This window comes from Oncorhynchus keta, chromosome 17 (assembly GCF_023373465.1).
Source record: "Oncorhynchus keta strain PuntledgeMale-10-30-2019 chromosome 17, Oket_V2, whole genome shotgun sequence".
NCBI lineage: Eukaryota > Metazoa > Chordata > Actinopteri > Salmoniformes > Salmonidae > Oncorhynchus > Oncorhynchus keta.
In genome coordinates, this window is record NC_068437.1 from 24,364,637 (window position 1) to 24,915,509 (window position 550,873).

General features: G+C 42.5%; 13 protein-coding genes, 3 long non-coding RNA genes and 2 pseudogenes across 33 annotated transcripts; 12 read left to right on the plus strand and 6 right to left on the minus strand.

Moving 5' to 3' along the window:
* Positions 1–10,648: 10,648 nt before the first annotated feature.
* LOC118396672 (ran-binding protein 10-like) lies at positions 10,649–50,320 on the minus strand. 2 transcript variants are annotated; one of them, XM_035791005.2, is made up of 15 exons: positions 49,786–50,320; positions 27,641–27,752; positions 27,341–27,393; positions 22,708–22,875; positions 22,535–22,557; positions 17,655–17,839; positions 17,451–17,563; positions 17,214–17,322; positions 16,247–16,395; positions 15,918–16,125; positions 15,652–15,791; positions 14,812–14,957; positions 14,206–14,317; positions 13,798–13,939; positions 10,649–13,577 (listed from the first exon to the last, which is right to left on the minus strand). In XM_035791005.2, exons 1-14 carry the CDS (start codon positions 49,982–49,984, stop codon positions 13,809–13,811), a joined length of 1,848 nt encoding a protein of 615 aa, XP_035646898.1. In that variant the 5' UTR covers positions 49,985–50,320; the 3' UTR covers positions 10,649–13,577; positions 13,798–13,808. The 2 variants fall into 2 exon arrangements, with proteins under 2 accessions (XP_035646898.1, XP_035646899.1); XM_035791006.2 differs by having other exon boundaries at positions 15,930–16,125; positions 49,786–50,317.
* A 624-nt stretch (positions 50,321–50,944) lies between these two features.
* On the plus strand, positions 50,945–52,727 carry LOC118396675 (uncharacterized). Its single transcript, XR_004828240.2, has 4 exons — positions 50,945–51,105; positions 51,324–51,413; positions 51,525–51,614; positions 51,698–52,727. It is a non-coding gene; the product is annotated as an uncharacterized LOC118396675 (long non-coding RNA).
* A 7,106-nt stretch (positions 52,728–59,833) lies between these two features.
* Positions 59,834–75,178, plus strand: LOC118396673 (nuclear transport factor 2-like). Of its 2 annotated transcripts, none has more exons than XM_035791007.2 (5): positions 59,834–59,951; positions 61,614–61,735; positions 68,453–68,524; positions 68,684–68,782; positions 71,765–75,178. In XM_035791007.2, the coding sequence occupies exons 2-5, from the start codon at positions 61,637–61,639 to the stop codon at positions 71,876–71,878; spliced, it is 384 nt and encodes a 127-aa protein (XP_035646900.1). In that variant the 5' UTR covers positions 59,834–59,951; positions 61,614–61,636; the 3' UTR covers positions 71,879–75,178. The 2 variants fall into 2 exon arrangements, with proteins under 2 accessions (XP_035646900.1, XP_035646901.1); XM_035791008.2 differs by lacking the exon at positions 59,834–59,951 and adding an exon at positions 60,534–60,675.
* A 15,206-nt stretch (positions 75,179–90,384) lies between these two features.
* Positions 90,385–130,578, plus strand: LOC118396676 (enhancer of mRNA-decapping protein 4-like). Of its 10 annotated transcripts, none has more exons than XM_035791009.2 (29): positions 90,385–90,910; positions 101,227–101,380; positions 101,582–101,693; positions 104,413–104,512; positions 109,351–109,537; positions 109,705–109,852; positions 111,497–111,601; positions 111,719–111,828; positions 111,929–112,036; positions 112,314–112,409; positions 112,509–112,608; positions 112,717–112,897; positions 113,027–113,093; positions 113,211–113,302; positions 113,425–113,606; positions 113,724–113,803; positions 113,900–114,002; positions 114,186–114,766; positions 114,852–114,953; positions 121,517–121,660; positions 121,740–121,788; positions 122,603–122,786; positions 123,531–123,686; positions 123,793–123,908; positions 124,363–124,528; positions 124,810–124,996; positions 125,393–125,612; positions 125,749–125,912; positions 127,283–130,578. In XM_035791009.2, exons 1-29 carry the CDS (start codon positions 90,823–90,825, stop codon positions 127,464–127,466), a joined length of 4,266 nt encoding a protein of 1,421 aa, XP_035646902.1. In that variant the 5' UTR covers positions 90,385–90,822; the 3' UTR covers positions 127,467–130,578. The 10 variants fall into 10 exon arrangements, with proteins under 10 accessions (XP_035646902.1, XP_035646905.1, XP_035646903.1 ...); XM_035791012.2 differs by having other exon boundaries at positions 111,953–112,036; XM_035791010.2 differs by having other exon boundaries at positions 90,386–90,910; positions 113,918–114,002.
* A 20-nt stretch (positions 130,579–130,598) lies between these two features.
* LOC118396247 (neuritin-like) lies at positions 130,599–160,912 on the plus strand. Its single transcript, XM_052465742.1, has 3 exons — positions 130,599–131,138; positions 150,172–150,322; positions 155,642–160,912. Exons 1-3 carry the CDS (start codon positions 131,084–131,086, stop codon positions 155,937–155,939), a joined length of 504 nt encoding a protein of 167 aa, XP_052321702.1. The 5' UTR covers positions 130,599–131,083; the 3' UTR covers positions 155,940–160,912.
* On the minus strand, positions 150,391–153,008 carry LOC127908231 (uncharacterized). Its single transcript, XR_008066421.1, has 2 exons — positions 152,894–153,008; positions 150,391–150,780 (listed from the first exon to the last, which is right to left on the minus strand). It is a non-coding gene; the product is annotated as an uncharacterized LOC127908231 (long non-coding RNA).
* Positions 160,913–176,708: 15,796 nt separating the features above from the next.
* On the minus strand, positions 176,709–183,501 carry LOC118396678 (uncharacterized). Of its 3 annotated transcripts, none has more exons than XR_004828244.2 (4): positions 183,363–183,501; positions 181,026–181,237; positions 177,803–177,867; positions 176,709–177,484 (listed from the first exon to the last, which is right to left on the minus strand). It is a non-coding gene; the product is annotated as an uncharacterized LOC118396678 (long non-coding RNA). The 3 variants fall into 3 exon arrangements; XR_004828245.2 differs by having other exon boundaries at positions 177,803–178,048; XR_008066422.1 differs by having other exon boundaries at positions 177,803–178,048; positions 183,358–183,492.
* LOC118396677 (serine/threonine-protein kinase H1 homolog) lies at positions 183,394–198,939 on the plus strand. 2 transcript variants are annotated; one of them, XM_052465743.1, is made up of 3 exons: positions 183,394–183,783; positions 184,606–185,759; positions 191,085–191,188. In XM_052465743.1, the coding sequence occupies exons 2-3, from the start codon at positions 184,809–184,811 to the stop codon at positions 191,151–191,153; spliced, it is 1,020 nt and encodes a 339-aa protein (XP_052321703.1). In that variant the 5' UTR covers positions 183,394–183,783; positions 184,606–184,808; the 3' UTR covers positions 191,154–191,188. The 2 variants fall into 2 exon arrangements, with proteins under 2 accessions (XP_052321703.1, XP_035646913.1); XM_035791020.2 differs by lacking the exon at positions 191,085–191,188 and adding an exon at positions 192,749–198,939 and having other exon boundaries at positions 183,400–183,783.
* Positions 198,940–202,367: 3,428 nt separating this feature from the next.
* On the plus strand, positions 202,368–219,540 carry LOC118396681 (membrane-bound transcription factor site-1 protease-like; annotated as a pseudogene).
* An 8,869-nt stretch (positions 219,541–228,409) lies between these two features.
* Positions 228,410–238,032, plus strand: LOC118396679 (putative sodium-coupled neutral amino acid transporter 8). The gene is made up of 10 exons (XM_035791022.2): positions 228,410–228,903; positions 232,089–232,287; positions 232,544–232,700; positions 232,847–232,951; positions 233,962–234,019; positions 236,320–236,434; positions 236,724–236,871; positions 237,037–237,236; positions 237,342–237,393; positions 237,511–238,032. Exons 1-10 carry the CDS (start codon positions 228,715–228,717, stop codon positions 237,611–237,613), a joined length of 1,326 nt encoding a protein of 441 aa, XP_035646915.1. The 5' UTR covers positions 228,410–228,714; the 3' UTR covers positions 237,614–238,032.
* A 139-nt stretch (positions 238,033–238,171) lies between these two features.
* Positions 238,172–388,848, minus strand: LOC118396680 (N-terminal EF-hand calcium-binding protein 2-like). 2 transcript variants are annotated; one of them, XM_035791023.2, is made up of 13 exons: positions 388,489–388,848; positions 378,459–378,483; positions 334,931–335,039; positions 332,941–332,966; positions 332,404–332,501; positions 279,486–279,625; positions 278,916–279,043; positions 275,485–275,564; positions 257,018–257,074; positions 245,366–245,478; positions 242,053–242,130; positions 240,905–240,996; positions 238,172–240,523 (listed from the first exon to the last, which is right to left on the minus strand). In XM_035791023.2, exons 1-13 carry the CDS (start codon positions 388,804–388,806, stop codon positions 240,495–240,497), a joined length of 1,293 nt encoding a protein of 430 aa, XP_035646916.1. In that variant the 5' UTR covers positions 388,807–388,848; the 3' UTR covers positions 238,172–240,494. The 2 variants fall into 2 exon arrangements, with proteins under 2 accessions (XP_035646916.1, XP_035646917.1); XM_035791024.2 differs by lacking the exon at positions 257,018–257,074.
* Positions 388,849–397,570: 8,722 nt separating this feature from the next.
* LOC118396248 (hydrocephalus-inducing protein homolog) lies at positions 397,571–448,004 on the minus strand (annotated as a pseudogene).
* A 3,089-nt stretch (positions 448,005–451,093) lies between these two features.
* Positions 451,094–463,315, minus strand: LOC118396249 (hydrocephalus-inducing protein homolog). Its single transcript, XM_035790343.2, is given in 4 exon segments — positions 451,094–452,833; positions 453,081–453,296; positions 462,992–463,095; positions 463,181–463,315. Coding segments are annotated over 4 exon segments (687 nt in total). The 3' UTR covers positions 451,094–452,601.
* Positions 463,316–482,133: 18,818 nt separating this feature from the next.
* On the plus strand, positions 482,134–497,394 carry LOC118396682 (purine nucleoside phosphorylase). Of its 2 annotated transcripts, none has more exons than XM_035791025.2 (7): positions 482,134–484,763; positions 488,578–488,747; positions 489,088–489,185; positions 491,442–491,617; positions 491,881–492,071; positions 492,219–492,388; positions 496,852–497,394. In XM_035791025.2, exons 1-7 carry the CDS (start codon positions 484,735–484,737, stop codon positions 496,906–496,908), a joined length of 891 nt encoding a protein of 296 aa, XP_035646918.1. In that variant the 5' UTR covers positions 482,134–484,734; the 3' UTR covers positions 496,909–497,394. The 2 variants fall into 2 exon arrangements, with proteins under 2 accessions (XP_035646918.1, XP_035646919.1); XM_035791026.2 differs by having other exon boundaries at positions 496,855–497,394.
* A 4,727-nt stretch (positions 497,395–502,121) lies between these two features.
* calb2a (calbindin 2a) lies at positions 502,122–515,110 on the plus strand. Its single transcript, XM_035791028.2, has 11 exons — positions 502,122–502,308; positions 505,757–505,833; positions 506,906–506,995; positions 507,284–507,364; positions 508,392–508,448; positions 509,049–509,126; positions 511,425–511,480; positions 511,597–511,636; positions 511,829–511,882; positions 514,286–514,357; positions 514,487–515,110. Exons 1-11 carry the CDS (start codon positions 502,215–502,217, stop codon positions 514,601–514,603), a joined length of 816 nt encoding a protein of 271 aa, XP_035646921.1. The 5' UTR covers positions 502,122–502,214; the 3' UTR covers positions 514,604–515,110.
* A 5,631-nt stretch (positions 515,111–520,741) lies between these two features.
* Positions 520,742–525,793, plus strand: got2a (glutamic-oxaloacetic transaminase 2a, mitochondrial). The gene is made up of 10 exons (XM_035791029.2): positions 520,742–520,956; positions 522,000–522,156; positions 522,347–522,475; positions 522,575–522,634; positions 522,910–523,071; positions 523,201–523,305; positions 523,409–523,559; positions 523,679–523,844; positions 523,930–524,080; positions 524,217–525,793. Exons 1-10 carry the CDS (start codon positions 520,877–520,879, stop codon positions 524,337–524,339), a joined length of 1,284 nt encoding a protein of 427 aa, XP_035646922.1. The 5' UTR covers positions 520,742–520,876; the 3' UTR covers positions 524,340–525,793.
* Positions 525,794–528,706: 2,913 nt separating this feature from the next.
* On the plus strand, positions 528,707–532,442 carry si:dkey-12e7.4 (uncharacterized protein LOC558132 homolog). 2 transcript variants are annotated; one of them, XM_035791030.2, is made up of 6 exons: positions 528,707–528,968; positions 530,897–530,948; positions 531,042–531,229; positions 531,330–531,488; positions 531,605–531,715; positions 531,887–532,442. In XM_035791030.2, exons 1-6 carry the CDS (start codon positions 528,753–528,755, stop codon positions 531,998–532,000), a joined length of 840 nt encoding a protein of 279 aa, XP_035646923.1. In that variant the 5' UTR covers positions 528,707–528,752; the 3' UTR covers positions 532,001–532,442. The 2 variants fall into 2 exon arrangements, with proteins under 2 accessions (XP_035646923.1, XP_052321706.1); XM_052465746.1 differs by lacking the exon at positions 528,707–528,968 and adding an exon at positions 529,068–529,289.
* Positions 532,443–534,086: 1,644 nt separating this feature from the next.
* On the plus strand, positions 534,087–537,236 carry LOC118396137 (synaptotagmin-6). Its single transcript, XM_035790257.2, has 6 exons — positions 534,087–534,698; positions 534,882–534,958; positions 535,773–536,183; positions 536,265–536,384; positions 536,483–536,585; positions 536,681–537,236. The coding sequence occupies exons 3-6, from the start codon at positions 535,821–535,823 to the stop codon at positions 536,941–536,943; spliced, it is 849 nt and encodes a 282-aa protein (XP_035646150.1). The 5' UTR covers positions 534,087–534,698; positions 534,882–534,958; positions 535,773–535,820; the 3' UTR covers positions 536,944–537,236.
* Positions 537,237–550,873: the final 13,637 nt, after the last annotated feature.

A 550,873-nucleotide genomic window follows, 5' to 3' on the forward strand; every position in this document is an offset into this window, starting at 1 on the left:
TCAGGAAAATAACCTCACACTCAACGTCAACAAAACAAAGGAGATGATCGTGGACTTCAGGAAACAGCAGAGGGAGCACCGCCCTATCCACATCGATGGGACAGTAGTGGAGAGGGTAGTAAGTTTTAAGTTCCTCGGTGTACACATCACGGACAAACTGAATTGGTCCACCCACACAGACCGTGTGGTGAAGAAGGCGCAGCAGCGCCTCTTCAACCCCAGGAGGCTGAAGAAATTTGGCTTGTCACCAAAAGCCCTCACAAATTTTTTACAGATGCACAATCAAGAGCATCCTGTCGGGCTGTATCACCGCCTGGTACGGCAACTGCTCCACCCACAACCGTAAGGCTCTCCAGAGGGTAGTGAGGTCTGCACAACGCTTCACTGGGGGCAAACTACCTACCCTCCAGGACACCTACACCACCCGATGTCACAGGAAGGCCATAAAGATCATCAAGGACATCAACCACCCGAACCACTGCCTGTTCACCCCGCTATCATCCAGAAGGCGAGGTCAGTACAGGTGCAACATAGCAGGGACCGAGAGACTGAAAAACCACTTCTATCTCAGGGTATCAGACTGTTAAACAGCCACCACTAACATTGAGTGGCTTCTGCCAACATACTGACTCAACTCCAGCCACTGTAGTAATGGAAAGATTGATGTAAAAAATGTATCACTAGCCACTTTAAACAATGTTTACATACCCTACATTACTCATCTCATATGTATATACTCTACTCGATACCATCTACTGCATCTTGCCTATGCCGTTCTGTACCATCAGTCATTCATATATCTTTATGTACATATCCTTAATCCCTTTACACTTGTGTGTATAAGGTAGTTATTGTGAAATTGTTAGGTTAGATTACTCGTTGGTTATTACTGCATTGTCAGAACTAGAAGCACAAGCATTTTGCTACACTCGCATTAACTTCTGCTAACCATGTGTATGTGACAAATACAATTTGATTTGAATCATGATTTTTTTTTTTACAGTTGACAGGAATATGTTAATGTCGAGACAAACGATTATACATATTTTTATCATAAAGTTAAGTTACGAAAATCGAGATTTAGCAAGCTAGCTGACGGGCTAACATTAGCCAACTAGCTGGCTAGCTTTATGGGTGTTGTGACATGAGTATGAAATTGTAATTCTGGTTGTTTAATGTTTTAGGGACTCCTGAAACAACCAGCAAACCAGGCAGTCGTCTTGTGAAACAGTGGATGTAAAGAATCTAGCTAGGTAAAGCATTTACTGCAAATTGAATGTACAATTTTGTAAGCTTGCCTTGCTGATATTTCCCATGCAATACAGATAGATGAAATAACGTAGCAAGCTAACTATTGTTGATTGTGCAGTGGAAGATAAAAATACCTTTATGCCTATGGATGTGTAGTTAGCCATGTAGCCGATCTGTGTATGGACCCTAAAACGTTTGTTATACATATTAGTTCAGAACCTCGGCTATCATAGCCAGTTGTATCAACTTCAAAACAGTCTGAATGACAATGAAGCTTATTGGTTAAGTAGATAATATAACTTTGTACCAAGGATGCAAGTTGTATATACATGTAGTTATTACCATGCATGTGATTCCCTACATTGTAGCCTGTACATTTATATTCACTGATCATGTACTCTACCTTGGCAAATAAAGGTGCAGTTCAGGTATGAATGTCTTTGAGATAATGTTTCAGTCATATCCATACCAGGAGTATCAAATTTCAGTCTTTGAATGATGCTATGTATGTATTACAATTATACACTTCAACAGTGTTTACCAATCTTGGTCCTGGGACATCAATGGTTACACATGGTAACTATGCAATAGACTAGAAACATGACTTAACTAGTGAAAGGCTGATTTGTAATTCATATATACAGAAATATAATTTAAAAAGCAGTACACTACACATCCTATGCATCATGTAAATACTCTTAAACCAGTTCATTTCGATATCTAATTTCCTTAATCTGCATTGATCTGATAAACACAGGACAGGTGTAGTATTTCATCAAATGAGAGACTTAATTTCAACCAGTAGAGAATGTGAAATGCTTTATTGGAAGTTCATTATCCAAGTGTTATAAATTCATACTTTACTTCAATGCACATCTGTTGTGCATTATAAAAACAGAGGAAGAAAGAGAGGTGTAAAAGAAAGGGAAAGAGGTAAGAACATAGGAGCAGAAAGGGCAGCATATGATTAATCACAGTGCTACCCTAATATTCTCTCAGTTCATCACAATTACATAATAGTGTCTAGTGGTGTCTCCTAACCAGCCTTGGGCTCCCAGTCGGCCCGAAGGTTATCTTAAGAGCGGGTGGCGATGATGGGACTGGGAGTTGGCGTCCTCTCTCACATCAAAACATACCTGCAGACGAGAGACCGATGGAGAGAGAAATATAATTTTTTTTAAGCACAAGGCTTAAACATCCTAACACTGTCAGTCATCATAATTATCAGGAGGTGAAATGCAAAACTGACCTTGGATCATTAACTCTGGGACTACTGCTTCTCTATCTGTATTTCAATATAAAGCATCTCTTTAATAATAATTTCTGTTGACCTGGCCAAGTGAGCACTCACCTATGGTCATGCTGTGCCCTCTTGTAGCCAGTTCAGATGTGGGAGGGGTTCACCGACACAGCTGATATAACCTAAATGATTTAGGGAGAAGGGGAAAGAGGAGAGAGACTGTTATTGAGAAAATAAGGTAGTTAAAGAGAGAGTTCAACATGAATCTGTGTGTGTGGCCTCATCTGGTGTCTACACTAAGTGGCTTCACAGTACTTTATGCCGAAAAACATGGATACACGAGGACAAACAATATAGCATCACAAATGAATACATAAATACCACTTGAAGCTTGATGATGAGTTGACCATTTTAATTAGCTGTGCAGTGCTGAGGCAAAAACAAAAATGTGCACCTCTGAGTCCCCAGGACCAGGACTGAGAACCACTGCTCTTCATTGAGACCTCTTCATCTGTAGACAGGCTTTCATAGCCTTCTTTACCCGAGGACAGAAAACCTCACAAGAAACAGACTTCATTATACTCAAATTACACTGCACTGAATATTATGTTACTATTATCTATGTTACTAGTTATTATTATTATGTTACTAGTACACCTACCCTATCCAGAATAGCCTTCTCGCTCACATTGAAAGTTGGGACTACTAATGTTAATGTTATCCTTACACCCTCCTCCATGGCTATTAGCTAGCTACCTACAAATGCATTTGGATTTTTTTTTTACACCAAGATAGCTAGCTAATATTTAGTTAGGTAGCTGGTAATATTTAATTAACTTAGCTATCTATATATACAGTATGTCAAGTTGGTTAGATTGCTAGATAGTCAACTAGCTAAGTTAGCTCATTTAGCAGCTCATTTGAGTTAGCCTGTACTGTAACGTTAGCTAGTTAGCTAATTAAACAGTTTTTTTTTACATTTTCAAAATGTATTGACTTACTTGAATAGGTTCACCCAGCCTTGTGGACAATTGGAAACAGGGCAGCAAAGTGTGTTTGTCAACAGAGCATATTACTATTGAACTATTTACCCATTTAATAACCAGACCTTCATACCAACTTGCTATGCTGAATTATTGACGCACAATTGAACGTGCTACTAAACTCAGAAAGAATAAATGTCCGCTCACTATCAACTGCATTTCTTTTCAGCAAACTTAACAGTTGTAAATATTTGTATGAACATAACTGAGACATAGAGACACCCCACTCTTCCACCAAGGCACCTGCAAGTTCCCTGACATTTCTGGGGGGGAATGGCCCTAGCCCTCACCCTCCGATCCAACAGGTCCCAGACGTGCTCAATGGGATTGAGATCCGGGCTCGTCGCTGGCCATGTGCAGAACACTGACATTCCTGTCTTGCAGGAAATCACACAAAGAACGAGCAGTATGGCTGGTGGCATTCTCATGCTGGAGTGTCATGTCAGGATGAGCCTGCAGGAAGGGTGCCACATGAGGGAGGAGGATGTCTTCCCTGTAACGCACAGCGTTGAGATTGCCTGCAATGACAACAAACTCAGTCCGATGATGCTGTGACACACCGCCCCAGACCATGACGGACCCTTCACCTCCAAATCAAATCAAAATCAAATCAAATGTATTTATATAGCCCTTCATACATCAGCTGATATCTCAAAGTGCTGTACAGAATCCCAGCCTAAAACCCCAAACAGCAAGCAATGCAGGTGTAGAAGCACGGTGGCTAGGAAAAACTCCCTAGAAAGGCCAAAACCTAGGAAGAAACCTAGAGAGGAACCAGGCTATGTGGGGTGGCCAGTCCTCTTCTGGCTGTGCCGGGTGGAGATTATAACAGAACATGGCCAAGTTGTTCAAATGTTCATAAATGACCAACATGGTCGAATAATAATAAGGCAGAACAGTTGAACCTGGAGCAGCAGCACGGTCAGGTGGACTGGGGACAGCAAGGAGTCATCATGTCAGGTAGTCCTGGGGCATGGTCCTAGGGCTCAGGTCCTCCGAGAGAGTGAAAGAAAGAGAGAATTAGAGAGAGCATATGTGGGGTGGCCAGTCCTTTCCTGGCTGTGCCGGGTGGAGATTATAACAGAACATGGCCAAGATGTTCAAATGTTCATAAATGACCAGCATGGTCAAATAATAATAAGGCAGAACAGTTGAAACTGGAGCAGCAGCACGGCCAGGTGGACTGGGGACAGCAAGGAGTCATCATGTCAGGTAGTCCTGGGACATGGTCCTAGGGCTCAGGTCCTCCGAGAGAGAGAAAGAGAGAGAAGGAGAGAATTAGAGAATGCACACTTAGATTCACACAGGACACCGAATAGGACAGGAGAAGTACTCCAGATATAACAAACTGACCCTAGCCCCCGACACATAAACTACTGCAGCATAAATACTGGAGTCTGAGACAGGAGGGGTCAGGAGACACTGTGGCCCCATCCGAGGACACCCCCGGACAGGGCCAAACAGGAAGGATATAACCCCACCCACTTTGCCAAAGCACAGCCCCCACACCACTAGAGGGATATCTTCAACCACCAACTTACCATCCTGAGACAAGGCCGAGTATAGCCCACAAAGATCTCCGCCATGGCACAACCCAAGGGGGGGCGCCAACCCAGACAGGACGACCACATCAGTGAATCAACCCACTCAGGTGACGCACCCCCTCCAGGGACAGCATGAGAGAGCCCCAGTAAGCCAGTGACTCAGCCCCTGTAATAGGGTTAGAGGCATAGAATCCCAGTGGAAAGAGGGGAACCGGCCAGGCAGAGACAGCAAGGGCGGTTCATTGCTCCAGCGCCTTTCCGTTCACCTTCCCACTCCTGGGCCAGACTACACTCAATCATATGACCCACTGAAGAGATGAGTTTTCAGTAAAGACTTAAAGGTTGAGACCGAGTTTGCGTCTCTGACATGGGTAGGCAGACCGTTCCATAAAAATGGAGCTCTATAGGAGAAAGCCCTGCCTCCAGCTGTTTGCTTAGAAATTCTAGGGACAATTAGGAGGCCTGCGTCTTGTGACCGTAGCGTACGTGTAGGTATGTACGGCAGGACCAAATCAGAGAGATAGGTAGGAGCAAGCCCATGCAATGCTTTGTAGGTTAGCAGTAAAACCTTGAAATTAGCCCTTGCTTTGACAGGAAGCCAGTGTAGAGAGGCTAGCACTGGAGTAATATGATCAAATTTTTTGGTTCTAGTCAGGATTCTAGCAGCCGTATTTAGCACTAACTGAAGTTTATTTAGTGCTTTATCCGGGTAGCCAGAAAGTAGAGCATTGCAGTAGTCTAACCTGGAAGTGACAAAAGCATGGATTTATTTTATTTTTGGACAGAAATTTTCAGATTTTTGCAATGTTACGTAGATGGAAAAAAGCTGTCCTTGAAATGGTCTTGATATGTTCTTCAAAAGAGAGATCAGGGTCCAGAGTAACGCCGAGGTCCTTCACAGTTTTATTTGAGACGACTGTACAACCATTAAGATTAATTGTCAGATTCAACAGAAGATCTCTTTGTTTCTTGGGACCTAGAACAAGCATCTCTGTTTTGTCCGAGTTTAAAAGTAGAAAGTTTGCAGCCATCCACTTCCTTATGTCTGAAACACATGCTTCTAGCGAGGGGAATTTTGGGGCTTCACCGTGTTTCATTGAAATGTACAGCTGTGTGTCATCCGCATAGCAGTGAAAGTTAACATTATGTTTTCGAATAACATCCCCAAGAGGTAAAATATATAGTGAAAACAATAGTGGTCCTAAAACGGAACCTTGAGGAACACCAACATTTACAGTTGATTTGTCAGAGAACAAACCATTCACAGAGACAAACTGATATCTTTCCGACAGATAAGATCTAAACCAGGCCAGAACTTGTCAAATCGATCTCGCTCCAGAGTACATGCCTCGGTGTATCGCTCAATAAACGTGAATCCGACCATTACCCCGGTGAGACAAAACCGTGATTCGTCAGTGATGAGCACTTCTTGCCAGTCCTGTCTGGTCCAGCGACGATGGGTTTGTGCCCACAGGCGACATTGCCGGTGATGTCTGGTGAGGACCTGCCTTACAACAGGCCTACAAGCCCTCAGTCCAGCCTCTCTCAGCCTATTGCGGACAGTCTGAGCACTGATTGTGTGCGTTCCTGGTGTAACTCAGGCAGTTGTTGTTGCCATCCTGTACCTGTCCCGCAGGTGTGATGTTCGGATCCGGTGCAGGTGTTGTTACACGTGGTCTGCTACTGCGAGGATCAGCTGTCCGTCCTGTCTCCCTGTAGGGCTGTCTTAGGCATCTCACAGTACAGACATTGCAATTTATTGCCCTGGCCACATCTGCAGCCCTCATGCCTCCTTGCAGCATGCCTAAGGCACGTTCACGCAGATGAGCAGGGACCCTGTGCCTCATTCTTTTGGTGTTTTTCAGAGTTTATATATCTCTATATGCACCTTGGCATAGATTGGCATGTCTCTGGAACTCTATTGGAGGGAACCGCCACCATTCTTCCACAAGAAATTCCATAATTTGGTGTTTTGTTGATGTTGGTGGAAAACAGGCGCCACTCCAGAATCTCCCATAAGTGTTCAATTGGGATGAGATCTGGTGACACACACATGTAGAAGCACCTGATTTTAATATACTTTGTATCCCTAATTTACTCAAGTGTTTCCATTATTTTGTCAGTTACCTGTATGTGCTTATATAACAAATAAAACAAACAAATATCCAATACAGAATGTAATAACGTTCAGAACCTAATTCAACAAATTCAAATTGAAAAGGACTGACTGACTTATTCTCTCTTTCTGTTTGATTGTGTCTCATAACATTCCAAAAGCTGCTGCCCACATCGAGCAAATGGGAGTCACACGACTCACACCAATAGCACAGGCACTACCAATACAAACCCTCAGCGACCCCTGTGGGTCATTAACTCTAATTGTGGAGGATATAACAGTGTCCCTCCCATAGATATTTTAATTTCCTGTGACATTATTATATTAATTTAGGATGATTATTTACTGCTGGTATAGCTGCAGTTAATGCTCACAAGGGCAAGAAGTGATTGCAAAACCAGATAATGTCAATGTCCTTCTTGCCCATCACTCTGGATGTTTATATTAATTCTCAGACACTAAAAATGTCCCAGACTGAACAATGAATGTTTGTATCTTTGTGTTAAAGAGTGTATTCAAGAATGAGAGAAGGCTACTCCCCTACAGCTATTCACTTTTAGGCTACTTGAGTCATTTTCTATTCAGTTATCTTTACTTTTACTCAAGTTTGAGAATTGGGTACTTTTCATACCGGTGGCACAGTATACACTTTATAGGCTACATTGTATAAACCACGACATGATTGGATTTCTTCATGGTTATAATCTCATTCCAACTGTTCTTTACCGCACACGCTTCAACATCCTCACCTTATCTGCCTTTATGTTTATGTGGTTACTTTTGTCACTCACTGGCTGCAGTGAAAATCTCTCCCAAAACCAAGTAAATATGGCACCAAGAGAACATTGCAAATATCTCTAGGAACTGAGGATTTTCTAACATATTTCCATGTTTCAAATCACAGTATATCAACAAAATAACCTATTATCTGATTACATCATCACTCCACTGCACTGGATTAAAGGCTGTGATGATCAACTGCAAGTTATGAAAATTAACTGCAAGTTATGAGGAATATGTTTGCTCTTTGTGGGTTCATCTGCACCCATGGCTTTCAGAAGGTAGCCAGGTTAGTGCCTGAAACAAACACTTATTTGAAATAATTGATCTCCCATGCATTTGTGATATATGTATTGCAAGGGAAACGGCACAACATTCACTGACCATAAAAATGTTTTTGTTTTATTTTAGCAAGGTTTCAGCCTACAATGGCCTTCATCAGAATAATCACACAAAGTGAATGGCCCTCCATTTCAAAGGGATGACACTCGCTTTGTGAGTTATCTTGGAATTGAAAAAGTTAGCAAACACAAAAGCATTAGCAATGTTGCCAAACACCAAAGATCGAGAGAGACGTTCTGGATCCATTCCTCAGACCCTTCAGTCCCCAGAAGTCTTATCCTAGAGAAGGACTATAGTGTTAGCCCATTGACAACCCCCCTCCTCCTTTGTACTTCTTGTTCATTCATGAAAAAAATAAACTGTTGTGTTAGTCCATTTTGCCGATGCTTTTGATGTTGTTTGGTTATCCCTAGTTTTGCTTAGCCCGGTTGTTCATTTCCTAACATATTCAACATACAGTAATGTAATGGTTTTACATCAATTATATCTACTGCAGTTGAAATATGCTTGCTCTGTTTTACTGGTTCCATTTCTGCCCTTACGAACAAAAACTTGAAGTCAGAGTGCAGTATAACTGCAGTATGCTGCAAATACTGCATATAAAATACGTTTGATTTACTGCAGTAAATGTTCAGAGTAACTGCAGTTATTCTGCAATTACTGCGTTCAAAATACCACAGTCGACAGCAGTTACTGCACTTATACTGCAGTTTCAAAACCCCAAATCTTTTTGGTGAGTGTATTTTACCACTAGGTGGAGACAGACCACAGTAGCCCTCACCTTGAGGCTCAACCTGTATATTCTACCACACCCTCTCTCATTAGCACCACCAGCTGAAAAGTTTGCATGGGGAAGACATATTTTGTAGACAAGTGTTCTTCATCAATTAATAATTTCTCCACTTGCTCTTTAGTTTTGGGCTCCTGAATGGCGCAGCAGTCTAAGATCAAATCAAATTTTATTTGTCACATACACATGGTTAGCAATGTTAGTGCGAGTGTAGCGAAATGCTTGTGCTTCTAGTTCCGACAATGCAGTAATAACCAACAAGTCATCTAGCTAACAATTCCAAAGCTACTACCTTATAGACACAAGTGTAAGGGGATAAAGAATATGTACATAAAGATATATGAATGAGTGATGGTACAGAGCGGCATAGGCAAGATACAGTAGATGGTATTGAGTGCAGTATATACATATGAGATGAGTATGTAAACAAAGTGGCATAGTTAAAGTGGCTAGTGATACATGTATTACATAAGGATGCAGTAGATGATATAGAGTACAGTATATACGTATACATATGAGATGCATAATGTAGGGTATGTAAACATTATATTAGGTAGCATTGTTTAAAGTGGCTAGTGATATATTTTACATAATTTCCCATCAATTCCGATTATTAAAGTGGCTGGAGTTGAGTCAGTGTGTTGGCAGCAGCCACTCAATGTTAGTGGTGGCTGTTTAACAGTCTGATGGCTGCATCTCAGTGCAAGAGGCGTCACTGCAGTACCTGTTTCGAATCCAAGCTGCATCACATCCAGCCATAGGGCAGCACACAATTGGCCCAGTGTCATCCGGGTTTGGCTGTGGTAGGCCATCATTGTAAGTAATAATTTGTTCTTAATTAACTGACTTGCCAAATTGAATACTGATTTACATAGCTTTAATAGTGCTGGTGTCCAGTAGGGGGCTCTAGTGAGCCATTTACCACACCTGCATATTCTGTTCCTCAACCATACAAGTGCAAGCCCCTTCCAATCACAGTTTGAACCAAAGTTCTCATATATACAGTACCAGTCAAAAGTTGACACACCTACTCTTTCAAGGGTTTTTATTTATTTAGTTTTTCTACATTGTAGAATAATAGTGAAGACATCAAAACTATGAAATAACACATTTGGGATCATGTATAAGTGCTGCATCAGATGACCTGGCCTCCACAATCACCCAACCTCAACCCAATTAAGATGGTTTGGGATGAGTCGGACCGCAGAGTGGAGGAAAATCAGCCAACAAGTGCTCAGCATATATGGAACCTCCTTTAAGACGGCTAGAAAAGCATTCCAGGTAAAGCTGGTTGAGAGAATGCCAGAAGTGTGCAAAGCTGTCAAGGCAAAGGGTGGCTAGTTGAAGAATCAAAAATATATGGTGATTTGTTTAACACTTTAGTTACATGATTCCATGTGTGTTATTTCAGTTATTTCAATGTAGAAAATAGTAAACTTTTGACTGGTACTGTAGATGGACACATTTAAACTTTTCAGCCAACCTCAAGTCACCATCATTCAAAAGCAGTACATCCACAAAATAATGACAAGAGACCAAAACTATGCGTATGGATGTGTATTTTAATAAAAATAATTCTGTCAAAATTAAACAGAATACAATATTTCTTTATCATGTTTCTAGTACATAGGTATGTTTTTTAAATTTTTTATTATCATTATAATCTCTTTTTGTGTGTATATATATATATATATATATATATATATATATATGTGTGTTTTAAAGGTTCTAAAAGTTTCATGCCAAGTAGAGGGTAACTCACCTCACAATTGCTAAACTCAAAACTCAATATGAAATTAAAATAATAATAGAAAATAGTAAATTGTGCACAGCTTGTTGTTTTTCATTTCTAATTCCATTCCCTTCGCCTCTCCATTTGAAGCATGGATAGCTCCAATTGAAAAACATAACACATAAAAGGAGAACAGGGAGATTGTTTGCTACAGTAGGTGTAGGTGTGTCTATAAAAGTCCCAGGAGAAGCTCGACGGATTACGATCTTTCTACACACACACACCTAAACATTAGTCAATCTATTTCATAATGAATGATCTTAAAATATACATTTTGGGTGGCTATAGGATTTTAAAAAACATTTCCAGTTTTTGAAAGCCTTCAAGAGATGCAGGCTTTGCTATAATGTCATAAAATATAATCAAAATCTATCTGCTGGCTGCTTCCAATATTGAAAGTCTATCACTGAAGGTATTGTTCAGAATTACTGGTAAACTCTATAGTGAAAACTCATGCGAATGGACAGCGCCACCTAAAGATTGAACTAATTAAGCAACATGAATTAAAACAACTAAAACCTCATCCAACATGGGTTACAGTGTGTATAGGTGTGCTTGAAAGATGATGTGCCCCACCCAGTATGTCAGTCTTTAACAGGTTCGGGATAAAGGGCTCCCGGAGTGGTGCAGAGGTCGATTCCAGGCTGCATCATAACCGGCCGTGATTAGGACTCTCATAGGGCAGCGCACAATTGTCCCAGCGTCGTCCCGGTTATGGTTTGGCCGGGGTAGGCAGTCATTGTAAATAAGAATTTGTTCTTAACCGACTTGCCTAGTTAAATAAAGGTAAAATAAATAAAGTATTTTACTTCCTACTGCAATACAATATTTATTTTTAACCTTTATTTAACTTGGCAAGTCAGTTAACAACAAATTCTTATTTACAATGACGGCCTACCGGGGAACAGTGGGTTAACTGCCTTGTTCAGGGGCAGAACGACAGATTTTTTACCTTGGCAGCTCGGGGATTCAATCCAGCAACCTGGCCCAACGATCTAAGCACTAGGCTACCTGCCGCCCCGGCCGTGATTGGGACTCCTGTAGGGCGGTGCACAATTGGTCCAGCATCGTCTGGGTTATGGTTTGGCCAGGGTAGACATTAAGTTAAGGTATTTGTTCTTGTTTTTGTATATATTTTAGCAGGTATAAGCCCATGATGCCGATAGATGTTGTCCAAATGTAAAGATTGGGTAAAAAAAATAATCAAAATGGCCTTTGTGAACATATTAAAGTCTACCAAACACTAACAACACAGAAGCTGACATATTCTACTCCCACCACCCCTTTGCTTCACAAACATGCTTTGCAGGATTGTCAAAAGAGTTAATGAAACACATTGCAATATGTCTTACAGGTACAGGGGATGTCAATATCAATCTCATGGTGGCCAGCAGCAAATCTGAAGCACAAACATAATATAATCTGCTAAACTACATTCAACACACAGTGGAGCGCCTCCTGCTGGCTGGGTGAAATACTGCGTTAATACATCAATGATCGACAACTGTCCCATGTGCCAAGAGAATATCTGTTAAAAATAGGACAATACATACTGTAATGAAAGAAAGAAAAAAAAAAGAAAAACATTCAACTGACTATAATAAACAAACAAAAACAAAGGAACAAAGTTAAGGTCACATGTTTGTAAAAGTGACCGAGTCTATGTTGAGTTTATGTATTAACGCGACAGCTTCACATTAGTTGTGAGAAAAATAGAACCGCAAGAGAGCGGAAAAATAAGCATGTTCGCGATGATAAGATAATGGCTGGCTGTCAAAGCACTGGTATGAAGACTTAATGACTGACTGTATGAATTAAGTGTGGCCAATGGCAAGTACCATTGGTATTAGAAAAGGGGAGGTCAAATTAAAAGCCTTATATTTGGCAATCAGTTTAAGTTTTTTATTGAATATATCATTAAATTGTGTGTATATCAAGCTAGTGGAGACACTTGATTGGAAATATACTACACTTATATTGAAACTCACAAATGAATCAGTGTCATCATTGTTTGATCTGAGGTGAATGCTGCTGTATGGGGCTCTGAGGTGACCAGCAGGTTAGTGGCTTACAGCCATGTGTACATTTTCAGAAGCCAATTCAGACCTTTAACTTTAAATTAAATTAGCTTCTGGAGTTAAGTCATACTAAGTAGTAAGAATTTGAACCAAAAAATGCAGGTCCTATATTGGAGCCACTGAACAGCTGGGTAAACATACCTCTGTCTACAATATCCCATACTGAGTTGACAAATGTGCTGTGAATACCTGAGTTCTGAATGAAAGAAACCAGAGTATCTTGCTTGGTAACGACAAAGCATGCCAACATGAATTTCTTTGATATGATGACATCTTTAAAATACTGTGTAGGGAATTGAAATCCACTCAAAAACAAAAACGGAATTAGATTGTTTTTCCTTCCAAGATGAGCACAACAAACTGACTAAATAAAACCTAGAACATGACTAGATAAACAGAATAATAATGAATTCTTTAAATAGAGTCACACATTTTGTATTTGATAATACTAAATTAAAAATAAGCTTTCCTGTCATGTTCTACTCATTCCCCTGTCCATTTGCTTCTGCCAAATGGCAAGCGACACACAAATTCAAACACATGCTTTCCTCAGTCATCTGGCAACCCATTGGAAAGACCTCTTCTTAGTCCTGAACATTACCTTAGGAATGAAATAAACATTTTTGGAACTGCTGTATTGTAATCTATACAACACTATTACTGTACTCCAAACAGTAACCCTACAATCAAACTTGATGCTAACAGCATGGGCCATGTGTAGTCAAAAACATTCCTAAAAAGTTCCTTATAGGTAAAACAGTGCATTGATGTGGTGCTATAAGGGGAGGGAAGTAAGTATGTGTGTGTCTGTCCAGACTCACCTGGACTGGGGCTAGTGCAAAAAGTTGTCTACTCTGGCGAAGGAACAGGACCCTGAGCGGACCCTGGCCATGAGCTGGACACACTCTGTGGCCTGACCCAGAGCAAGCATCAGAGGGGGCTGCTTAGGCAAGTTCTGAGACTCTGAGGGGCAAAAGACAACATCGGGGTGTGTACATTAGCTAATAAAGCATGTGTGAGTCAAACATGTACATGGGAAAATGTGCAGTGTGTATTCATTAGAAGAGAGTTAACATACACACTACCAAGCGTATTACTTTTGTGGTGCTGGGAGTTACTGCCCCCCCAAAAAAAATATTGTAGAAAAAGAAAAATAGCTTGTGTGAGTGAAAGTTATTTTTATCGGACTACTCATGACATTATGTACTGTGTGTGAAACTTAGCCTTACCCAAGATGGCGCTGTTAAGAGCAGAGCAGATATTCTCTCTCTGCATTGGGTCTAGCTGTTGCCCCACTGGGCAGTTCCAGGGATCCGAATATGCTAATAAACTGAAGGCATCCTGTGATAAAAGTGAGAGAGAAAGGGATAGGGAGATAGAAAACAGCAGGATCAGTAAAAGCCCATTCAGGACTATGATTTGGAAGCAGTATAATGGTCTGTCTTATACAGAGGGAACATCAGACACTTTCAATGGCTCTACCTTAATTGTTAGAGAACAATACTAGAGACAGACTTTCCAATGGTCATATACAAGTAGTAGTGTGTAAACTGCAGTATAACCCATAAACCAAACCTTCCCCATTCGGTGGTTAACAATTATACAATTCGTCACAGGCTGTGTTTACACAGGCAGTCCAATTCTGATATTTTTTTCACTTAATCAGATCAGCTCTGGAAAATATCTGATGTGAAAATATTTGATGTGAAAATATCTGATGTGATTGGTCAAAAGACCAATTAGTGGGAAAATAAATACTAGAATTGGACTGCCTGTGTGAACGCAGCCAGTGTCAAACAGTGTGCCAGTCTTCTACTGTGTGAACCCCCCGGTACCTGCAGCATCTTCTTGTGTGTGACGTTCTTGCCGTATTCACGGCACAGCTGCTCGTTGAGGCCCTGCAGTTCACGGCCAAACTGGATCATCCTCTCTGTGGCTGCTTGGTTCCCTCCACACAGCTGTCTGGAAGCACAGCTATCCTCTACCAGGACACACACAGCCACAAGAGTCAAAGCGCAGCCACGGACAGAGTGCATTTGACAATTCACATAATAACACACTCACTGTGGTCACTAAACATCCCATGGCAATTATTGTAAGAGTAGGGGTGTTGACTCCAGTATCCTGGCTAAATTCCCAATCTGGCCCTAATACCATCACAGCCACCTAATCATCCCCAGTTTCCAATTGTCTCATTCATCTGCCCTCCTCTCCCCTGTAACTATTCCCCAGGTCATGTTCTAAATGAATGTGTTCTCAGTCAACTTTCTTGGAAAAATATGGGTACAAAAAAAAAGATATATGGACAAACATACACTTTCATTCAGTAATTTTCATAATGTCAGTGAGACACCTTGTCTATTAATAAATTAATAAATGCTGCTGTCTATTTCATTTAGCAACCTTGACGACACAAACATCTGCCTGACTAGATTATGTTTGAGCTCAATTTAGAAACACACATCCCCAGATATCCAGCCAGTCAGAAAGGAAAAACAGAGAAAAGCAGACACACAGTGACAGTCAGAGAGAGGGAGAGAAATAATGACAGAGAGATAGACAAAAGTGACCAAGAAAACATTGTGGTCTTGACATTGACACCTGGGACAAGGTGTGTGCGCCTGACAATCAAAACAGTAAGCGCATGTGTGTGCGCACGTGTCAAGCGTCTGTACCTGCCACTCCGTTGCCCAGGCTGATGTCCTGAGCTTGCAGGATTCCCTGGTGCTTGTAGGTGCCATTCATGATCCGAGCAGAGGGGTTCTCTGCCACCCCGTTAGTGTAGTGCTCAGCCTCAATCTCCATCTCACTGTCACTGCAGAGGAGACAAACACAGGGACAGGTTCAGTCATCTGTCATAATATCGCAGATGGTCTGCTTTTCTCCCACACCAGTTAAAAACGCAACCACGCTAAAAAACAATAAACACATAGACCCTTGCCTTGCCACACACCTGGTCTCCTCCTGGTTGCTGGTGCCACTGTGAGGCTGGGACTTGGTGGAGTCAGTGGAGTTGGACTCAGAGTAATTGACAGAGGAAGGGGAGGAAGAAGAGGAGGAGGAGGCAGAGCTGACGCCTGGATACTTGTTGTGGCTCTTGTTCTTGTTGGGAGGGGTGACCCCGTTACTGCATGTGGGGCTGTCTGCTCCTGGAGATGACAGAGTGAAACAGACACATACAATAGATAGACAATACTCTCGCTTATCTCCTTTGTGTTTTTAACACACTGGGCAGATGGATAGGCAAGTGTGAAGGTGTGTTTCCCTTACCTGCACTGTGCAGATTGGGGTTGGTGGCTCCATGTCGGGGGCTCAGGCTGGGGGAGCCAGGGTAGCTGTCCTGGGACTTGGGGGAGCGGACACTAAAGCATCGTACCTCACTGTCTGTACCGTTTACCATCTCCACAAACTGCCGACACCTGGGCGATATGGGCAACCATGACTGTGTCTGACATCTAGTCTACAATCTACTACAATGTCTGACATGCTTTGTCCTGCAATACATTGTACCATCTGATATTAAACCTTTCAATCTGCTTAACTGTCAGATATCACTTGCTTGAACAAAAACAGTCTGAATGAAAACTGTCAACTATAATTACTGCAAAACTTCCATTGCTTTCAGAAGTCGGCAAAGGTGGGGCTGTATAAGATCATGTCTTTGTGCCCAGAAATGTGTAAATGTAATAGGAACAAGTCCGACTGGTTACGGAGTATGAGTATCTGGCTTTATGGATACATGTCACTATGACCGGATGAATGTCAAACAGATCAGGGCCTGTTCTGTTCTGCTCACTCATCTTCCATGACAAAATGGAGCAACAGGCATGACCAATCAAATCAGGAGTTCCCTCGGCGGCAACAACTGTGACCTTGTGCTTACCCTGCCCCCTCCCTCTCTGTGTAACTGCTACAACAAACCCCTCTCTTCCTCTATAAGAGAGCCTTAAAAAATGGCCACCTAGCTGTGGGTCTGCATCTTCAAATGTCTCTCAGCAGACCACAGTATTTATTAATGTCATCTAATGTCTTTGTGCCATAAACACACAGCTGGGCAGCAGGCCAGAGCTTTACTGACAAAATGCTCCTGTGGTTGTGTTGTATGTGCCTGACTGAGCCTGCAAAGACACTACAAGACCAGCAGCTTATTTAAGCCTTACAATTCCAATACTTCTTAAATGAAACCTTTAGATTAACACTCCCATAAGAGTCCCATAGTTGGTTCAAGGCTGCTCACTTCAACATGAAGAGTAGATTGGGGTTGTGTTCTAGAAGTCCAGGGTACAGCTGCTGTGTGGCTTCGATGGCCTCTCCAACACGCCCTGCCAATACCAGCTTCTGTATTCCTGTGTGTAGAAAGAAGAATATTATCATTCAAAACTGATTGAATGTATGACTGTGAGTAAATGTATGACTGATTGGTCCTCAGTGTTTCTGTGGTACTGTCAGTGTGGAGCCTGTGTGTGGTTCTCACTCTGCCGGTTCTTTATGGAGGTCTGGTCCTCCTGGATCAAGGTCTCTGTAGCCCTGGCAAAGGCTGTGGCCGTAGCACAGTACCCATGATGCACCAGGTAGGTGGATACCATACTGGAAGAATCAAAGACATGGTTTAGCCTTACAGTAGTAGAGAAAGACACAGTAGTATGTTAGGGTGAAAAGTGTCATGTCGATCCCTTACTTCTGCAGCACTGCCTGCCACTCCCCCAGTCTCTCGCCGATAGGGAAGCGGGCGATCATGCCATGGATCTTAGCCCTCCATTCACTCATATAGTCCTCAATGTCAAACACAAAGGGCTGCTGGCCAAAGTTAGCATCCACAATCTCTCCAGGAGTCTGCAGGCCCACTGTGGGGTACAGGTTTGGCTGTGGGTAGAAGGTAAGGTGTGAACACAGGTATATACAATGTTAGCTTTGCACACCTTGGCAAGCGCACAATTCCCAATCTGGCCATAATAGGAAGAACTTGCCTTTAATTTTGATAATTTGATCAAATCAAACTATTTGTCACATGCGCCAAATAAAACTGGTGTAGACCAGATTGTGAAATGCTTACTTACAAGCCCTTAACCAACAACGTAGTTCATGAAAAAGTTAAGTATTTACCAAATAAACTGAAGTACAGTGCCTTGCGAAAGTATTCGGCCCCCTTGAACTTTGCAACCTTTTGCCACATTTCAGGATTCAAACAAAGATATAAAACTGTATTTTTTTGTGAAGAATCAATGACAAGTGGGACACAGTCATGAAGTGGAACGACATTTATTGGATATTTCAAACTTTTTTAACAAATCAAAAACTGAAAAATTGGATGTGCAAAATTATTCAGCCCCCTTAAGTTAATACTTTGTAGCGCCACCTTTTGCTGCGATTACAGCTGTAAGTCGCTTGGGGTATGTCTCTATCAGTTTTGCACATCAAGAGACTGACATTTTTTCCCATTCCTCCTTGCAAAACAGCTCGAGCTCAGTGAGGTTGGATGGAGAGCATTTGTGAACAGCAGTTTTCAGTTCTTTCCACAGATTCTCGATTGGATTCAGGTCTGGACTTTGACTTGGCCATTCTAACACCTGGATATGTTTATTTTTGAACCATTCCATTGTAGATTTTGCTTTATGTTTTGGATCATTGTCTTGTTGGAAGACAAATCTCCGTCCCAGTCTCAGGTCTTTTGCAGACTCCATCAGGTTCTCTTCCAGAATGGTCCTGTATTTGGCTCCATCCATCTTCCCATCAATTTTAACCATCTTCCCTGTCCCTGCTGAAGAAAAGCAGGCCCAAACCATGATGCTGCCACCACCATGTTTGATAGTGGGGACGGTGTGTTCAGGGTGATGAGCTGTGTTGCTTTTACGCCAAACATAACGTTTTGCATTGTTGCCAAAAAGTTCAATTGTGGTTTCATCTGACCAGAGCACCTTCTTCCACATGTTTGGCGTGTCTCCCAGGTGGCTTGTGGCAAACTTTAAACAACACTTTTTATGGATATCTTTAAGAAATGGCTTTCTTCTTGCCACTCTTCCATAAAGGCCAGATTTGTGCAATATACGACTGATTGTTGTCCTATGGACAGAGTCTCCCACCTCAGCTGTAGATCTCTGCAGTTCATCCAGAGTGATCATGGGCCTCTTGGCTGCATCTCTGATCAGTCTTCTCCTTGTATGAGCTGAAAGTTTAGAGGGACGGTCAGGTCTTGGTAGATTTGCAGTGGTCTGATACTCCTTCCATTTCAATATTATCGCTTGCACAGTGCTCCTTGGGATGTTTAGCTTGGGAAATATTTTTGTATCCAAATCCGGCTTTAAACTTCTTCACAACAGTATCTCGGACCTGCCTGGTGTGTTCCTTGTTCTTCATGATGCTCTCTGCGCTTTTAACGGACCTCTGAGACTATCACAGTGCAGGTGCATTTATACGGAGACTTGATTACACACAGGTGGATTGTATTTATCATCATTAGTCATTTAGGTCAACATTGGATCATTCAGAGATCCTCACTGAACTTCTGGAGAGAGTTTGCTGCACTGAAAGTAAAGGGGCTGAATAATTTTGCACGCCCAATTTTTCAGTTTGAAATATCCAATAAATGTCGTTCCACTTCATGATTGTGTCCCACTTGTTGTTGATTCTTCACAAAAAAATACAGTTTTATATCTTTATGTTTGAAGCCTGAAATGTGGCAAAAGGTCGCAAAGTTCAAGGGGGCCGAATACTTTTGCAAGGCACTGTAAAAAATAAAAAGTAACACAATAAAATAACAATAACGAGGCTTTATACAGGGTACCGAGTCAATGTGCAGGGGTACAGGTTAGTCGAGGTCATTTGTACATGTCGGTAGGTGGGGCGGACAGGCTGGGGGGGGGTCAATGTAAATAGTCCGGGTGGCCATTTGATTAATTGCTCTGCAGTCTTATGGCTTTGGGGTAGAAGCTGTTAAGGAACCTTTTGGTCCTAAACTTAGCGCACCGGTACCTCTGGCTGTGCGGTTGTAGAGATAACAGTCTATGATTTGGGTGACTGGAGTCTCTGACAATTGTTTTGGCTTTCCCCAGACACTGCCTAGAATATAGGTCCTGGATGGCAGGAAGCTTAGCCCCAGTGATGTACTGGGCCGTACCGTACGCACTATACTTTGTAGCACCTTACGGTCAGATGCCGAGCAGTTGCCATACCAGGCGGTGATGCAACCGGTCAGGATGCTCTCAATGGTGCAGCTGTAAAATTTTTGGGAGTATCTGGGGACCCATGCCAAATCTTTTCAGTCTCCTGAGGGGGAAAAGGTGTTGTCGTGCAAGCGTTACAACTCTTGGTATGTTTGGACCATGATAGTTCGTTGGTGATGTGGACACCAAGGAACTTATAACTCTTGACCCGCTCCACTACAGCCCCGTTGATGTTGATGGGGACTTGCAGGGCCCGTCTTTTCTTGTTGTCCACGATTAGCTCTTTGGTCTTGCTCACATTGAGGGAGAGGTTGTTGTCCTGGCACCACACTGCCTGGTCTGTGACCTCCTCCCTATAGGCTGTCTCAATGTTGTCGGTAATCACACTGTTGTGTCGTCAGCAAACTTAATGATGGTGTTGGAGTCGTGTTTGGCCACGCAGTCGTGGGTGAAAAGGGAGTACATGAGGGGACTGAGCATGCACCCCTGAGGGGCCCCAATGTTGAGAATCAGTGTGGCAGACGTGTTGTTGCCTACTCTTACCACCTGGGAGCATCCCGTCAGGAAGTCCAGAATCCAGTTGCAGAGGGAGGTGATTAGTCCCAGGATCCTTAGCTTAGTGATGAGCTTTGTGGGCACTATGGTGTTGAATGCTGAGCTGTAGTCAATGAACAGCATTCTCACATAGGTGTTAATTTTGTCCAGGTGAGAAAGGACAGTGTGGAGTGCGATTGAGATTGCGTCATCTGTGGATCTGTTGGGGCTGGAGGTTTACTCACTCGCCTACGAATTCTCAGAAGGCAGCCCGACCTCCACTCCCTTTTTCTCCGTCTTTTCTTCACGCAAATGACGGGGATTTGGGCCGCTCCCTAGAAAGCAGTATATCCTTCGTGTCGGACTCGTTAAAGAAAAAAATCCTCATCCAGTTTGAGTTGAGTAATCGCTGTTCTGGTGTCCAGAAGTTCTTGTCAGTCATAAGAGACAGTAGCAGTAACATTATGTACAAAATAAGTACAAAAATAATTTAAACAATGTGAAAAAACAAACAAAATAGCACAGTTGGTTCGGAGCCCGTAAAACAGCAGCCACCCCCTCCGATGCCATTGGCATGGCAACCCTGAATAATATAGGACATTCATATCATCATCATTAATGGAAGGAGCAAAGCTACCGCTACTGAATTACCCTAATTTAAAGATGACAGTCATGCTATTCAAAATAATATTCAAGGCTAATACACATACTATTAAAATGGCACCAGTAAAGAATGTCAGATGAGGAAGTCAAAGAAACAGTAGAGTACTATACACGGGTTTTCAACTGGGGCTCTTGCAGGGGTTCCGCAACAATATAAAAATATGTTTTTATGAATATCGCTAGCAACAATCAAATCAAATGTATTTATAAAGCCCTTATTACATCAGCTGATATCTTAAAGTGCTATACAGAAATCCAGCCTAAAACCATAAAAAGCAAGCAATGCAGGTATAGAAGCACAATAGAATAAACATGTTTTAATTACATATCTACAGTAGAAAATAGGAGAACATCTTATTTCTAATTACATGAACTTTGTTTCTCAATTCCTAATATTGAACAAATTACACTCATTTGGAGCTAATTACACTCACTGGAGTATCTGACATAGGCATTGAGAAAGCACTGGTAAACAGGCTACCAGTTCAGCAAGTGTTGCTGGCTGCTGGTAAGCTTTCTTGACTTGGACATTCATTTTGCTAACACATGACTAACCTTTGTTAAACAGCTGCTCATAGCAAATATAAGTTTGGAGTTACCTTTCTAGCTAACAGGCTGAGTTTACACCTCTTACAATTATAATTATAATTGGACGTAAAAAGAATTGTTTGCTAACGTATGAGGGGGTCCCTGGGTTGCCAGTTTGACTGGGAGGGGGTCCCTGGGCTGCCAGTTTGACTGGGAGGGGGCCCCTGGGCTGCCAGTTTGACTGGGAGGGGGTCCCTGGGTTGCCAGTTTGACTGGGAGGGGGTCCCTGGGCTGCCAGTTTGACTGGGATTGGGTCCCTGGGTTGCCAGTTTGACTGGGAGGGGGTCCCTGGGCTGCCAGATTGAGTGGGAGGGGGTCCCTGGGTTGCCAGATTGAGTGGGAGGGGGTCCCTGGGTTGCCAGTTTGACTGGGAGGGGGTCCCTGGGCTGCCAGTTTGACTGGGAGGGGGTCCCTGGGTTGCCAGTTTGACTGGGAGGGGGTCCCTGGGTTGCCAGTTTGACTGGGAGGGGGTCCCAGGGTTGCCAGTTTGACTGGGAGGGGGTCCCTGGGCAAAATTGGATTAAGACCCCTGCTACACAATATACACACATGTAAAACAACAGAAGTCCTTGACATTGAATAAAATATGTCCACATTTCAGTATAATACTCACAGGGAGGTCTGTAAAAGCTACACCTGAAGAACAAACAGAGAGAAACAAATGTTAATGGAGTGGAAGACATTAAAAATGTGGGAACATATCAAAATGTGTGAAGGATAGTGCATTTTCATATAACAGTTAACTTGGATGTTTATTCCCCTGCACTGTTGTTGTGCAGTTCTCACCTAGACTGATGCCATTCTTGGTGTAGAAACAGGTGTTGTTAATTAGGTTCACACAGCAACCAATCACATCGCCAGTGGTGAAGGTTGGGCCATATGGTTGGCCAGTCCCTGAAGAGCAGAAGGAGTGTCCATCATCACCGTGGTAACCATACGAGTGCTTGTCCCAACCTGGGATAGGAGACAAAGGCAGAAGTGATGAAAGGAAATCTAGACCTATGGTACATGAATATTACACATTAACAACATGGTGGAAACAAATTGAGAAACTCAACACTTCCATAAGCTTACAATTACAAGTAACCATTCTCATCTGACATCTAACTAGATGAATATGCATCAGTTAATGGTTAGGGAAGTGCCACTCATACAGAGAGGGGAAGGGGTGAGATGGGTGAGCCAGCGGTGTGATGAGCAATAATATCCCCATAAAAGACAGTGACACGGGAGGAGCTGAGCCTGACAAATGGTCTCTTTCATTTGGATATCCCCAATTGTGTCCTGTGTAGCATGTGCAATACTCTGGGTGGCCAGCGAGAGGCATCAGTCTCTGAATAGGAGCACTGACCGATGAGTCATACTCAAAACAGAGCCTTACATGTGTGTGCATGGTATCAATAGGGACAGGGAAGGACAGTAGACTGCATGGGCAGAGGGAGCTCTGTATGGAGAGATCTTCAGTGCATGTGTTTGTGTGGGGGGATGTACTGTGTCGGCTCGTGTGTGTCTGCAGAATGTATATTGTCGGCTCAATCAGTGTCTGTCACCAACCAAAAAGAGAAAGTAGGTCGTGTGTGAACTGTGAGGTATTAGATTAATCTGCGGAGCAGCGCCGACAGGGATATTACTCCTAAAGCTGGGCTCAGTGTTCCCTACATGCTAATGAAATGGGCAGGGCTCCACTATGGGATCAGACACACAGAGGTCAACAAGGAATTTACAACTATTACAGCCAGGACCTGAACAGCCACCTACACAAATGTACAAAAGTCTGTTGGCATATATTGTACTAGAAACCCAGTAACAAAATAAATATTCATAAACAATGTTCATACAACTAAACTCTCCAACACAACAGCACACCCCATTTCCACCATATTCCAACCATTGTGTAACACAGATACATTTGAAGCAATCAGAGCAGGGTGTGAATGAAGAGCAGTTGAAATCAGCAAGAGCATGTAGAATTGGCTGGATGAGTCCAAAGCATTCCAAAGGCCTCAGGCGCCATGGAGAACCCAATAGGCAGGTGACACAGCCTGAGGAAGTGGTCATACAATTGGTCAGCGCAGCTTGGAGGAATGATCTAATTGGCAGGGAATCGCATCGGTGGACAAGAGGAAACATAGCTCCCATGGGCCTAGGTCCGAAATATACCCACCCTCCTGTGTCACAGCAGCCACTGTAACAGTCAGTTCTCTCTTCTTGTGTGTGAGACAGTGTGTGTGCCTGCATAGGTGTGGGGGGGAAAGGGCGAGACAGTACTTGATGGAGTAAAGCAAGAATGTATTCTCTACATGCACTTTATGCTCATCCCCCATTGCCTGTTCTTAAGTTTCACCTTTGCATCTTTTATTTTCAGTTTTGTACACCAGCTTCAAACAGCAGAAAATACTATATTTTTAGTTATGGAAAATATATTTCAGCGGTTTAGATAATATAATAATAATAATAATATATGCCATTTAGCAGACGCTTTTATCCAAAGCGACTTACAGTCATGTGTGCATACATTCTACGTATGGGTGGTCCCGGGAATCGAACCCACTACCCTGGCGTTACAAGCGCCATGCTCTACCAACTGAGCTACAGAAGGACCACTGAGCTACAGAAGGACCACAGATGACACAATGATTCTCAACACCAGTGGTCCCGTACCCCTTCAAACATTCAACCTCCAGCTGAGTACCACCTCTAGCACCAGGGTCACCTGACTCAAAATAAAAAATTTGCCATAATTTTAAGCCTGCCACACACACACTATATCACACATTTATTAAACATAAGAATGAGTGTGAGTTGACGTCACAACCCAGCTCGTGGGAAATGACAAAGAGCTCTTATAGGACCAATAATAATAATTAAATTTTGCCATCTTACAAAAATGTTTGATTTGTTCATCATAAATTGTGAATAACTTACCACAGATTAATTAGAAGGGTGTGCACACAGTCTGTGCTTGTATTTAGTGTTCATGCTAGTGAGGGCCAAGAATCCACTCTCACATAGGTACATGGTTGCAAAGGGCATCAGTGTCTTAACAGCACGACTTGCCAAGGGAGGATACTCTAAGCGCAGCCCAATCCAGAAATCTGGCAGTGGATTCTGATTAAAGTCCATTTTCACAGAACTGCTTGTTGCAATTTCAATGTTCAGATATCGGTAAGTGGACTGGAGGCAGGGCATGAGAGGGATAACGAATCCAGTTGTTTGTGTCGTCCATTTCGGAAAGTACTTTGCTATATCACATGACATTGTCTGTAAGCTTGCGTTCAATTGCACACAAAAAAAATCATACAATGATGGAAAGTCCTGTGTGTTGTCCTTGTTAAACGCAGACAGAGAAGAGCCCCAACTTCTTAATCATAGCCTCAATTTTGTCCCGCACATTTAAAATAGTTGCGGAGAGTCCCTGTAATCCTAGATTCAGATCATGCAGGCGAGAAAAAACATCACCCAGACTGGCCAGTCGTGTGAGAAACTCGTCATCATACAAGCGGTCAGACAAGTGAAAATGATGGTCAGTAAAGAAAACTTTAAGCTCGTCTCTCAATTAAAAAAAAAACATGTCAATACTTTGCCCCTTGATAACCAGCCCACTTCTGTATGTTGTAAAAGCGTTACATGGTCGCTGCCCATATCATTGCATAATGCAGAAAATACACGAGAGTTCAGTGGCCTTGCTTTAACAAAGTTAATCATTTTCACTGTAGTGTCCAAAACGTCTTTCAAGGTGTCAGGAATTCCCTTGGCAGCAAGAGCCTCTCAGTGGACACTGCCGTGTTCCCAAGTGACATTGGGAGAAAGTGTTTGAAAGCGTGTTAACAATCCACTATGTTTCCCTGTCATGGCTTTTGCGCCATGAGTACAGATACACATCCTGACCACCAAAGGCCATTTGATGTCACAAAGTTGTCCAGTACTTTAACAATGTCCTATCCTGTTGTCCTGGTTACCAGAAGAGGATGCATTCCATAAATGTGCGCGAACCCAGTCTCTGGTGGCACAGCTAGCACAGCGATGCAGTGCCCTAGACCACTGCGCCACCCGGGAGGCCTCTGACCACTTTTTTGATAGACCAAGTCGCAGCGGTTAATGTGATTGGATGTTTCATTTTATTTTTGGCAGTGAAACGAGACTACTATGGCAAGAAGAAAAAAAACTCACCCAAATGTATCGCCCCGTTGGAAAACGTGACTCACATTTCTATTTGGACTAACCCTGGGGGTACGCGCACCCCAGTTTGGGAATAGCCGCTCTACACTATACTTGCTTGCTTGTTTTATCAAACTGAAATTAGACAAACTATTATAATTTTAGCAACCAGGAAATGAGGGAGCAATTTCTGCATAGTGCACCTTTAACTGGTGATGAAATGAAAAGTGTTTGATTAACTATTTACTGCTGAGCAGTGGGCCAAGCCAGGGTGCAGATGGCCCTGTATTCATACACTGATACTGCTCTGTACTCTCCGTGTTTGGTGGCAAACACTCATCTACTAGCCTGTTTGGTTACATCCAATCTCATCAGGCCCTGGCATGAGAGTGTCTCTGCTTGGATGACTTAATTCACTGAACCAGAAGAGCTGCAGACTGAACAATTTGATCTATATTCAAACTATTCTACAATGGGCTAAACGTAACTGTATTGTGGAATATAAGATTGAGGAAAATACTGCATTGAGAATGAAATGGCCTTGAGAGGATTACTAAATGAACAACCATTACAAATGTATTTCTCCCTTCCTCTTCAATGAATGTGAGCCGTCCTGTCTGTGGCAGCTCCACGTTCACCTGACCTTCATACAGGTCAGACAAAGGTATTGGGTGGCATTTTGCATGTTAAATGTCATCTCTCATTACTAAAGTCTCTGCACAAACAAGTCCAGGCATGTTCTGTAACAGTGACATTAAATCTCGATGCATCCATTCCAGGTTCTCCAGACTTTAATTCATTTAAAAGAATTTCAACAATTTTCTCAACTAGGCAAGTCCGTTAATTAAGATCAAATTCTTATTTACAATGATGACTCCCAATCACGGCCAGTTGTGATACAGCCTGAATTCGAACCTGGGTGTCTGTAGTGAAGCCTCAAGCACTGAGATGCAGTGCCTAAGACCGTTGCACCACTAGGGAGCACTGACAATACATCTGGAAACAAATCTGGATATAGATTTTGTAGATGAACAATGTCTGAGTTGTGATAATAAAAACACAGGTTTAGTTGTCCACAATCTATTACAGCCAAACAAGCAAACCTTACACACACTGACTACTACTCCTTGTCCTTCAATACCTAACCAATCAAGCAAAGATTATGGACAGGGTTCTAGCTGTGAACCCTATGACCTCCAAAACCCACACTCATCCTACAATCTAAAAATTCCAGTCTGCCACCGCCTTCCCTCATACTCACCAGGCAGTCTGTTCATGTTGACTCCCTGGGCAGACAGACCAATCCCCATGTACCTGGAGACAACAGGAGATCAATGGTCAGCGACAACATCAGTTTAGACAACATGAGTCAGTCTAATGAGTCAATAGCTGCTGATAAATCCTTTCAGTCCCCAAATTGCCTTCAGTTATTTACTGCTCTCTTTAGTTTCTCACACCATTTTCAATAGCTAACATTGGTAAACAAACCACAAGGTTAAAATAAAAAAAGGTGGGAGGTCAGAACAGTCAGTGGGGTTACCAAGTATCAGAAAACCCTTACCCATCTCTGCCCTTGCTGACAATCTTCACTTCAAAGTAGTAGATCCCACAGGCGGCTGGTATGGGATGAGTGGCACGCACAGACGCGGCATCCTTGTGATTCTTCCCATGACCTACAAAAGGAGCAAAACTTTGTGTTACAGTCAGTATAGTACACCACACAAACAAAGGTCAATGTCAAGAGTGCATAAATCTAACCAGAAAAAAGGACCCTGAAAACCCTCATACTGTACGTATTACTAAACCCTTTCAAAACTCAACCATATCCCTGTCAATCCTACCTCACTTTACAATCATATGTCATGCAAATTCATACTCAAATTCTATGACAAGAAATCTGATAGCTCTTCAAAAGTTCCTTTCATAGGAGTATACATGCATGCATAAAGAGTTGCAATTTGCAGAAATCACTGCCATTTCCTGGTTGCTAAAATAATAGTTAGTCTAATTTCAGTTTGTGACAAAACAAGCAATGAACAGTGTAGAGACACTGTGTCATCTAAACCGCTGTGAAATATATTTTCAATAACCAAAAATATTGTATTTTTCAGCTGTTTGAAGCTGGTGTACAAACCCAAAAGTAAAAGAGCAAAAATGAAATGGTAGGCATAGAAATAGCACACATAGAACAGATCCACCGCTTTTAAGACCTGCTTTCAAAGCGATTAATAGATCTATAACTCAGATTTCTATGTGAATTTGGTCAGGTTGCCACAAAGTTAGATTGCAGCTGTAAGGTCATTTCCATGAGCACCAACATGTGAAGTTCATAGGAGCATGTCAAATGAAAGCTAATAGTATATATACACATACATACATACCATTTTTTTTAAATTAAGGCATATACTGTGTGGCAAAAATGTATTTAGTCAGCCACCAATTGTGCAAGTTCTCCCACTGAAAAAGATGAGGCTTGTAATTTTCATCATAGGTACACTTCAACTATGACAGACAAAATGAGAAGAAAAAAAATCCAGAAGATCACATTGTAGGATTTTTAATGAATTTATTTGCAAATTATGGTGGAAAATAAGTATTTGGTCAATAACAAAAGTTTCTCAACACTTTGTTATATACCCTTTGTTTGCAATGACAGAGGTCAAATGTCTTTTCACACACTGTTGCTGGTATTTTGGACCATTCCTCCATGCAGATCTCCTCTGCATTGGGGCTGTTGTTGGGCAACACGGACTTTCAACTCCCTCCAAAGATTTTCTATGGAGACTGGCTAGGCCACTCCAGGACCTTGAAATGCTTCTTACGAAGCCACTCCTTCGTTGCCCGGGCGGTGTGTTTGGGATCATTGTCATGCTGAAAGACCCAGCCACATTTCATCTTCAATGCCCTTGCTGATGGAATGATACTTGGTCCCATTCATTCCTTCCTTTACACGGATCAATCGTCCTGGTCCCTTTGAAGAAAAACAGCCCCAAAGCATGACGTTTACACCCCCATGCTTCACAGTAGGTATGGTGTTCTTTGGATGCAACTCAGCATTCTTTGTCCTCCAAACACGACGAGTTGAGTTTTTACCAAAAAGTTATATTTTGGTTTCATCTGACCATATGACATTCTCCCAATCTTCTTCTGGATCATCCAAATGCTCTCTAGCAAACTTCAGACGGTCCTGGACATGTACTGGCTTAAGCAGGGGTACACGTCTGGCACTGCAGGATTTGAGTCCCTGGCGGCGTAGTGTGTTACTGATGGTAGGCTTTATTACTTTGGTCCCAGCTCTCTGCAGGTCATTCACTAGGTCCCCCCGTGTGGTTCTGGGATTTTGCTCACCGTTCTTGTGATCATTTTGGCCCCACGGGGTGAGATCTTGCGTGGAGCCCCAGATCGAGGGAGATTATCAGTGTTCTTGTATGTCTTCCATATCCTAATAATTGCTCCCACAGTTGATTTCTTCAAACCAAGCTGCTTACCTATTGCAGATTCACTCTTCCCAGCCTGGTGCAGGTCTACAATTTAGTTTCTGGTGTCCTTTGACAGCTCTTTGGTCTTGCCCATAGTGGAGTTTGGAGTGTAACTGTTTGAGGTTGTGGACAGGTGTCTTTTATACTGATAACAAGTTCAAACAGGTGCCATTAATACAGGTAACGAGTGTAGGACAGAGGAGCCTCTTAAAGAAGAAGTTGCAGGTCTGAGCCAGAAATCTTGCTTGTTTGTAGGTGACCAAATACTTATTTTCCACCATAATTTGCAAATAAATTCATTAAAAATCCTACAATGTGATTTTCTTCTCATTTTGTCTGTCATAGTTTAAGTGTACCTGTGATGAAAATTACATGCCTTTTTAAGTGGGAGAACTTGCAAAATTGGTGGCTGACTAAATACTTTTTTTGCCCCACTGTACATGTTCTACCCTAAATGTATGTGTGTGTTGGAGTGTCAGCGTAGTATGTGTGAGGGTGTGCATAGAGCCAGTGCAATGGAATCAGTGCAAAACAATTAAGAAAATTCAATAATAAAAAGGAGGTCAATGTAAATTGTCCAGGTAGACATTTGATTAACTGTTCAGCACTCTTATGGCTTGGGGGTAGAAGCTGTTCAGGTGCCTATTGGTCAGACTTGGCTCTCCAGTACCACTTGGGTGGCTGAAGTCTGACAATTTTTAGGGCCTTCCTCTGACACTGCCTGGTATTGAGGTCCTGTATGGCAGGGAGTTCAGCCCCAGTGATGTACTGGGCCGTATGCACTACCCTATGTAGCGCCTTGCGGTCGGGTGCCGTGTGTTACATACTAATATAACCCTCCTTGCTGGTCGATGTAGGGCTGGGCGCTATTCCGTATTTTACGATATAATGGTATGGATGCCTGCAACGGTTTGGTATTTGTTTTGTTAAATGTGATACGTGGTGTGTAACAGGGGACCCTGTAATCTTTGGCTACATTTAATGATTTATTTGAGCTACTTCATGTAGCTGACATTATTCATGCTTCGCCTATTTCTCTTTGATTTAGAAGATACTGTTGCACAAACAACATGCTGATTTAGGTCTACACAATCACTGGAATTATCAGTCTGTATAGCTAAATAAATTCTCTGACTCAGTACATTAATTAGCTAGCTAGCTAGCGATTAGCATCAGCAGCTAACAAGATTTAGGCCAACTTGCTAAAGACAAACCAGCTGTTTGCAGATGTAAGAAACACAACCTAATAGTGTAATTCTGGAACGCTAGTGGATTTATATTAAGTAGGAAAGTGAAAACAGCATTGTTGTCATCAACATTGTTGCATGTGCTGCATTGTGTTTAATCTGCATTGTCAATGCAGCACATGCAACAAGTGTCTTGTGGTCAAGCAACAACAAATGCGCTCCTTGACTGACAGTCATCTCCCTCTCCATGCTGCTTTCCACACAGACCTCGCCCCACCTCCTGTCAGTCAAGGAGCGCATTTGTTGTTGCTTGACCACAAGACACTTGTTGCACTTTGCCAGATGATTACATGACCCATCACATTAACCAGGTGTGTCTGATGGGGATTACGGCCATCTATTGTATAATAATGCTAAAATATTTGTATCTGGAATTTGTCTTTCAGCATCAGTAGAACACACTGGACTCTCCTCCACCAGTCATACAAGGAGAATTGTCAAATGTCTCCCATCAAAAATAGAGTTGGCCCAAGGAAGCACTTGTTCAGAGTGAGCGGTCTGTCCACCAGAGGATGGTTGCTGACTGCAAGACCACCTGTCAAGAACCTGCAGTTGTCTCCGAGGACCCCTACTGAACCAGAAAACAAAGACATCAGGATGCATTACAGCTTTGATTTTGCTCAACAGGTAAGCAATATGTCCTCCTTTATACTGATTAAGGACATAGATTGATAGATACACACATGAAGCAGGCAAATGCCTATGACTGAGCTGTGTAAAGACAGACTGACAGGGGTGAGACAATTCATTTAAATTTATATGAATGTTATTTTGTTGTTTGCAGGTGCACTATCCTTCCGACCCTATGCAGCCAGGTCCCATCTACTTTTAAATTCCTCGCAAGTGTGGCTTGTTTGGTGTCTGCTATGAAGGAACACAAGTCAACTACTAGGCATGTCATCCAGCAAAGACAGCAGCACAGTCATTGGGGAAAGTTGAGGAAACACGTGTGGACCTGAATTGTGATAACTGCAGTGGCCAAAACAAGAACAATTTAGTGCGCGGACCAGGCACAAGCTCCGCCACAGTCTGGACCTTCACTTCCTGATCACAGGCCACACCAAGTTAACCTCCAACTGGTGCTTCGGCCTCATCAAGCAGCGCTTCAGAAAGACCAGAGTGAACACTGCTGGTGTTGTGAAGGCCAGCACTGTGACAGGGTTAACATCTAACAGCTGGTTGGACTGTGTATGGTATGGTACGGTGCTGGTGGAAAGCTATGGCTGGTAACAACACCTGTACTTCAAGGCCACAGTCACAGATCAAGCGGTACCAGCACTTCATGTGAATATCAGTTTCATTGCATGGTATGAGGTTATTCTTCTTATCTAAAATAGGGAGGAGAATTGATGTTATGCAAGGTTGTAGTGTCAATCTTTTTAGTTATTTTCTGTTTTACAGATTTGATGCTCTGTAGCCTGGTGTTGTTGTCGCCAAGGAGCGTACGGACTAAATCGGGACCACGTTTCAGCTGCTGCACAACGCTGACATCCTTCCTCCCATAGATGGTCTGCCTGATCAAGCACCACCTGGACTGGACACAGCTAGACAAACAATCTTTTTGACAAGATCAGGGAATTTTGCAACGAAGAGGCTATAGACATCAAATGCCCTACAACAAAGTCAAGGGCAGGACAGAAACAGGCTCTCCGAATAAATATTCCCATGCATGGTTCGGACGAACCAGTCATCAGCACTATCTGCAGTGCCTCTATTCACATGCCTCTCTCTTAACACAACAAACATTGCTGCTACTATTTATTTATTTAACCCGCTGCTCAGCAACTTTACCACTGATTGTAATGCATATACAGTTGAAGTCGGAAGTTAAAAATACACTTAGGGGGACGGTAGGGGACGCCATGTGCGACTGACGTGTTTTCCGTTTGCTCCCGTGGTATTCTTAAAGTTTATGTGAATTCTGCAGCAGAACCATATTTATTTTCAAATATTAATTTGGTGATCCCTTTCCGTAAAAAAACAAGACTACTTTGCTTCCGAATGTCAGCATGTCGACCAAGCATAAGGCCAAAAGCATGACTTTGAGAAAACCCGGCCGACAAGACCCGCTCTCATCACCGCCCTCTCCTGAGTCTGAGGGCCCGAGGACGCACACTTTAACCGGGGGCGCGGCTTGGCGGCGCCGAAATGAACATTGAGGCCATCAAACTACTACGCTCAGATAGTTGAAATGAAAACACAGGTGGTTGCTACGATTGAGGCCAGAATACAGGAGGTTTCTGATACTTTAAAAGCAGATTTAACCATCCTGCGGAACGAGACTGTGCCAGCAATCACAATACTCAAAACAACAACTGCGTCACACACTACAACGATTGCGGCACTGGAGGCTTCCGCTACTAATGTCTCCGATTTAACTACATCCCTGGAGGCTGAAGTTAAACGCCTAGCTGCGGATTTGAAAAAGGTGAAGGAGAGCTGCGTGAGTCTAGAGGGATTCTCTCGCCGCAATAATCTGAGACTTGTATCGGTCCCAGAGTCCGCCGAAATGCATCGCGCCACGGATTTCGTTTCGGGGCTGCTGAAGGATGTTCTTGCCTTAGATGAAAAGCCCCTGATTGATCGAGCCCACCGGTCGCTGCGCCCAAAGCCCCGGGATGGGGAGAGGCCCCGTGACATAATGCACTTTTTTCATGAGAAGATGGAGATCCTCCGACGAGCCCGCAATACCACTCTGAGCTTTCAAGGATAGAGCTTTTCCATCTACCAGGACTACTCCCCCACTGTTTCCAGGCAGCGCACAGCTTTCGGACAGGCCAAACGAGTACTTCAGGACCATCCAAGTGTGAAGTATGGACTGCGATTCCCGGCCCGTTTATGGATATCTCACGAGGGTAAAGACTACACATTTGAGTCTCCGAATCTCAGGATCTCCGGCTCACATTCAACGTCACATCAAGAAGTCTTGAATATGCTCACAGTTCAGCAACTGTTGCTTGCGTACTGTGGATAGTAAGTAACCCACTTGTGGTACAATTATGCTGAGACATAACAGGCTAGTCTTGTATAGTTGGTGAAACTATTCAGGCTTATTTGAGGTGATCTAATGTTTTGATCGTCTAGGTTGTGTGCCTCATCTCGCTCACCTATTTAGTTTGTTTACACATTGTCTCGGTGACTCAAAATATTTTTGGTTATTTGTTTACTGCATCCGTTTGCATTGACCAAGTTAACAGTAAATGTCTCCAGAGGCTACACGGTTTTTGGGGCGTCATTTATGCCCAGCAAACGTTCAATGTTGCGCACACTTAGTTTTTTGGTATTGGTTGTAAGCTGTCTCAGCTTCAACTAGGCTACTATTATAATTACTATTATTAATTGATTGTCTTACTACGATTTCCTTACATCAAATTAGATTTTTGGCTGAGAGCCTTTATACATTTTATTTTCCCTCTCAATGCCTGTTATAAGACTGGGAATACAATTATATACATCTACAAGAGGTGCTTTTGTCATTCCGTTTGCACAAGGGATTCGACTTTTTTTAATTAAAAAAAATGCATACAAATCTTTCTTTTTGCTGCTTGATCCACTAACAAAACGCAACTTTAAAGAGCGGGACTGTGGGTTTAGGTTTAAGACCGCACTCTCACAGACAAACTGTGCGAAGAGAACATGTTCTATTTAGGCTTGTACCTCGTTTGGGCAGGTTGAATTGTTCAGGTCTAATGTTGTCATTCTGTCTTTTTAGTTTTTTTTATCTGTTTTTTTCCAAACATTTACCACCGTACATTATTACTCTGAGACAAGTTATTCTGGGGGTTTTGGGCACTCATTGCTTTTCCATTCTATGCTCTGATGACAGGGTTGAATAACGGGAATGCCCAGAGGGGCCGAAATAATACGATCAAGTACATTTCTTGGAATACCAAAGGGGTTAACAACCCGGTGAAGCGTAAGAGGGTGTTGACACAATTAAAGGGTTTGAATGCAAATATTGCATTTCTACAAGAGACTCACTTGAGGACTGGTGAGCATTTTAGGATGCGTAAGGACTGGGTTGGTCAAGTGTTCCACTCGAACTTGCATAGTAAATCAAGAGGTGCTGTCTACTATTCCCAATTTAGATTCTCATTTGTTGATTTTAGGGGGGGGATTTAAACTGTAAAATGTCCCCAGTTCTTGACAAGTCCTCACAAACAAATACAGGCCCATCTAAATGTGCCCTACTTATTCAATCCTTTCTTCAGAAATATGCTATGTTTGAGGCCTGGTGTTTCCTACATCCTACAGATAGACAATATTCCTTTTATTCTCATGTTCATCAAACATACTCCCGGATTGATTACTTCTTTTTGGACAAAAAACTTCTGCCTAACCTTCGGCAGTGTACTTACGAGAGTATTGTTATCTCTGACCATTCACCATTAGTGCTTGAACTAGAGTTTCCCCAGCGACCTGTCTTATCAATGGCGTCTCAACCCCATTTTAATCTCAGATAAGGAGTTTGTCAATTTCATCTCTTCTGAAATCACCTTATTCCTAGAAACTAATTCAACACTAGGTATGTCCTGCTCTACCATATGGGAGTCTCTCAAAGCATACCTACGTGGCCAAATTATTTCTTATACAGCCAACCAAAACAGAGTTCGCTCCCAGCGACTTCGGGACCTGAGCGAGTCCATAGCCACACTGGATGAGAAGTATGCTACGGATCCTTCCTCTGATCTGCATAAAGAGCGCCAACTACTCCAATCTGAATTTGATGAGCTTTCTACCAGGCAAGCTGAACAGTTACTCTTGCGAGCTCGATACAAAGTCTATGAACAAGGCGACAAGGCCAGTAAACTCCTTGCGCATCAGATCCGTAAATCTGAGGTCTCACGTTTAATCCCACAAATAAGGACCCCGTCTGGTGCCACCACAGTTATACATAAAGAGATCAATGATGAATTTAAACAATTTTACTCTGCGCTATACACCTCTGAATCCCCTCAAGACCCCTTGCTGATTGACTCCTTGAATATGCCTTGAATTGCAGATGTTAATGCGAGTGTAGCGAAATGCTTGTGCTTCTAGTTCCGACAATGCAGTGATAACCAACAAGTAATCTAACTAACAATTCCAAAACTACTGTCTTATACACAGTGTAAGGGGTTAAAGAATATGTACATAAGGATATATGAATGAGTGATGGTACAGGGCAGCATACAGTAGATGGTATCGAGTACAGTATATACATATGAAATGAGTATGTAGACAAAGTAAACGAAGTGGCATAGTTAAAGTGGCTAGTGATATATTTACATCATTTCCCATCAATTCCCATTATTAAAGTGGCTGGAGTTGGGTCAGTGTCAATGACAGTGTGTTGGCAGCAGCCACTCAATGATAGTGGTGGCTGTTTAACAGTCTGATGGCCTTGAGATAGAAGCTGTTTTTCAGTCTCTCGGTCCCAGCTTTGATGCACCTGTACTGACCTCGCCTTCTGGATGATAGCGGGGTGAACAGGCAGTGGCTCGGGTGGTTGATGTCCTTGATGATCTTTATGGCCTTCCTGTAACATCGGGTGGTGTAGGTGTCCTGAGGGCAGGTAGTTTGCCCCCGGTGATGCGTTGTGCAGACCTCACTACCCTCTGGAGAGCCTTACGGTTGAGGGCGGAGCAGTTGCCGTACCAGGCGGTGATACAGCCCGCCAGGATGCTCTCGATTGTGCATCTGTAGAAGTTTGTGAGTGCTTTTGGTGACAAGCCAAATTTCTTCAGCCTCCTGAGGTTGAAGAGGCGCTGCTGCGCCTTCTTCACGACACTGTCAGTGTGAGTGGACCAATTCAGTTTGTCTGTGATGTGTATGCCGAGGAACTTAAAACTTGCTTCCCTCTCCACTACTGTTCCATCGATGTGGATAGGGGGGTGTTCCCTCTGCTGTTTCCTGAAGTCCACAATCATCTCCTTAGTTTTGTTGACGTTGAGTGTGAGGTTATTTTCCTGACACCACACTCCGAGGGCCCTCACCTCCTCTCTGTAGGCCGTCTCGTCGTTGTTGGTAATCAAGCCTACCACTGTTGTGTCGTCCGCAAACTTGATGATTGAGTTGGAGGCGTGCGTGGCCACGCAGTCGTGGGTGAACAGGGAGTACAGGAGAGGGCTCAGAACGCACCCTTGTGGGGCCCCCGTGTTGAGGATCAGCGGGGAGGAGGAGATGTTGTTGCCTATCCTCACCACCTGGGGGCGGCCCGTCAGGAAGTCCAGTACCCAGTTGCACAGGGCGGGGTCGAGACCCAGGGTCTCGAGCTTGATGACGAGCTTGGAGGGTACTATGGTGTTGAATGCTGAGCTGTAGTCGATGAACAGCATTCTCACATAGGTATTTCTCTTGTCCAGGTGGGTTAGGGCAGTGTGCAGTGTGGTTGAGATTGCGTCGTCTGTGGACCTATTTGGGCGGTAAGCAAATTGGAGTGGGTCTAGGGTGTCAGGTAGGGTGGAGGTGATATGGTCCTTGACTAGTCTCTCAAAGCACTTCATGATGACGGAAGTGAGTGCTACGGGGCGGTAGTCGTTTAGCTCAGTTACCTTAGCTTTCTTGGGAACAGGAACAATGGTGGCCCTCTTGAAGCATGTGGGAACAGCAGACTGGTATAGGGATTGATTGAATATGTCCGTAAACACACCGGCCAGCTGGTCTGCGCATGCTCTGAGGGAGCGGCTGGGGATGCCGTCTGGGCCTGCAACCTTGCGAGGGTTAACACGTTTAAATGTCTTACTCATCTCGGCTGCAGTGAAGGAGAGACCGCATGTTTTCGTTGCAGGCCGTGTCAGTGGCACTGTATTGTCCTCAAAGCGGGCAAAAAAGTTATTTAGTCTGCCTGGGAGCAAGACATCCTGGTCCGTGACTGGGCTGGGTTTCTTCTTGTAGTCCGTGATTGACTGTAGACCCTGCCACATGCCTCTTGTGTCTGAGCCGTTGAATTGAGATTCTACTTTGTCTCTGTACTGACGCTTAGCTTGTTTAATAGCCTTGTGGAGGGAATAGCTGCATTGTTTATATTCGGTCATGTTACCAGACACCTTGCCCTGATTAAAAGCAGTGGTTCGCGCTTTCAGTTTCACGCGAATGCTGCCATCAATCCACGGTTTCTGGTTAGGGAATGTTTTTATCGCACGTTCTAATGAACTCGCACACCGAATCAGCGTATTCGTCAATATTTTTATCTGACGCAATACGAAACATGTCCCAGTCCACGTGATGGAAGCAGTCTTGGGAGTGTGGAGTCAGCTTGGTCGGACCAGCGTTGGACAGACCTCAGTGTGGGAGCCTCTTTTTTAAGTTTCTGTCTGTAGGCAGGGATCAACAAAATGGAGTCGTGGTCAGCTTTTCCGAAAGGGGGGCGGGGCAGGGCCTTATCTGCGTCCCGGAAGTTAGAGTAACAATGATCCAAGGTTTTACCACCCCTGGTTGCGCAAACGATATGCTGATAAAATTTAGGGAGTCTTGTTTTCAGATTAGCCTTGTTAAAATCCCCAGCTACAATGAATGCAGCCTCCGGATAAATGGTTTCCAGTTTGCAAAGAGTTAAATAAAGTTCGTTCAGAGCCATTGATGTGTCTGCTTGGGGGGGGATATATACGGCTGTGATTATAATCGAAGAGAATTCTCTTGGTAGATAATGCGGTCTACATTTGATTGTGAGGAATTCTAAATCAGGTGAACAGAAGGATTTGAGTTCCTGTATGTTTCTTTCATCACACCATGTCTCGTTAGTCATGAGGCATACGCCCCCGCCACTCTTCTTACCAGAAAGATGTTTGTTTCTGTCGGCGCGATGCGTGGAGAAACCCGTTGGCTGCACCGCCCCGGATAGCGTCTTCCCAGTGAGCCATGTTTCGGTGAAGCAGAGGACGTTACAGTCTCTGATGTCCCTCTGGAATGCTACCCTTGCTCGGATTTCATCAACCTTGTTGTCAAGAGACTGGACATTGGCAAGAAGAATGCTAGGTAGTGGTGCGCGATGTGCCCGTGTCCTGAGTCTGACCAGAAGACCGCTACGTTTCCCTCTTTTACGAAGTCGTTTTTTTGGGGGGGGGTCGCTGCATGCGATCCATTCCGTTGACCTGTTTGTAAGGCAGAACACAGGATCTGCGTCGCGGAAAACATATTCTTGGTCGTACCAAGAATATGATGGTGAGTTGACGCTGATCTTATATTCAGTAGTTCTTCTCGACTGTATGTAATGAAACCTAAGATGACCTGGGGTACTAATGTAAGAAATAACACGTAAAAAAAAACAAAAACTGCATAGTTTCCTAGGAACGCAAAGCGAGGAGGCCATCTCTGTCGGCGCCCAGTCAGAAGAATTTACGCTTGAGGAGATTGCAACAGCAGTGTCCTCAATGAAAAGTGGTAAATCACCGGGTCCGGACGGTTTTCCAACCGAATTTTACAGGACGTCTTCTGGTCTGCTTTGCCCATTGTTGTCTCGACTATTTGCAGAGTGCCTCAATACTTCAAAGCTACCGCCTAGTCTTTATAAGGCTTCAATTTCATTACTACTAAAGAAAAACAAAGACCACCTGGAATGTGGATCCTATCGCCCAATCTCGCTTTTAAACTGTGATTACAAAATCCTAGCTAAGCTTTTAGCCATCCGTATGGAAGGCTTGCTGCACCAAGTAATACACTCTGACCAGACTGGCTTTGTGAGAAATAGGCATTTATTTTTCAATATTAGGCGCCTTATGAATATACTGTACTCCCCAGCATCGGAGGACTCGGAGGTCTCACTTGATGCCGAAAAAGCGTTTGACCGCGTTGAGTGGAATTACCTAACAGCTGCCCTTTATAGATTTGGCTTTGGCCCCAAATTCATTGCGTGGATAAAGATTCTTTATTTTTCCCCCATGGCTTCGGTACGGACTAATAACTTGTCCTCTGACTATTTTCCCTTGCACCGCGGATCCAGACAGGGTTGCCCACTCTCCCCCTTGTTGTTTGCTTTGGCAATCGAGCCTCTCGCCATTGCACTACGCTCTAATTTACTTGGGAGTAAAAGTGACAAGGAAATATTCCAATTTGTTTCAGGAAAACTTTGTTGCTCTAGCAGACAGATTGAAACAATCTTTTACTTTTTGGAATTCGCTACCCCTTTCTCTTATCGGAAGGATTAATGTCATTAAAATGAATGTTGCCCAAATTTTTATATTTATTTCAATGTTTACCCATTTTTATTCCAAAATCTTTTTTTATTTCACTGGATCAAACATTCATGCATTTTATTTGGGATGGCAAGGTACCACGGATTGGTAGAAAACATTTACAGAAGCCTAGGTCATTGGGGGGTTTAGCTACCAAATCTTCAGACATACTACTGGGCTGCAAATTTCAGAGCCGTTCTGTACTGGCTGCAGACTGATCCTACTGGCCCTAGACCACTCTGGGTCCAGACGGAGTCTGAATCGTGTAAACCTGCAGCACTTTCCTCTGTGCTGTGCTCGTCTCTCCCAGTGTCCCGAGGCAAAAGGTGTGTCAATACAATTGTAAAGCAGTCTCTTAAAATTTGGAATCAGTTCCGTTTAGCCTGTAACCTCTGAGGCTTTTCTCTATCAGGCCCAATCAATCAGAACATTTTATTTCCTCCATCTTTGAATGATGGGGCTTTTGGCATTTGGCACTCACTAGGCCTCTCCTCACTAGCCCAATTATTCTTTGATGATACATTTGCCTCTTTTTCTCAGCTGCAGGAAAAGTTAAATCTCCCTCAATCCCACTTTTTCCGCTATCTCCAGACTAGAAACTTTGTCAGGGCTAACACACCTGGATTTCCCAATAGGCCTGCGAATACAGCTAAAGAGAGCATCTTGGGGCTGAACAAGCTTCCTAGGGGCGCAATTTCAGATGCATATGCAATCATTCATGACTTACAGAACCCTTCTTTGGTGCCTTTAAAGACTCGATGGGAAAAGGATTTGGGGGAGGAACTTGGGGAAGACGCCTGGGAATCTGTGCTGCACAGAGTGCACTCGTCCTCTTTTAGCACTAGACACAGCCTCTTTCAATTCAAGGTGGTTCACCGTATCCACTGGTCGGGGGCCAAACTTGGAAGAATATTCTCTGATTTTGATCCTACCTGTGTCAGATGTAAAGTGGAACCAGCCACACTGTTGCATATGTTTTGGGGCTGGCATAAACTGTCAGGTTTCTGGGAATTAATATTTAAATGTTTCTCTGATATATATGACACTGTTATAGATCCGTCTCCCCTTACAGCCCTTTTTGGAGTACTGCCCATGGGTACCCCCCTATCAAGAATCCAGTCGGACACTGTTGCTTATACAACTCGTTTAGCTAGATGGCTAATACTACAGAACTGGAAGATGGCAGCGCCCCCATCTTATAAATATTGGGTGAGGGGTGTGTTGTGCTCTCTGAAACTAGAAAAAAATCTAATTCAATTCACGTGGGAACCCCAAACTGTTTAATGAGGCTTGGGCTCCATTCCGGTCTTACTTTAAACAGTCCATCCTCTGATGGCATTCAAATTAATACTAAAATAAGTCTGTGCCTTAAGGGTTGGAGGAGCCGCTCTCTGTGTTTTTGCTGGGGGGGGGGGCATTAAGGTCCATGTGCTTATTGATTGTGATCCGCAGATGCCTTGTTCATCTTGCTCGGGCAGAGACTGAAGTGTGAGCTTGTTTTTCCCAGTTATTTTTACACATTTACATTTAAGTCATTTAGCAGACGCTCTTATCCAGAGCGTTCACGCCTACATGAATAATCATTTTTTAATTTTTTATTTTAAAGCATTGTAAAGAAAAACCTGTCCAGTGGATGGTCGGTCTGTGGCCATGACTCTCTGTGAGTGGTTGCATTTCTCCACCCTTATCCCTTGACTGTTTACAGGAACAATGGTGAGGTGTTTGCTCTGTCCCTGTACTATAGATTGCCCTTTAACCTCTGTAGCCTTCTGCCTGGTATGTTTAACTTGTCTAAAGTATGGTATCGTTAAAGCTATTTTTTTATTTGTATTTGTATTTGTAATTTTTTTTTTCTAGTTGAGTATATTATTTATATTGCTTTGTCTTGTCTATGTGTGTGTGTGTGTGTGTGTGTGTGTAAAACTTAATAAACAGAGAAAAAAAATTAAGAAAAATACACTTAGGTTGGGGTCATTAAAACTCATTTTTCAACCACTTGAAGACAAGTAATTTTTCCAACAATTGTTCACAGACAGATTATTTCACTGTATCACAATTCCAGTTGGTCAGAAGTTTACATACACTAAGTTGACTGCCTTTAAACAGCTTGGAAAATTCCAGAAAATTATGTCATGGCTTTAGAAGCTTCTGATTGACTCAAATGACATCATTTGAGTAAATTGGAGGTGTACCTGTGGATGTATTTCAAGGCCTGCCTTCAAACTCAGTGCCTCTTTGCTTGACATCATGGGAAAAGAAATCAGCCAGAACCTCAGAAAACAATTGTAGACCTCCACAAGTCTGGTTCATCCTTGGGAGCAACTTCTAAATGCCTGAAGGTATGAAGTTATCTGTACAAACAATAGTATGCAAGTTTCAACACCATGGGACAACGCAGCAGTCATACCGCTCAGGAAAAAGACGCAGATGAACGTACTGTGGTGCGAAAAGTACAAATCAATCCCAGAACAGCAGCAAAGGACCTTGTGAAGATGCTGGAGGAATCAGGAACAAAAGTATCTGTATCCACAGTAAAACAAGTCATATATCGACATAACCTATAAGGCCGCTCAGCAAGGAAGAAGCCACTGCTCCAAAACTGCAATAAAAAAGCCAGACTATGGTTTGCAACTACACATGGGGACAAAGATCGTACTTTTTGGAAAATGTCCTCTGGTCTGATGAAACAAAAATATAACTGTTTGGCCATAATGACGATCGTTATGTTTGGAGGAAAAAGGTGGATGCTTGCAAGACGAAGAACACCATCCCAACCATGAAGCACAGTGGTGGCAGCATCATGTTCTGGGGGTACTTTGCTGCAGGAGGGACTGGTGCACTTCACAAAATAGATGGCACCATGAGGAAAGAAAATGATGTGGATATATTGAAGCAACATCTCAAGACATTAGTCAGGAAGTTAAAGCTTGGTAGCAAATGGGTCTTCCAAATGGACAATGACTCCAAGCATACTTACAAAGTTGTGGCAAAATCTCCGAAGGACAACAAAGTCAAGGTATTGGAGTGGCCATCACAAAGCCCTGACCTCAATCCAATAGAAAATTTCTGGACAGAACTGAAAAAGTGTGTGCGAGCAAGGAGGCCTACAAACCTGACCCAGTTACACCAGCTCTGTCAGGAGGAATGGGCCAAAATTCACCCAACTTATTGTGGGAAGCTTGTGGAAGGCTACCCAAAACTTTGACCCAAGTTAAACAATTTAAAGGCAATGCTACCAAATACACTCAATTAGTATGTACATTTCTGACCCACTGGGAATGTAGTGAAAGAAATAAAAGCTGAAATCAATCACTCTATTATTCTGACATTTCACATTCTTACAATAAAGTGGTGATCCTAAATGACCTAAGACAGGGAATTTTTACGAGGATTAAATGTCAGGAATTGTGAAAAACTGAGTTCAAATGTATATGGCTAAGGTGTATGAAAACTTCCGACTTCAACTGTAACTACCTCATCTATCACTGGTATCATTGATATTGTTTTTGTACATACTGTATATTATTTGGTTCTTTCGCTACTGGCATTGACACCTTTTTTTTCTCATTATATTGACACCATCTATTTTTGATATTTCTACTATGCCTGTAACCATTTTGCAGTACCAAATTAGACAAGAGTGTTAACAAATATTTGTATCTGGACACTTTGTTTACCTGGAATGTTTCCTTATTGTAGGCTACTACTTTTACCGATTAGTCTTAATCTTTACTACACCACTCCCTGTTTAGCACATGACCTCACATGTGAATTCTTAAAGAGATAGGTGGGGCTGGTGTAAGAGTGTGTGAACAACGCTGAATGGGTGTAGACAAATTAGAGCTCTCCAGTAGGTGTACCAAAACATTCAGGGGCTATTTTCTCAAAAGTGGGGATACAAGTTTATCAACTTTCAAAGCAGAATTACTTTCCCATTGATCCTCGCATGCAGTGTATGACATACCATTTTGTAGCTCTGCGTCTCTGCTTTCATCCAACGTAAAAAAACACAATTTCAAATGTTGCTACATAAGACTGAATTAATCAAGGCGGTCAGTCACAGTTGATACGTTTCCAGTTTGTTATAGACAGGCCATGTGTAGCCAATGTGATTTATACAATACTTCATTTTTCAGGATATTTTTTTGCAGGCTGCAAAGTTTTTATTTGTTGGCTTTATGTAACTTATTTTTTTACATAGTTGGCAATGGCAAAAAGTTACTTTAGGATTGTATCATTTTAATTTAGATAGAATTTTGATTACCCACATAACAATGATTGAGATATGAAGACGTTATTTTAAATTAAATTAAACTGTTTCACGGAGATGTGCATATGAAATCCACAACTGGCACAAAGATTGGTAGAAATGGTAAGATAGACCGCTGCGCCAATTGATAGGCCCTAAAGCACATCATTCCAGTGATCGAGGCGTCGCTACAGATCCAGGTTCGATCACGGGCTGTGTCGCATGGAGACGGCGCACAATTGGCCCAGCGTTGTCTGGGTCAGGGGAGGGTTTGGCCGATTGGAATGTCCTTGTCCCATCATGCTCTAGTGACTCCTTGTGGTGCCGGGCGTATGCACGCTGACTTCGGTCGCCAGCTGTACAGTGTTTTCTCCAACACATTGGTGCGGCTGGCTTCCGGGTTAAGCGAGCAATGTGTCAAGAAGCGGTGCAGCTTGGCAGGGGCATGTTTCGGGGGACGCATGGCTCTCAACCTTCGCCTCTCCTGAGTCTGTACGGGAGTTGCAGCGATGGGACAAGACCACCTACCACTTGGATATCACAAAATTGGGGAGAAAACGGGGTAAAGAATACCCCACAAAAATAGCAAATAAATGGTAAGATAAATATGCATTCCACATGAGAAATGTTGCAGACTCCTCGTGTAGCCTATTACTGCAACTTCATGAGAGTAATGGCAGAATCTGCGAAAGCAGGAAAAGGGTTGGGCCAGGTTTGTGTTTTTTCTTATGGTTATCTAGATCTCAGGTGCCCTCGAGGCATTTGTCTTATTTCATGAAACCATAAGCATCAAGCATCAGACATTCTCAACGAGAAGCATTGAAGATCCCGAAGAACACAGTGGCCATCATTTTTAAATGGAAGAAGTTTGGAACCACCAAGAGTCTTGCTAAAGCTGGCCGCCCGGCCAAACTGAGCAATCAGAGGAGAAGAGCCTTGGTCAGGGAGGTGACCAAGAACCCAATGGTCACCCTGACAGAGCTCCAAAGTTCCTCTGTGGAGATGGGAAAACCTTCCAGAAGGACAACCATCTCTGTAGCACTCCACCAATCAGGCTTTTATGGTAGAGTGGCCAGACGGAAACCATTCCTCAGTAAATAGCATATGACAGCCCGCTTGGAGTTTGCCAAAAGGCACCTGAAGACTCTTAGACCATAAGAAACACGTCTGGATCAAACCTGGCACCATCCATATGGTGAAGCATGGTGGAGGCAGCATCATGCTGTGGGGATATTTTTCAGCGGCAGGGACAGTCAGGATCGAAGGAAAGATGAACAGAGAAAAGTATAGAGAGATCCTTGATGAAAACCTGCTCCAGAGCCCTCAGGACCTCAGACTGGGGTGAAGGTTTACCTTCCAACAGGAAAACGACCATAAGCACACAGCCAAGACAATGCAGGAGTGGCTTTGGGACAAGTCTCAATGTCATTGAATGGCCCAGCCAGAGCCCGGACATGAACCCGATCGAACATCTCTGGAGACCTGAAAATAGCTGTGCAGCGATGCTCCCGTTCCATCTTGACAGAGCTTGAGAGGATGTGAGATATTCCCAAAATACAGGTGTGCCCAAGTAGGCTTGAGGCTGTAATCACTGTGAAAGGTGCTTCAACAAAGTACTGAGTAAACGGTCTGAATTACTTATGTAATAGTGATATTTAAGTTATTTTTTTGGCAAAAATTTATATAAACATGTTTTTGCTTTGTCATTATGGGGTATTTTGTTTAGATTGATGAGTAAAAATGTATATTTAATACATTTTAGAACAAGGCTGTAACGTAACAAAATGTAGGAAAAGGGAAGGGGTATGTATACACTGCATGTAAGTGGTACTGTACCTCTCCTCTGTACTGTGTCCCTGTCAGTAAAGCACAGCCATCTTCATGATCATATCGTACAAATCCACCAGTCATGCTTTGCCACAGTCATTATGACTAATAGAGAAGCAGTGTACTTATTATCACCTTTGATTTCATCAGCAACATTAATCACTTCTATTTTCAGCCCTCTCCTTTCTGTAACCAAAGCCCAGCAGGCCCCTCTATGACCGTACAAACAGCCATAATAAATACAACACATGAACACACTTGTGTCTATAAATACCTCCAGCTAACACCACCACCTCAACATACAGCACTCAGAGCCACATAGTCCTGGGAGTGAGACTCTCGCTGTCTCCGTCAATCACACACACACAATTATTTAGAGGCCAAATGTTGTTTAACATCCACATAAGCCTAAGTAGTTGGTTAACAATGTGTTATTAGAGCATAATGTAGGCATACTCAAATATGGCTATTAACGTGCACCATTTTATGCTGTGTAAACAACATGTCTGGTTATAGAACAAATTGTTGACCATATTGTGGGGCGTTCTTACTCCACTGTGTTTTTACTAGTTTGATTTTTTTTTTTTGAAACTGCTCATGGATTCTCTCTTTCTAAGTCCCCAGTCCAGAGTCAAAGGATCTCCCTCATGGTCAAGTCAGTGGTCAAAACAAGAATGTAGCGCAGTACTACCCACGACAGAAGACAATAAATAGCCAAGAAGGAAACAGAAAAAAACTAAAGAAAATGAGAGGAAAAGCATGAGGGAGAAACATTAGCAAACGCTGCATCACAGCTTCACACAGAGACCGGGGGAAATCAACACACAATCTGGTGATGTCACCTCTGACTGAACATGCATGATTGGTTCTTCAGACGACAGAAAACCCTCTCTATGGGCAAACATTACAAATCAGCTTAAAGGAATAGCAGGGCATGCTTAAAGTCAGCCATGTGTCCTACAGGCTATATAATTACACAATAACACTATACAACCTTTAGGCATAAAATAGAAAACTTGCAGAAATCTATACAGGTTAAATCACACACAAAAAAGCAAGTACTAAGACCAATCATTTACAATGGCTGACTATGGTACACAAATCCAAAATCCTATACCACCACTTCATAAAACACACTGATGAATCAGACAATACTGTAGCTTCGGCTATGTTCAACAGGTAAGCTGATGCCCTTTTCTGAAAAAAAAAAAACTAAAAACAATGATGAGCACAGGACGTAAGATCATCATCAATAGAAATTAGAAACAACGTTGTAGCTAAAGATGGCCCTCCTTTCATTAACAATTAAGGTCAGGGATAGAGGGCCTACACAACTAAAATGTCAGAGAGGAACAAGGCCTTAAAAATACATGCCGGTTTGAAAAACAAGAATTTTAAATGTCAATAGTCTAGGCTGAAGATAGACGCTATTATTACTCAGGCCTAATCATAGGGCCTTATGGGCCAGATGGCAAATGTTTGCATTTAGCCAAGCAGCCCAATTCGGATCATTTTTCCGCTAATTTGTCTTTTGACTAATCAGATCAGCTCTGATGTGATTGGTCAAAATACCAATTAGTGGAACAAAGATCAGAATTGGGCTGCCTGTCTAAAGGTAGCCTAACAGGACTATACAAGCCTTAACAGTCTCCACAGCATTGTCTTATGTCAAATTCTGCCTGTACAGAGGTTGATGGACAAGGGTTACGTAGGAGCAACACCACCTGACATAAGACAAGGTCTCCTCAGTATAGCTCAGGGCCTTACATGAATCAGTGGAACTTATACTGTGCAGGCCTTGCAGACATGCAACTCTTTAATATCTCTAGGCTTGAGATATAGGCAATCCTGAGATATCTCACACCTCCAGCTCCACCATGTATAATCAACAGTACCAAGGCCAAAAGGGAAACTGGCACATTGGTCAAAATAGCATAAAAAAGTTACAGGAACTGACAACACAGTGGCTTCTGTGATTTTAGAGGGAGTAACAAGCCTATAACTTTAGATGACAGACTAGACCTAATGCTGTATTCATGCTTGCTGACAATTATGATTACTAAATGTAAAAAATATGATCACAAAAAGACATCCTCAAAATGTCCCCCATCCGACTGCACTGTAAGTCCCACAATCCCGCTACACGACCAACCATGTAACACAGCCTAAATAACAAACACTCAGCTTTTGAGCCACCATCAACTAATGGGATTATGCAATTATCAGTCACAAATTATCAAGAAATCCTTGTCAACCTTCAACTCCAGACAACAATTGACCAAAGCAGTGTACCTAGGCCTGAATCCAGCACTACCACCACAGCCACCTAATGTTAAGAGAATCGTATAGCTAGCCTATTATTTCTGTAGATTCAAGTGTATGTTAATACCAGGACCTTACACTGACCAGGGCCTTGGTCTGCCTATTAATGAGGTGTGATTTTTGTTTTCCTGATCTTGTGTTAAGCACAGACTATGGTCCTATAATGACTCAAGCATTGCACTGTTGTGCGATTAGACTTGACAGTTGACTAAACATGTAGCATGTTACTCTTTCTATGATTACACAACACACATTATAGCATGATGATTTCTAGATGGATAGCTGTCAAGTCCTACTTTTGATTTTCTGCAGAACACTTAAATAACTATCTGAACCAATTGTATTTATACACCCGGGCTACTGTCTGCACACCAACAAGTTATTTGTGGTAATAAAAAAATATATATCGCTAAACTACCTGCATAAATCTCTGTGCAGGTCTTTTTATACACAACAAATGCGTTGAGGCCTCCTCCCTTGTCGCAACTGGAAGTGTAGCTGCTGGCTGGGTTGAAATGGTAGAGGATTTTGTTATTTTCAGTAAATGAAGATCTCTATGGAAACCTTAGCTGTGCTCAGTAGTTGGATCCAGAATGTATAATGATTTAGAATAATAGTCCAGCCACAGAACGACTTCATGAACTGGCAAGCCAACAGAGAGCACAATGTTTCCCTGTTCTAAATTGGTGCTTATTTTATCACAAAATACAAACACATTCTAACGTCTAGTCATATCAACGGTATGAAGACTTGCTTTTAGCCAGCTAGAACCAGAGGAAGAGGCGATAGCAGCTACATAGCTAAGTAAGCTAACGTCAGAGTTCAGTTTTAGCTAGCTAACATTAACGTTAGTAGCTACATTTTATATTGTTAGTTACTCATATATATAAATAAAACAATGGTGCATTTCGATAGTACTAGTTAGCTAATGTTTGCGTGCTATTATTTAGCTAGTTACTGCATTGGCTAACAGCGATGGCGTGCAATTAGCATTGGCTGGATAACGTTGCTAGCGAACTAGCTGTGCGTCGCTTGTCATTGCTAGCTATAAATTGTGGCATAGTAGTTAGCTGTCACAATTTATAGTTAGGTTAATATTTCGATTATGATCAAATTTAAGCGGTAGCTAGCCAACTTGTAAAGACAAAATTAACTGTAAACAAAGAGACCGTTTGAGTCAAAGAAACGGATATGCTTGTCATGGTTAGTGAGTTCACTGTCAACCATTTGGGCAATGGGCATTCCGCTCTGCTATTGTGAAACAAAGCAAAGAGGGACCGAGAGGCAGCTCAAACAAGATCAGGGAGATTGTATACACATAATAGCATAGAGACACGACGCTGAACCTCCGGAGAGTCTATCGTAAATAACATATTCGAGACATCTAGGTACTAAATGTTATACCAGTTGTCACTTCTGTATAACTTTACCTTTGTAATGCACCCGCAGATTGTTCTGTGAGAGCCCGATGTAGCTGTATTTATCCTTGGGGCTCCATGATCGGGGTAAGGGGGTCTCATCCTCATTTACGGCCGGGTAGAGCCGCTTCAATCGTTCATTTAGCTCGGCTTCTTGGTAATTAAAAGCAGGATCCCCCAACAGCAGGCTCCCCGCTCCAAGCTCTGCCATCTTCGGCTTGAAATGTTTTATTTTTTATTGTCTTCTACTAGCTATGTCAATGCGTTGATACAGGGGGAGAGTGGGATAGACAGTGGTGTGATATCCCTGACTAACCAACGCTCTCGAGTAGGACCTGACAGTGACGTGTGGGTACTGTAGTTGAATACAGGGCTATTCGCTCGAAAGATTTTCAGAATCGACTACAGAAGACCCGCTCCGAACCACTCTTTGGTCATTTTTTCAGTTTGAGTCCGTGAAAAGGAAGCTAGGAAATGTAGTTTTCGAGTGGTTGTATGCGGTCGTATTTTGTTGATGGTCAGGACCAGGGGTGTATTTATTACGCCGATTATGTTGCAAAGCGTTTCTTAAACGGAAGCAAAGGGAACGGGGAGGGACCTACCTGAATGTGTCCAATAGGAACCCTGTTGCAATTGTTTGGACTAATGATAACACCCCAGGACATATTGAACTCGCAAGTCTTATTATAGCAGATAAGCAGACATTTGTGAAATGCAATTCCTCATATTATTTACATTCTGGTATGCATTCATTAAGATTTTGTGTCTCAAATGTTTCTCAAACTAATCCAGATTTTTTTAAATGCAATGTTAGTGGATTATGTGTGCCAGTCACAGCCAGTTTGTCTAGCGACTCAAACTGAATTATTCCGCTGCTCTGTCGTTTGAATAAGAAACTAACGGACCACTACAACTAGTATTGCAATTCCTAACTGAGCCAGACAAACTGCCAGCTGCATCCATTTCAACTCGAGAGCATTGCCTTTCCTTAGGCTGATTCTGAAATTGGTATGCTTGATAGATGTATTTGAGCTAGATTAGTGTGTCTGCAAACTCATCAAGGGAGCAGAAAAAAAACATTTAAAAAACTGTTCCCGTTACAGACATTGACGATTCACTACATTACTAAATCCTGAGCCAAATATTGTTTTAAACATTCGCTTTGGCAAGGTTCTCCTGTGATACAAAAGTATCTGGAGCGGGATGGGCTACTATTTGGGGTCCTTCCTGGGTCCTTAATTTCCATGGTAACATTGTTGTTAACGTAACAATGCATTCGGGTCCCTGAAGCTACTAGCTAGCCGAATGGAAGAGGGACGACGTGTTATTACAGTAATGTATTCGCCAACTAGCGCACCTGTTTGCTTCATCTAACGTTAAACATTCGATTACCACATTTGTCGTCGTTTGAACGGAAAGCGGCCTCTAATTTAGCTTGCTAGCTCACTCAGATAGTTTAGCGATTTATCTAGCTATGATGCTAACTAATCATAATCATAAATGTTTTTAGCTAACTATCTAATTGTAGTAGTTTCCATATCACTTCTCAGACTATCAACAACATGACGCCGAAAAAAGAAATGGGCGGCAAGTGGCAATTTGAGGTCCTGGCTCATCAGTAGAGTCTAGCATCAAACAGAGTAAGATAGATAAGGTTAGCAGTTAGCTAACGTGATTTTAATATTTTGGATATAGCGGTATGGACACATACTAAACTATTATTTCCCCTCGCTTGCTAATTGTTTTGTAAGGTTGGCTCAACCTGGCTTGTCCATGTCTCCACTCAAGTTGTTCAGCAGGCGAGGAGACAGTACTTCAGGTGGAGAGATCAGGAACCATGGGTATTTTACAAATTATATGCACTGTATCATATGAAAGAGTTAAAGTTGTGGAAGAATTTACTGATACCAATCATGTGCTACAGATGCTACAGTTTTGTGGCCCTGTGGTGAAGCGACGATTCTGGAGCAGCTTGAAAGCTACCTGTAGAGGGAGCTGCAGGCTCTTGACCCACTTCTGCCAAAAGTCAAACTTCACGTCCCATCCATCTGCCCTTTAATTTATACATGTTATCCATACATCTTCATGGGTTTGGTACATGGTATTTACATGGTATTTACCTAACTACAATAAGGAGTACAGCCTATAACTTGGTTGTCAAGTCACAAAATCTGCCCTCTGTCATATATACTGTACAAGCCGCTATAGTCTTACATACTTTTTTTTAATGAAATCACATTTGGTGTGTAGCATTGCAGCATGGAGTGTTTGTGATTGTGGCATATAGGCCTATTGTGTTATGGTAAATGTGAGCCTGGACAGCACAACAAGGATGAGTGCAAGTATGAGAGGGCCTTACATATTTCATGCTTATAGGATGTTGGATTTGATTTGACTGTAATGTCTATTTCTGCAGCATACCTATGGGACTAGATCCGTGAGCTAGTGCCCCTCCGTGCTCATCTGGTTCTGGTCTCAGAGCAATGTGAGAAGGGGACCAAATCACATTTTATTGGTTGCGTACACATTTTTTTTTATGTTATTATGGGTGTAGCAAAATGCTTATGTTTTTAGCTCCAACAGTGCAGTAATACCTAACAATGCAAAACAATACACACAAATCCCAAAAATAAAAAGGGAAACATTTGAATATTACAACGAGCAATGTCAGAGTCCGGAATATAACTATATATGTATATATGATGGTGTGTATAGACATTATGGACAGTATATGAATAGAAAAGGTGTGTACATTAGTAGTTATATAGGATGAGCTTTGAATAGAACACAGTATATAGAGAGCATTTTTCCCACATTTTGTTATGTTACAGCCTTATTCTAAAATTGATTAAATACATTTGTTTCCTCATCAATCTACACACAATACCCCATAATGACAAAGCAAAAACAGATTTTTTGGTCAAATAAAAAACAGAACAACCTTATTTACATAAGTATTCAGACCCTTTGTTATGAGACTCAAAATTGAGCTCAGGTGCATCCTGTTTCCATTGATCATCCTTGAGATGTTTCTACAATTTGATTAGAGTCCACTTTTGGTAAATTCAATTGATTCAACATGATTTGGAAAGGCACACACCTGTCTATATAAGGGTTCCTCAGTTGACAGTGCATGTCAGAGCTAAAACCAAGCCATTAGGTCGAAGGAGTTGTCAGTAGAGCTCCGAGAGAGGATTGTGTCAGGGCACAAATCAGGGGAAGGGTACCAAAAATGTCAGCAGCATTGAAGGTTCCCAAGAACACAGTGGCCCCCATCATTCTTGAATGGAAGAAGTTTGGAACCACCAAGAATTCCTAGAGCTGGCGGGCCGGCCAAACGGAGCAATCGGGGGAGAAGGGCCTTGGTCAGGGAGCGTGACCAAGAACCCGATGGTCACCCTGACAGAGGTCCAGAGTTCCTCTGTGGAGATGGGAAAACCTTCCCGAAGGACAACCATCTCTGCAGCATTCCACCAATCAGGCCTTTATGGTAGAGTGGCCAGACAGAAGCCACTCCTCAGTAAAAGGCATATGTCTGCCCGCTTGGAGTTAGCCAAAATACACCTAAAGGACTCAGACCATGAGAACAAGATGCTCTGGTCTGATGAAACCAAGATTGAATTCTTTGGCCTGAATGCCAAGCGTTATATCTGCAGGAAACCTGGCACCATCCCTACGGTGAAGCATGGGGGTGGTATCATCATGCTGAGGGGATGTTTTTCCACGGCAGGAACTGGGAGACTAGTTGGGGTCGCTGGAAAGATGTACAGAGAAGCCCTTGATGAAAACCTGCTCCAGACCGCTCAGAACCTAAGACTGGGGTGAATGTTCACCTTCCAACAGGACAACGACCTGAAGCACACAGCCAAGACAATGCAGGAGTGGCTTTGGGACAAGTCTCTGAATGTCCTTGAGTGGCCCAGAAAGAGCCCGGACTTGAACCCGATCGAACATCCATTTGCAAACATTTCTAAAAATCTGTTTTTGCTTTGTCATTATGGGGTATTGTGTGTAGATTGATGAAGGGGAAAAAACAATTTAATCAATTCAAGAATAAGGCTGTAACGTAACACAATGTAGAAAAAGTCAAGGAGTCTGAATACTTAACTGAATGCATTATATATACAAAAGTATGTGGACAATTAGTGCATTTGGCTATTTCAGTCACAAATGTTGCTGACAGGTGTATAAAAATTGAGCATCCAGCCATGCAATCATTGGGAGTAGAATGGCCTTACTGAAGAGCTCACTGACTTTCAACGTGGTAGCGTCATAGGGTGCCACTTTTCCAACTATTTGTTTTGTCAAATGTCTGCCCTGCTAGAGCTGCACTGGTCAACTGTAAAAGCTTTTATTATGAAGTGGAACCTTCTGGGAGCAACGGCTCAGCCGGGAAGTGGTAGGCCACACAGGCTCACAGAACGGGACCGCTGAGTGCTGAAGCGCGTAAAAATCATCTGTCCTTGGTTGCAACACTCACTACCGAGTTCCAAACTGGCCCTGGAATCAACGTCAGCACAATAACTGTTTGTCTGGAGCTTCATGAAATGGGTTTCCATGGCTGAGCAGCCGCACAGAAACCTAAGATCACCATTCATAATGTCAAGCGTTGGCTGAAGTGGTGAAAAGCTCACCGTCATTGGAGTCTGGAGCAGTGGAAACGCGTTCTCTGGAGTGATTAAGAGTGATCACGCTTCACCATCGCAGTCTGACGGACGAATCTGGGTTTGGCGGATGCCAGGAGAATGCTCCCTGCCTCAATGCATAGTGCCAACTGTAAAGTTTGGTGGAGGAGGAATAATGGTCTGGGGCTGTTCATGGTTCGGGCTAGGCCCCTTAGTTCCAGTGAAGGAAAATATTAATGCTACATCATACAACGACACTGGACGATTCTGTGCTTCCAACTTTGTGGCAACAGTTTGGGGAAGGACCTTTCCTGTTTCAGCATGACAATGCCCCTGTGCACAAGCGAGATCCACACAGAAATTGTTTGTTGAGATCGTGTGGAAGAACTTGACTGGCCTGCACAAAGCCCTGACCTTAACCCCATTTAACACTTTTGGGATGAATTGGTACGAGACTGCGAGCCAGGCCTAATCGCCCAACATCAGTGCCCGATCTCACTAATACTCTTGTCGCTGAATGGAAGAAAGTCCCCGCAGCAATATTCCAACATCTAGTGGGAAGCCTTCCCAGAAGAGTGGAGACTGTTATAGCAGCAAAGGGGGGACCAACTCCATATTAATGCCCATGATTTTGGAATGAGATGTTCGACGAGCAGTTGTCCACTTACTTTTGATCATGTTGTGTATGAAGTGGGTAAAACAGTATGTAAACATTATTAAAGTGACCAGTGTTTAATGAATATGTGCATAGGGCAGCAGTGTTTAAGGTGCAGGGTTGAGTATCGGGTGGTAGCCGGCTAGTAACATTGACTAAAGTTCAGGAGAGGGTACTGGGCAGAGGCCGGCTAGTGGTGACTAAGAGTCTGATGGCCTGAGTCTCTCTCTTGCACCTGTACTGTGTCTGTCTGCCTTCTAGATGGTAGCAGGGTTATCAGGCCGTGGCTCGAGTGGCTGAGGTCCTTGATGATTTTCTTGGCCTTCTTGATCTTGGATCCTGGGCCTGCGAGAGGAGGAGAGGGCAGAGATCTGAGTGGTATACTACGAAGCACGCTAGATCTACTCAGGCTTTTACAAATCTAGCCAGCTTCAGTTGGCTTCACATTCCAGATCAGGCTTCATCCGTACTACGATGGTGGATATTGCTCATCTGTCTGCTGCCTTTATGTTGAAACATCAGTCCATGGGCGAGTCAGTGCCACATTTTCATTTGTGCTGAAATCAAAATGAAAGAAAAGTTAGCTTGCAAATTCAGCAGGCTATGGTGTGAAATAGGCATTTAGAAGTGCTGTCTTTATTTTATTAGGCTAGTTCTCATTAATGGGAAAGGGTGGATATTAGTACAACTCAGTCAGTTGTACAGCTGAATGCATTCATCTGAAATGTGTCTTCCGCATTTAATCCAACCCCTCTGAATCAGAGAGGTACGGGGGGCTGCCATAATCAACATCCAGGTCTTCGGGCGCCTGGGAAATAGTGGGTTAACTGCCTTGCTCAGTGGCAGAATGACAGATTTGTACCTTGTCAGCTCGGGGATTAGATCCAGCATCCTTTTGGTTAACGGCTCAACACTCTAACCACTAGGCTACCTGCCATCCAACAGCTAATGCCGTCTTTGGTGTGCTTATCAATGCACAAACACCTTTTTCCGCACTCCTATTGCTCCTTCTGAACAGCTTGTTGGGTTGTGGCCAAAGACATATCATCCATAGAATGGGGTTGGAACATCTAACCCTATCAATTTGACTGTTAAACTCATGGGTACACTAGCAATGGCTGCCAGTCTTGACTTGAATGGGAACTGCTATATATGGTTTATATGTCTATGGTTGGTTGTGACCGTTTAACTTTCGCAAATTTTAAAATTTAAGTTAAGTTAAACTGACAGTTGCAAAAAATGTACAGTTTGGAAAGCAAATACTGTTTTAACTAAATGTGTAATGTGATAGGTATTTTAACATTATTTTTCTACACACAAAAGAAAACTATTTAATCACTTTCTCAAATGAAGGGGGGGTGATGACACAATCTTTACGAGAGGGAGGGTATCTGATTTAATTGGTCCTCAACTCGTGTCTCAGGCACTTCATTAAGGATAAATAGAGCAGCCTGGAGCAGAACAAGAAGTTAATCTTTAAACCCATGTATAACACTTGTATGATTTATGAATTATTATTATGAATATTTCTGTTTTTGAATTTGGCGCGCTGCTATTTCACTGGGTGTTGTCAAACGGGATTGGCGCGGGAAGGGATCACTAAGAAGTTTTTAAAAATTCTAAAAAATAAAAAACAGAAAAGTGGTGTGTACATATGTATTCACCACCTTTGCTATGAAGCCCCTAAATAAGATCTGGTGCAACCAATCAGAAGTCACAATTATTTAAACACATAATTATTTAAAGTGCACCTGTGTGCACCTAAGTGTCACATGATCTCAGTATATATTGACCTGTTCTGAAAAGCCCCAGAGTCTGCAACACCACTAAGCAAGGGGCACCACCAAGCAAGCGGAAGCATGAAGACCAAGGAGTTCTCCAAACAGGTCAGGGACAAAGTTGTGGAGAAGTACGGGTCAAGGTTGGGTTATAAAAAAAAACTGACATTTTGAACATCTCACAGAGCACCATTAAATCCATTATTACGAAATTGAAAGAATATGGCACCACAACAAACCTGCCAAGAGAAGACCGCCCATCAAAACTCACGGACCAGGCAAGAAGAGCATTAATCAGAGAGGCAACAAAGAGACCAAAGATAACCCTGAAGGAGCTACAAAAGCTCCACAGTGGAGATTGGAGTATCTGTTCATAGGACCACTTTAAGCCGTACACTCCATGGAGCTAGGCTTTATGGAAGAGTGGCCAGAAAAAAGCCATTGCTTAAAGAAAAAAAAAAGCATGTGTGAGACTCCCAAAACATATGGAATATTCTGGTCAGATGAGACTAAAATTGAGCATTTTGGCCATCAAGGAAAACGCTATGTCTGGCACAAACCCAACACCTCTCATCACCCTGAGAACACCATCGCATTATCATGCTGTGGGGATGTTTTTCATCAGCGGGGACTGGTACACTGGTCAGAATTGAAGGATATTCTTGTGGAAAACCTGCTTCAGTCTTCCAGAGATTTGAGACTGGGACAGGTTCACTTTCCAGCAGGACAATGACCGTAAGCATACTGCTAAAGCAACACTCGAGTGAATTATTGAGGAATCATTTAAATATCTTGGAATGGCCTAAACAAAGCCCAAACCTCAATCCAATTTTAATTCTGTGGTATGACTTAAAGATTGCTGTACACCAGCAGAACCCATTCAACTTGAAGGAACGAGCAGTTTTGCCATGAAGAATGATGGATGTGCCAAGCTTATAGAGACATACCCCAAGAGACTTGCAGCTGTAATTGCTGCAGAAGGTGGCTATACAAAGTATTGACTTTGAGGGGGTGAATAGTTATGCACACCCAAGTTAATTTTTTTGCTATTATCAATTTTTTTGTTTCACAATTAAAAAATATTTTGCATCTTCAAAGTGGAAGGCATGTTGTGTAATTCAAATGACCCCCAAAAAAAAAAAATCTATTTTAATTCCAGGTTGTAAGGCAACAAAATAAGAAAAATGCCAAGCGGGGTGAATAATTTAGCAAGCCACTGTAGAGTTTTTCTTTGTGACAGAATCACTATCAACAGTTTTAGATCAGAACATTTACACAACTGTGTGATTACAGATGTGCTGGGAGGTACTGAGTGTTGGTCAGAGCTCTCCAAGGACCAATCCAGCAAGCGGCGTCTGGATATAATGCTAGTAGAAGATCTCATTCTTTACACTGGACTGGTAAACCTCCCTCCCAGCTGAACTTTCTAACTACCTGAACATCAACAACACATTTCCGAAAAGAATGGCATGGTCAAAATGTCTTCAGCCTGTGTCCACTTAGTGTACTTCTGATGATGTGCCCATATACCTGTGCTATGAGGGACAGTTGAGGAACCATAGGCTAAAGAAGGCTGATATGAGAAACATCAAGGAGGTTTGGAAGGAGAAGGTCATTGAGGATGGAAAGGTAAACTGTTACCTTTTTGCTTTCAAAATAATCAGTTCACATTTCACACACTCTTTGACTCTGTAATATTTATTCTAAATGTATTTATCTTCAGAGAGATGAGAGCAGCCAACTTCCAGAATTTCTACACCAGCATGTGGAGAGCCAAGATGGGGAAAAGCCTGGGGAGTGGGTTTATAGATTATTAGAGGGCATTCGTCAACACCAAAATGATACTATACAATTAAAAATATTTTTATTTTATTTAACTAGGCAAGTCAGTTAAGAACAAATTATTATTTCCAATGACAGCCTACCGGTGAACAGTGGGTTAACTGCCTTGTTCAGGGGCAGAACGACATATTTTTACCTCATCAGCTCGGGATTCAATCCAGCAACCTTTGGGTTACTGAACCAACGCTCTAACCACTAGGCTACCTGTCGCCCCACAAGACAGAAGTAATAACCAATAGTTTTTGGTTCTCAGTCCCTAGTTTCACACCTCAGTCCACATAATTCCGCGCTCTCCCTTTTTGATAGAAGTATGTGTACAATAGCACCAATCCATGCTATTATTGCAATACAGTCACATACTGTACTACCACACAAACACAACCTTTACAAGAAACATACTTAGACTGCCATTACTGACTGTTACCTATGGCAAAGATGTGTTATACCCCTTGTTCACAGACATTTGCATTAGTAATGATTAGTTTTGAAAGGATCATCAGGGGCATTGTGTTTGTGATTCACAGAGGTGACTGTGGCTGCCTTCAAGAACATTGACCCCTCTCTGGACTCTACCACACTGGATTGGAACCTAACTATGGCATTTATAGATACCCCAGGAGGAGCTCGAGCAGCAGACAACAAAAAATGGACACAGAGCTGGCCCTGCAGCACCTCCTGGTAGGGGATGTAACCAGGGCTGGGCCTGCACCACAACAGGACTCATGTACTTTTAGAAAGTGTCAGCTGTCAGGCATCTTACTGTATTTTTTTTATTTGCTCTCATTGCAAAGTAATTGTTTCTACTGAAATGATCTGTAAATAAAATGTTTCCCACAATCAGTGTCAATAGTGTAGAGTTTATGTAACCACATCAGCATTCCAAAGTTAAGCTATCACATACGTCTCAGGTGATGTTCGCCAGTCTATTAAATTCATCACTGGTGCAGTATACCATCATAGAACTGTGGTATTTTGTGGATGTCCCCATGTAAAAACCCTGTGTAATGTTGATCCATGCCCTTTCTACCCAGTCATGTAATTTACACAGCAAATGTAATTCACCTTCATCAAAATGGGCTGAATAAGAGGTACCATATTTTTGTCTGAAGAGGAAAATGTGTGTGTTTGTGGAAAATCTAAAACCTACCAGCTGTATAGATTGAAGAACTCCATTTCCCTTTCCCCCAAAGCATTAGGACAGATTATTGTCCTGAGCATGCGCCATAAATTGGTGGAATCGCCATAACTGGGAGCCGGGGCACGGGTTTTGGGTCCGCGGTAAGTTGTTTGTTTGTATAAAGCATTCCATGATATATTGAATGAAAAAAATTTGTATTCTAGCAACAATAGTATCGTATTATGTTTTAGACTGAATTAGTTGATATACCTTTTTTGACAGGCGCTGGCTCGTCAAAAGTGCTAACTAAGACACGCCTATGTTCTGTCTGGGCCCGGTCCAAAAAAAAGGCTTCAAAATGTATTTTTAGCAGCCGAAACCACGTGCCATTCAATTTGTAAATCAAGCTTCACTGTGTTTTAATTTTTTAGAGCCGTGATTATATTTTATTAGATAAGCAATACAAGACTGCTAGCTAGCCAGACAACCAACGATTTGATATTAGCCTTGCCTATGCTAGCTATCTATGAACCTAGCCTCGCAGCTCAACTCAATCGTTGACCAGTGTGGGCGAACTCGCGCTCCAATGTCACACACAGTGTAGTTTAAATCAAAACGACCCATTTCAGCGGCCAAAGAATACCCCGCAACTACACACCAATGTTCCGTGTAACTGCGGGCTGTTTGTGTGCTAGCCCGCAACTACACACCACTGTTCCGTGTAACTGCGGGCTGTTTGTGTGCTAGCCCGCAACTACACACCACTGTTCCGTGTAACTGCGGCTGGAATGGGTCGTGTTGTGACGTCGGAGCGCCAGTCTGCCCGTAGTCGTCGCTGCTCAACTCTATCGTAAATCGTTGTGTTTAGCAGAGGAGCTATAAACCGTGAGTTAGCCAGTTTGGTTGGCGAGTTCAGCCAAAAGATCCCGACAAAATTGTTCATGATGACATTCTAACTTAACTAACGTATTGAGCGGACTGTGTGAAGTAGTTTGCTGTCCATTTAGAAGTCAACTTACGATCACAGGGAAAGTTAGTTACTAGTAACGTTAGCTAGCTGGTATAACTTGGTAGCTAACTAAAATAAAAAACTTGGTAGCTAATGTCAAACGATGGATATAACATTTTTGCAATTATAGTCCGAGAAGTATGACTATAATGGAGGACTATTTACTAGGTTCATGTGAATAACTTTGGTATGCAAGCCTCGTATAAAGTTATCGCGTGTGGGGGAGACGTATGACGCGATGTGTCATTGATGTCGCACTTATCAAAACAAGACCAACTAATGTTAACTAGTATGGTCAGGATAGGTATGAACACTGGGAAAAATACCCAACGAATAATACACTATCTACAGTGCTATTTTTTTAGGAGCGCATGTACATTTTTTTTTTGTGCTGTGAATGTATTGTTGAAGCACTAAATTCCAAAATATATTTCCTACATACTCTTTGCCTAACCTGCATATGTCTGTAGAGTAGGGCAGATCATGGATAATTGTACGTGCACTCTTAATAATATGTATACTGCAATTTGACTACAACTAAGCCTAAAAATAGATTGTATTTGAAAATAACAATCATTTCATACCTGGGCGGGATACTTGGGAATATACTTCCAAAATGAAACAAATTTTGTGCTGAAATCCGGGTGGTTTTAGTCTCTTTATTTAAAAAATGTTTTACCAAAAAATACAATAAATAACCCTAAAAATCACTTGTTGCCAACCCCTGCTCTACCTGGTCTTTCTTGACCATTTTTATTGAGTTTGGTTTATATCATTGGATTGTCTATACTTATAAGATTGTCTCTTCCACTAGTGCTTGTTGCCAGGTGATTCAGAATGGGGGAAAAGCCAATTTGGGAACAGATAGGATCCAGCTTTGTGCAACATTACTACCAGCTCTTTGACACTGACAGGACCCAGCTTGGAGCAATATATGTGAGTCTCAGAATGTGAATCTGTACCAATTAATATTTATCATAGTTACTCTGTCCTGTTGTCAGCCCCTTGTATTTATGGACCGTTCACGTGCTGTTGGGAGTTATCTGAAGTTTGGAGTTAGGAATGGGAAGTTTCACTTGAATGACCCTCCCAAGTGGGCATTACAAATGGGAAACTGAGAAAATGTTGTTCACCAATAACTTTTCACCTTTCAACCAAAGGATGACAACATATGTTTTTGACCATATTGTCAATGTTAACCAAGCTAGCTAACTATATTATTAGCAACATTAGCTATCTTATCAAGCTAGCTAAAATATTGTTGCTTGTAGAATTGGTCCAAATTTAACAGTTCTAGAACACAATCATGTCGGACTTACGACTTCCCAGTTCCTACGAGCACATGAATGCCCCATTATTCCACCTTCAACCATCTATCCACCTCCTCTGCATCTGTAATAACTAATTCAGTAATGAATTTCAGCAATTAATTAAGTATTTGTTAATATAAGGTTCAGTTGTTATTCAAATAGAAAAGTAGTGTATCATAACGCCATTCCTGTGAGCAAATGCTCCCTGATAATTCTATCCAAAACGCTAACCAAAGTAAAGATTGTTCAATCAATACATGTACCGTAGTCTTTCCTTATTTCAATGTAACTGTTCAAACCTTTACTTGGTTTATGTCTTTCAGAGACTGATGCTAGATCAAACAAGTTTTGACAAGCATTCATCTGAGGAACTTTTTGGGCCAAAGAAACAGGGTCTGAAGCATCAAGTTAGACTGTGGAGGACATGCAAATATGCATACTACTTGGACACTTCCAAGCTAAAGCATAATATATTTCAATAAGATGTGTAATATACAGCATATAGTAACATATTTTAAGCTGCTCAAATAATTGTAATGTCCATTTATCAATTGTGAGAACAAGCAAGCTGTTGATTGTACTCTTTTCTTTACATTCTGCTGAGTGAGCGTTCTTGATTCAGTGTATTGTTTTTGTGCCCCCTATTGGTAGCAGGGTGATTCTCATGAAACTCGCACATAAACACATCTTTCTCGATTATTCTTCTTGGATCACTAAGAATCGGATCTGTAGGTATCCATTTCATAATTATTGTTTTGTATTTGATCAGATATTATGCATTTTACCCAGGGGTGAAAGTATATTTTATTTCTTCCCGGTATGGGACTTCAGTACCACAATTTTAACCAAGCTAGTTAACTTTAGCAACATACACTACCGTTCAAAAGTTTGGGGTCACTTAGAAATGTCCTTGTTTTGAAAGAAAAGCAAAACAAAATGTCCATTAAAACAACATCAAATTGATCAGAAATACAGCGTAGACTTAATGTTGTAAATAACTATTGTAGCTGGAAACGTCATATTTTTTTATGGAATATCTACATAGGCGTACAGAGGCCCATTATCAGCAACCATCACTCCTGTGTTCCAATGGCACGTTGTGTTAGCTAATCCAAGTTTATCATTTTCAAAGGCTAATTGATCATTAGAAAACCCTTTTGCAATTATGTTAGCACAGCTGAAAACTCTTGTTCTGATTAAAGAAGCAATAAAACTGGCCTTCTTTAGACTAGTTGAGTATCTGGAGCATCAGCATTTGTGGGTTTGATTACAGGCTCAAAATGGCCAGAAACCAAGTACTTTCTTCTGAAACTTGTCAGTCTATTCTTGTTCTGAGAAGTTAAGGTTATTCCAAGTGAGAAATTGCCAAGAAACTGAAGAGCTGTTTACAGCTACAATAGTCATTTACAGCATTAGCAATGTCTACACTGTATTTCAGATCAATTTGATGTTATTTTAATGGACAAAAAATGTATTTTTCCTTCAAAACCAAGGTCATTTCTAAGTGTCCCCAAACTTATGAACGGTAGTGTACATATAGAATTCCTATGAATTCAATAGGATCTCTGTTAGCCTGGTCGTAAAGATTTTTCATTTAACTTTTAAAATGTATTACCTTTTTATTGTGGCATAAACAACCAGTCATGATGTTTTCATCTGATTTGTCAAACAATCACTTCAAAGGGCTCCTTTACAAGGCTACCTGTGCACCTTCATCCACTCATAAACATATTTCCAGGCTCCAAACAGTGGTGAATGGAGAGAGACCTCTGTTACACAAAACACCATGAATTGTAATGACATTTGGCGATTGTCATTAGGCTAGAATTGATGTGTCCACTGCTGTCCGTGCTCGCCTCTTAGTCGGACACTCGTCTCTGCCTTGGCATAATTTCAGTGTTCTCGTCAAACCACATTGCATTTTGGAACGTAGGCTATACCACCTGTTTTCATTCACAAATGTTTCCTGCCTCTGACATGCGCTAATGATAAATAGTGGTGTAATAGTCCCCCCCCAAAAAATCCTTTTTGTTTTTTTTTTAAATGAGTGTAATAGGCTTATGTTTTACTGGTACAGCATATGCCCAGTATTTATTTTGGACTGTACTGCTTTACTTTCACCTCTGATTTTACCACAAATTCCACAATTACAAATGCAAAATATAGGTTCCAAAATTCCAAAAAGTCTTAAACTTTTTTTTTTACATTGTTCTCCTAATGAAAAGGCCAGTGTTAAACTTGAAATATGTAATTATAAACAATTATTTTGTGATTTCTCATTACAGCAACACAACCTTTTCTGAATGTTGTTTTTTGTCATAATTGCTTGTGCATACATGTTATTTTTATGTACAGATATTTGAATAAAGAACAAAGGGCACACTATCAGATTAAGGCCAAATTACTGAAATGTTTAAAAAAATATATTTCCTAAATATTAGTGCATAATACGTTTTCAGAGATGAGAATGCATGTTTCGGTAATGAGTGTTGCATAGTTTGCCATTGAAAAACTACTGAGCTCTATTAGATATTCATTAACACAATACATCATCAACCGGTGTCATTTGTTAAGCCCAAATGACTTGCATAATACTAAAATCACTGATCTTAATGCAATTGACAAAAATAACCCTTTATTTTCTAAGATATTTAGAAAATTGGGGCGGCGGGTAGCCGAGTGGTTAGAGCGTTGGACAAGTAACCAGAAGGTTGTAAGATCGAATCCCCGAGCTGACAAGGTAAAAAATCTGTCCTGCTCCTGAACAAGGCAGTTAACCTACGCCATCATTGGATATAATAACTGACTTGCCTAGTTAAGTAAAGGTAAAATAAAAATACAATTTCTAAATTGAATGTCGTCCCATGGACAAATGGAATAACATGATATGCCTGTTAAGCAGGGGAAAAAGTAAGGCGGTACGGCATCACAGCAAAATAAATAGTGAGGGTACGCCGTACCGGTAAAACATGAGCCTATTACAATATTTAAAACAAAATATAAAGAAAAATAGGCTGCATGTCATAGGCATGAAAGGTTTGTGAATGGATATAATGCCATGGTAGAGATGAGTGGCCGACACAGAGACATACATAGACAGCAGTTGACGCGTAAATTCTGGCCTAATGACAATCACTAATGTCATGACACTTTTTGGTGTTTTGTGTATCCATTCACCACTGTTTTGATGCTGGAAATATGTCAAATCTATATCAAATGTTATTTGTCACATCCACATGGTTGGCAGATGTTAATGCAAGTGTAGCGAAATGCTTGTGCTTCTAGTTCCAACAGTGCAGTAATATCTAACATGTAATCTAACAATTCCCCAACAACTACCTAATACACACAAATCTAAAGGGGTGAATGACAATATGTAAGTATATGGATGAGCGATGGCCGAGAGGCATAGGCAAGGTGCAATAGATGGTATAAAATACAGTATATACATGTGATATGAGTAATGTAAGATATGTAAACATTATTGAAGTGGCATTGTTTAAAGTGACTAGTGATCCAGTTATTAAAGTGGCCAGTGATTGGTTCTCCAATGTAGGCAGCAGCCTCTCTGATTTAGTGATAGATGTTTAACAGTCTGATGGCCTTGAGATAGAATCTGGTTTTCAGTCTCGGTCCCAGCTTTGATGCACCTGTACTAGAGGTCGACCGATTAATCGGAATGGCCGATTAATTAGGGTCGATTTCAAGTTTTCATAACAATCAGAAATCTGTATTTTTGGACACCGATTTGGCCGATTTAAAAAATAAATAAATAAATGTAATCTTTATTTAACTTGATGGTCTTTTTGGCCTTTTCGTGACATCGGGTGCTGTTGGTGTCATGGAGGGCAGGTAGTTTGCCCCCGGTGATGCGTTGTGTAGACCGCACCACCCTCTGGAGAGCCCTGCGGTTGTGGGCAGAGAAGTTGCTATACCAGGCTGTGATTCAGCTCGACAGGATGCTTTTGATTGTGCATCTGTAAAAGTTTCAGAGTTGTGGGTGACAAGCTAAATTTCTTCAGCCTCCTGAGGTTGAAGAAGCGCTGTTGCGCCTTCTTCACCACACTATCTGTGTGGATGGACCATTTTCATTTTTTTGTGATGTGTATGCCGAGGAACTTTAAACTTTCCACCTTCTCCACTGCTGTCCCTTGGATGTGGATAGGGGGGTGGGGTGCTCCCTCTGCTGTTTCCTGAAGTCCACAATAATCTCCTTTGTTTTGTTGATGTTGAGTGTTAGGTTATTTTCCTGACACCACACTCTGGGTGCCCTCACCTCCTCCCTGTAGGCTGTTTCGTCATTGTTGGTAATCATGCCCACTACTGTTGTGTCGTCTGCAAACTTGATGATTGAGTTTGAGGCGTGTGTGGCCACGCAGTCATGGTTGAACAGGGAGTACAGGAGGGGGAAGAGCACGCACCCTTGTTAGCGGGCCGCGACGGTGGCACTGCATTATCCTCAAAGCTGGCAAAGAAGGTGTTTAGTTTGTCTGGAAGCGTGACGTCAGTGTCCGTAACGTGGCTGGTTTTCTTTTTGTAGTCTGTAATTTCCTGTAGACCATGCCACATACGTCTTGTGTCTGAGCTGTTGAATTGCGACTCCACCTTATCCCCGTTCTGGCATTTTGCTTGTTTGATTGCCTTGCGAGGGAATAACTACACTGTTTATATTCAGTCATGTTCCCAGACTTCTTTCCATGGTTAAATGTGAGTGGGTGAATGTTCGCAGGTAGCCTAGTAAAGTAGCCCTTTGAAGTGATTGTATGGCAATCAGATGAAAACATCATGACTGGTTGTGTTTATGCCACAATAAAAGGTAATTCATTTAAAAAGTTAAATGACAAATCTTTACAACTAGGCCCACAGAGATCCTATTGAATTGATAGGGATTCCTATGTTTAATTCTATGATTAAAAAAATATGCGTGCAAGCGTGTGCACCTAAAGCAGGTCCATACTGGGAAGAAATTAATTTTACTTTAACCCCTGCTATACAATATGGAAATATGTGGGATATGGAGCAAGTGCTAAAACATGTAGACATGGCAAAACCCGGGGATATCCTCGGGGTTGGTCTTCGCTGAAGCACAAACAGATTGTGGATTTAAGTAAATTAAATGCTTTTTATACACCCATATTTTTTGACAACCTTAAGTCAAATAATAGATGTTTTACAAAAAAATCTATACAATAGCTTTAAGCTGTGGTCCTAGTAAATAATAAAAGTTACCAGCACAGTGCACCCATACATTAGAAATAGCTTATTATCATTACCGAAATGAAGGTTCTCATTACTGAAACAGACCTAAAAATGATATGGTAATGAGATGTGTTTGGTAATGAGAGGCCCTTAGTTCAATTTGCAAGTAATAGGAGACCGCCGTTGTGAGTCCACAAACAATAGACCACATCTTCAAAGCCCTTTCATGCCTCCATGTTGTTAAGGTAATGGTTCTTAAGTTCTTCCCCATTTTAAGTTTTTAGTCATTTTGGTAATGTGAAGGTCAAGTGTATTAAAGGGGGTGTTTGAGAATAAAATCCTCGTTCCCGCATATAATGAACTTGTGCTCGTCTGACTACTCTAGATGATGCATCATGGGTGAATACAACTTTATTAAATCAAATTAGAGTTTTTGTAAAAACTCTGTTACGGTAATGAGAGATGTCCACAGACTGTTTTTACAGAATACATATAAAAGATTAATGTAAACTTCATATGGTATAACATTTTTATTATTTATGGACAAACTACAGCATAATGTTTTATTCAAATATGTTAAATTGTATAAAATGACCTGGGGATTTAATCCAGAATCATTTCGGTAATGAGAATTTGGGGTGAAAATGAACTAAAGTCAGACGAATGTATTTAAAATAATACTCTGCCATTAACTAGGGATCTTAGTCTTCAGAATGCTAGTTGACTGTTGCAGATACATTATGGTGTTCAAAGTCAATTTATTGCTGCCATGGTTAACTGGTTTCATGAGAATCACCCACAATTTACATTTTTAGATGGAAGGAGAACTGCACAAGCGGACTCATTTACATTATAATGAAAATGTATTACTGGAAGGCTTCTGGTTGCTATCTTATTTGGCCTCAAACAATTTGATTTTCATCAAATAACAAGATCAGAGTAGCAGAGCCCGTTCTTCTATTGCTTCCACATGGCACTTGCCTAAATGATTACATACTCCTTCACACCCTTGAGTATGCGTAGAAAAGTTAGTCATGCTTTTAAAATATTTGGCAGTCGGGACACTTCACATCCTTCCACCCTAAATATACCACCAATGTGTCTTCTGCTGGTGAATTCAATCCTCTGCTTTTCCTTTTAACAGATTGATGCATCATGCCTTACGTGGGAAGGACAGCAATTCCAGGGAAAGGCAGCAATTGTTGAGAAACTTTCTGTGAGTGACATTTTAAAATATTTGTCCTGAGGATGACAGAATGGAATACCTCAGTAATATGTCAGGAGTATACTGATTGAACAGGATATCCAGTAGACATCCTGGTGGAATGTGCTTGTCTCTGATACATCTGTCATGTTTCTTATTTCTTCTTTTCAGACTCTCCCCTTCTTAAAAATTGCTCACAGTATAACAGCACAAGACCACCAGCCCACCCCTGACAGCTTCATAATGAGTATGGTAGTAGGACAACTAAAAGTAAGTATTTCTCATTATATCACTGTAAAAATCAATATGACCAGTTTCTTAAACCAACAGCTGAGTAGTTTGCATGCTAGACATCCCCACCTGCTTTAAATTAAGAGTATTGGTTCTGTCTGTTTGATCAAACTTCATTGTTAAAAGCACAGCTGTTTTCAGCTTCACCACAGTTTCAAGCCATTGGTTCACCGAGTTAATAAATAGCTATGCTGTTATTTATCTGCCTAAGCAAATAGAAGAGGCCATGGACCAGGCATTCCTATGTTACACACAAACATACCCTTATTTTTTACGAGGTTGATAAGTACTTTAAAAGTCAGGGTTATTGTATATTATTGTATGTGTCTGTCTCTCAGGCAAGATGATGACCAGGTCCTGGGCTTTTAGAATAGCTTTTTTCTGAACAATTTCAGCAATGCCTGGGTTTGCACCAATGAGTTCTTCAGGCTTGCCCAGCACAACCCTTGATCTGTCTGTGGTCTAATGCCCCATCTTCTCCCTACTTACTGTCAGTAAGGATCTGTGTTCTGACTGACCATGGTTCAGTTGGGCTTTTACTAATCTCATGCCATAGAGGGATTTATTCATACTGGAGTTTGGTGTTTGCTTTGGGGATGATCAGTGAGATATATCTGCTGGAACGTGTGCTACGGGTGGGTGTTATCGTGAACTGAGATGGCATTGAAGCTCGTTTGGAGGTTAGTTAGCACAGTGTCCAAGGAAGGGTCGGAAGTATACAGAATGGTGTCGTCTGCGGAGAGGTGGATCAGGGAATCGCCCGCAGCAAGACCGACATCATTGGGATATACAGAGAAAAGAGTCGGCCTGAGAATTTAACCCTGTGGCACCCCCATAGAGACTGCCAGATGTCCGGACAACATGCCCTCCGATTTGACACACCGAAACTCTGTCTGCAAAGTAGTAGTCATTAGCAAAAGGCTACTGAGTCTGCCGATAAGAATATGGTAATTGACAGAGTCAAAAGCCTTGGCCAGGTCGATGAAGACGGCTGCACAGTACTGTCTTTTATCAATGGTGGTTATGATATCATTTAGTACCTTGAGCGTGGCTGATGTGCACCCGTGACCGGCTCAGAAACCAGATTGCACAGCGGAGAAGGTATGGTGGGATTCGAGATGGCCAGTGATCTGTTTGTTGACTTGGCTTTCGAAGACCTTAGATTGGCAGGGCAGGATGGATATAGGTCTGTAACAGTTTGGGTCCGGGTGTCTCCCCCTTTGAAGAGGGGGATGACCGCGGCAGCTTTCCAATCCTTGGGGATCTCAGATGATATGAGAGGTTGAACAGGCTGGTAATAGGGGTTGCGACAATGGCGGCAGATAGTTTCAGAAATAGATGGTCCAGATTGTCAAGCCCAGTTGATTTGTACGGGTCATTAGGCCCTAATCTATGGATTTCACATAACTGGGTATACAGATATGCATCTGTTGGTCACATACCTTAAAAATAAAAAAAGGTAAGGTTGTGGATCAGAAAACCAGTCCGTTTCTGGTGTGACTACTATTTGCCCCATGCTGCGTGACACATCTCCTATGCATAGAGTTGATCAGGCTGTTGATTGTGGCCTGTTGAATATTGTCCCACTCCACTTCAATGGCTGTGTGAAGTTGCTGGATATTGGTGGGAACTGGAACATGCTGTCATACACGTCAATCCAGAGCATCCCAAACATGCTCAATGGGTGACATGTCTGGTGAGTATGCAGGCCATGGAAGAACTGGGACATTTTCAGCTTGCAGGAATTCTGTACAGATCCTTGTGACATGGGGCCGTGCATTATCATGCTGAAATATGAGGTGATGCGTGCAAGTGGCCATCGAAGGTGAGCAATTGCCCACTGAAGTCGGTTACGGCGCTGAACTGCAGTCAGCTCAAGACCCTGGTGAGGATGACGAACATGCAGATAAGCTTCCCTGAGAGGGTTTCTGACAGTTTGTGCAAAAATTATTCGGTTTTGCAAACCCACAGTTTCATCAGCTGTCCGGGTGGCTGGTCTCAGACGATCCCGTAGGGGAAGAAGCCAGATGTGGAGGTCCTGGGCTGGCGTGGTTACACATGGTCTGTGGTTGTGAGGTCGGTTGGACGTAAACTGCGTTGGAGGCGACTTATGGTAGAGAAATTAACATTCAATTCTCTGGCAACATCTCTGGTGGACATTGCTGCATGTCAGCATGCCATTTGCACACTCCTTCAAAACAAATTTGTGCACCAACTTTGAGCGAGAAAAGCTTTTTGTACATATGGAACATTTCTGGGATCTTTCTTTTAGCTCATGAAACATGGGACCAACAATTTTTACATGTTGCGTTTCTATTTTTGTTCAGTATGGATCTTCTTTAATTATGTACAGTGTTTTAAATTATGTACAATGATCATGATTTTGCAGATTGTGTTAACAAATAAAAGCACATATTTTGCCTATGGCGCGTGCTGTTGTGTTTTGGCCGCATGAGAGAAAAATACAACCATTCGCACAATCATCCAGAAATCCATAACAACTTAGGTGGTGTTTTTTGTCTCACAGTGATGTTATACAATGCTATTCTGTTCTGTTATGTAGAATAATATCATTATGTGCTCTTGCTAACATTTATTCAGGTTTGATCTAACATGATTAAACAAGCACCATTCTCCATCATAACTGAAATTTGCCAGAGTATCCTGTTCTCTGGGCAGCCGAACGAGTACAGACTGTGCGTAAAGTAGAGAATCCCACACATGTGCAGAAGCTTCGGTTGTTTAGCTAATCGGGAAGAGGCATCCAGAGAATTTAGCAACGCGGCCACTCCGGATAAGTTAATTGATAGTAGAGTATCAGGAATGTGTTTGTTGTGTGCAAGCAGTTTGTGTTTCTTGGACCCAGCCAAAATCAACCCTTGTCAGAGATGCACCCAACTGTGGATTGGATACACAGCCATAGAACTGTTGACTTGACTAAGCTCTGTCTTTGTGTTACAGGCCGATGAGGACCCCGTCATGGGATTTCATCAGAGTTTCATCCTGAAAAACATTAATGATGCTTGGGTATGCACCAATGACATGTTCCGGCTCGCGCTGCACAATTTCGGCTAAGGACACCAGAGGTGTGCAGGAAGGATATGAGGGAAGGCTGACGACACCTAAATGCCCAACCTTCCCTCTGTATCTTCCATACCTGTTAGAGAAATTACACCGGATTCCAGATGTCAATCACAGAGACCTACAGGCACATGGGCTACATGCCTCCAACTGAATTGAGATGTGTTCCTTTGCTGAGAGCTCGCAGTCTCGTTCCCTACGCCAGTGTTTCCTAACCCCAGTACTTGAGTACCCCCAACATTACATATTTTTGTTGTTGCCCCGGACAAGCACACCTGATTCTACTTGTCAACTAATCATCATGCCCATGATAAGTTGAATTAGGTTTTTTTGTCTGGGCCTACAACTAAAATGTGTGCTGTTGGGGGTATGTGAGGACCGGAGTTGGGAAACACTGCCCTACGCTGACCTGCATGATGCTGGGGAGCTTGAATATCTGAAGATGCCAGAAAAGGAAAAAAATACCAACCTACCCGTTGGTCCATTTTCTCTTCCATTTTAGTTTTATGTTTGGACTCATTTCTTAGATCCTGTTGTTTTCTCTTACTCCCCTTTGTGTTGTGGCTTGCCTTGGTGTATACAACTACATTTAGCTTATTTTGTTAAGTTTATATTAACATTCATTGTCATATCAGGTTGCTACAGCGATCCAAAGAATCATAGAAAATATGGTCAATAAGACACCCTCCCCTCAGACCAGCAAGTTTTCCATTTCCTGCTCACTGCTCTCTGTGACAATGAATACTAAAGCCACGATACACGATAAAAGTTGACTTTTTCTTAATGATTTCAGCTCATTGTTCCTCTGCCTTTCTCTCCTTACACCTACCTCCTCACTCTTATTTTAATTGTCTTGGCATTTTATGGACAACCATTTAGATTCTAGTCAGGAGTTCTATAGCACAGTGTTTTATATGATCTGCTCTATCACTGATTTTCTCAAGCAAGATGCAGACAAAATGCAACAAAAAAAATACATATTTAACCTGTCTCCAACCCTTCATCCACAAGAGAATTTAACAAGTGACATCAATAAGGAATCATGTCTTTTACCTGGTCAGTCTGTCATGGAAAGTGCAGGTGTTCCTAATGTTTTGTATCATCAGTGTATATGGACATATGTTTCCCATTTTTTTTCTTTTTTTTCTAAACTGCCTTTTTTTTAGACAATACTGCATAAATAGCCAATAATGAATTGAAGGATGCTCTTGACAATTGGGAGCACTTTGTGCCATCAGAGTACTTTTGGAGAAGTTTTGCAAGAGGGAACAGGCATACATCAAATTATGCCTTTTTTATTTAGGTATTTTTTACAGCAATAATGGTTGTATACTCTGCCCTCCATATGTATTTGGACAGTGAAGCCTATATATATCTATATATAGATTTGTCTTTATTTTTACTATTTCTACATTGTAGAACTATGAAATAACATGGAATTATGTAGTAATGAAAAAAGTCTTAAACAAATCCAATTGTTTATTTCAGATTCTTCAAAGTAGCCACCTTTTGCATTGACAGCTTTGCACACTCTTGGCATTCTCTCAACCAGCTTCATGGGGAATGCTTTTCCACCAGTCTTGAAGGAGTTCCAACATGTGCTGAGCACTTGTTGGCTGCTTTTCCTTCACTCTGTTGTTCAACTCATCCCAAACCATCTCAATTGGGTTGAGGTCAGGTGGTTGTGGAGGCCAGGTCATCTGATGCAGCACCATCACTCTCTTTCTTGGTCAAATAGCCCTTACACAGCCTGGAGGTGTGTTTTGGGTCATTGTCCTGTAGAAAAACAAATGATAGTCCCACTAAGCGCAAACCAGATGGGATGGTTTACTGCTGCAGAATTCTGTGGTAGCCATGCTAGCTAAGTGTGCCTTGAATTCTAAATAAATCACAGTGTCACCAGCAAAGCACCATCACACCACCACCTCCGTGCTTCATGGTGGGAACCACACATGCAGATATAATCCGTTCACCTACTCTGCATCTCACAAAGACATGGTGGTTGCAACCAAAAATCTCAAATTTGGACTCATCAGACCAAAGAACAGATTTCCACCGATCTAATGTCAATTGCTCGTGTTTGTTGGCCAAAGCAAGTCTCTTCATCTTATTGGTGTAGTGGTTTGTAGTTGTTTCTTTGCAGCAATTCAACCATAAAGGCCGGATTCACGCAGTCTCCTCAGAACAGTTTATGTTGAGATGTGTCTGGTACTTGAACTTTGTGAAGCATTTATTGGGCTGCAATCTGAGGTGCAGTTAACGCTAATGAGCTTATCCTCTGCAGCAGAGGTAACTCTGGGTCTTCCAGAGTTACGAATCAAAAGTTTGGACATCTACTCATTACAGGGTTTTTCTTTATTTGTACTATTTTCTGCATTATATAATAATAGTGAGGACATCAAAACTATGAAATATCACATATGGTATCATGTAGTAACCAAAACAGTGTTAAACAAATCTTCAAATTAGCAAACCTTTGCCTTGATGACAACTTTGCACACACTTGGTATTCTCTCAACCAGATTCATGAGGTAGTCACCTGGAATGCAATTCAATTAACAGGTGTGCCTTGTTAATTTGTGTAATTTCTTTACTTCTTAATGAGTTTGAGCCAATCAATTGTGTTGTGACAAGGTAGGGGTGGTATACAGAAGACAGCCCTATTTGGTAAATGACCAAGTCCAATTTATGGGAAGAACAGCTCAAATAAGGAAAGAGAAACAACAGACCATCAATTGCTTTTAGACAACAGATGACGTGGCCTCCCCAGTCACTCAACCTCAACCCAATTGAGACGGGTTGGGATGAGTTGGACCGCAAAGTTAAGGAAAAACAGCCCCACACCATCACACGTCCTCCATGCTTCACGGTGGGAATCGCACATGTGAAGATCATCCGTTCACCTACGCTGTGTCTCTCTGTATCTCAGAATATGTGGGAACACCTTCAAGACTGTTTAAAAAGCATTCCAGGTGAAGCTGGTTGAGAGAATGCAAAGATTGTGAGAAGTTGTCATCAATGCAAAGTGTGGCTACCTTGATGAATCTCAAATGTAAAACATATTTAGATTTGTTTACTACATGATTCCATGTGTTAGTTTGGACAGTTTTGACATCTTCACTATTATTCTACAATGTAGAAAATTGTAAAAAATCAAGTAAAAACCCTTGAATGAGTTGGTGTGTCCAAACGTTTGACTGGTCCTGTTTGTGCATATATAAACTCAGAAAAAAAAAGAAACATCCCTTTTTCAGGACCTGTCTTTCAAAGATAATTAATAAAAATCTAAAATAATTTCACAGATCTTCATTGTAATGGGTTTAAACACTGTTTCCCATGCTTGTTCAATGAACCATAAACAATGTACATGCACCCGTGGAACGGTCGTTAAGACACTAACAGCTTACAGACGGTAGGCAATTACAGTTATGAAAACTTAGGACACTAAAGAGACCTGACTCTGAAAAACACCAAAAGAAAGATGCCCAGGGTCTCTGCTCATCTGCGTGAACGTGCCTAGGCATGCTGCAAGGAGGCCAGGGCAATAAATTGCAATGTCCGTACTGTGAGACGCCTAAGACTACTACAGGGAGACAGGACGGACAGCTGACCGGTACATCTGAACATCACACCTGCGGGACAGGTACAGGATGACAACAACAACTGCCCGAGTTACACCAGGAACCCACAATCCCTCCATCAGTGCTCAGACTGTCCGTAATAGACTGAGAGAGGCTGGACTGAGGGCTTGTAGGCCTGTTGTAAGGCAGGTCCTCACCAGACATCACCGGCAACAACGTTGCAGCCTTACTGCTCGTTCTGTGCGTGATTTCCTGCAAGACAGGAATATCAGTGTTCTACCATGGCCAGCGAAGAGCACGGATCTCAATCCCATTGAGCACGTCTGGGACCTGTTGGATCAGAGGTTGAGGGCTAGGGCCATTCCCCCCAGAAATGTCCGGGAACTTGCAGGTGCCTTGGTGGAAGAGTCCATGAGGAGATGCACTGCAGTACTTAATGCAGCTGGTGGCCACACCATTTACATTACATTTACATTTAAGTCATTTAGCAGACGCTCTTATCCAGAGCGACTTACAAATTGGTGCATTCACCTTATGACATCCAGTGGAACAGCCACTTTACAATAGTGCATCTAAATCTTTTAGGGGGGGAGAAGGATTACTTTATCCTATCCTAGGTATTCCTTAAAGAGGTGGGGTTTCAGGTGTCTCCGGAAGGTGGTGATTGACTCCGCTGTCCTGGCGTCGTGAGGGAGTGTGTTCCACCATTGGGGAGCCAGAGCAGCGAACAGTTTTGACTGGGCTGAGCGGGAACTGTACTTCCTCAGTGGTATTGAGGCGAGCAGGCCAGAGGTGGATGAACGCAGTGCCCTTGTTTGGGTGTAGGGCCTGATCAGAGCCTGGAGGTACTGAGGTGCCGTTCCCCTCACAGCTCCGTAGGCAAGCACCATGGTCTTGTAGCGGATGCGAGCTTCAACTGGAAGCCAGTGGAGAGAGCGGAGGAGCGGGGTGACGTGAGAGAACTTGGGAAGGTTGAACACCAGACGGGCTGCGGTGTTCTGGATGAGTTGTAGGGGTTTAATGGCACAGGCAGGGAGCCCAGCCAACAGCGAGTTGCAGTAATCCAGACGGGAGATGACAAGTGCCTGGATTAGGACCTGCGCCGCTTCCTGTGTGAGGCAGGGTCATACTCTGCGGATGTTGTAGAGCATGAACCTACAGGAACGGGCCACCTCCTTGATGTTAGTTGAGAACGACAGGGTGTTGTCCAGGATCACGCCAAGGTTCTTAGCGCTCTGGGAGGAGGACACAATGGAGTTGTCAACCGTGATGGCGAGATCATGGAACGGGCAGTCCTTCCCCGGGAGGAAGAGCAGCTCCGTCTTGCCGAGGTTCAGCTTGAGGTGGTGATCCGTCATCCACACTGATATGTCTGCCAGACATGCAGAGATGCGATTCGCCACCTGGTCATCAGAAGGGGGAAAGGAGAAGATTAATTGTGTGTCGTCTGCATAGCAATGATAGGAGAGACCATGTGAGGTTATGACAGAGCCAAGTGACTTGGTGTATAGCGAGAATAGGAGAGGGCCTAGAACAGAGCCCTGGGGGACACCAGTGGTGAGAGCGCGTGGTGAGGAGACAGATTCTCGCCACGCCACCTGGTAGGAGCGACCTGTCAGGTAGGACGCAATCCAAGCGTGGGCCGCGCCGGAGATGCCCAACTGACTAGTCTTGAAACCTGACTGATTTGGATCAAGAAGGTCATTCTGAGAGAGATAGCGGGAGAGCTGGCCAAGGACGGCACGTTCAAGAGTTTTGGAGAGAAAAGAAAGAAGGGATACTGGTCTGTAGTTGTTGACATCGGAGGGATCGAGTGTAGGTTTTTTCAGAAGGGGTGCAACTCTCGCTCTCTTGAAGACGAAAGGGACGTAGCCAGCGGTCAGGGATGAGTTGATGAGCGAGGTGAGGTAAGGGAGAAGGTCTCCGGAAATGGTCTGGAGAAGAGAGGAGGGGATAGGGTCGAGCGGGCAGGTTGTTGGACGGCCGTCACAAGACGCAAGATTTCATCTGGATACCAGATACCGACTGTTACTTTTGATTTTGACCTCCCCCTTTTCAGGGACACTTTATTCCATTTCTGTTAGTCACATGTCTGTGGAACATGTTCAGTTTGTCTCAATTTGTAAGTCGCTCTGGATAAGAGCGTCTGCTAAATGACTTAAATGTAATGTAAATGTCTCAGTTGTTGAATCTTGTTGTGTTCATACAAATACTGACAAATGTTAAGATTGCTGAAATTAAATGCAGTTGACAGTGAGAGGACGTTTCTTTTTTTGCTGAGTTTATATACACTGCTCAAAAAAATAAAGGGAACATTAAAATAAAACATCCTAGATCTGAATAAATGAAATATTCGTATTAAATACTTTTTTCTTTACATAGTTGAATGTGCTGACAACAAAATCACAAATTATCAATGGAAATCAAATTTATCAACCCATGGAGGTCTGGATTTGGAGTCACACTCAAAATTAAAGTGGAAAACCACACTACAGGCTGATCCAACTTTGATGTAATGTCCTTAAAACAAGTCAAAATGAGGCTCAGTAGTGTGTGTGGTCTCCATGTGCCTGTATGACCTCCCTACAACGCCTGGGCATGCTCCTGATGTTGTGGCAGATGGTCTCCTGAGGGATCTCCTCCCAGACCTGGACTAAAGCATCCGCCAACTCCTGGACAGTCTGTGGTGCAACGTGGCGTTGGTAGATGGAGCGAGACATTATGTCCCAGATGTACTCAATTGGATTCAGGTCTGGGGAATGGGCGGGCCAGTCCATAGCATCAATGCCTTCTACTTGCAGGAATTGCTGACACACTCCAGCCACATGAGGTCTAGCATTGTCTTGCATGGGGTGGCAGGGTAGCCTAGTGGTTAGAGCGTTGGACTAGTAACCGGAAGGTTGCAAGTTCAAATCCCCAAGCTGACAAGGTACAAATCTGTTGTTCTGCCCCTGATCAGGCAGTTAACCCAACCCTAGGCCGTTATTGAAAATAAGAATTTGTTCTTAACTGACTTGCCTAGTTAAATAAACATAAAAAAATGTTTTAATCCTAAATTAGGAGGAACCCAGGGCCAACCACACCAGCATATGGTCTCACAAGGGGTCTGAGGATCTCATCTCGGTACCTAATGGCAGTCAGGCTACCTCTGGCGAGCACATGGAGGGCTGTGCGGCCCCCCAAAGAAATGCCACCCCACACCATGACTGACCCACCGCCAAACTGGTCATGCTGGAGGATGTTGCAGGCAGCAGAACGTTCTCCACGGCGTCTTCAGACTCTGTCACGTCTGTCACATGTGTGCAGTGTGAACCTGTGAAGAGCACAGGGCACCAGTGGCGAATTTGCCAATCTTGGTGTTCTCTGGCAAATGCCAAACGTCCTGCACGGTGTTGGGCACAACCCCCACCTGTGGACGTCGGGCCCTCATACCACCCTCATGGAGTCTGTTTCTGACCGTTTGAGCTGACACATGCACATTTGTGGCCTGCTGGAGGTCATTTTGCAGGGCTCTGGCAGTGCTCCTCCTTGCATAAAGGCGGAGGTAGCAGTCCTGCTGCTGGGTGGTTGCCCTCCTACGGCCTCCTCCACATCTCCTGATGTACTGGCCTGTTTCCATGCTCTGGACACTACGCTGACAGACACAGCAAACCTTCTTGCCACAGCTCGCATTGATGTGCCATCCTGGATGAGCTGCACTACCTGAGCCACTTGTGTGGGTTGTAGACTCCGTCTCATGCTACCACTAGACTGAAAGCACCGCCAGCATTCAAAAGTGACCAAAACATCAGCCAGGAAGCATAGGAACTGAGAAGTGGGTCTGTGGTTTCACCTGCAGAACCACTCCTTTATTGGGGGTGTCTTGCTAATTGCCTATAATTTCCACCTGTTGTATATATATATATATATATATATATATATATATATATATATATATATATATATATATATATCTTTTGGCTCTATACTCCAGCATTTTAGATTTGAAATAGAATGTTTCATATTAGGCGACAGTGCAGAATGTCAGCTTTTATTTGAAGATATTTTCATACATGCTGTATCTGTTTTACCATTTAGAAATGAAAACATGTGGAAACAGTCCCCACATTTGAAGAAGTGAAGAAGTCAAGTATTTGGACAAATTAACTTATATTAAAGTAGTGAAAAGATTAGTATTTTGTCCCATATTCCTTCCACACAATCACTAAATCAAGAGTGTGACGACAGACTTGTTGGATGCATTTTGAATGGTGAATAATGTCTTGTGCCATTTTGGAGTCCCTTTTATAGTAAGTAAGAATGGAAGATGTTTCTGAACACTTCTACATTCATGTAGATGCTGCCATGATTATGGATAATCATGAATGAATCATGAATAATGATGAGTAATAAGGTTACAGAGGCACGAAAGTCATACCCCCCAAAAAATGCTCAGCTCCCTTGTTATTCGTAATGGTGAGAGTTTAGCAAATTTTGATGTAGCCTCTGAACGGCATCTTGCTCATCATTGTTCCACGATTCATTCATGTTTTTTCTTAAACATGGTATTATCAGGATTAATTTAAAGTTTTCAGAAACATCTTATTTACCGACTTAGAAATAAAATTACTCCAGTTATCATTCACCATTCAGCTGGGAAAACAACACAACGAAAACAAACTGCAAATGCATCCAGAGAGTTCATAGAGTCACAAGCTTGATGTAGTCATTGAGTGCAAGAAATATGGGACAAAATACTAAACTTTTGACTACTTCAATAGTCTTTAAGTGAATTTGCCAAAATACTTTACATGCGGGTGACTAGATACATAAAGTATTTTAATTTAAAACAGTTAAACAGATATGAATAAAAATGCCCTCTAATAAAAGGTAACATTCTGTACTGTCTCCTCATACGAAACATTTGATCTCGAATCCTAGATGGAGTATAGAGACTAATTTTATTATTTTAGCTTCACTGTCCAAATACATAGGGAGGGGAGTCTAAACTTTACTGCAGTCTCGTTGCCAGAAGTGACAGTGTAAGCACTGCGCCTTTTAATTACATACATTGTTTTGGAAAACAGAGAAACAGTTCTTGCTTGTTGTGTGACAAGGAAATCACCAAGAGTTCTCTCATGCTATAATATTTTAACAGTAAAGGCAGACTGGTAAGGGAGTGTGTTCTTATTTTCAATTTTTATTTGGTTGACAGTTTCTAATTTTCTATTGTTACTATTTTTTGCTGTCAATCAAGGACTTGCTCAACTAATGTTTTTCCTCTACCAGCCTGTCTGTTGGGGTTACTGGTTAAAACATTTTCCTGGTGTCACTGGTTCAATAAAGAAGATTAAAGGCATCTGTCTCTAAGTTCTGCTGTCATTCACAGACTTACAACATATACTGTACTATTCCGGTGGCAGACAGAAATAAAAGACATATAAAAAGTTTGACCTTGTGTTTATTCGCAACCTTTATTGTCCTTCAGCAAGGCTTCAGAAAGGGTGTAGAATATTTGAGATGGACACGTTATTTGTTTTCTTAGTTGGTCTGACCAATTGGAATCTATGCTTCAAAATTGTTTTGATCACACGGTTTGGGATATGTTCTTGGCTGGCTCTGAGAATAACATTGGCGTATATACTGACTGTTACTGAGTTCATCAGGAAGGGCATAGAGGATGTTGTTCCCGCTGCGACAATTAGAACTTATCTAAACTAAAAAATGTGGATAGTTGGCATCATTCGCACAAAACTGAAAGCGAGAACCACTGCATTTCACTGTGGCAAGATGAATGGGAACATGTACGAGTACAAACAATTAAATTATGCCCTTCGTAAGGCAATCAAACAGGCAAAACATCAGTATAGAGAAAAAGTGGAGTCACAATTCAATGGCTCAGACATGAGTATGTAGCAGGGACAACAGACAATCATGGATTACGGACACCAATCACGGACACCGATGCCAGCTGGCTGGAGTGTTTACAAACATATTCAAAATCTCCCTATCCCAGTGTTCTCCCCACCTGCTTCAAGATGTCCACCATTGTTCCTGTATCCAAGAAAGTGAAGGTACCTAAATGACTATCGCCCCGTACAACTCACTTCTGTCATGAAGTGCTTTGAAAGGCTTGTTAAGGATCATATCATTGTACCTTACCAACCTCCACACGCATGTCTCCAACTCAATTATCAAGTTTGTAGACGACAACAGTGGTAGGCCTGATAACCAACAATAACGAGACAGCCTACAGCGAGGAGGTGAGGGCCCTGGTGGAGTGGTGCCAGGAAAATAACCTTAATGTCAACTAAACAAAGGATTGTGAACCTTCAGGAGACAGCAGAGGGAGCACGCCCTCATCCACATCGACACATCGACAGGGCCACAGTAGAAAGGGTGAAAGTTCCTCGGTATGTACATCACTGAGAACCTGAAATGGCTCGTCTACACAAATTGTGTGGTGAAGAAGGCGCCTCTTTAACCTCAGGAGGCTGAAGAAATGCAGCCTAGTCCCTCAGACCCTCACAAACTTCTACAGATTCACCATTGAGAGCATCCTGTCGGGCTGTATCATCACCTGGTATTGCAACTGCACCATCCCGCAAACACAGGGCTCTCCAGAGGGTGGAGCGGTAAGCCCAATGCATCACTGGGGGTACACCGCCTGCCCTCCAGGACATCTACAGCACCCAGCATCATAGGAAGGCCAGGAGGATCATCAAGGACCTCAGCCACCCGAACCACGGCCTGTTCACCCCGCTACCATCTAGAAGGCGGAGACAGTACAGGTGCATCAAAGCTGGTTCTAAGAGACTGAAAAACAGCCTACATCTACAGGCCATCAGACTCTACCCAGCCTCCACCCAGTACCGTGCCCTGATCTTTTGTCACTAGATGCCTACCACCCGATACTCAACCCTACACCTTAGAGACTGCTGCCCTATGCACATAGTCATTGAACACTGACCAATTGAATAATGTTTAGATACTGTTTTACCCACTTCATATGTATATACTGTATTGTAATCAAGACTCATCCTATATAACTACTGCTGTACAAACATTTTCTATTCATATACTGTCCATAATGTACACACCATCGTATACAGTGCGTGAGAAAAGTATTCCTACCCCTTGACTTATTATTACAGCCTTATTCTACAATTGATTAAATTGTTTTTTCCCCCTCATCAATCTACACACAATACGCAATAATGGCATAAACAGGTTTTGAGAATTTTTGGCAAAATTGTTACAAATAAAAAACATATATTGCGTAAGTTTGCATAAGTATTCAGACCCTTTACTCAGTATTTTGTTGAAGCACCTTTGGCAGCGATTACAGCCTCAGGTCTTCTTGTGTATGACGCTACAAGCTTGGCACACCTTTATTTGGGGAGTTTCTCCTATTCTTCTCTGCAGATCATCTCAAGCTCTGTCAGATTGGATGGGGAATGTCGCTGCACAACTATTTTCAGGTCTCTCCGGAGATGTTCAATCAGGTTCAAGTCCGGACTCTGGCTGGGCTACTCAAGGACATTGAAACTTGTTCCGAAGCCACTCCTGCATTGTCTTGGCTGTGTGCTTAGGGACATATCCTGTTGGAACGTGAACCTTCACCACAGTCTGAGGCCCTGAGCCCTCCGGAGCAGGTTTTCATCAAGGATCTCTTACTCCGTTCATCTATCCCTCGATCCTTACTCTCCCAGTCCCTGCCGCTGAAAAACATATCCACAGCATGATGCACCATGCTTCACCGTGGGGATGGTGCCAGGTTTCATTCAGAAGTTAGCCTGGAATGGCATAAAACGTTTCAGTGATGAGAGTTGCAATCCCAGTGATGGGATTGCAGTGATGGGACAAGACTAACTACCAATTGGAAATCACAAAATTGGGGAGAAAAAGGCCACTGTGTTCTTGGGGACCTTCCCCAGATCTGTGCCTTGACACAATCCTGTCTCGGAGCTCTACGGAAAATTCCTTTGACCTCATGGCTTGGTTTTTGCTGTGACATGCACTGTCAACTGTGGGACCGTATTTTGACAGGTCTGGTCCTTTCCAAATCATGTCCAATCAATTGAATTTACCACAAGTGGACTCCAATCAAATAGAGACATCTTAGGGATGATCAATGGAAACAGTTTGCACCTGATCTCAATTTCGAGTCTCATAACAAAGGGTCTGAATACTTATGTAATAAGTCGCTTTGGATAAAAGCGTCTGCTAAATGGCATATATTATTATTATTATTATAAGGTATTTTTATTTGTTATAAATTAGCAAACATTTTCGAAAAACCTGTCTTGGTTTTGTCGTTATGGGTTATTGTGTGTTGATTGATGAAGAAATAGTTTATTTAATCTATTTTAGAATAAGGCTGTAACATAACAAAATGTGGAAAAGGGGAAGGGGTCTGAATACTTTCCGAATGCATTGGAGTCCAGTTGTGGTAAATTGTATGCAGTACCAGTCAAAAGTCTGGACACACATACTCATTCAAGGGTTTTTCTTTATTTTTATTTTTTTTACTATTTTCTACATTGTAGAATAATGATGAAGACATCAAAACTAGAAAAAAATATATTTTTATTTTTATTTCACCTTTATTTAACCAGGTAGGCCAGTTGAGAACAAGTTCTCATTTACAACTGCGACCTGGACAAGATAAAGCAAAGCAGTGCGACAAAAACAACAACACAGAGTTACACATAAACAAACGTACAATCAATAACAATAGAAATAAAAATAGAAAAATCAATGTACGGTGTGTGCAAATGTAGAAGAGTAGGGAGGTAACAATAAATAGGCCAGAGTAATTCAAACAATTACAATTTAGCAATAACACTGGAGTTATAGATGTGCAGATGATGATGTGCAAGTAGAGATACTGGGGTGCAAAAGAGCAAGAGGGTAAGTAATAATATGGGGATGAGGTAGTTGGGTGGGCTATTTACAGATTGGCTGTGTACAGATACAGTGATCAGTAAGCTGCTCTAACAGCTGATGCTTAAAGTTAGAGAGGGAGATATAAGACTCCAGCTTCAGTGATTTTTGCAATTCGTTCCAGTCATTGGCAGCAGAGAATTGGAAGGAAAGGCAGCCAAAGTAAGTGTTGGCTTTGGGGATGACCAGTGAAATATACCTGCTGGAGAGCGTGCTACGGTTGGGTGCTGCTATGGTGACCAGTGAGCTAAGATAAGGCGGGGCTGTACCTAGCAGAGACTTGTAGATGACCTGGAGCCAGTGGGTTTGGCGACGAATATGTTGTGAGGGCCAGCCAACAAGACCATACAAGTCGCATTGGTGGCTAGTATATGGGGCTTTGATGACAAAACGGATGGCACTGTGATAGACTACATCCAGTTTGCTGAGTAGAGTGTTGGGGGCTATTTTGTAAATGACATCGCCGAAGTCAAGGACCGGTAGGATAGTCAGTTTTACGAGGTAATGTTTGGCAGCATGAGTGAAAGAGGTTTTGTTGAGAAATAGGAAGCCGATTCAAGATTTAATTTTGGATTGGAGATGCTTAATGTGAGTCTGGAAGGGGAGTTTACAGTCTAACCAGACACCTAGGTATTTGTAGTTGTCCACATATTCTAGGTCAGAACCGTCCAGAGTAGTGATGCTAGTCGGGCGGGAGGGTGTGTGCAGAAATCGGTTGAAGAGCATGCACTTAGTTTTACTAGCATTTAAAAGCAGTTGGAGGCCACGGAAAGAGTGTTGTATAGCGTTGAAGCTTGTTTCGAGGTTTGTTAGTACAGTGTCCAAAGAAGGGCCAGATGTATACAGAATGGTGTCTTCTGCGTAGAGGTGGATCAGAGAATCACCAGCAGCAAGAGCGACATCATTGATACAAAGAAAAGAGAAAAGACTCGGCCTGATAATTGAACCCTGTGGCACCCCCAGAGAGACTGCCAGAGGTCCGGACAACAGGCCCTCCGATTTGACACACTGAACTCTATCAGTGTGTCAAGTAGTTGGTGAACCAGGCGAGGCAGTCATTTGAGAAGCCAAGGCTATTGAGTCTGCCGATAAGAATACGGTGATTGACAGAGTCGAAAGCCTTGGCCAGGTCGATGAAGACGGCTGCACAGTACTGTCTTTTATCGGTGGCGGTTATGATATCGTTTAGGACCTTGAGCGTGGCTGAGGTGCACCCATGACCAGCTCGGAAACCAGATTGCATAGTGGAGAAGGTACGGTGGGATTCGAAATTGTCGGTGAGGTTTGTTAATTTGGCTTTCGAAGATTTTAGAAATGCAGGGAAGGATGGATATAGGTCTATAACTGTTTGGGTCTAGAGTGTCTCCCCCTTTGAGGAGGGGGATGACCACAGCAGCGTTCCAATCCTTGGGGATCTCAGACGATATGAAAGAGAGGTTGAATAGGCTAGTAATAGGGGTTGCAACAATTTCAGCTGATCATTTTAGAGAGGGTCCAGATTGTCTAGCTCAGCTGATTTATAGGGATCCATAGTTTGCAGCTCTTTCAGAACATCAGCTGTCTGGATTTGGGTAAAGGAGAAGCAGGTGGGGCTTGGGCAAGTTGCTGCAGAGTAGGCTGAGATGTTGGCCGGGGTAGGGGTAGCCTGGTGGAAAGCATGGCCAGCCCTAGAAAAATGCTTATTGAAATTATCGATTATCGTGGATTTATCAGATTTATCCTATTTTTCTAACTTAATTGAGGAAAATAAGAACAATCCGAAATTCCTTTTTGATACTGTCGCAAGGCTAACTAAAAAGCAGCATTCCCCAAGAGAGGATGACTTTCACTTTAGCAGTGATAAATTCATGAACTTCTTTGAGGAAAAGATTATGATTATTAGAAAGCAAATTACGGACTCCTCTTTAAACCTGCGTATTCCTCCAAACCTCAGTTGTCCTGAGTCTGCACAACTCTGCCAGGACCTAGGATCAAGAGAGACGCTCAAGTGTTTTAGTACTATATCTCTTGACACAATGATGAAAATAATCATGGCCTCTAAACCTTCAAGCTGCATACTGGACCCTATTCCAACTAAACTACTGAAAGAGCTGCTTCCTGTGCTTGGCCCTCCTATGTTGAACATAATAAATGGCTCTCTATCCACTGGATGTGTACCAAACTCACTAAAAGTGGCAGTAATAAAGCCTCTCTTGAAAAAGCCAAACCTTGACCCAGAAAATATAAAAAAATATCGGCCTATATCGAATCTTCCATTCCTCTCAAAAATTTTAGAGAAGGCTGTTGCGCAGCAACTCACTGCTTTCCTGAAGACAAACAATGTATACGAAATGCTTCAGTCTGGTTTTAGACCCCATCATAGCACTGAGATGGCACTTGTGAAGGTGGTAAATGACATTTTAATGGCATCGGACCGAGGCTCTGCATCTGTCCTCGTGCTCCTAGACCTTAGTGCTGCTTTTGATACCATCGATCACCACATTCTTTTGGAGAGATTGGAAACCCAAATTGGTCTACACGGACATGTTCTGGCCTGGTTCAGATCTTATCTGTCGGAAAGATATCAGTTTGTCTCTGTGAATGGTTTGTCCTCTGACAAATCAACTGTAAATTTCGGTGTTCCTCAAGGTTCCGTTTTAGGACCACTATTGTTTGCACTATACATTTTACCTCTTGGGGATGTTATTCGAAAACATAATGTTAACTTTCACTGCTATGCGGATGACACACAGCTGTACATTTCAATGAAACATGGTGAAGCCCCAAAATTGCCCTCGCTAGAAGCATGTGTTTCAGACATAAGGAAGTGGATGGCTGCAAACTTTCTACTATTAAACTCGGACAAAACAGAGATGCTTGTTCTAGGTCCCAAGAAACAAAGAGATCTTCTGTTGAATCTGACAATTAATCTTAATGGTTGTACAGTCGTCTCAAATAAAACTGTGAAGGACCTCGGCGTTACTCTGGACCCTGATCTCTCTTTTGAAGAACATATCAAGACCATTTCGAGGACAGCTTTTTTCCATCTACGTAATATTGCAAAAATCAGAAACTTTCTGTCCAAAAATGATGCAGAAAAATTAATCCATGCTTTTGTCACTTCTAGGTTAGACTACTGCAATGCTCTACTTTCCGGCTACCCGGATAAAGCACTAAATAAACTTCAGTTAGTGCTAAATACGGCTGCTAGAATCCTGACTAGAACCAAAACATTTGATCATATTACTCCAGTGCTAGCCTCTCTACACTGGCTTCCTGTCAAAGCAAGGGCTGATTTTAAGGTTTTACTGCTAACCTACAAAGCATTACACGGGCTTGCTCCTACCTATCTCTCTGATTTGGTCCTGCCGTACATACCTACACGTACGCTACGGTCACAAGACGCAGGCCTCCTAATTGTCCCTAGAATTTCTAAGCAAACAGCTGGAGGCAGGGCTTTCTCCTATAGAGCTCCATTTTTATGGAACGGTCTGCCTACCCATGTCAGAGAAGCAAACTCGGTCTCAACCTTTAAGTCTTTACTGAAGACTCATCTCTTCAGTGGGTCATATGATTGAGTGTAGTCTGGCCCAGGAGTGGGAAGGTGAACGGAAAGGCTCTGGAGCAACGAACCGCCCTTGCTGTCTCTGCCTGGCCGGTTCCCCTCTTTCCACTGGGATTCTCTTCCTCTAACCCTATTACAGGGGCTGAGTCACTGGCTTACTGGGGCTCTCTCATGCCGTCCCTGCAGGGGGTGCGTCACCTGAGTGGGTTGATTCACTGTTGTGGTCATCCTGTCTGGGTTGCCCCCCACTTGGGCTGTGCCGTGGCGGAGATCTTTGTGGGCTATACTCAGCCTTGTCTCAGGATGGTAAGTTGGTGGTTGAAGATATCCCTCTAGTGGTGTGGGGGCTGTGCTTTGGCAAAGTGGGTGGGGTTATATCCTTCCTGTTTGGCCCTGTCCGGGGGTGTCCTCGGATGGGGCCACAGTGTCTCCTGTCCCCTCCTGTCTCAGCCTCCAGTATTTATGCTGCAGTAGTTTGTGTCGGGGGGCTAGGGTCAGTTTGTTATATCTGGAGTACTTCTCCTGTCCTATTCGGTGTCCTGTGTGAATCTAAGTGTGCGTTCTCTAATTCTCTCCTTCTTTCTTTCTCTCTCTCGGAGGACCTGAGCCCTAGGACCATGCCCCAGGACTACCTGACATGATGACTCCTTGCTGTCCCCAGTCCACCTGGCCATGCTGCTGCTCCAGTTTCAACTGTTCTGCCTTACTATTATTCGACCATGCTGGTCATTTATGAACATTTGAACATCTTGGCCATGTTCTGTTATAATCTTCACCCGGCACAGCCAGAAGAGAACGGACCACCCCACATATGCTCTCTCTAATTCTCTCTTTCTTTCTCTCTCTCGGAGGACCTGAGCCCTAGGACCGTGCCCCAGGACTACCTGACATGATGACTCCTTGCTGTCCCCGTTCCACCTGACTGTGCTGCTGCTCCAGTTTCAACTGTTCTGCCTTGTTATTATTCGACCATGCTGGTCATTTATGAACATTTGAACATCTTGGCCATGTTCTGTTATAATCTCCACCCGGCACAGCCAGAAGAGGACTGGCCACCCCACATAGCCTGGTTCCTCTCTAGGGTTCTTCCTAGGTTTTGTCCTTTCTAGGGAGTTTTTCCTAGCCACCGTGCTTCTACACCTGCATTGCTTGCTGTTTGGGGTTTTAGGCTGGGTTTCTGTACAGCACTTTGAGATATCAGCTGATGTACGAAGGGCTATATAAATACATTTGATTTGATTTGATCGGTGTTGACAGTGTTTCCTATCTTCAGTGCAGTGGGCAGCTGGGAGGAGGTACTCTTATTCCCCATGGACTTTACAGTGTCCCAAAAACTTTTTGGAATTAGTACTACAGGAAGCACATTTCTGTTTGAAAAAGCTAGCCTTAGCTTTCCTAACTGACTGAGTATATTGGTTCCTGACTTCCCTGAAAAGTTGCATATCGCGAGGGCTTTCTGATGCTAATGCAGAACGCCACAGGATGTTTTTGTGCTGGTCGAGGGCAGTCTGGGGTGAAGCAAGGGCTATATCTGTTTTTTGTTCTACATAGTTCTAAATAGCACATATGGAATCATGTAGTAACCAAAAAAGTGTTAAACATTTCAAAATAGATTTTTTATTTGAGATTCTTCAAAGTAGCCACCCTTTGCCTTGATGAGAGCTTTGCACACTCTTGGCAGTCATTTCTATATTAATTTCTATATTTCTTAATTCCTTTCTTATTTTTTTTTTTAGATTTGCATGTATTGTTTTATATTGTTAGGCACTACTGCACTGTTGGAGCTAGAAACATAAGCATATTGTTACACCAGTGATAACATCTGCAAAATACTGTATGTGTACAGTACCAATAGTATTTCATGCGGTTTTCTGTGTATGGAGTGTAATTCCATATAAAATGGCAATATTTTATTAGTGTCATTTAGACACATTTCAGTTGTATGCATTCAGTTAAACTGACTTGGTATCTACCATTCCCTTTAATTACACACTGGTCAATTCCATGTTTGGGTTGATGGAAACATGAAATGCCGGTTTCAATTTTATAAATGCCGACATTTTGTTTGTTAGACATTATGGGATATTTTTGTGTAGGTAAAATTAATTATGTGAGAAATTGCGTTGGAAACGCCTTTATCTGCAAATATTGATATAATAACCATTATTTTCAATTAGTTTCAAAACCAGAGTGGGCACATTTGCTATATAACGCAAAAGTTTTTGTGACAAAACCATCGGTAGAGTTGAAAATGCAGTGGAAACCATTTAACTTGTATTTTTAATTGGGTATATGGGACTTTAACGCAAAAGTCATTTTTATGTGCACTACGTCATCACGAACAGCCTTTTTATTCACATAAAGTCTGTTTGATAGAAACAGCTCTTGTGGGAAAATGCGCATAATGTTTTATGCAGATTTTTTAATCTGTCGCCAATTGTATGGAAACCAAGCTACGGTTGGATAAATATTGTATTAAAAAATCTGCCGTCGTAAATTGGTTGGAAACCAAGCTACGGTTGGATAAATATTGTAGATGCCATGCTACTGGTCTTGGTTCCGGACTGTTCGGCTATCATTCCACTCCTGTCATTCTATTTGCTAAACCATTTTTGGCATATATCACGAAGTACTAGGAGTGGAATGCTTTCGCAAAACAGACAGAAGGAATGCCACCTATGCTGACACAATATGGGGTGGAATGTGGAGCAGACAGTACCCTCGGAACTATACAGCCCACTAGCTTTTGCTGGGGAGAGAAATGCATGAACACCCAACGGAAGTTTAGACGGTTAGTGGCGTTCGGTCAAACGAATTGAACACTGACAGCAAAAGAACGAAAATATAGATTATTTTGCAACGACCCAGTTTCCCCCCATCCCTTACATATGGCTTCAAATTCAAACATAGATATAGAGGGTGCAACCCAGCATCTTCGTGATATATTAAAGCTGGACCGACCCGGGAACAGTGTTGGTAAGTTTAACTGGAATGAAAAGCACTTTTAGGCCGCATTGCAAGCTAATTCTCATAATTTAGCTACCTAGCTTTGGACAACATTCTAGTTTGCTAACGTAACCTTCCTATCAAAAGTTATGGACGGACGCTGCAAAATGCGAGCTCGCTCCGTATGCTCACGTTTGTACCTAGCTAGTTAACTTAAACTTTTTCACAAGTCATTAGCTAACGTAAGCTAGCTAATTTACATTTGCTAACATTAGTTAGCTAGGTTATCAGACTGCTAGTTAGGCTAACGTTAACTGACTACGGTTGCTAGCCTATTAGTTAACTAATGTAGCTAGCAAGCTAAATTATCTTAACGACGTTACGCTTGCCAAATGTACGATTACGCTAGCTAGTTTAGTTAGCAAGTTGAACCACGGCTAGCTAACGCCTTGATCACACCACTATATGCAAGGCGAGTCCCCTCTGTACCACAGCACGCAGAGTATTGGTGGGACCAATTCTCTAGCGTGACATTGCTGACTCTAGTACCACCTTTCCAGCTGGAAAAAAATATACGGCCAACAAATGGGTGTTACACACTAACACAAGGTTACGCTCTACAATTTCGTTTGCGACTCCCACGCTTCAGGGGTGTCTTGAAGACAACAGCTTGCAAATGCTCAGAAATTCCCTTGCTTCTAGAAAAGCAGGGATGTATGGACAGATTTGGTGAGCGGTCTTGAACCAGTTCCGTGGTGTACGGTCAGCGCCATGGAAATCAGCTCATGTCAACCTACTGGAGCTAAAGGCCTTTCATCTTGCATTCCGGCACTTCCTCCCAGTACTGACAACTACTGAAACGGACAGATGACACAAGCGAGGTTGTGCGCCAACTGCCGGGGGTGGACTGAGGTCAGTGTCACTGCACAAGGAAGCTATTGCTTTGTGCAAACAGACACTATACATCCCTCAGTGCAATACACCTGCCGGGGGTGGAGAATCAGGCAGCAGACCCCACAGGAGGCCCTCTTCTTTCAGACTGGAGGATACATCCCACTGTAGTGGAGATGATCGGGTATCAATTTGGAAGGGCCATCTCCGAACTGTTTGCTGTGCCTTGTCCTATGTGTTTTTTTGTAAAGGGTACAGCAGGCCCACTCAGGGTCAATGCTCTTATCGCACAGATGGCCAAGGGGGCTGCTGTATGCTTTTCCAGCAATTCACTTGTTCCCTCAGGTCTTGAGGAAGATCAGCCTGGAGTGCGCATCGGTTCCAACAATTCTAATTAGCATAATAAACAAATACCTGTCAAAATCCGTCTGTTTCAGCTGGATGTTTTTTGCTTTGGCTGCATCTCAATCACCGCATCCGCTGACGTTGCCCTTGCGTATCTGCGGTGGCGGGGCTACAGCGGCATTTGTCAGACCATGAGACTTTTTTTCTCACGAACGTCTGTAGCACCCAAATGGTTTGGCCTTCAAAATATTATGAGACTCTCACGAACACCATGGTGTTCTCAGTTTTGCTCTACGACCCCCACAAGCGGCATGGGACTCGTCTGAAGTTGGTACTGCAGATCTGCTAACTTCCCGCTGTAGAGTCAGAACAGTTTGGGCTGCACACTATGACCCATCTATGGAAAGGTGAGTCTCGTGTATGTACATGTTGGTTGTTTTGCTCTAGGACGAACACAAGCCTCAGACTCATTTGAAGGTATTCTGGTAGAAGTAAAAAAACAAATTAATGGGAGTAGTTTAGTGCCAAATGTAAGGATTTTTCTCACAGATATAGGACAGACACTTCACAACAAATATCTTTGTGATTTCTTTGAGATATTAGCCCATGTTTCTATGGACTAATAGCAGCAGGGTGTCACTCGTTCCATGTTGGACATAGTGTCTGCAGGATTGTTTTTTTCATTTCAATTAAGTCCTAGACAACCAGGTGTGGGGAGTTTCTTATTAATTAGGGGCCTTCATTCATCAATCAAGTACAAGGCAGGAGCGGAAACCTGTGGACACTCGGCCCTCTGTGGAATGAGTTTGACATGTGGTCTAGAGGGTTAATAATTTTACCTGCCTCCCCACTGCTCACAGGAGAGTTATGAGTTGCATACACTTTGCCTGCATGCACACAGTGCTGCAACAATAACTGTTTGTCAAACAGAACAGCTTGTTGTGTGTTATGGGGGGAGCAGAGACTGGCACATTGGATTATCAATGCCGTGTCAAAATCATACTCTATAGCAGGTAGACCAATTCCAGATAGCGTGGTAGCACAGTTGTTCATTAGTATAGCCACTTCATGTGTCTTGTTCAGTGGGGCCTCCCTGGACTCTGTGCTGCTGCAAGTTGGGCAACACCCATGACTTTCTTGAGGTACTGCAGACTCAATGTTATGTCCACACCATCACTGGGGTCTGTGGTGTTGGACATGGCATGCTCTCTCAACCCAGATAAGTGAGCGTACCGTCAACCTTGTACGTACATACTTTTCAACCATCCATGAGATGGCTGTTCTATACAGAGGCCTTCCACTCTTGGTGCTGTTGCACCCAAATTAAGAATCGTATAGCTTTCAGCTCGCTTGTGTGTACGGTTGTATACCACAGTTGAAATTCTGTTACCTTGTTGGGTAATTATATTCTGTTGCATCCTGTGGTGGATACGGTGATGTCCCAGGGACTCATCTGGACCAATTTAAATGGTCTTATCCCACTCTTTTGTCTGAACGACCTCTTGGGTTATGGATGTAACCTGAGCTGTTAATCTGCTCAGAGGAATACAATTACATTCATTACCCAACGTTCTGTGTGCTGCATATGTTGGATAAATCCAACATATGCATCATTGTATGTGTAGACTTGACAAATAGTAGCAAAAAGGAATGCACACATATCCAGTACAAATGTTGGATTACGTGATGAATAAAGTGTCATTGCAGAATTTATTATGCAGTATTGATGCAATGACTGTCAGTCTGATCAAAGCATAACTTTAGCAGAATGTGCCATCCCTGTCATCTAATTAATGTTAGCTAGCTAGTAAAACATTAATTCATTGATGTTGGCTAGCTAACTAACATTACTAGACTAGCTACAGGTTAGATGTTTGCTTGCTTTCTTGGTAGTTTGCAGGGTTATCAAACTATCAGTACATTTACGTGGCAAGTTAGCTATAGACTGCAGGTGAAACCCTTTTTAGGTGATTTCTTGTATATCATAAAAATAAATAAATCATAGCACGTTTTGGGATAATTTGGCAATTTTTTTCCCCCTGGTTAAAACCTTTTGTGACTAGGGAGCAGTATTTTCATTTTTGGAAAAATAACGTTCCCGTAATAAACGGGATATTTTGTCAGGACAAGATGCTAGAATATGCATATAATTGACAGCTTAGGATAGAAAACACTCTAAAGTTTCCAAAACTGTAAAATATTGTGAGTATAACAGAACTGATATTGCAGGCGAAAGCCTGAGAAAAATCCAATCCGGAAGTGCCTCATGTTTTGAAAGAGCTGTGTTCCAATGCGTCCCTATTGAGCAGTGAATGGGCTATCAACCAGATGACCTTTTCTCCGTATTCCCCAAGGTGTCTACGGCATTGTGACGTAGAGTTACGCAGTTATGTTGAAGAATACCCGTAAGCGGCTACATTGCGCAACTGGTCACCTGATGGCTCCCAGAGTGATTCTCGCGTAAAATACAGAGGTAGCCATTATTCCAATCTGTCCTACTGAAAAACCAATTGTCCCGGTGGATATATTATCGAATAGATATTTGAAAAACACCTTGAGGATTAATTATAAACAACGTTTGCCATGTTTCTGTTGATATTATGGAGCTAATTTGGAATATCTTTTGGTGTTTTCGTGACTGCAATTTCCGGATGATTTCTCAGCCAAACGTGAAGAACAAACGGGGCTATTTTGCCTACAAAAATAACCTTTATGGAAAAAAGGAACATTGGCCATCTAATTGGGAGTCTCGTGAGTGAAAACATCCGAAGCTCATCAAAGGTAAACAATTTAATTTGATTGCTTTTCTGATTTCCGTGACCAAGTTACCTGCTGCTAGCTGGACAAAATGCAATGCAATGCAATGCTAGGCTATCGATAAACTTACACAAATGCTTGTCTAGCTTTGGCTGTAAAGCATATTTAGAAAATCTGAGATGACAGGGTGATTAACAAAAGGCTAAGCTGTGTCTCAATATATTTCACTTGTGATTTTCATGAATAGGAATATTTTCTAGGGATATTTATGTCCGTTGTGTTATGCTAATTAGTGTCAGTCTGATTACGCTCCCTCATGCGGGATGGGGAGTCACTAGAGGTTATTAAGTAGAAATCCATTGGGAAATTGATTTATATTACATTTATATTCCTGAAATTTAAGTTTTAAATTATGCTATTGCTTGCTTTTGACAATACATTTGAATGAATAGCCCAATGTCAACAGTTTTGTCCAACTCAATAACTAATTTACAGAAACAGTACATTTTCTCCATCACTCTCCTTCTTGAGCAAATAGCCCTTGCACAGCCTGGAGGTGTGTTGGGTCATTGTCCTGTTGAAAAACAAATGTTAGTCCCACTAAGCCCAAACCAGATAGGAAAGCATATCGCTGCAGAATGCTGTAGTAGCGATGCTGGTTAAGTGTGCCTTGAATTCTAAATAAATCACAGTGTCACCAGCAAAGCACCATCTCACCATCAGCGACTTACAAATTGGTGCATTCACCTTATGACATCGAGTGGAACAGCCACTTTACAATAGTGCATCTAAATCTTTTAAGGGGGGGGTGAAGGATTACTTTATCCTATCCTAGGTAATCCTTAAAGAGGTGGGGTTTCAGGTGTCTCCGGAAGGTGGTGATTGACTCCGCTGTCCTGGGGTCGTGAGGGAGTTTGTTCCACCATTGGGGGGCCAGAGCAGCGAACAGTTTTGACTGGGCTGAGCGGGAACTGTACTTCCTCAGTGGTAGGGAGGCGAGCAGGCCAGAGGTGGATGAACGCAGTGCCCTTGTTTGGGTGTAGGGCCTGATCAGAGCCTGGAGGTACTGAGGTGCCGTTCCCCTCACAGCTCCGTAGGCAAGCACCATGGTCTTGTAGCGGATGCGAGCTTCAACTGGAAGCCAGTGGAGAGAGCGGAGGAGCGGGGTGACGTGAGAGAACTTGGGAAGGTTGAACACCAGACGGGCTGCGGCGTTCTGGATGAGTTGTAGGGGTTTAATGGCACAGGCAGGGAGCCCAGCCAACAGCGAGTTGCAGTAATCCAGACGGGAGATGACAAGTGCCTGGATTAGGACCTGCGCCGCTTCCTGTGTGAGGCAGGGTCGTACTCTGCGGATGTTGTAGAGCATGAACCTACAGGAACGGGCCACCGCCTTGATGTTAGTTGAGAACGACAGGGTGTTGTCCAGGATCACGCCAAGGTTCTTAGCGCTCTGGGAGGAGGACACAATAGAGTTGTCAACCGTGATGGCGAGATCATGGAACGGGCAGTCCTTCCCCAGGAGGAAGAGCAGCTCCGTTTTACACTGTTCTAAACGGGTAGAAAAATAATATTGTAATCAACAGCACCTGTTTGTCACATAGTATGCATGCAGCTCTCACTCCTATACCCTCCTTTTTCTTGACCACCTTATTGTTATATTATCATTATATTAAGCAATGTCATTATCATTGGTAGGCTTCGTATAGTAGTAGCCTTGTTTAAGCACCATTGATCTGGTGTGCTAAAGAACAGCCATTAGCCATGGTGTATTGGCCATATACCACACCCCCTCGGGCCGTGTTACTTATATATATATATATGTGTGTGTGTATGTATGTATGTATATATGTGTGTGTGTGTGTGTGTGTGTGTGTGTGTGTGTATATGTGTGTGTGTGTGTGTATATATGTGTATGTATATGTGTGTGTGTGTGTGTGTGTGTAAATATATATATATATATATGTATGTGTGTGTGTGTGTGTGTGTGTATGTGTATGTATATCTATATATGTGTATGTGTATGTATATATATATATATATATATATATGTCTACTGTATCAATAATTCGTTCATGTCTGACACAGCATATGGGTCATTCGTGCGTTGAAATGTAAACAAGCATTTTAATTTTAAATTAATTAAAGGGAGCTTTAAATAAGGAAACAATAAATTAACCACAATTCACGAATGCATGCAACTGTTTTTAGTATTTGCTGTAATAAAGGCTTCATATACAGTATATATATTTTGTTAGAACAGACTCTCTGGTAGACTTAGAGTTTACACTTCCAAATGGTCAGAAAAAAATATCTTAAGCACCTGTTTGTCACACACACGCCTAATATTCACGCAGCGCTTGCTCCCATACCCTCCTTTTTCTTGATCTCCTGTAGTTTCCACAACCAAGCTGTGTCTTCCGCACATCTAACTATCCATTTCCCTTCTGCGCAACCAGTAAACATTCCCCGTTTTCAAGTTTCTTTTTCACGTCCTCTGCACTTATTTTGCTGTCACGTGTTAAGTTTTTTTAATAATCAATTTCCTATAATTATTATAGGCTATAGGTCTGGCCCTATTGGTCAAGTGTATGTGATGCATACATGTGTCATGTAAAGGAGCAAGGGTTGAGGGAATAGGGAAGGTTTTTCTTAAACAAATTGGGGATTTTGATGTCAGAGAAACAATTAAGCTAAATGGCTGTAATTATGTTGCAGCTTCAGAATGGACAGTGCGATCAACACTTGCTGTGCTATGGGCCCTGGTAACTGCAGCAGGGAGGAGAGATGACATGCGCCAGTAACACAGCCACTTACTGTCATTTGTTTTAATACAGCGTGGCCATTGGGCTCCTTGAGTAATTTGTCTGTCTTAATTATTAAATCAAACAGTGTGCTTAAAGTATCAGACAAGATACATGTAGTTGATTTTATTGAAACGCATGGAAAAACGTATAGAAAAATGTTTTAAAATATCCAACAATGGATTGGTCGAAAGAACCAATGACTCTTGGTCAACCAAGATTTTTTTGTTGTTGGTGACAGAACTAGTTGATTTTTGTCTATCCCCACCAGGCGTGTTCAAAACCAACTATATTCATTTGAGCACAGGTTGAAACACACAAACATTAATGGACTTTGCTAGCTAATTTGTCATGGGAAATAAAAATTGTTATTTTACCTGAAATGTATATGGTCCCTTTCTTTAAATAGATTTTTTTTTACCCATTTTCAGTCTCACAAAATCGTGTGCTCTCTACTCTGACAATTAATCCACAGATAAAATGGGAAACCTATATAGTTATTATATTTTTGATTCATCAATCCTTGTTCATCCTTCTGTGGATTTCACATGGTAGTTGCCAACTAATTTTAAGGTACATTACCGCCACCAACTGGATAAGAGTGTGGACCAATTTCATCTTTCAAACACCGTCGTGGGTTAATATGCTTGTAAAAACCATGGGAGACGCGGGACTTGCAGAGCATCAAGGTGCCCGGTTACGTCGACGCTGGCGAGCAGTTTGGTTGAAATGATTGAATAACGTGTGTAAATGTATATTACAATACTCGCGCACGTAATGCGGACGGTGTAGTCATGTTAGAACGTTCAAATATGTGGGACAGCCCTTTTTGTGAAACCCGTAAAATCAGTTTGTTCACATTTGCTCTTTGCAATGGGTTTTCCTCAACTTATCAGACAGAGTAAGATCTATGTGAGGTTGTGTTGCTAATAATGAGGGTGTTTCACTGTTATATTTCAGTCAAAAGACTCCGGATAAGGTAAAACATTTTTCCTTCGCTTCTGTTATTCATCCGTCCCACGTTTTATGCGTGTAAAGTACGTCAGATATTGTCATGACGGGCCTGATTGGAGGTAAACAATGTAAGGTTAACTTTCCAACTGTAAACAAAACAAAATACGCTAGTCAAGGTGGGATCTTGTCGGTAAAATGAATTATGCGAGGATTGTCGGCGTAAATGCTTTTATGCGCAAATATTGATTTCATAACCATATCGAATTAAACTTGGGAGTCACGAGATGACGTGTCGTCTTCCCACTTCGACTCGTCGGGAGAGCAGGCAGTTTATTAGGCTACAGATGGAATAAGTTATGTTTGAACTTGTTGAGCAAGTGCAAGGTGATGAGCTTGATGCTCCTTTCCAATAAATATCGCGAGGGTCTTATTCTGATGACCTGATAATCGATGCTTGGCTGCCGTTTGACGAATAAAAATGTTCTCGCGCTTTTGTTCATAATTTTTGTCTCCATGTAAGCTATACGCAATACTAGAGGGGTCACAGTCGCTATATAACGCAAATGTTTGATGGAAACCCATTTAACTTATATTCTTTGGGAGGGGGGATTTAACCGCAAAATGTATTTTTATGTCTATAACGTCATCACTCACACACAGCCTTTTATCTGCATCAAGGCAATTGTGTGGATAATGTTTTGATGCAGTTTTTCAATAGTCACATCTGTTGCCCAATTGGATGGAAACCTAGCTAGAGACACGAAGAAAAAGAAAGAGCAGGTTACAAAGTAGAGCCTTGTTGCTACGTTTTGATGTGTGGATTGGTGCAAATTCACCTTTCGCCACCTCCATTTCCATGATGAGTGCTAGATTTCTAGCTGTGTGGGAGTGCCTGACGCAGTTTGCTGAGGCATCGAGCTGGGCGAGAGGCAGCGCTGCATTGGCTGTATTGTGTCGGCGGCAAATTTTGTGACGGTTTTATTCTTTCTTTCAAGTAAAAACTACCAGAATTCAGTGGCTACAGCCCTACAATCGATAAAACCATAGGCTAAATATCAGTGAATGGAAAATGTGTACCATCTATCTTTCTGTGCAGCTGGCTAGCAGGCGGCTCATTCTCTTCTGTGATTTAACGAATTATTTGCTGCAGTTTATCGCACATCACCAGAGTAAATCATCATGAAAAATAACATGACAATGTAACCCAACTTGGGTGTAGGCTTACCTTTTATGTTATTGGACTAGTAGCACTGTGCTACAGGTCAGATTTAGTGAGAAGTGGGGGTGCTGTGTGAGTGTTTGAGAATGCTGAGGTGTTTCTGTGTTGGTGGGGGTGCTTGTGTAGGGATGTTTGTGTTTCTAATTTGCATAAAGTAGTATAAAAAGAGGTATGATGATTTCATAAATTGTTAATGTGACCACCTACCTTAAATGTATTGGTCTAAATGACTGAAATTATGTATTCCATACGGCCTAAATCGCATAATAAACGATTAAATGTTTTTTTTGTGCTTTTATTTACTATCATGCGATATTGGACGATATGTTGAATTTAAGAATCCTGACAGGCCACTTAGTACCATTATTGACTAGGGATTAACATTTGCCTGTCCCCAACCTTTTATGATAACTTGAAAATAATGGTCAATCCTATTCTTGTGAAATAGTGTTCTGTGTTCCTGAGAAGCTTCTCTCTAACATGTAATACAAAGTATAACTCGAGAACCACAGTTTCACTTTGTCCCCTAACACCCTGCCTAACATGGCTCCTTATCGTCCAAGGACTTTACATGTTCTGTTTAAAGACTAATTGGCTTTGGAAGCCAAAACAGCCAAATACTCCATCTAAACGTGAATCGATTCTCAATTGCAGCACTGTTCTAGAAACATAAATCCCTTTACTTTCATATCACAAAATAATTTCACAAATGCAAAATACCAATTTACTGTTTTAACCAGATTTAACATAGTTGCAGCTGACATTGTTTTTCAGTGACAGCATGTTTGTGGTATCAGTCTAAAGTTTACACACAGGTGTTTGGAGACTCACAGCTAATTAGAACAGGTAGTCCACTCTGTCTTCCATCTGGTTTTACTTAAACAAGCACTGTAACATGAAAAGATTGCAGTGTGCGAACCCTAACCCTATAAAGGTATATATCAATTTAAACTTTTTGTTTTTTTGACAATGTTTTCTCTGATTTGAAAGCCCTCATGCTTCCAAAACCATACCGCAAGCAAAGTGTGTTAATGTTCAGACAGGGTGCCAGGGCTCTTAACAAAACTCTCCTGTTCCAGAAGACGCCTTCATCCAATAACTTATGTGTAATGGAACTGAGGGTCATCAAGGTCTAAGCACCAGAACCAAATCATAAGGCATGAGGTTGCCTGGGTTCTTTGGAGGCGATGAAACATCAGTCCTTGATGAATAAGGGTTTTCTGGTAGCATGTAAAATTACACTAGGAACGTTGTCATCCCCTTTCGGCTTTACCCCTGAAAATGTTGCTTGGCAATAGGGTTCGCTACTTATCATAATTTTTGGTGATATTCAAAGTTAGGGGGACTGAGTTACTCACAGGTATTTGTTTCCGTAGATGCTTCTCCAAGTGAGAACCAAAGCAGAACATCTTTCAATGGTGAATTGAATGGACTTCTGGGAGCAGACCTTATAGGAGCAGGCGACAGGTCAACCATGGCTGAATCCAGCCCTAATTCAGAGAACATGAACACCCAAGAGTGTCAGATTATGTAAGTAATAAAGTTACCTCTTCTTTATTCTGTTGTACAGTATTTTTCTCTGCCTCAGAGATTTCTCAGGTACAGAAATGCACATTTCAGTATTGTGTGAAACATTTGGGTTGATTGAATGTTGAAACCCATGTTCAATCTAGATCTCTTTAGTAGATCAAGTGTCCAGTTTGTTAACATTGTATTTGGTTTCTTCACCAGCTGCCTCTCTGGGGATGATGGCTCCACTTGCATTCCCATCACATCTAACAATGTTGAAATTGTGGCCAGTCGAGACTCAAGCATTGACAGCAAGGCACGTGGCAGCAACAAGGTAAGACTGAGTATTAAAGGCCCAGTGCAGTCAATTTTGTTTTCTAGTGTTTTGTATCATATTTGTACAATAGTTCATATTAAGAACAGTGTAAAAGTATTATTTCCTGGAAGAGAACAACCATTTTGTTTTTGTTTTCCTGTGTTTTCACTAAGCACCGGCCGTTGGCCAAATAGCCAGTTATACTCATTTCGAGCTGGCCACTTTTTCCTGAGTGCCATATATATACGCACTGAATACAGCTTTGTTAATGTCATGGTTTCACAATTATTATGCTAAAAACCGAGTTTCTACCCCAAACCGTTCAAAAGATGCTTCATTTTACTGGGTTTTCTTTTCTTTTTTTCTTGCGTTCATTTACAGGAAACATTTGATTAGTGCAACAATTTGAACATAGTTGTATACCCAAAGGTAACAAATGTGATTAGCGGGGAAACACTTGTAAAAAGCACACTGCACATGCAAGTGGCATCATATGACAAAGATGGAAATAGTCATTGAAATTTTAGGAGGGGATATCTGAAGATTCAACAACTAGCATGGGTTGCAAATATGACTAGGATTATGCTTTTGGCTGCTAGACAACTAAAGAAAGTTGATTTGAATACCAATGGAAAACTAGAGAAATGCTGGTCTCAGTGACATATGAGGAAGTGTTTAAAAAAAAAATCTCTATTTTTTTTTTTTAATATATCATTCCCTCTGCATATAGTACCAGTCAAAAGTGTGGGGACTCCTACTCTTTTAAGGGTTTTCTTTTATTTGTACTATTTTCTACATTGTATAATAATAGTGAAGACATCAACTATGAAATAACACAAATGGATTCATGTAGTAACCAAAAAAGTGTTAAAGAAATCAGTAGTAGCCACGCTTTGCCTTGATTGCTTTCCACACTCTTGACATTCTCTCAACCAGCTTCACCTGGAATGCTTTTCCACAGTCTTGAAGGAGTTCCCACATATCCTGAGAACATGTTGGCTACTTTTCTTTCACTCTGCGGTCCAACTCCTCCTAAACCATCTCAATTGGGTTGAGGTCAGGTGATTATGGAGGCGGCAGGGTTAGAGCGTTGGACTAGTAACCGGAAGGTTGCAAGTTCAAATCCCCGAACAGGCAGTTAACCCACTGTTCCTAGGCCATCATTGAAAATAAGAATTTGTTCTTAAATGACTTGCCTAGTTAAATAAAGGTAAAATAAAAAATTCCATCACGCTCCTCCTTGGTCAAATAGCCCTTACACAGCCTGGAGGTGTGTTGGGTCATTGTCCTGATGAAAAACAAATGATAGTCCCACCAGATGGGGTGGCAGAATGCAGTGCAGGTTAAGTGTGCCTTGAATTCTAAAAAAATCAGTGTCACCAGCAAAGCACCATCACACTTCCTCCTCCATGCTTCCCAGTGGGAACCATACATGTGTTTGTTAGTTAAAGTCAATTACTTTGAGACCGGCAGTTATTTGATTGACAATTTCATGTCCTCCACAGCCCTAACCACGGCAAAAAAAAGAAAGCGGGGACAAGTACTGATTTTGTTATTTTATTTATTCAGAAAAATCTGGAAAATGCGGCAGCTCGCGTGTCAAATTTATTTATAAAATCCTTCAGCTGATGTCACAAAGTGCTGTACAGAAACCCAGCTTAAAACCCCAAACAGCAAGCAATGCAGGTGTAGAAGCACAGTGGCTAGGAAAAACTCCCTAGAAAGGCTGGAGCCTAGGAAGAAACCTAGAGGAACCATGCTATGAGGCGTGGCCAGTCCTCTTCTGGCTGTGCTGGGTGGAGATTATAACAGAACATGGCCAAGATGTTCAAATGTTCATAGATGACCAGCAGGGTCAAATAATAATAATCACAGTGGTTGTCGAGGGTGCAACAGGTCAGCACCTCAAATGCCAGTTGGCTTTTCATGGCCGATACGCACACAAGCAACCGGTATCTTTTTTTCTAAACTACTGTAGCTGTATAGGGACTTTGGCAAACAGTAAATCATTGAATGCTTTCAATATGTCTATGCCTTGTGGCATTTTTCAAGTCTGCTTAAACTTGACTATATGCAGCATGAGTGGGTAGCTAACAAGATCCATTCCAGCCATAGGTTCCTTTTTTAATTTAAGGAATTTTACATATTTAATACTTTTACTTTTGATACGTAAGTATATTTCAAACCAAATACTTTTACACTTAATTGTTCCATACCGCCCTGCCAATAAAAGCTAGTTTTCAGGTTGTATACCCGCACCACATTCCTAACTGTGAGTTAATGCACTTAGACCACTCCCATACAGTCCTAGCAAAATTCTTGCTTGATACATTTTCTTTGTTAAACTATTTTTGTTGCTTTTTTACCATTGGAAAATAAAAACAATTGTAACGATAACAGTACATTTTTTAGATGTTACCGAGTAATGATTTAATATTGAAATCAAAACGGTTGCACTGGGCCCTCAACTGTCCTTGAGGACATGAAAAAGGTCACCGGCGTGATTACACCAACGTTATCAGACAAACAATGTAAAGACAATTATTTTAGGCAAGGGTGGTTGTCTCAAGTCTAGATATCTCTAGATGGCTAAGCAATTTATTACCGAGCACTGTTTTGTGCTTACTACCATTATTTGAACATCTGTCCTCATGTTAACACAATATACAATGTTCTTGACTCAGTGTTGCTCTGTTCTAAGTATATGGGTCCTTTAATTTTGACTCTTTCCATGCAGGTAAAAATCCAGCCTGTTGCCAAGTACGACTGGGAGCACAAGTATTACTACGGCAACCTCATTGCGGTCTCTAACGCATACCTGGCATATGCCATCCGAGGTGAGTTTGGAACAGTGGTGGCTGGTGGAAGTTTTAAATGTGGAGGAAAGGAATAGTAAAATATAAAATGGTCTCAAACTCATCAAACACCTGGTTTCCATGTTTGATAGCATTCCATTTACTCCATTTCATTCATTATTATTAGCCATCCTCCCTTCACCAGCCTCCTCTGGTGTGGAACCATGCATTACCATCCCTTGTTACTTGGTATGATCTGATCATTATATATACACATATACAGTTGAAGTTGGAGGTTTAAATACACCTAAGCCAAATGCATTTAAACTATTCCAGACATTTAATCCTAAGAAATGATCCCCGTTTTAGGTCAATTAGGATCACCACTTTATTTTAAGAATGTGAAATGTCTTAATAATAGTAGAGAGAGTGATTGGTTTATTTCAGCTTTTATTTCTTTCATCACGTTTACATACACCCAATTAGTATTTGGTAGCATTGCCTTTAAATTGTTTAACTTGGGTCAAACGTTTCGGGTAGCCTTCCTCAAGCTTCCCACAATACGTTGGGTGAATTTTGGCCTATTCCTCCTGACAGAGCTGCTGTAACTGAGTCAGGTTTGTAGGCCTCCTTGCTCGCACACGCTTTTTCAGTTCTTCCCACAAATTTTCTATAGCATTGAGGTCGGGGCTTTGTGATTGCCACTCCAATACCTTGACTTTGTTGTCCTTAAGCCATTTTGCCACAACTTTGGAAGTATGCATGGGGTCATTGTTCATTTGGAAGACACATTTGCGATGTTGTTCAATATTTCCACATAATTTTCCTCCCTCACGATGCCATCTATTTTCTGATGTGCACCAGTCCCTCCTACAGCAAGCACCCCCAGAACATGATGCTGCCACCCCTGTGCTTCATGGTTGGGATGGTGTTCTTCGGCTTGCAAGCATCTCCCTTTCTCCTCCAAACATAACAATGGTCATTATGGCCAAACCGTTTTATTTGTACAGCCTTTGTCCCCATGTGCAGTTGCTAACCGTAGTCTAGCTTTTTTATGGTGGTTTTGGAACAGTGGCTTCTTCCTTGCTGAGTGGCCTTTCGGGATATGTCGATATATGACTTGTTTTACTGTGGATATAGATACTTTTGAACCGGTTTCCTCCAGCATCTTCACCAAGTCCTTTGCTGCTGTTCTGGGATTTATTTGCACTTTTCGCACCAAAGTACGTTCATCTCTAGGAGACAGAACGCATCTCCTTCCTTAGCGGTATGATGTCTGCGTGGTCCCATGGTGTTTATACTTGGGTACTATATCGTTTGTACAGATATACATGGTACCTTCAGGCGTTTAGAAATAGCTCCCAAGGCTGAACCAGACTTGTGGAGGTCTCCCATTTTCTTTCTGATTTCTTTTGATTTTCCCATGATGTCAAGCAAAGAGGAACTGAGTTTGAAGGTAGGCCTTGAAATAAATCCACAGGTACACCTCCAATTAACTCAAATGCCAATTAGACTATCAGAAGCTTCTAAAGCCATGACATTTTCTGGAATTTTTCATGCTCTTTAAAGGCACAGTCAACTTAGTGTATGTTAACTTCAGACCCACTGGAATTGTGATACTGTGAAATAAACAATTGTTGGAAAAATTACTTGTGTCATCCACAAAGTAGATGTCCTAACCGACTTGCCAAAACTACAGTTTGTAAACAAGAAATTTGTGGAGTGGTTGAAAAACAAATGACTCCAACCTAAGTGTATGTAAACTTCTGACGTCGACTGTGTATATATATATATGTGTATGGTTGGTTGGTTGTAGTGGACTACCAAATAATGAGAGCAAACTACCACACAAGTCAGAGTTATCATAAAGTCCATCTTTAATTATTATGAGCTCCATCACAACCCTGTGACTCTCAGATCAATTCGGTGTCTAATAAATGAATTCTCTGAGAGTTCTTACTCATTGCAACTGAGATCCTTTATAGCAAAGACACACATAGCCAGACAGCATTGGCTATAAATTATCCTTCAGCTTTGTCTCCTAAACTATGTTCTTATCTCGCTCTTGGTACCACTCAGGACCCACCATTGCCTCACCCAATGGCATATATCAAATACACCCCCTCCTGGACAAGATCACAGAGAGACAGTGACTGGCACACAGACATTGTAGAGCCCTTCACATGGTTTAAAAGATATGTTTACATATGAAGACAAGCTTGACCTCTCCCCTTTCTGTGGCCCAAGTAACTGAACCCTGACAGAGAACAGAGAACTGCAAACGGCCAACAGTATTATCAAAAAGACATTCTAATGACAAATAACTCTCATAAGCATGAAATAAAATATATTGATAAGAATTCTGAATCTGCTACGACAATGTATATATACTGAAATCACTGTCACTGAAACATTTTGAGAGCTTATGATGATATAGTGCACTCTAGCCTACTAATAACTCCACACCTACAAACCACCCAAAAATAGGTCACTATAACTTAACAAAGCCTATGGAAAACCTGTTATTACCACAGGTAGCCTAGTTGTTAGAGCATTGGGCCAGTAACCAAAATGTTGCTGGATCGAATCCCTGTGCTGACAAGGTAAAATCTGTCTTTCTGCCCCAGAGCAAGGCAGTTAGTTAACCCACTGTTCCCCGAGCGCTGAAGATGTTGATTATGGCAGCCTCCCCTCACCTCTGATTCAGAGGGGTTGGGTTAAATGCACATTTCAGTTGTACAACTGATGGTATCTTCCTTTCCTTACTACCATTACTACTCCTGTCACTACCACTATTAAGATTAGCTGGCACACCACATTTACTTCAGTAAATGTCATTTTTTAATTTACAATAGGTGGCAATATCACATAATAAGCATATACAGTTTTATTTCAAATGGATAGCAAAATCACAGGAATGGTTTCAGATCAAACTCAACATTCAGACTAAAGGCAGCCTTTCATTTTAACAATGGGGGAAATTCCAGCGGGAGCAGAAAATATTTTTGTAATCTCTGATTTTTCTGGTAATTCTTACATAAGAATGTTGAACATACTTTTCACATTTGTATCACAAACCATTATTGCGAAGATCATGATGAAACAGGCAATTTTTTGACTTTTTTTAGACTTATACATGCTGCCTGAGAACTGTACATGATATAGACATCTTGGTGTTGTTATACTCTTAGGTGTGCTCTAACATGGAGAATGTCTAGATTCTGAAATAAAATTGTTCACATATCATTGATTCAACTTATTTATGATTTTCTCAAAACTACCCTTTTTGATTTGGTTCATTTTGACTTTGTTTGGAACAGTATACGCTACAAGTACATCAGATTTCCAGTGGGCTCTCTGCTAATTCTGAAGTTATGATACCTTTTATGGGCACCACCAACAGTGTATGGGAAAATGGATTCAAAGGGAACTCCCTCTGCTGGTGATTTACTGAATGTGCAATCCTAAAGGAGGGCTGTGATTGGTTAATGATATGTCAATTTCTATGTATAAAATTTCTCCAGAAATCCAAAGTGCTACAGTGCTTTCGGAAACGTTTCAGACCCCTTGACTTTTTCCACATTTTGTTACGTTACAACCTTATTCTAAAATAGATTTTTCAAAATGTTAAAAAGATCTACACACAATAGTCTATAGTGACAGAGCAAAAACAGGTTTTTATATTTGTTTTCAAATGTATAAAAATTTAAAAACAGGAATACCTTATTTACATAAGTATTCCGACCATTTGTGATGAGACCGGAAATTGAGCTCAGGTGTGTCCTGTTTCCATTGATCATCCTTGAGATGTTTCTACAACTAGGAGTCCACCTGTGGTAAATTTAATTGATTGGACATGATTTGGAAAGGGGCACACCTGTCTATATAAGGTCCCACAGTTGACAGTGCATGTCAGAGCAAAGACCAAGCCATGAGGTCAAAGGAATTGCCCATAGAGCTCCAAGAATGGATTGTGTTGAGGTGTAAATGAAATACTTTTATTTAATCAATTTTAGAATAAGGCTGTAACAAGTCAAGTGGTCTGAATACTTAACGAATGCACTTAAAATGAAATTATATTATTCAAATAGTAAAATAATTTTAAATGCCCGTTCCTGCCGAAAACACACATTACCAAGACTGTCAGGTGCAAATGTGCTTGTGAACGATTCCCTTTTTATTTGTTCTAAGCATTTTGAGTGGCGCGTAGTGAGAATGGAGTAATGATTATTCTTGTGTCCTTTAAAGAGATCACGTCTCAATTTTATTTAGAATTTCCTTGATGTCAGTATTGATCTGACCATTTTGTACCCATTTCATTGGATATTCTTTGTATTTCATGTTCTGGAAATGCACACTTATTACTCTGACCTTACGTACCCATTCAGATTTGTATTCTTTGGAAACCACAAACACTTTTTTTTTTTGTTTAGTTTTTTTTTGCTTTCAGTCTGCCCCAAAAATTGCACTTTTGAAACCTGCTCTTGGCATTTTGCAGCCAGAAATGCATGGTGTTGTTGCAAAGGTTAAAGGAAGGTCTATTTGTTTGATTAACAGTGGATAAGAAATGTATTTGCTTTTGGCTGTGTGACTGCCAAGACCCCTGTGTTATCTCTTTGGCTGGTATCTTGATCTCCCTCTGCCTGTCATCAAATCACTTAACTTTATAGTGATGAGAGAATTACAAACGACTGGAGGTTATAGAAATCTGTGGTAAAACATACACTGAACCAATATTGTTTTTTCCCCCAAGTACTGCACTATGCCTTGGACCCTTGACATTCAACTTTGCTTTAGCTATCCATGTAAAAACCAAAAGGTCTGGATTGATTCTGAATGTGACAGAAGTTGGCAAACTCATGTTTTGTACTTGTGTGCAGGAGCAAACAACCAGGCCATGATCCGTGTGTTGAGCTTGGGCTCGGCAGAGCGCACCCTGCTGAAGGGCTTCACTGGTGCAGTCACAGACCTGGCCTTCGCACACCTGGACTCCACCCTGCTGGGATGTGTTGACGAGGCCGGTAACCTGGTCATCTGGCAGCTCACCTGCCATAGCAGCAAGATCCTGTATCCTCCTCATTCTACTCAATAATAGCACTTCCCTTGGTGCTTTCCTACTGTTTCATGTAACAATATATATTTACCTGGTTTTGACCATTTAAAAGCACATTGTATAGGATCGTGTGATGTGTGTACATCTGTGTGTTATGCACCTTTACCCACATACTTCCCAGCGATCAAGTCATTGTCCACGTCCGGAGGCCTGAGGACACACCTCTGAACTCCAATAGGAGGTTGATCTGGTGTCCCTTCATCCTAGAGGACAATGAAGAGAACCCTGAGGATGCCAGCCAGACCCTGGCCCTACTGCATGAAGACAGAGTATGTACAGTGCCTTCAGAAAGTATTCACACCCATTGACTTTTTCCACATTTTGTTGTTACAACCTGAATTTAAAAAGTATTAAATGGAAATGTCACTGGCCCACACACAATACCCCCATAATGTTATTGGAATTATGTTTTTTGATTATTTTTTACACATTAATAAGAAAATATATAGAAGCTGAAATGTCTTTAGTCAATAAGTATTCAGCCCTTTTGTTATGGCAAGCCTAAATAAGTTCAGCAGTAAAAATGTGGTTGTCACATAAGTTGCATGCAGTAATAGTGTTTAACATGATTTTTGAATGACTGTCTCATCTCCATACCCCACACATCCAATTATCTGTAAGGTCCCTCAGTCAAGCAGTGAATTTCGAACACAGATTCAACCACAAAGACCAGGGAGGTTTTCCAATGCCTCGCAAAGAAGAGCACCTATTGTTACATGGGTAAAAAAAATGAAATAAAATGGAATGTCCATTTGAGCATGGTGAAGTTATTAATTACACTTTGAATGGTGTGTGAATACACCTTCACTATAAAGATACAGGCGTCCTTCTCCTGCCCAGAGAGGAAGGAACCCCCTCAAGGATTTCATCATGAGGCCAATGGTGACTTTAAAACAGTTGCAGAGTTTAATGGCTGTGATAGGAGATGGACAAGAAACAGTGCAGTTACTCTACAATACTAACCTAAATGACAGAGTGAAAAGAAGGAAGCCTGTACAGAATAGCAAATATTCTAAAACATGCATCCTGTTTGCAACAAGGCACTAAAATACTGCAAACAATGTGGAATAGAAATTAACTTTGTCCTGAATACAAAGCATTATGTTTGGGGCAAATCCAATACAACACATTACGGAGTACTACTCTCTGTGTTTTCAAATATATAGTGGTTGCTGCATCATGTTACGGGTGTGCTTGGAATTGTTAAGGCCTGGGGAGTTTTTCAGGTAAAAAAAAACGTAATAGAGCTACAAATTGGCAAAATCCTAGACGAAAACCTGGTTCAGTCTACTTTCCACCAGACTTTGGGAGAGAATCACCTTTCAGCAGGACAATAACCTAAAACTCAAGGCCAAATGTACACTGAAGTTGCTTACCTAGAAGACGGTGAATGTTCCTGATTGGCCGAGTTACAGTTTTGACTTAAATCTGCTTGAAAATCTACGGCAAGACCTGAAAATGGTTGTCTAGTGATGATCAACAACCACTTTTGAGGTAGAATTTTGAAAATAATGATGGGCAAATGTTGCACAATCTAGGTGTGCAAAGCTCTTCGACTTACTCAGAAAGACGCGCAGCTGTAATCGCTGCCAAAGGTGATTCTAACATGTATTGACTCGGGGTTGAATACTTATCTAATCGAGCAATATTAGTGTCTTATTTTGTTTTACAAACGGTCAAAATGTACTTCCAATTTGACAGAGTATTATGTGTAGATCATTGACAAAAAAATGTAAACTAACCATTTTAATCCCACTTTGAAACACAACAAAATTTGAAAAAAGTTCTTCCTGAAGGCACTGTATGCCCTGCTTACACATAACCGGACTATTTACAAATGCCGCCGCCTCCTCCATTTGTACTATTTCCTTTACTCCCTCCCTTCAGCTGATTGTCCTGTCTTTTCTCCCCAGGCTGAAGTGTGGGATCTGGAGATCCTCCGCAGCAACAATGGTACCTGGCCAGTAGATGCCACTGACCTGAAGGACGGCGTTATAACCATAAAAGGACATACAGATGTAGGGCATTTAAATAATTTAGTAATCACGTGGTCTGTTTCCAGTATGGAAAGCACTTATTTACGGGCTGGTTGTTAGTGTAGAAATTGAGTATGGGGTTTTTCTTTTTTTCTCCAGCGCATCAGTGAAGGTGCCCTGTCTCCGGATGGCACAGTCTTGGCCACAGCCAGTCATGATGGTTATGTAAAGTTCTGGCAAATCTACATTGAAGGACAGGACCAGCCAAGGTAGACCTTTTTACTCACTTACTAAATTTGATACTATTCAATTATATTCTTGAACATTCCAGCTGTTTCTCTATGGTTACTTTGACTTTCCTTTGTGAAGTCCTCTCCCCGGCTTCTTCCACAGATGTCTACACGAGTGGCAGCCCCACAACGGGAACCCCCTTTCCTGCCTGCTGTTCTGTGACAACCACAAGAAACAGGACCCAGAGTAAGTAACTACTGCTGCTTTACTCTTTATCTTAACAGGCGTTGGGAGGATTTAGGGTATAAGACTTTGTTTTGGGTGGAGGGGGTTGTATCTTTTAAAACTTTTAATCAGACTACATTTTAAAATCGGTAATAAATACATGTTCATTTTGAGTTCCACGGGGTTAGGTAGACACGTGTAGGTGCCATCTTTTTCAGCATTACCCAATGCAATCAGTCATTTTCTCTTAAGTGCCCATGAGAGATTAATAATTGTTCTTCCCCTTTTGCCTTTCTAGTGTTCCATTCTGGCGCTTTCTGATTACTGGAGCTGATCAGAACCAGGAGTTGAAGATGTGGTGCACAGTGTCATGGACCTGCCTGCAGACCATCAGGTCTGACTGTTTTACCTGTGGGTTTCGCTATGCTTTTATGCTTGCAAGTTGTCTGTTACTGGACATGTTTTAACAAGAGCCTATGTACATGTGCTCTAGGTTCTCTCCAGACCCGTTCAATTCCTCAGTCCTGCCCTGTCTGAAGGCCAGTCTGGACCTGTCTGCAGAATGCCTCATCCTCAGTGACGTACAGAGAAAGGTCAGAATAACTTTTTATGTTCTGCTGTGTCACTGTGATCTTTCAACTGTAATCCTGTTGGATATTAGTATAATGAGTAATTGACCCTGGTTTGTGTTGTCCCTCTAGGTGTTGTATGTGATGGAGTTGTTGCAGGACCAGGAAAAAGGCAGAGCCAGCTTCACAGCCGTGTCAGAGTTTCTGCTCACACACCCTGTGCTTAGCTTCGGTGTTCAGGATGTCAGCCACAGCCGCCTGTGCCACACGGAGGTCCTCCCGCCAGACGAGGAGAGCGAGAGTATGACTGCAGGTGTGCTTCACCTATTATACCCATTACCACTGTAACCGGATCTAACGATGGGCTGGTCTAACTCTGAATTATCATGGGTCAAATTTTTGCTTATGTTTTATTAAGACTTGTTCTTCCCTTTATCTCTAGATGGCAACCAGGGCACAATGGAATCCAAAGCTGGGATCCAAATCAAGCTATATTGTGTTCACACAAAGTGAGTGTCCTTATTCATGGTCATTATTACCATATTTACTAAGAGGTCTGCATTTAAATTATATAGTATCCCATTTCATACACCCATATGGGTGTTGATGTATTCTTCTGCCCACAGGTCCCTTCAAGATGTGCAGATCTGGTTCCAGCCAAACCTTGGCTCTGGCTCATCCTTGTTTCTGCCTCACTCGAACTCAAATAATGGCTTTGGTGAGTTAGGTAAACTGTTAGTCTTCATAAACCAAAACTATCCTCTTCTGCGTTTTAAGTGAGATTTTAGAAATGTTATCCCAATTTTTCATGGATAAAAATCCATATTTGTACTTTCCTAGGTTTTTCAGATCACTTGACAGACATGAGTGTGGAAGGTTTGAGCTCTGATAAGGAGTCTGGATGCGGCTCCGAAAATGATCTCTGCAAGATTCCCGCTCTTGCTGACTTCCTGTCCTCCTCCGGCACTGCTGCTATGCCCAAGCTCATGACCCCTGACGCCTTCATGACCCCCAGTGCTTCGGTATGTCCTGTTCCAAATGCTCTCTATTCTATCAAAATACAGTGAATATCCAAGGATGGAAGATTACTCCTGGATCTTGATCCTGCTTTTCATTTTGTTTCTACCTTTGTCCCCCAGGTCCCAGCCTCCCCAGGCAGCAGTGCCAGCAGCCTGACCATAGTGACAGCCATGAGCAGCAACTCTGACAGTGGCGCCAGGTAGGTCTACTCGAAGAGTGCATAAGAGGAGAGGAATTCATAATTAACTAGAATGAGCAGGCAAACCGATTTGTGGTTTGACGTCCCTGACTCCAGTGATGGTAATGTCTGCAGGGGAGGAGAGGAGCTGACCCAGAGCCCTAAGATGTCTGTGGAGAGCAACTCCATCCTCATCGCAGGCTTAGGGGACAACATGCCGGTACGCCAAACATGCACGCGCAGACACATACAGACTTACAGCATGATGCCACACAATTGGAGAGTCTGAGGGGCTAAAGTAACATGTTCATGTCAACTTACAAGACCTTTCGTCCCTCTCCATCGTATGTGACATTATCCTTACTCCTTGTTCCATTTTGGTCTTCCTGGCTGTCTCATAAAGATGTACCATCTTCCACAAGAGACCACTCCTCATACGCTCATGTTCCCCCTCACCTACCCCCTCCGCCCTCTACAGGGGCTTCCCTCTCCAAACCCGCCCCTCTCGCTGGACCCGCAGGTCATTGAGCCTATGCTGATTCAGCAGGCCTCTCCTACCCGGGCCCGCTCTCCGGACGTCATCTCGTCTGCCTCCACGGCCATGTCTCAGGACATACCTGAGATAGCCTCTGAGACGCTGCAGCGAGGCCTGGGGGGGATGTCTGGAGCTGAATCTCGAGAAACTCTCCCGGCCCTCCACACAGACAGCATGGCTTCTGCAGCCTCAGCTCTTCACCTCCTCTCTCCACGAAACCGGAACAGCTCTGGCCATCTGCCCCTGGAGCTGGGTGCTGTAGTAGGAGCAGTGGAGGCGGAACAGAGGCTCAGTAACACCCCCTCACTACTGGAGAACGCCCTGTCACAGGAGAATGCTGCTGCCGCTGCCTCCTGCTCAGACAACAACGTGAGCCACCCGTGGCCTGCAGCTCCTGACATCACACGGGAAACACGCAACAGCCTGCGAGACAATGGCCTGGGAGACTGGTAAGTTCACACACTGACATAAGCACAATGTCTTTACTGATGCAAGAAACCCCAGAGCATACACTGGTCTCTTTGTTTCTCTTAGTTCGAGGGAGGAAACTAAGGACAGACACATGTCCTCTCCATACCACAGACGCACCTACCACTTAACCCAGAATGACAGTCAGGACGCCAGTGCAGAACAGAGGTAAGATAGACATCTCTGGAACTCCCTTTCAGTTCTCAATTACACTGGAAGGCTGTGGTATTTGCTGTGTTTTTTGGAGGTCAGTGCTTGATTTGAAGTTTGCTTGTAAAGGTAAACTTGATTCTGATTTAAAGCTGCTACACATAGGATGTTTTTGCATTGTAATTTCAGAGAATGTCCATAATATCTGGTGCTAATAGTGGAATGGTGTTTCACAGTATTACTTACCCACCAGTGTTGTGATTGGCTGTGATATTTGTCTATTGATTTTGCCTGCCGGAGCGGCATCTGTTGTCAAACTGCGAAAGCTGTTCTGACCGTGGATGTGTTTTCTAGTGGAAATTGCAATTTTCTTGGTTGCTAAAATTCAAACCGTTTGCTCAATTTCAGTTTGTGAGAGAACTAGCACTGAATAGCTTAGGAAGTCATTTTACCATCTAAATCCCGGTGAAAAATGTTTTCAATTTCAAAATATATTTTTTTTACTGCGGTTTTGAAGTAGGGCTGGCCCCGGTTGAAAAATAACTGTTTTTTTCCATATGGACACATCCAACAGTGCAGTTACAGCTTAATTCAAAAATGTATTTTATTGTTAAAAATCTCATCAATCTACACACAATACCCAATCATGACAAAGCCTAAACAGGTTTTTATACATTTTAGCAAATGTATAAACATAAATGTAATATTTCAGTTATGTAAGTATTCAGAACCTTTACTCCAGTACTTTGTTGAAGCACATTTTGCAGCGATTAAAACCTTGAGTCTGTTGGGTATGACGCTACAAGCTTGGCACACCTGTATTTGGAGAGTTTTTTTTTTCCATTCTTCTCTGCAGATCCTCAAGTTGTCAGGTTGGATGGGGAGTCTGCACAGCTATTTTCAGGTCTCTACAGACGTGTTTGATCAGGTTCAAGTCCAGGCTCTGGCTGGGCCACTCAAGGACATTGAGATACTTTTCCCGAAGCCACTCCTGCATTGTCTTGGCTGTGTGCTTAGGTCATTGTCCTGTTAGAAGGTTAACCTCTCTTGGGTAGGGGGCAGTATTTTCACCTCCAGATGAATGGTGTACTCAAAGTAAACTACCTGTTACTCAGGCCTAGAAGCTAGGGTATGCATATAATTGGTAGATTTGGATAGACAACACTCTAAAGTTTCTAAAACTGTTAAAATAATTTCTGTGAGTATAACAGCCGGGAAGAACTATTGGATATGAGAGCAACGTCAACTTACCAACATTACGACCAGGAATACGCCTTTCCCGAAGTGAATCTTGTGTTTGGACCATCACCAAAGACAATAGATCAGATCCCAGTAGGCAACCCAAAACAACGGCACCGCACAAGGTGCAGATGGAGCGGTCTTCTGGTCAGGCTTCGCAGACGGTCACATCGCTCACTGCTCCCGAGGTATACTACTCGCCAATGTCCAGTCTCTTGACAACAAGGTAGATGAAATTCGAGCAAGGGTTGCCTTCCAGAGAGACATCAGAGATTGTAACATTCAGATTTTATTTATTTAACCAGGTAGGCTAGTTGAGAACAAGTTCTCATTTGCAACTGCGACCTGGCCAAGATAAAGCAAGCAGTGTGACACAGACAACAACACAGAGTTACACATGGAGTAAACAATAAACAAGCCAATAACACAAACAAGTCGATGACACAGTAGAAAAAAATAAAGTCTATATACATTGTGTGCAAATGGCATGAGGTAGGCAATAAATAGGCCATAGGAGCGAATAATTCCAATTTAGCAGATTAACACTGGAGGGATAAATGAGCAGATGATGATGTACAAGTAGAGATACTGGTGTGCAAAAGAGCAGAAAAGTAAATAAAATAAAAACAGTATGGGGATGAGGTAGGTAGATTGGGTGTTTCACAGAAACATGGCTCACTCGGGATACGTTAGTCGGTACAGCCTCCTGGTTTCTTCACGCATCGCGCCGTACAAACAAACATCTCTTTGGTAAGAAGAAGGGCGTGGGTGTATGCCTTATGATTTACGAGTCGTGGTGTGATCATAACAACATACAGGAACTCAAGTCATTTTGTTCACCTGACCGAGAATTCCTTACAATCAAATGCCCAACCGCATTACCTACCAAGAGAATTCTCTTCGATTATAATCACAGCCATGTATATCCCCCCCAGCAGTCACCTCGACAGCCCTGAAAGAACTTCATTGGACTCTATGTATACTGGAAACCACATATCCTGAGGCTGCGTTTATTTTAGCTGAGAATTTTAACAAAGCTAATCTGAAAACAAGGCTCCCTAAATTGTATCCGCTTATCGAATGCGCAACCCGGGCTGGCAGCATTATGGATCATTGCTACTCTAACTTCCGCAACGCATATAAAGCCCTAACTCGCCCTCCTTTCGGCAAATCTGACCGACTCCATTTTATTGCTCCCAGCCTATAGGCAGAAATGAAAACAGGAAACAGAAAGCTTGTCCGACCAATTTGACCCCACGCTTCAAGATTGCTTCTATCATGTGGACTGGGATATGTTCCGTATAGCCTTATACAACAACATTGATGTATATGCTGATTTTGTGAGCAAGTTTATTAGCAAGTGCATCGGTGATGTTGTACCCACGGTGACTATTCAAACCTTCCCCAACCAGAAACCATAGATTGATGGCAGCGTTCGCAAAACTGAAAGCGCGAACCACTGCTATTAATCATGGCAAGATGACCGGAAACATGACCGAATACTAAGTGTAGCTATTCCATCCGCAAGGAAAACAAACAAGCTAAGCGTCAGTATGGAGACTGGAAAGTAAAGTCCCAATTCAACGGCTCAGACACAAGAAATATATGGCAGGATCTACAGTCAATCATGGCTTACAAAAAGAAAAACAGCCCCGTCACGGACACCGTCAAACTAAACATTTTCTTTGCTCACTTTGAGGAGAATACCGTGCCACTGACACGGCCCGCTACCAAAACCTGCGGGCTTTCCTTCACCGCAGCCAACGTAAGTAAAACATTTAAACGTGTTAACCCTCGCAAGGCTACCTGACCAGACGGCACCCCTAGCCACATCCTCAGAGCATGCGCAGACCAGCTGGCTGGTGTGTTTACGGACATATTCAATCAATCCCTATCCCAGTCTGCTGTTCCCACATGCTTCAAGATGTCCATTGTTTCTGTACCCAAGAAACCAAAGGTAACTGAGCTAAATTACTATTGTCCCGAAGCACTCACTTCCGTCATCATGAAGTGCTTTGAGAGACTAGTCAAGGATCACATCACCGACACCCTAGACCCACTTCAATTTGCTTACCGCCCCAATAGGTCTGCAGACAACGCAACCACACTGGAAAATAACCTCACACTCAACATCAACAAAACAAAGGAGATGATGGACTTCAGGAAACAGCAGAGGGAGCACCGCCCTATCCACATCGACGGGTCAGTAGTGAAGGTGGAAAGTTTAAGTTCCTTGGCGTACACATCACGGACATACTGAAGTGGTCGTCCCACACAGACTGTGTGGTGAAGAAGGCACAACAGCGCCTCTTCAACCTCAGGAGGCTGGAGAAATTTGCCTTGTCACCAAAAACACTCACAAACCTTTACAGATGCACAATCGAGAGCATCCTGTCGGGCTGTCACCGCCTGGCATGACAACTGCTCCGCCCACAACCGTAAGGCTCTCCAAAGGGTAGTGAGGTCTGCACCGGGGGCAAACTACCTGCCCTCCAGGACACCTACACCACCCGATGTCACAGAAAGGCCATAAAGATCATCAAGGACAACAACCACCCGAGCCACTGCCTGTTCACACCGCTATCATCCAGAAGGCGAGGTCAGTACAGGTGCATCAAAGCTGGGACGAGAGACGATGTAAAATTGGATGTAATAAATACATCACTAGTCACTTTAAACAATGCCTCTTTATATAATGTTTACATATCCTACATTACTCATCTCATATGTATATACTGTACTCTATACCATCTACTGCATCTTACCTATGCCGCACAGCCATCGCTCATTATATTTATATGTACCTATATCTATCTATATGGATGATTTATATAGCCAGGCACATTTAACAGGCTATTGATTATAGACCTAATTAAGTTGGGTTTCCTCTCTCCTCACTTTTCTTAGACAATTATAGTAAGTGTTGCTTTCTCATCTCCTAATTCTGGGGCATTGTTCTCAACACCAATATGCTGGTCAATGTTGCTATTATGCCCATAGCAACATGGTCTTGGAAAAGGTGCCCATTCAACAGCGCACTGATACGTTTCAAACCCGTGGACAACGAGCACGATCCAATGTGGGTGAAAGCACATTTGTTATAAAATAATATTATTTTTGTTCTGCACCATTGTTCTTACATAATATAACTATATACAATTTATGTAGCAAATGTCTTAGTCCATCAGTCTGTGCCAGTCCCATGGCCTCGACTATGGATCATTCCACTCAAGATATGCACGAGTCAGACAGATGTCTTGTACACCATGATTTTTTTATTTGCTACTGCTCAACTAAATCTCGATCGACCAACAGCCTTTTGACCAAACAATCGACCAGTCTACTAAATGGGGTCAGCCCTAATTTGAAGCTGGTAGACCAAAACCACTGTTTGAAGTTTTGATTACATTTACATTTACATTTAAGTCATTTAGCAGACGCTCTTATCCAGAGCGACTTACAAATTGGTGCATTCACCTTATGACATCCAGTGGAACAGCCACTTTACAATAGTGCATCTAAATCTTTTAAGGGGGGGGGTGAGAAGGATTACTTTATCCTATCCTAGGTATTCCTTAAAGAGGTGGGGTTTCAGGTGTCTCCGGAAGGTGGTGATTGACTCCGCTGTCCTGGCGTCGTGAGGGAGTTTGTTCCACCATTGGGGAGCCAGAGCAGCAACCCCACACTTGAATGTCTCAGGATGCTTTACTGTTGGTATGACACAGGACTGATGGTAGCGCTCACCTTGTCTTCTCTGGACAAGCTTTTTTTCCAGATGCCCCAAACAATTGGAAAGGGGATTCATCAGAGAAAATGACTTTACCTCAGTCCTCAGCAATCCAATCCCTGTACCTTTTGCAGAATATCAATCTGTCCCTGCTGTTTTTCCTGGAGAGAAGTGTCTTCTTTGCGCCCTTCTTGACACCAGGCCATCCTGCAAAAGTCTTCGCCTCACTGTGCGTGCAGATGCACTCAATCCATAGGGATTAAAGGGATGTGTTTGCTGTGGGTGCCTATAAATGGCCCATGGATTTAGTTTGTGGCTAAATGCTTGAGTTATCATGGGTAAGTATGCCCTCTTGTGACAAAGTTCACATTACAAAAGTATGGGACAGCTCACACAGCAGAGGACTCAAATTAATTTTGTGAAATAATTTAAAATACTTAAACTGTGCTTGGTTTGCCTGGTACAATGGAAAAGTCAAAAGTGCAAATTCCAAAATAAATCACCAGCACCAAGTATTTAGTATAGTAATATTTAGCATAGTATTTGAACCAGACCTGGTTCACGGCCCACTCTTTTGAAACAAATAATAGACTGACAATAGGACAGCACAATTGGCACAGGACATTATTATAATTGAAGGGAATTGAGCTGCCGTCCAGAACATTCCATTAAGATTTCAGTTTTACATTCCTAAAACGGACTGGGAGACTCGGGTTTGAGACCTGCAAGGAGAATAGTACTGTCGCCGTTCACTAAAATCCCTACGTTGGGGGATGGTGTCTTGGGGGGCCATTGAAGAAGCGTGTACACATGAGCGACTTGGTATATTGAAGCATGGGAACATGGTGTGCATGTGAGAGACTTGGCATAGCGAAGTGTATAAACACGCAAATAGACAAAATATTATATATTTTATAACATTGCCTAGGTAATCCTGTTACAATCCCATTTCACACCACCAGGACCCTCCCGCTCTGTAAGAAGTTGAGTCCCCTGTTTGTGGGGCTCTTCAAGGTTCTCCGGAGGGTCAACAAGGTAATTTACAGATTACATACTAACTACCGGATCTCACCATCTTTTCATGTTTCCCTCAGGCCGGTGACTGCTGGTTCCCGGCTGATTAGCTTCAAGAAGTTGTAAAAACAATATTTTTTTCTTATTGAAACTATATTTCACAGTGATTTAGATGGTACAATGATTGACAAAACTGCTTGTTTTCTCACAAACTGAAATGGAGCGAATAGTGTAGAATTTTTGCAACCAGGAAATTTGCCATTTCCACTAGATAACACGGGCACAAAGTCAGGACAGCTTTCCCAGTTTGACAACAGATGCCACTCCGGCAGGAGAAATCAATAGGCAAATATCACATCTAATCACAACACTGGTGTGTAAGTAATACTGTGAAACACAATCATTCCACTATTAGTGCCAGATATATTATGGTTTTTGAATGCAATTACAATGCAAAATTTCTACAACAAAAAAATCCTATGTGTAGCACCTTCAATGTTCATCCTAAACCTGTAGGGTTTTTTGTACCCATTCCTTAATCTTGCTTATCACCAACTGTGAGCACTTATCCTGTACCTCTTGTTTTGCTTTCCTGTAACAGTGACCATGACGATGAGGTGGCCAGTCTAGAGTCGTCTTCAGGGAACTGTGGAGCCAGGTCGTCTCAAAGACTGCCAGTGAAGGAGTGGAAGAGTTCTCCCAGAGGCTCCCCTAAACTTAAGAGGAAGAGTAAAAAAGATGACGGGTGGGTGATACCAGTCATGGTAAACCTTTTCTGTTATTTTACTTCAATGTCTAATGACCTCTCTGCCTTCTCTTTTCAGGGATGCATCTCATGCCTCTCAGTCCAGGCAGCCTGAGCAGCATCATCAAGTAAGTGATCATGGTTGTTTGTTGTGATTATGACGCTGGCACCAGGATGTACACCCATTATGTGTATTTTCAGCAATAACATTTGTTTACATTTGTCATTTAGCAGACTCGCTTATCCAGAGCGACTTACATACATACATTTTTAAAAATTAAATAAAAAAATCACACTGTTCCCCCGTGGGAATCGAACCCATAACTCTGGCATTGCAAGCGCTATGCTCTACCAACTGATCCACATGGGATAAGTAGATTATTCAGTATACCTGGTTTGCTTAGACGTTATGGTCTTCTGAACTTTTCAAGTTCTCTGCTGTCAATGACTGGAACAAACTGCAAAAATATCTGAAGCTGGAGACTTATATTTCCCTCACAAACTTTAAGCATCAGCTGTCGGAGCAGCTTATCAATCATTGCACCTGTACATAGCCCATCTGTAAATAGCCCACCCAACTACCTCATCCCCATATTATTATTATTTTTTGCTACTTTGCACCCCAGTATCTCTACTTGCACATTCATCTTCTACACATCTATCACTCCAGTGTTTAATTGTTAGATTGTAATTATTTTGCCACTATGGCCTATTTATTGCCTTACCTCCTTAATCTTACCTCATTTGCACACACTGTATATATAATTTTATATTGTGTTATTAACTGTACGTTTGTTTATCCAATGTGTAACTCTGTTTGTGTCGCACTGCTTTGCTTTATCTTGTCCAGTTGTAAATGAGAACTTGTTCTCAACTGGCCCACCTGGTTAAATAAAGGTGAAATTAAATCAACTTTCCTCTGTCATCTGATGTGACCTGTAGCAGATGAACCCAGAGGTGCTGGAAGAACTCCTGATTTTGCTCCGTAACCAGCAGAGGGAGATAGCGGAGCTCCATCAGAGTCAGCTGGAGCTGCTTCAGAGAGTGACGGGCCACATGGATGCCGTGCAGAGCTCTGTCATAGCCCACGTAGAGCACGTCATGGTCAGCCAGCAGGAGCACGAACGTATCCTTACAACTGGGATATGTTACAAATTACAACTCCTAGACCTCCCTTTTTTCTGGTACCATAGAGAATTATAAATGAGATAAGCCATTTCCCAAAGCAGCTGCTTTGTTTACGAAGAGCACACGACAAGGAGCAAACGGAAACTTTCGTGACGATTTACTGTTGTGCAGCTCAAGAGGGGTGATCAAGTCACACTTGAAATTCATTACTGCCAGCTAAATATTTTTATAACTAAGTGTAACTATCTAATACATTCTTTCCAGCTCAAGGCTCCAGCTATGCATTTGGTTGGCTAACTTGCTAGCTTGTAAGGTCAAGCTTCTTGCTTCTTGCTTAATCCCCTCCTGGATCAAGATCCTTGCTGTCTAATATTTGTTTTTTTGCTTTGCAGCAAACCTTTTGAGATAGTTGTGCGACTTTGAGCTGGAGGGTCTGTTCTTGCAATCTGTTTTATTTTTGATCACTATATAAATAAAATTGCCGGAAATACCATATACCCACCCCGGTATGGTACAGGAACGGTAGGAAGGTATTAAAATTGGGACACCGTCCAACCATGATCACTGCAATATGGGCAGTGTTATGAATGCAAATATTGTAGTTTTAAATGGATTTAAATTCAAATGAACCAAGAACCTTTTGTCTTCTAGAAAGGTGCTTAATTAAGACCATTATTTTGTTGCATCAACCCACCACACAAGTTCCTCTGTGTCTGATCCTTGACCCGGCATTGATTCTCAGAGAGGAGGATGGAGAGAATCCTAGCAGAGGGACACACCCGTAACCAGCAGCTCCAGGAGCATCTCTCGCAGCAGCTAGGTCAAACTCTCAGTAACACCCTTTGTAATCGGCTGGACAAGACTCTCCGAGAGGAGATGAAGAAGACTGTTCCTCACAGTTAGTACACTTCCTTAATTTTTCCAATAACATATTCTGTTTTTTTATCAAAGAAGTGTTTCACTGTGTAAAATCTCTGAGGTAACTGTTTGAGCTTACCTCACAGCTATCACCAAGAGCCTGGAGCCTGTCACTGCCCAAATGAGTAACACCATTGCTGCTAAGCTGACGGCTGTGGAGGCAGCACTGAAGGAGAACGTTAGCAAAGTTGTGAAGTCAAAGGTTAGTGGCAACCTTCAGATCATCATGGTTTCTAGAGCAGCATTTCCCAAGCTTGGGGTTGAAAATAAATTATAATACGCCGCTTAGTACATAGAACAGCGGTCACGTGGGTAACCTTCAATATCTGCTATTAGGGGTTCTGTTTTTTTCCCTATCAATTTGGTTAACTTTTGAATGGTTGAGGCTATAAGCTGTAATGACCCAATTTTCTGAAAGCTACGACTCTCGGGAACCCATGTCTTTCCTTCCACTGCTCTCGCATATTAAAATGGGGTCGTGGGACAAAAAAGTTTGGTCACCTCTGCTCTAAATCCTAGGTTGGTCATTGGATCAAGGAATGTAAAATTGTCATAGCTCACTTATTCAGTACTCTCTTATTTAGTCTTCAGTCAAAATGCACACATAAAAATGACCTGAAGCATTCATCTTTATCTCTCTATCCCTTCCTGTGCAGAACACCACAGATGCTATTGGCCGAGCAGCTGCCGAGGCAATGCAGGGGCCTATCCAGGCTGCCTACAAGGATGCTTTCCAGGGCATTGTGCTGCCTGTGTTTGAGAGAGGCTGCCAGTCTATGTTCCAGCAGATCAATGAGAGCTTCAAGCAGGGCACCCATGAGTGTAAGACAATCCTATTACCAACTGTTAACCCTCAGAATTTCTACTCCAGGCTGTTTGTTAGCTTTATGCAGTACCACGAGAGCAAGGTCAAGAACTTAGCCTCATTTTTAGCTTTTCACATTTATCATATGTTTAATTCAAGAAGAGCAGTGGGCTTTGTATGCATTGTAAATATTTGCTATATTTGTTTATTCAGCTGATTTTGTATTATGCTAACAGCACATCTGAATATGCCTGACAGATCTTTGTGTCGTACTGAGGATGTTTGTTTTCCTCTGTAGATATCCAGCAACTGGAGACCCATGTGAAGAACAAGAAGCAGCATGAGCAGGAAGCACGGGATCCTATGATTGGCCAGCTGCAACAGATGATTGACACGTTCCAGAACTCAACGGATCAGCTGGCCACCACCATCACAGCAAGTGTCCGCTCTGAGGTCCAGCATCAGCTCCACATGACGGTGGGAAAGTAAGTCCAACCAACGCCCAACAGAAAGCTCAATTTCTTTTTCTTTTTTTTTGTATTAGTGATTGGTAAAGCAACTAGAGATTGATCAGGCATCACAAACAGATGCCTTAGCAAGCAGTTTGGGTTGCCATATTGAGTGGCTGTGTAATGGATTGGTTGAGCAGAAACAAACACCTTATTCCTTGCTTAATTTCAGTACATAAATTCGATTGAACCACAGTCTGCGATGCAATTAATTTCATGGCACTTGAGTTTATAGATTTTTAGGTTGGACTGAATACCTTTTTTTTAAGTGTTTCAAAAAATGTCTGTAGGGATTTACACATTTTTTACTATTTCAATGTTTTGATAGTGTACCTTGGGTATATAACGGTGCCGGTTCGGTCCTGTGTCCAGTTTGCAGGACTCGATCCTGACCCAGGTGCAGCGCATTGTGAAGGGTGAGGTGAGTATGGCCATGAAGGAGCAGCAGGCAGCTGTGAACTCCAGCATCATGCAGGCCATGCGCTCTGCTGCAGGCACGCCTGTCCCCACCGCACACCTGGACTACCAGGCCCAGCAAGCCAGCATCCTGCAGCTGCTGCAGCAGGGACAGCTCAACCAGGCCTTCCAACAGGTGAGAGTCCTGCTCCCCTCTGCCTCCCAGCTGCTCACAGCGTCTCCTGTCCAATGCGTGGTGAATGTCAGAGGGCATCATTTAAAGATACCTGTGGCGTCTGATCGGTCTCTTCTCCTCCAACCCCCCTCTATAGGCCCTGTCAGCCTCTGACCTGAACCTGGTTCTGTATGTGTGCGAGACCATCGACTCCCAGCAGGTGTTTGGCCAGCATCCCTGCCCCCTCATCCAGCCAGTGCTGCTGTCCCTAATACAGCAGCTGTCCACTAACCTGGCCACACGCTCTGAGCTCAAGATCAGGTACGCATGCGCACCCACAGCGGCATGTCATAAGTTGTCTAGAAACCTAGGAAACCGTTGATCGTGAAAAACCCATCGGCGTTCTAGACACAAACTGGTGCACCTGTCACCTACTACCATACCCTGTTCAAAGGCACTTAAATCTTTTGTCTTGCCCATTTACCCTCTGAATGGCACACATACACAATCCATGTCTCAATTCTCTCAAAGCTTAAATATCATTTAACCTGTCTCCTCCCCTACATATACACTGATTGAAGTGATTTAACAAATTACATCAATAAGGGATCATAGCTTTCACCTGGTCAGTCTGTCATTGAAAGAGCATGTGTTCGTTCTTAATATCAAAACACATCCATTTTAATTCTTAAACACACCTTTGGTGTGTTTAAGAATGTGTTTGCTCTTAATCAGGTTTGTGCTCTCTTTTACAAGCCTTCCTCAAGGAACATAGTCGCTCTGGATAAGAGCGTCTGCTAAATGACTTAAATGTAAATGTAATGTAATGACAAACCTTAGTCACATTTCCTCCATGTTGAGCTGTGTCAAACTGCAGCTCTACTGCTTTTTACGAGTTTAGACCATGTAACAAATGTGTGTAATAGGAACATGACAGGCCTATGAATATGAAAACATGTCCAGACAATGCACTGCCAAGTCCCTTTACTGCTCTTTAAGAGCTCAAATGATCAGTCTTAATCCAGTTTGAATGACACCCTAAACTATCAGCCTGATACTGGCCAGCTGTTGAGAGTTCTACATCTGTGGGACTGAATCTGTAGCTGAGGCTGTACATATGAAGGGCCTTTTTCAAACACTCCATGCCTTTTTAATGCATGGTACAAGATATCTGTTTTAACTTATTTTGACCTCAAAATTTAAGGACTGTCAGTGTAACTTTGCAAGGGCTTTTAAGGGCATATCAGTCTCAGTAGAGAAGAGTCCTGATTGGGCTGTTGTCCAAGGTATGTGATATATATAAATGTAGGACTTTGCTGAAATTAGAGGGAAATTGGTCCCTTTGAGCGTTGGGAGGTTAATGGCTCTTAAGCCCCAAGATTACCATTGAGAGAACTGTGCTTAGAGGTTTTAAATGCTTTGGATTGGGTCTGCAGATGTAAAATTGGAACAATCTGATGTGATGCATTTGGGTTGAGCCACTGGATTGGGTAACAGGACAGTGCTGCTGAGCGATCAGGGTCACTCCACTGCGTTTACTGTTTTAATCAAGCCATTCAAATCTTTGCCATCGGCTGCAAGGTCATTAGGGCAACTTCGTCGGGACATGCAAGCCAATAATACTATTGGCTTAAATGGTACAAACCGAGTCTTCTAAAAGCCCGTGGTAACCTTCTCTCTGTCTGTATCAGTTACTTGGAGGATGCTGTGATGAACCTGGACCATGGTGATCCGGTGACGAGGGACCACATGAGTGCGGTGCTGTCCCAGGTCCGACAGAAGCTGTTCCAGTTCCTGCAGTCAGACCCACACAGTCCTCTCAGCAAGAGAGCCCGGCGCCTGGTGATGATGCTTCAGGGCCTGGTCAATCACTAGTTCTGTGCTTGGCGCCCAATGATGGAGCCCCTTCACTTCCCTGTTCTGCTCCCACACAGCTAGAACAAAGTGCAGTGAGTTTCGTTGATGTGCTGAGGGGAGCAGAGCTGTTGTTAAAGAGATGTGAGCATGATGTACAGAGCGATCGTAAAGTATTCAGACCCTTTGACCTTTTCCACATTTTGTTAGTTTACGGCCTTATTCTAAAACTGATTACATCGTTTTCCCCCTCATCAATCTACACATATTATCCCATTATGACAAAGCAAAAATGTTTGCTAATTTATGAAAAATGTAAATATTACATTTACAAAGTATTCAGACCCTCTTCTTGGGTATGATGCTACAAGCTTGGCACACATATGTTTGGAGAGTTTCTCCCATCTCCACAGAGGAACTCTGGGGCTCTGTCAGTGACCATCGGGTTCTTGGTCACCTCCCTGACGAAGGCCCTTCTCCCCTGATTGCTCAGTTTGGTCAGGTGGCCAGCTCTAGGAAGAGTGATTCCAAATTTCTTCCATTTAAGGTGTTCTTGGGACCCTTCAATGCTGCAGACATTTTTTTGCTACCCGTCCCTAGATCTTTGCCTCGACACAATCCTGTCTCGGAGCTCTATGGACAATTACTAAGACCTTATGGCTTGGTTTTTACTTATACTTATGTAAATAAGGTATTTCTGTTTATTTTTTAATACATTTGAAAAATGACTAAACCTGTTTTTGCCTTGTCATTATTGGTTATTGTGTGTGGATTGCTGAGGACATTTATTTAATCCACTTTAGAATAAGACTGTAACGTAATACAATGTGGAAAAAGTCAAGGGGTCTGAATACTTTCCGATGGCTCTGCACTTTCTGTACCCTCGTCACTTTTTGATGCATTGTACATCGAAATGGAACATTTTGTTTTATCTTAAATTTTTACGTGTAGAAATGGCAAGAACAGACTGGGTTTGCCCTTTTTGGACTTGTGTAGATTGAAGGATTTTTTTTCAGTGGACACCCGCTGTTCATGAGTACTACGAACCTTGCCATTACCATCTATTTGTCTTTTCCTTGTCATATCCACAAGAGGCTGTTTCAGAAATACCTATCCTAAATGTAGACGGTCGTTACAGATGGATGAGCCTTTTATGTTTTCTGTATATTCAACCATTCTGTTAAACCCAGTGTATTTCGCTTTGAGGGACTTCTACAGTAGGCTTTCAATCTACACGGTTAGTTTTTTCCGTTCTCTGATATTTCCGTGTTACTATGTACATAGGACAGGAGTATGCTTGTGGAGTCTTAGAAACTAATAGGGCCGTCCACATGTATAGCTTTATAAGGTCAACTCTTTTGATGGCACCTCGACAAAATTGTCCCATGTCCCTGAATTTTTTTTTTTTTTTTTGCCCTGGGTTTTTTTATACCAACAATCCTTAACATTTGTAAGACTTGTATGATTTCATGAACTTGCTTGAAAACTTATTGAAGTTGTTATAATCCGTAGAAAATGCTTCTAACAAGTTGTTACTTATACTGGCCTCGTTTTTGCATCAGGATATCCAAGTTATGTTTGTAAACCTGATGTACATCTCCTGTTCTTTAGAGGGCAGCCCTTGAATGCAGTCACATTAATATTTTTTAGCATGCTTTCTTTTAGGCAACTTGCAAAGTCTAGTTGGAAAGTTCAACAAAACTGGGAGCATGGCTTAATGTATTAATACGTGTTTGTCTTCTAAACAAGTTAAAATGGTCTAATTATCTAGGAACAGACCTGTGAAACTCCGCAATGTTGGGTTGCATTATGAATGTCAACTGCCCAATGCCTACTATGCCACTGGTCAGTTGAGTGTCATGCAAATAAGATGTTTGTTTTCCCTCTCAAACCTTTAATGTGCAGGAACAAAACATTTATAGTAAGTGCCTTATTGTACTTCACTGATGGGGATTTGGCCTCCACTACCTTTAGATGTTGTTATGCCATTTGAAACAATTGTGTAAATTAACCGTATTTGCCTGACTGTAAAAGAGTGTGTTACTGGGTTTACGCACACTTATCAATTACTTCTTTTGCAAACAAGGATTCAAATAGCACAGAAAGAGCATCTTTGCATTAGGAATACAAACATGATTTGACAATAGAGGCTGGCTAGAAAAGTTCTCATAAATTATTATGTAATTCCACTTTACTGTAGGAGTGATGGGAAATATTTAAACCCATGATCATCTTGTCTTGTCATCTTGTCATCATCTTGATGTCTTGTCATCTAATTTTAAGGACAGTTATTTGTTATGAACGTAACATTCCTTTCTTAGACCAAAAGTAGAATGAGGGGGACATAGGGCAGTGTGAACTAAGCTTGGAGGTGTTTCTTGCCAGTCCTGCACACTAGTCCTGAGGCATGCTTATTTTACCAGGTCAGAATTATGTTTGACCATAGTAGTGGTTTGTTTGATAAGCACCTTTTGGTGTTCCAATTTATTTAACATGACTTGTTGAAAGTTGATTCTCAACTCCCAGTTTTTCTTTGCTTCAATTATGAGTTAAATCAGTGAACACTATATAGTTGCTAGGTCACCTTCAGCTGCTGATTGCTTGACAAAACGCTAGGTATGCCTGTATGCTCAGGAGAACCGTGCATAAAAAGGCAAACTGCTATATTCAAGGTTATAAGCCATCTGTATTATCAAGCCACGAAGCTGTGTAAAGCAGACAGTAATGTCTTTCTCCACAACGTTGAGAGTGAGGAGGAATCTGTCCGTGGTGGAGGAGGTTGATGATCCATCTTTTATTGTATTAAGTTCCATGTCTGGTAACTGGAATAGCAGTTGTTTGACCTGAAGTGTAAAAGCAGGATGGTTTCCATGCTCTTAGTTTTACTTATGTTTCATATTGATCAGGGTTAAGCAACAAGAATCAGACATGAATGTTGATAACAGTAAGCTTGTACATAAACGCTATACAATCTAAATATTTTTTCCTCGTTTTCAAAAACATTGAAATCATGTTTTGTGTATTACTCATTTTGATTGTCATTTCCATCGTGCTTTGTTCCCTGTGCTTGGATTGTTGTATATTTTACTCGTTTCTTTTACCCTAAACGTTTTGGAATAAAAAAAGAAAATGATTAATGCATTGCATAGTGCCCTTTATTTCACATGTAGCCTATTCGACACCACATTTACGTTTTTACATTTTGTGTTAAAGATAATAGCCGAATCCCCCTTCCACATAGGAGTTGTTTGACGCGGGTGCATAAAACTAAAGATGGTAACTTTTTGACACAAGCATGTTTTTTCCATGAGGATGAACATGGGTTAATTGCCACATTGAGGTTAAAATAGCACTTTTCTCCCTTACATATCGGTATCCATCTAATGGGTCATGATAGGTGGAGACGAGATTTTGAGTCTGCCCTACTCCGCGCAAATGCGCCCTCCCTCACGCACACTAGATACACCATAGAGATGCATACATAAGAGTAGGCGCTCTTCTCGTGAACATGATACTGAGCAACGTTCTCACCTATGTAGCAAAGTAGATGTGCTCAGCAAACGGATTGTAACACTCTGACGCGGATTTTTACTTGTTTCAGACGCGTCTTTTTTTCTGAATTGAGTGACCTGAGCAGAATGGTATCCCTCGTGAATTACGCGTGTATTTTCTTGCCTCTTGCTCTCCATCTGAGTAAGTGTTCACTTAGACATCTTTTTTTTCTATAAAAATAACAGTAATGTTTAATTTGTTCGTACTATGTGGGGGTTCTTGGGTGGGATTTATTAAATACACCTCTAAATTATAGGGGAACGAGTCGCGTTAAAGTGGACACCAGAAAATATTTTATCGGTGCCTAGGTACAAAATTCGTGAGTTCAAAATGTTATATTATATAAATGTTTGAATGGATAATTAAGAGTTGCTGACGTAAAACTAGGTTACAGATTAAAATGAGTTAAATGATTGCAAAGAGATGAGGCAAGTAAACAATTGACAATATTTTTTTAGTCGTTTTACCATATTTGGTCGTATTGTATAGTTTGTATAGAAGGTCCTTTTATATAGTATTATATTAGTCGTCTACCATTGTTATTGATTTGAATTCACATGCGCTTTGTTCTTGGGTAGTCTACTACACTACAATCCCAAGTTCAGTCGAAGCGTCAGCGTGTGTGGCGTCAGTGAATACAAAATCTAGAAGAACACATTTCCACTGTCTAGTTATTATAATAGCCTACGCATTATATTGTCTGCATTCTGAAATAGTTGTATGCTCTCTCGGGACAACTGAATCCGTCACCTCGATTCCCTCAGTTTATTCCTCGCAAAGGAGGGGCTGATGTAATAGCCTACTATCCATTGGAGAATTGAATGCGAAAAGAATAATGAATGAATCGCATTTGCCTTCCCCTGATAGACTGCATAAAGTAGCACAGGTATGTCATCTGAACCTGTGTGGCTCACAAGCTGAATAGTCCTCCTTTCAGCACAGTGCGGATCATAGCCATCCCTCAACCTTAACTTATTTTCGTGTGAAACCTATTGATTAAAAAAAACAGAGCACACACACCACACAACCTTTGGAAGGATTATCCCAAGAGGTTATCATGTTATGTTACTTTTCCCTGGCGCTCAGTATTGGCAGCCTTCATTCTGCATAATATTAGAGAGAAAATATGATCTGTCCCGTGAGTAGTCGACCTTTATAGTCATACAGCGTCAAATGTGTATCGCCCCGCATACTATAGGCCAGGTATGACTAGATTCAGGCGCAGGACACATTTTAGTTGAATGGATGGTCAGGGGTCCAGAACACAAGAAGCCTAAACAGATGTGATCATATACAAACGTAAGCAAGGTTTGAAATCATTTTTTTGTCAAATATATCTGTTGGGGCTTTTTATGGTCACTTTTCCAGTCTACAAATGAATTGTAATGATGTCTCTCTATTATGCATGGGGATACTTTCAAACAGATTTGGGGAACCCTGCTATAGGCTATGTTAGACCAGCCATTGAGAGAAAAATGTTTGATTTAACAGGATTCTCTCTCAATTTACGCCTCTGTGGTTTGAGAGTGTTCTAAAGGCATTTTACTGCAGTACACAAGCATATGAAGCAGACATTACTTCCTCATTAAATCAGGTTCATGCTCTCTAGTAGAATTGCATCCACTTTCCTCTCTCTTCGTGACTATTCATTACTGATCTTCATTTCCCCATGATAATTCATGGTTCACACATTCTCACACCAACCATGTCCTCTTCATTTTTATTCAGCCTTTGCATATAATATCTATCAGATCACCAGTCTGGTACATCTACCATCCCCCGTCCTCGCTGTACTTCAATGGATAATATGCAACTTTGTAGTCATCTCATCAACACACCTCACAATTAAGGCAATATAAAGTGCCTCTCCTGAATCCTTTGTTTGTAAATGAAGCTTCTGATTCGATTGCTGAAGAGTTTAGTAATTAAGGGGCATACGGGGAGGAATGGAGAGGAATTTAATTTCTCCACCTGAATTGTGCATATGATTAATCAGACACAGCCCCTCTAAGCTTTCAACTTCACATCAGCCCTGTCCCAATAATTACCTCCTCCCCTCACCCTATCCCTGTCTCCTCTCTTCAGCACAGACTTAGGAGTGGCGTGGAGTCCCTAAACAAATGCTGTGAAATGAAACCGCAGCTATGCATGATGCCCCAAGACACTCCACCCTCAGCCAAGGCTGAGAATTAATATTCATAGGTAGACCGACTTTTATACTTCTGTTTTAAGGAGTTACAGGATCTTGTTTCCTCTAGCACTAATGAGTCGTGTGTGATTCAGCTGTGACTTTGTCAGTGAATTGATGTGTTGTGTGCTTGGATGGCTATTGAGGAAGAAGAGAAGTCCATTGGCTCCCAATGTGCCCAAGGTTGCTGCAACTTATGTCCCTGGTGCTTTGTTCTGTGTAGGCAGCAGATGCTCTCATAGGTGGGGGGGGTTGCATACCGTAACTCTGAGGTATGGGCATAGATTGTCAGGTATCTCTTCCCATCTGTTTTCATAACAATGCTATACGTTTGGCTGAGATGAACAGTATTAGGGTAGCTTCAGAGGTCAGGTCATAGAGAAGAGAACAAGGAGTAAAGGCCGAGCAAAGGTCAGATAGAGTGTGTGCAGTGGACACTAGGGCTGGACAGTGATGTAATCGTCCCCCTGTTCCCATCTGTTGTTGAGTGGAGTGAGCATGGAGCTTCAGCTCTGTTGAAGCCTGTGCTAACCCTGATAAGTTACAACTGGAAACTCAGGTGTTCTAGTCAATAAAAACAAATTAACTGAGAGAGGGTCAGTGCGCTTGTGTCCATTACAATGAGCCTCTCACTTACTCTCCATATGAGGGGGAGAGGGATCAATGTGCACAGCAAGCTCATTTATTAGTCAGATGGAGAATGGCCTACCATGGTCCTGGACCAGTACTAAGAACACAGAGAGAAATAGTAGTCATAGAATGAACAGCATGGGGAAAGGCTCTTATCGGAGTGTCAGATTGAGTGCTTTGCTTTGTGTCAAAACTTCCATTCTGTCAACATGTGCTTAACAACTTCCAGGAAGTCAGTTAATTTTTACTCTAAATATCTGCATGAAGACTCACAAGCATTTCGCTACACTCGCATTAACATCTGCTAACCATGTGTATGTGACAAATAAAATTGTATTTGATCTGCAAATAGCATTTTTATTGAAATGTATTAGATTTCCCTATACAATCTTCTGCAGTTCAAGACTACTCTAAACAGCGAGAGTTAGACGCGTGAACACAACAGAACCTTGTGCTTCATGAACACAGCACAGGGAGAAAGGAGATGGAAACTGTTGCAGGGATTCCCTGCCCCATAGAACTGGGTTGGCATAATCAGCCAGGTTGTTGGCACCTCTGTGTGCCTTGGAGCCTCCACTTGTCATAGTGCCTCTGAGCTGGGCTGTCTAGCCTGGCACACGGTGGTCGGGAGGCCTTGGCAAACCCAGCCAGAACTTTCAGTCTTGGGGGCACTAGACATGTTAGCTGCTCAGGTGAAGTTCATTAAATGCATAGATCTGAGTGTTCTCCCTCGCTTTCTTTATCACTTTAAATAACAGTCGCTAAGTAAACAGTTTTTCGATATTCATCTTAGATTCAAGCTCCGTTGTGAGTTCTCTTAACAAGCTTTTAAGTTAAATAATGTAAAGATGAGGTCAGCTGGCTAACTCCATGTAGAATCAACTCATCACTCTTGTTCAGAGATAATCTCTCTGGCCCCTTCAGTTGTCTCAGTTTCAACAGTATGGGATACAGGAAACAAGGAATGCTGGCAGTGTACTCACAGAGGATATGTAACTGTTTGTAACCATTTCTTTAGCCGTGTGGATCAAAGCAATGTGCCTGCAGCCTTTGATTCCAGCCAGGTCACCCTTGATACAAGTCATTATTCAACATCCACCCATGTCTGAGGATGTTGGAAGACGATGTGGTAACCATCCACTAGGGGCAACAGTGAGCGCTGTTACCTTCGAGTAGGAATTTGCCTCTGATTCCATTGGTTGCAAGTTTGAATCCAGCAATATTATTTTTTTGATTTTTGTTTTAAGTTTATCCCAAACCTTAACTCTTAATGCCTAAACTTAACCTTAAGCACTTCCAAATTTGACTTTGCAACAACTTCGAAATGTCATGTTTGAGAAACCAGTGGTGGAAAGTATTTAAGTAAAAATACTTTAAAGTACCTCTTAAGTCGTTTTTTGGGTATCTTTACTACTTATATTATTGCCAACTTTTACTTCACCACATTCCTAAAGAAATGAATGTACCTTTTTCTCCTTAAATTTTCCCTGACACCCAAAAGTACTGGTTACATTTTGAATGCATAGCAGGACATGAAAAATGGTCTAATTCACACACTTATCAAGAGATAATTCCTGGTCAATGACTCTGATTTGGCAGACTCACTAAACACAAATGCTTAGTTTGTAAATGATGTCGTGAGTGTTGAAGAAAATCATGCCGTCTGGTTCGCTTAATATAAGGAATTTTAAATTATTTATACTTTTGATACTGAAGTATATTTTAGCGATTACATTTACTTTTGATACTTAAGTAAATTTTAAACCAAATACTTTTGGACTTTTACTCAAGTAGTATTTGACTGGGTGACTTTCACTTTTGCTTGAGTCATTTTCTATTAAGGTATTTTTTTATCTTTATTTAACTAGGCAAGTCAGTTAAGAACAAATTCTTATTTTCAATGACGGCCTAGGAACAGTGGGTTGAGGGGCAGAACGACAGATTTGTACCTTGTCAGCTTGGGGATTTGAACTTGCAACCTTTCAGTTACTAGTCCAACGCTCTAACGACTAGGCTACCCTGCCGCCCCAGGGTATTTTTACTTTTACGCAAGTACAACAATTGGGTACTTTTTCCACCACTGTGAGAAACATGGATGAATGTCTAATTCTGACGTGAGACTGTGAGAGCTAGTTGAAGCTTCATGGGTTTTTTCTTTTTGTGGATCCATCCACTCATGTTCTTGTTTCCAATATTTTTCTTAGGTAATATTTTACAGTAAGATGCTCTTACCTGTGTACTTACCTCTTGGCCTCCTTGGGTGAATAGGGAGTCCACCATCTGTGTAGTAACACTGCATGTAACACTAATATCACCTCATTTTGAAACGCCATGCCATACTCTGTGGACGGCGCTTAATTGGAGCCAATTCACTCCAACGACAGGACAATGACCGAAAGCACAGCTCCAAACTATGCAAGAACTATTTAGGGAAGAAGCAATCAGCTGGTATTCTGTGTATAATGGAGTGGCCAGCACAGTCACCGGATCTCAACCCTATTGATGGGCGGCAGGGTAGCCTAGTGGTTCGAGCGTTGGACTAGTAACCGGAAGGTTGCAAGTTCAAATCCCCGAGCTGACAAGGTACAAGGACAACTAGAATGCCAAAGGTCTGCAAGGCTGCAAATGGAGGATTCTTTGACGAAAGCAAAGTTTAATGGACAAAATTATTATTTAAAAAAAAAAAAATTATTTATAACCTTGTCAATATCTTGACAATATTTCTTATTCATTTTGCAGCTCATTTCATGTATGTTTTCATGGAAAACAAGAACATTCTGAAGTGACCCCAAACTTTTGAACGGTAGTGTAGGTATAAGAGCAACTTATGTCTTCTTCATACAGTTTTAATTAGTGCACCTGTCCCATAAGTAATCTTGATTATTCCATTGTGCCCCAATCATAAGATATGACCTAGGTGAACACATACATTACACACACATGTATTATGCAGTTTAAGTGATCCATGGTAAGGATGGTAGGTGATTGTAATGAGAGACTAGGAAACCATTCAGTATAAGTGCATTGACATCGAAAGCACTTTGGAAATCCCTTGTCAGTTATTATGTAATATATTTTGTGTACAATCACACAATGTTAAAGCATCTGCGTACAGTATCTGCTTAACTCTGTATGATTACTATCTTACATAATGTTTTCATATAAATTACAATTATTATTTTTGGAGGAGGATATTTGCATATTCTGCAGTTGTAAAAATGTAAAATCTAGCCAATTATTTCTAGATTTGAAAGAACAGACCAAAAATACTAAATTAGCATGATCTTTCAGAGATACTTGGAAAAATATTGGGTTCTTCATGTTTTTTAATACTGCATCCCAAGGAAAAATGCAGCTACGTGTGGCAGTCCTGACGGATTTAAGCAGTTTCACCACTTTTCCATCAGGCTTTTTTTATGTTAGTCACACGCCGAATTCCTGGTTATATCTCATCATGATGTCTTTAAATTCCTTAAATGTATCTAACATTGATTAAATGTATTTAATATAAATAATGGCCCATTAGATCTGATGTTAAAGCATGAAGCAGTTGGCCTGATGAATCATCCTGAATTTCATTCCATTGCTCAGTTTTAAAGTCCCATACTGAGTGTAGAATGTGTCCCATTTAGCCTACATCCCACCCCTTCAACCACACACAAGATCCAGAAATAAACAGAGATAGCTTTTAATTACTCATGATTTCTCCGTAGGGATGAAACTCTTCTATTGCAACATATTTATCGTTATGCAGAGGACCAACCAACATTTCTTCCTGATGCATAATTTGCCTGATGCAAATTATGGGGTTTTGGAAGGAATAATGCTGAATTGAGGTAGCCTGACTGTTTCTGCACTGTTTCTGCACTCAACAACACTACATCATGGTCAAAGTCGACAGATATAACTTGATGTAACTCTGATGGTTGAGTGCCTAAGTGTCACACCCTGACCAAAGTTTGCTTTGTATGTTTGTATGTTTTGGTTGGTCAGGGTGTGAGCTGAGTGGGCATTCTATGTTACATGTCTAGTTTGTCTAGTTCTATGTTTGGCCTGATATGGTTCTCAATCAGAGGCAGGTGTTCGTCATTGTCTCTGATTGGGAACCATATTTAGGTAGCCTGTTTGGTGTTGGGTTTTGTGGGTGATTGTCCTTGTTACTGTCTCTGTGTTACTTTGCACCAGTATTAGGCTGTTTCGGTTTTCGTGGCACGTTTATTGTTTTGTATTTGATTCGTGTTTACTTTGTTTCATTAAACATGGATCGCAATAGCCACGCCACATTTTGGTCTGACTCTCCTTCACATACAGAAAACCGTTACACTAAGGGCTTTTTTACTAATGTCCCAATGATGTTATAGGAATGTTTTCAAGTTGCTGGGTCAGGGCTCAGCTGTGTGATGCTATATTAATATTACAATTATTTGACTAACTTTCAGAAAAAGTAGATATTGGTGTTTGTAGAGCAGAAGGTGTAACAGGGAAAGGAAAAGGGAGGGCTTAGAGGAAAGGAGAGCGAATCATGAGTTAACTTTATCCTTCAAACTGTTTTCTTTGAGGGCACATGCCCTTATGTAACCTAATGGATCAAGTTGAAATGAAGTGCAAGAGATGCATACTCACCAAAGTCCAATGTTATCCATTTGTGTCAAGCCAGAAGGTGGTTGCTACACAAGTTTCCATTATTAACACCTTTTCTATCACAGATAGAAATCATCTTTTAACTTCAACACTTATTTTGAGTCTAGTTTTGCTCTTACATAGGGCTTCACGTACTCTCTATTTTACTGTTATGAATCTGACCATGTACTGTATGACATCTGTTAGTTTGATACAGCTCTGTGGTCTATCAACTTCAATTATGACCAATTGTATGTCAGATGGGATTCCCGTGCCTCTCTCACAGCCTATTTTCAGACCTTTTTGTGTGTAGCTGAATAGTTTTTCTTTTTGTCAGACTGAATTATTGAGCCCTTATCTTAACCGTTTCACGTTGGACACCACACTGATCGTATTCAAAAGGCAGTCCCATCTCATTGGCATCTATGTCTTCTTCTTGTCTGTTTTAGTGAGGGTTATTAGAGCAGCTATGTCTCATCTGCCTGTTATCAAAGGTAGCGCTCAGCTCAGCGCTCAGACTCTGCTGAGGGGATGGGAGAAGAGGGGGATACAGCGAGCCACAGCTCCCTCCACCCTCCACAGGCAACAACACTCCCATGGGGCATGGACTTGGATGAGATATAGAGTGAGTGTGTGTGGTGTTTCTGTGTGTCCATGTGTTGTGTTCATTTTCTTAATGTATGTGTGTGTGTGTCTGCGTTTATTAAACAGCGTGCTAAAGAAGGAATATGAAAAGCTTGCACATTAAAGATCTCTCTTCGTCAGTGCCCTTCAAGCAATTTGTGTATCCTTTTAGCTCTTCTGAGCCAAAGAAACAGTTACTTGGCAAGTCTTTTTTTCCTACAGATTTATCAGATCTTTAGCGAGAGAGGGAAAGGCAGGAAGAGCGTTCAAGAGACAGAAAGGCTTAAGGAGCTGGACTGGATTTAACGTCTAAGAAGGCTTTTTCCTTACATTGATGTGAAACGTTGCTCTCTGAGTAAAGCCTATTTCTTATACTCTCTCTTCCTCCCTCCCTCTCTCTCTCCCTTTCACTCTCTATCTGTACTAACCAACAGGCAGATAATTTGCCTCATGCAGTCTTCCTACGTCTGCATTTTGTCCAATTATTTTCATACACCTACAGGACAACTTGTACAGCAGTAGCGCTGGTGGTCCTAATGAACATGATTGTCGGCAGTAGCAGCACTAATCCACTCATTTCAGTGTGACCTGCTTGGCTTCAACCCTCATTAGAACAGATTACAGTTGAACCAAGACTACACCAAGTTGCTCCACCTCTCCTTTCTCAAAATGCTTCAGAATAGACAAATGATGTTACCAAACCTTTGTCTTTCTGGAGCACAGTGGTATTTATGTAATCTCTCTCTCCACATTTCTGTCTCGCTCCTTTCTGCATCACTATTGTCCTCTATGGGAAAATGTATTTTCTGTGGATGTAGGATTTTATTATTTTCCCTCCTCTCCCCTGTGATGGGAACTGAGGTCCAAATGGAAACATTTGAGAGGTTAATCATTCATTTGGAAACGGGAGTTAGTCCGGTTGAGCTAATTATCAGGGGTTGTTTTTTATGCCGATCCTATGCATAGCCTACTCTCCCTCTCTCGCTCTCTCCGTCTTTCTCACACTCTTTCTTATTGTGCCCAGCATGGAGGTTGCAGTGGGAATTCAGTCCCTCTATACCTCTCGCACGCAATGCTGTCACTAGCAGGTTCATTAGCCTGGCTGTTGCCCTTAATGATGGAGTTACCATAGTGCCATAGTAAACCTCCCCAGCCTTCCACCTACTCAGTGTCAGAGAGTGCGACAGCAGTTACCTGGTCAGACAAAAATCTTTGGCTTTGCTGCTCAGACAGTGACATGCTGAATATTTGCTCAGACAACAAAACACTGAGCTACTACTAATCAGAGATACAATGGAGTCTATTCAGACAGTGCGCCACAGACCTCTGAGCGCCACCCACAGATGAAGAATGAGGACTTCTGTTCAAATTCCCGTCCCTGTGAGGGTGGTACTAATGATGTGGTGGATATATCAGTCTAATAACTTGGCTAATGGTTCCTGTCTCTAGAGCACCTTGTATTGGATGGAGTTGTCTTCCCAGTGGATGTGTGTGGAGCCGACGTTAGAAAACACCAGGGCCAGTGTAATGTACATCTCACTCTGAATTAAATAGTCAGGTCCGTAATTATTGGCACCCTCAGTAAAGATTAGTAAAAAATAGTGTATAAAATAAATAATACAAATAGTGAGCTATTTTATATGCTCCAAAAATTGAGATTGGAGAACACGTTGCGAGGGTTCTTACACTATTCCTCCATTCAGAATGTTTCCAGATCCTTGATGTCCTTCGTCTGCTCTTATGGACTGCCCTGTTTAATTCAAACCACAGGTTTTCAATGGGGTTCATTTTGTGGTCAATTAAACCATTTCTTTGTGGATTTTGATGTGTGCTTGGGCTTATTGTCTTGCTGGAAGATCCACTTGTGGCCAAGTGTCAGTTTCCTGGCAGAGGCAACCAGGTTTTTGTCTAAAATATCCTGGTACTTGATAAAGTTCAGGATGCCGTTGACCTTAACAAAGGCCACAGGACCAGTGGAAGCAAAATAGCCCAATATGAATGGTCTAAGATCCCTCCTAATATGTTCTCCAATCTCATAAAACATTTTAGAAAAAGGTTAAAAGCACATACCTTTACATTTGGTAGGCCATACCCTATCCCTTGTCCACACTACAACAAACATGGCGTCAAAGCCGCTTCTCGCAACAGCCTTGAACGCTTCCCTCGAATACAGCATAGAGCACGTCACTGCAACACTAACGTAGCAGGTGTAAAAGAAACGCCTGAAACTCGATCCCCTACATACTGGTCTTGGCGATAAGAAAACAACCCTTCTGTTCAACCAATCCAGTAAATGTGGAGGAGGAGTTAGCAATATGGAGCGTCGCCTTGTTAACGTCCAAAAGCGGAAGTCGCTTCACAGGCTCTTTCCATTTCCCCTGAATACCGGAACATCCAGTTGTTGAGGACTTGGCAGAGGCTACTTCAACACAAATCATTGTTTTCGAGGGCTGTCATTTACTTGAGTAAGCAGCGTGGTGAAGTATTCACAGAAAAATAAACAAAAGTAAGCTGACCAAAAGTTCGACAAACTTTCGTGAGAGGGAATATATGCACTGTTCCCTGTACTCTGGGTGGAACAGATACTGCTACTGGAGAGTTCCACCTTCGATATTTATTTACATGCTCACCTTGTGTCATACCAGCTAGGTGCCACAGGCTACACACTGATACTAGATTATACTTTTGATTGGTATCTAATTAGTTTTAGTTTCATAATGTCAATTACTTAAGCATTATGTGAGTTCCAGTCGTAATGTCAGTGTTACTACACAGGTATAAGAACAACTTATTGTTAAGGGTTACTACACTGATTCTCCTGTATACAATGTCACTGGCAGAGCAAGAGCCCTAACAGATTAACAAAAAAGTCTGTGGAGAGTATTTTTTTTAAACTACAGTTGAAGTCGGAAGTTTGCATACACTTAGGTTGGAGTCATTAAAACTCATTTCTCAACCACTCCACAAATACATTTCTTGATAACAAACTATAGTTTTGGCAAGTCGGTTAGGACATCTACTTTGTGCATGACACAAGTAATTTTTCCAATAATTCTTTACAGACAGATTATTTCACTGTATCTCAATTCCAGTGGGTCAGAAGTTTACATACACTAAGTTGACTGCTTTTAAACAGCTTGTAAAATTCCAAAAAATGATGTCATGGCTTTAGAAGCTTCTGATAGGCTAATTGACATAATTTGAGTTAATTGGAGGTGTACCTGTGGATGTATTTCAAGGCCTACCTTCAAACTCAGTGCCTCTTTGCTTGACATCATGGGAAAATCAAATAGAAATCAGCCAAGACCTCAGAATATTTTTTTGTAGACATCCACAAGTCTGGTTCATCCTTGGGAGCAATTTCCAAACACCTGAAGGTACCACTTTCATCTGTACAAACAATAGTACGCAAGTATAAACACCAAGGGACCACGCAGCCGTCATACCACTAAGGAAGGATACGCGTTCTGTCTCCTACAGATGAACGTACTTTGGTGCGAAAAGTGCAAATCAATCCCATTGATTTGCACTTTTCATCTTGTGAAGATGCTGGAGGAAACGGGTACAAAAGTATCTATATCCACAGTAAAATGAGTCCTATATCGACATAACCTGAAAGACCGCTCAGCAAGGAAGAAGCCACTGTTCCAAAACTGCCAACAAAAAGCCAGACTACGGTTTGCAATTGCACATGGGGACAAAGATTGTACTTTTTGAAAAAATGTCCTCTGGTCTGATGAAACAAAAATAGAACTGTTTGGCCATAATGAATATCGTTATGTTTGGAGGAAAAAGGGGGATGCTTGCAAGCCGAAGATCACCATCCCAACCGTGAAGCACAGGGGTGGCAGCATCATGTTGTGGGGGTGCCTGCTGCAGGAGGGACTGGTGCACTTCACAAAATAGATGGCACCATGAGGATGGAAAATTATGTGGATATATTGAACAACATCTCAAGACATCAGTCAGGAAGTTAAAGCTTGGTCGCAAATGCGTCTTCCAAATGGACAGTGACCCCAAGCATACTTCCAAAGTTGTGGCAAAATAGCTTAAGGACAACAAAGTCAAGGTATTGGAGTGGCCATCCCAAAGCCCTGACCTCAAACCTATAGAACATTTGTGGGCAGAACTGATAAAGCGTGTGTGAGCAAGGAGGATACACAAGTTTGTAGTTTGATTAAAAGTTTGTAGTTTGATTAAACACCTTTTTTGGGGAAGCTAAAATAAACAACAGATAACCTGCATCGGCGAAGAGGCCACTGAGATTCATAGTGTTTTCTTCAGGCATTTCCTCACTTTCTACATAAACACAGTAAACAACCAGCGGTAGGAAGTAAAATTAAATTAGATCATAATGTACACCTAAATGGTTTTGAACTCTCAGTTCTGTTTTATTTTTAAAGGTGTCAAAACATTTTGTGTATGGGATCATCAGAAGGGCATCATTCAGAAATTGACACGAGAAAGAATGGTCTGCAGCACTTGTGCAGCAGACATCAGCACCAATTCAGCTAGTTCAGCACTGCGCCTGGCAACAGCTGCATATTCACGAATAGAGATGTACAAGTACTGAGAAAGACTCAGCCCGTCAGTCTGCCAGGTGGGTCGCCTAGACCAGTGGTTCGCAAACTTTTTATAGTCCCGTACCCTTCAAACATTCAACCACCAGCTGCGTACCCCCTCTAGTAGTCTCAAATATTGTTTTTGCCATCACTGTAAGCCGGCCACACACACACACTATACAATACATTTATTAAACATAAGAATGAGTGTGAGTTTTTGTCACAACCCGGCTCGTGGGAACTGACAAAGAGCTCTTATAGGACGAGGGCACAAATAATCATATAATAATAATCAATAATTATGTTCTTTATTTCGTCATCTTACATATAAAACCTTATTTGTTCATCAAAAATTGTGAATAACAGGTTAATGAGAAGGGTGTGCTTTAAATGATGTAATGTTGGGTTGTATTGGAGAGAGTCTCATTAAATAATTTTCAACACACAGCCCATGCTTGTATTTAGTTTTCATGCTAGTGAGGTCCAATAATCCACTCTCACATAGGTACATGGTTGCAAAGGGCATCAGTGCATCAGCACGACTTGCCAAGGCAGGATCTGGCAGTAGCTTCTGATTAAATAGAATTTTCACAGAACCACTTATTGGGGCGGCAGCGTAGCCTAGTGGTTAGAGCGTTGGACTAGTAACCGGAAGGTTGCGAGTTCAAACCCCCTGAGCTGACAAGGTACAAATCTGTCATTCTGCTCCTGAACAGGCAGTTAACCCACTGTTCCCAGGCCATAATTGAAAATAAGAATATGTTCTTAACTGACTTGCCTGGTTAAATAAAAATAAATAAAATTGCAATTTTGATGAGGCTCTCTTGTTCAGATATCGGTAAGTGGACTGGAGGCAGGGCATGAAAGTACAAATCCAGTTGTTTGTGTCGTCCGTTTCGGGAAAGTATCTGCGTAATTTTGCACACAACTCACTCAGATGCTTCGCTATATCACATTTGACATTGTCCGTAAGCTTGCGTTCATTTGCACACAAAAATCATACAATGATGGAAAGACCTGTGTGTTGTCCTTGTTAATGCAGACAGAGAAGAGCCCCAACTTCTTAATCATAGCCTGAATTTTGTCCCGCACATTGAATATAGTTCCGGAGAGTCCCTGTAATCCTAGATTCAGATCATGCAGGCGAGAAAAAACATCACCCAGACTGGCCAGTCGTGTGAGAAACTCGTCATCATACAAGCGGTCAGACAAGTGAAAATGATGGTCAGTAAAGAAAACTTTAAGCTCGTCTCTCAATTAAAAAAAAAAACATGTCAATACTTAGCCCCTTGATAACCAGCCCACTTCTGTATGTTGTAAAGCGTTACATGGTCGCTGCCCATATCATTGCATAATGCAGAAAATACACGAGAGTTCAGGGCCCTTGCTTTAACATTTTCACTGTAGTGGCTAAAACGTCTTTCAAGCTGTCAGGCATTCCCTTGGCAGCAAGAGCCTCCCGGTGGATGCTGCAGTGTACCCAAGTAGCGTCGGGAGCAACTGCTTGCACGAACGTTACCACTCCACTATGTCTCCCTGTCATGGCTTTTGCGCCATCAGTACAGATAACAACACATCTTGACCACCAAAGTCCATTTAATGTCACAAAGCTGTCCAGTACTTTAAAAAAGATCCTCTCCTGTTGTCCTGGTTTCCAGTGGTTTGCAGAAGAGGATGTCTTCCTTAATTGACCCCCCATAAACATAACGGACATATACCAGGAGCTGTGCCAGGCCTGCCATGTCTGTTGACTCCAGCTGTAACGCATAGAATTTACTGGCTTCTATGCAAAGCAGTAATTGTTTCAAAACATCTCCTGCCATGTCACTGATGCATTGTGAAACTGTGTTGTTTGATTGAGACGTTGTCTGTATAGTTTTTGTTGGCCTTTTCCCCCAACATTGTCACAGCCATATCTGCAGCAGCAGGAATAATTAAGTCCTCCACAATAGTATGGGGCTTGCCTGTCCAAGCCATCCGGTAGCTCACCATATAAGACGCTTCTAGCCCCTTCTTATTAATGGTATCTGTTGCGTTTATACATGTTACAACTCTTAAGTTGTCTTAATTAAACCATCTAATGTGATTGGATGTTAATTATTTGACTAGGCGACCTGTATTTGACATTGCGTTGTTATTTCGCTGAACACTAGATGGTTTAACTTTATTTTTGGCAGTGAAACGAGGCTACTCAGGAGAGAAAGAAACCTCACCCAAATGTATAGCCGCGTTGGAAAATATAAATGAACTGTTTGAAAATGTGAAATAAAAATCTAGCACATTTTTATTTGGCGTATGCCAGACGGCTGGGGTACCTAGTCTCAACCCACTTATTACAGGGCACTGTTTATTTTTCTCTTGCCTATTGTTTTTATGCTTCCAGAGGTTAATAATATATGGAGGGATGCAGAATGGACCTTTATAAATACAACTTTATTCTGTTTTTCATGTGTGTATTTCCTCCAAACTTCAAAATATCTCCTGCTATATTGATGTTTTAAGGGAGCACATGTTAGACAACATATGCAAAACATTATGTTGGTACAGTATAGTTCAACTCATTATGCTGTTCTGTTTCATTTTTACTCTGTATTATATAGCAGGACAGATTATAGATATTGTGTTTCCTGAAAGTCTTACAAACTCCCCCGGGACCATAAGCTCTCTCATTTGGGTAGTGACCAGCAATTATGTGAGGATTATCAGGAGCAGTAATACGAATAAGCAGCAGTGTTTTAAGCAGCTCCGACTGGTGAGTCTTTTGCTGAATCCTTCCAACTGCTCCCTTTGATCTCTGTGCTCCACTCTCATAGCATGCAGCTACAACGACTGGGGAAGGCCATCATTGTAAATAACAATTTGTTCTTAACTGACTTGCCTGGTTAAATAACGGTAAAAAAAAGAAGAAGCGATTTACCCTGGTTTACAGGCCAGTTCATTACTGAGGCTTCAAGTGGAAGAGGGAGGTCAATACAATGAAGCAAAAGCTCCACCGTGGTAGTTCTGATGTGCAGTAGCACTGTGAGTCAAAGAAACTCCAGTAACAAGCCCCCTGGAACATTGCTGTAATGACAGGAAAACAAAATGATACAGTGCCTTTGGCATCCAGTTGTCTATACTGTACGTAGTGCTAGAGATGGTATGGCTGTGATGCCTGACATATAGAACTTATAGGAACTTTTCCCTCTATCCTTTTAATATCGATATCTGCACTTTAACTCTGTTTTTTTCTCATGATGCCAATAGTCTTGAAAGAAAAGATCTGCACAGAAAAATCACTAGATTCCAAACCTTCAACGAACACGTAGCTAGATGTGCACATCTTCATCAATCTTTATTGATGGAGAGGGGGGTTTGGTAAATGATCAATGCAAAACCAGTGTGATGAAAATACACCAGAATGGATAGAAAAGTAATGTAATGTTATTTTAGGCTAAAACAACTACATCAGTTAAGTCTGTGGTTTCTTCATCAGTCATGTCTGTCTGACTTGAGACTTCGTGCTTTTTTATAGGAATAATCTGTGGATTCCCCCAGGCTCTGTCATGCTATCAAATATTTACATTTAGGCTCAAAAGCAGCCTACAGTATCTGCTGCCCTGTATAGGATGCATATTGAACCAGACCTGGCTGGGACACGGGATGGTGCTGGGATATAGCATGATGCTGGAGTTCAATTAAGACACATTTCTATTGGGGAAAGTAGCAACGTGCTTATATGAGGAACCATTGGGCTGGACAACTGTGGTGTTTTTCCTACCAACATAGACTTTGTTTTAACTTGCTCAATAGACAGTGCATTTGTTAATTTCCTCTTCCCTCTAGTTCTTTATACTGTCCCTATCTCTCTTGGCTCAATTTAATTTTAACCATTATTTTACCAGGTTAGTTGACTGAGAACATGTTCCCATTTACAGCAACAACCTGGGGAATAGTTACAGGGGAGAGGAGGGGGATGAATGAGCCAATTGTAAGCTGGGGATGATTAGGTGACGGTATGAGGGACAGCTTGGGAATTTAGCCAGGACACCAGGGTTAACACCCCTACTCTTACGATAAGTGCCATGGGATCTTTAAAGACCTCAGAGATACAGGACACCCATTTAACGTCCCATCCGAAAGACAGCACCCTACACAGGGCAGTGTCCCCAATCACTGCCCTGGGGCATTGGGATATTTTTTAGACCAGAGGAAAGAGTGCCTCCTACTGGCCCTCCAACAGCATCTGGTCTCCCATTCAGGGACTGACCAGAACCAACTCTGCTTAGCTTCAGAAGCAAGCCAGCAGTGGGATGCAATCATTTGTCAATCTCTCTGCTCTCTCTCAGTCTTCATAAAATTCTGATGAGGATGAGTGAAACCAATAATCTTTAGACCCCCACTGCCAAACATTGCCCGAAATCAACAGGAAAAAAAGGAGGCCGGAAAAGTCATAATTATTAAATATTAATCATGTTCTTCCCAGGGGACCAGAAGAGAATGGGCCTTCTGGGCCTGTGTCCACAAAGCCTCTCAGAGTAGGAGTGCTGATCTAAGATCAGTTTAACATTTTAGATCATAATGAATAAGATTATATAGACAGGTTGGGACTTGATCCTAGATCAGCACTCCTACTCTGAGACGCTTTGTGGATACAGGCCCCGGTGATCTGCTGTCTAACCCAATTACCATCCTCAGTTTTACCTCACTTAGTCCCGTTAGCTTCTTTGAGGGTTTGACTTTAAATGGTTGGATTACAGTGGGATGGAGTAGCATGGGAGGAGAGAGGAGATGGAGAGATAGAGGTCTGTAAAGGAGCAGTTTGGGGTAATTGAGTGGGCTCATGACTCACTTAAAAAAATATATATTCACACGGCTTACAGGCACTAGTTGCTTCATATTAAAATGATTCATATGTAGCCTAAATGCAATATTGAAATGAAGTTGTATCTGGGTCACTCACACTACAGCCTGTACCCCTCTGACATGCTTCAGGGCCACTTTCCTTCCAAACTTATTTTTCACACATGGACTTTCTGGAGTGTGCACCTTCAAGGTTGGTTGTTGGCACAGTGCATCATGCTGTTCAGATTCAATTAGTTTGGATTGTGTAAAACCATGCTGATTTCAAGGACTTAAGTACTCTATCTGAAATAGGCTGACAAAGGAACATAACCATGTCTCTCAATGCCAGGAGAGCTGAAGATGTACAGCTATATATACACTATATATTCAAAAGTATGTGGACACCCCTTCAAATGACTGGATTCGGCTATTTCAGCCATAGCGATAGAATGGCCTCACTGAAGAGCTCAGTGACTTCCAATGTGGCAACTAGTCAGTTTGTCAAATTTCTGCCCTGCTATAGCTGCCCCGGTCAACTGTAATTGCTAAAATTGTGAAGTGGAAACGTCTTGGAGCAACAACGGCTCAGCCGTGAAGTGGTAGGCCACAAGCTCACAGAACGGGACAACCGAGTGCTGACGTGCGTAGCGTGTAAAAATCATCTGTCTTCGTTTGCAACACACTACCGAGTTCCAAACTGCCTCTGGAAGCAACGTCAGCACAATAATTGTTCGTTGGGAGCTTAATGAAAGTGGTTTCCATGGCCTAGCAGCAACACACAAGCCTAAGATCACCATGCGCCATGCCAAGCGTCAGCTAGAGTGGGGTAAAGCAAGACTGAACTCTGGAGCAGTGGAAACGTCTTCTCTGGAGTGATGAATCACGCTTTACCATCTGGCAATCCGACGGAGGAATCTGGGTTTGGCAGATGTCAGGAGAACGCTACCTGCCCCAATGCATAGTGCCAACTGTAAAGTTTGGTGAAGGAGGAATAATGGTCTGGGGCTGTTTTTCATGGTTCGGGGTAGGCCCCTTAGTTCCACTGAAGGGAAATCTTAACGCTACAACATAAAATGACATTTTAGACAGTTCTGTGCTTCCAACTTTGTAGCAACAGTTTTTGGGAAGGCCCTTCCCTGTTTCAGCATATCAATGCCCATGTGAACAAAGCGAGGTCCATACAGAAATGGTTTGCGAGATCGGTGTGGACAATTTGACTGGCCTGCACAGAGCCCTGACCTTAACCCCATCGAACACTTTTGGGATGAACTGCGAGTCAGGCCTCATCGCCCAACATCAGTTCCTGACCTCACTAATACTCTTGTGGTTGAATGGAAGCAAGTCCCCGCAATGTTCCAACATCTAGTGGAAAGCCTTCCCAGAAGAGTGGAGACTTATAGCAGCAAAGGGGGGGGCCAACTCCATATTAATGCCCATGATTTTGTAATGAAATGTTCGATGAGCAGGTGTCCACATACTTTTAGTCATGTAGTATACATATGGAGGATCCCGCTATAGAGGATCCAAGGTTTGTCAAGCCTTGTACAAGACAGAGCTTTGTTGCCACTTGTTTACTTGTTTAAGTAACCAAACACGTTTACAAAAAACACTCAGAAGTCCTGTGCTTGGCAATATTGAACTCTCCGGATGCTCATTTCTCCCCAATGTGAGCCAGGGATACAGAGAGTGCTGATGGAATACTGTATGTCTCTGTGTCTCCATCCAGTCGTCGGCCCCTGTCCCAGCTCTGCTGCCTCCACCAGGAGGTGTCACTCCATCTATAAGGGCTTCGCTCAGTGTCTGATGGCTCTGGGAGACAGCCTGACCGACAGTGCCCAGAAAGATGAGGACACACAGGAGATACACACCATCTGCAAGTAAGCACCCCCCCCACACACACACACACACACACATTATAGCCCTAGTCACTGACAGATGAACCAAATCAAATCAAATGTATTTATATAGCCCTTCGCACATCAGCTGATATCTCAAAGTGCTGTACAGAAACCCAGCCTAAAACCCCAAACAGCAAGCAATGCAGGTGTAGAAGCACGGTGGCTAGGAAAAACTCCCTAGAAAGGCCAAAACCTAGGAAGAAACCTAGAGAGGAACCAGGCTATGTGGGGTGGCCAGTCCTCTTCTGGCTGTGCCGGGTGGAGATTATAACAGAACATGGCCAAGATGTTCAAATGTTCATAAATGACCAGCATGGTCGAATAATAACAAGGCAGAACAGTTGAAACTGGAGCAGCAGCACAGTCAGGTGGACCGGGGACAGCAAGGAGTCATCATGTCAGGTAGTCCTGGGGCACGGTCCTAGGGCTCAGGTCCTCTGAGAGAGAGAAAGAAAGAGAGAATTAGAGAGAGCATATGTGGGGTGGCCCGTCCTCTTCTGGCTGTGCCGGGTGGAGATTATAACATAACATGGCCAAGATGTTCAAATGTTCATAAATGACCAGCATGGTCGAATAATAGTAAGGCAGAACAGTTGAAACTGGAGCAGCAGCATGGCCAGGTGGACTGGGGACAGCAAGGAGTCAAGACCAATGATTATGAACTTACAGTAGATACAAATCCCCTCATCTATATCTTATTTATAGACACACACACACACTCTGAGAAGAGAAATTGACGTAACACTGTGACCTATAATGGAATTACCATTGAACGATGGGCTTCACCAGATCTTTACCTCTATTTCAATATCTCCATCGCTTTCTCTTTCTTCTCCATGGTTATACCCCAGCTCTCTCTTTCTTCTCCATGGTTATACCCCAGCTCTCTCTTTCTTCTCCATGGTTATACCCCAGCTCTCTCTCTCTTCTCCATGGTTATACCCCAGCCCTCTCTTTCTTCTCCATGGTTATACCCCAGCTCTCTCTCTCTTCTCCATGGTTATACCCCAGCTCTCTCTTTCTTCTCCATGGTTATACCCCAACTCTCTCTTCTCCATGGTTATACCCCAACCCTCTCTTTCTTCTCCATGGTTATACCCCAGCTCTCTCTTCTCCATGGTTATACCACAGCCCTCTCTTCTCCATGGTATACCCCAGCTCTCTCTTTTGCATGGTTATACCCCAGCTCTCTCTTCTCCATGGTTATACCACAGCCCTCTCTTCTCCATGGTTATACCCCAGCTCTCTCTTTCTTCTCCATGGTTATACCCCAACTCTCTCTTCTCCATGGTTATACCCCAACCCTCTCTTTCTTCTCCATGGTTATACCCCAGCTCTCTCTTCTCCATGGTTATACCCCAGCTCTCTCTTTCTTCTCCATGGTTATACCCCAGCTCTCTCTTTCTTCTTCATGGTTATACCCCAGCTCTCTCTTTCTTATCCATGGTTATACCCCAGCTCTCTCTCTCTTCTCCATGGTTATACCCCAGCTCTCTCTCTCTTCTCCATGGTTATACCCCAGCTCTCTCTTTCTTCTCCATGGTTATACCCCAGCTCTCTCTTTCTTCTCCATGGTTATACCCCAACTCTCTCTTCTCCATGGTTATACCCCAGCTCTTTCTTTCTTCTCCATGGTTATACCCCAGCTCTCTCTTTCTTCTCCATGGTTATACCCCAGCTCTCTCTCTTTCCTCTCCATGGTTATACCCCAGCTCTCTCTCTCTTCTCCATGGTTATACCCCAGATCTCTCTTCTCCATGGTTATACCCCAGCTCTCTCTTCTCCATGGTTATACCCCAACTCTCTCTTCTCCATGGTTATACCCCAACTCTCTCTTCTCCATGGTTATACCCCAACTCTCTCTTCTCCATGGTTATACCCCAGCTCTCTCTTTCTTCTCCATGGTTATACCCCAGCTCTCTCTTTCTTCTCCATGGTTATACCCCAGCTCTCTCTTTCTTCTCCATGGTTATACCCCAGCTCTCCCTTTCTTCTCCATGGCTATACCCCAACTCTCTCTTTCTCCATGGTTATACCCCAACTCTCTATTCTCCATGGTTATACCCCAGCTCTCTCTTTCTTCTCCATGGTTATACCCCAGCTCTCTCTTTCTTCTCCATGGTTATACCCCAGCTCTCTCTAACATCCTGACAGCACTTCCCATTTGCTTGAGGCATATTGGAGTGCCTAATTAAATATTGAGGGTCTCTCTTTATCCATCTCTGTCTTCCATTCTATTTATACATGCGTCTGTAATCCATTTTAAGATTATGTCAAGGATTTTTTTTATAAAATCGAAACTCATTTACTTAATTTCTACATATTAAAACACTCTAAAATGCAATTTGGGGAATATCAAAAACAAGCAAAATTTGACTCCAGACATAATCAACTTGTTGCTGTAGCTTCAATCTCCTCAGTCAATTAGGGACTTAACATTCTACAAACACATTAGCTGCTACGCACTAGTTCAGCACCGAGGTTACACTCTAGTTCAGTTTCATATCAAGTCAAACAGCAGTTACCTAGCCAAAGTACAGCCATCTTTACCTCAGCACTGTTTCGAGAAAATGTCGCGCTGTTCCGTACAGTTGCATCGACACGCGCTCCATAAAGCTAGCCAGCCATAAACAGCCTTCCCTCCAGCTCCCAGACGTTCGCATGGTCCTAAAGTCCTAAGGGTTCTAAACTGCATTTGCCTTTTAATCTGGATTTGAATAATTGTAGTAGCCATTTTAAATTGTTGTTGTTGAGCTAGGGTATGACCGCCCTGAAAGATGCATCACCCCATCAATATTAACCCATTCCCAGAAAACATTGCATCAATGTAGGAAGGTCCTGTCGGGAGTTGTTGTTCACTATTGAGGAGCTGGAGAAACACATGTTGTCTTCAGGTAATCCTGCCATTCAGTAAATTTACATAGGTCTGCACACACGCACAATTCCACGCACACACACACACACACACACACACACACACACACACACACACACACACACACACACACACACACACACACACACACACACACACACACACACACACACACACACACACACACACACACACACACACACACACACACACACACGCACACACACGCACACACACACTCACTCTTCCTAGGAATGTGGTCAAATCTGTTAGAGAGAGGCAATATTTTCCCTACTGGATAAAAGTCTCAGATTTGCATCTAGGCCAAGGCTGCACCACTGTCAGTATTCTCTATGGAATGCTAGGAGAGTTTACCTTGAGTATAGAATAAAAATTAAGGAAAATCTGATGTTACTAGGTACAGGTAATGTTCTTGTTTCCTGGGCCGTGAGCTTGGTTTGTTTATGCATTAGCATGCAGTGTATGTTTCAGATCAAGTATTTAATCTAACACCTCAGCAATCCTTTATTATTTTAATCAGAATATAGACTGCAGGCAGATATTGCTAACAAGCTGCCCTTCACCTGCTGTTACTCTGCTGTTTTCTACTGCATATGTGACTCTGGGACTTTGCAAGGCTGCATTTTGCTTCCTCTTTGTTTCACCCATTCCCCTCAAGGTCTCCTGTGTGTACGATAAACAGATGCCCTAAGCCCCCAACAGATGTGCTGTTTAAGGGTTGAGTTAAGACCATGGGCCCATATCCAAATACAGTGCTAGTTTAGCCTTTCTGCACTTATAATAATAATAATAATAATAATATATGCCATTTAGCTGACGCTTTTATCCAAAGCGACTTACAGTCATGTGTGCATACATTCTACGTATGGGTGGTCCCGGGAATCGAACCCACTACCCTGGCGTTACAAGCACCATGCTCTACCAACTGAGCCACATAGGACCCCTTGTACACAGGGAATGTGAATATAAGATGATTATGAGTGGTGTTCCAACTCTTGTTCCAACTCTTCCCGTCCACACACAATACCCCATAATGACAAAGAAAAAGCAGGTTTTTAGAAATGAGAAAAAAACAGAAATATCACATTTACATAAGTATTCAGACCCTTTATTCAGTACCTTGTTGAAGCACCTTTGGCAGCGATTACAGCCTTGAGGCCCTTGGGTGTACAAGCTTGGCACACCTGTATTTGGGGAGTTTCTCCCATTCTTCTCTGCATATCCTATCATGTTCTGTCAGGTTGGATGGGGAGCAATGCTGCACAGCTATTTTCAGGTTTCTTCACAGATGTTCGATCAGGTTCAAGTCCAGGCTCTGGCTGGGCACTCAAGGACATTCAGAGACTTGTCCCAAAGCCACTCCTGTGTTGTCTTGGCTGTGTGCTTAGGGTCATTGTCCATTTGGAAGGTGAACCGTCGCCCCAGTCTGAGGTGCTGAGCGCACTGGAGCAGGTTTTCATCAAGGATCTTTCTGTACTTTGCTTCTTTCATCTTTCCCTCGATCCTGACCAGTCTCTCAGTCCCTGAAAAACATGAAAAACATGAAAAACATCCCCACAGCATGATGCTGTCACCACCATGTTTCACCATAGGGCTGGTGCCAGGTTTCCTCTAGAAGTGACACTTGGCATTCAGGCCAAAGAGTTCAATCTTGGTTTCACTAGACCAGAGAATCTTGTTCCTCGCAGTCTGCAAGTCTTTAGGTGCCTTTTGGCAATCTCCAAGAGGGCTGTCATGTGCCTTTTACTGAGGAGTGGCTTCCATTTGGCCACTCTACCATAAAGGGCTGATTGGTGGAGCGCTGTAGAGATGGTTGTCTTTCTGGAAGGTTCTCCCATCTCCACAGAGGAACTGTGCCTCGACACAATACTCTCAGAGCTCTACGGACAATTCCATCGATCTCAGGGCTTGGTTTTTGCTCTGACATGCACTGTAAACTGTGGGACCTTGTATAGACAGGTGTGCACCTTCCAAATCATGTCCAATCAATTGAATTTACCACAGGTGGACTCAATCCGGGCGCCAAAGACGTGGATGTCGATTAAGGCAGCCCCCTGCACCTCTCTGATTCAGAGGGGTTGGGTTAAATGCAGAAGACGCATTTCAGTTGAAGGCATTCAGTTGTACAACTGACTAGGTATACCCCTTTCTCTTTCCCTAATCTAGTTGTAGAAATATCTCAAGGATAATCAATGGAAACAGGATGCACCTGAGCTCAATTTCGAGTCTCATAGCAAAGGGTCTGAATACTTATGTAAATAAGGTATTGATGTTTGTTTTGTTTTCTTGATGAGGAAAATTGTTTATTTAATACATTTTAGAATAAGGCTGTAAAAAAGTAAATGGGTCTGGATAATTTCCGAAGGCACTGTATGTGACCATCTCTGTTCCACCACCTACAGGTCCTGGGATGAGTTTCATGACTGTGCAAACGTGGCGATGGCCTGGTGTCCGGATGAGGCTTCTGCTGTCTGGGAGTCTTTGCGACAGGAGTCCAAGAAGATGCAGTTTTCTGGAAACCTGTATTACATGTGCTCCAGTCGTGACCAACCAGCTGCCAACGCTGATGCCCTGAGCCCGTCCAACCAGGAAGAGATTAGCCAGGAGTCTCTTAAAGCACACGCCCACTGTCCAGGTCCTGCCTCCTTCTTATTGCTCCCCTCATGTCTGTCTTTTCTGCTGCTGTTGCCTAGCCTATAGACATGACCAGAGTGAAGGGCAGGGAGGAACTCATAGAGGACATGTACAAACAGACAGTATCAATAAGTCACTCATATTTTTTTCTGTACTAAAAAGGAGTTGCATATATTTCTAGCTGCACGTTCAGATTGGCAGCTCCTCATCTGTGTAGTGTATTCATTTCATACACACATGTCATCTCTATGGATAACTTTATATGTACAATTGTACAATATTTATATTGTACAATACTACTGTCCTCAGATTTTTTATTCATAGATTTTAGATGTGTATTACAATTAGTTTTGTTGCAAAACGCTACTTACAGTGCCTTGCAAAAGTATTCACCCCCTTGGCATTTTGTTGCATTACAACCTGTAATTTAAATAGATTTTTATTTGGATTTCATGTAATGGACATACACAAAATAGTCCAAATTGATGAAGTGAAATGAAAACATAACTTGTTTCAAAATATTCAAAAAAAATTACAATGGAAAAGTGGTGCTTGCATGTGTATTCACCCCCTTTGCTATGAAGCTCTTAAATAAGATCGAGTGCAACCAATTACCTTCAGAAGTTACATACATACATTTATTAAATAAAGTGCACCTGTGTGCAATCTAAGTGTTACATGATCTGTCACATGATCTCAGTGTACATATACACCTGTTCTGAAAGGCCCCAGAGTCTGCAACACCACTAAGCAAGGGGCACCACCAAGCAAGCGGCACCATGAAGACCAATGAGTTCTCCAAACAGGCCAGGGACAAAGTTGTGGAGAAGTACAGATCATGGGTGGGTTATAAAAAAATATCTTAAACTTTGAACATCCCATGGAGCACCATTAAATCCATTATAAGAAAATGGAAAGCATATGGCACCACAACAAACCTGCCAGGAGAGGGCCGCCCACCAAAACTCATGGACCAGGCAAGGAGGTCATTATTCAGAGAGGCAACAAAGAGACCAAAGATAATACGGAAGGAGTTGCAAAGCTCCACAGAGGAGATTGGAGTATCTGTCCATAGGACCACTTTAAGCCGTACACTCCACAGCACTGGGCTTTATGGAAGAGTGGCCAGAAAAAAGCCATTGCTTAAAAATAAAATAAACAAACATGTTTGTTGTTCACCAAAAGGCATGTGGGAGACTCCCCGAACATATGGAAGAAGGTACTAAAATGGAGCTTTCTGGCCATCAAGGAAAACGCTATGTCTGGCGCAAACTCTCTTCACCCCGAGAACACTATCCCCACAGTGAAGCATGGTGGTGGCAGCATCATGCTGTGGGTGTGTTTTTCATTGACAGGAACTGGGAAACTGGTCTGAATTGAAGGAATGATAGATGGCGCTAAATACAGGGATATTCTTGAGGGAAACCTGTTTCAGTCTTCAAGCGATTTCAGACTGGGACGGAGGTTCACCTTCCAGCAGGACAATGACCCTAAGCATACTGCTAAAGCAGCACTCGAGTGGTTTAAGGGGAAACATTTAATGTCTTGGAATGGCCTAGTCAAAGCCCAGACCTCAATCCAATTGAGAATCTGTGGTATGACTTAAAGATTGCTGGAGCAGTTTAGCCTTGAAGAATGGGCAAAACTCCCAGTGGCTAGATGTGCCAAGCATAACACCAAGAGACTTGCAGCTGTAATTTCTGCAAAAGGTGTCTCTACAAAGTATTGACTTTGGTGGGGTGAATAGTTATCCACACTCACGTTTTCTGTTTTTTTTGGTCTTATTTCTTGTTTGTTTCACAATAAAAAATATCTTGCATCTTCAAAGTGGTAGGCATGTTGTGTAAATCAAATGATACAAACCCCCAAAAAATCAATTTTAATTCCAGGTTGTAAGGCAACAAAATCGGAAAAATGCCAAGGGGGGTGAATAGTTCCGCAAGCCACTGTATCCATTATTTAGCTGGAATGGAATGTTCGTATCCTGTATATTTAATATATAAATTCAACACATAATAAATAACCTCATGCTATAGTACTTGGCACCCTATTCCTTAATAGTGCACTAATTTTAACCAGAGCCTAGATCTCATATTACGGTATTGATAAATGTTTTAATATATATATATATTAAATATTAATGTCCCAAATGTATAATTTCTACAGTTCTTTAATAAAAATATAATTATATGTCACATTTGACTGTGTAAAACCTTGCAGTACTACTCTTTTCTCTGAGAGGGAGGCGGATACAATGGGGTCTGAAATTATTGAGAGCCTTGATAAAGTAAATAATGAATGTATAAAATAAATAATTCAAGTAATGAACTATATTGTATGCTCCAAAAAATGTGGAAATTATATTTTATACTAACACAATTTCTCAAAGAAAGAGATTTAGTTTAATAAGTAATCCTTTTTCCTCAAAAAGGTGGGAGTCAAAATGATTGACATCCCTAAAGATTCTTATAAATAAAGTAGTCAAAAGTTTAGTATTTATTCCCATTTAGCATTTGTTCCTATTCCTAGCATGCAATGACAACATCAGGCTTGTTACTACAAACTTGTTGGATGCATTTGCAGTTAGTTTTGGTTATGTTTTAGATTATTTTGTGCCCAATAGAAATGAATGGTAAATAATGTATTGAGTCATTTTCAACTCACTTTTATTATAAATAAGAATAGAACATGTTTCTAAACACTTAGCATGATTACGGGTAATCCTTAATGAATCGTGATTAATAATAATTGAGAAAGTTACAGAGAGTCAAAGATCAAACCTCCAAGACATGCTAACCTCTCACCATTAGCAATAACAGGGGAGGTTAGCATGTCTCATTGCTCATCTTTATCAAGGGTGTTAATTATTTCGGACCCCAGTGTATATCTCGTTTTGCAACCAAAATGTATTATTTGTCTCTCTGAAATAAAACCATCTAGTGATAAGTTTCAAACAAACACATTTCTGTAATTTAACAACCCCATGTCATGATAAGATGAGGTAGAAACACACTCTTTCATAAGTTCTTGAAAAGAAAAGAGCTAATTTACAAACATTTCTGAAAATGGATATACAGTCTTTTGGAATGAAACTGTTCATTTGAATAGTATGGTTCCAGCTATCTGGGAGAGCTGAGGTTAGAATGTAAATGAGCACATAAACCTCAAACATCTGGAACCCAAGAAAGAGTCTTCAAGCCTTACCAGGCAAGGCTTAACAGCAACGTCTCAAACACTGTATCCTAAATTTGTCAGGTTGCTATTCAATCAGAGAGCACTGTGGGATGTTTTGTAGCATTGAAGGCAATTCTTTAAAATGTAGTTTGAGACTCACTGAGGATTACTGAGAGGATTACTTAGAGTAAAACCTCTAAAACAATAGAACACACCTGCAGGCAAGCATAATGAAGTATACCCAGGTCGAGGCAGTTCGCTGCCATTGCTCAACGGTGCAGTCATCCCGTGTGTTTAATACAGAGTTTATGAACAGATAAACCACTTAACTTACATTCAACATCACTTCTTATTGTCTGTTGTCTAGCTCAAGTCTAGACTAACCTATAATTATATTGAGTTATTTGTGTTTAACAAATATGGATGAACGTGTACATAATGTATTTGATTAATATTAATATTTATGTACATATCAAGCAGAGACCCTGGGGGAATAGGAGCGGTATAGAAATAAGCTAGGTTTTACTCTGAAGGACTTTTGTTTTATAATACTCAACACCATGAGGATAACCCCTGTTTGACTCCATGACATGAAAAGTTAGCTGCGTTTAAAACCTAGCACTAATTGAATGTACATCTGAGATAAACTACCATGTTGGAAATGTTACTGTACCTTTTAAAAAGTTCATGTTTTCTACTTGCTTTGCCCTACTCAACAGCTTTAGCGGTCAATTTGGATTTGCAGTGGATTTGCATTTTTTATTGGCAATTAATCTTGTTTGCTAATGCAGCAACGTTGTGTGGGATGGTCAGGGAAGTGGTAGTAAACTGGAGTGAAAACCTGAAGGAAATCTATTTTCATCTGCATTGTAAAATATATCAAGTGGATTTAGTTGATTATTAACCAAATTTAAATATTTAAAGAATATTGTCTGGCTATAACATCAGCTAACACTGCAACATTTTAGGTTAGTGGATAGCACATTTTAAGCTGTTGGCAAACTCTCTATTTCTAAATTCTGTGTGTTTGCGTGCGAGCGTGTGTCTGTGCGTATGTGTGTGTGCTCGTATGTTTGTGTGTGTGCGTGTATGTATCTGCTTGTGTGCATTGTGCCAGTGTAATAACACTTGGTGAATAAAAGCTATGACTTTTATGCCTGCCTCTCTGTTATCTTCCTTTCAAAATACTTTTTCATTCCTGTATACATCAGCTCATAAGCATCATTATTCTTTGCATAGATATGATGTTAATGTACCTGAATTGTATAGTTCTGAACTAGCAGTTTTAAAGAACAAAAGTGTTGTGTTATATATATGCTTGGGACTCTGTATGATTGGCATGTACAACTGTGCACTCTTTCTTTTTATGATATGTTGAAAAGGAAGAAACCATTCTGTCTGTAATCTCATTGTACTACATTGACCATACATCTCTCAAAGATAGAAGCAGATGAGACGAAGGGTGCAAATTCAACAGATTATACATTCCTCCCTTTGAATATGTGATACTGTCATCCTAAAGGCGGCCCATCAAACAGAATGCTTATTTAGAGCCCCGGGGATGAATAAGCCTCTGAGGGACATTCATCTATGGGGTTTTCCCACTGTGGACAGACCACACACTGGACCAAGTTCAGAGATACTGGGCTTGGGAGAACACCATCCCGATATATGTCATTCAATTGAATAGTGTGTACTGACAATCTTCAGTAGAAGCGTATCTTTTGTACAGAAAGCCATCCACAGGGTGTTCCGGTCTTATTGGACTGAGTTTTCAACATTGGTTCAAATTCTTTTCACTTTCACTATGTGTCTGTCTGTATGAAGTATGTTTTGCTACATTTATAAATAATCAATAAAATGGCGATGACTGATGCTGAATCTGCATTTACTTTCAGTGGGTTTTACATGTTCTACTCAGTGTACTTAAGCCAGCCAACGAATGACAACTCCAAAGATGTTCTTTAGTTTTGATTAAATATCAAACGTAAATGTTGGTGTTGCGAGTTAGTTGATGGCTTTAGTGCACTGAGTGTTGTCTTGTGTTCAGTGACTGAGATTTGGACAGATACGGTACCTTCCTGCACAACTACAGGACTTCAGATTGAGATTTGGTGTGAAGGGTGTGATGGGAGGTATGCAAAACTTGCTCCTGGTTATTTGGAAGACTATATGTTAATATTTCATGCCTCCCAGCTGCCTTCAGTAAACAGAAAAACATATCCAGTTAAATGAATAGAGGAGACTTTGTCCCAGCACACACCATATTCCTATACCATAGACTGTAAGTACAGACAGATTATTAATTCATGACGTGACAAATGCTGACATGTACAGAATGTAAACATAGAGCATTGTAGTTCATGCGCAGATCATATTAGAAAATAAGATGTTATGTTTGACACAACAAATGCATCATCCACACTTCCCTCCCTCAAGGTTCAAATGTATATCAGGCTTCAAATCTGGAACCTCTATCTCTCTGATCTTTTTATTGCAGTTATGGATCAAATTATGCTGTTAAGAAATGTAAGAGATCAACCCTGTAGATCAGTAGTTCTTTACACACCCTGCCCACCCACAGCCAGTGCTCCCCTGCAAAAACCACTGCATGCAGTAATCCTAACACAGACTGATTGATTGTGGACAACCAAGGGTGTTTGATCATAACTCTGGCTCTTGCTACCCTCCTCTCTGTGGCTTTGCTGTTCTGATCTATCAGAAAACCCCACCCGTTGACAAGAGGTTCAATTAAGGTTATGTTTTATGAAGCCACTGGCTGAAGATGAGAGTGATTCCGTTTTCAGCTAGGGGTATTTTGGAAAGCTTGGCTTCAGCCCCAGTGAACAACATCAAGTGTGTAACTTGGGATTTGGGCTTTGGGAGCAAGCTGACCTACTGAATAATGAGAGTTTTATTCTCTTTAAGCCTGAAAGTTTGAAGTAGAATGGCCAACTCGTCCACAAAATGAAACCATTGTCATACCCTGATCGGTTTCACCTGTCTTTGTGCTTGTCTCCACCCCTCTCCAGGTGTCGCCCATCTTTCCCATTATCCCCTGAGCATTCATACCTGTGTTCTCTGTTTGTCTGTTGCCAGTTAGTCTTGTCTTGTCAGGTCTTACCAGCGTGCTTTCCCGTTTTCCTGTTTCTCAAGTATTTGTTTCCTAGTTCTCCCGGTTCTGACCATTTATGCCTGCCCTGACCCCGAGCCTCCCTGCCGTCCTGTACCTGCCTGTCATCCTGTACCTGCCTGACTCTGACCTGATTACGAACTTCTGCCTGTCCATGACCTGCCCTTTGCCCCATGTTATAATAAATTATTGAGAACTGTACTATCTGCCTCCTATGTCTGCATCTGGGTCATATCCTGAGTATTGATAGTACGAACTGGCCATGACTGACCCAGCAGACTCAGACTAGCTCCACAATGCTGTCTCCCAGTAAGGAACCACCATTGGAAGACACGAGGAGTTACTGCAGTGCCTTATGGAGGGACTCCATACCCTGGAAGAATGCCACGACCATGCGTTTGATACATTGCTGGAGCAATTCCACGGATTCCCTACAAGGCAGCAAGCCACACCAGTAATTCCCCGGACTCTCAGCAATCCCGCCACCAGCGGCGCTTCTTCCCAGCCTACGCCGGAGTCCCGAGAACCCGGCTTACCTCCGGAGCGCTACGCTGGAGATTCTGGAACTTGCCGGAACATTTCTCTCCCAGTGCTCCCTCTGTCACATGAATTGACACTGGAGAGGAGAAGCAGGTACAGGGAGTCAAATATTTAATAAAGAACGGACATGGAGCGAGACAGGAACAGCATCAGCACAAGGGTAACAAAGACAAAAAACAATTAATGCATCAGCAGGGAACAGAGCAGGTGAACTGACAAATATAGGGGAGGCAATAAACAGGTGATGAGTGAGTCCAGGTGAGTCCAGTATCGCTGATGCGCAGGACGAGGGAAGGCAGGTGTGCATAATGGATGGAATGAGTGAGTGATACAGGGCAGCCTGGCACCCTCAAGTGCCAGGGTGGTGAAGAGCGGGAGCAGACGTGACACCCTCATCTTCGAGCTGCAGCCTTTGTCGTTCCCCTTGGACCACTCGAGGATATCGTACCTCATAACGCTGAAGTCCGGGAGGGCACCTGCCTTGGCTACACGGTGGGGGAGCAACAGTCCGCCGTCTGCCTCAGTCTGGAGGAGTTGTGGTGGAAGAATGGAAGGTGTTCGATTCTCCATTGTATGGGTGAGAGGCTACTCGAAAACTTCTCCAGCTACATCAAGACTCCCATAGTGTGGCAGACTACGCTGTGGATTTCCGCACGTTGGTGGCTGAGAGTGCCTGGAACCCTGAAGTGTTGTTCGATATGTTCCTTTATGGATTATCGAAGGTTATCAAAGATGAGCTTGCAGCCCGGGAGCTGCCCATGGACCTTGACTCCATCATAGCCTTGACCCTCTGGATCGATGGGCGGCTACGAGAACGTAGGATAGAGAGGAAATCTGTTCCCTGTCGACCTCGCACTCCCTCGATTCCCACCTCAACTCTGAGGATTCCCGGAAAACCCCAAAGTAATTTCAGAGAGAATCCAATGTCACCCAAGTGCTTACGGGAATCACGAGGGTGGTCGACTCGCCTCCATTAGAGCACAAGCTACTGGGAAGGGCTTGATTGTCTCCGGATGAACGTTTATGCAGACTGTACACCAGAAACTGTCTACATTGTGGAACTACAGTACTCTGGTGAGCCGTACAGGGATTTCCCATTCTCCCATTACTCGCACCCCTCTCCATGCCACCCTGTTGTGGGGTGAGAAGGCCTAATCACTCCGGGTGCTCATTGACACTACCTTGGTGTCGGAGCTGGGTATCTCCACTCAACTCTTCTCCATTCACATGGATGTCAGAACACTGGATGGGTGCTCTATTGGCAGAGTCACACTCACTACAATTCCGATCAACCTACGAGTATCAGGAAATCACAGTGAGTGTATGCAGTTCCTGCTCATATAATCTACCATGTACCCGTGGATTTGGGATATTCATGGCCCCAGAAGCACAATCCCCTGATCGACTGGGCTACTGGTTCTATCGTGGGTTGGAGCCCGTTCTGCCATGCTCATTGTCTTAAGTCGGCCCAGCCTGCCCGGGACATATTTCTGTAGGCTTGAGAGAAGCCTCGACTCTCTCCGCCATTCCCGCAGAGTACCTGTACCTCTGGGAAGTCTTCAACAAGGCCCGCGCTATGTCTCTCCCTCCGCATCTACCCTAAGACTGCGCCATTGACCTTCTCTCGGGCACTTACACACCCTCGGGGGCTGCTTTACTCCCTGTCGGGTCCGGAGACCAAGACTATGGAGGAGTACATTGAGAACTTGCTCGCTGCAGGGAGTATTCGTTCATTGGCTTCTCTTGCTGGCATGGGGTTATTCTTTGTGGAGAAGAAGGACAAAACCCTGTACCTGTGTATCGACTACAGGGGCCTTAATGACATCATGGTTAAAAACCCTTACCCTCTACCACTCATCTCCTTGGCTTTCTAACCTCTTCAGGGACCGACCATCTTCTCTAAGTTGGACCTTCGGAACGCCTACCATCTGGTTTGTATACGGGAGGGAGATGAGTGGAAAACAACCCATAACATGGCTAGCGGGCACTATGAGTACTTAGTTATACCATTCGGACTGACCAAAACTCCCGCGGTGCTCCAGGCCCTGGTCAACGGTGTGCTCCGGGACATGCTGAACTGGTTCGTGTTTGTCTACCCTGACGACATCCTTGTCTTTTCCCGTTCAGCTCAAGAACACGTCCTCGACATCCGAGACCAGTTTTTCGTTAAAGCTGAGAAGTGTGAATTCCATTGCTCCACCAACTCCTTCCTAGGATATGTCATCGCTGCAGGACATATACAGATAGATCCAGACAGGGTGAGAGCAGTTGTGGATTGGCCTGAACCCACATCCAGAGTGCAGCTGCAACGTTTCCTGGGGTTTGCTCATTTCCGGGGTTACAGCATCCTGGCTTCCCCCCCTCAGCACTCACCTCTCCCAAGATTCCCTTCACGTGGTGAATAATAAATTATTGAGAACTGTACTATCCGCCTCCAGTGTCTGCCATCTGGGTCATATCCTGAGTCGTGATAACCATACCCTAAAACAAATTATTGCTAATTTCTACTCTTTTACATAACAAGTAGTATTTTACAATTAAAGTGATTTCAGAAAGTGTTATTTTACATCCTGAATTCAAAATGGATTACAAATTTAAAAAATGCCACCCATTTACACACAATACCCCATAATTACAAAGTGAGTTTTTTGTGCAGATTTATTGAAAATTAAATACAGATTTATCTAATTTACATACAGTTGAAGTCAGAAGTTCACATACACTTAGGTTGGAGTCATTAAAACTAGTTTTTCAACCACTCCACAAATGTCTTGTTAACAAACTATAGTTTCGGCAAGTCGGTTAGGACATCTACTTTGTGCATGACACAAGGAATTTTTAAAACAATTGTTTACAGACAGATTAGTGGGTCACAAGTTTACATACATTAAGTTGACTGTGCCTTTAAACAGCTTGGACAATTCCAGAAAATTATGTCATGATTTTCAAAGCTTCTGATAGGCTAATTGACATCATTTGTCAATTGTCAATTGGCGGTGTACCTGTGGATGTATTTCAAGACCTACCTTCAAACTTAGTGCCTCTTTGCTTGACATCATGGGAAAATCAAATAGAAATCAGCCATGACCTCAGAAAATAAATTGTAGACCTCTGCAAGTCTGGTTCATCCTTGGGAGCAATTTCCAAACGCCTGAAGGTACCTCGTTCATCTGTACAAACAATAGTACGCAAGTATAAACATCATGGGACCACGTAGCCGTCCTACCGCTCAGGAAGGAGACGCGTTCTGTCTCCTAGAGATGAACGTACTTTAGTGCGAAAAGTGCAAATCATCCCAGAACAACAGCTAAGGACCTTGTGAAGATGTTGGAGGAAACGGGTAAAATGAGTCCTATATCGACATAACCTGAAAGGCCACTCAGCAAGGAAGAAGCCACTGTTCCAAAACCACCATAAAAAGCCAGACTACGGTTTGCAACTGCACATGGGGACAAAGATCGTACTTTTTGGAGAAATGTCCTCTGGTCTGACGAAACAAAAATAGAACTGTTTGGCCGTAATGACCATCGTTATGTTTGGAGGAAAAAGGGGGTAGGCTTGCAAGCCAAAGAACACCATCCCATTCATGAAGGGGTGGCAGAATCATGTTGTGGGGGTGCTTGCTGCAGGAGGGACTGGTGCACTTAACAAAATAGATGGCTTCATGAGGAAGGACAATTATGTGGATATATTGAAACAACATCTCAAGACATCAGTCAGGAAGTTAAAGCTTGGACAGTGACATCAAGCATACTTCCAAAGTTGTGGCAAAATGGCTTAAGGACAACAAAGTCAAGCTATTGGAGTGGCCATCACAAAGTCCTGACCTCAATCCTATATAAATGTGTGGGCAGAACTGAAAAAGGGTGTGCGAGCAAGGAGGCCTACAAACCTGACTCAGTTACAGCAGCTCTGTCAGGAGGAATGGGCCAAAATTCACACAACGTAATGTGGGAAGCTTGTGGAAGGCTACCTGAAAAGTTTGACCCAAGTTAAACAATTTAAAGGCAATGCTACCAAATACTAATTGAGTGTATTCAAACTTCTGACCCACTGGGAATGTGATGAAAGAAATAAAAGCTGAAATAAAGAATTCTCTCTACTATTATTCTGACATGTCACATTCTTACAATAAAGTGGTGATCCAAACTGACCTTAGACAGGGACTTTTTACTCTGATTAAATGTCAGGAATTGTGAAAAACTGAGTTGAAATGTATTTGGCTAAGGTGTACGTAAACTTCTGACTTCAACTGTAAGTTTCACACCGAGTCAAAACTTTGTGAAGCACCATTGCCGACAATTACAGCTGTGCGTTTTTGGGGTAAGTTTCTAAGGGCTTTGCACACATGGAATGTAAAGTATTTGCCAATAATTTGCTAAATTCTCCAAGTTCTGTCAAGTTTATGCTGATCATTGCTAGACAGCCATTTTCAAGTCTTGCCATATATTTTCAAGTGGATTTAAGTCAAACTGTAACTAGGCCACTCAGGAACATTCAATGTCATCTTGGTAAGCAACTCCAGTGTAGATTTGGTCTTGTGTTTTTTGTTCCTATCCTGCTGAAAGGTGAATTTGTCTCTCAGTGTCTGTTGGAAGGCAGACTGAACCAGGTTTCCTCTAGGATTTTGCCTGTTCTTATAGCTGTATTACATTTATTTTTATTCTAAAAAACTCCCTAGTCCTTGCCGATGTGAAACATACCTATAGCATGATGCAGCAACAAACAATGCTTGAAAATGTGGTACTCAGTGATGTGTTGTGTTGGATTTGCCGCAAAAATAACGCTTTGTATTCTGGACAAAAAGAGAATTTCTTTGCCACATTTTTTGCAGTTTTTTGAGTGGCGCAGCGGTCTGAGGCACTGCATCTTAGTGCTAGAGGCATCACTACAGACCGTGGTTCGATTCCAGGCTGTATCACAACCGCCCGTGATTGAGAGTCCCATAGGGCGACGGAACAATTGGCTCAGTGTCGTCCAGTTTAGGGTTTGGACGGGTTAGGCCGTCATTGTAATTATGAATTTGTTCTTAACTGACTTGCCTAGTTAAATAAAGTAAAAAAAATACAAAAAAATGAAAAAGTGCCTTGTAAACAGGATGCATGTTTTGGAATATGTTTCATTCTTTATAGGCTTCCTTCTTTTCACTTTGTCATTCAGGTTTGTATTGTGGAGTAACTACAATATTGTTGATCCATCTTCAGTTTTCTCATATCACAATCATTCCACTCTGTAAATGTTTTAAAATCACAATTGGCCTCATGTTTCCTTCCTTTCCGGCAACTGAGTTTGGAAGGACTACTCTGTATTTGTAGTGACTGGGTGTATTCATTTGTTTTGGGGCTCCCGAGTGATGCAGCGGTTCTAAGGCATCTCAGTGCAAGAGGCGTCACTAGAGACACCCTGGTTCGTATCCAGGCTGTATCACAACCGACCATGATTGGAAGTCCCACGGGGTGGCGCACAATTGGCCCAGCATCGTCCGGGTTTGGTCAGTATAAGCTGTCTGTGTAAATAGAATTTGTTCTTAACTGACTTGCCTAGTTACATAAAGGTAAACAAATATATATATAAACATTTGATACATCATCCAAAGTGTCATTTATAACTTCACCTGAAAGGGTGAAGAGATATTCAGTGTCTGCTTTTAATTTTTTTATATATTTTTTACACATCTACCAATAGGTGCACTTCTTTGCGAGGCATTGAAAAACCTCCCTGGTCCTTGTGGTTGAATTTGTATTTTTATTTATTTCACCTTTATTTAACCAGGTAGGCAAGTTGGGAACAAGTTCTCAGTTACAATTGCGACCTGGCCAAGATAAAGCAAAGCAGTTCGACAGATACAACGACACAGAGTTACATATGGAGTAAAACAAACATATAGTCAATAATACAGTATAAACAAGTCTATATACAATGTGAGAAAATGAGGTGAGAAGGGAGGTAAAGGCAAAAAAGGCCATGGTGGAAAAGTAAATACAATATAGCAAGTAAAACACTGGAATGGTAGTTGTGCAATGGAAGAATGTGCAAAGTAGAAATAAAAATAATGGGGTGCAAAGGAGCAAAAATAAATAAATAAATGAAATACAGTTGGGAAAGAGGTAGTTGATTGGGCTAAATTATAGGTGGGCTATGTACAGGTGCAGTAATCTGTGAGCTGCTCTGACAGTTGGTGCTTAAAGCTAGTGAGGGAGATAAGTGTTTCCAGTTTCAGAGATGTTTGTAGTTCGTTCCAGTCATTGGCAGCAGAGAACTGGGAGGAGAGGTGGCTAAAGAAAGAATTGGTTTTGGGGGTGACTGGAGAGATATACCTGCTGGAGCGTGTGCTACAGGTGGGAGATGCTATGGTGACCAGCGAGCTGAGATAAGGGGGGACTTTACCTAGCAGGGTCTTGTAGATGACATGGAGCCAGTGGGTTTGGCGACGAGTATGAAGCGAGGGCCAGCCAACGAGAGCGTACAGGTCGCAATGGTGGGTAGTATATGGGGCTTTGGTGACAAAACGGATTGCACTGTGATAGACTGCATCCAATTTGTTGAGTAGGGTATTGGAGGCTATTTTGTAAATGACATCGCCAAAGTCGAGGATTGGTAGGATGGTCAGTTTTACAAGGGTATGTTTGGCAGCAATGCTCTACTTTCTGGCTATCCGGATAAAGCACTAAATAAACTTCAGTTAGTGCTAAATACGGCTGCTAGAATCCTGACTAGAACCAAAAAAAAAAAAAAATATGATCATATTACTCCAGTGCTAGCCTCTCTACACTGGCTTCCTGTCAAAGCAAGGGCTGATTTCAAGGTTTTACTGCTAACCTACAAAGCATTACATGGGCTTGCTCCTACCTATCTCTCTGATTTGGTCCTGCCGTACATACCTACACGTACGCTACGGTCACAAGACGCAGGCCTCCTAATTGTCCCTAGAATTTCTAAGCAAACAGCTGGAGGCAGGGCTTTCTCCTATAGAGCTCCATTTTTATGGAACGGTCTGCCTACCCATGTCAGAGACGCAAACTCGGTCTCAACCTTTAAGTCTTTACTGAAGACTCATCTCTTCAGTGGGTCATATGATTGAGTGTAGTCTGGCCCAGGAGTGGGAAGGTGAACGGAAAGGCTCTGGAGCAACGAACCGCCCTTGCTGTCTCTGCCTGGCCGGTTCCCCTCTTTCCACTGGGATTCTCTGCCTCTAACCCTATTACAGGGGCTGAGTCACTGGCTTACTGGGGCTCTCTCATGCCGTCCCTGCAGGGGGTGCGTCAACTGAGTGGGTTGATTCACTGTTGTGGTCCTCCTGTCTGGGTTGGCGTCCCCCCCCCCCTTGGGTTGTGCCGTGGCGGAGATCTTTGTGGGCTATACTCAGCCTTGTCTCAGGATGTTGGTGATTGAAGATATCCCTCTAGTGGTGTGGGGGCTGTGCTTTGGCAAAGTGGGTGGGGTTATATCCTTCCTGTTTGGCCCTGTCCGGGGGTGTCCTCGGATGGGGCCACAGTGTCTCCTGACCCCTCCTGTCTCAGCCTCCAGTATTTATGCTGCAGTAGTTTGTGTCGGGGGGCTAGGGTCAGTTTGTTATATCTGGAGTACCACTCCTGTCCTATTCGGTGTCTTGTGTGAATCTAAGTGTGCGTTCTCTAATTCTCTCCTTCTTTCTTTCTCTCTCTCGGAGGACCTGAGCCCTAGGACTATGCCCCAGGACTACCTGACATGATGACTCCTTGCTGTCCCCAGTCCACCTGGCCATGCTGCTGCTCCAGTTTTAACTGACCTGAGCCCTAGGACCATGCCCCAGGACTACCTGACATGATGACTCCTTGCTGTCCCCAGTCCACCTGGCCATGCTGCTGCTCCAGTTTCAACTGTTCTGCCTTACTATTATTTGACCATGCTGGTCACTTATGAACATTTGAACATCTTGGCCATGTTCTGTTATAATCTCCACCCGGCACAGCCAGAAGAGGACTGGCCACCCCACATATGCTCTCTCTAATTCTCTCTTTCTTTCTCTCTCTCGGAGGACCTGAGCCCAAGGACCGTGCCCCAGGACGACCTGACATGATGAGTCCTTGCTGTCCCCAGTCCACCTGACTGTGCTGCTGCTCCAGTTTCAACTGTTCTGCCTTATTATTATTCGACCATGCTGGTCATTTATGAACATTTGAACATCTTGGCCATGTTCTGTTATAATATCCACCCGGCATAGCCAGAAGAGGACTGGCCACCCCACATAGCCTGGTTCCTCTCTAGGTTTCTTCCTAGGTTTTGGCCTTTCTAGGGAGTTTTTCCTAGCCACCGTGCTTCTACACCTGCATTGCTTGCTGTTTGGGGTTTTAGGCTGGGTTTCTGTACAGCACTTTGAGATATCAGCTGATGTACGAAGGGCTATATAAATACATTTGATTTGATTTGATTTGATGAGTGAAGGATGCTTTGTTGCGAAATAGGAAGCCAATTCTAGATTTAACTTTGGATTGGAGATGTTTGATATGGGTCTGGAAGGAGAGTTTACAGTCTAACCAGACACCTAAGTATTTGTAGTTGTCCACGTATTCTAAGTCAGAGCCGTCCAGAGTAGTGATGTTGGACAGGCGGGTAGGTGCAGGTAGCGATCAGTTGAAGAGCATTCATTTAGTTTTACTTGTATTTAAGAGCAATTGGAGGCCACGGAAGGAGAGTTGTATGGCATTGAAGCTTGCCTGGAGGGTTGTTAACACAGTGTCCAAAGAAGGGCCGGAAGTATACAGAATGGTGTCGTCTGCGTAGAGGTGGATCAGAGACTCACCAGCAGCAAGAGCAACCTCATTGATGTATACAGAGAAGAGAGTCGGTCCAAGAATTGAACCCTGTGGCACCCCCATAGAGACTGCCAGAGGTCCGGACAGCAGACCCTCCGATTTGACACACTGAACTCTATCTGAACTCTATCTGTGCTTGAAATGCTTGAAATTCAGTGCTCGTTTGTGGGACCTGACAGATACTTGAATGTGTGGGGTACAGAGATGGGGTAGTCATTCAGAAATCATGATAACCACCATTATCGAACAAGGAATGAGTCCATGCAACTTATTATGAGATTTGATAACCACATTTTTATTCATTAACTTATTTAGGCTTGCCATAGCAAAGAGCTTGGATACTCATTGACTCAAGATATTTCAACTTGTATTTGTTACTATTTTCAAACATTTTCTACAAACAAAATTCCACTTTGACATTATGGGGAATTGTGTGTAGATCAGTGACACAAAATCTCAATCTAATCAATTTTACATTAAGGATGTGTAGGAAAAGTAAAGGGGCTTGAATACTTTCTCTTACTGTTTGTCACTTATGTTAAAATTGCATTTGAATCCATAGCAACTGATTAGACCCACCATGTCATTACAAATGTATAAAGCTTAACTGGAGAAGTAGCAACACTGCCAAAATTAACTAGCTGTGGTGCCACCAATATTAATTTAATGTGGTGTAACAGTATAGCTCAGTATAGCTGTGTCTGCCTGAAATATATCCATTCTATGAAAATGGCATTGAAATAACAGTTGTTTAAGATGTCTTTGTTTTTCAAATCAACTCAGACGGAGCAACACAGACCCACCCAAACAGGAGAGATGTATGTTCTCTCGACAAAGCTCACTTTTGCACACATTGTCAAGGATTTGCTATACAGTAACTGTAGTTTTCACACCATGTAAAGCAGGTCTATTGCATTCTCCAAGAGGTAATCCCCCATGATGGATTACTGCTGCTTGAAAATCCCTCTCAATGTTCACTTAATAAATTCAGGAAGACAATAGGTGATTTATCACTCAGGAAATCCTGATATTGCCCCTACCAGCTCCAAAGAAAACAAGCACACACTTGCTTATTAAAACTGTGCCCAAGGGGCTGACTGGAGTTTACTTTCAGCATTTCCCTCATTTCAGCAGTCTATAAGTCTGAGAGCAACACAGAGAGAATTTTGATTAATTTTTCCTTTCCTCTCCACTTTGTATACAAGGTCTCAAGTCATTGTCTGAAAGGAGAGGGGATAGGAAAGGAGAGATCATGCAGATGGAGATTGAGAAGAGGAATGGAGAATGCAAAGCAGAGAGAGGTTGGGGGGCAGAAAGAGAGAGAACAGAAGGTACACAATATGACCAAAAGTGTGTGGACACCTGCTCATCTAACATTAAGTCCCCCCTTTGCTACTATAACAGCCTCCACTCTTCTGGGAATGCTTTCCACTAGATGTTGAAACATTGCTGAGGGGACTTGCTTCCATTCAACAACAATAGCATTAGTGAAGTTGGGCACTGATGTTAAGCGATTAGGCCTGGCTCGCAGTCGGTGTTCCAATTCATCCAAAATGTGTTCAATGGGGTTGAGGTCAGGACTCTGTCATGACTTGTATTTAACATTCATCTGAAGACTGTTATTTATCTAATTAGCTACATTAATCATGTAACAATTAGCTCATTAGGATCTGGGGCACCATGAGAGCGGTTCTTTTAAAGAGTTACCATCTCCCGAATAAAACTCTAAAACCTATCACATCTATAAGCAGTCAACTTATCAATCATAACATCGTATCATATCATCATTTTGAACAGTCGTAACCTTGCATCTGCAAAAACCTGAGCCTTACTTATGAATCAGTACTTCACATATTGGTTTAATTATTTATTTACTAGCTAATTAAATGGGAACACAGGATAAACATGCACACTCTGCACCAGTTATTGACTGGAGACTTAATATGTTAAAAACAGTCCCTAGCGAAATGACAACAACATGGCTGCTTGTTACAAAAGCGATGGAGAGGGGGGAGAAAGGGACGGACATACTTACCATTGGTACATTCAGAAACTACTCTTACTTACAGTAACCATATACTTTGCACACGAACCGCTGCCCGTTTTGAGTAAGAAATCATTAATGTATTTTTGTGAAATGCCTGGGTTCACCGGGGATCTCTCTCGGTGGACAGGGCAACCTAGGAAAGGAAGTTGGGCCTTTTCGCGGCACGCTTGTAAGGCTCTGATTGTCCGAAATGGTTCCGACACGTCTTCTACTGTTGTCCTTCTCTTTAGTTGAATCCCCTTTTACTTTAATTTACAACAGGCCGTGAGTTGTTAATCCACTGGTTCTTTCCTCAACTCCTCTGTGGTGAGAGGGGGTTTGATTGAAGTTATTTGCAAACCTGATCTGAACTATTTGGATTCTCGTGGACAGTCATGACAGCTCTGTGCAGGCCAGTCAAGTTCTTTCACACTGATCTCAACAAACCATTTCTGTATGGACCTGGCTTTGTGCATGGGGGCATTGTCATGCTGAAACAGGAAAGGGCCTTCCCCAAACTGTTGCCACAAAGTTGGAAGCACAGAATCGTCTAGAATGTCATTGTATGCTGTAGCGTTAAGATTTCCCTTCACTGGAACTAAGAGGCCTAGCCCAACCCATGAAAAACAGCCCCAGACCATAATTTATCCCCCACCAAACTTTACACTTGGCACTATGCATTGGGGCAGGTTGTGTTCTCCTGGCATCCGCCAAACTCATATTAATCCGTCGGACTGCCAGATGGTGAAGCGTGATTCATCACTCCAGAAATTGCATTTCCACTGCTCCAGAGTCCAATGGCAGTGAGCTTTACCCCACTCTAGCTGACGCTTGGCATTGCGCATGGTGATCTTAAGCTTGTGTGCGGCTGCTCACCCATTTCATGAAGATCCTGACGAACTTTGCTTCCTGAGGCAGTTTGGAACTCTGTAGTGAGTGTTGCAACCAAGGACAGACGATTTTTATGCACTATGCGCTTCAGCACTCGGCGGTCCCTTTCTGTGAGCTTGTGTGGGCTAACACTTCATATCTGAGCTGTTGTTGCTCCTAGACTTTCCACAATAACAACACTTACACTTCCTATGACAGTGCCATGTTGAAAGTCACTGAGCTCTTCAGTAAGGCCATTCTACTGCCAAAGTTTGTCTATGGAGATTGTATGGCTGTGTGCTCGATTTTATACACTTGTCAGTAACTGGTGTGGCTGAAATAGCCGAATCCACTCATTTGAATGGGGTGTCCACATAGTTTTGTATATATTGTGTACGTGTCAAGAGGACAGATGGCTAAGTAATAAAAGAGGAGGAGAATGAGATGCTCAGTGTGTGGACTGACCTTGAAAAGACAGGAAAAGCATTGCTGATACAAGTGGCAGAGCCTTGGAGTATTAAGATAAAATGATTCATATTGTGTGCTCAATAGGGATGTATTTGAGATGATTACTGGGCCATTGTACAGTACTGCGCACAATGATACATAACACACAAACACTATTCAGTCTTTGTCCTCTCTCCCATATTAGAATGTATCCTGATCCGACACTAAAACACAGGGTTGGATGGGCTGGTAAACAGTCTGGATGCTATGCTTTCACATGTCCCAGTCACCCGTGGTGAATTGATCCAATGAACAAGTCAAGAGATTTTTGTTTTTGTTCTGTCAGTAATTGTGTTGAATATAAATGTGATAGAAAGGGTACTGGTCGAGTGATTGTTTGACCTTTAACGAATTGTTTCAAATCAATCATACTCTCAAAATCTCCAATAATGGTACTAAAGATTTCCAGTCTACAAGAGGCAATCTACACAATTATCTTGTCTGTTTGTACCTGCAAAGGGCAATGTGCATCATAAATTCTTGTTTTGTCAGCCACAGAAAACATACTGTAGTTGGTTATTGAGAGTTTTGACCCTGCCCATATCTTTCCCCCAACAAAACACTGACTGCCCTTACATTGAATTGAAGCAGAAGAGTTGTTTGTTACGTTCTCCTTCCCTCTGGTCTGCATGTAGGGTGCCACTCTATTCAAATCAATATTCTCTAACCCTATGGCCTCACTTCCTCCCTAGGGACTTCTTTCTCTGTTCGATCCAGACACACAAAAAACAGGGTTATGTAGGGGCTGGAAGTCCCGTTCATCCCATTTTCTGCTCACCCGCCCCCTGTTTCTGCATGTTATGATATTGTCTCTTTTCAAAAGGTCATAAGACCATTGTATGGCAGGGTGCACTTGAAACATGACATTTCAACATGAGATTGGTTCCCTGGAGGATCCAGTGACTGGATGAGCAGTTTGACTTTTCTTGTTTTTCCCATCTTACATTCTCTCCATATATCTATCTTTAATGGAAGTTGAAATATAAAAAACAACATGACAGTAAAAGAGCATTTGAATCTTAGTTATTATTTAATGATTCTGAATTGTTCTTGATATCTTAGTATAGATTAGCATGAGTCAATGTATGTAACTTATCCCACTGCATAATGTCCAGAGATTTGTCCATAGGGATTTATAGCAGTGTTTTTATGCTCGCCATAAAACACCAATCACAAGAGCCCATGAGGGGTTACACTGCATGCCCTATAGGATGCTATGTGTGTGGGTGCTCGTGCATGCGTGCTTGTGTTTGTGTGTGCGTGTGTGTGTGTAGCAAGTATAAAGCTGTGATTAATTTCTCTCTGTAATCATATTCTAATTTCCAACTGAGATGGGAATGGTCCCTGAAAGAGTCCCAGTGGAAATCATGCTAGGCAGCAGTGCGCTTGCAATTGCTCTGCACTCGGAGAAACAGTGATGAATAATCGATCAAACAGAGGGAGAGAGGTGTGTGTGGAGGAGGGATGATAGGAATGCACAGAGTCATATACACAATGTCTATGACATGGAAAATCCATTGCCTGTACACACTCATCTCGCTACACCCGCAATAACATCAGCTAAATATGTGTATACGACCAATACAATTTGATTTGATTAGATTTCTTCCTATGTGGCAATTTTTTTCTTCAAATCTGTACCTGACGAATATTGTGTTACTGTTATTGTGCTTGTTTATTTGGCTCACTGTATTATGATCTCTACATAAACAAAATTGGTCAGCTCTTTAGCAACGATTACAAAGTTGTTCATCTGAAAACTTTAATATTGACAATTCTACAGAGTAAATGTCCTTTAACACTCTGTACAGCGTATACACTCAGTGGGACACAAAATAACAGTTAGAGAGCATTATACCATACTTATATCTAGTATACATTTTTAACATGGTCACATAATAATGCCTGATAAGCTAGTGTTAGGAGGATATATTGTCATGAGTGTCGAAGGCATTATCACTTTTATATAACAGGTTACCAACATATTCAAATGATGATTGATATATTTCACATTTATTCATACTAATTCATCCTTCCACGAGATATACAACGTTGAATGCATGTACTTGGGGAAATTTGGATGATAGATGTTTTATGTTCAACAGCCTGTCTTCAGGGAAATTCGTTCTGCTTTAATAGGTTTAATATTTGTATAAAGAGAACTTCTCAAAAGATAAGGTACTTACAGAGAATGGCTTAGAAAGGGATTGTTCACTATATTACATAAAGGTTCAAGTAGCACTTTGCAAGCTAAGAACAATCTTTAAGTGTTTATGCTGGAACACAAAATGAGCAGTGGGTAGTGGAGAATAAGCTCCTGAAGTGGTAATCAATAAAATGCATAACAGGCATTCAATTCTTAACATTATTTATTGAAATTATGTTCAAATATACTACTGTTGTTTTAGTGTTCTGCCTTGGATCCCTCACAATTGCTGAGAGAGGGAAATGACAGGAATGAACTAAAACATTCACAGAGAATGGTTTCCATTCAATCTCAGTTCTGTGTCATTGATTGTTATGGAAGAGCAATCAGCCAAATAATGTTCCTCTGTTCTTCAGCCTGCTTTGCTCGGGAAGTCCCCAGTGCCATTGGACGGGACAGGGAATGAGATTGTCGAGCAGAAATAAAACCACAGAAACCACAATGAGTTTAGGGGATCTGACAAAAGTCAGTGTACCAAATCTACCAACTCTGATTTATTATGTTTGTAGTGCTGTCCATTTGCCAAGAGACAGATACACCGAGTAAGAATGATCATCAGGAGAATAATTCAGCGAGAGAGAAGCAGTCAGTAGAGCTTTTAATAGAGCTGCTTCCCTCTCCATGTTGATAAATAATTCACAGCAGTCAGCAAATTCGGATTTAACAGATGATATTTACCTTTTTGGAGTTTGATGAGGGAGGATATAGACAGACTTAGACAGGGGAGAATGTGGTGGACATTGCTATGCAGGAGAGAGAACATGAGTGTCAATACTTTTGAAGGGATTGAGCAAAGAACCTTTATTTATCAGGGGGACAGAAGAGCACTCAATCATAAATGTTTAACTGTTAACCTCCCATCTATTATGCAGGTCTCTGACCACATCTGCACTGCAGCACCAGGCCAAAAAGACAGCTGTTAACCTGAGGAAGAGCAAGGTAAAACCAGGTTAAACTATTGGGCACATGTGTGGTCTGGTAAATTTTTCTCTGTAGAGATAATGCCCTTATTAATTTCTAAACAGATGTAAAATGTTCCTTTTTTGAATAATTTAATAGAGTGGGTTTGGTCTGCTCTATATCAAATTAGCATATCCCCTGAGTCTCTTCCCTATTTCACACCTGGTAGGACTTTATTTAACTAATTATGTGACTTCTGAAGGTAATTGGTTGCACCATACCTTATTTAGGAGCTCCATGGCAAAGGGGGTGAATTCATATGCACACACCACTTTTCCGTTTGCAATTTTTTTGTAATTTTTTAAAACAAGTTATTTTTAATTTCACTTCACCAATTTGGACTATTTTGTGTATATCCATTACATGAAATCCAAATAAAAATCTATTTAAATTACAGGCTGTAATGCAATGAAATAGGAGGAATGCTAAGGGGGGTGACTACTTTTGCCAGGCACTGTAGGTGCTGCTGTAGGCCCTCCTTGGTTGGGGACAGAAGCAACAGATCATCAGCAAACAGTAGACATTGGATTTCAGATTCTTGCAGGGTTGAGGCCGGGTGCTGCAGACTGTTCTAGTGCCATCACCAATTTGTTGATATAAATGTTGAAGAGGGTGGGGCTCAAGCTGCATCCCTGTCTCATCCCACGACCGTGTGGAAAGAAATGTGTGTACTTTCTGTTGCCAATGTTAACCGCACACTTGTTTGTGTACATGGATTTTATAATGTTGTATGTTTTCCCCCCAACACCTCTTTCCATCAATTTGTATAACAAAACCTCATGCCAAATTGAGTCAAAAGCTTTTTTGAAATCAACAAAGCATGAAAAAACTTTGCCTTTGTTTTGTTTTGTTTGTTTGTCAGTAAGAGTATTCAGGGTAAATACATGGTTTGTCGTCTGTAATTTGGTAAAAAGCCAATTTGACATTTGCTCTGTACATTGTTTTCACTGAGGAAATGTATGAGTCCGATGTTAATGATGAAGCAGAGGATTTTCACATATCCCACTGTAGTTATTGAGGTCAAATTTGTCTCCACTTTCGTGGATTGGGTGGTCAGTCCATGGTTCCAAATGTTTGGGAAGATGCCAGAGCTGAGGATGATGTTAAATAGTTTAAGTATAGAAAATTGGAATTTGTTATCTGTATATTTTATAATTTCATTTCAGATACCATCGACACCACAGGCCCTTTTGTATTGGAGGGTTTGTATTTTGTCCTGTAGTTCATTCAATGTAATTAAAGAATCCTGTGGGTTCTGGTAGTCTTTAGTAGTTGATTCTAAAATGTGTATTTCATCATGTATATGTTGTTTGCTGTTAATTCTTTGTTATAGAGCCAAAAATATTGGAGAAGTGGTTTATCCATACATGTTTGTTTTGGATAGATAACTCTTTGTGTTGTTGTTTGTTTAGTGCGTTACGATTTTCCCAGAAGTGGTTTGATAATCATTACGCACACCTGGCTTTCATCATCAAGCACACCTGTTCTCCATTAACTCCCTTAGGTTCGTTCCCCAGGCAGTATTATTTTTGTTTGTTCATGTCTAGACACTACTCCTACGTAGTATCGTTTGTTGTTATATTAAACTTACCACCTGCTTCTCGACTCCCAGCGTCTACGTTACAGAATACTGCCTCAACAAATGGAAGCAGCAGGAAATCAAGACATCGCCCAGACGGTTGACAAACAGGGATAACTACTTTGTAAACACCACGACCAGCTGGCTCAACTGGGGACGGCCATGGAAGAGGTTCTTCAGTCTTCAACGTTTAAAACATGCCCGAGAGTCGTTGCCTTCCACTAGTGGAGGATACTCTTCCACCAGTTGACCCAGTGAGCCAGCACATTAATCCATTTAGCAGTTCGCCCTGGTCAGAGATGCCCGTTTGTCCCTCCCGCATAAATATGATGGATCCGCATCTAAATGCCATGGTTTCCCACTCCAGTGCTCCCTCTATTTTGCACACCAGATGGGAGCTCCCACCACTGATAGGACCTGATGGGACCCCCGCCTATGCAGTCAGAGCCCTACTGGACTCCCGACGTCGTGGTGGACCTGGTGGACTGGGAGGGTACGGCCCAGAGGAGTTGTGTTGCGGTGGACAACATTCTGGCTCCCAACATCATCAGTGATTTCCATCTTTGCTGCCCAGTCTGACCTACTCCTCGTTCTCAGGGCCGTCCCTCTGGCCAGCGTCGTCTTGCGTACTGTCACGTCTACTCCCGCTCCTCACCTCCAGCGTTCATGTCGCCGGTTTCCTAACCACCGGTCCTGGGAATTGTCATTACGCGCACCTGGCATTCATCATTATGCACACCTGCACTTCATCAAGCACATCTGTTCTCCATTACTTCCCCTTTTTCTGGCACTTCCTTAGGTTCCTTCCCCAGGCAGTATTGTTTCTGTTTGTTCATGTCTAGACGCTACTCCTACGTTGTATCATTCCATGTTCGTTGTTATATTAAACTTACCACCTGCTTCTCAACTCCCAGTGTCTACGTTACATGGGTAGGTTTCTCAATTTCTTTCTTAGGGTTTTACATTCTCTAAACCATTTTTCAATGCTGTTAATTTTCTTGGGTTGTCTGCTTGAAATGTTTAGATATGATAGGGAAGCTGAGAGGTCAAATGCTTTCCTACTGACAAGTTTCACTATTACAAAACCTTCACTATTACAGTGAAATGTTTTGTCCAGGATGTTGTCAAAAGGGGATTGAATTTGTTGCCTAATTGTTTTTTGTTGTAGTTTTCTACACTATTTTCCTTCCATCTATAACATTGCATAATATTATGCATTTCCTTTGGCTTTGATGCCTGATTGAGTATTGTTCCGTTCAAGCAGTCTGTGATCTGTTGGGGTGTCAGTGGGCTGACTGAATGCTCAGAGACTAAAGAAATGTATGGTACTACTGCCAAGGGATGAGCTGTAGGTGTACCTACCGTAAGAGCCCACTTGAAGCCTACCATTGACTGTGTACAGTGCTGCAGGAGTTGTAACCCACTTTTGTTGGTGGTTTTGTCATAGTTGTGGCATATTTGGGATAGAATGCTGTCACCTCCAGGAGTTTGTCCCCCTGTGTGCTGAGAGTGTCAGGTTCTGGCATTTATGTCGCCTCAGACAAGTACTTGTCCCTGGGCCTGGAAATGGTTCCCTATAGGATGGAGAAGCGGTCATCGTTAAAGGATTATATTTGAGGGGATATACAAAGATATACAATGCATTTGGAAAGTTTTCAGACCCCTTGACTTTTTCACATTTTGTTAAGTTACAGCATTTATTTTTAATCAATTTTAGATCGTTTTTCCCCCCCTCATCAAACTACACACAATACCCAATAATGACAAAGCAAAAACAAGTTTTTAGAAATTGTTGCAAAATTATTACAAATAACAAGTATTACGTTTCCATAATAATTCAGACCCTTCACTCAGTACTTTGTTGAAGAACCTTTGGCAGCGATTACAGCCTCAAGTCTCCTTAGGTTGACGCTACAAGCTTGGTGCTCCTGTATTCGGGGAGTTTCTCCCATTATTCTCTGCAGATCCTTTCAAGCTCTTTCAGGTTGGATGGGGAGCGTCACTGCACAGCTATTTTCAGGTCGTTCCAGAGATGTTCGATCAGGTTCAAGTCCGGGCTCTGGCTGGGCCACTCAAGGACATTCAGAGACTTGTTCTGAAGCCACTCCTGCATTGTCTTTGCTCTGTGTTTAGGGTCGTTTTCCTGTTGGGTCTGCTCTATATCAAATTAGCATACCCCTGAGTCTCTTCCCTGTTTCATACCTGGTAGTTTGGTGGATGGGACTACCAGCACTCTGTAACCTAGAGGGCAACCAGTGGATCCGTCTCCTCCAAACCATATCTTTTGTAGGTTTACAATGTCTGTATTTCCAATCTATTTGATGAAGTCTAGGTTCCTGCTCTTTAGTCCAAAGGCAGATGACCTCAGACTTTGTATTTTCCAGGGTGAAATAGGAAAATATTTGTGTTCCATAGTGTTTTCGCGTGGTTTAGGCTCAGACCATTACAGTAGGTGTGAGCAGAGCATGTTGAGCATCTGATACAGACCTCTTAGGTCGCAGGATGGGACTTGGGTGGGTGTATTAATGGGGGTTGGAGCTGTTGCTCTGCTCATTGCCTGTGTATATGTGCAGCTGTCATGTTGAGGTCCCCGCTGCAGGGGCGGGAGGCATGTCAGTGGCAATCATTTACAACTAATCCAACACAATTCATAACATTCATTGACCCTATAAAAACCATAGGCTTTTCATTGCCTTGCCCTGTTTGTTGGAATTGTTTATCTGAACATTCGAATTCAAAAGTCACCCATGTAGCCAGCTGAGCACAAGCTCAGCAAGAAGCGTGAAGTATGAAAAATGTGAATTTCCGCCCCAAAATGTCATAGGAATACAACAGATAAAGGGGTAGTTACCAAAATCATAAGAAAAAAGAAGAAAAACCATCTCTAATGAATACAGTACATCTGGAAAGACTCTGAAAACCATTAATCATACACAAACATATTCATGAGAACAAGAAATTATTCTCTTAAATCTAATCCAGGAGTTACCAAACATTTTAACTCGGGGGCCCCCTTCCAGCATAAGGGAACATCGTGGGTACGCTCTATTTCTATGGGCACAAGCGCTGTTCGTAACACAAACTGTTCACACCCTTCTTGTTTTGCAGGTTTAAAGCTTATTTCCTGGACTTCTACACATTTCACACCACTTTTCAAAAGTATGTTTCAAGCCGGACTGAGTTCCTTCAACAAACAAAAAAATGCACCCCCCACCCCTTGCGCCCCACAGTTTGGCAACCACTGGTCTAATCTATATCACATGCATATAGCGCCATCCTGTGGATCTGTATGGTAAAATTAAAAAGCAGAGTAACGTTTATTAGTTTACAATTGCCATTTATATGCCAAATCAAAATTGTAGCTAAGCTATGCTGGTTTTATAGAGCAACATTCTGAGGCTTAGGCTTTAGGTCTTTACACCAGATCACATTTCAAGTAGCCTACATTTGATATAGACCTTGCAGCATCAAGAGAAAACAAAATTCTGAAATACATATAATTACCCACATCAACACTTAATTGATTAGTCTAATAATTAAAAATAATTATGACAGAGGTTGTTAGCAGGACAATAACTTCAGGTAGGTCTGCCCTACATTGTAATTCAAGAGCGATTTCAACGTGTCATGTATTTTCCACTTTTGACAGCTGTTCTTGTAATATTTTAGATGAACAAAATATATGCGTTGGTACCGTACTTTTCTTCGGATCCAGGAAGTGACCTCACGACGTCCTCGATGATTTTCTGGGGAAGAAACAAGCCGACGAGGAGGTCGTTCCAACAAAGAAGTTTGCAGGAAAAAGGTGGTCCCACTCAAGAACACGGTTTTATGAAACGAACGACCGAGCGCTTCTATCTGTTTTTTTTGCCACGGTGTTGTTGCTTTACGCGCAAAATGAAGCCATCAACTTGTTGCAATTTACTTGAAACGTTATCAGAGCCATAAGGGAGTATGCAGTATGCCGTTTTATAATCTGGATTCAACTTCGGAAAAATCCGAACCAAAAAAACTGAGAAACAGCTGAGAGTGGGGTGAGGAGGAGGTTGGCTTTGGCAAGTTGTGGACTTCTGCCTTGTAACTCCCGCTGTCGTATGTTGCTAGCTAACTTTGATATAAGGTAAGATTTTACGTTGTTTTGATGCTTCAGAGTATATAATACGATTAAATCTACTCAAACAAGGTATAACGTTACATATATTTTTTACATATACGTATATATTTTCTGTAACATTCGATCAAGATAAATGGCTTGGAACTTCACTATCTTTATCTGGCAAATTGTTTCAAATCCCAACCATAAACATTCAAACAACTTTTAGGCCTATACTTTTAGTTCATGATATAGAGGAATGCTAGGCTACTATCGGCATTTAGGTTTGTTACAATCATCATGGCCGACAAAAGTCATTTTGCTGGTTACATCCACCAAATTATACACTGTGCAGTTTATTACAACATTGTATAATTTTGTAATTTGTGGATACATTATATATTTGATACATGGCGGCTGTTGCCAATACCGCTATTTTCCTCGTTTACAAGGTCAGCAGTATACGATGTATCCAGGCCTAAAGCGTAAATGGATATGGATCTGGGGGGTGGTTGGTGGGATGGGTGAACCGTTATTTAGCGGTATGTCAACACATGCTATTTTTTGATAGGTGATCTTGGTAGGCCCGATTCTAGAACGTTTACCAGACAGCCCAGTGTTGATTCTATTAACATAATTCTTGATTTTATTTTGTGTAGTCAACGGTTGTCAGTTTAGGTAGAACGTGATACATTGCCACAGCAAATAGGCCTAAATGCAATGTTTAGTCAAATCACTCAATGGCTCTAATCTTTCAGGATGCACATTTCTTTTTTTGCTGTTGAACTTGGTATTGGACAATGATTTATTTCAAATGTATAGTTGTTTACTCTGTATTCTTTCTTTCAGAATTGCCCCATTTCATCAGTCTACTACAGTGTGGTGAGGTCTGTTTTCTGAGTGGTCTGCCACAGTGATTGGTTCAGTGGGCCACTGCAGCATTTCCTCAAGAACATTGGCTGCCTCCTGTGGCTTGATGCTTTTCAGTGCTTGGATGTTGCGTGGGCGATGAGGATGTCCTGCTGGTCCCAGTGGGACAGGATTGTGATGTGATGGGGTGCAGGACGAGCAAGGTCCTCCCTGAGCCACCTGGAGATGTCCAGCTAGACTTGGTCAAAAAGGTGGATCCCCTCCAGACCGACATCTACAAACATTTTATCCGAGGCGACGGCAGTGGGAGTAAAATGAGAGGGGAGAAAACAGGCTCTCCCCCGCCTCAGGCAGCATTCTCAGCCGCCCAGGCACCCACAAATACAGGCCAACCAGAGGCCTCTGACCCACGCAGAAACAAGGTAGCCAAGTACAGAGCTAAGTTTGACCCACGGGTCACAGCCAAATATGACATTAAGGCGCTGATAGGCCGAGGTAGCTTCAGCCGGGTGGTGCGAGTGGAGCATAAGAGCACGCGGCAGCCCTACGCCATCAAGATGATAGAGACGCGCTACAGAGAGGGACGTGAGGTATGTGAGTCAGAGCTGTGTGTCCTGCGTCGTGTACGCCACACTAACATCATCCAGCTGATGGAGGTGTTTGAGACAGCTGAGAGAGTGTACATGGTGATGGAGCTGGCTACAGGGGGAGAGCTTTTTGACCGTATCATCGCCCGTGGCTCGTTCACAGAGCGTGATGCTACACGTGTCCTACAGATGGTACTGGATGGGGTCAAGTATCTACATACACTTGGCATCACCCACCGTGACCTCAAGCCTGAGAACCTGCTCTACTATCACCCCGGTGCAGACTCTAAGATTATGGTCACTGACTTTGGGCTGGCCAGCACTCGTAAGAAGGGTGATGAGTGCTTGATGAAGACTACTTGTGGGACACCAGAGTACATTGCCCCAGAGATCCTGGTACGAAAGCCATACACTAATGCTGTGGATATGTGGGCTCTAGGGGTCATCTCCTACATTCTGCTGAGTGGAACCATGCCCTTTGAGGATGACAACCGCATGCGCCTCTACCGTCAGATCCTCAAGGGGAAGTACAGCTTTTCTGGGGAGGTAAGCACCTATGACGTTACACCCTCTTCGTCCATTTCTTTTCTGTTTCTTACTAATTTGTTGTCCTCTCTACTTCTCAATACTTCTACAATCCCCTATCGAGCAGTCCTCCTTTGACGTGTTGATAACGTTATATGATATACCAGACAGTACATACACTGACACACACCACATATTAGTGAGTGGTGAAGAGGGTACCAATACCAGTCGATGTACTGGTACATACATGGCCATTAGAAGGTATTCACACCCTGGCTGTGATAGGAGAAAATTGAGGATGGATCAACATTGTAGTTACTCCCCAATACATACTTAATTGACTGAGTGAAAAGGAAGCCTGTACAAAATAAAACATATATACATACTTAATTGACTGAGTGAAAAGGAAGCCTGTACAAAATAAAACATATATACATACTTAATTGACTGAGTGAAAAGGAAGCCTGTACAAAATAAAACATATATACATACTTAATTGACTGAGTGAAAAGGAAGCCTGTACAAAATAAAACATATATACATACTTAATTGACTGAGTGAAAAGGAAGCCTGTACACAATAAAACATATATACATACTTAATTGACTGAGTGAAAAGGAAGCCTGTACAAAATAAAACATATTTCAAAATATGCATCCTGTTTGCAATAAGGCACTAAAGTGAAACTGCAAAAAAATGTGGCAAAGAAATGAACTTTGCCCCCAACATAACGCTTTGCATTCAGGACAAACAACACATCACTGAGTACCACTCTTCATATTTTCAAGCATGGTGGTGGCTGCATCATGTTATGGGTATGCTTGTCATCTGCAAGGACTAGGGAGTTTTTTGTAGGATAAGAAGAAACAGAATAGAGCTAAGCACAGGCAAAATCCTAGAGGAAAACCTGGTTTAGTCTGCTTTCCAACAGACACTGGGAGACAAATTCACCTTTCAGCAGGACAATAACCTAAAACACAAGGCCAAATATACGCTGGAGTTGCTTACCAAGACAACATTGATTGTTCCTGGGGGCCTAGTTAAAGTTTTGGCTTGAAAATCTATGGCAAAACATGAAAATAGCTGTCTAGCAATGATCAACATCCAACTGGACAGAGCTTGAATCATTTAAAAAAATTGTGCAAATGGAAATGTACAATCCAGGTATGCAAAGCTCTTAGAGACATATTACTCAGACTCATAGCTATAATCACAATCGCCATGCTCAGGGGTGTGAATACTTACAGTACAAGTCAAAAGTTTGGACACGCCTACTCATTCAAGGGTTTATCTTTATTTGTACTATTTTCTGCATTGTAGAATAATAGTGCAGATATCAAAACTATGAAATAACACATTTGGAATCATGTAGTAACCAAAAAAATTGTTAAACAAATGACAATATATGAAATTCTTCGAAGTAGTCACCCTTTGCCTTGATGATGGCTTTGCACACTCTTGGCATTCTCTCAACCAGTTTCATGTGGATTGCTTTTCCAACAGTCTTGAAGGAGTTCCCACATATGCTGAGCACTTGTTGGCTGCTTTTCCCTCACTGCGGTTCAACTCATCCCAAACCATCTCAATTGGGTTGAGGTCAGGTGATTGTGGAGGCCAGGTCATCTAATGCAGCACTCCATCCCTCTCCTTATTGGTCAAATAGCCCTTACACGCCATCACACCTCCTCCGTGCTTCATGGTGGGAACCACACATACAGATATCATCCGTTCACCTACTCTGCGTCTCAAAGACACGGCGGTTGGAACCAAAAATCTCAAATTTGAACTCATCAGACCAAAGAACAGATTTCCACCGGTCTAATATCCATTGCTCGTGTTTCTTGGCCCAAGCAGGTCTCTTCTTCTTCTTGTGTCCTTTTAGTTGTGGTTTCTTTGCAGAAATTCGACCATGAAGGCCTGATTCACGCACCCTCCTCTGAACAGTTCATGTTGAGATGTGTATGTTTCTTGAACTCTGTGAAGCATTTATTTGGGCTGCAATCTGAGGTGCAGTTGGGATCGTTCGGGACGCTAGCGTCCCACCTTGCCAACAGCCAGTGAAATTGCAGGGCGCCAAATTCAAGACGACAGAAATCTCATAATTAAAATTCCTCAACCATACAAGTATTTTACACCATTTTAAAGATACACTTCTCGTTAATCCAACTACAGTGTCCGATTTCAAAAAGGCTTTTCGGCGAAAGCAGAACATATCAGGTCAGCAACTAGTCACAGAAAGCATTCAGCCATTTTCCAACCAAAGAGAGGTACAATTAATCACTAACCTTTGACGATCTTCATCAGATGACACTCCCAGGACTCGATGTTACACAATACATGTATGTTTTGTTTGATCAAGTTCATATTTATATCCAAAAACCTCAGTTCACATTGGTGCCATGTTCAGAAATGCCTCCAAAACATCCGGCGAAATTGCAGAGAGCCACATCAAATAACAGAAATACTCATCATAAACTTTGATGAAAGATACATGTTTTACATAGAATTAAAGATAAACTTGTTCTTAATGCAACCGCTGTGTCAGATTTTAAAAAAGCTTTACGGCAAAAGCACAATATTCAATAATCTGAGAACAGCGTTCAGCCACATATGCAAGCCATACAGTTACCTGCCAAATTGTGGAGTTAACAAAAGTCATAAATAGCATTATAAATCTTCACTTACCTTTGCTGATCTTCGTCGGAATGCACTCCCAGGACTCCCACTTCCACAAGAACTGTTCGTTTTGTTCGATTACATCCATATTTATGACCAAATACCTGTTTTTGTTTGTGCGTTTAGTTCACTATTCCAAAGGCACAATGCTCAAGCGCAAAATCCAGACAGTCAAAAGAGTTCCATTACAGTTTGTAGAAACATGTCAAACGATGTTTACAATCTATCCTTAGTCTTTTTATAATAAATCTTCAATAATCTTCCAACCGGACAATAGCGTATTCATTACAGAGGAAAAAGAAGGCACGGCGTGCCCGTGTGACCGCACAGTAAACAACTGATTGGCCTCAGCCTAGTCCACTTGAAACAGCTCTTATTCGACCACCTTCCACAATAGAAGCATCAAACAACTTTCTAACGACTGTTGACATCTGCTGGAAGCCTTGGGAAGTGCAATCTGGCCCCATAGACACAGCATATTGGATAGGCAGTCACTTAAATGAAACTACAAACGTCAGATGTCCCACTTCCTGGTTGGATTTGTCTCAGGTTTTTGCCTGCCATATGAGTTATATTATACTCACAAACCTCATTCAAACAGTTTTTAGAAACATCAGTGTGTTTCTATCCAATACTACTAATAATATGCATATATTAGCATCTTTACTTTGGGCACCTTATTCATCCAAGCTACTCAATACTGCCCCCTCTGTCACCACGAAGTTAACTCTAATGAACTTATCTTCTGTAGCAGAGGTAACTCTGGGTCTTCCTTTCATGTCACGGTCCTCATGAGAGCCAGTTTCATCATAGCCCTTGATGGTTTTTGCGACTGCACTTGAAGAAACTTTCAAAGTTCTTGATTTTCCTCATTGTATGACCTTCATGTTTTAAAGTAACAATGGACTGTCGTTTCTCTTTGATTATTTGAGCTGTTCTTGCCATAATATGGACTTAGCCCTATTTGGTAAGACCATATTCTGTAAACCACCCCTACCATGTCACAACAACTGATTGACTCAAACGCATTAATTTGGGATCTCAAATATAAAATATATTTTCGTTTAACACTTTTTTTGGTTACTAAATGATTCCAAATGTGTTATTTCATAGTTTTGATGTCTTCATTATTCTACAATGTAGAAAATAGTAAAAATAAAGTAATTCACTGGTAATGAGTAGGCGTGTCAACTTTTAGCTGGTACTGTATGTAAATGAGATCTCTATTTAATTTTCAGTAAATTTACAAACATTTCTAAAAACATGTTTTCAATTTGCCATTATGAGTTCTGTTTGTAGATTGGCAAGAATAAAATATATTTAAACCATTTGAATTCAGGCAGTAATGCAACAAAATTTGGAATAAGTCAAGGAGTATGATTACTTTCTGAAGGCACTAGATTTTAAAACAAATATTTGAGTAGATTGTTTTGGAGTAGTGGACATTATGGTAATTATCATAAAAGCCTTTAGCATCATGTCGGTTTGGGGATGTAGCATCTTTGAGCTGTATATGTGTCATGTATATTAAGCTCATATGAGATTTATCTGTGGGTCTAAAAATATGTATATTGGATGTCTGCTGGGAGATTGGAAATGCAGCAGTTTACAGTTCAGGAGGTGTAAGATCTAGGGCTGTGGGGGTAATGACATTTTCTTAGCTGGTTGTCATGCAAAAGACTGCCGGTCTTCTGGTAATTAACAAACCTGTTTAGCATCTCCAGGCCCCCACGCATACAAGCTGCTGATGTGAGCCTTTAGAACATCTACATTTAAAAAAAAAAAGTAGAATAAATCAATTGAATATACACCATCACAATAAATCTATTTATTTTAGTCTGGTCTAAAGAAACATGATATGACAAAAATGTATTTCAGAAGAACATTTTTCCTAATGTATGTTATCTGGCTATGTGCCATGCTGTAGGCTACTTCATTTTGCAGACAATATATGCTTTAAGTCCCACACCATTATAGTAAGAAGTATATAACTTAGCTAAATAAAATAGATGGGATATTTTTCCCATTCCGGAGCGAGTGCGCTATGAAGTGACTGTTGAGTGTAAAAGTGGTCATTTGAAACGGGTCCTATATGTTAACTCTAAATCTGTTTGGCAACTTTAGTTGTGAATGGTACAAACGTACAATGTCTTTATAAATCAAAATATATGGGCTGCATGATGCGGCTATTGATTTGAGAAAGTAAAAAAAAAAAAACTCACTCTGTTCCTTGCTTCAGGCTGCACACGCTAATCTCATCAAGTGATCGATCATATTTTTTCACCTATCAGACTATTCTCAATTTAATCTCTCTTTACTAATATGTAAAATTTCTTTCAATTTATAATGGTCCATTATCAAATGGGCAGGGGAAAAAAGATGTCTGTATGCACTCGAATAGTGAATGGAGGCCACTTACCCGCGGGTTAGTTTTTCACTGATGCCGGGGTAAGCTACTCGATTATTTCACTCCACACATTAACAACTATTTGAGGAGCATGCAACCTCTCACTACGTGAAAGGTGACATTCTTCCCAAACTCTCTATACCATGAGCTCTACAACCCTGTTCCTGCAACTACCTGATGCTTAATTTGGGAAACCATGTGAAGTCTGTACGGGCACATCAATAGTAACATGTTTTCACAACGAAACATTTAACTGTTGACAGCCCCTCTCACTGCATGCTCGAGAAAGGGATGAAGGAGAGAGGGGAGGAGATGGAAACGCACCGTGGTGAGAGATTCTGTAGCTAAAGGTAATGTCAGCCTATTAATTATAGAAATGTAAAAGCAATCCCTATTAATAAGCTATTCAAAATCAAGTACAAATTCACTAATTGGACACCAATTGTAATTATGTACCAAAGACATCTTATTTTTTTTGTTTTTTTTCCTGCAATGTATAATATGCACTAGGCTCTGCATTGTATAGACAATCATTATTTTAAATTCAGTTTTTTGGGGGTTGTTTGGGCTCATATATAGACCTATGCATAAGCTCTAATATGCGTAAGCTCTAATATGCATATTCATACGCTGTAATATGCATATGGGTGTTTTTTAATTAATCCTCACCTTAAAGTGTTGTGTTGGGCATTGAAACATCCACAAAGATCATGTTTTCTACTGTTTCAACCAATTGTTGAACTTTCTTCAATTGATCAGTCACAGTTAGGTAAGTTTTAAAACCACATACTGTTTTGATGATAAGTGTTTGATGTCATTTTTGATTGAGTTTGCATTGACGTCATACTGGTTAGAGGGACAGGCCATTAGCTTCCTGATGATTGTTAGTGAGTTGAGTACTACCAACGCATGTCCAGAGTGCATAGAGGGAGATTACCGTGACTCAACGGTCACTTGGAATACGACTGGTCGTGACTTGTGTAGCAGTAATATGGTCACTGCAACAGCCCTAGTAACATCTGACTGGGGTAGAAACAAGTGTACAGTAGGGCACTTATTGACTCCGCTGTAGTAAAGAAAGATTCTCCTCACAGTTGGAAAGCTACCCAATCATGCCAAAAGAGTTGAACACCTGAATCCCAGCAGAGAATCAAAACCAAAGTTACACTTCTTTTAGTATAAAAAAAATAATTCTGGATGCATTGCAGACAGTTGCTTATGTGTTAGGTTTCATTTTAATAAAAAACATGTGTCTGTGTTTCTCGACTGGGCGTAATGCTCATGTCATCTCTGAACTTACAACACGACCCCCCTACGTGACTTTGTGACGTAGCTTAAGGCTGGAGTTCCTGGAAGCAACCACAGTATGCTTAATGTGTGCGTGTGTTGGGGCCTTTCTTATACTCTGAATCAGACAGGCTCAGCTTCTCAGTGGAGGTAACATACATGGTTGTAGCTATTCTTCCTTCATAAAGGCCTAATGTTTATGCTGTAGTCTGAGGGCAAATCACCCCCTGTCCTTTATCATTGGACAGCACTTTGAACGAGCGAAAGACATGCCTGGCCATGTCTTTTTCCTTGGATCCTAGGGTTCAGAAATTGTACTCAATATCTTGTTGCCCTATGTTACACTACAAAAAAAGAATCGGCCTTTAAGTTCACATTGTGAAGTTACTACTGTGCTATTAACATGTAGCCTGTAGGTTTAGAGCCTTACAGTACAGCAATAGTAAACTGTAGCTGCTTTACACTCTGCTGCTCCCTTGTGTGCACTGTTCATTATGGCCATGCCCCCAAATTGACCTGTTATCAACCAGTGTGCTAGAGAAATTGACCCTCTGCTAATTAATTACTTTGATTCGACCCCCCCCCAGTGCAGTTTGTGCAGTTTCTCAACATTTAAACCTCTTTCTTTCTCCCTGCTCAGCCATGGCCCAGTGTGTCCAACCTGGCAAAGGACTTCATCGACCGTGTGCTGACTGTTGACTCCAGTGAGAGGTTAACAGCAGGCCAGGCTCTGAAGCACCCCTGGATCGTCAGCATGGCTGCATCATCCTCCATGAAGAACCTGCAGCGCTCTATCTCCCAAAACCTCCTGAAGAGGGCCTCATCACGCTGCCACAGCACCAAGTCTGCCCAGTCCACACGCTCCAGCCGCTCCACCAAGTCCAACAAGGCTCGTCGTGCTCGGGAGAAAGAGCTGCGTGAGCTCAACCGCCGCTACCAACAACAATACAATGGCTGAGTAATAGTTATGTGGGTTGCAATGTTGAAACTCATAATGTTGTGTGTCTCATTGAGACCACAAGCAGGGACTTACCAGCAGCTGCCTGGAACAGTAATTCAGCTCCTAGGCCATAGTGCCACTGGGGCAGCAAGAAAAACATCCTAATATTTCACCCTTTTTTCCTAGATTCCTATTCCCTAATGTTTCTTTCCTGTCCTTGTGTGTCTCACATTTTATTTATTGTTGATTATATTGTTTCTGTGGAAATGGTCACTTGAAGCTGCCCATCTAAACGGATCTGTTGAGCAACATTCTAGGAATTAAGTTTTAGGAAGGGGTGTTAAAATGCTGTTCCTGCACTCGTTCTTGATTATTTGCTGTGAATTCATTGTACAAGAACAGTGGGTCACTTGCTTTGGTGGAGATACACTACATGACCAAAAGTATGTGGACATCTGCTCGTCGAACATCTCATTCTAAAATCATGGGCATTAATATGGAGTTGGTCCCCCTTTTCGGCTATAAACCCTCTTCTGGGTAGGCTTTCCACTAGATCCATTCAGCTACAAGGGCATTAGTGAGGTACGGTCGGCGTTCCAATTAATCTAAAAGGTGTTCGATGGGGTTGAGGTCAGGACTTTGTGCGGGCCAGTCAAATTCTTCCACACCGATCTCTACAAACCATTTCTGTATGCGCCTCGCTTTGTGCACGGGGGCATTGTCATGCTGAAACAGGAAAGGGCCTTCCCCAAACTGTTGTCACAAAGTTGGAGGCACTGAATCGTCTAGAATGGCATTGTATGCTGTAGCGTTAAGATTTCCCTTCACTGGAACTAAGAGGCCTAGCCCGAACCATGAAAAACATCCCAGACCATTATTTCTCCCCCACCAAACTTTACAGTTGGCACTATGCATTGGGGCAGCTAGTGTTCTCCTGGCATCCACCAAACCCAGATTTGTCCGTTAGACTGCAAGATGGTGAAGCGTGATTCATCACTCCAGAGAATGTGGTTCCACTGCTCCAGGGTCCAATTGCGGCGAGCTTTACACCACTCCAGCCAACGCTTGGCATTGTGCATGATGATCTTAGGCTTGTGCGGCTGCTCGGCCATGGAAACCCATTTCATGAAGCTCCTGACTAACAGTTCTTGTGCTGACGTTGCTTCCAGAGGTAGTTTGGAACTCTAGTGAGTGTTGCAACTGAGGACGGACAATTTTTACGCACTATGCGGTCCCGTTCTGTAAGCTTGTGTGGCCTACCACTTTGCAGCTGAGCCGTTGTTGCTTCTAGAAGTTTTCACTTCACAATAGCAGCACTTACAGTTGACTGGGGCAGCTCTAGCAGAGCAGAAATTTGATGTACTGACTTGTTGGAAAGGTGGCATCTTATGACCGTGCCACATTGAAAGTAATTTAGCGCTTCAGTACGGGCCATTCTACTCCCAATGTTTGTGTATGGTGTGCTTGATTTTATACACCTGTCAACAATGGGTGTGGCTGAATCCACTAATTTGAAGGGACGTCCACATACTTCTGGTCATGTAGTGAATATATCCTGAGATACGGAATATTTTTTTTAATACTTTGTGCTAAAACACAAATATGTCAGAAGCAAGGTTTCCATCCAATTGACTACAGATTTTCTTGTGAATATTAAAAAAATAAGAAGAATTAAAACCCACCAGAGATGTGTTTCTGGGAAATTAACTTGTTGCGGATGAAAGGCTTTGCTTGATGATGTCGTGTACATAAAAATAACTTTTGAGGTTAAATTCCCAAATAAAAAAATAAGTTAAATGGGTTTCCATCGCATTTTCAACTCGGATTGTTTTGCCACAAAAAAATTGCGTTATATAGCGGATGTGCCCACTCTGGTACTGACCCTGGCGCTCTAGCCAACAGCTCTCAGATACAGTGCAGGTAAAGCCTACATGATGAGATTATTATGGCCATCATATCACCAGAATAAGACCCTCAATATTTATTGGATAGGAGATTCAAGCTCATCACCTTGCACTTTCACCACCCTGTGAAGTTCATAATTGATTTCATCTGTAGCATAATAAACTGCATGGTTTCCCGAGTTGTAGTGGGAGGACCATACATGTCATCACTTGATTCCAAGTTTACTTCGATATGATGGTTATTCTATCACTATTTGCGCATAAAAGCATTTCCACTTACATTTCTCTGATAATTAATTTTACTGACACAAAAATATCCCACCTTTTGTAGCATATATTGTTTGTTTCCATCAGGCCAGTCGTGACTTTAAAAAAAAAGCAGGTTGGATGGAAACCTCGTTAATGAAGGCCAAAATAAACATTTATTTATTTAATTTTGGTTTAGAAGTCTAGTATATCCAATATTATTGTATTCTGACCAGTTGCTTTCATGATTTGAAAATTAAGTATTTTTCTAACCAGGATTCAGATTTTATAACCTGTTAATGTCGGAGTTGTTTCTATTCATTTTGGGATTATTTTTTAACTGTGATCTTGAAAGACTATGGGAGGTTGACTGGAAACTCTAAATAAGGAAAGATGAGCCAGCGCTTTTGCATAGTTGTCAGTGGGGACTGGGGGCTTATTCGGATCGAGGCCTGTCCTGTCTCTGCACTTTCCTGGTCCTGCTACACAGTCTGAGATGGACAGCCCTGTTGTAATGAAGGATACACGTCAATGGATGTGTAATTTAACAAATTGATGGAGAATCGATCCAATAGATCGCTAACTGATGGAGAAAACTGGTTGATGGCTCAGTATTAATTTAGTTTGGTATATCAAATGTCTTTCCAATTTGTTCTGATTAGTTTAGACATGTCATGTTTTTATTGTATTTTTTCCCATAATTGTCATTGACCAAACCGTATAGTTAGTAGGTTGACAACATTTGTAATATTGTGGATGCTTTGCCAGTCAGAGCTCAGACCGCTATTGGGAGAGACCAATTTAAATCTGGCACTTGTTCTCTATTGTCAAGTCTTTTAAAAATCAAGAAAATTGCCATAAAATATGCTTAAAAACAAATCTGGAGTGTTGTGATGACATATTTTACATTATTCTTTCAAATAATTATCTTCAATACTTCCACGTTTTATTTTTAGCGTACTTTGTCTTTGCCTGTGAATGCACTTATTTTAATTATATTCGAGGGCTGGATCAAGAACCTGATCACATTTAACTGATTGTTTCAGTTTCTAGCACTTCATTTTGAGGGGTCATTCAAGTGTTTTGAAGGGCTTCAAAAGCAATTGTGTGTTTAAAAAAATAAAAATAAAATAATAATAATTATACCTCTTAGTTATTGTGTTGACAGGATGTAGGTTTTATGTCTTCATTAAAACTGCTCTTGTTAGATACTTTTGTGTTTACCTTTTTGTACTCCCCAACCAGAACAACCATTATAAACAATTGGTATGATGTGGTCATGTACTTTTAAGTAATTTGTAGTGAGAAGCGCTGGTATTTTGAGGTACATTTTTTTTAAGATACTGGAAATTCAACAGAGCCGTATCAGCTGATCTCAGTCTCTCTTTTGGAATTTCTATAATGTTACATTATGCTCTATCTACACTGTCGGTCCTACTGCTGTTATTTGTTTTGTAAGTCGTTGCACACAGTCAAGTGCAGTGGTGTCCCCCCTCTCCACATAGTTCACGTGGTCACCTGTTGACGTAATGGTAACTCAATTTTAATAGCATCTCTTTGTCACATGAAGTGCCTGACATTTGTATTGTTGTCATTTATGTGCATGTTTCTGTAAGTAGACACTTTTTGTTCAACTCTGTGTGTCATGCAGCATACAGTGCATTTGGAAAGTTCAGACCCCTTGACTTTACAGCCTTTTTCTAAAATGGATTATATACATTTCTTTCCTCATCACAATACCCTATAATGACAAAGTGAAAAGTTTTTAATTTTATTTTTGTTTGCAAATGTATGAAAAGTAAAAAACAGATTTACTTATGAAAATAAGTTTTCAGAACCTTGAAGTTGAGCTCAGGAGCATTCTTTTTTCATTCATCATCCTTGATGTTTCTACAACTTGATTAGAGTCCATCTGTGGTAAATTCAATTGATTAGACATGATTTGCAAAGGCACACACCTGTCTGCATAAGGTCCCACAATTAACAGTGCATGTCAGAGCAAAAACCAAGCCCTGAGATCGAAGGAATTATCCGTAGAGCTCCGAGACAGGATTGTGTCAAGGCGTAGATCTGGGGAAGGGTACCAAAAAATGTCTGCAGCATTGAAGGTCCCCAAGAACATAGTGGCCTCCATCATTCTTAAATTGAAGAAGTTTGGAACCACCAAGACTCTTCCTAGAGCTGGCCACCTGGCAAAACGGAGAAATATGGTGAGAAGGGCCTTGGTCGGGGAGGTGACCAAGAACCTGATGATCACTCTGACAGAGCTCCAGAGTTCCTCTGTGGAGATGGGAAAACCTTCCAGAAGGACAAACCATATCTGCAGCACTCCACCAATCAGGCCTTTATGGTAGAGTGGCCAGACAGAAGCCACTCCTCAGTAAAAGGCACATGACAGCCTGCTTGGAGTTTGCCAAAAGGCACCTAAAGGATTCTCAAACCATGAGGAACAAGATTCTCTGGTCTGATGAAACCAAGATGGAACTCTTTGGCCTGAATACAAAGCGTCAAGTCTGGAGGAAACCTGGCACCATCCCTACAGTGAAGCATGGTGGCAGCATCATGCTGTGGAGATGTTTTTCAGCGGCAGACTAGTCAGGATTGAGGGAAAGATGAACGGCGCAAAGGACAGAGGGATCCTTGATGAAAACCTGTTCCAGAGTGCTCAGGATCTCATACTGGGGCTAAGGTTAACCTTCCAAACAGGACAACGACCCTAAGCATACAGCCAAGACAACGCAAGATTCGGAACAAGTCTCTGAATGTCCTTGAGTGGCCCAGCCAGAGCCCGGACTTGAACCCGATTGAACATCTTTGTAGAGACCTGAAAATAGCTGTGCAGCAATGTTCCCCATCCAACCTAACAGGGCTCTGCAGATAAGAATTCGAGAAACTCTCCAAATACAAGTGTGCCAATTGTGTAGCGTCATACTCAAGGCTGTAATTGCTGGTGCTTCAACAAAATAACGGGTCTGAATAGTTATGTAAATGTGATATTTCTGTTTTGCTAACATTTAAAAATATATATATTTTAAAAGTTTGGCTTTGTCATTATGGGGTACTGTGTGTAGATGAAGAAAAAACAATTTAATCCATTTTAGAATAAGGCTGTAATGTAACAAAATGTGAAAAAAGTCTAGGGGTCTGAATACTTTCCGAATGCACTGTACATGTATCTGTAACATGCATTTCCACCCCACAGAACTAATAATGCCATGGTTTCAGTCACTTGTTGATTTGGTTTTTGGAACACCACTGTCTTACATTTATTTAAAAAAAAAGGTTTGGTTTTAATGCACATTTGAGATTCTAAATTCCCTCTACATCACAAAAACACAATTGCTGAACCAAAAGAGAAATAAATAAAAAAACATGTTGAAATGAAGCAAAGGTTTAAAAATAAAACACATAGTTGTAAAGTGTGCAATGTGTGCCAGGTCAATGAAAAAGTAAATAGTATTTGCAAGCGATTTTGCAGAATGTGAACATTTTCCTAAAGCGTTTCCTTTCACATTTTCTATATGTACTATACATGTATAAATGTTGTTGACCGTTTTCTGAAGTAGCCAATTCAACACTGTCTTCTGAGTACAATTGTTTTTATGATTTTGAATATTCTTGTTCATGTGTGTGTTTAAATGAGTGATAACAACATATTGATTATTCTACATTAACTAATGGTGAACTGGTTCAAAGAGTCATGTTTTATGCAAATGTGCCAAATAAACTCAAACCTGACTACCTTTTTTAATAGTAATTTAAATCAGTTTTCAGCAATGATCAGTCTTCGTGATAGTTTCTTGCAACAATCTAAGCAAGTATCAGCCATATGTTCATACCAAAGTGAAGAAACGCACCCTTATTCACACCAAATGTGTCTCATGCTTTGTCAGATTTCACAGTGTTTTCATCGATTCGGCATCATTGTAGTCTCCCATGTGTGAGCCCTATATATTTCTTTTTTTGGCAGTCCTAGTAAAACATTCCACAAATATGACTAAAAGGGGTTTGCTGCAATGTAAGATTGATGGTGATCTATCATGTTTCATCATAGGTAGGTATTATGTGGCTAATTAAATTAGCTAAGAAGTTTAAAGACTTTACAACAAGGAGCAGCATTGCTATTACTGGCTGATTTCAGATTGGGTAACCCTAAGAAATCCTCCACTCCATCATGTCAACACTATGGCTCGAACGATCAATGCATTTAAAAATCCAAGCCTCTGAAATTGTGCTTTTATCTCGTTTACCAGTTGATGTGTGCAATGTGTTTACTTAATAGACTAGTGTTGATGACTAGTTTAAATGTAGCCAATAAATAATTTGGTGGTCCCGGGTGGCAGGTAGCCTAGTGGTTAGAGCGTCGGGCCAGTAACCATAAAGGTTGCTACATCGAATCCCCTAGCTGACAAGGTAAAAATCTGTTGTTCTGCCCCTGAACAAGGCAGTTAACCCACTGTTCCTAGGCTGTCATTGAAAATAAGAATTTGTTCTTAACTGACGTTACTAGTTAAATAAATGCTGAAGGCAAAGATTCCCAGTGTATGTGATGCTCGGCATTTGATGCAACGCAGACAGGGTGGCTGGAGTAGGGGAACAGAAGAGTCATTGTCTGTTCTTTTGAGTTTTGAAGCTGAGTCTTTGCCTGATAAAGTGAATTTAGGATATATAATTTATCCTGTACGAGCGTATGTGCCGAATACGTTAAGATGTTACAGGTGTCAAGCTTATGGGCATGTGGCAGCAGTGTGTAGGAGGGAGGGTCCAAGGTGTGAGAAATGTGCAAAAGGGCATGAGACAAAGGAATGTGTAGAATTGGGGAAGTACTGGAATGTGTTAATTGTAGGGGTGCCCATAGAGCTGGGGATCAGAAATGTCCCATGTGAGAGAGGCAGGTTGAGGTTTCCAGGGTTAGAGTAGAGCAGAAGTTGTCATATGCAGAGGCAATTAAGAAAGTAGAGGAAGATGGGTTAAAGGGGAGGAGTGGTGAGAGTAGTAGAGGTATACCAGTACAGAGGGAGGAGTGGTGAGAGTAGTAGAGGTATACCAGTACAGAGGGAGGAGTGGTGAGAGTAGTAGAGGTATACCAGTACAGAGGGAGGAGTGGTGAGAGTAGTAGAGGTATACCAGTACAGATGGAGGAGTGGTGAGAGTAGTAGAGGTATACCAGTACAGAGGGAGGAGTGGTGAGAGTAGTAGAGGTATACCAGTACAGAGGGAGGAGTGGTGAGAGTAGTAGAGGTATACCAGTACAGAGGGAGGAGTGGGGAGAGTAGTAGAGGTATACCAGTACAGAGGGAGGAGTGGGGAGAGTAGTAGAGGTATACCAGTACAGAGGGAGGAGTGGTGAGAGTAGTAGAGGTATACCAGTACAGATGGAGGAGTGGTGAGAGTAGTAGAGATATACCAGTACAGAGGGAGGAGTGGTGAGAGTAGTAGAGGTATACCAGTACAGAGGGAGGAGTGGTGAGAGTAGTAGAGGTATACCAGTACAGAGGGAGGAGTGGGGAGAGTAGTAGAGGTATACCAGTACAGAGGGAGAGGCCAAAAAGTTAAATAATTTTCAGTAAGATTGATATTTTAGCATTTATAGCAATGTTTTTAATGGTACTGCAGGGATGGATCGGAAGTCTCAGGAAATGTAGGTTGTGGTGGCAGATGCAGAGATGTATTTGGGTGTGCAGGACTTGACAGCAGGAGAGTTACAGGATGTGTTGAGTGGTGATGTCCAATCCCTTTAGGGTGATGGCATGAGGTAGGAATAAATGCATTTAATTAGTGGAGTAGGGGGGTGTTCATTTATTTGATATAGTTTTGAAATTAGTGAGTATAGTATTAGATGGTAGGGTATTTATTTAATAAATGATTATATTTCAAGTAAAGTATAAGGGGGTTTGGTAATGCAACAAATTGGATGCCAACCGCCGTTAAACCTCAAAAAGAAGAAGTGCAATCTGCATCCCATCCAGCAGGCAGGGCTAGATAGCTCATGTCGTAGCCTGGCGTAGAGGCGTCTCTGTTGCTGCTGAATGATGATGGTTCGCTCTCTGAACGTTATAGTGGTCTGCGGCTGTGAAGTTATTGCTTTTGTTTGAGACCAAGCCAGCTACCAGTCTCATACAATATTATATCAAATGATTCAGGCTGGCAAATTAAAAGTGAGTATATCTGTCAACCAGGTAAATAAATGATAACGTTAGCTAAGCTGGCTGCGTTTCACGCGACGAGAGAAACTCATATGTTGACACTGTCGGCTAGATAACTAGTTGGCTAGCTATCTAATAGCCGGCTAGCCAGTCAGTGGAATGTATTTGATGAGAATGCTTAATTAGTTAGTTAGTTGACTGGCAACAGTGAGATGTACAGCGTCGCTCCACAAACAGCGTATTGTTGGGAACTTCAGTGCGTTTTAGCAAATGCAACTCTGGTGGTAGCGGTAAGCTATGTAGAAAATATAATCACATCTCATTTAGCAGACACTTTTATTAAAAACGACTTAGTCATACGTGCATACATTTTATGGATGGTCCCGGGAATCAAGCCCACTACCCTGTCCCCTTACGAAAAAATATTGCAGCTGGAGTGGAACTATTTTCTGTAGCCTACTTCAAGAACAAACTCTTGCGTCTTTCACAACAAAGAAAGACTGGGATAGGGGGGAGAGATATGGGAAGGTCACAGCCAGGCATATCGGCCACCAGGTACAGTCAGAACCGTGCATCGGTAATCAAAAATATTTAGTCTATCACAATGCTGTATTTCGCAATTTCTGGTATTTTAATGACTAGCGCAAATTCAGTAAAGTAGGGGTTATCAATGAGAATGCTGAGTTATTCTACACACAAGACCGAATAAAATAAATTCATTGAGTTAATAAAGCTGCATACAAACATGGTCTATTTTTTTGCTTTCTTGAGTAATGCAACTCCAAAATACAGGTGTTTCAGCCTAGCTCAGTACTTTCTGTAGTGGTGGGGCAGCCAGCGGACAATAAGGAGCGTAAGGGTGGTAATCTTCTCTCGTTGCGCCGTGATTTGCTCAGTGTTCCCACTCGTGGGGACACTGTCAGTGCAAAATCTATGGGGAGAGCAAAAAAATTCAAGCCCCTTGGATGCTGCCAAATAGTTACATTAGAAGTGCCCATTCAAGAAGGCTCAAGGTAATTGGCATTAGCTACATTAGCTTTGATTGTCAACATCATGCTTTCAAAATATTAGCTGGCAAGCTAGCAGTCATTATCACGAATCAAGTCGTCAATCTACTGACACCCTTTACAATCATTGTCATATGAAAAATAATTAAGAGGAATTATAGATCAAACGTGTCGGTGCTCATTGGACATAAACATTACACAAGTTGGAAATTGCAAATTAGTAGTTTGGAAGGAATCAGTGGCTAACTCCAAGCATTGCAAAGCAATCACTAGCCTGCTATTCAGTGGAGTGGGTGTGGTCCCAAGTCTCAGTTTAAGGGTCTCTTTTCCAAGTTTAAAAGGATAAACATTCAACATTGGCCATGCTGTCAATCCAGCATGCCGTGCTCAAAACAACTGGAAACCACGAACTGGGAAATCTGATTTTAGAGAGTTCAAAACCACTGGGAACTCCGAGAGGAAAAAAAAAGAGCTCCGACTGGGAAAATAAGTTTTGAACGGTCATCCAACTAGGAATTGCAAGTCAGGAACTCTGGCCTCTTTCTAGAGCTCCGACCTGAAGATCACTGACGTCATCATGATTCAACCTTGTTTTTTTCAGTTCCCAGTTGTTTTGAAAGCACCATAAGTCTAGAGAATGCCGACTTTGATCAAGTTTGATGACAGAATTTGCCCACGGCGGACTGCTACGCCACCTTCCTGTTCAAGTGAGCACATCACAACAAGGTGAGTCCAAAAATGCCTTGTATGCTGCTGCATAAATTATGTAATATGCCAGGGAGATATAGTTAAATCAGATTAGACTAGAGCCACTTGTGTTAACATGAGAAAACAACATCAAACCTCTGGGCACGTCATCACCCTATTAGAACAATTGTCCGCAAAAATAAAGATGAATCATTACCTGTGGGTCAAAACTATTTTGCAAATGAAATGGGACAAGAGTCATGTTTTCAAGTTGTTAGAAGTTACATCCCAAAACATATACAACACAAATGTCTCCTGGCCTCCCACGCATAGGCTACTTTCTGTTCCTAACACGAAAACTGAAACTAAATAATATAAAAACGAAATATATAAATGTTTTTCTAAAACGTTTAATACATACAAGTAAAATGGATCTGAAAACTAAACTGAAACTAATAGAAATAAAAACAAATATATAAACAAAAATATAAATGGATTGGCTGCGGTTCCGTATTTTCTGGAAACTCAATTTGCCAGGCGAAAGATAAAGATTTCTGCGCATGTGCAGGATATTTTTGCCGTAGCTGCTGTTCACGTAGCTGTTGCTCAGTACTCAGCTGCTGCTTTGCACTCCTTGATCGGTGATGAATGCCGTTGTCTGGTGTAGCCTACAAATGTCATGTTATACACAAAAGGACATGGTCGACATGTTCGAACTATTGCATTCCATGCCTCAGGCTATTAAGCAGAAGCGTGATTTCATGTTCTTTTATCAGGTGAGGAGTTGAGGTGTTAGCATGCTTCCCAGCCGAAAAAGTTTGGTAGAGTTCGTGCATATATTATGACGATATTTTGTGGTGTTTTTGGACTTCATTGTTTTTTCTGGTTGTTTGGGCACACATTATACCTAAACCTACTGTTTTTCTGCAAACTCGCAGGTCCTGTGATTAGTGGCGGGGAGTCTACTCCAAAATAATAGATTCCTCTATTCCTTGCACGTCGACTCCCATTTCTGGTGCTTTTACACCTGCATTGTTTGCTGTTTGGGGTTTTAGGCTGGGTTTCTGTACAGCACTTTGAGATATCAGCTGATGTACGAAGGGCTATATAAATAAATTTGATTTGATTTGATTTGATATACTGTCTGTAGCTAAGAAAGCAATACTAAGTGTATGTTGTGTAGTAAGCTGTTAGTAGCTCATGTGCATCACCCTAATAATTTGGTCACATATAGCCTGTTTTAGAGAAATGTAATCATTGAGTAGTGTAAGAGCTTTCATTGTCTGCTTATATGCCCCTTTATTTATCCTAGGTTCTGAGTTGGTGTACAGGGAGAATACTGTAAGAACTGCCCATGTTCTGAATTCTGTTGCTGTACATTTCAAATGTGCTGAACAACCTAGCTCGCTTATTAATGTCTTAATTTAAATGACGGATTTCCTCTTATCCGCTCGACAACAGCCAGCCAGGGTTTCATTTAATAAGCTAAAGGGAATACTATTTATTGCACATTTAGGCTTAAAACTTGTTGGGGATAGGGGGCAGTATTTTCACTTTGGATGAATTGCGTGCCCATAGTGAACTGCATCCTATTCTGTCCTAGATTGCTAATATATGCATATTATTATTACTATTGGATAGACAACACTCTGAAGTTTCTAAAACTGTTTGAATTATGTCTGTGAGTATAACAGAACTCATTAGGGCAGGCAATCTTCCAAACAGGAAGTGAAATTCCGAATACATGTCTAATTTCAAGTCATCGCCTATCCACTTCCGAATAAGATATGGATCTGGTAGCACTTCCTACGTCTTCCACTAGATGTCCTTATTCAGTAGAACGTGGAATGGAGCTTCTGGTGTGAACTTTGCCCGAATGGGAGGGGAAATATGTCATATGAGTGTCATCTGATGAAGATTTTCAAAAGGTTAGTGATTCATTTTATCTCTAATCCTGCTTTTGTGACTATATTTGGCGGGGAAAAATGGCTTTTTATTTATTTGGTGGTGGTCTAACATAAATGTTGTTTTCGCTGTAAAACATTTTAAAAATCGGACATGATGGGTAGATGAACAAGATGTTTCTTTCATTTGCTGTATTGGACTTGTGAATGTTAAATATTTCTAAAGAATATTTTTGAATTCCCTGCGCCATCATCCTACCTACAGTATGCTTGGCTGTGCCTTCCATTTAAATTTAAGGAGCTTTATTGGCATGGGAAACATGTTTATGTTGCCAAAGCAAGTTTAATGGATAATAAACAATTTAAATAAACAATATAAATTAACAGTAAACATTACTCACAAATGTTCCAAAGGAATAGACATTTCAAATGTTACATTATGTCTGTATACAGTGTTGTAACGATGCGCAAATAGTTAACGTAATTTTGGTTCAGTCAAAGTTGTCAGGTATTCTGCCACGTGTACTCTCTGTTTAGGGCCAAATAGCATTCTAGTTTGCTCAGTTTGTTTTGTGTACCTCGCACGCTAGCTTGCTCTTTCTTTGCTGTGAAAGACGCAAGAGTTTGTTTTCTTTAAGTAGTCTACGGAGAATAGTTTCCGCTGCTGTAAAAATACTGAATCTTAAGAGTCGATTCCGCTATCTTGACATCCAGAAATGGGAGTCGACGTGCAAGGAATAGAGGAATCTATTATTTTGGAGTAGACTCCCCGCCACTAATCACAGGACCTGCGAGTTTGCAGAAAAACAGTAGGTTTAGGTATAATGTGTGCCCAAACAACCAGAAAAAACAATGAAGTCCAAAAACACCACAAAATATCGTCATAATATATGCACGAACTCTACCAAACTTTTTCGGCTGGGAAGCATGCTAACACCTCAACTCCTCACCTGATAAAAGAACATGAAATCACGCTTCTGCTTAATAGCCTGAGGCATGGAATGCAATAGTTCGAACATGTCGACCATGTCCTTTTGTGTATAACATGACATTTGTAGGCTACACCAGACAACGGCATTCATCACCGATCAAGGAGTGCAAAGCAGCAGCTGAGTACTGAGCAACAGCTACGTGAACAGCAGCTACGGCAAAAATATCCTGCACATGCGCAGAAATCTTTATCTTTCGCCTGGCAAATTGAGTTTCCAGAAAATACGGAACCGCAGCCAATCCATTTATATTTTTGTTTATATATTTGTTTTTATTTCTATTAGTTTCAGTTTAGTTTTCAGATCCATTTTACTTGTATGTATTAAACGTTTTAGAAAAACATTTATATATTTCGTTTTTATATTATTTAGTTTCAGTTTTCGTGTTAGGAACAGAAAGTAGCCTATGCGTGGGAGGCCAGGAGACATTTGTGTTGTATATGTTTTGGGATGTAACTTCTAACAACTTGAAAACATGACTCTTGTCCCATTTCATTTGCAAAATAGTTTTGACCCACAGGTAATGATTCATCTTTATTTTTGCGGACAATTGTTCTAATAGGGTGATGACGTGCCCAGAGGTTTGATGTTGTTTTCTCATGTTAACACAAGTGGCTCTAGTCTAATCTGATTTAATGGGCCACACACACCACACCGACTGTTGATCTGCCGTTTGTTCGGCACGGTGTATTTTAGGAACCACTCGCTGGTGGAAGACTGACTAATTACGTTTGGCACTCAGTTCAGATGTGCTTAGTACTCTCGGGACGGATAATGCTACCAGTGTGTCCAAGCCTTTACAGCCCTATTTTTAACCCAGCAGGCTGTTCCCAGCCGGAGCCTGAACTAGTTGTTTGGGTCTCAGAAAGGCCCATCTGATGTGCACAATGGGAGGGAGAGAGCTGTCCATATATTCCAGGAAAAGGCTGCCTTAGTGGTATAATGTCTCTGTCTTTGGAGGGGTCGTGGCTGAAGGGTCTATACCTCAGGACACCGAAGGGAAATTAAACCCCACCTGTCCAGGGTCTGTGATTTAGAGGGTGGGGTTTTACGGCTCCTGACATATCTCAATGATGAGGGATTTTTTTTATATTGGGGCATACCCCAGATTTCTGGTTTCCTTGCAAGAGTGGAAGTCCAATACGTCAAAAGAGCGTTACCCATGCTTAGAGGTCCCTTTAACCACCCCATTCCGATTTTATGGTGCTTCTAACTCCTGAAATTACATTGTACAATAGAATCTAAGTATACTGAAAAAAAATGCAACATGCAACTATTTCAAAGATTTGACTGAGTTACAGTTCATATAAGGAAATCAGTCAATTGAAATAAATAAAGCCCTAATCTATGGACATCACATGACTGGGCAGGAGCCCGGCTTTTCTTGTTTTAACTGATCCACATACTTTACGCTTTGTCATATGGACTGTCCCCATATCCCACATGTGTGTCAAGCTGTATAGTTGCCCTCCGGTCATGTTTTTCTATCCCCCTGGTAAACTCACCATGTTCTTGTCCCTTACTTGAAACCGTGTCATGAAACTGTTCGATAACACATGTCCACTCACCAATCTGCTCCCATACACACAGACTCCTTTCAGTCAGAGGTGAATTGGTGCTTATTTTATTTCTGCTACACAGTAGCTTTAGTTTGGTCAGTGTGCTTTTGTTTCAGTGGTCTGTTCTGTCAATATGTTTGGACGTTTAGCAGGGATCATATATCATGCAGCACCTACCTCCTAACCAGAAGTGGGGCAGCTCCAGAGCACTGTTTGTGCCCGGGGGTTGGTAGAAACTCCTCTCAGGACCTGGGTCAGAATGAGAGTGCTGTGTCTGGGCACATTGGAGCCCCCTCCACTCCAGAGCCCTAAATAGTCGTCCTCCTCCCACCACCTAGTCTGCATCTGTAGTGCAGGAATCACTCACCACCACAATGACCATGCTGCACTACAAATCAACACCAGTACCACTAACTGCCACCAATTTAAACATGATGTAATTGAAAGGGAACATTTTAAAATGAACTTGATGGAAGGGGAGTGCACTTAAAATCACAGTGCTCTCCTTGTGTGATGCGAGTTTATGAACCATTTCATAGTTTTCAGTGATGTTTTATTCTATTGACATTAACCAGACTAAAGTTATCTCCACAGGTTGACCTGGATCCATTTAGAGGTGGTAATAATTATGAGTAGACAGTGGCGGTATCATAATCTGTAGGAGTGACTGCAGGAGAATAGTGTAATATAATTACACTTCATAGTGGAGACATCAGCAGCTCTGTCAGTGTCACTGAAGACTGTTACTGCAATTGGGCCATTTCACATGATTAGATCAGTGGTCCTTGTTAGTCACCCACCACCATCTCCTATATCTTGTCTCTGAATATTGTAATGGTCTGGTCACCGAGTGCTGTTTCATTTGGAACCCAATCAAGTTCAATGAGCTCATGTATTCTTCATGATAAACTAAATTCAGTAGCTCGTTAACATGCAGATTATTTTAAATGAGAACAAAATAGGTTCCTTCACTGTATGCAGAATAGAGAGATTTCATATCACTTTGTGGAGCTATCAATTTCTCTCTATTGTGCACGCAACTACCAATGTATGACTGAATGTTTGTTTTTCACTTCTGGCTTTTTCAGCAACGATTGTTCTTGACGTTTTCCTCTCTTGTCATCCCTGCCTGTCAGCGCCGGACCCCGGGGAACCCTGCAACAATGACACCCGCTGGACCCAGAAGTGTCAGTCGTCCCGGCCGCTGCACCGGACTAGCCTGTCTCTGGCCTCGGGCTTCTGGCACGCCACGGGCCGCCACTCCAGCCGGAGGCTACTGAGAGCCATCCCCCGGCACGTGGCCCAGATACTGCAGGCTGATGTCCTCTGGCAAATGGGACACACCGGTGAGGACAGACAGCAGGGGGCACTGTGTCTGTCTGGTTAATAACAGGTTGTGTGTAAACAGTTGAATGGGTGTGTTTGTAGTTGTTTACATTAACGTGTCTTGTGTACATGTTGTAGTTTGTGTACATTTATTTGCTGGTTGATTCTAGCTGTCTGTATTCTCTGTGTAGGTTCGGGAGTGAAGGTGGCTGTTTTTGACACAGGACTCATCGAAAAACACATTTTAAAAATGTGAAGGAGAGATCCAACTGGACCAATGAAAAGACACTTGATGATGGTAGGATCATGGGTACTAAGTGAACCCTGTCCTCTCCTTGTGCTTTAGTAATGTGATCTATTTCTGTGCTGTGGCCATTGACACTAAGTTTGACCTCGTCCTTCTCTCTCCAGGGCTGGGACATGGTACTTTTGTGGCAGGGGTCATTGCCAGCATGCGAGAGTGCCAGGGCTTTGCCCCTGACTCTGAGCTTCAGAGTGTTCACCCAACAATCAGGTTTCCTACACCTCTTGGTTCCTGGATGCCTTTAACTATGCCATTCTGAAGAAAATTGATGTCTTAAACCTCAGCGTTGTTAATAAGGTGAATAATAAAGAATCCCAAAAGCATTTAGTTTCTTTTGCTGAAAATGTGTGTTTGTGTGTGCCAGGTTTGCGAGCTGACTGCTAACAGAGTGATCATGGTCTCTGCCATTGGGAATGCTGGACCACTATATGGGTGTGTTCTGACACCGAGAGGAGGTGTGGTGGTCAAAAGGGCGGAGCATTGATTATTACAAGATACAGATTTGTTTAAAGGAAAGCCAAGATGAAAATGTATGTAAAATAATAATTACAATTCTATATGTATCCTAGCACCCTGAACAATCCAGCAGATCAGATAGATGTGATTGGGGTCGGTGGGATAGATTTTGAGGACAACGTTGCCAGGTTCTCCTCACGGGGGATGACTACATGGGTACGTCTCAATCCCAGCATATCCCTGAATAACCTCTCAAATGTCTATCTCAGTGTACTCTTACCTTTCACAGTAATAGGAAACTGAACTCTGTTTCCCAGCCTACCTGTTATCAGTTCCACACTAGACATCTAACCCTGTGATCTGCAGCCCCCGTCTCTGACACTGAGATAGAGGAATTGGATGTGTTCAGACCATATGGCAGCATATGGCACTCCATAACCTTTTTTCTTCTTCTGCGGGACATATAAATGAGGAATGCAAACATGGTTATATCTCAGTTTACTTTACAGTGCTGCCTACTCCTGATCATTCGTTTTTCAAATAATATGAGCAAAAAATATTTTGCTTTGTCTGGGACTCTAAACCAGACAAGATAAAGCATGCCCATCTATTTAATGAATATGAACTGGGTGGATTGAGATTATTAAATATAAAAAGCACTAAACCGTAATCTAAAAGTTTCAAATGAAGCCTAAATGGTTCTCAAGTAGATTACTAAAAAAAGCTCATCCATTGTTTAAAATATGCCTTTATGCCTTTGTGCAGATTGCCATGTCTCATTTTCGATTAATTGAAAATGAAACCTTTTTCAAACAAGCATTGCAGAGCTGGTTTCAATATGACCCCCCTGAAAAGATAGAACAAATATTACAACAAATGTTTGGTTGAACTCAAATGTGCTGGTAGATCAAAGAGCTGTATTTATGTTATATGTTTATATGTTTTAAAGCTTTCTTTAAAAAATAATGATATTGAAAATTGGAGTAAATAACTCTTTCATGGAGTTATTAGAATTGTAAGGGATGGTCTGCTCAAGATTACAACCAATTGATGACAGCATTACCTGGTAGGGATCTGGTCTGTCCAATATAAAGGATCAAAACTGGCAGAAGAATAAAAATAGGAAAGTATACCAATTTCATTTGAGGACCAGGATGTTGACAGCTGTGCCATACAGATTGCAAAAAAATATTTTTGATGTAGCTATTCCATGATACAGAATGTATGAAACAACGTAAGATTCAAGACTTTGTGCTTTTCAGCTAAAATGATTGTACAGAATTCTTGCTACCAACAAAATGTTGAACATTTGGGGCATATCATCACAGCTCTGCAGATTTTGTTGTGAAGATACAGAATCAATAGATTTATGGTCTTGAACTCAGGTAGACTGTTTCTGGTCTGTATTGGTAAATGACCCTAGAAATAGCTTTGGGAGGTCTGGAAGACCTGGTTCATTTTATTGCCTCAAATACCAATTACTCCATTTCATTTTATTGCCTTTTTTCTCCCCAATTTCAGTGATATCCAATTGGTAGTTAGTCTTGTCCCATTGCTGCAGCTCCCGTACAGACTCGGGAGAGGTGAAGGTCGAAAGCCAGGCGTCCTCCGAAACACAACCATACCAAGCTGCACTGCTTCTTGACACACTGCTCACTTAAGCCAGCCACACCAATGTGTCGGAGGAAACACCGTACATGCGCCTGGCCCGCTAAAAGGAGTCGCTTGAGCGTGATGGAACAAGGACACCCCGGTCGGCCAAACCCTCCCCTAACCCGGACGACACTGGGCCAATTGTGCACCGCCTCATGGGTCTCCTGGTCACGGCTAGCTGTGACACAGCCTGGGATCTAACCCGGGTCTGCAGTCTAAGTAAAAGTATTTCCCTTCAACTCGTATTTGTGGATACTATTCGATAGATTCAAAACTTCAGAACATACTCTAACAAGAAGTGGCTGCTGCATTACCTACCAGAGGCATTATTAGTGTCCCAGGCCAGCTCATAGCCTGTGGCAAAAATGAGGGGACACACGAACAACCGGTATAGGCCAATCAAAAAGGTTATTTATTTTAAACCAAAAACGATTAACTTTAAACAAAGAAAAAGGAATGAGGTGTGAAAGTATCATAATGTAGGGTGTATGTAAAGCTGCGTGAATCTGTGTGTGTGAATGACTGAGTGAAAACTACAAAAAATTACGAAGGAACAAACAAAACAGGATCATACCTGGAGAAGCAGAGAGAGAGAGACGAGTGGTTAGTGAAGCAGTTTAAATACCCTGAGCCCAGGTGGCTCCAATTACTAACGACCCTCCTCTGCCTGCAGGAGGAACCGCCCCTGCAATGCAGAGGAGGGGCCTTGACATTAGTTTCTACTGAAATGCTGAAATATGGCTAATGGTGAACATTCTTCTATAGTCTGCCAGCAGTTCACTCAATTTATTTGGTTCAATAATTACCATTACAACACATCTCAATGGGTTGTCATACATCTTGTCTGTAAACATTATGCTACAGTCTGGTGTATAGGCCTAGTAGCACTAAAGCATTTGATTGATAAGTTAGTCTACTTGTCCTGCAGTTTCTGAAGGAGACAGCTTACCCAGCAGCATTTCTTTAATAGACCACGAACACCTCATTCGCAGTGTTAGTGACAGACTAAGAGTTATCGGCTGAATTGAAACAATTGTTTTCAGGTTCAAGATGCAGTTACAATTTAACAGAAAGACTGTTTGTGTGTAAGTGGTCTGATGATGCTGTTTTTTCATGTGGACCTTTTGGGATAAATGAAATCGATAGATATCCTTCACTTCAAAACAACAAGGACACAGACATTTAACAGAATCAATCTACTTTCCATCCAGGGAAAGAACTGGCACACTTTCACTTTTATCTCCACTTATGTTTGTCTCTTAAGATCCAGACTGAGTTTAATTCTCACGTCTCAAATGGGTTTATTGTACCTAAATCTCCGTCTGTCTGTTTCTAAAACCTCATCCCTCTCTTTCTCATAGCAGGCTGTTGAGTCCAATGGAAGCTCTGCTTTTTCCCTCTCATCTTTATTGATCATTGAAACATAATGCAAAGTTAATGTAATAGTTGTTAACCCAGCTGTGTCCCTCCTACAGCACGGTGTTGAACAGAGAGCTGGTGAACCCAGCCAGTATGAAGCAGGCTCTGATAGCCTCAGCACGGAGGTTCTCTGGAGTCAACATGTTTGAACAGGGCCACGGAAAACTGGACCTTTTCAGAGCCTACCAGATCCTCAACCGCTACAAACCCCAGGCCAGGTACTGCACACACTCCACACGCTCATCATACACTTTGTTTTACATAGTATTCACTTTGTTATATGTTCAGTCTTTTAAATTCTTGAAAGGTTCTAGCAATGTCCAGCAGTCCTCTTTCAAAACTCTGACCTGATCCTGTTTGTCTTTAGTCTCAGTGTCCCTACATGTGGCCTTACTGCTCCCAGCCCATCTACTAAGGTGGCATGCCCACCATCGTCAACGTCACCATCCTCAATGGCATGGGTGTGACGGGGAGGATTTTGGACAAGGTACTTTTGTATTGAAGGCTTTAGGTCTCATGTCAAACATAAATAATATAAATTGATCTGACATGCTGTGTTTTTTTGTTGTGTCATCCTCCCGTTTGTTGACATTTTCCTTTCTTGTGCTCTCCAGCCCATCTGGCAGCCTTACCTACCATAGAATGGTGAACACATTGATGTGGCAGTCTCCTATTCGCCAGTCCTCTGGCCCTGTGCTGGAGACCTGGCAGACTCCATCTCTGTCATCAAGAAATCTGCATCATGGGAGGGGATTGCCCAGGGTCATGTGATGGTGACTGTGTCTTCGCCTGTTGGGAATAATGTGAGTAATAACCAGGATATGTTTCACGTAGTTACCATATCTCACCATTCACTTTTTAAAATGTTTGTTATTTCTGTAATCTCACACTGCCATCCTCTAATGTAGATTTATAACCAGAGAACACAATATTTAGATACTACTGTTAGAGTTAGCAAGCTACCTACTAGCAAAGTAGCTTGCTGTATCCTGGGTCAATGGTTCAAAGTCCTGACCCTCAATGTTATCTAATTCCTCAGTCTGAGGTGGATGGGGAGATGACCTCTATGGTTAAATTGCCAGTCAAGGTGAAGATGGTGCCCACTCCTCCTCGTAGTAAGAGGGTTCTGTGGGACCAGTACCACAACCTGCGCTATCCGCCTGGCTACTTCCCACGAGAACCTGCGCATGAAGAATGACCCACTGTACTGGTGAGTTCTTTGGGCAACTATTTAGCTCTGTATCACTGTTTAGTTTTAAGAGAGAAGATTAGGCTGTTTGGGGTCATTGCAGTGCAACTCTTAAAACGTGCCTATAGAGGGTGCCATATAAGAGCAAGCCAGACCTTTTTCCCCTTTACAATCATTGCGTTTTTTTGTGATTGGTGTCTTGATATTGGCTTTGTCTGAATAATTTGTAGGAATGGAGATCACATTCACACCAACTTCAGGTACATGTACCTGAAGCACCTGAGGAGCATGGGTTATTTTGTGGAGGTTCTGGGTGCACCCATCACCTGCTTTGATGCTAGTCAATATGGTGGCTGTCTTTGTCAGTTGATTGTCATCTAACATATTTTAGAGCGGGATATGGGGGAGCAGCACATTAATGAATGGCTTATCATGCTGTCATTGCTTACAGCAAAAGTTCCAGTGCCTCCCATGCATAGCAGAGCTTGTTTTTCTGTATCTGGTCTCAGCCTGACATTTCCTGTGTGTGTTTAGGGACATTGATGATGGTGGACAGTGAAGAGGAGTACTTTCCAGAGGACATAACCAAGCTGCGGCGAGACATTGATTGTCTCTCATCAAGGGACTGTCTCTCGTCTTCAATGACTGGTACAACATTTCTGTCAAGAGGAAAGTCAAGTTCTACGATGAAAACACCAGATAGGTATTATAACCCCACTTTGTACCTTCTCTGAATCTCTTGTCCTAAAGTCCTAATTAAAACATCAAAGGACAGACAGGGCGTCAAGCCTCCGCATAGCCTGTGTCAATAGGGGATGGCGGTAGCTTCGAGGTTAGAGGAGTGGGACATCAACCAGAGGGTTGCCGGTTCGAATGCCAGTGCTGATGGGGTGTAAAATCAGGCGCGAGAAAGCCGTCAATCTCAGGAGTCACCCACTGCCGAGGAACTAAACCAGGCGTCCATTTCCTTAATGCACACAGTTTTTGCTTAATAAAAATGTTAGACTACCACACTTTATTGTGATTTAGTAGGACCAGTATAAACATAATAAGAAATCCATTGCAGATTTGACTTGCAAAGACTAGGCTGCCTTATCATATACCCCAGATTTCTCGCTTCAGAGCTGTCTATGGTAACCTCATAAACAATTAATTTAGACGCAGCGTTTATTTGAAACGGGTGTTTATTTGCTGAAATGTGTGCCGATGCCCAGCATATTAGCATAGACATGACATCAGTCAAAACAAGACATGGTATCAATAACGAGACGAGCTGAAATGAGCCATTGAGGATTCCTCCCATATGGCAGCTTCTTGTCATTGTTGCTAGCTATCTGACCATCCAGAATCATAGCAACACACTGCCCCATCGATGCGTGGACATCGTTTTCGTGACGTCAGCTAACCCATCTGTTTTAAAATTGGCCTTTCATTTGTATCCCCTCTCATTGGTTTAATATGTTCTCCTCAGGCAATGGTGGATGCCAGACACAGGGGGCGCCAACGTGCCAGCTCTGAATGATCTGATCTCTGTATGGGGGATGGCCTTCAGTGATGGGCACTAAAAGGGAGACTTCACCATGGCAGACCACGACATTAAGAACACACACCCTCATTCACTCGCTGTGTCACTCATTTGTGTGTAAATCTAGAAAATTAATCAAGGTGAGATGGATTAATAAATCTTATATTATTTAGTGTAATGTTTAAACTCGTCTGTCTCCTCAGTGTACTATGCATCAGGCTGCAGTATTGCAAAGTTTCCAGGAGATGGGATTGTGATTACAAACACCCACTTCCACCTGACAGCTGTTACCATGGAGATGTGCTGTATATTCTTGTTTCTCTCCTTTCTCTTGTCTTTCTCACATATTCACCCCCCCCCCTCTTTCTTTTTCTTCCTAAGGGTTGGAGGTCTTGAAGCAGGAGACTGCGATTGTGGAGGGTGTTCCCATACTGGGAATGTACCAAACACTGTCTGAAGGGGGAGGTCGGATTGCCCTTTACGGAGACTCAAACTGTATAGATGACAGTCACAGACAGAAAGGTAGAGACCCCACCTGCATTTTCAGATATCTAAAACCATATCTGAGAAACTGTCAGTTATTGAAAATGTAATGATTTAAACTTATCTGAAATGATCAGTTGGTGTGGTTTTGACCATTGTGTCCCCCCCCCAATAGATTGTTTCTGGCTACTGGATGCTCTCCTGCAGTATACCTCCTACAGCATGACACCTCCCAGTCTCACCAACTCCAAGAGCAGGGTGGCTCCTCCCGCTGGCTCTGACCGCCCCCTACCAGAGAGACTGGAGGGTAAGACAAAGCCTTCAAACATATCCAGCTCAGCACTTGTTTCAGCTTTACACAGTAGCTATCCTCCTCTAGGGTAATCATCGGTATTGGAGGCTCACCTGGGAGACCCAAAGCCACGCCCACTCCCTGCCTGCCCTCCCCTGTCATGGTCCAAGCCACAGCCACTTAACGAAACGGCACCCAGGTGTGTGCCGATTCTCTAAACCATGTAACAAAGCTCCCTACCCCTGAAGTGTTATTCCATTGTTCATTTCCATCTCCTGCATTTCCTTTCATTTTCTATCAAACACATGGGGAGATTATTTTGAATACACTCAACTGTTAATCTCCTCCATATTGATAAGTAACAGTGTCGTAATGTGCATCCATGCCTTTCTTACACAGTAACCTATGGAAGCACCAGAAGCTGCTATCTATTGACATGGAAAAAGTGGTGCAGCCCAACATCAGAAACTACAGACCTCAGGTCCGGCCTCTGTCTCCTGGGGAGAGTGGAGCCTGGGACATCCTTGGAGGTGAGAATACATACCGAGTAGCATTATCACCTGCTCAACAGCACATGTTTCAGAGGTACTGTGTTCTGAGTCTGTTTGTAAAATGCACACAAACTGTTTGAATATCTAAGAGATCTGTTTTTTTGTCTAGTCGTTGTCCATTTTGACAATGCTAATGTGCTGCTTCCTGCCTCCAGAGTTACTAAGTGACCCATGTCATCTCCCCAGGTATAATGCCAGGACACTACAACCAGGAAGTGGGCCAGACCATCCCCATGTTTGCCTTCCTGGGAGCCATGGTTGTGCTGTCCTTCATTGTGGTGCAGCTCACCAAATCCAAAAGCAAGCCCAAACGACGGAAACCCAGTCAAACGTCCAACTTACTTTCAGCAGCAGCAACAACAACTGGCACCAACAGGCAAGAATCCCACAGTGTGAGGCTGCCTTCCCAACCACCACAGACTATTAAGCCAAAGTAGACAAGGCCCTGAACTCTGTAAGACTATCCTGAGATGTTGAGACCGTGTGCTTCTGCCTTTGAGTTGGGGCTGTTGGAGAAGATTCATAGGCAGGTTGTTTGACTTTGAAATATGCAGCCTACAAACCCAGTCAATGTTTTCCACAGGATCTTGCCTCCACTCTTCAAAGGGGCTTTTCTTTCCACTGACCAAATGGAGTTTGTTTGAAATGTCTGTCCACTTTTTGTATTTATTGAATCTGCATCGTCCCCCGATTGGCCTCATCTTCCCTGTGTTCTTTTAAAGTCAGATTAATTGGACAATTGATGTACTGATATCCTTATTTAGTACTTCATGTTCAGGCGATTATGGGTTGCTTAATTGGTTCTCTTGTTTGTTTTTATATTTTGTATAATGAGCTCTAGTGAGGCATTCTAATACCCATCATGGTTCAACTGGAGTAGCATTGGCAAACTTTTCTTATGAAGTGTATGCCTTGGTTCCCTTGTTTATTTTTGTAATGTTTGGCATTCAGAAAATTAACAGTTGGGAAATCTGTGTTAAATTATGTTGAGGAAAGCTACGACATGCAAGACCTTAATCTAAATTTATCCGAAGTTTAAGATTTCAAAAGTGTTCTAATGTCGAAGATGACTCATGCCTCTCATCTACATACTGCCCCATCCCAAATGGCATGTGAATGATAGGCAGCATCTGAATTGATGAAATTATATTGTTTATCTTTCCCATTCATTTGGCATTGAGCCATGTTGCTGGGTGCCTCAATGGATCTACACAAGAAATGGCTATGGACATGGACCCATCTTCACAATAAACCAATTGAGGCCTGAAAGTGGTTTAAGTGTGCTATCAACATATTTGTGGCAACTGAAGATCAGTTTTAACAGCATCTGAAATGTAATCTTCAGCTAAAACAAGATGAATGGCCTTGTCATGATCTGTCAGCATGAGTGAGTGGTTTACAATACCTCTTGGTAAAATAGCTGTGGCTACATTCTTGATCAATGATCAAATATTTTACCTCAAACAGTTTTCTAAGGACATCTCTTGCATTCATGTACTTTGGTGTTTGAAACTCTGTATCCCACACAGTGTCATTGTTATATATGAAAAGAGGGAATGCACCTGTTGGGATTTTCTACAGAACTGCATTTTAAGTGGTTCACATATCAGAATAACCTCGTTAGTGTAATTCCATACCAGAGATGCTAAAACTCCCCATCCCACTATTCTGTCTCAAATTCCATCAGAGCTGTCTGAGGATCAGTTGCCTTGTCGCCCATTCAGTCGCGTCCTTGGTTGTGAAGCAGACTAATTCCATTAAAGGTGATGGGGGCCAGGCGGTCCTGCTAAATCCCCAGCTTGATCCACTTTTAATGGGGGAGAATAGCCTGTGAAAATGTCACCGGTCCCTCTCGGATGACAGCCCACAATGGATGCTAATTACCTGGAGAACATGGGAACTGACCCTGTGATCTGTGGTTGAATGGATTTAAAAAAATCTTGTGGCATGAAATCACATGCCCTCTTTTCCCTTGGAAAGTTCCCAGCAGCCAGGAAAAGTAGCCAACGATTTCCCCTGCTGACATCTCCGAATATGACAGTCAGCAAATTCATACCTACAGGCTTCACCACCACAGACCTGAAGGGTATTCTATGATTGAAGCTAGATATACTCCGGGTTTTCTAAAGCTAGTCAGCATCAGGTATCTTCACATTCCAGCTCAGGCTTCAGCTGTTCTATGACGGTGGGTATTGCTCGTACGACTGCCGCTAACTCTAGTAAGCTTGTAACTGCGTGCATGTTGAACGACAAACTCTTCATTGAGACAATGCTGACACACCAACACAGGGGCAAGGCAGTGCCACATTTTCATTATTGCCAAAATGAAAAATTATCTTGCAAATTCAGCAGACAATGGTGTGAAAAAGGCTATTACAAGTGCTGCAGTTTAACCTTGCTTGAGTTAGCGGCAGCTGCATTATCAATATCCACCTGCGTAGTATTGATGAAGCTTGAACGTGAAGTTCACACTGTGGTGCGTGAAGAGCCCAGGAGGCCGGGTGTTTCTGAGAAACTGGAACCGCTGATCATACCACACTCAAAGTCACTCAGGTCACTCGTTTTGCCCATTCTAACATTCAGTTGAACAGTAACTGAATGCCTCGATGACAGTTAGCCTGCTTTATATAGCAAGTCGCGTCCATGTGACTCGCTATCTGGAGCGGCAAACCATTTTCGTGAACGGAATAAACTGGCCAGAGTATCTCTCGATCAAACACACACACAGTTCATTCACTCAGCCCTATCCAGTGGACATGATGTTCTCAAGGTCCTGTATTACCGCCTCTTACAACACCCTGATGCTGTACCCTACTGTGCTGAGACAATATGACTCTAGAACAGTTTTACAATATTTTAAATGGAATGAATGCTCAACAGTGATTATCCATCTCAATTCAATGGGGATTTATTGGTAGGGGAAACATATGATAATATTGCCAAAGCAAGTGGAATAAATAAACTCAAATGAACAGTTAAATCTCCCTCTATATATGTCTCTGTCTTGACAATCCTCACAGTTCACTCAGAGATGGTATGTAGGCTGGTTGATTACACCTGCAGGTCTGTTTGAGGGACAATTGGACAGAACATATCAGAATTCTTGGACTTCAGCTGAGACCCTCTTCTCTTTCCCCATCCTTCAAGGAAAGTCCCTTATTTACACTTCCTGTTAGGCATGATGCTCTCAAGATGTTTCTCAATTTCTCGCATGTTGTGTGGTATTACCGAGAGTACACCCCTAGACACTTTCAAATTGGTTGTCCACATCAGACTAATTACTTGTTACCTGTGTGTTTAAATATTGCACCATCTCACAGAATTCAAATGATTCCTCTACTGCCCTTGCTTTCTCGCTTTCTCTCCAGGATACATTGGGGCAAGTTGTTTTACTGTTGGCACCAATGCCATGCTGTCAGGTTGCCAAATCAACTACTTAATCCTCATCATAAACTTTGCTCACTCTTGTTCAACTGCCCTTTGATTAAATCGGTTTAATTCAATGTTTAAATTGGCTTCATGTGTGGTTTTTACTGAAAGTTGACAGATGGCACTTGTATGGGGGATGTGGTTGTGGGGGGGAGAGAGAGTGGATAGATGGGTGTCGATGGGTTGGGTTGAAGAAACCTGTCCCTCTACCTCCCCTCCTTCTCTTGATAAGTAATACAGTTGAATGTAATTGCTGCATTTTACCTGTGATCCAAAATCAAATAATTGTATAAATGACAAGCTAAGACTAAATGAGATAGAATTTGTATTTATTTTGATGGACCCCAGCTACTCTTCCTGGGGTCTAGGAAAAATAAGGCAGTTTATACAATTTTAAAAACATTGCCAATAGGGATGCACAATCTATCGGTGAACATATCGGAATAGGCCGATATTAGCTAAAAATGCCAACATTAGCCTGATGTCAAGTTTAATGGCGATGTGCAAAACTGTTGTCAAAGCTGACGTGCATACCTACGTAACGTAGGTACATGACGTAATGACGCCACGCTAAATTTTGCCCACAATGTCTGCTGTGTGGATTGAGCAGTCAACAAGTCGAGCAGTCATTTGAAAGAGTAAGAAAATTTCAACTCAAAGGCGAAGTCCATTAACGCCAAAATAATGGAATTCATTGCTCTTGACAATCAACCGTTCTCTGTCGTGATGATGTTGGCTTTCGCGACTGGTCAAGCACCGGTACACACTACCAAGTGCACTATTTTTCAGATGTAGCACTACTGGAGTTACACAGTAATAGCGTCACTGCTATTAGCTTCACGAAATACTATGGAATGCCATTTGGGTTTTTGCGTGTCAAAAAAGATACGTTGAACAACACAGTTCTTTCTATTACAGAATGTTGTGTGTTCTGAATTTGCATGTGCAAGCCAAACACCACCACTACTATCAGTAGCACTGTCAAAATGCAAACAAGAAAACACAGGCCACAAACGATGTGTTTACAATACTGCATTGGTAATAAAGCATTATTTGGATGAACGCAACTTCTGGGGTAGCTAGCTTTAGCTTGGTACCGAGCTAGCATCAATCCCACCAGCCTGAAAACAATTACCAGGAGAAACTGCAGTCATTTTCATTCATCTTAGCAATGATTTAGGAATCCTTGTGAGTAAGTATTGGCTTGGTAGCCACTTGTTGTTTGCCTATTGAAATTGAACTTCAGTTCATGAAAATAAATAGCTAGCCAGCTACTTAACCCTGTTGCCCATAGCCAACTTCATCTGTCTAGTTACGCTCGACCGGAACAGGTAATGTGTTGTGAAGCTAGCCACAATAAGGATTGGGCACAATAGTGGAATTTGCAGTTTGCCTTCAAAATAAAGGTACCTCTTTGAAAGTGATGCAGAAGGTTACAATCGGTGGAATCATGCCAGAATTAGACTAGATCATGTTCAATAAGGTTGGAATGTGAAGCAATGAAATGGGGAATCAGTCTACTCAGTGACACCCACAGAACACACTGTGAAGTGTTTATGCAAAGTCAAAATGAGGCTCAGTAGTGTGTGTGGCCTCCACGTGCCTGTATGACCTCCCTACAATGCCTGGGCATGCTCCTGATGGTGGCGGATGGTCTCCTGAGGGATCTCCCACCAGACCTAGACTAAAGCATCCGCCAACTCCTGGACAGTTTGTGGTGCAACGAGACATGATGTCCCAGATGTGCTCAATTGGATCAGGTCTGGGGAACGGGCGGGCCAGTCCATAGCATCAATGCCTTCCTCTTGCAGGAACTGCTGACACACTCCAGCCACATGAGGTCGAGCATTGTCTTGCATTAGGAGGAACCCAGGGCCAACTGCACCAGCATATGGTCTCACAAGGGGTCTGAGGATCTCATCTCGGTACCTAATGGCAGTCAGGCTACCTCTGGCGAGCACATGGAGGGCTGTGCGGCCCCCCAAAGAAATGCCACCACACACCATGACTGACCCACCGCCAAACCGGTCATGCTGGAGGGTGTTGCAGGCAGCAGAACTTTCTCCACGGCGTCTCCAGACTCTGTCACGTCTGTCACATGTGCTCAGTGTGAACCTGCTTTCATCTGTGAAGAGCACAGGGCGCCAGTGGCGAATTTGCCAATCTTGGTGTTCTCTGGCAAATGCCAAACGTCCTGCATGGTGTTGGGCTGTAAGCACAACCCCCACCTGTGGACACCGGGCCATCATACCACCCTCATGGAGTCTGTTTCTGACCGTTTGAGCAGACCCATGCACATTTGTGGCCTGCTGGAGGTCATTTTGCAGGGCTCTGGCAGTGCTCCTCCTGCTCCTCCTTGCACAAAGGCGGAGATAGCGGTCCTGCTGCTGGGTTGTTGCCCTCCTACGGCCTCCTCCACGTCTCCTGATGTACTGGCCTGTCTCCTGGTAGCACCTCCATGCTCTGGACACTACACTGACAGACACAGCAAACCACCTCGCCACAGCTCGCATTGTTGTGCCAACCTGGATGAGCTGCACTACCTGAGCCACTTGTGTGGGTTGTAGAGTCCGTCTCATGATACCACTAGAGTGAAAGCACCGCCAGCATTCAAAAGTGCCAAAACATCAGCCAGGAAGCATAGGAACTGAGAAGTGGTCTGTGGTCACCACCTGCAGAACTACTCCTTTATTGGGGGTGTCTTGCTAATTGCCTATAATTTCCACCTGTTGTCTATTCCATTTGCACAACAGCATGTGAAATTTATTGTCAATCAGTGTTGCTTCCTAAGTGGACAGTTTGATTTCACAGAAGCGTGATTGACTTGGAGTTACATTGTGTTGTTTAAGTGTTCCCTTTATTTATTTGAGCAGTGTACATCCAGTGTGCTTTCAGATGTGAAATTAACAAATTGTCCTTTGTTGATTTTATATAACATTCCAACCTTGTTTAGCATGATCTTTTCAATTACGGCATAATTATACTATTTGTATTCATTTTCCTCACTGTCAATTACATACTTTTATTTTGAAGGCTAACCGCAAAGTCCACTATTGTGGCTAATCCTTATTGTGGTTAGTTTCACATAGATGGGCCTGACCAAATGAGGGTGATTTTAGATGATGACACCTCGCTATATAGTTAGCTAGCTAACTATATCTACTGAAACAGATGTCACTTTGCTATGTTTCTGGGGAAGAACATTGTTTGCATCCATGAGCAAGCTAGCTTTTTTTTAATGACCAGCACTGTAGGCGAGGGGTCAGAGAATTAAGAGGCAAAGGCCTGAGGCTACAGCCCACTAACAAATGACCAGCCAGGCCACCACACACACCTGCAGTACACTCCTCTCCCCAACCCCACCTACTTACACACATTCAAGGAAGATCTAAGTCTGTATTCACTTATGGGCTAATTCTTAATTAGGATCTCTTTTAGTCCCCATTTGGACTAATCTTCCAAGAGTCCTTAACATTAAAATACAATTTATAATACAAACACACTTTCACATATAACACACTATTACAAACATACATAATACACTAGCATAATGACCCAATAAATACTCAATCTAAAAAAATATTGATTCTTCATCTACTATAGTCCCACAACATTTATATATACTATATTTAAATTGTTTTTAAATAATGTTTAAACTTATATACTGAAAGGTTTCTAGTTTGCTCAGTTAATTTATTCAATTTCTTTATTGCTCTAAGTTGAAATGTTATTTTGCCCATTTCTTCTTTCTGTCTGGATAACGCATAGATAGTGGACAATCTATTCCTAGTATTTACGGAATGTCTGTCTCTTACCAACTGAATAGAACTTGGCCGTTTTAAATGATGTATATTATAAAATAAGATAAGCATGTTTTTTTCAATTATCTTGTCGATTGATGACCAACCAAGAACACTGCGCATGACTGCAACAGAAGAACCATATCTCCACCATAAAACAACCCATGACTGCAACAGAAGAACCATATCTCCACCTTAAAACAACCCATGACTGCAACAGAAGAACCATATCTCCACCTTAAAACAACCCATGACTGCAACAGAAGAACCATATCTCTGCCTTAAAACAACCCATGACTGCAACAGAATAACCATATCGCTGCCTGAAAACAACCCATGACTGCAACAGAAGAACCATATCTCCACCTTAAAACAACCCATGACTGCAACAGAAGAACCATATCTCCGCCTTAAAACAATCCTTGCTGCTTTATTCTGTGCATTCTGCAGCTTCCTAACTTCACTAGATGATGCATTTCCCCAGACCACCGAACAATAGTTCACTTTACTCTCAACCAATGCATGTTATTTGCTGAAGGATTTTCCCTGGTAAATATTTAGCTATCCTTCTGATTATGCATGCTGTTTTAATATATATTTTTACATAGATTAGTTATTTGAGATGACCATGATAAGCAGTTGTCTAGCTGCACTCCCAGTAGTTTGGTTTCTGCCACTTCTTCAATTTGTACTCCTCCCATGCTTAATTGTATCCCATGCTGTTTTGGCCTTTTCCTAGTTGAACAGACCAACATAACTTTGGTTTTCTTGGTGTTTAAAGCAAGTTTGTTTTGGCAAACCCATTTCCTGATAATCTCCAAATCTCCTTGCAAAGCTTGCTGTACCTGTCGAACCGATTGTCTTGCTGCATAAATTGTAGTATCATCTGCAAATATAGTAGCTTGACTTTCAACCAAGGTATAGGGAAGGTCGTTGGTGTATATTAAGTAGAGAAGTGGCCCAAGGTAGCTGCCCTGCGGTATTCCACAGTTCAACACACTAGGGGAAGAAAAATAACCATTGATATAGGTGGACTGTTTCCTGTCAGTTAGATATGACTGTACCCAATTCAATGCTACCTCCTTAAAACCATAATGCATTAATTTTGTCAAAATAATTTCATGATCCACTAAATCAAATGCTGCACTGAAATCTAAAAATAGTACACCTACAAACCTGCCATTATCCATAGCATTGAGCCACTGGTCAGTTATGTCAACCAATGCAGTGGTAGTGGAATGGTTTTTGCGATAAGTATGCTGATTGGCTGTAATCAGATCATTCTTTTCCATATACTCCCACATTTGTCTACTCACAATACCCTCCAATATCTTACTGAGTGTAGGGAGTAGACTAATTGGTCGACTATTGGCAGGAGTAATGGGTTCTTTGCAGTCTTTCGAATAGGACACAGTTTCGCATGCTTCCATACATTTGCAAACATCCCCTTTTCCAGTGACCAATTAAATATGTATCTCAGTGGAACTGCAATCTGGGGAGCAGCACAGCGAAGCAAAAAATTGTCCATAAGACCATAACCTGTAGATTTACCATCAGGTAATGACTTCAATAGGTTTAACACCTCCTCCACTGACACCGTTTGTAGACTAAAAGAGCAGATCTTATTGCTCATAATATGATCATCAATCCATTGGACAATAGCTTGTTTGGTAGAATTGATGTCTACATTGTTGCTTAGTAATTTAATTTTCGGTGTAAGAAAAATCTGCAAAATGATTGGCAATATCAACTGGTTTTGTTATTATTCTCCCGTCAACCTCCACACTAGATGGGCATGATGAGATAGATGTACCAAGTAAGCCCTTAACTGTGTTCCATACCTTTTTAGGATCATTTTTACAATCAGTAAAAGCATTGTTGTAAAATAAATAAAAATTATCTTCGATTCAATTTAACTGCATAATTACGTAATGTTCTATAATTCTGTTCATCAATTTCAAATTTTGACTTGGCTGCTAAGACTTTTGCCATATTTCTTTGAGAAAAAGCTTCACCCAGTTCATCATCAATCCATGGAGATGGACGGGCACCAACTGTTCTCTTTCTTATAGGGGCATGATAGTCCATTACCTCAGTGAGCAAATCAATAAAACATTCTGTAGCGTGATTTAAATCAACCTCTAGATAAATCAGCTCCCAGGATACAGCAGCTAAATCATTTAGAAATAACTCACGAATAAATGTTTTAAAATGTCTTTTGACCACAATCCTAGGGGGTTTCTTTGGAACCTTGGTGTTCATGGTTATGGTCACAATATTATGGTCTGTCCAGCACACTGGCATTGATCTGGCTTTTAAGCATTGCAATGGTATATTACAGAAAATCAGATCAATGCATGTGTCTGAACGATGACCCAACTTAATTGAAGATCTAGTAGTATTTTTAACCATTTGTTTCAAACCACAGTTCTTAGCATATCTCATAAATTGTGTTCTATTCGAATTATTGTGATCCTTCCAATTTATATTAAAAGCCCCCAAGATAAATACATCTCTGTTGGTATCTGTGGCCTGGTCAAACCCAGTACATAAGTCATCTAGATAGGACACCTTAGAGTTAGGAGGTCTATACACACATCCTACCAATATGGGTGCCTGGTGAGGTAGATGTACTTGAGCCCATAGTGCCTCTATTTGACCTACATTAAGGTCATCCCTCCTCTTAAAAGGTACATGATTCTGAATATACAGTGAAACACCCCCACCATAGCTATTCCTGTCCCTTCTCAGTAGACTATATCCTTGAATGTTCATTTGCCCATCATTTACAGATGCATCTAAATATGTTTCGGTCAAAGCCAAAATATGAATATTATTTAACCTCATGTATTTTGTTAGGAAGGCTATACATTAACCTGAGCTATATGCAGCCCTTTCCTTCTCAAGTGGAGATCAATATAGCATGTATTTCTTATAGTTGAAGTTGTCATGATACACTACAACACACAAACTCAGTTTTAAACATTAAATTAAAATAACCAGGGAGTTACTCTAGAGTCCTGATACAGTTGCCCGTTGATATAAAGTTTATCCATCACCATGGAGACTCGTTGATTCAGGCAACGCTTTTCCTTCATGATGGGATATAGTTTTTTTCTCCTTTCATTGATATATATATATGCCATTTAGCAGACGCTTTTATCCAAAGCGACTTACAGTCATGTCATGTGTGCATACATTCTACGTATGGGTGGTCCCAGGAATCGAACCCACTACCCATGGCGTTACAAGCGCCATGCTCTACCAACTGTGCTACAGAAGGACCACAGCTGAAATTGATCTCGGTGGGGAAGTGATCATTCATTCCAAAATCAGTGTTTCTGAGTTCTCTCCCCATGTTCTTCGCCATTTCCTTTTGCTTAAATGTATCAAAACATGCAATAATAGCCTGTGGTCTATTTCCAGAGGCCTTGCCTATTCTATGGACTCTGGAGAAAGTGGCCTATTCCCAGAGGCCTTACCTATTCTATGGGCAGTTGGTGGGCAGTTTTAGTTGAGTTGACATAAAGTCTCGGACTGTGTCCTCACAGCCTCTGCTGTTGTCATTCTCCGGGATCCCTGAGAATATTAGATTGTTCCGCATTGATCGACACTGTACATCAAGCAATGATTATTTTAGTTGTTTGTTCTCCCTTTGCAACACCTCCACCTTGTTATGAATAGAGTCTACAGTACCTTTCAGCGCAGTGTTCTCTTTCCTTCGATCATCAATCCAACATTGGCTGAATTCGAGGCTGGCACATAATGCATTGATGTCCTCTCGTAATATATCCAAGATATCAAGTTTGGCAAGCCTTTCATTAATGGATTTTAACAAGTCAACATCCATATCAGTAAACCTCTCCCCACTCGCCACACTCGCCCTCTTACTAGGGGATGGTTTTGTTCCATCGTTGATACCTATTGGCCAACCTGGTTTTGTTTTGAGGCACCTTAACTGGGAAGGATTGGCTTATAGTATGGCTGGAACTGACTATTTGGAATGGTAATCAAACTTATCAAACACATGGTTTCCATGTATTTGATACAATTTCATTTACTCCATTCCAGCCATTGTTATGAGTTGCCCCTTTAAATACAGTGGACCTTTAATTAGAATTGTGTCAACAGAAAGTAATGGAGAAATCTGACCTTTCCATAGCAGGTAGCTTTGGCCTGGTAGCTTCATCTTGTTGCAGGTTGAGGGACTAACTTACTTCCACTAGCTAGCATGACTAGAGCCAGTAACCAGGTAGGGCTAGCTAGTCAGCTGAAATTAGTTGAGTTTGTTCTATTGGCATGCTAACTTCATAATAAGTTTTGCATCTTAGCTAACATGAGTATTTTTATCTTCCTGGCACACACAGGCTAAGCCTTTTATTGTGCTGCCAACCTTGGCTCTAACCACACCTCATAAAGCTCATGAATATTCTGAGGGGGAGTGTACTTCCAGGTATGGACAAAATGAAAAACTAAAATCCCAAAATGTCAAATGTTATTTGTTTTAAGTTATTCCATGTCCAACTTTGAAACAATCAAAGAGAGAAATTAGAGAACAAGTTGAGTTACAATTTTCGTTTCTCAACTTCGGAAACTAAAAACTAGCCGTTTTCTGTTTTCCACTCTACTTTTTGACTAGGAAATCAAAACCTGAAAAGTACACGGACCTTCCCAACCCAATCCTTGCCCAGCCTCCTTTTTAGTTCACCTTTATTTAATGAGCAGATTCCTGTGAACAGATCGCCTGGCACGAGTCGCAGAGGTTTTTCGGAGAGTTTGGAGCAAGTCTGACAAAGCATGGAAGAGTTGGCGAGGGAAAGCATCAGCTTGCTGGCCAAGCCCACACTCGATACAGATGGTCCAAGACTTGGATCTTTGGGAGCAATTTTCATCATGCTCAAATCTGCGCTTGGTGCGGGACTTCTCAACTTCCCATGGGCTTTCGAGAAAGCCGGTGGAATTCGCTCCGCGGTCGCAGTGGAGATGGTAAGTAACTTTACTGACCCCAGTAAGACAATTTACATTATTTGATGCATTCCTGTTATTAAACGTCATTTTAACCACCTCCTAATTTAACACGTAATTTAAACCAATTTAAACGATATATATAGACCTACTCCAAACCTATTGATTTAGTCTTGTCATTTACTGTGTAGAACGAACCATCTAGAATTGGTTGGTGATTCGTTTTGGGAATCAAGTCAAATTGTATTCGTCACGTGCTTTGTGAACAAATTGTGTGGACGAACAGTGAAATGCCTAGTCTACTTATTAGCTTTCCCAACAATGCAGAGAGAAATAAAATATAGAAATCATAGAAAAGTAAAACACCTGATAATAGATAACTTGGCTATATGCAATGTTCCCTTGTTTTTTTCTGGCATTGAGCGAACTTCAGGTTGTGAAATTTCGGTGCAACTTCCAGCACACGTTTACTGTGAATACTGTGGTTATACCCCCATTAATTTACTGTTTTAACAGTGTCCAATTGGGCTACTGTGAGTATTTGATTTATAATGTAGGCCTATCATATAAAACGGTGGAGAAAATGCATCACAACATTTTAACATGGAAATAGGTTATATCATTCAGCCTACAGTAGCAGCCAATATATGGTGTTCAATGTAGGCCTACATTCCACAATACTTTTTTCACAAGACACTTTACAAGATACCATTTATTATTATTCCCATACCATTATTACAGAGAATCAGACAAAATATGCTACCCTCTGCCTATTGGCTACTTAGCTTATTCAAGCCTGTTTTAAAATACAACAATGCCCCTTTAAGACATTAAAAAAGCTCTTTACTTGACTGCTTTTTAAGGATGGATAGAAATGTACAGGTTTGTGCTCTTGTAGGAAGAAATCACTCCCTCATTGCTGATTACACATTAGCTATAACTGGGCTAATGACTCACTAACTAGCAAAGAATATGAACAAATGTGCACACACTCTCACTTTGATCTCAAAACAGGTGCATAATAATCGCGACCGCTCATGCTGTGAAACAGTCCAGTTCAAAGTGAATGGTACATATCCATATATGGCAATGGTCTATTTGCATATAGGTCTACTGCAGCTCTGATTGGTTATGGTGCACCAGTCTGTGTAGAGTATGGGCCTGAGTCATGCCTGTCAATGCAAAATAATCCTATTCCGATGGGCTCTGCCTACAACAAAATCTCTTGCATAGTTTTGCATACTAAGTCTTGCATAGTTTGTTTTGTTTCAGTATGTTGCATTGAAAGTGGCTAATATTGCATTGATTTATTATTATTATTATTTGATCACAATTTCAACAGTAAAGGGAAACGTTGATAGTATTAACTAACGGTGAAAACTCTAGAAAGTCGAGTGAAGTTCAGTCTTGTGATTCTCTGCACGGGCTACGCTCCCAGACACATGCGTAGCTGAGAGGGAATATTGGGGACCACAACCTAGTCGATGTGCAGGGGTACAAGGTTGAGGTAGATATGTACATATAACTAGGAATAAATTGACAGATAGTTAACAGTAGCAGCAGTGTATGTGATGAGTCAAAAAAGTTAGTGAAAAAAGGGTCAACGCAGTCTGGAGAGCTATTTGCTTAACTATTATTATTTATTTTCGAACCCCTTTTTCTCCCCAATTTCGAGGTATCCAATTGTTAGTAGTTACTGTCTTGTCTCATCGCTACAACTCCCGTACGGGCTTGGGAGAGACGAAGGTCGAGAGCCATGCGTCCTCCAAAACACACCCCAACCAAACCGCACTGCTTCTTAACACAGAGCGCATCCAACCCGGAAGCCATTCGCACCAATGTGTCGGAGGAAACACTGTACACCTAGCGACCTGGTCATCGCGCACTGTGCTCGGCCCGCCACAGGAGTCGCTAGTGTGCGATGACGCAAGGATATCCCTACCGGCCAAACCCTCCCTAACCCGGATGACGCTAGGCCAATTATGCATCGCCCCATGGGCCTCCCAGTTGCAGCCGGCTGCGACAGAGCCTGTGCTCGAAGCCAGAGTCTCTGGTGGCAAAGCTAGCACTACGAAGCAGTGCCTTAGACCACTGCGTGACCCGGGAAGCTTTGGCTTAACTATTTAACTAACTTTTAGCAATCTTTTGGCTTGGAGGTAGAAGCTGTTCAGGGTCCTGTTGGTTCCAGACTTGGTGCATTGGTACCACTTGCCGTGCGGAAGCAGAGGGAGTAGTCTACAACTTGGGTAGCTGGAGTCTTTGACAATTTTTAGGGCCTTCCTCTGACTCCACCTGGTATAGAGGTCCTGGATGGCAGGGAGCTCGGTCCCAGTGATGTACTGGGCCGTACGTACTACCCTTTGTAGCGCTTTGTGGTTGGATGCCAAGCAGTTGCCACACCAAGCGGTGATGCAGCCAGTCAAGATGCTCTCAATGATGCAGCTGCAGAACTTTTTAAAGATCTGAGGGCCCATGCCAAATCTTTTCAGCATCCTGAGGGGGAAGAGGTGTTGTTGTATCATCTTCACAACTGTGTTGGTGTGTTTGGACCATAATATATCCTTATTGATGTGGACACCGAGGAACTTGGTCTCGACCCGCTCCACTACAGCCCGCTCCACTACAGCCTTGTCAATGTGAATTAAGGGCGTGCTCGGCCCTTCGTTTCCTGTAGTCCACGATCAGCTCCTTTGTCTTGCTGACGTTGAGGGAGGGGTTGTTGTCCTGGCACCACACTGCCAGTTCCCTGCCCTCCTCCCTATAGGCTGTCTCATCATTGTTGGTGAACAGGCCTGCCACCGTAGTGTCGTCGAGGAGGTGTTAACATGCCATGAGCCGGATATCTTGCGTAATTGATTAATGTTGGGTAGCCTACATATTCTTAATCAAATAATAGCATCAATGTTGACAATTTCAATTTGTTTCATTTTGTATATAATCAATATAAAGCACCGCAGTCAAGCACATCATTCTCAGCAGTTGTACACACTAAATTCAGCTTTCTATGAAATTCCCTCTGGTTATCCCTTCCCCCTCATCCATGTTATCCTTTATTAGCCTGGCTGACATGAATCACAAAGACTTCGAGTTTGGTGTCAGCCAGACCAATCCGTTATAGAACTACTCTCTTATTATTTGCTCAATCTCATCTCTCTTCTCCTACTCAGCAACCTCTTGATTGTATCTTCATCTCTCCTCGGCCTCAGGTGTCCCTGGTGTTCCTCATCAGTGGCCTGGTAATCCTGGGCTACTCCTCCGCCATCAGTGGTCAGAACACATACCAGGCCGTGGTGAAGGATGTGTGTGGACCTGCCATCGGGCAGCTCTGTGAGGTTGTGTTCGTCTTCAACCTCTTCATGATCTCTGTGGCCTTCCTGGTCCTAGTGTCGGACCAGCTGGAGAAACGTGAGTATCTTCATGCTTCTCCCCGACTGCATGACTCCCTAACTATCTCTTACTGGGTTATGTTACCGTTTTCATAATAAAGTCATTCCTTCCTGAACTATTTCTTCTGGAGCCTTTGAAATCATCAGATTTTCCTGTCCCCACTTCTCATTATGTAATGATGATCATTGGAAATAGGTTATTGATATAGATTTTCAACTTCATGTACAGTATCTGATACATGTTTCTTTATGTAATTAATGTGTTTGTCTTGCAGTATGCATCTCCCTTTATGAGTTGATCACTGGATTGCCCGAGACAGATATGCCATACCACTGGTACACACACCCACATTTCGCCCTCATCCTCCTGTGTGTCTTCCTCATCCTCCCTCTCTCCATCCCTAAAGAGATCAGTATTCAGAAGTACATCAGGTGGGTGAGTCATTTATGGGCAGTGTACTACAGCATTGCAAAGATTTAAGCCCAGGCTACTTGGTGCAGAACATTGCAACATTTGTGTGGCTGTTACTGCCATATTCAATCTCATGTTATGCTCAACCCTTTCCCTCTTTTTGAAGTGTTTTAGGTACTCTGGCGGCTACATACCTAACAGTGGCCATCATTGTGAAATATCACACAAGAGAGAGCAGTGATGTGCATATATCCCCCTTGTACACAAGTGGGTGAGTGCTTGTAATCCCAATTCATATTAGTTTGACCTTTGAGCAATTTCTGTCCTTAGTCTGAGTGACGTGAACAATATTGATATGCTTTCATGATGGCCTTTAGCATAGGCCTATGTGATGGCCTTTAGCATAGGCCTATGTGATGGCCTTTAGCATAGGCCTATGTGATGGCCTTTAGCATAGGCCTATGTGATGGCCTTTAGCATAGGCCTATGTGATGGCCTTTAGCATAGGCCTATGTGATGGCCTTTAGCATAGGCCTATGTGATGGCCTTTAGCATAGGCCTATGTGATGGCCTTTAGCATAGGCCTATGTGATGGCCTTTAGCATAGGCCTATGTGATGGCCTTTAGCATAGGCCTATGTGATGGCCTTTAGCATAGGCCTATGTGATGGCCTTTAGCATAGGCCTATGTGATGGCCTTTAGCATAGGCCTATGTGACGGCCTTTAGCATAGGCCTATGTGACGGCCTTTAGCATAGGCCTACGTGACGGCCTTTAGCATAGGCCTACGTGACGGCCTTTAGCATAGGCCTACGTGACGGCCTTTAGCATAGGCCTACGTGACGGCCTTTAGCATAGGCCTACGTGACGGCCTTTAGCATAGGCCTACGTGACTGCCTTTAGCATAGGCCTACGTGACGGCCTTTAGCATAGGCCTACGTGACGGCCTTCAGCATAGGCCTATCATAAAATCATATCGATATAGTCTGAAAATGCTGTCAAGTTAAATGTAACCTGTAAAGAAGTCTGTGAGATCAGGATCTAAGATGCCCTTTTAATATTAGGAGCTTTTAGTCCTTGTTCCGTTGTTAAAGGTATTTTCATTTTGAGCTACATTTTGACTGTCTGGGAGTGGAGTCCGAGCCCTCAGCCCACACATTGTAATGTGTCGGTGTGATCGACAGAAACTGTAAAAGACTGAAATTGCCTCAGGTCAGATTAGGTCATGTTGAAAAGGCCCTTTAAAGAGCCACTCTGAAGTTTTCTTGTCGTCTCTCTGTAGAATAAGCTCTTGGGCTTCGATGTTCAGCGTTATCCCAACCATCTGCTTTGGCTTTCAGGTGAGTACGGCTTCAAACATGTTTGGTTTTCAAAGTGGTCACTTGTGAGGTTAGATTTGTTTTCTTTATGAAGCCAATGGTTAAAAGTCTGGCATTTACCCCAAATTCTGGTCAATTGAGCAGCTGTCTATTGAGGAGTGGTCAGTCATCACAGTCCAACAGAGCCTCAGGCTATCCGGCAGAGGAGAGCTGTTTCTCTGTTCAATATTTTAACTTGGGTAAGATTGGAGGAAAATGGGAAAATATTACTCATTTTCAGAGGTATTGTTTAATCTTCTGAGTAACCAAGGAAACACAGGGGGATTGTCAGAAATGTAATAAAAGGGAAGTGGGGAGAGCGGCAGACAAAGCCCAGCTCCCTGAGCCTCTGCACCCCCGGGCTGATTGATTACTGAGCTGGTGAAAAAAAGAGGAAGGATGGGAATCCTGAAGGAATGTGGATGGAGAAATGTTGAGTAAAATTTGATCGAGAAACACTAGCAAGGTTCTTCCAGGTTAATGTATATACAGTGCCTTGCGAAAGTATTCGGCCCCCTTGAACTTTGCAACCTTTTGCCACATTTCAGGCTTCAAACATAAAGATATAAAACTGTATGTTTTTGTGAAGAATCAACAACAAGTGGGATGAAGTGGAACGACATTTATTGGATATTTCAAACTTTTTTAACAAATCAAAAACTGAAAAATTGGGCGTGCAAAATTATTCAGCCCCCTAATACTTTGTAGCGCCACCTTTTGCTGCGATTACAGCTGTAAGTCGCTTGGGGTATGTCTATCAGTTTTGCACATCGAGAGACTGACATTTTTTCCCATTCCTCCTTGCAAAACAGCTCGAGCTCATTGAGGTTGGATGGAGAGCATTTGTGAACAGCAGTTTTCAGTTCTTTCCACAGATTCTCGATTGGATTCAGGTCTGGACTTTGACATTCTAACACCTGGATATGTTTATTTTTGAACCATTCCATTGTAGATTTTGCTTTATGTTTTGGATCATTGTCTTGTTGGAAGACAAATCTCCGTCCCAGTCTCAGGTCTTTTGCAGACTCCATCAGGTTCTCTTCCAGAATGGTCCTGTATTTGGCTCCATCCATCTTCCCATCAATTTTAACCATCTTCCCTGTCCCTGCTGAAGAAAAGCAGGCCCAAACCATGATGCTGCCACCACCATGTTTGACAGTGGGGATGGTGTGTTCAGGGTGATGAGCTGTGTTGCTTTTACGCCAAACATAACGTTTTGCATTGTTGCCAAACGGTTTCATCTGACCAGAGCACCTTCTTCCACATGTTTGGTGTGTCTCCCAGGTGGCTTGTGGCAAACTTTAAACAACACTTTTTATGGATATCTTTAAGAAATAGCTTTCTTCTTGCCACTCTTCCATAAAGGCCAGATTTGTGCAATATACGACTGCTTGTTGTCCTATGGACAGAGTCTCCCACCTCAGCTGTAGATCTCTGCAGTTCATCCAGAGTGATCATGGGCCTGTTGGCTGCATCTCTGATCAGTCTTCTCCTTGTATGAGCTGAAAGTTTAGAGGGACGGTCAGGTCTTGGTAGATTTGCAGTGGTCTGATACTCCTTCCATTTCAATATTATCGCTTGCACAGTGCTCCTTGGGATGTTTAAAGCTTGGGAAATATTCTTGTATCCAAATCCTGCTTTAAACTTCTTCACAACAGTATCTCGGACCTGCCTGGTGTGTTCCTTGTTCTTCATGATGCTCTCTGCGCTTTTAACGGACCTCTGAGACTATCACAGTGCAGGTGCATTTATACGGAGACTTGATTACACACAGGTGGATTGTATTTATCGTCATTTAGGTCAACATTGGATCATTCAGAGATCCTCACTGAACTTCTGGAGAGAGTTTGCTGCACTGAAAGTAAAGGGGCTGAATAATTTTGCACGCCCAATTTTTCAGTTTGAAATATCCAATAAATGTCGTTCCACTTCATGATTGTGTCCCACTTGTTGATTCTTCACAAAAAAATACAGTTTTATATCTTTATGTTTGAAGCCTGAAATGTGGCAAAAGGTCGCAAAGTTCAAGGGAGCCGAATACTTTCGCAAGGCACTGTAGTTGAATTGTCAGCTTGTGACAAAGGATCTGACGTTCTATGATTGGGAGCATTAAGAGCTGTGGAGCCCCATGCTATACATAGCTCTGGCCCTTACATTGAGACTAACTGGCCACCAGAATGATTCAGAGGACTCAATCCCGTTACAGGTCTATGTAGTCATGTTTCTCTGAGCTTTGCGTTCTGAACCTGCCATGTTCTGTTCTGTATCATTCTGTGCTCCAGTGTCACGAGGCCTGCATAGCCATCTACAGCAGCATGGAGAACAAAAGCCTGTCCCATTGGGTGTTCATCTCTGTGGTGTCCATGTTCTTCTGCCTGGTCATTTACTCCCTAACTGGTGAGACTCATCCCTTCAATACTCCGGCTCATAGCACCAAGTAATTGTAGTGAACACAGTGACTATACTATTGTAGACTCTTAGAAAAAAAGGTTCCAAAGTGGTTCTTTGGCTGTCCCCACAGGATAACCCTTTTAGGTTTTAGGTAGAACACTTTAAGGTTTCCTCTGTGGAAAGGGTTCTACCTGAAACCTAAAAGGGTTCTTCAAAGGGTTCCCCTATGGAGACAGCTGAAGAACCTTTAAGGTACAGTTGGTGTTTGAATGTTTCCCCTCCCTTTCTGGTTTAGGTGTTTACGGATACCTGACATTTGGCAAGGATGTTGCAGCAGATATTCTGATGTCATACACAGGGGACGATGTCCTCATGATCATTGCAAGACTGCTCTTTGGGATCTCTATCATCACCATCTTCCCCATTATCCTCCTGCTAGGAAGGTAACATGATGGCTGGAGAGCATTTAATAATGGGCATTACATAGAAATATCATTCATTGGCCATTTAAATCAGAACATTTTAAGTCGAAATAAAGAACTTGTTAGTAAATTTGTCTGTTTGACCCAGTGAGTCTCATTGCAGTGTCTCTAACGTTCTGCAATCAGGTCCGTGATTCAGGACCCACTGCTGAGTTTCCGTCGGCGCTTCCACGTTGTGACTGAGTCGTATGAGAACTGTAGCCGCGTGGGGCTGACTATAGCCTGGATCACCGTCACCCTGCTCATTGCCATGTTCATCCCAGACATCAGCAAGGTTATCAGTATCATTGGGGGAATCAGCGCATTTTTCATTTTCATCTTCCCAGGTGGGAAAATTATCCCCCTTTCACTCCTTCACTCTCTCCCACACAGTTGTATGCGAATCGAACCAGCAGAGATAATGTATGTTTGCTTTATCTGCTTGTGTGCAGGGCTATGTCTAGTATTTGCCATGCAGTCAGAGCAAGTGTCTTTCAAAACACGGTGAGTTTAAACCAATCATGGTCACTCATTCAAACCATTCATCCATTCAAATCCTTCTTTTCATTTACACCATGTTCTCCTTTATTTTCTCACTCCCCCTCCCCCATTCCCTCTCAGAGTGGTCCTAACAACATGGGGGATGATCACTCTGATCTGTGGGGCCTTCATCTTTGGACAGAGCACCACCATCGCCATCATACAGCTCCTCAATAAGATCTAATCCTAACTGGTATATGTCTTCATTGTGTGAGAGTTGTTGACTGGGTAGGAATAGGGGAGTTTTCTATTCTTCTTACTTTTCTATTATTTCATTTGCGCAATGTGTTCTGCTCACTGTCTGATACACTGAAAGAAATCAGAATGGAAGTTTACATAGTAGGTTAAAAAAAAGTTTTCAGCCATAATGAAAGGATGGCCATAGAGTGAACACGTCATATGGGGCTGGGGGAGAAAGTGAGTTGTTTTAACTTTTTGTTAATGTGTGTGTGTGTGGTGGTTGCTTTGATATGTTGAATGAACACAAATGGTGTATTCTCACAGGTTGCTGTCTCAAGTTACGATTCTGACTTTTGTGTACAATATGTCAATGATTTTCATTGTATTGACATGTTTATCAGAAGTAAAATGTTTTATAGGAAATATGCACTGGCATTTGTTTTTCATTAGTCTTCACACTACATGTTGTGTGCATGCTTTCCCAGAAATGTAAAGCAATGAAGCAACAGATTCATGGTGTATTTCCATTTTATTGAGTTTTATCATTCTACATTATCTAGAATTTCAACAGTTGTAAGACTAAATATGGTACTTGCATCCCTGCAATAAGTCTCTACACTCAGAGAAAGCCATTTTACTGAAACATACAGAAGTATAAGAATTAGCATTTCTCTAAACACTGCCATAAAAGTGAATGTTCATTCTGTATGCCATTTTCTATTCATATATATATTTGTTTTGTCTGTCCTTTTTTTTTTATAGGAATAATATAAAAGACAAATAAGAAATCCACAAAACCCAGTGAAAGTAGCATGGCTAAATACTACATTAAATAAGTTACTGGACATTAATTTTAACATGCACTCAAGAGATGGGGAGAAAGAATTTGGTTGCACAGTTTAGGGAACAGCCAGGAATGTTACAGAAATAGAATTGGCATTTTCTGACTGGATCTGACCTGTTCATACAGAACCCAACAGAAGCTACGGATAGAAAACCTTTCCAGTAGAATTTCCCCACATAAGTCTGTCAACAAGGGAGCCATGCTCTTGCTCTGTAATACTGATGCTGAGGCTAATATGAAGCCCAAGGCGTGCTATTGATTAATATCACGGGTGTATTAACACGGAGAAGTCCAGGGTTCTCTCAAAGAAAAGTGCAATGTGGCTTAGCACCAGAGATGGAACTGAACATGTGCGATTTTCATTTCAGTGGTGGTCCTAGTTATGATCAAAGCCAAGTAAATAAAGTTGTATTTTTACAGTGAACAAGGACAGTCTTTGTTATTACTTACATGTAATTATCTGAGATGATAATCTTATCCTGGGGAGTGAGGGTTTGATATCCCCCAATTGGTTAAGGACAAGCTTGCCACCAGCATGTGCTTACATGACAAACTAAGAAATTAAATGGAGAAGTGGGTGAAAGATTCCACCCTCTAAAGGTAGATCAAGATGAGTGATTCATACATTGTTTATAGATAAAACACTTCTTGAGAGAATTTGTAATACACTCATACTTTATATGTAATCGCTATATCTCATTTACATTGTGCTTTTCGACTGGGTCTGTTGGATCATGTTGATTTCAGGTTGTTGGAGTTGGACAAACTAGTCATGCTCCTAGATGTGCACGAGGTTCTTCAACTGGGTTGGTGGGTGAACATTCTTTCTGATATATTTTCAGTTACTATAATTTGCTTGATATGTGAAACATCTCCTTTTTGCTCAATTGCAATGAACATTATGATTGTAATATATGGCTGTGCGTTAGAGGTTTAAAATCAAATGACTCTGTGTTTATGGGAAGGCCGTGGCTGCGGATCTGACTTTTCCCAGATCTTTATTCCCTCGACTAAAGGTCCTAAAGATTCTGTGCATATGTGGATCATGTCCTGCTCATGTGTTTATTCTCTACTTTATGCAAAGTCTCTGTAGGCTATGGTACAGGTAACACCATCTGCTCTAAAATTTGCTCACTGTACATAATTCAAAACAACACTATAACTCAAGATCTAAATGCACATCCCCATGAAACTGATTGCGATCAAATGGTTGGTATGCAGATGCTGCATGGACTTGACAAATTATCATCAGTGAGAAATGTGAAGGCAAGGAGACCACAAAAATGAGTGTGTGAACTAGAGGTCAAGAAACATGGCCAGAAGCTTTAGAACTAAAGGTCCTGAGAGAAAAAAGATCCTGTGAAGTTGGATCTGCAGCAACTCCATTATTGGAAATCCTACAACCTCAACCCCATGCTGATGTTTAAGGCTTGAGATTAGTTGTTCAAAAGGGAAACTGTCTGCAGCAAACCACAAGTTTTGCTGCTTTTGTTGTGACCTCTTCTTCTGAAGAATTTTACACTTTACCACTAAAGACGTCAATACAAATATAATTATAATAGAACATGTTTTCATATAATTTTACTAGACTTTAACAGCTAATATATCCATTGCTGATTACAAGTACTCTTAACACAATGGGAAAAAAGATAACCTTCACAGCTTGATAGAGATGAATGTTGAGGGCTCTATTACTCTGTCATTAGCAGCAGCAGCAGGTTCATGTCTTTTAGTCAAAATTGATGACATGCACTAGAGCCTCAAAAGCAGGTTAACTGTTCACCTCATTTCTACAATGACTTGAGGGTGAACGATACAATGAACAAATGCATTGGATGGCGGTAATCTCGCTTTAATGCACTGTTTAATATTCACTGCAATTGATGCCTTCCATTTTGTCTCAATATCAAACAGACACTGTGTAAACATGTACTTACAAAAGAGAGAAAGAGGGATTGTGGGGGTGAGAGTGAGGTAAAGGGGGTATGTGGGAGCTAAGGATGGGGGTGTTGTGGACTTAGGCGATGCGTCCCCACCCCCATCAGTCTCTGCTCAGGCTGCACCAGGCGGCTGCAGGGAGAGAGAGCGAGGGAGTTCAGTTAGACAAGCAGCTCAGGAATAGATAAATCATTTACAACACTTTCACACTCAGGTCTAGTGTTTCTCTGCTCAATGTGATAAAACAATGATGATACACTGCATAATATAATTAAAATTGAATGTCATATATTTTCAGGTTTCCCTGAGGTAAGTAAGTCTATGACATGCATTTATACCAATAACAATAAGTAAATATCAGGGTATGTGTTTTCCCTGACTGCTCTACTTCAAACAGTTCTCTCCACCAGTAGGTTCCATTGCTATCAGGGCCTCCCATCCCAGATATACGGCACTATGACAGCATTACGCAGGGGATTGTGCTCTATGCCAGCTCTCTCTCAGGAGACTAACCTGGCACAGCAACAGTGGACACAGCCTCAGGCTGGCACAGAGTGTCAACTTTAACATGTTGAAAGGCCTTGAAGGATGCAGCCTGGAGGTGCCTGAGGGCAGAGGTGGAGGGCATAAGATCACATATAAACACAGACTCACACACCCATGCATGCAGATGCACACACGCTCACTCCTTCAGTTCTCCTACGCCCCATAGATGATAGAGAACTTGAAAGATAGAGACTCGTTACAGCCTCGGCACATCCCCCAAAACATCAATAAGTAATTATACAGTAGTATGTCAGCTTTATTCAGTGGCTATAGCTGTAGATAGGTTCCTGCCGTGATAGAGCTCTGTTCCTCTGGAGTCTGCTTAACCAAAGTCTGATTCCAGATGTTAGCTTTGTATGAACATTTAAACAAAAACACTAAGCAATGACGGCTCTTCTGTAATCATCTACCCAATTGTGTAAAAAAAAATACACATATCTCATATATGAACTGTGCTTACAAAATAGTAGACACCAACATGTCAATTGATTGTGCATAGTCCCCCCGGGTGGCGCAGTGGTTAAGGGCGCTCTACTGCAGCGCCAGCTGTGCCACCAGAGACTCTGGGTTCGCGCCGTAACCGGCTGCGACAAGGAGGTCCGTGGGGCGACGCACAATTGGCCCAGTGTCGTCCGGGTTAGGGAGGGCCTGGCCGGCCGGTAGGGATATCCTTGACTCATCGCGCACCAGCGACTCCTGTGGCAGGCCGGGCGCAGTGTGCTCTAACCAAGGTTGCCAGGTGCACAGTGTTTCCTCCGACACATTGGTGCGGCTGGCTTCCGGGTTAGATGCGCGCTGTGTTAAGAAGCAGTGCGGCTTGGTTGGGTTGTGTATCGGAGGACGTATGACTTTCAACCTTCGTCTCTCCTGAGTCTCTCCTGAGTCTGTACCGGAGTTGTAGCGATGAGACAAGATAGTAGCTACTAAACAATTGGATACCACGAAAAAGGGGTAAAATTCAACAAACAAAACAAATATTGTGCATTATTGATTCCATATTTTCTGGAAATTGTACCTATGGGGATTATAAGAAGACCAAGGGGTGAAGGGTCATGAGATGTGGGGGAGGGAGGGATGACTCCATGGGTGAGATGACACACAATTCCAAAACTTACTTTTTCCACTCCTCCTCTCCATCCCAGAACTCATACACCACGAAGGAGAGCCCATCTGGCAGCCGCACTGCAGTCACACTGAGGAAGAAAGGAATACAAAGAGAGAGAGAGAGAGTAAGACACTGGCAAGTCAATAATGGGCAGATGACATTGGAGAGCTATAAAATATTTGAATAAAAACAGTGAATTGCCAATAAGCTCACGCAGACAGATGTCAGAGAGTGATGTGTGGTCGTTGAGCACAGAAACACTTTCATGCCACATAACCATAATAATAGACACCCATAGTCAACCATTATAGTAGAAGCCCAAAGTTACTTGACTTCAGCTCCACTCACTCCCACGCATAATCCTCCACTGGAGGGCAGTAGTGGTTCAGACGGCTGACCTGTGTCTCAGGGGTTTAGTGCAGTAGAAAAGTTCTACTGTATGAGCTGGGTTTTCTGTTTCCTTCCATCACAATGGAGCTCGCAACTGGAGAGACTCCTGACACATCTTATTGACCTGCTGAATGCTTCTATTACAGCTGACAGCTCTCTGTCTGAGGTTACATCTCGATCAGACCACTGCGTTGTTTTATTTGACGGGCCGCTGCTGTGCGAGGCTCCACAATCACATTCTTCAAACCAAAAAAAAACCCATGTCCAAGTCAATGTGTGTCCATCTAAAGAATGATGTGCACAAGGGGAGGGTGTTTGAGTGTGTGTTTGTGCATCCACACGTGTGCTTCCTTCCCATAACTTTGTCAATGTTTGTGTGTTTGTCTGTGGGTTGTTTGTGTGTATGTGTAAATTCAAGGACTTAAAAAGGAGGACATATTCTTATGGCATCATTTGCAGGATGTATTAGTACCATGTAGAAGCACTTATAGGAACCAATAGTAGAGACATAAGGGAGGAAAATAACGTTTCAGACTTAAATAGTGGTAATGTGAGAATGAGAGAGAGAAAGGAAACAGTCTATTCACAGTACAGAGTCAGAGCCCAATTCCTCAGTGATCAATTATTCACCATCCCTAAGTGTATTATGATGAGACTACAAAATGCTGATGACAGTAGCCAGCCTATTTTCTGGACTTGGCTCCAGGGAGTCGCTCTGAAACCGACTGTAGAGGAACTTGTCCTTTTGAACTGAGTCTTACACACCCTGGGCATGAGAATCTGCTGCTACATTGATAGGAAAGAAGATACATTTGTGCTACATGCAGCAGCAGTAATAGTGGATATACATGTCATCTTCTCTACAAATCAGCTCTTTCCTTGCTATGACAGCAGTGCTCTAAAGCATACTGGAGGTTGTGCAGTAGGCTGCCGTACATTACCTCAGCTCAGAGCAAGACGAACTGAGAGGCTCTGTCCAGGTTTCTCTAATCTGCTCAGCCCTATTTTCCAGTTCATTGTCCCTTGTCACATGGAGATTCCTCCTGGTTGATGATGGTTGTGGAGAGGCAGAGGACAACAGCCTGTTAAACAGGTTTATCCAGTCTGATTGCCTCTTCAGTCCCCAGCACATCCTTTCTCTGCCAGAGGCTCCCTCAACCATCCATAACCTGTACACACCAGCACTCAGAGGCGCTCTGTCTCTCCCTATCTGCAATGTTGACTTATTTGTCCATTATTTTCTAATATCTATTCATGCTCCCTCTGAGTTTCCTCCCCGAGCCTTCCTGCCATTATACTTTGTGATGAGATTAGTACCTTGCGGAGCATTGTGACAAAATAAGCATTACAGATGTAGGATCTTAATTTGATCACCCTGTTGCAGTAGTACTTTACTTTTAAAACTTGTAGTGTATTTGAGTTTTGAAAAGGCTTCTGTCTGGTCATCTGTCTCACAATATTAAGCTGTATATTGAAGATTGGTAAAGTACTTGAGCATGGTCAGTAGATGGCAATCAGTGCTGTTTATGATGAGGGAGGACCATTTGTTTTTCATGAGCATGACCTTATTTCTATTACAGCATGTTGGATGACTGTCATGCATATTCCATTCACCCAGTTCAATGTAACATCGATAGGTTTAGGCTACGTCATGACACTACAATTTTCCCTATACCCATCACGAGGTTGCTACAACCTAGCCTAAGAATGAAGTTTACAACGTAAGTGCACACAGGTCGAGATAAAAATTTGATGACGGACAGTGACACATTCAATATTGCCTTGCACACTCTTGCCTGCATCTAGCTTATCTAGGGTGTAATCATTCATCAGTGGCAAACAAGAGTTTCTATTGGACAAATTCGCCTTTTCCCTTCGTTTGTGGACTTCAACACATCATCTGTTTGTGACCAGGCAAAAAACATTTTTCTAGCCAAACCATGTCATAACCGCTACACACAGCCTACATATTATCTAAAGTAACTTCCTAGTCAACATAGCTAATAGAACTAATGTGTTAGTAAACCCGCTACAATCATGCAGTAACGTTACAGTGTATAGTCACTAAGCTACTACACCGGCAATAAATTAATAAATCCAAAAGCTTACCTTGACTTGGAAGAGTTCCAGTGTTGTGTTGGATAGTCACAGCCATCTAGCTAACATAGCATCCCTCTGTTTAAGCCGGGTGTTTGAGTAACTAAACTAGCCAGCTGCATTTGCTATCTAAGTAAGTGAAACTGAAAGTGAAAACAAATTACTCTCTCTCTCTCTTGCTTCTCCTTCATTTTTGAATAAACTCATTTATTCAACTATTGTCTTTGAGTCAACTACTCACCACATTGTATGCAGTGCAGTGCTAGCTAGCTGTGCTTATGCTTTCAGTACTAAATTCATTCTCTGATCCTTTGATTGGGTGGACAACATGTCAGTTCATGCTGCAAGAGCTCTGAAAGGTTGGAGGACGTCCTCCGGAAGTTGTCATAATTACTGTGTAAGTCTATGGAAGGGGGTGAGAACCAAGAGCCTCCTAGGTTTTGCATTGAAGTCAATGTACCAAGAGGAGGAAGGAAGCTTGCTGTCCTCCGGCTAAACCATGGTGCTACCCGACAGAGTGCTGTTGAGACTACTGAAGACCTTCATTGCAAAACAGTGTGTTTTAGTCAATTATTTGGTGACGTGAATATATTTAGTATAGTTTAATCTAAAAAGGATAACTTTTTCAATGTTGTACTTAAAAAAAAAATGAAATTCACTGAGGAGGTTGGTCCTCCCCTTCCTCCTCTGAAGAGCCTCCACTGGTAGATAACCAGTTAGGTTGTGAATACATCAGCCAGGTAGAAAAACACGCACAGTGGACAAATGGTCATGAAAGGTATTGTGTGAGATGGACAATGAAAGATACACAGATAAAGTTAAATAGGTGGACTCACTGGAAGCAGTCTCTTTCAGCAGAGACATTCTTCAGGTACTGCTTCAGGGCCTCACAGAATTCTCCCAGCTGCTTCTGGGATACCGTCATCTCCTGACGAATCAGGTACAGGGACTGGACAGAAAGAAAGAAAGACAGACAGAAGTAAAAAGTGAGGGGTTGAGAAAAAGAGGGAGATAAAAGCAGAAAATAGGTAAGGAAATCCATTTGATCATGTGATGGGGCTCCTGGTTTAGCATGTGAGTGGAGAAGAAGTTTGTGGATGAGACTTGTACGCATTAGTTAAATTTGCCATATTTTTACTTTGCATTCAACTTTCTTAAATATCAGATTTGATTGATGAGTTCGTAAGTTACCTTTTTGATTCAAATGTTACACGATCTGAGGCGCAGAAGACCTGTTAACTAACGTTTCAACCGTGATGGCAAACGTGAATGGTAATGGCGCCGACTCCAGTCCAACAGTTACGGATTCTCATGTGGTCACACTCCACACAGATCGTCAGAACCTCCATACGGTTCTGGTCTCAGAAATTACAGCTACCATTGCCACCCAGCTCAAAACTGCCATTGATGCTGCTCTGGCCCCGCTTCTCCACCGTCCTGGATGGTGTCCGAGCCACTGCAGATGAACGACTTGGCAGCTTTGAACATGACCTGTGTGACTACAGTGACCGCATAGTAGCCCTTGAGAAAATGGTCACCCGTCTGAGCTCCGAAAACCAAAAGCTGATTGACAAGACTGATGACCTGGAATCCCTTTCTCGCCATTGCAATCTTTGGGTTATTGGTATACCAGACAAACTTGAAGGAGGGGACTCAGTTAAGTTCATGTCAGACTTCTTTATGGAGGTGCTGGTCCTGCCATAGTTCCATCACCCCCGAAGCTGAACAGAGCCCCTTGGCCCCTCCCCAGTGGGCGGAGACGACAAGCTACAGTTCGACTCCCACAAGGATGCCCAGTGTCGGTTCGACAGTCACTTCTGAGCCGTTCCTTGGATCTATGACCTACTCTTTTGCCTAGCCTACCCTCCAAGTCGAAGGTATGTTTTGATTTTTATTGCAGGGACATTTTCCCCCTGTTGCCATTCCTTTTCTACTCTGCAGAAACACTATTGAACCCTGATAAAAATGACTAATACTGTCTTGTGTGGTTGTTATTTAAGCTACACGTTTGGGAGGTCCTTTTTATTTGTCTAGATGGCTAGCGTAGCAATGCATAGCTACAATTCCAGGCTTTTGCAGAGCTTTCCTAGATTTTTAATATAGATACTTACTGAAGGTCTTTTCACCACTTTATTACACCCCATTGATCATTTGTACATGTACAGACACTCTGCCCCTTTTCTTTTTTGTAAAAGGGCAACATACTGCGGGACACTTATTTGGCCATCCTTACGAGACATTGCACATGTTGCACTGATTGAAGACTCCCCGAGTCAGGACGGTTTTATTTTACTGTTATGGGGTTTTCTGACCTTGTTTTGGTTGACCTACTTTACCATTTTGTGAATTTATTTTCAAATGTGTTTCACGACTCGTGCTATGGAGCCTCTCCGCGTTAGGAAAGGAAGGGTTTCTGTTTATATGTACTGAAGCTGCGCAAACGTCAATCTGGTTCAGAATGGGTGTACAGATCCCTGTAGGTTTCAGAATCCCCAGGCAAGAGATTATTCTTTCTTTTCACATGTACACCATTCTTTTTCTCATATTGACTATTTCTTTATTGATCATAAGTTACACCCAAATGTCACCTCTTCTGAATATTTATCCATTGTAATTTCTGACCATAGACCTCTAGCCCTCGACCTAGTCCTGTCAGGGCAAACTTCGGTTCTCTTCTCCTGTCTGATGCAGACTTCTGTAACGTTATCTCCACTTCTATTGATCATTTTGTGGCTGCAGCGTAGCCTAGTGGCTAGAGCGTTGGACTAGTAACCGGAAGGTTGCGAGTTCAAACCCCCGACCTGACAAGGTACAAATCTGTCATTCTGCCCCTGAACAGGCAGTTAACCCACTGTTCCCAGGCTGTCATTGAAAATAAGAATGTGTTCTTAACTGACTTGCCTGGTTAAATAAAGGTAAAATATATATATATTTTTCTTTTCACTTTTCCAATCAGACAAGCTTAACCTCTCATTCTCTCTTATGGGAATCACTTAAGGCCTATCTTAGAGGAGAAAACATTTCTTATTCTTCTCATTTAAACAAAACTCGTAAAGTTAAACTAGAACATCTCATTAAAGTCATCCTTGACTTAGACCATCGATATGCCCTGACGCTATCCCCAGAACTATATAAGCAACGCTTGAACTTACAATCAGGAATTCAATCTCTTGTTCACTACAGATGTAGAATGATTACTATTGCATTCACGTGATATCTTGGCGACAGAGCAAGTTGTCTGCTTGCACACCAAATAAAACGCAGCGCTACTACCCGTCTGATTCACCAAATTAAAGATTCCTCTCATAATTTGATTTCTGACCTTACGGGGATAAATGACACCTTCAAATCTTTCTACACCTCCCTGTATACGTCTACATTTCCATCAGATACTGCCAATATGACTACATTTTTGGGTGAACTGGAGACTCCCACAGTTGAGGCTGAAACTGCAGATGACCAATATTCTCCTCTCAGCCTTGAAGAAGTTATTCAGTCTGTCAAGCCAATGCAGAGCAGCAAAGCTTCAGGAACGGATGGGTTTCCAACTGAGTTCATTAAGAAATTCCATACCAAGTTAGCCCCTTTACTTTTATCTATGTATAACGAGTCACTTGAACGTGGCTCACTGCCACCTACCCTAACACAGGCTTCAATAGTGCTTCTCCTTAAGAAGGGGAAAGACCCTGTTCTTCCTGTTCTTCATTTAGGCTCCTAAGTCTCCTTAATGTGGATGTAAAGGTGCTTGAGAAGGTGAAAGCGAGGCGTCTGGAAGTAGTCTTACCAGGACTCATATCACAGGAACAAACCGGTTTTTATAAAGGACAGATATTCATTTTTTAAATTTTCGGACACTGTTTTACATAATTTATTCAAAACAAATGTTCAACTCCCCTGAGGTGGCAATCTCCCTAGACGCAGAGAAGGAATTCGACAGAATTGAATGATAGTACCTATTTGCTTTCTTAAAAAAATTGGATTTGGGGACAAATTTAGCTCATGGATCCATCTCTTGTCGGTACCAATGACACCTGTACGGATTATTTTGCCCTGGAACGTGGGACACGCCAAGGCTGCCCATCTTCCTCTTAGTTATTTGCTGTCGCCATTGAGCCCCTTTCAGTAGCTTCACGGGCATCCTCCTCTTTACAATATGTAATACAGGAAGCAGTTGAACATAGGTTATCATTATATGCAGATGATTTGTTTCTCTTTGTAAATAACCCTGTAACCTGTTTACCTTCTATCCTTTCAATTCTGGAGAACTTTGGCTCTTTCTCTGGGTTACAAGTTGAATCTCCAGAACAGTGAGTGCTTTCAAATCAATCCAGCAGCGCTACAGCTTTTCAGCTAAGCCACTCTGGTTTCAAATACCTTGGAGTGAACGTAACTCGTTCATTACATGCTCTTTTTTCTGCAAACTTTGCTCCCTTCCTTACGCAAATGAAATCTGATTTTCAGAGATGGAGTAGCTTACCACTATCACTTATAGGAAGGATTAATGCTGTAAAAAGGATTTACCAAAATTCCTTTATCTATTTCAAATGATTCCATTGTTTTTATCAAAGTTTATTTTTAATTGTTTAAAGTTTACCACATTTAGTTACCACATTTATCTGGGGAGGAAAGGTACCCAGAGTCAGGAGATCTTTACTTCAGAGATGCAAGTTTAGTGGAGGGCTTGCACTACCCAACTTTTTACACTCTTACTGGGCAGCCTACTTTCAGAAATTGCTATTCTGGTTACATGCTCCAGATACCCCATGCTGCCACCTAGAAGCACATTCTTGTATTTCTGCATCTCTTCATGCTTTATACTCTGCTCTTCTCTCCCAGCATCCCCCTCTCGCTATACTGGCAATCCTGCAGTACTTTCCACTCTTAAGATTTGGTACCAGTTTCGACGGCATTTTAAATTCTCCTCTGTGTCTACTATGGATCCTATGGATAAGAATCACTTATTCCCCGCTTCCCTCATAGATAATATCTTTCCTTGTCCAGTGAAAGAAAGCGCTAAGTCCTTCCAAGACTTTCGTAAATAGATTTTTCTAGTTATCCCAACCTGGTCTCTAAATACTCTTTGCCTCCATCTCACTTTTTCCGTTACCTTCAAATGAGGCATTGTGTCTCCTCCCAATTTTCTGGCTTCCCTGCTCCACCCCCTTGCCAACCCTGGGATGGCATATTGACTCGATTACCGCGACAGAAAGTAGTAATTTCTCTGCTATCTATCTGTGTATTATGTCATTGGACAAACACTTCACCAACAAAACTAAATCTGTTTGGGAATGGGAAATGGGTGTTGAATTTACACAGGAGTGGTGGGATGAGACGATTGATAGAGTACGCTCCACTACATCTCGTGCTCGTCTTGGCCTCAAACAATTTAAGGTTTTACATAAAGTGTATTTTTCCAAATCCAGATTGTCTGAAATATATCCAAATGTAAATGATGAGTGTGATAGATGTCATGTCTCACCAGGACATCTATCACAGGGAATCAAGGTGGGTGGACTGAGGTAGGGCGGAGAGGTAGGGAAGGGACTTGGGTTTTTGGGGGTGGATGTGTTGCGTGGAGGGAGGAAGAGAGGGTTGTTGGAATATGGTCAAATCTTTGATGTACATTTAGTAAAATTTGAATTAAAAAAAATATATAAAAAATACAATGTGATGGGAATGCTCTATGGCAGGGATCATCAACTAGATTCAGCAGTGGGGCCGATTCTTTCTTGAGCGGATGGTCGGGGGGCCGGAACATAATTAATAATAATTTGTAGACTGCAATTTGACAGCAAGAAGCCCAAACATATAATATTTGACTAAAACATAATAATTTCAAACCTTGCTGACATTTTTATACAATCACATCTCTCTATTATGAGTGGGAATACTTGGGAACAGATTTATATATGATCACATCTCTCTATTATGAGTGGGAATACTTGGGAACAGATTTATATATGATCACATCTCTCTATGAGTGGGAATACTTGGGAACAGATTTATATATGATCACATCTCTCTATGAGTGGGAATACTTGGGAACAGATTTATATATGATCACATCTCTCTATTATGAGTGGGAATACTTGGGAACAGATTTATATATGATCACATCTCTCTTTTATGAGTGGGAATACTTGGGAACAGACTTCCTAAATGTAAATCATTTGGAGCTGATTTTCTGGTGTTTTTACAGTATTTCCCATCTAACAATGAAAATAAATTATATTATTATTATTTTTTCGCTCAGACAACTTGGGGGGCCAAATAAAATCCCCAGTGGCCCAAATTCATCCCACGAGCCACCAGTTGGGGAACCCTGCTCTATGGAGTGCTTGCAGTGTTCTGTATATCCATGGTGTCGACCCTTTTTCAGTACACGGCACACTGACGTCATGCACGGATGCGTGCGACTCTTGGCGGCAGTAAGAAAGCCATCGCCATCTGCGAAAACCACTTTTTGGGGTATTCATATGCATAAAATTACGTTTTGATTCTTGCTTGAACAGTCGCTAAGATAACATTTGGTTGGGATCTTTGCAAAATAACTGTTTTGGATGCAGCAGTTGTTAGTTAGAACCAAGCCTTAACCCTAAATCCTAATTTTGCATAACCCTAATCCTAATCTTGGCATAACCCTAACTCTAGCTTCATGTCCACTTCCCTGTTCAACCCTAACCCTCAACCACAACCCTAACCTTAACTTCATGTCAACATCCCCTGTCAACCCTAATCCTAGCCTCAACCACAACCCTAACTCCTTCGCCAACTCCTGTCATTAAATCACGTTCTTTCTGTTTAAAAAAGTATAATTCATATAATATGCTGTATGTATTTATGTCACTGATTCTGTGATTGCTATACAATACATTCATTTAAATTATGCCTAACATTATTCTGATATGTGACATTGGGACTGTGACAACGCAATCAAACTGTTTAAATCTACAGTTGGTTGTTTTTCTTCATTATTTAGCAAGCAGCTGAGTCCAACATGTGGTGCTTCAGCAGGTGGGAAAGATAAAAACTAATTGAAGCCATTAGAAACTCCTGTCTGACAGGACCATTCCAAACTACAGTTATCATCCCCTCTGGACCAGAGCAATAAATGGGTAAAAAACTGACAATAAACTCAAAACTCAATCAGAAACAGTAAATTACCCAGCTTTCCTCAAACCAGAGCAATATTATTAAATTTCCTCTTCCATTCCAGATGGAGAATAAATCAACTATTACCAAGACACATGCAGCATTTACCAGGCTGCCTAAAATAAGGGCTAGGCCCATCATGCTAAATTAAAGTTGATTCAATTGTGTGCCTTTCATTTGTCATCTAGGCTGGTTTTAACAAGACTGCATGTGGCACAGACAAAAACACAAACAAAACTAGAAATCCTTGTGACTGTGTATCTCAGCATGAGTTTCTATAAAATAATAATTGTCTGTGGGGAGAGCTGTAAAGTGTCATCATTACTGGATGTGAAAATGGGGACATTTCACAACTGGTTATGGACTCTATAAGCTAGTTTGATAGGAAATATTTTGACCACCACTGCAATAAAGATACAAGAGGCCTTATCAATGATAGTATTAAAATCCATCCATTCATCCCCCTTCTCTCTCTTTATTACCTACATTATTTATTGTGTGTGCCCCTCTCTCTCTCTCTCTCTCTCTCTCTCTCTCTCTGTGTCTCTCTCTCTCTCTCTCTCTCTCTCTCTCTCTCTCTCTCTCTCTCTCTCTCTCTCTCTCTCTCTCTCTCTCTCTATCTGTGGGTTTGTGTGCGATTGTACAAGGGTTTGTGTGTGCGTATGGCTCAGGTCAATATCTATATGTAGGCATATATGTGCACACGAACATATGCAGGCATACATGGTTTAATGAAGGCAGTAAGGAATCCATTGAATATATCATGAGATAATAGTGCATGGCTGTGTAAATGAGGGTGTGTGTGAAAGAGAGAGAGAGTTTGAATGTATGTACAGGAAGGCGTCCCCCATAGGGTATGGAAGAAGTTGGGGAAGAACTCAGAGGAGAATCACAGAATTGCACTGTTAACATGGAAACTGGAGAATACCCCCCTTTATTCAACTAGGCAAGTCAGTTAAGAACAAATTCTTATTTACAATGACGGCCTACCCCGGCCAAACCCGGACGACGCTGGGCCAATTGTGCGCAGCCCTATGGGTATCCCAATCACGGCCGGATGTGATACAGCCTGGATTCGAATCAGGGACTGTAGTGACGGCTCTTGCACTGAAATGCTGTGCCTTAGACCGCTGCACCACATGGGATTCAGTCGTTGGCCGATTTTCCTTCTTTTCACTCTGTCAATTAGGGTAGTATTGTGGAGTAACTACAATGTTATTAATCCATCCTCAGTTTTCTCCTATCACAGCTATTAAACTCTGGAACTGTTTTTTTCTGAAGCCACCATTGGCCTCATGGTAAAATCCCAGAGTGGTTTTCTTCCTCTGCGGCAACTGAGTTAGGAAGGACACCTGTATCTTTGTATTGGAAAGGGGTGAATTGATAAACCATCCAAAGTATAATCAATAACTTAACTTTTTTTTACCCATCTACCAATAGCTGCTCTTCTTTGCGAGATGTTGGAAAACCTCCCTGGTCTTTGTGGTTTAATCTGTGTTTGAAATTCACTGCTCGACTGAGGAGTACAGAGATGAGGCAGTCATTAAAAAATCATGCAATACACAATTTTTGCAGTTTGACATTATGGGGTATTGTGTGTAGGCCAGTGACAAAAAACAAAACAAAATGTAATCCATTTTAAATTCAGGCTGTAACTCAACTAAATGTGGAAAAAGTCAAGGGGTGTGAATACTTTGTGAATGCACTGTATGTCTCTATATTATGCATGGGAATAAATGGGAACAGATTTCCAGAATTAAAATCACTTGGAGCTGATTTCCTGGTGTTTTTACAGTCTTTTATGTCCATTAATGAAAAACATATTGGAGGGCCAAATAAAACCATTCGCGGGCCAAATTTGGCCCATATGCTGCCAGTTGGGGATCCCTGTCCAAGAGAGACAATTCTCTTTCTGCAGTGGTGCATCCCTTCGCATCATAACACCCTCCAAATGAGCAACGCTGCATATCTTTCTCCAATGATTCTCTCTCCTTGTGCCTTTCTCCCCATCCCTCATGGCACAGTGGTTGTATCGACAAGGGCCAGTGATTTCAGGTCTGCCAATATAAAATAAAGCTGTGTGTGGTCTAGGAGACTATTAACAACTGTGAAAATGCATTCGAAACCCTTGTGTTGTGTGATGTGTTCACACTGACTCTCTCCCGATGGAGACAGTGCATGTTTGAGCACTGGTCACTCCCACAAGGCTACAGTGAGCAATAACTACTGTTCAGTCCCTCTAACGCTCCGATTCCTCACCACATAGCTGTTGAGTTTCACATTATGGAACAAACAATTGGAGAGTGGATGAAAATATGTACTACCCAGGCTGCACCCAGGGTGAAAAAGGTCAGTCAGAAGTACCACTGTGGTCAGTGCTATACACAGTATCCACTGTACTGGCTGAAGTTAGGTTAGATAACTCAGGTCTGCAGCACTGCTCTGTCCCAGGTACAGTATATCACTCTGAACTGGATAATGGAAGGAGAAATACAGTGTGGTCTTTCAGGTAAGGCAGACTGGCCTTTTGTTTTCCTCACAGTCAATCCAGATAAATCAGTGTCAATAATGGGGTTGCTGCATACCGAGTGCTTCTTGAGGGCATGCACCACACCCCCATTTTAAGTAAATAAAAGAAAAATAACAAATATTTTCCAACATTGCCACCCCCTCTAGGCAAACATGTACAAAACGTTGCAATTTCTAAGCAGGAAATCAATATGTAAAATGGAAATGCTTGACTATTGAAAATCACAATACAGCAAGAAAACAGAAGCCTGAGCATCATTAGCTGTGGCACAATACATTGGAAGCATGTAATTAAATAGAGACTAAGGGATATCAAAGAGCTAATAATCAGACCCTAGTCTCATTTCTACACTACTGTTCAAAAGTTTGGGGTCACTTATAAATGTCCTTGTTCTTTAAAGAAAAGCAATTTTTTTGTTCATTAAAATAACATCAAATTGATCAGAAGGCCAGCATCCCGGAGTCGCCTCTTCACATGTCAATGTTGAGACTGGTGTTTTGCAGGTACTATTTAATGAAGCTGCCAGCTGCCTCTAATGTATTTGTCCTCTTGTTCAGTTATGCACTGGGGCCTCCCACTCCTCTTTCTATTCTGGTTAGAGACAGTTTGTGCTGTTCTGTGAAGGGAGTAGTACACAGCGTTGTACCAGATCTTCAGGTTCTTGGCAATTTCTCACATGGAATAGCCTTAATTTCTCAGAACAAGAATAGACTGACGAGTTTTAGAAGAAAGTTCTTTGTTTCTGGCCATTTTAAGCCTGTAATCAAACCCACAAATTCTGTTGCTCCAGATACTCAACGGGTCTAAAGAAGGACAGTTTTATTGCTTCTTTAATCAGCATAACAGTTTTCAGCTATGCTAACATAATTGCAAAAGGGTTTACTAATGATCAATTAGCCTTTTTTAAATGATAAACTTGGATTAGGTAACACAACGTGCCATTTGAACATAGGAGTGATGGCTGATGATAATGGGCCTCTGTACACCTATGTAGATATTGCATTAAAAGTCAGCCGTTTCCAGCTACAATAGTCATTTACAACATTAACAATGTTATTTTAATGGGCCAAAAATGTGCTTTTCTTTCAAAAACAAGGAAATGTCTAAGTGACCACAAACCTTTGAACGGTAGTGTATGTGTGACCTGGGTGCCTGAGAGGAGGGGGAAATTACTGGAACGATTCAGGCATTTGCATTAAGGAACACTGCATAATACACATACAGCAATGGTACCGCATTAATATCAAAATGCCATACAAATGCTTTATAAGAGCAATTACAAGCAAGGAGGTGCCAGAGTAAGCTGTTTCAAAGCATTTCAAATGTGGATGGTGAACTCTGGCACCTCTACTATGCATGCTGTTGTAGAAAACATGACTTTCGATTCAATCTTTCTATTCTTGATTGTATGCTGAGTGAATCACTTGCAGTAGTGCGCACAGCACTAAGAAAACCCTGCTGAGAGTATGGTGGGTCAAAAGGTTCAATCTTCATTCCCACTTTAAGAATACCCGTCGGGCCTACTAATGTGCCCCTATTGAGCTTTGGGCACACAAACGCACATGCAGCCCCACACCAATCAGACTGGCCCAGCTGACAGGTGAAGCTTGCTCTAATCCTATTTGTGAGAGAAAATGATAGCTCTAGACACTGACAATGATTAATGGGAGAAAAGGAATGATTCAATTTGCTTGGATCCCTCAAGCATCAATAAGGCAGAAGTCAATCAGAGGCAGGATCCGGGCAGCTTGGTTCAGATTCAGAGCAGGTGCTGCCAGTGGACTGCTGCAGTAGGACCCTAGGAGTGAGCAAGGGAACTGCACTGATGCTCAGATAAAGACACCAGTCCCTGTATTATTCCTCAGATCCATCAGACCTCTGATTGTCCCTGTGTGAACTGCCATCTCTCCATCTTACTCATACTGACAGTTCTACAGGCCACTGCATCCACATCTCATACAGGCATGCTGACGGAGGGATATATATTTCAAGAACCAGATGGAGAAACTTTTGCCTAATCAGTAAAAAATAATAATGAAAGGGTCATAAGAGCATAATACCACTTGGGCATTTGGAGAGTATGCTTGTTGCAGACTACTCAAACTGTATAACGACATATGAGTATTTTCTTTTTTGGTTAAAGCATGTTTCAGATTGAAAGATAAATAACTTAACTATACTGTAGGAAACTGTTCAAACTCTTTAACAATTGTTAATATTGGGCGGCAGGGTAGCCTAGTGGTTAGAGATTTGGACTAGTAACCGAAAGGTTGCAAGTTCAAATCCCGAGCTGACAAGGTACAAATCTGTCGTTCTGCCCCTGAACAGGCAGTTAACCCACTGTTCCTAGGCCGTCATTGAAAATAAGAATTTGTTCTTAACCAACTTGCCTAGTTAAATAAAGGTACAAAATGTTTTAAAAATATGGAAGCATGAGGTCACAACAATATGAACATAATATATGCTTGCCCTGAGGTTTAAGGGTCAAATAACCACCCATGGGAGGCACTTAAAATACATCATTTGAACTCAAGCACTGAGTCTGATCACTTTGATAAGAAAAGATAGATAACATGCACTCATGCTTTTCATGCAGGGAGATAAGTCATCTTCTTGGCTGCTTTCTGCTTGAAAGGAGGTGGATATGAGATGCCAATGATTCTCTGTGCAAGCTGGGTGCTTCAGAATGGAGCTCCCAGCTTCGGGTTCGTGAGGGGTAGTTAGGGGTGGAGCAGCAAACCCCCCACAGTGCCACAGCCAAACCGTGCCCCCCTACCAGGCTCTCAGGCATAAATATGCTACTTACTGCGCTGGCTGTGCCATCAGTGTCTGTTAGCCTCTGATGCAGGTCAAACCAAACTGTCTGCAACAAGAACCAAAACACAAGAACCACAAGTGGATTAGTGTTAAGCCTAAACTGCACTGGAACAGTGGAACAGAGGCACCCTACTCTGCACTGCACACACCCAGGTGGGCAGGTTTTTTTCCAACTCACATTTCTTATTTGCAACTGTACAGACACGATGCATGTTTCTTTTAATCCGACTCAAGACTTGCCTTGATACTGTTCTGATGACAATTGATCACTAAGCTGAATGAATATCAGTGTTGGGGAAGTTACTCTGAAAACATAGTTTACCAAGCTACCAATGACTTCACACTGAAATAAGTTAAGCTACACTACAGCTACCCTTAATAATAATACAGTTTACTTAACTAAGTTTACTTTGAAAAAGTAGTTAACTACATCCAAACTACTAAGTGAAAAATTATCATATCTATATCTAAAATGTAATTGACTACAAATTGCAAGAACAAATTACTCTGGAGTCAGATGTTAACAGAATGTGTAATTTAGCCTATAAAACACAAAAAGTTACAATTAGGCACACAAAAAGTGTTTCAAGCGAGAATTAGGCAGGTCTAATGCCGAAAAATAAAGGAAATTCTTGATCACTTCATCTATATTTAATTTTTTCAAAAAAAGTAGTGTGTAGCTCCAGTAGTTAGCTACTAGTTGAGAAGTTAATAAAACCTGCAGTAACTAAGGTGGTCATGAATTATACTTTTATTGCTGCTTTATTACCCATTTATTACAGTTAACAATGCAGTTCACTTCAAACTGTCAAACTATCCCCCTATTTGTTTATAGAACAGATATTTTATGTAATGAAGGAAATGCTTGCTTTCTATTGCTTGCTTTCAAGCAGAAATCTCTCTTGAATACTGTGAGACGCTATATCGCTTAGCTAGATAATATACTCACAGATCTGTAAAATGTTACACTGCAGAGAGGGTAGCTATCACATAGTATAATGTGGAACGGCCTTAGATAACATTTAATATAGAATCACAGAGATTTTAATCAGGGATGAGCATCTCTGACTGCAGGAAAATGTCAAGCCCAGAAAAACCCATCACTGTATTACAGAGCTATATTTACAATCACATATTAAAGGAAAATAACACCCCAAAACGATATTTTGGTATTTGTTTCATTAGTCCATTGATAACATAGTGCCAAAATGTTTTGAATGTCAGCAATCAAGTTTTCAAAATGTATAACTTTCAAAATACGGAAAGACAGCATCCTACCGGCTGTATTTCTGTATTTAGAAAGTTATATATCTTGAAAACTTGATGACATACAAAACATTTTGGGACTATATCAACAACAGACTAATGAAACAAAAACCAAAATATCGTTTTTGGGTTCAGTTGCACACACTGAATGCCCTGATTTCTATAGTTATGTCTGATCTAGTCATTGTATATCATCTGCAGGATGATTTTAACCAGAGGTGACCTCAAGCCCATCCCAGATGTGTGAAGGATCCTTGTCAATCAGAGCTCTTGTTGTCTGTAGAATGCTGTAGAGTTCTCACCTGCTGGTGCAGGAAGCATCATTTCCTTTCCCCGTTGTGTCATTATAAATGCCTCAATCACAAGTAAGTTATGGACTGCAACTATTGAAAACTCATGTAAAATTCACATTCTGTGGTGTCTCTCATCTATCCGATGGGAGTGGAGTGAAACACTATTGTACAGCAGTTTCCTTCCGACAAATGTCTTACTGAGTGTACATTGGTGCATAATGATGAACAGACAACGCAGATGTGTCTGAATGTGGGTTGAGACCCTGGATTATCTTTCATACAGCACCAGATACTGTACAGATGAAGGATCTTAATTTGAGCCAGTCTGCTATATTACAGTAGAAAAATAATCCTGCAGCAACAGGAAGTGTGAATTATGATGAGGATTATAATTAAGGCTGCAATATGTAATGACCTGACCAAATTCACATAGACATGTGAGTTATAGACCTGTCATTCTCGATGAAAGCAAGTTTAAGAAGCAGCAGATCTGTTCTATGTGCTCTATTTCTATGCATCTCGTTCTTAAGTTTCTTTTTTGTATCTTTTACTTCTGGTTTTATACACCAGCTTCAAAAAGGTGAAAATACAATATTTTTGGTTATTGAAAATATACTACAAGTTTGTATTTTCCTGCCGTGCAGGAAAACTCTCAGCATCAAAATAGTGATCAAATTAGGATCCTTCATCTGTAGCAATATGAGGGCTGCTGGAGAAAGAAAGTATGCTGGTGCTCCAGTTGCCACGGTGATTGAGGCATTTATAATGACACAACGGGGAAAGGAAATTATGCTTCCTGCACCAGCAGGCGAGCACTCTACAGCATTCTACAGCACTCTACAGCACTCTACAGCATTCTACAGCATTCTACAGACAACAAGAGCTCTGATGACAAGGATCCTTCACACATCTGGGATGGGCTTGAGGTCACCTCTGGTTAATAAAATCATCCTGCTGAAAATATACAATGACTAGATCAGACATAACTATAGCAATCAGGGCATTCAGTGTGTGCAAATAAGTCACATTGTATGGGACTAACAAATTTAAAGCATATGCCTGGTTTAAAGGAGAAATCCAGAAAAGTACATTCAGGACTAGAATCACAGACAGAGATAGCATGGCCATAGCTGAGGGGACTACTACTTTGATCTCGTGAGGCAGAAGACAACTCAATTTGTGCAATGCATGTTAGTCATAACGGCTTCCAGTGTACAAGATTCTCACTCTGTTCGAAACCCTTTTGTGATACATTTTTTCCACATCCATACATTTGTACAGCCCCTCTCCCATAACATGGATAATAAGCACTTGTTGCAAACAGCGCAGCCCGCTGCGAATAAATATTTTCTGTGAGGGAACGTTTGTCTGATTCCACCAAATCCATCCCGCCAGACGTGCGGTACAGTTGACTGTTCCAGGTTCGTTCCTTGCCCTGTGACTAAGAAAGTCTGCCTAGGAAGACCTACAAATCCTCCCTTTAGGAATCTTCACTGGGATCTGACAGTGCCTTCCTTGTTCTCTCAGGGGCGCTTCATCGAGCATGGAATAAAACTGTTCAGCTATTCTTAGCTGCTGCAATAAGAACTTGCCTGCCTGCCAGATACAACAGAATAATTAACTGGAGACTCCATTAGTCTACCATGCTCACTGCATACAAGACATGGGCAACGGAGAGAGACAAAGAGCGGAGTGAGTGAGAGAGGAGAGAGAGAGAGACAGACAGACAGACAGACAGACAGACAGACAGACAGACAGACAGACAGACAGACAGATAAAGCCTGTGGGAATGAGTGAGGGAAGACAGCGTGGAGAAGGGGAGAGGGCATGAGGGAGAAGAAGAGTGCAAGGGAGAGAGGGAGGGATGAGTGAAAGAAATAGCAAGACATATTTCAATAGTTTGGATGTCAGGGCTCTATAATTGCTTTCTTTGTCTCTTTCTTTCGCTCACCCTCGCTCTCTTCTCTCATCCCTTCCCGTCCCACCATCATCCTATTGCGGATTGGGGGGGGGGGGGGGATTTTACATTCATAAACCATGTCGAGGGCCGTTCTAAAAGGTTGTCACTTAACCACATTGCAAACATTAAGCCTAAATCGAACCTTAAATTAGGAATTTTCATGAATATTTTTACAATATAGACAATTTGGACTTTATGGTCCTTGACCTGTTTCTTTTAAACAAACCTTTTTTTTTACATCTTCTTCGGTCAAGTTAATTACCTCATTAGCTAGCTAGCAACCTGATAACTTTACCAGTAGTATATCCGAACATTTGGGGGCACAGTAAGAATGGAAAAGGGATAGCTTCTTCAGGAGATCAATGGTCATAGTAATGAACAAATGAATGACTTATCACTTGCATGCTGTAGTCACAAACTTGACACTCTTAAAAAGGCAGTGTACAATTTTCAATGTAATGCATCACAAATTTGTGCTTTTACTTAATGTAGAAACCTAATATTCCACAAATGTCTTTGTAATTTCAATGATAAGTATTTTTATGAAGATTTTTTACATTTTTTATCATAAACAAATGTATTTACAGAGTTACAAATGAGTTTTGAGGGCACAACATGTGCTTCAGAAGTAGCTAGAATTCATATAGGCCTGGGCTGTTCAATGTCAGTGCTGGTGGGTAATAGATGGCGCCAACAGACATGGCAGCTCTGTTTCTTGCTCCTAAGCAACTATGTAGTATTTCATTTTTTGTGTGTGTTATTTCTTACATTATTAGCCCAGAATGTTTTTTGTGTTATTACATACAGCCGGAAACAACTTCTGGATATCAGAGCGGTGGTAACTCACCAGCATTACGACCATGAATAAGTTTTTCCCAAATTGGATTCTTTGTTCGCACCCGCCAGAACAATTGAACTTGTCCCAGAGTCTGCTCCAAGACGCCGCCGGTGGAGAAGAGGTATTCGGAGTGGACTTCTAATCCGACTCAGGAGGCGTGCACACCATCCACCGCTTCCGAGTATATTACTCGCTAATGTTCAGTTTCTGGACAATAAAGTAGACAAGCTCAGGACGAGGGTCCACATCCAGACAGACATCAGGGAGTAACATACTCTGTTTCACGGGATCATGGCTCTCTCCAGATATACTGTCACCTGTCCAGATAGCCAGCTTGGTTCTCAGTACATTGTGCAGGCAAGAATAAAAAACTCTCGTGGGAAAAAGAAGGGCGGTGGTGTATGTTTCATGATTAACAACTCATGGTGTGATTCTGATAACGGTCAGAAACTCAAGTCCTTTTGTTCACCCGACCTAGAATACCTTACAATCAAATGCCGACTGTAATACCTCCAAAGAGAATTCTCATTGGTTATAGTCACAGCTGTGTATATTCCCCCTCAAGCCGATACCATGACGGCCCTCAAGGAACTACACTGCAGTTTATGCAAACCACATATCCTAATGCCACATTTATTGTAGCTGAGGATTTTAACAAAGCAAATTTGAGGAAAACACTACTGAAGTTCTGTTAACACATTGACTGTAGTACTAACGCTGGGAAAAAAACTTGACCAGTGCTATTCTCTCTTCCGAGATGCCTACAAGGCCCTCCCCCGCCCTCCCTTTGGAAAATCAGTTCAAGACTCCATTTTTCTCCTCCATTCCTATAGGCAGAAACTCAAAAAGGAAGTACCCATGTTAAGGTCTATTTAATGCCGGTCTGACTAATCCGAATCCATGCTTCAAGATTGTTTTGATCACGCAGACTGAGATATGTTCTGGGTAGCCTCGGAGAATAACATTGATGTATACATGGACAAGGTGAGTGAGTTCATCAGGAAGTGTATAGGGGATGTTGTTTCAACTGTGACAATTAAAACCTACCCAAACCAGAAACCCGTGGATAGATGGCTGCATTCGCGTTAAACTGAAAGCACAAACCACTGCATTTAACCATGGCAAGGTGACTGGGAATATGGTTGAATACAAACAGTGTAGATATTTCCTCCGTAAGGCATTCAAACAGGCAAAACGTCAGTACAGAGACAAAGTGGAGTCACAATTCAACGACTCAGACACGAGATGTATGTGACAGGGTCTACAGACAATCACGGATTAAAAAGGGAAAACCAGCCATGTCGCGGACACAAACATCTTGCTTCCGGACAAGCTAAACACCTTTGCTCGCTTTGAGGATACCACAGTGCCATCAACGCGGCTCGCTCCCAAGGACTGTGGGCTCTCGTTCTCCGTAGCCCATGTGAGTAAGACATTTAAACGTGTTAAACCCTCGCAAGGCTGCAGGCCAAGATGGAATCCCTTTTTGCGTTCACAGAGCATGCGCAGACCAGCTGGCTGGGGTGTTTACGGACATAATCAATCTTTATCTATCCCAGTCTGCTGTCCCCACTTGCTTCAATATGTCCACCATTATTCCTGTACCCAAGAAAGCAAAGGTAACTGAACGAAATGACTATCGCCCCGTAGCACTCACTTCTACCATCATGAAGTGCTTTGAGAGGCTATTTAAGGATCATATCACCTCTACCTTACCTGACACCCTAGACCCACTTCAATTTGCTTACCGCCCCAATAGATCCACAGACGATGCAATCGCCATTGCACTGCACACTGCCCTATCACATCTGGACAGGAGGAATACTTATATAAGAATGCTGTTCATTGACTATAGCTCAGCCTTCAACAGCATTCAAGCTCGGGGCCCTGAGTCAACTGGGTCCTGGACTTCCTGACGGGCAACCCCCAGGTGGTGAAGGTAGGAAACAACACCTCCACTTCACTGATTCTCAACACAGGGGCCCCACAAGGGTGTGTGCTCAGCCCCCTGTTGTACTCCCTGTTCACCCATGACTGGCACGCACGCATCCAACTCAATCATCAAGTTTGCAGATGACACAACAGTAGTAGGCCTGATTACCAACAATGAAGAGACAGCTTACAAGGATGAGGTGAAGGCCCTGGTAGAGTGGTGCCAGGAAAATAACCTCTCCATCAATGTCAACAAAATGAAGGAGCTGATCGTGGACTTCAGGAGACAGCATAGGGAGCACACTCCCATCCGCATTGACGGGACCACAGTTGAGAAGGTGAAAAGCTTCAAGTTCCTCGGCGTACACATCACTGACGATCTGAAATTGTCCACATACAAAGACAGTGTGGTGAAGAAGGCGTAACAACATCAGGAGGCTGAAGAAACTTGGCTTGGCCACTAAGACCCTCACAAACTTTTACAGATGCACAGTTGAGCACATCTTGTCGGCCTGGTATGGCAACTGCCCCACCCGCAACTGCAGGGCTCTCCAGAGGGTGGTATTTTCTGTCCAAAGCATCACCGGGGGCACACTGCCTGCCCTCCAGGACACCTACGGCCCGATGTCACAGGAAGGCCAAAAAGATCATCAACCTCCCGGGGCACGGCCTGTTCACTCCGCTATCATCCAGAAGGCGAGGTCAGTACAGGTGCATCAAAGCTGGGACTGAGAGACTGAAAAACAGATTTTATCTCAAGGCCATCAGACTGTTAAATAGCCATCACTAGCTGTCTATCACCCTAGGGCTGCTGCCCTATATACATAGACATGAAATCACTGGTCACTTTAATGATGGAACACTAGTCACTTTAACCTGTTACTCCTACCCCCTACTTTTTCGAACATTCTGTTAAAAATCGCGCAACATTTCAGCGCCCTGCTGCTCATGCCAGGAATATAGTATATGCATATGATTAGTATGTGTGGTTAGAAAACACTCAGACGTTTATAAAACTGGTTAAATCACAGCTGTGACTATAACAGAACGTGCGTTTCATCGAAAAGTGCAGGAAAATCTGATCACTGAAAATGGAAAAATATATCCATGCGCGACTTGAACCCATTGATAAAGGTGAACCACATTTAATGGGGCTGAGGTTGCAATACCTACAGCTTCCACACGTTGTCTAGAGTCTTGTCATTTGCCTACTATTTGTTTCTTGGTCAAACAGACGCAAGGCAGCTTTCCGACCGGATATTTTGCTGAGATTTACCCGGACATTATTTCCAGACGGACAGCTAAAGAATATACTTCGCCTCGTGATCAATTTGATCGCTTATTAACGTTTACTAATACCTAAAGTTGCATTACAAAAGTATTTCGAAGTGTTTTGTGAAAGTTTATCGTCAACTTTTTTAATTTAAAAAAATGACGTTACGTTATAAGACGCTATTTTTTTTAGTTTATCACACAGTCTTCATAGATTGATATCTAGGCTATGTATGGACCGATTTAATCGAAAAAAAGACCCAATAGTGATTATGGGACATCTAGGAGTGCCAACAAAGAAGATGGTCAAAGGTAATGAATGTTTTATATTTTATTTGTGCGGTTTGTGTAGCGACGACTATGCTAATTATTTTGTTTACGTCCCCTGCGGGTCTTTTGGGGTGTTACATGCTATCAGATAATAGCTTCTCATGCTTTCGCCGAAAAGTATTTTAAAAATCTGACTTGTTGCCTGGATTCACAACGAGTGTAGCTTTAATTCAATACCCTGCATGTGTATTTTAATGAACGTTTGAGTTTTAACTAGTACTATTAGCATTTAGCGTAGCGCATTTGCATTTCCAGATGTCTAGATGGGACGCCTGCGTGACACCCTAGACCCACTCCAATTTGCTTACCGCCCAAATAGGTCCACAGACGATGCAATCTCAACCACACTGCACACTGCCCTAACCCATCTGGACAAGAGAAATACCTATGTGAGAATGCTGTTCATCGACTACAGCTCAGCATTTAACACCATAGTACCCTCCAAACTCATCATCAAGCTCGAGACCCTGGGTCTCGAAACCCTCCCTGTGCAACTGGGTACTGGACCTCCTGACGGGCCGCCCCCAGGTGGTGAGGGTAGGTAACAACATCTCCACCCCGTTGATCCTCAACACTGGGGCCCCACAAGGGTGCGTTCTGAGCCCTCTCCTGTACTCCCTGTTCACCCACGACTTTGTGGCCATGCACGCCTCCAACTCAATCATCAAGTTTGCGGACAACACTACAGTGGTAGGCTTGATTACCAACAACGACGAGAAGGCCTATAGGGAGGAGGTGAGGGCCCTCGGAGTGTGGTGTCAGGAAAATAACCTCACACTCAACGTCAACAAAACTAAGGAGATGATTGTGGACTTCAGGAAACAGCAGAGGGAGCACCCCCCTATCCACATCGATGGGAAAAGGCCATCAGACTGTTAAACAGCCACCACTAACATTGAGTGGCTGCTGCCAACACACCGACTCAACTCCAGCCACTTTAATAATGGGAATGGATGGAAATTGATGTAAAATATATCACTAGCCACTTTAAACAATGCTAGTTAATATAATGTTTACATACCCTACATTACTCATATCATATGTATATACTGTACTCTATATCATCTACTGCATCTTTATGTAATACATGTATCACTAGTCACTTTAAACTATGGCACTTTGTTTACATACCCTACATTACTCATCTCATATGTATATACTGTACTCGATACCATCTACTGCATCTTGCCTATGCCGTTCTGTACCATCACTCATTCATATATCTTTATGTACATATTCTTTATCCCTTTACACTTGTGTGTTTAAGGTAGTAGTTTTGGAATTGTTAGGTTAGATTACTCGTTGGTTATTACTGCATTGTCGGAACTAGAAGCACAAGCATTTCGCTACACTCGCATTAACATCTGCTATCCATGTGTATGTGACAAATACATTTGATTTGATTTGATTTTTTATTTGGTAGCATTACCTTTAAATTGTTTAACTTGGGTCAAACGTTTCGGGTAGCATTCCTCAAGCTTCCCACAATAAGTTGGGTGAATAGGGCTATCTTCTATATACCACCGCTACCTTGTCACAACACAACTGATTGGCTCAAACTCATTAAGAAGGAAAAAAATTCCACTATTTTTTTTTTAACAACTGTTAATTGAAATGCATTCCATGAAGCTGGTTGAGAGAATGCCAAGATGGTGCAAATCTGTCATCAAGGCAAAGGGTGGCCACTTTGAAGAATCTCAAATATAAAATGTTTTGATTTGTTTCACACTTTTTTGGTTACAAATGATTCCATATGTGTTATTTCATAGTTTTGATGTCTTCATTATTATTCTACAATGTAATGGAATGAGTAGGTGTGTCCAAACTTTTGACTGGTACTGTAATAATACAATTACATTTATATTTACATTAAAAACCAAAGTCTATGAGAATTCCAGTCCTTCCAATAAATGTTATACCCCTTGATCTTCAATAATATTGTTTTGCCTTAGCATAACCCCAAATCTAAGGACTTATTAGCCAGAACAACTCTGTTGTTTATGATTTTTTTGTCTTGGAGGACTGATTGGGCTCATTGATTCGAGATGAAAAATAAATGCTGCGCTCATGGAATGGCATGCTTTGAGTGCTACTGAAAAGTGCTATTTCCATGTAAAAATGAATGTCATATGCTGCATTTGCTATTGGTCTCTTGTTCACCTGTTTGTTGATGACACTTTGATATATTGGTAATATACAGCTGTTTAAAGGGCAAATCCACAGATGAAACAATAACTAAATGGACGCCCCGCTACTGTTTTGGTAAATGCTGAGGCCTGGAGAAACGTAACCACGCTCAGATAGATAGACAGAGCTATGGATGCAAGGACGGACCATCCATTATATCAAAATGATTGTTTTAACTATGCTATAGGCTATCAAATGTACAATGTTTACAAACATTGGGGGAAAACAAGCTTATATTTTTGGTTCTCATGGAGTGTAACAGTTGAACTTAGCTCATGAGGCATTTATAAGTTATATTCTTCAAGGATGCTGATAATATATATATTTATATATATATCAATTGATTCTTGAAGAATATTTATATATAATTTAGAAGTCCAAAAATGGATGTAGCAACTACAGATTGCCCCTTTAAGTCCAAAAAATATCTAGTTAACAGAAGAAAGGAAGACAAAATAAGGACAAAAGAAGGACAGAAGAAAAAGGAAAAGAAAGAGGACAACAAAGTGAAACAGTCAGCACTTCTATTGCAACTTCGTATTTCGTCGTCCTAACGTAGTCTACACTGCTATCTGCCCAGCAGCTAGCCAGCTAGCAAACGTCCACCGTCTACCGAATAGCAGCACTGTAGAAACTATTACACTCAACTGAACAACTTGATTAGTGTAGTGTTAGCTAGCTACATAGTTGTCTTTGCTGTCTTCGTATCCAAGATAATTGTGTAGTTTAGAGCGTGTAGTCTTAGAGTGATTATCTTAATTTACCGAGGTTAGCTAGCCAGCTATTTGTCGTCCTTAACGTAGGAGACACTGCTAGCTAGCCAACAGCTAGCCAACGTCTACTGAATAGAACTTCCGCACTCAACAACCCGGTCGCATTCCGCTTCGCTCCACAGGTAGTATCACATTTTCATTTCATTTCATTACAGCACAGCGGTTTGATTTGTTTGATCGTAGCTAGCTACATAGCTAGCTACATAGCCGTCTGTGTATCAAAGATAATTGTGTAGTCTAGAGCGATTTTCTAGGTTAGCTAGCCAGCTATTGTCGTTCTTTTAACGCAACGTAACGTAATCAACACTGCTAGCTAGCCAGCTAGCCCCCGAATAGCAGCACTGTAGAAACTATTACACTCAACGGAACGACTTGATTAGTGTAGTGTCAACAACGCAGCCACTGCCAGCTAGCCTACAAAGTCAACAACGCAGCCACTGCCAGCTAGCCTACTTCAGCAGTACTGTATCATTTTAATCATTTTAGTCAATAAGATTCTTGCTACGTAAGCTTAACTTTCTGAACATTCGAGACGTGTAGTCCACTTGTCATTCCAATCTCCTTGCATTAGCGTAGCCTCTTCTGTAGCCTGTCAACTATGTGTCTGTCTATCCCTGTTCTCTCCTCTCTGCACAGACCATACAAACGCTCCACACCGCGTGGCCGCGGGCCACCCTAATCTGGTGGTCCCAGCGCGCACGACCCACGTGGAGTTCCAGGTCTCCGGTAGCCTCTGGAACTGCCGATCTGCGGCCAACAAGGCAGAGTTCATCTCAGCCTATGCCTCCCTCCAGTCCCTCGACTTCTTGGCACTGACGGAAACATGGATCACCACAGATAACACTGCTACTCCTACTGCTCTCTCTTCGTCCGCCCACGTGTTCTCGCACACCCCGAGAGCTTCTGGTCAGCGGGGTGGTGGCACCGGGATCCTCATCTCTCCCAAGTGGTCATTCTCTCTTTCTCCCCTTACCCATCTGTCTATCGCCTCCTTTGAATTTCATGCTGTCACAGTTACCAGCCCTTTCAAGCTTAACATCCTTATCATTTATCGCCCTCCAGGTCCCCTCGGAGAGTTCATCAATGAGCTTGATGCCTTGATAAGCTCCTTTCCTGAGGACGGCTCACCTCTCACAGTTCTGGGCGACTTTAACCTCCCCACATCTACCTTTGACTCATTCCTCTCTGCCTCCTTCTTTCCACTCCTCTCCTCTTTTGACCTCATCCTCTCACCTTCCCCCCCTACTCACAAGGCAGGCAATACGCTCAACCTCATCTTTACTAGATGCTGTTCTTCCACTAACCTCATTGCAACTCCCCTCCAAGTCTCCGACCACTACCTTGTATCCTTTTCCCTCTCGCTCTCATCCAACACTTCCCACACTGCCCCTACTCGGATGGTATCGCGCCGTCCCAACCTTCGCTCTCTCTCCCCGCTACTCTCTCCTCTTCCATCCTATCATCTCTTCCCTCTGCTCAAACCTTCTCCAACCTATCTCCTGATTCTGCCTCCTCAACCCTCCTCTCCTCCCTTTCTGCATCCTTTGACTCTCTATGTCCCCTATCCTCCAGGCCGGCTCGGTCCTCCCTCCCGCTCCGTGGCTCGACGACTCATTGCGAGCTCACAGAACAGGGCTCCGGGCAGCCGAGCAGAAATGGAGGAAAACTCGCCTCCCTGCGGACCTGGCATCCTTTCACTCCCTCCTCTCTACATTTTCCTCCTCTGTCTCTGCTGCTAAAGCCACTTTCTACCACTCTAAATTCCAAGCATCTGCCTCTAACCCTAGGAAGCTCTTTGCCACCTTCTCCTCCCTCCTGAATCCTCCTCCCCTCCCCCTCCTCCTCTCTGCAGATGACTTCGTCAACCATTTTGAAAAGAAGGTCGACGACATCCGATCCTCGCTTGCTAAGTCAAACGACACCGCTGGTTCTGCTCACACTGCCCTACCCTGTGCTCTGACCTCTTTCTCCCCTCTCTCTCCAGATGAAATCTCGCGTCTTGTGACGGCCGGCCGCCCAACAACCTGCCCGCTTGACCCTATCCCCTCCTCTCTTCTCCAGACCATTTCCGGAGACCTTCTCCCTTACCTCACCTCGCTCATCAACTCATCCCTGACCGCTGGCTACGTCCCTTCCGTCTTCAAGAGAGCGAGAGTTGCACCCCTTCTGAAAAAACCTACACTCGATCCCTCCGATGTCATCAACTACAGACCAGTATCCCTTCTTTCTTTTCTCTCCAAAACTCTTGAACGTGCCGTCCTTGGCCAGCTCTCCCGCTATCTCTCTCAGAATGACCTTCTTGATCCAAATCAGTCAGGTTTCAAGACTAGTCATTCAACTGAGAGTGCTCTTCTCTGTATCACGGAGGCGCTCCGCACTGCTAAAGCTAACTCTCTCTCCTCTGCTCTCATCCTTCTAGACCTATCGGCTGCCTTCGATACTGTGAACCATCAGATCCTCCTCTCCACCCTCTCCGAGTTGGGCATCTCCGGCGCGGCCCACGCTTGGATTGCGTCCTACCTGACAGGTCGCTCCTACCAGGTGGCGTGGCGAGAATCTGTCTCCTCACCACGCGCTCTCACCACTGGTGTCCCCCAGGGCTCTGTTCTAGGCCCTCTCCTATTCTCGCTATACACCAAGTCACTTGGCTCTGTCATAACCTCACATGGTCTCTCCTATCATTGCTATGCAGACGACACACAATTAATCTTCTCCTTTCCCCCTTCTGATGACCAGGTGGCGAATCGCATCTCTGCATGTCTGGCAGACATATCAGTGTGGAGCTGAACCTCGGCAAGACGGAGCTGCTCTTCCTCCCGGGGAAGGACTGCCCGTTCCATGATCTCGCCATCACGGTTGACAACTCCATTGTGTCCTCCTCCCAGAGCGCTAAGAACCTTGGCGTGATCCTGGACAACACCCTGTCGTTCTCAACTAACATCAAGGCGGTGGCCCGTTCCTGTAGGTTCATGTTCTACAACATCCGCAGAGTACGACCCTGCCTCACACAGGAAGCGGCGCAGGTCCTAATCCAGGCACTTGTCATCTCCCGTCTGGATTACTGCAACTCGCTGTTGGCTGGGCTCCCTGCCTGTGCCATTAAACCCCTACAACTCATCCAGAACGCCGCAGCCCGTCTGGTGTTCAACCTTCCCAAGTTCTCTCACGTCACCCCGCTCCTCCACTCTCTCCACTGGCTTCCAGTTGAAGCTCGCATCCGCTACAAGACCATGGTGCTTGCCTACGGAGCTGTGAGGGGAACGGCACCTCAGTACCTCCAGGCTCTGATCAGGCCCTACACCCAAACAAGGGCACTGCGTTCATCCACCTCTGGCCTGCTCGCCTCCCTACCACTAAGGAAGTACAGTTCCCGCTCAGCCCAGTCAAAACTGTTCGCTGCTCTGGCCCCCCAATGGTGGAACAAACTCCCTCACGACGCCAGGACAGCGGAGTCAATCACCACCTTCCGGAGACACCTGAAACCCCACCTCTTTAAGGAATACCTAGGATAGGATAAGTAATCCTTCTCACCCCCTAACAGATTTAGATGCACTATTGTAAAGTGGCTGTTCCACTGGATGTCATAAGGTGAATGCACCAATTTGTAAGTCGCTCTGGATAAGAGCGTCTGCTAAATGACTTAAATGTAATGTAAAATGTAAGTCTGTCAAAACTGCGAGTTTGAGCAATTGTCCATAGGCCATGCTCATGCTCAAACTCGCACACTTAAAAAAATAATAATAATTCAACATGAATTAGATTGAGCAATAAAAGCCCCACTTTCATTCCATAGGCTGGGATCCGCACTATGCAGCTGTTGCAAGAGCGCATTTTCACTTGCTGTCCACTGGTTTCAAAAACAATGATTGACAGGCAACTTAAACTTCTTGAATTCAACCATTATTGTGTTCAAATACACATTTAGATTTGTGAACAACAACCACAATACGTAAATAGTAAAGGTGTAAATAGCTAAATGAGAGAGCAGCAGTGTGATTCACATTAATGAGCTATGGAGATATCCATAATAAGTGATATCTGTATCGCCGTAGACTACACCACTGCTGTCATCCTTACCTCCATGCGTTTATTCAAATTGGATAATCTTTGGATGCCGACAGCAGTTGCACCATTGGAAGACATAGCTTGGACTGTAGCCTACAAAAACCTATTCCTGCTATTTTCCCGCGATCCATCAAACACATTTGGTGTGTCATCATAGTGGTCTCTGACTTCTGGTCAGACTCGCTCAGGTGGAACAAACTTAAATTTGTGCCTTTTTCAATGCTGATTTGAATGTCATTGAGAAAACAGAGAAGTGTCAAAGATTTTTTTCACAAACATCCTTTCTGAATTTAAAAGTAATAGTCGAAGTTATCATCTCGTTTTTCAAAAGTATCTGTAATCTGATTACAATAATTGGTTTTGCTGGTAATGTAATGGATTACAGTTTTTTGTAATCCCTTACATAATCCGTTACTCTCCAACCCTGATCTGCTAAATATGTGTATGTGACCAATAAATTGGATTTGATTTGATTTGACGTGAGGGCTAAAAAAACTGGGACCTGGGTGGGTGAAAAAACAACAGGGAGAATCAAAACACAGAAGTGTTCAGTAAGGACCAAAATGTAACATTTTTTTCTGGCACTCCAAAATGTGATGTTGTGCAAGCTTTTTAAAGTAGGGAGCACTGGGCCTCCCGAGTGGAGCAGCATTCTAAGGCACTGCATGGCAGTGCTTGAGGCGTCACTACAGACCTGGGTTCGGGCTATGTCACAGCTGGGTGTGACTGGGAGACCCATGAGGCAGCACACAATTGTCCCAGCGTCGTCCGGGTTAGAGGAGTGATTGTCCCATCACGCTATAGCGACTCCTTGTGGCGGGCTGGGCACATGCACGCTGACACGGTCACCAGCTGTACAGTGGACACTGAAACATTGGTGCGGCTGGGTTAAGCCAGCAGTGTGTCAAGTAGGGAGTACCAGTGCTAGAGATGTTTTAATGTTGAGCCCTGCCTGGGAGGTGCAGCACAGATTGGATGTGCTGTTGGAGATACGCTAACGAGCCACCATGGGATGTGCTAGAGATTGGTTCTATCAGGGACGGCCCGCCCATTAGGCATGATTAGGCAGCCTCTTAGGGCAGCAGATTGACTAGTGTAGCATTTAACAAGCTAAATTGACCAAGATGCACCTCCAACAACACATATCACCTCACATAATTCTGCCCAAAACAATGAAAACATTATTCACCCAGTGGCATATGGGCTATTTAAGGTGAGTGGTGATGCTGCCCCATGATAAGCAGTGTCCACTTTGCCAAAGGCAGGGGCGCGAAACATTTATCTTGGCCATGCCCAGCGCACATCTCCATGGTACTGTTGGAGAGACGCAGAGCTGCGGTGCTCCACCAACGCCCAGTCAAAGTCATCTAACATAACTCATGTAGCGGCCTATACAGTAGAAATACTATATAGCCTCTGTGGCCTTTTCTGTAGCCTACAGGACGACCAAATTTATGATAACTGCATGAGACACTTTTTTACATCATGAGTATTTCTGATTAAATAGCCTAAATGGCATCCTATCAAATACAAATGTGCTTCAATGTGAATTATGAATTAACATGTTGACAAACACACCACATCCAATAAACAGGACAGGTCAAAGTAAAATGGACAATAGCCAATGGAATGACATTAGGCTACTCACAATAGCTGTCCAGGAGTTTCAATCAGTCAAATCAAATCAAAGTTTATTTGTCACGTGCACCGAATACAACAGGTGTAGAGCTTACAGTGAAATGCTTACTTACAGGCTCTAACCAATAGTGCAAAAAAGGTGTTAGGTGAACAATAGGTAAGTAAAGAAATAAAACAACAGTAAAAAGACAGGCTATATACAGTAGCGAGGCTTTAAAAGTAGCGAGGCTACATACAGACACCGGTTAGTCAGGCTGATTGAGGTAGTATGTACATGAATGTATAGTTAAAGTGACTATGCATATATGATGAACAGAGAGTAGCAGCAGCGTAAAAGCGGGGTTGGGGGGGCACACAATGCAAATAGTCTGGGTAGCAATTTGATTACCTGTTCAGGAGTCTTATGGCTTGGGGGCAAAAACTGTTGAGAAGCCTTTTTGTCCTAGACTTGGCACTCCGGTACCGCTTGTAGTAGAGAGAACTGTCTATGACTGGGGTGGGCTAAATTGTCATGATAATCAGTGATTTCAAGTTTATAGTCATCCATTTCTGAGCTGATCATGCCGAAGTTGAAAATACAAACGGCATTTTCTAAGATAACACAACATGCACAAATTTCAAAGATTTTACTGAGTTACAGTTCATATAAGGAAATCAGTCAATTTAAATACATTCGTTAGGCCTTAATCTATGGATTAAAAACAAAGGTAGGGACATGGATAAGAAAACCAGTCGGTATCTGGTGTGACCACCATTTGCCTCATGCAGCGAGACACATCTTCTTCACATAGAGTTGATCAGGCTCTTGATTGTGGCCTGTGGAATGTTGTCCATCTCTTCTTCGCTGGCTATGCAAAATTGCTGGATATTGGTGAGAACTGGAACACGCTGTTGTACATGTCGATGCAGAGCATCCCAAACATGCTCAATGGGTGACATGTCTGTTGAGTGTGCAGGCCATGGAAGAACTGGGACATTTACAGTTTCCAGGAATTGTGTACAGATCCTTGCGACATGGGGCCATGGATTATCATGCTGAAACATGAGGTGATGGCGGCAGGTGAATGGCACGACAATGGGCCTCAGGATCTTGTCACAGTATCTCTGTGCATACACGCTGTCTGCCACCTGCCCGATACAGTTGAAACCGGGATTCATCGTGACAGTGGCCAATGAAGGTGAGCATTTGCCCACTGTCGGTTACGATGCCAAACTGCAGTCAGGTCAAGACCCTTGTGCGGATGACGAGCACACAGATGAGCTTCCCTGAGATGGTTTCTGACAGTTTGTGCAGAAATTATTTGGTTGTGCATACCCACAGTTTCATCAGCTGTCTGTCTGGCTGGTCACAGACGATCCCGCAGGTGAAGAAGCAGCGTTGTGGAGGTCCTGGGCTGGCGTGGTTACACATGGTCTGTGGCTGTGAGGCCTGTTGGACGTACTGTCAAATTTTCTCAAACGATGTATGGTAGAGAAATGAATATTACATTCTCTGGCAACAGCTCTGGTGGACATTCCTGCAGTCAGCATTCCAATTGTACGCTCCCGCAAAACTTGCAATATTATTGTCATTGTGTTGTGTGACAAAACTGCACATTTTAGAGTGTCCTGTTATTGTTCCCAGCACAAGGTGCACCTGTGTAATGACCATGGTGTTTAATCAGCTTCTTGATAATCCACACCTGTCAGGTGGATGGATTATCATGGCAAAGGAGAAATGCTCACTAACGGGGATGTAAACAAATTGTGCACACAATTTGATAGAAATAAGCTTTTTATGCGAATGGAACATTTCTGGGATCTTTAATTTCAGCTCATGAAACATAGGACCAACATTTTATATGTTGCATTTATATTTTTGTTTAGTGTCATTTTTGTATTTTATTACAATACTTTTCTTACCTTGTTCTCAAGGCGTCCAATTAGCTCAGCTAGTCGGTTGATCTGTGCCTCCAGCGTCTCTTTCCTTACCTCCACCACCCCTGATAGAATAGAGTCAACACACTCCCAGCATTCAACACCTGAAGCCAACACATTCTCAGCATTCAACACATTTTATGGTACAGATCTTTTCCTCCAGAGAATATTTGAGGCAATTAAAGAGTTCCAACCAGGTCTGATAAATAGGGAATAAAATGTGTTAATCAGGAAAAATCATGACTATTCAAGGTTTGACATTGAAATATATAGCTTGTGCCTCAGCAGAGAAGAGGCCTTTATTGCTTTTCAGCTCTGTGTAGAAAGCAATAACACATTCTATCCTAACGTACTTGGCTCTTGCGATTAGCTTTGCCTTTGTGAGTCACCCTGGATAATAGTGTGTGCAGTAAAGGTCCAGCCAGGACGACAATGACAATAGAATGAAACACACTGAGAAGCCCTGTGTTAAGAGGCCTCAGTGAGGCAGAAATGAATAGGAAGGCCAATAATATTAATCCTTCCATTCTTCTCCCCTCTATGTGATGCGACATAACCAATTAATGGTGGAAAAGGGCTTTCTGCTCTTTAAAATCATCACCTCTCAAGGTGCCAAGCCAATTAGAGGATGACACTTCCCCCTGTGTTGATGAGAACAGAAGCACAGAGCTTAGAGGGGCTGTGAAATTTTGGAACCTACCAGTCATAACCATAGAGACATTTGAAGCATGCACATAGCAGGCACATTTGGTCAGTTGGGGCTGAATGGATGTCCATGCTGTTTGAGCATGCTTTCTGTCATACACAGGAGAGCAGTCATTATTCCTGACTGGCCATTCTAACAACAGGCAGCCATCTCCATGTGCAGCTGCCTTAGCATACTGTCCAACATATGGCAGTCACAGATGTTCGCAGGAACATTTTCATTCCACACACTGGTGCCTGCACACTCACACACACAAGCACAAGTACACCCTTGTCAAAATACATGGAGGAGTGTGGCTTGCCTCAGGTAACATTGAACAATGAACAATGGCTCATTTAAAAACAACATTTCTCCCATAGTGTCACATAGTCCTGCAAGGATGCAGTTCCACAAATCTGATCAGCATGAATGTTTAAATTTAGAACATTCACTGGCAAGGTATTCCCTGTTCAATGAAGAGAGAGCACAGACAGATTCTGCAACAAGAATGTTTAGTCTGCCATTATAAAAAAAGAGGGATATTGCAATATAGCAGGAACAACTGTAGGAAAAAAATATATTCATATTTATAAATATATTTGATAAAAGTGTGAGGGAAAGTCAGGAAAGAATGAGTGAGTCTAAGAGTGAGACAGAGAGAGGGGGAGGGGGCACAGGGAAGTATTGATCAATATTTTCTTCCTGATAAAATAAATGACAGGCCAGACCAAGCTGGCCCCAATCAAGGCCCTATTTCCAGCCGCTGACAGCTGTAATACTGGCTTTTATTGCCCAAACTGTCAGGTTTATGAGTGTCTGTGGGAAATGTTTAACTGGTGTCAGGCTTTAAGTAATGGACTCAAAATTGCCCCTTTCTATAGACAGTTTCTATGGTTTCCATGTCATTCGAATGTAATTCCATAAAGCATGTTAATAAATGAGAGCAGTTTGGACTGGAAGTCATTTGTGAGGCCATAGCCAGAAGCTCTAACTCTGCTTTTCAGTGGAACCACTCTCTAATTGAAATGAGGAATGGATTCAGTGGAAAAGGGATTATTTATCCCCATTGAAAAGTTCGTTTTCAGCACTTGGTCTACTCCCAAACCATTGTACACCACAATACATAATGCTTATCTACTGCATGCATGATGCATACTGATTGTGCACTCGTGGTTTATTCTGTAATTGCTCTGAATGCTGTACGTTATGCAAGCTGCTTTAAATTGATATATTCCAGAATTATCTTTGAGACAGAAGCATGAAACAGCTGAAATGTCATTGTGGTTCTGAATGAATGAAGGAATCTACAAATGAGGGTGTCTGGCATATGCACACTGGTTTTGGTAGACTGATATTGCTACTCAAACCCATAGGCCTACATGTGCTGCTTTACAGCAGCTCACTGCAGAAACAACTCTAACTGAAGTGATGGCTGCATGCAGAGTATAATGTATTTGACTTTTTGATCTGCATATCTGTGTCATTGTTACAGCCCTCCCTCCCTCCCCCCTCCCTCCCTCCCTCATCCTCTCTGTGGGAGAGCTGGAGCCGCTAGTCACATCTCCATGTTCCTGTAGATGATTGATCGAGAATGTAGAAAAAGGGGAAATAAAACACTCTGCCTGAAGAGAACAGTGCTTTTTCCATTTCCATTCTGCTTGATTAATTCTACCAGGCTTGTCTCCAAGCTAATCACAAATGCAAATGACAAATGTATGTCAGACTTCATTCAGAATTTTCTTTTTTTACATTGCATTTGGTTTAGGTGACACATGTCTACATTCTGCTTAAATGGTTTGTGTTTTAAGGGGAGAGAGAGGGTGTTAGGTGTTCTTAGGGGAGAGAGAGGGTGTTAGGTGTTCTTAGGGGAGAGAGAGGGTGTTTGGTGTTCTTAGGGGAGAGAGAGGGTGTTAGGTGTTCTTAGGGGAGAGAGAGGGTGTTTGGTGTTCTTAGGGGAGAGAGAGGGTGTTAGGTGTTCTTAGGGGAGAGAGAGGGTGTTTGGTGTTCTTAGGGGAGAGAGAGGGTGTTTGGTGTTCTTAGGGGAGAGAGAGGGTGTTTGGTGTTCTTAGGGGAGAGAGAGGGTGTTAGGTGTTCTTAGGGGAGAGAGAGGGTGTTAGGTGTTCTTAGGGGAGAGAGAGGGTGTTTGGTGTTCTTAGGGGAGAGAGAGGGTGTTTGGTGTTCTTAGGGGAGAGAGAGGGTGTTAGGTGTTCTTAGGGGAGAGAGGGTGTTTGGTGTTCTTAGGGGAGAGAGAGGGTGTTAGGTGTTCTTAGGGAGAGAGAGGGTGTTTGGTGTTCTTAGGGAGAGAGGGTGTTTGGTGTTCTTAGGGGAGAGAGAGGGTGTTTGGTGTTCTTAGGGGAGAGAGAGGGTGTTTGGTGTTCTTAGGGGAGAGAGAGGGTGTTTGGTGTTCTTAGGGGAGAGAGAGGGTGTTAGGTGTTCTTAGGGGAGAGAGAGGGTGTTTGGTGTTCTTAGGGGAGAGAGAGGGTGTTTGGTGTTCTTAGGGGAGAGAGAGGGTGTTTGGTGTTCTTAGGGGAGAGAGAGGGTGTTAGGTGTTCTTAGGGGAGAGAGATGGAGACAGAAGGTAAAGTACATCACTTAAATGAATCAGCAGATTGTAGAAGGGGCTGGATAATTGACTCCAATCCATACAAAACGTCTTTAGTGAGAGACTACATACTGTAGGCCTATGCCAGTGCACAGTATGTTTTGTGTGACACAGGCATAGAGGCCTCACCTGTAGCAGTGTTGATGTTCCTTGGGGCAGCATCCTTGGCAGCACTGACTCTGTTGTTAGGAGGGTAGTCAGGCACTGGGTTCTCATAACATTTCTCTGGAATCTGTTGACTGACCTTAGTAGGGTACCTATACAGAGGGAGTGAAAGACAGATAAACAAAGGGAGATACCTAGTCAGTTGTACAACTGAATGCATCTTCCACATTTAACCCTCTGAATCAGAAAGGTGCGGGGGGCTGCCATAATCAACATCCATGTCTTTCAGCACCTGGGGAACAGTGGGTTAACTGCCTTACTCAGAGGCAGAATGACAAATGTTTACCTTGTCAGATCGGGGATTCAATCCTGCAACCTTTAGATTACTGGCCCAATGCTCTAACCACTAGGCTACCGGCAGCCCCAGAGAGGGATGAGAGATGAACGAGAGAGAGGATGAGTGTGGATCACAGTAGACAGAGAAGGCACATTGCTAGGAACCTGAGTGATTTTCATTTGGGGTACTTCCAGGCTAAATTTCACACACATAATGACGTGACACAGCAGTGGTGTCCTCCTCACTCCACAACTCACCCTGACTGACTACAGTGCTGCTCGTCAATAGCGTCCACAGCACTCTCCACCGAGTTCAGCAGAGAATGGATCTGATTGGCTGATTCCTTCAACAGGAAGCGGGTAACAAATTGCTCCACATTGGTCCCTCGTTCATACACCTGGCGAGAGGAGAGATAGATAGAGGCGTAGGGGGGAGGAGATAGAGGATGAGAGAAGCCTTAGCACCCTTCTGCCCATCTGAACACATCAAATAAGTCCCTCTCTGCATGTCTTTCACTGCCTCTGAAAGCTTCCTTCCTGCAGAGTGCTTTTAGAACAACATTTCCCCCCCAAGGTTGAAGACAGGCACTTTCTCTAAGCTTAAGTGAAAAAATTAAATATAGGCAGTAGTCAGCTAGGATGCAGCCTTGGCCGTGCTCATCTATAGTCAGTTTAATTTCACTGGTTGAAATAGACAATATTCTTCCTGCTTTGCCATTGTGGGGAAATGGTTTGTGCTGTCAAACAAGCTTTATGTTCTTTTGGATAAACTTAATTGTCAGCTCTTGTAAGCAGACACACAATGAGATTTCTAAGATAATTAGAACACTTTGTTACATCAGACTTATAATTAATTATCACAGAAAACCGTAAACAGGCCAATAAAATAGAAAGTGAATATCGAATCCCATTATCTCAGCCAATGTCAGCTGTAGGTTCAGAAACAATTTGCATACTGGTCTGATAAGAACAAATTAGATAATGTGCTGAGACTTTTCTATGACTTTGTATTGGCATTTCTGGTGATTGCATACCAAAGAATGAACATTAATCCAAGTCTCATCATTGCTTGATAATATGAAATATAGCCTACTGTGTGACCCGAGAATCTACGAAGAGGCTGTCTGATACTTTAGAAGAGTTATAACTTTGTTCTCAAATTGCACACTATGGACATTGCTGAGCTGGTAGAGTAAAGATGCAGACAGAATGGAATCTGGGGTTGGTGCCGTGGCCATGTTTCATCAGCATCACATTTTGTTTCTCGAGGTTGTAGAGTTCAGGTTATAGTGTGACAGCAGGAAGGAGGAGGTTTAAGAGTGTGGTCATTCCTTCACCATCCTCTATCTCTGCACCCTGTCTCTGCCTCTGTCCAGTCTCTGACCCAGTCTCTGCCTCTGACCCTGGCTCTGACAATGGCTCTGACACTGGCTCTGACCCTGTCTCTGACCCTGCCTCTGACCCAGCCTCTGACCCAGCCTCTGACCTTGCCTCTGACCTTGCCTCTGACCCTGTCTCTGATACTGGCTCTGACACTGGTTCTGGCTCTGATCCTGTCTCTGACACTGGCTATGACCCAGCCTCTGACCTTGCCTCTGACCTTGCCTCTGACCCTGTCTCTGATACTGGCTCTGACATTGGTTCTGGCTCTGATCCTGTCTCTGACACTGGCTATGACACTGGCTCTGGCTCTGACCCTGTCTCTGACACTGGCTCTGACACTGGCTCTGACACTGGCTCTGACCCTGTCTCTGACACTGTCTCTGACACTGGCTCTGACCCTGTCTCTGACACTGTCTCTGACACTGGCTCTGACACTGGCTCTGACACTGGCTCTGACCCTGTCTCTGACACTGGCTCTGACACTGGCTCTGACACTGGCTCTGACCCTGTCTCTGACACTGTCTCTGACACTGGCTCTGACACTGGCTCTGACACTGGCTCTGATCCTGTCTCTGACACTGGCTCTGACCCTGTCTCTGACACTGGCTCTGACACTGGCTCTGACACTGGCTCTGACACTGGCTCTGACACTGGCTCTGTCTCTGACACTGGCTCTGACACTGGCTCTGACCCTGTTTCTGACACTGTCTCTGACACTGGCTTTGACCCTGTCTCTGACACTGGCTCTGACCCTGTCTCTGACACTGGCTCTGACACTGTCTCTGACACTGGCTCTGACACTGGCTCTGACACTGGCTCTGGCTCTGACCCTGTCTCTGACACTGGCTCTGACACTGGCTCTGACACTGATCCTGTCTCTGACACTGGCTATGACCCAGCCTCTGACCTTGCCTCTGACCTTGCCTCTGACCCTGTCTCTGATACTGGCTCTGACATTGGTTCTGGCTCTGATCCTGTCTCTGACACTGGCTATGACACTGGCTCTGGCTCTGACCCTGTCTCTGACACTGGCTCTGACACTGGCTCTGACACTGGCTCTGACCCTGTCTCTGACACTGTCTCTGACACTGGCTCTGACCCTGTCTCTGACACTGTCTCTGACACTGGCTCTGACACTGGCTCTGACACTGGCTCTGACCCTGTCTCTGACACTGGCTCTGACACTGGCTCTGACACTGGCTCTGACCCTGTCTCTGACACTTTCTCTGACACTGGCTCTGACACTGGCTCTGACACTGGCTCTGATCCTGTCTCTGACACTGGCTCTGACCCTGTCGCTGACACTGGCTCTGACACTGGCTCTGACACTGGCTCTGACACTGGCTCTGACACTGGCTCTGTCTCTGACACTGGCTCTGACACTGGCTCTGACCCTGTTTCTGACACTGTCTCTGACACTGGCTTTGACCCTGTCTCTGACACTGGCTCTGACCCTGTCTCTGACACTGGCTCTGACACTGTCTCTGACACTGGCTCTGACACTGGCTCTGACACTGGCTCTGGCTCTGACCCTGTCTCTGACACTGGCTCTGACACTGGCTCTGACACTGGCTCTGACACTGGCTCTGACCCTGTCTCTGACACTGGCTCTGTCTCTGACACTGGCTCTGACACTGGCTCTGACCCTCTGACACTGGCTCTGACACTGGCTCTGGCTCTGACCCTGTCTCTGACACTGGCTCTGACACTGGCTATGACCCTGTCTCTGACACTGGCTCTGACACTGGCTCTGACCCTGTCTCTGACACTGTCTCTGACACTGGCTCTGACACTGGCTCTGACCCTGTCTCTGACACTGGCTCTGACACTGGCTCTGACACTGGCTCTGACCCTGTCTCTGACACTGTCTCTGACACTGGCTCTGACACTGGCTCTGACACTGGCTCTGATCCTGTCTCTGACACTGGCTCTGACCCTGTCTCTGACACTGGCTCTGACACTGGCTCTGACACTGGCTCTGTCTCTGACACTGGCTCTGACACTGGCTCTGACCCTGTTTCTGACACTGTCTCTGACACTGGCTTTGACCCTGTCTCTGACACTGGCTCTGACCCTGTCTCTGACACTGGCTCTGACACTGTCTCTGACACTGGCTCTGACACTGGCTCTGACACTGGCTCTGGCTCTGATCCTGTCTCTGACACTGGCTCTGACCCTGTCTCTGACACTGTCTCTGACACTGGCTCTGACACTGGCTCTGACACTGGCTCTGACACTGGCTCTGACACTGGCTCTGTCTCTGACACTGGCTCTGACACTGGCTCTGACCCTGTTTCTGACACTGTCTCTGACACTGGCTTTGACCCTGTCTCTGACACTGGCTCTGACCCTGTCTCTGACACTGTCTCTGACACTGGCTCTGGCTCTGATCCTGTCTCTGACACTGGCTCTGACCCTGTCTCTGATACTGGCTCTGACACTGGCTCTGGCTCTGACCCTGTCTCTGACACTGGCTCTGACCCAGTCTCTGCCTCTGACCCTGTCTCTGACACTGGCTCTGACACTGGCTCTGACACTGGCTTTGACCCTGTCTCTGACACTGGCTCTGACCCTGTCTCTGACACTGTCTCTGACACTGGCTCTGGCTCTGACCCTGTCTCTGACACTGTCTCTGATACTGGCTCTGACACTGGCTCTGGCTCTGACCCTGTCTCTGACACTGGCTCTGACCCAGTCTCTGCCTCTGACCCTGTCCCTGACACTGGCTCTGACACTGGCTCTGACACTGGCTCTGACCCTGTCTCTGACACTGTCTCTGACACTGGCTCTGACACTGGCTCTGGCTCTGATCCTGTCTCTGACACTGGCTCTGACCCTGTCTCTGACACTGGCTCTGACACTGGCTCTGACACTGGCTCTGACACTGGCTCTGACACTGGCTCTGTCTCTGACACTGGCTCTGACACTGGCTCTGACCCTGTTTCTGACACTGTCTCTGACACTGGCTTTGACCCTGTCTCTGACACTGGCTCTGACCCTGTCTCTGACACTGTCTCTGACACTGGCTCTGGCTCTGATCCTGTCTCTGACACTGGCTCTGACCCTGTCTCTGATACTGGCTCTGACACTGGCTCTGGCTCTGACCCTGTCTCTGACACTGGCTCTGACCCAGTCTCTGCCTCTGACCCTGTCTCTGACACTGGCTCTGACACTGGCTCTGACACTGGCTTTGACCCTGTCTCTGACACTGGCTCTGACCCTGTCTCTGACACTGTCTCTGACACTGGCTCTGGCTCTGACCCTGTCTCTGACACTGTCTCTGATACTGGCTCTGACACTGGCTCTGGCTCTGACCCTGTCTCTGACACTGGCTCTGACCCAGTCTCTGCCTCTGACCCTGTCCCTGACACTGGCTCTGACACTGGCTCTGACACTGGCTTTGACCCTGTCTCTGACACTGTCTCTGACACTGGCTCTGGCTCTGACCCAGTCTCTGCCTCTGACCCTGTCCCTGACACTGGCTCTGACACTGGCTCTGACACTGGCTCTGACCCAGTCTCTGCCTCTGACCCTGTCTCTGACCCTGTCTCTGACACTGTCTCTGACACTGGCTCTGGCTCTGATCCTGTCTCTGACACTGGCTCTGACCCTGTCTCTGATACTGGCTCTGACACTGGCTCTGGCTCTGACCCTGTCTCTGACACTGGCTCTGACCCAGTCTCTGCCTCTGACCCTGTCTCTGACACTGGCTCTGACACTGGCTCTGACCCTGTCTCTGACACTGGCTCTGGCTCTGACCCTGTCTCTGACACTGGCTCTAACACTGGCTCTGACACTGGCTCTGGCTCTGGCTCTGACCCTTCCTCTGCCTCTGACCCTGCCTCTGTCCCTTCCTCTGCAGAGAGGAGATGATGGATTCTATAAAGGACTATACTGCAGTCTGCACCAAAGTAATACTTAGAGAATTAATATAGTAGACCATACAGCAATCAAGCATGGCAGTATTTTCATTAAAAAACATCAAAACAGTGATACAATGTTGTTTACAAGTACAGGGTGTAATTTAGGGACAGTATCAGCAAGAGGTAATGGTTTATGCAATGGATTGAAAATATATTGCATGCACAGCTATGTAGACACTGGTCATAGTGCTGGAGATAATGAAAATGAGGTTGAAAAGTGGTGTAATTGCCCTTTAAGATTGTTTGCACAAACGGAGACTATTTGATTGATCTTAGTATACAAATTAGCTTCAAATAATTTGATATTACGTCAGTCATGTTTTGTGTGCATATGACACACAAGTAGAGCAACATATGATACATGAAGCCTGCGGTTGGCCTTGTGTACTGCACTAATGGTCTGCCCGCTGAACGGTCCTCCAGGGGAGACAGACAGAGAGGTCTATTAGTAGTGTGATAGTAACACAGGCAGGGTGAATACTACAGTGTTGGCTCACAGGTCCATATTCTATTACGCTGAGGTCGCCAGGATAGGGTGTGTGCGCAGAGTGCAGCCCGTTAAAAGGATGTGGGTTCAAAGCCCTGCATCATTGACAAGTTAGAGGATTCCCAGCTTTAGTAGAGGGGTTGAGGAAAAGTACATGAATTTGGAAAACTGATTATCAAATGGCTGGCCCAGAGAAATAGCCACAACCTCGAAATGCATGTGAATAGAGCTCATTTCCCTAAATCTGTAATTCAATTCAGAGCCACCCATATCAAATGGCGACTGGATAAGGTATATCTTGTCTCAGATGTACCTGTAATATGAGTGACAATTCAGAGGTGGGAAAACCAGAAAAGGCATTTCGTTAACTAATGGGCTTGTTAAATATCAAATATAGTAGCACCTAATGCAAAGCCCTTTCAGCCACAGATCATATCACTGTAGGTCATTACCACAGGAGGTTGGTGGCACCATATTTCGGGAGGATGGGCTCGTGGTAATGGCTGGAGCGGAATAAGTGGAATGGTATCAAAAACATCAGACACATGGTTTCCTTGTGTTTAACGCCATTCCATTTGCTCTGTTCCAGAAATGATTATGAGCCGTCCTCCCCTCAGCAGCCTCCACTGGTCATGACACAGGGAGAGAGAAAGCATTAATAGATAACATCAAGCCTGGCTGCTGTGGGCTGATTACAGAAGACGAGTGATAGAGGTCTAATTGCTGCTCTGTGTGTGTGAGCTGAAGGGCCTGGTGATAAAGAGGACTATGATCTCTTCCTTAACAGGGTCTACCTCCAGGGACAGACACACACAGGAAGGGTCTCAGACAGAGGCATTGTGTGATAAAGGCTTTCAGCAGTCAGAAAACGAGACATAATGAGGGTTGAATGCAGTGTGAGACAGAGAGATACCTGAATTGAGTTGAGTGATATCTGCCACTTCTATCCCTCTCAGAGTAGGCTCCTATAAGATTATGAAAAATCTAGACATACAGTAACCTCATATCTTTATGACTTCTAAGATGACGATGCCTGATGATTCCTTATTGATAATGTGTGAGCCTTTGCTTCCTCAAATACTTTATTATAAAGCAATTATACACAAGAGGGCGTGCTAAACTACTTTTTTAGCACGAATGTGCTGCAGTCATAGGTACGAAGCGGAGCGGACTACCGTAGATCAGCACAGCTGTGCTAAAAAAGTTGTTTAGCACGCCCTTTTGTGTATAATTGCTTTTCTACAAGGGGTTACCAATTACATTAAAAAGCCTTTAAGCCTACTAAGGCTAACAATCACTTCATTCACCTTGGGGCGGCAGATAGCCTAGTGGTTAGAGCATTGGGCCAGTAACCGAAAGGTTGCTTATTTGAATCCCTGAGCTGACAAGGTAAAAATCTGTCATTCTGCCCCTGAACACTGAACCACTGTTCTGAGGCCATCATTGTAAATAAGAATTTGTTCTTAACTGACTTGCCTAATAAAGGTGTAACATTTTTTTATTTTAAACTGTAGCTCGTAAAACAGCAAACTAGCTGCATTTCATTTGGTTTGACCTGCTTTTTTATTTACATTTCTTTGTGTAAAAATGATGCTGATTCATGACTTCGACTGGCTGAGAAAATACGTCTGCCTCGTCCTGACATGTTAACTCTCAATAGCACAGTGGAGATCAAATTTCAATATTGAAACAATGTTGCAAACGTCGAGAGACAGACAGCAACATTTGTACAAACCCTGTTGTTGCATACCATATGTTAGGCTAGAAGCAAGGATAAATAATGTCTTGATGCTTTTTTGCAGTGGAGATGAAGTTAATGGATTGGCTGGCTGGGCTGATGGGACAGTGGATGTGCAGGGATTTCTCAGATGGAATGGAAAACAAGATGCCCATTTTTGCGACATAGGCTTACCCATGCTAAACAGGTTTTTTAGTATGGCTTAGAACGCATCTCTACCAATCACAAGGCAGATAACCCACTGTTCCTAGTGGGTAAGAATTTCTTCTTAACTGACTTGCCTAGTTAAAAAGGTTAAATTAAAAAAATTAAAAAATGCTTGTTTAGATCAACCTGTTTTGAATTAAATATAATTTATGCATATCCAAATGGTGTTGCTAAGAAACATATTGACTGCTGTTGCTAGGATACTAATAATTGGTTCAAGTCAGCCAACAGCCACTTTAGAGTGTGTAGCTTTGAATGTTTATATTTTAAAATAGATAAAAACATGAGTTATCTTGGCATATTTGTTTTCAAACAGATCACACCTTTGTGGGCAGGATTGCATTCCAGTTGGACAACAGAGACAGTGACACCGAGGAATGCTTAACTGTAGAATAGGCCCTGCGAAAGACTGAAAATTCAAAGCAAAATCAATAATTCCACTTGATCCTACTATAATGCCCATTTCCTGTCTATAAGGATAATGTTACACTGTCAATTCCATAAAAACCACAGTTCACATAGTTCACAAATATCAAATCCTATTTCATGACAACCTGACGTCTGTTGTGTATGTACTTACTCATTGTAATACATCATTATCATACCCTGGAATTGACAGAGGTATGGGATATAGGAAGTTAGACAAACATGAAGTTTGACTTGTATTACCTCAACTATATTATAAGAGACAGTTCACGGTGTTACACTGTCACTAGCACATTAGAGTGGCTGAAGAAAGGTTTGTGATTTTCTTTTTAAACTCATCCCCTGCATGATGGAGTCTGAACAGTGACAGCCAGGGAAAGGCACTGTGCTGCCTGCATCAGTAGAACTCCTTTGGTCCTGCTCCAGACCCAGTTAGACAGAGCGTTAGAGAAAATGAAAGAAAAGATTGAATCTCAATCGCATTAGTGAGGTTTGAAAGCAGTCAGAACATGAGGCAGTTTTTCAGTCATGGATACAGCCATTCAGCGGCTGCAATGTTGCAGAGACTTTACAAGACTGGGATTAGATCTACTGCTGGAGAAAATTAATGGAGGAGACAAGGAGCCTCCCCTCAAAGGAGCCAATGATTGAGCTGTATCTCTTCCATTGTGTGTGTGTGTGCGTGTGTAAGGTAAATCAGGGGAATCCATACACTGTGAAATGAAGTCTCCACTTTTCTTTGTCCTCTGTGCACATTCCATGGCTGTGTGAGTTTCTTGAGCCTCAGATAGTTCAGGATGCTGAGAGAAACCTTACGGAAGCTTGTATCATCCCGTTCTACTCTACAGTAGAAGGGGATGATACTGCTCTGCAGCAGTTCTACCAGAAAGGACATTTCTTACAATGTCACCCCTTCAGTGAAGATAACAACCTGCTAAGGTCCACCTTCATGTTCTATGGTTAGCGGATTCAATTATTTAAGATGGTTCTACAAATAAACTGAAAGTCTATTAGCTGATTAATCTGCCAGAAATGATATAAAAATGTTAAGCAATGTAGATATTGGTATTCCAAGATTGTCTCTCTAGGAGAGAGTCATATAGATTGTATGCAAAGTGTAAATTTCCAAATGAAGTCTTCAATAAGAAAAGGTTCAACCATTGACTGTCAATATGGGAAAATTACATCCTGTAAAGGTGTGGATTAAAGAAGGAAGACCAACAATTCACCAGAGAGATATTTCAATGATGTACAACCCAGGCCTAGAAAAACCATTTAGGTACACCAGAGGCTCTCTTGACAATGTCTCCTCATCCATACCATGAGACTGGAGAGGTTGTGACGTGGTAAGCTTGGACCCAGGTGCAGAGAAGAGACCAGACGAGGAATCAGTGGTTAAGGATAAAGAACCCAAACTGACACTCAAACTGCGATAGTCCAGTGGACGAGTTCGGCAGTGTGCTGTGAGCATACTCCGCCCAGATGAGGAACTTGCTCCAGTTGCTGGCCTGGGTGGAGACGAAAGAGCAGAGGAACATCTTCAGCTCCTGGTTGGCCCGCTATGTTTGCCCATTCTGCTGTGGGTGGAATCCTGAGGAGAGACTCACCGAGGACCCCAACAGGGAGCTGAAGGCTTTCCAATACCGTGTGACGAAATGAGGCCCAAGATCCAAGACAATGTCCTGGGGAAGTCCGTGTAGTTAAAAGACATGGGTAATCATGAGATTAGCAGTCTCCTTCGCTGGGGGTAACTTGGGTAAGTTAATGAAATGGGCTGCCTTGGAGAACCGTTCAACGACCACCAGGATAGTGGTAAGCCCTTGGAATGGTGGTAACCCTGTAATAAAGTCTACGGACAGGTGGGACCAGGGCCGGCTGGGGATGGTCAGAGGTTGGAGCAACCCAGCCGGTCGCTGTCTTGAGGACCTGCTTTGGGCACAGAGGGAACAGGCCGCAACAAAGGATCCCACATCCTCAATCATGTAGGGCCACCAGAATTTCCACCCCAGTATCCGATAGACCCCAGGATGCCCAGTTCATTTAGAGGGGTGTCCCCATTGTAGTACTCGGGAACGGGCTGATCGTAGAACGTAAAGTCTGTTAGTGGGTCCACTGCCGGGGTCAGGTTCTCAGGTCTGAGCTTGTCAGACCGTGGACTCAATACTTGATATCAGAGGGGCCAGAATGCGGGAGCCGGGGATGATGGTCTCTGTTACGGATACAGTTATCCTGTGTGTGTGTATCCTGTGTGTGTTTCTTTTCTCTCCTTCTCCCCTCACAGGTGAAAATCATCACTCCCCAATCAGTCAACAATCAATCATCAATCAGAAGACACACCTCCTCCTATTTTCTAACCTATCACAGTTCCTTCCCCATGGTTTAAAAACCCCATCATTTGTTTGTTCTAGAGCTCAATCTCTCTGTAAATGCCATGTTTGTAGGTCTCTGTGTTTCACTCTCGCTTTGTGTCTTAACCTCTCTTTTGTTTAAGCACCTCATAGCACTTTGTCATCACCTGTGAGTATTGTTTTTGGTTATGGTGTTTGTTTGTTGCTGGTGGGAAAAGGGGGAAACCAAGACAAATGGGCATACACTACCATGGGCATACACTACCCGTAGGTGAACTTTGTTAAATACACTAGTTAGAACTGGGCGGACCACCCACTGTATTTTTGGTTAGTTAGTTAGCTGTTGTTAAAGTAGGCCAGTCTAGCTTAGGGGTGTTTTTGAATACTTATTGTTTCTTTCCTTGGGTCCAGCTCAGCCCCTTTTCCTGCTCCCCCCATTACCGTGTGTTTATAAATAAACCTGGAGTTTGACGGTAGATTTCTGTTGTCGTGGTTATTTTGTTCACACTTTTACTTTGTCACAATAATAATTTGCATGAGTTATGTTACGGGTCTCATTACCATCCCCCCTAGACTGTCGGGCCAAAAGGGATTCGTAACAGTCTCGGATTCCCTCTCCTCGTTAGAGACATCGTGTTGGCGGGACAGGGTATCTCCTTTCTGATTCTTGGATCCCGGGTGATAGGCTAGTGTGAAATCGAACCTGTTAAAAAATAGAGCCCACCTAGCTTGTCGAGTGTTCAACCTCTTGGCTTCTTGAATGGAGACCAAGTTCTTATGGTCCGTCAAGATCACGAAAGGATGAGATGTCCCACCCCTCAAGAGCCCACTTAACTGCCACTCCCGGTTGCCTACATCATAGTTGTGTTCCGCTGGCAAGAACCATTTGGAGAGAAAGGCGCATGGATGCAGTTTCTTGTTCTCCGCGTTCCGCTGTAAAAGCACGCCCCTGCTCCAGTGTCCGAGGCGTTCACCTCCACCACAAAGGGATCAGGATGAACGAGGATGGGTCAACGAGGTGAAACGTCCCTTGAGCTCCATGAATGCCCTGTCAGCCTCGGGAGTCCAGCAAAAATGGGTCTGGGACTTGCAGGGTTGGACCCTGAGAGGCGCTGCCACCTCACCAAAGTTGCGTATAAAATGCCTGTAAAAATCGGCAAACCCGAGGAACTGCTGGACCTGCTTGAGTGAGGTGGGACGGGGCCAGTCGGTGACTGCCTCACCCTTTACGGGGCCTACTTGGATACCTGAGGTAGAGATAATGTGACCCAGGGACGAAACTTGGAAAACTTGGAACTCACACTTCTCTATCTTGACATATAGTTGGCTCTGCAGGAGGCATCTCAGGACTTGGCAGACGTACAGTATTTGTTTCTGGAAGGGTTTTGGAGAAAATCAGGATGTCGTCGAGGTAAACAAAGACAAAACGATTCAACATACCCCTAAGAGTGTGAAAGACTGCCGGTAAGCTCAATAATCCAAAGGGCATGACTAAATACTCATAGTGACCACTAGGGGTGTTAAAGGCAGTTTTCCACTCATCTCCCTCCCTAATTCTCACCAGATTGTAAGCATTGCGGAGGGCCAGTTTGGTGAAGAATTGGGCCCCTTGGGTCAACTCCAAGGCGACGGACATCAAGGGTAGGGGATAACGATTCTTGATCATAATCCGGTTCAGCCGTCTGTAATCGATGCAAGGATGTAGGCCTCCATCCTTCTCACCCATGAAGAAGAAGCCTGCATCAGCTGGGGATGTAGAGGGGCGAATGAAACCTGCCTCCAGTGACTCCCGGATGTAATTGTCCATGACTGCTGCTTCAGGGGCTGAGAGGGAGTACAAACGGCTCCGGGGAGGGGTGGAGCTGGATAGGAGTTCTTTGGCACAGTCGTATGGATGATGGGGGTGGCTTGCCTCTTACTGAAGGCCTCCCGGAGGTTGAAGTATTCGGCAGGGAGAGCTGAGTCTTGGTCTTCAATGGATGCAGGAGGACACGGTGAGGCTCTTGGTGGGGGTCTTAGACATTTAGTCTGGCAGTCCTTACCCCAGCCTGGGAGGTGTCCCGTGGAACAGGAGAATAGTGGGTTATGTAGCACTAGCCAGGGGTACCTTAGGATAAGGGGGTTCTCAGGAGCAGAAAACTAGAAGAAAAAAAACTAAGAGTCTGAGTGGTTCAGTAGAGGCAGCAGCCTTAGTGCATGCGCCTGTCATGCACCTGTCGGCTCAGGGAGGTACGTCCCAGCTGCATGGGCTCCTGAATGCTGTGTTCAGGGGGCTTGGGGTGCTCAGGAAACTGGGATACTGGGGTGGTGTCAAAAAGGCGCTGTCTCACGTGTTCTCGGAGGCAGTTGTCAATCTTGATTTCCAGCGTTATCAGGGACTCAAGGTCCTCTCCCAGTTCCCAAGGGGCCAGTTCATCATTGATGGAGTTAGACACGCCCTGGTGGAAAGCGGTGACCAGGGCGTCCATATTCCACCCATTCTTGGCGGCGAAGCTGTGGAATTCAATGGCAAAGTCAGCCACAGGTCTGGCCTCTTGCTGGATGTTGAACAGTTGGCTTCTTGTCCGCTGACTCGTTGGTCAAAGACTCATGACAGCTCGACAATGAAGGCCAATATGGAGCTGCAGGATAGTGGCTGCTGTTCCCACACTGCCGTTGCCCACGCCAGGGCCTTGCCCGAGAGTAGAGAGATGATGTAGCGTGATCATGGCCCGATCGGTGTGGAATGAGGTGGAACAGAGAACACTGAGTGAGGAACCCCTTGAATCCTCCCAGGTGGCTGTCATACCACTCGGGGGTTGGGATCTTGGGTTTCCGGTGCAGGTTCCCTGGAGGAAATACGGGGACACCTGTAGCACTGGGCAATGAGACTTGGACATTGGCTCCTCCTGGGTTGAGGTTGGACGGAGGGTCTCTGATATTTGGGAGAGTTGTTCTGGCTGCCGCCCCAGCAGTGCTCCTTGGTGGGTTACAACATTCTTGATCTGGGTTATCTCTGCTGGGTCCATGTTTGGGAAGAAGCTTGCTGTGACATAGTAAGGTTGGACCCAGGTGCAGAGAAGAGACCAGACGAGGAATCATTGGTTAAGGATGAACATAATACTTTACTTAGAAACGGTAGCTACACAGTACACCTGAAAAAAGTATCCAAAACTCACTCAGGAAACAAGCGTACACAGAAAGCAATTGAAGCTTCTGCAAAGGACAACAGAAAACACACCTCTTTTAACAGGGAAATCATAAAGACTAAATTGGACAGACCTTAGTGTTGTTAATGTCTCTAGGACGGTCTCTGCCACCCTCTGGTGACAGGTGGAAGCATGACAGAGGTAACTGGATTCTGATGAATACACACAACCAGTACAGAACTGCTCAAGCATGACTTAAATACATCAATATCCACCTGTCAGTCAAGCCACAGTAAAAACAGTGAAAGCATTAGTAGTAAAAGTAGTAGCAAAAACAGAAGGGAGACAGAAAATGGGAGTTGTGCAGTTATCTCTGTGTGAAGTTGACACTGATAGCTTAGCAGACATGTCTAAACTGGATCTTTGGGATGTCCCACCTCTGACATCACCCCATTAAAGTTTACATTTAAAATGGTTAAGGTAAGGGTTAATGTTAGGGTTTGGTAAGAGTTAAGGTTAGGGTAGGGGTTAATGTTAGAGTTAGAGTTAGAGTTTAGGGTAGAGACGTTCCAAGGATCCCAGATAGTGCTAGCCATAGTTTGGCAGGTGCAGAGTGATCTCCAGCAGGGTGTAGCTAGGGCTGTTGAGGTGACCGTATTACCGCCAAACCGGCGGTCACGAGTCATGAAGGCAGACAAATGACAAATTACCGTTTAGTCACGGTTATTAAGCTTCTCCAAGCTCTGATGCTGCTGGTGGTCATTAGTAGCTTTACCAAACGTGTTAACTGCCTGGTACTAAGCACTCTAGTGTCCATCTAATCATTCTTACATCAATGCAAATGTATTCAACAATCTAATCAAACACTTCATGACAGCCCATGAGCTCATGTTGCGCAACATTTCCATAGGCTGTGCAATTATGGGGGAAAACAGAGTGATGGCCGCTAATAAAAAGAGGAGGATCCCTTAAGCTTTCTATAGGCTAGGCCTACTAAATGTATTTCTCCACTTCCTAATAGTAATAACATTGTTTATATTTACAACAGGAGTATAGCCTCCGTATTCATTGTCCAAGATGGCGTAGCAGTAAGTCGTCCTCTCGTATCGTCTCTCTGTAAATATCTGTAAATACCGTCTCTTTTTCGTTTTAGATATTTTTCTTCACATATCTTTAAAAACATTTTGCTAAACCTAAGCTTCCAAATACTCTCCTGCAATCCGCCTCACCCAATGTAGCTACTTTTCCTAAAGTATTTATATTTACTTCGGAACCGAAACCCCTCAACTGAAGTTAGCCAGCTAACCACCAGCTATGCTAGCGGTCTTCAGCTAACCGGTCATCAGCTAACCTTTAGCTCGGAAAGCTCTCGCCAGTTCGAACACGACGCGACACTAACCAGAGCATAACGGACCTATTTATTTTTTATCCCCGGATTCCCTCCGCAAACGGAAAAAAATGTTCAGCTGGATCTTCACAACTAGCTATCGAGCTAAACCGCAACCCTGGTTGTTTACTCCTGGCTAGCGTTTCCACCCACGTAGCTTGAAGCTAGCCCGGCCAGAGCTCCTGTGTTCCTAGCATACTCCAGGGCTTCTATACCCGGATCCACGACCAGTCTACCGATGTCACTGCATGAAGAGGAATGTTGCCGCCTGCTACCGACCCCCCTCAGCTCCCAGCTGTGCCCTGGACACCATTTGTGAATTGAATGCCCCCCCATCTAGCTTCAGAGTTTGTTCTGTTAGGTGACCTAAACTGGGATATGCTTAACACCCCGCCAGTCCTACAATCTAAGCTAGATGCCCTCAATCTCACACAAATCATCAAGGAACCCACCAGGTACAACCCTAACTCTGTAAGCAAGGGCACCTCAGTCAGGCTCTGAGACACCCATCCATGACCAACTGGCCCTCCAAACAAACTACACCTCCACTTCCGTCCCCACCTTCAACCAGATTTAGATGCATCTCAGCATAAGATGCCACTGCCTCATTGCCTGACCAACTATCCACTGCTTCACCAGGATCTCAGCGCCACTGCAGCCTCAAACAAACGACCACCCCTCATCACTGTCAAACGTTCCCTAAAACACTTCTGTGAGCAGGCCTTTCTAATCGACCTGGCCCGGGTATCCTGGAAGGACATTGACCTCATCCCGTCAGTTGAGGATGCCTGGTCATTCTTTAAGAGTAACTTCCTCACCATTTTAGATAAGCATGCTCTGTTCAAAAATGCAGAACTAAGAACAGATACAGCCCTTGGTTCACTCCAGACCTGACTGCCCTCGACCAGCACAAAAACATCCTGTGGCGGACTGCAATAGCATCGAACAGTCCCCGCGATATGCAACTCTTCAGGGAAGTCAGGAACCAATACACGCAGTCAGTCAGGAAAGCTAAGGCCAGCTTCTTCAGGCAGAAGTTTGCATCCTGTAGCTCCAACGCCAAAAAGTTCTGGGACACTGTGAAGTCCATGGAGAACAAGAGCACCTCCTCCCAGCTGCCCACTGCACTGAGGCTAGGGAACACGGTCACCACTGACAAATCCATGATTATCGAAAACTTCAACAAGCATTTCTCAACGGCTGGCCACTCCTACCTCGGCCAACAGCTCCGGCCCCCCCGCAGCTCCTCGCCCAAGCCTCTCCAGGTTCTCCTTTACCCAAATCCAGATAACAGATGTTCTGAAAGAGCTGCAAAACCTGGACCAGTATAAATCAGCTGGGCTTGACAATCTGGACCCTCTATTTCTGAAACTATCCGCCGCCATTGTCGCAACCCCTATTACCAGCCTGTTCAACCTCTCTTTCATATCGTCTGAGATCCCCAAGGATTGGAAAGCTGCTGCAGTCATCCCCCTCTTCAAAGGGGGAGACACCCTGGACCCAAACTGTTACAGACCTATATTCATTCTGCCCTGCCTATCTAAGGTCTTCGAAAGCCAAGTCAACAAACAGGTCAATGACCATCTCGAATCCCACCGTACCTTCTCCGCTATGCAATCTGGTTTCCGAGCCGGTCACGGGTGCACCTCAGCCACACTCAAGGTACTAAACGACATCATAACCGCCATCGATAAAAGACAGTACTGTGCAGCCGTCTTCATCGACCTTGCCAAGGCTTTCGACTCTGTCAATCACCAGATTCTTATCGACAGACTCAGTAGCCTCGGTTTTTCGGATGACTGCCTTGCCTGGTTCACCAATTACTTTGCAGACAGAGTTCAGTGTGTCAAATCGGAGGGCATGCTGTCCGGTCCTCTGGCAGTCTCTATCGGGGTGCCACAGGGTTCAATTCTCGGGCCGACTCTTTTCTCTGTATATATCAATGATGTTGGTCTTGCTGCGGGCGATTCCCTGATCCACCTCTACGCAGACGACACCATTCTATATACTTTCGGCCCGTCATTGGACACTGTGCTATCTAACCTCCAAACGAGCTTCAATGCCATACAACACTCCTTCCGTGGCCTCCAACTGCTCTTAAACGCTAGTAAAACCAAATGCATGCTTTTCAACCGATCGCCGCCTGCACCCGCATGCCCGACTAGCATCACCACACTGGATGGTTCCGACCTTGAATATGTGGACACCTATAAGTACCTAGGTGTCTGGCTAGACTGCAAACTCTCCTTCCAGACCCATATCAAACATCTCCAATCGAAAATCAAATCAAGAGTCGGCTTTCTATTCCGCAACAAAGCCTCCTTCACTCACGCTGCCAAGCTTACCCTAGTAAAACTGACTATCCTACCGATCCTCGACTTCGGCGATGTCATCTACAAAATCGCTTCCAACACTCTACTCAGCAAACTGGATGCAGTTTATCACAGTGCCATCCGTTTTGTCACTAAAGCACCTTATACTACCCACCACTGCGACTTGTATGCTCTAGTCGGCTGGCCCTCGCTACATATTCGTCGCCAGACCCACTGGCTCCAGGTCATCTACAAGGCCATGCTAGGTAAAGCTCCGCCTTATCTCAGTTCACTGGTCACGATGGCAACACCCATCCGTAGCACGCGCTCCAGCAGGTGTATCTCACTGATCATCCCTAAAGCCAACACCTCATTCGGCCGCCTTTCGTTCCAGTACTCTGCTGCCTGTGACTGGAACGAATTGGAACGAACTTTTATCTCCCTCACCAACTTCAAACATCAGCTATCTGAGCAGCTAACCGATCGCTGCAGCTGTACATAATCTATTGGTAAATAGCCCACCCATTTTCACCTACCTCATCCCCACAGTTTTTATTTATTTACTTTTCTGCTGTTTTGCACACCAATATCTCCACCTGTACATGATCATCTGATCATTTATCACTCCAGTGTTAATCTGCAATATTGTAATTATTCCCCTACCTCCTCATGTCTTTTGCACACATTGTATATAGACTCCCCTTTTTTTCTACTGTGTTATTGACTTGTTAATTGTTTACTCCATGTGTAACTCTGTGTTGTCTGTTCACACTGCTATGCTTTATCTTGGCCAGGTCGCAGTTGCAAATGAGAACTTGTTCTCAACTAGCCTACCTGGTTAAATAAAGGTGAAATAATTTTTTTTTTAAATAGCCTACCTGGCTGGCATGAAAATAAACCATAGGGAAAAGTGTCCTCCTTTCGATATTTAAGTGCATAGATGACATGTATTTTTTCCCGCTGCCGCTGGTTCAATACAGGTGCATAATAATGGTCCATTCTAAATCCATACAAATTTCACAAATATATTATTTAGTAAATGTAAAGACAAGATTAAATCAAGAATAGTCTGATGGGTGACAATATTAGCTTATCACTTATTAGACTTATTAGACTCCTGAACAGGTAATCAAATGGCTACCCAGGACTATTTGCATTATGTGCCCCCACAACCCCTCTTTTTACGCTGCTGCTACTCTCTGTTTATCATATAGGCATAGTCCCTTTAATTCATGTACATACTACCTCAATTGGGCCGACCAACCAGTGCTCCCGCACATTGGCTAACCGGGCTATCGGCATTGTGTCCCACCCACCACCCACCAACCCCTCTTTTACGCTCTCTGTTCATCATATATGCTTAGTCACTTTAAACATATATACATGTACATACTACCTCAATCAGCCTGAGTAACCGGTGTCTGTATGTAGCCTTGCTACTTTTATAGCCTCACTACTGTATATAGCCTGTCTTTTTACTGTTGTTTTATTTCTTTACATACCTATTGTTCACCTAATACCTTTTTTGCACTATTGGTTAGAGCCTGTCAGTAAGCATTTCACTGTAAGGTCTACACCTCATGTAGCCTAGCCCATAGGCCTATATGTTTTAATACGTTTTGTATCACAGCTAAAGTGGCCAAATAACTTCCTAAAATTAAGCACATTAATCTACTTTACAAGGGGTGTAGAGCCTAACTGGCATATATATACAGTGTGTGAGTTGATAATTTGTGAATGATCATTTTCACCATAAAAATGCACCTTTATAATAAAAGTGAATGGAACATTCGAGCTTATAGCCTACTACCATGTGTTCATTGCTGCGCTTATAATGTGAAGAAATGGCCTAATAATTGAACAACATTTTAAACTAAAGGTTCTGATCTGTTGCGTCAGCCACATTGCATAAAAAAAGTTGTATTAATTTGGGATCTATCGCATCCCACATCTGTCCCAGACTGGAATATTTATTTCTCACACAGAATAGAGTAGGTCGACTTTTGTACTATGGGGGATAGTAGATTGACATAGGCTTGTGCTTTTAGTGTTCTTTAGGCCTACTCATCTTGTCGGCCGATGAAAAGTAAATGTGGACAGTTCATCCAATATCTTCAATATGCACCTTGAAATTGGATAAGGACGCCTGATCTGTCTGTCTTAACTTGTAGCCTGTGAGAAAGACCTAATCACATGACTTAGAGCCATGTGTGAGTGAGACACACTTCGGATTGCGCAGCACACTCAGGGAGAAGGGCACACCACAGCACTCCGGGCCGCAAAAGGCATGGATTTGTTAGGGTGCATTACGGCCACAACGGGGATGCCGCCTTGAACTTCAAGGCATTATCAAGTGCTTGTCAAACTGTGAATGAGAGACTGATGAAGTGTGTACAGCCTATGCAAAAAACAAAGCAAAGTTCATACCTTTAAAGCGATGCCACGGAATTATAAGCCAATCTTGTCTGCTAAATTAACTAGTGTCGCCCACAGCCATTTGGTATATCCACATCAGGATCTAACATAAGGACAACTCAGATTATGCTATTATTTTCTTCTGAAATAGACTACATTTTCTTCAAATCATGCTTCTTTAGACCTGTCTAAAATAAATTATGGATTTATTGTGAAGGTGTAGTGTCACACCCTGACCATAGTTTGCTTTGTATGTTCTATGTTTTGTTTGGTCAGGGTGTGATCTGAGTGGGCATTCTATGTTGGATGTCTTGTTTGTCTGTTTCTGTGTTTGGGCCTGATATGGTTCTCAATCAGAGGCAGGTGTTAGTCATTGTCTCTGATTGGGAGCCATATTTAGGTAGCCTGTTTTGTGTTGGGTTTTGTGGGTGATTGTTCCTGTCTTTGTGTTTTTACACCAGATAGGGCTGTTTTTGGTTTTGCACGTTTCTTGTTTTTGTATATTGTTCTATTTTCATCTTGATTAAAGATGTATCAAAATAACCACGCTGCGTTTTGGTCCGCCTCTCCATCCCAGGAAGAATCCCGTGACATGTAGGCTATATTACATGGATTTATTAGACTTTTTAAAGAGGCTCGTAGGCTAAATGAGTTTATGTTAATTAACGGCCAATTACCGTGAGAATGACAGTTATTTGTTTGACAATCACTGGCTGACGAAATTTCGAGACTGCCGCAGCCCTAGGTGTATCTCTCTCCACACCATCATGTCAGCAGGAAGGTAACGACAAACAATGCCCCCAAATACCACCAAGTGAGCCCCGTCTAGCGCCTAATTATCATCGCTGCTCACTGCCATTTTAATCAGGAAGGGTGATTTGGAGAAGGCCTGCGATTCTGAAATGATGATAAAGCTTTTGTTTGGACGGTGGAGAAGGCTGGACAATAAATACTTTTCAACAAGGGCTTTTTTCTATCGACTTTGATTAAGACATGATTCAGCACGGCTGTATCCCTGTGCCTACTGTACTCCTTGCTACAGAGGAAGGGTTCCTGAGGAGTCATACTGTAAATTGTCTAAATGCTTCTCATTGCTTTAGCTCTCCATTTTTCTCCCCAATTTCATGGTATCCAATAGCTACTATCTTGTCTCATCGCTACAACTCCCATATGGGCTCAGGAAAGACGAAGGTTGAAAGTCATGCGTCCTCCGATACACAACCCAACCAGACCGCACTGCTTCGTAACACAGCGCTCATCAGACCCGGAAGCCAGCTGCACCAATGTGTCGGAGGAAACACTGTGCACCTGGCAACTTTGTTTAGCGTGCAATGCGCCCGGCCCGCCACAGGAGTCACTGGTGTGCGATGAGACAAGGATATCCCTACTGGCCAAACCCTCCCTAACCCGCTACAGTACAATGCCCTTAACCACTGCGCCACCCGGGAGGCCCTCTTTTGATTTAATTTAATGATGCAGAAGGACTGCATTCAGTAAAACCACTGAACTGACAACCTGCCTCTTCAAAAAAGAGTAAAGAGACAATATTATATGATTACATGAAAGGAGGTCTCCACTGCAGTGCGGTAAGAAAAGAAAGAAAGTCCATAGCCAAACTCCTCCGAAAGTCTGTTTCAATTCACATGGCTTCTGGGATATAACTGCCCACACTTCAGACAACTAACTACGAGTCTGCAGCACGGCAAACACGCTCCTGGAGCATCACTGAAGACAAAATGTGTGGAGAGAGAGAGGGAGGCTGTGGAGTTCGTCTCGCCGACAGGCGCCTGGAGCCACACAGAAAACCCCCAGAGAGGTTTACTGTAGAGCAGGAGGCTCCCAGGCTTAACGAAAGACCACATTCCCTCTATTAGCCAGGGATATGGCCGGCCCACATAGTGCTGCTGCTCCACCATATATATCTTCATCCTCCACACCCCAGACCCTGCTGCTGCCCAAACCATATCTCTCTCCCACACTCTCCCATGCTACCTACATATCTCTGCGTCACACTCCCAACCTCCCTACACCCCCCACCTCCACTCTTCCAACCTCCCTGTACCCCTCACCTTCACTCTCCCAACCCCCCTCTCTTCCAGCCTCACTACGCCCCTCAATCACACTCTTCCATCCTCCCTACACACCTCTACCCCTCTCTTCCATCCTTCCAACACCCTCTACCTCTCTCTCATATCCTTTCTACACCCCTCTACCCTATTGTCCCATCCTCCACACCCCTCTACCCTATTGTCCCATCCTCCACACCCCTCTACCCTATTGTCCCATCCTCCACACCCCTCTACCCTATTGTCCCATCCTCCACACCCCTCTACCCTATTGTCCCATCCTCCACACCTCTCTACCATATTGTCCCATCCTCCACACCTCTCTACCCTATTGTCCCATCCTCCACACCTCTCTACCCTATTGTCCCATCCTCCACACCCCTCTACCCTATTGTCCCATCCTCCACACCTCTCTACCCTATTGTCCCATCCTCCACACCTCTCTACCCTATTGTCCCATGCATGTTGATACTTCAAGACAAGCTACTACAGACATTTACATTTACATTTAAGTCATTTAGCAGACGCTCTTATCCAGAGCGACTTACAAATTGGTGCAAACACCTATGACAACCAGTGGAACAGCCACTTGCATCTAAATCTTGTTGGGGGGGAGTGAGAAGGATTACTTACCCTTACTTACCCTATCCTAGGTATTCCTTGAAGAGGTGGGGTTTCAGGTGTCTCCGGAAGGTGGTGATTGACTCCGCTGTCCTGGCGTCGTGAGGGAGTTTGTTCCACCATTGGGGGGCCAGAGCAGCGAACAGTTTTGACTGGGCTGAGCGGGAACTGTACTTCCTCAGTGGTAGGGAGGCGAGCAGGCCAGAGGTGGATGAACGCAGTGCCCTTGTTTGGGTGTAGGGCCTGATCAGGGCCTGGAGGTACTGAGGTGCCGTTCCCCTCACAGCTCCGTAGGCGAGCACCATGGTCTTGTAGCGGATGCGAGCTTCAACTGGAAGCCAGTGGAGAGAGCGGAGGAGCGGGGTGACGTGAGAGAACTTGGGAAGGTTGAACACCAGACGGGCTGCGGCGTTCTGGATGAGTTGTAGGGGTTTAATGGCACAGGCAGGGAGCCCAGCCAACAGCGAGTTGCAGTAGTCAAGACGGGAGATGACAAGTGCCTGGATTAGGACCTGCGCCGCTTCCTGTGTGAGGCAGGGTCGTACTCTGCGGATGTTGTAGAGCATGAACCTACAGGAACGGGACACCGCCTTGATGTTAGTTGAGAACGTCAGGGTGTTGTCCAGGATCACGCCAAGGTTCTTAGCGCTCTGGGAGGAGGACACAATGGAGTTGTCAACCGTGATGGCGAGATCATGGAACGGGCAGTCCTTCCCCGGGAGGAAGAGGAGCTCCGTCTTGCTGAGGTTCAGCTTGAGGTGGTGATCCGTCATCCACACTGATATGTCTGCCAGACATGCAGAGATGCGATTCGCCACCTGGTCATCAGAAGGGGGAAAGGAGAAGATTAATTGTGTGTCGTCTGCATAGCAATGATAGGAGAGACCATGTGAGGTTATGACAGAGCCAAGTGACTTGGTGTATAGCGAGAATAAGAGAGGGCCTAGAACAGAGCCCTGGGGGACACCAGTGGTGAGAGCGCGTGGTGAGGAGACAGATTCTCGCCACGCCACCTGGTAGGAGCGACCTGTCAGGTAGGACGCAATCCAAGCGTGGGCCGCGCCGGAGATGCCCAACTCGGAGAGGGTGGAGAGGAGGATCTGATGGTTCACAGTATCGAAGGCAGCCGATAGGTCTAGAAGGATGAGAGCAGAGGAGAGAGAGTTAGCTTTAGCAGTGCGGAGCGCCTCCGTGATACAGAGAAGAGCAGTCTCAGTTGAATGACTAGTCTTGAAACCTGACTGATTTGGATCAAGAAGGTCATTCTGAGAGAGATAGCGGTAGAGCTGGCCAAGGACGGCACGCTCAAGAGTTTTGGAGAGAAAAGAGAGAAGGGATACTGGTCTGTAGTTGTTGACATCGGAGGGATCGAGTGTAGGTTTTTTCAGAAGGGGTGCAACTCTCGCTCTCTTGAAGACGGGAGGGACGTAGCCAGCGGTCAGGGATGAGTTGATGAGCGAGGTGAGGTAAGGGAGAAGGTCTCCGGAAATGGTCTGGAGAAGAGAGGAGGGGATAGGGTCAAGCGGGCAGGTTGTTGGGCGGCCGGCCGTCACAAGACGCGAGATTTCATCTGGAGAGAGAGGGGAGAAAGAGGTCAGAGCATACAGCACTCTCTTAATGGATAAGGGAGACTCAAACTCAAATACATGTGAGAACAACGAGTTATATAGAGACAGAGAGAGAATGCTTGAAAGCCTGACCTATTTCAAACTGACAAGATGTAATTATAAACAGTGTTTGACTTGGGCAGAAGTTTACCGGAGCTGAGTACCAGAACCTAAAATGTTCTACTGTTTGAGTTCCTGTTCCTCTTGTAGAATATTAGCTCTGAAGTATTGTGGCATTCCTGCACCTAAATGTAAACAGTACCGGCACCCAAAATGAGTACTGGCAACTATTTCAGTCCAAGTCAAGCACTGATTATAAACACACAAAGGGACAGGCAGAAGCATGTCATATTCTCTCACTTCCCTCCTCTCTCTGGTGAAGAAAAGAGTTGAGACAAGAGCAAAGATTCTTCTAATCTCAACATTCAATTCACTGGTACTATTAATCAGGCACCAACAATTCAGTCATCATTACGTTGGGTTCTAATTGGACTGAATGAAAGTTAAAGATATTTTTGGGCGGGGGGTTCTGATCATAAGTCAGTTTGAAAAGCAGTTGGATTGGCTGGCTGGTCTAGTACCTGATGGGCATTGCTGATACTGCATTGATGCATATGTATGGAAATTAGAATCAAGTAGATTCAAACAAAAAAAATGATAGCTTCTAGAGTGTCATGTGTTAGCAGAACCACAGCCCAACCACAACACAACCACAACAGAAGGTGAAGAGTAAGATGAAAACAAAGCAAATCAACCTTCCAGATAGAGGGGGCGATGCAGTCTCTAGAGGTCCCTGACCTCAATGAATTATAGATTACAGGATTCAATCTTTTTTAGTTTCTATTCCCAAAAGTAAATGGGGTCTCTCTCTCTCTCTCTCTCTCTCTCTCTCTCTCTCTCTCTCTCTCTCTCTCTCTCTCTCTCTCTCTCTCTCTCTCTCTCTCTCTCTCTCTCGGGTAGCGGGATATGATAGAAACTGCTGCTGCAGTGAGAGAGAGAGAGAGAGAGAGGAGATAGAATAACTGTGGTGCCCCTAACCAAATACATTACAGCCCAGAGGTTTAGTCCTGGGCTGGAGAGGGAATTCAAACAGAATTATTTATTAAGGTTGCTGGTGTGATTCTGTGTATGGTTTTATTTTTACATTAAAACTTGTTAGGGAAGTGCTCCCGCTGTGGGGATCAAATCAGCAGAAATTTCAAGTGCGCCACGTATAGTTTTTGATAAAACTCAAACTTTCATTAAAATACACATACAATGTACTGAATTAAAGCTACACTCGTTGTGAATCTAGCTACCGAGTCAGATTTGTAAAATTATTTTCGGCGAAAGCATGAGAAGCTATTATCTGATAGCATGCACCACAAAGTACTGGAACTTCATCTAAAACGACAGATTTTGCGGTAGCCGGCGCTACCCAAAATGCAGAAATAAAATATAAAACATTCATTACCTTTGACAAGCTTCTTTCTTGGCACTCCTAGATGTCCCATAAACATCATTTTGGGTCTTTTGTTGATTAAATCGGTCCAAATCGGTCCTAGATATCGATCTATGAAGACTGTGTGATCAACGAAAAAAAAATAGCGTTTTATAACGTAACGTCATTTTTTAAAGTTAAAAAAGTCGACGATAAACTTTCACAAAACACTTCGAAATACTTTTGTAATGCAACTTTAGGTATTAGTAAACGTTAATAAGCGATACAATTGATCACGAGGCGATGTATATTCTATAGCTGTCTGTATATTCTATAGCCGTCTGGAAATAATGTCCGGGTAAATCTCAACCAAAATATCCGGTTGGAGACCTGAAGAAATGGGCTGTCTCTTCTTCGTTTGACCAAGAAACAAAGCCTAGGCAAATGACAAGACTGTTGACATCGTGTGGAAGCTGTAGGTATTGCAACCTCGGCCCCATTTAATGTGGGTCACTTTTAACAATTGGTTGAAGTGGCGCATGGATATATTTTTCCATTTTCAGTGATCAGATTTTCCTGCACTTTTCGATGAAACGCACGTTCTGTTATAGTCACAGCCGTGATTTAACCAGTTTTAGAAACGTCTGAGTGTTTTCTATCCACACATACTAATATGTGCATATATGCATATACTATATTCCTGGCATGAGTAGCAGGGCGCTGAAATGTTGCGCGATTTTTAACAAAAATCTGCGAAAATTCGCAGCCTCCTTAAGAGTTTTAACTGGATACACTATATCAATAAGGTCAAAAAAACATATGCAGGACTGAAGAAAGCAAAGTTATAAAACCTGACCTCTGCATCCAACTTTAAAGAGAACTCTACTTGAAATCGGCACATAACTAATGAATGCTGTGCAGCTGTTGCTAAATTTGGCGTGACACACTGTAGTAAGGTTTGTAAATAAAACAATATACAATGAGCTTGATAAATTATAAATAAATAAAACTTTGTCTTTGATTTCCAGTGTCAAATAAAATCAAATCAAATGTATTTATATAGCCCTTCGTACATCAGCTGATATCTCAAAGTACTGTACAGAAACCAAGCCTAAAACCCCAAACAGCAAGCAATGCAGGTGTAGAAGCACGGTGGCTAGGAAAAACTCCCTAGAAAGGCCAAAACCTAGGAAGAAACCTAGAGAGGAACCAGGCTATGTGGGGTTGCAAGTCCTCTTCTGGCTGTGCCGGGTGGAGATTATAACAGAACATGGCCAAGATGTTCAAATGTTCATAAATGACCAGCATGGTCCAATAATAATAAGGCAGAACAGAATAATAAGGTGTCCTATCTCCCCATGCTCTGTGATCAGACAGAACAAGATGGATGACTACATGCATCTTGAGGAAAGGTAGAATGTTCTCCATTTGGCTTTCATCAATTCTGTCAGGGAAGTTAGGAGAAGGAGAAATTATATAAAGATGACAAATTGAGGATCACATACATCTGAGACACATACAGTGTGTCTGATCCATATCCATGTTCAGCCATGTTGCCGAGAAAAATATAATATTACAGTTAGTCTGGTCCCATTGATAGGATAGTCTCGAGCGATTGTACGTACTCCAATAGAACGGAGTGCAGAGGCGGCATATTTGCTTGCCAACATAGTCTCATCAGGATGCCAGCACGTTTGCCTCTCTTGCGCCATCACTTCCTCTTCGATTCCCAGGGATTAGGGCCTGGTCCGGAGTAAGCAGAACATCCAGAGCTGTCGACTCATTGAAGTAGAAATTGTGATCCAAATGGAGGTTAGTGATAGCTGCTCTGATGTCCAGAAGCTGTTTTCGGTCATAGGAAATGAAGTTAAGCCCGGCGTAAAACAAAAACGCAAAAGAGCAGAAATGGTCAGGAGCCTGTAAAACGGCTGCGATCCACTGCAGCGCCGTCCGACCAGCATGAAATTCATATTGACTGTTGCCACTGACTACTACAGTATAGAAGCTATGTTTGGTTCTAATAAACCTGACATTCTATCTAAAGGTCCTTTAGACTGCCATCGTACCATCACACCTTAAACCAATCTGTTTCTACAGACCTTATGGATACATTCCACTCCATTTTGGATCAAAATATGGTCCATCTATACCCAGACTCAGAACGAAAAGAATTAGCAACCATTGAATTTGAATATACATTCAGCATCTGATATGACTTTGAGCTCTTGGCATGGAGAACTACATGAAACCATATCTAGCATTCCTGTATCATCAGTGAACAACACATGAATGATTCTGCAAGGAGAACGTTGAGGGTCTGAGAGTGCCATCAAACACGCACTGTAATGTACAGTACATCTCGCTGGTTTTTCAATACATTGCCTAGACCGGACGGCAGCCTCGGGTAAGGCGAGGGATGGAGGGGTGTGGTGTGCAATCACTATGGGTGTATGTATGGGTGTATATGTGAGGGGAGTGTGGGTGTATAGGAAGATGGAGTGCCTGTGTGTTTTGTGTGATTGAGTTAAGTGAGTGAGTAAGGAAAATGGTTGCAAATGCCGGAGACCATGTGTGTCTGCGAGTAGGACTTGTGACAGAGTGTGAGTCTTTATTTTTGTGCAGATATGGGATTTACATTTTAAAATATAGCTTGTTCATTTTTTTCCTATCATGATGGAACGGTGCCAAACCTATATTCTAGACACCCACCTGAGCGACCCACCCACTAAGGAAGAGTCCTTATCTGTTTTCTAGGTCTTCTGCAAGTAGCCTACGTAGCCATGACAGAAAGGTGAACGTGGTGTAGGTCGATCTATGGGTGGAAGGAGAGAGAGGGGCAGATATGTTAGTTTGGGAGTGGTGGCGTGAGCGAGTGTATGAATCTTTGAAGTTTTTGGCTAGAAAGTCCAAGTTGCTTGATAAGGACTCCATGAAAGTGCTTTCAATGCCATTTTGACTATGCTAGTACTTCCTGTTTTGGGGGCTTATCTAAACTTATGACGGGGAAGCTCCAGATAGCCCAGAATAAGTTGATCAGGATAGTATTGAAGGTGAGTCCACGTACTCACATTGGCAGGAGCTGCTTTCAGTAACTTAACTGGCTTCCTGTTGAGGCTATGGTGTACCAGATTAGACTAGGTTTGGTTTACAGGAGTATTTATGGTCCTGCGCCCAGATATCTAAGTGATGACTTTTCTCATGTTAGGGATGCACACAATCCCAGCACCAGATCAGGTGTTGCTGATGTGTGCTTATACAGGTTCAGGAGTAATGCTGGGAAAGGTACTTTCTTGTGTACTGGAGCCTCAGAATGGAATGAGTTGCCTCTGCCCATAAAAACAATGTCCTCTCTGGACAGCTTTAAACATAAAGTAAAAATATGTTTGATGTCTTTTGTGCCCATATGAATAACCCCTATGATGTGACTGGAATGATGAGATAGATGTTCTTCTATGTTTTAGTTTGATTATTTCATTGCCATACTGTGTTTGATCTTGTCTAGCTATCTTGTCTTAAGAGGACCACAACGGAAATAAGTCCCACACTTTATTGTGTGTTATCCTCGATGATTTTATAAATGTGCAAGTATGGCTTTTAAGTTTTATGTGTGCTTGTTTTTTTAAATGGCCGAATTAACAAACTAAACTAAACTAAATCCCACGCCTGTTGACAAAAATGTAGAATTCCTACTGCCAGCCCTATTCAAATTAATGGATATATGGAGGTTTAAATATCCTGACCTAGTGAGATATAAGTGGCGGAGGCTTAATCAAGCTAGTCATATTTACTACTTACTTATGTAATTGGTGGGAGGGGGGAGGGGTGTAGGTCGATCTATGGGTGGAAGGGTAGAGAGGGGCAGAAGTGTTTGTTTGGAAGGGATAGGGTGAGTGAGTGCATGCATCCCAAATCTGTTGACAAAAATGTAGAATTCCTTCTGCCAGCCCTTGTTATATGTAACACTCTTTCGTAGAAGTGCTTACATTAATTAAGCATATTTTTTGTCAGTTGTGGGAATAAATTAAGATATGCAAATGTATCAATATAAATATATTTTTAAGTAACTAGATGCAGTGCAACCATGGCGAAGGCGCTCAAAATAATGTTGGTGGCAAATCTGGTTCTGTACTGTAGGTGACACCACGTGCTCTTTTTAAAGGATGGGCCCTATCTTTTAAAGGTGGCACCATGTGCTAGGAACCCTAGGAACCAAGTGTTCCAGGATGGTCAGCCAGTCACTGAGATGACGACCCAACTTGGGATGGGGGGGGTAGATTAGAGGTTTAGAGGTTTACTAAGTCACAGCTACAGTATGCTTAACAGTGCAAATATCATAGTACAGCTACAGTATATAGACACTCAGTTATCATGGTACTTTTTAGAGGTAAGTTTACAAACATATATTATGGTAAATATAATCGAAACATGTATCTCATTATGGTAAATGGTGAAATAAGTATAGCTAGTTATAATTGTAATGGCTTTTATCAAAGCCTACTGGACGACAACTTGTTTTTAACCAAAACAGAAGCATTTATAACTGACCTACATAACATAGGTACAGCAGATCCCCTTATTTTATGGGACACATTTAAAATGTGCCTTTAGAGGCCATGCAATTCAATATTGATCTTTTAAACAAAAACAATTTAGGTCAAAACAGTTAGAGAAATAGGGTCCTCCCGAGTGGCACAGTGGTCTAAGGCACTGCAGTGCTAGGGACATCACTACATACCCTGGTTCAATCACAGGCTGTATCACCATTGGCTGTGATTGGGAGTCCCTTAGAGCAGCGCACAATTGTCCTGTTGTGGCGGGCTGGGAGCCTGCAGTCTGACCCCGGTCGTCAGTAGAACAGTGTTTCCTCTGACACATTGGTGCAGCTGGCTTCCAGGTTAAGTGGGCAGGTATTAAGAAGCGCAGTTTGGCGGGTCGTGTTTTGGAGGTCGTATGACTCGAGACAGATTGAATATGGGGAAAAATGCACCAAATTATTTTTTTATCATCTTCACCATAGAAATGCTACCAAAAATAATTTACAGAAACTTGTTAAAAATGACGGATTCATCAATGAAAGACGAAGCAAAGTACTTTAAGCATATGTTTTCATTTCAGTCTACTCCATCTCCACTAATTGAAGTTAATTGTCAGGATTTTTTTGAAAAATTAACAGCTATACAGAAAGACTAATGTGAAGGAACTTCTACATGAAATTAAAGACTATGTGATACCAGGTCTGGTAATCATAGCTGACTTTGAAAATCCCTTTGATAAAGAATGACTGGAATTTATATATAAATGCCTGGACTATTTTAACTTTGGAGAATCTCTTATACAATGGGTTAGTTATTCTCAGAAAGTATTAAATTGTCAAGAGGAGTAAAACAAGATTGTCCACGGCATATCTATTTATAATGGCCATCAAAATGTTAGCTATTAAAATCAGATCCAACAATAATATCAAGGAGCTAGAAATCCAGGGCTTAAAAATAAAGGAGTTGTAGTGCGCTGATGATTAATGTTTTCTTTCTTTTAAATCTGTAATTTGGATCCCTGCATTTTTCAAACCTCTCTGAAATAAAACCGAATTGTGATATTACGTATTGGATCTCTAAAAAATACAACTTTTACATTACCGTGTAGTTTACAAATAAAATGGTCCGACGGTGAAGAGGTCATACTCGGTATTCATATCCCAAAATACATAAATGATCTCACTTCAATACATTTGAACAGAAAGTTAGCAAAATAAGATTCAATTTTGCTAGCATGGAAAGTGCAACACCTGTTTATTTGTGGAAAAATTCCCCTGATTAATTATTTAGTCATATCCCAGTTTACATATTTACTTATGGCCCTGCAGACAACTAATGACTTGTTTCTTTTAATTATATAAAAAATATTCCACTTTATTTTGAACGGAAAGCCAGACAAAATTAAACAGGCCTGTTTATATAATGAATATGAATTTGGAGGGCAGAAATTAGTCAATTGAATGGCTCACCCTATTCTTGTTTCTCAGAACAAGAATAGACTGACGAGTTTTAGAATATTTTTTTTTTTGTTTGTTTCTAGCCATTTTGAGCCTGTAATCGAACCCACAAATGTTGATGCTCCAGATACACAACTGGTCTAAAGAAGGCCGGTTTTATTGCTTCTTTAATCAGCATAACAGTTTTCAGCTGTGCTAACATAATTGCAAAAGGGTTTTCTAATGCTCAATTAGCCTTTTAAAATGATAAACTTGGATTAGCTAACACAACGTGCCATTGGAACATAGGAGTGATGGTTGCTGATAATGGGTCTCTGTACGCCTATGTAGATATTCCATTAAAAATCCGCCATTTCCAGGTACAATAGTCATTTACAACATTAACAATGTCTACACTGTATTTCTGATCAATTTGATGTTATTTTAATGGACAAAACATTTCTAAGTGACCCTAAACTTTTGAACGGTGGTGTATATTTAAAATAATACAGTACCAATCAAAAGTTTGGACACACCTACTCATTCAAGGGTTTTTCTTTATTTTTTACTATTTGCTACATTGTAGAATAATAGTGAAGACATCAAAACGATGAAATAACACATTTCACCCGACCTCAACCAAATTGAGATGGTTCGGGATCAGTTGGACCGCAGAGTGAAGGAAAAACAGCCAACAAGTGCTCAACATATTTGGGAACTCCTTGAACTGTTGGAAAAGCGTTCCAGGTGAAGCTGGTTGTGAGAATGCCAAGAGTGTATATTTTGATTTGTTTAACACTATTTTTGGTTACTACATGATTACATTTGTGTTATTTCCTAGTTTTGATGTCTTCACTATTATTCTACAATGTAGAAAATAGTAAAAATAAACAACAACCCTGGAATGAGTAGGTGTGTCCAGACCTTTGACTGGTACTGTATATTTACAAAAACAAATACATATGCCAGAAGCCACAATCTATCTGCAATATTAATGTTGTGTACATCTATATTTTTCATAGCTGTCTATTTAGCACCACAAACCGATGTTGGCTATTGAGAATTGAACCCTGTGGTACCCCCATAGAGACTGCCAAAGGTCCGGACAACATGCCCTCCGATTTGACACACTGAACTCTGTCTGCAAAGTAGTTGGTGAACCAGGCGAAGCAGTCATTAGAAAAACCAAGGCTATTGAGTCTGTCGATAAGAATACGGTGATTGACAGAGTTGAAAGCCTTGGCCAGGTCGATGAAGACGGCTGCACAGTACTGTCTTTTATCGATGGAGGTTATGATATCGTTTAGTACCTTGAGCGTGGCTGAGGTGCACCCGTGACAGGCTCGGAAGCCGGATTGCACAGCGGAGAAGGTACGGTGGGATTCGAAATGGTCAGTGATCTGTTTATTAACTTGGCTTTCGAAGACTTTAGATAGGCAGGACAGGATGGATATAGGTCAGTAACAGTTTGGGTCTAGGGTGTCACCCCCTTTGAAGAGGGGGATGACCGCGGGAGCTTTCCAATCTTTAGGGATCTTGGACGATACGAAAGAGAGGTTGAACAGGCTGGTAATAGGGGTTGCAACAATGGAGGCGGATAGTTTTAGAAAGAGAGGGTCCAGATTGTCTAGCCCAGCTGATTTGTACGGGTCTAGGTTTTGCAGCTCTTTCAGAACATCTGCTGTCTGGATATGGGTGAAGGAGAAGCTGGGGAGGCTTAGGCGAATAGCTGCGGGGGGGGGGGGTGGGGGGCTGTTGGCCGGGGTTGGAGTAGCCAGGAGGAAGGCACGACCAGCCGTTGAGTAATGCTTATTGAAATGTTCAATTATCATGGATTTATCAGTGGTGTTACCTAGCCTAGCCAGTGGGCAGCTGGAAGGAGGTGCTCTTTTCTCCATGGACTTTACAGTGTCCCAAAACTTTTTGAAGTTAGAGCTACAGGATGTGAATTTCTGCTTGAAGAAGCTAGCCTTTGCTTTCCTGACTGACTGCGTGTATTGGTTCCTGACTTCGCTGAACAGTTGCATATCGTGGGGACTATTCGATACTATGGCAGTCCGCCACGGGATGTTTTTGTGCTGGTCGAGGGCAGTCAGGTCTGGAGTGAACCAAGGGCTATATCTGTTTTTAGTTCTGCATTTTTTGAACGGGGCATGCTTATCTAAGATGGTGAGGAAATTACTTCTAAAGTATGACCAGGCATCCTCGACTGACGGGATGAGGTCAATATCCTTCCAGGATACCCTGGCCAGGCCGATTAGAAAGGCCTGCTCACAGTGTTTTAGGGACCACGGACCCATAGTGGATACAGGCAATGAGGCAGTGATCGCTGAGATTCTGATTGAAAACAGTGGAGGTGTATTTGGAGAGCAAGTTGGTCCGGGTAATTTCTATGAGGGTGCCCATGTTTACGGATGTAGGGTTGTACCTGGTGTGTTCCTTGATGATTTGTTTGAGATTGAGGGCATTTGGCTTAGATTGTAGGACTGCCGGGGTGTTAAGTATATCCCAGTTTAGGTCACCTAACAGAACGAACTCTGAAGCTAGATGGGGGGCGATCAATTCACAAATGGTGTCCAGGGCACAGCTGGGAGCGGAGGGGGGTCGATAGGAGACAGCTACAGTGAGAGACTTATTTCTGGAGAGGTATTTTTTTAAAATTAGAAGTTCAAACTGTTTGGGTATAGACCTGGAAAGTATGACAGAACTTTGCAGTCTCTCTCTGCAGTAGATTGCAACTCCTCCCCATTTGGCAGTTCTATCTTGACGGAAAATGTTGTAGCTGGGTATGGAAATCTCAGAACTATTGGTGGCCTTCCTAAGCCAGGATTCAGACACGGCAAGGACATCAGGGTTGGCGGAGTGTGCTAAAGCAGTGAGTAAAACTGAGGAGGAGGAGGAGGGAGGAGGCTTCTGATGTTGACATGCATGAAACCAAGGTTTCTTTGATCACAGAATCAACAAATGAGGGTGCCTGGGGACACGCGGGGCCTGGGTTTACCTCCACATCACCCGAGGAACAGAGGAGGAGTAGGATGAGGGTATGGCTAAAGGCTATCAAAACTGGTCGCCTTGAGCGCTGGGAACAAATAATAAAGGGAGCAAATTTCTGGGCGTGGTAGAATAGATTCAGGGCATAATGTGCAGACAGGGGTATGGTGGGGTGCGGGTACAGCACCCCACCTAGGCACCCCAGGCACCGAGTGATGACAAGAGAGGTTGTATCTCTGGATTTTTTAAAAAAACAGAATGGAGTACCATTATTAATGATCAGTCCAGCAGGCATCAGCTATGTAGCCAAGTGATCATAGGGTCCAGTGAACAGCAATATATGAACCAGGGAAGCCGCGGAGTAGTCGTTACTACGCTAGCACGCGGGCAACACGGCATTTAAAATTAGTAGCCCGGGGCTAGTAGAAGCGTCTGCTTCGACGTCCGACAGAGTCCAGTTGAAGGAACAGCGGATGGAATATTCATCGGCAGACCTGTCGTGGTGGTGTGGCGGGGCGCCGTGTCGACTAAGGATCCAAACCAGGTGTCGAAAGAGGTATTGTAGTTGTAGTAATTTAGTTTTCTATCCGGGAGATGTGCCTGGCTCACGACTAACTGGTGCTAGCTTCAGGGCAGGGGTGTTAGCCACTATATCCACTCGGTAGCAGGGGTGATCCGGTGCCAAGGTCCAGAGCTTACAGCAAAGATCCGGTGGAGTAGTGTGTTCTAGCCGTGTTTGGGTGGAGTCCGGGTGAACAACTGAGTAGGCCGGGAGGTGGGCCTCAGGGATAGCTTCGTTACTGGGTAACTCAGTGGGTGCTAGCTAGCTGTGAAGATCAGGAGAATGGTCCAGGGATTACGGCAGGAATCCGGCGTTGTAGTGGAGACACAGTCCGTTACTGGTAGGCTATCCAGGCTAAAAAAATAAAAAAATAAAAAATTAAAAAATATTTTAAAAAAGGGCTGGTAGTGCAGAAGGTAAAGGCCGCTAGAAGTGGCTAACAATGACTAAATAGCTTGTAGCTAATTAGCTGGTTAGCTTCTGATGGCTTTGTGGTTCTTGCTATAAGGTCTACAAATGACAAATAATAGCGGTTCCTTATCACATTGGGTGGTGCAGGTTACCAGAAGGTATAATTGAACTGAAATGGATTAGAAATATGAATTGAAATATATACAAAAAATACGAAAAAAATACAAAAGTACACGAGAGGTCGAACAAAACACGTCTGCACTGCTACGCCATCTTGGAATACCAACTGTTTCACTAGCACAGATTGGAATTTGTTCCGGGATTCATCCGATAACATTGAGGAATTTACCACATCAGTCACCGGCTTCATTAATAAGTGCATCAACGACGTCGTCTTTTACAGTGACCGTACATATCCCAACCAGAAGCCATGGATTACAAAATCTGCACTGAGCTAAAGTCTAGAGCTGCCACTTGCAAGCGGGACACTAACCCGGACACTTATGAGAAATCCCGCTACCACCTCTAACGAGCTATCAGACAGGCAAAGCGTCAATACAGGACTACGATCGGATCCTACTACACCGGCTCTGATGCCCGAGACACATTACTCATGCATGCATTATTTGTCTCTCTGAGGTACATCTCATACCCTTTAACTAGACCAAACACCTCCATTGAGTGGAGAAGAGAAAGGAGACTGTGGGGTAGGGAAAAGGGACATAGTGTGCCATGTGTTATCACAATGGAAGCAACAATGACTGCATACGATTGGCGGTACCACCTATCACAATAGTAAAGGGAGCAACAAAAGCTTCTGTCTATTCTGTACATAAAATAAATAAGCCGACAGTATACCTCGCTAAGCAGTAACCTGTCATCTGCAGACTTATATTCAAATCTAACACTCACCACTAACCCTGTTATATATAGAATTTCAAAAGAGCTCCCCAATTAGATTATTCAGCCGTAGACAGATCTGTGAGAGCCCTGTGTGCCACAGCCGCAGCACGAGCATGTTCCTGAGGAAAAAGAAGGAATGAGAGAGAGAGCTTCATCTAGATGTGCCCTCCCCTGAGAAACACAGCAACCATGCCTTGAAGGCTGGCTTCTTCACTCCTTCCCCCTCTTTCTGCGCCCTCTTTGACTTTCCACAAAAAAAACAATATATTAACTGGGTGGAACTTTATTAATCAGAGAGCCAGGCTAACAATGCAAAATATATCCCTTTAGACAGACCACACACTGGGATGTTTGATGACAAACAGATGTTATTGTGACAGTTGGTTGCATGACACACCCATCATATTATTTACACATCCTCATAAAATTATCAACGCTGACTGTTGAAATATGTCCCTGAAACAGAACAAACAGAGGCACAGTAGGGGTCAATACCTTGGCTTTCCCCTCCAACAGCTCTGGGTTACAGCAAAGCAGGTGAGGGCTTCTTGATAGGTGCCTCCTCTGTTACCGTGGTAACCCAGTAACCCAAGTCACCAGGTTTGATTAGGCTAGAGGTATGGGTATTAAGTGCCACTAGAGTTCACACCTGGCCATGGTTAATATAACTTCACTGCTACACAGACAAAGATGCTGTGACTTCAGCAGTAAACAGAAAATAAGCAATGAGCTATTGAGAATCTCATTTTCAGGAAACCTTATTCAGCTCTATTCATGACATCATCTCAGAAAAAGTAGCTGGATGAAACCTTGGTCCTGTACAAAACAAAAACAGAAGCACATAATATTAAGTGGACTTATCTCTGGGTTTGGACTGTGTGTCAGCATTGAAAACACATTGTGAAGAAAGGATGGAACATGATCAAACCGATACAGCATCAGCAACAGTGCCTTCAGAAAGTATTCACAGCCCTTGACTTTTCCACATTTTATTGTGTTACAACCTGAATTTAAAATGCATTACATTGAGATTTGTTTGTCACTGGCCTACACACTATATCCTATAATGTCAAAGTGGAATTATGTTTTCAACACTACAATAAGTATTCAACCTCTTTGTTATGGCAATCCTAAATAAGTCCAGGAATGAAAATGTGCTTAACTTCTTCGAGATAGGAGGCGCTCTTTTAATTTTTGGATAAAAAACGTTCCCGTTTTAAACAAGATATTTTGTCACGAAAAGATATTCGACTATGCATGTAATTGACAGCTTTGGAAAGAAAAAACTCTGACGTTTCCAAAACTGCAAAGATATTATCTGTGAGTGCCCCAGAACTAATGCTACAGGTGAAACCAAGATGAAATTTCATACAGGAAATGGTCCAGATTTTGAATGCCCTGTGTTCCAATGTCTCCTTATATGGCTGTGAATGCGCCAGGAATGAGCCTGCACTTTCTGTCGTTTCCCCAAGGTGTCTGCAGCATTGTGACGTATTTGTAGGCATATCATTGGAAGATTGACCATAAGAGACTACATTTACCAGGTGTCCGCCCGGTGTCCTCCGGCGAAATTATTGCGTAATCTCCAGGTCCATGCACGTTCCATTTTCTTCAGAGGAGAAACCAAACTGCCACGAATGATTTATCATTGATAGATATGTGAAAAACACCTTGAGGATTGATTCTAAACAATGTTTGCCATGTTTCTGTAGATATTATGGAGTTAATTTGGAAAAAAGGTTGCGCTGTAATGACTTAATTTTCGGGGTTTTTCTTACCCAAACGTGATGAACAAAAGGGAGCGATTTGCCCTACACAAATAATATTTTTGGAAAAACTGAACATTTGCTATCTAACTGAGAGTCTCCTCATTGAAAACATCTGAAGTTCTTCAAAGGTAAATTATTTTATTTGAGTGCTTTTCTTGTTTTTGTGAAAATGCGATTTTCATGAATAGTTAACGTTGCGTTATGGTAATGAGCTTGAGGCTATAAATAGGATCCCGGATACGGGATTGCTCGTCGCAACAGGTTAACAAGTCACATAATAGGTTGCATGGACACACTATGTGTGTAATAATAGTGTTTAACATAATTTTTGAATGACTACCTCATTTCTGTATCCCACACCTTACAAATGGTCTCCCAGTTGAGCAGGGAATTTCAAACACAGATTCAACCAGATTCGATACTCCCTGACGAAGGGCACAGAGCTGAAACGGGTCAGAGTTTTAAAAAACGTTTTTTTCCATTGAACATGCCATACAAATAAAAGCATTTAAATTAATTATATGAAGAGGTCCTTGGTCCTCGTTTCTTTTTGATGACAAATTTATCCCTTTTATCAAAGAGCACCTTCTGTCTACCAAAATCTACTATTGTGTACATTAGCAGCGCTTCCCTTCCTTCTATTTTTCTAAATTTCTAAAAACATGTTTTTACTTTGTCATTATGGAGTATTGTGTGTAGATGGGTGACCATAGATGGATTAGACTGTAACAGGAGGGCTTCTTAAAGAAAAACGAACAGGTCTGTGAGAGCCGGAATTGTTACTGGTTGGTAGGTGATCAAATACTTATGTCATGCAATAAAATGCTAATTAATTACTTAAAAATCATACAATGTGATTTTTCTGGATTTTTGTTTTAGATTCCGTCTCTCACAGTTGAAGTGTACCGATGATAAAAATGACAGACCTCTACATGCTTTGTAAGTAGGAAAACCTGCAAAATCGGCAGTGTATCAAATACTTGTTCTCCCCACTGTATATATCATATATATATCGTATATACAGTATATATATATATATATATCGTAGGCTACTAAATATAATTTCCAGCGACACACTGACTTATGATGAAAATGAAGCCATAGGCTACTCACAGTGATGGCTGGTGTGCCCGTCGTGCCAATAGCCTCTCTCAAGATGAGCTACTTTGAAAAACAGTACTGCTATTTGTATAAAATAAGGAGCTTTTGACATTTGTTTTTACATTTTGTTTCTACAGACAGATTAGTCTTCTTTTTCAGCAGTAGGCATTTGCTTTCCAAACTGTACGTTTTTCCCGCAATTGTATTTTGAAATCTGCAAAAGGCAAACCGACAGCCACAACCAACCATAGAAATATAATCCATAGATGGCAGTTCCCATTCAAGTCAGAACTGGCATCCATTGCTAGTGTACCCATGAGTTTAACAGTCAAATTGCCAGGGTAAGAGGTTACAAAAGCATATGTATTATAGGTATATTGCCACAGTGCAACAGGCTGTGTATTTGACATGCATGCTGCCCAAACTGCAGTCTTCCTGGCTGTAGGCATGCCGATAACTGTCCAAATAAAGGAAACACTTGAGTGAACGAAGGATACAAAGTATATGTTATGGTGAGGGGTGCATTTTCCTGGCCAAGGCGCATTGAAGCTGTCCTGGCAGATTGTGGTGGCCCAACACTTTATGTTGGTGTTTTCTTTATTTTGGCAGACACTGTACCTGTATGTGTGTGTGTATAAAACCTAATCCACAGTTCTTTTTTAAAATGATTGATCAGAATTATATAAAAAAAATATTAATCAGTTACCCAATCAAGGCAGGGCCCCCCAGTTACCAACGTGGCCCCCCTACCTCCTCCCCCCACCCATTAGCAGAGCTGCAGCAGCAGGCTGTCTACACTCATTGAAAGTCTACACTCCTGAGTCTTCCTGTGGTTGGTGGTTGCAGTAAAGAAATACAAAATATTTACTACATATATAATATATACTGCATATATAACATACAGTGCATTCGGAAAGTATTCTGACCACTTGACTTTTTCTACATTTTGTTACGTTACAATCTTATTCTAAAATGTATTAAATCGTTTTTTTCCCCTCATCAATCTAGACACAATACCCCATAATGACAAAGCAAAAACAGTTATTTAGAAACTTTTGTATTAAAAATATAAAACTGAAATATCACATTTACATTCATATTCAGACCCTTTACTCAGTACTTTGTTGAAGTACCTTTGGCAGCGATTACAGCCTCAAGTCTTCTTGGGTATGACGCTACAAGCTTGGCACACATGTATTTGGGGAGTTTCTCCTATTCTTCTCTGCAGATCATCTCAAGCTCTGTCAGGATGGATGGGTGTCGCTGCGCAGCTATTTTCAGGTCTCTCCAGAGATGTTCGATCGGGTTCCGGGCTCTGGCTGGGCCATTCAAGGACATTCAGAGACTTGTCCTGAAGCCAATCTTGCTTTGTATTGGCTGTGTGCTTAGGGTCATTGTCCTGTTGGAATGTGAACCCTCACCCCAGTCTGAGGTCCTGAGCTCTCTGGAGCAGGTTTTCATCAAGGATCTCTTTGTACTGTGCTCCAATCATCTTTGCTGAAAAACATCCCCGCAACATGACGCTGGAACCACCATGCTTCACCGTAGGGATGATGGCAGGTTTCCTCCAGACGTGACACTTGGCATTCAGGCCAATCTTGGGTTCATCAGACCAGATAATCTTGTTTCTCATGGTCTGAGAGTCCTGTAGGTGCCTTTTGTCATGTGTCTTTTACTGAGGAGTGGCTTCTGCCTGGCCACTCTACCAAAAAGGCTTGATTGGTGGAGTGCTGCAGAGATGGTTGTCCTTCTGGAAGGTTCTTCCATCTCCACAGAGGAACTCTGGAGCTCTGTTAGAGTGACCATCAGGTTCTTGGTCACCTTCCTGACCAAGGCCCTTCTCCCACGATTGCTCAGTTTTGCCAGACAGCAAGCACTAGGAAGAGTCTTGGTGGTTTTGGTATCAAACTTCCATTTAAGAATGATGGAGGCCACTGTGTTCTTGGGGACATTCAATGCTGCAGAAATGTTTTGGTACCTTTCTCCAGATCTGTGCCTTGACATAATTCTGTCTCGGAGCTCTGTGGACAATTCCTTCGACATCATGGCTTGGTTTTTGCTCTGACATGCACCGTCAACTGTAGGAACTTATATAGACAGGTGTGTGCCTTTTCAAATCATGTCCAATCAATTGAATTTACCACAGGTGGACTCCAACAATTTGTAGGAACACCTCAAGGATGATCAATGGAAACAGGATGCACCTGAGCTCAATTTCATGTCTCCTAGCAAAGGGAATACTTATGTAAATAAGGTATTTCTTTGTTTTGTTTATAAATTTGCAAAAATGTCTAAAAACCTGTTTTCCCTTTGTCATTACAGGGTATTGTGTGTAGATCGATGAGGATTTTCTTTAATCCATTTTAGAATAAGGCTGTAACGTAACAAAATGTGGACAAAGTGAAGGAGTCTGAATACTTACTGTATACAGTATTTAGTTCCTTACTACATTTTCTTTGTAAAAATAAAATATATATATTGTTTTGCTTCCTCTTGGGTGCAGCAGGGATGAGGAGGGATGGAGAGGAGAACAGAGAGAAAATGAAAGTGGTGCACACGAAAAAGAAAGAAAGGACAGAAAAGAAAAAAAAACGGAAAACAACAGGCCAGCGTAAGAAATGTCACATTGGAAAAGTTGCAAACTTGGAAGGTCACTTAGCAAAATAAACAACTTGTCCTGAGTGGATTCAGAAAAAAAGTGTGTGTGTGTGTGTGTGTGTGTGTGTGTGTGTGTGTGTGTGTGTGTGTGTGTGTGTGTGTGTGTGTGTGTGTGTGTGTGTGTGTGTGTGTGTGTGTGTGTGTGTGAGTCCAGGCTTGAATAAATAAGAGGATAATGAGAGTAGCTCATTAAACAGTGTGCGCAGGACAAAAAGCAGATGAGATGTGTTTAATGAATTCTCATGTTCTCCCTTACTCCTATCCTCCCCCCATGGGAGTGTCCATTAGTCATTTCCACCTGCTAAAGAGCCAATTAAAAACGTTCTGGAAACATTTCAGACTTCCTTATTAGCATAACTGCTTTTAATGTACAGTAGTTGGAATATTCAACACACATGTCCTGCACACTTGTGTATTTATTTGGGTACATATTTATATGTTTGTTTGGTTATTTTGATATAGTCTAACTGACTGTAATGTGGAAATGGAGGCTTTCCCCCAAATTACTTACTGGATTTATAGCTCACATCTCTTTCCATTAGCATCAAATCCCTGTCATCCAGATAATCACAGTGAGTTCTGGTGGTCCAGTGCTGGGTCAGTATGTCAGCTGCAGGGTGAGAAATGACTGATCCCTGTTAGGGAGTCAGCTGCCAATCTTCTCTTAATGACAGCCCCTGACTGACCCACAGCCTGCTCTTAGGGGGATGCAGACAGACCCCGAACAAAATCACCACATGGCGGTTTGGCTGTACAGGTATGAGTGCAATCATTGTGACTAGCCTGTCATCAGAAGCAACTCAGCCCAGCAGGTAGAATCCCATACCGTGTCTGCTTCACACACTGCTAATGACATGTTCGCAGGCAGCTATGGAAGATCAAGAAGCTGGCAGGGACACAGGTATACCAGCTACATTTGGGTATGGCACACTGCTTCACTGACATTTCCTTCTGTCTCTGTGGAGTGGATTACACCAACAACAATAAAGATTTGCATGCAATACCCAAGATATTCAGGAGTTTTACAAATTAATGTAGCTCTTAACCACCTGAGTAATCCTGCAGTTTAACAAAGACAAAAGGCGTTAACGCTAGCACTACCAGAGGGAGGCAGAGATGTAAATCACTCACATAGACACCCACATTATTCTTAATTGCCAAAGCTTTGCGTGAAAGTTCAGGATGCATTATTTCATGCTCCTGTTTATTAATTACTTAATAATCACTTTTGAGAATTGGTCTGCATATTTAATTTCCATCCTAAAAAGGGGTTACAACTGTCCCTCTAGTTGACACAGACTTTCACAGGATGAATATTTCATGAAGTGAATGGAAATATCACATTTACATGACTTATTAGTGGTGTGTCCCCTGACACATGAAAGATAGACTCACAGTCTATCTCAAAAACAGATAAGTTATCAATAGCTTCTTCTGTAAACCAGTCAGGTCCTCAAACAAACATTGCATGGAGTTGAGCCTGGGTTGTTAGATTATCCTAAATGAAATAGACATCAATCTCCTGGGCTTTATTTTCCAGCTAGGCGAAAGAGAACACCTGACACATTCACCAGGGGAAATGCCATAATGGACATGATTGCAATCAACTCAAGGGATGGCAACTCAATACTGTGTTCAAAGTTCAAAGGTAGAAAGCAGAACAGCAGGCAGGAGGATTGTCCTGCACACCATAAGGCAGTGATTTTAAGCATGAAAGCAGCATTCTTTAATGCTTCCTCTTTCCCTGGGAGAATTTCACAATCCATACAGAGGGAAACTTTACATTTTAAACTTTAGTCATTTAGCAAACGCTCTTATCCAGAGCGATGTACAATTAGTGCATTCATCTTAATAAACAACACATCACAATCGTATCAAGTACATTTTCCTCAACAAATATTTATCAGCGCTAGTAGGAAAATAACTCTCACAGGGGGCACCGCGAGGGGATTTTAATATACTCTTCAAGAGATTTCAGACATATTGAGACCTCCCACCTGTAAAAGGTTTCAACAGCTGCCCTGTAAACACACTTCACGTTAAAGGAGACGTTTAATGTTTAAGATTAAACATCAGAGCATAGCAGCAGAGTCAGTGCTGCAAGAGAAGAGAGAAGAACAGGAACAAATGCTGTGAGAGAAGGAGAAATAACAAAAGAAGAGAACAAGAAGAGATTGGTGATGGAGAAAAGGGTGGAGGAGGACATGACAGTGATGGAAAAAATAGCTTTTCTAAATCATTAAAGGTGTTCTTGTTTGTAGTCATTCAGCTATGTTTAAACAGAAATGGTTTTCATCCAAAGCGCCATCTCTCTCTTCCCCAAGGTCCTGAGGAGGCCACTGCATGACAGCCAACCATGTGAACACAGCAGCACCAGTAGCTGCAGCACTGCCTAGCGGCGCACCGTAAAAAGGACCCTCAATATTTAAAGAGTGAACTCCTAGATAGTGTACGTCTAGATAGTTTACAACAGCCCTTCAGCCAACTCTTTAAGGACTCTAAACTGCAGTACTTATAAAAAGCTTGGTTCCGTCAAGTACCAGGACTGTAAACTGCACGGGATGCCGATATTCAGCCTGAAGAAAGAGAGCAATGGTGAGGGCTGAGATAGACTGATAAATAAAACAGCAGTTGTTCAACACAGTCGTTCAACGCACTTCCGGGGTTGTCTCCGTACTGTTGTACTGTTTCTTGCCACTTGGCTAGCTGCCAAACTTTTTTGCTTTTTACTCTTAATAACTATATAATCAAGTTTACTAAGGTCTTAGTTTTGTCCTCCCACAACTTTTAAAATTAAATGTACTCCCCCCCTCCGTACGCTTTATCGGGACATAGATCTGCAGGACCTCCTCCGGCCGCAAAAAAATAAAAAGCGAAGTAGCATTATTGCTTCTCATTCCAGCCTTATGGTGAAGATGGCAGAGTTGCAAGCTCAGCTTCAGACACAATCGTTAGGCAAGGGAAATTTAAGTGTAGGAAAGGATGATACATCGTCTGTGCGAACAGTAAATACAGGGAGTAGTGTTAATCCCCCTGTACAGCCCCTGCAGCCGGACAATTTTCTTGTGGCTTCTGGAAAGAAATGCATTTGGCATGCTTAACCGGTGTCGATCATTCAGCCGATAGAAACTTTCAACTGGTTTCCCCCACTAAGCAATGAGTCGGAGTCAGAGCCCGAGCCTTCTCAGGTCTCTCCTCCACCCGTTATGGGATCTGGGCCGCCGGAGCCTCCCACCATTAGCTCTGACAAATTGAAAACCCTAGTCTTTGGCTACTCCATTACCCGCAGTATTAGACTTAAAATAATCATCCAACAATCATACATTGTTTACCAGGGAGCAGGGCTACCGATGTAAAGGTTCATCTTTAGATGGTGTAGGCTGAGACTAAAAGTAGTGAATGTAGATGGTATAGGGATATTGTTATCCACGTCGGTACCAGCGATGTTCGGATGAAACAGTCAGAAGTCACCAAGCACAACATAACTTCAGTGGCGGATGAGATAGCAAAAGGTTGCCCAGCCCGGCGGTGATACAATCTTCTGCAAAATCATTTGCAAGGAGATTCCTGCAAACATATTATTTGAAGATGACCTAGCTAGAAATATGTGTTGGCATCAAGGAATTGTCTCTGGCCCCCTCCCAGTTAGGGGGAGTGATGAGCTCTACAGCAGACTCAAACAACTCAATCACTGGTTGAAAACTGTTTTCTGCCCCTCCCAAAAGATCTAATTTGTAGATGACTGGCCCTCTTTCTGGGACTCCCCAACAAAGAGGACCAAGCGTTGCCTGCTGAGAAGTGAAGGACTCCATCCAAGCTGGAGGGGTGCTGTCATCTTATCATCAACATAAACTGGGCTCTAACTCCTCTAGCTCCACAATGAGATAGGATGCAGGTCAAGTCTGCCAGCGTAGGGGAGTCTGCCACTAGGACAGTCAGTGTAGTCAGCTCAGCTTTCCCCATTTAGACTGTGTCTGTTTCTCGATGTAGGTCAGGCAAAACTAAACATGGCGGAGTTCACCTTAACAATCTCACTGGAATAAAGATCTCCTCCAGTCCTGTCATTATTGAAAAAGATTGTGATTATATCTCAAATCTCAAAATAGGACTACTTAATGTTAGATCCCTCACTTTCAAGGCAGTCATAGTCAATGAACTAATCACTGATCATAACCTTGATGTGATTGGCCTGACTGAAACATGACTCAAGCCAGATGAATTTACTGTGTTAAATGAGGCCTCTCCTCCTGGTTACAATAGAGACCTTGATGACAGCTTTGCACACTCTTGGCATTCTCTGAACCAGCTTCATTACGTAGTCACCTGGAATGCATTTCAATTAATGTGCCCTGTTAAAAGTTAAGGTAGGGGTGGCATACAGAAGATAGCCCTGTTTGGTAAAAGTCCAAGTCCATATTATGGCAAGAACAGCTCAAATAAACAAAGAGAAACAACAGCCCATCATTACTTTAAGACCTGAAGGTCAGTCAATCCGGACTTTGAAGTTTCTTCAAGTGCAGTCGCAAACAACATCAAGCGTTATGATAAAGCTGGATCCCATGACGCCCGCCACAGGAAAGGAAGACCCAGAGTTTCCTCTGCTGCAGAGGATAAGCTCATTAGAGTTATCAGCCTCAGAAATTGCAGCCCAAATAAATGCTTCACAGATTTCAAGTAACAGACACATCTCAACATCAACTGTTCAGAGGAGACTGTGTAAATCAGGCCTTCATGGTCGAATTGCTGCAAAGAAACCCCTATTAAAGGACACAGATAAGAAGAAGAGACTTGTCTGGGCGAAGAAACACGAGCAATGGACATTAGACTGGTGGAAATCTTTCCTTTGGTCTGATGAGTCCAAATTTGCGATTTTTGGTTCCAACCACCGTGTCTTTGTGAGACGCAGAGTAGGTGAACGGATGACCTCTACATGTGTGGTTCCCACCGCAAAGCATGGAGGAGGAGGTGTGATGGTGTGGGGGTGCTTTTCTGGTGAGACTGTCTGTGATTTATTCAGGATTCATAGCACACTTTACCAGCATGGCTACCACAGCATTCTGCAGTGATACGCCATCACATTTGGTTTGCGCTTAATGGGACATATCATTTGTTTTTCAACAGGACAATGAACCAACATACTTCTAAGCTATGTATTGGCTATTTGACCAAGAAGGAGCGTGATGGAGTGCTGCATCAGATGACCTCGCCTCCACAATCACCTGACTTCAACTCAATTGAGATTGTTTGGGATGAGTTGGACCACAGAGTGAAGGAAAAGCAGCCAACAAGTGCTCAGAATGTGTGGGAACTCCTTCAAGACTGTTGGAAAAGCATTCCAGGTGAAGCTGGTTGAGAGAATACCAAGAGTGTGCAAAGCTGTCATCAAGGCACGGGGTGGCTACTTTGAAGAATCTCAAATATAACATATATTTTGATTTGTCCTGTTAGTCCTATAGGGGCAGTATTTCATTTTTGGATAAAAAGACGTGCCCGTTTTTAGCGCAATATTTTGTCACGAAAAGATGCTCGACTATGCTTGGAATTGATAGTTGGAAAGAAGACACTCTGACGTTTCCAGAACTGCAAAGATTTTCACTGTGAGTGCCATAGAACAAAATCTACAGGCAAAACCAAGGTGTTTGAGCGACCAGGAAATCAACAGGATTTCTGAAGGCACGTTTTCCATGATCGCCTTATATGGCTGTGAATGCGACAGGAATGAACGGACACTTCCTATCGTTTCGCCCAGGTGTCTGCAGCATTGTGACGTATTTGTAGGCATATCATTGGAAGATTGACCATAAGAGACTACAATTGCCAAGTGTCCCGCACGGTGTCTGCGTGGAAATTGGTGCGCAAAAGTCAGCTACCAGTATTTTTCCATCCGAATCAGAGAAGAATGCACGCTTCCAGGGACGGCATTTCAATGAAGAGATATATGACAAAACACCTTGAGGATTGATTCAAACAACGTTTTCCATGTTTCCAGTCGATATTATGGAGTTAATTCGGAAAAAGTTTGACGTTTAGGTGACTGAATTTTCGGTTAGTTTCGGTAGCCAAATGCATAGTAACAAAACGGAACGTTGTGTCCTACACAAGCATCTTTCAGGAAAAACTGGACATCTGCTATGTAACTGAGAGTCTCCTCATTGAAACATCTGAAGTTCTTCAAAGGTAAATTATTTTATTTGATCCCTTTGCTGGTTTTTGTGAATATGTTGCGTGCTAAATGCTAATGCTAAATGCTAAGCTAGCTATCACCACTCTTACACAAATTATTGATTTTCTCTGGTTCTAAAGCATATTTTGAAAATCTGAGACGACAGGATTGTTAAGAAAAGGATAAGCTTGAGGGCAGGCATATTCATTTCATTTCATTTGCAATTTTTAGAAATCGCTAATGTTGCGTTATGGTAATGAGCTTGAGGCTGTAGTCACGATCCCGCATGGGGGATGGGGCGGACACTTTTTTTTGGTAATAAGATGTTATAAGATGGTGGTTACTATATGATTCCATATGTGTTATATCATAGTTTTGATGTCTTCACTATTATTCTACAATGTAGGACATAGTAAAGAAAAACCCTTGAATGAGTAGGTGTGTCCAAACTTTTGACTGGTACTGTGGAATAAATATTGTGGATCAACAACAAAAAAATCCTCATCATTTTGGACTATCGGACCACCATCTTATTACTTTTGCAATCACAACAAATAATATGCTCAGACCCCAACCAAGGATTATCAAAAACTGCACTGTAAATTCTTGGACAACCCAAAGATCACATCTATCACTCCAGTGATTAATTGGAATATTGTAATAACTTTGCCACCATGGCCTATTTATTGCCATACATCCCTCATCTTACCTCATTTGCACACACTGTATATAGACTTTTTCTACTGTATTATTGACTGTATGCTAGTTTATTCCATGTGTAACTCTGTTGTTGTATGTGTCGAACTGCATTGTTTTATCTTTGCCAGGTCGCAGTTGTAAATGAGAACTTGTTCTCAACTAGCCTACCTGGTTAAATAAAGGTGAAATATATATATTTTTAATTCCTAGGGGCCCTTCTGTTGGAGTACAAAATCAGTTAACCACCTAACTCAGGATCTAAATTTAACCTTGCGTAATACCCTAGATGCAGTGGCACCTCTAAAAACTAAAAACATTTGTCACAAGAAATTAGCCCCCTGGTATACAAAGAAATGCCTAAGCCTTGAAGCTTCCAGAATATTGGAATGGAAATGGCGCTCCACCAAACTGGAGGTTTTCTGACTAGCTTGGAAAGACAGTACCGAATTTCGAAGAGCCCTCACTGCTGCACGATCAGCCTGCCTTTTCAACCAAATTGAGGAGAGTAAAAACAATCAAAAATTAATTTCGCTACTTGGCTAGCTAACTAAAAAGCAGCATTCCCCAAGAGAGGATGGCCTTCACTTCAGCAGTGATGAATTCATGAACTTCTTCGACGAAAAGAGATGTACAGAACTGCCAGGACCTAAAATCAATGGAGACACTCAAGTTTTGCAAGTTTTGTATCTCTCGACACATTCACGAAAATAGTCATGGCCTCTAAACCTTACAGCTGCCTACTGAACCCTATTCCAACTAAACTACTGAAATAGTTCAACTCCTATGTTGAACATAATAAACTTCTTCCTATCCTCCACATGTGTACCAAACTCACTAAAAGTGAAAAAGCCAAACCTTGATCCGGAAATGTAATAAAAAATCTATCAGCCTATATTGAATCTCCCATTCCTCTCAATTAAAAAAAGAAAAGCTGTTGCCCGGCAACTCACTGTCTTCCTGAAAATAAATAATGAATACAAAACGCTCCAATCTGGTTTTAGACCACATCATAGTACTGAGACTGCACTCGTGAAGGTGGTAAATTACCTTTTAATGGAGTCAGACCAAGGCTCTGCATCTGTCCTCTTGTTCCTAGACATGGGGTACTCAACTACTATTTCAGAAGGTCCAGAAACACACATTTCCTAGGGGGCCAAAGTCCGGATATATATCGTCCTTTATTGCCGCAGTGGTACAGCGTAGTAACAAACATAGTCGTCTACGACTTAGGAAACATGTTGATATATAAAATGTACATTAAATACATTAAACGAGACTACAAATTAATTACTACTTCTTTCGAATGTAAACGTACAACATTGCTGAAGAACAAAAGTGCTTACATAATTGTCTATGCAAAATGTGCACTGTGAACCATTGTACGTTGGCCTTGAATTAATAATATTGAAATAAAATACAGTGCATGTTTTCTGGAGAACAAAGGAGAGTTGAACAAAAATAATAACCTGAATGGATAGAATGTCGCTGTGGGCCATGCAATATTCATGTATAAGTCACAATGGGCCTTACCTTGCATTAATGAGAGAAATTACACTTTCTGTCTCCTGCCAATGCTTTGAACTTTGGCACAAATGGTATGAGAGCAACTCTGAGACAATGGTGCAAGTGTTCATTGGTGAGCCTGGTACAGTATTTGTTTTTAATTAAGTTCATTGTGGAGAAGGCTGATTCACAGCTGTATGTGGAGCCAACCATAATCAGGATGTATAATGCCAGTTTCTTGAGGACAGGAAAATCAGCTGCTGGCACTATATTTCCCCAGAAAGTATCAGGGTCATCTCCAGCCTGGTCATTCAAAGCCACATTTTCTTGCAGCTCAATCAACTCCATTTGTTGTGATCTGTTTTGCTTCTTCTGACAACTTTGTCACATTTGTGACCAAGAATTGGGTTCTGGATGAGCAGCAGCAGTTATCTTCCAACAGTGATGTCATCAAAGCGAGCCTTGAAGTTGTCCATCAGCTTCTGGATGAAATCAACATGGTTGGGAACATTTTGTCTCCCTGCATTTGCACCAAAAGATCGGGGAAGAGGACAAATTCTCCCTGGAGATCATTCTTGAAAAGCGCCAATTTCTTCTGAAAAGCCCGGACTGCTGTTATCATGTCTCACACTGTGTTGTCCCGTCCCTGCAGATTAACATTAAGTTGATTAAGGTGCCCTCTCCTCATCTTCTGAAAACTCAGAAAACTGAGTTGCCTTGTCACTATTTTGCTCTCATAAGAAAGCTTTGATTTCCACCTGAATGGCCCAAAAATGTTCCAGAACCCTTTGCTGAGTCATCTGACATTGTTGTGCCGTAGTAAGTAATCCAAACTGGCATTGGCCTCTGTCAGAATGCCTTGTAGCAGGCGGTGTTGTAGCGATGATGTTGCTCTCAAAAAGTTGAGAAGTTTCATCATTGTTGTCATGACCTCAGAATACTATTTTCACAGACTGGCACACAGGACAAATTAATGGATGATGCAGTGATATGATGTCAGGTCAGGGTGGTCCTCTTTCAAACGTGCAACCAGTCTCCTCCCTCTTCCCATCATGGCTGGAGCTCCATCTGTGATGACTTCAGATCTATTCCCCTTTTGTCAGCATCCCTTTGATGGCCTCACGGGTATCCTCTCCTCGCGTGTGTGATTCTAGATGTGTTAAGCCCAATAGCTCCTCACAGAATTCCTTGTTTCGTTATAAAATCTGACAAACACCAGAAGCTGGGCATTATCAGTGTTATCTGTTGATTCATCCACAGCTAATGGAATACATGTTGCATTCTGAATAGCCTCATCATGTCACACCCTGATCTGTTTCACTTGGCGTCTCCACCCCACTCCAGGTGTCGCTTATTATCCCTGCTGTATATATCCCTGTGTTTCCTGTCTCTTTGTGCCAGTTCGTCTTGTATGCTTTTCAAGTCTACCAACGGTTTTCCCGTACTCCTGCTTCTATTCTCTTTTGTTAGTACTCCCGTTTTTTTTTTACCCTTGCCTATTTTCTGGACTCTTTACCCGCCTGCCTGACCATTCTACCTGCCCTGACCTCCAGCCTGCCTGCCACTCTGTAACTCCTGGACTCTGAACTGGTTTTGACCTTTTGCCTGTCCACGACCATTATCTTGCCAACCCCTTTAAGATTGTTTAATAAATATCAAGACTCAAACCATCTGCTTCCCATATCTGCATCTGGGTCTGGCCTTGTGTCCTTATACATCAAGTTGTGAAGTTAAATCTTCAGCTCATATTTCAGCTCTCCTCATTGCTGTGGAATCTGACAGTGGGATCTGTTTGATATTTTCCCTGAGGCCATCTTTTTTTAACCCTCAAGCAAGGAGTCAGCAACTTCACACATGCATTCTTTTACCATCTCAGCGGCTGAATTTTTTGGGGGTGTTTTCCCAAAACCCAAGCTATCCTCAGTGAACACTCCATTGCACGTTGTTAGGCTGTCAGAGAATTGACAAGGACTTTGGTGGACTTATCACATTGGGATTTGAGATGGTTAATCTTGTTTGTTCTCACCTCTGTGTTCAGGGGATACGTCTGATAGAATTTACTGTGCCTGGTGTTATAATGGCGCTTAACATTGCCTGCTTTCACGAGAGCTACAGACTCATTGCATATCAGGCACATTTGTTTTCTGCTAGTTGCGGGGAGAATTAACAAATACTGTTCTGTACACTCGTCTTTGAATATATGGTTTTCAGAGTATTTAAAAAAATGTAACAAGCCACACAAACCACAGACAGCTGATGTGTTGTGCACTGGAGTCTACAAGCGAAGGGAAAACGTGAGAGGAAGAAAGAGTGTAGATAGATGCAAGAAGGTATTATTTGAATGTGTCACCACTGTCTGTCATCTTTATTACTCAAAATACTCTGTGCACAAATGTTGTAAACTTTCATTCATAGCCTCGGTTGTAGCAACCTCATGATGGGTATAGGGAAAAAGTGAGTATCATGTAGTAGCCTAAACCTATTGACGTTACATTCAGTTGAGTGAATGGAATATGAATGCCAGTCATCCAATAGGCTGTAATATAAAATATGGCCATGTTCAGAAAAAATATACATTGATCCTGCCACATCTTGAATGACACCCGAACGCCAATGGTTTCTACGATAACATGGATTGTTAACAACATGATGCAACTTTGTTGCAAACAAGTCTTCGGTTATCTGGGCTGCCATTAGAAATCTATTTCTATGGCAACACATGCAGTCAGGAGAGGAGGGAAGGAGAACGCGTGTCTTACATTTAAAAATATATATTTTTTTGCTGTTGCTATTCCAACGGTTATTACTGTGACCGCAGTCATTTAGCGGAGCAATAACCATCATTCAAAATACCATGACTAGCACAGCCCTGAAAACAAATGCAAATGATTAATACATACAGTAGTACAGACAGGACAAACTAGCACACACACATCTAATAGCACCTAGTAGTGTAGTGTACCGGGATGAGACTCACCTTCTTGGTGAAGTCCATGGCTCTGAGGATGGACAGGTTTAGAGTCTCCAGGGAGGCCAGTACACCTTCATAGTCACCCATGTGTTTGGCAAAGTAGTCTGGAAGGACAGGGAAGACGACAGTGGTAAGAGGGGCAAACACACACACAGGCACACACACACACACACACACACACACACACACACACACACACACACACACACACACACACACACACACACACACACACACACACACACACACACACACACACACACACACACACACACACACACACACACACACACAGGCATGCACAAACACACAAACACAGGCACTTCATGTGATTTATGGGATAACGGACTAGCTATGTGATTAATCAATGCAGATATTCTACTGGGATGGTTGGGATGAAAAACTATTCATGGCATATTGACTTCACAGATTAACAATCTGGTCATACGTTCACATATCCAATACATCCAAAGACACAAACAAACACCATGTAAAGCTCTCAGATACACACACACACACACAGATTCATCTGTTAAAACTTACCACAGAGTTCCTTAGTGTCAACATTACTAACACACCACAGGTTAGAGCAGCATAGGGAGAGAGAGAGAGCGGGAAGAGGCAGTGGGAGAATGGGGTAAGAAACAGAGGAAAGGCTGGCATGCGACACAACATGGATCTACAGTATAACCCTCTATATCTTCTCCATCAGGGGGGACCAGAGGTTACAAGACCCGAACTTGAAGCATATCTGTGCCCATGAATTCAGCTTTAGGTCACTAAATCGTTATTAATTTTGAATCTTATTCTTTGGCATGAAACTGTTTCATATCACTGATGACGAACTACAATCTGGCGGAACCAGATTGATGAGGAGCAGGAATAAGGTGAACAGTTCATCTTTGCTTGCTGTGGTCCGGTCAGCTGATAAAATAGATTGGCATTAAATAGCAAAGGCTTACATTGTAATTTAACATTCTAAACAGGCCAATCAATTACCCCACAACAGCAACTGGTTATACTGTTGAGTAATGGGGGGGGGGCAGGTAGCCTAGTGGTTAGAGAGTTGGGCCAGTAACTGTACAGGTTGCTAGATCGAATCCCCAAGCTGACAAGGTCAAAAATCTGTCGTTCTGCCCCTGAACAAGGCAGTTAACCCACTGTTCCTAGGCCGTCATTGTAAATAAGAATTTGTTCTTAACTGTCTTGCGTAGTTAAATCAAATAAAAAAGTAATGGTGAAGGAAATGTTCTGATAATATCTAAAGATGTGTTTGATAAAGTCCTGATTAAAGAGAAATTTAGGGGAAGCATAAAGTTATTTCAATTGATATTCTAATGAGAGAAAGCATTTAGTGTGGGAAAATAACAAGGTTGATGTCATGGACAGCCAAGGCTAAAAGAAAGAAAGAGTGGCAGGAGATAAGAGGAGAGACCACAGGTAACACAGGAACTGGACGACTGTCCTTAATCTCTGCAATTCTTTCATCAATCTCTATCTCTTTTCCTGATGCTTCATTTTTCTCGTCATCATTCTCCTTTTCTATTTTTTTTTAATCTAAAGGTGTCATCAACAAAGGCCTGTCAGCTGAAGGATCCACCATTTCCACATCAAAAGACCTTCAAAAAGTGGATGTGATATTTACGAGTATAGATCAATTGTATACTTTGGCAAACACACACACAAACGCACACACACACACGCACACACACGCACGCACGGTCACATGCACAGTCACATACGTAGAAACACACATGCACATACACACGCACATACACACGGCAGTTTTATTTATTGTAGCTCAGACTTGTGAAATTTCCTCCTCAATGTAACACACTTTATTTGAACAGTCCAGATGATGATTTACATATTACAGATCTAGTTCACTAGATCAAAATACACACAGGTAGAGTTGGCCTACTGTATAGTGCAGGTTAAAGTTTCAGTCATTAATCTTGTTCTGGTGGCAGCTCTGCAGAGTGGCCACTACAATGCACAGTCACAAAGTCATCAAATCTGATTTTAAACCGAAACCTAACATTTAACCTAACCTTAACCACACTGCTAACACTGATGCTTAACCCTAAACTTAAATTAAGACCAAAAAGCAAATGTTATTTTAGCCAATTTTGTCTTTGCAGCGGGCTCATCGAAGGGGAAATCGCTCAGTTCTGCCTCCAAGACAAGACTCATGACAATAAAAATCCACTTGCCTGTATAGCACTGCACAGCACAAACACACATTCCTATAGGATACGCCCATTTGCTCACATATGCAGACACACGCACACACGTCTTTTGCAGCCCTATATGTCAGTGAACAGGCTACTAGCATGAATAGAGGGGAATAGAGGTTCTGGGATAGACCTGCAATGGATAAAAGTAGACTGAAACTAGAGGATAACTTCGGTAAAAAAAAATGCAATAGTTTCATATAGCTTCAATGGTATCTCCACACTGAGGTCCAGACCCATTGTGTTCCGGTCTGTAGCTCTGCTCTGCTGTTGAAGTGTGATGTGATGCACTGTCTCACCTGGTGTTATCAGAGTCAATTGTGTGAAACAGATTCTCCAGTTCTTCCTCGTTCAGTGTCCCGTCGGAGAAGAACGCCTGGAACTCGTCCAGAGATAGCTTCCCATCATCTGCAGGCAGGAGAGGAGCAGATGAGAGGAAAGGAGGAGACATCAATCAGGTTAACAGCTGCCCTTAGCCCTGCTGCCATTAGCCATGCAACTACACATACCATGATCACTGTCATTACACCCTGGGCTCCTTGTGACTATCATATACACACAGTGATCAATAAACATCCTCTTTAGCATTATATAATTATCACCATTATCATCACGAACAATGTCAAAATCAGCATAATGATCGTCATAACAATAATCATCTTCATCATCCGCATCACGATCTATCAAAATCTCCCTGCAGTCTTCGGGCTCAATGCTGAACCATTATTGATTATAGTAAAGAATTTATACAATGATTTGGGCATTTGCAAGCTGTAAGATCAATGAAGTGAAAACCACTTGCAGAGCTTTCGATATAGGCCTTATCTCAGAATGACTCTAGAGTGAAGTACAGTTGAAGTCGGAAGTTTACATACTGTACACTTAGGTTGGATTCATTAAAACTCGTTTTTCCACCACTCCATACATTTCTTGTTGAAAAACTATATTTTTGGCAAGTCGGTTAGGACATCTACTTTGTGCATGACACAAGTAATTTTTCCAACAATTGTTTACAGACAGATGATTTCACTTTTAATTCACTGTATCACAATTCCAGTGGGTCAGAAGTTTACATACACTAAGTTGACTGTGCTTTTAAACAGCTTGGAAAATTCCAGAAAATTATGTCATGGCTTTAGAAGCTTCTGATAGCCTAATTGACATTATTTGAGTCAATTGGAGGTCTACCTGTGGATGTATTTCAAGGCCTACCTTCAATCTCAGTGCCTCTTTGCTTGACATGATGGGAAAATCAAAAGAAATCAGCCAAGACCTCAGAAAAAAATTGGAGACCTCCACAAGTCTGGTTCATCCTTGAGAGCAATTCCCAAACGCCTGAAGGTACTACGTTCATCTGTACAAACAATAGTACGCAAGTATAAACAGCATGGGACCACACAGCCGTCATACCGCTCAGGAAGGAGACGCGTTCTGTCTCATAGAGATGAATGTACTTTGGTGCGAAAATCAATCCCAGAACAACAGCAAAGGACCTTGTGAAGATGCTGGAGGAAACAGGTACAAAAGTATCTATATCCACAGTAAAACGAGTCCCATATTGACATAACCTGAAAGGCCGCTCAGCAAGGAAGAAGCCATTGCTCCAAAACCACCATAAAAAAGCCATACTACAGTTTGCAATTGTACATGGGGACAAAGATTGTACTTTTTGGAGAAATGTCCTCTGGTCTGATGAAACAAAAATAGAACTGTTTGGCCATAATGACCATCATTATGTTTGGAGAGGGGGAGGCTTGCAATCCAAAGAACACCATCCCAACCGTGAAGCGCGGGGGTGGCAGCATCATGTTGTTGGGGTGCTTTGCTGCAGGAGGGCCACAAGATAATTGGCATCATAAGGTGGGAAAATGATGTGGCTATATTGAAGCAACATCTCAAGACATCAGTCAGGAAGTTAAAGCTTGGTCGAAAATGGGTCTTCCAAATGGACAATGACTCCAAAGTTGTGGCAAAATGGCTTAAGGACAACAAAATCAAGGTAGTGGAGTGGCCATAACAAAGGTCCGACCTCATTCCTACAGGAAATGTGTGGACAGAACTGAAAAAGCGAGTGCGAGCAAGGAGGCCTACAAACCTGACTCAGTTACATTAGCTCTGTCAGGAGGAATGGGTCATAATTCACCCAACTTATTGTGGGAAGCTTGTGGAAGGCTACCCGAAATGTTTGACCCAAGTTAAACAATTTAAAGTCAATGCTACCAAATACTAATTGAGTGTATGTAAACTTCTGACCCACTGGGAATGTGATGAAAGAAATAAAAGCTGAAATAAATCATTCTCTCTGCTATTATTCTGACATTTCACATTCTTAAAATAAAGTGGTGATCCTAACTGACCTAAGACAGGGAATTTTTACGAGGATTACATGTCAGAAATTGTGAAAAACTGAGTTTGTATGTATTTGGCTAAGATGTATGTAAACTTCTGACTTCAACTGTAGATGGCTGCTACAGGCAGCTGGAGGTGGGAGAGAGTCTGCTGCAGACTCCAACTGAAACAGGGCCACCCTTGATCCACTGAGGCCCTTGACCCAGGAACAGAATTAGAAACAGACCTAAGCCTCAGTACCAAACTTAGTGCCCAGCCCCACCCTTAGCCCCTGACTCCAAGCCCAGTCCCAGCCAGGAGGACTCCAGTCAGCTTTAAAGAACTACAGGAGCTTGTGGAGCCGTGCTGGTCCCTGGCTCACCATGTGAATGGGAAGGAAATTAAATATTCATACCACTATGTTTGCCCTTGTTTCTGTTAAACTGGACTTTTGGCTATTGGACAAAGTGTGGGCTCTAAACTCCAGTGTATGAAAATGACTGCAGCGCAAGCCTAAACGTGTTGCTATAGTTATTGCCACCGACCAGAACTATTGAGACTTCTTTAGGATTAGTGGACTGTCCAATTTACAGTAGATATTACGGTGAAAGAATACCATGCTACTGTTTGAGGAGAGTGGACAGTTTTGAACATGAACAAATTAGACACATTTGGGCAGTCTTGATACAACATTTTGAACAGAAATACAATGGTTCATTAGATCAGTCAAAAACTTTGCACATACACTGCTGCTGTCTACTGGCAAAAATCTAAATTGTACCTGGGCTGGAATAATATATTATGGCCTTTCTCTTGCATTTCAAAGATGATGGTACAAAGAAATATACAAAAGAAGGTTTGTAAAAAGGTTTTCTTTGCATTATATTTTACCAGATCTAATGTGTTATATTCTACTACATTCATTTCACATTTCCACAAACTTCAAAAGTGTTTCATTTCAAATGGTACCAATAATATGCATATCCTTGCTTCAGGGCCTGAGCTACAGGCAGTTCGATTTGGGTATGTCATTTTAGGCGAAAAATGTTTTAAAAAAAGGTCCGATCCTTCAGAGATTTTAAAGAGAACATCTTTTGAATCCGGTCCTTTGAATTAAAATGACAACTGGCTGCAGAAGCACATCCCGCTCCATCCCTCTCTCTCTATTTCAGTCCTCCTCTTTATCCTATTGATATCCCTCCCCTGTTCATTCTCTTCTCTCTACCTTTATCATTGCTCTTTCTGTCACCCCTCCTTTCTCTCTTCTCTCCATTGTCACTGTCATTTGTCTCTTGTTTGCTTTTGAGAGACACGCAAAAGCTGAGTGAACTGCTGGAATAGAGGAGGAAGGATAGAGAGCAGAGCCATCTCTCTACTGAACACAGTCTCATCTCCAACTTAAAGGGTTCTTTGGCAGTCCCCATAGGAGAACCCTTTGAAGAACCTTTTTAGGTTCCAGGCAGAACACTTTTGGGTTCCATGTAAAACCCTTTCCACAGAGGGCTCTACATGGAACCCGAAAGGGTTTACCTGAAACCAAAAAGGGTTCTACCAGGAACCAAAAAGGGTTCTCCTATGGGGACAGCTGAAGAACCCCTTGGATGTCTTTTTTTCTAAGAGGGTACCCCTCCTTTGTGTCCCCTTGCTCCATTTTCTGCGAGGGGTAGAGCCTCAGAACAGCACAACTGTACCACTAGTTAATTAAACACTGACCTACTTTACCACATTACTCGCCACTAAGGAATACCATTGCATGAAAAAGCATGCCAGCCCAACCCAGCCATCCTCTACTCTAAAGTTTGCTGAAGCTCAGTGTGTACTGTGGGATAAGGGCTGGATAGGTTCTGATGTGAGCAGATCACAGGTTCCAGCACTACCTCCATTCACCAACAGTGAAGAGAACATTCACTGTGTTCCAGGTTAATGGGTGGACTATCACTCATATCTTAGAATCCGGATCTGATAATAACAGACTGTAAATGCCAAGCTTGCATGAAAAGCTCTGCTCAGATGGCCACAATTTTCAGATTACATTAAGAGCCCAGATAAGAGGGAACATTCAAAGCAATGAAAAGTGGTGTTGTTTTGTGGTAAATATGGATTGAACGTGTGTGTGTGCATGTGGGGAGGGATCTGAAGTGAGGACATATAGGGGTATATCAGACAGATGGGAACAGTTCTGCTAATATGTCTGAGTGGGCAGACGGGAATGGGGACGACGCTATGCAGACCTTGCTGCTACGGACAAAAGGGATGCAATTAGGACATTTAACTTCCAGCAGGGCTCTCACATCCTGCACGCTTCTAAGAAGAAGAAGAGACATTCACTGTGTATTTCATGTCTATCCTTAATCACTGTTTTTTGGGGCGCAGGGCTGCCTGGTTGTCATGGCTACCAGAAAAAGTGAGCTGACCCTCCTTGGGATGTCTCAATCTCACTCTGTGCACATCTCTCTCCTCTTTCCTCACCACTCGGGCTCCCGGGTGGCGTAGCGGTCTAAGGCACTGCATCTCAGTGCTAGAGGCATCACTGCAGACACCCTGGTTCGATTCCAGGCTTTATCACAACTGGCTGTAATTGGGAGTTCCATAGGCCGACGCACAATTGGCCCAGCGTTGTCCGGGCTTGGCCATATGCTGTCATAGTAAATAAGAATTTGTCTTAACTAACTTGCCTAGTTAAATAAAAGTTCCTCTATTCCCCATCCTCCTCATTTCAAATGATCCACCTAAAGGGTATAGAGATATACTTGTTCATTTCCAGTGACCCATCTTTTCTCTTTTTTATCTCCTGGACTAATAAGGACCTTTTTACAGTTATTATCTCCTGTCTGAGGTGGTCCATGTCAGGGATCCATCCATTCAGAACAGGAGAGTAGCCACCTACCAAGCGAGACTAGCCCACACAGAGGAATATCTTCCCGTGATGGATTGAGGGGAGTTTCATTAGAGAACAAGTTGTGGTTGTGAGTGTCTGAAAGTGATAATGTGTCTGTGTGTGTGTGTGAGTGAGAAAGAGAGAGAGAGAGAGAGAGAGAGAGAGAGAGAGAGAGAGAGAGAGAGTGAATGTCTGAAAATGATAACACACACACACACCAGTGGAGGCTGCTGAGGGGAGGACAGCTCATAATAATGGCTGTAGCGGAGCGAATGAAATAGCATCAAAAACATGGTAACCACCAACCTCCTGTGACACACGCACACACACAGGATCGGCCCCACACACAGCCAGGGCCTGTTCCAGAGACAGAGGCCTGTTTTGGCTGATAAATGAGGAACACAAGTGGCTCACACAAGGCTGTCAGCTATCCTTATCTCCCTCCATCCATCAGCACAGCCAGACCTGCCCTATCTGCCAGGATAAAGGAACACACCCAACTCCTCACACACCAGCTGCATACCAACAGATGTTACCACATAAATTAACAGACTTTAGCCTAGGTGTGAAGCATACAGTAACATACTGTATCATTAGTGATTACATTAAGTACAGAGCTTGATAGAGACAGATATTGAGTAATCTATAAATCCCGTGTCTCCTCAATAAGTGTCTGTCATCTGTCATGATGAGAGTGGGGTTCAACCCTCATTAATGGAGTTCTACCCTCATTATACATTATGATCCCCAGCCTCACTGACAGGATCAATTAATGAACAATAGCCCAACGTGATTAAGATTTAATCGACTCCTACGACTCATCCCTCAGAACATGGCCACAGAGACAGAGGCCTGGTGAGGCTTGATGTTCAGGACTGGAAAACACAGAGATATTTAGTCGTATCTATATTGGGGAACAGCCCTGACTGAAAATGAACATGAGCCCAGGCAATAGCAGCTCAGCACAGACTGTGAACACAGCACTCCCAACCAATCTGCTCAAAATACACTCACTAAGAAGTCAAACTATTTCTATCGCACATACAGTTGAAGTCGAACGTTTACATACACTTACACTGTAGGTTGGAGTCATTAACCACTCCACAAAATTCTTGTTAACAAACTATAGTTTTGGCAAGTCGGTGAGGACATCTACTTTATGTATGACACAACTAATTTTTCCAACAATTGTTTACAGACAGATTATTTCACTTATAATTCACTGTATCACAATTCCAGTGGGTCAGAAGTTTACATACACTAAGTTGACTGTGCCTTTAAACAGCCTGGAAAATTCCAGAAAATGACATCTTCTGATAGGCTAATTGACATCATTTGAATCAATTGGAGGTGTACCTGTGGATATTTCAAGTCCTACCTTAAAACTCAGTGCCTCTTTGCTTGACATCATGGGAAAATCAAAAGAAATCATCCAATACCTCAGAAAAAAATTGAAGACCTCCACAAGTCTGGTTCATCCTTGGGAGCAATTTCCAAATGCCTTAAGGTACCATGTTCATCTGTACAAACAATAGTACGGAAGTATAAACACCATGGGACCAAGCAGTCGTCATTCCACTCAGGAAGGAGACGCATTCTGTCTCCTAGAGATAAACGTGCTTTGGTGCGAAAAGTGCAAATTAATCCCAGAACAACATCTTGTGAAGATGCTGGAGGAAACAGGGAAACAAGTATCTACATCCACAGTAAAACAAGTCCTATATCAACAAAACCTGAAAGGCCGCTCAGCAAGGAAGAAGCCACTGCTCCAAACCACCATAAAAAAGCCAGACTACAGTTTGCAACTGCACATAGGGACAAAGATTGTACTTTTTGGAGAAATGTCCTCTGGTCTGATGAAACAACAATATAACTGTTTGGCCATAATGACCATTGTTATGTTTGGAGGAAAAAGGGGGAGGCTTGTAAGTCGAAGAACACCATCCCAACTGTGAAGCACGGAGTGGCAGCATCATGTTGTTGGGGTGCTTTGCTGCAGGAGGTACTGGTGCACTTCACAAAATAGATGGCATCATGAGAAGAAAAATTACGTGGATATACTGAAGCAACATCTCAAGACATCAGTCAGGAAGTTAAAGCTTGATCACAAATGGGTCTTCCAAATGGACAATGACCCCAAGCATACTTCCAAAGTTGTGGCAAAATGGCTTAAGGACAACAAAGTCAAGGTGTTGGAGTGGCCATCAGAAAGCCTTGACTGGGAATGTGATGAAAGAAAGAAAGAATTCTCTATACTATTATTCTGACATTTCACAATCTTAAAATAAACTGGTGATCCTAACTGACCTAAGACTGTTTTACTGGGATTAAAAGTCAGGAATTGTGAGTTTAAATGTATTTGGTTAAGGTGTATATAAAACTTCCAACTTCAACTGTATCTATTTTAATACAGACCTATTTCAAAACATCAGTTGCTCCGCTTGCTCCATTGCTCAGGCACTAATGCGCACACACACACACACACACACACACACACACACACACACACACACACACACACACACACACACACACACACACACACACACACACACACACACACACACACACACACACACACACACACACACACACACACACACACACACACACACACACACAGACAAACACAAAGAAAGGCAGAAGGGTTAATTACCAGGCATCTAAATGTCATTTGGACAGGGACCCTACTGAGCCCTGGCTCAGAGAAGCACATTGCATCCAGCCATGTCATGTGATTTACACCTTCATGATCGCTGCTCATTAGTGAGAGCACAGAAAGGGCATTAACAGAAAGACAAAGAAAGATTACCCTCAGGATGGATTCCCTACTATACTCCAACTCTTGTAGTAAGAGACAAAGATAGACTCACTCACATAAAACACACACACGAGCTTAAACACACACACAAGGCGAGATGGTTTGGGATGAATTACACCGCAGAGTGAAGGAAAAGCAGCCAACAAGTGCTCAGAATGTGTGGGAACTCCTTCAAGAACTGCAGGAAAAGCATTCCAGGTGAAGCTGGTTGAGCGAATGCCAAGAGTGTGCAAAGCTGTCATCAAGGCAAAGGGTGTTTACTTTGAAGAATCTCACATATAAAATATATTTAAATTTGTTATTACATGATTCCATATGTGTTTTTCATAGTGTTGATGTCTTCACTATTATTCTACAATGTGAAAATATAAAAAATAATGAAAAACCCTGGAATTACTAGGTGTGTCTACATTTTTGACTGGTACTACACTACTGTTCAAAAGTTTGGGGTCACTTAGAAATGTCCTTGTCTTTGAAAGAAAATCTATTTTTTTGTCCCTTACAGCTGAAACTGCTGTGCTAATTAAAGAAGCAATAAAACTGGCCTTCTTTAGACTAGTTGAGTATCTGGAGCATCAGCATTTGTGAGTTTGATTACAGGCTCAAAATGTCCAGAAACAAAGAACTTTCTTCTGAAACTCATCAGTCTATTCTTGTTCTGCGAAATGAAGGGTATTTCATGCGAGAAATTGCCAAGAAACTGAAGAACTCGTACAACGCTGTGAACTACTCCCTTCACAGAATAGTGCAAACGGTCTCTAACCAGAATAGAAAGAGGAGTGGGAGGCCCCAGTGCACAACTGAGGAAGAGGATAAGTATATTAACAACGACTCAACTGTGAAGTGGTAGGCCACACAAGCTCATGGAACGGGACCGCTGAGTGTTGAAGCGTGTAGCGCGTAAAAAATAATCTGTCCTCAGTTCACTCCTGAGTTCCAAACTGCCCCTGGGAGCAACTTCAACACAATAACTGTTCATCGTGAGCTTCGTGAAATTGGTTTCCATGGCCGAGCAGCCGCACACAAGCCTAAGATCACCATGCACAATGTCAAGAGTCAGCTGGAGTGGTTTAAAGCTCGCAATTCTGGAGTCATGAATCACTCTTCACCATCTGCCAGTTGACAAATCTGGATTTGGTGGATGCCAGGGGAACGCTACCTGCCCAATGGATAGAGCCAACTGTAAAGTTTGGTGGAAGAGGTATAATGGTCGGAGGCTGTTTTTCATGGTTCGGGCTAGGCCCCTTAGTTTCAGTGAAGGGAAATCTTAATGCTATAGCATACAATGACATTCTAGACAATTCTGTATTTCCAACTTTGTGGCAACAGTTTGGGGAAGGCCCTTTCCTGTTTCAGCATGACAATGCCCCCGTGCACAAAGCTAGGTCCATACAGAAATGGTTTGTCGAGATCGGTGTGGGAGAACTTGACTGGCCTGCACAGAGCCCTGACCTCAACCCCATCAAACATCTATGGGATGAATTGGAACACTGACTGCGAGCCAGACCTAATCGCCCCACATCTGTGCCCGACCTCACTAATGCTTTTGTGGATGAATGGAACCAAGTCCCCGTAGCAATGTTACAACATATAGTGGAAAGCCTTCCCAGCAGTATAGTGGAGGCTGATTTTGGAATGAGATGGTCGAAGGCCATGTGTCCACATACTGCTGTACATATCGTTCTTACTATATCTGTTGGTGTATATACAGTGCCTTCAGAAAGTATTCACACCATTTGACTTTTTCATAATGTTGTTGCGTTACAGCCTGAATGTTGGTTACTGGCCTACACACAATACCCCATAAGGGAAAAGTGTATATATATATTTTTTATGTATTACTGTTACGTTCATCATAATGATGATACCAAGGCGCAGCGTGAGTAGAGTTCCAAAAATGTGCTTAACAAGCCACACAATATGTTGCATGGACTCATTCTGTGTGCAATAATTGTATTTCACATGATTTTTTAAACAACTACCTCAATACACCCAGTCACTACAAATATACACGTGCCCATCCTAACTCAGTTGCCAAAGAGGAAGGAAACTGCTCAGGAATTTCACCATGAGGCCAATGGTCATTTTTAAAACAGTTACGGAGTTGAATGGTTTTGATAGGCAAAAACTGGGGATGGATCAACAACATTGAAGTAATACTGCAAAAAATGTGACAAAGCAATTAACTATTTTTTCCTGAATACAAAGTGTTATGTTTAGGGCAAATACAATACAATACATTACTAAGTACCCCTCTCCATACTTTCAAGCATAGTGGTGGCTGCATCATGTTATGGGTATGCTAGTAATCATTAAGGCCTGGGAGTTTTTCAGGATAAAAAAAGGAGCGGAATGGAGCTTAGCACAGGCAAAATCCTACAGGAAGACCTGGCTGTCCACTTTCCACCAGACACTGGAAGATGAATTCACCTTTCAGCAGGACAATAACCTAAAACACAATGTCAAATTTACACTGGAGTTGCTTACCAAGAAGGCAGTGAATGTTCATGAGTGGCGAGTTACAGTTTTGACTTAAATCTACTGGAAAATCTATGGCAAGACCTTAAAATGGTTGTCTATAAATGATTAACAACCAATTTCACAGAGCTTGAAGAATGAGAGTGAGAGTAATGAGAATGAGAGTAATGTGGAAACCTCTTTGAGACTCACGCAGAAAGACTCACAGCTGTAATCACTGCCAAAGATGCTTCTACAAAGTATTGGCTCAGGGGTGTGAATACTTATGTAAATGAGATACAGTATTTCTGTATTTAATGTTCAATCAAAAATAAAATAGCAAAACATTCTAAAAACATGTTTTCACTTTGTCATTATGGGGTATTGAGTGTAAATTCATTTATTCAATGTTGAATTCAGGCTGTAACACTACAAAATGTGGAATAAGTCAAGGGGAATGAATACTTTCTAAAGGCTCTGTACGCATATATTGCATTTGGATTACTGATACAGTGTTATTTGGGTTTTTAACTGGATTCTTTCTGATATTCTCTATTATTTATTACGTGTGTACTTGTTTGACATTTTACTGCACTAGGAGCTAGTAACACAAGCATTTCGCTGCACCGCTATAACATCTGCTAAACTGTGTACTGTATGCCACCAATAAACGTTTACTTGACTTGATACCTCACCAAGAATAAACAGAGATAATATTGTCACCCTGGCCACTTACCAGGCCTGTCAATCATGTTACTTCTAAACAAATCCTCCTTAATATCATCCTCCTATGTTAACCCTTTGTGAAGAGTCACCAACCTCTGTGCTCGAAAATAAATGTGAAGAACAGAGAGAAAGAGCTGATGATGATGACATTGTAGTGTAATACAGAAAATCCCCATCAATTGGATGAGTCACTATTATGTAGGTGGATGGAAATTATCCAAACATTATTTTGAATATAATAATAATGAACTACATTAGTCAATCTGACTCCATTATCATGTGAATGCTATTGATCCAGAATGGTATCCAGAGGGAATATAGCCAGGGTTGCAAGCCTTGCGTCACCACTCGGAATACTATAAAATGCACGTGTCTAGGTTTACCGTTTTGCAATTATTAAGAGGCTGAGGAACAAGGAGCTAATATTTTGCAATCAATATCTTAGCATTCAATTATTCTTGAGACTCTAGGGGCAGTATTTCATTTTTGGATAAAAAAACGTTCCCATTTTAAACAAGATATTTTGTCACGAAAAGATGCTCGACTATGCATGTAATTAAACTGAAACTCACGAAAAAACGCTTTGGAAAGAAAACACTCTGACGTTTCCAAAACTGCAAAGATATTATCTGTGAGTGCCACAGAACTGATGCTACAGGCGAAACCAAGATGAAACTTCAAACAGGAAGTGAGCAAAATTTTTGAGGCGCTGTTTTCCATTGTCTCCTTATATGGCTGTGAATGCGCCTACAAGCCTACACTTTCTGCCGTTTCCCCAAGGTGTCTGCAGCATTGTGACGTATTTGTAGGCATATCATTGGAAGATTGGCCATAAGAGACTACATTTACCAGGTGTCCGTCCGGTGTCCTTTGTCGAAATTGGTGCGTAATCTTCAGCTGCAAGCATTCTTCCATGTGATTCAGAGGAGAAAGCAGACTTCCACGAACGATATATCATCGAAGAGATATGTGAAAAACACCTTGAGGATTGATTCTAAACAACGTTTGCCATGTTTCAGTCGATATTATGGAGTTAATTTGGAAAAAAGTTCAGCGTTTTGATGACTGAATTGTTTTTTTTTTTTTGGTAGCCAAACGTGATGAACAAAACGGAGCGATTTCTCCGACACAAAGAATCTTTTTGGAAAAACTGAACATTTGCTATCTAACTGAGAGTCTCCTCATTGAAAACATCCGAAGTTCTTCAAAGGTCAATTATTTTATTTGAATGCTTTTCTTGTTTTTGTGAAAATGTTGCCCGCTGAATGCTACGCTAAATGCTGCGCTAGCTATCAATACTCTTACACAAATGCTTGTTTTGCTATGGTTGAAAAGCATATTTTGAAAATCTGAGATGACAGTGTTGTTAACAAATGGCTAAGCTTGAGAGCTAGCATATTTATTTCATTTCATTTGCGATTTTCATGAATAGTTAACGTTGCGTTATGGTAATGAGCTTGAGGCTGTATTCACGATCCTGGATCCCGGATGGCTAGTATCAAGAGTTAACCTCAGAGATGCACTGCTAGATACCAAGCATATATCCTATGTGCCTTTGGAAAGTATTCAGACCACTTGACTTTTTCAACATTTTCTTAAGTTACATCCTTATTTAAAGTGGATTAAATAAAATGCAATCCTCTGCAATCTACACACAATACCCCATAATGACAAAGCAAAAATGTCACACCCTGATCTGGTTCACCTGTCCTTGTGATTGTTTCCACCCACTCCAGGTGTTGCTTATTATCCCCGGTGTATACAGTTGAAGTCGGAAGTTTACAGACACGTAGGTTGGACTCATAAAAACTTGTTTCCAGTGGGTCAGAAAAACCCCATTTCCAGTGGGTCAGAAGTTTACATACACTAAGTTGACTGTGCCTTTAAACAGCTTGGAAAATTCCAGAAAATGATGTCATGGCTTTAGAAGCTTCTGATAGGCTAATTGACATAATTTGAGTCAATTGGAGGTCTACCTGTGGATGTATTTCAAGGCCTACCTTAAAACTCAGTGCCTCTTTGCTTGACATCATGGGAAAATCAAAAGACCTCAGAATAAAAATTGTAGACCTCCACAGGTCTGGTTCATCCTTGAGAGCAATTTACAAATGCCTGAAGGTACCACGTTCATCTGTACAAACAATAGTACGCAAGTATAAACACCATGGGATCACGCAGCCGTCATACCGCTCAGGAAGGAGAAGCGTTCTGTCTCATAGAGATGAGCGTACATTGGTGCGAAAAGTGCAAATAAATCCCAGAACAACAGCAAAGGACCTTGTGAAGATGCTGGAGAAAACGGGTACAAAAGTATCTATATCCACAGTAAAACGAGTCCTATATCGACATAACCTGAAAGGCCGCTCAGCAAGGAAGAAGCCACTGCTCCAAAACTGCCATAAAAAAAGACTACGATTTGCAACTGCACATGGGGACAAAGATCGTACTTTTTGGAGAAATGTCCTCTGGTCTGATGAAACAAAAATAGAACTGTTTGGCCATAATGACCATCTTTATGTTTGGAGGAAAAAGGGGGAAGCTTGCAAGCTGAAGAACACCATGTGGGGGTGCTTTGCTGCAGGAGGGACTGGTGCACCTCACAAAATAGATGGCATTATGAGGCAGGAAATTATGTGGATATATGGAAGCAAAATCTCAAGACATCAGTCAGGAAGTTCAAGCTTGGTCGCAAATGGGTCTTCCAAATGGACAATGACCCCAAGCATACTTCCAAAGTTGTGTCAAAATGGCTTAAGGACAATCAAGTCAAGGTATTGGAGTTGCCATCACAAAGCTCTGACCTCAATCCTATGGAAAATTTGTGGGCAGAACTGAAAAAGCGTGTGCGAGCAAAGAGGCCTACAAACCTGACTCAGTTACACCAGCTCTGTCAGGAGGGATGGGCCAAAATTCACCCAACTTATTGTGGGAAGCTTGTGAAAGGCTACCCGAAATGTTTGACTCAAGTTTGACTCAAGTTAAACCATTTAAAGGCAATGATACCAAATACTAATTGAGTGTATGTAAATGGGATCACTGGGAATGTGATGAACGAAATAAAAGCTGAAATAAATAACTATCTCTGCTATTATTCTGACATTTCACATTCTTAAAATAAACTGGTGATTCTAACTGACCTAAGACTGGGAATTTTTACGAGGATTAAATGTCAGGAATTGTGAAAAACTGAGTTTAAATGTTTATTTATTTATTTTTATTTCACCTTTATTTAACCAGGTAGGCAAGTTGAGAACAAGTTCTCATTTACAATTGCGACCTGGCCAAGATAAAGCAAAGCAGTTCGACAGATACAACGACACAGAGTTACACATGGAGTAAAACAAACATACAGTCAGTAATACTGTATAAACAAGTCTATATACAATGTGAGCAAATTAGGTGAGAAGGGAGGTAAAGGCAAAAAAGGCCATGGTGGCAAAGTAAATACAATATAGGAAGTAAAACACTGGAATGGTAGTTTTGCAATGGAAGAATGTGCAAAGTAGAAATAAAAATAATGGGGTGCCAAGGAGCAAAATAAATAAATAAATGAAATACAGTTGGGAAAGAGGTAGTTGTTTGGGCTAAATTATAGGTGGGCTATGTACAGGTGCAGTAATCTGTAAGATGCTCTGACAGTTGGTGCTTAAAGCTAGTGAGGGAGATAAGTGTTTCCAGTTTCAGAGATTTTTGTAGTTCGTTCCAGTCATTGGCAGCAGAGAACTGGAAGGAGAGGCGGCCAAAGAAAGAATTGGTTTTGGGGGTGACTAGAGAGATATACCTGCTGGAGCGCGTGCTACAGGTGGGAGATGCTATGGTGACCAGCGAGCTGAGATAAGGGGGGACTTTACCTAGCAGGGTCTTGTAGATGACATGGAGCCAGTGGGTTTGGCTGTATGTATTTGGCTATGGTGTATATAAACTTCCAACTTCAACTGTATCTATTTTAATACAGACCTATCTCAAAACATCACTAATCATTGAAAATTATAAATGACCTAATGGATCATGATCATTTTAAAGTTTTGAAAGGGAGGGCCCGCCTATCCCCTTCAAGCCCACCTATCCCCTTCAAGCCCGCCTATCCCCTTCAAGCCCGCCTATCCCCTTCAAGCCCGCCTATCCCCTTGTACTGTTTTTGGACTCAGATCTGGTTTCTGACTCCTGTCTGCCCTGACTTTGAGACTACCTATTGTCTGATACTGTTTGGACTCTGACCTGATATATGAACTCTCGTCTGTCCCCAACCTGCCTTTGCCTACTCCCTTTGTTATAATAAATGTGTCTGCATTTGGGTCTCTCCTTGTGCCCTTATGGAAAAAGGTTTTTAGAAATATTTGCAAATTGATAAAAAAAAATAATAATTGAAATACCTTATTTACATACTGTAAGTATTCAGACCCTTTACTTTGAGACTTGAAATTGAGCTCAGGTGCATCCTGTTTCCATTGATCATCCATGACATGTTTCTACAACTTGATTGGAGTCCACCTGTGGTAAATTGATTGGACATGATTTGAAAAGGCACAAACCTGTCTATATAAGGTCCCACAGTTGACAGTGCATGTCAGAGCAAAAACCAAGCCTTGAGGTCAAAGGAATTCTCCGTAGAGCTCTGAGACAGGATTGCGTCGATGCACAGATCTGGGGAAGGGTACTAAAAAATGTCTGCAGCATTGAAGGTTCCCAAGAACACAGTGGCCTCCATCATGCTTAAATGGATGAAGTTTGGAACCACCAAGACTCTTCCTAGAGCTTGCCGTCCGGCCAAAAAAGTTCTAGAGTTCCTCTATGGAGATGGGAGAACCTTTCAGAAGGACAACCATCTCTGTAGCACTCCACCAATCAGGCCTTTATGGTAGTGGCCAGACGGAAGCCACTCCTCTGTAAAAGGCACATGACAGCCCGCTTGGAGTTTGACAAAAGGCACCTAAAGACTCACAGTCCATGAGAAGCAAGATTCTCTGGTCTGATGAAAGCAAGATTTAACTATTTGACCTGAATGCTAAGCGTCACGCCTGGTGGAAACTTGGCACCATCCCTACAGTGAAGGATGGTGGTGGCAGCATCATGCTGTGGGGATGTTTTTCAGCGGCAGGGATTGGGAAACTAGTCAGGATCGAGGGAAAAATTAATGGAGCAAAGTACTGAGAGATTCTTGATGAAAACCTGCTCCAGAACATTTAGGACCTCAGACTGGGGTGAAGGTTCACCTTCCAATAGGACAACAACCCTAAGCACACAGACAACGCAGGAGTGGCTTTGGGACAAGTCTCTGAATGTGCTTGAGTGTCCCAGTTACAGCACGGATTTGAACCCTATCAAACATCTCCCTAGAGACCTAAAAATAGCTGTGCAGCAACGCTCCCCATCCAACTTGACAGAGCTTGAAAGGATCTGCAGAGAAGAATGGGAGAAACTCCCCAAATACAGGTGTGCCAAGCTTGTAGCATCATACCTGAGAGGACTCGATGCTGTAATCACTGCTAAAGGTGCTTCAACAAAGTACTGAGTAAAGGGTACTTATGTAAATGTTATATTTAAGTTATATTTTTTTTATAAATGAGCAAAAATTTTTAAAAACCTGTTTTTGCATTGTCATTATAGGTTGTTGTTTAGATTGATTAGGTGAAAAAAACGATTTAATACATTTTGGAATAAGGCTGTAACGTAACAAAATGTGGAAAAAGTCAAGGGGGAAAAAGTCAATTGCTTTGCGAATAACATTTAACATGAAACATTTCACCAAATAATAATTCAAGGAATATTACTCAGAAATGTGTGAAGTAATCCGATTTATTGCAGTTACTCAATAAGAATACAATCACCAAATGGTACATACCAGAAATCTTCACAATAAAAATAATACAAAATATCCTAAGTCTTAACAGCATAGAAAATTTGCGTCTATGACATACAAACGTACATCAGGAGATCGGTTTACCAATGACTGCATGATCGATGTTTAAACGCAAACTCCTTGTATCTCCAATCGTCTAATTAACATAACTTTGCATGGCCCAAAAACACATAAACAAAGGCATGAAAACAACACACATTCTCTAATCTAATCAAATCAAAAACTCAAATCAAACCACCACACCTTAACACTGTATAATAAGAGCACACCCCTGTATTGCTCCTCTTTGAACTATGCACCATCCGACAAACAGAATATCAGAATCTCTGTAACAATAAATCCATAGCACTTAGAGTACAATGAATCATATCAAAATTCATAGCTCTTCATGAACTCTTGTAACAATCCAAACATGACAATTAAATCAAACCAGTAACATTAATTTAGTTGATTCAAGTTTCATCAGTCATCACCTCTCCTGGCTTCAGTGACCCTAGGACTTCTGTGAGAACACACACTTCATCGAGATAGCCACAGATAAGGTGTGTTTAATCCCTGTGGTAGCCCACAGATGGTCGGCCATCCAAACAATGTCATAAATCGTGATTGAGTCATCATGCTGTGCTCCCACTCCAGCCAGTTGCTAGTCACAACTATCACCTTCTCTCATTCTTCCACTACAGCATTAGCAAGGCTGGTTCTAATCTCCACTTTCAGTCTAACTCAGCCACCATGTCGCCTGTCTCTGCCATCCTGCTACCTGACACAACCCTGGTCGATTTGGGTCGTGTAATCTATGCCAGGACACACAGTGCAGTGCTGTGATCCTGTCGTATTGAGTTGTTTGTTTGTTCTGGTTAGTAAGAAGGTCAGAGAGGCTGTCTGTCTGTTTATGAAAGGCTTTGAGCAGAAAGGTCACATCAATGATTCATTCCCACACCTCACAGGATACTGGGTGGACAACTGGGATATATCACCTAATTCGAGTATAATGTTAAAATCATTCACAAAATAATAATACCACCAATAAGCACTTATTTTGCTGGTATGCATTGTTCTTATTTATAGACAGTGTGCATTCCCTGTATGTGTGTACTGCACAGTATGAATCTGTACATACTACAGTATGAATCTGAGACTGTGAATGCTGCATGAACTGGTGTTCAGCTCCTCAGTCCCCCTGCAGCAACAACCAAATGGTTTAAACAAAAGTTTGGCTAAATCTCCTTATTGTATAAGTTCTCCCCTGCTGGCAGTCCTCACTTTACTCCAGTTACATAAGCACAGAATGAAATGGATAATTGTGATCCTTGCTGTGGGCCATCGCTGAAGAGGAGTTTGGAGAGTGTGGTATCTGCCCACAGCCTCCCCCAGGCTTACATGGCTCCACTACTGCCACTGTTCCAATGACAGTACTGCCAGTAGGTTGGCATATGATAGTGGTGCCAGACAGGCAACGTAAATATATCCCGCCTGCACCTCTCACTGCAGGAGTCAGAGGAAGACATTCTGAGATCCCTGGTGAGACACAGGCCTTTTACTGTGATAGGTAAATGTCCTCAAGCTGCTATAAAGGTGATCTTGAGTAAAACAAGCTTATATTTTGGGTTCTGATGGGGTACGACAGATGAACTAAGCTAAGTTATATATATTTCAAGATGGGTACCTATCATTCAATTAGAAATAAATTATTGCCCCTTTAATTTGATCGCTCTGTTGTCACAGACAATTTTCCTGTGTGGCAGGAAATGCAAATCTTAGTATATTCAAGGTTTAAAAAGACTTATAAAGTATGTAATAACCACTTTAAAAGGTCAGACTTGATTTATCCTAATAAAAAATGTATCAACCCCTACAAAAATGCCCATGTCCATAATCCATATAATAATTCACATTTCCTGTTACTGCCGTATTATTGTCCTGCTGAGAAAAACTGTTCAAATTAAGATATTACACCTGCATGTATGACAGGGCAGTTTGTATTGAAGTCAGACAGCAGCTCACCATGGTATTCCAGGTGATACACTCTACCCCAGTCTCTAGTGTCTCCATAGTGCCCGTGTTAGTGTCATAGTGTCTCCAGCTGACACTATAGACAGTCACTATAGATAGCCTGACTAGACAGGTGTCAGTAACTTTCTCCAGTCTGTCTGCAGTGAATGCAGGAGACAACACAGCTGGAAAGAAATGTTACCTTTAAAGGCCCAGTGCAGTCCAAATATTTTTTTCATATTGTGCTTTGTATCATATTTTGTAACAGCTGATGAATCTAACACTGTAAAAATGTGATCAATGTTATTTCCTGACAGTTGCTGGTTGAAAATACAATATACACCAGACCTTCAGCTTGCCTGGTGATATCACCAGGTGGTAAATTAGTTAATAGACCAATAACAAAGAGAGTTCCAAACCTCACTGCCAATAACAGCTAGTTTTCAGTGTTCCCCTCCCCACTCAGACCAGTCCCAGACAGTCATAGCAAGATGTTTTAAAGATTTGAATGGCAAACTATTAAAGGTACTTAATTGTTACCCAGTAATGATTTGATATTGATATAACAATGTCTGCATTGGGCCCTTAACGTTAACGTAATGTAACACTGCAATTAGAATAAGTCTTCAATTGTATTATTAGCATAGAGAGCTTACAAACATACGAAAACTAGCCAATGTTGAGTCATATTTGTGGATTGTTTTGTCTACATGCAGCATGAGTGCTCAGAGCATGGATGTTACAGCTCACAGGGGGTGGATGGCAAAGCTTTTGTCAAGTCTTTACTATCCTTAAATGTGAAGACTGTAATTTTATCAAATCAATTCTCTATGTATAATTATTATTATGTGATTAAGCTAATCATGTAAACTTTAATTAACTAGGAGCACCACAGGATTTTTTTGATATAGTCTCTATTTCCTGAATCGACTCTTCAGATATTGTCATATATTATCAATTACAGTCTGCCATTAATGATTATTAATTGCTACCTTCTATCAGTCTCATCTGAATGTTGTAAAATTATTGGTATCTGCACGACCCCTAGCATAAATTATGAATCAGCAATATACAAATTGGCTTAATTATTTATTTACTAACTAACAAAATAAACACAGAAATACATAGCAAACAAACAGAAGATATTGGTTACTAACAAAGATAGACAAGTCCCTAGTGGGTTACGCTGATATTACAGCTTGGTAGACAAAAGGAAAGAGGTGGGACTGAGAAAGAGCAGGAAAGACTAAATGGATTCATTACACACAGTCTATAATTATATTAATTGAAATGCTAATCCTTTGCGTACGAACGGCCGCTCATTCGAGAATAATTGCAATGTATATATATTTACGCCTGTATGTCTTCTCTGTTGGAATCCTTGATCGTCCTGTAGGGTTCATCAGAGTCTCTGGTTAACTTTCATTGAAGTCACAAAGTATTTTGTGTTGTAGGTGGTTAGAATAGTTACTTCAGAGTACCAGTCAGATATGTTCTCATAGAATTCAGAGTACCATTCAGATATGTTCTCATAGAATAGTTACTTCAGAGTACTATTCAGATATGTTCTCATAGAATAGTTACTTCAGAGTACCATTCAGATATGTTCTCATAGAATAGTTACTTCAGAGTACCATTCAGATATGTTCTCATAGAATAGTTACTTCAGAGTACCATTCAGATATGTTCTCATAGAATAGTTACTTCAGAGTACCATTCAGATATGTTCTCATAGAATAGTTACTTCAGAGTACCATTCAGATATGTTCTCATAGAATAGTTACTTCAGCGATTGTCTATATTCCCGTCCTAGGTTTACATAATTTCTAGTCTGACTAGTAATTTGTGTCTAAGATTTGCTCTTATTCTGTAGGGATCGATAGTCTCAGAGTTTAACCATTTCCAGCAGTGTAGCCAATGCTCCACCTGGTATAGTCTTGACCTTTGGAAGAGTTGTAGTTTAAACCACTTCACACACCAGCGTCACCCGGCATGTTTTGGTCTCAGAAATTCAACCGTTTTCAACCTTATCTTACACCGGGGTTTGCGTGGTCTGGTGTGAATTTCATCAGGAGTGGGTTTTATACGTTTCAGTATAAAAGGGCAGTTCCATGATGTGGACATACTGTCTATGCTCACGTGGGCGTGGTCACTGAGTAGTTAATCTTTATATGAAAAACCCATACTCTGATTTAGAAGGTTAACATCACATTACATCTTTTCACAATAGTTTAATGTTTAATCACATACTTTTCCCAATATTTAGATGTAAACCTCACAGCTGGGAAATGTACACTTTAAAAGATATCCTTATGTGTGTTTCCTGTCCTTCATGAGATCACCAAATGAAACACACTCAACATCACTGTCCCTTATGTGTACACGGATCATTCCCACATTCTCAAAAGTGGAAAGATGGTTTAATTTAGGAGTTTGGCCAAGTGAAGTCCTTTTGTCTCTCTCTGTGCTCTCTGCCTCTCTTTCTGCATGACCAGGGGGAGAGAGTCTCTCTCTGCCAGAAGTGTATGACCGGAGATAACAAAACCTGGGTTTAGAAGAGAGAGTGAGGGGGGGGGGCTTTATCTCAGTGCTAAGCTTTTCAGCACCTTAAAAGTTTCAGGTCAAGAAAAAATCTTCAAGGGGAATCTTAACTTTGAGCCTTTGATCTAAAATCCACAAGATCAAGACATTTACTGAAAAAAATAATACTCTCTTATAGTCTGTCTCCTAACTCCAATCAATGCCTACAGTGGCGTAAAACAGTTTAACGGGGCCCACTTGCAAGGTTTGAGCATGGCCCCACCCTCAACCCCACCTCCAAAATGAGTGGTGGGGGGGGGTTGCCATGGTGTAGAGAGGAAAATGTATAGTAATCTCATGCTGTTTTACACATTTTGCAATAAGGCTGAGTACAAATGTTGCTGTTTTAGATCTCAGAGATTCTTGAAAGACGGAACAATAAAAAAAAAAAAAATTGGTCTGATGTTATACACAAAATAAATATATACAAACTGTTATATACATTTTGATAGATCGAAGCAGAAGTGTGGACTCGAGTTACATGACTTGGACTCGAGTCACAAATATGATGACATGCAACTCGACTTTGACTTTAACACCAATGACCCGTGACTTGACCCTTCCCAAGCCCAAATCTAAAAGATGATGCTATTTCAAAAAGTGTGCAGCGCATCAACTCTTCATTTAACGGATTACAGTTTGAATCAGACAGCAGCCAATCAAATTGTGCCAGCTGAGAAAAAGTTGTGCGCGGCAGTGCAGAGGAACGTCGGCGGGTGAATTCAGATGGAGCCTTTGGAAAGATGATACCCAAAATGATTATTTTCGGATATAAAGACGACACTGTGTATCAACAAAAAAAACAGATTGCAACTGTTCGACATTTGAAGCTACACAAAGAACGGTAAGTTGTGGCTAATATAGCCGACAGCTATATATTTTATTACTTTACTAGTGTATCATTTAGGCTAACGTAACGTTAAATCAATGAGCCTCCACACAGTCAGTCAGTGCGGGAACGTGATCATTGCACCCAAGATTGAGCTACAACTGGCTAGGCAGTTGGTAGCCTAAATCCTGCCTGATGTTACTGCTGTTCCTAAAACCATTGACATACGTTAGCCTACTGTAACCACACAGAGAGAGAGTGTGCATCGCCTACATCGACGATTCCACCCCATAGCCATCCTTGATAGTCAATCCCTATTGGGGGGGGGGGGTCTTTCTCGTGGCTCCCCATGTATTTCCATAGAAATATAACGTTTATTTGGAAAGTAATAAATATATGGATATTTTTAAAAGCATTCATGATTTGCATAAATGTAATATACTAACTATTACTCTTGTTAAAAATATGAAATATGTGACAATTTTGGACAATTTTGGTATTACATTTGGTGAAGAAAACATTATGACTTGTTTAGGACTCGAAACTCAAAGTTTAGGGCTTGAGACTTGACTTGATACTTGTCAGTCTTGACTTGAGACTTGAATCGGACTTGCCTGTCTTGATTTGGGACTTGACTTGATACTTGAGTGTTAAGACTTGAGACTTACTTGTGACTTGTAAAACAATGGATCAAAGTGTAAGCTATCACACCATGTAAAGAAAGAACCTCAAATGTACATATTTTTTCTTCATAAAATGCAACTAACTGGACACAATAAAAGGCATTTTCTTTAAAGTAATCCCAACAAGTGTTTAAAGGTCTTTATTGTTAAATTCTAACATTAAGTTATTCAAATATCCAAACGTCTTTTTGATTCGATTTATAGCACTATTAAATGCTCCAGGGCTAATTTATTTAGCATTTTTCAATGTTTTTAAAATTTTTGAACATTTATAAAGCAAACATTATCAGTTAGGTCTAGCACAGCAAATATTTTTTCTGAATATTGATTCATTTGAAAATCCCCAATAAAGCCAACCATTCTATCAGATCTGTCAGCACTCTGATGGAGTTGACATGAGACACAAATCTGACAGAGATGATGTTTTACGTTGTTGACAACATTTTTTTCCTTCTTCATTCAAGTGGTATACACAGTAGCAATTGTGCTTTTTTCTCAGTTAGCTTATGACTCTGAAATGTAATTCAATGTAACATATTTCAACCAAAATTAATATTCTATCATAATCTATACGGCAGATGGAGTTTATAGTTTATGGTGATTCCAATATTGTGTGTTTGAATCTATCAAAGGTAGAGAACTTTACAAACCATGAGCGGTCTTGTTGCACTACATGTAACGAGGACATGAATAAAGGGTCCTGATGGTATAGCTGACCCTGCTCATTCCTGATTAATTTAGCATTTTACGCAAATCTGACAGAGTTGACCAATCTCTAGAAACATATTTTAAGAATCATAGTTTTGAGATAAATTGTCACACCCTGATATGTTTCACCTGTCTTTGTGTTTGTCTCCACCCTACTCCAGGTGTCGCCCATATTCCCCATTATCCCCAGTGTATTTATACCTGTGTTCTCTGTTTGTCTGTTGCCAGTTCGTCTTGTCTCGTCAAGCCTACCAGCGTTTTTCCAGTACTCCTGTTTTTCTCTAGCCCCTATATTCTAGTTTTCCGGTTTTAACCATTCTGCCTGCCCTGACACTGAGCCTGCCTGCCATTCTGTACCTTTCGGACTCTGCTATGGATTACTGACCTCTGTCTGTCTTTTACCTGTCCCGTTTTTGTAATGAACTTTCGTTACTTTGAACTGTCTGCATCTGGGGCTTCTGAGCCGTGATATAAATATTCTATAGTCACATAGTGCTATTGCAATAAACTACATACAGTGCCTTCAGAAAGTATTCACACCCATTGACTTTCTCCACATTTGGTTATGTTACAAAGTTGGATTAAAATTGATTTAATTGTTATTTTTTTGCAAAAGATCTACACAAAATACTCTGTAAGGTCAAAGTGGATTTTTTTTTAACCATTTGGAAAAAAATGATTGAAAATAAAACACTAATATATCTTATACATGTTAGAATCACATTTGGTAGCAATTACAGATGTGAGTTATTCTAGGTAAGTATCTAAGAGCATTCTTATTTGTTGATCAATGCTAGACAGCAATTTTCAAGTCCTGACATAGATTTTATAGCCACTCAGGACCTAGGCCACTTAGGAACATTCAATTTCATTCAATTTCATCTTGGTAAGCAACTCCAGTGAATATTTGGCCTTGTAATCACGACAAAAAGTTCATTTCTTTGCCACATTTTTTGCAGTACTACTTTAGTGACTTGTTGCAAACAGGATGCATGTTTTTGAGTATTTGTATTATTTCTTCGTTTCACTCTGTCATTTCTGTTAGTATTGTGGAGTAACTACAATTTTGTCGACCCATTCTCAGTTATATTTATCACAACCATTAAGCTCACAAAGAAATCCCTAAGCAGTTTCCTTCTGCTCTGGCAACTGAGTTAGATAGGGCACTTGCCTATTTGTAGTGACTGGGTATATTGCTACGCCATCCAAAGTGTAATTAATAACTTCATGATGCTCAAACGGATATTCAATGTCTTATTCCTTTTTTTACCCATCTACCAATAGGTGCCCTTCTTTGTGAACTATTAGAAAACCTCCCTGGTCTGTGTGGTTGAATCTGCTTGATATTCACTGCTTGACTCAGGGACCTTACAGATAATTATAATGTATGTGTGGGGTACAGAGATGGGGAAGTCAATGATGTAAAAAATGATGGTAAACACTGTTATTGCACACAGAGTGAGTTCATGAAACGTATTATGTGACTTGTTAAGCACATTTATGCTCCTGAACTTATTTAGGCCATAACAAAAGGGTTGAATACTTATTGACTCAAGACATTTCAGCTTTTCCTTTTAAATTAATTTGTAAACATTTCTAAAAACATAATTCCACTTTGACATGATGGGGTATTGTGTGTAGATAAGTGACACACAATTACAATTTAATCTATTTTAAATTCAGGCTGAAACACAACAAAATGTGGAAAAAGTCAAGATGTGTGAATATTTCTGAAGGCACTGTATAACATTCATTATTACCCAATGAAATATTCTACATTCTGAAAACGTGGTCGGCACTGGCCAAATGAATTTCCAACTTTAATGTTGTGTTTGCCGTGTTATAATACTTGTATTTCCCTATAAACAATGGCTTGACTTAGTTTTGATATTACCCTAATGAAGTTTAGAAACTTTTGTGTAAGTTTGGTGTGGTGTGGCTATTAGCCTATTATGTTACAGGCCTATCATATGAAGGCAGTGCACACCGGTGCTCCAACTGATTCTGACAGTTGAATTTGAGGTGAGTAAGAATGTTTTAGGCCTACCAGTTACTTCTATAATTTAACAAATTCAGGGTTGGGTAGGCTACTTTCTAAATGTAATCCATTACAGTTACTAGTTACCTGTCCAAAATTGTAAACAGTGACGTAAACCAAACTCAGTAACATAATCGGATTACATTCAGTTACTTTTAGATTACTTTCCCATTAAGAGGCATTAGAAGAAGACAAAAATGTGCAGTACGTCAAAAGTTTGGACACACCTACTCATTCATTGGTTTTCTTTATTTTTTTACTATTTTCTACATTGTAGAATAATAGTGACGACATCAAAACTATGAAATAACACATATGGAATCATGTAGTAACCAAAAAAGTGTTAAACAAATCAAAATATGTTTTATATTTGAGATTCTTCAAAGTGGCCAAGCTTTGCCTTGATGACAGCTTTGCACACTCTTGGCATTCTCTGAACCAGCTTCATGAGGTAGTCACCTGGAATGCATTTCAATTAACGGGTGTGCCTTGTTAAAAGTTAATTTGTCAAATTTCTTTCCTTCTTAATCCATTTGAGCCAGTCAGTTGTGTTGTGACAAGGTTGGGGTGGTATACAGAAGATAGCTCTATATGATAAAAGACCAAGTTCATATTATGGCAAGAAAAGCTCAAATAAGCAAAGAGAAATGACAGTCCATCAAGACATGAAGGTCCGTCAAACTTTGAAAGTTTCTTCAAGTGCAATCGCAAAAAGCATAAAGCACTGATGAAACTAGCTCTCATGAGGACTGCCACAGGAAAGGAAGACCCAAAGTTACCTCTGCTGCAGAAAATAAATTCATTAGAGTTACCAGCCTCAGAAATTGCATCCCAAATAAATGCTTCAAGGAGTTCAAGTAACAGACACATGTCAACATAAACTGTTCAGAGGAGACTGCATGAATCAGCCCTTCTTTGCTGCAAGGGAAACCACTACTAAAGGACACCAATAATAATAAGAGACATGTTTGGGCCAAGAAACACAACCAATGGACATTAGACCAGTAGAAATCTGTCTGATGAGTCCAAATTTGAGAATTTTGGTTCCAACCACTGTGTCTTTGTGAGACGCAGAGTAAGTGAACGGATGATTTCCGCATGTGTGATTCCTACCGTAAAGCATGGAGGAGGATGAGTGATGGTGTGGGGGTGCTTTGCCGGTGACACTCTCTGTGATTTAATTAGAATTTAAGGCACACTTAACCAGCATGGCTACCACAGCATTCTGCAGTGATACGTCATCCCATCTGGTTTGCGCTTAGTGGGACATATCATTTGTTTTTCAACAGGACAATGACCCAAAACACACCTCCAGTCTGTGTAAGGGCTATTTGACCAAAACCCTGCTTCATTAAAAAAAATGGTTTTATTGTCATAGTGCTCAAATCTCTGACAGCTGAACTGTGCGGTGGACAATTATTGTTTTAGGAAATGAAAAACCGATAAAACAATACACTCAGAAAATGATCAAGCTATCTAGAACCTAAAATGGTTCTTTGGCTGTCCCCATGTAAGAACCCTTTGAATAACCCTTTTTGGTTCCAAGAAAACCCTTTACATAGAAGGTTCTACATGGAACCCAAAAGAGTTCTACCTAAAACCAAAAGGGTTCTGCTATGCGGACAGCCAAAAAACGTTTTGGAACCCTTTTTTCTAAGAGTGTAGGCTATAATGTTTTGCATATGATACACACCGCTCATCACCAGGCCAATACCATATCTAAGGTGAAGCATGGTGGTGGCAACATCATGCTGTGGGAATGTTTTTCAGTGGCAGGGACTGGGAGACTAGTCAAGATTGAGGGAAAGATGAAAGGGGAAAAGTACAGAGAGATCCTTGATGAAAACCTGCTCCAGAGCGCTCAGGACTTGAGACTGGGGTGAATGTTCACCTTCCAACAGAACAAAACCCTAAGCACATAGCCAAGACAACTCAGAAGGGGCTCTGGAACAAGTCTCTGAATGTCCTTGAGTGGCACAGCCAGAGCCCGGACTTGAACCCGAATGAACATCTTTGGAAAGAACTGAAAAAAATGTCTATCTGACAGAGCTTGAGAGTATCTGAAGAGAAGAATGGGAGAAACTCCCCAAATACAGGCGAGCCATGCTCGCATCATACCCAAGGAGCCTCGGAGCTGTAATCGCTGCCAAAGGTGCTCCAGCAAATTAATGAGTAAAGGGTCAATATACTTACGTAAATGTGATATAATGTTTTTTTTTCCATTGTCATAATAAGGCTGTAATGTAACAAAATGTGGAAAAAGTGAAGGGGTCTGAATACTTTCTGAAGGTGCTGTATGTGTTACATCTGCTATCCAACGCATCAGATTACACACACACTACCGTTCAAAAGTTTGGGATCACTTAGACATTTCCTTGTTTTGAAAGAAAAGCACATTTTTTGTCCATTAAAATAACATCAAATTGATCCAAAATACAGTGTAGACATTGTTAATGTTGTAAATAACTATTGTAGCTGGAAACAACTGATTTATTATGGAATATCTACATAGGTGTACAGAGGCCCATTATCAGCAACTATCACTCCTGTATTCCAATGGCACGTTGTTAGCTCATCCAAGTTTATAATTTTAAAAGGCTAATTGATCATTAGAAAACCATTTTGCAATTATGTTAGCACAGCTGAAAACTATTGTTCTGATTAAAGAAGCAATAAAACTGGCCTTCTTTAGACTAGTTGAGAATCTGGAGCATTAGAATTTGTGGGTTCGATTACGGGTTCGATTACAGGCTCAAAATGGCCAGAAACAAAGACCTTTCTTCGGAAACTCATCAGTCTATTCTTGTTCTGAGAAATGAAGTCTATTCCATAAGCGAAATTGCCAAGAAACTGAAGATCTCGTACCATGCCGTGTACTACTACTTCACAGAAAAAACGCAAACTGGCTCTAACCTGAATAGAAAGAGGAGTGGGAGGCCCCGGTGCACAACTGAGCAAGAGCACAAGTACATTAGACTGTCTACAAATGCCTCACAAGTCCTCAACTGGCGGCTTCATTAAATAGTACCCACAAAACACCAGTCTCAACGTCAACAGTGAAGAGGCGACTGCGGGATGCTGGCCTTCTAGGCAGAGTTGCAAAGAAAAAGACGTATCTCAGACTGGCCAATAAAAAGAAAAGATTAAAAAGAACACAGACGCTGGACAGAGGAAGATTGGACAAAAAATGTTATGGACCCACGAATCTAAGTTTGAGGTGTTCGGATCACAAAGAAAAACATTTGTGAGATGCAGAAAACATGTAAATATGCTCGAGGAGTGCTTGACGCTATCTGTCAAGCATGGTGAAGGCAATGTGATAGTCTGGGAGTGCTTTGGTGGTGGTAAAGTGGGAGATTTGTACAGGGTAAAAGGGATCTTGAAGAAGGAATGCTATCATTCCATTTTGCAATGCCATGCCATACCCTGTGGACGGCACTTAATTGGAGACAATTTCCTTCTACAACAGGACAATAGCCTAAAGCACAGCTCCAAACTATGCAAGAGCTATTTAGGGAAGAAGCAGTCAACTGGTATTCTGTCTATAATGGAGTGGCCAACACAGTCACCGGATCTCAACCCTATTGAGCTGTTGTGGGAGCAGCTTCAGGAAGAATGGGGTGAAATCTCTTCAGATTACCTCAACAAATTGACAACTAGAATGCCAAAGGTCTGCAGGGTTGTAATTTCTGCAAATGGAGGATTCTTTGACGAAAGCAAGGTTTGAAGGACACAATTATTATTTAAATTAAAAATCATTATTTATAACCTTGTCAACGGCTTGACTATATTTCCTGTTCATTTTGCAACTCATTTCGTGTATGTTTTCATGAAAAACAAGGACATTTCTATGTGACCCCAAACTTTTGAACGGTAGTGTACATTTTAAGATAAAACATTGTACATTAATTATACTACAATGATGGCATATCCTAAACAAAAAACTCTGATAATACTTTTATTTCCCTCTTGACCCACATTTTAATCGCATAGACAATCAGGGGAAATCCAGAATATCAAAAGCGTTACTTAAACACAAGCCACATGCAGAGATGCTTGAGGACTGCCCACATGCAGTAACGCCTCGAACTGCGGTACACAATCACACACTATTGAAGCAGACACCTTTGGTGGAAAGTCAGAAACACACCCTCTATTTGCTCAGTACCATTGTCACCCAAACAATTCTGATTACATTATTTGATACCTCTACATTAAAAAACAGCATCACTCCATTGCTTTTTCTGGGAGAAATTATCAAAAAACATTATTGGCATAATTCTTTATGAACTTTTGGCCAAACCTAATTAATCTGGATAGAGTACTGAGGAGAGAGGGTGGGGTGGGCGGGGGGGAACATAACAATTGAAAATGGGAACAAACCCAAAGCTCTTTGCTTGAGGCCCAAAAAGTGTTTTAATTAGCCAATGACTCATGGGATTAGGTAGTGCGACAGATCTGCAGTTGCCAAAACCATTTTCAAACACTTTTGTATTTGTATTTGTATGTATAAATGGTCCCCATTAGCTGCTGCCAAAGCAGCAGCTCCTCTTCCTGGGGTGCAGCAGAATTAAGGCAGTTAATACAATTTTAAAAACATTACAATACATTCACAGATTTCACAACACACTGTGTGCCTTCAGGCCCCTACTCCACCACTTCCACATATCTACAGTACTAAATCCATGTGTATGTATAGTATGCATAAACCCTCCTGGAACGCTTGAAAAGGAAACAAGTGACCCTCCCCTATACCCCAAATAATAATTAAAACAAAGTGGATATCAGAGAACATGTCTACCATTTACCCTCACTTTTTGGACAGACCAGAGCCTTAGATATGCCATTTAAGGAACTGCTATTCCTCCTGTAAGCATTACATGGCAACGCAGGAATTTTGAAAGCACACAGGGCTGCGGGCCAGAAGGTTGTGCATTTGCAGAACACCGTGGACAAGAGTAGAGGTGGAACGATCTCCTTTAAAGTAAAAGTATTGCAAGAATCTATCATCGTATTTGCAGGTCGGAGAAAAATGTTGCCTTTTAAAAACATTTCATGCAATTCTGTCATTTTACATATTAGCAGAATCCTTTTTAGTACCACACAAATTACTGAAATTACAGGCTAAGAATGGACAGAGAGATATGTGTTATGTGTTCATCTCCTCATATTTCTCCATTGCCAAAGCAATGTTTCTGGTTTGCAATGAAACTGTCCCTGTTTGCAAATAATTAGGAATCTGAGCATGGCACTTTCAAAAGTTAGGCCTACCTTGCCACCCCAGACAGAGTACTGTAGGCCTATCGACGCAGAGCAATGTAAGCTTTAACCTCTGTCTACTCTTCTTCCATGGCTTAACCCTAAACACTGTCTGGGTTTAAACATATTCTATTGGACAGAAAGTGAATAGCTTAATCAATGGATAGTGACAGAATTAGACTACTTCACAAGCACATTTCTTGTCTTCTTGGCTATAGAAGGTTGTAGCTCAGCCTCTGTATTTCAAAGAAACAAGTCACGTCTTTTCAGGGTATTTTAAAGCTTGTTTCTAAGTATAAAGCATCGCGGACCAAAGCTCTGTTATTGATCACTCTACATAATCAGATCGGTTTAATTTTCTTCAAAGTCTTAAGATAACAAGAGGTAGGCCTGTGCTTTTTGCCATTTGAGTTTTGATTTGAACTTAACAGCCCTTCGCTAACACGGAGGGCGGCAATTTAAAGAGTGCAAGGTGGGTGGAGGAACTGACTGACACATCTATATATAGCTATAGCAGCCCATAACAGGCACCTTTTATTTCTTAACCATTTACTGCAGGATCATACAGTGTTTCTTGGTAGTCTTAAACAAAGCTGCTTTGAAGTCAAAGTATACACCTCACATACATGGTTATGAGCAAAAAAAACAGAAAGAAATGTACCATTTCAGATATAGAGTTGAAATGTATTACATTTTGAGTTTGCATCCCAATATTACACTTTATATACATAACAGGAGGCTGAAATGTAACACAACCGTTTAACATAGAAACACCACATTTTCTGAAGTTTAAAAAGAATCATGTTTATTAATTATGAAATTATGAAAAATAGGAATAACATTCCACCCATGAGGCCGCTAGTCATTTGACTACAGAAAAGGCCTATATGGGAATAAATAGTCTCCAACAAAAAGCTCTCTTGTTGTTAGTAAAGTCTAATTAAACTGAAGACGGTTTAAATACATTTTGACTACTATCAGCACCATGAGCTGTCAATTTCAAATGGATTGTGCCGTGGCTGATGCTTCAAGTTTCAGCACCACAATGTTGTCATGACTTGCGGGTCAGGTTAAGGTGGACCACAATCCTACAGAGAGATCTCTCACACCCACCAGAGAGGAAGAGATCGAGAGGTATAGAGATGGGGGAGTTTTATGACACCTCACATCCATTGTAAATTGGAGACAACAGACAAAATTCATTTGTCCTCTCACTATGGAGAACTGGCCTCAGAACATTATTAACATGCAATAAATGGATTTTGGGATAATAGGTTTTGCCAGCCACAATGGTGGTAATGACGATAGATGGAATATGAAAATGAATGTCATTTTTGTTATGTTATTAATAGTTAAAGGATGACGTTATAACGAAAACATTGTAAATTTAGAGTTTTCCTAGTATATGCTGGATGTTTGCATATTGTACGATTGTGTGGAAAATGTTCAGATCAAAGAGAATGTTTTTGTAAAGACGAAATGTGAAGTTAGTTGTCTAAATTGGATCTGAGTAAAATCCAGACCTTGCCTCGTAACTTGGTACACCCAGAGAATTGCCCTAAAAGCGGAAATGCCCACTTCTGACCCGAGGGTATAAAACATGTGAGTTAAGAATTTACATTCAGACTAAGTGACCTGAGCTGCAGCCAAGGTCTGAGTAATCAGCAACCTCAAAACACAACACGAGGTTGAATACAATGGAAGAGAGAGTTAAACCTGTAACCAGAGAAGTGTGTCATCCGAGAAGCCAAAACTGTCCACGCAGAGACCCCCATCGGAGAACTTCAACACGTAATTACATCATTATATTCTGACCCATAAGAGCGGCAGTTGAGGGCAAGGGTTAAAATAAGCATAACTGACAAATGCACCAAAGTGTATTTTTCTCTCGTGCACTCTCTTTTCTTTTCTTTTGAAATCCCCATTTTGTGTTGGCCCACGAGGGAGCTGTTTCATTGTACTAAGTTCTAATCAATAGCCTAGACTGTGTGTTTGTGTATGTGTATCTTATATTATAATTTTAGCTTGTTAGTAAATAAATAATCAACTCAATTGGTGTGGTACGGACTCATTGGTGGGACTCGGGTTTGTTCAGATTCCCGGATTATGTGACGTTCAGAATGAGACTGTACAGGAAATGGATTAATTAGCGACTGTTGAAATATTTATATTCTGATATTCTTTGAGTTAATTTGGGAAATAGAAACTCAATAAAGCTAAAACTTTCCCATGGTGCCCCAGGTTAATGAGTTAATAATTACCTGATTTATTTAATCACGTAATTATAAACCGTTAATAATTCGATGAGCAGCAGTTGTCACATTAATCAATACAATGTCACGACAATGTAAGTTACGTCCACGTGCATTGTTTGGACTTGGCCTAATCCAAATATATATTTTCGGAAGAAGCCTTTTAACTTCTTCGATATAGGGGGCGCTCTTTTCATTTTTGGATAAAAAAATGTCCCGTTTTAAACAAGATATTTTGTCACGAAAAGATGCTCGACTATGCATATAATTGACAGCTTTGTTAAGAACTTTTCCAAAACTGCAAAGATATTATCTGTGAGTGCCACAGAACTGATGCTACAGGCGAAACCAAGATGAAATTTCAAACAGGAAATGTCCCAGATTTTTAAGGCGCTGTGTTCCAATGTCTCCTTATATGGCTGTGAATGCGCCAGGAATGAGCCTACACTTTCTGTCGTTTCCCCAAGGTGTCTGCAGCAATGTGACGTATTTGTAGGCATATCATTGGAAGATTGACCATAAGAGACTACATTTACCAGGTGCCGCTTGGTGTCCTCCGTCGAAATTATTGCGTAATCTCCAGCTGCGTGCATTTTTCCATTTGGTTCAGAGGAGAAACTAAACTGCCGATTCGATTTATCATCGAATAGATATGTGAAAAACACATTGAGGGTTGATTCTAAACAACATTTGCCATGTTTCTGTCGATATTATGGAGTTAATTTGGAAAAAAGTTTGGCGTTGTAATGACTGAATTTTCAGTGTTTTTTTCTAAGCCAAACGTGATGAACAAAACGGAGCGATTTCTCCTACACAAATAATATTTTTGGAAAAACTGAACATTTGCTATCTAACTGAGAGTCTCCTCATTGAAAACATCAGTTCTTCAAAGGTAAATTGTGAAAATGTTGCCTGCTGAATGCTAGGCTTAATGCTATGCTAGCTATCAATACTCTTACACAAATGCTTGTGTAGCTATGGTTGAAAAGCATATTTTGAAAATCTGAGATGACAGTGTTGTTAACAAAAGGCTAAGCTTGTGAGACAATATATTTATTTCATTTCATTTGCGATTTTCATGAATAGTTAACGTTGCGTTATGGTAATGAGCTTGAGGCTATGATTACGCTCCCGGATACGGGATTGCTCGACGCAAGAAGTTAACTTAACATTTTAACCTTATCCCAAAACCTTAACCCTTACCCTTAGAGCTCCCCCTCTATACTGCCCCCGTTGGAGAAAGTACGTACCCATAGTAAACTGAAAATATTTTTTCCCAAAATTGCTAATAAATGCCTATAAAAATTATTATTGAATAGAAAACACTCTAAAGTTTCTAAAACCGTTTAAATTATGTCTGTATGTAAAGCAGAACTCTCAGGGCAGCCTTTCTCCCAAACCCTCTCTTGTGAAGAGAAAAGTTGGGTCAACTTTGACGTCATGGCCCCCACCCTTCCCAGACAGCTACGGATCCAGGAACAGTCTCTATCTGTTCAGCGCGATGTCAGCTTTCAAATGGCACGTTCATTGTGAGAATCCCACGAGCCCTGCACGTTTGGCGGGGGAAATTGCTCGAGCCCTGCACGTTTGGCGGGCGAAATTGCTCGTGTCCCTCTGAAAAACAGGCACTCTTTTGCGCGCGGCCGATTTGGAGTACGTCTTTTTCCATGATCCAGCATTTGAAGCCAGATTGTCTGTTCGCGCTGATCTTTGTTCTACATGCTAAAAACATCATAAAGCTCGATTTTTCACATTGTTTGACCAGTTTAGTGGACATATAATATGTAAATTGGAAGTTTTGATGCGCAAGACTGCTGGACCAGAAGTCATTTTGGATGCATTTCAGCCGAAGCTGTTAACATGTGCTAATACAGAGATACACAACGTGAAACCAAACGATGTATTGGGTAAGTATGACTCCTTCTACGTCTTCTGATGGAAGAACATCAAAGGTAAGGGAATATTTATGTGGTTATTTGGTGTTTCTGTGGACTCCAAACGTAGAGGAGACATAATGCTAATATCTGAGCGCTGACTCATAGTATAGCCCAGTGAACGATGTCTGTAACGTTAAAAATAAATGTAATACAGAGGTTGCATTAAGAAGAAGTGTATCTTTGTAAATATATGTAGAACATGTATATGTTTCTAGGGAGTTTTTCCTAGCCACCGTGCTTCTACACCTGCAATGCTTGCTGTTTGGGGTTTTAGGCTGGGTTTCTGTACAGCACTTTGAGATATCAGCTGATGTACGAAGGGCTATATAAATAAATTTGATTTGATTTGATATATTTAGTCATGTTTATTGCTTGTTATCTGACGTTATCTGTCGGAGCTATCATCATTTCTCCTGACATTTGAGTAGCATTTTTTGAAATGTCGTCATTGTAAACAGAGATTTATGGATATAAATGGCATATTATTGAAAAAAAATCACATGTACTGTGTAACATGTAATATTACTGTCATCTGATGAAGATTTTCAAAAGGTTAGTGAATTATTTATTTTTTAATCCTACTTTTACATTTTATTTGTTCTGGGACAAAATGGCCGCCGCTTGCCTTTTGTTTCGGTGGTGATCTAATATAAATATGTGCTATGTTTTCGACGTAAAACATTTTAGAAATCTGATTAACAAGATGTTTATCTTTCATTTGAGCTATTGGACTTGTTAATGTGTGGAGGTTAAATATTTTTAGGAATATTTTTGCGTTCCATGCGCCACCTTCCAGCTGAACGTGGGGGGTTCCCAAATTGGAACCCTAGTCCCCTTCTGGTTAACTATTCGGAATGAGTGCTTAAACTTAACTATTAACTATTACATTTGAAATTTGATGTTTGTAGAGTAGCAGGAGCAACAAAAACACTTCAAAATTTGACGTTTGGAGCAACTTCAAAATTTGACATTTGGAGAATGTGGATGAACGTTTAATTTTGCAGTGAGACTGTGAGAGCTTGTTGGGACAGATCTATTCTATTCTGTATCATTTGGATTCAGGTACTGTAGTTGAGCACTTTTGGTTATTAAATACAGATGGCGCAGTTTTGAGTGAGGATATCAGTAATTATGAGACTGCTGAAATACACAGCAAGGACTAGTGGTATAACTGAATGTATCTGTACTTAATAAAATAAGAAAATTGTAATGAGAGCAGCCAGTTCGGAGTTAATTAGACCTCCTATCCTACCCTCCCTGTACTCTCCTGCAGAGAACATGTCCTGTACTAGCTAGCATGCCGGCCTGTAGGGAGTGACTAATGCACTTTTGTGTCGCTTCAGGAAAGCTTAACTTAAAAAAAAAAAACATTTTCAAAGTAGTGTGTTACAGGCTCCTGCTGGCAGGAGGGCACTGTAGTTTCCCAAAACTGTTTTTTATATATATTAAAGCTGGTGTTTCTTGTTAGCCTGGTCTGGTCTGGGGAATAGAATAGCCTATTTGAGGCTCAAAGTTAGTGAGCAGGTTCTATCATGCTGGTGTTGATGCTGAATAAACCATGAGCACCTTTCTCTTCCAGTCTCCTCTTGCTCTTCTCCCCCCCAGCCCTCTCCTCTCCCTGGCCTGGCTGCAGGTTAAACAAATAAATTAGCAAGGTTGGGACAGGCTGACAAACTCTGGGGAGCAGTTAGAGGAACACATGTTTACAAGTGTTTGTGGCAGTAATGCTGCTCATTTAGTGCAAACCAATCACCATTACCACGCCATTACCCTTTACCCTAGCCCAACACTAAAATCCCTGTGTACGCATTTGTAGAGAATCTTGGATAAAGAAACGTCCCTAAATGCCTGTTGTCTCCTTATCACCGTGAGTGACAATAATTACTTCAAGCTAAATGAGTCAGAAATCTATGGAGCATCAAAAACAATAATTAAACCCAAAAAGAAAGGAACAAGGGTACCAGGCATCAGACAGACAGGCACTATCCTGCCGGGAGGACATGTGTCTGACAGGTATTCACACAGGGATGATGAAAAAACACAAGGGAAAGTCACTTGGAGAAAGAGAGCGACAGAGAGAGAGAGAGAGAGAGAGAGAGCGAGAGAGTGTGTGAGTGTGTGAGTGTGTGTGAGTGTGTGTGTGTGTGTGTGTGTGTGTGTGTGTGTGTGTGTGTGTGTGTGTGTGTGTGTGTGTGTGTGTGTGTGTGTGTGTGTGTGTGTGTGTGTGTGTGTGTGTGTGTGTGTGTGTGTGTGTGTGCGTGCGTGTGTGTGTGTGTGTGTATCGTCATGTATACAGTACACAATATGGTAACTCTGAGAGAGAGAGAAAAGTGAGAGGAACAGACAGAGTGAGTAAGGGAGCAAGAGAGAGGCAGATAGACAGAGAGAGAAAGAGGAAAATGGATGAGGTGGAAATGCATGGGTGTGTGTGTGCGTACACTGTCCTTTCCTGACATTGGTGACTGCCCTGGTTCAAATGATGTTCCAACTTTGAGTAGAATGTCAGAAATGACAAGGCAGAGGTCCCTGAATAATAGATGATGCTGAACAGAGGACAGGACAGGGCGAAGAGGAGAGTAGCAGCAGCAGTTATATCTGTTCATGCCTCATCAGCTTCCAGCTGCCCTGTGAAGCTCCCCAGCCTCTGTCCTGATTCCTGTCCTGACTCCTGTCCTATCTGTGGCCAGGGAAAGTCAGGGAAAACCAGGGAAAGCCAGCGCTGTGATGGGGGCAAAAGGGATCAGCCTACCCTGCAGTGAGGTGACACATATGGAGCAGACTTCAAAGTCACCTCTGTTAGCACGCTGTGCAGGGTCCATTACAGCTGGGATAGACGATAGAGGACTTTGTCTATGGGCCCATATCTATCAGTAGGCAGGAAATAGAACAACTGCCGTTATCTAAGCAACACGGTCAACACTCCTGAGAGCTCAACACAGGCATAAGACACAAAATACTGGAATAAGAGGGGAACAAAAAGAGCATTATAGCAGAGAAGGAAATGTTGGATTAGTGGGTCAGACTCATGTTTACCTCTGTTGGGTTGTGAAAGGGACTTTCCCTGCAGTGTACCCACAGAGATAAGGAGAAGAAAATAGGGCAAGCTGAAACCTTTATGCGAATCCTCCCCGCAAGGCTTCTCTCCCCTCTCCAATGTATTTTCCTTCTCACTCTCTCTCTTCCCTTCTCTCACCCATTCTCTTCATTTTCCCCTCTCCATCTTTATCCTCTCTCTCACCATCGCTCTCTCATTACAATGTCAGTCGCCAGGCACTTTGAGGCAGACCACTTGCCTCTACTCCGTCAGCAAAGTGATCTGCCTCACTAGATCTGTCCAGGCGAGAGGAGACAAAATGCTGAGAGGCAAAACACAACAACACACAGTTATACTAGCCAATGACTAGTCACTTTCACCCTGTCAGTATGGTGCAAACATTCCACTCAAACTGAAACCTAAGGCAACACCAGGATTAAACCTCTCAGAAAGATAATTACTTCAACAATAAATCTAGTGACTCAAATCAAATTGTATTTGTAACATGCTGTCACGCATGTTGGGCATTCTATGTTCCTTTTTCTATGTTTATGTATTTCTTTGTTTTGGCCGGGTAGGGTTCTCAATCAGGGACAGCTGTCTGTCGTCATCTCTGATTGGGAACCATACTTAGGTAGATTTTTCCCACAGAGTTTTTGTGGGTAGTTATTTTCTGTTTAGTGTTTACTGCACCTGGCAGGACTGTTTCATTTATTTCTCTTTGTTATTTTGTTATAGTGTTTAGTAACAATAAAACGTCATGAACACTTACCACGCTGCTCTTTGGTCCGATTCCTCTTCTTCAGACGACGACTCCCGTTACACATGCGCCGAATGAAACAAGTGTAGATTTTACGCTAGTCACTTTAATAATGTTAACATACTGCTTTACTCATATCATACAGTTGAAATCAGAAGTTTACATACACTTAGGTTGTAGTCATTAAAATTCATTTTTCAACCACTCCACAAATTTCTTGTTAACAAACTATAGTTTTGGCAAGTAGGATAGGAAATCTACTTTGTGCATGACACAAGTAATTTTTCCAACAATTGTTTACAATTATCACAATTCCAGTGGGTCAGAAGTTTACATACACTAAATTGACTGTGCCTTTTAACAGCTTGGAAAATTCCAGAAAATTGTTACGGCTTTAGAAACCTCTGATAGGCTAATTGACATCATTTGAGTAAATTAGAGGTGTACCTGTGGATGTATTTCAAGGCCTACCTTCAAACTCAGTGCCTCTTTGCTTGACATCATGGGACAATCAAAAGAAATCAGCCAAAACCTCAGAATAACAATTGTAGACCTCCACAAGTCTGGTTCATAATTGGGAGCAATTTCAAAATGCCTGAAGGTACAACGTTCATCTGGAAAAAAAATAGTATGCAAATATAAACACCATGGGACCACGCAGCCGTCATATCGCTCAGGAAGGAGACATTAGTGCGAAAAGTGCAAATCAATCCCAGAACAACAGCAAAGGACCTTGTGAAGATGCTGGAGGAAACAGGTACAAAAGTATCTTTATCCACAGTAAAACGAGTCCTATATCGACATAACCTGAAAGGTCGCACAGCAAGGAAGAAGCCACTGCTCCAAAACCGTCATAAAAAAGTTGGTTTGCAACTGCACATGGGGACAAAGATTGTATTTTTTGGAGAAATGTCCTCTGGTCTGATAAAACAAAAATAGAACTGTTTGGCCATAATGACCATCGGTATGTTTGGAGGGAAAAGTTGGCTTGCAACCCGAAGAACCCCTTCCCAACTGTGTAGCACGGGGTTGGCAGCATCATGTTGTGAGGGTGCTTTGCTGCAGGAGGGACTGGTGCACTTCACAAAATAGATGGCATCACGAGAAGAAAAATTACATGGATATATTGAAGCAACATCTCAAGACATCAGTCAAGAAGTTAAAGCTTGGTCGCAAATGGGTCTTCCAAATGGACAATGACCCCAAGCATACTTCCAAAGTTGTGGCAAAATGGCTTAAGGACAACAAAGTCAAGGTATTGGAGTGGCCATCACAAAGCCCTGACCTCAATCCTATAGAAAATGTGAAAAAGTGTGTGCGAACTGAAAAAGTGTGTGCGAGCAAGGACGCCTTACAAGCCTGACTCAGTTACAGCAGCTCTGTCAGGAGGAATGGGCCAAAATTCACCCAACTTATTGTGGGAATCTTGTGGAATGCTACCCGAAACGTTTGACCCAAGTTAAACAATTTAAAGGCAATGCTACCAAATACTAATTGAGTGTATGTAAACCTCTAACCCACTGGGAATGTGATGAAATAAATAAAAGCTGAAGTAAATCATTCTCTCTGCTATTATTCTGACATTTCACATTCTCAAAATAAAGTGGTGATCCTAACTAACCAAATACAGGGTATTCTTTTACTATGAATAAATGTCAGGAATTTTGAAAAACTGAGGTGAAACTTCCGACTTCAATTGTATGTACAGTATATACTGTATTCTATTCTACTGTAGTTTAGTCCATGTCACTCCGACATTGCTTGTCCTATATTTCTTAATTCCATTATTTTACTTTTCGATTTGTGTGTATATTGTTGTGAATTGTTAGATACTACTTACGTGCCCTTTCCCATCAATGCAGTTAAAAAGTATGAAAATGAACAAATAGATCAAAATAAAATAGTAACACAATAAATAACAATAACAAGGCTACATACAGGTTATATACAAGTAGCACTTGTACTGAGTCAGTGTACTGGGGTACGAGGTAGTTGGGGTGATTGATTGAGGTAATATGTACATGTAGGCTTGGTTAGGTGATTGATTGAAGTACTGTACTATGCACATGTAGGTACAGTAAGGGGTGAAAAGCAGAAAGTCCGGGTAGCCATTTAAATAACTGTTCAAAAGTCTTATGGCTTTGGGGTAGAAGCTGTTCAGGAGCCTTTTGGTCCCAGACCTGGTGCTCTGGTACAGCTTGCCGTGCAGCTTGCCGTGCTGTAGCAGAGAGAACAGACTGTGACTTGGGTGGCCTTCCTCTGACACTGCCTGGTATAGAAGGGGCATTGTCGTGGGGGGGAAGGGGCATTGTCGTGCCCTCTTTACAGCCATGTTGGTGTGTTTGACCATGATAGGTCCTTAGTGATATGGATACAGGAACTTGAAGCTCTCATCCGTCTCGACTACAGCCCTGTCGATGTGAATGGGGTTATAATATGCCCTCCATTTTCTGTAGTCCACGATCAGCTCCTTTGTCTTGCTGACATTGAGGGAGAGGCTTTTTTGGCTGTCTTAGGCACGGGGACTATGGTGGTCTGCTTGAAACATATGGATATTATAGACTGGGTCAGGGAGAGGTTGAAAATGTCAGTGAAGAAACCTGCTAGCTGGTCAGTGCATACTCTGAGAATGCGTCCTGGTAATCAGTCTTGCCTTGTGAATGTTTACCCGTTTAAAGGTCTTACTCACAAAGGCTGAAATCTGCACATATTTCCTCATTGTGCTTCAATAAAATAACATTTCTGAAAACTTGTACCCTGAGCAGTCATGAAAATTGCATATTATACAATAGGCAGTGGATAACTCTCTGCAAGCCAGTTCCAAAAACGGAGTAATAGATCCACAACGACCAAGGCAAGGTTATCACTAATCAGGTACACATGCTTACACTCTCATACAAACTAGCAGTGCTCCAAAATGAAAAAATACTATAGTATATAATAATAATAATATATGCCATTTAGCAGACGCTTTTATCCAAAGCGACTTACAGTCATGTGTGCATACATTCTACGTATGGGTGGTCCCGGGAATCGAACCCACTACCCTGGCGTTACAAGCACCATGCTCTACCAACTGAGCTACAGAAGGACCGCTATAGTATACTATGGTATAATTACTATAGTATTCACTGTTGTGTTTTAGTATATTGTAGTATTTATAGTTTACTATAGTATATATATAATTTAAAAATAAAATAGGAATTACTGTAGTATTTTTGCGGACTGTATTATACTATAATATTTACTGTAGTGTTTTGTTGCAGATATTACTGTAGTATTTACTATAGCGTTTTGGCTTTATTATCTTTGACATAGCAGTGGGGGCTTTTTCCTTGAGGAAGCCTACTGGACAAACTACTCAAAGAGCAAATTTTCCATCATCTGTAGGTAGGTAGGTAGGTACTACAGTTTACAACAGAATTCTACAGTAAGTACTGTAGTAGTCTATAGCAAACTGTAGTATTTTTTCATGTGTGCTGTTACAGCTACCTCCTTTAATGCTGGATGGGAAACACCCCCCCCCACCCCACCCCACCTCCCGCCCCCACACCCTCCCTGAGCAGTTTCGGGAGTGGAGCATATCATGGCATTGGGAGTGGGAGAAAGAAGACAATTACATTTCCATTACCATACACTTGTCTATAATTACTGATACCTCTCTTTCTCTCAGGAAAGAGTTTCATTTACAGGACGTTCGTATTTAAAGGGCTGTGATGCGGTCCTCTCTACGACGATGGGCCCAGCAGCATAACACAGCAGGATCAGAACCTCTAATCAGGGCCTGTTAGGCGGCGCTCGCCTGGAGGCAGCAATGATAAAAGCTCCTGGGCCAAAGGAGCATGTTAGCTCAGCTATAAAACAAAAACTGCTAATTGTGTTATCAACGCTAGGAGACATATAGGCTTATTTAGCAGGTGCCCTTTTGGAAGTGGGCAGAGAGGGAGAGGAAATAAACCTTGACCCTAGTCGATCCATACATGGATCCCATTGTGAAGACCAGAGCAGATCTTGGAGCGATGTTGGACCCCTGACCTTTATCTCCCATATCCCCTATTTATCTCCATCTCTTTCTCTCTCTCTTGCTACTCTCTCTCTTCTCTCTCTCTCTCTCTCTCTCTCTCAGCCTCTCTATCCCTCTCGCATAGTGTGTTTAGCGTCACTCTTTCATTGAAGCAGCCACAGAAACTTTCCCAGGAGAGGAGGGTAAAAATACCACAAACTGAGCTTGTTCCATACATCAAATGACAAGGATTCTCTTTAACTAGGAGCTAATAACATATTTGTAGTCTATCTACTGTGTCTCTAAGAAACATACACACAGAATAGATAACTAAAAAATATAGCAGTGAAATTACCATTGCTATTCCACAAGGTAGTTAGAGATACAGTGTAACCACACAGATCAGAAAATAAAATGGCCATCTGGTTGGTATATAAACGTATCCTTCTAAGTTGTCTCCTTTTCTTCTATACTGTCAAAGGCTCCAAGACACGACAGCAGGACAAACAAGTGCCAGAGGGAATGAGGGAATGAGGGAAGCTCTGGAACCGCACCACACTGTGCTAGCCTGGAAATTAAACAATGTACTAAAAATCCACAAGACTGACCAGAGTAGCTACCTCACTGAGAGGACTCAGACAACATGATAACAAATATGTTAAACAAACCAAAACACACTTACCATCCTTATCAGCTCTCCGGAAAATCTGTTAAGACAAAACATAAGCTCTGCATTAGTGAAGGGACAAGTCACGTGAACAGTGTAAAAACATGAAACATGTTCAAACATGGTCCAAAAGGTGAATAGCTAGGTAAGAGTAAGTGGAAACCCAGCGTAATCTTGTTTAAAAAGCCTAACCACATTATGCACTCGTGTGTAATAGCACGATTCAGACTCCAATCCTTAGTTTGTCACTGGGAAAGCAGTAATCACACCAGTTCAGAACACCAATAAATGATCTGTAAATCCTTGTTATATCTGGTGGGGGATATATATTCATGTGTTTCTTTCTATGCTTTTGAAAGTGGTAAGTGCATTTCATGCATGAACGAGGTTAAAAGGGGAACTCCAATTTACTTCTTGAAAGTCCAATATCTTGAAAACTTGACCTGCTGATATGCAAACCATTTTGAGAGTTTCCGTTTAACAGTATAAACAACTGTGTATAGGTGTTTGTATTTTGGGCCATTATTGATGTCTATTTTCTTCACCAGACTGATGAGCACTTGAGAGTTTTAATAAAAGAAATTGTCCATTGGACATTGGGAAAAGCTCATCAGATGAGATATAAAACCATTGAGGGAAAGACAATGGGCACTGACTCAGAGAGCACGCCATACATCACAATGGCTTTCATTATTATGTGGTTGCAGATGATTGACGGGAGAGGTAAAGAAATACAGGTACATATCCTCCAGAAAGACCCTTTCTTACTTACATTATAAAAAAGGGGCCCATTAAAATATTACATATCATACTAAATGTAAACCACAATTAAAGCAACAGAAGTGGGGCATGACTAATGATAAAAGTGATAGAGGTATGTGTGTATAACATTCGCCATTCTGGTGTTAAGGGACTTGTCTGATAATCCATTTGTAGGCCTTACAGCATAGCGCCACATAATGTAGGTGAACCAATTTCACTGCTTTTCAGATTAAAAACATACACTGAGCTCCAGAAGTACTAGGATAGTGACAATGTTTTGGTTGTTTTAGGTCTGTACTCTAGCACATTGGATTTGAAATGATACAATGACTACGAGGTTAAATTGCAGACTGTCAGCTTTAATTTGAGGGTATGTTCATCCATATGGTGAAAAGTTTAGAAATTACAGTACTTTTGTACATAGTCCCCCCAATCAGCCGGGCTAGACAATCTGGACCCTTTCTTTCTAAAATTATCTGCCGAAATTGTTGCCACCCCTATTACTAGCCTGTTCAACCTCTCTTTCGTGTCGTCTGAGATTCCCAAAGATTGGAAAGCAGCTGCGGTCATCCCCCTCTTCAAAGGGGGGGACACTCTTGACCCAAACTGCTACAGACCTATATCTATCCTACCATGCCTTTCTAAGGTCTTCGAAAGCCAAGTCAACAAACAGATTACCGACCATTTCGAATCTCACCATACCTTCTCCGCTATTTAATCTGGTTTCAGAGCTGGTCATGGGTGCACCTCAGCCACGCTCAAGGTCCTAAACGATATCTTAACCGCCATCAATAAGAAACATTACTGTGCAGCCGTATTCATTGATCTGGCCAAGGCTTTCGACTCTGTCAATCACCACATCCTCATCGGCAGACTCGACAGCCTTGGTTTCTCAAATGATTGCCTCGCCTGGTTCACCAACTACTTCTCTGATAGAGTTCAGTGTGTCAAAGCGGAGGGTCTGCTGTCCGGACCTCTGGCAATCTCTATGGGGGTGCCATAGGGTTCAATTATTGGACCGACTCTCTTCTCTGTATACATCAATGAGGTCGCTCTTGCTGCTGGTGAGTCTCTGATCCACCTCTACGCAGACGACACCATTCTGTATACTTCTGGCCCTTCTTTGGACAACAACCCTCCAGGCAAGTTTCAATGCCATACAACTCTCCTTCCGTGGCCTCCAATTGCTCTTAAATACAAGTAAAACTAAATGCTGGGTTTCTTCTTGTAGTCCGTGATTGACTGTAGACCCTGCCACATGCCTCTTGTGTCTGAGCCATTGAATTGAGATTCCACTTTGTCTCTGTACTGACGCTTAGCTTGTTTAATAGCCTTGCGGAGGGAATAGCTGCATTGTTTATATTCGGACATGTTACCAGACACCTTGCCCTGATTAAAAGCAGTGGTTCGCTCTTTCAGTTTCAGGCGAATGCTGCCATCAATCCACGGTTTCTGGTTTGGGAATGTTTTTATCGTTGCTATGGGAACGACATCTTCGACGCACGTTCTAATGAACTCGCACACCGAATCAGCGTATTCGTCAATATTTTCATCTGACGCAATACGAAACATGTCCCAGTCCACGTGATGGAAGCAGTCTTGGAGTGTGGAGTCAGCTTGGTCTGACCAGCGTTGGACAGACCTCAGCGTGGGAGCCTCTTGTTTTAGTTTCTGCCTGTAGGCAGGGATCAGCAAAATGGAGTCGTGGTCAGCTTTTCCGAAAGGGGGGCGGGGCAGGGCCTTATATGCGTCGCGGAAGTTAGAGTAACAATGATCCAAGGTTTTACCACCCCTGGTTGCGCAATCGATATGCTGATAAAATTTAGGGGTCTTGTTTTCAGATTAGCTTTGTTAAAATCCCCAGCTACAATGAATGCAGCCTCCGGATAAATGGTTTCCAGTTTGCAAAGAGTTAAAAAAGTTTGTTCAGAGCCATCGATGTGTCTGCTTGGGGGATATATACGGCTGTGATTATAATCTAAGAGAATTCTCTTGGAAGATAATGCGGTCTACATTTGATTGTGAGGAATTCTAAATCAGGTGAACAGAAGGATTTGAGTTCCTGTATGTTTCCTTCATCACACCATGTCTCGTTAGTCATGAGGCATACGCCCCCGCCACTCTTCTTACCAGAAAGATGTTTGTTTCTGTCGGCACGATGCGTGGAGAAACCCGTTGGCTGCACCGCATCGGATAGCGTCTTCCCAGTAAGCCATGTTTCCGTGAAGCAGAGAACGTTGCAGTCTCTGATGTCCCTCTGGAATGCTACCCTTGCTCGGATTTCGTCAACCTTGTTGTCAAGAGACTGGACATTGGCAAGAAGAATGCTGGGGAGTGGTGCGCGATGTGCCCTTTTTCGGAGTCTGACCAGAACACCGCCTCGTTTCCCTCTTTTTCGGAGTCGTTTCCTTGGGTCGCTGCATGCGATCCATTCCGTTGTCCTGTTTGTAAGGCAGAACACAGGATCCGCGTCGCGGAAAACATATTCTTGGTCGTACTTCTCGACTGTATGTAATGAAACCTAAGATGACCTGGGGTACTAATGTAAGAAATAACACGTAAAAAAACAAAAAACTGCATAGTTTCCTAGGAACGCGAAGCGAGGCGGCCATCTCAGTCGGCGCCGGGTCTACAGTCAATCACGGACTACAAGAAGAAACCCAGCCCAGTCACGGACCAGGATGTCTTGCTCCCAGGCAGACTAAATAACTTTTTTGCCCGCTTTGAGGACAATACAGTGCCACTGACACGGCATGCAACGAAAACATGCGGTCTCTCCTTCACTGCAGCCGAGGTGAGTAAGACATTTAAACGTGTTAACCCTCGCAAGGCTGCAGGCCCAGACGGCATCCCCAGCCGCGCCCTCAGAGCATGCGCAGACCAGCTGGCCGGTGTGTTCACGGACATATTCAATCAATCCCTATACCAGTCTGCTGTTCCCACATGCTTCAAGAGGGCCACCATTGTTCCTGTTCCCAAGAAAGCTAAGGTAACTGAGCTAAACGACTACTGCCCCGTAGCACTCACTTCCGTCATCATGAAGTGCTTTGAGAGACTAGTCAAGGACCATATCACCTCCACCCTACCTGACACCCTAGACCCACTCCAATTTGCTTACCGCCCAAATAGGTCCACAGACGATGCAATCTCAACCACACTGCACACTGCCCTAACCCACCTGGACAAGAGGAATACCTATGTGAGAATGCTGTTCATCGACTACAGCTCGGCATTCAACACCATAGTACCCTCCAAGCTCGTCATCAAGCTCGAGACCCTGGGTCTCGACCCCGCCCTGTGCAACTGGGTACTGGACTTCCTGACGGGCCGCCCCCAGGTGGTGAGGGTAGGCAACAACATCTCCTCCCCGCTGATCCTCAACACGGGGGCCCCACAAGGGTGCGTTCTGAGCCCTCTCCTGTACTCCCTGTTCACCCACGACTGCGTGGCCACGCACGCCTCCAACTCAATCATCAAGTTTGAGGACGACACAACAGTGGTAGGCTTGATTACCAACAATGACGAGACAGCCTACAGGGAGGAGGTGAGGGCCCTCGGAGTGTGGTGTCAGGAAAATAACCTCACACTCAACGTCAACAAAACTAAGGAGATGATTGTGGACTTCAGGAAACAGCAGAGGGAACACCCCCCTATCCACATCGATGGAACAGTAGTGGAGAGGGTAGCAAGTTTTAAGTTCCTCGGCATACACATCACAGACAAACTGAATTGGTCCACTCACACTGACAGCGTCGTGAAGAAGGCGCAGCAGCGCCTCTTCAACCTCAGGAGGCTGAAGAAATTCGGCTTGTCACCAAAAGCACTCACAAACTTCTACAGATGCACAATCGAGAGCATCCTGGCGGGCTGTATCACCGCCTGGTACGGCAATTGCTCCGCCCTCAACCGTAAGGCTCTCCAGAGGGTAGTGAGGTCTGCACAACGCATCACCGGGGGCAAACTACCTCCAGGACACCTACACCACCCGATGTTACAGGAAGGCCATAAAGATCATCAAGGACATCAACCACCCGAACCACTGCCTGTTCACCCCGCTATCATCCAGAAGGCGAGGTCAGTACAGGTGCATCAAAGCTGGGACCAAGAGACTGAAAAACAGCTTCTATCTCAAGGCCATCAGACTGTTAAACAGCCACCACTAACATTGAGTGGCTGCTGCCAACACACTGTCATTGACACTGACCCAACTCCAGCCACTTTAATAATGGGAATTGATGGGAAATGATGTAAATATATCACTAGCCACTTTAAACAATGCTACCTTATATAATGTTACTTACCCTACATTATTCATCTCATATGCATACGTATATACTGTACTCTACATCATCGACTGCATCCTTATGTAATACATGTATCACTAGCCACTTTAACTATGCCACTTTGTTTACTTTGTCTACATACTCATCTCATATGTATATACTGTACTCGATACCATCTACTGTATGCTGCTCTGTACCATCACTCATTCATATATCCTTATGTACATATTCTTTATCCCCTTACACTGTGTATAAGACAGTAGTTTTGGAATTGTTAGTTAGATTACTTGTTGGTTATCACTGCATTGTCGGAACTAGAAGCACAAACATTTCGCTACACTCGCATTAACATCTGCTAACCATGTGTATGTGACAAATAAAATTTGATTTGATTTGATTTGATGCTCTTCAACCGATCACTACCTGCACCTACCCGCCTGTCCAACATCACTACTCTGGACGGCTCTGACTTAGAATACGTGGACAACTACAAATACTTAGGTGTCTGGTTAGACTGTAAACTCTCCTTCCAGACCCATATCAAACATCTCCAATCCAAAGTTAAATCTAGAATTGGCTTCCTATTTCGCAACAAAGCATCCTTCACTCATGCTGCCAAACATACCCTTGTAAAACTGACCATCCTACCAATCCTCGACTTTGGCGATGTCATTTACAAAATAGCCTCCAATAGCCTACTCAACAAATTGGATGCAGTCTATCACAGTGCAATCCGTTTAGTCACCAAAGCCCCATATACTACCCTCCATTGCGACCTGTACGCTCTCGTTGGCTGGCCCTCGCTTCATACTCGTCGCCAAACCCACTGGCTCCATGTCATCTACAAGACCCTGCTAGGTAAAGTCCCCCCTTATCTCAGCTCGCTGGTCACCATAGCATCTCCCACCTGTAGCACACGCTCCAGCAGGTATATCTCTCTAGTCACCCCCAAAACCAATTCTTTCTTTGGCTACCTCTCCTTCTCAGTTCTCTGCTGCCAATGAACTACAAAAATCTCTGAAACTGGAAACACTTATCTCCCTCACTAGCTTTAAGCACCAACTGTCAGAGTGGCTCACAGATTACTGCACCTGTACATAGCCCACCTATAATTTAGCCCAAACAACTACCTCTTTCCCTACTGTATTTTATTTATTTATTTATTTTGCTCCTTTGCACCCCATTATTTTTATTTCTACTTTCCACATTCTTCCATTGCAAATCTACCATTCCAGTGTTTTACTTGCTATATTGTATTTACTTTGCCACCATGGCTTTTTTTGCCTTTACCTCCCTTATCTCACCTCATTTGCTCACATCGTATATAGACTTGTTTATACTGTATTATTGACTGTATGTTTGTTTTACTCCATGTGTAACTCTGTGTCGTTGTATGTGTCGAACTGCTTTGCTTTATCTTGGTCAGGTCGCAATTGTAAATGAGAACTTGTTCTCAACTTGCCTACCTGGTTAAATAAAGGTGAAATAAAATAAAATAAAATAAAAAGAATTTGGGCACAAAATGTATTGGGACAGATTCACTTATATGTATATTAAAGTAGTTAACCAGCATGGCTACCACAGCATTCTGCAGTGATACGCCATCCCATCTGGTTTGCCCTTAGTGGGACATATCATTTGTTTTTCAACAGGACAATGACCCAAAACACACCTCCAGGCTGTGTAAGGGCTATTTGAACAAAAAGTACAGTGATTGAGTGCTGCATCAGATGACCACAATCATCCAACCTAATATAGATGCTTTGGGATGAGTTGGACCGCAGAGTGAAAGAAAAAAGCAACCAACAAGTGCTCAGCATATGTGTGAACTCCTTCAAGACTGTTGGAAAAGCATTTCAGGTGAAGCTGGTTGAGAGAATGCCAAGAGTGTGCAAATCTGTCATCAAGACAAAGGGTGGCTACTTTGAAGAATATAAAATATAAAATATATTTAGATTTGTTTAACACTTTTTTGGTTACTACATGATTCCATATCTGATATTTAATAGTTTTGATGTCTTCACTATTATTCTACAATGTAGAAAATAGTAAACAAAAATAAAGAAAAACCTTTGAATAAGTAGGTGTGTCTGGTGGTATGTCTTGTAGAGTATGCATTGGTGTCCGAGCTGTGTGCTAGTAGTTTAAACAGACAGCTCGTTACACACTTCTTACAAAAACAAGTAGTGATGAAGTCAATCTCTCTTCCACTTTGAGCCATGAGAGATTGACATGCATGTCATTAATGTTAGCTCCCCATGTACTTTTAAGGGCCGGTTATGCTGCCCTGTTTTGAGCCAGTTGTAATTTTCATAAGTCCCTCTTTGTGGCACCTGACCACACGAATGAACAGTAGACCAGGTGCGACAAAACTAGGGCCGGACCTGTCTTGTTGATAGTGTTGTTAAGAAGGTAGACCAGCGCTTTAATATGGACACACTTCTCCCCATCTTAGCTACTGTTGTATCAATATATTTTGACCATGACAGTTTACAATCCAGGATTACTCCAAGCAGTTTAGTCATATCAATTTGCTCAAAATCCACATGATTCATTACAAGATTTAGTTGAAGTTTAGGGTTTAGTGAATGATTTGTCACAAATACAATACTTTAAGTTTTTAAAATATTTAGGAAAAACTTATTCTGAAACTAACTGCAGCTCTTTGTTCAATGTTGCAGTCATTTCAGTTGCTGTAGTAGGAACGGAGGTGTCATGGGGATGGATGGCGACTTGAATGGAGACTTGAATAGCATGCAAGGCAGAAGGAAGAATTAAGAAGCAGGTAATAATGAGAGGCTGAGAAACAAGAAGGAAGAAAATGTGTGAGAAAGGGAGAGGCACGGAATGGTGGGAACAGGTAGAGACCGAGAGACAGAGAGAGAGAGCGAGAGAGAGAGAGAGAGAGAGAGGGAGGAGGCAGGATTCTTCCTGCATCTTTTTGCCTCATTACAAATGGATGGATCTATGCCTCTGCTGTGTGGAGGAGGGGTGTAGAAGGAAGAAAATGTGTGAGGAAGGGAGAGGCACGGAATGGTGGGAACAGGTAGAGAGAGAGAGAGAGAGAGAGGGAGGAGGCAGGATTCTTCCTGCATCTTTTTGCCTCATTACAAATGGATGGATCTATGCCTCTGCTGTGTGGAAGAGGGGTGTAGAGGAGAGAAGAGAGGAGAAAAACAAGGCTATAAAAATACAGTGCAAAGAACAGCCACTGAAGTTTGTCTTCTAATTCTATGGGTTTTCCAATACTCACACACCTTTAGACAATGGTCTTGGAATCCTATTTAATGGCAGATATGTAATTGCACACACCAAGCAATAGATAATATTATTGAATACTATATTTAACCCCTAATCTCTCTCTCTCTGCCTCACACACACACACACACACACACACACACACACACACACACACACACACACACACACACACACACACACACACACACACACACACACACACACACACACACACACACACACACACACACACACACACACACACACACACACATATGTTTTACTATCCTTGTGGGGACCTACAGTTTATTTCCATTCAAAATCCTATTTTTGTTAACCCCTAGTCGTAACTGTAACCCTAAACCTAACCCTTACCCTAACTTTTAATCCTAACCTTTACCCCTAACATTAACCCCTAACTTTAAACCTAACCCTAATTCTAACCCTAACCCTAACCCTAATTCTAACCCCAACATCTAAACCTAAAATAGTCTGTCTTCGTGGGGACCCCCCCACACACACACACTATACTTCTACCCCTCTGGTCTTCATTTCAGAATTCTAATGAGTTTCCATGCACCACTTCTTCATCACCTAGCTTATCTGGGTCTGGGTCTAAAAGTGAACTAGTTTCTCTGACTCTCAGATTAGTTTTACCTCTAAATGCAATATGTAGATCCCTAGAAGAAGGAGCATCAGGCACACATACTTATGAAGCAATGATGAATAATCCTATGGCAACACTTTGACCTACTAAATGAATACTGCTGAGACCAGCTTCAGCCGCCTACCCCTAGCGTAATTACTGGATACTATAAGTCATATATTAATCTATAGCTCTGTATAAGATGATTTATTATGACAACATATAAAGGACTGTACTGTATATGCACGCTGTGGCATCAAAGGACATCAGTAAGACTACCATGTAACAAACTGCACACATCTAGGAGCATTTATACCAATTGATACCAATTTGGAGCATGGAGAATATTATATCTAGGATGTATAGCCTATACGCACCACCCAAATCCAATATGGGGTGCACTTAATTACAGGTAGAGTAAGCGATATGGGGTAAATGCAGAAAGTAAACAGCATAATGGGTCAATTTCCGCAACAACTAAATTCTCCGCTGTTTATGTCCTGAACCCACGCTGTAACAGCATGAAATGAACCCGTGCGCAGATAATGTGTGTCAGAGTCTTGCATTTCACGCATTTTGATGGGCACATTCGAAAATGCAGCCGCCTTTAAAGGCAAGGCGGACTAATCTACAAATCACCTTGCATCATAAATAACAACTCAATATCATTTGTAGATCAGTCAGTCGGTCACTCATGATGCATAACGGTTTTGATGCTCTCGAACACCGCCAATATTTGAGGTGCTGTTCGTGGCAAAGTCATTTCGTTGAGTCTACCTTTAAGGCCATCTCCATAAAAACTCTGAGTAGCCTATTTGATTTGGTTATGGTGCTTAGAATTCATCCACCGTTTAAGGAAAACACGGATCAGATAGCCTACAGATTACAAAAAAAACTTTATTTTCAAGTAATATAAAGTGAATACGTGTATAATCAGATAGGCTATGTAACGAATTGATGACGTGTACAGTATTGGCACAACATTGGGGATGATCTTTACGCGTAATTGTGCACTGAATTAAAATGGGACTTTCTTCCACCTCTGCCACCATACCAATTAATCATTTGCATGTAAAATATCTGATAATCCTACAGGTAAGTAAGCGATACCTACATCCAATATTACAGAGATGCCTTTCCGTGGCTCTGGTGCGAAGAACTGCTCTTGGGCAACCGCTGCCTCCTCCTTCGCGTATTCCCGGGTAGAGATGCTTTTGTTGTCGCTCATCTTGGTGACTATCCAGCGGACGAGCCCGTCAATTCCACCGGGCTGGGCGCCGCTGTTTCCAGACTGTGCAGCCGTCGCTGACTCGCTTTCCTCGGCCTCGGGTTTTGGTTGTTCTTTGCTGTCCTGAGCCCGGAGTTTCGGTTGTTCTTTTTGGAGCAGTTTGTGGACACCGTCCCTGCAGTAGCGCGCTGCTTGCTCACACATCCTTTTGCCGCGGAGCGTTCATGTTGAGCGTTATGGGGGCAATCCCTCCCTCTCCTCTTACATCATCATCGACCCTCCGAACGTCCCAGAAAACACACCTCTCTTCAATATGACTTTCAGAGGGTTACGGATTGTCTATTGGTGCCTTGGCAATTTTCTATCAGCACCTTGACTGATATACTTCCATAAATATATTATAATGTATTGTATACATAAAAGTTATTGTAAAGACAGTAAAGTAACAAAGTGTTGAGAGACATTGTACAAGGTGGATTTAAACACCTTGAATTAAATTATGGAGTAGTATCCCACACTGGGCACACTGATTGTATCAACGTTGTTTCCACGTCATTTCAATTAAATTACATTGAATCAACGTGGAATAGACGTTGATTTGATGTCATTTTAACACTCTAACTCTAACATTCTTCAGCATTCCACTTAAATAAAGTAAGAACGCTTTTGCTTTCAGATGAGATGGAGAAAATGTTCACTTTCATTGAAAGATCAAGTCACTAGTACTTTTCCATTAGAATAGAGGGATTGAGTGGCTTGGTTGAGTGGGGTGATGTCACCCTCTTCATTAAGCCACTGACTGTGCCCCCTGTTGCATTCATAATCTCTGCTAGATGAAACACTTCCATGATGATGATCAGAGATGTTGGGCTTCATCATAGAGCGCAGAACGCCCCGCCTACATGTTTCATCTGAGCCTCTCTCAATTTTGAGGAAAGTCCCTCATTACTACTCTATTGGTGGGGTGGCAGGGTAGCCTAGTGGTTAGAGTGTTGGACGAGTAATCAAAAGGTTGCAAGTTCAAATCCGCGAGATAATAAGGTACAAATCTGTCGTTCTGCCCCTGAACAGGCAGTTATCTGACTGTTCCTAGGCCGTCATTGAAAATGTTCTTAACTGACTTGCCTAGTAAATTAGGTTAAGTTTTTAAAAAAAATGTGTGCTACTATAAAGGCCCATGCAGGATAACCTTTGTGAATTGAATGGCTCTCTGGTCCTGCCCTTTTCAGCGAGGTGGTTATAGTTTCGATGTCTTTCCCTTATATTAGCCCAACCTACCCAGAGTATTAGCATCATTTGGAGGAATTATCTGCCATTAGAAAGATTAAAATATAATTATTGACATTTTTATCTAGCGAAAAACTCTGCATATGGTAATCGACCACAGCAGTTTTTTTTATTTTTTTATTTTTTATTTAACCTTTATTTAACCAGGTAGGCTAGTTGAGAAAAAGTTCTCATTTGCAACTGCGACCTGGCCAAGATAAAGCATAGCAGTGTGAACAGACAACACAGAGTTACACATGGAGTAAACAATTAACAAGTTAATAACACAGTAGAAAAAAAGAGAGTCTATATACATTGTGTGCAAAAGGCATGAGGAGGTAGGCGAATAATTACAATTTTGCAGATTAACACTGGAGTGAGAAATGATCAGATGGTCATGTACAGGTAGAGATATTGGTGTGCAAAAGAGCATAAAAGTACATAAATAAAATCAGTATGGGAATGAGGTAGGTAAAAATGGGTGGGCTATTTGCAGATAGACTATGTACAGCTGCTGCGATCGGTTAGCTGCTCAGCTAGCAGATGTTTGAAGTTGGTGAGGGAGATAAAAGTCTCCAACTTCAGAAATTTTTGCAATTCGTTCCAGTCACAGGCAGCAGAGAACTGGAACGAAAGGCGGCCAAATGAGGTGTTGGCTTTAGGGATGATCAGTGAGATACACCTGCTGGAGCGCGTGCTACGGGTGCGTGTTGCCATCGTGACCAGTGAACTGAGATAAGGCGGAGCTTTACCTAGCATGGACTTGTAGATGACCTGGAGCCAGTGGGTCTGGCGACGAGTATGTAGCGAGGGCCATCCGACTAGAGCATACAGGTCGCAGTGGTGGGTGGTATAAGGTGCTTTAGTGACAAAACGGATGGCACTGTGATAAACTGCATCCAGTTTGCTGAGTAGAGTGTTGGAAGCAATTTTGTAGATTACATCGCCGAAGAGGAGGATCGGTAGGATAGTCAGTTTTACTAGGGTAAGTTTGGCGGCATGAGTGAAGGAGGCTTTGTTGCGGAATAGAAAGCCGACTCTAGATTTGATTTTCGATTGGAGATGTTTGATATGAGTCTGAAAGGAGAGTTTACAGTCTAGCCAGACACCTAGGTACTTATAGATGTCCACATATTCAAGGTCGGAACCATCCAGGGTGGTGATGCTAGTCAGGCGTGCGGGTGCAGGCAGTGAACGGTTGAAAAGTATGCATTTGGTTTTACTAGCGTTTAAGAGCAGTTGGAGGCCACGGAAGGAGTGTTGTATGGCATTGAAGCTCGTTTGGAGGTTAGATAGCACAGTGTCCAAGGACGGGCCGGAAGTATATAGAATGGTGTCGTCTGCGTAGAGGTGGATCAGGGAATCGCCCGCAGCAAGAGCAACATCATTGATATATACAGAGAAAAGAGTCGGCCCGAGAATTGAACCCTGTGGCACCCCCATAGAGACTGCCAGAGGACCGGACAGCATGCCCTCCGATTTGACACACTGAACTCTGTCTGCAAAGTAGTTGGTGAACCAGGCAAGGCAGTCATCAGAAAAACCGAGGCTACTTAGTCTGCCGATAAGAATATGGTGATTGACAGAGTCGAAAGCCTTGGCAAGGTCGATGAAGACGGCTGCACAGTACTGTCTTTTATCGATGGCGGTTATGATATCGTTTAGTACCTTGAGCGTGGCTGAGGTGCACCCGTGACCGGCTCGGAAACCAGATTGCACAGCGGAGAAGGTACGGTGGGATTCGAGATGGTCAGTGACCTGTTTGTTGACTTGGCTTTCGAAGACATTAGATAGGCAGGGCAGGATGGATATAGGTCTGTAACCAGGTCCAGGGTGTCTCCCCCTTTGAAGAGGGGGATGACTGCGGCAGCTTTCCAATCCTTGGGGATCTCAGACGATATGAAAGAGAGGTTGAACAGGCTGGTAATGGGGGTTGTGACAATGGCGGCGGATAGTTTCAGAAATAGAGGGTCCAGATTGTCAAGCCCAGCTGATTTGTATGGGTCCAGGTTTTGCAGCTCTTTCAGAACATCTGCTATCTGGATTTGGGTAAAGGAGAACCTGGAGAGGCTTGGGTGAGGAACTACGGGGGGGCGGAGCTGTTGGCCGAGGTTGGAGTAGCCAGGCGGAAGGCATGGCCAGCCGTTGAGAAGTGCTTATTGAAGTTTTCGATAATCATGGATTTATCGGTGGAGACCGTGTTTCCTAGCCTCAGTGCAGTGGGCAGCTGGGAGGAGGTGCTCTTGTTCTCCATGGACTTCACAGTGTCCCAGAACTTTTGGAGTTGGAGCTACAGGATGCAAACTTCTGCCTGAAGAAGCTGGCCTTAGCTTTCCTGACTGACTGCGTGTATTGGTTCCTGACTTCCCTGAACAGTTGCATATCACGGGGCTATTCGATGCTATTGCAGTCCGCCACAGGATGTTTTTGTGCTGGTCGAGGGCAGTCAGGTCTGGAGTGAACCAAGGGCTGTATCTGTTCTTGGTTCTGCATTTTTTGAACGGAGCATGCTTATCTAAAATGGTGAGGAAGTTACTTTTAAAGAATGACCATGCATCCTCAACTGACGGGATGAGGTCAATGTCCTTCCAGGATACCCGGGCCAGGTCGATTAGAAAGGCCTGCTCACAGAAGTGTTTTAGGGAGCGTTTGACAGTGATGAGGGGTGGTCGTTTGACTGCGGCTCCGTGGCGGATACAGGCGATGAGGCAGTGATCGCTGAGATCCTGGTTGAAGACAGCGGAGGTATATTTGGAGGGCCAGTTGGTCAGGATGACGTCTATGAGGGTGTCCTTGTTTACAGAGTTAGGGTTGTACCTGGTGGGTTCCTTGATGATTTGAGTGAGATTGAGGGCATCTAGCTTAGATTGTAGGACTGCCGGGGTGTTAAGCATATCCCAGTTTAGGTCACCTAACAGAACAAACTCTGAAGCTAGATGGGGGCGATCAATTCACAAATGGTGTCTAGGGCACAGCTGGGAGCTGACGGGGTCGGTAGCAGGCGGCAACAGTGAGAGACTTGTTTCTGGAGAGAGTAATTTTCAAAATTAGTAGTTCAAACTGTTTGGGTATGGACCTGGAAAGTATGACATTACTTTGCAGGCTATCTCTGCAGTAGACTGCGACTCCGCCCCCTTTGGCAGTTCTATCTTGACGGAAGATGTTATAGTTGGGTATGGAAATCTCTGAATTTTTGGTGGCCTTCCTGAGCCAGGATTCAGACACGGCAAGGACATCAGGGTTAGCAGAGTGTGCTAAAGCAGTGAGTAAAACAAACTTAGGGAGGAGGCTTCTGATGTTGACATGCATAAAACCAAGACTTTTTCTATCACAGAAGTCAACAAATGAGGGTACCTGGGGACATGCAGGGCCTGGGTTTACCTCCACATCACCCGCGGAACAGAGAAGGAGTAGTATGAGGGTGCGACTAAAGGCTATCAAAACTGGTCGCCTAGAGCGTTGGGGGCAGAGGATAAGAGGAGCAGATTTCTGGGCATGGTAGAATATATTCAGGGCATAATGCGCAGACAGGGGTATGGTGGGGTGCGGGTACAGCGGAGGTAAGCCCAGGCACTGGGTGATGATGAGAGAGGTTGTATCTCTGGACATGCTGGTTGTAATGGGTGAGGTCACCGCATGTGTGGGGGGTGGGACAAAGGAGGTAACAGGGGTATGAAGAGTGGATCTAGGGGCTCCATTGTGAACTAAAACAATGATAACTAACCTGAACAACAGTATACAAGGCATATTGACATTTGAGAGAGACATACAGCGAGGCATACAGTAATCACAGGTGTTGAATTGGGAAAGCTAGCTAAAAACAGTAGGCGAGGCTAATCAGCTAGCACAACAAACAGCAGGTAAAATGGCGTTGACTAGGCAACTGGGCCGACAGATAAACAAACAAGCAGAATGGGGTACCGTGATTAATGGACAGTCCAGCGTGCGTCAGCTATGTAGCCAAGAGATCAGTGTCCAGGGGGCAGCGGTGGATGGGCAGGGAAGCTGGGCTGGCGAGTGTTATCCAGGTTTTTTTTTAAAACTAACAATGACTAAATAGCTTGTAGCTAGTTAGCTGGTTAGCGTCTGGAGGTTCTTGAGTGTGTCATAAAAATAAAATAAAAAATTAAGAGTAATAGCGATTCCGTATCACAGTGGGTGAGGCAGGTTTCCGGAAGGTATAAACAAAATAAAAATCAAAGAGAGATAGAAAGTAAATGGGTTCAGAGTGTTTGGGATGCGGTGATTCAGATGGTTAGCAGGCCTGTGCTAACAAGCTAACAGTTCGTAGGCCCGGGCTAGACAAGCTAGCCGTTAGCAGGCCGAATTAGCAAGCAGGGAGATAGCGAGGGCTAGAGAGCTAACCTTTGGGGGACGTCGCGATGGGGTGAGTCTGTTTATTCCTCTTCATGCGGTGACATCGACAGACCGGTCGTGGGCCCGGGTAGTTGTAGCCCAGGAGTATGCTACAGGTGCTCTAGTACGCTAGGTGAGCTGGAGACACAGCGCTTCAGAAAGCTTGCGGGCCTTGGCCAGCAGATGGATCTTTGGCAATGTCGCAACGAAAAAGCCTGTTGAAACCACCTTGGACGATTATGTCGGCGGACCAGTCGTGATGGATCGGCGGGGCTCCGTGTCGGCAGTAAAGGGGTCCAGGCCAATTGGCAAAAGAGGTATTGTTGGGCCTCTTCGGCTAGTCGGGAGATGGGCTTAGCTCAAGGCTAACTGGTGCTTGTATTGGGACAGAGACGTTAGCCAGGAGTAGCCACTCGGATTGCAGCTAGCTAGTTGCGATGATCCGGTGTAAAGGTTCAGAGCTTGCGGTAGGAATCCGGAGATGTGGTAGAGAAAGAGCAGTCTGATATGCTCTGGGTTGATGTCGCGCTGGTGTCCTAGTTAGCTTTGAAGACCGCTAGCAATGGCTAACTGAGTACTAGCTAGTAGCTAGTTAGCTGGCTAGCTTCTGATGGTGGTTCCGGTTCTAAAGTAAAGTATAGAAAAAGCAGATCCGTACCACATTGGGTGATGCGGGTTGCAGGAGAGTATATTCAGCTCTAGTTGGAAAGTGAGATTAAAATATGTACGAAATATATACAGAAAAAAAAAACGAAGAAAACTATATTTACACTAGACAGGACGGGACAAGACAAAACACACGTCCGACTGCTACGCCATCTTGTGTTACAAAGTGGGATTAAAATTGATTTAATTGTCAATGATCTACACAACCTTTTTTGTACTGCCAAAGTGGAAGAATTATTATAATTATTTTTAAAGATCACTGATATACCTTCATAAAATAAGTATTCCCCCCTGAGTGAATACATGTTAGAAACACCTTTGGCAGCAATTACAGTCTTCTTGGGTAAATCTCTAAGAGTTTTTCTGGATTATGCAATATTTGCCCATTATTGAAATGATCCTTCAAGCTCTGTCAAGGTGTTGGGGATCATGGTTAGACAGCCATTTCTGAGTTTTGCCATAGATTTTAAAGCAGATTTAAGTCAAAACTGTAACTTGGCCACTCAGGAACATTCACTGTCTTCTTGGTAAGCAACTCCAGTGTAGATTTGGCCTTGTGTTTTAGGTTATTGTACTGCTGAAAGGTGAATTCCTTTCTCAGTGTCTGGTGTGAAGCAGATTTAAGCAGGTTTTCCTCTAGTATTTTGCATGTGCTTAGCTCCATCCCGTTTCTTGTTATCCTTAAAAGCTCCCCTGTCTTTGCCTATGTCAAGCATACGCATAGTATGATGTAGCCACCACCATGCTTGAAAATAAGGAGGCAGTTTCTCAGGGATGTGTTGTTGGAATTGCCCCAAACATAAGGCTTTGGATTTGGGCCAAAAGTGTATTCGTTTGATTTGATTGTTTTTTCTCTCACAGTATTACTTTAGTGCCTTGTTGGATGCATGTTTTCTGTATATTTCTATTCTTCTTTTCACTCTGTCAATTAGGACATGATTGTGGAGTCACTCCAATGTTGTTTATACAACCTCATCCATCACAACCATTTAAAGTAATCAATGGCCTCATGGTCACATCCCTGAGCAGTTTCCTTTCTGTCCTGGGTGGTTTAATACAGTACATCATTCACAGCATAATTATTAACTTGACCATGCTTAAAGAGATATTCAATGTCTGATTTGTTAGTGGTACCCATCGACCAGTCCATGCCCTTCTTTATGAGGTTTTCAAAAAGCTTCCTGGTCTTTGTAGTTGAATTTGTGCTTGAAATTCAATACAACCCCTATTATTTCACACAGAGTAAGTCCATGTAACTTATTATGTGATTTGTTACTCTTGAACTGAATTAAAACATTTAAAAAGGTATCATTTTTAGATAACACTATACTACATATATTCACGCCACATAATAATTGATTAAAACACTGTTTTGCAATGTAGGTCTACAGTAGCCATTGTGTAGCCGGACAGCTAGCGTCCGTCCTCCTCTGGGTACATTGACTTCAATACAAAACCTAGTAGGCTCATGGTTCTCACCCCCTTCCATAGACGTACACAGTAATTATGACAACTTCCAGAGGACATCCTCCAATCTATAAGAGCTCTTGCAGCATGAACTGACATGTTGTCCACCCAATCAAAGGATCAGAGAATGAATCTAGTTCTGAAAGCATACGATACAGCTAGCTAGCACTGCAGTGTATAAAATATGGTGAGTAGTTGACTCAAAGAGAGAGAAAGACAATAGTTGAACAGTTCTGAACAAATTAATTTCTTCCAACATGAAGGAGAAGCAAGAGAGAGAGAGAGATTGTATTTTTTTTCAGTTTCACTTACTTAGCTAGCAAATGCAGCTAGCTAGTTTAGCCTACTCAAATACACTGCTTAAAGAGAGGGATGCTATGCTAGCTAGCTGGCTATGACTATCCAACACAACGCTAACTCTTCCATTTCAAGGTAAGCTTTTGGTTTTGCTAAGTGGTTTTGGTTTTTGAAAGTGCTAAACTGCTTACTGACTGTGCACTGTAACTTTACTGCATGACTGTAGCGGTTTTACTAACATGTTAGTTGTATTAGCTATGTTGACTATGACGTTACTTTAGCTAATATGGTGACAACGATGTAGGCTGTGTGTAGTGGTTATGATATGGTTTGGCTTGGAAAGGTTTTTTCACCTGGTCACATATAGCTGATGTGTTGTGTATTGAAGTCCACAAGTGATGGGAAAGGGTGTGAGGATAGATGCGAGAGGGAATACAATGTGGCTGCTATGAAAGTGAACCGTGTTTCACTTTCATAGCAGAAAACATTTCTTAAACAGAAGCAAATGGAACAAAACTAGGATACATATACCTAAATTTGGCCAATAGAACCTACTCATTTACAGCTGTTGGACTAATGATTACACCCTAGATCAGCTTGATGCAGGCAAGAGTGTGCAAGGCGGTATTGAATATGTCATTGTTTTTCCTCATAGAACATTATGTCATGTTGGCTCATTGGCTGACCTGGCCAATCAGTGTTCTACTTGAGTGAATATTTTTAATGACCGGTATACACCCACACCATTCTGTTGTTGGGTTATGCCCACACCTTAAAAAAACAAACTTGCTTTAAACATACTTAATTCAAAAACTTTGGTATGAAAACTATTTCATTTAGACTATATTGTAATTCAATTTGAATCATACTTCATAGAAATACTGTACAGGTTCTTTAAAGCTTTCCTACTCACCAAATTAAAAGCTCTGTCAGGAGACTTCAAACCCCTGCACAATATTTAAATATGAAAGAATTTAACAACTCATTGACTTGTGAGAGAATGACGGAACATTTTAATAGTTACCTTTCCCAAAACACAGGCCCTCATTTTGCTCACTCACTGCTTGCTCTCTGTCTCACACACACACACACTTCCAACTATTCACCAAACACACTATTGAACTGCTGTTTATGCTAATTGGAAACATATATTTCATGCATTCTGAACACCCATCCTGTTTCCACAAATGAACCCAGGAGGTACAGTATCTGGTGCTGATGCCAAATGAGTGCTATTTGGAGAGGAGCAAGTGCTCTCCCTAGTGGCTCTGAGAAGAACACATGGATCTAGACTAGAGAAACGAGAAGAGATAACACCCAACATCAGAGCTGATAAGATAGACCATGTCCGCTATAAATATATTTATTCTTTAATCTCAAAATGGATAAATACCCTAAGGCTTTATAAATAGGACAAAGACAAATAAATTAACATTTGTAAAATAAATACAGTAAACAAATGTAATTACTGGAGCCTGCTGTATATAGTCTAAATATGCAAATATTAAACATATTACAATTTTTCAAGTTATTTCAGTGCTAAAATTATTAGCTTGACATTTGTTTAAAACTATATAATTGAGGAGTAAACATAGTATCAACCACAATGTGCATTTGAATGATACACAGTGTATGCCAAGAAAAATAACAATCTTGTCATTACGTTAGATGCATGCAGACCCACCTTGGAGAATGCAGGCACAATATTTGTGGAGACACTGACATCTGGACTGCGGCACTCAGCACTGAAGTACAGGCTAATGAGGTTCTCCATTCTCACAGAGGCAGAGGCTGTCTGGCGCACCGGAGTCACCATATCTATTGTGCTGATGATACCCGTCTCTGTGGCCTTGTAGTTCAGGTAGGAGAACAGGTACTCCCCTGTAGACTCATTAGAGGAGGACAGGACACATATGACTGAATACAAATCAACTTGGAAAACAGCTGCATTTACAGCCTTCAACTATCGGTAGGTAGCAAGTGATTATCTGGGTTTTGGAATCTATAAGTACCTGAAGATGGTCAGTATGCATTTATAATGTACATCTACATGAGCAGATTCTCTCCACTGACGTTTGCATTGCATTGGCCCTCCTTGTAGGTGAAGAAGAAGACCATGTAGTCCGTCTTGGCCAGAGCTGGTACATCCAGATAGTCCAGGCCCTTCAGGGACACTGTGCTTGATGATCTCCACCACAGCAAGGAACCAGCACACAGAACATTTTAGTACTGGCAGCTGACAAAGTTGTGGTGATGTAGTGTAGTGTGACAGAGGTAGAAGCAGTGGCATTACAAGGTGTTAAACAGCTGATAGGCATCCTGTTAAAGTAGTAGTGTGGTACTGCTGAAGGTTGGAGTGCCAGTTGTGGACAGGCCCTGTCTCAATGTACGACCACAGCTTTGAGGGCCTCAGAAGTGCCATGCAGAGTGTAGAGTATGCCTTTCACATCTGGGAAGAAGAACAAAGAGTCCTGGAAGAGGGAGAGGAGAGTAAGACAGTGTGGTCAAGCAACTGAGATGAATAACAGGATGCATCTACAGTGCGTAATGGTATAATATACTGTGTCATATAAACGTATTATTTGATAAAACCAACATAAGTCATCTAAAAGGGCTTTGCCGTTCATTGTCAGCAACAATAAGAATGTGTCCTCATAACCAAGGCTCTTCACACTACAGACACACTCAGTCTGTTCTAGAGCTAAGACAGTAATCCCTCTAGACATCCGCGTTGCCTCCCACAAGTTTTCATTTCCCGGCGTGCCTAGGGTCTGGTTTTCCAGACTACTAACACAGAACTACAGTAAAAGTGTCTCTCACCAGGTGCTTCTTGCCATCTGGGGTCAAGACCATGGTTTTGTATGTGATCTCATAAGCCTTGTGCTGCTGGTAGGGATCAATGATGAAGGAGGAGGGCCACTCCAGTGTTCCCCCTCGATCACAGGCTTCCAGCGCTGATTTGTGAGGTAGGACAAGGTCAATGATGGGGGGCATGATTCAGGAGCCTGCCAGGGTGAATTTGATGGCTCTCTCTACGGTGTAGGGCAGGTCATCATATCTCAAGTCCTGACTCAGCTCCACAGGGGCAAAGGCCACCTCAAAGGGAACCTCCATCCCAGGGCAGATGTAGCCCTCTGCAGGGGTGAAGTCTCTGCCAAGCCTCTTCATATCCCACTGGAGCTAGCAAAATATCAAAATGTATCATGAGCACCAGTATGTGTGTCAGAGTACCTACCTGGCTCCAATTTCTCCAGTGTTCCGCATGATGCGATTTATGGCCTTGCAGTGCTGAGCAACAGCTCCAAAGGGCAGGAAGTTCTGGTCCAGCTTGACCTCCATGTCATGACAGCTGCCATTCAGCACCAACAGCGGGGGTACCGTGCCCAGATACTCAAGTTGCAGCTCTGAGGTGAAGGGAGCCATGCGTTACCTGGGAGAGAATAGCACCTCCACCAGATAGAGGCCCCCAAAAGTCTTCAGGGTCACCTCACCTGGCGGGTTCACTGACAGCACCGACGGTACAGGAGAGGAATACATGTCTCATCACACTCACTCACTCACACAGGTAGAACTAAACTAATATGACAACTCTCAACTGTGTTCTCTTTATAGCTACATTCTGAGAAAAACATCCATTAATGTAGCTACTGTACTACTTGCCAGGTCGAGGTAGCCATATGGCTAGCCTTTCAGAGAGAGGACACAGTGACAGTGATGTTGAGGTGGTTCTGAGAGGCGTACAGTACCCTGGAGTCAAGCAGAGTGTGTACAGTGGAGCTGAGCAGAAGGGAGAGGTCAGAGAGGAGGGGCTGTTGTTCACCAGGGGAATCACCCTCCTGATCTTCTGACCAATCTGCAGAGCCCCCAGATTCACCACCTTGTGTCTGGGGTCCTCAAAGTCAACCTGGGAGAAAGAAGTGCACAGGAAACGTATGCATAAAGATGCACAAGCACACACACGTATGCACACATACATACACACAGGCATCTCCTCACCTTCATCTCAATTCCTTGACCTAGGATCTCGATCACCTGCTCGACACAGTCATTGATCTCGAAGACCACTCGCTCATGGTATTGCACTGCCTCCTATGTGTAGAAGGTGATGGGCACCGCCATGGACCCACCAGGGGGCAGCACTTCCGTCTGGAACCCCACCTCCAAAAACGGGGTGTTAGAGAACTGACAATCTACACCAGGGTTCCCCAACTGGCGGCCCGCAGGTGGTTTAATTTATTTCTGAGCAACAAAAAAAATAAAACATCCATTCCCAAGTATTTCCACGCATAATAGAGAGACACGACGTGATCGCATACTGAGCAAGGTTTGAAATGATTATGTTTTAGTCAAATATTATATCTGTTTGGGCTTCTTGCTGTCAATTTGCAGCCTACTACTAATTAGTAATTATGTTCCGGCCCCCCGAACATCCACTCAGGAAAAAAATGTCCCGCAGCTGAATCTAGTTGATTATCCCTGATCTGGACTGAAGAGGAGAATAACACGCTATGGCAGCTCTTTCATTGAGAGTCACTAATATATATTACCTCTGCTTTTCCCTGCCAGTGCAGTGAGGCCCTCTGTCCTATTCATTACATTTCATTTGGAAGTATAAGTGAGAGGAAATGAAAAGGGCCAACAGCGAGCCTGTCAATGGATGTAGGCTGGGTTTTTTTTTCGGTTTTAAAGTTGTCGCTCAAACAAAGGCAGAGGGCAAGGCAACTTGTCAGCAGTTACCTGATGCCCCTCTCTCCGTTGTTGCTTATGATCAGTGTCTGTGTAGCTGGCACCATCCCTGCATCGTAGATGAAGCCAATTACAAAGGTTTCTTTGGGGAAGGAGAAATCCAGGCCAGCTGAGTCCAGGATGGAACAACTGAACGCCCATTCTTAATCTGAGAGAGAGAGAGAGAGAGAGAGAGAGAGAGAGAGAGAGAAAATCACAAATCAGAACAAATGGTAGAGGGAGAAAGAGGGAGATTCATTTCTGCTAAGATTCTGCTCAGAGATACCTTGATGTTGAGGCCCATGTCTTTGAGCACACACTTCTGCAGGGAGAAGGGATGTCATTATAAAACTTCAGACAAAGCAAAGGAGTGAAAAGGTAGCTGTGAATTTGCATTATGAGGAGTTAAGTGTATAATTAGCCTTTCTGTCTGAGTCTTAAGCTTTGAAGCCCACATTTCTCCCCCGTTTGAAGTCCACCTGATGAGGAGAGTTGCCTGGGGACAGCTCAGCGACGCCTCCCTCGGTGCTCTCACACTGCATACAGGCGTTCATGCTATCGCCCTTTGTCTTGACATTCATAGTGAGGGGCTGGACCTTCCCCTTCACCTGAGCTAGCAGGTTAAAGATCACCCCTCCATCTTGTGTTGAGGTGAAGGACACTACCACAGGAAACCTGCAGGACACCAAGAGAGAGAGGATGCTTTTGTGTCACTGACAATGCCTTAACTGTAACAACAGATGGACTGCTACACCATCCGGTTACATTACATTTAGATGATTTGTTGATGTACCACTGATAAGCTGAGAGTTGAGTCACACACCTGTCTTCAGGTGGCACTACCCCTTCCATAGGCTCCAGCTGCAGGCTGTCCAGAAAGGCTTCTGATTGGCAAGACATTTATTCAATGATAAACTGGAAGGGCTGATTCTCCCTATTCACCAGATACACTGGTTGGTGAGCCTGGTCTGATAGAGCAGAGTGTCATTTGAAGTGGATGGTCTCTCCTATGGTCACCTCTTCAAGGAGAACTTGGCATAATCACACACAGCACTGATGCATAGTTCCATAACTCTGAATGAGTTCTCTACCATAGCTCTGTGTCTGTCTCAATCCGATGGGGACAGACAGAGCACTTTACTTCACTAGTTACTGTAATTAAAATACAATGGCCTCTCATCCCTTGCCTGACGACTCAAAATGAATTCTTCCGCCATTTGTTTGCAACATATTTCATTCTGAGACAGCCACACCCTTGAAGTCATTTGTGGTAACGTCAAAATAAGGGGTGTTGTAGAAAACAGTCATCAGCAATTGGATCATCTCTAACCAATCAGAGTATTAAAGCTAATGACACATTTTCAAAACGCTGCTTTACCCTGGCTCTGACCCAACCCATGGGTTTCTGGGACCAATCAGAACAGATAGAATGTGTTTACATTCCAGAAATCATTGGGGAGGTACTCAGATCCAGACTGATTGTGGAGAAACTGATGTCCGTGGGCGTGGTGCATTTGACCAGAGCAAGGAGTCTGAGTAGTCAGCAAATATCCTCCCTGCATGGGTCATGATGATAAACAATAAATACAGTCACAAAAAGGTAGCCTTTTTAGGAAGCCTGTGTGACTTTATCTTCTTCTTTGCAGACTGTTGACTACCCGCCTGTTTCCCAGACTCAACCCACATGATGGTCCTGAGGCGGTCTTCCCAGTCTGGCACCTGGTCCACCTCCTGCTAGAACACCACCCTGCACAGCTTACACTTGATAGGCTGGGCAGTCAGTACTACGGGCGGCTCTGAGCAGAAGGCCACGGTCACCTCCTTGGTACAGTCTACATGGAGGTGGACCACCTATGGAGAGAAGCAGACCTGGGGGCTGTCTGTTCCTCACATCAGGCACATAACACACACGGCAACACAGACAGAAAGTCACACAACAACAATATGAGGTAAACAGGAATAATGCAACAGTCGATACCAAACATCAAATCAATCATCATCCAGTAATGTACCTCGAGGCATATGGCTCTCTTTAGGTTGATGGGCCATTGTCTCATGTCAGATGGCGTCACTCCTACGCAACGCTCGTTCCTCAACCGATCAGTGCAGACGGCAATCGCGCAATCTGGCTTGAGACAAGGTTCCATGCTATCCCTTTGAAGTTGAAATTTAAAATGGTCAAGGTAAGAATTAAGGTTAGGGTTAGGTCAGGGTTATGGTTAATGTTATGGTTTGAATAAGGGTAGGGGTTAGGTTTAGGGTTAGGGGTTTGGGTAGGGACACCCCAAGGACCCCTAAGTATGATGCCCTGGTCCTGGGACACACTGAACATCCCCCAGCACCTCTAGCCTCCAGGCTACAGGCAGCAGCGTGTTGTTACACAGGTACAGACTCCTTGTGTTCTTCCTGAGGTTCACAACCAGCACAGGGAGAATGTAGTAGAGTGGCGAAAGGAAAATCAACAGAAAACTACCATGATAAAAACAAATCTCCTACTTTGTTACTGAAGCATGTTTAAAAACGATACAGCAGTTTTGGGTAATGTTAATTACAGCATTAATTCATTTCAGACCTGTGCAGCAGATTCTTTTCAAAATGCAGCTGCTTGCGTTCGAGCTCGGGATGGACCCCGCGACAGAAATGCTGGCTCTGGGTTCTCTTTGATACACCACACTGTCTTCTATCTGCCAGGGCACAACCATGGATGATTGAGGGGTTTCAAAACGAGAACAAAAGTAAATGGGCGTGAGAATGTTCACTGATAATATCAGTGAACAGTCATAACTTCTAGGTAAGTTTGTGTCACACAGTCAGGGTTCTGACTAATCCGACATCTCAGACTACATTCTATGATGTCATGAGTAGTTCTGATTGGCTTCTTGTCTCTCGTTGGGTTTAAGGGTCATGTTGGGAGGGTGCAGTTGGTCGGTGGCAGCTTTGGTGTCATGCTGGAAGAAGAAGTGAATCTCAGCATCCAGTGGGGTGTTGTTGTGTATCACCAACCTTTCCATGTTCTCTGGATACTTCCTCTTTATACGTATGGCACAGACAGGTAACACACAGGCATGCATCATACATGTTGTCCTCTATGGAGTTACAGTGAATCAACTCACAGAGTAGGGTAGTGGAAGTTAATCCCCTTACCTATAGGTGGTCTTGCCACAGAGCAGTGGGCCAAACTCATAGAGGCCAGAGCGGATGATGTAGCTCTTCTGCAACGCTTCAACAAAGGACTCTCTTCCTGTGGGCAAATACCATCCTGGGGTAGACCAAACAACACACACTCAACACATCATTTACAGCGATAATAAAACATTTCAACCTATAAAAAAGTATGAGATCTGACAAAACTCAGCTATTTATAACAATCGGTTATATTTCACAAGGAATAAAAAAACACAAATGTCTTTTAGAAACAAACAATACTCACTTTGTGTTTCTGCTGATGGATAGATATGTACAGATTCCCCCACAGTACATTTTGAAACATATCTTGGTACCCAACAACTCAAAGTTCAGTGTTTTGTCAAACTTGACAGGGACTTGGGAGTGGAACCAGATCTTCAGGATCGCCTCTCCATAGGGCGGGACATTCCAGTGGAATGTGGTGAGCCTATAGAAAACAACTAAAACCTTTAAGTCACATTCATGCACATCAGTGTTTATTCTTGTGTATTCTTATGTCGTTTCCACTCCTGTTGGGACTCCTGTTGGCACTGCTCAGTGTCAAATAAGCGAGTCACAGCCTTTAGAGGAGGGGAGCGGGAGTCATTGGTCCTGGACCCCTTTTTGGCTAGGGTGTGTCTCTTGTCTTTCTCACTCTCTCTGCCCGTGTCTGCCTTCTTCCCCCGTCCTTCAGTAGAGGTCAACACCTCTTCCTGTAAGACCCATTCAGTTAGACCTGGCTATAATTAATAGCTTCATTAATTAATTTATCATTCAATTTAAATGGACAAATGTAAAGGGCATTCAGAAACCGTTGTTAATGAGGTTAACAAGTGTTCCAGGGAATGAGCATAAGTCTAGACATAATGTTAATACAGTATCATCAATCATGTTTTTCAGAGTAAGCAAGAAGTTCAAAATAAACAAGTGGATATGGTGACAATAGTGGATTGATGTGTGAAGTAATGCTATTTTTCATGGAGGACCTTTATACCTTGACCGAGCCTTAAGCTTCCTTTGGGGCTGAGGGCACCATGAAGGGGAAGCAACTAGTGATCTGCTGTGCACTGGGCACAGGCCTGTTCTTAGTGTAGAGTATGACAGAGGACTTAGTGGAGGAGGGGATAGGAGGGCTTTTGAGTCCAAGCCCTAAACCGTCAAACACATGGGGAACAGAGAAGAGAGGGGACATCAATTAGAGATCATCATTATTATGATTATATATTCATGGGCAAAAATACATAGAAAGGTCAATACGTATTTACCTCTTCAAGAGACTTCAAGAGACTCTTCAAGTATGTTGCTTTCCAGGGTCTCTGTTCCACTAGGATAGTCCCTCCCAATAACAGAGAGGTTTATATGGGGTGCAGTCTCCTTTGGACCAGTTTGTCCTCACCCTCTGCCTCTCTCTGTGCCCTCTCCTTGGCTTTGAAGACGTAGTAGTTGATTGAGAGGTTGACCATGTAGATGAAGCCTTGATGATCTATAGGATGCTGCTGGGGTAGTGGCAGTACAGCGTCTCCATCCCGTCCATCACAACACCCCGGTGACAGTCACTCAGCTGCCAGGGGACAACACATACATCACATGCATCATTTACACGCTCTTCGGATCACACGGGGGATTTATTCAGGGTCCATGGACTATAAATTATTGTTGTTGCATTGTCGAGAAGGGACCTGCAAGTAAGCTTTTTGTTGGATAGTGTATACCTTGTGTATCCTGTTCATACTGTATGTCTAATAAAACTTGAAACATCCCAGACCAAGGACTGAGAGGCCCACATAGGCTCTGTGTGTCTCTGTACTGTATGTCACCTGTGGTCTCTCTGAGAGGTTGCACACCAGCAGTTGGTCTGGTAGCAGTCAGTTCATCAGGCCCAGCTCTACGACCTGGCTCACACTCACATTGATGCTCAGCTGCTGGTGGATAGGAACACCACCCTGCACAGAAAGCAAGCACTAATAAGAGGCATTACAAACTCCTAGCTTTGATATTGTAATACACATTACTGTGATGAGCTGCGGGTGCCATTGAGGGGGCGGTGACCTGTTAAATCCTCATCCGACCCACAACACTGTTCTTGTTACTGGTAGAGATGGATGGGGGTCGTTGACTTGACTGCCCTCAGCAGGGTGTTTGGCTATAGCCTCCACACTCAGAGTACCAGCACCCTGACCAGCAGGCCCCATCACCTCCACCACAGCCTGGGCTGTATAGACACAAACACACATCACACCTACAGTTAGACAACTACAAACACAGTATATCGTTCATCCAAAGTTAGTTTAATGTTCGGCTTTAATGCCATACATCACAATTTGTTTGATACAGTTATCATTGGCTATCTACAGAGTGAGACACCCCGTGAATACCTATCCATCAAGCTGAGACTCACCGGCCATCTTCTGAGCATGCTCAATGGCAGCCTTGGCACACAGCTTGTGGGCCTGCAGGTTAGCAGAGGTCATCCTGAGGACAATGCAACCAGCACCACAGGATCAACGCTTAGACATGCTGCACCTTAGTGTTTGTCAAGAGTCACTGTTGTGCCCGTTTTATCTGCACACAGATAAAAGCTTTTCTCACTGCTACTTTTTCAAATGGTCGATGTGCTGCTGCTTTCCTGAGAGGGGAGCCCCATGCACAATGACTGCGATGTTCGGCGGTTTCGTGTGGCCTGGCCCTTAGGTGACAGGTCAATGCCCATGTGGTGGGCGATAGCTCTGGACACTGGGTTGACCTCCAGGTCCCCCACACTGGCAGTCCACTGTGGCTTTGATTAGGTCTAGGGACAGAATGCAACGTGATACCTGCTGTTTTTGCTCTCTATGACTATTATAGTGTCACGGATCCGTCCGAACTGTGTCATTGCGCACACCTGGTCCCCATTCCCACTGATTGTATTTGTATAAATGTGCCCTTCATTTCACCATTAGGCTGTCAATTATTGTTACTATGTCCGTTAGTGCATGGGAGTACCTGTGCTGTGTGTTTTGGCTTTCGTGCAATTGTGGATTGCGCTGATGATTACGGGTCTCGTCCTGTGTGATAATCATTGTGCTCTTGTGTTATTTATTCGAGGTACACCTCACTCTTTTGTTTGGGTTTCAACCCTGTGTGTTATACATGTGTTTGTTTGGTCTTTGTCCCCGCGCCTTTACATGGCACGCTGTAATTTGGGTGAAATAAAAAAAACTATTAGCCTTCCTGTGCCTGTCTCCCGAATCATTCATACCAGCATCACATATAATGTCTGTGGTATTCTGTGACAAAGTTGCATGCTGTGAGCAGTGTGAATGATGTTCAGCTGTTCTATCTGTTTCTGCAATGGTAAGTAATTTGTACTGTTCGGAGTGTTATAGTGTTATGTATTTGGTCTTGTTCAGTACCTCCACATGACGTCTCATTTCTTTTCCTCCATGAGTCGTTCTGGAAAGGGTGGGGTGGCCAGCTCCTCCTCCTGCTCTCCCTTCTCCCCTGCTTCAGACGCCTCCTCATCTTTAGAGGAGCCAGCCTTGGAGTCTGGGGAACCAGACAACGCTTTGAGTCAGTGAGAACTTCCACTACAGATTATCCCAGGTCAAATCAAAGCTTCCACTGCAGATCAAACTAGGCCTTTTATACCGAAAGTCCCAGAACTCACCCCTATGGATTATACATGACCTCTAAATCAGTAAGATATCAGTAAATATTAATGTACTGCTTTTCCATCCTGATACGAGATGTTCAGACAGTCTGACAGCAGAATAAAAATGCAAGTGTGATTCCACTGCAGAGCAGACCTACCGTCCTCCTCACAGTTGTGGTCATTATAATAGTCGATTAGCTCAGGAGTTAGTGACTCTCCTGGGGCGCGTGGGGGCATCAGCAGGAAATTCTGGTCATCATAGCCCTTCATCATACGCAGAATCTTAAGAGAGAGGGAGTGATTATATTCCAAAGCTCTTAAACAGTATTACTTCATACTTGAAAGGTAATACAACCTAAACAGAACATAGGAGATCATTCAACACACAATTGATGTTTTCTTTGATAAGAACCACGTCTGCCAAGGTCCACCATTAGAGGCAGTCAAATGATTTCACCTTCTCTTCCTCCTGGTATTTCTTGTCAAACTCCCGGGATTAGAACTCGATGGGAAAGAGGCAAGTGTTCCATATGAGCACGTCAGTCTCCTCTCCAGCACTGAATGGGAGGGTGGGTCCCAGCTCCAGCACAGAGGAGGATAACTCCAGCTGCGGCTCCTGTCCCTGCCCCTGGCCAGCAGCAGCATCTTCTGGGTGCTTTGGGCCACTGACACCACCAGCCTCTGGCTGTACACCCTCTATGGAAACAACACAGCCATTCACATCCAGGGAAGCAGCCAGACACTATCTGAACAGCAGCCCAGCCAACACTCTCTCTATTCCAGTATTCCCTTAGTTGTCTCTGTCTCTCCCTGACTCTTCAACATTACTTTCACCAACCAGACACACACTGTAGAGGCTACACCAATCTTTTAGCTAGGTTCAGCTAATCTCCACAAAAAGCCATCAAGACTCTAAAGCACCAGGCAGCAGAACTGTCATTGGTGTGTGTGTATGTGATGGAGGAGGTCCATAATGCGGCAGAGAGAGATAAGGCCCTCTGTGAGTCTGTCCTCTTATCTGTGTCTGCCAGGGCTCATTTCTGTCCCCAGCTGGCTGTGACCAGTTCATCCTGATTCCATCATTCATGAGAAAGATGAGCTCTGGAAATACTGAGAAAATTCCGACATGCAATGTTAACAGAACAGACTAGAGAGACAAGTTCAAACTTTTTCTGTCATTTATGAGAGAGCCGTGTTCCCTGCAGTCATGACTGCTTAAATATATTAAACTGTAATGGGCCTTTTGGACTTACTTACCCACTCAGCTGGGCTGACTTTGACCTGGATGTTGACTCTGTCTCCATGATACAGCACGCCTGTTGAAGGAAGCATCTCAAACACACCTGGCCTTCCATCTCAGGTGAGGGGGACATGCTTGTCAATCTAAACACAGGCTATAGGCACATATTACTTGAATGAATAACAATTATTAACTGTAAAGAAAGGGATAATCAACGAGGGGCAATGCATTCTCTGTAAAATAATGAACAACGTGGATGGTGTGTTCCACAACGCAAGCCCCGATTTGATTGTCCCTTTTATACCATGGCTATAATTTAACGCAGAATTGTGTTCATTTGCAGGTGGAAATGTGTTCAACATCCACTGAAGTAGCCAGCAGGTTTACTAGCTAGCGCCACCAGTTCCCTTGGTAACCAAACAGACTTGCTAGTTTAGCTAATCAAACCATCATCCTAGCTGGCTACTATGAAAATCAAAATAAATAATGCCAATAATGTTTTCGATTCGTCTTTTGCTTTGAAGGGCAGCTCAAACATAGAACATGTAGGAACTATATCCATTGAATTCTACCGTGCAAATATATTGTGCATTATAGGGAAATAATGCATGTATGCCCTTCAAGCCAATCAGAAACGAGTATTCAACAATGCCATGGTATAATACATTTAAACAATAACAGAGAGATACAATATCTATACCATAGCCTAATTAATATCTATGTGGATAATGTCATTACTGAAGAGGACTTGGTGAATATAGTATCTTGATATTGGTTTACTCTGTGATACAATGCAGTCCTATTGGTAAAGATAAAGCCCAAATATAAATGAGATGAGCTTCACCTCTCAGTAGACGTAGTGTGGACCCTGGGGTTTATAATTATTCTCTGAAGACACACAAGACAAGAAGAAAAATGGGCCAAAGCCCTGCAGCTAATACCCTTAATATCCTGTTTTTAAATATTTAATCCATAATAAAACACAAGATAATGAACAAAAATGCACCTAATTAGCTATTTGCTTTAATGGTAAAAGCACATAATTTAGGTTAAACCCACTGACAAGTCATCTGTTTAAAGGGTGTGTTCTTTTGTTCTGTACAGTTTTGCTGCCTGCTGTTTGTGAAAATATCCCTCAGCTTCAACAAACCCCTTATAAACCATGAGGCGGTATAGAATACCAGTGCTTATGCTGGGTAGTGTACCTTCTTCTTGGGCTGTTGCTCTTCTGCGATGCTCCACTCACAGGGGACAGGCTCATGGTTGAACAGCTGGACAGTGGTCACCTGAAACAGTCCACACTGGAGGCTGTCAAACTGCAGCATATCCGTGGAGGTTGAGAGGGTGGATATGGTGACTACGGCACACAGACGGATCTGGACTGTAAGGCCCCCAACTATCTGGCAATCACAACACACAGTACAACGGCACCACAACGGCACCATGGCACATTCAGCCTGTTTGACCTTTAAAAACTAGGGGTGGAAATATTTCCCACATATGATGGAAAACAACAAAACAGCACGTACACAGAGGATACTCCAGAGTGCACAGCGGTCTAAGGCACTGCATCTCAGTGCAAGAGGTGTTACTGCAGTCCCTGGTTCAAATCCAGGCTATATCACATCCGGCCATGGTTGGTAGAGCGGCGCACAATTGGCCCAGTGTCGCCCGGGTTTGGCTGTCATTGTAAATATGAATTTGTTCTTAACTGACTTGCCTAGTTAAAAAAAAAAGGTTAAATAAAAAAAATGTAATAAAAAAATCCATGTACTGAAGTGGAGAACTACTGTTGGCTATTTGTGCAACAGTTTTCCTGCTGTACCTGTATAGGCATGATAGTGCTGATCTCCTTCAGATCCAGATAGGCTCAGACTTCACCTCAGAAGTCTCATTCTTACAATAGGGCAGGTTCTTCACCCTGAGGGTAGGAGACAGCTCTGGATCAAAACCATCCACATATAGCATTATCTATCTACATTCATTCCAAATGCTGCCCAAATGCTGCCCCCTGTGCCTGTAAGCGATCGGCGGTCAGCCCAGAAGGAAACAGACATGGGCCCAGTGTTTGTCACTTTGACTAACTATGTGAGTAGAAACACTACCCTGGATCACATAGCCAAAATCCACTGTGTACTCCATCAAGAGGAACTTAAACATGAGACTTAATGAGATCCCACTTTCAGTAATGAGCTGAATATATGCATAGCCATGGTGTGATTACGTACTTGCATGTGAGCCAACCTGCTAGGCTTCTTACACCACTTTCTAGTGGACGAAGGCGTGTCCCTATGGTCCACTTGTCTCTTCTCAATAGCCTTCTGTTTCACCAAGAGCCTCTCTACCTCCATCTGCAGCAGGGAATCATGCTGAGCACAGTGAGAGAGAAATAAATGTCACACACATCTGTCCACACATCACCCAGGTATCATGTCTGGTATACAAACTGAACAAATTGGCTCACACTCATCCTGGTCCCCCAACAGAGCACTGAACTCAAAGCCCACCTTCCCTGTGTTCCTCATGATGATTTTTACCTCGGCCAGATGGTCAAACAACTGGAAGAGAAAGAAGAGAAGAGGAGGGGGAATGGATCCCAAAATTGATGCAGAACCGGCAAGGAGGAGATTATTCTGCTGATTCACTCATTTACAAATCAAAAATCAAAAAGTCCTTGTTTGAATATCAATGATAATTGCCTGGATGCATTCATTGCACACCTAAACAGGGACATATTAAAAACACAAGCAAATAAAGCTCACACAGATACCTTCATCCTTCACAAGTAAACCGGACACAACTAACACAGTTTCAGGATGATCATCCTATATATGAAGGCCAAATTCGATCTCTGTTCTGTACAGGCTGTAGGTGACCAGTGAGGGCTCTCCTTTGAGTTTGATCTCTTACGTGGGGCCCTCCTTGACCTCACAAAGAGCCAGAACCTAACCGTAAAAGGCGAAGGATACCTGTTGGCTTTCACCTGGCTGCAGAAGCCAATACAGTAAATAGGTAGGATATCAAAGATTAGAGGAGGAGAGACACATAAGGAGGTATACTATAGGTCAGAACAATGACACATGGATAGAGCAATCGTGAGAGACGGTAGGGTGCACAAACGAATAGTCGATAGAGAGATTCAATACTGTAATTCAATTCAACAATGTTCTCGGTTAAGGTGTTCCTAAGGTCTGAGCAATAGAGACAGAGAGGAAATCTCATCAGCAGGCCACCTGATAGTGTGTACTGTACTGTACCTCCTTCACTCCAGCACTGAGGTGCTCTTTAGTTATACGGCTTGCTGTGCCTGTGTTCTGATCAGCACTGGCTGGCAACTGTGCTGCTGGGGGCTTGTTGTGCTCTCTCTCTCTCTCTCTCTCTCTCTCTCTCTCTCTCTCTCTCTCTCTCTCTCTCTCTCTCTCTCTCTCTCTCTCTCTCTCTCTCTCTCTCTCTCTCTCTCTCTCTCTCTCTCTCTCACTCTCTTTCTCTTTCTCTCACTCTTTCTCTCTCTCTCTCACTCTTTCTCTCTCTCTCTCTCTCTCTCTCTCTCTCTCTCTCTCTCTCTCTCTCTCTCTCTCTCTCTCTCTCTCTCTCTCTCTCTCCCCTCCTCAGTAGCTTCACGGTTGGTGCATCCATGATGTTAATTAATTACAGCATGCTCCATAATTAAGAGACATTATAAAATAACTACTCCAATGGACTGGACACCTATTTTGCAAGAAAGGGAACAGGACAGATGTTGCTAGATAATAAAGACAGACATGCAAAATAACAGAAATATACTGACACGGCGAGACAGAGAAACACACAACTGCAGAGAGACAAAATATAAGAAGACATAGTGATGTAAGAGACCATGCAGGTAGAGCCTGCAGACTATAGTAACAGTAGGTGTTCTGGAGAATAACAGCAGAGGGCAGTATTGTATGGGGAATTCTATGGCGTAGTCCTGTGACGGTTCAGGCCACCGGCTGAGATTCTTAAATACAGATCATTACTATAATCCAGAGGACCACTGTCAGGCGGAACCACCATCTTCTCCCACTAGAATATAGAGGATTTTAAGCTTTCTATCTTGTCCCACTATTTTCATTTGTAAGCATTTGTATGTGTGTGTGTGTGTGTGTGTGTGTGTGTGTGTGTGTGTGTGTGTGTGTGTGTGTGTGTGTGTGTGTGTGTGTGTGTGTGTGTGTGTGTGTGTGTGTGTGTGTGTGTGTGTGTGTTCGTGCGTGCGTGCGTGTGTGCGTGCGTGTGTGCGTGCGTGTGTGTGTGTGTGTGTGTCTGTGTCTGTGTGCCTGTGTGTGTCCATCACACTAATCCCCAGACACCTCACAAATTACATTTGAATAACACCAAACTGTCAGCAGAGAGAGGAAAGTAGAGATTCATATATTGTTAATGTAGTCCACGAAGCTCAATGCCTTTTCAAAGAGTGTCTGAAGTGGAGACCCTCCTGGGAGAAGCTTACTATGGCTATTCTCTGCTATAACCATGGTAGACATAGCTGTCTATGTATTATGTTCCACTCCTTGCCACAATCGATGTCTCAATTGTCTCAAGGTATACAAATCCTTCTTGAACCTGTCTCCTTCCATTCATCTACACTGACTGAAGTGGATTTAACAAGTGACATCAATAAGGGATCATAGCTTTCACTTGAATTCACCAGGTCACTCTGTCATGGAAAGAGAAGGTGTTCATAATGCTTTGTACCCTCAGTGTATATACACTCAATGTACACCGTAAACGAGTTTAGGTAAGCAGATGAAAATGGTGCAATAATAGCAGAATCGCACCTGGTTTAATTACTGATAGGCATTTCATTAGCAGGGTGGCTGGTGCATTGTGAGAACCATGCAAATATTGATAGGAAGCGTCATCCACTTCCAAGAGGATGGGTCTGGAGAAGTGAAAGCAAGAGGTTGAGTGATTCATCTTCACTGGCATGCACTTTAGTCACACAGAGAGACAGCACTATTGATTTATCTGAGGCAAGGCATGGCAGCAGCTTTAGAACAATTAAAAACTATAAAAACTAAATCCTACACCACCAGAAATTGGGACTATATTGACAGCAGAGATTTCCAACAGAGCCAGCATAGGAATGCTTAGTGTTGCATTTGTTTTATTTTCTACTTCACTTTGCCATGATTTCTGCTATCATGTGCCCTCTGTTCCCCATTGGCCTGGGCGGTTATTGTTCCCTTGTCTGTTGGTCTTGTGAGTGAGTACCTGTGCTTTGTTGTTTCGGCTTTCGTGTTGCGTGTATTGTGCACTATTTCGGTCGAGTCCCGTGTATTGTTATTTCTGGTCTCGTCCCGTGTAGTGTTATTACGGGTCTCGTCCCGTGTAGTGTTATTACGGGTCTCGTCCCGTGTAGTGTTATTACGGGTCTCGTCCCGTGTAGTGTTATTACGGGTCTCGTCCCGTGTGTTATTAGGGTCTCGTCCCGTGTAAGTGTACGGGTCTCGTCCCGTGTAGTGTTATTACGGGTCTCGTCCCGTGTAGTGTTATTACAGGTCTCGTCCCGTGTAGTGTTATTACAGGTCTCGTCCCGTGTAGTGTTATTACGGGTCTCGTCCCGTGTAGTGTTATTACAGGTCTCGTCCCGTGTAATATTATTACGGGGCTCGTCCCGTGTAGTGTTATTACGGGTCTCGTCCCGTGTAGTGTTATTACGGGTCTCGTCCCGTGTAGTGTTATTACGGGTCTCGTCCCGTGTAGTGTTATTACAGGTCTCGTCCCGTGTAGTGTTATTACAGGTCTCGTCCCGTGTAGTATTATTACGGGGCTCGTCCCGTGTAGTGTTATTACGGGTCTCGTCCCGTGTAGTGTTATTACAGGTCTCGTCCCGTGTAGTGTTATTACGGGTCTCATCCCGTGTAGTGTTATTACGGGTCTCGTCCCGTGTAGTGTTATTACTGGTCTCGTCCCGTGTAGTGTTATTATGGGTCTCGTCCCGTGTAGTGTTATTACGGGTCTCGTCCCGTGTAGATTACGGGTCTAGTCCCGTGTAGATTACGGGTTTCGTCCCGTGTAGTGTTATTACGGGTCTCGTCCCGTGTAGTGTTATTACAGGTCTCGTCCCGTGTAGTGTTATTACAGGTCTCGTCCCGTGTAGTGTTATTACGGGTCTCGTCCCGTGTAGTGTTATTACGGGTCTCGTCCCGTGTAGTGTTATTACGGGTCTCGTCCCGTGTAGTGTTATTACGGGTCTCGTCCCGTGTAGTGTTATTACGGGTCTCGTCCCGTGTAGTGTTATTACAGGTCTCGTCCCGTGTAGTGTTATTACGGGTCTCGTCCCGTGTAGTGTTATTACGGGTCTCGTCCCGTGTAGTGTTATTACAGGTCTCGTCCCGTGTAGTGTTATTATGGGTCTCGTCCCGTGTAGTGTTATTACGGGTCTCGTCCCGTGTAGATTACGGGTCTAGTCCCGTGTAGATTACGGGTTTCGTCCCGTGTAGTGTTATTACGGGTCTCGTCCCGTGTAGTGTTATTACAGGTCTCGTCCCGTGTAATTAATAGAGGTTTAAACCATGCTCTTTTGTTTGGGTTACATCCCTGTGTATTTTATATACGTGTTTGTTTTGGGCTTTTTAATGACATGTTGTATTTTTGGGTGGAGTAAATAAACCCCCCTATTACGTATTCCTACGCCTCCGATCATTAATCAATGTGACAGGAGTCTATAGATCTTGGTGCGCGATGAACTGATATCTACTGAAGGACATGGTATATTGTAAAGCTGCTTGGGGTTCATATTTCCTCAAAATAGATAGCTTGAAATGGTAGCCAAATAGTTATAGTGTAGCAGATTGGATCCTTTCTTGACTGGTGTGAGTAGATTAAGGGAGCGTGGTGGTATGTAGTCACAGCCAAAGACAGGCTTTTGGACTGGTTTACTTTGTGTTCTCAAGCTGGATCCAAGGAACGGCTGCCAAGGTTGAACTAACTATGTATGAAAAAAGCAATATATGTGCCGGGGTAGACTTTGTGCTTTGGAGGCCCAGGCAGAGGCCAGTTTGAGACCCCCCCATTCCATTTTTTTTAATGGGATTTATAGTAAAGACATGTCATGATGTTTTCATCTGATTGTCAAACAAATCACTTCAAAAAGTAGTTTGCGTTTGCACGTTCATCCAAAATAACAGTGCCGAACAGTGCACCGTGCACCCGCCAACTTTCCGTCAATTTGCAAGTGGGTGAAACAATGTCACCAGAGAAAGCATCATAGCGAGCTAAACAGCACCCCTCTGTCTTTCTACAGTTTATGTAGCCCATGCCACAATCTTTCTGGCCAGTCAGCATCAGATACATGGGCTACATATACATGTCCTCTGCCTCGACGATAATGGCAATATTATCAGCAGCACATGTCTTTTTATAGAAATATGTATTGATTCCCCTTCGAGTCTAAGGGCCCGGGGCTGGGTTTCTACTAAGCTAACATATGGAATTGTTTTAAGATGGTCATACCAAGGATCATTTAGCTATTTCATTTTTTATTTTAGGAATCCTGTAGGTAGAATATATATATATTTTTTTTGAAACATTGAATTTGGCCTTACTGCTATTAGCCCATATAGCCCATATTTTCCACCATAATTTGAAAATAAATTCATAAAAAATCCTACAATGTGATTTTCTGGATTTTTTTTCTCATTTTGTCTGTCATAGTTGAAGTGTACCTATGATGAAAATTACAGGCCTCTCTCATCTTTTTAAGTGGGAGAACTTGTACAATTGGTGGCTGACTAAATACTTTTTTGCCCCACTGTATATACTGTACTCGATACCATCTACTGCATCTTACCTATGCCATATTCATTCCTTTACACTTGTGTGTGTGTGTGTATAAGAGGGTTGTCAAGCCTTGGTCTTAGTATTTTGTGTTTTCTTTAATTATTTGTTCAGGCCAGGGTGTGACATGGGGTTATTGTATTGTCTTATTGGGGTTTTTGTAGGCATTGGGATTGTGGTTGATTAGGGGTGTGTCTAGTATAGGCTTGGCTGCCTGAGGCGGTTCTCAAACAGAGTCAGGTGGTTCTTGTTGTCTCTGATGGGGAACCGTATTTAGGTAGCCTGGGTTTCACTTTGTATTTTGTGGGTGATTGTTCCTGTCTCTGTGTAGTTTCACCAGATAGGCTGTAATTAGGTTTTCGCGTTCCGTTTGTTGTTTTGCTTTAGTTTAAGTTATTTCATGTATCGCTTTTCATTCATTAAAGACATGAGTAACCACCACGTTGCATTTCGGTCCGACTTTCTTTCGACAAACGAAGAAAGCCGTTACAAGGGTTGTGAAATTGTTTGATCACTTGTTAGATATTACTGAAAAGTCAGAACTAGAAGCACAAGCATTTCGCTACACTCGCATTAACATCTACTAACCATGTGTATGTGACCAATAAAATTTGATTTGATTTGCATAACAGATTCATACATGGAAAACAGCTAGTCAAACATTTACTCAAAAGTGAGTATGTTTTGAAGTGTCTGTCCTAAATCTGAGAGATATAGGAATTACCCGTATACCTTCTATTTATATTCACTTCCATTAATTTTTCAGCCCGGTACCAAGACTGGTTTTTAGGATGTCTGCTGATCTGACAAAAACTTCTGTTGCCCGGCCACCGTCCATTGCAGGTGCTGTGGATTGAGAAGCAGCCTGTGCAAAAACCAAACATATCTCTAGATGGATTTTTATGGGGATGTTTTTATTTTATTTATTTAGTATGTCTTGAGTGGAGCATGTGGGGGCCTCAAGCGGATAAATTATTATAATTTGACCAGCTCATGAGGCCCTTTGATGATGTGAGGCCTGAGGCAATTGCCTCTTCTGCCTAATGGTAAGTCAGCTAGTGTATATGTGTGCACTTTTTCTTGAAGTGTCTCAGATATTTCTTCCTGGGTGTTTCCTTCGATAATAGCTGGATTTGGCTTGCTTTTGCCACTTCAGAAAACTTTAAATCCATAATCCCAGATGTGGGCACTCCAGTACAGTACAGTGTGTGCTTACACACATACACTGAGTGTACAAAACATTAGGAACACCTGCTCTTTCCATGACATAGACTGAACAGGTGAATCCAGGTGAAATCTATGATCCCTTATTGATGTCACTTGTTAAATCCACTTCAATCAGTGTAGATTAGGGATAAAGAAGGATTTTTAAACCTTGAGACAATTGACACATGGATTGTGTATGTGTGCCATTCAGAGGGTGAATAGGCAAGACAAAATATTTATGTGCCTTTAAGGGTTGGTTAGTAGGTGCCAGGGCGCACCGATTTGAATGTGTCAAGAACTGCAATGCTGCTGGGTTTTCATGCTCAAAGACATCCAGCCAACTTGAAACAACTGTGGGAAGCATTGGAGTCCACATGGGCCAGTATCCCTGTGGAACACTTACGACACCTTATAGAGTCCATGCCGTGACGAATTGAGGCTGTTTTGGGGGCTACGGGGGGTGCGACTCAATATTAGGGAGGTGTGTCGATTGTTTTGTACACCCAGTGTATGTGTCCTGTTTAGTTAATCTTTCATTCTTAGGGCAAGGGTCTATTTTCCTGAATTTCCACCTGACTGACGTGCCCAAAGTAAACTAACTGTTACTCAGGCCCAGAAGTCAGGATATGCATATAATTGGTACCATTGGATAGAAAACATTTTGAAGTTTGTAGAAATGTTAAAATAATGTATGAGACTATAACACAATTTTTATGGTAGACTAAAATCTACAGAAAACCAACTGATGTCCCAGGCTTATATTTAATGAAAGCTATGGGTCCTATGCAATTCTAGCACTCAGATTGCAATTCCTATTGCTTCCACTAGATATCAACAGTCTCTGTTCAAGGTTTCAGGCTTGTTTCTTCCAAAACGAGGAAGAATTTGGAGTTTCGGTACAAAGAGTCTCAGTGGAACATCAGTTTGTTCCCATGCGACAAAGAGGACGTGCGCCTGCTAATTTAACTTTTCTATTGAACATACTACTTTCTGTATGAAATATTATAGTTTATTTACATTTTAGGGTACCTGAGGATTAAATAGAAATGTAGTTTGACTTGTTTGAACAAAGTTTAGCGGTAGCTTTTTTGGATTCCTTTGTCTGCATGTTGAATGAGTGGATTACTGAAATCGATGGCGCAAACTTAACAGACTTTTTGGGATATAAAGAAGGATTTTATCTAACAAAACGACCATTCATGTTGTAGCTGGGACCCTTGGGATTGCAAACAGAGGAAGATTTTCAAAAGTAAGTGATTACTTCTGATTTTATGAAGCCTGTGCTGGTTGAAAAATATGTTGATGTGGTGCGCCATTCTCAAACAATCACATGGTATGCTTTCGCTGTAAAGCCTATTGTAAATAGGACAATGCAGTTTGATTAACAATAATTTAACCTCTTGAACCTCTGGGGGCAGTATTTCATTTTTGGATGAAAAACGTTCCAGTTTTAAACAAGATATTTTGTCACGAAAAGATGCTCGACTATGCATATAATTGACAGCTTTGGAAAGGAAACACTCTGACGTTTCCAAAACTGCAAAGATATTGTCTGTGAGTGCCACAGAACTAATGCTACAGGCGAAACCAAGATTACATTTCATACAGGAAGTGAGACAGATTTTGAATGCGCTGTGTTCCAATGTCTCCTTATATGGCTGTGAATGCGCAAGGAATGAGCCTACACTTTCTGTCATTTCCCCAAGGTGTCTGCAGCATTGTGACGTATTTGTAGGCATATCATTGGAAAATTGACCATAAGAGACTACATTTACCAGGTGTCCGCTCGGTGTCCTCCGTCGAAACTATTGCGTAATCTCCAGGTGCGTGCATTTTTCCATTTTGTTCAGAGGAGAAACCAAACTGCCACGAGTGATTTATCATCGAATAGATATGTGAAAAACACCTTGAGGATTGATTCTAAACAACGTTTGCCATGTTTCTGTCGATATTATGGAGTTAATTTGGAAAAAAGTTCGCCGTTGTAATGACTGAATTTTCGGGTTTTTTTCTTAGCCAAACTGTGATGAACAAAACGGTGCGATTTCTCCTACACAAATAATATTTTTGGAAAAACTGAACATTTGCAATCTAACTGAGAGTCTCCTCATTGAAAGCATCCAAAGTTCTTCAATGGTAAATGATTTTATTTGAATGCTTTTCTTGTTTTTGTGAAAATGTTGCCTGCTGAATGCGAGGCTTAATGCTATGCTGGCTATCAATACTCTTACACAAATGCTTGTGTAGCTATGGTTGAAAAGCATTTTTTGAAAATCTGAGATGACAGTGTTGTTAACAAAAGGCTAAGCTTGTGAGCCAATATATTTATTTCATTTAATTTGCGATTTTCATGAATAGTTAACGTTGCGTTATGGTAATGAGCTTGAGGCTATAATTACGCTCCCGGATACGGGATTGCTCGTCGCAACAGGTTAAGCTTTTAAATTATATAATATACTTGTATGTTCATAAATGTTTAATATTATGATTATTTATTTGAATTGCGCGCTCTCCAATTTCACCGGATGTTGTCGACACTCCTCATTAGAAATTCTTACACCCACAGTTAACAGGAGTGGAATTTGTTATCAGCCTCTTAGGAGAAAGGAAAGCGGTTTGATGAGCAGTCTGATGCTCTGCATTTTTTCAATTGAGGGCGAAATGAACAGCTTGACTAAATGCAGTCTTAATAAGGAGAAGTTCCATTCCTCGGCTATACCAGCTGCTTCTACACCATCTGTCCCCTTCGGAACTACATGAAAACTGGAGCCCTCCTGTGTGCCTCAATAGAATCTCAAATAAACCGTGGAACCACAATAAACAATATCCACAACATTTATAACAATAAGCCACCCGATACAGGGAAGGTGAGGAAAGGTTTAGGAGCACACACACGCAAAGGTTAGGGATATTCTCTGCTTAATTCGTACGTTTTAGAAGTGGAGGGTGGGGAAGTGGACCTCTCTCTTCAGGCCCACTGTGTCCTGCTAAGGATGGTCTGCGGAGCGCACTTCCAGAACCTCCTCGGCCACTCATCTGGTGGTACGAGGGGTCAAAGAGCACCCACAGCTCTGTCTGCACTCCTACAGTCAGCACCCGGGTCTACAGACACACAGACATAGGGATATGGTTCCCGCAACTCAATACTAAGCATGAATAGTCACCTACAAATGTTACATTATATTAAGTCTGAACCGAGGCTATTATCCCTGTAATGCATTGTACAAATACTAGTTGTTCGAGGATAGGCAGTTTGTGTTAGATTCATACATCAACACATTTGAAAAGACAAGACTGATTGTGAAGATGAAGTAAGTTAGAGTAACTACAGGTATTCAATACTGTAAACTCTAGAGGCTGGGAGCATGTCAATTGATTATAATGCCCATATAAAAGCTGCCTTGTCGTCATTAATAACTTCTTAAAGGTTAAGCAAAGCAAAAAATACCCAATCTATAATCTCCATCTATCCCTCTCTTGTGTGGGCAGCACAATTTACAGCAGGCCTTATAGATGGGCAATTCATTCTCAGCCTCTCTCCCTCTTCTCAACTCTACTGCATTTCTTATCCTTTTCTTTCTTGCTGTCTTTCCTTACCCCTTCCTCTCTCCCTCCCTCCCTCCCTCCCTATCCCCTTTCCCTCTCCCCATCCCCTTTCCCTCTCTCTAATTGCTTTATCCCGGAGAGCTCCTCTGCACAAGCAGCCTGTAAATCAAGAGGCAAGACTGTCAACACATAGATGAATGGGACAGAGTCAGATAAAAGAATGCCACTGAGAAATTATCATTTTCAGTTCTAAAAGGCTGATCAGCAACAGGACCTGAAAGCAGCTGCCAGGAGATGTGAGATGTGTGTAAAAAAAAAATATGCACAGGTTCAGCATGAAAGGGGCGATAATACAAACATTGAGCTAGAGTTTGTGCTTGTGATAATGAAAGTGAAATAGGAGGGACAGAAAATCATTATGATGATAGTGGTGACTCCTCATTCTTCCTCTCATTCAGAATGAAATCATTCTGATGATATGAGATAGAGAGTGCTTTTTGCTATCCCCACAAAATCCTTCAATAAATTACCCAAGGTTTTGTAACAATAGGCATAATGTGTATTCAGGTTAAAGCTAGAAATATTCGTTTTTTTATTCCACCGCATCCGCCAATGTCACACTTCCACATCTTTTTTTATTGTATTTTTTTATTTCACTGTTATTTAACCAGATAGGCTAGTTGAGAACAAGTTCTCATTTGCAACTGCGACCTGGCCAAGATAAAGCATAGCAGTGTGAACAGACAACACAGAGTTACACATGGAGTAAACAATTAGCAAGTCAATAACACAGTAGAAAAAAAGAGAGTCTATATACATTGTGTATAGGTGAAAGGTGAAAGGTGACAAAACTAGAGCGATGTTTGTCAGACCAGGAGACATCCCAGGAGACCAGGACCAGGAGACAGACCAGGAGACATCCCAGGAGACCAGGACCAGGAGACAGACCAGGAGACATCCCGCAAGCCTGTCTTCTCACGAAAACGTCTGTAGTGTCCGAACGGTTTTACCTGCAAACTATTATGACCACTGTATGGAAAAGGGACACTAATGCGACCACTCTATGGAAAGGGGAGATTCCCATGAACATTATGGTGTTCATTTTGCTTTATAGATCCCACAAGTGTCACGGTACTCGTCTCAAGGTAACCAGTACCGGAAAAAAATAAATGAATGGAAGTATGAAGTTAGTTTTGTGCTTACCCAAAAAGGGGTTAAATATGTGTCAAAAATTATAATAACATATTTCCTGAGCTTTCTTGTACAGGAAGATACAGATACAGGAAAAACACTTCGAAACCTTTCTTTTGTGGTTGTATTTCAGCCATTTCTGAATGTGTTATTCAATGCATTACTCTGGGCTATAGTAGTAAAGGCCAAATTACATTTTTGATACCTAAAAGGGTCCTAAAGTTCAAAATCAAATAGCTAAATGATCCATAGAATGACCATCTTAAAACAATTCCATAATTATGTCAACTTAAAATGTTGGACTTGAGCCAGAACCCCTCTAGTCAACAGCTTCCTCTCCTGTCCACTGGGCTCATGCATATATGTATTATTGGCAGTGGCGACGCGTCATTCAGGGCAGGTAGGGCAGAGCACCACCTGTTTTGAGCACCACACTTTTATTTTGGCATTAATATGTAAAATGTAAAAAAATGTAATAGTCATTGAGTTAATAAAGCCGCATACAAACATGGTCTCTTTTATGCTTTCTTGAGTAAGGCAGCTCCAAAATGCAGGTGTTTCAGCCTAGCTCAGTGCTTTCTGTGGTGGTGGGGCTAGCCAGCAGAAAATACAGAACGTTGTGCCTGATTGGCTTAGTTTTCTGTCATGATTGTCTCAGTTTTGTGACTCATGGGACAGTACGTTGTCCCTATTTCTGAGTTTAGAGCTCGAAAACGTTAGCCCCTTGGGTTCTGCCATAGTTATATTAGAAGTGCCGATCCAAGAAGGCTCAAGGTCATTGGCCACAGATAGAATGACATCAAATCACGTTATATCTATCTACTGTAGAGTAGCTTTGATTGGACTTATCATGTCAATATCTTACTTTCAAAGTCTTAGCAAGCAGTCATCATCAGTTGTCGACAATCTACTGGCAAATCCTTTTTAATCATTGTCATATGAAGAGAAATTATAGATAAAACATATCGGTGCTCATTGGCCGTTGTACATGAAGATTACACAATTTGGAAATCGCAAATTCAACAATGAGTCACTTGGAAGGAATCAGTGACTAACTGCAAGCGTTGCAAAGAAACCTCGAAAGTTAGCCTGCTTTTCAATGTGTTTTTTTTTCTCCAGAGTTCTCACCATAAATCCAGAAAATGCCAGACTTTGATGAAAGTTTGGTGATGAAATTTGCCCACAAAGGACTACTGCGCCACCTTCACAAGGTGAGTCCAAAAATGTATTGTATGCTGCTTTGACAGTGCTACTGATAGTAATGGTGGTGCTTGGCTTGCATGTGCAAATTCATAGAATTGTGTTATTTGACGTGTTATATATGCCATTTAGCAGACGCTTTTATCCAAAGCTACTTACAGTCATGTGTGCATACATTCTACGTATGGGTGGTCCGGGGGTTTAACCCACTACCCTGGCATTACAAGCGCCATGCTCTACCAACTGAGCTACAGAAGGACCACTGAAGGAGCTACAGAAGGACCATGATGCTGCCACCACCATGTTTGACAGTGGGGATGGTGTGTTCAGGGTGATGAGCTGTGTTGCTTTTACGCCAAACATAACGTTTTGCATTGTTGCCAAACGGTTTCATCTGACCAGAGCACCTTCTTCCACATGTTTGGTGTGTCTCCCAGGTGGCTTGTGGCAAACTTTAAACAACACTTTTTATGGATATCTTTAAGAAATGGCTTTCTTCTTGCCACTCTTCCAAAAAGGCCAGATTTGTGCAAAATACGACTGATTGTTGTCCTATGGACAGAGTCTCCCACCTCAGCTGTAGATCTCTGCAGTTCATCCAGAGTGATCGTGGGCCTCTTGGCTGCATCTCTGATCAGTCTTCTCCTTGTATGAGCTGAAAGTTTAGAGGGACGGCCAGGTCTTGGTAGATTTGCAGTGGTCTGATACTCCTTCCATTTCAATATTATCGCTTGCACAGTGCTCCTTGGGATGTTTAAAGCTTGGGAAATATTTTTGTATCCAAATCCGTCTTTAAACTTCTTCACAACAGTATGCTTCTGTAGCTCAGTTGGTAGAGCATGGCGCTTGTAACGCCAGGGTAGTGGGTTCGATTCCCGGGACCACCCATACGTAGAATGTATGCACACATGACTGTAAGTTGCTTTGGATAAAAGCGTCTGCTAAATGGCATATATTATTATTAGTATCTCGGACCTGCCTGGTGTGTTCCTTGTTCTTCATGATGCTCTCTGCGCTTTCAATGGACCTCTGAGACTATCACAGTGCAGGTGCATTTATACAGAGACTTGATTACACACAGGTGGATTGTATTTATCATCATTAGTCATTTAGGTCAACATTGGATCATTCAGAGATCCTCACTGAACTTCTGGAGAGAGTTTGCTGCACTGAAATTAAAGGGGCTGAATAATTTTGCACGCCCAATTTTTCAGTTTTTGATTTGTTAAAAAAGTTGGAAATATCCAATAAATGTCGTTCCACTTCATGATTGTGTCCCACTTGTTGTTGATTCTTCACAAAAACATACAGTTTTATATCTTTCTGTTTGAAGCCTGAAATGTGGCAAAAGGTCGCAAAGTTCAAGGGGGCCGAATACTTTCGCAAGGCACTGTATATATATAACTGCATTGTTGGTTAGGGGCTTGTAAGTAAGCATTTCACTGTTGGATTCGGTGCATGTGACTAATACGATTCGATTTATGTAGGCGCTAACAGTTTGTAGACATCGTTTGTCACCGTTAAAGTGCAAATAATGTATTGTTTAGTGTTGTTTGTAGTGGCTTGCTGGCATGTGTAACCGATGTGATATGGTTAGCGGGGTTTGCGCTAATAGCGTTTCAATCGGTGACGTCACTCGCTCTGAGGCCTTGAAGTAGTTATTCCCCTTGCTCTGCAAGGGCTGTGGCTTTTGTGGAGCGATGGGTAACGATGCTTTGTGGGTGTCAGTTGTTGGTGTGTGCAGAGGGTCCCTGGTTCGAGCCCAGGTAGGGGCGAGGAGAGGGACGGAAGCTAAACTGTTACATTGATGCTGTTGACCCGGATCACTGGTTGCTGCGGAAAAGGAGGAGGTCAAAAGGGGGGTGAGTGTAACCAATGTGAAATGGTTAGCGGGGTTTGCGCTAATAGCGTTTCAATCGGTGACGTCACTCGCTCTGAGACCTTGAAGTAGTTGTTCCCCTTGCTCTGCAAGGGCCGTGGCTTTTGTGGAGCGATGGGTAGCTGTTACGTTCCCCAGTTTATGTGTCGTAGTTTGTGTATTTGCATGTGTTTATTTCAGGAAATGGCTTCCTGAAATCCCTCAAGCAGCTGATTGGTCGACTCCATGGCTAATTGGAGAGCTGACCCCGCCCCCTCGTCAAGATGCAGCTGTCTCCAATTACCCATTCATTCTGAAACTATATAAATGCCAGTGTTCTGTTCAGGAGGGAGAGATTTGCTGGGAGGTCATTGCAGAGATTTTGCTAGAGAGATTTGCTGGGATGTCATTGCTGAGAGTTGGTATGTTTTGTGAGTTTGTTGCTCAGATAGAGCTTATTTGATGTCCTTAGTTTCTTAGTTTGTTTGTGAAAATTGTTTAATATTCTGTTTCATTTGTTCCCAGGGGGGAAGGGGAATGCACCTAGGGAGTGCTTAGGCAAGAGGCCCACTAGCATACATATACCCGTAGCATATTTGCTGTCTATGCACACTAGGTAAGACCTGGGCGGACCACCCCCTTGTATTTTGGTTAGGGCACCAGGTGGCGCTAAATTAGGTAAGTAGTGGGTAGGCAGGTAAGATAGGAGAGGGGGGGGCTTTGAGATTTACTTTCTTTGCTTTGGTTCCGTCCAGCCCATTTTCCCCATATTACCGTGTGAAGGAATAAAGTCCTTGTAAACGGTACCACATTCTGCCTGTTGTCATTCATACTTGCACCTACAGTCCATACCTTTTTCACTTCACGGAGAGTTTAGTTGTAGCAGGGTGTTGCGTTCCCTCTTCATAGAGGCGTGCGTAACAGTAGCGATGCTTTGTGGGAGGCGGTTGTTGATGTGTGCAGAGGGTCCCTGGTTTGAGCCCAGGTAGGGGCGAGGAGAGGGACGGAAGCTAAACTGTTACACATACATCCCACATTTTTTTTGTTTGCCCCACCAAGATTTACATGCTAAAAATCAACACTGATTATTGGTTACTAGAATCTGGGGCAAAGCTTTTGTGCTCTGCCAGAACCATTGCCATCTCCACATCATAAATCAGGAACAAACTGGTGCAGAAGTGTACAGTGTAATTTGCTTAGGAGGTAGGAGATAATCACTGAGATCCAACTTCACAGAGCATGCAAAGCACTTCTGACACTGGAGCTGTAGAACATTGAAAAAACACAATGTCTCAACCCAGCCACTGATCTGCTGCACAATGAATGCCTTCAATGAACAAATGACTGATGTGAGGTCTAATTTTTCAAGCACTATGAATGTGTGTCATTGGGCATGGATTGCTGCACCATGATTGTAGAAACTTATGAGATGATTTCCATGCACTAAGGCTTCCATGAACTTGCACCGATGCTTGTTTCTGTTATGTAAGGTGTGAGCAGAGAGGCAGTAAGTTTTAGGCTGTGGGTGATTGGTGTTGCATACTGTACCTTCTCCACTAAGAAGCTGAGCTGCTGGGAGGAGATGTCCAAGACAGGTGATGAGCTCCTTCCCACTCTGGTGACCTAGCATGGCGTGACACACCAGCCTCTCTCAACACCACCTGGGATAGAAACACAGGTATTCAGTACACACATTCAGTTAGCTCAAGACAACATTTATACTGTTATATGCAATTCGGCACTGAAGCTCAGATTTTGACCTTGTGTAGGTATAAATGTGACAGTTTCCTATAACTACCCAACAGAAATACAGCCCTGTCCTGCCCTGCCAAAGCTTTTCTGAGATACAGCCATGCCATCCAAAGATATAGGGGATCAGCAGAGGCTGCAGTGGCATGGGCTTACCTCTGGGCTTACCTCTGGGCTTACCTCTGGGCTTACCTCTGGGCTTACCTCTGGTTCTCGCTTCTTTCCTTCTCCTGTTCACCATTCAATCAATAAGGACTCAAGGAGAAATGCATCCCAGTAATACCCCAGAGAGGAAGTCAATACCCAGTCCTGTGCAGTGTGACTATGGTCAGATGAAGGGGGCTTTAAACACCTTTATCTCTGTAGTATTCAACCTTGAGCCCCCTGTGTCATTATCTGAAATGCTAGCTAAGAGTGCACTGTAATTCACATGTTTGTCCAAATGTTAGCGAATATCAATAACCAGTTGTGAATACTATTATTAAACACTGGTAATGGTACACTAAAATGAACTGGTTTGGCTGAACATAAAAACGAATCCATGAAGTTAGTCCAATGAGGTGAAACATACACGATTCGTTTTGCGAATGAAATGGAATAATTTATTCAAAGTCCAACAACTGTGGGTGCTGACGAAGACTAATGCAGTCAGTGTTGACATTTTTTTCCCTCGTAACACAATAACTTATCCAAAATGCACAGACAAAGACTGGTAACACAGGCAGCCCATTTCTGATCTTTTTTTCACTATTTGGTCTTCTGACCAGTCAGATCAGCTCTGAAAAATATTTGAAAAGATGTGATTGGTCAGAAGACCAATACGTTGAAAAAATATCAGAATTGGTCTGGCTGTGTAAAGGCAGCCATATCTGTTGCTTGAGGGAGTGTATCAAATCAAATGTTATTTGTCACATGCACCGAATACAACATGTAGACCTTACCGTGAAATGCTTACTTACAAGCCCTTAACCAACAATTCCGTTTTAAGAAAATAGAGTTAAGAAAATATATACTAAAATAAAAAAATAAATGAAAAAGTAACACAATAAAATAACAATAATGAGGCTACATTTTGTATAGACTGCAAGTACTGGTACCGAGTGCAGATTAGTCAAGGTAATTTCTACATGTTGGTAGGGGTAAAGTGACTATGCATTAATAATAAACAGCGAGTAGCAGCATGTGTAAAAACAAAGGGGTGGGGGTGTCAATGCAAATAGTCCGGGTTGCCATTTGATTAATTGTTCAGCAGTTGTATGGCTTGGGGGTAGAAGCTGTTGAAGAGCCTTTTAGACCTAGACCTTGCGCTCCGATACCGCTTGCCATGCGTTAGCAGAGAGAACAGTCTATGACTGGAGTCTTTGACCGTTTTTTTTGGGGCCTTCCTCTGACACCGTCTAGTATATAGGTCCTGGATGGCAGGAATCTTGGCCCCAGTGATGTACTGGGCTGTTCGCACTACCTTCTGTAGTGCCTTACGGTTGGATGCCGAGCAGTTGTAATACCAGGTCGTGATGCAACCGGTCAGGATGCTCTCAATGTTGCAGCTGTAGAACATTTTGAGGATCTGGGGACCCATGCCAAATCTTTTCAGTCTCCTGAGGGGGAAAAGGCATTGTCGTGCCCTCTTCACAATTTTCTTGGTGTGTTTTGACCATGACAGTTTGTAATTTGAAACTCTCGATCAACTCCACTAGAGCCCCGTCGATGTGAATGGGGGTGTGTTCGGCCCTCCTTTTCCTGTAGTCCACGATCATCTCCTTTATGTTGCTCACATTGAGGGAGAGGTTGTTTTCCTGGCACCACACTGCCAGGTCTCTGACCTCCTCCCTATAGGCTCTCATCGCTGTGTCGTCAGCAAACTTAATGATGGTGTTGGAGTCGTGCTTGGCCACTTATTAGTGGATGAGCGGGGAGTACAAGAGGGGACTAAGTACGCACGCCTGAGGGGCCCCCGTGTCGAGGATCAGCGTGGCAGATCTGTTGCCTACCCTCACCACCTGGGGGTGCAGCCTGTCAGGAAGTTCAGGATCCAGTTGCAGAGGGAAGTGTTTAATCCCATGGTCCTTAGCTTATTGATGAGCTTTGTGGGTACTATGGTGTTGAACACTGAGCTGTAGTCAATGAAAAGCATTCTCACGTAGGTGTTCCTTTTGTCCAGGTGGGAAAGGGCAGTATTAAGTGCAATTGCGATTGCGTCATCTGTGGATCTGTTGGAACGGTATGCGAATTGGAATGGGTCTAGAGTTTCCGGGGTGATGGTGTTGTGAGCCATAACCAGCCTTTTGAAGTGTGTTATGGGGCGTAGTCATTTAGGCAGGTTACCTTTGCTTTCTTGGGCACAGGGACTATGTTGGTCTGCTTGAAACATGTTGCTATTACAGTTTGAAATGTCAGTGAAAACACTTGCCAGTTGGTCCGCGCATGCTCTAAGTACACATCCTGTTAATCCGTCTGGCCCGAAGCCTTGTGAATGTTAACCTGTTTAAAAGGTCTTGCTCACATTGGCTATGGAGAGCATGATAACCCAGTCGTCCGGAACAGCTGGTGCTCTCATGATTCTATGTTTCTAGATCTCAACTTACTATCTAAGTTGTGTCTGACAGAGGACTGTTTGCCACCATTGTCACATGTTCCCACCTTGGGAGAGTCAAAGAAGCCCTCCAGCAACATGTCAGCAGTGTGTCTCGTGGCGAGCTCCATGCGTATGGGATGCAGTCTGAAGAACGGCCCATCTACAGCTGGGGGAACCAGGGAGTTGCAACTCTTTTCCTCCCTGGTTGTGTTGGTGGGCGGGGGGGCCTCTGGAGGTACCCCTCTGTGTTCCAGTATAGCTGGTGGGAGGGCTGACCTCAGTTGGTCACTCTAAAACAGTACTGATATGGACCAGAGCTGGGGAGCAGAGGACAGAAAACAAGCTTTCAGGGAAATAATTGAATGACTGGTGGATTTGAATGGGATTTGAATGACTGATTTGATTGAATATGTAAAGTATGCACATATGTACACACTCCCTGCCTGTACCTGAAATGTGCCCCCAGGTCCAGACTGGGGACAAAAGGACGGTTGGTGACAATGGTAGTGCCCTTGCCATTGGCAGAGAGAAGGGTGGTGTGTTTCATTATCCTGGATGGAGAGGTACAGCTTGTCCTGGAAGTGCACCCTCTACAACCACTAAGGTTATTATTTGACCCTGCTGGTTATCTAACGTTTAAAAATGTTGAAGAACAATCTGGCCTTAAATGCTCATATACTCTTAAAATCTCCACCAGGCACAGAAGAGAAGAAGAAGACTGGCCACCCCTCAGAGCCTGGTTCCTCTCTAGGTTTCTTCCTAGGTTCATGCCTTTTCTAGGGAGTTTCTCTTAGCCACCGTGCTTCTACATCTGCATTGCTTGCCGTTTTGGGTTTTAGGCCGGGTTTCTGTATAGCACTTTGTGACATCTGCTGATGCAAAAAGGGCTTTATAAATGCATTTGATTGATTGTCATCTAGGTGAGGGACCAGCCTCAGCTCCAGCTTCCCCTGGGGTGGAACCTCTCCCTCACTGGGCTCCACCCGCCACCTGCTGCGAACCTGGAAAAAAACAGTGGCCTTCTGTTACATAGGTGTTTACATCTGATGTAGTAAAAGACATAGAATCACTACGTAATAGGTATAGTACTGCCAGTTTAACCATACTGTATAATACCGTAAGACAAAAAACATAATACAATTTAGCAGACGCTCTTATCCAGAGTGACTTAGTAATGAGTGCATACATGTTCATACTGGCTCCCAGTGTGAATCGAACCGACAACCCTGGCATTGCAAGTGCCAAGCTCTTCAAACTGAGCCACATGGGACCAAATTCAATCTACTTGTATAATGTATGATAGATTCATTGAGGGCTTTGTAAGAGTATGTCTGTGATGTTCAATAAACATTCTCAAGTTAGTCAAACATCCAGGAGGTTGGCCAAAGGTAACAACAGGCAGTGAATCCTTTTATGTTTGGGCCCATGTAGATCATATGTTCTATAAAATTCTGTGTTTGGGCCATTCTTACAGAGGGTCTGAGTGCTTTCGATTAACCAAGAAATAAAATAAGGGCACCACACACAAAGCAATTTGACTCCTTTATCAGAAGCTTATCTGTCTCTTGGACCAAGCACTGTTTAATAATGAGAGATAGTGTTGTGATATCAGGTCCGAGCTCCCTCCAGTCTCTTCCCTACTAATATTGTCTTTTCTGTGGGCCTTTTGGGAGCCTGGTGGAGGCAGAGGAAGGCTGCAGTGGGGAAGCTCACTACTCGTCTATAAGTTTTACAGAGAGTGTGAAGCTGCTAATTGAAGCAATCACAGACAGGCTGGGGTTTTATCAGATCCAGGGCCCAAAAGCTGTGTTGCTATAGATACCAGGATTGATACAGAGGATTCAGCCTGCTTTCGCCCTATTAGATGTACTGTACAATTTAATTCAGCTTGAAAACAGAATCTTCCTCTAAAGAAAAAAAGAAGAAGAATTCCCCATTCTATACTACTCCATTCTAGATGTCTGATTTATTTAGATTCAACAAGGAAATAATCTAAAAGGGAAACAGACATTCATCTTCTCTACCACTACATCTTCAGCCTTGTTCACATCAGCAGATAAGACCAAAGTGCACCAGTAGCTCTCAATATATCTTAACTATTAGCTGAAAGAGGATTTAAAATCAATTTTCCATGCAGCAGCTTCCTGATTGATTTGTTGCACATAAAGTTTTAATGGGGATTTTCAGATTGAATCCAGCGCTGTGACACTGGAGTAGGCTCTCTGATTGACAATACTTTATTTTCTCACCACCACACTGGAGTAGGCTCTCTGATTGATAATACTTTATTTTCTCACCACCACACTGGAGTAGGCTCTCTGATAATACTTTATTTTCTCACCACAACACTGGAGTAGGCTCTCTGATTGATAATACTTTATTTTCTCACCACAACACTGGAGTAGGCTCTCTGATTGATAATACTTTATTTTCTCACCACCACACTGGAGTAGGCTCTCTGATTGATAATACTTTATTTTCTCACCACCACACTGGAGTAGGCTCTCTGATTGATAATACTTTATTTTCTCACCACCACACTGGAGGGCTCATCCAACTACCTGGATGCTTCCATGGAGTAAGCATAATCATCACATTTGACTGCCATCATGTCTTCTTCAGAACCACAACCAACCAAAGACATTAATGAGCTCCGTGTATGTAGAGGAAAGGTGATGGCAGAGAGGCACAGGCACTACACTTCTGTAACAAACTCTCTAGTCTGCAAGGGCAGAAAGACTCCATTTTTTACAACTTCCTTGCGCTGACAATGGCTATGCAATGAGTTGGATTTAATTGGAGTTTCAGTGTGTGTTCGAGTGTGGAGGGGACCTTATTGAACAGAGCATGGTCTGCTGGCGACAGGAGATGCTCTTGATGTTACAAGCAGTCATGTAGAACCAACCAATCATGGATCATAGCTCCTGATTAATCACCATCAACAACATTATCACTGGCTGAACTTTATGGCTACTGGAAGTTACTGAGTCACACAGACTTCTTTACTCTCCATAAATGCATAATCTGATACTTTAGAGGGATTAATCATAGGCCCCAAAGTCTGTTGGATATCGATATCTTGTTCATCTGTACATTAACTTGAAGATATAAGTATATTCTGCTACCCTGTGAGACAGAAATAGGGCAGATTTCTATGTCTAGTCAAAGGAACATGTGTAGTCACATTTCATATATTCTAATATAGACTCTGTACAGTGTACTTCATTCTCACATGTAGATCAAAGTGGGATGTCAGCTCATTACAGGAGGCCTTGCAGAGAAAGGGGAGTAAACGGCAATTGAGGCATTCAGCCACTACACCGCACATAAAAGACACACGGTAACCATCCATGTGAGCAGTGTGTGACTTTGGGATTCATCTGAGAGTCATAGATCACTTTCTTAGGCTTTATGTGCCATCTCTGTTGAGAGCTAAGCTGCTGGTCGATACAAAGGTGATCATGGAGGGGTATGAAGAACAAGCCAGCTGAAATGTCAATAATCAGATCAGACTTGCATTACAGAGGTTTAATAAAATGTATTGCTTTGAACCATGGCATGTCAAGGAGGTTTAAAATGAAAACCACTGTAGAACTCAGTAGCTAAGACCCCAAATAGTAGATTTGATAGGGCCATCATACAATACAATATACACTGCTCCAAAAAAAATAAAGGGAACACTTAAACAACACAATGTAACTCCAAGTCAATCACACTTCTGTGAAATCAAACTGTCCACTTAGGAAGCAACACTGATTGACAATACATTTCACATGCTGTTGTGCAAATGGAATAGACAACAGGTGGAAATTATAGGCAATTAGCAAGACACCCCCAATAAAGGAGTGGTTCTGCAGGTGGAGACCACAGACCACTTCTCAGTTCCTATGATGTTTTAGCTGATGTTTTGGTCACTTTTGAATGCTGGCGGTGCTTTTACTCCAGTGGTAGCATGAGACGGAGTCTACAAGCCACACAAGTGGCATCCAGGATGGGACATCAATGCAAGCTGTGGCAAGAAGGTTTGCTGTGTCTGTCAGCGTAGTGTCCAGAGCATGGAGGCACTACCAGGAGACAGGCCAGTACATCAGGAGACGTGGAGGAGGCCGAAGGAGCAGGACCGCTATCTCCGCCTTTGTGCAAGGAGGAGCGGGAGGAGCACTGCCAGAGCCCTGCAAAATGACCTCCAGCAGGCCACAAATGTGCATGTGTCTGCTCAAACGGTCAGAAACAGACTCCATGAGGGTGGTATGAGGGCCCGACGTCCACAGGTGGGGGTTGTGCTTACAGCCCAACATCATGCAGGACGTTTGGCATTTGCCAGAGAACAACAAGATTGGCAAATTCGCTACTGGCACCCTGTGCTCTTCACAGATGAAAGCAGGTTCACACTGAGCACATGTGACAGACGTGACAGAGTCTGGAGACGCCGTAGAGAACGTTCTGCTGCCTGCAACATCCTCCAGCATGACCGGTTTGGCGGTGGGTCAGTCATGGTGTGGGGTGGCATTTCTTTGGGGGGGGCGCACAACCCTCCATCTGCTAGCCTGACTGCCATTAGGTACCGAGATGAGATCCTCAGACCCCTTGTGAGACCATATGCTGGTGCGGTTGGCCCTGGGTTCCTCCTAATGCAAGACAATGCTAGACCTCATGTGGCTGGAGTGTATCAGCAGATCCTGCAAGAGGAAGGCATTGATGCTATGGACTGGCCCGCCCTTTCCCCAGACCTAAATCCAATTGAGCACATCTGGGACATCATGTCTCGCTCCATCCACCAATGCCACGTTGCACCACAGACTGTCCAGGAGTTGGCGGATGCTTTAGTCCAGGTCTGGGAGGAGATCCCTCAGGAGACCATCCACCACCTCATCAGGAGCATGCCCAGACGTTGTAGGGAGGTCATACAGGCACGTGGAGTCCACACACACTACTGAGCCTCATTTTGACTTGTTTTAAGGACATTACATCAAAGTTGGATTACATTTACATTTACATTTAAGTCATTTAGCAGACGCTCTTATCCAGAGCGACTTACAAATTGGTGCATTCACCTTATTACATCCAGTGGAACAGCCACTTTACAATAGTGCATCTAAATCTTTTAAGGGGGGGGATGAGAAGGATTACTTTATCCTATCCTAGGTATTCCTTAAAGAGGTGGGGTTTCAGGTGTCTCCGGAAGGTGGTGATTGACTCCGCTGTCCTGGCGTCGTGAGGGAGTTTGTTCCACCATTGGGGAGCCAGAGCAGCGAACAGTTTTGACTGGGCTGAGCGGGAACTGTACTTCCTCAGTGGTAGGGAGGCGAGCAGGCCAGAGGTGGATGAACGCAGTGCCCTTGTTTGGGTGTAGGGCCTGATCAGAGCCTGGAGGAACTGAGGTGCCGTTCCCCTCACAGCTCCGTAGGCAAGCACCATGGTCTTGTAGCGGATGCGAGCTTCAACTGGAAGCCAGTGGAGAGAGCGGAGGAGCGGGGTGAAACGTGAGAGAACTTGGGAAGGTTGAACACCAGACGGGCTGCGGCGTTCTGGATGAGTTGTAGGGGTTTAATGGCACAGGCAGGGAGCCCAGCCAACAGCGAGTTGCAGTAATCCAGACGGGAGATGACAAGTGCCTGGATTAGGACCTGCGCCGCTTCCTGTGTGAGGCAGGGTCGTACTCTGCGGATGTTGTAGAGCATGAACCTACAGGAACGGGCCACCGCCTTGATGTTAGTTGAGAACGACAGGGTGTTGTCCAGGATCACGCCAAGGTTCTTAGCGCTCTGGGAGGAGGACACAATGGAGTTGTCAACCGTGATGGCGAGATCATGGAACGGGCAGTCCTTCCCGGGAGGAAGAGCAGCTCCGTCTTGCCGAGGTTCAGCTTGAGGTGGTGATCCGTCATCCACACTGATATGTCTGCCAGACATGCAGAGATGCGATTCGCCACCTGGTCATCAGAAGGGGGAAAGGAGAAGATTAATTGTGTGTCGTCTGCATAGCAATGATAGGAGAGACCATGTGAGGTTATGACAGAGCCAAGTGACTTGGTGTATAGCGAGAATAGGAGAGGGCCTAGAACAGAGCCCTGGGGGACACCAGTGGTGAGAGCGCGTGGTGAGGAGACAGATTCTCGCCACGCCACCTGGTAGGAGCGACCTGTCAGGTAGGACGCAATCCAAGCGTGGGCCGCGCCGGAGATGCCCAACTCGGAGAGGGTGGAGAGGAGGATCTGATGGTTCACAGTATCGAAGGCAGCCGATAGGTCTAGAAGGATGAGAGCAGAGGAGAGAGAGTTAGCTTTAGCAGTGCGGAGCGCCTCCGTGATACAGAGAAGAGCAGTCTCAGTTGAATGACTAGTCTTGAAACCTGACTGATTTGGATCAAGAAGGTCATTCTGAGAGAGATAGCGGGAGAGCTGACCAAGGACGGCACGTTCAAGAGTTTTGGAGAGAAAAGAAAGAAGGGATACTGGTCTGTAGTTGTTGACATCGGAGGGATTAGCTTGTAGTGTGGTTTTCCACTTAAATTTTGAGTGTGACTCCAAATCCAGACCTCCATGGGTTGATAAATTTGATTTCCATTGATAATTTTTGTGTGATTTTGTTGTCAGCACATTCAACTATGTAAAGAAAAAAGTGGCGGCAGAGTAGCCTAGTGGTTAGAGTGTTGGACTAGTAACCGGAAGGTTGCAAGTTCAAACCCCCGAGCTGTCAAGGTACAAATCTGTTGTTCTGCCCCTGAACAGGCAGTTAACCCACTATTCCTAGGCCGTCATTGAAAATAAACATTTGTTCTTAACTGACTTGCCAGGTTAATAAATAAATAGTGTTCCCTTTATTTTTTTGAGCAGTGTACTTTATTGTCCATTTACATGCAAACTCATTCTGTGACGTCAGCATACAAATGCACAAACACAACACAATATATTACATGCAGTACGGAAAAATGCAAAGTTCGTACACACGTCACAAATTTACATCTCCACAAATTGAAAGTCTCTGCGGCCTCCTGTCCAACTGTTCAGTAGCCCGATGGCCGATGGAGTGAAACATGCTCTTATTCTTACTGAACAGTGCGACCGTTAATCTCCTTCCGGAGTGCAGCAGCTCAAAACATTGGGCAAGAATATACTAATGGTAAAATATAAATTGAAAGTATGCTTTGTTTTTAAATGTTTTACATTCTTTTGCCATCAAGTTTCGAGCGACTCTGTCATTCTAGAAGAATGACCATCGATTGATGCTTGAAAATGCTTAGTAAAAATCCTGCCTTATCAACGCACAGCTCTTTAGCCTTAGAGGTGAAAAGAGTGTCAGAAGTATTTCCTCAGCACTTCACTTTAAAGATTTAAGTGCAATACAAGACTGTGTGTGTGTGTGTGTGTGTGTGTGTGTGTGTGTGTGTGTGTGTGTGTGTGTGTGTGTGTGTGTGTGTGTGTGTGTGTGTGTGTGTGTGTGTGTGTGTGTGTGTGTGTGTGTGTGTGTGTGTGTGTGTGTGTGTGTGTGTGTGTGTGTGCGTGTGAGTGTACGTGTACGTGTGTCTTTGCGTTTGTCTGTAGACTGCAGTATTTCAAGGTCCCAGCATAGCAGGGTACCAATCACTAGGTTGTTTTGCATCAAAGGGATTCAAGGCAGCGCTGGTTAATGTGAGTGGCATGAAATAGAAACAGAGGGAAGAACACTATGCACAGTGCATTAATTAATATTATACAACGGGTGCGTCTAATCCTGAATGCTGATTGGTTAAAAGCACATTCTAGCCGGTGTCTATTCCACAAGATACCACTGGCTAAATCGATGACTTTAAAATGCCTATTTACTCTGTTCCATCTGACTACGCAATCCACTGTCTCATCTGCCCAGCCAGGCAATTTATAAACTTGATCTCCACTATGAAAAGCATCTAGATATTATCTTCCATTTCTTTTAGACTAACATTTAGATTTGTATAAACCTTGTTGTCTGTCTCTCCGACATTTGCAACATTGTTTCAATATTCAAATTCGATCTCCAGCTGTCCCATAGTAATGAACGTGTAGGGGTCGGGAGTCAGAACGAGGCAGGCAGCATTTCTCAGCCAGCCGAAATCATGAATCAGCGGGCATAATTTTTATGTATATATACAAAGAAATGTCAATTGAAAAAAGGTAAAACAAAACAAAGCAGCTAGTTTGCAGTCTTTACAGCTTCAGTATTTGAAGTGATTGTGTTAGCGGTGTTGTTGGCTAGCTCCTCTGAACAACAGTGACCTGACGAGAGCACATTTTCTATGCCAGGCGAAATCGTGCCTCATTAGCTCATTGTTATGGATGTATCCAAATAAACGTCACTAGAAAACAGCTTAAACAAATGCAAATGCAGCTACTGTTGCTATTCTTTTTGACATTTGATGTGACTGTAAGTTAGATGTAGTTGGCTAACTAGCAAGCAAGGAATAAGGATGTTGCCAGTCGGTATGGCAATGGAACATTTAGTATGAACGACTGGGTCAGAACAAACAGAACAAATGACCAACCAGCTTGAGTAGCAACCCTAGATTTGTGTCAGGAATATATCTTGTGGAATGATGAAATAGTATGAATAAATTAATCAAAATAACATTTTTAATGAAAATATGTCAATCATTATTTGAATATGTTGGTAACCCGTATAAAAGTGATAATGCCTTCGAAGCCGGTGTTTGGAGGATATATTGGCATGGTTTGCCATGCTACAGTTACCCTAACCCTAATATTGGCACCCTTGCCAATATATACTCCAAACAACGGCTACTCGGACATTATCACTTAAACACAATGTACATTGTACATGTCTAATAGAATAAACTCACTTTTACTCTGTTAGTACACACTATCTAAAATACTGGAGGCTCAGGCATAGTAAACAAAGCCCCATCTTTAGCGAAAATTGTGCATAGTTAGATAATTGAAGATGATGAAATGATTATTGTCATGCTTCTAATTTGTGCCTATTGGTCAAGACTGAAAATGTAGGAGGACAGATGGAGCATGGTAATATAAGAAGGGCCATGGAGCAAACATAAAGGTCTGATGAGCTGTTACTGGGGATTGGATTGCACTGGCAGCCTGATATCTAGAAAGCTAACAAAGCATTCAACAAATTAACTAATTAATTGCACACTCAATTAGGTTAGACATTAATCAGAGGCAGCATGTAGACAGAAAATGAGTATGCAGGGAAACAGAGCTAAAGGTTGAAGAGATAGTTTACCCTTGGAAGAAAGAGAGAGAGTTTGACCCACCATTTGTGCCACAAAGCAGGCTGGTATCAGGGACTGGTTTGAGAGCTGCGATGTTCTGGAGACATCGGTCAGAACCGGTATGCTGCCAAAGTCCACCTCTGTGGCCATCACATGGACAACTGCACCCTCCCCAATGCAGGACAGGAGCAGGTTCTATGGAATTAGAAGACTTTAGATGGACCAGGGATATAAATGCAAGGCTACACACACATACTGCTAGTAGCAGTGTCTATCCTACATCTAGGAGATATAAGAAAGACCCATATTTAACAAACAAAAAATTGTCACTCAACTATTTCCATATATATACAGTACTTCCGTAATTTTTTAAAACTGGTACCGGGCTACCTTCAGACGAGTCTTGTGAGACTTGTGGGCATCTCGCCTTTCAATAGAGGTGTCATATTAGTGTGCACAGACAGGAGTTGGAAGATCGGCTGTACCGACTTCAGACGAGTCCCGTAATGATTGTGGGTTTCGTAGAGCAAAACAGAGAACATCATCATGTTCGTTAGAATCATCTTTTCCATGGAGTGGTCATATTAGTTTGTTGGCCAAATCGTTCTGACACTACAGACATTTTCATGAGAATTTTTAGGATGTCTCATGTTCTGACAAACACCTCTGTAGCTCGGGCAGTCTGCAATTGGCAGATGTCATGGAGATGCAGCCCATACAACAACAAAAAACAGATATCTCTATTTCAAACAGACATCTCTATTTCAAACAAACATCACTATTTTAAACAGATGGATTTTGGTGGAGACTTTTGTATTATGCTAATTCGATTTCCTGGTGGGCGCTGACATCGACTCTAGGGGATCATCTGCTCTGAATGAGGTGCTTTAAAATGAGTGCCCTCTGACCATAAATCAGGACATTTACTGTAAGAGGTGTATTTTGACCCTGGGTGTAGATCTCTAATCTGGCATTGATGGGTAGGGCCAGCACCTCCTCTCCCACTCCTTGTGCATCCAACACTAGAGCCAGGCTGTAGCGCTGCACACTGTTGGAGCACAGGGTCACCTGCAGATAGAGGTACACAGCATATATAGACAGACAAGCATAGACACGGCATTGGCATCTCTGTGAAGAAGTCCGTTTGGCAAATATATTCCCAGTTCACACTGATTCACAGACTTTTGCCTAGTTATCAAATCACAACATTTTCCAATCATGCTTCCATTTTGGTCTTCTTTACACTTTCTGTATTACATACAGAAGAAGCCTACTACGCTACCTTCTAACACCTGTCAAGGCTGTCATCAGAGGAAGACACTACACTGAGAGTACACTGCATGTTCCACGGTGTCTGTATCTGGGGAGATTTCTGCACCACCCATGAATAACTTCCAATACTGTGAAAGGTTAGCCAAAGCCCATTTCCTCTGCTAAGTGAGAGCTTACCTCCCTCCAGCATATTTGACTCCCTCTGACCTCTTCTATATATTCTGCTCTTGTAAGAGAACTCATTAGAGCCCGGGAGTGCCGCTGTGCGGTCATTGGGCTGGAGAGCGAAGCAGAGTTTTCCAGACAGCCAAAGGAAGGCAGCAGACATGAGACACCCTATACAAAGGGTCCAAGACAGCTGCACAGATTCCCCTGATCTGCCCGCCGCAGCGCCTGACAGCTCTCAGTGATGGGAAAAGACCAAACAGTCTCCCATTGATAGGAAAAGACCAGCATATGACAGATACACTTAGTAACCAGAGGCAGCCAGAGCAAGCTGATGTAATAATCTAAGCTCTGCAGAGCCACAGGGAGAAAGGCATTTTCCTAGGCATTTATCTGCAACAGATTCTTTCAATATTCAACTCCACTACTGAATACAATTAAGGTCTGGCCCCTTCAGTGCCAATCAATGATTGAAGCCGTTGTGATTAGAGGGAATTAATTTAATGATTAGGTTATTCAAAATCTCAAATTAAAAACCTACAACACACAATATAGCACTAAATTGGAAAACAAACTGACTCATCATGATCCACCAGTCCACAATTAATAGCGGAGTTAAATGATAATCTTCTACAGTGAGCACATAAGCACTTTTTCATTGGAATAATGTTCACATACGGTATGTTTTCAGATAATGCTTAATATCTATAACAAGTAGAAAATGGAGGTAACTTCCTGGTCATGCTCCCCGCTAATTTCACACACCTGGATGTCAACAAGTCCCTGAGGACGCATGGTTCCTGAGGTGGGTGTCAGGGTGAACACAGTGGGCCGGTTCTGTCAAACTGAGGTCTGAAACCTAGGAGGTACTGGTGATGCTGGAAGGTCCACTGCCATCCCCTGGAACCCTCAGCCCAAAGGTCATAGCGACGTGTCATTCAGACTGCAGGTCAGTGTGTGAGGGAAACCTGGAGGTGAGGAGGAATAAGGAATGAAACATAGAGCAACCAATGTTACGGTTCTAAAGATTAGGGCAAAAGAAACTCCAAACAGTGTTAACTGACATAGAGCTACAATGCCAGAGGGAAATTCATTCTAAAGAGGTTGATTTGTCTGTCTTCTTTAAAAAGGGCTGGTTTGTGTAAGGGAAATAAACAGTGAGATGAAAAAGGTGTCATAGCATACTTATTATCTGTCTGCAAAGAACTTTGCTGTTATTGATCACAAGAGAAACGTGCATTCTATCCTAGTTGATTCCCTGTTTAGTATTATTCCACAATAAGCCATACACAAGTCATATTGGAGATAGATAAAGGCCTACTCAAAATATCTTCACAGAAAATGTATCAACCTGGACAATTGTTGGGAGGGTTGTATATTTCAAATATATATATATATATTTCATCTTTAGTTAAGGTAGGCTAGTTGAGAACAAGTTCTCATTTAAAACTTTGACCTGGCCAAGAATAAAGCAAAGCAGTTTGACACATACAACAACAGAGTTACACATGGAATAAACAAACATACAGTCAATAATACAGTAGATAAACATCTATTTACAGTGTGTGCAAATGAGGTTAGATGAGAGAGGTAAGGCAATAAATAGGCCAATAGTGGTGAAGTAATTACAATATACCAATTAAACACTGGAGTGATTGATGTGCAGAAGATGAATGTGCAAGTAGAGATACTGGGGTGGAAAGGAGCAAGGTAAATAAATAAATACTGTATGGGGATGAGGTAGTTGGATGGGCTATTTACAGATGCAGTGATCTGTGAGCTGCTCTGACAGCTGGCGCTTAAAGCTAGTGAGGGAGACATGAGTCTCCAGCTTCAGTGATTTTTGCAGTTCGTTCCAGTCAATAGTTGAATAGTGTGTATTTTAAGAGCTCCAAAGGCAAAATTTTGCATTGAGGAGTGTGAGAAAATGTGTGCAAATGTTGCAAGAAGTGCACCAAAACAGTTTTTTAAGGGACTATTATTGCAAGACAATACACATAGCTAATTATATATTGTGGGCTATGTATTTCATTGACTTGTGGTAATGGTTGCTTATTTGCATCTGTCTCTCATTGATGTGTGTGTGCTTTATACTGTAAATAGTACCACAAAGCAGTAGGTATGCACTGTTTGATAAATCTGCCGCCAAGCCTTACACAAGCATCTAACGATGAGTAACAGGCAGCATTGATGAGGATGAATGAAAAACTCACCGAAGGACACATCCTCAAAGTTGAGCTCCGAGACGTTGAAGTGAAACGTGGGGCCCATTATACAACCCCTAAAATAAATAAAAGTGCCAGGAAATACAGAATACATCTGTGCTGACTAGCAAATGTGAAGGTCACTGGACAATGCATAATAATTAAAGGAAAACACAGGGCTGGGCAAGTATAAAACAACTGAAGAACAAAACAAGATCAGTCAATTTCTTGGATGACAGTGTGAAAGGGTAATTCTGTAATCCTTACACTCAGCACTCCTCAGCAGTCATACATCTTAATCAGGGAGAGGAGCCAAGACTGGCAGGTGTGCTATGGAAACAAAAGGATTTTCACCACTGTTCTGCTTTGTACAATTTAAACACAACCTTTAGGGAATAATTTACTCAAACCTAGAGTATAAAATGTGTTCATCAAATGGGCAAGTCAGGGAGAGTAAGAATTCAGGAGATGAAGCATTCGGTTGATTAATATAGGTCATGTGTTTTCTACATTGCTACATTTACATTTTAGAAAAGTCTAGCTGCTGGGGTTTGGGGTGATAGATGTGTCTGGACATGCCCACCAATGTTTTATCTACCAAGGTGGGGATATACTGTACTGACCCTAATAAGACAATGATGGAGAGGTAAAGGATTGTGCTGAGATGGATGAGCGAGGTGATGGGGTGAGGGAGGGTATCCCCCACGGTGAAGAGTAACTCCTCAGTGAAGACCCCCAGGGTGCTGGAGGAGAAGCAGACCTCCAGAGTGTGACAGGCCCCAGGGAGGGGTGCGTCACTTGAGTGGGTTGAGTCACTGACGTGATCTTCCTGTCCGGGTTTGGTGCCCCCCTTGGGTTCGTGCCGTGGGGGAGATCTTCATGGGCTATACTCAGCCTTGTCTCAGGGTAGTAAATTGGTGGTTTGGAAAAAATCCCTTAATCCTGCCTGGTTGGCCCTGTCCGGGGTATCGTCAGACGGGGCCACTGTGTCTCCCGATCCCTCCTGTCTCAGCCTCCAGTATTTATGCTGCAATAGTTTATGTGTCGGGGGGGCTAGGGTCAGTCTGTTATATCTGGAGTATTTCTCCTGCCTTATCCAGTGTCTTGCGTTAATTTAAGTATGATCCCTCTAATTCTCTCTCTCTCTCCCTCTCCCTCCCCTCCCCTCCAGGAGGTGTCACGGTTTTCATATGGTGAAGAAGAGTCGGACCAAACTGCAGCGTGTCGATTGCGATCCATGTTTATTTAAACAAACGTAAACACGACTAAACACAAACACTACAAAACAATAAACAAAACCAAAAACAGCCTATACTTGTGTCAACATACGTCGAACAAGGACATCAAGACACTCAGGACAATCACCCACAATACAACCAAAGAATATGGCTGCCTAAATATCGTTCCCAATCAGAGACAACGATTAACACCTGCCTCTGATTGAGAACCACTTCAGACAGCCATAGACTTTCCTAGAACACCCCACTAAGCTACAATCCCACTAAGCTACACACCACATACAAAAACCCATGTCACACCCTGGCCTGACCAAATACATGAAGAAAAACACAAAATACTTCGACCAAGGCGTGACAGGAGGATCTGAGCCCTGGGACCATGCACCAGGACTACCTGGCCTGATGACTCCTTGCTGTACCCAGTCCACCTGGTCATGATGCTGCTCCAGTTTCAACTGTTCTGCCTGCGTCTGTGGAACCCTGATCTGTTCACCGGACATACTACCTTGACCCGGACCTGCTGTTTTCAACTCTGTCTCTCTACCGCACCTGCTGTCTCTAACTCTGAATGGATGGCTATGAAAATCTAACTGACATTTACTCCTGAGGTGCTGACCTGTTGCACTCTCTACAACCACTGTGAATATTATTATTATTTGACCCTGCTGGTCATCTATGCTCGTCATCTAACATCTTGGCCATGTTCTGTTATATTCTCAATTCGGCACTGCCAGAAGAGGATTGGCCACCCCTCAGAGCCTGGTTCCTCTCTAGGTTTCTTCCTAGGTTCCTGCCTTTCTCGGGAGTTTTTCCAAGCCACTGTGCTTACATCTGCATTGCTTGCTGTTTGGGGTTTCAGGCTGGGTTTCTGTATACCACTTTGTGACATCGGCTGATGTAAAAAGGGCTTTAAAAATATATTTGATTGATTGATTGAGGGAGAGCCATCCTCTTAGTGGGGCTGAAGGAGAAACACTGGACAAACGCTGAGCCGGGAGGAACCAGGTTAAAGGGGGCCTTGGGGCCTGCCACGCTCTCAATGAGACCCTTATTGGATAGAAGCAGCACCTGAGAACCAGGGAGAGAATACCTGTAGTGAAATCTACTGTAAATGTAAGAATGATTAACCAAGTACCATTTGTTTTCTATCTAATGCACAAGATTTGATCAAATCAGAATTCCCATTTAGCCTACTGTAAGTGCACTGCAGTAGAAATGTGTGTATATTGCATGGTTTTATCTACAGTTGTTTGCTGCCACTGAAAAGATAGATTCTGTAAAACACATTATCTGGCAATACATGACCCAACAGTCTTCACAGGGGGTTGGGTTATTACAGTAAGATTGCCACATATGCCCTCAGAACTAAAGGGGCTGACTGGACAGGCAGACTTTAAATAATTCACCTAGCAGTGAATTCAAACAGCGCCTGCCAGGTGCTGTTCTATTGTAGGACTAACAGTTATCACAATTATACTTCAATTATTCAATGATTAAGCATCTGCTGACTAGCGGCAGCAGTAGTGTGATTTATTTTGATGTGAGCCACGTCTTATTACAGGAGATCCTCTCACAGCTGCTCTTGTATTACATCTTTATAACAGCTGAGACTCTGTATGTTATGAGTCTCAGTTGTGGTGAGCTGAACAACTGGATCCACGGTATATAGCAGAACACTGTCATTCTTATTCAGTGTATTTAAGTGTCGATTTTTTAGTGTTTTTGGCCTTAGCTGTTTGTGTAACTCAGGTTAAGTGTCTCATAGCTGTGCTTGGAGGCAATAAAGATGTTACCCATGTCAAGGAAGTCAAATTTGAATTGCAATTTGGGGCCTACGCCCTCCCCCTTTATTCATAGAGGTAGGCGAGACTCACGGCCTAGATGATGAAGAGCACAGAGAACACAAAGACGCATTAAATAAACACACTGAATGTGCAAACAGATGAGCATGAATCAAGCACATCTGCCACTCACCGGTGTGTAGATAAAAAAATCATACACACACTGTACACTGCCATAAGGGGAAAACATCTACTCTCAATGATGTGTTATTGAGGTCACCACATGCCCATTAAACCCTGTCAGACATGGAAATTAATGGAAATCTGACCTCCGGAAGTGGAAATACAGATGGATACCAAATGCAAAACAACCAACAACTTCTCTCTTAGTATGAGAGGATAGAAATCTAAGAGGCTTTCTCATCAAAGTTTCATTTCATTGCTGTTCATCACACTTTCTGCTTGTGACCTCTTTAGAATTGGATTCTACATTATTAGTCACTGTTATTGCTCCAGCAAGTAGTCAATCCCTGAGCATTCTCTACCAAAATCTGATCACATTTGATCAAACTCTTCACCTGTAATGTCAAAGTAGACCATCTGCTAATAGATCTTGGCTTCCTGTGGTTTGAAAATGATGTTGACATCTGAGGTGGTGTTTGGCCAAATGTCCTCCTCCTGCAGGCAACAGAAAGGCTACCTTAAACACTATGCCTCTTACAGTATCAAACATGATTACTGATATCCTGCTGGTGTAGAAACTGGCATAGCTTGTCTTTGTCATGTAAGTAAGATGTTGTATATTTTTAATTTGTCAAGTGTAGAGTAGCTCAATGATATAATGCTGGTGATATACACTACTTCAGCAATAAGGCCTGAGGTATGGTATATTGGCCATATACCACAAACCTGCAAGGTGCCTTATTGCTATTATAAACCGGTTACCAACATAAATATAGTTTTCCGTCATATCTGTGGTATATTGTCTGATATACCATGGCTTTCAGCCAATCAGCATCCAGGAGCTAAACTACTTGGTTTATACACTGAATAAAAATATAAATGCGACATGCAACAATTTCAAAGATTTTACTGAGTTACAGTTCATATAAGAAAATCAGTCAATTGGAATAAATAAATTAGACCCTAATCTATGGATTTCACATGACTCGGGACACAGATAAGCATTTTTGGTCACAGATACCTTTAAAATAGGTAGGGGCGTGGATCAGAAAACCAGTGTGTTTCTGGTGTAACCACCATTTGCCTCATGCAACTCGACAACTGTCCTTTACATAGAGTTGATTAGGCTGTTGATTGTGTCCTTTGAACTGTTGTCCCAATCCTCTTAATGGCTGTGCAAAGTTGCTGGATATTGGCAGGAACTAGAACACGCTGTCGTACACGTGAATCCAGAGCATCCCAAACAGGCTCAATCGGGGACATGTCTGGTGTGTATGGATAAAATGCAATTGTATTCATTGTACGTAGTTTATGTCTGCCCATACTATAACCCCACCGCCAGCATGGGGAACTCTGTTCACAATATTGACATCAGCAAATTGCTCACCCACATGACGCCATGCACACTGTCAGCCATCTGCCCGGTACAGTTGAAACTGAAATTAAATCCATGAAGAACACTCTTCTCCAGTGTGCCATCAAAGGTGAGCTTTGCCCACTAAATTCAGTTACAATGCCGAACTGTAGTCAGTTCAAGACCCTGGTGAGGACAGTATCTGACAGTTTATGCAGAAATTATTTGGTTGTGCAAACCCACAGTTTCATCAGCTGTCCAGGTGGCTGGTCTCACTGCCAAATTCTCTAAAACGACATTGGTGAAGGTTTATGGTAGAGAAATGAACATCCAATTATCTGGCTATAGCTCTGGTGGACATTCTTGCAATCAGCATGCCAATTGCACACTCCCTCAAAACTTGAGACATCTGTGTCATTGTGTTATCTGACAGAACTGCACATTTTAGAGCTGCCTTTTATTGCCCCCAGCACAAGGTGCACCTGTGTAATGATCGTGCTGTTTAATAACATTTACATTACATTTAAGTCATTTAGCAGACGCTCTTATCCAGAGCGACTTACAAATTGGTGCATTCACCTTATGACATCCAGTGGAACAGCCACTTTACAATAGTGCATCTAAATCTTTTAAGGGGGGGGATAAGAAGGATTACTTTATCCTATCCTAGGTCTTCCTTAAAGAGGTGGGGTTTCAGGTGTCTCCGGGAGGTGGTGATTGACTCCGCTGTCCTGGCGTCGTGAGGGAGTTTGTTCCACCATTGGGGGGCCAGAGCAGCGAACAGTTTTGACTGGGCTGAGCGGGAACTGTACTTCCTCAGTGGTAGGGAGGCGAGCAGGCCAGAGGTGGATGAACGCAGTGCCCTTGTTTGGGTGTAGGGCCTGATCAGAGCCTGGAGGTACTGAGGTGCCGTTCCCCTCACAGCTCCGTAGGCAAGCACCATGGTCTTGTAGCGGATGCGAGCTTCAACTGGAAGCCAGTGGAGAGAGCGGAGGAGCGGGGAAACGTGAGAGATCTTGGGAAGGTTGAACACCAGACGGGCTGCGGCGTTCTGGATGAGTTGTAGGGGTTTAATGGCACAGGCAGAGAGCCCAGCCTACAGCGAGTTGCAGTAATCCAGACGGGAGATGACAAGTGCCTGGATTAGGACCTGCGCCGCTTCCTGTGTGAGGCAGGGTCGTACTCTGCGGATGTTGTAGAGCATGAACCTACAGGAACGGGCCACCGCCTTGATGTTAGTTGAGAACGACAGGGTGTTGTCCAGGATCACGCCAAGGTTCTTAGCGCTCTGGGAGGAGGACACAATGGAGTTGTCAACCGTGATGGCGAGATCATGGAACGGGCAGTCCTTCCCGGGAGGAAGAGCAGCTCCGTCTTGCCGAGGTTCAGCTTGAGGTGGTGATCCGTCATCCACACTGATATGTCTGCCAGACATGCAGAGATGCGATTCGCCACCTGGTCATCAGAAGGGGGAAAGGAGAAGATTAATTGTGTGTCGTCTGCATAGCAATGATAGGAGAGACCATGTGAGGTTATGACAGAGCCAAGTGACTTGGTGTATAGCGAGAATAGGAGAGGGCCTAGAACAGAGCCCTGGGGGACACCAGTGGTGAGAGCGCGTGGTGAGGAGACAGATTCTCGCCACGCCACCTGGTAGGAGCGACCTGTCAGGTAGGACGCAATCCAAGCGTGGGCCACGCCGGAGATGCCCAACTCGGAGAGGGTGGAGAGGAGGATCTGATGGTTCACAGTATCGAAGGCAGCCGATAGGTCTAGAAGGATGAGAGCAGAGGAGAGAGAGTTAGCTTTAGCGGTGCGGAGCGCCTCCGTGATACAGAGAAGAGCAGTCTCAGTTGAATGACTAGTCTTGAAACCTGACTGATTTGGATCAAGAAGGTCATTCTGAGAGAGATAGCGGGAGAGCTGGCCAAGGACGGCACGTTCAAGAGTTTTGGAGAGAAAAGAAAGAAGGGATACTGGTCTGTAGTTGTTGACATCGGAGGGATCGAGTGTAGGTTTTTTCAGAAGGGGTGCAACTCTCGCTCTCTTGAAGACGGAAGGGACGTAGCCAGCGGTCAGGGATGAGTTGATGAGCGAGGTGAGGTAAGGGAGAAGGTCTCCGGAAATGGTCTGGAGAAGAGAGGAGGGGATAGGGTCAAGCGGGCAGGTTGTTGGGCGGCCGGCCGTCACATGACGTGAGATTTCATCTGGAGAGAGGGGAGAAAGAGGTCAGAGCACAGGGTAGGGCAGTGTGAGCAGAACCAGCGGTGTCGTTTGACTTAGCAAACGAGGATCGGATGTCGTCGACCTTCTTTTTTGGTTGACGAAGTCATCTGCAGAGAGGGAGGAGGGAGGGGGGATTCAGGAGGGAGGAGAAGGTGGCAAAGAGCTTCCTAGGGTTAGAGGCAGAAGCTTGGAATTTAGAGTGGTAGAAAGTGGCTTTAGCAGCAGAGACAGAAGAGGAAAATGTAGAGAGGAGGGAGCGAAAGGATGCCAGGTCCGCAGGGAGGCGAGTTTTCCTCCATTTTCGCTCGGCTGCCCGGAGCCCTGTTCTGTGAGCTCGCAATGAGTCGTCGAGCCACGGAGCGGGAGGGGAGGACCGAGCCGGCCTGGAGGATAGGGGGCATAGAGAGTCAAAGGATGCAGAAAGGGAGGAGAGGAGGGTTGAGGAGGCAGAATCAGGAAATAGGTTGGAGAAGGTTTGAGCAGAGGGAAGAGATGATAGGATGGAAGAGGAGAGAGTAGCGGGGGAGAGAGAGCGAAGGTTGGGACGGCGCGATACCATCCGAGTAGGGGCAGTGTGGGAAGTGTTGGATGAGAGCGAGAGGGAAAAGGATACAAGGTAGTGGTCGGAGACTTGGAGGGGAGTTGCAATGAGGTTAGTGGAAGAACAGCATCTAGTAAAGATGAGGTCGAGCGTATTGCCTGCCTTGTGAGTAGGGGGGGAAGGTGAGAGGGTGAGGTCAAAAGAGGAGAGGAGTGGAAAGAAGGAGGCAGAGAGTAATAATAATAATAATAATAATAAGTAATAAGCTTCTTGATATACCACACCTGTCAGGTGGATGGATTATCTTGGCATAGAAGAAATGCTCACTAACAGGGATACAAATATGTGCCCAAAATGTGAGAGAAATAAGCTTTTTGTGCGTATAGAACATTTCTGGGATATTTTATTTCAGCTCATGAAACATGGGATCAACACTTTACATGTTGAGTTTATATTTGTATTCCGTGTCATATAAAATTATATATTATAATACTCCCATAATCCAAGTATTATTCTTCATCATCAAAGACAACTTATGTCTGCTGAAAGATAAAGCTTCTGTCCAAATGATAGTGTCTTTATCAAATAGATCAAGTCATCCAGTGGAAAAGAAAAGCAGCTGGGTGTTAATGTAGTACTTAGAAAGACACTAATGTAATCATAATCAGCAGACCTCTGGAGAGCAGAAGGACAAGTTTGCCTTAGGGTAACAGTGGGGTTCTGGCCTCACTCTGTGCTGACAGAGCACACCTCTTCAAGGTGCTATACAGAATACTTGGGTGCAGAGTTTGTCTTTGGGAGGCTTGGCTTTATTTGGAGGGTGTCTGTGTTTGTTTTCCACTCTTCCTTTCCAACTCTCTGACACAAAACCACATGACCAGACAGGAGAGTGAGACATCAAGGGCAAATGTTGGCGAGACTTCCCTGAGGACATAGTGTGCTTAACAAATGCCTGGGGAGAGTTGGGTGTCAGGATGGATGAGAGAATGAGTGGCTGTCTCCCCAGGGGCATCTCAGTCCAACGGTCAGACTCCGAGACAGCAGGTGAGCTCAGGTTAGAGGCTGAACTGATCCAAGTGGCCACGCCTCTGACTCAGCAAGGACAGTCTCCCTCTGTGTTTGTGAATGCTGAACATATGGCTACTCATAAGTGCTCACACACACTGCCACACAAAAAAATTCAACACAAATTGGGATGAAAAATATGAAATTGAATATAGGAATATCCAGGGGACTTTTATAGCTGCTGTGGAGCAGTGACTCACTGCTAGCTGCATGGCAAAATGATATGCAGAGAGAGTTTTAAATGTGTTTTTAAAGGTTGGAGTTATTTCATCAAAGTGCTAAAGTTTGTCTTCTACCACAGCTGAGTACTCCACGGAGACAGATGTGTCACTGTCACCAGAGGCTGGAGGTGTGAACCAGGCAACGGGAAAACAAAGGCCTACGCCCAACCACTGCAGACACCACACTGAGTTATAGGGGTTGGTACAGAATGCTGGTACAGGGTATAATGCGATAAAGTGCATCCCTTTCCTTAGGGATTACAGGGCAAACGAAATAAGCATGAGGATACTATGGGAGGATTTTGGTATGCAAGTTGGCCTAGCTACTGCTGTGTAAAAAAACATGATGGCATTTGAGAAAACTATCCCTTAAATGCACTTTGCATGCACTTTGTGACTCACATACTGAGTAAAGTCTATAATCCCAGAGGGGGATTAGGTATCATGTAATTCAGCCTTGGTGATACTGTGTACTGTAGCATAGCCTGCATTAGACCATAAGCTAAGACAAACACATTACGTTTGTTTAGACTGTTGGTCAATGGGCATGGGCACCAAAGCTACTGTACCATAAACCATTGGACTCCCTATAAGAGAACATTTGCTATCAGCTCACAGTAAAATGCCCCCATCCTCCCTCCATCCCGTCTCTACATAGCACACCAGAGGTTCCACTATGATGTAGTTGTCTGAGAAGGACAGCCGTTTCTCCTTCAGCTGCCTGCGTCGGTCTTGGAAGGTGCGTGAGAGCATGGACAGGCGGAGTGGGGTCTGCGTCACACTCTGTCAGGAACTGATCCATCTCATCCTCCTCTTCCCGCTGCAGCTCGGAACAGAACCTAGATTCACTGCAGAGCAGAGAGATCCACAGCGAGAGAGAGTGAGTAGGGGATGAAGACAGAGGAGCATCTAAACAGGCTACATACAAAGGCGTTGATCTGGATCGACCATCAAGCTTTTCTGATGATCCATTAGCTAAGGGTCACTTTAGATATTTGTTTTACAGTAAATCAATGTATGTTGATGTGTTGATCACGGTTACATTGGGATGTACATCATGGAGATGAACATGAACGGACATCCCACCTTAGCTTCTGCTGCTCCTCCTCCTGTTCAGTGGCACATCTCTTCCACTGATAGTGGACTATAGTATCACTCCTGTTCACTATGGAGACTGAGCTTTGGTTGTCCATGGAAATGTAGGTTGTCTCCACTATGACAGAGTTCCTAGCCAGCCTCACATTCACGTCTGTTGACACTCCACACAGACTGATGTAAACATCCTCCCCGGAGGAGAAACAACAGACACACACAGCTACTGGATTATCTAACAACTCATTAAGAGTACTGTAGCTGGGCAATGTACATACACTGTATGTAGAACGTCAAAAGTACATGTGGGTAGATTCTAAAATACAGGCCTTTTCTATTAGTAATGGGGGGGAAAATTGATACAGTTACATTTCGGGATATTATTTTTGAGTTTTGGTTTAGCTGTACCTGTACCAAAACTCCAGTATTTTTCCTTTATAGTTTTTTCACCATGTTCTTTTTAAATTGGGAGCAAATTTGTTAACAGCACTTTATTTCCATGACTGATGAAAGCTTGTTTTCTCATGGCTCTCTCTTGTCTCTCTGTGTAATTAGGTGACGGTGATGGTACGAGGGCCAGATTGGGAATTTAGCCAGGACACTCTTACGATACTGTAAGTGTAAGTACAATGGGATCTTTAGCGACCACAGAGTCAGGATACATGTTTAACATCCCATCCAAAAGACAGCACACTACACAGGGCAATGTCCCCAATCACTGCCATGGGGCATTTTTTTAAACCAGAGGAAAGTGTGCCTCCTACTGGACCTCCAACACCACTTCCAGCAGCCGCTGGTCTCCCATCTAGGGACCAACCAGGACCAACCCTGCTTAGCTTCAGAAGCAAGCCAGCAGTGGAAAACAGGGTGATATGCTGCAATAAAATGACAGTATCGAATTGCAATACATAGTGTATCGGAACCAAAATATTGTGATCATTTAGTGTCGTGAGGTCCCTGTCAATTCACAGCCCTATTTTCTAAACAGTTCCTTATCTGTCAGGACTTTATGGCAAAGCCACAAATGTGATGCTATAGTCTAGCCCAGTAGTCTAGTGTTTCTTAAACCTTTTCTAAATGAGTAATTAACCATCCTCCCATGACCCAAATCGTCATCCAAAGACCCAAATTAAGAAAAAAATACTGTGTGATGATAGATTCTCATAACTGCAACCCACCTCTCACATGCCCAGGGTCCACCAGGGCCTATAGTTTCAGAAACCCTGGTCTAGCCAGTGGGCTACTGTTGGTCGGTGCTTCATAATTGGTCATGGAGATGGCGCTGTTGGATTAGCATGACAGGTAGGCTATACTCTGTCTGAGCCATCCACAACAATTACAGAGTCTCTCTTGGACCAAGTGACACAAAACACATGGTTCCCACCGGAGCAGTCAGCTTACAGAATGAAAACAGAAAAACAATGCAAAAATCAGCCTGTGGAATATGTAAATACTTTGAGCATTTTGTTTTGTTTGGCTAGTTTGGATACATTCAAAACAGAACCATGGTGCTTTAGCAGAGATCCCAATCTGACCCTAACGAGTGAACCAGGACACAATTGAACCCCAAATTAAATAGACTGGTATTCAAATTGCATCATGGATTTAAACAAGCAGGAAGCACTAGGCAGCCATCAAACTTTATTTAGCCAAAATGAGTTTTGTGTTAGATTCAAGGAATACAATACAATTAAACCCAATGTGATGATGTGGATGATTATCTAATAGGCTTTATTATTATTATTCTTACTACAATTTATCCACAACGGTATAGTCACATTTAACATTATTCATATTTTCTTCAAGGCCAAATGAGCTAAATCCATCAATAACAATAAACCTGTAACAGAGAAGCCCTACTGCAGATTTACAAACAAATGAAATGTCCCTCGGCTCCGCAGAGCAAGAGAGGGAGGAGGAGGAGGGGGGCATCTGAGTCCTTGTTCCTTGGAGAATGCACTGAATAAACACATACTGAAAGTGCACATGAACAGTCTTTACCATTGCATCAATGACAGACGGGCTAGACGGGCTAGACAGACAGACGGGCTAGACGGGCTAGACAGACAGACGGGCTAGACGGGCTAGACAGACAGACGGGCTAGACGGGCTAGACGGGCTAGACAGACAGACAGACGGGCTAGACAGACAGATGGGCTAGACGGGCTAGACGGGCTAGACAGACAGACGGGCTAGACAGACAGACGGGCTAGACGGGCTAGACGGGCTAGACAGACAGACAGACAGACGGGCTAGACAGACAGACGGGCTAGACAGACAGACGGGCTAGACAGACAGACGGGCTAGAAAGACAGACGGGCTAGACAGACGGGCTAGACAGACGGGCTAGACAGACGGGCTAGACAGGCAGGCCAGACAGGCTAGATAGATAGACAAGGCAGCCAGACAGGCTAGATAGACAGACAAGGCAGTCAGACAAGGCAGACAGACAGACTAGACAGACAGGCTAGACAGACAGGCTAGAAAGACAGGCTAGAAAGACTCACACTTGAATTGTGTAGTAAAAAACATGTTGTTGTGTCTTTTAAGATAGTTCCACAACAGGCTCATTAGTAATTAGTAGTCCACCCAGTGGGACCAGTCTGTAGTCAAGTAAACTGTCCCTGTGGATTCCCTTGCCCTTATTCCACAAATGTGAGTAAATACTTCAGGTAGTGAAATTGAAATAACAAGCAATTTATGCTTTGTTTTCCAATAAGAAGCCTGAGACTACAGTATACCTAAATCCATTGCTGGAAAACAGTCCATCTGTATAAAAAATGATGTAAAGCCTACAGTACTCTACAGTACTCTACCCCTTGAAATATTAGTCAAAGAACGATACATGTACTTAAGCCATTATATACACCTCCTGTAACCATGCATCTTTTATCTGCAAAATGAGGGATGCACATTAGGCCATACAGTACAGTAAAATGATCTAATTAAAAAATATCTTCAAAGAACTTACTATGAAGGATTGGCTTGACAGTTTGTCTCTGAAATAGGTGTCTCAGATCAAGTCAGATGAAGGACAACATCCAGGGATAAGAAGCTTTTTCATTAAGACATTCGTATCAATGTCACAACCTCATAAATCTATCCACTTTGTATTTGATCCACCAAGTTCTCCTGTTGAACACCGAAGTAGACGTGTTACAGTGGATAGACTGTGAGAATTCAGTGAAAGCACTCTGTTGGGACGCAGGGACAATGCAAGGTGGGTAAGCAAGGTAGCTACTATAGTTGCTGCCCAGATAAATAACTCAATGTTGTCTCAGGAGGAACCATGGATGGTTAATAGCATCTCTAGAGCAAATATACACTTAAAACCAGCATGTACACTAAGTGTACAAAACACTATGAACACTGCTCTTTCCATGACATAGACTGAACAGGTGAATCCAGGTGAAATCTATGATCCCTTATTGATGTCACTTGTTAAATCCACTTCAATCAGTGTAAATGAAGGGGAGGAGACAGGTTTTAGAAGGATTTTTAAGCCGAGACAATTGAGACATGGATTGTGTATATGTGCCATTCAGAGGGTCACTGGTCAAGACAAAATACTTACGTGCCTGTTACGAATCCCTTTTGGCCCGACAGTCTAGGGGGGATGGTAATGAGACCCGTAACATAACTCATGCAAATTATTATTGTGACAAAGTAAAAGTGTGAACGAAATAACCACGACAACAGAAATCTACCGTCAAACTCCAGGTTTATTTATAAACACACGGTAATGGGGGGAGCAGGAAAAGGGGCTGAGCTGGACCCAAGGAAAGAAACAATAAGTATTCAAAAACACCCCTAAGCTAGACTAGCCTACTTTAACAACAGCTAACTAACCAAAAATACAGTGGGTGGTCCACCCAGTTCTAACTAGTGTATTTAACAAAGTTCACCTACGGGTAGTGTATGCCCACGGGCGATTTGTCTTGGTTTCCCCCTTTTCCCACCAGCAACAAACAAACACCATAACCAAAAACAATATTCACAGGTGATGACAAAGTGCTATGAGGTGCTTAAACAAAAGAGAGGTTAAGACACAAAGCGAGAGTGAAACACAGAGACCTACAAACATGGCATTTAAAGAGAGATTGAGCTCTAGAACAAACAAATGATGGGGTTTTTAAACCATGGGGAAGGAACTGTGATAGGTTAGGAAATAGGAGGAGGTGTGTCTTCTGATTGATGATTGATTGTTGACTGATTGGGGAGTGATGATTTTCACCTGTGAGGGGAGAAGGAGAGAAAAGAAACACACACAGGATACACACACACAGGATAACTGTATCCGTAACAGTGCCTTTGAACGGGGTATGGTAGTAGGTTTCAGGGGCACAGGTTTGTGTCAAGAACTGCAACACTGCTAGGTTTTTCACGCTCAACAGTTTCACGTGTGTATCAAGAATGGTCCACCACCCAGGTCCCTGTAGCTCAGTTGGTAGAGCATGGCGCTTGTAACGCCAGGGTAGTGGGTTCGATTCCCGGGACCACCCATACGTAGAATGTATGCACACATGACTGTAAGTCGCTTTGGATAAAAGCGTCTGCTAAATGGCATATATTATTATTATTATTATTAAGGACATCCAGCCAACTTGACACAACTGTGGGAAGCATTGGAGTCAACATGGGCCAGCATCCCTGTGGAACACTTTCGACACTTAAAGTCTATGCCCCGGCAAAATGAAGGCTCTTTTGAGGGCAAAAGAGGAGGGGGAGGGGTGTTCTTAAATGTTTTGTACACTCAGTGCATAATGACAAACATGCCTGAAGCCTATAGAATTGATATTATATTTTTACATTATCATATGTCAGGTGCAATAAAGCTGTGATATACTTGTATGTCCTACAAAGAAAGAGAATAGAAAAGAGGGGGAAATGAAGGCACCATAATTATCGCTGACATCCTGATGCTATGACAACTGTTGACAGGCAAGGAACATTAGCCTCTCTCCCACACTGCTCAAGCCAATCTCATGCTTTCATCATCTCATTTTCTCAAGAGATTAATTCTGCACAGCCATCAGTTTCCAGGCTATGCAGAGGATATTTTAACCTCAGCTGATACTACTGCTGAAAGTTCTCCATTTGATTGCCCATGCTGCATTTCACAATAGACTGTGTGTGTGTGTGTGTGTGTGTGTGTGTGTGTGTGTGTGTGTGTGTGTGTGTGAGAGAGAGAGAGAGAGAGAGAGAGCTCCTGTAACGTTCTGAGTGTGATGGTTGAGAAGTCAGGCGCAGGAAGCAGAGAGTTCGGGGGAGTGCTACTTTAATGCACAATAAACGGCAAACATAAGCCAACCCCAGGAAAACACAGGGCGTATAATACAACAAACGCCCCAAACAGGGGGACTTAAACTGTCCAGCAAAACCCACGAAATGGGAAAACACGTAACCCATAGACGTGCACACAAGTTTACACAAAACAGAAAGTCACAATAATTAATCCCGCAGAAGGAACCAGGCGGGCCGGCTGACTAATAAAGCCTCACTAATTATACCCAACTCAAAACAGGTGCATTCAATAAACACATAAGGAGGGGGAGGAAATAATCAGTGGCAGCTAGTAGGCCGGGCGACGACGACCGCCGAGCGCCACCCGAACGGGAAGGGGAGTGTCCTTCGGTCGGAGTCGTGACAGCTCCTGTGCTTTCCTAAAAGAGTCTGGGCTAAACTCATCAAGGAACTGTCTCTTTGTTCCTAAATAAACACACAAAAAAAGTAAATATGAGCAGCGATAAGACTATAACTAATTCATTCATTCCAATAGCAAAGGTAGCCTGTCTTGAACCCAATGACAGCATTTCTCACCAGAATTGACTTAGAGTTTTTTTTCCTGTGTGAATATTGTTGCTGGTTTTTATCTAGCACATCAAAAGAACAGGAGAGAGTACCATTTCTTGTCTCCTGTCACCTAGCATCCAAGTATTCAGGCAGGAGCAAAGGTAGCAACCTGACCCCTGTTTTCATTATTGTGTTGATTTTAGGAAAATGACATAGCAGTGACTGGGGAGCTGGATTCATATCTAACGAGATGGTTATCATATTGAATCTCAGTAACTAGCAGTCACACCCTTGAGCAAAGGAGGCTAATTTGTGACGCATCAGCTACAGTTCAATAAAATGTACAATATGTAAAGGTGTTCAAGATGAGGGTTTCTCGAGGGCAAAATAATAAATCAATAGATCGATTGATTAGAATAGATGGACACTGTATGTACAGTAACATCAGAGAGATAAATGCATCCCACCACTGCCAAAATTTTACCATGGTTAAAATGATATGTTCATGGGTGAAACATGTACTACTTGTCCGGTACTTCTTGACAAGATACTTATGACTTTCTGCCCAGAAATGTAAGTTTGAAGTCCCAATATGAGAGTGAAAGCCTGCAGTAAGGCTGCTCTCTGGCAGGCTCCATTCACTGACTCCAGAGCGTAACCTCCAGATCAGCTTAATCTGAAACATAGATGAGAAGGAGACAGGGAAAGGTGCTAAATTAAAAATGATATTCAACTGATGGGCCTAAAGTGGTCTTTTAGAGCAGAGCACTTTATAAAACGTTAATGCTGCTGCCCTTCAGTAGACCTGGATGTTTATGCAGTGAGACAGCAGAGCACCAAGCACCACCTGAGGCAAACACACACACACACACGCACACACTAGGGCTTGACATTCAGGGCTGCCCACTGGCCCACAGAGGTTTTGGAACCCCCCTGGCCAGTTGATCATCCCCGTCAGTGGCCCATCATTCCTGTCAGTGGCCCATCATCCCCATCAGTGGCCCATCATCCCGGTCAGTCGCCCATCATCCCGGTCAGTGGCCCATCATCCCCGTCAGTGGCCCATCATTCCTGTCAGTGGCCCATCATCCCCGTCAGTGGCCCATCATCCCCGTCAGTGGCCCATCATCCCGGTCAGTCGCCCATCATCCCGGTCAGTGGCCCATCAGCCCCGTCAGTGGCCCATCATCCCCGTCAGTTGCCCTTCATCCCTGTCAGTGGCCCATCATCCCCGTCAGTTGCCCTTCATCCCTGTCAGTGGCCCATCATCCCCGTTAGTGGCCCATCATTCCCGTCAGTGGCCCATCATCCCCGTCAGTGGCCCTTCATCCCCGTCAGTGGCCCTTCATCCCCGTCAGTGGCCCATCAGCCCCGTCAGTGGCCCTTCATCCCCGTCAGTGGCCCATCAGCCCCGTCAGTGGCCCATTATCCCCGTCAGTGGCCCATCATCCCCGTCAGTGGCCCTTCATCCCCGTCAGTGGCCCTTCATCCCCGTCAGTGGCCCTTCATCCCCGTCAGTGGCCCATCATCCCCGTCAGTAGCCCATCATCCCCGTCAGTGGCCCATCAGCCCCGTCAGTGGCCCTTCATCCCCGTCAGTGGCCCATCATCCCCGTCAGTTGCCCGTCATCCCTGTCAGTGGCCCATCATTCCCGTTAGTGGCCCATCATCCCTGTCAGTGGCCCATCATCCCCGTCAGTGGCCCATCATCCCCGTTAGTGGCCCATCATCCCCGTTAGTGGCCCATCATCCCCGTCAGTGGCCCATTATCCCCGTCAGTGGCCCTTCATCCCCGTCAGTGGCCCATCAGCCCCGTCAGTGGCCCATTATCCCCGTCAGTGGCCCATCATCCCCGTTAGTGGCCCATCATCCTCATCAGTCGCCCGTCATCCCTGTCAGTGGCCCATCATCCCTGTTAGTGGCCCATCATCCCCGTCAGTGGCCCATTATCCCCGTCAGTGGCCCTTCATCCCCGTCAGTGGCCCATCATCCCTGTCAGTGGCCCTTCATCCCTATCACATGCATGCTGCACACATAGCCTATAGCCTAGTTTGAATGTTCCAAATGATGATATATATCAGTAAATGCTAAGGCAAGAATGGGTATGCAAACCAGGTATAAAAACATCAGTCTTGAACCTGACCAAGCATCTCTGGAGAGATCTGAAAATAGCTATGCAGTGACGCTCCCCATTCAACCTGATAGAGCTTGAGAGGATCTGCACAGAAGAATGGGAGAAACTCCCCAAATACAGGTGTGCCAAGCTTGTAACGTCAAACCCAAGAAGAATTGAGGCAGTAATCACTGGTGCTTCAACAAGGTACTGAGTAAAGGGTCTGAATACTTATGTAAATGTCTAAATCCTGGTTTTACTTTGTTATTATGGGATATTGTGTCGAGATTGATGAGGGGAAAAACGATTTAATACATTTTTTAATAAAACTGTAACATAACAAACTGTGGAAAATGCCCGGGGGTGTGCAATTGTCAAGTTGACTTGAATGCCAAGACCTGCACACACTCACACATGCACACTCACACCAATCAAGTACTCCTTTGTCTGTTATTGGTTTACTGTATCTCACACAGATACAGTTCTCCATCACATCTTGCATTAACCTTTTAGCAACTTTAATGTTTGTTTTTAATTTTAATTTTACCCCTTTTTCTCTCCAATTGGTAGTTACAGTCTTGTTCCATCGCTGCAACTCCCTTACGGACTGGGGTGAGGCTGAGGTCGAGAGACATGCGTCCTCCGAAACACAACCTTGCCAAGCCACACTGCTTCTTGACACACTGCTCGCTTAAACCGGAAGCCAGCAGCACCAATGTGTCGGAGGAAAGATCGTCCAACTGGCGACTATGTCAACGTGCATGCGCCAGGCCCGCCACAGTGCGAGGGGACAAGGACATTCCGGCCGGCTAAACCCTCAACTAACCCGGATGACGCAGGGCCAATTGTGCACTGCCTCATGGGTCTCGCAGCCACGGTCCAGCTGCGACACAGCCCGGGATCGAACCTGGGTCTGTAGTGACACCTCAAGCACTACGATGCAGCGCCTTAGACCGCTGCACCACTCGGGAGGCCCAAACAACTTCATTTCTACCAAAGGATTTAATTTCTACCAAAGACTTGTCACAATGATTAAGTGATAAAGCGGACTGCTCTAAATCCTACATCAACCCTGGATTTCACCATAGCCTAAACACTTTTTTTCAAATTGTATTAACACTGCAATCACCTCTGAATTCCACATGGTCACTTCTCCAGCACACCCATCATCATCACAATCACAAACATAGGACAGTTTAAGAGCTCTAATTAAAATTTAAAAAATGTACATCCATTTACAGTCCGGCTGGAAAAGAAAGCAGTTCTATTAATATCTCAAACCATTAACTAGTATAATCACACAAAGAAATCAAGAGAGAAGTGTCTCCAGGGGCTGATAAAGCCCGTTCTAACTGGGCTGAGCACACTGCTGTAAGAACAGATAACACCCTCACCCCCAGCCATCCACACTCATAAATCTGTTAATAGGATATGCATAGAGGGTGTTTTCCCTCTATTCTAGGTGCAACCTGTGTGAAAGAGCAGAGATTAAAGACTGTGTGGATAAATGCTCCTGAAATGATTAGCACTGTTTTATCATTCCTGCTGCAGGGTCATTAGGGAGGGGATATTTTATTATTGTGTTCACAGCGAATGTATGGTAAACAGATTCATCCTTTTAGTTCCACTACACTTGATGTAGCTGATTATCTTTATGCAAAAATACTTATGTAACATGAGCGTGTGCGTTCATGTGTTTCTGTAAAGTAACTTACTACTTACTTACTGTAGAGCTAGTACTTGTGTGCTAGTCTATTGCAAAGTGAGTTGGTCTATCGGTTGGGATTCTGGAGAGGGGTGTATAATGAGTATGTTTTGTACTTTGTAGGGGGAATTTTGTAGATGGTTGTAGAGTATAGATGCGTGGGTAACATCTGTATAATGCTGAATGTTTCCCTGAACATTTGAAAAGTTCCAGAAGATACTGAATCTCTGCTAGCCAGACCTGTGTGGCGTAGCTGGTGCTTTAGAGTAATGGTCTGGCATGTGTATGGTAGTGAAGCAGCAGGTCCTCGTTGTGGTCTCCTTCAGTCTTGGGAAGGAAGTCCACCCTCACCTGCATGCTCTCACTAACATCAATGGAGGGGGCTACACTGAGAAAGGGCTTGACAGGATTGGTTGGTTTAGCATAGGTTAGATTAGAACAGACTAGAGGCTGGAATAGACTCCTAGCATAGATCATATCTCACCTGTGTGTGCTAAGCTGGAACTGGGCCTCACTTTTGCACAATGTTGCGCACTAGCAGGGTCGGCAGTGAGGAGCCCTTCACAGGGCACAGAGAGAAGTGCAGCTGGTAAGGGAAGTCTAGAATGGTCCACGCCATCCTAGAGAGGTTACTTTAAAATTTCACAAGGACAACGGAGGTAGACTTCAGATTCAACTTTGATCAGTTTCTTATGTACTTCCTGTTTAATGGCTTGCGCCTCAAGTGGTGCATGAAGGACATGTCCTGATCGGGAACATCTAGTTACTATATAACACATGCATAACTGAAGGTTCACTGCTGCTCCAATTGTTCAAATCATTATAACATTACGAAAAGTATGCTTTTTCCTTGAGAAGCTGTCATCCAAACAGACCTCATCGCTCACTATTGTCTCCATACTGATGAGTTGCTTCAAGGCCTGATTATGTTGCCAAGGGCCCTGAGCCTCTCTCTCTCTCTCACACACACACACTGCTATAGTATAGCTACAGCACTCTGTATTCATGTGCAAACAAAGCAAAGCAGATTACTAAGCCATATAAGAGCCTGGAGAATGGAAGCTAATGGAGAGAGGGTAGGCGGTAGTGGAAACATTTCCTCTCATGCTCATCAAAGCACACTCTCTGATAGAATTACAGTGCAGAGGCGCATTAACAAGGAATATGAACTTTGTCATTAATGTTTCACCGGGTTGTCATTACTGAATAGGAAATCTGAAGAATTGCAATCTTTCATTCAGACCAAATGTTATGAATGAGACTGGTTTCATAACTAGGCCTACATTTCTTTCAGGAATTTTCAGAACATAAGAAAGCAGGTTTTCCTTTGAAATCAGACAGAGGACTTTTTATGAGCATCAATCGATTGACTTAAGTTGTAATAAAGTTTGAAACTCTTTTGATTTGATCCATAGCATTTAAATAAAACATAAAGGTTTATTACAGTGTTCCAACTGTTTGTTAAGTGTGTTGCCATGATTTCAAAAAATGTCTTTGTGTTGACAGTACCTTGTTCTCCTGAGGTGTAAAGAGGACATTGAATGTGGACTCCATCCCTGGTGCCACTTTTTTACATACATCCACTGGACTGACCAATTTGAAATCCAGGGAGTCGTCCTCCACCACCTTCACCAGCCGTGGACTCAGGAGACCAGACACACACACACACACGCACGCACGCACACACACACACACAAATCCACATACACGACTATACACACACACACACACACACACACACATACTACCGGTCAAAAGTTTTAGAACACCTACTCATTCAAGGGTTTTTCATTATTTTTACTATTTTCTACATTGAAGAATAAAAGTGAAACATGAAACTATGAAATAACACATACGGAATCATGTCGTAACCAAAAAATGTGTTAAACATTTGAGATTCTTCAAATAGCCACCCTTTGCCTTGAGAACAGCTTTGCACACTCTTGGCATTCTCTCAAACAGCTTCACATGGAATGCTTTTCCAGCAGTATTGAAGGAGTTCCCACATATGCTGAGCACTTGTTGGCTGCTTTTCCTTCACTCTTTGGTCCAACTCATCCCAAAACATCTCAATTGGATTTGGGTTCGGGGGATTGTGGGGGCCAGGTCATCTGATGCAGCACTCCATCATTCTCCTTCTTGATAAAATAGCCCTTACACAGCCTGGAGGTGTGTTGGGTCAATGTCCTGTTGAAAAATAAATTATAGTCCCACTAAGCCCAAACCAGATGGGAGGGCATTTGGCTGCAGAATGCTGTGGTAGCCGTGCTGGTTAAGTATGTCTTGAATTCTAAATAAATCACTGACAGTATCACCAGCAAAGCACCCCCACACCATAACACCTCCTCCTCCATGCTTTGGGGTGGGAAATACACCTGCGGAGATAATCCGTTCACCTACACAACGTCTCACAAAGACACAGCGAAATTTGGACTCCAGACCAAAGTTTTCAGTGTTCGCCTCCTCATTCAGACCACTCCCACAGGCATAGAAAAATGTTTTGCTTGAGAAATTGGTTTTTGCTTAAAAGCTATTTTTGCCCATTTTAATGGAAATCTATTACAGTAAGGTACTTAAAGGTGCAATCAACAGTTGCTATTTATTTATTTTTTTACTCATTGATTCTTCAAGAATATAATTTATAAATGCCTCATGAGCTTAGTTCAACTGTCGGTCCCCATCAGAACTCCAAATATAATTTGATGATATACATTGATTTACACTTTAGCAATTTTGGTAATTCTTTTATCTAATATTGTGACTTTTGTTCTTTCCAGATATGTGTACATAAATAAAAAAAATATATGATTATGACCAAAAAAAAATTAAGGTTATACATTACGATAATGAAATAAGTTATGAAATAAATGTGTATAATTTAATTTTAAATAAAAAATTGTCAGGATTATGTTCATCTCAGGCCTTTTCATTAGAGGAGCAATGTTAAAAAATATAATTTTGGGAACTTTGAAAACTGTTGTGGTAATGAATTCGATTTTTGCATTGGTAGTTGTGTAAATTGTGGTAAAATGCTAAATATCTGTTAAAAATATATAATAATTATGAAATTACAGATCCTAATCTCAGTGATCCAAGAGGAAATTTATTGAAAAATACCACAATAATTTTTGTGTCAAATGTCAGTTTCTTGAGAATGACCAATTTAGAGATTCAGGATTTATGTGACTAGTAAATGAAAGGAATTGACTGTACAGTCAATATTTTATTCTAGGCATGGGACTGCAGTGAGACATTTCTTAATATTTCATACAGTGCCTATTCATACCCCTTGACTTACTCCAGGTTTTGTTGTGTTACAGCCTGAAGTCAAAATTGATTACATAGATGTTTTTCTCTCACCCATCTACATTCAATACCCCATTAGGACAAAGTGAAAACATGTACAGAAATATTTATTTTACATAAGTAAAATGGCAGCGATTACAGCTTTGAGTCTTTCTGGGTGTCTCTAAGAGCTTTATACACCTGGATTGTGCAACATTTGCCAATTATTCTTTTGAAAATTATTCAAGCTCTGTCAAATTGGTTGTTGTTTATTGCTAGACAAAGATTTTCAGCTCTTGCCATATATTTTCAAATAGATTTAAGTCAAAACTGTAACTCGGCCTCTCAGGAACGTTCACTGTCTTCTTGGTAAGCAACTCCTGTATTGGAAATCCTCCCTTGTCTTTGTGTTTGAATCTGTGTTTGAAATTCACTGCTCGACTGAGGGACCTTACAGATAATTGTATGTTTTGGGTACAGAGATGAAGTAGTCATTCAAAACTCATGTTCAACACTATTATTGCACACAGAGTGAATCCATAAAACATATTATGTGACCTGTTAATCAAAGGAGTTGATTACTTTTTGCTCAAGACATTTCAGATTTTGATTTTTTATGAATTTGTACAGATTTCTAAAAACATAATTCCACTTTACCATTATGGGGGATTGTGTGTTGGCCTTTGACCAAAAATCTAAATTTAATCCATTTTAAATTCAGGCTGTAATACAACAACATGTGGAAGAAGCCAAGGGATGTGAATACTTTCTAAAGCACTGTATATTTTCTCCTTGCATCTTAAATGTAACTACGCAGTACAGCTTCAATGTGCTCATGAAGATTTTGAATAAAGAGGGAATTCATATTCATATTTCCATAATTATTACAATATGTGTCTCTCTACATCTCCCCTAACCTTAGCACAAACAAATAGAATATTTGACTCAAACATAATCATTTAAAATATGATATACGTATATGATCATACATCTTATTATACAACAGATTTACCAACAGATTTACCAAATTAAAATAAATTGGAGCTGATTTACTGGTGGTTTTGCAGTCTTTTATGTCCAACAGTAAAACAAAAACTATTATTTATACATTTGTTTTGCTCAGAAAACTTAAGGGGCCAAATAAAATCACCTGTGATGGTACCCGTCTCAGGGAAGCTCATCTGCGTGCTCGTCGTCCTTACCAGGACCTTGACCTGAATGCAGTTCGGCGTTGTAATCGACTTCAGTGGGCAAATGCTCACCTTCGATGGCCACTGGCATGCTGGAGAAGTGTGCTCTTCACAGATAGATCCCTTTTTCGACTGTACCGGGCAGGTGGCAGACAGTGTGTATGATGTCGTGTGGGCGAGTGGTTTGCTGATGTCAACGTTGTGAACAGAGTGCACCATGGTGGCGTGGGGTTATGGTATGGGCAGGCATAAGCTATGGACAATGAACACAATTGCATTTTATCTATGGCAATTTGAATGCACAGAGATACTGTCGTTCCATTCATCCGCCGCCATCACCTCATGTTTCAGCATGATAATGCATTGCTCTATGTCGCAAGGATCTGTACACAATTCCTGGAAGCTTATAATGTCCCAGTTCCTCCATGGCCTGCGTACTCACCAGACACCACCCCGATTTAACACATTTGGGATGCTCTGGATCAACGTGTACGACAGTGTGTTCCAGTTCCCACCAATATCCTGCTTCACACAGCCAATGAAGAGGAGTGGGACAACATTCCACAGGCCACAATCAACAGCCTGATCAACTCTATGTGAAGGAGATGTATTTCGCTGCATGGCGCAAATGGAGGTCACACCAGATACTGACTAGTTTTCTGATCCATGCCCCTACCTTTATTTTTAAGGTATCTGTGACCAACAGATGCATATCTGGTAACTAATGCACTCATAGTTGTTCTTTAATGGGGCTAGCAAAGGGGTAATAATTCACAATGCACATCATCTGGGCAAGTCCAGAGGTTTTATTATGTTGGGAATCGATGTTGCATTTCATAGTAATTTTACCTGCTCTCCTAATGTCTGTGACTTCCACAATGCATTATCAACATTCATCTCCATGTTCTAATGATTTTACGCTACCTCTTTTCTCATATCCACATAAGAAGATATAATTGTGTTCTTCAAGTGTAGAGTTATAAGAAGCCTATTGTTTTCCGTATGCATCATGCTGTCTCAGAGAACTAAGTTCATTTCATAGTTGGCCTACTTCACCTCATGTGAAAGAGGAGAGGATGTACTGTAGGTGTTACTATAAAACAGTCTGTGGTCTGCTCCAGAAACACCATTCCTCGTTGATGAGTGGTGCCCACAACTGAGAGAGGCTAATGAAAAAGATAACAAGCATTGCAGCGTAAAGATTGTCAGGCCATTTCAAGTGTCAAAAACGGACATTCTCCAGATTTCATACACTTCATGCGCAGAACACTTTCACATTTGAATAATGATGTGACAGTTACAATCTCATTTAAAATGTACACAATATGTCAGTCAGATATATGGGGTTGGGTATTCACACTTTCCGCTAAGGTCTAGGTACCCTATGCATTAAATCTAGAAGCTAGGCCTTACAATAGATTCCCTTGACCTACCTCTTACCCCATAACTGGGTTTTAGGAGATACATATTTTCTAACTGTAATTGAGCCCATTTAAATGATGGATCTACTCATGATTCAGCCCTTTCATCTGATTAATTACAGTAAATGTAGTGTTTGTTCTGGGGCACTTTTTAATGGATCACGTATTGCTGTGGCACATGTGGAGCTATAATTAATGACATGTGGGCATTGTGTCCTTATAACCTCTGCTGTACAATTATCACTGGGATGTCAAGCCGGATCAAGCAACTCTCCAGATCTACCCACTCTTCACATGTCTTGTATACTGAGTGTATCATGTACAGTTATAATTCATATGCTTTGTTTAACTGATTAAACTGATTTAACAGATTTTTGTTGTACTTATTTGTGTGTTGTGTTTTTAATATCAGCCCTTTTGGGCTTCCAACCTCACCTGCACACCGTTTTTACCAGTTGTTTCATCTGTACTGTTGTGTCTTTCACTTCTTTTCTTTGGTGCGAATAAATAAAATGTAGAACTTAAAAAGATTGCTGCTCACTCAGGTTGGTCTTGAAATATAATGTCCACATCAACCCTCCACGCATCTCTGGCACCGAAACCCACCCTGCCCTACCTTGTCATTGTTACGGAGAATCTCATAGGTCTCATAGGTCTCAAGGCATATCATTCTGGAACACAATCTCTGAGGGTTATGGTTGGAACATGGCCTTTGTTCACATCTACAGTGGAGAACTGAGAACAGCACAGAGAAACAGTTCAAAAGGGTAGGAAGGAACAATAAAAGATTTCCCATCATCGCTTTTCTGATCAAGCCACATTGCACATTTAGTAACAAAAATGTCACAAAATAAAATTACATAATAATGTAAATCCTTAAAGTCACATTAAATGGCCTCTATAACTATTAGGTCACTGCTGACTAAGGGAAAGCTGCTTCCAAGTGAGGTTCATAAACTGAACTTAATTAGCCTATATCAAAATTACCATCTCATAATGATGACGCATGCTGTGTGATGAACTGACTTAAACCACTGACGTTGTTCAAATGGACTCCAACAAATTGGTCAGCTTCTAAGTCAAACAGAGGATCACTTGATTTGAGACCCTTTACTCCTGTTTGACTTCCTTTTTATCAGCTTTGATTTATTAAGCTGCATTTTTTTCTGCTAATGTACAAAAGCCCTGATGTTAACTAACATTAGTGTTACAGAGACAATAAAACGCCCCTGTTACAGAGGTAGAAAGAGAGCAAGAGAGAGAGAGAGAAAGAGAGAGAGGGGGAGAGAGAGAGAAACAGAGAGAGAGAGAGAGAATGGAGAGAGAGAAAGAGAGAGAGGGAGAGAGGGGGGGAGAGAGAGCAAGAGAAGAGAGAGAGAGAGAGAGAGGGAGGGAGAGAGAGAGAGAGAGAGAGAGAGAGAGAGAGAGAGAGAGAGAGAGTAAGGGAGAGAGAGTAAGGGAGAGAGAGAGAGAGAGAGAGAGGGCGAGGGGGAAGAGAGGGAGAGAGAGAGAGCGAGAGGATCAGAGGTCAGATGCTTTATAAGATGAGAAAAATGTCTGTCTGTTCTTTCACATTCCCACAGTAAATGAAATGATTTTCCTCTATAATCAATCCAATCTAATCCAGTTTATGTTCTAGGGAAGGAAGAAGGGGTGGATGCACAGTCCTATTTACAGAGGCACGCTTCATGCATGTTGCTAAAAATAAAGCTAAAAGTGACATGAATCCCATCCAGGGCCATTTTATGGTGTAAAAGCTGAGCAATATGTTGAAGCCATACACTTCTAACATCAATCAGGTTGGGATAAATAGCCTAGTTGTTTTCTTGTTTGATACAAGCTTTTGGCCACTGTATTATCAGTAGCCTAATATTTATAAATGCATTGTTCTCCAAGGCAACAGAAACAGTTTAAGTGTTAATACTTATCCTAAGATTGATTTTGTGTATACACTGCATTTGCACATACTTTACCTTCTGGTGAGTGATCTCACTCATGTCAAGCAGCTCTAAAATGTGTTGTGGATGTGTGTTAGCCAGGTTCTTCTGTGTAGATTGGGACATCTCATGTAAAAAAATATTTTAAAAAACAGCAGATGGTGTCAGCTACAATGGCCATGTGGATAGAATTTGTTTGATTTTCGGTGAGCCAACCTCAGCAAAAAATGTATCCAAAGAGACCTACAGTATCTGAGGCGATGCTGAGCATCTCTTTATCACCAGCAGACTTCTCCCCATCTTTACAACAATTGAATCAATATGCCTTGACCATGACAATGTACAGTCTAAGGCGACAACAAGAAGTTTAGTCTCCTCAACTTGCTCAAGAGTCACATCATTCATTACCAGATTCAGCTGAGGTCTAGAACTGTCACGTTGGCATGAGGGATTGGGAGACAGGCGCAGGGATGCGTAACAGTTTTTTCAAATTCAGCCCCAAATTACGGCTTGCCCTGTAAAGACCAATCAAACACGTAACAAAAACAGGGTTGAAACCCAAACAAAAGAGCGAGGAGTACCTTGAATAAATAACACACGCGCACAAGACCATTAATCATCTGCGCAATCCACAAGGGCAAGAAAGCCAAAAACACACAACACAGGTACTCACATGCACCAACGGACATTGGAACAATAATCGACAGCACCATGGTGAACAAAGGGAACATATATACAAGCACTAATCAGTGGGAATAGGGGACACGTGTGCGTGATGAATGTTCCGGTGGGATCCGATGTGCTGCACCAACAGTGCAACAACACCGGCTTGGAGGACGATCACAGGAACGCAGTGTTGGATAGGCCAGTTGCAGTGGTGTCGGGCGGACCGGTTGTGGCTGCATCGAACGGGCCAGTTGCAGTGGTGTCGGGCGGACCGGTTGTGGCTGCGTCGAACGGGCCAGTTGCAGCTGCCGAAGTTGCGGCGGCGCCGGACAGACCAGTCGTCGGACGCGCCATTCCCGCTATCTCCAATAATGGTTGATTATTCTGTCATGATGGGAACAATGATTCGGGAGACGAGCACAGAAATGTGTAATAGGGTTTTTTATTACACCCAGAATTATGCTGTGCCGTGTAAAGGCACGGGGACGAAGACCAAACAAACATATACACAAAACACAGGGTTGAAATCCAAACAAAAGAGTGAGGAGTACCTCGATAAAATAACACAAATGGACAATGATTATCACACGAGACGAGATCCATAATCATCTGCACAATCAACAATGGCACGAAAGCCCAAAACACACAGCACAGGTACTCACACGCACCAACGGACATTGTAACAATAACCAACAAGACCATGGAAACCAAAGGGCACATATATACAAATACTAATCAGTGGGAATAGGGGACAGGCGTGCGTGGTTCCGTGTCAAGAACTAAGGGAATGATTTGTACCAAATAAAATGCTTTTAGTGTTAGATATGTTCAGGGCTAGTTTCTTACTAGCCACCCATTCTAAAAGTGACTGCATCTTTTTGTTTAGGTTGCAGTAATTTCACTAGCCATAGTTGCTGACATGTATAATGTTGAATCATCAGTGTACACTGACACACAGGTTTTGTTTAATACCAGTGGTATATCATTAGTAAAGATAGAGAACAGTAAAGGGCCAAGAGAGCTGCCTTGTGGAATATCACACTGTACATGTTTTACTTTAGAGAAGCTTCCATTAAAGAAAACCATATGTGTTCTTTTGGATAGATAGCTGTCAACCAATGATATGCAGATGATAAAAATATATTTTTACATTTTTTAAATTTGTTTTATTCCACCTTTATTTATCCAGGTAGGCAAGTTGAGAACAAGTTCTCATTTACAATTGTAACCTGGTCAAGATAAAGCGAAGCAGTTCGACACATAGTTACACATGGAGTAAAACAAACATACAGTCAATAATACAGCAGAAAAATAAGTCTATATACAATGTGAGCAAGTGAGGTGAGATAAGGGAGTTAAAGGCAAAAAAGGCCATGGTGGCGAAGTAAATACAATATAGCAAGTAAAACTGATTTACAGTGGAAAAATGTGTAAAGTAGAGATAGAAATAATTAGGTGCAAAGGAGCAAAATAAATAAATACAGTAGGGAAAGAGGTAGTTGTTTGGGCTAAATTATAGATAGGCTATGTACAGGTGCAGTAATCTGTGAGCTGCTCTGACAGCTGTGCTTAAAGCTAGTGAGGGAGATAAGTGTTTCCAGTTTCAGAGATTTTTGTAGTTTGTTCCAGTCATTGGCAGCAGAGAACTGGAAGGAGAGGCGGCCAAAGGAAGAATTGGTTTTGGAGGTGACCAGAGAGATATACCTGCTGGAGCGCGTGCTACAGGTGGGTGCTGCTATGGTGACCAGCGAGCTGAGATAAGGGGGGACTTTACCTAGCAGGGTCTTGTAGATGACCTGGGTCCAGATTGTCTAGCCCGACTTATTTGTAGGGGTCCAGATTTTGCAGCTCTTTCAGAACATCAGCTGACTGGATTTGGGAGAAGGAGAAATGGGAAGGCTTGGGCGAGTTGCTGTGGGGGGTGCAGTGCTGTTGACCGGGTAGGGGTAGCCAGGTGGAAACCATGGCCAGCCGTAGAAAAATGCTTATTGAAATTCTCAATTATAGTAGATTTATCGGTGGTGACGGTGTTTCATATCTTCAGTGCAGTGGACAGCTGGGAGGAGGTGTTCTTATTCTCCATGGACTTTACAGTGTCCCAGAACTTTTTTGAGATTGTGTTGCAAATTTATGCTTGAAAAAGCTAGCCTTGGCTTTTCTAACTGCCTGTGTATATTGATTTCTGAACATTTGCATATCACGGGGGCTGTTCGATGCTAATGCAGAACGCCATAGGATGTTTTGTGTTGGTTAAGGGCAGTCAGGTCTGGAGAGAACCAAGGGATATATATGTTCCTAGTTCTATATTTCTTGAATGGGGCATGCTTATTTAAGATGGTGAGGAAGGCATTTAAAAAATAACCAGGCATCCTCTACTGACGGGGTGAGATCAATATCCTTCCAGGATACCCCGGCCAGGTCAATAAGAAAAGCCTGCTCGCTGAAGTGTTTCAGGGAGCGTTTGACAGTGATGATTGGAGGTCGTTTGACCACTGACCCATTACGGATGCAGGCAATGAGGCAGTGATCGCTGAGATCTTGGTTGAAAACAGCAGAGGTGTATTTAGAGAGCAAGTTGGTTAGGATGATATCTATGAGGGTGCCCGTGTTTACGGCTTTGGGGTGGTACCTGGTAGGTTCATTGATAATTTGTGTGAGATTGAGGACATCAAGCTTAGATTGTAGGATGGTTGGGGTGTTAAGCATGTTCCAGTTTAGGTTGCCTAGCAGCACGAGCTCTGAAGATAGATGTGGGGCAATCAGTTCACATATGGTGTCCAGAGCACAGCTGGGGGCAGAGGGTGGTCTATAGCAGGCGGCAACGGTGAGAGACTTGTTTTTAGAGAGGTGGATTTTTATTTTATTATTTATTTTACCCCCTTTTCTCCCCAATTTCGTGGTATCCAATTGTTAGTAGTTACTATCTTGTCTCATCGCTACAACTCCCGTACGGGCTCGGGAGAGACGAAGGTCGAAAGCCATGTGTCCAAAACACAACCCAACCAAGCCGCACTGCTTTTTTACACAGCGCACATCCAATTCGGAAGCCAGCCGCAGGAAACACCGTGCACCTGGTGACCTGGTCAGTGTGCACTGAGCCCGGCCTGCCACAGGAGTCGCTGGTGCGCGATGAGACAAGGATATCCCTACCAAACCCTCCCTAACGGCGCTAGGCCAATTGTGCGTCGCCCCATAGACCTCTGGTCGCGAACCCAGTCTTTGGTGGCACAGTGTCCTAGACCACTACGCCACACGGGAGGCCGCGAGAGGTGGATTTCTAAAAGTAGATGTTCAAATTGTTTGGGTACAGACCTGGATAGTAGGACAGAACTCTTCAGGCTATCTTTGCCATAGATTGCATCACCGCCCCCTTTGGCCATTCTATCTTGTCTGAAAATGTTGTAGTTAGGGATGAAAATTTCAGAATTTTTGAGGATTTTGAAATCCTAAGCCAGGATTCAGACACGGCTAGAACATCCGGGTTGGCAGAGTGTGCTAAAGCAGTGAATAAAACAAACATAAGGAGGAGGTTTCTCATGTTAACATGCTTGAAACCAAGGCTATTACGGTTACAGAAGTCATCAAAAGAGAGCGCCTAGGGAATAGGAGTGGAGCTAGGCACTGCAGGGCCTGGATTCACCTCTACATCACCAGAGGAAAAGAGGAGGAGTAGGATAAGGGTACAGCTAAAAGCTAAGCTGGAACAGAGAGTAAAAGGAGGTTTCTGGAGGCGATAAAATAGCTTCAAGGTATAATGTACAGATAAAGCGATGGTAGGATGTGAATACAGTGGAGGTAAACCTAGGCATTGAGTGATGATGAGAGAGCTATTGTCTCTAGAAACATCATTGAAACCAGGTGATGTCAGCGCATGTGTGGGTGGTGGAACTGAAAGGTTGGATACGGTATAATGAGCAGGGCTAGAGGCTCTACAGTGAAATAAGCCAAGAAACACTAACCAGAACAGCAATGGACAAGGCATATTGACATTAAGGAGAGGCATACTTAGTCGAGTGATCATAAGGGTCCAGTGAGTAGTGAGATTGGTTGGGGTCATGGCGATTCAGACAGCTAGCCAGGCCATCGGTAGGAAGCTAGCAGAGGATGGAGGTTTGTTTTTAGCCACCTCGTGCGTTTCCGTCGGTAGATTAGTGGGGTTTCGTGTGGTTGAGGGGATCAATCCAATTGGCAAAATAGATATAGTTATAGAACAATTGTCCGATAGACCTATTCAGACAGCAGCCAATAAGACAGCTAACGATAAGACAGCTAAGCATACGTTTAGCCAATAACAGATGATGGTCAATAATATCAAAGGCAGCACTGAAGTCTAACAATACAGTTCCCACAATATTCTTATTATAATTTTCAGTCATTTGTGTCAGTGCCGTACATGTGGAGTGCCCTTCTATTCACAGTGAAATAACATTGTATATGGTCAAATAATAATCTTATAAGATTATAAGATTGATTCAATTGTTTTTTCCCCTCATCACTCTCCACACAATGCCCCATAATGACAATGCAAAAACTGTTATTTAGAAATGTTTGCAAATTTATTTTAAAAATCAGAAATACATTATTTACTGTTATTTACTGTCACCTGTTAGGTGGATCGAGTATCATTAATGGGGATGTGAAGACAGTTGTACTCAAATTTGAAAGAAATAATATTTTTACAGACCCTTAGCTATGAGTTCGAAATTGAGCTCAGGTGCACCCTGTTTCCATTGATCATCCTTGAGATGTTTTTACAACTTGATTGGTGTCGAAATTTGTAGCTTCATACTCAAGAAGACTCGAAGCTGTAATCTCTGCCAAAGGTGCTTCAACAAAGTACTGAGTAATACTTATGTAAATGTGATATTTCTGTTGTTTTTTATACATTTGCAAAAAAATCTAAAAAACTGTTTTTGCTTTGTCATTATGGGGTATTGTGTGTATGTGGGTGAGAGGAAAACATATTTAATCAATTTTTTTTAAGGCTGTAACATAACAAAATGTGAAAAAAGTCAAGGGGTCTGAATACTTTCTGAATGCACTGTAATACAGTATGTAGCCAATTAAGTAAATAATTGAATTAAATAGATGATCTGATTAAATCGTTGTATGTGGGTATCTATATATGATACATTTTAGATCTATCTCACTAGGCTTAAATAGTCGGCTACACTTTTAGAAAAAAGGGTTATTTGGCTGTCCCTATAAGAGGATCCTTTTTGGTTCCAGGTAGAGTTGTTTTTGGTTCCAGGTTGAACTCTTTTGGGTTTCATGGGGGAAGGGAACCCAATTGGAACCCAATAGGGTTCTACTTTGAACTAGAACGGTTCCAGTTGGAACAAAACACTGTTCTTCAAAGGGTTCCCCAATGGGGCCGGCCGAAGAACCATTTAAGTTCTAGATAGAAAACATGTGCTAAGATATGCATGCATTAATTTCTGATGTTTCAGCAAAGCACTCAAACTACAAGTGAAATAAGTTCTAAAGTCTTGCTGGAGACAATATGTTCAGTAAATGTGGGATATGAATCTAGAAAATATGATGCAAGCATATTTATACTGTTTGCCATCAAAAACACAGTGTTTTATTTCTTTAACAGTTATTTTATCTATTGCAGTAGAGATGTATGCATGTGTACACAATACATAGTAGAATGTGTGGAGGAGAATGAATAATAGAACAGCAGACCTGTCCTGAAGAAGATCGTGATAGCAGGGAAAATACATGCTTATTCTGTATAAAAAATTATACGTCTGGGTCTAGGCCTAAATCCCTGACCCCACATTCATTGATAAGATATCTTATGTCAGGATGAGTTACAACATTACAAAGTAGAGGATTGACTACAGCAAAAGTAGTGGTGGAAAAATTACTCAATTGTCATGCTTCAGTAAAAGTAAAGATACCTTAAAAACCTCTTAAGGATAGGACCCTATCTTTCAATTTTTTTGCCTAAAATGACATACCCAAATCTAACTGCCTGTAGCTCAGGACCTGAAGTAAGGATATGAATATTCTTGATACCATTTGAAAGGAAACACTTTGAAATTTGTGGAAATGTGAAATTCATGTAAGAGAATATAACACATAAGATGTGGTAAAAGATGTGGCCTTTCTCTTGAAATGCAAGAGAAAGGCCACAATGTATTATTGCAATTTAGATTTTATAGTGTAGTGTATGCGCAGCGTTTAAGACTGATCCAATGAACCATTGCATTCCTGTTCAAAAATGTTGTGTCAAGTCTGTCCAAATGTGCATAATTGGTTTATTGATACATTGTTTACATACACTTAGTTTGGAGTCATTGAAACTCGTTTTTCAACCATGCCACAAATGTCTTGTTAAAAAACTATAGTTTTGGCAAGTCGGTTAGGACATCTACTTTGTGTATGACAAGTCATTTTTCCAACAATTGTTTACAGACAGATTATTTCACTTATAATTCACTGTATTACAATTCCATTGGGTCAGAAGTTTACACACTTGACTGTGCCTTTAAACAGCTTGGAAAATTCCATAAAATGATGTCATGGTTTTAGAAGCTTCAGGCTAATTGACATCATTTTAATCAATTGGAGGTGTACTTGTGGATGTATTTCAAGGCTTACCTTCAAACTCAGTGCCTCTTTGCTTGACATAATGGGAAAATCAAAAGAAATCAGCTAAGACCTCAGAAAAAAATAGTAGACCTCCACAAATCTGGTTCATCCTTGGGAGCAATTTCCAAATGCCTGAAGGTACCATGTTCATCTGTACAAATAATAGTACGCAAGTATAAACACCATGGGACCACGCAGCCATCATACCACTCAGGAAGGAGACACGTTCTGTATCCTATAGATTAACGTACTTTGGTACGAAAAGTGCAAATCAATCCCAGAACAACAGCAAAGGACCTTGTGAAGATGCTGGAGGAAACAGGTACAAAAGTATCAATATCCACAGTAAAACGAGTCTTATATTTACAAAACCTGAAAGGCCGCTCAGCAAGGAAGGAGACACTGCTCCAAACCGCCATAAAAAAAGCCTGACTATGGTTTGCAACTGCACATGGGGACAAAGATTGTACTTTTTGGAAAAATGTCCTTTGGTCTGATGAAACAAATATAGAACTTTTTGGCCATAATGACCAAAGCCGAAGAACACCTTCTCAACCATAAAGCACGGGGGTGGCAGCACCATGTTGTGCTGGTGCTTTGCTGCAGGGGGGACTGGTGCACTTCACAAAATAGACGGCATCATGAGGCAGGAAAGTTATGTGGATATATTGAAGCAACATCTCAAGACATCAGTCAGGAAGTTAAAGTTTGGTCGCAGATGTGTCTTCCAAATGGACAACGACCCCAAGCATATTCCCAAAGCTGTGGCAAAATGGCTTAAGGACAACAAAGTCAAGGTATTGGAGTGGCCAACACAAAGCCCTGACCTCAATTCCATAGATAATTTGTTGGCAGATCTGAAAAACCTTATGCGAGCAAGGAGGCCTACAAACCTGACTCAGTTATACCATCTCTGTCAGGATGAATGGGCCAAAATTCCCCCAACTTATTGTGGGAAGCTTGTGGAAGGCTAACCGGAACATTTGGCCCAAGTTGAACAATTTAAAGGCAATGCTACCAAATACTAATTGAGTGTATGTAAACTTCTGACCCACTGGGAATGTGATGAAAGAAATAAAAGCTGAAATAAATAATTCTCTGCTATTATTCTGACATTTCACATTCTTAAAATAAAGTGGTGATCCTAACTGACCTAAGACAGGGAATTTTTACTATGATTAAATGTCAGGAATTGTGAAAAACTGAGTTTCAATGTATTTGGCAAAGGTGTATGTAAACCTCCGACTTCAACTGTAACTGTGCACTCTATTCAAACAATACCATGGTAATCTTTCACTGTAATAGCTACGGTAAATTGGACAGTGCAGTTAGCTTAAATTCTTGTTAATCTTTCTGCCCGTATCAGACATGTCTATGTCCTGGGAAATATTCTTGTATCAGGTTTCAGGTAAGACAAAGTGCAGAATGTGTGAAATAACAATGTTTAATAAATCGAACATGGTCAGGCAAAGTCACAGGACGGCAGGTAGGCTCAGGGTCAGGTCAGACTGAGGTCAGTAATCCAGAGTAGTGGGGCAAAGGTACAGTAAGGCAGGCAGGCTCAGCATCAGGGCAGGCAGAAAGGTCAGAAAAATAGGAACTATAGACAAGACAGGAGCAAGGGGAAAAACATGGGTAGGTTTAATGAACAAAACAAACTGGCCACAGACAGAACACAGGTATAAATACACTGGGGATAATGGGGAAGATGGGCAACACCTGGAGTGGGGTGGAGCCATACCCAGCCATACCCTCTGCCCGAGACGATGCCGGGGTCCGGTGGCGGTCACTTGTAGCCGATACCTGGAGGTAATCTTGAGAATAGCCGACTGGGCTCTCTTCTAGGTATGGCGACTGTGGCGGACAAACATCTGGGCCGGGGGTATACCAACCTCTTCCTCCAGGAAGAGTGGGGGCTGATAACCCAGGGAACACTCGAAAGGCGAGAACCCGGTGGCCGAGCAGGGGAGGATCAAAAACCAGGAGATGAGAAAAAGAGAGGCTGGGAAAAAACAGGGTCTGAAAGGACAAACGCTGGTAAGATTGACGAACTGGCAACAGACAAATAGAAAACACAGGTATAAGTACACAGAGGATAAGTGAGGAAAATGGGCGACACCTGGAGGGGGTGGAGACAAGCACAAGAACAGGTGAAACAGATCAGGGAGTGACATCTTGTTACTTACAACGTCTTGCTCATCCCATTAGCGTTAGCTCAAGCGTCCCGTGGGGGGGACATCGATCCCGGAGAGGATAACCCTTTGCAGCACTGTTTCAGTTTTAGGTAGTGTGTACTGTCTACCATAAAGGTGTATCTGGAAAGCCAGCTCAAAAAGTGAGCAGAATTGCTAACTCTGTAAAATGTCAGGCATAAAGTGAAAAACTGACGTTTTTTTCTGTCAGATTTCCCACCCTTTGAACTAATACATGCATAAGGGTTGCACACAAAATTTTTTCCACAGTTCTTTAGTAGAAAGTCCTATGACAGAGGATAAGCAGAGGGCACATAATAGCTGGTTATATAGTTGTTGTACAATAGTGTTAAAACGTAATGAACCTCCAGGAACCTCCAAACAGTCACCACTCGAGAAACAAGACTTACAAAACTCTACAAAATCAGCCAGAGCCAGACATATTTGTAAAAGGATCAAACTAATAGGATTTGTAGGCATGAAACGGAAAGCAAATTCCCCTTCTGTCATTACTGTTCTAGTTCTACATTCCCTGTGAGACACGTCCTCCATAGTCGTCGTCCCCCTCGCCTTGTGCAAAGGCTGCATGGGCCGCCTCTGAAATACCAGACATCTCAATTAAAACTGCAGCTTCATGGTCAGACTTCCAATGTGGGTGCGTAGATGTGATCAAGAGAATTCACTACAGTAGCTTTGGGATTACAGTAAATGATGACATGAACAAACATTTGCAATTTCTTATAACATGCTGCCTGCCTCTTTCGATATGAGTTCAGTGTGTAATCTGGAATATCTTTTCAAGATCATACTGTATTGTGAAACAGTATACCAACATCTACAACCTCTGCAAGACACATTGGGATGATTGCGAACAATGACCTAAACCTACAGAGCACTAAAAGGGATAGTTATTTATTTGGGAACTTGGTGGGAACCAACTTGGTTAGTAGGAATGACTTTATAAGAGTCTGTTGTAAATGAGAAGCATGAATAATAATGGAACTCCAAGTACTGAATTGAAATGAGTTGAAGTTAGCTATTTCTATAAAAAAAACATGGTGCATTATTCACACTTTTGCTTGGTGGTGTAAAGTACTGAAGTAAAAAAAAAACATTTAAATACTACTTAAGTAGTTTTTGTTGTTTTGTTGTTTACTATTCATATTTTTGGTAACTTTTACTCCAGTACATTCCTAAAGAAAATATGTACTTTTTACTCCCATACATTATCCCTGACACCCAAAAGTAGGCCTACTCATGACATTTCGAATGCTCAGGCAGGATAGCAATGGTCCAATTCACCTACCTATTAATATAACACGTTGTTATCCCTACTGCCTCTTATCTGGCAGACTCACTTAACTCAAATAGTATTTTTGTAAATTATGTCTGAGTGTTGGAGTGTGTCCCTATCTGATCATAAATACATTTTATTGTGCTTGTTTGCTTAATATAAGGAATTTTATGTATAGCATTTAATTGTACTTTTTACAATTTAGTATTTTTCCTACCACTGTTCTAAAGTTAATTTAGTACCAGATATTTTAAGACTTTTAGTCAAGTTATATTTCACTTGGTGACATTCACTGCGTTAATTTTTTATTATATTTCAGCATGAAAGCTGCTCCTTCGTGGAACTCAGCGAAGTCTTTTGTCTGCGCACACACTGACCTAAAACTAAGGGATAGACCTATGTTGCCAAATTGTATCTATGATCGTATGCTATCCATTCATGTCTTTGGTATGTTATTTTTATATCTGAGAATTAACCAATGATATCAGGCCACCACCGGCCATGGTTACAGACACCTGTGTGTGTCCTTTGACACTACATAAACTTGTCACCCCACAGTGTTTGTCAATATACCCTGATGAAGGCAGCTTGTCTGTTGAAACGTTGGATATTATGTTATTAAATTATTGCATCTGAGATCCTAGTGTCCAGCTCCCCTTTCATGTTTCAAGTGTTCTACTCTGCTTGCCAGCACCTCGCCTAAATTGGGGTGCGTTTCTTTCGCCTCTGGAGAACAGAAGAACCTGACAAGGCAGTGCCATGTCTCAACTACTACCAGACAATGCCTTCAGATGCTTTGAAACATAATCCACAGGGGGAGAGTAAGACAAGGGCCAAAGCCTGGCATTTGAAGTATTTTATTACAGCCTATGTGTTCTAAAAAGGAAGAAAAATACAATCACGAGGATCCACTTTTATAGACAATATACCAACTCACAGACAAGGCATTCCGCAAACAAAACAACCCTTGTAATATCATCTGGAATTATTGAACTTTTTGTTGAAAACAAATATTTGAATGGGAATTGACTGTCACTGTATCCCCTCCTCATGAAGAAAAGCACATGAGCTAATTTATGAAGCAGCATACAATAAGTTGTTTGGACTCCCCGTTGTTGTGCTGTGCTCACTTGAACAGGAAGGTGGGGCAGTCCTTCTTGTAGACAAATATTGCCATCAAAGGTGTTTCAAAACAACTGGGAACTCAGGAACAACAAGGTCAAATCATGAGCTCTAAAATGCAGAAGAAAATAATAATTGAGTAGTCCTTCAAGCACTACCATAAACAGAGTGACTGTTGGGGATGATTAAAAAGGATCTCTCTCAATGTAAGCCTTCACAAGGCAAAATGAAATCAAACCCTGACATTTAACCACACTCAAATGACAGGCATCATGGGTAATTATGCATTTCACCTGATGTCAGTGCAGGCTCTTTGACCACAAAGAGACATTCAAAAGCCTGTCATGTGGCCACATCTGATCTGTGTGAAAGGGGCGTTTAAATGGGGGATTTCCAGTGTGGGGGCATGGTTTCAGGTAGCCTACACCTATTACACATCAAATGTTCCCCTTCATCCATTTTCACTATTTCAGTAAATCATTTTTTTGTGGTGAAGTTGTAATGTAGGCCTAATGAATTACAAAACAATGATATCCTGCCTGTTTGGCCTTGTCCGGGGGTATCGACGGACGGGACCTCAGTGTCTCCCGACCCTTCCTGTCTCAGCCTCCAGTATTGTGTCGGGGGCTAGGGTCTGTCTGTTATATCTGGAGTATTTCTCCTGTCTTATCCGATGGCCAGTGTGAATTTAAGTATGCTCTCTCTAATTATCTCTCTCTTTTTCTCTCTTTCTTTCTTTCCTTCTTTCTCTCTCTCTCTGAGGACTTGAGCCCTAGGACCATGCCTCAGGACTACCTGGCCTGATGACTCCTTGCTGTCCCCAGTCCACCTGGTCGTGCTGCTGCTCCAGTTTCAACTGTTCTGCCTGCAGCTATGGAACTCTCTCGAGTTCAACTCTCTGGAGACAGCAGGAGTGGTAGAGATACTCTGAATGATCGGCTATGAAAAGCCAACTGACATTTACTCCTGAGGTGCTGACCTGTTGCACCCTCTACAACCACTGTGATTATTATTATTTGACCCTGCTGGTCATCTATGAACATTTGAACATCTTGGCCATGTTCTGTTATAATCTCCACCCTGGAAAGCTAGATGAGGACTGGCCACCCCTCAGAGCCTGGTTCCTCTCTAAGTTTCTTCATAGGTTCTGGCCTTTCTAGGGAGTTTTTCCAAGCCACCGTGCTTCTCCTGCATTGCTTGCTGTTTGGGGTTTTAGGCTGGGTTTCTGTACAGCACTTTGTGACATCAGCTGATGTAAGAAGGGGTTTATAAATACATTTGATTGATTATCATTCATCAAGGCTCCGACTGGCAGGTGGAAGTTCAATCATGGAACTTTAGTCTTACAGGTGTTTTAATGATGTATCTTTCCTACAACTGCCGATGATGTAACACGCGTTTCCCAAAACACCACGCAGAAAGAACGTTCATTACGTGAGTTGTTCAATACACCTACTGATAGGATCGAAAGAAAGTCAGCGCTGCTCTCTGATCACGTTTCTCCATCCAAATCTTACGTTAACATTAGAATTATTCCACAATACTGAAGACGATTCAGCTCGTAGAGGGAGGGATATTATCACCTAATGGCTGCGAATATTGAGGCGGCTTATTCTAATGCTTACACTATAATAATGGACTCAATCACAGATTAATTTGGCACATCATTGTGCACATGTTGTTACAAATCATGAAATATATTTAGCAAATAATCGTCAGTGTAGCTTACAAATAGAACTCAATTGACTGAACATTACATTTATTTCAATATGATTAAAATATATAGGCCTGTTTAATGCAGTCATCTCAGTTTTAATTTTAAGCATATATTTATCCTTTGCTTGTTCATTTGCAAAGACATTGTCAACTTTGCATTTTAAGTCAACTTTGTTCCCAAGTTATCTGCGGTCCCAGAGACAGCTTGATTATATGTTTATAAATCTTCTGTGTATAAATTAACGCGGAAGGGCAAAAAATAATCTTACAACGCACTTAGTTGTTTTACGAATGGTCTGAGAGGCGTCTGTAAATAACAAGCGTTTTCAAGTGCAACTTTACTGACGATGGTTTAGGGAAACAGCTCGGAAATGTAACGATGTCGATGTTCCTACGAAGGTTCTAACGATGAATTTGGCTCTAATATGCTTTGGGAAACCGGGCCCAGTCTGTTAGAAATGTTGATTAGGACAACGAGCCCTATCAAAGGAACCGAAAATCCAACGACTCCTCCTCCGTCACGCCACCCTCTCATCACATCTGTCCGTCGCAACCGTGACCTCGTCCTACGATTACCGTTTGTCGCAAAACTCAGTAGCTGAAGAACAAACAGCAATGAACATTTCATCTTCGAACCCATCCAGGTAAGATAACATATCGGTGTAGCCTATATCGGGGTGAAATGTTGTCCTCGTGGTAGGCTACAGTAGAGCCTATAACAAGTTAGCAACGGTTATATGCTAATCAATTCGTCTGTGTCAGGGGTTGGAAGCGCACAGTAACCCATGAATGTTCTGGGCCTGGTTTCCCGGTAGCGATGGAATTTAGCGATGCTTTCCCAAAACGTGACGCAAAAAGAACGGTCATCGTTGGAGCATGTGTCGATACTGAAGGATCGCAAGAAAGGGCCCGCTGCTCCAGGATCAGTTTACTCCTATCAAATATTTCTTTAACATTAGTTCACAATACTGACGACGGATCAGCTCCTAGAGAGATATTACCACCTACGGCTGCAAATATTGAGGCGGCTTATTATAATGCTTACCCAATAACAAATGCACTAAATCGCCGATTTAGCACATCATTGCATACAAGTTAGGCTACACATCATGAAATATGTATTGAGACAAATTACAGACAGTAGCAAACAAGTAGCAAAATAGAAATCAATTGATTGAACATGAAATGTATTTCAATATGAATTAAATATGTACATAGACTACTGTTTTTAGGCTATATTTAATGCACTCATCCCGGTTTTCTTTGTATATGTCGCTTGTTTGTATCAATTGTTAAGACATTGGCAGCGTTGTACTTGTATTTAACTTTGTCCTGAAGTTATCGGAGGTCACAGAGAGACTGATAAACCGTGATATTCTATGTTTAGCGGAGATCTTCTGTGTACAAAGTGAAGCGGGAGGGTGAAAAAAACAGTGCAGTGCAGTAATATCTAACAAGTCATATAATAATTCCCAACAACTACCTAATACACACAAATATAAGAAGTAATCTAACAATTCCCCAACAACTACCTAATACACACAAATCTAAAGTGGTGAGTGAGAATATGTACATATAAATATATAGATGAGCGATTGCTGAGCGACATAAGCAAGGTGCACTAGATGGTATAAAATACAGTATAGACATGTGATATGAGTAATAAAAGATATGTAAACATTATTAAAGTGGCATTATTTAGAGTGGCATTGTTTAAAGTGACGAGTGATCCATTTATTAAAATGTCCAGTGGTTGGGTCTCAATGTAGGCAGCAGCCTCTCTGAGTTAGTGGTTGCTGTTAAGCAGTCTGATGGCCTGTTTTTCAGTTTTGATGCACCTGTACTGACCTCGTCTTCTGGATGATAGCGGGGTGAACAGGCAGTGGCTCAGGTGGTTGTTGTCCTTGATGATCTTTATGGCCATCCTGTGACATCGGATGCTGTAGGTGTCCTGGAGGGCAGGTAGTTTGCCCCCGGTGATGCGTTGTATAGATCTCACTACCCTCTGAAGAGCCTTACGGTTGTGGGCTGTGCAGTTGCCGTACTAGGCTGTGATACAGCCCGACAGGATGCTCTCGATTGTGCATCTGTAAAAGTTTGTCAAGGTTTTGCGTGACAAGCCATATTTCTTCAGCCTCCCGAGGTTGAAGAGGTGCTTTTGCGCCTTCTTCACCGCACTGTCTGTGTGGGTGGACAATTTCAGTTTGTCTGTGATGTGTACGTCCAGGAACTTAAAAGTTTCCACTGCTGTCCCTGATAACGATGGTTTGGAGAAAAATCTCGGAGATTTAACGATGCTCATAAGAAGTTTATAACAACGAACTTGGTCTTAAGATTCTTTTGGGAAACCGGGCCCTGATTCTACTTCCAATATGCCAGCTTCAGTCAGTCATTCATTGGCTACATGAAATGGGCAGATTTGTAAATGTTCATGGCAAGAGATTATCGTGGTTCTCTGGTATAATTGACTTATATATATATGCCATTTAGCTGACGCTTTTATCCAAAGCGACTCACAGTCATGTGTGCATACATTCTACGTATGGGTGGTCCCGGGGATCGAACCCACTACCCTGGCGTTACAAGCGCCATGCTCTACCAACTGAGCTACAGAAGGACTTATCTGATAGATATCAATACAAATTGCTGATTTAGGCCTACATATCGAAAATCTCTATTCCTAATATAAGGTAAATAATATTGAACAATATTTGAGCTTTTTTAATTAGTTTTTTTAGTGTTTAGGCTACATCCTAATAAGTTGGTACACGATGGCCTGAGTAACACTTAAACAGACAAGCTTACTTTTCATGAAAACCCTATGCAAAATTGTATTGTTACTCTTCTATATTTTTATTGTTTTACTTTAGTTAATTTAGTAAATATTTTCTCAACTCTTATTTTTCTTAAAACTGCATTGTTGGTTACGGGCTTGTAAGTAGGCCTTTCACGGTGGGGTCTACACCTGTTGTATTCGGCGCATGTAACAAATAACATTTGATTTGATTTGATTGAAGCATTGAAAGCAGCCCTACTTTTGCCAACTCATTTGAAAGGAAAGGGACTCGGCGTTGTAAGTATACAATGAGTGGCCATTGTGCGTGTTCATTGAGCGCCTGGTTCAGGGAGTGTGCAGTCCCGCGGCCCGGTGGACCGTGCTGAATGGAAAGTCCTGATCCGACAGTGGCCAGTAGCACCACGGACAGCTCCGTGATGGAAGCGCTGCGCTTTCACGGAATCAGCCAATCCGTCTGCGGCTCTTCCCCTCCTGCCCTGTGAGCTCCACCCATTTACTAAAACGAGCAGAAAACTACCAGTATACAAAACAGATTCAATACTTCAAATTAAACATGCCTGATATGAACGTTTATGGTGACAATTGCTAACAACGTTTATTGCTAACAATGAACACCTTTTATTGCCCCCCAAAGAAAATAGAGGAAGACCAACTGTTTGCTTTGAACAGGACTTTGTTTATTCTGTGCGAACTATTGGTTCAAAACGTAAATAAGACATAATCATTTCCAGTTCCCACCTGTATGTCCTGTTTCATATAATCATGCAGTACACTTCACATGTTTACAGTAGTATCTGTTGTACAGTAAAATAACATTAAGGAATATTTTTTATTTAGTTAAAAACAACAGAACAAACTGCTTTCTATGCCACTAATGTTGGTTAGATTGGCCTCCAGACCAAGTGATCTCATTGGATTTATGGTCACTTATAAAATCTGTGTATGCCTACTTTTTAATGACAGGACTTGCAATCATTCACCATGTCCACCCAATGAGAATGCCAACAACCATAATGTCTCGAATGCCAATACAACTTGATATGCTTGTAGAGTTTAAATGTGTAGAAGTTAATTACATTTTGTTGTTTTCAATTTAATTCAATTAGATAAGCTCTCCCACTCTCTCTCTCTCTCTCCCTCTCTCTCCCTCCCCCACACACACATTCAGTACCAAGAGAGCAGATTCATTTCTTTTTAAATTGAGCCTTTATTTAACTAGGCAAGTCAGTTAAGAACAAATTCTTATTTACAATGATGGCTTACACTGGCCGAACCCAGACAACGCAGGGCCAATTGTGCACTGCCCTATGGGACTCACCATCACAGACGGTTGTGATACAGCCTGGATTCGTACCCGGGTGTCTGTAGTGATGCCTCAAGCACTGAGATGCAGTGCCTTAGACCGCTGTGCCACTCGGGAGCCCGGGGTGAGAAGGGGTGTGTTTGTCTATGATTCTGTTATTAGTAGCTGAAGGAGTTGCTAAGATACTTGACAGTAATTGACAGGTTTTGCATAATCAAAAAACAAATGTTCCCATTGGTTGTGTTCAGATGAAAGGTGTATAGCAGTCCATCTCTGCAGAAACACAGATGATCATTGATGATTTAGATTGTAACATTATACTGAATAGCATGAACTTACTATCTGTTTCTTCCCTCAGTTACAAATATGAGGATTACAGGGAGACAGCTGATTGGTTGCTGTCTCACACTGAGCAGAGGCCTAAAATAGCCATCATCTGTGGTTCCGGCCTCGGTGGTCTTGCTGACCTGCTGGACAACAAGACTGTGTTTCCTTACAAGGACATCCCACACTTCCCCAACAGCACAGGTCAGACACCATCCTTATCCTGCACTCTACCACCTGAAACTGTACAGCATCCTGCCGTCTTCAGTTTGTACATGCACCATTACATCATCCAGCTCAATAGATGTTATAATGATCATTGATAACTTACGCATTTAATCATTTAATGTCAGATAAGAAATGTTTATGTAGATGTTTTGAAAGATGAAGTAAGAACACCAGCCCTTCACTGTGACCCAGAACCAGACCGTCACCCGATGGTGGCTGCTGCTTCCTGTCCTTGGGACCTGACTGAAATATTTACATTCGGCAATTCTATTGAAATCCTCCTCCTGTCTTTCTTGTTGTACCACTGCGGTACAAGGACATGTCAGTCAGCTGGTATTTGGGGAGCTGCAGGGGAAGCAGTGTGTCTGCATGCAGGGCCGCTTCCACTTCTACGAGGGCTATGACATTGCCATGGTGAGCTCCACTCTTTCCACCCACCAGAGCCATATCCTCATTACATTGGATTAATATTTAATGAAAAAGTGTATTGGAATGCTTGTATATCCCATGATAAACCTGACACCTTATGGGATTATATGTATTTTTAAATACAGCTACTATATTCTTTCAAATGAGTAGTGAGGTCCTCAATGATATTTCACCACTTTGCACTTTTATGAAGAAGTCCCATTATGTTAGAATAACACAGTTGGTGTCTTTAGTTAGCTTTGACCTCTGTGAAAGTAGCATAGCAGTCAACTTGGGTTAACGTTTGACAGTGTTAGTTGAATTTTCATATCTAAATCTTGGGACCCTCTTAAAACACAATCTGTCTGCACCCTGACCTACTATAAGCATTTTTTAAATCTATTTTTATTTAACCTTTATTTAACTAGGCAAGTCAGTTAAGAACAAATCCTTATTTACAATGATGGCCTACCAAAAGGCAAAAAGCCTCCTGCGGGGACGGGGGCTGGGATTAAAAATACAAATAAATTAAATAAAAATATAGGACAAAACGTACATCACGAGAAGAGAGACAACACTACATAAAGAGAGACCTAAGACAACAAGAGAGACCTAAGACAACAAGAGAGACAACACAACACAACACTACATAAAGAGAGACCTAAGACTAAGACATTAAAACTTCTTCGGGATCTTTGTCCTGTCCACGGGACGGTTGAGTCTCTCGGTCCCAGCTTTGATGCACCTGTACTGACCTCACCTTCTGGATGATAATGGTGTGAACAGGCAGTGACTCAGGTGGTTGTTGTCCTTGTTGATCTGTATGGCCTTCCTGTGACATCAGGTGGTGTAGGTGTCCTGGAGGGCAGGTAGTTTGCCCCCAGTGATGCGTTGTGCAGACCTCACTACCTTCTGGAGAGCCTTACGGTTGGTGGGCGGAGCAGTTGCCGTACCAGGCGGTGATACAGCCCGACAGGATGCTCTCGATTGCGCATCTGTAAAAGTGTGTGAGTGTTTTTGGTGACAAGCCACATTTCTTCAGCCTCCTGAGGTGCTGTTGCGCCTTCTTCACCACACTTTCTGTGTGGGTGGACCATTTCAGTTTGTCCGTGATATGTACGCAGAGGAACTTAAAAGTTTCCACCTTCTCCACTACTGTCCCGTCGATGTGGATAGGGGGGTGCTCCCTCTGCTGTTTCCTGAAGTCCACGATCATCTCCTTTGTTTTGTTGACGTTCAGTGTGAGGTTATTTTCCTGACACAACACTCCGAGGGCCCTCACCTCCTACCTGTAGGCCGTCTCGTTGACTAGTCTCTGAAAGCACTTCATGATGACGGAAGTGAGTGCTACAGGGCGATAGTCGTTTAGCTTAGTTACCTTATCTTTCTTGGGAACAGAAACAATGGTGGCCCTCTTGAAGCATGTGGGAACAGCAGACTGGGATAGGGATTGATTGAATATGTCCATAAACACACCAGCCAGCTGGTCTGCGCATGCTCTGAGGACGCGGCTAGGGATGCTGTCTGGGCAGGCAGCCTTGTGAGGGTTGACAAGTTTAAATGTCTTACTCACGTTGGCTGCGGTTAAGGAGAGCCCACAGTTTTTGGTAGCAGGCCGTGTCGGTGGCACTGTATTGTCCTCAAACAGTAGCTATTACAATGAAAGAATACCATGCTATTGTTTGAGGGGAGTGCACAATTTTGAACATGAAAAGTTATTAATAACCAAATTAGGCACATTTGGGCAGTCATTAAACAACATTTTGAACAGAAATGCAATGGTTCATTGGATCAGTATAAACTTTACACATACACTGCTGCCATCTAGTGGCGAGAGTCTAATTGCACCTAAACTGCAATAATACATTGTGGCCTTTCTCTCGCATTTCAAGAGAAAGGCCACATCTTTAACCAGATCTAATGTGTTATGTTCTCTTACAGTAATTTTCACATTTCCACAAACTTCAAAGTGTTTATTTTAAAATGGTATCAAGAACATGCATATCCTTGCTTCAGGGCCTGAGCTACAGGCATTTAGATGTGGGTATGTCATTTTAGGCGAAAATTGGAAAAAAAGTGTCCGATCTTTAAGAGGTTTTTAAGACTTTAAAAGTTTAAATTGACTTTATTTTGTTTAAATGATTCCACCCTCTATAATGATGATAGTCTTGTCACCTAGTAATAATGATAACAGTGTAGTTTTTCTGTTCAAAAATGTCAGCACTGCGTGATCCCTTTTCTCTAGTTCCTCTTTTTCTCCAGGTGACGTACCCAGTCCGAGTGTTCTTCCTGCTGGGGGTGGAGACCTTAATCATTACCAATGCTGCTGGGGGGCTGAACCCCAACTTTAAAGTGGGTGACATCATGCTGATCAAGGATCACATCAACATGCCTGGCTTTGCAGGCCACAACCCACTGTGTGGTCACAACGATGAAAGGTTAGAATAGCAGTCTTTTGATCTTCGGAAGGGTTGCGTTGCATGTTCCCTCTGTCTGAAGAGGATGGGCTTCTCTTTCTGCTGTGGAAAAGGCTCCCCAAAGGTCTCCTCCCACATTTTCCCATACATGGAGCCTGATTACAGGCATTTCTTTACAGTAAAGGGCATGGGTCTTACCCTTGTGGAGTCCTTCGATTGTACTTTGTCCTTTACCTGACATCGAGGGCCTCTGATATGACACAGGACTTTATGTATCGCTTCAGGTTTGGAGTCCGTTTTCCCTGCATGTCGGACGCCTATGACAAAGACCTTTCTAGTCTGGCCAAAGAGACTGCTGAGGAGCAGGGCTGTTCCTCCTTCATCCAGCAAGGTGTGTACTGCATGATGGCAGGTCCCACCTTTGAGACCATCGCAGAATGCAGAGCCCTCCAGAAACTAGGCGCAGATGCTGTGGGTAAGTATGGTTCATTGGGTTTTGACCATGGCCTTCAAGTCTCTCAATAGCCATGTCCATTTCTTCTACAGAAAATGTACGAGTGTCAGGTTGAAAATGACCAAACTCAATGCTTGTCTTCTCTCACCCTCTGTCTGTGCTCTGTAGGCATGAGTACAGTCCCCGAGGTGGTGGTGGCCCGTCACTGTGGTCTCTGTGTCTTTGGCCTGTCTCTCATCACCAACAAGGTGGTCACAGACTACAATAGCCAGAAGAAGGCCAACCACGATGAGGTACTGGAGACCACAGGAATGCGTACTCAGGACCTACAGAGGATGGTCAGTAACCTGCTCGCTAAGATGTAGATCAGCCCCAGTCTGTCTGTGTAATCAGCCCAGGAACATAGTTACCATAAGGTGATGTTATTGGAAGTACAGATGAATATATTCCAGACTAGAGAGATGTCAATAGCTAGCATGAAATACAGATGGATCATTGCAATGATATGATGTACAGTTGAAGTCAGAAGTTTACAAACACTTAGGTTGGAGACATTAAAACTTGTTTTTCAACCACTCCACAAATTTCTTGTTAACAAACTATAGTTTTGGCAAGTCGGTTAGGACATCTACTTTGTGCATGACACAACTCATTTTTCCAACAATTATTTAGACATATTATTTCACTTATAATTCACTGTATAACAATTCCAGTGGATCAGAAGTTTACATACACTAAGTTGACTGTGCCTTTAAACTGTTTGGAAAAATCAAGAAATTGATGTCATGGCTTTAGAAGCTTCGGATAGTTGACATCTTTTGAGTCAATTGGAGGTGTACCTGTAGATGTATTTTAAGGCCTACCTTCAAACTCAGTGCCTCTTTGCTTGACATCATGGGGAAATCAAAAGAAATCAGCCAAGACCTCAGAAAAACAATTGTAGACCTCAACAAGTCTGGGTCATCCTTGGGAGAATTTCCAAATGCCTGAAGGTACCACTTTTATCTGTACAAACAATAGTACGCAAGTATAAACACCATGGGACGACGCAGCAGTCATACCACTCAGGAAGAAGACGCGTTCTGTCTCTTAGAGATGAACGTACTTTTGTGTGAAAGGTGCAAATCAATCCCAGGACAACAGCAAAGGACCTTGTGTAGATGCTGGAGGAAACAGGTACAAAAGTATCTATATCCACAGTAAAATGAATCATATATTGACATAATCTGAATGGCCCTCAGCAAGGAAGAAGCCACTGCTCCAAACCACCATAAAAAAAGCCAGACTACAGTTTGCAACTGCACATGGGGACAAAGATCGTACATTTTGGAGAAATGTCCTCTGGTCTGATGAAACAAAAATAGAAATGTTTGGCCATAATGACCATCATTATGTTTGGAGGAAAAAGGGAAGGCTTGCAAGCTGAAGATCACCATCCCAACCATGAAGCACGGGGGTGGCAGCATCATGTTGTGGTGGTGCTTTACTGTAGGAGGGACTGGTGCACTTCAGAAAATAGATGGCATCATGAGGCAGGACAATTATGTGGATATATTGAAGCAACATCTCAAGACATCAGTCAGGAAGTTAAAGCTTGGTCACAAATGGTTCTTCTGATGGACAATGACCCCAAATATACTTCCAAAGTTGTGGCAAAATGGCTTAAAGACAACAAAGTCAAGGTATTGGAGTGGCCATCACAAAGCCCTGACCTCAATCCTATAGAACATTTGTGGGCAGAACTGAAAAAGCGTGTGCGAGCAAGGAGGCCTACACACCTGACTCAGGTTCTATCAGGAGGAATGGGCCAAAATTCACCCAACTTATTGTGGGAAGCTTGTGGAAGGCTACCCGAAATGTTTGACCCAAGTTAAACAATTTAAAGGTAATGCTACCAAATACTAATTTAGTGTATGTACACTTCTAACCCACTGGGAATGTGATGAAAGAAATCAAATCTGAAATAAATAATTCTCTCTACAATTATTCTGACATTTCACATCCTTAAAATAAAGTGGTGATCCTAACTAAAACAGGGAATGTCAGGAATTGTGAAAAACTGAGTTTCAATGTATTTGGCTAAGGTGTATGTAAACTTCCGACTTCAACTGTACGTTATTTGATTGCAAGCTAGCTAGCATTTTATTATTTGTTGACATTACTCAGCACAGAGGCTAATTCTAGTATTGCTACCTCAGTATGATTTGACACCTTATAGGCTGTGATTTGTCCTCATCGTATAATCATGTGCAGTATTCATCTCTAGACTGAAAACTGCGAAGAGAGATTCTAACCAAACTCACGTCTTCGAAAAGAGGTCGTCCTTATGCTAATAAAAGTAATGTAATGACCAGTTCTCTTAATTATAAATAAATAGGAGATGGTACAGACATGAGAATAATATATTCCTCTTACTTACAAAAACCTTGAAAATGCATACCGATGCATAACAGTGCATCAACGATCACACTGAACAAACTATAAGATATTTAGTAGCATAATACATCTAAACCATCAACTGTGGCATAGAAATGTCATATTTTCCATCATGAAAGAAATGTGCCCAGACAATAACATATACATGAATGTATTACACTATGTACTGTAATTCGGTACTGTAAATGGACATTTTATTAGGTACAAATTATTCTCATTATCATTGTGATCAAGGGATCAATCACTGAAAGACCAATCAATGGCCTGTATGTCATGTGGACCAACAATCATTGTGTTGTGTTACTCATTAGTAATAATGAACAATGTATATATTCATTGGTGGACCTATAATTCCACCATTTTAATCTGAGTTAAGTATTTTCATTGGAGATATCTCCTTGATGGAGAGATCACCATACCTAATCATGGTTATAAGTTATGGTTATAAGAATAAAAATTCTAACATTTTTAAAAGCCACTGAGTGTGAAAAACATTACGAACACTTTTCTAATATTGAGTTGTACCCCATTTTGCCATAAGAACAGCCCATGTTGACTCCAATGCTTCCCACAGTAGTGTCATGTTGGCTGGATGTCCTTTGGGTGTTTCTTGACCATTAATGATACACACGGGAAACTGTTGCGTGTGTTTAAAACCCAGCATTGTTGTAGTACTTGACACAAACTAATGTGCCTGGCACCTACTACCATACCCTGTTCAAAGGCACTGAAATCTTTTGTTTTGCCGATTCACCCTCTGAATGGCACACATACACAATTCATGTCTCAATTAACTCAAGGCTTAAAAATCCTTATTTAATCCTCCCCTTCATCTACAATGATTGAAGTGGATTTAACAAGTGACATCAATAAGGCCTCATAGCTTTCACTTGGATTCAACTGGTCAGTCTAGAGCCGTATTCTTAATGTTTTTTTACACTTAATGCTTTTGGCCCACTTATTTTCGTAGTCATATAAAGGAGCTTGTTGACTTCAGATGTTTGTCACAGTTGAGGAGTAGTAATGCACTGTATGTAGGAGATTAACTTCTTTACTGTAATTGTAGTCCTAAAAACAAAAGCATAATAACTAATAACTATAAAACCAACAAATTACACTTGTAAAGTTGTGTACTATGAGTGTGTTTGTGCAGGAGCAATGTCCTTGTGAGATTACAGGTAGGGAAATGCCTTTGAAGGGAATGGTTTATTTCCTATTGTTTATATTCATATTGACTCTCCAGCAATATGGGAAGAGATGTAATCCTTCGTGGTGAAACAGCCACGTCCGTTCACCACAAAAAAGAAGTTACTACAAACAACAAATGATGTCCCTCTGACATCATTGCACGTGCAATAGAACAGCAGCATATGTACTGCAATATTTGTTTTTACCAGGATGCACAACGCTCCCCAGCTCTACTTAGTCAACAAAACAAAAACAACAACAACAGCCGTGGCACTAGGCACTGTTTCCCGTAGTGAGGATTCCATCTTTAAGATGCTTCCTAGAGAAGTAAAGGAATTTTATGCTTTGCTTGAAAAAGGCAAGAAATTGATTGTCATCAATGACTTTGATTAATAAAAGGAGGAATCTTTTGAAATGAGAGAAAAATAGAAGGGGGATACGCTTCCACTCTCCATCTCAACTGTCCCTCCCAAGCAGTATTTAGAGAGACCTGTGTCACAGTACTGTATGCCTAAACACAAGACATGAACACATCAACAACTAAACACATATGCTGCAAAATGTGATGAATGAAAAGGAACTTTCCCATCCCCTATCCACTACATAATTCAACAGTTCTGCCAACACACTGTAGAAGTGGAGCTGAGATGAAATATTAACACGGTGAGCCTAACAGACCGCCGCCAGAAATAGAAACACCTTTGGAGATATTTCTCCATCTATGGCATACAGTACCACTGCAAATATGCAACAAAATGAAGACAATGACAGTGCAGAAAAAACACCTTTCTCAAATGGTTTAAGAACAATATTATGTGTCATACATAGTACGCTGTTGGCTCATGCCATATCGATAATAATCGCTCATTGTTGTGCATAATGTAGAATGGTCAAATGCACAGTCTATAAATGGCTCAGGTCAAACACAGTGTGTTGTCCTGAGTGAGCGGGAAACAATAGTGACATGTCAATTGAAGACTCTACTGATGCATGTTGTCAGTTACTACACATGAGAGTACACGTTGTTGTACTCTCATGCTTGATCAAATATGATATTGAGTTACCCATCATGATGAACTTAATGTTCATCAATGTTTCAAATACCATCTACTAATGTCATGTGGATCAGTACATAATTCAGGAGTTGATGACACGATGCTCTCCCTTTGTCTCTTAGCAGCACCAGCAGTATCTGCAGACTGCAACCACCCTTGTAATCAGTGCTGGAATATGAATGAATCAGCGAATGCCCTGTGTGAGCTGCATAAGCACCAGGGAGTGAGAACAGGCTAGGGCCCCCGTTACTCTCTATTAACAGACAAGATAATAGTCACTCCAAGATACATTCATGAGGGCATTTCAGTTGTAAGGTTCTGTGTTTATTTTCTTAGTCAACCTTGTGTTCTGTTTCGTTGTGTTCTTGAACGTTGCCGTGTCTTTCATTTTTATTCATTGATTTCACCTGTGTGAGTTACTCACCTGGTCTCATCAGCTCCTTATTTAGTTCAGTTCATTCTGTTTGTGCCTTTGTGAGGTATTGTTCGTTTTGACTCTACTAAGCCTTTTCCTAGTTTGTTTGTGAGATCCAGTTATAGCCTTCAGTCCTAGTATTGAATCACCTGCCTGTTTGCCTACCTGTGTATGACCATTGCCTGCATGTGACCACGATTCCTGCCTTCTGCAAAATAAACACCTGTCACGCTCTGCGCGTGAATCTACACCTTTTTCTTCCTGAGTATTCATTACAACAGTGCTACACTGAATAAAATAACAAGTGTGTGTGTGTGATACATGTTTTAAGTGACTACTTTTTTGTTTTCTCATGCAATTGGTGTCGCTCTACAAAGTAGTTATTTGTCTCTACATGCTCCAAGATAAATGTAACTGACATTAGCAAGGAATACATGATTTTCATGGAGGCAACATAATGGCTACTGAATTCCTATGATCCAGATGGGTGAAATCTATTGATCACCACGCAAAGGTCAGATTAAAAAACACAGTTGTCTAAAACAGTGCTGTGTAATAACAGTGTTCTGAAGGGAACGTGAAGACAACCCTGGCATTGCTATGAGCCATTGTGCGTACAGATGTAGGATCTTACTTTGAGCCAGTTTGCTACGGCAGGAAAATAATCCTGCAGCAGCAAGAAATGTGAATTATTATGTGGATTATAATTGATGGACATTTTTGTAAGGGTTGATACATTTTGTCTTAAAGGAAAATCAAGTCTGAAATTTCAAAGTGGAAATTACAAACTTCAGAAGCCTTTTTAAACCTCAGATACACTACAAATGTTAAAGTTATCCTGCAACGGGGTGATCAAATTAAGATCCAACACCTGTACATCATTGCACGATGTCATGCTATCTCAGTGAGTTAGCTAGATAACTTGTGGTAATCATGCATTGTACACTTTCTTCCATCTTTGGTCTGATGTCAGAGATTGTTTTTGTGTTTCCTCCTGTCTTTTCCCTCTTTCTCTGTTCCAGGCAAATTTTACTTCCCTTTTTTCAGCTTGTCCCCTCTATCGCTCAAACACCAACTGCTAAATCATCCTAGAGATCCCAATTCCATTTTAGCTCACTACGAATTAATGTCACTTTGCGTTAATGTTCTCACAGGCCCCATATTTCCTGTTTCAGGGGCACTCTGCTTTCCAAGGTCTCTATGTGGATGACTGATTTCAGTTAAGACTAAACCCATATGAGCCACTAAACTTGTAAATCACTCACAAGAAATCAAGGTAATGATTGACGAATGTGATACTAGTTTGGAGTGTGTTTTTTCTACTATACATAAACACACACAGAAGTAAAAAATATATATATATATATATATTTTTTTAAACGATATTCATTTTTAGATCAAGAGGCACGCTCTCCCTGTCTTCTACCCAGATATTTCTTAACAACACACTACTCACACATTCCCCTCCTCCATCCTGTTCTTTTTATCTTTTTCATTTTGGTGTAATCAGTGCAGTGCAATCCAACTGTTGATGGAAAGCTTTTTTTTTATTTCCCCACTCACTTGGCTCAAATCTTCTAAGCTACCAGAGGGAGAAAGCCTGTAAAGAGAGAGTGCCATAATAAGAGAGGGATTTAAAAGTATTCATTTCCGAAAGCAGTTTGGGAGATTCCCACCAGCACACAGCAGTGCACAGTTGAACAACACACACTCTTTTAAAAGTTTGCTTAAGTTTATCTTTATTTGTTCATTAAAATCATAAACTAGTAGAGCGGAAGGAAGAATGAAAATAAATATTATGAGCAGTGGAGGTGGGAAACCCACAACTGAATACAACATTATGAGTCAGAGATGGTTTTAATATTTATATTAACAATTGCTATTCCCTGTTGTACATCAATCAATCTATATTCATGAAGGGGACAAACAACCACCTTCCTTGAATAGACAAAGCAAGAGTGATAACTGAAAAAAGGGAGGGTGTGAAGGACTAGAAAGCATTTGCTATTGTTTTAAGGTGAACGCTTTATTCCTACTCTGCAGGGTGACAACTCCCATCTCAGAATGTTGATCTATCTGTCCCTGTCTTGCCAATAAATGTGAAGTGAGACTATTGATTGCATGGTGAAAAGACCTGCGGTGGAAATAGACTGAGACATCTCTGCTGAATAAAGGCTTTCAATGTTCCCAAACCGCCCTGTCAGCATTGGATATGAAGGAGGATGGAACTGTGCCAAGATTCAGGTGACAACTGTTCAGATTTTATTGGCTGACTGTCTGTTGCAGATCATATTAGCTGACCGCTAATTTCAGATTATGTTAGCTGACTTTCCATAAAAAAGTTGTATGAGCTATTGAGCACTTTATGACATCCAAAAGATGTCTGTTGCTCTGGTCACGGTCAGAACACAGAGCCAGTCTCAGAGCCAGTGTAGTCCCAACCTGCAGTATGTCATGAGGAGACAAGGGGAAGTGTGACACTGCCAGGTTGTGGATACAATGATTTACAAGACATATTTCCTCAATAACTGAGCGAATTTACAATTTTCAGTTCTCGCCAGAGGATTATATTGAGGCGGTGTGCCCTTATTTCTGAGATTCCTACAGATAAGGCATTCATCATTGGGGCGGCAGGGTAGCCTAGTGGTTAGAGCGTTGGACTAGTAACCCGAAGGTTGCAAGTTCAAATCCCCAAGCTGACAAGGTACAAATCTGTCGTTCTGCCCCTGAACAGGCAGTTAAACCACTGGGCTGTCATTGAAAATAAGAATTTGTTCTTAACTGACTTGCCTAGTTAAATCAAATAAAATGTTACATTATTGACCATTGAAACTCCATCTGAATGTCCAAGGAGAGTTGAGCATTACTGAGAAGATTGTATAAACCAATAGAGAAATGCTGAACCAAACAAGTACACTATATGTACAAAAGTATGTGGACACCCCTTCAAATGAGTTTCAGCCACACCTGTTGCTGGCAAATGTATAAAATCAAGCACACAGCCATGCAATGTCCATAGACAAACACTTACAATAGAATGGCCTTACTGAAGATCTCAGTGACTTTCAACGTGGCACCATCATAGGATGCCCCCTTTTTAACGAGTCAGTTCGTCAGAGCTTCCCCGGTCAACTGTAAGTGTTGTTATTGTGAAGTGGAAATGTCTAGGAGCAACAACGGCTCAACTGTGAAGTTGTAGGCCACACAAGCTCACAGAATGTGACCGCCGAGTGTTGAAGCGCATAGTGCATAAAAAATTGTCTGTCCTCGTTTGCAACACTAACTACCGAGTTCCAAACTGCCTCTGGAAGCAACATCAGCACACAAATTGTTTCATGAAATGGGTTTCCATGGCCGAGCAGCCGCACAAAAGCCTAAGATCACCATGTGTAATGCCAAGCGTCGGCTGGAGTGGTGTAAAGCTCACAGCAGTTGGATTCTGGAGCAGTGGAAACACGGTCTCTGGAGTGATGAATCACGCTTCACCATCTGGCAGCCCTACAGATAAATGTGAGTTTGGCGGATGCCAGGAGACCGCTACAGTACCTGCTCCAATGCATAGTGCCAACTGTAAAGTTTAGTGGAGAAGGAATAAAGGTGTGGGGCTGTTTTTTTGTTCGGACTAGGCCTCTTAGTTCCAGTGAAGGGAAATCTTAACGCTACAGCATACAATGACATTCTGGATGATTTTGTGCTTCCAACTTTGTGGCAACATTTTGGGGAAGGCCCTTTCCTGTTTCAGGATGGCAATGCCCCCGTGCATAAAGCGAGCTCCATACAGATCGGTGTGGAAAAATTTGACTGGTCTGCACAGAGCCCTAACCTCAACCCCATCTAACACCTTTGGAATGAATTGGAAAGTCAACTGCGAGCCAGGCATAATTGTCCAACTTCAGTGCCCAACCTCACTAATGGTAGAAAGTCCCTGCAGCAATGTTCCAACATCTAGTGGAAAGCCTTCCCAGCAGAGGGGAGTCTGTTATAGCAGCAAAGGGGGGACCAATTCCATATTAATGCCCATGATTTTGGAATGAGATGTTCGACGACCAAGGGTCCACATACTTTTGGTCATGTTGTGTATGTTACAAGTTGCAAGGAAAATTCCTTTTCATAATTGTAATGTTGGTTGGATGTTCTGGTCCTCAAAGAATGCAGCCTAATCACAGATTACTCTAGGGCTGTATAAAATGTGATTAGAGTGTGGATTTCTAATGAATCTGGCGTTGGTTGAATCATTTCACTGAAGCCGGAGTAATTGGCATTAATTAAAGCTGAGTGAGTTGCGCATGCAGCAGCTCCATGCAGTGCAGTGGCTGTGCAGCAGCAGGACTACAGTAATTACTGCTGTGCGTCCTCAGTCCCAGGGCACGGGCACGACTCCTCCCTGGGCTCTGGTTCTCCTTACTGAGCTAGTCTCAATGCATGAACGCCAAAGGATAATTAACCCAAGCCTTTGGGAAGTTCCTTGGAGACCAGTGTCTCTTACTGTGATTGTAAACACATTTAAGAGGTGTCCATGTAGTCCATTGAACACACTTAAACACAGTAAGGATTAACACTCTATCCAATGCCAATCCATCTCCATCTTCTACTTCTACATGAATGCAAATTGACAGTGAAAATAAAGGAAGGAAATGACACTGGCAGTGGTTTGCTCATGGAGCTAGACAATTCCTGCGCATCTCATTGTGATTTACATAATTCAAGCCACATAGCCTAGAAATCTGGTTCTTGATGGCAGAGCTCACACCTGAACAGCAACAGACGGTGCAGTCCATTGAAGTTCTTGGCTGCATTCCGACTATTGAACGTCCCTCTCCGCATGGAACAGTGAGTCCCTGTGCATTGCGCGATTCCTCGCATCAGCAGGCGAATGCAGACGAATGGAGGTGCGAGGGCGTTGAACTTGGTGTCATTGCGCCACCTGCGTGGCTACATGGGAACTGCAGTCTCTGCTTTGGTTTAAAAGCTCTGGCAACACGCAGGGGGGTTACAGTGTGGATTGTGGTCCTACAGATAAAAAGTTCGCAGGAGATATTCTAGCGCACAGGAGGAAAAGTCGTTGAGAACATGGCAAACAAACCACAGCAGCCTCCTCACCTTCATCTGGCGGAATTGAGCGCCACCCAGTTCATTGACATCTGGAACCATTTCGATACGGACGGTTAGTACCGGAGCACAAAGTTATCCAAAATGTTACCTTGAATTTAACGCAGCACTTTTTTGAACGAGGCATTGTTTCAAATGCAGACACAAATATAAGCTAACATGTCGAATAGACTAGGTTACATATACTCTATCACAGATTTTAGTTTACAAATTGAACATATCACAGACCTTCAATACTTTTCGTTTTTTTATTTTCAAAGATGCGGATTGGATATTGGGATAGCTTTGTCTAAAAAGTGTTGTATATCATAACTGAAATTCACCTTTGGTCATGATGGGAAAGGCGTGGGCTATAAACTGCTGGATGCTTAGAATTTTGATTGGACAAGACAATAAGTGTTTGACAAAAAAATGCTGGATAAGCGTTCTAGTGCATTTACTTTCTTGGCAGTTAGAAAAGCAACTGGATAACTCTGGATAATTTTTTAATGTAATTAATTGTGGGCACTAAGTAATGTATCTTCAGAAAGGTTCGAATGGGCTACTTGTGTATTAATTGATCCATTTAATATTTGATTTAAAAAGGTTGGTTGTATGGATGCATGACTTTTATTCAGTTACTAGAAGAACCCACTCAGATACAATTAATACATCAGTATTACAATGTGGATCAGTCTATCGATCAAAAGGCATCAGAAGTCTAGGTTATACCTCAGTGACCTAATGGAGGGATGGCCGTGTGGCACACTGTCGTCCATTGTAAACGTATATGTAGCCTTACCACACAATAAGCGTCATTTTTGTATAGGCCTATCAAAAAAGTAAGATTCACTAACTTGACTGAATACTTAAACATTGTAATAATATTATTCCACTGTGTTGTTTTATAAAGCACGATTAAACAAAAATAAACACATCTGGATGATGTCAGGACAGACTCAAGAGTTTCCATAGGCATCATAAATGATGGTTGGAATCCTGCTTTAAAAAGGTGCGTCTAAAATGTAAGGAGGGAGTTTGTCAATCGAATTCCAGTATTATATGAATGTAATTCACTATACAGATGAAACCCCAACTCAGAGGGGACAGACAACTATCTACTTTCAGTAGCCTATTACATGCTATAAAATGACGAGTTCTCGGCTCAATTCGAGCGAACGAGCCCACGCCCCTCCACACGCATTGTCCTTGGGCATCCTCTAGGCATAATTGGTTTCCCCTATTGATAGTGTTACTGCACATTCCGTCCCGGCCATTTGTTGAAGCGGAATGATAATACTCTAGGCGCGAAGAGTCTCTCGGATTACTCTACTAGTTCCCTCTGGGTGTTTAGTTCTCTGAGCACAAACAGAGATTGGTGCTGTTGGTCCACCCAATAGGGCCTATACTGCGCTGTCTCTATGGATTAAGCATTTTCTGCAAAGACAACATGACATAGGGATGTGAACATGGTTCACAGTGAATTGCTGCTCTTGTGCAAATAGGCTGTGCCAGAACATCAGATCATGAGATTGACCTACCAATTTTGCCGCTGACCATGGTGCTGAAATTATTAGACGAATCAACGATGTTGATGAACATTTTTCTATAGAGAACACAGAGAGATACCTGACTAATGTCTGTCTGATATTGACATTTCAGTAATGCATAATTTATGATGCCGTTATAATGCATTGAAAGACTTGGCATGATCATGTTGTTGTCCCTTGATAATGTTTTCTAGTATTGTAGCTTTTCCCTGTCTTGTGGGGAATAGGTTATCAATCAGCTGGTATTTGTTTTCACAGTTCATACATTTTTTGGGGTATGAGATAAATAACATCATAATGATTGCCAATGTTTATCAGGATTTGTTATTCACATAAGCCTAATTATGTGTCAAAAACGACTCAAAATGGCTGATGGTATAGGCTAACTCAAAATGGCTGATGATATAGGCTAACTCAAAATGGCTGATGGTATAGGCTAACTCAAGATCATAATATGATAAGTCATAGAGGTCAAATGTGCTTAAAACAAGTCACATAATGCATTCTGATTGTATGACAGTATGCTGACAATATGCTACTCTTAAGTTGTGGCCTTCTGAGGGATACCTTTACATTTAATAACAAATAGGTAGCTTATGTCAGATCATATTGGAGATGGCTATTGTCTGTGACCACAAATGTGACATAAACTAACACAGTAGGCCACATTCTATTGCCACAACTGTTTAGATAACAAGCAGGTGTCATTTGTTATTTGCAATTCTCCAATCAAGTAGAAAAAAAGTAAATGAGTAGATAATTGAAAAACAATTGGAGACTGCAGTACATAAGCTACTGTGGGCTAGTGTATATGTCACATCATCATACACAGCATACTCTGCAGTATACATGCACACCTACAACTTGTTTTTGATTTATTAACACATACACAAAGTTCATACAAAGTTCATAGACAACGAGCATATAAAACCACTGGATCATATTGGTCATACTAACATGTAATGAATGATAAACTAAATCATATGTAAAGCTATTATACAAACCTATATGTCAATACAATAAAGAGATAATAAAATACAATTGCATCATGAGGATTTTGCTAGAATAACATCCGCTCTATATAGAGCAAGTTATGTTTTCTGTGTAATCAAACGCAAATGTGCTTTTCCCATAATGATATGTACTTGTTTGTCTGGTAAATATCAAACTGAGTGCTTCCCCAGAGACTTCCGGTACTCAGGTCCGTGCAAATGTCACTAGGATCCACAGGCAAATTAATACATAGGCAATTGAAAGACATTTAAATCGTGAAGCTGATAGGAAAGGAATTGTTGGTATTTGTCAAAAGCCACTATAATAATCATCTCACGAGTCTCCCTTGATTGAGCAACATTAAGATTAAAGCTCTAGCGTTTCCTTCACCATTATTTATAGACATCCAAATAATCCTGGCAAGGGTGCAATTAGACACATTTATTTGAAGTTGGGATTCCTGCATCGATTTCTTACACTGTCATGCCAGGCAGAAATTTCCCCATTGTCTTTTCAAATAACTGGACTTAAAAGGCCTTGGAGGCCTCAATTAGAGGGAGAGAGAGAGAAAGAGAGAGTAGCAGTGCATTTCAAGACTGGGAGACCCCTTCAAGGGATTTAATTAAGCAGGTTCCAACGTTTGAGTGCAAGCTATCTCGCAAATCACGTCAGCCAGAGCCAGCCTTGCAGCATGCTAACCATCTGGACAAAAAACGAGTTAGTTATTATGTCAGTCATTGAGCCAGCCATCCAATCAGCCAGCAAGCAAGCCAGACAAACTTAGTTCTGGAGTATTATTGTAAAACAGGGAAGCATTGCCCTAATTTGCTGTCAAATTTGTACAATCTCACTTCTCAAGAGTCACACATTCACAATGGTACTACTATGCATTACATGGGGATCTTTGATGCTTCACAGTCACTGCCTGTATGATAGATAGTCTTGGGCTGATTTGTCAAATCCCTGTTTCCTCTGCTGCAGGCAATGGCTACATTGAGGGCAAGGAACTGGAGAACTTCTTCAGGGAGTTGGAGATTGCACGGAGAGGGGCCGGAGTGGTAAGGGAATAATCCCTGGGCCTTGACTAGGGCTCAATTCAATCAAACATGTCATAGCAATGTTTATACAGTATCTATGTTTACATAACTACTGCCCACATACATTACGTAGTGTATGTCACAGGCCTATTCTGTCTCTGATGGGTCTATGTGGAATGTTTCACAGTACTGAATCCAATACCATTTTGTAACATTATTTCCTGTAATGCTGGATTGACTGACCACTTTCAATGAAAGTGTCATGGCTCTGGTCATTAAATACAACAGTAAATATGTTTTGGGTTTTATTAGGTGAAACCAAAGGAGTACAACCTCATGCAAACACATATTGGACATAGTAATTGGTGTAACATGAGTTTCCTTTAACAGGCTAACAGGCAAAGGTACAAAGTAATTCTACCACCAACTTTCCAAATTTGACTGACAATGGTAAAGGTAGTATTTTGTTTGTTCTTTAATCCAACAGTCATATGTTGGCATCTTCTCACTAATCAAGGTTGTGACCTTTTCTGGTAGGTGGTTCATTGAGTTCCGGAACAAGCCCTATAGATATGAACTCATGTCTCTAAGCTGTCCAGTCCATCTAGGACTGGCAGTAATTAAAATGCGACTGATTTGTCCAATCAAGATCTAATGAATTATTTAAGCAACATCAAAACAACACATTTCTCCAGAGAGTTCTCCCACAGATGGAAGATATCCTCTTTCTTGGGAGGAGTCAGTGCAATAATCTTTGTGTCACCACATCTCGTGTGTGTAGAACACAGGAATCAGAGAGCATCAGTAATCATGTTACATATCATCTCCCTGTAGCTGCATAAAGTCTGTGACTAGAAGATGATGAGCCCTTTAGCTGAGTAGAAGATGCTTGTCTGTTTTAGAGAGACATTCTCTCTGTCTGCCCAGTGTAACAACCCCTAACATAAAAAACAAGCTCTTTCACAACAATGTGTGTGACCACAGTCCTATAACACGAGAGGACGGTTTGCGTTTAAAAAAATAACAACAGATCTTTACTGATATTTGTGTCATGACAAACATATATTTGCGTGTATTTGTGCATGTGTTATAGGACCCATCAAACTCCACTTTCAGAGAGAAGATGAAGGAGTTTATGCAGAAGTTTGACAAGAACGCAGATGGGAGAATTGAGATGTCAGAGGTGAGCTGACATTTTTTCATTTTCAGATCAATGAGGATTTGATTATGCTAGTGAGAATTATTACCAATGATCTCAGACAGTTTGCATATCAATGCAGAAATAATCAGACACTGGTAGATGTGTTCTGAAACTGTTGATTGACTCGATGATCTATGCTTCATTCGAGTAATCTTCGTCGAAAAGATACGATTCTATTATTAAACAGTATTTTTCACACAATCAAACACAGAGAAACAAAGGTTATCTTTTTTTCCCCTAATTCATTTCTCTCTTTCTCTCCTTCTCCAGCTGGCTCAGATTTTGCCCACGGAGGAGAACTTCCTGCTTTGCTTCAGAGAGTTTGTTGGATCCAGTTCTGAGTTCATGGCGGTAAGTGGTGAAAATAGATGGTTTGAGAATTAATTTAGTTTGAGTAAGAATGTGAAGACTCGTACCGGCTGTTTATAATGTGTGTTGGTGGGATTGGAAATACAGAGATACTGTAATAAGGTAGAATAATAATAAAAACCAATAAGTAATACATCATTTGAGAGAAAAGTCTATTTAAAAAAAAAAGTATCCTACTCACAGGTTATTTTTCTCTGTCATGTGTGTCCTCTGCCAAGAGAAAAACCACAATCACTCACTGGTAAAGGAGATTACATTTCAGAGACACTTGACAGCTCTGTCAGATTAGTTCTCATACAGTGTAAATGGAGAGAGTTTGATTATCAGTGATACCAGGAGGGACCATCCAGTCACCCACTGCACTCCTGTTATGTCAAGGGCAGGAAGAATTACACGAGAAAGAGAAAATGAGGCTTTTTAATCACCCGGTGTGGTAGCGAAGACATTTAAAGGGATTGAATGAGGAAGTACAAACTTCTATTTTCAGAATCATATATTATAGATGTGCGGCTGTAATTCTCAACAGACCTGGAGAGGGAGGGCATCTATCTTTGATAAGAGCCCTTTCTGGAAACAGGGACAGCTGCTAGATTAAAACATTAATTAAAATGCATTTCTCTCTCCTTGCCCTCTCACATTGTGTGGGAGATAGGATTTAGAAATCTGGAAAGTATAATGAAAACCCTAGTGTGATTACGGGAAGAAAAAACTAACAATTACCAGCCACATAAATTGGATATGATTTTTTTGTGTGCTCTTCCTCTCCTTTTGAAAGTGATCTCTGCCCCTCCAGAGAGTAATTCATGAATGTCACATGCAATCCCATTAATATAATGCAGTTTGATTGCTTCGGTGTTAAAGGACATTGGATATGGGGGTGTTTGAGTGTGAGTGGAGGAATGAGAGGACTCCTTTACAAAGTGAATGGTACTACTGTGGGAGCAAGTGATTGGCTGTATGTCTATTTTTTTCATTTCTAATGTGTGTGACTTTGTGTTTGCATATATAGGCTTGGCGACGATACGATACAGATCGCAGTGGGTACATTGAAGCTAATGAACTGAAGGTATGATTTCTCACTTGTTAACCATCAATGTAAGACATGTTTACAGTGTGTATTTTGTACAAACTATGCTAAAGCTCCAACCAATGTCTCCTAACTCTTCTTGTCATTCGATATAAGATGGCAAGGAGATGCATTATTATACTTTACAATGTAAATGAAGGTTTAGAAACCAACACCCAAAGATTTGCAGATATAGTTGTTGTGTTGATACAGTGAGGGACGATGCAAATTTCTCTCGTCTCAACGGCTGTCAGACAAGGACACTATACAAATCCTGACTTGTAATACCATCCATTAGGCGGTTGTCTGACACTGATTCATTTCTAAACGCGTTTTCTGCTGTCTTATCTGCAGGGAACTGCAGGTGTTACTGTAACACAGGCTGGTAGTGATAGATAGAATGGTCCTTTCTGTCAATGAAGGATCTGAGAATGTATGTGACACTTCCAACTCTGCGTAAGCCAATACTTATATGACTGACGAAAACCAATAACTGGGGCCTCAGCGCTAAAGTATAGACGAGCCAGACTCTCTAAGATCATAGGATTTTTGTTGACCTATTAGGGGATTATAGTTTACTCAACTTTCTCATCTCCACAGGGATTCCTCTCAGACCTGCTGAAGAAAGCTAACAGACACTACGATGACCAGAAGCTTCATGAGTACACACAGACAATAGTGAGTCTTTTCAGTCTAAATGAATCACTTCCTGTACCATTCCCAAACCCTTCATCCATGTAAAAGTATATATATTAATTGTTTTATTCACAAAAGTAGCGCACTGGGCCGTTACTAGTATTAGCAGACTAATATAGATGGCTGTAGGCACAAAACATTTTCAGCAACTCTGCTTTGGCAAAAAAAGGTTGTTGTATAATTAAGAACAGTATCTTGCAGGATTCAATAGTTGGAATTGTAAGAGTTGTTGCTCTGTCCCTTTCTCTGCGATTGTCATTCTAATGGAATCCAGAAATAATAAAACCCTGTCCTCAAACATTTACATCAAAAGGTACAAAGTTATGGGCAAAGATACAAAACAGTCACATCAAATTCAATATTTTTTCTTGATGAAATAACATGGAAAACAACCCCTTTTTGTGCAGTATTAATTTACCATCCTTATAAACCACTTATTGTAAATGTACATTACTGTATTGTACATAGGCTGGTAATCTAGGTTTGTACCTGTAGACTGAAGAAAAACAATCCACAATACAGTAATTGAGTACATTGAGACATCAAGTGGGTTGTGATGATGCGACTCAGTTAGTAGGGCATGGCGCTTGCAATGCTGTGGTTGTGGGCTCTATTCCCGCAGCCGACTAGTGCAAAAAAGTATGACAATATATGCACTCACTGAAAAGGAATGAAAACACCATTCCAGTATTTCAAGAAACTGGAAAACATATCAAGCAAGTATTTTTATATTTCACAAGTATTATCAGATTATCTGTTTTGTACAGATAATGATCAGATGCTCAGATACAAATGCTGGTAAACACTCAAATAAATGTAGTTCCATGTTTTCCACAAAAGTAGTGCACTGGGCCATTAATAGTCTTGTATTAGCGGACCGATATAGACTTCTTCAGCCCAGGCAAAAAAAATGATCTCCCCAGTCCCTGCACCTCCAACCCCAAACTAATTCCCTTGGCTACGCCTTCCTCACAGACCTATCTGAGAAATAACCAGCACCATCACATCCAAAGTATGTTGAAAAACAATTTAATATAACTATATAGAATCACAAGGTAAAAGTCATGTAAAACTATGAGGGGAATAACAACACTTCTAGAGTATATTGATCCACATGGACCACATCCTCGCATGTACACTACCGTTCAAAAGTTTGGGGGTCACTTAGAAATGTCCTTGTTTTTGAAAGAAAAGCACATTTTTTGTCCATTAAATAACATCAATTTGATCAGAAATACAGTGTAGATGTTGTCAATGTTGTAAATGACTATTGTAGAAACGGACGATTTGTTATGGAATATCTACATAGGTGTACAGAGACCCATTATCAGCAACCATCACTCCTGTGTTCCAATGGCACGTTGTGTTAGCTAATCCAAGTTTATAATTTTAAAAGGCTAATTGATCATTAGAAAACCCTTTTGCAATTATGTTAGCACAGCTGAAAACTATTGTTCTGATTAAAGAAGCAATAAAACGGGCCTTATTTAGACTAGTTGAGTATCTGGAGCATCAGCATTTGTGGGCTCGATTACAGGCTCAAAATGGCCAGAACAAAGAACTTTCTTCTGAAACTTGGCAGTCTATTCTTGTTCTGAGAAATGAAGGCTATTCCATGCAAGAAATTGCCAAGAAACTGAAGATCTTGTACAACACTGTGTACGACACCCTTCACAGAATAGAGCAAACTGTTGCTTGATTGGTGGTTAGGATTTTAGCTGGTCAAAATGAGGCCAAATGAAAAGTGGAAAACTGTTCATATATATCCATGTATTAGTGCAGGTTTTCAGTGACTTTATGTAAATCATGATTCTCATCTGCATTTCCTGCGGTGCAGGAAAATTGTCAGCAACAAAAGAGTGATAAAATGAAAATCCTACATCTGTAGTCATTGTCTGTGGGTTTTGTATAATATACTTTATATGTGAACAAGGGAGCTATGTATCCCTTGTCCCATCATGCTGGTGGCAGCCATGTGGTTGGGAGTGGGACTCATGATGTCCTACGGGTTGTGTTCCAACAGCAGATGTTCAAACATCTGTAGGAACCTCAAGGCCTAAAGCTTGACCTGAAATACTCTTGGGAGAAAACCAATCAGTATTGTTTAGTCTTAGTGTTGAGTAGCAACTTCTATGTACAACGGATTGACAACAGAGTAGCATTCTGAATAAAAAATAATACATGTTGTTGTCACAACTGGTGAAGGCCCCTTGCTTTAATGTCTCTATCTATCTCTCCCTCCCTCTCTCCCTGTCTTTCTCTCTCGCTCTCTCTCTGTAGCTCAAGATGTTTGATCTAAACGGAGATGGGAAGCTGGGCCTGTCAGAAATGGCGAGGTGACTGTCAGCAACTGAGAAGAAATGTTTCTATTTCATGTGTGCCTTCAGCATCCGACACTCCTAACAAGTGTTTCATGGAAATGATTCTCTGTTCTCTGTTCTTCTCTTCTAAGGCTTCTCCCAGTTAAGGAAAATTTCTTACTGAAGTTCCAGGTGAGGAGTGTGCAAGTGGAACTGACAGTTCCTTCAAACAAATCCCTTTTCCACAGTAATTTTGGCTGAAAAAAAAACAGCAATGTGATCATTTGATATTTCAGAACAAAATCATTAATTTGCACAATCTAACTAAGTAACATCATGCTGCTCTGTTATAATATGTTTTTATTTCCAAATGTGTTTTCACAGGGTATCAAACTGACCTCTGAGCAGTTCAATGCTATCTTTGCATTCTACGACAAGGTACATTTAGATATGTGATTGGATATTGTAAAAGTTTGCTATATACTGTAGGCAGTGGCGATTTTAGCATGTAAATCTTGGTGGGGCAAACTCCCCCCCCCCCAAATATTTGTAGTTGCATGCCAGCAATGCCACTACACAACACAACACTAAACAATACATTAATTGCACTATAACGGTGACAAGCGGTGCCCACAAATGTTTAGGTCCTACATAAAGCTGCCTCAACATCAGAGCTTCCTTTCCAGCATCATGAAGTGAATCCTTACCATCGCTATACCTGGCTTTCAGCAGAGCCTTGTCTGGCAGCGAAACAGTTCATTCAGCCTCGTTTACTGCCTTTTTTAAAAACATTGCTGATATGGCTGCATATCTCCCTGGTATATTACATAATTTATGCAGCAGCATATAAGAAGTTTTTGGACTCATCTTGTTGTGCACGGTGGTCCTTCGTTGGCAAATTTTTTCATCAAAGAAAATGATTTTCAATTCCGAGTTGGAAGACCATTCAAAATGTATTTTCCCAGTCTGACTTCCCAGTTGCAATGCTTGCGGTTAGCCATTATCACCAATTCCTTCCAAACAACTCATTGTTGATTTCCAACTTGTTGTCTAATGTTTATGTCCAATGGCCGATGAGCACCAATAGGATTTATCTATATTTTATCTGCATTATTTATCTTCATTTGACAAGGATTAAAAAGGATTTGCCAGTAGACTTGATTCACAATGATGACTGCTAGCTAAGATTGTGAAAGTATGATGGTGACATGATCAGCCCAATCAAAGCTACTGTACATATATAACGTGATTTGACATAAGTTCTGTGGCCAATGACCTTGAGCCTCACATGTAATAGAACTCTATGTAGGACCCAAAGGGCTGACATTTTGAATGTCTACCCTTACTTAAGGACTGAAGCTAGGCATTTGCGTAATGTCCCCATGAGTGACAGAATACTGAGCCAATCACGGCGCAATGCTCCTTTTTTTCTGCTGGCTTGCTCCACTACCACAGAAAGCACTGAGCGAGGCTGAAACATCTGCATTTTGGAGCTGCCTTACTCAATAAAACAAAAAAGGCTAAAAATGTGGGACTCCACTGGCTGTAGGTACAGTATTTAACTTTCAATCAGGTTTGGTGGATGACTCTGAGTTGTTGTTATGACTGATTTCACTCTCTGCAAATCAGTGGTCTTTCCGCTCATCCGGGTAGGTAAATAAGCTTGATTGGTACACCTGCTATTCTTGTTTGAGTGTTGGTTGAACATGTATTCCATTATTTGTGGACAGGTGATGTCAGATTTCAGGATCAAACTGCTGTTGTAGAATGTAGTAATGTCTTAGGCTAATAGCATTACATCTGGCTTAACATGTAGTGGATAGGGAGCTGACTTCAAACAAGTAAAACGCCAACTCGTATCACGTGTGTGTTGTTGACACGCCTAGAATTGATTGTGATGTATGGACTATTTGATTTGGCCTAATTCAAAACCGGCACTGTATCTCAGCTAATTTCTTGTAGCCATTGCTTTGTAGTCTACATGTCAGCATTGTGATACATATTTCATTAAATATACATTATTTTCTATTGAATTAAAGTATGTTGCTCCATTTTCCAAAAATAGCATGCATTATTCTCTATTGAGGGTTACATGTACTACAGTTTCACAATATTGTACTTACAATCCACAACTATTAGCAGGGATCCAAATAGCTCACAGACTCTCTGAGTGACAAGTTAGAGCCTGTGACTTAAGTTGAAAAAATATGCTGAAAGTTTTGGAATGTGGACTGAAATGAAAGTGAGGATGGAGAGTAAAATTGAAATGCTTCAGCAGAGCAGAGGGCTTTTTGCGTGCCTATGTCTGGACTAGATGCTTGCTGAGAGGACTGGGGCAGACACTCAATTATAAATGAAACGCAGTCCATGTACACATGATGTGTGTCAAATGCTAACATTTACGTGCATAATTATTTCAGCGTTTGTTTCAACCTCCACCCTGCAGCTGAATCACTGGCAGCTGCTGTCACTGCTATGGAATTATGGGTAAAAATAATGGAAAGAGCAGGTCAACTGAACACTAACATTGCTCACAGTGCCAAAATTAAAATGTGCATAGCTTTGAAAAATACAAAATGTTTGACAGCACGCAACCAAGACAGTCTGTTTCCCTGCCTTCTCAAAGAAACACCCCACCATTGTAACTTCAGTACCATGCTCCCCCCATATCTCCTTATACATGTAAAGCTTTTGCTCTAAAGCAGCCATATACCGTACATATATTTTATTCATAAGTGAAATGTCAAGGGAAGTGTAGTTTTTAAAACTTCCATTGAAAGTATGGAATTGAGAACAATTCTAATGCAGGTATATGATACATTTTACCCCTCTTTCTTACAGGATGGAAATGGCTACATTGATGAGCAGGAGCTCGATGCTCTGTTGCGTGACCTCTATGAAAAGAACAAAAAGGTGAGATAATATGGAAGGTTTGAAGCTTAACTCTCATTCCCACATAATGCTGAATTTATCATTTTAATGTGTCATTACAGAAGCACCTGTATAGTTACTGGTGTCTTGTCTTCTCTAATCTTCTCTCAGGAGGTGGACACCAAAAACCTGATTGACTACAAGAAGAGCATCATGGCCCTGTCGGACGGAGGGAAGTTGTACCGCTCCGAGCTGGAGATTGTGCTCTGCAGGGAGCCCATGCTGTGAACCCTGACAACCATCGCTGTCTGTTTTTTGACCTCCATGACCCTATCTGCCCATCCCCAGATCACACCCACCTCCAGCTGCTTGACGACTGTAACCTGGTGCATGTGCCGGTCACTCCCTTCATGAGTTTTGAATGAATGTGCAACTGAGAAGCACAAACCAGCTCTCCCTCAGAACCTCTGTCCCCACTCGTCCCTGCAGACTGACCCAGCTATTACGTTGCCCCTCAAATTCTACATTTAACAAAATGAATAAAGATGATAAAGGTACTTCTGATAATTATGATTGCAATGTGAACAGGAGAGGAATGAAAATGAATATAATAGGATTATTTATTCTGAATGCTTGGTTTGACTTTTCTCCTCTCTTTTTTCTCTGTTTGATCTGGTGTTTCATAGTTAAATTATTATCCTGTTACATTTAGATTTTTGATGTTGGGTTTTCTGGCTGATACTGTTATAATGAGGATATTATCAAACGCATTAATTAAAGATATCTTACGATTAAGATTTTCTCATTTTGACTTTCACATTGTGTTCACCTCGTTTGCTACCCCTCCTTGTGCTTAGAATTTATAATCCATTCAATTGAATATTGACATGCTGCTTTGAAAGAAAGTGTCTTGGGAAAACACTTTAAGATGCCCTCTGTTTTATGTTAGTATCAATTAGTATTTATAGAGATGAAGTGGGTGGAGAGTGGGTATAAAATAAGGAGAGCCCTACTGTCAAACCAGATAACAGTGCACGGTACTGCGACCACACACAGAAACACTTAAACATTTTTTTCATTATAAGAGAATACCTCCATCAAGTCCTAAATTCCCTGTATAGGTATTTCTGAAGTCGGACATATTTCCAGGAAAATCCCCTCTAATTATGTGCAGATTCTTTTAAAACGAGCTCAATAATTCAGCAGTCAAACTTCCCTCTCGCACAGCCAAACTTGTAGAAATTTTTATCAATTAATCATTACTATTTCCATGTTTAGGTTTTTTTGCAAGAAAAGACTGGCTTTTTCATCCATTGTGCAATGCATAGAGATGAGCATTTGTGTTATGTTGTAGTAATTTCTATAAGATGCATATTAACAAAGACTTGTTGCAAATAGAGAAACGTGCGTGAGATACAAATCCCTCACTCCCTAACCATATTAGTCTATATTTAGTCAGAGTGCTGCCTCAGTTTACTGTCTGCATGTGCACCTCCCATCAAGGTCTCCTTTGCAAAGAGGTATTCCAAATTCATGATGACCAAGTTTATCTTCATATAGTTTTCACATGTGGGGATGTCAATGAAAAGAGGGACCAAAAGTAATACTTTATGATACATATTATTGTATGCTATTATGTTAAAATAGCATTAAGATTCAAATAGACATGTTTTAGCTTCATTGAATCTGCAATCACCGTCCTGATCTTAAATACTAACTGATATGATGACAAGATGTCAGCCACATGCAGAGGAGAACAAGTGAGAACAGCTTCATATATGAAGATGACTCTCATGATGTATGCATACAGTATAGTTTATGAAAGGTGTGGTATTTTATTAATGAACTCTTTAAATATAGTTATTGAGAATTAAATAGTGATTGAATGGATGTCCCTGCCTAAATTCCCTACAGTACATCCACTGAGCACCACACACACAAACACCAATGCATACTGGTGACTAAGACATAAATACTGAGCTTGTTTACAAATGAGCTTTTCACTGTACAATACAGTAGATAATAATCTCTCTCTGCACATCACTGTAGATGGCCCTCCCTGTGAGAAATACAAACAAGTTTGAAATGCTACATTTCATGATGGTTTAAAATAATGAAATATTTACAGATGTAGAGGGAAGAGGCAAGCTGGTAGACAGATGCAGGCAATGCCCAATTAAAACAAAACCATATTGGGAAAAGATTGAGGCCTGACCCATTTAATCACTGAACCGACACAGGACAACTAACAAACTGTAAATTAAGTCAATCATTTTATTTTTACACTGCCAACGTGCCATCAGCACATGACAGAGGCATTTCTAAGCATCCCACTGCAGCTTTGAATGAATGAATGCACATAGGCAAACCCAGTCTTTTTCCTAAGGGACTATCCTCCCACATACCCATAATGCAATGTCATGCAATATGTTAGGAAGACTTAGGCCATCCCAACACATGCAATTGTAGGATCTTAATTTGGTAACTTTCATTTCTGAGAATTTTCCTGCAGTGCAGAAAATGCAGATGAGCTTCATGATTTACATAAATTCACTGAAAACCCACAATAGCACACGGTTATATTAACAGTGTTGCACTTTTGATGTAGCCTACTTTTGGCCAGCTAATATCCTAACCACTGCTCAATAAATATTATGGTTTAAACCCCTCAAACTAAAACCTGGGACTGATTTAAATCTGGGACACCAGGTGGGTACAATTAATTATCAGGTCGAACAGAACACCAGCAGGCTCCGGACCTCCTAGGGTAGAGTTCAATTGCCCTAGTTTAAACGTTCAAATCCTGTTGCTGCAGGATTATTTTGCTGTGACAATACAGTTCAAATTAAGATCCTGTATATGTAACTGCTTGTGTGTTGAGATACAACATCCCAAATAATAATAGTGCCCAACAAAGGCAATAAAGAAATCCAATTATACCACTGTCAACACATCCAGTATATTCTCTCAACATAGATTATGTTTACACATTCATTGTGGTATCAGGGCTTTTCCATGGCTATTCCTACTAAGATCCATTTAATTTTCCACACAGATCATAGATGACAAAACTAAAATGGCGTCCATGTCCTAGGGGACCTACAAGCCTTTACAACAGATTTGCTGTTTGAATCAGTGAGGAGAAGCAGACTAAGAAGGGGAGAAGTCAGGAGAGGAATTTGTGAGAGTGATGGTGAGCTAGAATTATGGATGGGAGAAGAAAGGGCAAGGCTTCTCAGAGTAAGAGGTACAATCACTCTTGCTACACTCACACCTCACTTTTGCTATACACAGCAGAATGCACTTCCTGCCTGTAATTTGCATGCCTTTCTGCATGCAAATTGAATCTGCAATGTCATCGCTCAGGCATAAAAATGTCCTCCAAACATCTCTTCCGTGAATTGAGGGACTCTTTACATTTATTGCATTTACAAACATTCACACAAAACTATTTCATAGTTATAAACTATGCACTAATATTGCATCTAATATTCTTGAACATAAGGATTTATTTTGGTAAAATGGAGTGAGAAAGCACTAAAAGACACTGTGCAAATACCAGACATGGTAAGATACAGTAATAATTTCCATGCATTGGTAGAAAACTTATTTTCAATGGTAACACTTTTAGTGAATGCATCCAACAAATAAAGCATTCCAGGTAAGGCTATGCTTGATTTCCAGTGGGGCTATGCTTGATTTCCAGTGGGGCTATGCTTGATTTCCAGTGGGGCTATGCTTGATTTCCAGTGGGGCTATGCTTGATTTCCAGTGGGGCTGTGCTTGATTTCCAGTGGGGCTGTGCTTGATTTCCAGTGGGGCTGTGCTTGATTTCCAGTGGGGCTGTGCTTGATTTCCAGTGGGGCTATGCTTGATTTCCAGTGGGGCTGTGCTTGATTTCCAGTGGGGCTGTGCTTGATTTCCAGTGGGGCTATGCTTGATTTCCAGTGGGGCTATGCTTGATTTCCAGTGGGGCTGTGCTTGATTTCCAGTGGGGCTGTGCTTGATTTCCAGTGGGGCTGTGCTTGATTTCCAGGTAAGGCTGTGCTTGATTTCCAGGTAAGGCTGTGCTTGATTTCCAGGGGGGCTGTGCTTGATTTCCAGGTAAGGCTGTGCTTGATTTCCAGGTAAGGCTGTGCTTGATTTCCAGGGGGGCTGTGCTTGATTTCCAGTGGGGCTGTGCTTGATTTCCAGTGGGGCTGTGCTTGATTTCCAGGTAAGGCTGTGCTTGATTTCCAGGTAAGGCTGTGCTTGATTTCCAGGGGGGCTGTGCTTGATTTCCAGGTAAGGCTGTGCTTGATTTCCAGTGGGGCTGTGCTTGATTTCCAGTGGGGCTGTGCTTGATTTCCAGGTAAGGCTGTGCTTGATTTCCAGGGGGGCTGTGCTTGATTTCCAGTGGGGCTGTGCTCTGTATAGCCTACTCAATCTTTGAACGTGAACTTTAATGACAATAAAGAGATGATTATCAACTTATTTAAGATGTCAACATTTAAAGTAATTACATGTATAGCCTACATGATGGGCTGATAAATAATAAATACAATAGCATAAAAATATATATATTTGACTGTGAAATCTTCTGATAAAGTACAATGATGTTGTTTTGCCTCCAAGTGGCCAATACTGTATATTGCATGTTACTCCTAAACCTGCAGTGCACTCAGACTGAACACTTCTTCAAGGCGCTGCATCTGCAACGTGGTCTCAGCATTTCGTATTATTCTGTACGTAAATCCGAGACACTCCTTTAGGGAAGAGAAGGGAAAGGAGATACCTAGCCAGTTGCAAAACTGCATGCATTCAGCTGAAATTATGTTTGTGTTTGTGCATCATCCTTGGTCTCAGAGCATTTCGTATTATTCTGCATGTAAATTCTAGACACTCCATTTAGTATGACATGAACATTTCATATGCTATGTATTAATTTGTTGATGTCCATCATCCATTTTATATTATATGTTACGAATTTCAATTCATAAAATATGATACTAATTTGCTAAAAGTACAATATGTTAGGAATGTACAAAACGTATGATATGTTACGAATTCCAAACTGTTGTGGCTAACACTAATGCTAGCTAGCACTAAGGGTTAGGTGTTAAGGTTAGGGTTAAGGTTAGGAATTAGTTAAAGGCTTAAGGTTAGGATTAGGGGAAGGGTTAGCTAACAAGCTAAGTAGTTGCAAAGTAGCTAAAGATGTCTGTGATAAAATTCCAACATTAAATATTTGGATTGCTAGACATTCACATTATACGCACACCTATCCAGCCCGACCAGCCACCTTATTTTTTGTCTTTGCTTTCAGTAACCTTCTATTGCTAGGTTTCCATCCAATTGGTGACAGATATTCATGCAAATATTCTAAAATCTGCATAAAAACATTTTCCCACCAGTGATGTGTTTCCATCAAATTGACTCATGTACCAAATAAAAACCACAAGTTAATTAAATTAGTTTCCATCACATTTTCAACTGATGGTTTTCTCACGTAAAAATAATACATTATATAGTGTGCCCACTCTGGTTTAGGCATGAGTGCTCTAGCCAACAGCACTATCTGCATGTTGTTGGCTAGAGCACACGTATAGCCTACATGATGAGATTATTATGGACAAAGGAGATAGATTATTTGTATTTTTCAAAAAGCAGTCAAGCATCGATTATCATGCCACCAGAATAAGACCCTCAATATTTATTGTAAAGGAGCATCAGGCTCATCACCTTGCACTTTCACCACCTGTGAAGTTCATCATATTTTATTTAATCTGTAGCCTAATGGTGCTTTCAACAACTGGAAACTCTGAAAAAATGTTGGTTGAATCATGAAGTCAGTAATCTTCAGGTCAGAAAGCCAGAGCTCTAGAAAGAGGCATGAGATCCCGCCATTGAATTCCGAGTTGGATGACCTTTCAAAACAAATTTATCTGTCAGAGTTTTTTTTTTATCGAGTTTCCAGTTGTTTTGAATGCGCTGAAGTTGGAAGTCAGAGATTATCCAGATCCAGGTTCACAGTTCCCAGTTGTTTTGAACATGGCATAATGCATGCTTTCCAGATGAGTCGTAGTCGGAGGACCACACAACATCACATGACTCCATGTTTACTTTGATATGCTGGTTATTATATAACTATTTGCACATAAAACATTTCCACCAACATTTCTCGCATAATTAATATTACAGATACAAAATGATCCCACGTTATTTAGAATATTTTTGTTTTGTCGCAAGTTTACCTTTTATCCGACATGTACTTTATTCACATAAAAAGGTTCAATGGAATCCTGGATTGTATTATTTAACAATACCAAACGTAACATACAATATCAGTCTAATTTGAAGGTCCCGGATGTACGTTTACTATATTACGTCTAGTTTATGAGACCAGTCTGCGCTGCGGAGCATGTGGGGGTGCGTTTACTATATTACGTCTAGTCTATGAGACTAGTCTGCGCTGCCGAGCATGTGGGGGTGTGCGGGTTTTGACAGCTACTTCAACTAGCTAGTCCAGTGTGGGAGAACTCAGGAGACAACTTTCCGTGCGTGTCGTCTCGAATATCAGCAATGGCCCTGTTGAAATCTAGCAAGATCATTTCTACCGTCGGACTTCACCCTCCATTGGGTGTCCTCTCCATTCGTGCCAGGTAAATAATTTGCTCTTAGAGTAACGTTACTGCTTTATTGTTGTTTTATTGACTAGTCAGCTGGCCAGCTAGGCTGACAACAATAGACAACTAGTGCAGAGCTAGCAAGCATACTAGTTCTAGCTAGCTAGCAGACGACCCTTTGACTTTCCCCTCAAAAGGAGCAGGCTGCTGTAGCTGGCCAACTCAAGACATATGAACTGCTAGCATGTTAGCTAGCTAGCTAGTTTTCACAGCCATGTTCATGTAGTTATCATGTTAGTCTAGCCATCTACCTTGCCAATGTTATAGCGGATTTCATTATGCCTTGTGAGGCTGGTTGGCTATTTGCAACCTCACAACAAACCAAGGTTGTTCAGTGACTGGATAAATGTAAAGGTAACGATGTCAAGGTAACTAGGATCCAGTGATGTGTTTTAGCAGGTAACGTAAAGTGGTTAGCTGATCGCCATACATGAAGTGTCAATACTTCATATTATTTCTTATGATTATAGTAGAGCTGGCAAAAGAGCAAGAACTTGGATGAGTTGAAACAGCCTTGTTAGCTTTCTACACACAAAGATGTATATGACTGTGCTAAAATCACAAAACACTAGAAACTAGTTGGCTGGCCTTCCTAGCTAGTGATGTTCACCCTCCACATGACTGGTCAAGCATGCTTCATTACTGTACTGCTGGTGACTGGCTGCCCACTGAAAGATGCTAGCTAGCTAGGCCCGTGAAATTACGTTTAATTAAATGTTGTAAACCTATGGGCAGAAATATTGCAGGATTACTGAATGTCATCCTTGCAACATTAGTGGTTGGTTGTTGATGCTGCCACACACACTGTCCAGTATGAGTATTTCTGTGTGTGGAAGCAGATTTCAGCCTAATGAAATTGAGATTATTAGGGGATTACCACCACCTAATTTGGATTGAATCCTCCTTAGTGCAAAGGTATCAGACAACGTAATTGGGTGTAAATCGAGTTGATGCAAGTCTGTGATTTACTGTCTCTATCTTCTACTGGATGTCTCAATCTCCCTCCCTGACTGTTTCAGCTCATGGTGGTCTGAGGTGCAGATGGGTCCCCCTGACCCCATCCTGGGGGTGTCGGAGGCCTACAAGCGGGACACCAACCCCAAGAAGATTAACCTGGGTGTAGGAGCATACCGTGATGACCAGGGAAAGCCATATGTCCTCAGCTGTGTTCGCAAGGTGTGTTCAATCACTGCTTAATGTTTATGATAAATAATCTCATCATATCCATCATAACACGAGAAACTCCCAACTTTCACAAGAGATTAGAAGTTAAACAGACATTAGCCTAGCTGTCTATAATCACCTTGACACTGAGAACAGACTTAACTAAACACCTTGGCCTGACTTTGACCCTGTGTATACTAAGGCTGAAGCTCAGATTGCTGCAAAGAAGCTGGACAAAGAATACCTGGCTATTGGCGGTCTGGGGGACTTTACCAAGGCATGCGCCAAGCTGGCTTTGGGTGACGACAATGAGGTTATCAAGAGTGGCAGGGTAAGTCAAGTCTTTCCTGAAACCTCAGACATCCTGATTCCATAGCACAGATTTAGAAGCCTTATTTTATACCGTTTGTTGTTTATTCCCTGTTCACAGAACATCACTGTCCAAACTATTTCTGGAACTGGGTCTTTGAGAATCGGAGCCAACTTCCTGGTAAGAGCCCTGATCCTTTTGCCTTTTTACATATGGGTATTTGCATGGTAACAGTGATGCTGAGACTCAGATTGTACACTTAAACAAACCATACAACTCTATGCACAATAAATACTTTCCACAGAACATTGTTTCCACAGAACATTGCAGATGCTAAGTTTGGTAACAGAATGATCGTTTGTGGGAACAGAATGACGGCGCAAACTTTGCATCGGCACAGGCTTATTAATGAACGTCTCTTTTCCCTACTTTCTTCATTCTTCCACCCGTCTCAGTCCCGTTTCCATACAGAAGCCAGGGACGTGTACCTGCCCAAACCCTCCTGGGGGAACCATACACCCATCTTCAGAGACGCTGGGATGCAACTGAAGGCATACACCTACTATGACCCAAAGACCTGTGGCTTTGACTTCCAGGGAGCCCTGAATGACATCTCTGTAAGTCATGGCACAGAAGCCTAATCTCCCCCTGTCAATGTGTACAGAAAGTACAATAAACTACTAGATAATTGTATGTATATGTATTATAGATCTTTTTTTCAAGTGTTATTGTTTCCTCTTATTCAGAAAATCCCTGAGAAGAGTGTCATAATGCTTCATGCCTGTGCCCACAACCCCACAGGAGTGGACCCTCGGCCAGAGCAGTGGAAGGAGATTGCTGACCTAGTGAAGGTTAACACAGCTGAATATAAAGTTCTCGGTAGCCCTCTGACACCTCATTCGATCCGGCAACCAAAATATATAACATGTTCTCTTGTAATTTTCTTTATTCCAGAAAAGGAACCTCCTGGTGTTCTTTGACATGGCCTACCAGGGCTTTGCCAGTGGTGATATTGACCGTGATGCCTGGGCTGTGCGTTATTTTATTGAACAAGGCCACAACATTGTGCTTTCTCAGTCTTTTGCTAAGAACATGGGTCTCTATGGTGAGTAATGATAATCAGACTGGTCATGTTTGAGTATAATGTTGGGGGGGGGACCAAATTATTTTGTGTTTATTTAAGCTAAGCAACATACCTTGTGTGGTGGTGTGTCATGTCCTCAGGTGAGCGTGTTGGGGGCTTCACTGTTGTGTGTAAGGATGCTGAGGAGGCCAAGCGTGTGGAGTCCCAGCTGAAGATCCTCATTCGGCCCATCTACTCCAACCCTCCCATGAATGGGGCACGCATTGCTGCCAGCATCCTCAATACACCAGACTTGTACAAGGAGTGGTGAGTAACAGTCATCCAGTGTCATGCTTCAATTGTCTTGCAGCAATAAATATGGGCCCAGTTGAGTCACGACTGTTCTCTCTAGGCTTGGGGAGGTGCATGGTATGGCCAACCGCATCATCACAATGAGGGAGCTACTGGTGGCCAACCTGAAGAAGGAGGGCTCCACTCGGAACTGGAAGCACGTCATTGACCAGATTGGCATGTTCTGCTTTACAGGGCTGAAGCCTGAACAGGTATTGTAACTGTCTCTACACGGTCTTATACTATAGCATCGGGTCACCTACTTGTAAAGGAGTCATCAAATGAAACATTGACTATACTATAAGTATCAGATGAGTCATGAGTATAACTGTATTTCAACTTGTGCAGGTGGAGCGTCTTACGAAGGAGTTCTCCATCTACATGACGAAGGATGGGCGTATCTCCATGGCTGGTGTCACCTCTGGCAATGTGGGTTACCTTGCACAAGGTATCCATGCAGTGACCAAGTGAGATGGTCGACCAGGAGTCACACACCATAGTCACCATCAGGACAGAGGGGCGGTAGAGTCAGACGAAAAATACGTCCTTATGAAAAGTAACTCTCTCCTCAGCTTTCCTTTAGGGAAATACTCAAGTAAAGATACCATATGGTTATTTCTGTTGTCATTTTCTGTTGGCATTGTCTAGATATTGTATGTTGTACTATCTAACTAGGCTTTTAATTGTGAGTCCCCTGGAAAAATTGTGGGTTCCCTGGGGGATCAAGGAACTCTTGAATCTTTTTGATCCCCCCTCAGACATCAAAATATCTTCTAGATCACACTTCCCAATGAAAGCACAAGTTTAGAATCGTGTCTATATTGCAGCATGTCCTCTCACTTAGTTTGAACACACCCTGTTTCTAAAAGCACTGTGCTCAACTGTTGGTTGTAACATGGACACCAAAGTAATAAGTATTAAGACAATTATTTCAGGTAATTGTATTGAAATATGCGTCTCTGAATTATTAATGATTATCTTACAAAGTTTCTTTCCAAAAGATATCAGGTGCTGAAAAACTTTTGTCAGTGGAACCTGCCTAGGTAATTCTAGTGGAGTCATGGCACTTGTTTTATGAGGGATGATATGTGCTGCATGGAGTCATCGATTGTGATTATCAACTGGCCACAATGTGTGCTAAGGATGTTATTCTGCTGTTGTAATTTATTGTAACAGATGACCACCATCTGCCAATCAACTGCCACATCTCCCACTAATGATGTACCATTTAATTGAACTATGTTTATCTATGGGCTGTACACAGTATACTGTCTGAACTTTTTTGACTCAATTTCAGGAGCATGAAGGGAGTTTTGCTACTTGCACATTGCCTTGTACACATGCCCCCTCATGTGCTTCACCTTCATTGAAAGTCAAATGTAATGCACCTTAAGATTGCCCTCTGACTTTGAGTGGTGTACATTTCTGATGGGCCATGGAAAGCAGAGTCCAGCCAACCTCTAACACAGACTTGCCCTCAAGCCTAATCACTGACTTATGGCTTTTACTTTGTGTTGTGAAAGATTACTGGTGGGTTCCACCTTGTAGATTATGGGGCTGCAGGGCCCCAAACATTCTAAAGCATGTCAGAAGTTTTACCCTTTCAGTCACCTGCTCTGTTGAAGTTGCAGATCTCTGGCCCCATGTGGTCCCAGGAGTTGGAACTCCTTTCTTTTGGTGGAGGCATCTGCTTGTTCTAATTAGACACTGATTTTTAACTACTGGAATGGTCATCTTTTTCTGCCCAATGTCACTATTCAAATTAATCTGATGTTCTTTTGAATGGTACTCAATTCTCTGAAATAATCTGATCATGATTTATGTGTACTATAATGTTCTGAGTTTCTCAGATTTGAGTCAGCTTCATTTCATTATTTATGTCTGACCAGTGTTATTGTCACTAAAATAAACCTGGTTGCACAGTTTGTAAATGTCCGTTTCTTAGTTTTGAGCAATGACTCAAGCACTAAAAATGTCAACTGTGTATTATTAAAAAGATTGGTAAGGCAGCAGGGAAAGGATAAAGTGCAAAAAATGGTTTTAATTCAAGAAAGGCCCACAACTTAACGACATACGGACACTCTCCTCTTCAGTGCTTGCAGAGCACTGGAAATGTTGGGTAGAAATACCTTGAGTAGGGTTGCAAAAGGTAGGGTATTTTACTGGTAACTTTCAAAGTTTACTAGTAAACTACCAGAATTTTATGCAATGTATCATGAGATCTGGTGGCCTTTTTGGATCGTTCATATTATCATTATATCTGGCCCACTGTGGCCAATAGACAACTCTAGTGCCCAAAAGCTTATTTTATAATGGGCAGCGCCATTGAGGACTTTAACCATTTTGATGTAGTAAACTGGGTGGGACTTCCTATGCGTTAAGGCTCACATAATTGCATACTGATCAGCAAATTAATTATACTCATGAGGAAACATTCTATGACTGCAGGTGGCAGTAAATCGGCAAACTTCGCTTTATACCTGTTCAAACAACACACTAGATGGCAGTGTGCACCCTTTCAGTTTGTTTGCCAACTCAGAAGTTGTAGAAGAAAATATACTACTTAAAAATGGAGGGCTCAATGGCGCCGCCACAGACAGAAGGGGAAACACAGACAAGTCACAGATGCTATAAAGCTGAAGCATCCATTTACAATGTTTTCTCATTTTTTTTTCTGTTAAGGGGTGCAAGGTAAAATTGAGGAGAACAGAGGAGGCATTACGTAACGGAAATAAGCAAATACTTGCTACAACACGCCAATGGGATCTCACTAGCTCGTGCTTGGTTTTGCCAACCTACTTGCTGGTACTGCCGACTATACTTAATTTGCTCCCAGTGTAAACGATAGATTAACAATCTTGGGTTAGTTATACATATCTTCAGCGCTGCGCAGATGCCATAATGGGACAGACACAATAATGCCTTATCTAAGTTTACGGTGTGGCATTGTTATAGATCAAATCATTAAATAAGGTGATTTAAAAATAGAATTGGCCAAGCTGTAAAGGGTTTCAGCATGACATGACCCCTTGTATTTTTTACACACTTGTATTTATTTTACTAGCTATATCTTGTCTTTATTGTAAATGTTTTGGTGCTAAACTGGTAGCAGTTGTGAAAAAGTCAATAGTTGAAGAGGTGCAGAATTCGTTTAAAAAAATAATAGTACAACAAAAATGCTGACATCAATGATGCAGTGCTCAATATCAATTTTAGTCATTAAAACATCCAGAATAGGACCTTTAATTTAAAAAATACGGAATCAATACTAAGAATATACACTATGTACAAGGTCAGTACCAGTACCATATCAATGTGCAGGGATATAGTGGTAGTTGAGGTAAATATGTACTTGTAGGAGGGGTAAAAGTGCCTGGGCAGCAGAATAAATACAAATAATAAATAGTAGCAGCAGAGTAAGTGGTGAATGTGTGTGAGTGTGCATAGACTCAGTGCAGATAGTTTGTGGGTGGGCAGCCAATGATTAGCTACTCAGTCTTATTGCTTGGAGATAGTAGCGGTCTCGGAGCTCTAGAAAACAATTTGAAATCCAATTAAATTATATTTGTCACATGTGCTGAATACCTAGACCTTACAGTGAAATGCTTACTTACAAGCCCCTAACCAACAATGCCGTTTAAAAAATATGAATAAGAAATAAAAGTAACAAGTAGTTAAAGCAGTAAAATCAGAATAGCGAGACTATATACAGGGGGTACCGGTACAGAGTCAATGTGCAGGGGCACCGGTTAGTCGAGGTAATATGTACATGTAAGTAGAGTTATTAAATTGACTATGTATAGATAATAACAGAGAGTAGCAGAGGTGTAAAAGGGTGGGGGGCAATGCAAATAGTCTGAGTAGCCATTTGATAAGATGTTCAGGAGTCTTATGGCTTGTGGTTAAAAGCTGTTTAGAAGCATCTTGGTTCCTAGACTTGGCACTCCGGTACCGCTTGCCGTGTGGTAGCAGAGAGAACAGTCTATGACTAGGGTGTCTGGAGAGAAAAAAATTGAGCCTTCCTCTGACACCGCCTGGTATAAAGGTCCTGGATGGCAGAAAGCTTGGCCCCAGTGATGTACTGGGCCGTACGCACTACCTACTGTAGTGACTTGCGGTCAGAGGCTGAGCAGTTGCCATATCAGGCAGTGATGCAATCAGTGGTGCAGCAGTAGAACCTTTTGAGGATCTGAGGACCCATGCCAAATATTTTCAGTCTCCTGAGGGGGAATAGGTTTTGTCATGCCCTCTTCATAACTGTCTTGGTGTGCTTGGACCATGTTAGTTTTTGGTGATGTGGACACCAAGGAAATTGAAGTCCTCAACCTGCACCGCTACAGCCCCGTCGATTAGAATGGGGGCGTTCTCTGTCCTCCTTTTCCTGTAGTCCACAATCATCTCCTTTGTCTTGATCACGTTGGGAGAGAGGTTGTTGTCCTGGCACCACACGGCCAGGTCTCTGACCTCCTCCCTATAGACTGTCTCGTCATTGTCAGTGATCAGTTGTGTCATCAGCAAATTTAATGATGTTGTTGGAGTGGTGCCTGGCTGTGCAGTCATGAGTGAACAGGGAGTACAGGAGGGGACTGAGCACGCACCCCTGAGGGGCCCCTGTGTTGAGGATCAGCGTGGTGGATGTGTTGTTACCTACCCTTATCACCTGGCGGCGGCCCGTCAGGAAGTCCAGGATCCAGTTGCAGAGGGAAGTGTTTAGTCCCAGGGTCCTTAGTTTATTGATGAGCTTTGAGGGCACTATGGTGTGGAATGCTGAGCTGTAGTCAATGAATATCATTCTCACATAGGTGTTCCTTGGAAATTACGTGTATAACTGCACTGTGCCTTTAAATCATGTGACTAGGCTAAGCCACTTTAGTAAGTCATGGTATGATTACTCACTACATTAGATACGAAGAAATAGCCCACAACAAATCCAAATTTCTCATAATAACCATGAGTAGTGCTTTTAAAAATTGCCGAACGGTAATGGTGACAGGAGCCAGCCGAGGCCTCGGTCTGCGAGTTGTGGAAAGTCTGGTGGCAGGGAACTCTGATCCGGACAATATTATTATTGCCACGGCCAGAAACCCGAGCGGGGCCCAGGTAAATAAACACATGCGGAAATGTTATACGTCTTGTTTTGAGCGTATCCTAGGCTACAGTATTCCTGTAAAATGTAGAGTCGCAAGCTAGCGCGAGGACTATGAAAGGAGGGAGTAATGTAACGACGCTGGGTTTATAAGCGCGGAAATCGACTTTACCGCACGAAGATGCTTTTGCGGCACAGTCGATAGCGCGATGGACTTCGGCCTGGAAGTTCGAGGGTTCTGCCTGTTTCATTACAGTATTCATTACAGTATTCTTTATTGGGGTTGGTGGATGGTGGATGTTTTTTATTTTTTTATTTCACCTTTATTTAACCAGGTAGGCTAGTTGAGAACAAGTTCTCATTTGCAACTGCGACCTGGCCAAGATAAACAAAGCGTTCGACACATACAACAACACAGAGTTACACATGGAATAAACAAACATACAATCAATAATACAGTAGAAAAATCTTTATACAGCATGTGAAAATGAGGTGGGTTAAGGGAGATAAGGCAATAAATAGGCCATGGTGGCGAAGTAATTACAATATAGCAATTAAACACTGGAATGGTAGGATGTGTAGAAGATGAATGTGCAAGTAGAGATACTGGGGTGCAAAGGAGTAAGATAAATAAATAAATACAGTATGGGGATGTGGTAGATTGGATGGGCTATTTACAGATGAGCTATGTACAGGTACAGTGATATGTTAGCCTTTCTGACAGCTGGTGCTTAAAGCTAGTGAGGGAGATAAGAGTCTCCAGCTTCAGAGATTTTTGCAGTTCGTTCCAGTCATTGGCAACAGAGAACTGGAAGGAGAGGCTGCCAAAGGAAGAATTGGCTTTGGGGGTGACAAGTGAGATACACCTGCTGGAGCCGTGCTACTGATGGGTGTTGCTATGGTGACCAGTGAGCTGAGATAAGGCGGGGCTTTACCTAGCAAAGACTTATAGATGACCTGGAGCCAGTGGGTTTGGCAACCAATATTAAGTGAGGGCGAGCCAACGAGCGCATACAGGTCGCAGTGGTGGGTAGTATATGGGGCTTTGATGACAAAACGGATGGCACTGTGATAGACTGCATCCAATTTGTTGAGTAGAGTGTTGGAGTCTATTTTGTAAATTACATCGCCGAAGTTGAGGATCGGTAGGATGGTCAGTTTTATGAGGGTATGTCATGTAACGTAAGGTCTATCATATAGGTCATTTGCATATTCTCAATATTTTTTTACATGTTGATGTAGGCTAACATTTGCTCATACCTTCTCAAACAGACCAATTTTGTATTCGTATAATATGTTACAAATTTACCAAATGTATGATATGTTACCAATTCCAATTTGTTGTGGCTAATGTTAGCTATGCTAGGGGTTATGGTTAGGCTTAAAGTCATGCAAATGTCTTGCAACCCAAAGGTTGCATGTTCGAATCTTATCACAGACTACTTTTGCATTTGAGCTAACTACTTACTACTTTGTATCTACTTTGGACCTACTCAGCATGTTAGCTAACCCTTCCCCTAAGCCTTTGCCTTAACTCCTAACCATAACCTTAACCCCTAACCTCGAGCCTAGCCAACGTTAGCCACCTAGGGTTAAGGTTAAAGGGTTAAGGTTAGGGAAGGGTTAACTAACATACTAAGTACGGTTAGAGGGGAATGGTTAGCTAACATGCTAAGTAGTTGCAAAGTAGCTAAAGTGGTCTGTGATGAGATTCAAACAAGCAAACTTTGGGTTGCTAGACAATCTTATACACCCTACCCATCCACCCTTCTGTGTTTTTTCCTTAAGTAACCTTCTGTCTTATGTAACTATACCAAACGTAACATTTCATACTAATTTGAGTGTCCCGGATTTACTATTTCATGTCTAGTCTATATCACTGGTGAATGCCGATCTGTCATGTGCAATGTAGTTGTGTGAAGTAATTCTCTGTGTTTTGCAGGAACTCCAGAAACTAGCTGAAATATATCCAAATATCCATATAATAACACTTGGTAAGAATAATTAAATCAATAACTTTTGTATGGATGATATAATGCTATATAAAAAATCATATTGTTTTCTTACTGACTTTGCCTCCTCTCCAGATGTTGTCAGTCAGGAGAGCATAGAGAAAGCTGCACAAGACGTTGACCTGCTTGTTCAGGAGCTGGGCCTCAATTGTCTAATCAACAATGCTGGAATCAATGTTGTCGCCAATTTTGAGACAGTCACGGCTGAGAAGATGTTGGAGAACTTCCACACCAACTCTGTGGCCCCCCTTATGATCACTAAGGTTTCATTTGTTAATTTTTATCTTTACATAAACAAAAATACATGATAGTCCACCTGCATGAGAAAAATAGAAATGTTCTCACATTCTGTATCTCTGCCAGGCTCTCCTACCCCTGCTGAAGAGGGCAGCTGCCAAAGGCACGGGCATGGGCATCCATAGAGCTGCGGTCATCAACATGACTTCCTTGTTAGGGTCAGTCGAGCTCAACTGGGGTGACCGGGCCAAGAACTTCAAGTGGTATCCTTACAGAACATCCAAGGTATGTGTATCATTGGTCATTTGACAACCTGATAAATGTGGACAGGTGTCAAGCAGATATAAGCCTGACTAACATAAGTGACATGGCTCTGACAACAAGTTGTTCTGTATTGACAGAGTGCTCTGAACATGGTGACCCGATGCATGGCAGTGGATCTGGAGGCTGATGGCATCCTGTGCATGGGCCTCCACCCTGGCTGGGTACGCACTGACATGGGCGGACCAGAGGTAGGCCTCTATTCTCTTCTCAACAGAGAGAACATAATGCACACTGCATCACAATATCTGTCCCTACATCCGTACTTGTTTATTTTAGTAATAGCCCCATGAGAATAAATAGTCTTTTTTTAGGGAATCATTGATAATGAATAATCTTTAGAATTTCCCCTTTGCCTCCAGGCACCTTTGAGTCCAGAGGAGAGCATATCTTCTGTGTTGTCAGTAATTGGTGGATTGACTGAAAAGGATCATGGGTCATTTCTACACTACACCGGGGAGCCACTACCCTGGTGATTGGAATATCACCATGAATGATTTTATAAGTTGTTGGTTTGCACATGTTTATGCTTTGACTATGCAAAGTTGAATGTACTACCTAGATAGCAGTTTTGCATGAAAAAAATGCATCATGTAATGACACTGTATGCCTAGCCTATGTTATTAAAACGAGGCAAGTTAATTATTCTGTAGGCCTATGTGTAACAGGTTGAAGTGTCAAGGAAGCAAACAGTGGACAGTCTTTTGTTTGTCTTTGAAGGAATTTGTTCTTTCAGCTTAGGATAAGAGTATTTGAAGAGTATTATGAAGATGATTTATTTGTGTCTTTAGAAATATAGTAACATACAGTATCCTGGAAAATAACATTTATCCTCTGTTATTTCCCCTATGACGCATAGTAGGAGTTTGTCTGATGTTAGCTGAAATAAAAGTTATGCACCCAAGTGTTGAGAAATGAGGAACAAGGAAGTGGGTGGATATTTTAAAAACCTTCTCTTCTAAATGTTAGGAATACTTTTGCTTTGCTCTAGTTATCTCAGAGAGCTGCATGTCTCTGCACAAGACATTTTCAATTCAGAAGTCAATTGTATATGATCACTTAAACATCCAAACACTACTAGATGACTGCTGAAACAATTCAACCCAGTTTTATGTGCATACTATCTTATTCATCTGGTGGCTATTTGGGTACTACATGTGATAAACCTCACCTAGCAGTTGCTTTGCAAATCGTGCTGGTGGAACAATGAGCCAGAGAGGAATAGCTTCAAATGTCAAGGCTGCTTTTGGAGTAAATGAATAAGACAAGCCAGTCTTGGACTGTCATTAGAAACTAATCAGACCTGTTTAAACTAGGTGGTAGATAGTCAGGTGCTGTAATGATCAGTGAGTCAGTCCGCCAGAGAACGAATGTATGGTAATGTAAACACACAAATGACAGTGAATGGAGGAGAGGGACAGACAGACTGTGTCATAAGGTATTCATTATTATTTCACAAATATAACATTTCGTTTAGTCTTTTATAATTGTAAATCTCACAGATTGTGTTTGCCAGAGTGTGTCACTGTATTTCTATCTGGCAATTGTAACGAATGGACAGAATACAGTGAATAAGGAATATGGATATGGGTGACTTCATTGTTATACGCTTGTAAATAATGTGTAATAACATGTTATTGGGGAGCCACTTGCTTTGAAATATATCTTTAGCTTACTTCTCTAATATATACTGAACAAAAATATAAATACAACATGCAGCAATTTCAAAGAAGTTACTGAGTTACAGTTCATATAAAGCAGTCAATTGAGATACATTCATTAGGCCCTAATCTATGCCGTTCACACGATTGGGCATGAGTGATTCCTGCCAGATGATTCCTGCCGGTGAGGAAGCCTGATGGGGAGGTCCTGGACTGGCGTGGTTACACGTGGTCTGCAGTTGTGAAGCTGGTTGGACACAATGCCACATTTTCTAAAACAACGTTGGAGGCAGCTTATGGCAGAGAAATGAACATTAAATTCTCTGGCAACAGCTTTGGTGGACATTCCTGCAGTCAGCATGCCAATTACACGCTCCCTCAACATTTTAGGCATCTGTGGCATTGTGTTGTGTGACTAAACTGCACAATTTAAAGTGGCTTTTTATTGTCCCCAGCACAAGGTGGGGGATATTCCACACCTGTCAGGTGGATGGATTATCTTGGCAAAGGAGAATTGCTCACTAACAGGGATGTGAACAAATTTGTGCAGCAAATTTAAGATAAATAAGCTTTTTGTGCTGTATGGAAAATGTAGGGGATTTTTCTTTTCAGCTCATGAATTATGGGACCAACATGCGTTTATATTTTTGTTCAGTGTAATTTCCTTGGTTATGAAGGAGTTGTTATACAGCAACACTAACTAAATAATGTTGTCTCGCTATAGCAGGGAGGTCCAAATTTTCTGAGCAAAATAAATAAAGAAATTGTATTTTTTTAAATGTTCATTGCTGGCCATAAAAGACTGAAAACACCAGGGAATCAGCTCCAAGTGATTCTAATTTTGGAAGTCTGTGCCCAAGTATTCCCACGCATAATAGAGAGATACATGTGATCGTATACAAATGTAAGCAAGGTTTGAAATGATAATGTTTTAGTCAAGTATTATATCTGCTTGGGCTTCTTGCCGTCAATTTACAGTCTACAAATTAGATGTAATTATGTTCCGGCCCCCTGACCACGCAAGAAAAAATCGGCCTGCAGCTGAATCTAATTGATGATCCCTGCTCTATAAGGTTAAATGTCCATTAATAATATGAACGACATATGGGAGACAAGGACGATGTTCAAGTAGCAATGTTTTCCATAGGTGAGATTTTAGTTTCATTTCCAGAAGGAGACTAGCCGAAAGGTTGATACTGGTTCCTACCGAAGTTGTTTAACCATTGAGAATTGCACTCATTTTGCATATAGGATACGAGAGTGAATATGTGATTTGAATAGAGCATTAGAAGTGTTGAAATTATATGGAGTCCTGCTATACAGGACTTCACATGGCTGAGAGACATGAATTTCCTTTCCACCACGGACCTGTCCATTGGGGACCTACGTATGCTCTTCACTGAAGAGGTCAAGTACTGTATCCTGGGAATCTCTGCAGCCCTCTTCCTGATTGCTCTGAGCATTCTGGTGTGGCAATTATAACGATACCGCTCATATGCTCCAAGGAAACCTCGTAAGTTAACTAAAACTAATCTAAGTTATCAGTTGGGTTTTTGTCAAACCATATAGGTCAAACACCAATATACAGTAGAATTAAATCGAGTAAAAATTGAAGTACTGAACATTCTGTACAGTAAACTTCTACATTTTTGGGATAAGACTTTGGCTCATGCTGCTATATTTCTATTCACTGCAGTTGATGAGTTACTTTCTGATGGCAAGCCAGCAAAGACTGGAGTCTTCCGCACAGAAACCCAGAGGCCTAATTTTAAGGTAAGAGCTCTCTATTACTTGTAACCATTCATTCATTTCTCACAAAGAAAACTCTCCATTTAATTTGTCTACATTGCTATCACTGACACATTGAACAACAAGCTTCTACTAATATCTTTCCACCCATATTGTTCTTGGATTTTATTTATCTGTTATTTTACCAGGTAAGTTGACTGAGAACACATTCTCATTTGCAGCAATGACCTGGGGAATAGTTACAGGGGTGAGGGATGAATGAGCCAACTGTAAACTGGGGATTATTAGGTGACCGTGATGGTTTGAGGGCCAGATTGGGAATTTAGCCAGGACACCAGGGTTAACACCCCTACTCTTATGATAAGTGCCATGGAATCTTTAATGACCTCGGAGAGTCAGGACACCCATTTAACGTCTCAGCCGAAAGACAGCACCCTACACAGGGAAGTGGGATATTTCTTTAGACCAGAGGAAAGAGTGCCTCCTACTGCCCCTCCAACACCACTTCCAGCAGCATCTGGTCTCCCATCCAGGAACTGACCAGGACCAACCCTGCTTAGCTTCAGAAGCAAACCAGCAGTGGTATGCAGGGTGGTATGCTGCTGGCACAGTGTTCTCTCAATGTTGCCTACCATAGTCAGTTTTCACACATTGTAATATACAGTGAGAGTTAGAGTTCACAAACTAGGGTTAGTCATTGTGAATTAGATTGGGACTGTAGCGTTTTTGTCAAATAACCCTACAGCCTACAACAACAAATGAATTCAATGCATTTACATCTCAAAAACACACTCTTAAACACACTGAAACAGATATTAGGACCATATCTGTTCCCCAGGTGGAGAAGCTCCATGAAGAGGCGCGGAGGTTGAGCAATTGCCTGTCCATGGGCAGCCATGTGGAGTTGCTCAGCCTGGAGGACCAGCAGGAAGAGGTGGTGGTGCAGGGCTCCCTGCTTTTTTCCCTCTACTATGACCAGCTGCAGTCCAGACTGGTGGTCACCCTTCTGGAAGCCTGGGGTCTGCCGGTGAGGGACTTAAGTCGCAGTGTGGACCCCTTTGTGAGGGTCCGGCTGCTATGGGCCGGGCAGGAGAAGGAGAAAGAGGAGCAGTCCTCTCCTTCGCTGCAGTGTGTGCTCCATGAGTGGCAATCCCATATGGTGAAGGACAACAGCAGCCCAACGTTTGGGGACCAGTTCTCCTGCTCTCTGGAGGAGGAGGATGTCCCTCACATCACCATCAGGTTTGAGGTACAGAACTGAGAGAATTATTTTAATGACATTGACAAGCTAATTAGATCAGATTACAACATATTTTTCTCTTTTCCACAGGTTAAAGACTTTGATAAATTCTCCAGGCATAGGATCCTGGGAGAGGTCAGAGTTCATCTGTGCGATATGGAAATCTCATACCCTCTTGAAGTCATCAAGGACCTACAGGCACCACAGAAGGTGGGTGATACAGTCTATCTGGATCTATGTGTAAAAAATTATATCAATCCTGTCTGTGAACTGTCTTGACTTCAGTAATACATTATTATAATTTCCAGGACCTGGTTGGAGAGGTGCTTCTCTTTATGAAGTATCTCCAGAGGCTAGAGGTTGGTCTGCTGAAAATCAGGGCACCACCTCAGCCAAGTAAAAAAAATCAAGGTAAATGCCACTTTTCTTGTGTGATAAACTCATTATTGAGCTGAAGTTGCATACTGTTGCATTGTAGATGAAGGTTCTGTTGACTCTGTTCACAGCACTGTATGGCAAGATCAGTGTCCTCTGCAACCAGTTCAAGCTGGGGCACCAGAAGTCCACTGTGAAGACCTGGAGGGAAGTGACCGTCTTCAACGAAGTCATGATGTTCACATTGCCAGACCCACAGATCAGGGAGTGCTGCATTGTGGTCTCTGTGTACGAGATCCCTGCAGCCAAGAAGTCATCCAAACGCCTGGTTGGCCAGGTCACCTTTGGAAAGGGAAAGAGCTCAGAGGATGAACACTGGAGTTTGATGATGTGATCAATTCGTCAGCCAATAGCAAAGTGGCATCAGCTCTTAATCTGAGGCTAGCCAGGCCAGACTACCTACTTTGACTATGTTCTTGTGATGCACAGCATATTGGAAATGTGTGAAGGATCAGCATTACAGGGGATTTACACTGACATTTAGTTTTTCAAGCTATTTCTCACAACTGATATCACCTCTATCTATGAAATATAGACTACTATATTGAAATTGTGTGGATAAATAATACATTCCAGCTGCTCACCTGATATGAGCAGTGCCTGATCACCTGTGAATCATAGAAGTATTACCAGTAGGCTAAGTATTGAACGTTGCGCTGCACCCCCCCTCCCCTTTTTTTAGGAACACTAGAGGGCACTCTTACTCAGTAGTTCATTTCTTGAAGAAATCTATAGGCAAAGAGGTTGAGTAAAAACATTCACATATTTATACAATCTCGGCTCTGAAGTCGGACTCCCACGAGCAGTTTAGGCACTTCCAAGGTACTTCAATTTCTTCTAGAAAATTGGTGCAGACAGTGGCGTACCCTCATAGGGGGCATTTTGTTTTTTTAAGATGTTAAATTAATTTCTAAACTACATTTCAAGCCCACATTTTATCATAATTATTTATAAAAAGATCTGTCAGCTGTATTTTGTGGAGGGAACATACTGACTGGACCAGGCAAAGAATAGCCCCCATCCCCCATTCTCCCTGGTAAGTGGTTCCTTCCAAGGTGCACGGAGCAAAAAGATGCCTAGGCTGGATGCTAGATAGTGCGTGCAGTATCATCAGTGGAGGGGAGACTCACTGGGCATAGACGTCAATTCAACGTCTATTCCACGTTGATTCAATGTTATTTCATTGAAATGACGTTGAAACAACGTTGATTCCCCCAGTGTGTGCCCAGTGGAGAGAGAGTAGAGTGACACACGTTTGATTTGATTTTATCTGCCGGTGATGGGCAGGAAGTATGTTTGTAAATTAATTTGTTCAAGCTATGAAACCTATGCTTCTTACGGAGCCTTCATGATGAATAAATAAAACAAAACTGTTTTGTTTCTCTGTAATACTAGCCACCTAACAATTTGATGAAGTTGGCTTTAGATATCCAGCTAGATAGGTTCCCAATCTCCCAACGTCATAACTAGCTACCAAGCAATTTCAAGCTATCAATCAAGTTAGAGTAGCTTGTCTAACTATCTTAGTTCAGATAAACAATGCAGAAAAAAAGAACAAAAAAATTACATTAGAATTAGGCATGTTTGACGTGTTAGAAAAATGCAAAATTCTCAGGTGTTTGAAAAATGCAAGAACAGAAGGATTGTCTGAGTTCAGACCGCAACCCCAAAACATGTGCTTCCCCAATCACAAAATGAAACTACAAAATCTCTCCCAACACTGTGAGCTGTTGATGTGAGATTCGTGGTCAACTTGCATCTCACCCTCTCAAGGCCATTCTCAGGCGGTGCCCACCCCTTTTCCAGGCCAATGTGCTGTTAGCTCTTGCTAGCTGCCACCCCCCTACCTACTACCTCCTAATGTGAACAAGCAGAGGCCTGAGAAAATAAACTTAGAGACCTTGAGATGGAAGGGACCTTCTGCCGTGCCTTTAGAGGGGCTGCAGTCTACAGGCAATTACTGTCCAGTGTCCACACTCCTAATGATGTACAGCTCTCAGGGGTAATGCAGGTCAGTGACCTGCCACAGTGGGAGGATTCTGTCCATTCTACTAAGGGTTTTGCACAGCACAATATACACACAGCCATAAGGCTTTTTAAAACCTCTTAAATGTAACTAAATGTAAAAGTGTAATCTACGTAATCCCCAAAATGAATTATTTATCATGAGAGGGACATAAACAATAACTAAACAACTAGTAAGCTGCATACTCCAAGAAAGGTTAAAATTATTTTTTATAAATTGCTGAGATTTAGTCACTTTTGAGGACACAAGCTCAAGTACATAGTACAAATATAAGGAAAATATGAAAAGGAGGGCCGAACATGCCCATTCACATTGACGGGGCTGTAGTGGAGCGGGTCGAGAGTTTCAAGATCCTTGGTGTCCACATCATCTACAAACTATCATGGTCCAAACATACCAAGACAGTCGTGGAGAGGGCACAACAACACATTCTCCCCCTCAGGAGACTGAAAAGATTTGGCATGGGTCCCCAGATCCTCAAAAAGTTCTACAGCTTCACCATCGAGAGCATCCTGACCGGCTGTATCACCGCCTGGTATGGCAACTGCTCGGCATCCCCCCTTTAATTTTACACTGCTGCTACTTGTGTTTATTATGCATAGTCACTTTACACCTACCTACAGTGGGGAGAACAAGTATTTGATACACTGCCGATTTTGCAGGTTTTCCAACTTACAAAGCATGTAGATGTCTGTCATTATTATCATAGGTACACTTCAACTGTGAGACGGAATCTAAAAGAAAAATCCAGAAAATCACGTTTAGATTTTTTTGTAATTAATTTGCATTTTATTGCAGGACATAAGTATTTGATAGATCAGAAAAGCAGAACTTAATATTTGGTACAGAAACCTTTGTTTGCAATTACAGAGATCATACGTTTCCTGTAGTTCTTGACCAGGTTTTCACACACTGCAGCAGGGATTTTGGCCCACTCCTCTATAAAGACCTTCTCCAGATCCTTCAGATTTCAGGGCTGTCGCTGGGCAATATGGACTTTCAGCTCCCTACAAAGATTTTCTATTGGGTTCAGGTCTGGAGACTGGCTAGGCCACTCCAGGACCTTGAGATGCTTCTTACGGAGCCACTCCTTAGTTGCCCTGGCTGTGTGTTTTGGGTCGTTGTCATGCTGGAAGACCCAGCCACGACCCATCTTCAATGCTCTTACTGAGGGAAGGAGGTTGTTGGCCAAGATCTCGCGATACATGGCCCCATCCATCCTCCCCTCAATACGGTGCAGTTGTCCTGTCCCCTTTGCAGAAAAGCATCCCCAAAGAATGATGTTTCCACCTCCATGCTTCACAGTTGGGATGGGGTTCTTGGGGTTGTACTCATCCTTCTACTTCCTCCAAACACGGAGTGGAGTTTAGACCAAAAAGCTCTATTTTTGTCTCATCAGACCACATGACCTTCTCCCATTCCTCCTCTGGATCATCCAGGTGGTAATTGGCAAACTTCAGACGGGCCTGGACATGCGCTGGCTTCAGCAGGGGGACCTTGCGTACGCTGCAGGATTTTAATCCATGACGGCGTAGTGTGTTACTAATGGTTTTCTTTGAGACTGTGTTCCCAGCTCTCTTCAGGTCATTGACCAGGTCCTGCTGTGTAGTTCACGAGGTGAGATCTTGCATGGAGCCCCAGACCGAGGGTGATTGACCGTCGTCATCTTGAACTTCTTCCATTTTCTAATAATTGCACCAACAGTTGTTGCCTTCTCACCAAGCTGCTTGCCTATTGTCCTGTAGCCCATCCCAGCCTTGTGCAGGTCTACAATTTAACCCTGATGTCCTTACACAGCTCTCTGGTCTTGGCCATTGTGGAGAGATTCGAGTCTGTTTGATTGAGTGTTTGGACAGGTGTCTTTTATACAGGTAACTAGTTCAAACAGGTGCAGTTGATACAGGTAATGAGTGGAGAACAGGATGGCTTCTTAAAGAAAAACGAACAGGTATGTGAGAGCCAAAATTCTTACTAGTTGGTAGGTGATCAATCATGCAAGAAAATGCTAATTAATTACTTAAAAATCATACAATGTGATTTTCTGGATATTTGTTTTAGATTCCGTCTCTCACAGTTGAAGTGTACCTATGATAAAAATTACAGACCTCTACATGCTTTGTAAGTTGGAAAACCTGCAAAATCGGCAGTGTATCAAATACTTGTTCTCCCCACTGTACATGTACAAATGACCTTGACTAAATTGTACCCCCGCACATTGACTCGGTACTGGTACCCCGTATATATAGCCTCTGTATTGTTAATTTAGTGTGTTACTTTTTATTTAATTTTTTACTTTAGTTTGTTTAGTAAATATTTTCTTAACTCTATTTCTTGAACTGCATTGTTGGTTAAGCGCTTGTAAGTAAGCATTTCACTGTAAGGTCTACACTACACCTGTTGTATTCGGCACATGTGACAAATACAATTTGATTTGATTTGATTTGTATATATAATGTATTATATGATGTATTTCCTATTCAACAAAACTGTATGAATAGGAGCAGCAGGGTATGCAGGGTAGCCTAGTGGTTAGAGCGTTGGACTAGTAACCGGAAGGTTGCAAGTTCAAACCCCCGAGCTGACAAAGTACAAATCTGTCATTCTGCCCCTGAACAAGGCAGTTAACCCTAGGCTGTCATTGAAAATAAGAATTTGTTCTTAACTGACTTGCCTAGTTAAATAAAGGTAAAATGAGTAAGGCTTGAAAGGACTAACATTTTTTATAATACAACTATAAGATTTCACCTTCCTTGTAACTGTAGAACACATATTTGAATATTTAGTGTTAGAGAAAATGTGCATATTTTCTAAAGGTCTCTCTTGATCAAAACGTCTGCCCCCATCTCTGTGATTGTCTCACAGAGCTCTAGCTTAGCTTCCTGAACTCATTTCTCTATGACAAACAGAAAGTGTTATTTGCTTTAAATCTATGAATTATTTTTAGATTAGCCTACTAGCTATAAATCAATCTCTGAATGTGCTTCACCAACAAAACCACTCTCTCCTACTGCTGATTCCAAACATATGTGTTATTCATCCCATCTTCCAGTGGTGTCAGATTTCACATCCTGCTTCATTCAGTCAGTAACGACACTCCTGTGTCCATTAGAATAAGGGCTACTGCTCTATGCAAGCCATTTCAATCAACGGTGTCCACAGATCGGTCGGAACTGTTACCAGAACCATGCAGGTCCCCTAAACAGGGGACTTTAAATCAAATAGGTTTTATGTGGACCTGCAGCTCTACATTTCAGCTCTACATTTCATAGTTCCCTTCTCTAGGAACAATGAAAAGTTACTCTCATTATAATGTTGATTGATTCAGACTGTGAATAGTAAACATAATTATGTTATGTCATTGTAATCAGCTGCTCTGACATTTTGTTAATTGCTCCGCGTGAAATTAGAAGTAAATATTTAGTCACTGCTGTTAACCGCTTTCCTTGTTGGATTGCCAACACTGTGAATACAGTTGAGGACTTCGCTTCACCTGTGGCCTCCTCTTTCATTTTCAATAGAAATTTATTTTTTCTTTATACTGAACAAAAATATAAACGCTCATGTTTCATGAGCTGAAATAAAATATCCCAGCAATGTCCCATACACACAAAAAATCTATTTCTCACAAATTCTGTGCACAAATTTGTTTACATCCCCTAAAAATACTATTTATTTATTTATTTTGCTCAGAAAATGTGGCCCTCCCTCCTATAGCGAGACAACATTCTTTAGTTAGTGTTGCTGTATAACAACTCCTTCATAACCAAGAAAATGACACTGAACAAAAATATAAACCCATGTTGGTCCCATAATTCATGAGCTGAAAATAAAAATCCCCCACATTTTCCATATGCACTTATTTATCTTAAATTTGCTGCACAAATTTCTTCACATCCCTGTTAGTGAGCGTTTTTCCTTTGCCAAGATAATCCATCCACCTGACAGGTGTGGCATATCAGGAAGCTGATTAAACAGCATGATCATTACACATGTTGTACTGTTACACACCTTGTACTGGGGACAATAAAAGGTCACTCTATAATGTGTAGTTTTGTCACACAACACAATGCCACAAATGTCTCAAGTTTTGAGGGAGCACGCATTTGGCATGATGACTGCAGGAATGTCCACCAGAGATGTTGCCAGAGAATTTAATGCTAATTTCTCTACCATAAGCTTCCTCCAATGTCGTTTTAGAGAATTTGGCATTATGTCCAACCAAATTTGGCAATACCTCCAACCGGCCTCACAACCGCCCAAGACCTCAACATCCAGCTTCTTCACCTGCGGGATCATCTGAGACCAGTCACCCAGACAGTTTATCAAATCAAATGTTATTTGTAACATGTGCCAAATACAATAGGTATTTTACCGTAAAAAATAACAATAACGAGGCTATATACAGGGGGTACATGTACTGAGTCAATGTGCGGAGTAAAGGTTAGTTGGGGTAATTGAGGTAATATGTACGTGATTGACCTGATTGTTGCATGTTACATTTATATTTTTGGTCAGTGTAGAATAACAAAAAAAAAACAATAAAAACAATGATAAATAAATGTCATGACGGGATGTAATTTAAAGTTGATATAATAATATATGCCATTTAGCAGACACTTTTATCGAAAGCGACTTACAGTCATGTGTGCATACATTCTTCGTATGGGTGGTCCTGGGAATCGAACCCACTACCCTGGCGTTACAAGCGCCATGCTCTACCAACTGTGCTACAGAAGGACCACAGTTGTTGAATGAAGTTGAAGAATGTACTTTTCCTCCAGTGCACAGGCTAATAGTCAGAGATGGTATATGTTTATTTTAAAGCTTGGCTTTGAAACGTGAGTGTGGAGTGTCGTGGTTGGAAACAAAAACAATGCAGTGTTATTTCTGAGCTACTGCAAGCTACAGCAGAACATGATATACGGGACTTTACAGGACTTCGGATTTACAGGACTCTTGAGGATATCTGTCAGGCACCACTGAGGATTTCATAACATAACCATATGTCTGAGAGAAGCATGTACATTCCATATGGTTTACACTTGATGTACAGACAGTACAGACAGTGCATGTTCTTACTGTATGTCAATTGTCTCTTATAACCCCCCTCTGGAGGGGCCTTGTTGTTGAGTTACATCAGGGATACACAGAAAAAGGCTGGGTGGAACTACATTTTCTTCCTGAGTTTTAGAGTTAAACTGTTTGATTTTAGCATGTAGTATCATCCATTCTTAGTTTTGGGACAATGTTTCAATTGAAGATAAAATAACAAACATAAGATTCAACAGAGGTGGGGTATGAGCGTTACTATGTTGAGAGACAACAAAAATATACTCAAATATCTACTTTTAGTGTGGCATTATTGGAGTTGTGTGAAGTTGGTGTTGTGGCCTTCTGCCTGTCAGCCCTCCCCGCTGAAAAATGGACTCATTCCATTCTGCTTCTCCCACATTGTCCCTTGGGGAGAGGTTCTCCCTGGCAGAAAGGAGAAACTTCTAGACTTTACCAAGCCCTAATCAATGCTTTGTAGACAACAGATGGAACTACATTTGAAATCGTTCCTTACAGGTAATTTTCAACAATGCAGAGTTAAAGAGAAGATCATAAAATAAATAAAATAAATAGAAATAGTGACACAAGGAATAAATACACAGTGAATAACTAATACAAATAATCAGTAAAAGATAACATGGCTGTTTACAGGTAGTACCAGTACAGAGTCGATGTGCAGGGGTATGAGGTAGCTATGTACAGTACATATAGGTATGAGTAAAGTGACTTGGCAACAGGATAGTTAATAGACAGTAGCATATTGTAACGGCCCTGAATTTTTCTGAACCGTCTCAGTGCAGCTCCTTCCAATCGGGCGCTTTCCCTTTAATTCCCAATTAAATAGCCAGCATCAGCTGCGCAAAAGTGGGGTTGTGACGGAGACGTGAATGAGGATGTGTTCAACCCTCAGTTCCGAAGCTTCTCTATGTCGTTTGTTTTGTTGCCGTTAAACGTGTGTTTTGTAGCCTAAGAGAGTTTACCCAGGATCGGATCCACTCTTTGCGTCTTCGTGGCCTTTCTCCGCTGGAAATCTATTGGCGGATTGGATTGTCTGACTGACCGACTGACTACAACCTTTTTGTATATGGTATTTCATTTGTTTTGATGTGAGGTATACTGTGATGATTTATGTAGTGAGTTGTAGTTCAGGACTTAGTAAGAGTTGATAAGTTCTGTGGTAAAATAATTGTTATATTGATGGTATTGTAGCGACCCGCACAGACAGCTGTGTGTTATGTGTTAGGCTAGGAGGTGGTTGTGTTGTACTGACCAGTACCCGGTGTTCGCGGGGTCCGACCTGTCAATCAACCTGCTATCTGCCAATCACGGGAATGCCTGGAATGTTCTGATGCCGGGCATCCTGGTGGTTGGCGGAGTGGCGTGGAGGGGGATTGGGCAGGGGGGTGGAGCATTGGAAGTTAAGACCAGGTTCAGCCTTTGTTCTCTCTCTCTCTTACGTCTGGGTTTCACAAGAGAAGGTCACGATTGGCTTGTGGGTTATCTGTCATCTATTTGGCGTGTGCTACGGCCCAAACAGTAGCCTGTGTAAAGTTGGTGTAATAAACCGTCAATTCGTAAACTCAAACCTCTGTCTGGACAATTGTTCATTTATGATCTAGTCAGGTCATTACATTGGTGTCAGAAGTAAAAACGTTGATACAAGTTAGCCAGCTAGCTAGCTGACTTATGTGGCTAGCTACCGTAGGTGAGAACGGGGATTGAAAATGCTTCGAGGGAATCGGAAAGTGAAGGTGGAGGTAGGGGACGATTATGGCCAAGGAGGTGCGTGTGAATGGACGTCGGGGGCTCTGTCTGAGGAGATCGCCAGGGCGTCGGAGCGCAGAGGCCGCTTGAGGGAGGACGTTAGAGCGATGGCGGCTGAAGCGGGCATGAGTGCTTCGTCGAATGTATTTCGCGCGGATTCTGGTGGGCGGACCGAAGTGGTGACGTCGACGCGGCGTGACGAGGAATCTGGGGCTCAGGATGTAAACAAACATGGCGGCGCCCAGTTCCCGGCTGCGTCCGTATCTGTTAAGACCCCGAAGTATTCCGGTAAGGCGGATTGGGAAGCTTTTCATGCTCAGTTTGAACTGTTAGCTCATTTTAGGGGGTGGTCAGATGAAGAAAGGGCACTGCAGTTGGCTTTATGCCTCACGGATGAAGCTCTGGCCTGTTTGATATTGATTAGCCCCGAGGACAGGCATGATTATGGGGCTAGTGGGAGCACTGAGGAGGCGCTATGGACAGTGTGTACAGCCCGGGCTACTGCGCTCCGAACTGAGTAACTGACGCAGGCAGCCTGGAGAGCCTCTACGGGTGCTAGCTAATGACATTGAGAGCCTCTCTCCGCGGGCATATGCTCACATGCCCCCCTCCGTGCAGAGCGAGCTAGCACGGGACCAGTTCATACAGGCGCTCTCTCCTACGGAGCTGCGCATACAGACCCAGCTGGCTCATCCTGAGTCATTGCAGACAGCCTTGGAGATGGCTTTGGAGAGGGAGCTGGTGTGGGCTGGGGCTTCAGCTGGGGCTTTGGTGAGGGGTGCAGGGAGACACACCCTCTGTGCGAGCTGGGGGCAGAGCAGCCCGGAGCCGGAAAAGCCTGCTTGGGTGGCCGAAATGACAAAACTCATTCGTGCTGTGTCGCTACAGGCGGAACGAAACACACGCCCTGGTCCCAGGGTCTGCTGGGGTTGTGGCCAGCCAGGCCATCTGCGCCGAGATTGCCCCATGTCCCCCAGAGCTCAGGGAAACGGCTCGGGGTCCGCATAGACCGGGTAGTGCGGACCCCTGGCTTTCTATCCCAACCACCATCATCTTCAGGAGGAGCCCACCGGCACAGACGGGGAAGCAAGGCTCCACTTCCCCCAGAAGCAGACGAGGGCAAGCGGATGGAGCCTGTTGTTGTGGTGGGCCGGACCTGTGTTGGGGACTTTTGTCATGTCCCTGCCCTGCTCCGCCCTGGTGGACACTGGGTCCACAGTAACCCTGGTGAGGCCAGATATTGTGCCAGGTTGGACTCAGTGTGAGCCTACAACTGTGCAGCTCCGCACAGTCACAGGTGAGCTGGCACCCATGAAAGGGAAGGGAATAATGACTCTGACAGTAGGGGGCAGGACTGTGCGTCATCCTGTGTGGGTGGCGGCTGTGCAGGACCCTTGTATCCTGGGGTTGGACTTTCTTAGGAGCACAGGCTGCCAGTTAGACCTAAATAGGGGCACACTGAGCTTCCAGGGAGGGACGGAAGTCACCATGGCCCCCCCTAATGTCACATTCACTCAACCCAACAAACCCTTTACTCCAACAGTTAAAGCAGCAGAGACTCATGGCTGCGCCCCCTCCCCCACAGCTGTGTGTGACTTTTCCCCAGTCCCTCTGTCACCTACGGCGGTGTGTTACATTCCCCCAGCTACCTCCATGACACAGCCCTCTGTGAGCCCGGGCCGCACCCCCCCAGCCCAGCTACCCAAGATGGGAGAGGAGAGGACACTGTCTGCAGTGAGGGAGATATGGGGGAGGAACTGTGTTGGTCTTGACCCTGAGCAGCAGGAACGGTTGTGGCAGTTGCTGTTTGAATTCAGAGACAGCTTTGCGTTGAGTGAGGAAGAGGTGGGTCAGACTCATCTGGTGCAGCATGAGATCGACACAGGTGATGCTCGACCCATCAAGATGCGTCCCCGCCGTATCCCGCTGGCACGCCAGGAGGCGGCAGACAAGGCTGTGTTGGAGATGCAGCGGGCAAACTTCATTGAGCCCTCAGACAGCCCCTGGGCGGCGCCAGTCGTCATGGTTCCGAAGAAGGGGGGCAAGCTGAGGTTCTGTGCAGACTACAGGCGGCTGAATGAGGTAACCAGGAAGGACTCATACCCCATACCACGTATCGATGAGTCGCTGGACCTGGTTAGGGGGTCCTCCTGGTTCTCCTCACTAGACCTCCGCAGTGGCTACTGGCAGGTGCCCCTCTCCCCAGAGGCCAGAGCCAAAACTGCGTTCTCCACTAACAGAGGACACTGGCAGTTCAAGGTCCTGTGCTTTGGCCTGTGCAACGCTCCAGCTACTTTTGAGCGTTTGATGGACAGGGTTCTGGATGGCATCCCCCGACAGCAGTGTCTGGTATACCTCGATGACATCCTGGCCCATGGCAGCTCCTTCGAGTCAGCCCTGGGGGCGCTACGGCGTGTGCTGGAGAGGGTGGCTGCCGCAGGTCTGAAGCTCCACCCCGAGAAGTGCCACTTCATGAGGAGAGAGGTGTCCTTCTTGGGCCACCGAGTGGGGAAGGAGGGGATCAGCACCATGGAGGACAAGGTAGGGGCTGTCAGAGACTGGCCCACCCCCACCGACCAGCGTCAGCTGAAGAGCTTCCTGGGCCTGGCCTCGTACTACAGGAGGTTTGTACGGGGCTTCTCAAGCGTTGCTGCTCCACTGAACCGCCTGCTGCCGAAGGACAAGGCTTTCACTTGGACAGTGGAGTGTGAGGAGGCGTTCAACACCCTCAAACGTGCACTGATCGAGGCCCCGTGCTCGCCCCCTGACCTCACCTTGCCCTTTATCCTGGACACAGACGCGAGCAATGTGGGCATGGGTGGGGTGCTGGCCCAGGTGGGGCCAGAGGGGGAGAGAGTGGTGGCGTACTTCAGCAAAACATTTGACAAACATGAGCGCCGCTACTGTGTCACCCGGCGGGAGCTCTTGGCTGTTGTGGCTTCCGTCAAACACTTCAAGTACTACCTGGGTGGTCTGCCCTTTACTGTAAGGACTGACCACTCTGCTCTCCAGTGGCTCATGTCTTTCAGAGAGCCAGAGGGGCAGGTGGCACGCTGGTTGGAGGAGCTTCAGCCGTATGACTTCACGGTGGTGCACAGGGCAGGGGCACGCCACTCCAACGCCGACGCCATGTCCCGTCGGCCCTGTACTGCAGACGGCTGCCGCCACTGTGAACGGAGAGAGGGACGGGAGAGAGAGCTGCGGGCAGAGGAGGGTGTCTGTGCCACAGTGTGTCGGGCGAGCGGGCCTGTCTGCTGTGAGCTGCAGACTGTCGACGTGGCTGAATGGCGGCAGCAGCAGGGACGGGACACAGACCTACAGCCAGTGCTACAGTGGGTAGAGGCGCAGGTGAGGCCACCATGGGAAGAGGTGACAGCGCTCTCACTCGCGACCAAAGGGTTGTGGTCGAAGTTTGAGAGACTGCGGCTGGCTGATGGCGTGCTACAGCGGGCATGGAAGGAGTCAGCTACGGGAGAGGAGAGGTGGCAGGTGGTGGTCCCAAAAGCATTGCGGGAGGCTGTGCTCCAGAGTACTCATGGGGGGTGGGGACTGGACACTTTGGGGTCACAAAAACACTGCGCCGTCTCTGTCAGGGCTTCTACTGGGGGCAGCACAAGAGGGATGTGGAGGACTTTTGTCGCCGCTGTGACAACTGCACAGCGAGAAAGGGCCCCCCAGGCCGCTCTCATGCTCAGCTCCAACAGTTCCCAGTGGGGGCTCCCATGGAGAGGGTGGGAGTGGATGTAGTTGGGCCGTTCCCCACCACAGACAGTGGAAACCGCTGGGTGCTCACGGCCATGGACTATTCCACAAAATGGCCCGAGGCCTATGCTCTGCCTGACCAGGAGGCAGAGACCATCGTCGACGCCCTGACAGCGGGGATGTTCAGTAGGTTTGGAGCTGCAGAGTCCATCCACAGCGACCAAGGCAGAAACTTTGAGTCCCGTGTGTTCGCCACCATGTGTGAGAGGCTGGGTATGCACAAGACCCGCACTACTCCTCTCCATCCTCAAAGTGATGGCCTTGTGGAGCGCTTCAACAAAACGCTTGGACAGCAGCTGGCCATCGTCTCTTCCAAACACCAGCGTGACTGGGACAAGCACCTGCCTATGGTCCTCATGGCATGCCGCTCCGCTGTCCAAGACTCCACTTCCTGCACGCCTGCCCTCCTCATGCTGGGGAGAGAGATCCGCACCCCTGCGGAGATGGCGTTCGGTCGGCCCCTGGATAGCCCTCATGTTCCTCCGGGGCCGGAGTATGCCCGGAGACTCCAGGACCGCCTGGAGACAGCCCACACCTTCGCCAGAGAGCAGCTGGTGAATGCAGGTGTGAGGCAGAAAAGGAACTATGACGTGCACACCGGGGGAAGGCACTTTGTGGCTGGGGAGCTGGTCTGGGTCTACAGCCCCCTAAGGAAAAAAGGCAGATGCCCCAAGTTGGACAGTCACTGGGTGGGACCCTGCAGTGTCCTGGAGAGGGTAGGGAGGTTGTGTACCGGGTGCAGCTTCCTCCCAGGGGGAGAAAGGTGGCACTGCACCGGGACAGGTTAGCCCCATACAGAGGGGCCTCTTCTCCCCAAACCCCAGGAACCCCCACAATTCCCCTCTCTGGCAATGACATTCTCCAGGCACCCACCCTCAGGTGCCGCAGACAAGGCTCCAGACAGCCCACTCCCCTGTCTCCCCCTGTGTCACCGCGTGGTTCCCCAGAGCCACGGACTGTATTACCCGTTCCCGCTTCCTTGTCACCCATATCCCTGCCTTCATCCCCTGGGTCCCAGAGGGCACTCTGCGACCATCACGGCCACGCAGGCAAAGGAGACCTCCGGGTCGCTTCAGAGACTTTGTTTGTTCCCTCGGGGACGAGGGACTTTGTGGTGGGGGGGCTGTGTAGCGACCCGCACAGACAGCTGTGTGTTATGTGTTAGGCTAGGAGGTGGTTGTGTTGTACTGACCAGTACCCGGTGTTCGCGGGGTCTGACATGTCAATCAACCTGCTATCTGCCAATCACGGGAATGCCTGGAATGTTCTGATGCCGGGCATCCTGGTGGTTGGCGGAGTGGCGTGGAGGGGGGTTGGGCAGGGGGGTGGAGCATTGGAAGTTAAGACCAGGTTCAGCCTTTGTTCTCTCTCTCTTACGTCTGGGTTTCACAAGAGAAGGTCACGATTGGCTTGTGGGTTATCTGTCATCTATTTGGCGTGTGCTACGGCCCAAACAGTAGCCTGTGTAAAGTTGGTGTAATAAACCGTCAATTCGTAAACTCAAACCTCTGTCTGGACAATTGTTCATTTATGATCTAGTCAGGTCATTACAGTATGTTTAATACTGTGTTTACGCTACACTGAATGAACGGACAAACATTGCGTGACAAAAGTCACTTGAGTTCACTGAACTCCTTTACCGGGCTGGACTCTTTTTTTA

Bases quoted from the DNA above. Each gene is read 5' to 3' on its own strand.
- calb2a (XM_035791028.2), top strand. From the start codon at position 502,215: ATGGCAAACAAACCACAGCAGCCTCCTCACCTTCATCTGGCGGAATTG. The intron at 502,309-505,756 runs GTTAGTACCGGA...CCTCTGCTGCAG, and splicing joins GAACCATTTCGATACGGACG to GCAATGGCTACATTGAGGGC. The intron at 511,883-514,285 runs GTACATTTAGAT...TCTTTCTTACAG, and splicing joins TCTTTGCATTCTACGACAAG to GATGGAAATGGCTACATTGA.
- LOC118396247 (XM_052465742.1), top strand. From the start codon at position 131,084: ATGGTATCCCTCGTGAATTACGCGTGTATTTTCTTGCCTCTTGCTCTC. The intron at 131,139-150,171 runs GTAAGTGTTCAC...GTCTCCATCCAG, and splicing joins GCCTCTTGCTCTCCATCTGA to TCGTCGGCCCCTGTCCCAGC. The intron at 150,323-155,641 runs GTAAGCACCCCC...CACCACCTACAG, and splicing joins GAGATACACACCATCTGCAA to GTCCTGGGATGAGTTTCATG.
- LOC118396672 (XM_035791005.2), bottom strand. From the start codon at position 49,984: ATGGCAGAGCTTGGAGCGGGGAGCCTGCTGTTGGGGGATCCTGCTTTT. The intron at 17,840-22,534 runs GTGAGTATTATA...TTCTACCCACAG, and splicing joins TAGCTTTTACAGACCTCCCT to CCAAACCTGTACCCCACAGT. The intron at 13,940-14,205 runs GTAAGGCTAAGT...TTTGCCCCTCAG, and splicing joins TCTTAACAGCGCCATCTTGG to AGTCTCAGAACTTGCCTAAG.
- LOC118396137 (XM_035790257.2), top strand. From the start codon at position 535,821: ATGGGCAGCCATGTGGAGTTGCTCAGCCTGGAGGACCAGCAGGAAGAG. The intron at 536,184-536,264 runs GTACAGAACTGA...TCTTTTCCACAG, and splicing joins ACATCACCATCAGGTTTGAG to GTTAAAGACTTTGATAAATT. The intron at 536,385-536,482 runs GTGGGTGATACA...TATAATTTCCAG, and splicing joins ACCTACAGGCACCACAGAAG to GACCTGGTTGGAGAGGTGCT.
- LOC118396680 (XM_035791023.2), bottom strand. From the start codon at position 388,806: ATGTGTGAGCAAGCAGCGCGCTACTGCAGGGACGGTGTCCACAAACTG. The intron at 279,044-279,485 runs GTGAGTTGTGGA...CCCTCTGTATAG, and splicing joins CAGCACTGTAGTCAGTCAGG to GTACCCTACTAAGGTCAGTC. The intron at 275,565-278,915 runs GTGAGGCCTCTA...CTATTCTATCAG, and splicing joins GAACATCAACACTGCTACAG to GGGTGGTGGAGGTAAGGAAA.
- LOC118396679 (XM_035791022.2), top strand. From the start codon at position 228,715: ATGGAAGAGTTGGCGAGGGAAAGCATCAGCTTGCTGGCCAAGCCCACA. The intron at 228,904-232,088 runs GTAAGTAACTTT...CCTCGGCCTCAG, and splicing joins CCGCGGTCGCAGTGGAGATG to GTGTCCCTGGTGTTCCTCAT. The intron at 236,872-237,036 runs GTAACATGATGG...TTCTGCAATCAG, and splicing joins ATTATCCTCCTGCTAGGAAG to GTCCGTGATTCAGGACCCAC.
- LOC118396673 (XM_035791007.2), top strand. From the start codon at position 61,637: ATGGGGGAAAAGCCAATTTGGGAACAGATAGGATCCAGCTTTGTGCAA. The intron at 61,736-68,452 runs GTGAGTCTCAGA...TCCTTTTAACAG, and splicing joins CCCAGCTTGGAGCAATATAT to ATTGATGCATCATGCCTTAC. The intron at 68,783-71,764 runs GTAAGTATTTCT...TTTGTGTTACAG, and splicing joins TGGTAGTAGGACAACTAAAA to GCCGATGAGGACCCCGTCAT.
- LOC118396677 (XM_035791020.2), top strand. From the start codon at position 184,809: ATGGGGTGCAGGACGAGCAAGGTCCTCCCTGAGCCACCTGGAGATGTC. The intron at 185,760-192,748 runs GTAAGCACCTAT...CTCCCTGCTCAG, and splicing joins AGTACAGCTTTTCTGGGGAG to CCATGGCCCAGTGTGTCCAA.
- LOC118396682 (XM_035791025.2), top strand. From the start codon at position 484,735: ATGAACATTTCATCTTCGAACCCATCCAG. The intron at 488,748-489,087 runs GTCAGACACCAT...CTGCGGTACAAG, and splicing joins ACACTTCCCCAACAGCACAG to GACATGTCAGTCAGCTGGTA. The intron at 489,186-491,441 runs GTGAGCTCCACT...CTTTTTCTCCAG, and splicing joins AGGGCTATGACATTGCCATG to GTGACGTACCCAGTCCGAGT.
- got2a (XM_035791029.2), top strand. From the start codon at position 520,877: ATGGCCCTGTTGAAATCTAGCAAGATCATTTCTACCGTCGGACTTCAC. The intron at 523,845-523,929 runs GTGAGTAACAGT...TGTTCTCTCTAG, and splicing joins CCAGACTTGTACAAGGAGTG to GCTTGGGGAGGTGCATGGTA. The intron at 524,081-524,216 runs GTATTGTAACTG...CAACTTGTGCAG, and splicing joins CAGGGCTGAAGCCTGAACAG to GTGGAGCGTCTTACGAAGGA.
- LOC118396676 (XM_035791009.2), top strand. From the start codon at position 90,823: ATGGCTTCAAATTCAAACATAGATATAGAGGGTGCAACCCAGCATCTT. The intron at 121,661-121,739 runs GTGGGTGATACC...TTCTCTTTTCAG, and splicing joins AAGAGTAAAAAAGATGACGG to GGATGCATCTCATGCCTCTC. The intron at 125,913-127,282 runs GTACGCATGCGC...TGTCTGTATCAG, and splicing joins CGCTCTGAGCTCAAGATCAG to TTACTTGGAGGATGCTGTGA.
- si:dkey-12e7.4 (XM_035791030.2), top strand. From the start codon at position 528,753: ATGATTACTCACTACATTAGATACGAAGAAATAGCCCACAACAAATCC. The intron at 530,949-531,041 runs GTAAGAATAATT...CCTCCTCTCCAG, and splicing joins TATCCATATAATAACACTTG to ATGTTGTCAGTCAGGAGAGC. The intron at 531,716-531,886 runs GTAGGCCTCTAT...CTTTGCCTCCAG, and splicing joins CTGACATGGGCGGACCAGAG to GCACCTTTGAGTCCAGAGGA.